This window comes from Cuculus canorus, chromosome 4, assembly GCF_017976375.1.
Source record: "Cuculus canorus isolate bCucCan1 chromosome 4, bCucCan1.pri, whole genome shotgun sequence".
Lineage (NCBI taxonomy): Eukaryota > Metazoa > Chordata > Aves > Cuculiformes > Cuculidae > Cuculus > Cuculus canorus.
The window spans coordinates 42,507,722-43,084,437 of record NC_071404.1 but is presented as its reverse complement, the minus strand read 5'-3'; the positions used below and the strand labels follow the sequence as shown (position 1 = coordinate 43,084,437).

The following is a 576,716-nucleotide window of genomic DNA, read 5'->3' as shown; positions in this document are numbered from 1 at the left end:
TTCAGATTAGGTTTGCAAGGGAAAACTATGTTTGTAACACATCTATTTTAAAGTAACTAGAATCACTCTATGATAGTAAGGCTAAATCTTTCATTCTTTTTTAAGGTTTATCAAAAGTTCAGGAATATAATATTTGGAGGCTTGTAACAATGAAATATTGCCATTATGATTATCGAGTTTGAATTCATTTCACTAGGTAGGGATTACGTCAATTTTGTTTTTAAAGGATAACAGAAAAACTGAAAGCATGTTTTGTGCATAACTACTTTATTGTTTCTATAACTAAAATAATTAAAATCCTCTTTCTCTCTAAGGTACTAAGACTTCTGAAAAAAACATGTTAGTTAAGGGTTTCTCTGAAAGGTCAATGGAAATAGCAGCTAGAAAAGGCAAGAAATACGGGTTATTTGCTGCTTAAAACCTTAAAAGTCTTTTTTTCATTTCTGTCACTCAAGAACAGAGCCTCACATCAGGTCTTCTAACTGACTGCTGGATTATAAAAAATTCTGTAATATTTATTAGCATTTACTTGACTTCTGTCTGTCTCTTTTTCTGTTTTGTACAGCACAGCTATTTTTTAAATAAATGTAGGTGTTTGAATTCCTTTTTTGTTCTGCATATTCTTTCTCTTCTCACATCTAAAGTCTTCTTTTTCTTGAATCTACAACTTCTCTGTGCAAAAATGAACTAAAATTTTCTATAATTTTGATCTCCAGAAGTCATACTTTGTTACTTTTCATTATTATTGTCCTACTTCAATGTTTTTTGTAAGTATTTGAGAGGCCTGACAGCAGTGTTTAGAGTCAGGTGTTTTTTGTTTTAATAACATCACGCAATACTGTGGGGTTTGCCTAAATCTTTTCGCATTAGAATATACAAAGAAAAGGCTACTGCTTGAGAAAATTACTCCTTGAAATATTCCAGTGCTTTGAAACCAAAAGTACGTGGCATAACTTGTGCTTCAAAGCTGAAAAACTGAAATTTTCATTATAACTTGCTGACAGAGGCTGCTGGAATTTTGTAGATACAGTTGGTTTACCAACATATTTAACTTTTTTTGATAGTTCATTTAGAAAATCAGAGGAATTTAAAGAAAATATAATGATACATTCAAACATTCAAAGCTACGGTTTTTTTCCTGGTATCCTCTTTACAAACAATTTCAGGTGATCCTTTCAACAGTCCACTGCTTGTCAGAGTCAGAAACTCTTTTAGTCCTTCCTCAGGTTGTTCTTTCCATAGCGTCTGCTGCAGAAATGCAATTGGTAATAGACTGAGAGCTTCTGGAAAAAAAAACAGAAGCTGAGCAAGACAGTAAACATCACTCTTGGTGATGTGGAGGCAAGAGGGCAATAGGTGATCATTTGTGGATGGAGAGGAGAGAATGAAGTGGGACTACCATGCAGGAATGTATACTGAGAGGCTGGAAAGTGAGGAGGATAAAAGTAGAAGGCTGATACAGTTATTCAAAATGGTGAAGAAAATTTGAAATAGTGTTATAAAAAAAGGGAAAGAGAATTAAGGCACATATCTATCTGTGATGGCATACAGCCAGCTCATTACCACTAATACTGCTTATTCAAACCAATACTACCTAGGGACAAAGAAAACCAAAATATATCAAAAAAATCCCAAGAATTTTTTTCAGAGCTAAAGTGTACTAAGGTTCACTTTTCCTCATTTTACTCACTCTGCCAGCATTTCTTCTGCTCACAAAAGACACTTGAAAGCCATAAAATTGTACAGTGTCAGACATCTGTGAGCTTGGGGGACAACTGGTTTGTACGGTGTTTCATTCAGAGCATACACAGGTCCTATTCAGAATATTCAGAGACAAAAGCGTAATTTTTCTTTTTTTTACATCAAAATACATAACTATCAATTTCTAAGGAGACAGAAAGTTATATTTTTGGCCAACACTACTAATTTTAAATATAGTTGCATTGTAAATCTTGCCTAGACAGTCTGCACTGCTGAAGCCAAGGCATAGCTATGCAACTTCAGTGGGATCACAGCAGACCTGAATTTAACTGTTAATTTAAACCATAATTCTATGTCCCTGTCTCAATAATGACTTGCTTAAACTGAGAAGGCATGGTACAAAGTATTACTTTTCCTTTTGTTCAGGCTGTAAGAATAATAATATTTAAACTCTGTCCCTCAAGCATCATTTAATTCCTTTAAATACCTACATCATTAGAGACTTTGTCTTCCTTCTAAGATGCCATAGCTTCAAAATTCAGTGTTATTATTTTTAATGCAGAATTACTACAGTCATGGTCGTAGCAAGTTTGCCTTTGATAGACTGCTGTAAGTCTCACTTAATGGTTACTATAGTAACAGAGTTCTGTAATTATCAATTGTAAGTGCACATTCTAAAATAAAGATGTCTTCTGAGTTGTCTTTAATTACATCTGCATAACTAAGAGCTAATTACAGCAATTTTAAAAGGATCTTTGCATTATTGAATTTGTAATCTTGTAGTAGTATTGATATTTAGATATGTGTTTAACTGAGTCTGAAAATATGTTGCTAGCAAATAATTTTGTTGCCTTATTTGGAACAGGGAATGCAAAAGTTTAACTTACTGAGAGGGAGATGAACCTCTGAAAATCACTAAGTTTTTGTTAAGAGTCAATTTAGCTGCACTGCACAAAACTTACACTGGGAGTTAGAATCCATTCCTCCTTAAGAGAAGGAAATAAAGCCCTCAGTAGAAGTGGGAGAAAAATTAGTTGCCAGTTAATGCTTTCTTATCAAATCTATTTGAAAGACAAAGTGAATTTTACTACTAGAAATATAAGATCGATTATCTGCAATAGTATTTACATTACATCAAATACAGAAGCTTTATCCATCATCATGATAATATAGTCTTTCTAACAAAATGATAGGGAATCGGAGACAAACTTAAAGCAATGCTGTGAGCCAGTGACTTTTAATTCTCCTTTTATTGCTACATAACATAGTTTCTTAATGAGTCGCTTGTATCATGTTTTAAGTAGAATGGGAGAGTAGATCACAATGTTTTGCACTGTGCCCTGACTACTCGTGTATTGAGAATATTTTTAGGTTTATCACAGATTTGTTGCAAAAGTTAAGAAAAAGTGATCACCCAGCTCTGATTATCAAGTTTAAGGCGAGATATGTTAAGACATATTAAACAGTGCCTTTCCATATTTATTATGGATAATTTTATTATAAACATAAAATCAAGCTCTGTAGTGATAAAGCCAAGACATCTATTGTTTAGAAATTTTAAATTGCAAGTTTCCTCTGGTAATTTTCACAGAAATTTCAATAGATTTTTTTCAAGTCTTTTTCCCCCTTTGCTACCACAGGGGTAACTACTCCATAAGTAACCACTACTCCATAAGTAACCCAGGCTGTGGGCAGAAAAGAACAGTTACGAATAAACTACTAGTTGATGTTTTGTAAAGATTACACTGGTCAGGGAGTAATGCATCTGCTAAAAGATTATAAATAGCACAAAAAGGTGTTTAAATTATAACTAATTCATCATAAACCTTCTGATATACTCAGTTATTGGAATAAGTCTGTATGACAAACATAAGGAAAATAATATGGGTTACATTATACAAAATCAAATACTTAATTTTCCAATGCATTTAGTTGTGAAACAGCTCTAATAGCTGAAGTATTTAAGCAATTGTTGATAACACCATGATATTTCCCTTATACAACATTTAAAAATATTTTATATTATTGCTACTGCCTCAGCCTACCAGGTGACAAATTTTAGGATAATCAAGCAATTATCACATGTTGGTGCTCTATGTTAAAGTTTTACTTTTCAAAATACGTCTATTGTATCCAAACTCTCAAGCCTGTATCTGAAATCTTGTTACAGCTTCTACTCATAACTCCACGATTTAATGAGCTGGACTCTACAAAAATCTCCATGGGGTGAAAAACCACTATTTTTCATAAGCTTTCAAAGATATCTTCCTATATAAGATATGCAGAAGTAAGTTCCTTTAATCTTTTATTTTCTCATTATCACTTACAGTCAGTGAGACACTTTTTATGCCTAGTAGAATAAATGTAAGCACTGAAAAATATTACTTCAGTCGTGTGCTTTATGTAAAAAGATATTACTGGAGACAGACTTCAGAAGATTACCACTTAACAGCATATTACTTTGTATAGATAGAAAAAAATATTATCTAAAAAGTTTAAACTCTCTATTTTATCTTTTTTAAATAAAAATAAAATTTCTATTTCTCTCTGATAACTACTATATTATTATAGACACTGAAAAGCACATAACAAAACCCAAAGGTAACAACTGTCATATGTTTCAAAGATGCAAATCTGGGTTACATACAACCCTAAGTTAATTTCATCCATTTTAGCTTGGATACTAAAAGAAATGCAGATGTGGCACAAGAGTCTTCAAAACAACCTCTACAAACATGGTCAGCTAATGTGCTCATCATCTATTATCAATCCTGAAATTAAGCTATGATCTTAAAACTGATCCACACTTAAAGCAGAGCTTTCTGTTTCATGTGTGCTGCATTTGTGTCTGCCCATTGCAACAAAATATTACACACTGAGTGAAAAAAACTACATTAAGAGAGGTTCTATTAAATCATCGTTGAACATTTTAGCTTCAAGTAAAAACACTGATTTGTTTTTTTGCTCTGTGACACATTGTGAAAATTGGGATAACACACACTTTGCCCCACTTGCTGCTAAAAAGCAATGACTGTTCAAGGCGCCACTGGAAAATGTTGTTGAGCTGAGCACAGGACTAATAGCAAGTGGCTGTTGACACAACTCTTCCTTTCAGAAAGATGTGCAGCTCTTATGGAAATAGTCCTGTGTTACGATAAATTCACCTTACACTTTTATTACTATTATCACCTTTCGCTACTTGCAATTTGTTGAACAATGACTATGAATAACAGTTAAGGAAATGCCAAGCCTTCTGTTTTCAAAACGGTAAATTTAGTCAGACAAAGAAAACATGAACTCTTTACACAAGGATGAAAGATATCCATCTAGAATTCCAAATTTAAAATGTCTTTGATAAAATAATCATCCAAATAACATGTGTTAAGAGGACACAACAGCACCTACTACATTTCAAATCATTCAATCCGTTTCTAGCCCACCAATACAGCTCATACCAAACAGTCACTGCTCTATCAAACACAATTGCTGCTGTCCACGTAACATTTTAGCTGGATTTTTCAACACACAAGTATTTGAGCAATTCACCCAGAAAGGTACAGTTGCAAAAGTAATTGGTTGGCCATTGTAGTCTGAAGGTGCTCCACATCTGCAGATTCATTTTAGTCACCCCATGCCAATTTTACTGTATTGAAAATCTTTCTGCTGACTTTGATTACTAGCTATATTCCCCATGATTAAAGTGGTTTAACCGTTACTATTTTTATTCATTGTTTTCCACAAACTTTCATTTCCACTTCCTTGAATTTCCACTTGTTATTAACATTAAGTAACTGGAACAGCTCAAGAGAACATTTAAAAAAAAAATAAATAAAAGAAAACCAAAAGGACCACCCAAACCCTTACTTGCATATTTGTTTAATCTTTCCTTGTTTTTTGTCATATCTGTTTTGGAGTATATTTTCATTGATCTAGATCTCAAGTGCATGTGATTTGTCTTCAGTGAAACACTGCAGCAAGATAGTGACAAAAAGACACACTGGTCTATGTAGTCTGCTATGCTGGTAAATGAAATTAACTTCCAATTTTATTTTATTTTACTATTATTTATTTATAATATAGGAACATTCACAATGTTTAGGGCAAAAGTGTCTTCTGTGATCAACACTGCAAATCCCTGTGAATCCCAAACATAGAACAAGAGTAAAATATCACTAGAAAACTACAATGCAGACCAGAGGTACACAGTGCACATCACAGAAGTTTGTCTTGGGAAAATAAGGGAGGCCCAGTGATAAAACCTATATCCATTTCTACAAGCTTCATTATTTATTCTAATAAAAGCAGTAATTATTTTTTCTTCCAAATGAATATAATTGTCTTATAGATGAAACTTTATTTTTAAATGTTTTCAAATTAATATTTAATCATATTCTAACTATAAATCTGGCTTTTTCAGTATTGCATGGAATTCTCAGAACATCTTTCATGGAAATTAGATTGCCAGTTTATGTGATGCAAGTTAACTTATGAACAGAAAAAAAAATCAATTTAAACATTGTATTGCACACATAAGCAGGAGAACAAAGGTAGCATTCAAGCAGGTAAATTTAAAAGTTTGGGAAAGGGAACATTGATTCATACTGTGATACTATACCATTGATCCAACACTTTAAAATTCCAGTCCAACAAAGCTTTTGTAAATTGACAGCTAGAGGCTTCTTCAGATTTTACTTTTCATTTGAAAGTCCATATGATTTTCAAATTATCATTCTTTCACTATATTATCTTTTTCAGTTATGAGGTCTTCATGATATTAACAACATTTTTCCTTCTCTCCTGCTTGTCATGTTGACACATTGAACCTCATGTTAAAATAGCTCTAACACTGCTACTAGCATTACTGAAGCAGAACTTTTGCATGTACAGTGAATATTTTTTTAATAGTTTACAGTATTAACCCACATAAAAAAACATTGTAAAATCAGTCTAAAAAATAAAGTCTTTGAGGTAGCAGGAACTGAGTCTCATTGTACATTTGCAGAGTTTGTGTGTTGGATTTGTAACAAATAAAGGGATTGAATTGCTGTAATAGAAATGTCAAATAGCTTTTAAATCATAATAGAGATAACACTGAGCAGAGTAATGGAGAGGTTTATAACCTCAGTTGCTTTTGCTTGAGGGTAGGGTGTGTTCAGTAAAGATTAATTGATAATATGCACTTCAAAAGTACAGTGAGGAAGTAATTTTGAAAAGCATGATACTGAAAACATGTTTCTTTCATGGCCTTTCTTGTAAATAAACACTCTGAAGATTTACCATGGCCATTTCTCTGCACGACACAGCAGTAATTCTATGCAATTAAAGACCCTAAATGAGAAATTCTCTCAGTGGAACAGAAAATAAAATCTCAAAGATGTAATTAAGTCAGATTAGGGCAAAAAGAAAACAGATTCCTAAAGGTATACCATTTCCATTAAAAAAGCATCTTCCAAGTAGCATCAACATTTCATTCCAAAATCACTTCTTTACAGTTATTTCAAAATACCCTATGTAATTCCCTCTTGAGAAGCAAGATTTACTCCACAATGTTGTACCTCCTTGATAAGTAATGCAATAAAATATCCTTTCCTTAATACCTCAAATTCCCAGACTGTTACTGAACCATCTCTATTTTACTTCTAGTGTTTTCTTCATGTGAAATGCAGGCACATGAAATGCATTTGCACCATATTTGATGCCCACAGTAATTCGAAAGGCAATTTTAGATACTAAGTCTTGAGATACATCAGACAGTTTCAGAGAATCCAGATGCCCCTTTTGTGTTATTTCCAACTATTTCATCACTCATTGCAAAACATTAGAAGAAATAACAACAATTTCCAAATAACAGGGACTGTGCCTAAGGGCTTTCATGTGGGCTTGATTTTATTGACATTAGTTTCTCTGTCAGGTACAGAGAGAATAAACAGAGTACAACATACTGATTCATTTTGTAAGAACTTTAGCTACCAGAACAACTTTGCTACAGTGAATAAACTGGACCCAACATTTATTTTATCATTTAATATGTACTATAAGTCAACACTATATAGAAATGTATTAATAGAACTTAGGGAAAGACATTAATTTTTCATCCGGTTAGGAGTCAAGCTAAATAAATCAATATATTCTAGAAGAAGTTTCAGGAAGTCTTCCTAGAGAGAAACAGCAATGGACAATTGGCAAAAGGTTTACTAAAAATTCAGTCATATCAGACAGCGAATTCTAGATAAGAATAGTGAATATGGATGTGTGAGAGAGAGTGCTGAGAACTCAGAAGGTCCTCCTAAGTGCTCTTCTCAATACCCCATAACAGCTGCAATCAGCAATGTTTCTTGCAATAATCTCCCCATTTCTACTCTTCTACTGGCCAGAAAAAGCAAGGGAAGCTTTTGCATGTGTAAAGAAACTCTGGAGGTAGTAATAAATATTGAAAAGATCTGTTGATATCCTACAATTTTTATTTTGTGCAATTTAACGTAAGTAGTGATTAAACATTACAACTGTTGATCTAATTTATTTGCATGGATAGAAGTTCTGTGGTCCCTTAATTTCTGTTTCTTATGTACCAAGAACCCGTACATTCTTTGTTCTTCCTGCTATGAAACTGAGCAGACCGTCCAAATACTGTTTACATTTCACAATGCAAATAAAAAACAACACATTACAGATCCTTTTGTTCCTCTATTCAACTCCAGCAAGTTGCTGTCCGAGGGTGATAATCCAGACCAACTTTTTTTTACTGATCAACAATTTCACTCTTTGCTGCAATCAAGTGTAAAATAGACAGAAACAGAAGAATACAGTGGAAAACAAGAAAAGCACTGTTGATACACTAGGCTTTACTATTCAAAAGAACAGTAAGGTGGAATTAGGGAAATTTATTATAGCTAATTTGTTTATTATAGGCAGTCCATTTAAGTACAAAAAAATTATTTGCGGTTTCCTTCAGATTTTAAAATTGTCAAAACCCTTTCTGTTTATGTATTGGTGAAACACAGGTAATGGTAAAGAAGTTCAAGCTGAATTTTCCTCTCTATAAGCCATCTCCTTACTAAACTGACAAAACATTTATTACAGATGGTTTTCTGACATGTTCATATAGAGTCTCACAATCTGTTGCAGTATTACTTTCTGTTCCCATCACTAACCCCCAAAAATGAAGGTTCAAGACAAAACCATACCCTAACCTTGCAGTGAATAGGTTTCAGCATCACTTGTTTCCAGAAGCCCAGACTGAATTTGACTTGGATTTTTCATACTGTTTTGAAAAAAACACATTACTGCAATTCATTCTTTTCCCCTCCCTCAAAAATTTAAACATTTTTTAAATAAATCAGACAATAAAGGGAGCGGAAAAACAGATAAAAGGAAATAATTTAATTCATTTACATGTATTCACCTGTACCAGCTGTTATTATCCTCATGATGATAATGCAAATGGAAAGGTAGTATTGGAGAAACACAGAAAAATTATTCTGCCTGACTGGCTTATTCTGCGTCAGGTTAAGCTGGAACCTGTCTTAAGGTGAAACAAAGAGGTTAATTTAGATTTGATATGAAGACTTTGTGTCCACAAAGTTTGACAGTTTCTGAAGTTTACTACAATTTTCTCATTTCAAAGTCATACATGCCTGGACTTCAGTTAAAGCCTTAACTACACAGTAATATCTTTCATGTTCTTAAAACATGTGTACACAGAGTAAGGCTTTTTAAATTTCTTACGTAAAATTATACTTTTCTTTCTTCATCACATCATTAAATATAGGCAGTCCTTTGGGATATTTTTCTTGGTATAAAACTCGTGTGGCTTTGCTCACATTGATTAAAATTTAAAACATACCGTAACTTGATTTGCAATATTTATATACAGATGGAAATATGTTTTTAATTACTACTTTTATTAGAAAAAAACATCCTTTTATATTACAGTCAAGTAAACATATACTGCTGCACCACATTCCAGTTTTGGCATTGCACCTGTAATATACCACCTGCAGAATATATTCTCAAAACCAAGTCTCTGAAAAGAGGTGACAACTGGGGAAAAAAATCATCACCAATAAGAAGAGTTAACTGAGGTAGGACTGCTAGAGTGTATGACAACTTCTGTGCTTAAGGTTTGTTATGCTGGAAACCTCATTATACGGTGAAGTCTTGGTTTATCCAGAGCACAACAGTACTTTACAAGTTAACATAATTCAGAAAAGAACCATACTATCATTACTGGTCATGTACTACATACGTTTCTAAGAGTTCTTTCAAAAGTGCATTGTTCCGCAAAAGACTTCGAGCGTGGAAAAACAAAAACCTGTTTTGCCAGCTTTCCATTGGCCACAGCAGAAGAAAGTTGGCTATTGTAGCCCAACATATAAAAGTAGCTCTCTTAGATACAGCCATTGTTGCATTTCTATTTTTCCTAAACTTTGCAACACCAAATAATACTAAACTTGGGATACTAATGTTGGAATACATCTGAGAAATACAAGGATACATAACTTTAGTTTCCATATTTTGAGTGTTACATGTTATTTTAACATTCTTATCAAGCTTAGATATGACCATTGTTTCATCAGAGCTTGGAAAAAAAAACAAAGCTATAATATTATTCTCTCAAGTCTTTGGAGAAGTTTAAGTCTCAACATCTCTTAAGTAGCTGTAATGGGCTACAACAGAACCCGAAATGCATATCCTCACAAATCTCAGTTCACAGGGTAGCAATGAAAACCAGAAGATGCTTTAAGGGTTGTTATTAAAGATACTAGGAGGTTCATCAATGATCCATAAAGATGTAGGACATTAGTCTAGTTAGTCTAGATACATTAGGACCAGGGTTCTTAACAATACCTAAGGAGATGAGTGTAGATAGCTGATTAATCAAAATAAATCAACTCTTAATATTTATTAATATTTATTATTAGCAATAAATAATTTATTAATAGCAATAAACTGAACAAAAACAAAGATATGGAACTTTGCAATTGATATAAGACCCCTGTTCTGATAATATGACAAACTCATATAAAAATTTGTAGATCTTTCTCTCTCATGCAACCATATAAATTCCACTAGAGCGCAGATAAGAAAGACTTAACAATCTAAATGAACCTCAAGTGAACATCTCACGAAGCAATATTCATAATTTAAAAATTAATCAAAACAGATAAAAATAAAAATAATTTAGTCACAGACACTCATCTGAACAGAGCTGTGTATGAGAAGAACTGAAGCAAGAAAGTTCATTGCCATGAATGAGATGCTGAATTTCTCTTAATGCTGTATATATACATGTTAGGATAAGTATAGAACACACTTTTCTGATTAGAAATATAGAAAAAAGCTATGCAGCTTTCTATCTATAAGCAGCATCTAGAGCAAGATTACTAGGAAAGGAGACAGTGAAAAATACCAAGAATGTTCTTCATTGATAGGAAAACCCCTTAAACACACAGTTGTTTCCTTCTAGTAGATTGAATCTCAGAGTTCTTGAATTCAATATTATGTCTTTCTTTTTGAGGGGGGACTGTTGAGGTCAAATGTGATTTTTAATTACTTACTCTATAGTTTATGAAAAGTTTGTTTTCTTCTGACTGATTTTTTTCAGCATAGCTTGAGAGCTGAATTTAATTAGCTAACTACATTTTCTGATTACCATGAAAAAAGTACATCCTTCAGTCTTCAAGTAATATTTAAATCTCCAAACCACTTCATAAAAGTATATAAAGTTTAAATTTAAAATTAATTTTATTTATATAGGATTTTCCAATCTTTCTCACCTCCTGGCCCACAGGACTCCGATTTGGTGTGTTAGTATCAGTTCTTCAATTCTGAAGACTTTTTTCTCTCTTCTTCTAACCATTTATCAACTTGGAATATTTATAGCTATTTTACTACATTTTTCTTCCTCTAGCATTTGCATTCCATCTGGACCAACATTAATTTTTATTAGTTTTAGAAATCTGACACAGATTCCTCCCTGTTTACATGAATTCTGGTTTTAACTGCTGCAGATAAATTGGGTCTTAGGTGACAACTGTTTAGATGCATGATTATTTGGTAATATATTATAGCTTTTTTTTCTGCTGCAGGTTGCACTAACAGCAGCTGGTGCAAGAATAGAGTCCAAATATATTGCACGAACCAGGGCATACTTTTCTGTAACAAAAGCTATCACTACTCCATTCGAACAATGGTGGTCATATGCAGCACAATGCTATCCTTGATCTCCACACTTTCTTAAGACAAATGTAGGACCTTAGTTATAAGAAAGAAACAGGAATGGTCAAATAGGATAAGAACAGAAATAGCAGCAAGTGTTAAACCTTACAAGTAATCTTGGAAAGCATTTTTATAACTGATCCTAAACACCAGCCTTGGCGTGATATCCTGCACAGCACAGTTGTAACAAGACAGGTTGGGATCAGATTCTCTGGATTTTTCAGAGAAATTCTTTAGTAGACAAGCTGAGGAAAGAGAGGTTTAACATTCTCTTAGAAGTCAGTGTCTCTACAAAAAGAGTTTTCGGCTATGGTAAATAAGTTGAAAAAAAATAAATTGTTTCTTGAGATAGAAGACAGACTTTGGTGCAAAATTGTATGAATTTACATGTCAAACCTTTTTTTTTTTTTAATAACTGCTTTTGTCAGTAGTACAACTTTTGCTTCCACCATTTGCCAAGAAAACACTTATCAAAGCCAGTGATAAAGTTTTCCTTCATCCTTCAATGAAGAGGTCCAACCAATTCCAGGCACACGCTTTTCACTACAATTTACCTCCATTCCATATCTGGCTCTGCTGCTGGTGTAAGAATAGGGTTAAAAATTATTATTATGGATACACAGTAGTAATGAAATTATCCCTTTTAGTTAAAGGGATGAGTCGTGATTATTCCTGGAAACAGACACCAGAAAATGAAGCGTAATAAAATTTTTACATCTGCTAGAACAGAAAAAATAAATGCTACAACTACTTCAGAGGCCATTTTAAATGAAACTAGCATACTTGGTACAACCTTAACTCATGTCTTTCTCTTCAGAAAATGTAATTGATTGACTGGATAGAGATTTGTGGATTTATATCACTTTTCAGTTAAGCTTCTGCACACACTGTTAGAGGGTAGCAATAGTCTCCACTTGTTTCAGAAGGGATTGGCACAGATCTTCTGCCTTTTGTAATTACATATTTCCCCAGAAAATGAAATTTAGTCTCCATTTTAATTTTTAACTAACAGCTCTTACTAGTTGCTTAATTTAACAATAACATTTTTATAAATGTATTATAAATGTATTTCTCTCTTCAACAAATCCTTTCCTCTAGAGATGTTTAGAAAAAATATAGCACTACAGGTTATTGCTGGAAAGTGATAATTTTAAGATTCAATTATTCACCTTATTACTCTTGGACCAGTGTATCTGCTGTGAGGAAAGATGAAGTAGTTCATTACCCAAATCTTTTGAAAATGTTCTTTGAAGGAGCCTATTCAAAGAAACCTTTGCTTTTGAAGGAAGCAATGGATTATTGATGCAAAAGCCAATTATAAAGTTCTTGCTCTGAGTAAAGCCTTACCTCTTGAGTCTCATAGATTTCATGGCTGCCTACAATTTCACAAGCACATCAGTCAAAGAGGTATAGAAAATTAGCAAGCAAAAGTGATTTTGGCTGAATGCATTTATGTCAGGGAAACACACAGGACATAATCAACACACAAAGATATTACCTGCTTTCTCTATTAGCATGAGAAAAAAAATACAAACAGCGGGAAGACATCTTTTCTTAGCAAAAACAGTGTGTGCTCAAAGCTACCAGGACACGTAATCCAATTAAACAATCTTGGATAATAGAGAAGCAGCATGAATGGGGGGGAAAACAACCAAACAAATGAAAACAAACAAGAAGAAACAGGCAAAAAAAACACAGTGGCCATTTCTGCTCCCTGACTAGAAGCCGAGACCCAAGATGTCTGAACTCAGACGCTGCTGCTTGCAATTCACAGAGAAGAATCAATCAAAAATCACAGGAAGAGGGGTACAGTTTCTCCAGCGCTGCAGAATTCTTTCCAACCTTCAACAGACCATACGAGTTAACAGAAGGACCCATTGTAATTAATAGGAAAACGGAAGTTTGTCAAACTGTAGCTAAATCAAAATATTTCAATTACAACTTCTAGTTAAAGTTAATTGCAAGACCACATTTACTTCTCTCAGCCTAGTTTCTTTCTTGTTATATTCAGGATTTGAATCCTGGCTCAGATTTTGCTAGCTCTGGAAGTACATGGGGGTTTATATATAGCTGTTTTTCCTCTGATAATGAGTTTTCTATGTTTAATCATCTGTGCTCTACCAGAATTTATGTATGAAAACCAACAATTTACATCTGGTCAATTTGCCCAGATCTTCCTTCAGCTATTGCCATCCTGGTACACAATATTGCTGTAAATACGTTGAAATATGGTAGATATTCAAACAAAATTGCTTGGCAGTCGTACAAATATTTTTGTGAAAATGTGACACTTTCATGAGGTACTTAGGATACTGCATCAAAAGCTGTTTATTTTTACGAACTGTATGTCACCACTGGGCAACTGAATTGTTTCTACAGCTTAAAATAATTTGGATCAAGATTTTATTTTATCGCACATTCAACAATAAAAATTTGGCTTACTGACTATCTTAGGTGAGCCCAGATCCAGTCAAACTCTATGATGCTGAAGTTGTTTACCAGCGGCTCAGCCTGAAATTCTCCTGTTTCCCAGCACTTTCTGATATGACAAGGTCTAGTCGATATAATTCACCTAATAAAATTCAGCAGTTTATATTCACCTCCTTGATTTTCTTACCACTTGTTACAAGTAGCATGAAGTCTATATTCAAAGTGCTTAGTGGACAGGGAAACCTAGGCTTGAGACCTGAACAGTGGGAACATCATAGACAGCAGAAATAGTAATCTATGGAGATTACTGGTATAAAAACAATGCATAGGACTTCACCTAGTCTCTTCAAGGTTTTGTTTAATGTCATTACAGCCCCAAGACAAAGTAGGAGGATTTTTTTTTCTCAAAAACATCCTAAATAATACCCCAATAGCACTGCATCTACTGTCACAGTTCTGAGGAAGCACTGTACACTTGGGAGGACTCTGGAGGAAATTATGATGTTGCACGGCAAGTAGAAAGATTTTCTGGTCCAAGGAAACCATGCTACGCACTCTCTGTTTGGGACACATTTTGCAGATAGATCTTTACTATCCTGTCAAGACAAGCTACCACAGCTTCATGTTAAAAGGAAGTATTTAGTTCACTCCAAAAGGAATGAGGAATCATGAAAGCATTGCAGACTAGGACTCTGAAATGAAAAAGAACACTAGCTGTCTTAGTAAAAGAGATCAATCTCAGACCAGTCTTCTTTAAATTTATCCTGACTTTTACCCAAATGACTTGAGAAGATTGTCGCTGCTGAGACTGAGTCCTGGGTGAATCTCTGAGAACTGGTGGCTGCCACATCGCCTTTCCCTCTACTGTCATCAGGACTGCAGTTTGACAACTACTTTCCTCTACACATTCCTTCTGCCAGGATTTTGGGCTGCAAATTTTTGCAATAGAAATACCACTTTCTAGCAAAATTACACATCTAGTCTGTCAGGTTTGTGTTGCGGTGGTACAGTTCTCTGACATTTTTATAGAACTGTTATAGCTTGTTCATACCTACACAATCTGAACTAAGGAGAAATGAAAAAACTAGTTTCATGTCTTCTTCTAGCTATTAGAACTTACTTCCATTTTGTGAGAGTTCAAATGCAGTTTTCATTAAACATCATCAAGAATATCACAGGCAACCTCTTATTTAAAATAAATAATTAAAAAAAAAAAAAGCAAAACAAAACAGAAAGACACCTACTACGGTTGTAGACAGTATAGAAGTATAGGATTTCCATATACTTTCTGACTTCAAGTGCCCTTTCTCCTCATAAACAAAGCATGGCCAGAGGGGGTCCTTTAGCAAAGAACAGGATGGAGAAGTTCCAGCACATCAATATTTCTTTTTCCTATAGCTGTAGCTTAATTTGTTACTTCTTTCTTGAGATTACCACTCACCTATGTGAATTCAGATGTGTTTTCTACTGCCTCTTTCAAGCCCTGCACATTTGGACAGAACGGCATGTGTCTGGATTTGCTGAGTAGCCTTCTCAGGGAAAAAGCTCTAAAGCTTCTATAATCATTGCTTTCTTTCCAGATTTCTTCTTGGGAAGACAGGCATATTATAAGAATGACAAATTCATGTCATTTTTCTTTTGTATCACTTCTCTTCAGAGAAAGTTCATTGAAACTTGCTAGCAATCCCTGACAAAATTCCATCAAAACCTCCATTCTCTATTCCAGCTTCAGGCTAAGTTATCCCGCAATTTTCCCTTATCCAGTAACCTAACCCTTAATCCTAGCCTCCGTGTTATGTAATAAACTCCAGTCAGGTAGGGTAATTACTTCTTCCAGTAAAGACTGCATTGGCCCCAAAGCTGTTTGAAAATTCAGCGGGGTTCTAGCTACCTTGCTCCTTGCCTAGTTAAAGTCCACTGGGAAAAATTTACAGTGTTATTTTGACCATGTAAGGAAAACATTTGACCATTCCCATATCAAGCCCTTTAATTTTTCAAAGTGATCAGCTCTAAGCTTATATTTCTAAGTGGCAGAACATTATTATGTGAAAAAGTACACTTTTTTTCACTTCATTGTTAAGTCAGATGAAATAGTGGGTTTGCATTTTCTGCATAACATTTAGGTGTCTTTACTCCCTCCATTGAGATGTGTCAAATACTATACTGGCATAATTCAGAACAATTAGTCCAGACAAGAAAACATCTGGAGCCTTCTTTTTCGTGGGTGGTATTTATTACCTGGAGACATTAACGTCTGAACACCAAAACATTAGATCAGCTGGAATACGTGCACGGAAAAATTCTATACTGCCTTGTGCTGGTCTAACTCATCTCTTTGTTAGCAGGTAGCGTGCTGAAATGCATTAGTAACTCTGCAGAGATACTCTGTACACTGTGCAACATTCTGCCCAGTCATTCGGACAAAAATATGAAGAAAAAGTCTTTCCTAAACCTCTTGGCTTGTTTTTTTCCTCTTTTTTGTCTACACAACTTACTCTTTCTGTGTCCTCTCTGCTGTGCAAGAGATGAAAGAAAGAAAATGCCTCTTCTTTTTTTTTAATAAGAAAATAATTTTAACATCATCACTGAGCACCAAGTAGTGTGTACCTATACACTACAGCTTTTTGATCTGTGTGATCACAAAATTCACAGTTTTGTAAAGTATTCTCCCATTATTACCATCTCCAGGTCCCCAAGGCACATTAATTTCTTGTCTTCTGTGCACCGAACCCTTAAGCTGTGGTTCCTCTCTCTTCATAGACACTGGCTGCAGCTACCAGCCTGTCCAAATTGGAGCAGGAGCCCACTCCAGGATGTACCAGAGGGAGTAAGACCACATAGCTGCACCTCTGTAAAAGTGTGAGACCCTGGTCAGCATGACAGAGGGTCATAATTCACTCTTCAGGCTCATGAAACATTATCTACACCATAACAAAACCACTTGTAAGACTAATGTGCAACCCACGTCACACCCTGGTAGAAGAGCACCGGACATGAGAACTTGCCTCCTTTGTTCCAGCAGTTAAAATACATTCTCCCAAACTGGAAGTGCTTGTAAGAAAAGTTCTGAATAACACTGCCTGGAATCCTATAATTTCCATCATCTATTCATGCTAAGCTGTAAAGAAGTTTGAAAGTCATGCCGAAAATATAAGTCAAGTGTTGCTTTAGGCTGTAATTAATAAAACTTCATGCACTAAACTATACAAGCTAACATCTACATGTGTATTCACAGTTGGCTGCAACGATCATTCATTTTCAGTCTTCATCCAAGAGTGGAATAAACAGGCATTTATGACATTGAAAAAGCATACTACTTACAGTCTCCCAAGACTTCTGTTCTACAACAAAATTCTAACAAAATAAGTCACAGAGCTTTTAAAAAGTAGAAGTATAGAAGCTTAAGCAGACTAATTATCAGAGATATCAGGTGCCACCATCCCACAAAATTTCAGTTTTCCTGGTCTGAAATTTTAACAGCAGCTTGAAAGGCAAAAATAATAAAAGAAAATACTAAGATGACAGCTCAATTGTACTGAAAACTAAGTCATACTTTATAAAGACATCAAATAAAAAAATCTCTTTTTACCACTGAGTTTTTTCCTTTGTAATCTTAATGTATGGTTTTCCTTGATGCCAAGAAACAGTCAGTAAAAAAGAAGCATTTGTTCTTCCCAGGCCTTAGCAACTGTTTATCGGTTCATGGATGCAGTAAGAGCAGAATAAGAGGAATGATTTAGCGTGGAATAACTCTTTTATTACTTAACTGAGTCCCACCTTAGTCTTGACACCAACTCATAGTGCTAAAACTGCTAAACGCTGCTCCTAGTGACAAAATCATTAAAAACAGGAAAAAGTACCTCTTTTCTACACTTTATTTCAGACCATACCCCTAGAGCTGAGCACTGCCTGATGCAACTATTTTCTATAATAGTAAAAGATGTAAACTTTAAATTGGATTTATTGTGGTGAGCAGGGTCTGTTAAGCAGCTAGGTTAAATATGGAATATGAAACTTCCTCGCCAGATCTTACTAGGCACAAAGAGTACTCTTCCACTTACAAAACTCAAGAATCAGTCCAGAGCACTGTACTATAATAGCCACAGGCACAGCTGAGAAGAGGATCTGATAACATTTCTCAGTTCTCATGTCCAGGTCTCACTGCTGCCATGTCTGAACAGCATACTAGGACAAAATACAAAAAAAATAAATTATCCCATGCACAGTAGGTTTCTTATGTGGGAAGCCTGGACCAGGATTCATGGGGTACTTCAGCAGGTCCCCACAGATAGGCAATCAGAGGATGGGGAGAATGGGGGCTTCAGCCAAGGGCAGTATCTGCCAGGACATTCATCTTTGTGCATCAGAATTTTTTCTGCTTTCATCACCATACATATAAGCTTGGGTTTGTGTGTCACAGGAATGTATATTATGATTGCTTTTCCATCACAATTTTGGTTTTTTTAAGAAAAACACACACCTGCTTTCACAAAATCTGCTGACCAGAAACCTGACCAAAAATTATTTGGATTGCAAGGAGGAAATACATGTTTAAATTAAGGTCATTAGACAGTAAAACAAATGTTGGTGGTAGCTAATTCTTCATGACTTGATATTTTTGCATGAAAATTAATTATTAAAGGGCTCTGTCATAGGCTATAGCCATTGTAAGTCTATTGGGAAATTCATTGAAGATTTGTTCTACTCTGTGTGTGATCATAAGTCAGCAGAATATAAGAATATGATGTTCGGGTATTAAATAATCTTTATTTATTAATGCCATCTGCAATCCTAATTAGCTCTTTATAAGAGAGTTGCTCCATGATTTACATTATTCCTCACAAAAAACCACAGCTTTATCACTACATATATCTTTCATTTTTCTTTTTAAAAGTAACTTGAGAGGATTCCAATTTTGGTGACCTGTGGTCACAAGAAATTGCTCTGCTTTGTGCCTACCAAGAAATTATTCCCATGTCTCTCTTATTTTGTGATATTATAGTGATTTTCTTCCATTAGTACAATTTAAGTAATAATGGACATGTTTTGCTTAGAATGACTTGGAACATTAACTTCAAACTTATCAGCAATTCATTTAGCTTGCTATAAGAAACTCCTTGATTACTAGAAATACTGAAGGTGTCTGATATCTTTTCAATTTATTTAAAACAGCTAGTGACATGTTAAAGACATGTTAATACTCTTCTATACAGAACAATAAAAACTGTTTTTTAAATCCGTGTTTCTTCAGTTAATAATTTTTTTTATGGCCTCAGTTATGGGATGGCAAATGCCTGAAATCTTCAGACTCAGTTTTAATATTTCCAACAGAAAAAGGTGTTTCAAATTACACCCAGGAAATTAAGAAGTCAATTCAAAGCCTTCAAAGAGAAATAGTTCTTTTCCTTGATCTTAAGTGGCTTTAGATCAGACTTGTAATTTAGGTATGTGCTGAAGCTCCAAAGACTGTGTACTTTTTAAGAAGCTTCTCATCTTGGTTCCTTGGAGACCAGGGGCATATATCATGCACGACATTACAAATCACTTCAGTTTCAGTTAACCTTTTTAAGTATCTGTGTTTTTCTTTCATGAACATATAAGGTAAAGATATGGCTGTGTCCATCACTGATCCTAACTGTAAGTTTCAAAAAGACATTACAATAGAATCTCCAGCTGCTGAAATTATTTCACTAAGAATTTAGCTTTAGCAAATTTACATTTTTCAATGTGAAGTTATGATTCTTCCTGAAAGCACACTATGTTTGCAAGCAGCTGATTTCTGTTCAGATTGTGACTCAGAAAAGTCTTTTGAAGAACAAGGAAGTGTCAGCTAAGCACCATGCAGAGTCTTACAGGGAACAGCAGGAAAGACACCTTGGGATGGACTCTCTCAGCAGATCTTTATTTTACTAATAAAAACATAGTTCACGCAGAGAGACACATGATAATTCTGCACCATTCCTCCTTACGCTGCCAGTATAGCTGCCAATATACACTGCAGTGGATTTTGAAAACCTTCATCATGACAGCGACTATTGTCCTCCTATGACAAACACACAGCTTGTGTGCAATCATAGCCCTTCTATTCTGTTTCATGCCTCTCACAGTGACCATCTTCAATTTGCTACTTGTCTGTAGTTGCCACAGACCACAAAGCAGATCCTTAGGAAGGGCTATAGGATAACCTAAGAAAACAAAATTTCTCACATCTTTCCCTACAGAAAGTATTTTATCTTCCACAGGATTTCTCCAATTGCTCTTAAATTATAAATGGTTTAATTGTTAACTATTTTTTAAGAGTGTTGAACTACTCTCTGCCACTGAATTGGAGGTAAAACACGTACACAGAATTTTATATCATCATTCATGACATATTTCTAACCCCTCATGAAATCACGTTTACTCTTGTTAGATCTCAAACTGACCAAAATAACCCAGTGGGAGTTCTAAGAGCAGCAGGTTTAGAATGCTGAAGCAATGTTTATAGAAACATATAAATCTTTTTGCAGAACTTGCAAGCATTTGGCCTCTCTATTTCAGAAATAAAGGAAAAGTGTTTGGGGATCAAAAAAGGTTTGATTTTCACTATTTACTCTTTGGTCCTGTGAGATCACAGCATTAAGAAAGCATTCGGAACAATATTTACGAACACGTTCACCTGCAAAAATAAGAATAGTAAAACAGATGCCTAGCAGACACCTTCCAAAAGCAAATTCTTGTCCAAGAATTTAGTGTCTGAATCTATTGGAGTTTGACTTACTTATGCCATAGATAAAAGATCAAATGTCTCAAACGGAAGCAGCATTTTTTTCTTCTGGCTCATCATAAGATAGTATATTAGAATTATTATTCCTACTCACTTGGATTTAGCATCATTAAGAATATCCTGTAAATTGTGATCCACTGTTCTACATGCTGAATAACTATCAAATAAATGCCAGTTCCCATGAAGAAGATGATACGATGTACAACACAAGTAGTAAAAGCTGACATAACATTGAGTAGAGTTGGGGAACAATGACTAGAATCATAGAATATAATCATAGAATCATCAGGTTGGAAAAGGCCTCTGAGATGATCGAGTCCAAACAAACCTATCTGCCACTAAACCATATCCTTAAGTACCTCTTCTATACCTGCCTTTTAAATAACTCTAGGAGTGGTGACTCAACCACCTCCCTGGGCAGGGACAATCTACTATGACAATCTCGGCTACTTTGATCATGCTAGTGACTAGTGAAGAAATCACGCACATTCCCTCACAAAAAAAAGGAGCAAATTTTAATAATGTACACTTCAAATAAAAAAAAAAAAACAAACCCACTGCCATATTTGCAAGAGATTAATAAGACGTAATGAATGACGCATGCACAAAGCCAGAAAGTTCCATTTTCTGCCCCTAAGAAAGTGCTCATAAAAGCCTAAGAGAATATTCTAGAAACAAACAAAAAAAACCCCCCATGTCCTGGATTTATGGATTTGTGCTATATTTTCAAATACTAATCTCTAACTGTGCTGAATCAACACCTGTACAGCAACAGCAGGAGGGGAAATGCTGGCACTTGAGGATTCAGTCAGCCAGTGCAGAGAAGACAGGTAGCTTGACAACAGTGATATAAGTAATCTTTAAAATTTCATCCATTTGATTTCCCAGGGAAAGGGCGCTTAGTGACCTAAGGTTCCTGCTAAAAGTGATAGTACACCACCTACAGTCACTGATCAATTTAAACTCATAATAAAAAAAGATTCAGAGTAATTGAAAGTAGTACAGAACATCAGGAAAATAGTTTGGTTTTCTGTTTGTTTGTTAATAATAGGTAGATTTGCAAGCTAGCACTGAATAGTTGTTACCAAAAAGACCCTAGAAGAGATTAATTTCTGCAGTACTAGATTGATGATGTATAGTCTTAGTTCAGGGTAGGCTTCAATTCCTTATTTTGTCTTTGAAATGCTAGTATTTCAGTGGAATGGTAAAAATTAAAAAAAAAAAAACCAACAAAATTAACAGAAAAATCCCACAGTAATTTTATAGAATCTGTGAGAAAACAGCTTGATTTTTAAAGTTGATTTCCAAGTCAATTTAATTATAATATGTCCAAAAAGTTAAAAGAAAACAGAAGACTGACTGATAACACAAATATAATACAATCTATCAATATGATGATTTATAGTAAATTACCTATAATGGACCATCGCTTATAAATACAATCAACTGTATTAACTGTTCCTATCTGGTCTCATTTATGAACTCTTCCAAGTGGTTCCGAAAATGCAGATAGTCTAGAGACCACACTTATCAGAAAAAAAAATGTTAAGAATAATATTGTGCAATGAATTTAATTGCTGAATTTTGAATGGCACTAATACTACCTTGCAACACGCAATTATATACTTAAATGCTATGTTCAGAAGTCCTTAAATTTAACATTATGGCTACCAGTTGCACTTGTTTTCATTACACCTATTTTAACAACTATATTTCTTTCAGTCTACAGATTCCTAACAACACTCTTACGCATATTTTTGCTGACCTGAGAGTGAAAGATGTCTGACAAATCTTTTATCTGTTTGTTTAAAACAGAACTCTGCTTCCTACCCCTTCATAGACCTAATATCGCTAAGAGAGAATGGGAAGATGGAAGAGCAAAAGCTGAACTCTGAGGTTATTGGAGAGAAAAGAACCATTCTGACCTTACTCTGCACACTTTTTCTCAATCAACCTGCACAAAACTGTCTTCAGTTCACGAGCAGAAACCTCTGTTTTTTCTCTGCAGCTACCCTCCCAAAGATAAAAATGATGGAAGGAAGAGCTTTTTCTTGGAAACGGCTGAGATTCCTAACAGAGCTGGAGCTTCTGGTGTCATAGTGAGAAATCCACCATCTCTAGACAGGATAATTCAACTCAAGTAACTGCAGCTCTTGCCGGTAACACTTAAAAAAAGTGTCCTTTGTGAATCTGGAGTTTACGAACAAGAAGAGTATGAGCAATGTAGTTGCCAGTCCTAACAAAGATCACATCCCAGTGAATCAGCTGTGTGGGAACCAAAATAACACAGTAACAGGCACTTCAGTACTACATAATAAAACCTCCTTTGTAAATATGATGGGTTAAATCTTAGCTCTGTTGAAGTGAAAGCTCACTCCAAATCAAAGAATGCAGTAACATGCTTCTAGGGAAATGAATTGTTCAAAGTCATCTTCCTAGTAGTATTGGGCTACTTCTCGTACCTTATTCTCAGTCTTGCTCTGCCTCTGACCTGCTGCATGACCCTGAATGCTTCACTCTCCTCTCAGCTCTGTACTGCAAACATCTAACAACAACCGCAAGGTTTCTGTATCTATTCTACCTTTAGAGAGTTTGAAATTTTTGTTGTTGCAGTCCTATAACTACTATCTTCTTTCCATTTAGGGATCTGGGTGATATAAAAGGGAAATTGCCTATCAAAATAGAAGTTATGAAACAATTCACAAATGTAACCACCACAAACAAGGTTTTCCCTAAAACAGGATAACAGCATGTTTCAAATGGTGTAATGCACTATGAATTAGAAAAGAAAAGAAGAAATTTAAAGTAAAAAATAATTATTGAGGTTTGCCAATAAAACCTATTTGGAATCATGACAGCCTCCAAACAGATAATAAGTTATCTCTGTAAAATCACTGACAGTTTCAGCTCCCAGCGCTGAACACACAATTGGGGTGCTCTTAGAGCAATGCCAAATTCAAATAAGCAACCAAGCAATATCATCTTAACAAATACACAAGCAATTGACCAAGCACAGAAGGCAGCAACTTCTGCAACATGATAAAAGTCATGATTATAGCACCACGTGGAAAAGAGCGGACATATTTAAAAAGCATTTAGTTACCTCACACCTTTGCCACTACAACTACACCTTGAAGCCGTTCAAGGCTGTGGAAGAATTCAGCTCACACAGATAGAGGACCTAATGTATTCCTGCATTATCATCTTCATAGAACCACAGTGAGCCTCTGAAGAGAACGGGTACATTATTGTTCAACAGATTTTTCAAGAGTCATCTATGAGAAACCAATCAAAGAGTCATTTAGGATTGAAAAGACCTTTAACATCAAGTTCAACTGTAAACCTAGTACTGCCAAGTCCACCACTAAACCGTGTCCCTAAGTGCCACATCTAAACATGTTTTAAATAGTTTCAGAGACAGTGAATCAATCAATTACCACTTGCTATGTGGGAAAAGAGAATAACACCCACCTCACTATAACTTCCTATTAGGTAGTTGTGTAAAGACCAATAAGGTCACCTCTTAGCCTCCTTTTCTCCAAACTATCAACTCTGGTTCCCTCAGCTGCTCCTAATAACACTTGTGCTCCGGAACTTTCACCAGTTTCATTGCCCTTATTTGCACATGGCTCAAGAACCTCAATGTCTTTTTTGTAGTGAGGGGCTGAAAACTGAACACGGTATTCAAGGTGCAGCATCACCAATGCTGACTACAGGGGGGTGATAATTTCCTTGGTCCTGCTGGTCACAATATTTCTGATACAAGCCAGGATGCTGCTGGCCTTCTTACCTACCTGAGCACACTATTGGCTCATATTCAGTCAGCTGACAACCAAAACCCCCAGGTCCTTTTCCACTGGGCATGTTCACAGCCACTCTTCCCTAAATCTGTAGCAATGCAAGGGGTTGTTGTGACCCAAGTGCAGGACCTGACACTTGACCTTGTTGAACTCCATGCAGTTGGCCTTGGCCCATCAGTCCATCCTGTCCAGATCCCTCACAGAGATTTCCTGCCCTTGAGCAGATCAACACTCCCACTCAGCTTGGTGTTGTCTGCAAACTTACTGAGGGTACACTCAATCTCCTCATCCAGACCATTGATAAGAATAGTAAACAGAACTATCCCAAATACTGAGCCTCGTGGAACACTACTTATGACCAGTCACCAATTGTATTTAATTCCAGTCACCACTCTACTCTCTGGGCCCAGCCAGCCAGCCTGCCAGTTTTTTTTACCCAGTGAAGTGTACATCCATCCAAGCCAGCTATTTATTCCAGGAGAATACTGTGGGAAACTGTGTCTAAGATTTTACTAAAGTCTGGGTAGATGACATCCACAGGCTTTCCCTTGTCCACTAAGCAGGTCACCTTGTAGAGGCTCCTTCTTTGGCCACATCTTCTTCATGGTCTACAAGGTAGTAATTATGGAATGTTTCTTATGTCTAAATCTGACATATTCTACATAGCAAAGACAGAAAGGAAAATTGAGCTAGCATCTCTGGAAAATAAGCACAATATATTACATGGTAGCTAGGGTCCAAAGGAACAAAAAAGCAGTTGTATATTTAGCCTAAATTAGATGACTAGTGATTCTCTTGGCATGGGCTATAGAGAGAACGATGTTCTGGAATAATTTACAACCACGGATGTCTTCATCTGGCTCTTTACAAGTACTTTGTTTCCTCCCTCTTGTGTTTTTCACAGCAGTGAAGGAGTCACCTTTTGTTCTCTGCATGTATCAATGCTTATGATTTCTTATTCACCATAGAAGGAGTTACTATATTCAGTTACCAAGTCTACCTGCATAAAATTTCTGGGGGAAAAAGACAGTGCATTTCACTCACTTTTAAAATGAAGCTAGTACCTATTACATACCTTAGAGATGAGCTTGCATAGCACGTTGTTATTAGCATAGCATGCACAACTTAAAAAAAAAGAAGTGGATTAAGAAGCTGAGGGAACAAAAGCTCATATCACTGAATTGAGCCTGATAAAGAGGAAAGGGGAAGGAATTATCTCAGCAGGATTAAAAATTTTCTTGGAAAAATTTATCTATACTATTAACTCTTTTCAAACACTTCATAGTTTAAACACCCTGTGAACAAACATTCATTTTTTGAAACTATCTCATCAGAAAGCCACCTACTCTAGCAGAGTCCCAAGAATTGATCACTGTAATGAGACATTTTACAGGTATCCTAAACCATAAAAATCTGCAATATTTGTGATTAGTATTTAAAATTATTTCTCTAATAACTTTTCAAACTATCATTGTCTTCTGGAAAGTAGCTGAAATTATTATGCACAGGATTACGTTCAGTTGTTAATTGTACAGCTTTGTTGAATACTTACACAGTGTGCAGCTCCTCTTCTGCAAATGCTCAGGAGCAGTTTAGTGTCTGCCAGCTTCTCTTTATTTTTAAAAGTTATTCTAACTTCTCTTTGCACCTGTGCAAGTTGCCACTTGCACATTTTTCTTAATTTTTACTCTTTTCCTGTTGACCTCAGCACATCACAATAGTTCTCAGCTTTCCAGATATATCCATGTCTTCTCAGGTAAGGCCTCTACATTTATTTTGATTCCTTTAATAGCTTTCTTTGGTAGCCTTGTAGTGTGATTCATCCCTTTGATCTTTTTCTTATTTTACATCTATACATATCTTCCGTGGAAAGGTTTTCTATGGGTTTTTTTTCTCAGCTTTGGATTAGCTTCATCTGTCAAGGAAAGTCTCTGAGGTCATCAGTTTATGCCTCTCACTGCTGTAAATGACATATTTCCAAGCTAATTAAACAAGATATTATCCTTTTCAATTCATTTAATTTAAAAAGCTGAATAAGTAAAATACCCTCATTTTTCAAACAAATTTTACTTTGACTAAAAAGAAAGTCTTAATACATTTTTCAAAATCAGATTACTGATTATTCTTGATAAAATCCAACTTGAAAAGTTGTCTTGCACTCACACCAGGAATGTCAACTACACTAGTTGTTAACTACCACTTGCCTTCACCAAATAGTAACACTAGAGGAAATAAAGAAGGAGCAGAAGTGCTTTTTAATGAACAGACACTGACATGCAAAGCATATTGCATCTCCTTAGATAATAAGATAATAAGATAACAAACATAAGTCTTCAATATTGCATCAAAACTCAAAAGGTATTTAAGCTAGCTTGAAAGGTTAGCTTATTTTCTCTTTTTCCTCTGACACCAATATCCACCTCCCAGACTGATGGTTAGGTTCTCCTTCAAACAAAGATAATTTGGTTTGTGTTTAATTGCTGAATACAATGGGAACGTTAGATGTCAATATATATTTTGAATTATTTTTTCTTTAATCCAGTGTTTCTTTTCTTTGTATTACTTAAAGTTATAATTCCTAGTCTTTTATGTGTGAGACAGTTAAGTTAACAACATTTTCTCCTTCACCCAGTACATTGTCTTCTATGTTACTCCCTGCAGTTCAAGTAGAGAGCTAATATGCAAACGCAGTGTCTTGAAGTAGAAAAAAAAAATCACGTATTGAGTCAGGCATATTACTTAGTATAATCAAATTCCTAAGCGAGGTAATAGTAAAAATAACAATGTAATATTTCTTTCACACTGAGGAATAATAACAATGCATTGAATCTTATTTCCCAGAGGGACACATCAAAGATGTAGTTTCTGTGCTTAGAAATCCCCAAAGCTGTCACTTGAAAATACCATATGCCAAGATAAAAAAAAAAAAAAATCTCCTGTTTTCATTGCTTCTTACCTCTATACCTTACTCTTGTAGTGCTTTATGGTTTCTCTAGCTTCTGTAGACGCATTTATGCTTTCCTGCTTTACTCCTTGCTCTGCGCCAGGCCAGTGGTTTTGTGGGGTTTTTGACTAGGTCTATGTTTTTATCTAGGCCAGATTGTCAAGTTTACTTATACTTGCAACGAACCTGCTTCAGCTGTTAGCACAGTAACCCTCCCGGGTCACTTCATTCAGAACCTTCTACCAGGTGCAAAGAGATTCCACAAAGCAGAATATACAAAGTCACAAAGCACACAGAAATTACTTATTTCTGAATATACACACAATAGAGGCCTAGAGGTAATGAGCAGACATTAATATGCTCACCACTCTTGCAGCAGTCACCACTCAGTGGGAAGCAACTGAACTCTATTTCTTCTCAGAATGGGAAAATCCTTAGCCTTACTGAGCTGTCAACTTTTAATTCCCTGCTTTTTTCTCTTATAGTTTAATACCTTTTCCTATTAGTGCTCTTCCTCTTAAATACTTCAGGATTAAAATTACTCTTATTTTAATAATTTTCAGGATAAATCTAAGACAGTATCACGTTGCTGTGCAGCACCAAACCAGACCTTCAACTACAAACTGCTGGAGCCCCAATCAGGAGTTGGGGTATCTGTTGGTCGTTTGATCTCATGCCCTTACCCCTTCCACCTCTTCTACTTAGAATGAAACTGGTATTTGTTACAAAGTCAACCCAAGTAATTGTCATCCACTTCCAAACATCCATCTTCATTTAATCTCAGCACAAGCAGACAGCACATACTACTTCCAAATAAGTTAGCAGGGCTGCTGCTGCTGCCTTTTGTGGTGTGGAAGACCTTTTCTTTCCATGTAACTGAGTACCAGTGCAGCCAAGGAAAAGGATGGCAGCCACACCTTGGGTACCACACCTTGCACAATTCCAGCACATACAAAGAATGTCAAGCTAATTTAAGAAGAATTTAAAAAATCCCTTTAATCAAAATTTTCCAATTAATCAAAATTGAAAATATTGGCATAAACTACCAGAGGACCTCCAATGGAGCCAGGCACCTTCATCACACAGCTGCCTTAGGGCTTAAGAGCTTACCACCTTCTCTGTCCCATCTTTGGCCACACAATGAAATCAGAACAGTAAGCATTTTTTTTCCAGAGTTTCTAAACTTGCTTTCAGAGTATCACCTCAGAAATTTCAGTAATAGATACTTTTCAAAAGATGTTTCCATTTTGATAGATTGATGTTTTCCAGGTGAACAACAGTAATCTCCAGTTTTAAATTTCCTCTTTAAACGTAAGTGTTTATGTTAAAAAAAAAGCAAAAGAAAAAAATCTCAACAGATCATTCCTTTATCTAACTCACAAACCAGAAAGATGTTTCTGTGCCTGTGAATATGACTAGGTACTACCTGACATAAATTTTCTAGTCAGAAGTCAGACCTTTAAAAACTGTTCACTGGCAACCAGACCACAGTTTTCAGATATAAAGTATACCTCAAGTGTACGAGAAATAAATGGTGAAATGCTACAAGAAACAGAGCATTTAAAGCTGCAAGACTGCACACACTAAATTCTGATGGCCAAGGTTATTGTATACACTAGGAACTTCATATCATTCCCCTTCTTCCCTAAAGACTGCAAATCACATCCTTATACAATCTTCTGTCTCAGGATCTGTGCGTGTGCACCCAATTTCCTTCTACAATCTTCTCTCCCCCACTTCCAGGATTTGTCTGAGATTGTTATATCCAAGACATTCAACTTCTTTTTTTGAAGTGATAAAAGAGGGATCAAGTATGGTTATGCAGATACTAAAGAAATGTTTTGAATTCTCATATGATTACAGATTTACATCTGTGCATAAATTTTTGCATAATCTGCACTAGACCCTACATCTCTAATGTTGACTTATTCCATTGGAAAAATTTTGCTCCTTCAGTATGGTTTAGAAAGAGTAATTTGGCTCTGCTATTTCAAAGTACAGCTTTGAAAACAGAGCTTCAACATATTTTAGCAACCATACATGATTCAACTAGCCGAGAAGATGCATTAACAACATCCTACTTCACCTTGTTCATGCTCCCAAAAGAGTACAATGCATTTAAATCCTGGCTCTTAAAAGTGATCTATCTCAGGCAGGGTTAGTATTAAAGCAGTGGTTGTATTATGCTCTAATTTAAAGGCAGAAATTAGGATATTGAAAAGGCAGGAATGAAACAAGGGGTAGATTGGCAAATTAATTTGGATTTCCTACAAAGACAATTAAGGATACAAATTTTTCTAACACTATGTGTCCAACCCTTTATCCAGGGAAATCCTTATTGACATCAGTGTTGCTAATTAAGACCCAGGATAAGATTTCCTAGGGAGCTTGAGACATTTTGCCATCAAGAGGTGATCCTCGTCATCCCTGTGCTCTTGGCCTGTACTCTTGACCTCTTCTCGTGTCCCCAGAAGTATTAAGTATAAACTGGACTAGTGACCTTATCAATATAGAACAAGTACCTGCCCAGTGCAAACACCTGTCCTCTCACCCAAAATCCAGCTTAGATATTATTTCAACTTGGTAGTTTTTTCATTATGTGAAAACAGCAGCCCATACTTAGAGGTTACAATATTTAAACTGGACTCCAATTACAAGTAATTTTTCAGCATATTGCACTAGTTTGGTGAGACTAGGCAGGCTTTTCCCTTTATTTCCTCAATAATAACCCTGAGAAGGCAGGGTTATTCCTTCTGATTGTGAATAGAAAGGCACGTCATCTTAATTATTCTGCCCACTAAAAAGGAAATAGCAGGGATAAGGCAAACATTTAGGGCATTTTGGTCTGTTCAGAAGGCTGCTCGATCAAGTTCCATGAGAGATGGTGTGCAGAGTCTTGCACTTGGGACACAAAACCCCTGTGCAGCACTATAGGCTTGGGGAAGAACAGCATGAAAGCTGCCTGGCAGAGAAAGACCTGGGGATGTTGGTCGAGAGCCAACTGAACATGAGCCAGCAGTGTGCTCAGGTGGCCAAGAAGGCCAACAGCATCTTGGCTTGTATCAGAAACGGTGTGGCCAGCAGGATGAGGGAAGTCATTCTGCCCCTGTACTCCGCACTGGTGAGGCCGCACCTCAAATATGGTGTTTAGTTCTGGGCCCCTGGCTGTAAGAAAGACATTGAGGTCCTGAAGCATGCCTAGAGAAGAGCAATGAAACTGGTGAAGGGGCTGGAAAACAGCTCTTACAAGGAGCAGCTGAGGGAACTGGGGTTGTTCAGCCTGGAGAAAAGGAGGCTGAGGGGAGACGCTATTGCTGTCTACAACTACCTGAAAGGAGGTTGCAGAAAGGAGGGAGCTGGCCTCTTCCCCCAAGTGAGAAGGGACAGGACAAGGGGGAATGGCTTTAAGCTGTGTCAGGGGAAGTTTAGATTGGACATCAGGAAAAAATTCTTCACAGAAAGGGTTATCAAGCATTAGAACAGGCTGATGGTGGAGTCACCATCCCTAGAGGTGTTTAAAAGACAGGTAGATGAGGTGCTTGGGGGCATGATTTAGTAGTAGACAGGAACGCTTGGAGTCAATGATCTCTAAGGTCTTTTCCAACCTAATGATTCTATGGTTCTATAAGTGAGAGAGTTTGGTAGCAATATAAGCCTTGTAACACATGAAAAATGGAAGGGAACATTTTTATTAATAAACCATGTGACCAATTTCCTATACATCATTTTTTCACCCCAAGTGCATTCTGAAGCTTTTATTCATAATGATCATATAATGTTGATGCTTCCAAGATTCTCCCTTGATAGAAGGTGATATGAAGCCACTAGATTTAAAGGCTATAAATGATTTTTTTCTGTGATTATGCTCTGACACAGTATATTTCTTTCTGTTTAGATACATAACAAAATTGCTTGGGATTAAGCCTTAAAAGCTAGACTCCAAACTTGGAGAATTTGTGAGTATATACAAACTTTAAAACCTCAACATTGACTCATGTTTGTTGTGCTTATGGCTAACTAGCTCTCTTATGTACTTTATTCAAAGCTTATTTCCATCTTCTTGTCTTCTATATAAGACATAAGACATTTGCACATAAAACATTTGTACTGTAGCATTGTTTATTAGCCTACACAAATAAGAATTCAAGAGGTACTACCAAATAAAGATTATGCAAAGGTATGTTTTGTCACTTGTTTTTCATTTCTATTATGTTCAAAGCAGTACAAGCATCTGATCTCTGAGACATATTCAGCTTTCTTGGGCCTCATTCAGAAAATCTGTATACAAATTCTGTTCACTGTTTTGGATAGGATGCAAATACAGACCTCCTATTTCTGTGTTTGTACTTTATATACTGTTTTAGAAAATTGTTTACATACCAGAGAAGTGAGGGAAGAAAATTTTCTTTAAAGAAAAACGAATTGTCTGCTGCATAGAAAGCAAATTCTAATAAATATTAAGGAATGCACAATTTCATCCTAAGTAATGAAGGTCAAGAAAGATGTTTCTTTGTTTTGGGGATAAAAGTAGTTCTCCTTCCATGTTGATGCATGTTTACATACATACTTACATATTACAAAGTATCTGTTTTACTTACTGTCTTTGGCTTCTGTATGATATTGTAAGTGAAAATAAGAAAATACTTGTCAAGTGGTGGTTTTAATCATCAAGATTACTTGATTATCAAGAGGCACTGTAAATACATCTGGAAGTTATCAAATTGCTTCTTGATTTTAAAAAGCCTACCCTTTTTTATAATCACAACTTTATAGGAATGCAATAATACATGCCAACAGAATTGAATATAGAAAACAGGTTATGACAGGAAAATTAATTACTTTAAACACATAGCAGTAAAGTTAAGGCTCCAGACTATTATTTTTTTAATCATTTGACCGTTTGACAAGGATAACAGTCTGAAGAAAAAATAGTACTACAATGAAATTGTGGTGTCATCATAAAGATATGTGGTTGTTAAATACTTCCAAAACAATATATAGAACATCCACTTTCATGAGATCATAGAACTGTTTAGGTTGGTAGCAACTTTTAAAGATCATCTAGTCTAAACTTCCTGCAATGACCAGGGATGTCCTTAACTAGATCAGGTTTCTCAGAACCCCATCCAAACTGACCTTGAATGTTTCCAGGTTGAGGCATCTACCGCTTCTCTGGACAACATTTCCAGCATTTCACCACTCCCACAGTAAAGAATTTTTTTCCTCATACTTAGTCTAAATCTACCATCCTTTAGTTTAAATTCATTACCTTTTGTCCTATTAGAAGAGGCCCTGCTAAAAAGTCTGTCCCCACCTTTCTTATAAGACCCCTTTAGGTACCAAAATGACTCGATAAGGTTTATCCAAAGACTTCTCTTCTCCAGGCTGAAGAAACACAACTCTCTGAGCCTTTCTTCTCAGGAGATGTTTTCCATTCCGCTAATCGTTTTTGTGGCCCTCAGAATCTGCTCCAAAAGGCCTTTGTCTTTCAAGGCAATACGGAAACTGCATTATTATTCAAATCTCCTCAAGATCTTTAGTCTTACTCCTAGATTTACTCTTCATCCAAGTTACAAAATCTATCCCACTGAAAGATGAGCACCGTTATTCTCAGAAGAAAGAGACAGCAAAGACAACATGGCCAGCTTTTCAGTACATTTTTTACGTCCTGCTCATGAAAACATACATTTTAGTGATGGTTAATTTTAAAAAATAAAATTAAATTATAAGGCAACAAGGCCTAGCTTCCATATGACAGCAAAGACCTGATCTGCTGACACATCACATGGAGCAGAACCATAAACCACCACAGAAAGTGACATGAAAGGAATATGAATCACTCCATTCAGTCATTTGCACAGGGAAAAAACAGGGCACGATTATCCTAGCAACTACAAATAAAGTGAGGAAAATGCAGTGTTTCCCCCAAAAAGAGATGTTTTCTTTATCTGAAAGGATAAATTAACATTTTACTTAACACGATTCAATGGAATAAGAGTACTAACATGCTCAGTCACTTTGATACAACACCTTTGCAGTAACTTCTAACAAAGTAACCTGCAATTTTTTGTTTGTTGTCAAAACGTAGCATGAGGTAGGCTAAGTTATATTATTTCAAAATAAGAAATTTTTTATACATATATACTTATATATATGATTACTAATGATAACTTAATATTCACATATTAAAGTATACTATAATAATATTCATATGTTAAAGTATATATATTATAGATTATTACATTATATATGTATGCACACATTTCTTAGTATCAATACCAAAAATCTTTGTTGGATACAAACCATTAGATAATACTTAAGATCAACCCTATATTATAAAGGGGATTTGCTTCCTGAGATTACTTCTGAAAATTAGAATCTAAGCAAAACATAAAACACAGCTTCAAAGATTTTCTATGTCTCCTGTTTTATTACATTATAAGCTTGTTCAGAGTCACTCATAATTATTCTTTATTTACTCACTTATGTTCTCTATTCTGAGACTGAAGCAGAAAATCACAGCTTAACTAGATTAATGATTGACCACCTGTAGGAAATGAACCTCTTCTGTAGAGTTTTGGCTCTAAAGAAAAAAGGTTCAAGGTTAAAAAAAGTGTGGGTAGGTCTAGAAATTTGACAGAGAAATAAATAATGCTTTCTGGTAATGGATCCAAAGTTGGGAAATATTTTTAAAGTAAGACTTCTGCATTTTTACCAGTAAGCAGCGAATGATGATATTTACTAAACTGTTTTTTTTTCCAAGGTTTAAAATCCCAAATTTGTGCTAAAATATTCCACTCAAAAGTCCTTAGATTCCTGTTGAAAGAGAGTTTAAGATTTTTCCCCAAAAAAAAAAAAAAACATGTTAGGCTTCTTATTTTATGTCCATCTGTGCCTTATTAGATGCATTTAAAACAGTTTTACCTTCAGATTTACATGGTTTCAAGCACAAATTATGAAAAAATTCACCCTTAAAGAATATCATCATTACCGGACAGTGAAACATTCAAAATTCGGGAGTGCCAGCACCAAACATGTTTTTACAGGTGTATACTTTGTCATCCACAGATAAAAAAAAAAAAAAAAAAAAAAAGTTGAGTTTTAAATAACTTTTGGATTGAAGGTTCATAAGTTCTACTCATAAGATCATTAAAAGCAGTACTAAGCCATGGCAATATAGGATCTATGTCTAAACTATATCTTACCAAGTCTTTGGTTATCAATAGAACAACTAGTATCTAAATTTTGATAATAAGGCAGATCAGATTGGTCTGTAATTTTCAAAACTTCATTAATTCCCTGGAAAGTCAAATCAATCTTCTGTATCTCAACAAATCCTATATGTTAACGCCTCATTTGCACTAGTATTCAATGCAAATAAAATTATTTTACTCATATTATAAAAATACGTAGGAAAAAATCAGATTCTTCTAGCATTTAACATTATTTTTAGATCAGTCTTTTCTCTCAACACAATTTTAGATTACTGTTTCCATAGAGGACTATAGGAAAAGAAAGTAATGTGATTTGGACACATATCCCATTAACCCTGCAGGAAGATATACGTCTAAATCCCTTGTACTTTGAAATTGCCTAGCTAATTTGCTTTACTCAGGCCTGAGATACAGCGAGCGGTCAAGTAGGTATTAGCAGTAGCTCTGTTTCTACCTTCTAATCTTTTGCCTCACACTTCTCATATTCAACAGTTTTCTTAGCACCACAGAATAATTGACAAGTAAATGCCAAGGAAGGCCCATGTCAAAAATATGAATTAGCCTAGACAAACTAAAGCAGATCTAAAAAAACATATTAAAGGCATTTAATTGTAGAGACACTTAAATGTAAAGCTCTGAAGAAAGATTTTTTGGTTTTCACTTTGCTTATATAGAACCCACAAGGACGTTGTTATTTTCAGTATCTATCACAGGTATGTTATAGTACCCAACAATGTAGCATAAAACTGCTGCAAGATGTCTTTGTCTTCATATTTATATGCAGCTGCTTGAAACAACATATAATACATTTTCTTATTGAAACTGAAAAGTTCTCATTTACATGTATCCTGCTATAAATTAAATTCAAAGTAAAGCTTTTTCAAGATTAAACTTTAGTAACCAAATTACATGCAGAAATAAAGAAAATCACTAAATAAAAGCATTTTACACTCATTTCTCTGCTATCCTTACATCACACCAGTGTGTAAAGATGGGTCTTTGAAAGTTTCTAATTGGTTTAGATTCATGAGCATGGTACAAGAAAAGCCTATCTGTATCTGAATCTGAATTTCCTCTTAAACAGAAATTGCATTCCTCTCAGGATCCAAAGTTTAATGTTTTCCAGCCATTCATAAGAGCTAGATTGATTTTGCCTGAAAAGGCTTTTTCAAACAGAATCTCTGACCCAGTTACAGGGCACAGGACAGACTGACCTATAGTTATAAAGTCAAGTCATGTTGCAGTATGTGATACGTTCCACCAAAATGAGTTTGAACTTAATAGGAAATATTTTGCCAAGGAATCCAAAATTTGATAAATACTATAGCTTTTTGCTGGTTTTCCTCTCCTACTACTCCAGTGGAAGAAATCATTGATTTGCTTAAGAGATTGAGGGTGACGATATAATTCTCTGAATGTCCTATGCTGTCATGCACAGATGCCTTAGTTTTAAAGGGTATGATAATCCCCTTCCTGTCAAGGTCACCAAGTCTTTCTTTCCCTGCACTGAAATAGTAAAATTAATAGCAAACAGCACACTCTATTCAGACAAAAGAGCGTCATGACCTACATAAAACTTACCCAAGGCTGTATTTTCCTCTAAGGGTAGAGTAATTGTTTCCATCTCAAACTCTGCTATCACGACTTCATTGCTTTATTCTGGAGGGATGGAAGCCTTTAATGCCTGAGCAATTTTGGGTCAGAATTGTACTGAAAGCAAAAATCAGGTATACTATAAACAGAAAAAGAATTTAGTGGGTATACGCTGGTTACACTGCAAGGGAAAAAACAAGTAGCCAGTCAGCAAAAGCAGAATATCAATGCAAGTGGTACTGCACCTCTTTTTGATATAACAGTGGAAGAGATGAGCGTTGTGTATTGTCAAGAATTAGGAAAGAAAAGCAACATATCCATATGCTCTTTAACTTACAGTATGTGTTAACTAAGACCAAAGGTCAAGTACATCACAATGTGGCAATGTGAAACTGTGGAGAATGAGGACTGCCAGGATGATAAATAAACGTAAAAGCATCTGTGAAATAAATGCATTGCAGTGAAAAGTGTAATGAAGAAGCTGAATGCTGATCATGATTTCTGAGAAAAAATGTTCACAAAAATGCCTGTTCTTTGCACTTATAAAGCTTGCTCAGACATAAGAGAGCATACTGCTATACAAGATAACCCGGGAATGTTGGAATCAAGGGTGTGAAGATCCAACAGAAAGGTTAAAAAGGTCTTTGTAGTCTAGGTATAGCTTTCTTCTGCAAAGTGAATACTGTATAAAGTCTACTTTCGGTAAAACTTTCAACTAAGGGATTCAACTGAAAACTCACAAAATGTACTCTTTTCTTTGGTTTTACATTGAAGAAAATATTTTTTTCAGACCTCACATTCATGCAATCCTCACAAAACAGGTTTAAGATCACCTAATTTACAAGTTTTCCTTTTGCTATTCACCTCCAGGAAAAGTATGGCCTCTTACTGCTCACTCCCATTCAAACTGGAGTTACGAGCCAGGAAAAGTACCAATGTTGTTTATTTAAAAATCTAAGATGAATGTTGTCACGTATGTGATTACAATTTTCATTTTCCCATGTTACCATCGTTACAGTCATTTATATAGTACAATAGTCTACTGGTTTCATCCCTCTATTTATAATGCTCAGCCTTTTGAGAAATTATAGCTAATTTTCCCTCTAAGCCTATGCTTTTCTTCAAGTTTCTCCTCTCTCTTGCTTTTCACTCATCTCACACCTTAAACTTTCTCTGTAAAGCAGCCCATGAAAAAAATATTAAATAACATGCGGGAATAACTGAAAATGTTACAGAAATGACAGGACTATTGCAGCTTCCCAGGATGAGTGTCAAAATAGACATCATATGAGTCATACCTAAATAGAGAAATATTGGCCTACTAGAAAAACACTGAAGACTTGCATCTAAGCTGGCACTGCTACTTTGGCACAAGACAAAAGGCCTGTTAGGAGTCACCTCAGAAAATTCTGTCCTAGACTCAAAACTTCTCTGTTGACATTGCTTTACTCACCTTTTGAGAGGGAAGAGTTTTTTAGAGGCTTTTACAGTCTTCCCAACCATATCTCATAGAATTAAAGCAAACTATTGTAAAGCTCTAACTCCCCAATAATTTAGTAAATCTGAAATCCTAACAATTCAGCAAAAAAGGGGGAGAGAAAGTTAAATACTCTATAAACATACCATTGTAGTACTCCTACACCAAATACATCTACTTGGAAATAAAAACAGTATTTGGGGCATTAGTGGTAGATTAGCTTAGTTCAAAAAACAAATTCACAGGTGATTTTGATTTATCTCTACTAAATCTCACGATTTTGGAATAGACAGTTTTGACAGCAATCAGCAATTTGGATACAAATTTAAACAATGGAATTTTGATACAGCATACTTTCTCTCCCCAGTCAGTCTCCGGTCTTCTCCCCAGACAGGCTGAATACTTACTGTAGGTGTCTATGGGCATCTCTGCACTAGGGAAAAGAAAAGCTATAAGTTATGCTCGTTTCTTAACTGTCCCATACCATGCAGTTTTACAGCCTAAACTAATTGCAAAACATTGAATTGATAAGTTATGGTCTATAACTATTGTAGGACAATAAATCTGACACAGCAATTCAGCTGCTGGTCCAGATTCTGATCTGGCTGCTGCAGCTTTAAAAAAGCCTACCCAGCTCCAGTCTTTTAGTTAATATGAAATTAATGAAATATTAGGAGTTGTATAACAGGAGTAACTGTTTAATCAGGTTTTTTTTTTAAAGTTTAGGTGTCAGATTTTTAGTTTCCATGCAAGTAAATTTCAAAATTAGCAGAAATTGAGAAAAATTGTTTAAGCATAGCAATATACAACTACCCTAAAAATATTAAAATACCATCTATGCGACATGTCCTTGCTTCTATTAGTAGCTACTTAAATTCTTAGGTTTATTACAAAATAGATTTCTACGACAACGTATCAGTTTCCAAAAAGTTTATTTATCATCCCAAACTAGTAGAGATTAGATTAGAGCTCCACAGGGAAAATAAGGCAGGAGGACATTTTTCCTCCAGTCTGATTCACCTTAAAACACTCTACAGTGTAATTTCAAATTTCTTATATTCAAAACAGAGTGATTATCCAGCAGAACTACCAAATTATGTCTGTACATATCGAAGGTCAAATTCTGGAAATAAGGTGGTTTGGGGATTTTTGTTTGTTTGCTTGTTAAGCACAGGGTCTAATGTAAAGTGCAGTCAGTAAGGTCTGTAGACACTGGAATCGATCTCGTCTTCCCTCAGAGCTGAATATTTTATTGCACAAATCTGTTTCACAGATTTAATAGAGGATATTGGGGGTTGTTTGTTTTGGTTTTTTTCAATTTGGCTTTTTTTGTTATGGTGGGGAGAGGGGCTGAAGTTAGATGGGTTTGTTTTTAAACATATCAGCTACATTCTAATGATGCTGTGCAACAAAACATTGGCTTCACCACCTTTTTCAATACCAGTGTACTAATCCAGGAACCTGCTAATACATAGGTCATAGCTAACTTCCTAGCAAGATGATGTTTGCTGGTATTTTCAACTGGCATCAGGGCTGAACGCTATCTATAGCTAGAAAGAACAGAGATTTTTAAGCCTTTTGGTTCTTCTGTGCCTCTATTTAGAAACATTAAGTACAGTAATGCCTAAGTGGTACCTATGAAAAATAACGGGGTTTGCAGTATACACCAAACATTAATATCACATCTACGTTAGCAAGTCATGTAGACCAACTGGAGCAGATCTGTAGAGAAAGTCTTGTAGGCGAGGACCTGATGTCTGCATGATTTGCATTTCATGCATTCTATTTTCTGTCTGCCTGGCTTTTTTAATTTGGAGTATCTCTAGAGAGGGTGGCATTACACTCCAAACTATTTCAGATTAAAAAGCTCAGCCTGCTCCTAAGTAGCCCTGATCAGGTATTTAGCTGGTGCACATTACTGCTGAATTTCCAGCTTAAGAGAAAAAGGAAGATGTCTTAAAGTGCTTCATTTGCCAAAGATATGCCCCTGTTGTGTGTACGAATGAATTGATGTCCCGGACACAAAAACCGCAGTTCAGCACAAGAGTTACTCTAACCCCACTACAGCGCATTGCTCTAACACGTCTATGTAGTAATGCATTAAATTAAACACAGAAATCTGTGTTACTGCATTACTATAAAACAATTTGACATAAAAATAGCTGAGGTCAAACAATTAGCTTTTCTACCCCTAAAACTGTCAGGCCAGTTTTCCAAAGCTCTACAGTTAATGTTTTAAAGGCCTGTAGACGAGGACAGGGATATTTTTCAAAGAGTTAAAGATACAAAAGAAGTATTTCTGTGACATTTTTCTATCGTGTACCCAGTTTCTCTCACCAAACAGCTGAACTTGCAAACACATCTCAGGTTCTAATCTCCCCAAATCACAGCTGTTTATACTGCTTTCTCCATAGCAAGTGTGCAGCACACCAAACCAGGGTCTGAGAGCACGCCACACTATTGACTACAAACAGCTGTACGAGGAAACTTTATATTCAATGACTGCATTCAAGATAAATTCCTAATTTAAGGACAGTTACAGTAGCTCTATTTTCAAACTAAGATGATGCTACTTTAGCAATTTACTGCAATGTTCATTCTTCAGTGTAAGTGATGTTGTGTGTAACGATATTTTGGGGCAAGAAAATCAATCCTCCCAATATTTCAAACTCTGTAGTCATACCAAGCTCTCAAATAATTTTATAATGAAGAGCTAAATGTTCTGCAAGTGTGACTTGCACTCACTAAACACAGAGCACCTGAAAAATTTGTTTCAACATCAAAAACAAGCAACTGCACACAAAACCAGTATTGCAGTCAGCTACCCAGCATTAATGAAATAGCTTACATCAAACTAAATCTAGGTTACAGAATGTGGTTTGACATATTTTTATATTGGGTTTTGTTACACACAAAATGTTGTCACGGGAAATAAGGATACAGCCTAGTATAACTGAAACCTTAATAGACTAATAAAAGAATTATTAGTCCAGATCTAATTATTGCAGAAAAAAGTGAAAAGTACTTTACATAAAAAAAACAAGTCCCAGTAATAGTAACAGCTAAAATTGTTGTGTGTATATTTCTTACTACCTCACCCCTTTTCCTGGTGCTATATGCTTCCCCTTCAATTGCCGATGGGATCTAGAGACTGATGGCATCTGTTTGTGCCAGGGACAGCCAGTCACCAGCATCTCAAGTTCAAACATGACCCTGACGTTTTCTTCCTCTTCAATCCGTAATCAATTTGGGAATCACTTTTATGTTTGATAACACACTTGTAACATCTTGTTCTTTCTTCATCTGTCTGCATGTTCACAATTACACTTGATATTACTGTATATAGTGCGTTTTACATTATCTACTTTTTCTCTCCATTATACTCAAAATGAGTTTTGCTGAGAACCAGGATTGCACTCCTCTAGCTTACGACTGGAGAGCAGTTTGCAACCCAGGCTTCTGGTGCCACACAGTGTCCCGTGTCTTGGCATCCCAGGTACTCCTCTACCCTGTACTCTGCACTGCCACCTGAGGCTTGTGTTATCATGTCAGATCTATATTCCTCTACACCATTGTAGTCCATTAAATGTATAAATACCCCATTCTACACAGAATAGCTACTTGCCACTAGAATCTATTTAAAAGCCTGTAACATAGGGGAAAAAAAAAGTACATTTAAAACAAATTAATCATATCCACCTGCTTATTCACAAATTGCTGTTACAGCTAAACCAAGTAAAAAGAAAGCTCCAGGTGAGTCAAGGGAAGCTCAGATAATAAAAACTTGCTAAACCTAAGCCATGAGGCTGCACTTTTACTCATGCCTGTGACCTATAGCTAGCAACAGCTGCTGCAATATCTCAGATAGCCAGAAATTCACCCCCTTCTCCTTTCCCTAAAATGTAAGCATTTGTAACAGACTAGAATTGGACAGACTAGGATACTTTTGATCTGAAACAGTTTGCTGCCACTCTACAGTACGCGTTTTCCACAAAATTTGAGATCTATAAAGCTTTCTCAGTTGCATATCTATGAAGTAACAGTTTTAGATTAAAGAATAGAATTATTTTTTAAATTTATTGCAGGAAACTTCAGGAAGGATTTGGGGGGGGACAGGTGGGGTGTGTTTATCCGTGCAGTAATCCAGAGGCCGATGAGGCCACTCTCAGTGCAAAAATCAAAAGCAATATTTATTCTGGCTCCGGCAAACATAAACAGACCAAAATAATCCCGTGCACAGCTAAGATATGGGGATGCAGCATCCCAAAGTTTCAGAAACAAATCCCAACCTCTTTAGATCACAATCTGATCCCTGAACGCAGCCAAGGTCACTCGGATCTGATCTAACACACATACCATAAGGTAATGGGAGAGAGTCAGAGAGAGAGTCAGAGAGAGAGAGAGAGAGAGAGAGAGAGAGAGAGAGAAGAAAAAAGGAAAGAAATCACCACATCGATGGGCAGTGGCAGTTCCTCGGGAACACGTCGTCACTGCAGCAGCTTCTTCCAGACTGCGTGGTCCAGGCTGGTCTGATCAAAGTGATGGTCAGGAGAGAGAAAGTGCGCGTGAGTGAGAGCCCCTCACATGGTTCCTTGTGAGTTCTTTTGGAAGGCCCATCCAACTCCCATCAGCATGTGTTGGGATGCTCTTGACGTGTCTTTTGGGAGGATCCAGCCTGCACAGTCCGGCGGGTGGAGGATAGGGGCACCCGCTACTGCATCACCTCCCCCTGTAGCAGCCAGCTCAGGACCCTGAGCTCGGCCTGGCAAGGGAGAGCAGTGCTTACTCCTGCACCTCCCCTCCACTGAACCCGGTGCCACAGATGAGGCCCTCTGTGATATCCCACGCCCCGTCCTTGGGGACGGCTGCTGCTGCACCACCTCCACTCTTCATTGCTGGCGTCACAAAACAAGCACAGCAATAGGCAGCCTTCAGACAAAATGTTTAAGGCAAAGAAAGAAGCAAAGTCGGGCTTTACATTTCACTCCATGACTTAAACATTTGTCACAGAACTCAAATCCAAAACTCAGGTCCATGCTGTCTCTGGTGGTGACACTTATAAGAAGGGGAGAGGATGAGGAGAATAAAGACAAGGAACAGAGAAGGAAGGGGTAGTCACGCCCAGGATCCACAAGCTATCAACCTGCCCAGTTGAAACACATCGGGTATTTCCCAGCTCCATAAGCTGCCAACTCACACTCAGGCCTCTTTCAACTTGCCCAGTCAAAAGACAACAGGAGTTCAGGATCAGGATACGCTGGACAGAGGAAGAAGGATTAAAAAAGAACCCCAAACACACAAATGGGCAGCCTTCAGACAAAATGTTTAAGGCAAAGGAAGACGTAAAGTCACGCTTTACAGCATTAAATTTTCTAAATTACAGTAAAAGTCTAAGTAACACCTGGAGAGCTTAATTAGCCTCTAAATCCATATCCCAATTAATGAGGCCAATATGAGTTTCAGAATAGAAATACATACTACACATTTCTATCAGCTTTGCTCAATGGTTCAGTGATTTTATCATTGATTAATCATTTAAAAATCATTATAACCAGTAATGATCTTTCAGTGCCAAAATCATCTTTAAGATGTCTCTGTCAAACAACTTTTTTTCTTTATAAATATTCATGCAACTCAAAGGTTTCTATTCTCATTAGTCAGAACCACTTCCATGGAAAGTAAGGATGTGCAATTGCAGGACTGACACTTGAGACAGGTTGAGGTTGGTTTAGGCTGTCTTTGGTTGACAATTCCACCTCCCTCATAAAAAGAGGCTGGTAATGTGGATGAGTCTCATGATTTTGGAATAGACAGTTTTGACAGCAATCAGCAATTTGGATACAAATTTAAACAATGGAATTTTGATACAGCATACTTTCTCTCCCCAGTCAGTCTCCGGTCTTCTCCCCAGACAGGCTGAATACTTACTGTAGGTGTCTATGGGCATCTCTGCACTAGGGAAAAGAAAAGCTATAAGTTATGCTCGTTTCTTAACTGTCCCATACCATGCAGTTTTACAGCCTAAACTAATTGCAAAACATTGAATTGATAAGTTATGGTCTATAACTATTGTAGGACAATAAATCTGACACAGCAATTCAGCTGCTGGTCCAGATTCTGATCTGGCTGCTGCAGCTTTAAAAAAGCCTACCCAGCTCCAGTCTTTTAGTTAATATGAAATTAATGAAATATTAGGAGTTGTATAACAGGAGTAACTGTTTAATCAGGTTTTTTTTTTAAAGTTTAGGTGTCAGATTTTTAGTTTCCATGCAAGTAAATTTCAAAATTAGCAGAAATTGAGAAAAATTGTTTAAGCATAGCAATATACAACTACCCTAAAAATATTAAAATACCATCTATGCGACATGTCCTTGCTTCTATTAGTAGCTACTTAAATTCTTAAGTTTATTACAAAATAGATTTCTACGACAACGTATCAGTTTCCAAAAAGTTTATTTATCATCCCAAACTAGTAGAGATTATAAAAATAAACCATTACTTAATATTCAGTTATTTTTATCATACAGTTTTCTTTTTTTGAAACAGGTAACATATATAGAAATAAGTTTTCTATGGATATCCCACAAACCACCAAATTCTGCATTTGTTCTGTTGTTGCAGAAATATGAAGCATCTTCAAAATAAGGCAATTCAGTCCTGGCAGCCTGTTCTTCCTCATTTTAAATGGCAGTCCTCTGTACACACATTTATGGCAACTCAGTAAGGCCGGAAGTGAGAAGGATGGCTATCTGGAGGAGGTGGAAGAGGTGGTGGCGGTGGCAAAAAAGGGTATGATGAGTTGTACATGTTCGGGCCTGTCCAAATCATATTCAGATTTGAAGGTGGAAGGTGGAATTGATGCATCTCATGAACAGAACCAAAAACTGGAGGAGGAAAGGGATACTGTTGCATCATTGGATTTTCTTTTCTATGAGATTGTGGAAACCCTGGAGATTCCTGATGTATTCTGTTTTCTGAGGAATATAGCTGTGGTGGTCTTACTTGTGGTCTCAAAAAACCTGGAGAGCCCGATTGAGGAGGAAATGGATCTCTAGAGAATCCTCTGCCACGGTATCCCCTTGAGTAAGTTGAAGCAGGCTGTTGTATTGGCTGATGAAGTCCTTTATTCTCACCTTAAAAAATACAAAAGAATAAAAAAAACACAGTTTTAATATTATTTTGGAACGATTAAGTTTAGTCCTCTCAAATCTTTCAAGCTGAAGTCAAGGAAGTTTGAAAAGTAAGCTTACAAACAAATACTGGTAAATAACACATAAACAACAAAACATAACACCAGCAAGTCTACTGTTCAGTAACTCTTCTTGATTTATTAGACTAATATAGCAAGAACGATCCCGAGAGTCACAAATTCAGTCATTAAAAAGAAATTCCACTTTCTTCCCCTTCAGGCATTCTTATTTTTATTGACGAATTGCAGAAACACTCAAACTGTGACTATTTCAGAAGCTTAGGTTTAAAACAACATTTAAAAGAGACACATTTTAAAACTGAAGATAATCAACACTGCCTTACACTGAAGATTTCAGACCTGAGTTATTACAGCACAGACAGGACACAAGAAATCATTCAAACTCAAATTGATAAAAGTAACTTACTTTATCAGGAAAAAAAGGCAGCCTGTACCTTTAGCCAACCAGCTTTCAGCATTCATCTTTCCCAGATTAATCTTGCCTGTACAGGTCACTATAAACCTATGTTTATGGTTCATAACAAATGTACTGCCAGTTTATACGAATACCTTAGGAACATTAATGGGCTAAGTGATATAAATCTGAGAGCATCAGAATATTAAAAACCAAACTGCTAAGGTATTAAAAAGGCTGTAGAATTTAAACCAAAACATGGTCTTTAAATCATTTTAGGACTAGAAGTATTTTTTTAGGGACACAACACTGCATAAAATCACTGAATTTTAAGAGTCTATGTGGATGTAATCCTTGGCACTAGACTACATAAAAATCTTTTCACCTTTGAAAAGTTAAGTCTGCAAAGGTAGTTGGATGCCAAAATTCCTACTCATTTTCACGGGGGATTCAGACTTAGACTCCTTTGGTGCATGCAGTGGTCTCAGAAACACTGAAGTGAAAATACACATGTGAATTCTTTTGTTCTTTCTTCTCCTGTCAAAGACTAACAATGAGCCAATTTTAACCAAGCAAAACTTCATCTGAGATTGAATTTGTGCCTCAATTTGCCAGATATGCTTGTTGAATTCCACAGTGAACCTAAATTGCACACAATGTCAATCTATACCACGTTATTTACAAAGAAACATATTAAACCATAAGCTATAATGCCTTGACAGATTGAGACGGTTCCTCCCGTTATGTTCGCAGTTATGGAACATAGTTCAGTAACAGACTCTGCAAGCCCTAGGCAAAAGCAAATCTCCAACAAACTGGCAGAATAAGGATATGGTGGAAAACACGCCATATGCTAGATAAGCAGAAACCAGGACAGAAAATAACTATAAGCAATAAATGGAAAATATGGCACAATTCAGATACTTCCCTTAAGGGAGAACTGTCAAAACCGTAGCACAAAAGCCAGTCCAAGAAGATCACAGCTTTAAAGAGTACAAGGGGGTGGATGTACAGTACATAGTCTAAAATGCTTAAAAGGAAAGTTACTGACTTCCCAGATAAAAGTTAAGCACTTCCCAAATCAGAGGGGCACAAGGTCCAGCAGCTTCACAAACCAATAGAAGCAAACCCATGGAAGGAGCCAGTGCAAGAAAAAAAACCTTTAGGGAGGTTGGGTTGGGTAGCATGCTGCAGACAGTTGAAGCAACCTGATGTGTAAGGAGACAAAGAGGAAAATGGGAGGAGATGAGAGTTAGTAGTATTTAGAAGAGAGTGGTCCAAAAAGCATGTAACAGAAGCAGACCAGTGAGAACAGAAAAAAAGTGATGCGATTTAAATAATCCAACCAAAATGGCAACTAAAAAGCCAAAAGCTGTGTCAGTAGAGAGGCACGAAAGAAAACAGGAAAATTTGGTTACTCCAAACAGCGTACAGCTACAAGCATATACCTGGAACAGATCTGTAAGCAGCAGGAAAAAGAAAGGTGAAGACGACTATGTATATTACAAAAAAAAAAAAAATACCTAATTTATTAAACTACTATAGGTTTGTTTACCTGAATGTCTTAGGTAAATAGAGAGGTGGGCTCTGTGGTCTACACAAGTAACAGTTTTTTTGAAGGAGTATTTATAATATGCCATGGGTGAGGAAGAGCTTTCTTTTCAGACAGAGGAATGAGTTCCCCATTTAAGACTTGTGTCTTCTCCCCGACTGTCAATAAAATGGGTTTCCAAAAATTGCACATGGCCTTCCTCTATCTTGAGCCCAAATAACCCCTGCAGAAAGCAAGCTCTGAAGTCCAAAAGGTGGCATCTGTTCCACATCCTCACTGTCCATCAGCTGACACTGTCAAAAGAGCCTCTGGGTCTCCTGACAACTGTCCTGCTCCTATAGCAGATCCCTTACAACAATTAAAGAAAAAAAAACTCCATTCTCCTTTAAAAAAAAAAAAAAGAAAGAAAGAATGTAGCCAGAAATTTACAAATCTAACTTTGAAAAGCACTGAAATACTTATTAACCTGTATAAAAGCTCAATCATTAAGATAGATATCACTGTGTACTGCAAATTCAGTTTAACACATAAAAGCAAAATCCCATTGCATTCACTCACTTGATGCATTTGTTTCTGATTTGAGTTTCTTCCTTCCTTGACTTTGAGGCTTCCTTTTCTTCTGTTTTGCCTCTCTCTCTTTTTCATCATCGCTGAAATCCAAGGCCTGGTTAAAAGAGGGAAAAAAAAAAAAAGGAGGAACAAAGTCATATAAAGACTGCACAGATAACTGTAGTTATCATTATTTCTAAATCATTATTTAGAAAAACATCCATCCTACAGTCAGTTTAGAAGAATATTAAAGCTGCACTTTCCTATTTTGCATTCAAAGAGCCACCATGTGTCCATCAGCTGGCTTTTCAACACAATCCAAAGCTTAACTCCACAAATTTCTTGTAACTCAAGTAATACTCGGTTACTCCTTCCAATTTTCCTGAAACAAGCAACACTGAAGTGCTGAACACAAATTTTTGATCGTTTAGAAACGAGCAAGAAAAAAATCTGGAATCTCTGAGGAAGCTTGCTAGTCAATGCCAAGAAAAAGCTTTCAAAGGACAAACCACAGACTAAGTGAATTAATATAAGGACTTTTAAAATAAGTTTAATTTAATTTGACAACCAATACCTAACTCGGCACAGGTAAACTACATAAGACAAATATATGTAGTCTAAAATCACAGAATCACAAGGTTGGAAAGGACCCATTGGATCATCGAGTCCAACCATTCCTAACACTCCCTAAACCATATCCCTAAGCACTTCATCCACTAAATTGGAATTTTCTGTACTATACTAAATAACACTGGTTTTGTTAGACTTGCAACAGCAATAATTCCAAAGGAATTTTCAACTTTGGAGAATGTTGACATTTACAACAGATTCAATGACACTGCAGTATTTTGTTCCTGTTACATAAGGTTTTGCTACCTTTTGAATCTTACATTTAGAATGAGGAAAAGTTATTAGTGACAGAAATCTGTCAGCATAATTAGTTTCCTGAAAAAGAACTCAGTTATGAGACTTAAAAGGGTGGGGTTTGTTCCCACCACCACCACTCTTACCCTTCCCAATTCTGAAAGGAACAGGTTTGCTGCCTACTGACGTATCTCTTTAGTATATACAAAGCACGAGTCCCAAAAACACTATCAAAAATGTATTTTAAAAGCCATGTAAAAGTTAATTCCGAATATAACTATTTCCTCTTCTACATAACTGAATTACATTCTTACTCAAAAAAAGCCACAAGGAATACAAACAAGGTGATATAAATATGAAGTAAAAATCTTTCACCGACTCCGGCTTTTTCTAAGGACTTCAATATGCCATCCTCCAGCAGAGCAAAAATAATAAACAGGTACATTCTGTTGCTATCCAATTTCCATGTAACAGTCCATAAAAGCTGCCTCACAGAGAAATCAGTTACCTGCTCTTGCCAGCCATACAGCATACAGATCATTTTTTGTCATCCTATGACCCCACAGACAAGGCCAAGAGACACTGGACCACTGAATCTATAGTTAAGCTGAGCTAACTACAAGCCTGTCAGAAAAGGAACATGTATCATATACCCTAAAAGGCATTAAAACTTTATCATGGGAGCTTTACCAGAAAAGTTATACAGAATCAGCTGCCAGCTGAGGACTTTAAAAAAGAGACAATTTCAAGCATCAGTAGCATTACATTTTATCTGCACCCTTCTCAACAGCTTTTACCTTCACAGCAAAAGCTACTTTTTATCAGTTCATCAGCTGTCACAGTTTGAATATCTTAGTGTAAACTTTAACTGCTAGAACTATCCAAAGATTATTCTAGTTAAGGATTAAAAGATGTCAGATGTTTTCCCCAAAATAAAGCATGCAGACATATCACAGAGTCAAAACAGCCATGGAAAGAAAGGTATCATAGAAAGCAATTAAGTTTGTCCACCTCTACCATCACCCATTTCATTCAATCTTTCTTCTTTCCTATAGGGCAGTACAGTGTACATGAAGTTCCCTCTGTACTCTTAGATTCTAACGTGAAGGCAACTGTCATATTTAAAATCAAGACGAAAACATGAAGAAAGCACCAGCTTTGGTAAAAGCAATGAATATATCTGCAGAACACTTGACTGCTTGACTGTATTTATCTATATTTAAGTTACTTAGATTCCTACTAATTCAAATTACACATTTACAAGCTTATCTCCTGAATAGCTTTAAAAATATGACTAAGAAAAAAGAAAGAGCTCACTATTAGCCAATGATCTTATTTTGTGTCATCATCCCTAGAAAACTGTTTGATGAAAGAAAGCTAAGTCTAGCCAAAAGTTTCTGAGTACTTTCTAATACAGAGTCTTTCAAAGCTCTACTGTTCATCTATCTACAGTCCAATGCAATGAAACACTTGATGACTCTGTGAGATGTCTCCCTGAGAAAGGAAGGCAATTTACAGTTAGAACTGACAGACAAGCAACCTGCAAGAGAAGTTAACACTGCCCTATTTGTAGGACAAAAATAAGGTATTTCAATATGCATCATCCTCACCATAATGGAAAAATCTATACTCTGGGTTGACAGGCTGATGTATCAATACAGGACTCATCTTCAAGCATAGGAAAGGCTGTGTCACAACATCTCTCCTTCAAGTCAGAACAACTGTCCTGGGATAATGACTCCAAATGTGAAAATCGATATTGCTACTCACATGATCCTTCTGGACAAGTTGTCCAGCTGTGGGATGAGCAAGTTCACGGTGTGCTGGGTAAAGAACTGGCTGAAAGGCTCATAGTTGATGAGACTACATTTGACTGCCAACTGGCCACCAACAGCGATCCTCAGGCAACAATTCTAGGATCAGTTCTGTTAAATGTACTTAGAAAGATCTGTACCCATGAGCTGAATGCACCAATAGCATGTTGCAGATGATATCAAACTAGGAGGTGCCATTGACTCTCTTGAGGGAAAAGAGGCCTTGCAGAGGGATCTAGATATACTGGACTACAGGGCTATTTCAGTGGGATGAAATGCAGGTTTCTGCATGTAGGACAGAGTAAACTGGGCACAAGCATAAACTGGGAGAGGAGCAGATGAAGAGCAGCCCTGCAGAATGGAATCTGTGGGTGCTGGTTGACAGCAGGCTCAATAGGAGTCAGCACTGCCCAAGCAGCCAAGAGGGCAAACAACATCCTGGGGTGTATCAAACACAGTATAATCAAAAGAGGTGACCAAACTCGAGCATTGGGTGCAGTTCTGGGTCCCTCAATGTCAGAAGGATGCAAAAGTCTTTGAATGCATTCAGAGGAGGGAAACAAAGCTGGTAACAGGGCTGGAAGGCATGTCCTATGAGGAGAGGCTAAGGACTTTGGGCTCATCTAGTTTAGACAAAAGGAGGCTGAGGCGTGACCACAGTGGTCTCTTACAGCTTCCCGAGGAGGGAAAGCAGAAGAGCTGCCAATCTCTTCTCCCTGGTATCCAGTAACAGAACACACGGCAATGGTTCAGAGCTGCACCACGGAGATTCAGACTAAACATTAGGAAATATTTCTTTACAGAATGGGTGGTCAAACACTGAACAGGATTCCTAGAGAGGTGGTTAATACCCCCAAGCCTATCAGTGTTTGTTAGGCATTTGGACAATGACCTTAACAACATGCTTTAACTTCTGGTCAGCCTTGATTCGGCCAGGCAGTTGGACTACATGATGGCTGTCCCTTCCAACTGAAATACTGTGTTCTAGTCTAAAAATTGGTTAAAACAGACAAAACCCACCCCAACTTCCCCCCAAAAAAGCACCTTTCCTACTTAATTACAGAGTAATAAGCACATACTATGCAGCTTAGAACTACGCCAACTATGCAAGTTTTGGAAGATTCAAAACAAGCAGACAGAGAGATCTCTTCAGAATACTACGGTAGACAGAAAGCTCCTAGAAATTGCAGCTATCTTGGATAGGAGGCTTAAAGCAGATACTGCAAGGAAAAGTGACTCAAATATTGAGCTAGAAAACAAATTTCATGAAAATACCTCAATAAAAACAGCCTTGCAATTCTTACTAAAAAGAAGAGTTATGAAAAGTATAGCTAGAGTGGAGCAAAAGAGCACAGGACAGGAGCCTGGATGCCAATGAAGAAATCTTTAAAGACCCTACAGTAAGCGATGCCAATAGTCTTGAGGAACTCTCACTTCTACACAATCCAGTATGACTGCCTCTGTATAGAAGAAGCTCATCTCCCATGAAACTAGTGTTTTGTAACAGCAAACAGTAGGAAAATCTTACTAAGAAACCAAAGACTGCAAAAGAGGTGTTATCAAGTTAATCTAACAGAGCAGACAGCTTAAATCTCCAAGGAGGATAGTTTGTAGAGTACTAGGCGGCCTTTAAAAACAAAAAATTGCTCGTGGCAAGATAAAAGACAAAGCTGCAGTGGAAGAAAAGTAAGGACAAAAATTCTGTAGCAGAAGCAAAACTATGAGGCAAGATAAAAGCACTGTTACTCCAAGTGTAACAATCAGGTTGCCAAACATGTTCTTGAAGGACTACAGAAACTGAAGGTAAAGATATACATTTTCCCAATTGCAAAAAGCAAGTAGAAAAAAGACAATTAGTATTCTCAACACTGACTGTAAAGACTCTCCAAGAAAAGCATGACTTTCTATTCAGTGAAGAGGTACATCAACCTCTTGTCTGCAATTAGAAAAAAAAAAAATCTTGCCGTTACTCTGCACAGAATTTTTTCTACATCTATCTTGTGTAATCACAAACAGTAAAGGAAAAAAAAACTTGTAGTTACTTCAGGTGGTGGTTCTTGGTCATTCTTCCAAGATGCATCTGAACCTTTTTCCCTAGAAGGAAAAAAAAAAAAAAAAACAAACCCAAAACAAATTACACAATCAATATGGCCTAAGGAGGCTATGAAACATTTCTTGTTAGAATGTAGCAGCAACACATTCCAGATCAGAAATAATTTGCAAGAACTGTGCAAGAGTAACACTGTCTTCAAGGTCCCCTACTCCAGGAGCCGCCTGTTTTAAAGGAGGCTTTCTTTTTCCTAATGTTGTTGCTAAGTTAAGTGTCAACTTAGAATTTCACTACATATGTCACTTGAAAAATCTTTCTACTCAGCTGCAGAAAACTCTAGCTATGCAATAATGAAAAGTAATATTTTTTTTTTATGATGAAGAATCAACTTCTTTATTTCTTCCTCTCATCTTGTCATTTTGGAGCGATATATGCCTGCCAGAAATACCAGAGCACTCAAAAAATCTCCAAGATCCGTGGTCATTCGGCCATATGTACTACTACTGATTGCAAAATTTAAACTCTGTATGTAGGGTTCTTCAGGCTGCGTATCTCACTCTCCCAAGGCAGCCCTCCCCATTTCAGCAAAACATTTCCTGCTCCAAGATACCAAATAATGTTATGCAAAGAACAAGATAGTAGTACTTTGATTTCCAAATTCAGACACCGTAAAATCTGGGAGTCTAACAAAAGGTGACTCAGAAAAATCATGAAAATACATGAGCGTCTTTAGAATTACTTTGTGTTTCAGGCAATACAACAAATTTATTTTTAGCAACAAATTATTTTGCATTCAATAAGTTTTTCACTACATTTCCATTTATTTTTTTATAAATTGTAAAGCTTATTCATAAAACTGCAACTTTGTACAATGTAAGCAGATTGCAAGCCAGATTTCAGAAGAAGCTGCTAACTTAAGGTTTCTTTCAGATCTTAATCCTGATTGCTTTCATTTTCACAGTACCACTGAAATTTTGAGTTAGCAGCTCTAAAACTTTAAGCCTATAATACTCCATAAACTGGTCTGTACACAGTCAAACTAACAAAAAGCAGAAAATAAAAATGAGGTGTTCACACTGCTCATCTTAATGCAGGGCATGAAACAATGTCTGCTATGCAGCTGCACTGATAAGTCATGGAAGCCTGGAACATCTTACCTAGCATTCAGTCCTGTACCATACGTGAGTACGGTACTATCAAAAAACATATAGTTCCCAAAACTACTTGTAAAACATGTAGTGAACTAAAACGTGAGTCTCATCTCAGATGCTGAGTACAGTACACAGTTATTGATGCAGTAAGCAAATGATTATAGTCTGTGCAGTTATTGTGCTAAGCAACAAAGTTTAATTGCACAAATGAAAGACCAGCTGGCATCAAAATGCTGCAGAAAAACAAACAAGCAGCAGAGTGAGAAAGTGATCTATTTTGGTCTTCACTGAAAGGAAAAAAAATATGCTTGTTGCTTCCACAGAAACAGGAAAGGAAGGAAAAAAAAAAAAGAAAGAAAAGACTCCTGTAGGCCTGGCTGCATGCATGACTACAGAAAAAAATCACTGAGGATGAATACTGGCAGAGTTGCAATTAACGCAAAAACCAATATTACTGGCTTTAGTCAAAAAATGTGCAAGTCAGAGGAGAGTTAATCCTAATAAACAGAGACTAAGTCATTTGTATGACAAAGGACTTCTTAAATCTATAGTTGTTTCAGACAATAATTACTCAATGGCTAGCAGTCATTTATTACGCTCTATTTCTTATTCTGTATCTTTGAGTACACTTCCTTTTAAATGGCCACGAGTCCTATTCACACATGCCACTTCCGTCAGGCAGAGTGGGATACACAAATACTACTGAGAAATTTCTGAACATCATGCTATTATCACCACTCAAATCCCTACCCTCTCCCAAATTTACAGCAGGTAATTTTCATACCGAATTGTTAATTCTCCAACTGCACAATAGATTTATTTATGATCAAATTTCAGTTCTGGTCTTTTAATATGAACTAAAAATAGTAAATAAATACAAACTTGTTCGAATTCAAACAAGTTTATCCAAAGTTATGAAACCAGAGAAGAATCTGCAGCACAACAAAATCCAGAAAGTTCAGCTTGCAAAACCCATGCATGGATTATCTGTGTGAGAGGGTGTGGGGGCAAAGAAGTATCAATGAATTATTTTCTGGTTATATTCTAGGCAACATACCAACATGAAAAAAAGACAGCTTAGTATATTAAACTTCACAAGAAGCTACTAAACTTTAAACCAGGATTTTCAGCAATGTTAAAGAACACATTCTAACCAGATCAGAAGTCAGACTTACTGTTTTAGTTTCTCTGCAAATATATACTGGGTGAAGTCCTCTACTGACGGAGCAAAATACATGCTATCATGCACATTAATACCTTTTGCTTTGATATGCTCAGAGTTGTTAAATCTTAACACATAGAAGGGATGTAAAACAGGACCAAATATCTCAAATATCTGAAAAAAACAAAATTAAAATGTTTAAATAAATTACCAAGAGTAGATATCCAATTTTGTTGTAGACAATTGTTAAGCTTTAAGATGTTTTGTATTTAAGAAGTTTGATACATTTTCAAAATACAGTATGAAGTAAACTACTTTCATGTTTTAGCTTTATTACCACATTTTGTTTGACTGTGTATTTCCCAGCTACTGTTTAAGTCATAAAGGGGAAAAATAAGCTCTCACATGTTGGTCTTGTCTTTACCCACCCAACTGTACTGCTTTCATCTGTCCACTTCCTCTACTTCCATATAATCTTCCCTTCTGTCAAATCCCTGTTCTTCTGTCTCCATTATGCTTTCCGATGTCTTACACTTGGAATAATCTCCAGATTGTTTATTCCTCAAAGTTCATCTTTACAAGATACTCAGTGGAGAGCAGAGAATTCTGAGACTACACAGAACAGCTGCAATTTCAGGTTGTGGGTTTTATTTTTTTTCACACATATCTAGCATTCAAAGGTATTAGAATTTTAACTGTTCTAGATGATGGGTTTCCTTCCCCATAAAACATACAGTATTTAATGCAATGCCTTTCTCTGTAAACATTCTTCATTATATTTGCATAAAGCACACACTGGCCTTAAACTGGAACAGCAGATTGCAGGTAAACATTCCCCAATTTTTCTGAAACTTGACTCTAAATTTCTCCAATATTTGTCTCAATGCCTGGCAAGAAAAGAGTACAGCCTCTTATAAAAGACATCATAAATCTTCTGAAAGCAACATCTCTCTCTCCACAAGGACTTTCATAAAATAGCAGCACCTCATACATTGTAATTCTGTAAAGAGGCAATGAATTCTGGGTTCAGAGTTCTTGAGATTAAAAGACAGATTACTACAGCAGAGTTAAAAGCACAAAGAAAAACTACATATCAAAGAAACTTTATCTTTCATTTAGTTGACCTCAACAGTACTTTGAATTTTACATTAGAATAACAGGGTTTTTATACTTTACGCACACACCTTTCCAGCTGCTTGCCGATCTTCTTTAAAAATTATGCTCTCCTCGTTTACTGGAGGCAGGCCTCTCAGTGATTCGATTATTACTAAAAATGGAAAAAAAAGTTAGAATTTTATGTTACAATGGCAGTATGTAGTTCATAACTTAACAAGCCACTCTATTATTTGTCTACTAAAGTTCACAGAGCTTTACCTAAAAATTATTGTGCACACACAAAACTATTTACAATCATACACATCTTCTCTAGTGACATACGAGTGGCAATATTCACACTTGTTTAGAGAATTATCATTCTCTGTGGTAGAAAAAGAAAGGAGACCTGATGATAGGTACAAAAGAGAAGGCTCAGATATGTACGTGTGAGATACCAATGTATTCATTTGGTGTGCTGGTTTTGGCTGGGATAGAGTTAATTTTCTTCCTATAGTTAAAATAATGCTGAATGATGTCTGATTGCTAAACAGTCAGGGACTTTTCAGATTCTTATACTGGTTGGCCTGCCAGTGAGCAGGCTGAGCATGCACAAGAGGCTAAGAGGGGACACAGCTGAGACTGACCTCAACTGACCATAGGGATATTCCATACTATATGACGTCATGCTCAGCACATAAAGTTGGGGGAAGAAGAGAAGAGAGGAGGCATTCTGAATTATGGAGTTTGTCTTCCCTAGTCACTGTTACAAGTAACGGAGACGCGTTCCTGGACAAGGCTGAAAACCTGCCAGACAACAGAAGGTAGCGAATGAACTTGTTTTGCTTGGCTTGCACGTGCAGCTTCTGCTTTACCTATTATCTTAACCCACAAGTTTTCTCACTTTTACCCTTTTGATTTTCTTCCCCATGCTACCGGAGGGGAGTGAGTGAGCAGCTGTATGGTGCTTAGTTGCCAGCTAGGGATGAACTACAATACTCAGGATGTTTCTTAATTATGGGCATAGCAGCAACAATCTGATCTTTTGAGTGCAGATATATTCTGCTTTCTTAGTATTCCAAAGGAAATTCTCCTGAGAAAGAAGAATGATGATGGCTATTCATGATACCTTTGCCTAGTAAGCCATAAGAATCAGACTAAACACAAGATATCTGGCAATCCAGTCACAGTAGCAACTGGTGATTCATTTACACGTGCAGATACACAGTTTGAAATACATTTCTGCAATTTAATGTCTTCTACTACATCTGGACCTAATCCATGTTTAATAATGGTATGAATGGTTAGAGCAAGTCATTCTAGTAGCTCAAAATTTGGATTCTAACACCTAGCAGACCTAAGCACCTATAAATGGACATGGAAGCATGTTCTTCTTCCATTCGGTACATAATTTGATATACAGGCTTATTCACTTTTAGGTTTGCCAGATGCAGAGACAGAAAGAGCTAAAATCCCTACACTATTCCACCCTCTTCTACGGTAGGAATTAGCATTCATTGCTTAAGTCTACAGAAATACCGGATCTTCCATTACATCCAGCAGGAATTATGCTAAATTGTCAATACAGAGATCTAGCAGCATTACACTCAAAAATTCTGATTCTGAAGGTAATCTTTTCTAAAACAACAGAACATTCAATTAGGCATTCTCAATGCTTCTCCATCAGCAAATAAAGTCACTCAAGCACTTAGTGTCACTCAGACTCCAACAAAAACTAACAAGATAATCAATTCTAAACTTACATAACAGGACTTGAAGCAACAAACATTTCATCAAGTTAGAACTCCAGCTTTGCTACTATTTCAATCTACAAACACCTTGAGCCATACCAAGCAAGCCTCTGACAACGATACAGGCTAAACAGTTCACTGAATTTCAAGAGAAGTAGGGAAATTAGTATATTTTGTGTTTACCTATAAGCTGAAATATACAGTGAAAATACCCAATGTGGTGCTTAACACTCAGGAGAAACATACCTCAGCCAAGAAAAACAACTCTCTAGCAAAAAAAACCCAAATCAAAACACAACAAAAAAAACCCACCAAAAACTGTCAAAAATGCTCTTAACTTGAATAATCGCACATAGCCTCTAGTCTTCCAATAGGCTAGAAAACCATTCTGAAAACATAAGCCATGCTAGTCCCATGAAACCCAGAAGAAACATTATCACCTCCAGCCTAATTGACTTACAGCTCCTCCTGCCTCAGTCCACACCAAGTCCTCAGTTTCTACTCTCACAGCAGGTTTCATGCACACCCACACCCCACAAAGCTGTTTACTTTCCAGGTTACAAACCACACAGCAGTTTTTTATTTTATCTTCTCTTTAAGTACCTCGAGGCAAAACTCTGCAAAAGTTCTGTTAACTTCTGTTCACATACGGTATTGTCATCTTGCTTTTAGCTAGCACGAAGCAAGCATGAACCTGCATTGGTGGTTCAGTGGCAGAATTCTTGCCTGCACAAGGGAGGCTCAAGAAGTCTAGGGGACAGCCATGAAGATATATGAGGGTTGAAGCACCTCCCATATGAGGACAGGCTGAGAGAGTTGGGTTTTTTCAACCTAAAGGAAAGCAGCCTCAAGGGAGACCTTATAGCAGCCTTCCAGTACTTAAAGGGGGCCTACAGGAAAGCTGTGGAAGGGCTCTTTGTCAGGGAATACAGTAATAGGACAAGGGCTAAAGGTTTTAAGCACGAAGAGTAGAGATTTAGATTAGATATTAAGAAGAAATGTTTTACTGTGAAGGTGGTGAGGCTCTGGAACAGGCTGTCCAGAGAAGTCATGTATGCCCCGTCCCTGGAGGCGTTCAAGGCCAGGCTGGGTGAGGCTTTGAGCAACCTAATCAAGTGGAAGGAGGGAGGCGGGGAAGGTGGAACTGGATGACCTCTAAGATCCCTTCCAACCCAAACCATTCCATGATGGTACAATATGATGCTATACCATTCCATCCTTAAATTCCACCTCATAGTATGAGCTTACAGGTATCACACACTGCAGATGAACGAACTTAGAAGCTTGCTACACAGAACAGCTGATATCTGACACGTCAAAGGGACAAACTGTTGAGGATACTGACTGTTGTGACAAAATAATATTTGCAATTTCCAAATGACACCTCAACTTCCCTCCTACTAGATACAAAACTGGTATACATATACATACGTGTCAACGTAGTTAAAAATAAAATAACCCCCCCCTACAGTTAGCTGACAGAGTCCCTAATACAGCCACAAATCAATTGAAATTGAGGCCACTCAGACACCTGTTTCTAGAAGAACTGAAAAGAAAGGAAAACATAGAAAGATCAAGTCATAAAGCAAGGTAGCAAAAGCAGAAAAATAACACATATCTTGGGGTTTTATTCCATCCTCATGGCTTTATTTCATGTACGATTGTAACGTTTGTTTTCTAACTTTCACCAACCAATCTAAATTCAACAATTCATACAAAATAGAATACAAACTCAATTTACCTGTCAGTACACAAGTAGGATTTGAAAGTTATATTCACTAAGGAGGATAACAAACTAATAGAGTTTTCAAAACTGAAGTCGTTAAAAACAGCTTTGTTTAAACACTCACACACTAGATCAAAAATAAGAATAATCGCTAACTGTGATTCAACCATTTCTCTTTTAACTTATTCTCAAACTAATATTTTAGCTGAAAAGAACCTTCTTAAGAGTCCCCATTATTATCAATAAGCAACAAAGGGCAAAGCAAAAGAAGAGGACAATGACCAGATTACCACCCTCCACACTCTCAAGCCTGCTTCCTGCACAAGAATGAAATTAAATTTTAACTCCAAACCAACACCACCATCAAAAATACTGTAAAGGAATTGCTTGTATTACCTGAAGTCTTTTACAGTTAACAAAAGAAAAATAACTTTAACTTCAAAATTGAACTTAATCTCTGATTTTCATAAACAAATTGCTTTCAAAGCAGTTCAAGCAGAATGGAACACTTGAAATGAACTTAAATACAAACATACTACAGACATTTTACTAATACTAGCTTCAGCAAAACTTTGATTTCACACACCAAAACCTGAGGTCCCAGGTAGATTTGAAAAGATCCCTAAATGCATATCACCTGCAGTTAAACTTACATCCACTGCATGTCTCAATCCCATTAAGCTTACCCTCTGGCACCTAGATATCACATTAGTCATGCTGTTCTCTGACTGCTGACACTGCCAGCTTGTATTTGGTCAAGGTGCTGGAAGTAGGATGAATCAAAAAAAAAAAAAAGCAAGTAGGAACATTACACACACACAGCTACACTGGCTAAAGTAGTAAGCCATTTTACTGTCCTCATAGACCATCAAGCAAACACTTTGGAGTGCATTATACCGCATCTGCACTTTCACTTACACACTTCCTGTACTTTCAGAGGTAATTCAAATATAGCATATACAACAGGAAGATTTCTAAAACACTGCGAATGTTCAATATTATTGTTGCCAGAATTAATACAAAGATTATAACAGACAGTGAGAAAAGGTTTTTTAGGAAAAAATAGGACAGTCACACAGAAACACATGCATAACAGTAGTATCTCACATCTTTAGATCCAAGTCTTACATCTTACATTTTACTCTTTAGATGTAAGTTAATTAAAAGGGAATTTAACACAAACATCATTTAGTAGTACAAGTTCTCATTCGGCAAATAGAAAGCTGCAGTACTGAGACTTCAAGGAAACAGCTAAGTACACAGCTAAGGCAGAGGCTGGTTTTTCTTTTGTTAATGCAGAGAAATTATTTTAATTAAAAACAAAGCAAATATATCTTGCCTACCTAGCTGCTCAATGATGCTGGAAACCGTCCCAAAGAGCTTCAGTTCAACATCATCAGGCAGAATTATTGCTAAGTCTTCAACAGGAGGCAGTTCCTGAAAATACCAAGACAATGTCCAGAATACAATCTCGCCACACTCAGACATTCAACCCACTGCTGCTGCTTACATTTGACAATCCAAAAAACCTCCTAGCATTTTGAAAATTTAATAGTAAAAAAAAATCTAGCATGATTTGTCTTTCAGAATAATTCTAAGAACTCATCCTAGGGAAATGTCACTTTTGAAGATACCTTTTCTATCAAGACACTACTCTACATATTTCCATTGCAACTAAAGTAGAAGCCAATTTTATTCAATTGAAGAAAACCAACAACTGACAGGAGTTTTGCTCATTTCTTTGACCTATCAAGTCAGACAAATTAAGGCTCAATGTCACAATAATTAGCTCAGGCCAGTACTTAAAAGGAAGACAATTTTTTGTAAACACTTAGACTTGATGCTAATGAGACAAAAGAGCAGATTGACAAAACATTTTCAGACTAATATGAATTTTATTTAATTGAATGAGATAAAAGGTAAATAACACCTGATAATTACATCTATTTGAGCAAGCGTTTTTGTTCAAAAGTCCAGTGCTGTAAGTAAAATGTTGTCATAGATGTACTTCTAATGCTTCTACTATTAATCATACTTCAAAATGATGTGCATGTAAGCAGGAATTGCTTTGATGTTTTACTCCTTTAGAACGCAAAGTTATGTGTTTCACAATCTTCGATTAATTTCAGGGGATAAAAGAATATCTTAAGAGCTTTTCTTTACTCTGAGTGTGTCTAGAGCAACAGTTTAAGAATTAACAACATACTCCCATCTCCTTTTGTTGCCACTAATAATACACTCCAATGCCTCAGCCTTTCCAGGCTGCCATCTGGCACTTCATTACAAACTTACAGAGCACTGAAGAAAAGGTAAATGTATCCAAATATATCTGCCTTTCAGACATGTTTTCTCTCTCATTTTATTTTTACTACTTATAATCTTCACCAGACTTGGCTCTTATTCCAGAAAGCATTTTTTTATGAAGGGGAGGGATATACAGAATAACAGATAAATATGTACTCTTAATGTAAATTGACATTACAGTGTTACATTATTCTTTTCTCTGTAACTGATATGATGCATAGTTAATCATCCCTTAGCAGATTATTACTATAACTCATTCCTTTAAATTTCTTAGTTCTGAGATAATGAGGAACAATGGCAGCAATACTTAATGAGTATGTTAAGAGAACTAACAACAGAGAGCATCTCAATAAAAAATAATGTTCTGATCTGCAATACATAAAAGTGCTATTACAAAAATTCCAGAATAAAACAAATACAAACCACTTCTATGACCACTTTCATAATTTTGCTTAAGTGAATTGAAGCAATGCAATCTGAACCTCTGGAGGCTTAATATAACATTCAAAATTTTCACTTCAAGCCTAAGTGTATTTGAGGTACATTTGCAAGACATATCAGACCTTCAAGTCTCTCACATAGAGAGAGGATGATGAAAGCTTGCAATGCAAAACCAGAAAATGTACTAAAATGTCCAGAAATCTAATTGTTTTCATTAATTACAACTGCGATTTTATACAAGTATGACCCTAAAATGAGCCATGAGCCTCACTTCAGATTAGTTTTAAATACTGAAAAATAAGACAATTTAAGTTATTAACTGTGCTATATTGGAACTAGTACTAAAACATACAATCACTAGGTATGACATAAAAATATATTAAATTAAAATATTTTAAGTTGGGTTACTATAAAAAGGTGTAAAAGATAACACATTGTACTTACGTCAATAGGCAACTCATCTTTTGTTTTAACAGAGTAAGATTTGTTGTCCTTCTCATTTGGATGGTCATCTTCATCAGACACTGTTGAAGGAGAACACGAAGAGGAGGATGTAGTTGATGAACTATCTGAATCTGTATCACTGAGTAAAACAAATATGAGAGTTAGAATATAGACTTCTATGTTACAGACTAAAAGAGTGGCTGGATTATACATTACTCGTATACCTTATTGGTTTCTTAAATGTATACATTTGTATACAAAATATCATTTTTTTCCTGAACCTAAAACCCACTGGACAAGATCATAAAAATCTAAGACGAGTAGTAGCTTCAGCAGTTCAGAGCAAACACTAAAAATTACAATGGCTCAGTTGGGTTCCCACTCTTCTACTGCTGAATGGTGCAAATGCCATGACAGCAATCACCTCTAAGTTCACTTAGTCCAGTTTCTCCCACTGGCGACTCTGTGCAAAAGTCCAGAACCAGCATAACTCCCTCTGTCAGACATAGGTGACAATCAAGGCCTGAGACCTACACTTCATTGGTTTGCACGTAAAATAAGACATTAGGGTCACAGGTGATCACTTCAGTATATTACTTAGAGAAATACAGCCAAATTAGGACCATAATGTCTACGCGTTATCGGCATATTTTCATTTTATGCACCACTTAAATTCTCAGTACTGAACATCACTTGATGTGACTGAGTATAAAAAAAAAGTCAAAGACAATATACTAAACTACCTTCTACAGCTCACAGTCATGCTTTTTGCACAATACCATCATTAGCATAATGCCAGGTGAAAACTCAATACTTATTCCAAGCACTGTTTCCTCCACTTTGAAGGGAAAAAGAATCCTAACTTTCACAGAAAAAAGGGATTGGTTTCATAATTCATGGCCTGTCTGAATTCCTCTAATATGTATTCACACAATTAGTAATTTAATATTTCTCACTGGCACATGCATAAGCAGTGTTTATTGTTTTAAACCCTTACTATTTCAAGTGAAGAGCACAGTAAGAAAACAGTCTTTATTCACATGAACACGTTCCTTTTCACAAAAAAAAGTCTAAGTTCTTCAAGAGTTGGTAGAAGAAACAACCACAGAGTCATTGATAGATTGCAACTATCTTTTCTTGCCTTATCCAGCCATTAAAAAGGAAGAAAAAAGTTTCAAAAACACACATACAGCTAAGCAAATTGAAGTTATCCAAATTTCATCTGGAATATTCATCTGAACATCAGCACAACAGATTCTGGAAGCAAAGAAAACTACAGGTGAAGCCTCTGCCATAGGTCAGGAATTTCACCATCTATCACTCCATGATGTTCTAGGAAAACCTGGATCAGAGTAAAGTATTTCCAAAGTTAACTCATTATCTGTTAATGAAGCTCAGTAACTTCTTTATAAGAGGAAATCCTTAATTTCAGCCTCCACCAGTTAGAAGGAGCACATACCCGTCTTGTTGCTATGGCCCAAAAAGAAAACACAAAACTCACTGGAACTGACAAGCACGCAGGCTTTCACCAACTAGACCAAACGCCAAAGTGCAGATGCAAGGAGAAGATGAAACCTTTTATAAAAAACATACACGTTGAGAGTGAGCTTTTCCACCAGGATGCCAACATCAGAACATGAGCTGACATCTAGAGCCTCTTTACCCTGAATCCTACATTCACTTTTTTTCAGCAATAACACTGCAGGTGTCTTGTCACCAGTGGTGCAGGAGCACCCTGTGAGGACCATGTCAAACAAGATGTTCAAACGACTGTGGTGGCCCAACCAACTCTGACACTCCATGGGCACCACCATCAAACTCATCTTTTCACTAAATAGAATCATAGAATGGTTTGGGTTGGAAGGGACCTTAAAGATCATGAAGTTCCAACCTCCCTGCCATGGGAAGGGGCATCCCACTAGATCAGTCTGCCCAAGGCCCCATCCAACCTGGCCTTGAACACCTCCAGGGATGGGGCAGCCACAGCTTCCCTGGGCAACCTGTGCCAGTGCCTCACCACTCTCATAGTGAAGAAAGTCTTCCTTACACCAAGCCTAAATCTGCCCCTCTCCAGTTTATACCCACTCCCCCTTATCCTACCACCACAAGCCTCTACGAATAGTCCCTCCCCAGCTTTCTTGCAGCCCCTTCAGGTACTGGAAGGTCGCTATAACGCCTCCTCGGATCCTTCTCTTCTCCAGGCTGAACAACCCCAACTCTTTCAGCCTGTCGAAACCCTACGTCCTTACAGTTACAGTTTTGGGGGCTTAGTAACTCAACAGTAAAGCTCCTAGGAAATATAACAGAAAATGTCATCTTTAATACGAAAGAGAAAGCTACGGAAGCTGAAAAGCGGGGCCGGAGGGAAGGGGGCGGATACGGACCCCGCGGCCGAGGGGTCAGAGCGACCCGCGGGGAGTCCCGGCCCGAACCCACCTGTCCGACTCCGAGGAGACGGCGGGAGGCCCGCTGGGGCTGGCGGGTGCCGGCCAACCCCGCGCTCCCTCGGCCGCGGGCGGCGAAGCCCTGCCCTCCCCACTGCCTTGATGGGGCTCCGCGGAGTCCGGCGCCCGCTCGGGGTCCGGCGCCCGCTCGGGGTCCGGCGCCCGCTCGGGGTCCGGCGCCCGCTCGGGGTCCGGCGCCCGCTCCGGGTCCGGCAGCGGACGGTCGGGACAGGGCTCAAACGCCAGGCTTTCCATCTGCGCCACCACCTCCATTCCCGCGTCCATCCCGACCCCGGACGCACGCGGGCGACAGCCCCACCTCCAGCCGCACGCTACTTCCGGCTGCCTGGGGATGAATGGGCCCGCCGAGAGTTAGTGCGCATGCGCGGGCGCAGAGCACGACCGGGAGGGCGGCGGGGAGGGGCGAGCGGCAGTGGCTGTGGGTGGGGCTGCAGCGGATGCGGGGCGGGGTGAGGCGAGCAGTAGTGGTTGCGGGGAGGTGGATGCAGGGCGGGGTGGATGCGGGGTGCAGTGGCTTCAGGGCGGCAGTGGATGCGGGGTGCAGTGGATGCAGTGTGCAGTGGATGCAGGGTGCCAGTGGATGCAGGGCGGCAGTGGATGCGGGGGGCAGTGGATGCAGTGTGCAGTGGATGCAGGGCGGCAGTGGATGCGGTGTGCAGTGGATGCAGGGTGCATTGGATGCAGGGTGGCAGTGGATGCAGGGTGCAGTGGATGCAGGGCGGCAGTGGATGCGGGGTGCAGTGGATGCAGGGTGCATTGGATGCAGGGTGGCAGTGGATGCAGGGTGCATTGGATGCAGGGTGGCAGTGGATGCAGTGTGCAGTGGATGCAGGGCGGCAGTGGATGCGGGGTGCAGTAGGTGCAGGGTGCATTGGATGCAGGGTGGCAGTGGATGCAGGGTGCAGTGGATGCAGGGCGGCAGTGGATGCAGGGTGCAGTGGATGCGGGGTGCAGTGGATGTGGGATGGGGCGCGGTGGATGCAGTGTGCGGTGGATGCAGTGTGCAGTGGATGCAGGACGGCAGTGGATGCGGGGTGCAGTGGATGCAGTGTGCAGTGGATGCAGGGTGCCAGTGGATGCAGGGCGGCAGTGGATGCGGGGGGCAGTGGATGCAGTGTGCAGTGGATGCAGGGCGGCAGTGGATGCGGTGTGCAGTGGATTCAGGGTGCATTGGATGCAGGGTGGCAGTGGATGCAGGGTGCAGTGGATGCAGGGTGGCAGTGGATGCAGTGTGCAGTGGATGCAGGGCGGCAGTGGATGCAGTGTGCAGTGGATGCAGGGCGGCAGTGGATGCGGGGTGCAGTGGATGCAGGGTGCATTGGATGCAGGGTGGCAGTGGATGCAGGGTGCAGTGGATGCAGGGTGGCAGTGGATGCAGTGTGCAGTGGATGCAGGGCGGCAGTGGATGCGGGGTGCAGTAGATGCAGGGTGCATTGGATGCAGGGTGGCAGTGGATGCAGGGTGCAGTGGATGCAGGGCGGCAGTGGATGCAGGGTGCAGTGGATGCGGGGTGCAGTGGATGTGGGATGGGGCGCGGTGGATGCAGTGTGCGGTGGATGCAGTGTGCCGTGGATGCGGGGCAGCAGTGGATGCGGGTGGCAGTGGATGCGGGGCGAACAGAGCTGTGAAGCCCAGTGCCGCCGAGGGGCAGTGGGGCTGTGCGGGGCAGTATCTGCGTGATTGGTGTGGCACACGAGTCTAGTAAAAACTGATGGAAAGGAGCAGTAGTGGCTTTTGTCATTATTTTTAAACCCTTCTTTACTTGAGGCTTAATGCTCAGTAAATGCTATGGTAAATGCTAAGTAAATTTAAATTGAAGTTTTGTTTTTATGAGGCTTGTCTGAAGGACAAAGCTAGAGGTCATTACTGCTCTTTCTCGCGACCTGTTGATATGAGTTAGTTTGGGTATTTTATACATATGCTGCCAACACACAGAAAGCTTTATGTAAGTAAAACGTAATATCAAGAAATAATAATATCAAATTTCTATGTTAATACCTAACCCTGCTGTAGTAACCTTACAATAATCATAGAATCATAGAGTAGTTTGGATTGGAAGGGACCTTAAAGTTCATCTAGTTCCAGCCTCCCTGCCATGTCCCAGGGATGGGGCCTCCGCAGCTTCCCTGGGCAACCTGTGCCAGTGCCTCACCACTCTCATGGTGAAGAAATTCTTCCTTATGTCTAGTCTAAATATGCCCCTCTTCAGTTTATTCCCATTGACCCACGTTCTGTCACTATGAGCCTTTGTAAAAAGTCCCTCCCCAGCTTTCTTGTAGCTCCCTTCATGCATTGGAAGGTGGCTATAAGGTCTTCTCAGAGCTTTCTCTTCTTCAGGCTGAACAACCGTAACTCTCTCAGCCTGTCCTCGTATGGGAGGTGTTCCAGCCCTCTGATCATCTTTGTAGCCTTCCTCTGGACCCATACCAACAGCTCCATATCCAGAACTGGACACAATACTCCAGATGAGGTCTCACAAGGGAGAAATAGAGGGGCACAATCACCTCCCTCAACCTGCTGGCCACTTTACAAAACCTAACCGCATTCTTAAGATCACCAAACCATTTGCCATAGCACAAATGTCCATTCATATTCTAGGTTCACCATAAATACCACCTGTCCAAGGCCTCACATATTGCTGTGGAGAAGACTATTCATGGTGTTGCCTTTTCTTGTCATCCAAGGATCTGGCTATCCATAATGTCGTTTCCTGTAAGAGAGAAAGGAGTCCTGCCCTCCCGCAATCACTATGTGTTTGGAGATTTCTTCCCCTTGACTATAACATAGGAGTCAAGACACACATTATCTCTCAAACATGATTTATCTGTAGGAAAACCCAAAAGACATGCAAAAGACAAGCAACATCAAGAGATCACTGTGACTGTGAGCCTAGAGATAAGCCCCTTTAACCCAGACTCCTAACTGCAACCCAACAGCTGTGGTCCTGTGCCAACACTCTGTGTTCTTGACCATCAGAGATCTTCTTCAATATCTAAGAGACAGGTGTCAAGAGGATGGGGTCAGACTCTTCTTAATAGTGCCTAGTGACAGGATAAAGGGCAACAGGTACAAACTAGAATATGGAAAGTTCCACGCTTCTTTACTGTGACGGTGATGGACCATCAGAACAGGCAGCCCAGGGAGGTTGTGGAGTCTCCTTCTCTGGAGGTATTCAAAAGCAGCCTGGACACATTCCTGTGAACCTGCTTTAGTGTGGGGGTGGAATAGGTGATCCCCAGAGGTCCCTTACAGGCTCTACCATTCTGTGATTCATTGCACTGTTTTCCATGTAATAAACCTACCCTCCAGCTCTGAGAGAGCTGTGTGCCCACAGCTCAAATAGCACCCAAAACATTTCATTCTCCAGAATGTCCAGGCTGTGTTGAAAAACCCACTACACGAATGCTTCACAAGTACCCCAGTGCTTCACAAGTACTAAACACAGGCTGAAAGGAAGCATCTGACATGCAGAAGATGTCTTTCTCTGGTGGTTCCACTCTTCATTTTCAACATGATACAGCATATGCAACCAGCAGAATTTATTTAGAAGGAAAATTACACTTTTACGAATATATATAGTGTAATTCATCAGTTTGTTGGTTTTATTTTTACATTTATTTAAAATTATGTATAGATAAAGCAGAACAGGCACATTAAGATGCACTTTCACAAAAAGTTTAACATTGTGTATTTGGTATTTTTTGCACTCTTTTAAATGAAGAGCTTGTAAAGGCTCTATAGAAACAATATAAGTAAACTCTCTGCGCTGTTACTCAGCAGACGTGTTAGAAATCTTCTTTTCTCCAATTCTTCCTATCTTCTTTTCACCTTGGGATCCTGAAGTGAGGGTACATGGGGTGCATAGTCTGAATATTGCTGTCCTGTACTGCAAGCTCTTTTACAAAAGGAATCTTTAGAAATTTATGCAATTAAATGCTGGCTATTGGATGTCAATTGCACAGAAATTAAATATGGATCAATCTGAAAAATTGTTTATATTGAATCACTGGCATGTATGTTTTCATCCCTATGAAGTCACAGAAATGAGATATATGAGCTCCAACACAGAAAAAAAAAAATAGACTGGGCCTGTAACTCCTTTCATTTAGCAAATTAAGAAAAGCAACTATGATTACCTTTAAAGTTGTTCCCTTTTGAGTTGACATACAGCTGCACACAATGCCACCAACATTCAAAGCAATTCCACAGATTGTTTTCTGAAAGGCTGTTGAAGATCTCCATCATTTTTGGTTTCGCATCCTCTACCAATAAAACAATGGGTCCCTTTGAGCAGCAACTTGATGTTTGGGAAGACAGTGCTAGATCTGGCAAATAGGATGGATGCTGAAGCACAGTGATGTTGTTATTAGCTAAAAACTGCTTCACAGAGAAAGTGTTGTGAGCTGGCACACAGCGTTTTCCAACTGAGGCTAAGAAAACTCCTACATTTGAACACATGTCCACTCATACTGAGAGAAGCAATTGAGTTGAGCCTTGTCTCACTGTGACAGGTTAGAGCCTGATCTTCAACCATCTCTGTCTGTCTTCTCCCAATCTTAGTTCCCAAGCTGTAGGGTTAATCTTGGGGTTTTTTTTGTGTTGAACCTCATATGTCAAATTAAAGAGTGAGGAGAGTCAGAATCCTACTACAATCCAATCCTGCAAAAACAGATCCTGCAAAACAATGTTTCATTTTAAAACTAAGCAAAGAGAGTTTATTATCACCTTGAGGGCTTTTTCATATATTTGTTTGTTTTTCAGAACTGGCACTTGAGATGTACCTAAAATTGACCACGATGCAAGATCTGTGAGTTTGTATGATAAAGTTGATCGGTGTAACTGAGAGGGAATATTTTCTGCAAAGCAGATATAGCCTTTATATCAGTCAAATTCTTTAGCTAACAAAAGATAATTTATTTCATGTCCTAACGTAGGACTGAATTAGTTGAATGATGAGGAAATGAAAATGAATTTTATTTGCTAAATATAAAACTCCTATAAATGTAAAAGCATATTCAAGCCTCTACCTTGCACTTATGTAAGTAGATTTCATGAACTGTCTCATGAATCATGTCTTTCCTGCTTTTTAGAGGATTATAGTAAGTGTTTTGTAAAATGCCTAGATTGTGTTTTGACAGTTTCCTCTGTGTTTGTGCAGAACTGGCAGCATCTTTCAAATAAGAAGATACTTTATTTCTTCTGAACACTGCAGCTTAGCCTTTAACATGTAAGATAGCATTTCTATTAGAAGGAGAATACTGAAAGGCATAATGCATAGTATTCGTCATCATCCATTCAGCCAGGGCGTTTGTAAGTAATCTGCAAGGTAGCAGCACATGCACAAAGATGCTATAGGGAGAGTCATTTCATAGATGACCACTGGCATCACAGTAGTTCTATAAGTTGTGTTCAGGGTCTGAGCAGTTAAGAAATGTTATTGTTGGGTATGGAATCCAACATCATCTGTCAAGACAGGGATAAAAGTGGTTGTGGGCCTGGTTTCTGCCTGCAATTTCTTTGATGAAGCTTTATGGAGGTATTGTTTTCTACATTTCATTTTTCTTCTCCTGCTGCTAAGACAGGTGTGTGTAATTGTTCCTATCTTGCTCTTAAAACTAAAATGACTCCAATCCAACTAATACTACAATGTTTTATTGAATTTCTTTGGATGCAATTAAGGAATCTGTTGAAAAATATTGTTTCCCTGTAACATCTGTCCTGAACTTGAAGGTGGAGAATCACTTGGAGATTTCAGTATGTTACTTCTTACATTTTAAGAGTAAAAGGCGTGAATAAGAAATGAAGTCACATTTCCTAATGTAATTGAAATACAAACCCAAATAGTGTTATGACATTTATCATTTATACATTTTCTGCTTTCAGATTATACAAGGTGATATCAGGTAGTATACGAACAGTGCACTTTAATTAATAGAAGGAACACAGTAAAATTGAAAAATATACTCCTGAAAACATTTTTTCTTAAATTTCAGGTTGGTTAGTTTAGGTAATTTGACAACATTGTGTGTGTAACCAATTTCAGTGTTTCATCAGTGTGATCAGCTGCTTAGATCTTCATTGAGATTCTTGTGCCAGTTAAGAATTATTTTTAATATAAAATAATACGCAAGAAAAAGAACACCCTGGACATTTTGTTTTAAAGGTCTATAAAAATAGAGTCTGAAAGTGAGTTGTCACAGTGTCCTGATGGTTTCAATTGCCATATCCTACTCCCTTTCTTGTTACTATGCAATTTACCTTTCACCCAACTGTAGCATTACTAACTGAAGCAGCAGATAGTTTGTACTGGCAAATACCTCCACACAACTCTATATGTGGTCTCTGGGTAGTATGAGATGATAAAACATCCAGGAAATCTATTTACACATTCAGTGTTTTCCTTCTTATCTAATATCCTTATCTAATATATGCAGAAAGAAACCCTTCAGAAGATTACTTCTTCTCCTGATGACACTTTTCTCTGTTTTGGGACAAGAGGTGATAGGAGTTGCGATAGTGTTGATTTAGACTTTTCATTAGCACTAGTCAAGACAACTTTTACTACTCCTTCATAGGATGTGGGTACAGTTAGCGCAGCTGATATACTCTTCAGCTCAGGTCTGCACCTGTCCTCCTGTAAAGAATGAGAAAGAATGTATAAATTTGATGAGTACTGAAATAATGGTATTGGAAAAAGCATTTTAAACACGTAAAACTGTGATCACAGTAGAGTTTTTTGCCAGCATAATGATGTCAAAAAAAATGACATTCCCATGTGCCTTTACTGTGCCTCAGGTTTGTAGTGTAGACTTGTTCTAAGTGATCCACAGCAAAAGGATGGCACTTCACATCATTCCCCGCAATACTTCACTTTTTAAATTGATGAAGGAAAGAAATTTTGTTTTATAGTCCCCAAAGTGCTTTCATTTTGACCTACATTTGACCTACGAAAATAGGGAAGTGTATGAGCTGAACATGTCTTCTAAAAGGACCAGCAGTGTTAGAATGCTGGCGTCTGAATTGTCAGCCTAACATCTGAGAATATGTACTTCAGAGAATTGAATAAATCACTTTCAAATGTTCTTCAAATGGTTGGTTCCTTCTGCAGACTCAACAAAATCCCTTCAGAAAACCATTTTTTTGCTGTGATGAGAAGTAGCCTTAAGCTTCATGCCAATGCCACTCATTGAATAGAAACAGAATAAAAAGAGACTGATTTGTTACATCCCTTACTAAATAAGGTCAGGAAAAACTTATAATCGTTGGTGCTTCTCTTGTATTAGGCAGTTGTTGGTAACAGATCCATACTGATATGCCTGTGTGCCAATTTGCAGTGAATACTTAGTCCAAGGGTGCTTGGATGTTCATAAGGTAAGCGGGATGCCCATTGTATCTGATGGTGAATACTGTGGTTCCCCCATACTATTATATATTTCCATTGTTTTGTATATTTAGTCCAGTTTCAAGAGGAAACTATGGGCTTAAATTGTAACAGTTTTGAACCCACTGCTCCAGTCTCAGAGTCTTTTCACTTATTGACTGGACTATTTGAAGTTAAGGTATTCATGGTCAGGAGCAGTGGGAGAAGAAGAAATCAGATCAACAGAATTTTCTGTATCACTATTTCTAGTCATATTTCATTCCACCCAGATGAATCAACATTGTAGCTTGCACAGCTGAGATATCTCATTCTGAAACACGATTAAAATAGCTACAGTACAGAATGTTTTACTCATTTCAAATTATTGTACAGTTAAATTATACAACTTCTTAGTTCTTTCTTTGCATGAAGAGTTGAGCAGTTTATAACTAGATAAAAAGAAACAGTATGACTTCTAATGATAAAAGACTTTTCTCCAAAATATATTTTTAAATATGAAAAATTATACAGCTTTATCTTATAGTATCATATTCTTCTTTAACTTTATTCTTCCAAATATAGCCAGTAATTTTCCGATGACTGAGCTGCCCACAGCCAATTTCATCAGTAGCAATCCAAATCCCTTCACTGGTAGACAGACTGGTTCACCTGCAGTTACGCTAAGAATTTGTACATTTCATTTAGAGTACATTTCATTAGAGTCAGCTCTTTAAGAGTCTATTCCTTTTTTTTTTTCTAATTATGATTTCAGTCCAATATTTTAAATTGTACCAATATAAGCATAATTTGGTTAGCTGCCAAATGAACTGCACCCAAGCTGCATCTATAAATGTGATTTATTCTAGCATGTATAAATAGCTCAGAAATCTCAAATGTCTGCATAGCTGAAGTCAGTGTATTGGAGTTTGTAAGGAGTCACATTTGGAGATAGTAATATGCTTTGTAAAATTGAGCATGGCTTTCCTATAATTACCTCAATAAAAGAAAAACGTTTCAGTAGACTGGTTCTACTCGTTTCTCTGATTATCATAATTTTTTGTGGTTCAAACATGTCTCCCACAGCATAGTGTGAAGGTTTTGCATCTATCAGAGCACTTTACTGACTGTTTCTGTACCTGGAAGACGTCTTTCTTTTCTGACACATGGTCTCAAAAATCTGCCTCATTTTGGCTGTACAGCCTGGCATTCTCCCTGTGCTTGAAATAATGTTTTGAGTAGACAGGCACTCATTAAAGTGTCAAATATATGTCAGGTATTAGGCATGAAATTTGTGAAGAAATTAAAGAATGTAATTTTTAATACACTTACGTAATAATTGAATTGAAAAGATTTTTCTGCCTGTATTCAGATGTTTTACTTTAGATTTCTGCATACTTGACATCTCAGGCTGTATTTCTTACATCATAGTTTCATTACTTCAATGCAGCATAAATTGGCACTGCCAGAAAATTAGATGTTTTGCCCTTCCCACAGTTCTCATTTTCTATCCTGTTCCTTCTGCCAGCCCTAGAGTTGATGCAGACATGAGTGAGTCAGGGTGGGGAAATCCAGTGAAAATTAGACCACCACCAATCTCCTCGTGGTTAGTTTTCAGCCAGATCAATCCCAGATCCTGCATATAAGTATGTAGTCCTACAAATACTAGCATCAGTATAATTGGACTTTGGGATGTGAAATCTCAAGACCCAAGAGCTAAGGTATTTCTGAGTGCTCCTAGCACTGAAAGTTTCACCTCCTTTCAGTCAAGAGGAAGAATTAGTTGGGGTTTTGGGTTTTGTTTTTGTTTGTTTGTTTGTTTGTTTGTTTCCCCAAAAGACCAGTGTTAAGAAACTGAACAACAAAAGGACTATGAAAAATTCTAAACAGTCCCTTTGGAACAAAACCTCTTTTTGTATGGAAAACCATAAAAAGGCACTTTTTTGAAGTACGCAAAGAAAGCAATCTAACCTAAAATAACAAGAATGTTCAGGAGACCAGCGTCTGAGAAAGTTGCATATTTAGACTCATTGTTAAATAGCTTTTGGGAAATCATTATATCCTCAAAAATTTTATTCGTACTTGTTTGGCCTTCACATTTCTTTTGGTACTCAAGGAGTTCCTTCCACAAAATATGCTGATTTTTTTCATCTGTTTGGCTGGAATGTTGATCTTTCCATTGCATTCAGACTTAACCACAGGAAAGCAATTTATATTTTGGGCCACCTCTCCACCTGTCCTGTGAGTTTTTTGTGTCCTTTGTTGTCTTATCATGCCATGTTCCATTCTTTTTTTTTTCTTGTTTGTTTAACCTAATCCTATCTCTTTTTTTTAGTAGTAATTTGTTGTAGGTACAAGGCTCTTTGAGAACCAAGGAACAGAGACGTGGCAGGGATGTGGTTCATGTAATCTAGGCTCTTGCAATCTCAGACAATCATGATTCATGTTTGGTCCAGATGGACTAGCAATACATCCACTCTCCGCATCACAAAACAGAAAATACTTCATTTTGTTTGATGAACTGTACCATAAGATGAAAAGCAATGCTTTTACAGTGCCACAGAAAGAAAGTAAACTAGACCTTATGAAATGATCAAAACCTTTCTCCCTGTAGCACAAAGTGGCCATTTGTTACATAAATTACCTCAGTTTTGACCAGGCAAAGGGAGAGGTACAGTGCAAATGGGCTTAACAGTGCCAATATCAAGTCTTCCTTTATTTAAGCCTGTGGAAAAAAAAAGTAATCCATATTATTGTCATCCTGAACTGTGTGTCCTGAAACTCTGTGAGAACTTCTGAATTCTGATCTCTGGTCTATTTGCTGATTAATTTTTAAAAGTGAATTTTGAATATTTGGAAGAGTTGAACTGCTTAACCTGCCTGTGATCCTTCTCAGCCTGAAGAATTACATGAACAATATGTGAAAACTTTAATCTACTTATTGTCACAAGTGATCTGGAAAACAATGAGTTGGAAAAACTTCCTGGCTATTACACTAATGAGAGTATTAAGAGAGAGCTGACTGTGAAGAATTGCAGAACATTGAGAGGCTGAGGCTGGGTTGTAAAAAGGCAGGAAAACTTCAGAATAAAACATTGTAAAATCGTAAATGTAAAAAAAAACACCCTTAGTTTTATCTATACCATAATGGATTCTGACCTGTTTACTACAAATCTTGGAAGACACTATGCAATTCCTCATGTGCTCATTGGAAACCAATGTGTACTGCCCCTACACAAGATCATGCTTTGCTGGATATTAGAAACTAGACTACTTTTCTTTATCCTTTTTCTTTGGGGGCAAGAAAAGAAAGAACTGAGGAATAAGGTCCTCCAAAAGCAAGGAACCAAAAATTTGGAGTAGAGAAACAAATTATTAGCAAAACTTTAGAGAGAGATGCCATCTGATTTCACACTCTGTCATGAACTCCTTGATAAATAATTAGAGCTTAACTCTGTCAGCGAGAAAGGCATCCTTCCTTTTGTGGCAATTATCAAGCAGCAGAATATTTTTTAGTATTCACTTAGCCATAGTAATGTCAAATTTAAAAAATCAAAGCTAGCCAGAAGACAGAATAAATTTAAAGTATGAAAGTAAAGCAGAAATTTGCAACTGCGTTATTTGAGTGCTTGTCTTTTTAAATTCTTTTTAAAATCTATTTCTATTGCAGTTTCTCTCAGTAACTTGTACACAAAATAAGAAAATCAAATAAAAAGATATTTGACGCACAATTGCTAATATTAGTAAACAGAATGTTCTTTGATTTCTTACTTTATTGCTACATGCATCTTATCTTCACTCAATTCCTTCTTTGTCATCTGTTGTCTACACAATATGGTAAAACTATTCTGTGATTTATATTTAATTTGTATATTTATATTATGTATTTGATAAACTGTGAGTTTGGGAGCGGTGTCCTTCATGACACCGACCAGGATCAGAAATAATATTAGGTTAGTGCAAAAATAATTGCTGCTTTTGTCACTGTAAACTGTGATGCTTTTTTTGGATTAAACTTTTAAACTTTTGCTTCATTTTGTTCAGGTGGCATACCATTTTAAAGTGAAAAATTCGTTCTACTTATTTATGCTAATGGATTTTGTTTCACTGTTTTGTTTTTTTTATATTACACTATCAATTTAAAGATGCAATAGACAACCATCTGAGGGCCAGTAATGAAGTAGGCCCAGGCTAAACAATTCAAGGAGTTGCAGAAAAACTAAATGTTGATGGAAAAATCACAAAAGCTCAACAAATAGTGACACAGAAGCTGAATAGAAATAAAAAAATATCGCCAATGTGAAGTCTGCTCTGCACTTCTTTTGTGTAACAAAAGCAATCCATATCTTCATCGCAATGTGTCGTGTGACAAAAAATGGATTCTACGCAATAATCAACAGTGTTCCATGCAGCAACTGGACTGAAGTGAAGCACCAAAACACTTCCCCAAACCAAAGCTGCATCATTAAAACTTTATGGTCTCTATTTGGTGTTTGGCAGATGAATCATTGACTTCTAGAATCCTGGCAAAACCATCACAGGAGAGAAGTATTGCCAGGGAATCAACAAAATGCACCAAGAACTTCAACTTTTATGTCCAACACTGTTCAATTGATAGGGACCAGTTCTTCTACATGACAACACCCAACCGCGTGTCTCGCAAATGACTCTGCAGAAGCTGCAGGAACTTGGTTATGAAATCTTCCTCATCTAGCTTACTCAGTAGACTTCTGTCCCAATGATCACTGTATTTTCAAGCATCTCAAGCATCTCAACCACTCCTGCAAGAAGAAGTTTTTCCACAACCAAGCAGCAACTCAAAACACCTTCAAAGAATTCATCATGTCCAGAACTCCAGAATTCTATGCTACCAGGATAGACTTGTTTCTCCTTGACAAAAATGCAAAGATTCTAATGTTTCTTATTTTGATTAATAAATTTTAATCTAAGTTGAGATATACTGCTTTAAAGTTGATGGTTAAAATCAGTAACTGTTTTTGCCTCAAACTAATATTAACAAACACTTACCATGTGGCAAAAGAGTTTGTTTAGATAATGCAGTTATCATTGAGCTCGATATTCCAAGATGCTTCTTCATTATAAAATAAGAGAAAAACAGGTGTCTTTGTTCTGCAAAAAGTACATTGTGATGTTAGTCATGAATCCAAACTAAAGTACATCTTTAGTAGGTTCCAGTACTATCAGTAAATTCCAAACTGGAAATATTTCATCAAATTCCTGATAATCCAGATGGTACATTCCTGTCTGAAGCATGTTCAGAAGACAAGTTCACCAATTACAGTTACTTGTTCTGAATTAAAATGTTTTCACAGATAAAATATTTGATTTTCTGATCTCCATTTAGTTAACATGTAATCTAAACAAATTTACACCAGCTCATCTCCTTTTGAAGAAAGGCCGTATTTATATATTAACATATTTTCCAGATTATTCAAATGCTGTATTTACAGGACATTTCTGTTTGAGAGCTATAAAAAAGAAATCTTCTCAGTGTCTGAGATGTTGAAATGTATACTTCAGCCACATATTTAGTGACATTCAGCTGAAAATAAAAGGCCAAGTAACAAAGAAGTTAGGCAAGAAATTCCTAGTCTTCTTACAGCCTAGGATAGAGTTGTCTCTGGAATCAGTTGTGGACTGGAGATCCAGTTATCTTCTATCCAGTTATGTGAACAGGAGATCCAAATCCTTCAAGGTGTTTTATGCTGGCGTGGGAGGATTCAGTGGTCGTAATGGTCACCTTATTTTTTACCAGAAAGCTCATACCTAGGCTAAGCACAAATAAGCTGTAGGAGGTTTGTTTAAGAGTTACGGTAAGCAAACTATTTGGTTTCTGTCTGTGTAAATCAAAAATTATCCCTCTGACTATGTCACAGAAAATGGGTTAGACCGAGAACATTCACATTTACTTCTAATATTTTATATCCTGCACCCTCAAAGAATGCAACTGACATCTTGATCTCTGTGAAGAGGCTTCTTCATCTCTTTGCCATCAGAAGCATTGATATTATGCATCAAAGGCATCTACTCAACCCTATACTTTTTTAATATTTTGGGAGATTTGCTTCTTCATAAGAGAAGGATTTGTTTAGTCTATAAGCTTATTTTGTTGCAGAGTAATTTGTGGATAAAATTTCTGTAACGGAACATTTTCTTCCTGTGTTCCTCAGAATTTGTGATGATTCTCTGGGGTATGATCTACTTAATATTAGCCAGTAGGTGACCAGGCAGTTTGGAACAACAATGATAGGGCTGCTTTTACAGAGGACCCAGACAAGTTTTATTTAGTTTGTCTTACTGGCTGTTGTAGGCATCTCTGCTGTGTTCCAACATGCCCCTGAGACAGCACAACAGCGGGAGTGCCGGATGTACTGAGATACCTCAGCAGATGTTTGTTTTGCAGTGCCACACACAGATTTTCATTGATATTCTAGTAATCAAAATTCAGTAAGTCTGCAATACACATTTATTTTAGGTTTCCTGGCAGGAGAGGAAGGGGTGTGAAGGAGATATTTGGGCAGAAGGTGCTGGGTTGTCATGGAGGGTGGGGCTTTGGTGAGAAAGAGTAGTGAACCTCTGATCAAACAGCACAGAATTACAGAATCACAGAATGGTCAGGGTTGGAAGGGACTTCTGGAGATCCTCTAGTCTAACCCCCCTCCCAAAGCAGATTCCCTAGAGCAGGTTGCATAGGAATGCATCCAGGCGCATTTTGAAAATCTCCAGTGCTCCGTCACCCTCAAACTAAAGAAGTTTTTCCTCATGTTTAGGTAGAACTCCCTGTGTTCCAGTTTGTTCATGTTGCCCCTTGTTCTGTCACTGAGCATCTTTGAAGAGAGTTTGGTCCCATCCTCCTGACATCCACTCGTTAGATATTTACAAGAATTGATGAGATCCGTCTCACTCATCTCTTCTCCAGAGTAAACAATCCCACATCTCTCAGCCTTTCTTCATAAGAGAGATCTTCCAGCCCTCTAATCATCTTTGTGGCCCTCCACTGGACTCTTTCCAGCAGTTCCTTGTCTTTCTTGAGCTGTGGAGGCCTTAACTGGACAGAGGACTCCAGATGTGGCCTCACTAGAGCAGAGTAGAGGGGGAGGATAACCTCCCTCAACCTGCTAGCTGTGCTCTTCTTAATGCTCCCCAGGATACCATTGTTCTTCTTGGGCACAAGGGCACACTGCTGCCTCTTAGTTGTCTTTTTGTCCACCAGGATTCTCAGGTCCTTCTCCACAGAGCTACTTTACCACTGGTCGACCCCTAACCTGTACTGATGCATGGTGTTATTCCTCTCCAGGTGCAGAAACCTACACTTGCCTTTGTTGAACTTCAGTAGGTTCCTCTCCGCCGGGCGTTCCCAGGCACTGCAGTGGACCCCTCCAAGCTTTAATTTCCACAAATCCATAAAGGTGTAACAATTGTAGAAAATAACAGTTGTGCACTATAACATCTGTTAAAGAAATTGCATATTCTCTTTTGGCTAGAGCTCCCGAGGATAAACATGCTACTTGTTTATTTCACAAGCTGTCATAAGTTTTAATTTCACTAGAAGATATCATGATTTAGTGGATAAAATTATTTTATTCTTCTTACTTTATTTTAAGTTAATCTAAGTTCAGGGAGAAGATGGAGCTTGTATTAAATTTTACAGGTGTGGGTTTTTTTTCTTTTAAATCTATAATGATAATGGAATAAACCTCTCCCTTTCATGACCTCTGATAATATCTTACTGTAATCCTTTACCTCCTAGTACACTTCATATAGCAAAGGCTCTAAGTTCATTGAATCATAGAACCATAGACCAGTTTGGGTTGGAATGACCTTAAAGATCATCTAGTTCCAACCCTCCTGCCATGGGCAGGGGCATCCCACTAGATCAGGCTGCCCAAGGCCCCATCCAACCTGGCCTTGAACTCCAGGAACGGGGCATCCACAGCTTCCCTGGGCAACTTGTTCCAGTGCCTCACCACTCTCATGGTGAAGGAATTCTTCCTAATGTCTAGTCTAAATCTGCCCCTCTCTAGTTTATACCCATTCCTCCTCATCCTATTACCGCAAGCCTTTATGAATAGCCCCTCTCCAGCTTTTCTGTAGGCCCCTTTCAGGTACTGGAAGAGGGCTATAAGGTCTCCTCAGAGCCTTCTCTTCTCCAGGCTGAACATCCCCAACTCTCTCAGCCTGACTTAATGTGGGAGGTGCTCCAGCCCTCTGATCATCCTAGTAGCCCTCCTCTGGACCCGTTCCAACAGCTCCATATCCTTCATATGTTGCGGATTCCAGAATTGGATACAATACTCCAGATGAGGTCTCACAAGAGAGGAACAGAGGGGCAGAATCACCTCCCTCAACCTGGTGGCCACGCTTCTTTTGATGCAGCCCAGGATACAGTCGGCCTTCCGGGCTGCAAGCGCACGTTGCCGGCTCATGTCGAGCTTCTCATTGACCAGCACCCCCAAGTCCTTCTCTGCAGGGCTGTTCTCAATCACGTCATCCCCCATCCTGTACTGAAAATGGGGATTGCCTCGACCCAGGTGTCACAGCCCCACTTCTCCAGTCTGTCCAGGTCCCTCTGGATGACATCCGGTCCTTCAAGTGTGGCAACTACACCACTCAGGTTGGTGTCATCCGCAAACTTGCTGAGGGTGCACTCAATGTCACTGTTGATATCATTGATAAAAATATTAAACAGTATCTGTCCCAGTACAGACCCCTGAGGGGGACCACTCATCATGGATCTCCATCTGGACTTTAAGCCATTGACCACTACTCTTTGAATATGACCATCCAGCCAGTTTCTTATCCACCGTACCATCCACCCATCAAATCCATATCTCTCCCATTTAGAGAGAAGGATGTTGTGGGGGACCGTGTCAAAGGCTTTACAGAAATCTAGATAGATCACATCCGTTGGTCTACCCATGTCCACTGCTGCAGTTACCCCGTCATAGAAAGCCACTAAATTGTTCATACAGGATTTACCCCTGGTGAAGCCATGCTGGCTGCCACTACTTACCTCCCCATCCTCCATGTGCTTTAGCATAGCTTTTAGGAGGATCTGTTCCATGATCTTCCCAGGCACAGAAGTGAAGCTGATGGGTCGGTAGTTCTCAAGATTCATCTTTTCTACCCTTTTTCAAAATGGGCACGTTACCCTTCTTCCAGTCACCATGGACTTCTCCTGACTGCCATGACTTTTCAAATATCATGGAGAATGTCTTGGCAACCACATCTGCCAATTCCCTCAGGACTCTGGGATGCATCTCATCAGGTCCCATACACTTATATGTGTTCTGTTTCCTCAGGTGGTCACAAACCTGATCCTCCTCTACTGTGGGAGGGGTGTTACCCCCCTGGTCACCAGCTTGCTGTCCCATGACCCAGTAGGGGTGAGGAGAGTGGTTATCAGTGAAGACTGAGGCAAAAAAAGTTGTTAAGTACTTCAGCCTTCTCCTCATCTGTTGATACGTGATCCCTATTTCCAACCATCAGTGGGGGTACATTCTCCTTGACCTTCCTCTTTTGATTGACGTACCTGTAAAAGCCCTTATTTCCCTTGCCAATTTCAGCTCCAGCTGTGCCTTGGCCTTCCTGACTTCATCCCTATGCAACCGGACAGCATCTCTGTACCGGTCCTAGGTTCCCTGTCCCTGCTTACACTGCCTGTGCAGTTCCCTCTTCTTCTTTAGTTTAACCACAGGTCTCAATTCAGCCATGCTGGTCTCTTACCTTTCCTGCCTGATTTTCTACGTATGGGGACTGAGCACTCTTCCGCCCTGTGGAAAGCTTCCTTAAATACTTTCCAGCTTTGTTCCACTCCCTTGTCTTGGAGGACCATGTCCCAGGGGGTCCTACTGAGTAATTCCTTGAAGAGCTGGAAGTCTGCTTTCCTGAAATTGTGTCCTGACTGTACTCCTCACCTGTCCCATATCCCACTGGACCTTGAACTCCACCAGTGCACGATCACTGCAGCCCAGGCTACCTCCAATCCTAATATCACTGATGAGTTCGCTTGTATTGGTGACCATAAGGTCCAGTATTGCATCTCCTCGGGTGGGGGTCTCTATCAGCTGGACTAAGAAAATATCCTCACTGCTCTCCAAGTGTCTCCTGGACTGTCTACAGCTTACCGTGCTATTTTTCCAGTATATGTCAGGGTGGTTGAAATCCCGAAGTAGGATGAGAGCTTGCGAGCTATGAAGAGTTTCTTTCCTGTCTTTGCATAAGTCATAATAAATTAATTGTGTGGGATTTTCTTTTGTTTTATATATTAAACTTTTATTAGCAGGAAGAAAGAAGGGGAGCTGAAAGTAGGGGAGAGGAAGAGGTGCACAAAGGTGGTGTCCTGTTTGAAATGGGTGCAGTAAGAAGGGGAGGACAGGAGAGGACAGAGCAAGGCAGAGGCATCCAGTCAAATGGGGCCACAGCTGCCAAGGACAGTGGTATCACGGGAGAAGGCTGTCAGAGAGAGGTTGCCCACCCAGCATGGTGGCACCATTAGTGGTAGCGAATGTATTATTTGATGTTTCTTTGTTGCAGCCACAAATAGAAGCATACTTCCTTAACTCACACGTAATGTTTAATCTGAAATACTTGTAGATGCTCTTGCCCTATGATTTCCATTTTGCACTGATTTAGCTGTGCATTTACAAAGGCATGTATACAGTGGCCTAAAGAAATATGGAAAGCAGAAGGTTAGAGACATTTAAGATGCCACTATGCTCCTCTTCTGTGAGTATGAAGAGGGGATAATGTCTTGGTTCCTACAATACTCATCAGAAGAAGACTAGAATTTTATTTTGTATGTCAGCTGATATTCAGAAATTAGGCCTCACCATTTATGTGTTTTCACATCATAATTTTCCATAGTGAAAGAGAATTCCCAGATAATCGTCCACTGCCGTTGGTAAAATTTGATCGCATCATCCTCCATCCTTCCTTTCATTCCTGGAAACAGCATAATATGTTAGTTTGTGTGCAGTTGCCACAGTACGCAACTTCAAGCCTTGCACTTTGTATGTCATTGTGAAATCTCAAACATTCAAGGCTGTAAACAGGCCTTGCTGATGAAGCCGTGTCATGAGAGAATCATATTGTTCAAGATGAAAAATCATCCGTTAACATTTTTAACACTGCATTGTGCACAGGCAGTTTTGAGTCATTTATTATATTTGTGGTCAAATAGAGAAAAGATGAAATGAGTGACATTTTTGATAACAGAAATTATTCATGAGTAGAAGGACTCTTGGAAAGCCCTTGAGAAAAAAACTGATCTCTGGCCCCGTGGAAGAGAATATCAGCTTTCATTAAGCAAACAAAGCCTTGAAAACATGAATTTATCTAAGTGTAATTATAAGAACTGATGGCACTCATATTTCATGTCAGCTGGGCATACCAGACTGCTAAAAGACACATAGGTATGGACTCATACTTCACACTCTTAGGTGAAGCCTGAAGGCACTATATCCAATATTATCACATGGTCTAATTGTAATATCAATTTATAATAAGGTATATTTGCAACCCATAAACCAGATTTGATCCTAACGACATAATGGGAAATGCTACTCTCAGAATGCTGCAGTTAGCCTAAGCTTTCAGATTTTCAGGTTTCTTTCAAAATGGAATTGAACAGGTGATACAGAGGTAGCCACTGCAGTGGACCTACTTCTTTCTTTTATGATGTGAAAATGCACCAAATTACCAAACTATTAAATTCTGCAGACTATACCAGCTGCATGCTGGAGAATAGCACAGAAGATTTTCGTCTGTTCTAATATTCTGACTGCCTTGCCTCCACTGTGAAACTTTAAACACTCAGGACCAAAAAAAGGCTTGATTTTTCTCTCAATGCTCCTTTCAAAATCATGATATAATACTTCCTACCTCGCTTTACCTTCTTCTGTCAGCAAGAAGAGACATGTGGCAGTTAAGTGAAAATATCTGCAAAAAGACCAAGACCTGGTCCTCTCCATCAACATGCTCCTGGAGAGAGGTTATTTCTTCCACTGACGTGACAGGATTCATATTATTCAGCTGGTCCTATTTCTGATTTAATAAACAAAATTCAGATAAGCAAGTAGAAAGCTACCTGAGATACTGGTAGCAGGTAAATAACTGGAGTGCCATGGATTTCAGAATTTATCATTTTGGGACCATGGTCTTATTTTGCGTTAGAATCATCGCATACACTTCAGCCAAGGTAAAACCCTTTTTAGAGAAGTGTTTTCTTATATTTTATCAACAATTTTTTGTGTGTAGTCATCATTTGTCCTTTTTCTCTCCTGTAGTATTGGAAATGCTTGTTGGCAGCGCAGGTTTTTTCCCTTACATATTTTTTTTAAAACATACCCAGTTTTAATTGCTTGTAATCAATGTAGGTAGGTGAAAGACTTTGCAACTCCATGAAGTTGTGTCCAGTGGTAGTAATTACATGAACTACAAAAAACTATGTTCCATTGTAATGTAAATTGAGACAATATTGTTCCAAATTCCTATTTCTTTTGAAAGGTTAGAAAATTTATCCCAAATTTGTAGTAAGCAATTTTTTTTTTGCATATCTTAGAATCATTGACTATGATTCTATGATATGATTCTAAGTCATAGAATGGTTTGCATTAGAAGTGACCTTAAAGATCATCTAATTCCAACACCCCTGCCATGGGCAGGGACACCTCCCACTAGACAAGGCTGCCCAAGGCCCCATCCAGCCTGGCCTTGAACACTTCCAGGGATAGAGCATCCACAACTTCCCTGGGCAACCTGTGCCAGTGCCTCACCACTCTCATGGTGAAGGAATTCTTCCTAATGTCTAGTCTAAGTCTGCCCCTCTCCGGTTTATACCCATTGCCTCTCGTTGTATCACTACAAGCCTTTTGAAAAAGTCTCTCCCCAGCTTTCTTGTAGGCCCCCTTCAGGAACTGGAAGATGGCTATAAGGTCTCCTCAGAGCCTTCTCTTCTCCAGGCTGAACATCCCCAACTCTCTCAGCCTGTCTTAATGTGGGAGATGCTCCAGCCCTCTCACCATCTTTGTAGCCGTTCTCTGGACCCGTTCCAACAGCTCCATATCCTTCATATGTTGAGGTTCCAGAACTGGACACAATACTCCAGATGGGGTCTCACAAGAGAGGAACAGAGGTGCAGAATCACCTCCCTCAACCTGCTGGCCACGCTTCTTTTGATGCAGCCCAGGATACAGTCGGCCTTCTGGGCTGCGAGCCTACATTGCCGGCTCATGTCGAGCTTCTCATTGACCAGCACCCCCAAGTCCTTCTCTGCAGGGCTGCTCTCAATCACGTCATCCCCCATTCAGTATTGAAATCGTGGATTGCCCCAATCCAGGTGTTACACCTTGCACTTGGCTTTGTTGAACCTCATGAGGTTCACACAGGCCTACTTCTCCAGCTTGTAGTAATTATATACTGATCTAAAGCTAGTGTCTTTTTTTTCATGTTGACATCTTTGACTTGTGACAAAAATATCATTTCCTGTTATGCAATAATCAGAGAAGCCAATCCTTAAAATATATGTTTTCTTGGTTTTGAAGTTTCTGCAAGAAAACACTTGTATATTTTCTTATTCCATTTCTCACTGCACCAGTGAACCTTTCTGTCACTGCTTTATGACAAAAATTCTGCATACAGAGAATGGACAAAAAGAAAATCAAAGCTTTGATCCACTTGGTCTTGAACAGAAATGATCGTAACTCTAAAGGTATGCTAGGAAGACAAAATCAGCACCTTGTTACACAAATGTTCTACACACAGTTTCAATGTTCTTTCTCATAAGCATCAACTGAAAGTTTGCAGTGTGTTATAGAAAGTGAACACAATCTTCCTATGTGTTTCTAACACTCCACATTGAGGTATATTTCTATTAATTTAAATATTAAATACCTGTCATTTGGTTTCCAGGTTCAAACCATGGTTTGGTTTTTTTTTCCTGCAAATGTCCTTTTATATGAAAGAGACAAGTATGAAACAAGGAAGTTCATTACACATTTTAAATAGATGCAGGCTGAAGTATCGATGTGTTATTTGCCCAACTATACTTCACATTCCATTTTGAGATAAACTAATGGTAGGCAAAAGCTGTTCTTACTTAAAAGTCAGATTTTCAGATTCTTATGTGCATCTACCTTCATCATTTTGTCCTATGCTGTCCAGATAAGGCCATTGGAGGAGTGAGCACAGATCAGCCAGCAGTACATTACAAATAGCAGTGAACAACGTATCTCATTACCCATAGGTGATCAGCAGCATCCCGTAGAGATCTTTATGCAAGACTCACATGGCAGTCATCAAATCTGAAAAGACTTTTGAAGGATTAATGGAGAGAAATGTTCCTCTTCCAGATAGACTTAAGCTGCATAACTTTATATAACACATTCTATTATTCAGATAACATCTCGTTTAAAGTGACATCTTTTAATTAAGCAGGATTTGGAGACTGTTGACTATGTTTGAATGAAAAATAATAACACTTCTTTATTTCAAGGTGTGGGGAACCTAAAAGACTTATGAAAATGTATTTTTTAATTGCTAAATATGACTACCCCATTGCAGATGCTTTAAGGACGAGTGTGACAGATTGTCCGAGATTCAAAATGTTAGAATTCACAGCAGATTTCTTTGACAATATTGCTCAGATATAAGATCTTTAAACTGATAAAAGTTTCCACAGAAACATGTTTGGAGAAAATACTCTATTTGCAACACTTCTGCTTTGTTTAGAAAAGAAGCATTGCATTCCTTGGCATTTGTGATTTATATGACCACAATCCCATGGATATGCTATTAGTTTTTCTAGAGGCATCATTGCTGTAAAACAAGGAGCGAGTAACAAAAAAAACCCCTGAGGTCTATCAATCATTTTAAGTGATAATACAGAGAAATTAATGCTTCCAAATGTTGCTCTGATACCCAGCTTGGGAAAAAAACACATCTTGGATAAAGGCAGGAAGAGGAACTTTTCTGAACAGTAAATTATGTTATGTTGCTTCCTACAACAAGCTGTGTCAACAGGGTTGTTTAGAACCCTCAGGAACATTCTTTTGACAGATTTTCTATTGATAGTGCTCTATGATTTGGTTTTTTCTGTTGTATACACTGTGGGTTTGTTACTGTGCTTTATGCCACAAGCATAAGAACCAGAAGGGGAGAATTTTTAGGGAAATATGGTGACAAAGATAACAGTTTAAATAGGTGACAACTACTTCTAGTTCTGGAGCTTAGGCTTTAACATAAATGTAGATAAGGGTACCTTAATCTCTATTCTAGTCCTAAGGAACAGCAAGAAACCAAACAAGTGCAGTTCATAAAATTATTTTCCATATGGAGATTACTATTACTATGCTAAAATCTGGTACTTGGACCATATACACTTGCCAAGTCTATTGTGGCATGAAATTAGACAAATTTTCTTACAACTCTAAAAGGTAGATTGCCTTTCAATATGTTACTGTAGGATAAGGCCAAAGAGAGTCCGTAGTCTCAAAAAATTCTTATTTGCTGTAGCCACACATCAGAACAGCAACAACATTTAGGGACATCAAACACTTAAAATCACCCAATTAAAATAAAATAACATGAATCACCAGTACGTCAGTCAGATTAGTGGTTTTATACAAATGCATTGTCATGGTGTAGCCCCGGCCCAGACCAATTTTGCAGCAGCTGGGCTCCCAATTGCCTTCCCCCTACCCCAGGGAAAGCAGAGAGGTAAACAAAAGGAAAAGACTTGCAGGTTGGAAATTAAAACAGCTTTAATGGAAAAAAATTGGAGAAAATACTATTAATAATGAAATAATAAAAGATATAAAATTATTTGAAATTGCACCCCCATCCCTTGATTACTATAGGTCATAACAGATGCTGCAGAGCAGGCATGGGCAAGGGTCAGCAGCAGGAGAGAGCTGACTCAGGAACGGGATTCAGGAATACATGGATCCAGGGTCAGGAGCAAGCAGAAAGATGAGGTCCTCATTGGACGTGAGCCATCAAAGAAGAGAGTGATACCCTCATGATACCTCAGTTTTATACCAAGTATGATGTATATGGGATGGAATACTCTGTTGATGAGTTTGGGGTCACCTGTCCTGTCTGCTCCTCCCTGCAAGTGCAACCCTTTTTTTGTCTTTGACTTACGGCATTCCACCAGCTTGAGGATGGCCTTGGTTCCCATAGGAGTAAGTAAAAACAATGGCCTTTCTGCATACCAGTGTCCTGTGTTATCTATTCTAGAGAGAAACACTGTCCGAAAAATATGCAGTTAACTTTCAGAAAATGGTGTCACGTAGACGAGACTTAGCTGAAGTTAGAAAACTGATCCTACTTTAGCTCAAAACAGAACGTGCATATAACACGTAACATTAAAAACTTTTCTACCTCCTACCAGCTAGGAATGCACACTGCCTTACATCAATGGCATTTTACAAAGTTGTCTAACTAGATACGCTATGCCATGTCAGGCACGAACCCTAAACTTGCAGAAACTCTTTGTGAGGTTGAACTCTAAAAAGAAACAGTTTGCTCACAGGGGAAAAAAAAACCCAAACAACTGAATGCTTTTGTATTCTTCTAGGTATTGAATACTTTCAAATTTATTTGTGTTTTATATCACTCTGGCATTATTAAAATAACATAACAGTAAATTTAATTGCCTGCTTCATTTCCTATCTGAGAGCTCTCTATTGTAAACAAGGTACACTGGGACATATTTTTTACATGAAATAAGATTTCTTTGTGCAGCCTTGGCCCCTGAAAATTGATCTATTTCAATTTCAACAGGTTTTTTTCTTATTAAAATAAGTAGTACATTTGATATGCTATCCCTCATTTATTTGCATTCATAAAAACCTGGAATACATCACAGAGTCTCTATTTATTACATGTTGCATGTTGTCTAGTATTATAATGTCAGCATTTTTCTGACTTGTTTTGTTACCTGACAACAGATTCTTGGGTTAAAGAGATGCAGGTGATGATGTGGCCTCAATCCATGCTGGGCACAATAACTGCAAGCACAACAGGTAACAGACCCTCCTGCCTGGAAAACGCCATATCCAGTAGCACATGCATCGTGAGCCTTACCTGGCAGGGATACCACGGCTCACACACAGCCTGAGCTGCCCATGCACAAGTGGTACAGTCTTGTGCAACATGGCCAGTTATCTCAAGCTCTGAAGTTTTCAGCAACCTAGTCTCTACCACCAATGTAGGTCAAATTTGGTTTGGATCAAGTTGCTGAAGATCAGCACCTCCCCAAAGATCAAGCTGCCCTAAGTCGGACCAATGTAGGATTAGCCTCATATCCTTGCTAATGTATTTACAGTTGGTTAAAACCTCATTAAAGATATATTGGGAGGTGGAGGATTAAATCAAGGAAAGTTGGTAGTGGTAAATACAACTAATCCTCTTCATATCCATTGCGTATTAAGCCATTCTGATACCTGAATGAGTTATTTTGAGGGAAAAAGAAGTATTGAACTGGGAAACTAATGAAGATTTTATTCATAAAGTCAATAAAATTGTTCAGCTTTTCATTTTACCAAAATCTGTAAAGCCACATATGTGGCCAATGTTACACTGTAATCTGTGAAAATACCATAACCTTAAGACTTTATTCGGACTGGCGTGTCTTGGTGCTTGGTATTGTATAGGTATATGGAAGAGCTTATTTGAATGCACTAACTGTGCTAGCTCTTCTATATATCTAATTACAAACCTTTAAGTAAAATGAGGATCATTGTTAATGCATAGTTACCAACACAATTACTGGTGAAATAGAGGCAAACTCATGCTGTGGATGGTTTGGCTTGAAGCCCTGGGTGTCTTATAAAGATTTAGACATCATGAAGAAAAATCCATTGTTTTCAGAATTATTATTTCCCTGCTGAGAAAACATCCTCCGGTCTTCAAAACCAGCATATTAACTAAGCATGAAAAAACAATCTTATGACATTTATTTCTACTATGATTCTAGAAACTCTAATAAGAAACCAAATGTGCAGAGATGTTTATGGATGGGAAGGGAACAGGTTTAGAGAACAAAAAACCATTTGGTTTTTTTTTTTTTAAACAATTTATCAGAAGTTTTATATAATTCCACAAACACATAACGTTTAATAAGTTACTTTGGTCACATTGGAGTGAAAAATAACCTGGAGTGTTCTTAGCATTTATCACTGAGAATTATTTTTCTCGGTATTACGTAAGATTGAGATTTGAACTGCAGACTCTTTGCAAGAGAATACAAGAACTTCATGCATGTGTATCAAGGCAGCCTCCTCCTTTCCTGGGGTGCACTGGCTTACCCAGGCTAATGTGTATTGCTCTGGACCAGCTCTCCTTTGGGCCTTTTTTGACTCCTGCATATGTGGAATTCAGAAAAACAGTTGCCTCAGAGGTGTAAATATCCTGTGCTTAACTCTACTTGGAGCTGAAGTATGTTACACCTCAACCCTCTCTGATGTTACCATAAAGACATTACAGAAAGGCTTGGCATGCACTGCATCTTTTCTTTTGCTGCAGTACTATAACCCGTTATTCTGAATAGCAAAGGAAGCGGGAAGTTGCGATGGAAGGAAGAACAACACAGTGACCAATACGATCAGAGTGAAGTCATTTATTCAATCTTTTGTTCTGGCTTTATACCTAACTAAACTCTAATTAGTAATCGTGTTAATTGTTGATTGGTACAACACATCCTAACAACAGACAGTGATTGGTTACATTTCTCAAGTTACCTGTTTCCATGGAATCAAGATATTTACAAAACATTCTAATCTCAAAGTTATATTGTTAAATTACACATCCTGTTCCCATGCTTGGTTCTGGTTTTCTTGAGCCAGCTCCCTCATTCTCACAACACAGCAAAATTCCTCTGAAATCACCTCAACCTTGAAGCCTTACACTAAGGCTTTGTTTCTAAACGCTGATACTCAGTGCTAGGATTGCTCACAGGACGGCCCCCTGATTTTAGCCACCCTTCAGGCAGTAAAAAGATTTGTTACAGCATTTCCTATGAACGCAAAGTGGTGGGTTTGCAATAATAGGAGGAATAGTGAAAGTAGTTAACTAAACACTTGAAAAATATTTTACTCCTGAACCAGAACTCATTTTCATTCATAGAACAGGAACACATGAAGAATGCTACTTCCCATGTAGTCTCTATTCAGACTGTCTTGAGTTGTTGTCTGATGGGTTCTTCAGCTGTGTTTGTCACAGTCCCAGCTGTGACTATCAGGCAAAACACAATCTCTGAGCATATAATAGAATCACAGAATCACCAGGTTGGAAAGGACCCACCAGATCATTGAGTCCAACCATTCTTAACACTCCCTTAAACCATGTCCCTAAGCACTTCATCCACCCGTTCCTTAAGCACGTCCAGGGAAGGTGACTCTACCACCTCCCTGGGCAGCCTGTTCCAGTGCCCGATGACTCTTTCTGTGAAGAATTTTTTTCTGATATCCAGCCTGAAACTCCCCTGGCAGAACTTGAGGCTATTCCCCCCTTGTCCTGTCCTCAGTCACTTGGGAGAAGAGGCCAGCTCCCTCCTCTCCACAACCTCCTTTCAGGTAGTTGTAGAGAGTAATAAGGTCTCCCCTCAGCCTCCTCTTCTCCAGGCTAAACAACCCCAGCTCTCCCAGCTGCTCCTCGTAAGACTTGTTCTCCAGCCCCCTCACCAGCTTCGTTGCTCTTCTCTGGACTCACTCCAGAGCCTCAACATCCTTCTTGTGGTGAGGGGCCCAGAACTGAACACAGTATTCAAGGTGCGGTCTCACCAGTGCCGAGTACAGAGGGACAATAACCTCCCTGGACCTGCTGGTCACGCTGTTTCTGATCCAAGCCAAGATGCCATTGGCCTTCTTGGCCACCTGGGCACACTGCTGGCTCATGTTCAGTCGGCTGTCAACCATTACCCCCAGGTCCTTCTCCTCCATGCAGATTTCCAGCCACTCTTCCCCCAGTCTGTAGCGCTGCATAGGGTTGTTGTGCCCCAAGTGCAGGACCCGGCATTTGGCCTTGTTAAACCTCATGCCATTGGCCTCAGCCCAGCAGTCCAGCCTGTTCAGATCCCTTTGCAGAGCCTCCCTACCCTCCGGCAGATCCACACTTCCACCCAGCTTAGCGTCATCTGCAAACTTGCTGAGGGTGCACTCAATTAGTCTCAATCCTAATGTAGAAGGCTTTTTCCTACAGGATTAACAGGAGATGATGCTCGAGGATTTCATTTCTATAGTCTTTGGATCTTGTTCCACTTAGACATCTTGCATTGTATGCTGAAAAATAATCTGGTCAAGATGTTACCTTATGACTGGGTTTAGAAAGCACATGTTTTTCAAGAGACATCTTCCAGTATAAATGGCAATTAGGAACCTCAGTGAGATCTGTGCCTGTCAGACTGACTTACTATATTTTTACTCTATATTTCAAACAGGAAATAATTTAGGATCATAATAATTTCAAATATGAAATATGATCAAGTAGAGGAAAGCTAAGGTGAATAAAATCTATTTATTATGGAGACAGGTGAGACAGTTATATTATCTCCATAAATTCAGCTTTGCTTTTCTCTGAGAGATATTCAAGCTTTCAAATAAGTCATAACCTAAACTAGGAGGGAATCCCTGTGGAAATGCTATTAAATTATAGGGTGAGTACTTTTCTACCTTTTTCTAATTGAATATTAATACATTCGTGAATTTAAAAACTAAAATTTTTAATTTGCTCTTTGAATAGTTTAACCAATTGGAATTTCTGTTAAATTAAAATTAATTACGGAAAACCAGAAAAGATATGCATTGTTAGATCAAAACCTTAACTTCTCTTTGAACTCTGATTAACTGTCAGACTGCAGCTTCCCATCTATCAGTCTAAAGTTATTGCCAGAAAAACAGCATCACAATAAGGATATCACGTTACCTGGTTTGCAATGAACTTATTGTTGCTTTCATTGCAAACGAGTTGGGGCGGAGGGGGGGGAGTGCCTTGTTTAAGTAGTAAAGATTTGTGAGGAAATTATCTAGGTAATTTCTAGGTAATTATGGTACAAAATAATAAATGTGAACCGCACCTTTGAAAGGAAAGCAATGGCTATTTTATTTAGACTTTAAAAAGCAGTGTGTCATTCTGTCAAAAGCAATGCAAAGTATTGATTTTGGGTTGTTAACTCCGGGAAAGTTGCTGGTGTTCATAATCAGATCAATCATTTCTTTTCAGATAAAAAATTTGAGAGTATCTGAATATTTGCCATCTAAATTATGCTCTGATAAACAGAGAAAACGCAATTATACCCCTAAATATGCCTGATGGACTCATAAGCAATTATCTTCACCACACTAGGTAATCAGCTTCCTTGTTGCCTAATGGCATCTGTCCGTAAAATTAAAACTATATTTTGATGTAAAAAAGGAAAAGATTAACTGTGAGTCCACAAATAAGGGAGATAAGAGGAAGAAAAATATTAGGTTGAACATACAGATATTAACTGTCCTTACTGATGCTCTGCACACACAGTAACCAGGGAAACAAAGGAGACAAAGGACCAGTTACATGTATTTATTTTCGTAAATGACAGTTCTGATTGTATAAATAATCATTTAAGTCTAAGTAGAAAGTAACACTATAAAAATATGTACTTTGCTGAATTAAATTAGGTTACACATTTGTACCTGTTCTTCTTGAGTGCTGATTATTGCATTATTATGGCAACTGGATGTCTTCCAGTAGCTCAGTAGCAACGTGATTAGTACTTGTTATGTTATATTTTATTAGAGAGCCTAATCTTACAAAATGTTATGCTCGTGCATTTGGAGCAAATACCTGATCATTTGCCAGCACCAAAATTTCAGAGATGGACTGAAAATTTCATCTTTCATCCAATCTGTTATATTTCATTCGTCACACACATAGACATCCAGCATAGCCTGGTTCTCTGTACATATTATTTTCCTTTAAAACATTGAGGAAGATCTTCTAGTATTGTAAAACTGAGAAATTGTGTCACTTATTGTCGTGAACTACAATGGTCATACTGCTTAATCTAATTTTTCTTTTCAACAAACAGACAAATTAAATTCTTTGTAATACAAAAGCAATTTGTTTTCTTTTAGCTTCTCAGATTACTTCTAGCACTTTTGACTAAACTGTTCAATTTATAACAGCCACAGAAATTCATTCCTACATCAACAGGAAAGGCTCATATGTAGACCAAAGAATAACTCTGCCATGGTAGAGGACTTGAATCAAGAACCCAGGTAGCCTCTTCAAGTACTGTATCTTCCCAAAGGAGCCAAGAGGAAAGCACTACAGCTTGGGAAGCAGCATTTTAATAATCATGTACAGCAATTTTTCCGCTGTTAAACAAAACTAAATCTTAACAACAGATATGGTTAAAATTAAATGAGATGCAGTAAAATAGCCCTGAGTCTATAGTGCATTCAGTTTCCAAAAAGAGTAAGTGACGTTAATAAAGTAATCATTACAGTTCAAAAATTTTCTTCAGAAATTTTTATGATGGCAATATAATCAAGCAGTGGATATTTAAAAGCGTTGTCTGTACACAGCATCACATTACAGGATTATGCAGCCTTGGTTATTAGACTAAAAGAAAACAAGAAAAACTCTTCTATAACGTTGTGTGTGTGTACACATATATTCAGTAGTAAGCAGGTATGTATGAGGATACATAAAATCATGTATTCACCTTTTTTTTACTGACTAATGATTAAAACCATTGTTCCACTCGCAATTCATTATTGGTATGGCTTAGCTTTAAATACAAAATATGCTTTTTTTTTTTTCTACATCCTGTCAGTTGTTTGTTTGCATGCTACTAAATACTTTGCTAAATAGTTGAAACTTAGCAATAGTCCCATGAAGAGTCCCAGTGGGAATGGTAGCTTTCATTGAATGAATTAAAACCTTCAACTGCATGCCCAAAACTAAGCAACGAGTAGAAGAAAAATGCATTTCATTTCTGCGTACCAAACTTCAAAGTAAAATTAGCTGTTTAGTATCTGCTGAACAACATTAATTTAAACCTTATATAGCTGAAGCTAACAAAACTGTTGTTGAGAAAGACTGGCAAAGTGTTATGCAGGTATTCTCTCTTATTTCTTCCTTACTTTTTTTTTTTTTGCCGCTTTGCTCAGCTTTTCTTCAGTTTCCAGCACCATGGGACCTGTGCGTTAAGATTGACGTGGTTTGCAGAATGGGGCTGCAAATCAACATTTCCTTGTTCCTTCATTGTTTGTATGTTACATTTAAAAAGAAAGGAAGAAAGAAAGAAAGGAAGGAAAGAAAAAAGGAAGGATTGAATTTAAAACAACCTGACCATGGCACATGGCAAGTTTAAATTCGTTGCCATAGTGACTAAAGCTTATTTCCAAAGCTTAGTCTCTCTATAATAACAAAGCTATCGCCCACACATCTCAGCTTATTCTTCATCGTATAAAGTTTCTAATACATAGTATCACAGAATAAGTAGAGTAAATACTTTCTTTCTTTATGGAAAAAAATCACTAAAAGCATGTGAATGGCATGTGTGATAAGAATTGCTGTGGAAAAAACTATGAAGACAGGAGTTATCTTACTGAAAAGAGAACTGTCATTTGCCAGGGATTCATGACTCTAGTTTTCATCTTATGTTTTTAAAAAGATTTCTAGATACACTTGAAAATGAAGATAGATGGCAATTTTTTTCAGTTTCCCTGAAGTCTTATTGACTTAAGGCAATTTGTGAACTTATTTTTTAAAGCAATGAACACTATTACATATTCTAAGATGAATGTGGTCGAAAAGTCATGCTCCCAAGTTTCTCTACTACTTCTCCTTCACAGTGCTTTTGATTATGCTGTGTTTTCTTGATCTATCACCTCCTTTAGGAAGAGGAAGTGAAAAGTTACAGTACAGACATTCTGTATCCTTTTTGGAGCCTCCTCTCCCATTCTGCGTAGAATTGTAATAACGAGACTTTATAGTCTTATGCCATTATTCAGAGGATATTGGATGCTAATAGGATACTCAGCTATTTGAAATTTTATATTTCTCATACAATTCCCATAAAAATACAAAAATATTTGAGCATCCATAAACATGGAGCACAAGACATTTCATGAGGAAAAATTATAAAAGACAAATGGGTTTCACTAAGAGAGTTGTAATTTATTGTGAAATTATATGTAACATCTAGGATGTTACGAGAGTGGCTAAGGACTGGATTAGTGCTATTAGTGCATCTTCATAAAGTAAAATCACAAAAAAAAGTCATTTATTTGGAACAACATTATTCACAAAAGTTGACTTAATTCAACCAATATGATTTTTCCTGGGGTAAAGAGAAGACTTTAAATGCCTTTTAGCACTGAATTTTATGGTCTTATCAAAATACAATGTTTTGCCTGAAAAAAAAGCTGAAACAACTGATTTTGAACATTTAAAAAGAGCGTACAACTCTTTTTGTTTCACTACAGCACATTTTTCATTAGAATTTTATCAAGATTAAGAGAAAAACAAGTTTTAAAACATTGAATTACCCTAAACAGCATTAAAATATTTTCTTTTTGTTGTTGTTGTTGTTGCTGAATAAAATCCCAAACTGGAATTTTCATGGAGTCCAAACTGTATATTTTCATGATTTTTTTCTGTTTGATCCTGAAAAAAAAAAAAAAGATGTTAATATTTCAACACAAGTTTCAGTGTCCAATGAAGCTATTGAAAATTCTTCTCATCCATTCACCACACTGGATCTTTACCAACAGATTTTCAAGCTCTGTTGCCTTTATTAGCAACCTGGTGCCTGCAGGGAGGTAGCTGCAAATGTTATTTCCTTCCCTAACTCATAGTCAAAAAGACACTAAATCAGAAAGTTTGTTACCAAAGCTGCTCTTTTAATCTTCATTATTCTCTCAGTTTTTTATTGATAGCCATCTTAATTGACTTTTTAATTTTTTGCCTTATTTTGCATAGAAGTCTTATAATGGAACTTTATGGATTCAGTGTTTACCCTGGCAGACTGACCTTACTCATCTTATTTGGATATGGAAGTATTTCTTTCAGCTACAAAACTTTGTAAACTCCAGGTTCATGAAGAAAGCTCTTCTAAAAGATGTATTATATCAAAGGCAGGTCTTCCGTATGGAAACCCCGTCCCTTGCAGAACTATTCTGTCTATCAGATCAATCAGATCAATATAGCATAAATAACCTACGTACGGAGAGAACTCCTATCTTGATCCTTCCAATTGTTGCCTTTTACCTCCATTATATTTTGAAGGCTGAATTCTCAAATTGTAGCACCTGTTCTACTTCAAGATCTACTGGACAGGCAGGCAAGATTTCAAAGCTGTAATTTTGTTACAGGTTGCTTGGAATTATTAGTGCTAACTCTAACATATCTAAAGTGGGGAATGTTAGTGCTGCAACATAGAAACAGATGTATAAATACCACAGTGCCTTAACTCAGTTAAATTTGAACTGTTTCTAAGCAAGCTGAGATGATTAATCCAAGAAGAGCATCCTGCCAGCATGGCTACTAGCAGTGCTGGAGGAATACATACACTTATATGGTGACCAGATTCCACACAAAGCCAAAAACACACAAAGAGAACCTCGCAAGATAGTAGAACCTACGAGAGAGAATAGAAAGATAGTCTGTTAAGCAGTTTTTACAGCAGAAGGAGTTGTCTCTTATCTTTCCCAGAAGATTCATCCTTTCCTCTCTTATCTTTCCCAGAAGATTCACCCTTTCCAGTTTTCTCTGGAGGAGGGTAGCAAAAGATTTCTCCCAAATCCCTGAATCCAGGAACGTGCAAGGCCATGCCTTAACTGTTGTTGGAAGGGATTGAAAAAAATCCAAGCAGGATTCCTGAAATTATCAGGACACAAAAAAAAAACCCGTGCAGTGCATCATGGAGCACAGCTCATATGCAGCAACAACATTAGCATTCAACCAGTCAAAGCACATATGTCTCGTATTGCAATGAAGTCTATTTTTTCCCTGTGGATTTTTGTAGGCTCCACAGCAGGGCCTTGATATTTAATACTGAGTCAATCAAATGTAGCCTAGTATTACATTTTAAACTCCCAGTATCACAAATGGTCAATTCATAGCTGTTCTAAGAAGTTGCCAAAGTGAATCAACAGGGACAAACCTAAGACATTGATATGAATGGCTAGTAATGACAGCTGTGCAGATCCTACACCACGTTACCATATGTTAAACGGAAAGGAGGTTTTATTTCTATTTGAAGAGTCTGAGGAGAAGGGATAGCAGGGAAGAGATAGCGGGGAAGAGATAGCATGAATATAGAAATAGGTCAGCTGTTTTTTGCATTGACACAGTTTGTAGGCTGGTTACCTTAATCTTGCAGGTCACAAAAGAAAAAAGTAGCATCTGTTGCCTAAATTATCTGCAACATATTTACAGAACAAATGGGACTGTCCCAAGGACAGACAAGGTACAGAGCTGGAGGCTAAACACCACTACACCTCTTTCTAGACACACTATACCATTTTGAGTTGTCAAAAGGATTTATGTTGTTACAGACATGCGCAGCAGGTAAACAAGGGTTTTAGTGATTAACACCTGCTTAAGAAATTGAAGGCGTGATTGGAGTTCATGCTGTCTTATTTTACTCTACTTCTTCATGCTCATGACACTGTGAGTTATGCTATATATAAATATTGATGCAAAAAAAAGCATAGGAAGGACCTTGGGGAGAGGATGATTGTCCCATGTATTTTAGTCATTGGCGTCCATTAGCTATAACTAGAACAGCAGTCAGAATAGTTCAAGGTTAAAGACTAACAAAAATAAAAATGGATTCCGAGATCTTTTCTAATGATATTGGATTAGTTACTTTTTGCTTCTTTATCTTCATCAATATTATGTTCATGCAGAAAAATAATTTCATGTGCATGAGATATGGCCTTTTAATAAGAATTAAGTGTCTTCATTGTGTCTTTGAAAATTAAGCCTTTAGTGTTACTGTTTTAGCTTTGTGAGTATACATGCTGACCACAGTATAAAACTTAAATGGACCCTGTAGATACTGTAAGTACTGTTAAATAAAGAACAAAACAAGAACAAAAAATTCTAAGTCCTGATGCTGCAAAAAGCTAAATTCCTTCTGGAAAGTACTGATCAATTTCTTCTCTTAAAAAATTATTGTATTATAATACTGTGCTGGGTTTATTTCTTACACTATTATATACAATGATCGTCATTGAAACTATCTTAATTTTTTTAAAACTGGCCATGAAATTCTTTGTCTGTTTTAAGTGAGAGAGCTAGTATCATCATTTGAAGGGCTGGGCAGAAAACGGAAATTATTTTTAAAAGAGGAACAGAACATAAGGAAAATGATGTAACAAACTCCACAGAAGAAAAGGAGAACACCTGGGAGTACAGCAATGTTAACACAATATTAATAGGCAAGGGATATAAAGCAATATCAGCAACTGCTACTACTCTTTCCTCTGGTAAAATCTGTACTGAACCAAAAGAGGAACCGCATTTTGATCTCTCACATTTTATCAATCTTATGAACAAGAACAACTTACTGAGAAAAAGGATGCTGCTCCAAATACCAGCCTACCATGGGTTCTTTAGAAATGTGTTGTCAAGTATGTGATAGAATACTCTGTGTTGAGGTCAAGTTCAATTTTACTGTGAAACTTCTGAACAGTCAAGAAGTAACAGTATTCTAAAAACCAGTAAAATTTTATTTCACTCTCTTTCCTTCTATTTCAAGCAATCTTTCCAAACCATCACAACAATGAATTGGTATGCATTTATTACACATTTACATGCAAAAGTTGTAATGTCTAATCCAGATATATGCCCCTGCAATTAGTTGCTAATGCAGTCAATTAAAAGATGTCAGCTCTGAGTATTAACATAATGTACACATCTATATCTCAGGAAATGGACTGAAACTCAGTTAAAACAATTTAATGTTTCAGATTCTAGTTATTATTTCTCTCTCTCATGAAATTGCTGCTGTTCAAACACCAATATATGGTACAAACCAGCCTCAGAGATCATAGTAAATAAATTCACACTTAGAAATAGACTCTCCATCTATTAGTACCACATATCATAGTCTCTGAGCACTTTACAAGGGAGAAAGTCTGTCATGCACAATTTCATAGGTCAAGCTTAGCCAAATCAAGGCAATTCCTTCTAAATTAGAACTTTGAAAGTGGGCTGAAATTTGGAGTTCATAGTGGTTCACTACAGTAATTGCTGGTAAAAGTATCCCAAACTGATTTGAGCAAGACAGTTCGAACCTACTTGCATACCAGAATATATTTGGAGAAAGCTTAAATATCAGGGTTAGTGACATTGCTTAGCCTTTTTCTCAGACAAAATCTTAACTGTACAATTCTGAATACAATTCTGCAGACTCAAGGGCATAACTCTTTCTTTACTCATTAGATGTAGCCCTGCAGCAATCTGTTTCTTCCCGATAAAAATCACAGAAACACCAGCATTTGCAATCCAGAGACCCACCACATAGATCACTGCGTATGGTTGTAGAGTTTACTAGAAAATGCATTCTTCCATGATTATTATGCTTCTTCAAACAGAGCTAACAGTTTCTGCATTATAGTGTGAATGAAAAATGTTTCTATATGAAAAGGCAAAAATGCCTGTCAGCATGCAAGGCTTAAATGCTAAAACAAGCGCAGACTCATTTAAAGCAGTAAGTACTTGAGGGTCTAGCCAAGGTCCAACCAAGTCTTTTCACCTGGCAAAACCAGCTTTTCACACGATGGTGGCCACGCAAAGTAACAAACCTCTTAATAGGTCAGAGCTAACACTGATTTATTAACAATTACAATCCTTACTACAACTTTAGGGCACAATTTGACTAACATCTTTAGATGGCCATGCCATTCTAAGCACTGTGCACTCCCATCCTTAGTCCTCGCCCATTCCCCCCATTAACGCCTGACCTTCAAACCAGAACAAGTGTTTGTGCATCCAGCTGATAAATTGGACCAATTCCCACCTTCTTTATTATTAGATTTATTGTTATTGAGCTGGATCTATGCCACAGCTAAGTTAAACCTTCAGTGTGATGAGTGATTGCAGGGCATAAGCATGAGAAGAAAGGAAGGTGCAGAGAGGGATTGCTTAATCCTGAGCCATACCTACAAAAGGTGTGCATGATCGTAATTTCTGTGACTGTAGCATTGGACTGCTGCTTGCAATGAGAACAGAGAGGGTCAGCGTAAAGGGCTGCAAGCACAACACTGAAATGAAAGACAGAGCTTCCTAAAAACTGGACTCACTTGAAATTTGTCTTAACAATAAGTTTCCTGTTGTTCTAGAGACAGTACTATGTGTAAGGTTTCTGAACAAGCATTGCACAAAGAATATGTTTATCTCAGTTTCTAAGTAAAGTAGTCCTACCTGCTCTTGAATTCTGACTACTAGGTCACAGCAGCAGAGTAGTTTCAGGTCCAACTAAATACTCCTGCTAGCAGATACCTGCATTCAGAGTGCACTGGAAAAGTAGCGTAGCTTTCAGATCAGGCAAGTGTGGGTGGAGGCCTTCAGTGAGGTTTTTAAAGTCATCAAGAACTCTCTCTGCTAACTGAACTAAACCCTGAACTAAACACGCCAGTTGTAGAGGTGTTAGTTAAAGACAGGAAAGGATTCAAGAAATCTGAGCAAAGAGGTTTTGCTTGGCTCTTTTTTTTTTTTTTTCCCTAGCTGCAATCTTAATCATTGTACAAACAGTGCTGTATTTCTAAGAATACCATGCGAGAAATCAAATGGTAACATCCAGTGTGACAGGGCTAGCACCAATTTCTGGTAAAAATGTATGAATAACACTTGTGCCTTTATTATGCAGCTAGTAGTATTGCATATATATATTCGTCAGAAACACTGCTTCATCTGTAGCTTTTTAAAAAAAAAAATATATATATATACCAAATAATCAAAGTATATTAGAGTAATCAGAACTCTTTCAAATTCAGCTGGCTTTAGAGCTGCAAAAAATAATTTGTACTGTCAGCAGCTTCACTTCCAAGTTCGCTCTCTAACATAGAAATTGTGCTAAAATAGATTTTACTATTCAAATAATGGGGAGCTTTAGTTATAAAAAAAAAATATGCGCAAACAAAAAAAATGTGAGAAACACATGTGTTATAGGTTGGCCTAGAAACTGGTGATTATCATAGATGTCCTACCACAGGTTATTCTAAATAATGAAATTAGTAAGATGGGGATTCCATGCCTCTGTGCCCTGTATCTGCTTCTTAGCCCACGGAATTCACCTTAGCTGTCCCATCATATTCCCATGCAGACTACCACTGCAATACCACAACTCTTGGTTGTGGTCCATAACTAAAGGTATGGTAAGCAAAGGGAAGAGAAGAAGAACAAGACATGACAGAGAAGGAGAGAGAAAGAAGTAGCAGAGAAAAAGAAAAAGTAATCACCACCAGTGAAGCACAGCAGTTCCTCAGGAAGCATGGTCCAGTCCAGCAGCACTTCTTCAGGCCAGTCCAGCAGTCCTTCCTTAGGAATTGTGGTCCATGGGGTGATGGGCATGCTCCTTGCCTTCTTGGCAAGAACTATTTATAGGGCAAGTTCATGTCCTATTATGATGTGAGGGATGGTCTTGGTGTGAAAGTTCTCAAACTAGGCCATGCACAAAAGTTTCTTCGGAAAAGTTCCAGAATTGGGGCTTGGGCTCCAGGGGTCACTGGCAGTTCAACAGACCCTTGCCAGAATAACCTCTGCCTGAACCTTTTGGGCATGCACACACAGTTGTGGGTGTGTGTTGGGACAGGGCGAGCAGCAATGCCTGCCCTTGCTTCTCTGCTGCAAACTGCCCGGAACATTTCGTTGTGGGGCCGACCCAAAGGAGTGTGGGATGTTAACTAGGAGCACAAAAAAGGCCCCTTAGTCACACACAGCCTTGCACTTAAGACAATGTTTAAGACATAGAAAATACAAGTAAAGAAGTCACACACAACTGGTCATACTAGTAAAGACTAATAGAAGAAAGCATTCAGTACTTCAGCCTTTTCATTGTTCTATGTCACCAGGTCCTACCCCATTTAGCAGGAGACCCATATATTCCCTAGTTGTTCTTTTGCTGCTTATGTACTTCCTGAAGCCTTTCCTGCTGCCTTTCTTGTTGTCTTTCTTGCTTTCTTGTTCCCTTACCAGACTCAGCTCCAGTTGGGCTTTGACTTTCTTAACCCCATTATTGCATGCTCAAGCAGCATCCATGTATTTCTATGGCATGTTATCTGCCACTACTTCCCCCTTCTTAATACTTACTTTTTATGTATACTTACTTTTTATGTTTGAGTTTTGCCAAGAGCAAATTGTTCATCCATACAAGCCTCCTGGCATCTTTGCTTGACTTTCTGTTCATTGGGATGGACTGCTCCCAAGTTTGGAAGAGATGATTCTTGAATATCAACCAGAATATCTTCACTTTTCCCTCCAGAGACTTATTCTATGGGACTCTTTCAAGCAGATTCCTGAAGAGGCTAAATTCTGCTCTCCTGAAGTCCAGAGCTGTGATCTTGCTTTTTGCCCTTCTATCTCCTTTTAGGATCTTGAACTCCAACATTACTGCAGCCAAGGCTGCCTTTGATCTTCACATCCCTGACAAGCCCTCCCTTGTTTTAAAGTATGAGGTCCAGCAGAGCATGTGTTCTCATGGGCTCCTACGCCACTTGTGTCAAGAAGTTGTCATCAATGCTCTCCAGGAAACTCTTCCTTGTTTACTTGTAAGTGCTTGAGGTGACCCTGTTTAAGCTCTGTTTTGTTAGTTTCATTTTTGTCTTCATTTACACCACTCCAGGCCCTTTGCTTGTCAGCCCTGTCCATCGCTCCCTCACAGTGTTGCTGGTAATACTCTTCATCCCACATCACCCTTAGCCTAAAGCCCTTCTCACCAGGTCAGACTTCTTACTGGCAAAGAAACCTTTGCCTCGCTTAGTGACATGGAACCCATCTTACCCAAGCAGGTGCTGAACCTCAGACAGCATCCCATGGTCACAGAAACAAAAACCCTGTTGCCAACACCAGCTGCACAGTCAGCAGAGCTGCACAAGTGGTGGAGTTTGTTTGTTCCTTCCAAACCACAGAAACATGCCCAGAGTATAAAAAATGCTAAGGGTTTAGGGCTTTTTTAATAAATGCATAAAATTCACTTAAAGTCAGCATTTTAAAATGCTACTTTAAGTGATTTTAAATATATATATTTTACTGTGTAGCATATACTTCCACTGATAACACCAATAAAATTTATGTCCTGCTTAAAAGAACAAACTTAGATAAAGAACAGGTACTCAGCTTATATAATACCATTTCCACTTCAAACAGCTTGTTACCTTTGGCAAATCTCTCAGGTCTGAGTGAAAATGATAAAGGAATTCAAAAGCTATGGAAAGGAAGGGAGAACAGGGAGACAACGTACATAATTTCCTTAATGAACACTAGAATTAAACATTCAGTATGCTGTCCTGATCCTAGTAATATAAAATCTATGGCCTAATAGAAAACAGTTTGACAGCTTTAACAGAACTGATCTCATTTACCTGCCCCATCTACACCATAATCTCCTGAATAATGTCAGAGGAGTTACTGAAATATCAGACTAATATGAATGGGACCAGGTTCAGGCTTTGTAATTTCCTTAATTCACCGGGTTATTCGAATGTATCATTTCCAACACAAAAACCTTTGGTATTTGAATTCAAGTTTCTGTATGTTGACTTAAAGGGGCTCTGACCTAATTCTGAAGAATTAGCCTTTGGTAAGAAAACATTTGCAGTGGTTTTATTCATGATTGCTAATGTTCCTGTTGTAGGACTAAATCCACAGCCCCTGCTGAAGAGAGATATTCCTTACTACCTGAAGTGAATTTTAAATGTAAATTATGCTTTCTGGGTGTTGGTTGTCATTTTTTTAAGACAAAGTGAAAAAAAGTTGCAGTAATAACAATAATAAACAAAGCCCACACTTTTAGTAGTGGAAATCTCTAAATATGTATACCTGTCAAGAGCCAAAACTACATTCAGAATTTCTAGTGCCCTCTTCAATTGTCTGTGAAGAAAATTGGTTTAAATCAGTAAACCCGACAGGTTGGTGAATACACCTAACTTGTAACTAAGTCAAGAAAATGCACCAGAGTAAAACAAAAAAATGAACCTAAGAGGATAACCCTACTATAAGTATCAGCTGAAGATGACTTTTAGGTATGTCCCTTAGACTGACATGGACAATGGTGAAGTTGTGTCTTTGCTGAGTCCACACATATATAAAAATGTCACTTTTTATGGCCTGCTGCCCTCTCTAGGAAGGAGATATTCAGACATGTATCATACCTTAGCATCACTTGAAACAAAGACCTTCACCTAAGCTCACTGAAGTTAACAGGTGGCTCTCCATTAACCTTGCAGTGCATTAGGTCAGGCTTTAATGCTCTTACTTTAGCACCTGTCTAATTATGAGCACATGAACATGGTGACTGACATGCAGGGCAAAACCCCTGCACACAAAATTATAATCAAGGCCTAATTGGAGAGCTTTAAATGTTGCAGTCATAATAATAATAATAATAATTAAAAAAAAAACCAGAAAAGATAATCCAGTCCTATCCACTAAATATCTTAAAAGTACAACATTTGCTAGTCTTAAAAAGAAAGAAGTCTAGTCTTAAAAAGAAAGAAAAGAACATTCTTGCATATACATGTTCAAGTATATCATAAACAATGAAAAACTTATAGGCAAACCATGAGGGCCATGGGTAAGGAAATAAGTTGTGTCTCCTACCAGATGGATGTCTCTGGAGGACAGTCACCAAGAGGAGTCACTAGATACATAAACTTAGCTTACATCTAGATTACATGAGTTAAAGTTATAACAAAAGCTTTAAAAGAAAAGGTCTGAATAGTGGTGTGCAACAAATATATTTTCTTGTTCCCTATCGCCTGAAACATCATCACATTGTCAGTCACATTTCTACAAATTCTGCAAGGCCTTTCACCCATATGTTCAAGTACACATTGAATAGGATCTTTTAAGAACATCTTTTCACAGAGAGTGTTTATTAAGAAACAATATAAATAGCATAATAAAAAAGTCATAGTTTGTGGGGGGGAAAAAAGGATTGCAAAGTGAAAAACAGCAGAACAGTGTCAGTGTAAACACAATTGAAGAAAGACAAGGAGAGCTCTGTTGATCATATTACCCCTCCTGCTATAAGCAAACGCTCTCCATGTTGTACAAAAGTGAAAGGAAATAGACTCATGTGCAGTGAGTGGGCGCAATGAAAAGCTGTTAATTTTTGATTGTGGAAGAAAAATTTTGTTTCTTTCATCTCAAAAAGAGATCTAGATTAATATAAAGTGAAGAATCTTAAAATACATTTTCGGTCATTTATAAAGATCCGTATACCTTTCCTCAAAACAGGAATAAAGAAGCTACTAATCACACATTATTTTTGGCCACCATTTTGCCAAAAAAACATTTGTGTATTAGTCTATTTGCCCAAACCTCAAATAAATGTCTGAGTCTCCTTTGAGTCTTTTTGTGTGTTTCTGACAGAATGCATCAAGGCTTCATCTATATGTTCTGCTTTTTTGCTCTTTTCCAAACCCCATGTTATATCAGAAATTTTGCATAATTTGTGGCAAGTTAGTTAACTGTGCAGAGCCTCCTTTGTGTAGCAATCTCAAACAAATTTGCATCTGGTGCAAATTTCTTGCAACTAGATCACATAACCAGATCATTACCTTTGGAAAATACTAAACTGTGTGTACTGTCAGTTTTGCTACAATGATCTGGATGTTCTAGATAGACATAATTCCTACATAGAATCTGTAAATTATCTACTTCTATAGAGTACAAATTTTGAGAAACTAGCTTCCCAGAAACTTGCGGGATAATTTTAATGGAAGAAACTATTTAAAGCACTGTCCTGAATAGAGTTGAATTTTATCCTATACTCAGGCACTTTACAAAATCGGAGTAAAAATTCTTATGACTTCCTCAGAAACCATCTGCCAAGGGTATGAATTATGAAGTGAGAGCGGAAGCACCATGGAAGATGGAGGAGTGGAGGCAGTAGTCACTAGGCCTGGTGCTGGCCCTGGAAGCTGGCCATCCCTTAGCAACCTGTAGAGACCACTGAGAGAAAGACACTTTGGTAGACATGTAGCAACAACTAGAGTAGAGCGGGTGTGACTGCCCGTGGATTGCTACCGGACTGCTGTCCTCCAGCTGAGGTTAGTCCTTCTTAAAATCCCTCCGTAATATTTGAAATATAACTTCAATTAGACCTTAAACACTGTTTTGCATGGCCAGAAATATTGAATATACATTATTTCTGACCACAGGTTAATTAAAGTGTAAGAGATTAAAGCTAGTCATATTGTTTCTTCTTACATGTAATCATCAAACATTTGAATTCTGCAAAACAAAGACAGAAGAAAATAACTTTCATTCACATCAACTTTAGTTACTACTTGTTTTTTAGTAATGACTCAGGAAAGCAAATACCACATATTAAATAACACAGGAATGAAGAGGACATGGTAGATTTTGGAACTGTACATATCTTTCAGTTGAGAAATGGCAGTCAACAAAACTTATCATTTGTTTATAATTATTATTTCTTCACCCTTTCTACTGATCTGAATGAATTTAATTTGTTGCAGACAGAGGTGTTCATTAAGCTTATGTTTCCTACTATTATTTTGCTTTAAAAATAAGAAGAGGAAAAAAAAATCCTTATTGTCTTCATTCTCTCAGCAATGGTTTGGTAAATTCTTTGATGCAAGGAATTAGGGAGCAAAGCCTTAAACTGAAACATTGTCAGGCTCCAGGAGTCCAGAAAAAAATCCAGGAAAAAAAACTATATACCATTAATTCTTTCTAGAACAAGCTGTAATCCAAAATCTGATCTTTAGGAAAGAATGTGAGCTGCCAGCCAGCAGTGCACTTTTACTCAGCAGAGTGCCTAGGCAAATGATTAAGCAAATTCTCCAGTTTAATTAATCTCAGAACATTTTCCTGAGGTCAGAATAAGAATTTGATGAACAGGCTTGGGCTGAAATGCATGCTGATTTACAGTCTGATTACGAATTAGTTTCAAATTTTGCTTTTAGGATTCATTAATAATATCTGATACTGTACTGCAAGACAGAAAATTCTGAATATATGAACTCTTAGCCCTTCACATCTTCATCAATGATGAGATGCAGTCAGCATTGGCTCAAGTGACCTGGGGGGTCCTGTCATATTAGTCCCTTTCCCTGGTTTAAAAGTTTGAATTCTTTATGAGCTAGAAAAAAACGGAGTTAAGTTTATTTGTTTTAAATATCCAGCTTTTTCCTAGCCTAACAAAAGCCGGTATTATTGTCTATTAATCACTTCTTTTATTATCCTTTTTTAAAAAAAGAAGGTGAGAAAGTTGTGGATTACTGTACCTAGGGACAATGACACAGCCAAGAGATATGTTGATAAAAGCAATACAGGAGTACAGAAGTATTTATTAAGATGTCATAAAAATATATGGGTGTATTTAGATTATACACAAGACTTAAATGTCTGTGATATCATACTTTCAGATGATAAAATAACTAACAAATGAAGCAGATATTAAAGTTTACTAAATACTTGCATTTGTCATTTAAGGTTGTAGATTTGCCATGAAAGGTATTGCACATAAATAGTAAGATACATTATAGATCCCTCAGAGTTCTGTTTTACTGTCAGTAAAACTTTTCTACCAGTCTGGAAGAATAAGAGGAATAGCCAGGCTTTTGAGATAGGAATCAGCATGTGCTGAAGTGTGGGGAGTTTGAAAAAACAGCACATAGGAGGAACAAATATCAAACCCTAATGACAGAGAAATTGATAGAGAAACATGAAACCCAATAGCTTAGCCTGTAAAGAAATTTAGCATATACAGGATGAGACTTGTGCTGCAGCTCTGAAAGTGAAAAAGAGGGTTAGTGTTGTAGCCAGGTGTCAGAAGGGGAAAGTTTGCAGTGGCTTTTGAGGACTCCGGTGTCAAGTCATAAAACCAAAGATAAACATGCTGCTCTCAGTAGACGTCATCTACGCCCTGCAGATGTCAGGTCAGCACAATGGAGAGACTGCTTTTATCTTTGTCCTCATAATAATTCTTCAGAAGACCAATGAATTTGCTTCTGAAATCCCCCAAATGCATTTTCCTGCTGAACACTCTTTACACTGTGTTCATTTCTACTGTCGGTTCAAGCAGCATCCCTTCTGCTATTTGTGTGACAATGTGCCAGCCAGCAGGTTCCTCTAAAGATCCTCACACATCTATTCTGTATAAACACTTATTTCAGCCTGATAAAAAATTTCCAGCACAATATCTGGTAACTTTTTCAAGTAATTCTATTTTCTTCTTCCATTGGATTTGAAGAAAGTGCTTTTTTCAAAAAATGGGAAAAAAGCATAACTTTCGGGGTGATTTTTTTTTCTAATGTGAAAAACCCACTGTTACATCCTTAACAGAAAAACATAGCTAGGTTTCTACATTGTACCCCTTTGTGAAATCACACATCCTTTAACATATGAAAATTATCATAAAATGACAGGGGAATAATTTCAGAAGCCTCTTGCCAAATTATGAGCAACATACTCCATAGAGAAACACAAAGAAAAGGTAAACCTCATAAAATACAAAAGGGCAATGCTCTGAAAGTTCTTAGAGTTTATTTTCTACATTTCTTCTCTTTTCTCAACCACAGAAACATTCTTTTTAATTAAATTATCTGCCAGTAGAGAAATACGTGGAACCATAATGCACAAGAACAAATTGCTACTTTAATATTCTACACTATTTATAAGACAGCACAAGGCACAGTTTTGGACTTCTAAATACTGGCAAACCAAATAATTTTCATTTCTTAGGTATATTAAATTCATCATCACATCCTGAGATAATTTTGCTTAGCAATATACCAGGTCAGATTTCCATTTACATTTATATCCATTTGAAAAACCTCTGCTCTGCCAGAATGGTTTAAAATGACCTTGTCAAAAGAAAGTACAGTCCATATTGTTTTTTAAAAAGCTAATTATTAAAAAAATGCATTGATTATACAGCAAAGTACACTGCATGACACAGAACCTCAGCTGGCTGATATTGTTGTAGTTTCATTTACAGCAGTCAAGTTATGTGGGTTTCCCTCAGCTGGGGATCTAGTCATGCATATTTTCTGTAATTAGAAGATATATATTTTAAGCATTAACACACAAAGCTCTGCTGTGTATATTGGGCAAATATTTCCATACTTCAACTAACTGTGGAAACTATGGGTTTTGAAGCTAAACATACCAACTACACCCAAACTATATCCATATCCTCCTTTTAATTTTGCAGATCCATTGTCTTGGAGATAATCCAGGTCTATATCATTGCATCTGAACACAGACTATTATAAGACTATACATAATTTATATAGATGAGCACTAATTATTATGAAAAGACTCACATAGCTAAAGCTTATTTTTTCAATACCAGACCTGATTTTTCACTGTCACCTGTGAGGATGTAATTATACCTTGTACAGAGAGTGAACAGCTCCATCTCCCTCTAGATTCTGGACGTAGGTCTCAAGAAGAATTTACATAGTTCATAGCCTTGGGACAGAGAGTATAACACATTTCACGCCAGCAACATTTCCTGTCAGCAATGGCAGATGAAAATGGGATTTAAGTTTTTTAAATTAAAAAGCTTGTGTTATTAAAATCAGCTATAATCAGTTGGGATTGAACGCCCAATTGTGCTTTCATTTGCTGTGGTGAAACATCAGAGTTATCCCATTGTGCTCTGTGGAATTACTGTAGGGTTTTATTCTCACAAATGAGAACAGAATTTCACTCTTAATCCTGTCTTTGAACCTAAGTGATTACAGCTTGAATTGCCTCTATGAATGAGACAAAGTGCATGTCCCCATTTAACATATTCTACAGGTTTCACAGAATCATTTTCTGTGTGCCTACACTGATTTTACAGGATTTTAACATCGACCAAAAGCGAGATTAAAAGAAAAATAATAATAATTCCCCAGATCAGAATGCCCTAATTTTATGCTGGGACGGGTGTCCTCTGTTGTGACAGCTTTCCTGCAGTTCATGTTGTTTCTAATGGTCTTAGATGGACACTCCCAAACACAACTTCTTTGAAAAATATCAATAAATGTATCTTTGTGGTAAATGTATCTTTGTGTACAAAGAAAACAGAACAAAAGACAACTGATGAAAACCATACATAGTAGCAGGTCCAACTACATCTTATAATAAGATTCAGACATAACTGCTGTGAACATTAAAGCACTAAAAGGGGCAAAAATGCACAGCGTATAATTTCAAAGGGACAACAATCAAAGTTCCTTGTAAAAAAGCAGAAAAACATTCCCCATTTCATACTTGTTATGTAATTGTGTTTGTCCTTGGACACGCTTCGCCTGTGATCACACTTCTAGCAGGTTGGTGTAGAATTTTTATTACTTCTTTATATTTTGTCGTCATCTTCATTATTTATTTTTTTAAATGCGACTGGGCTTGCCTGCTTCAAAGAGGTTTTTGAAACATCTGTGTGCATGGTGGACATAGCTATGGTCTCATAATCCTCCTCACGGGAGCGGAAATGACAAAAATGAAATAAAAACTGCAAGTCCCTTTGGAAGTTCTTATTGAGAAACCCATAAAAGATAGGGTTCACACAGGTAGAGATCATGGCGGTGAGGTGGCAAATCAGGAACAAAAGGTTGTGGCTGCAGGTAGCAACAGGCAGAATCTCATGATTCCAATCAAACACAATATTGAAGATCGTGAGAGGCAGCCAGCAAACTGCAAATGCGACCACTATTGAGATCAGCATGATGTTGATCCTTTTGGTTTCAGAGGATCTGTACTTACTGTCCCTCATCTTGTCCATCATGTTGTTCCTTTTTTTTAATCGTATGTATATCTGCAGGAAATTCAACAAAGAGAAACGTGGGAAAATTTAACCTACAAGCATCATTTTTGTAAGGATAAGCAAACATCAGACAGAAAGAAGTACATACCACAAGGTGATTCTTTCTTACCTTTAAGTAGCACACAAATATAAAACAAAGTGGTCCAAGGTACTGAATCACCAATAGCGTTGTGGTATAAGAAAGCCTGGCAGAGTCCAATGGAAACAGGTCCAAACACACATATTTGTCCTTATATTCATCAAATGTTATGTTTCTGAAAGGTTCATCTGTTAACACATGGTAGATCAGGAACGGCAGAGAGGAAGCTGCAGCTAAAATCCATATGGCAGCAATCCCCAGGTAGGCATGTCTGTTGTTCGGCCTCCAGCCACGGGGATTGATGATCAGCTGATGGCGTTCGATGGCAATGAGGACTAAAGAAAAGACCGAGACGGTGATTGAGGCACACTGCACGAAAGGATTCAATTTGCACATGGCCTCCCCAAAAATCCAATGGTCCATTAAAGTATACACAAAGGTAAAGGGAAGACACATGATGGTCACTAGAAGATCAGAGAAGGAGAGGTTGACAATGAGGATGTTGGTAACATTGCGCATCTCCTTTTGTTTTAAAATAATGACAATCAAGGCCAGATTGCCAGAGACTCCCAGAATTATCACAGTTCCGTAAGCCAAGGCCAAAGTGAAGACCATGGCCAAAGGCACATGGCAATCCTCATCCTCAAACTGCAACACCTGCGAGTTCTTCTCTGAAAAATTCAAGTGACTGGAAATATTTCCCAGAGGAGCAAGATTTGAAGTATTCATGTTGTTTCCAACCCTCTCTAAGTCGTTCACAGTTGCTGACGCCACTTTCATCCAAACCTCCCCTGGGCTTCAAAACGGGCCCATCATCTGGTCAGGAGACCCGAGGCCAAAGCTGCTCCGCATCTCCCTCGCACCACCTGGGGAGAAGGGAAGGAGCAGGGTCGGTCACCCCCAAGCATGTCACCCCCTCATCCCAATCCCCTGGAGCAGAGCGGCAGTGCAGCCGGGTCCCACGGTCAGGACTTCACACCCCACACCCATCTGGTCCAAGACAGAATGGGGGCTGTGGTACGGGGTAAGAAGGGCAGAAGGCAGGGTCAAAATGCAGGTTTGCAAGCAGGGCCCATGACCCCTTCCCTACTCTTTCCCGGCAGCACAAATTACATGAAATAACAACCCGAGAAGCAGTTTCAGACTTCCATGGGCATCCTTGATGTTTTACGTCCATTTTTTACAAGTTTAATCTGCAAAGGTCTCCTTTCTCAAGCTGCTCTGAGGAATTCTATCCAGGCATCGCATAACGAGGGGGTGGGGGACCCATTGGACTAATGCAAGGGGTGGAAAAATTACTCCAAAAATTGCTGCATTCTTTTTTACCTAATACATACACTTGATGTTGAGCGGCTGAGTGCACACAGCATCACTGGCACTGAGTCAAAGGCAAATCAGGAACTCTGAACACCTGAATCTCAGCTAGTAGGGCTGTATAGCAAAGAAAGAACAAAACAAAATGAAAGACAAAAAATAGCAAAAATTAAAACACTGCAGAAAATTTCTTTACCCTTTCAACACAAGCAGGCATGCCTAAATAACCATCCCTTTGCAAGGCCTTGGATTTTAAAATCAGAGAAACTCAGGCATATGTGTTCAGGAGGAATAAAACCTAAAATTAAAAAAAAAAAAAAAAAGAAAGAAAGAAATCAAAGAATCTGACACACCTTTACTGCAACCCACTATTAGTGGCAGCTGCCCTGAATCTGGAACTTTCCCTCTGCCCACTCTCCCATGAGCTAAATTTATTGCTCACTTAACCTTAGGTTATGGTAATGAAAGTAATGCCACTTAAAATTCACACAAGTGGGTTTCAAACCCAGCTCCACATGGCACTTATCACAAAAGCTGTGAAAACATAGCCCACTAAAATGTACTTCATTAAAAGTTACCCTCTGAAGGGGTTTAGCATTTGGTCTTAAATGATACTTGATATAAATCTCAATGCCATCTAAGTCTCCAGTTCAGAATTACCTTTGTCTCTTACTGGTGGCAGACACTCTTTTAAGCAGCTGTGTGCTGGGGATGGAAGCTGCGGCTGCCTCCTCTCTGGGGCAGAGCCAGCGAGCTGGGGATGCACTAGCAGCTCTGGCTCCTCCTGAGGGTCACCAAAAGAATGACCGTGTCAACACTTTTCACTGGCATCACAAGCTCACCTCAGCTGGCTCTGCCAGCTCTTCATAACCACCACATAGCTACATGAAACCATTACAGGTGATGCTGGGTGTCTCTGAATTAGATTTTATCATCAAAGTTAATACCAGCAGCTTCAGAGAAATGCATCCCTGCTTGAGGTTTGGCTACTCTGATTTTCAAGCTAGCTAGGCATGTACTTGGGCATTATCTCTGTTTCCACTACTAACCAAATTTATTAGGTCTCCCTAGTCTACGTGGTCTGATTTAGGGGCCAATAAAGAACACCCATCCCTCCCAGGTCCTCTTGAAGCATTGCCTTCAGCCACAGCCAGAAGTAGGTGCCCAAAAAGGGCAAGTGTGTGGGTGACAGAGTCAGGACCCTTAAATCCAACAACATGAATTTAGCCCAGCCCACAAATCAATGTCTGAATTTAATCACGAGCCAGTGGATAAGGAGCCATGTCCTACAAGGAGAGAACTGGGCAGATTTTCTGACCAGCTGAGACCAAACTGCAACTAGCAATGACGTGGCCTAGGTTTCAGGCTCTTCTTTTTTATTTTCCCTTCGCCAAGCTCTGCTCTTGTTTATTTATTAAATATCAAACTCAAAATCAGAAAATGCCACTGCTCCTTCTTCCCTTGCCTGTCCCCATAGCAAAGATGTAGCCTAAGAGCATGGCTAGGAATCAGTTCAGAAACACAGCAAACGCAGCACTGCTAGCAAGTGACAAGGAGTCCTTCCTCCCTGCCCACCTGTCCAAAATGGACCAGACAACAGGAGGGGATGAAGTTGCATCTCCTGAACAGCTTCACTGTTCTGTATCCCCAATCCCACCAGCTCCCAAGCCAGGAGGGAGATCCCTCCCCATCCTGGGTGCTGGCATGGGGTGGCAAATGCCCACAGTTCTGAGAACCCCACCAGGTGATTGCAGAGTCTCCATCACCACACATACCTCTGTGACTGTCCAGGAGGATTTTGGTCAAAAGTTTAGCACCAACAGGCAGGGTAAAATTACGTTCTGGAATAAAATAACTACTGGAATTCTTCAAAAAGAAGCACAAAATGCTGTCAGCCCAAGCCAATGGTTCAGCTAGCCACTCCAAGCTCAACCTAGAGCCTACCCCTTCCTGGGATTTTGTCATCTGTACCTGAGAGAGCAAGCAAACACCAGCCTAACCAGCACACAACTACCCACAGTTGTGGGAAAGCAACCACAGGAGAAACTCACCTTGTAAATGCTCTCTCCGTCTTTGGTGTGTTCAGGGTTTGGCTCAGGAGGCTGAACGGAGAAGAAGGAGTAGGAAAACGATCCTCTGGTATTCCTCTAGTTGAGATCCTAAAGATTTGTCAGGAAGGTTGGAGACTCCCCCTTAAAGCCAAACTCCACCTTATCCCAGTATCACATGATGGTGCTCTGGTGAGTAGATCCTGAAAATCTCACTGCAAGCACATCACCTTTAAATTATACATCTGGGGGTGGGTTGCCTAGTAATTCCAAAATAAATGCAATTAAATATTGAAACAAAGGAGGAGAAGGGAGAGTACAGGGAAGAGCTCACTGAGGAGCCAATTCCAAATCGCTTGTCTGGCTGTTTCAGCATTTTGTCTGCGAGTTATTGCCATCTTGTGGTCAAACTAAAGATAGAAATAGAAGCTTTGTTGGAAAGTGGACGAGGAAACAATTTTAAGTATATGGAGCCAGTTATAAAGTTTGGATTTGGGTTTATTTAAACCAGTATAAGTAGCTTCTGGTCTGTGTCATGAAGAGTGATAACTGGATTAATAGGAATTGTCAAGTTGCTGTTCTTGCTATGTTTTTAATTCAGCTAGAAGCAATAAGAAACTATTTCAAATATGGATCAAGTCAATAAATTGTCAAACCTCATAAATACAGCTGTCACTGTGACCATTGTGGGTATTTTTCTGATTCATCTCAACCAAGTGGTTCACCATCCTGTATGACCTGTGGAAAAAGAAAGGCATTTCTGCAGGTTCATACAGAGCAGTGGGATATTCCAGGGAGCTGGACGGAAAATGGACCCCTGAAAATAAAGAACAGATCTCCATATGAGATGCAAAGCTGGAAAGGCGGTGGCTGTTGCCTTGGTCAGCTCTTCTGCTTCTTTGGAAAACTCAAGTTTCCAGCAACCAGATTTTTTTTAATGCAGCCTGCATAAATAGCTCTGCAAACTACTACGAGCTATACGAGGATAGTTTATTGTTTACTGCACAAATTCATGAAAAGCAAAATCGAAAATGTCTCCATCTGACCAGAGCAAAGGTGGATACACTCAGGCAGAGATCTAAGCTGAAGATCCCTTAAGGAGCATATTTCCATCCAAAGCTGTGACACACTATAACATTCATTCCTATGGATGTGGAATGATCCCTTCATATAGCAGGGAAAGAGAATTATTGCCCAATAATTTTTAAGGACAATGGATGTCCTTAGGACATGCCCCCTCCCCCCTAGGGAGGGGAAAATTTTTTTCTATGCCGAGATGAAGCCCTGTAATGCTCTTAACCTTATGGGTGAGGTCGCTATTTTAAACATTAAAATAAACATTCTGTGATACTGAATTGTAGTACTCTGCCAACACAGCAGAGACACATTTTTAGGGTCAGATCAGAATAAGAGGCTTGGGTTTACACGACAAGGTTTTGCTAGCAAGGAAGCTGCTTGGGGTGTCTTCCATAAGAAGACATCAGGAGTTGCCCCCATGTCTCAGAATCACAGAACCACTAGGTTGGAAAAGACCTCCAGGATCATCGAGTCCAACCATTCCTATCAAACACTAAACCATGCCCCTCAGCATCTCAATCACCCATCTTTTAAATACCTCCCTGGGCAGCCTGTTACAGCGCCCAATGACCCTTTCTGTGAAAAATTTCTTTCTGATGTCCAGCCTGAACCCCTCCTGGCAGAGCTTGAGGCCACTGCCCCTTTTCCTGTCCCCTGTCACTTGGGAGAAGAGGCCAGCACCCTCCTCTCTACAACCTGCTTTCAGGTAGTTGTAGAGAGTAATAAGGTCTCCCCTCAGCCTCCTCTTCTCCAGGTTAAACAATCCCAGTTCCCTCAGCTGCTCCTCATAAGAGTTGTTCTCCAGCCCCCTCACCAGCTTCGTTGCTCTTCTCTGGACACGCTCCAGAGCCTCAACATCCTTCTTGTGGTGAGGGGCCCAGAACTGAACACAGGATTTGAGGTGCAGCCTCACCAGTGCTGAGTACAGAGGGAGAATAACCTCCCTTGACCTGCTGGTCACACCGTTTCTGATACAAGCCAAGATGCCATTGGCCTTCTTGGCCACCTGGACACAGTGCTGGCTGATGTTCAGTCGGCTGTCAACCAACACCCCCAAGTCCTTCTCCTCCATGCAGCTTTCTTGCCAGACTTCTCCTAGTCTGTAGCACTGCATAGGGTTGTTGTGGCCCAAGTGCAGGACCCGGCATTTGGCCTTGTTAAACCTCATGCCATTGGACTTGGCCCAGCGGTCCAGCCTGTCCAGATCCCTTTGCAGAGCCTCCCTACCCTCCAGCAGATCCACACTTCCACCCAGCTTAGTGTCATCTGCAAACTTGCTGAGGGTACACTCAATGCCTTCATTCAGGTCATCGACAAAGACATTGAACAGGGCTGGACCCAGTACCGAGCCCTGGGGAACCCCACTTGTAACTGGCCTCCAGCTGGAGTTAACTCCATTGACCACCACTCTCTGGGCCCGGCCATCCAACCAGTTTTCAACCCAGGAGACTGTGCGCCTGTCCAGGCCAGAGGCTGACAGTTTCTGAAGCAGAATGCTGTGAGAAACTGTGTCAAAGGCTTTACTGAAGTCCAAGAAGACTACATCCACAGCCTTTCCCCCATCCAGTAGTCGAGTCACTTTGTCATAGAAGGCGATCAGGTTAGTTTGGCAAGATCTGCCTTTCATGAACCCATGTTGACTGGGCCTGATCACCTGGTTCTCTTGCATGTGCTTCATGATAGCACTCGTGATTACGTGTTCCATGACTTTCCTGGCACTGAGGTCAGACTGACAGGCCTGTAGTTCCCCAGATCCTCCCTGCAACCCTTCTTGTAGATGGGCACAACATCAGCCAGCCTCCAGTCCAGTGGAACTTCCCCTGTCAGCCAGGACCGCTGGAAGATGATGGGAAGTGGTTTGGCAAGCACGTCTGCCAGCTCCCTCAATACTCTTGGGTGGATCCCACCCAGCCCCATAGACTTGTGAATGTCTTATTGGGCAAGTAAGTCTCTAACCACCTCCTCTTGGAACATGGGAGCTTTGTTCTGCTCCTCTAACTCCTGGGTATGTACGCAGGGGTAACAACTTTCCTTACTACTAAGGACTGACGCAAAGAAAGCTGAACCCATCTGTGCTGTTGCTGGTGCCCCTGTGATAATGTATTTAAGAAAGGCTAAAAAATACTGCATATCAGTTCTGAGAGACGAGTGAGAAAAAATGTGAATCAGCTCTTCAGACACCAAAGCCAGTGAAGAAAGAGGAGGTGCTCCAGGCACCAGAGCAGAAGTTCCCATGCAGCCCATGGTGAGGGCCACAGTGACACAGGTTGTCCCTCTGCAATCCACGAAGCACCGTAGGAGAGCAGATATCCACACTGCAGCCTGTGTAGGAGAACACTTGCAGGAACACATTTTCTAACAGGAACTGTAGCCCATGGAAGGGACTCATGCTGGAGCAGTTCATGAAGAACTGCAGCTCATGGGAAAGGCCCACTTTAGAGCAGTTTGTGAAGGACTATATTCCATGGGAGGGACTCCATACTGTAGCAGGCAAACAGCATGAGGTGGAAGGAGCAATAGAGTTAATGTGTGATGAACAGACCACAAGCCCCATTCCCTGTTCCCCCTGTGCTCCCAGGGTAGTGGGAGTGTAGAAGAGTCAGGAGGAATGAGTGAGGTTGAGCCTGGGAAGAAAGAGGTACAGCAGTGTTACTTCTGTCTTTGTTTCTCACCATCCTACTCTATTATTAATGGGCTAACCCATTAATACAGAGGCATTAATCTGGTGTCCTAGCAAAATCCAAATAGAGAAATACCATTGTTTCTGCCACAGAAATTTCCAAAGTTTCAGATAGGTATGATCTTCTTTTCCTCCATTTTGTCATTAGTCATGAGGATCTCCACTTCAACAGTAAACAAAGTAATTCATAATATATGTTTTAATGGTTAGTGTACACAAAAATTTCAAACATGGTATAAACACAGGCAAAGCAAAGCACACAATACTTCTTTTACAGTAAGGAAATATAATAATTACCTATAAGAGTTTCAGGGTAAATCCTACATGTCACTAAGTGACGTTAATACCCAATGATGGCAACAAATATTCATATTCACACGACAGACGGATGCAAGGTCAGGTTTTAAATAATGCAGTGGAGCTATGCAAAAGTCTGCCTCAGTTACTGAGTCTTTCAAACATGCATGCTCTATATACATATATATATATGTATATATATATGTGTATATATATATATATGCACACAGACTATGACCTGAGTCTTATACAAGCTTCCTGCTCTGGCATACTGTGGTGTGCCCAGCTTCGATGACTGAATCTGTTGGAGCTATATCAATCTTTTCTGAAGCACTTTACATACATGTAAGCTCTAGAACACACTAATAAATAATCACTCTAATAAGCAGACAGGCTCTTTTCAAACTCCATTATAGCTGTAAAAAATACATGTTGTGCAGTAAATGCCACATAGCACCATGAATGTTCTGTAGGAAACTTAGGCTTTAGTAGCTTCTAGCTATTCTGTGCATCTCCATTCTCAACAGCAAGCTGAGTGTCTTGAACTGGAGCAACAATCTCACAAAAATGTCAAATGCTTCCTCGGTACCTCTTATTCCATTGATAACCACCGTCGGGACACGAGAACACTGGGGTAGCAAGACTGCTATTGAGCTAAAGATAATCCTCTTCCAGGGACTAAATTTTTTCAGTGCGTCAAATGCACCCTGGAGAGGAAGACTGTGCTTGTTTGTGTGTGTATATTTATTTGTGTGAAGGCATGACATTGCAAAAGGAGAATAAGTACAACAAATAGAACACAAGTATCTCAACTAAGGAAACATAACAGCTTGAGTAAAAGAATACAGAATTTCTTTGAAGCAAAAGCATTGAGAAAGGAACAAGATGTTTTTAAGAAACATATGGAAAAAATATGCCAAGATATAAAAAAAATGCCCCTTAAAATTCTCTCTTACTTTAACTCTAAAAAATGGAAAAGAAAAGGTGTCATCAAATGAGTCTGTCACTTTCATTACAATGTACTGTCATGTGTTCAGGCAATGCAATCTCTCCGTAAAACTTAAAATCCACCAAGTGAAAGAACACCACCCAAGTAATTTGTGGTTTCCACTGTATATATAATAAAGCAAACTGAAGTCACAGCTACGGAAATGAATGGAAACATTCTTTGAAGGTTTCTTAAACTTTTTTTTTTTTCATTTTCTAGTAATGAACATCAGCACCATTGAAATACTTGCATTTCACACTACACTATTCACAGGTAAGGGAATTCATGCTCCTTGAGGCAAAAGTCTCTCATTGGTAGACTAAGTAGCTGTTTTGCTGTTGAGCACGATGAGAATAACAGCAAGCTTTCTGTTTGGCTGAGAGCATGTTTATTCTGCAACGACTGCGACTGACATTCGTTTGACTGCTAATGTCACAAACCCAAAGAAGCTGTGTGAATAATTATGTGGTAAATCTCTGCTAAAAGTGTCTTGCTGCTGCAGTTCCATTTTCAACAATACAGCCAATCTCACTAGTGTAATGCTATCCTGATCCTGTGCAATGTCACTTAAAAGACTGCTCAGGATATAACTTGAGTTATGTCCCCCTGAGCTAAAATACTAAGTCATATTTTTCTGCTATGGATACCCCACTCTGTCCATTGAGGGTTCAAACTCATGTATACTCATAAACAAGCTTTCATCTGGCTTCAGATGAAGCAGAAACAGCCCTGTGCTTCAGCATGACCATCCAGAAAGCGCATTAATAGTTCATGTGTATAACACCAGCCAGCAAATGTGATGACACCCGTTAGGCAGCAAAACTGATTAATTACATGATGACCCTTGGAAGTATTTTGTTAGCTAACCATCAGATGTCCTGCCTTTCATCGCAGACATCTCAACCACTGCAACCCTTCCAGCAGTCCAAGACTTGCTGCCTTCATGCCAGCTGCTTTATATGAAGCAAGAATCTGTGGAAGGGATGGACCAAACATATATCTGCAAAGCCAGACCCAAGTGTTATTTTTAATAGTATTTTGTAATAGTATTTTAATATTTTGGGGAGTGGTGAATGATTGGGCAAATGCAAGTGGAGCACAGGGAGCCTCCAGGTGGAAGTGATGTGCCAATCCATCTCATCCTTTCAAGATAGTTCTCCTGTTAGTCACAAAGGAGAACAAAATTAATCCCACTATTGATGTACCACTTTTCTTTCTCAGCTCTTCCAGAACAGGTATCTTTTATCATCATCATCTCTTAATTCCTCGAGGACTCTTCCATGGTTTCAACAACCCTATGGAGGCTGGTTTCTAGGAAGCTTGTACTATTATGTGTTGTCACTCTGACATTAGATACCTTTAATGTCGGTATCTCTGGATCACCTATTTTATTATTCAGTAGTATTACTGGCAAGACAGAGGTACACAAATAGTGAAAAGGAAAAAAATATAATGGTCTGAATAGTAATTGACATGCACAAGTATCAGGGATGAACTGTCCAAATACAGCTAAGAGAAATATAGTGTTATTCACAGGTCGGGTGGAGGGGGAGAAGGGACCCAAATAAACCCACACCTGCTAGTACACTATTTTCTGATTTACTTTCCTGAAATAAGATAACTAGCAAAACAAGTTATGACATTTTTTTCTCAGAGAATAGTGCTTTGAGGAAAACACACTTCTCTTACCGACTGCTTACATGTCTTACTTCACTGCTGAATATGCGTCAGCAGTGTGCCCAGGTGGCCAAGAAGACCAATGGCATCTTGGCCTGTATCAGAAAAAGTTTGGCCAGCAGAATCAGGGAGGTGATTGTGCCCCTGTACTCACACTGGTGAAGTCGCACCTTGAATACTGTGTTTAGTTTTGTCCCCCTCACTACAAGAAGGACACTGAGGTGCTGGAGCGTGTCCAGAGAACAGCAATGAAGCTGGTGAAGAGGCTGGAGAACAAATAATATAAGAAGCAGCTGAGAGAACTGGGGTTCCTTAGTCTGGAGAAAAGGAGGCTGAGGGGAGACCTTATCACTGTCTACAACTACCTGAAAGGAGGTTGTGGAGAGGTGGATATTGGTCTCGTCTCCCAAGCGACAGCGATAGGATAAGAGGAAGTGGCCTCAAGTTGCACCAGGGGAGGTTCAGGTTAGACATCAGGAAAAAATTCTTCACCAAAAGGCTTATCAGGCATTGGTACAGGCTGCTCAGGGAGGTGGCTGAGTATTTAAATACCTCCACTGTCCCTGGAGGTATTTAAAAGACTAGTAGATGAGGTGGTCAGGAATATGGGTTAGTTGTGGACAGGTATGGTTGGACTGGATGATCTCAAAGGTCTTTTCCAACCAAACAATCCTATGATTCTGTTCTTGCTAAGAAGCATGTAATTTCTGGAGGCTGTTTGGGAAACTGTGGTAGTTAACTGCCTGCTTTAGAAACAATCAACACTGTACCTTTATGAAAGTACAATGGCATCCTACATATATGATAGTTATCCAGTGCCAGAAACAGTAATTTCCTATTTGTAGGCTCTGCCAACAAATTCAGATTTTTTTTTTTTAAAGACATTGTCAGTCTGCTGTAGGCAGAAGTTTTCACAGAAATTTCTAAACCGCCTCTCTTTCCAGGAGGAAACTTCTTCTTGAAGCAATGGGGCTGGTAATGTTCAAAGCTTTCCTAGAACAAAGGGCATCCAGATAAATTAGTGCCCTGAGAGACAGTCTTAATCCCCCCATCAAAGATTAGAACTGGAGTGGGTTTATATCTTCAGGTCAAGCATTTGTGTAAAAAGCTTCAACGCCATCAGTGCTAGGTGGGAAGGTGATTGAAAATGCTAAGAATGGCTGCTCAGCCCTAAAAAGGATTAATTTTGTTTGCCTTTGTGACTAACAAGAGAGTTGTCTTAAAAGGATGAGATGGATTGGCATGTCGCTTCCATCTAGCAGTTCTCTGTGGTTCACTTGCACATGCGGTGATTCACCAGCAGTGGGTAGTGAATCATGCAGAAGTGGGCAAAAGAAGACGGGATGCAATCTTCCTCCACCTGAGCTCATCCACTGAAGACTAAGGTTAATTGTTCCTTGATCACTTACTCTAAAATCAATAATTTTTACCTAAAATAAATGAGAAAGCCAACTGGTCATTCAGTGTTCAAACGTTATTTTACTACGTGCTTGATCCAGCTGTTTTGTCTTTGTGCAGTACAGACTTTCACAAGCTAATTATACTGACAGCTTTTCTGAAGTGCTGTGTTAATATCAACTGTTGAAGGAGTGCTTTGGCAAATGGAAAAGTCATTACATTTTCATGTCAGGTTCTGCTGCTTGTGCTCCCAGAGACCTGTATGTCACTCAGTTCTCTAGCAGCCCTGTAATTGGACTATGATCAATGAGTCTTCTTGTGCTAGAAGATAGCAGCTGTTGAGAACAGTAGAATTTATCTTTTCATGCTTTGTGCTACAACACACTCAACAATTTTATGCCTTAAAATGTCGCTCACTTAAAGAAAAAAAAAAAAAAAAAAAGCCCTGCCTTCCCCCTGATGGCCCAGATAGAACTAAAACCACCCTTCCCATATTTGCCTCTGTAAGAACGGAGTTACCCAATTCAGAAAGGAAAACTGTTTGGGAAAACTCATAACCTCCTACCTGTTCTAAAATAATGGTAAAAATTAAAGGGCGTTTGAACAGCATGGATAAATACAACCAAAGCTCTGCTCCAGCTGCTCAGGTCAGTGCCCTGAGATCACAGAATAGTTTGGGTTGGAAGGGACCTTAAAGATCACGTAGGTCCTACCCCCTGCCATGGGCAGGGACATCCCACTGGATCAGGCTGCTCAAGGCTCATCCAGCCTGGCCTTGAACACCCCCAGGGATGGGGCATCCACAGCTTCCCTGGGCAACCTGTGCCAGTGCCTCACCACTCTCATAGTGAAGAAATCCCTCCTGATTTGTAGTCTAAATCTGTCCCTCTCCAGTTTATACCCATTGCCCTTAGTCCTACCACTACAAACCTTTGTAAACAGTCCCTCCCATCCTTCTTGTAGCCCCTTCAGGTACTGGAAGGTGACTATAAGACCTCCTCGGAGCTTTCTCTTCTCCAGGCTGAATAATCCCAACTCTCTCAGCCTGTCCTCGTATCGTTTGTCTACGCTCATATTCCCTGATGGCCTGAGACACACAGAGTATTTCACCTTTCCCAAACACGATGTCCTGAATTCAGCCGTCAGAGCCTAAGCGCACCTCTTAAATCCTGTCGAGAGAGTGGGGTTTGTTTACCTTCTCACTGCATTTCCATGGAAACTCTCTTTGTCACACCGCGCCACGCTAAAATAACGCTTTCCAGACCCCGCAAGAAGGAGCAGCCTCCCGCAACGCTCCCGCTCCATCCCCGCCGCCGCCAGCATCCCCGCCCCGGGCACCGCGCAGCCTCGGGGATGCGCGTTTTCCCACGGTCCCCGCCGCCGCCCGCGCCGCAGCGATGAGTGCCGCCCCGCCTCGCCCGGCGCTGCGCCCCCGCCGGGAAACGCGCGCAAGGTAACGCTCGGGCGAGAGGCGCGGGGCTCGGCATCCTCCCGGGACGGCCGCGAGAGTGTACGCGGGGCAGCGCCCTGCCAAAAAAAAAAATGCGCGGAAATCGGTGAGGTTTCGCTTCATCCGCGGAGGAGTTCGGCTCCCGCGTCCCCGGCCCCGCCGCGGCGGCTCCCGGGGAAGGACAAGTGCGCGGGTTTGTGGGGCGCGCAGTGCAAAGCGGGTACCTAGAGAGGGGTAGAAGGGCAAAAATAAAAGCCTTTCCCGGTTTGGTTTGGGGTTTTTGCCTTTGCAAGCCAGGAGCTGTTGTGCTGCCTGGTATAAAATGTAGTTACGCATTGCAAGTTTTCTGTTCTGGCCAGCAAGTACCCCGTTACGTTGCGCATTTCCTTGGAGCTGGAGAAATAATCTCATTAATTGGCTTTGGCTGATTTTGGAAGCCGTATTCTTGTTTTCCACAATAATGTTGCAATTCTTTTAGGTAGGCACATGAGGAGACATACCGTTAATGTGCATGAAAATCTGTGGGTTTGGACTTCTGAAGTAGTCCCAGTCTTTTGAATCCTCCCAGGTTATCAGAGTAGGTTTTGCTGTTCCACATAATGAACAAGAATATTTGAAGTAGCAGCATTTCATCTTTAGCTTGTTGAGAATGTGACTCTTCAGTGGTTTCAAGTTTTGGATCAGATATTTTCTCAGTCTTTAATGATATGGGGGTATCAGTTCTCAAGCTTAGAACTTGCCTTAAGCTTAGGTGATCAAGCAGTTACATCCTGTTCATTAACTTACTACAACTGTGTAGGAATTTAAAGACTTTCTCGGACCCTGTCCTCAGTCCTGATATCACTCCAGTATCACGGGGGCAGAAACATCGTTTTTTTTAGGGAATTTTCACATTTTGCTGTATGTGTTCATCCTTCATTGTTTTTAAGGTAGAAAAAGGTCTGCTAAGATTATAAATTGTTCACAGCGGTAAAGATTATTGTCCCCGTAGACAGATTGAACTGACTAGACAATAGAGGGGCCAGTCAGTCACTGTTAACTTAGAGGTATTAATATTGTAGGATATAAGGTCTCATCCATGAATAAACGTTAATATAAGTATCTTGTCTAATAAAAGAAGTATTTTCTGTAAGAACAGTTGCCCTCAGGGGAGGATGGTTGCCAGTCCAACTTTTGTGTTCTTGAATATTTCGCTTTAAATATGTAGAGAAAGAGAAGTTTTCACTCTGCTCAATTATGATTTATGGATTTTGTATTTTACATTATAGCTCTATGTGAAATAATGAGATTTATTATAAGATTTTAAACATGTTGAACTAACATGTTTTAGCTTATGTGGTACCTCTAGCTCAGCTAAACCAGAATAATGGTTTAACTTCTCCCTGTCATGCTCTCAGGCCCTAGAACAACTGCATCTAAAAACCACCCTGATGCAGGATTTTGGTGAAAATGTGAATCGCAGTAATCAGAGAGTCAAACTGAAGTATATCACAATTTAATGTGATCTAAGGAGGTGTTTTACTTGAAATCTTTTAAGCTCATGGTACATCAGCTGTCATAAAATACATTTTACTGTGAAAGGTAACCACAAATACTCCTTATTTAATGTTAACTGCATTCATTTGGTTCTTACAGTAAATATTGGAATCCACCCTGTACCCTACCATGAAACTACTATCCCTCCTGCTTTGTGCAGCCTTGCCTCCTGTCTCAAGCATCCCCTTAACACTAAAGGAGACCGAAGCAAACCCACTTAAAAGCTCACAGGATGTGAGCTCATACCAGTGTAGCTAAGTACAGTCTCCCGGAGTGTGCGCAGACGAGGAATACAGAAAGGGGACCTCATTTGCTTGAGTGATTGATATAGGAGATGAAAGTGATCCGACTTTTGGATCTGATAGCTAGAAAATCTCCATCAGGTGCCTTCAGATTGATTAAATTTCATCTTGGAAACCGGCATAAGAGCACCCTGGCTCTGTGGTGCATTCAGCTTAGAGATACACTCGGGTATGAGTAGAATTATTTTCAAAACAGGCTGTATAATTTAATTCTGTTTCCCACAGTGGGATTTTTGGGAATCTTCACTTCTCCGAAAGATACGGCCATGTGCTGCACTGGGATTGACCAGCCAAAGAGGAAGAGTGAGCAGATCACCAAGCAGCTTTTAAAACGAAGCAGGAAAGTAAGTGCCAGTAAGTGCACACAGCCCTGTGAAATCAGTGGTATGCTAATATGAGTTTGGGAACTGAAGATCAGTGATATGAGAGGAACACTTTTGTTTGCGTCTTTACTGCCAGTGGCACTCAAGCTGAGAACAACTGATTCTTTTTGAGCTGGAGAGGGAGCTTGGCCCCTGCTTAGCTCTTGCCCAAGGCTGAAGGTAGCCACAGCACAGGGAAGAAGGAGTTTGAAAGCCCATGCTGGACTACAGAGGCAACCGTGCTTGATTGTTAAGCTTATTCAGCATTGCTCTGTCTCAAAAAAAATACATCTGCTTCAGCAAAACCAGCATATTCGCTTTTTGGTTTTAAAGACTTTCAAACCATGGTGTAAAATGATGCCTTGGTTTACTTAAAGTACTTAAAGACTTTCAAACCATGATGAACAACTCTGCTAAAGCCATACTGCAAGAGCTATAAATGAAGACGTAAAAATCCACCTAGCAACAATCTTTCAATTAAATTTTTAAGAACAGCTCACTAAACATTCATTTAATAAACATGTTCCAGTATAACGGCACATAGCTTTTTTTTTTTTTTACTAGTCTTAACATTACCTGTAATTAATATGAATTTCTAGAAGAGAAGATAATTGTGGTGCATCTGACTTGAGAGCCTCTTCCTTTTCACTTTAAGTCACCCAGATCTGAAAGGGGCAGTAGGAAATAACAGCAGCACCACCAGGTTTGGGGGTTTTTTTGTTATCTTCATTGAATCCATTGATCAAACTAGGCAAAATTGAATGAAAATTTACAGATTTCTCTTCAGACCATAGCACATTATTGAAATGGAATGGACTAACTAGACAGAAAGCCTTCTCTTTTAGGGATCTACGGGTGCCTGATTTTTCTGCGTGTACTGATGAACCTGTGGCCTATGATCAACCTTTTCAATGACAGCCAATATCACCAAAAAGCCTAGGGAGGAAGCTGCAATTGCGGTACGTGGATAAAAAAACCTTTCACACATACATAGCTACTATTATAATTTAAGCGCTATTGTGCGTTGTTACTACTCAGTATGACCTTCAGACAGTTCTGACTGTATTAACTATTAGTGAAAAGACCTATAGATAGGCTGCGTAACCAGGATTTGGACAGATCTAGCTCCTTTGTCATATTAGTCCTGATTGTTTTCAAATCTGCTGTCAGGGAATACTCTCGTAACCTTGGTCTAGAGGCAAGGGTAGTCTCAGATAGTGTTTGTCTAAAATGTGTTTTTTCACCATTTTGCTAGATACTTAGAAAAATTCAACAGAAGTAATTAGCATTAATGCTGCCTTGCTCATATACACACAATTGTAACATTTAGATTATCTAAATTCACATACCCAATTCTTACTTCTGGTTTAGCTATTCTTGAAAAGCACTTTAACTTTGCATTGCAAGAACTGGGCAAGGCTTGGTTCTTTTCATCTCTCCCCAACACATTACTTCCAAGACACAAACCTTTGTAATATCCTACTGTATGTTTTAAAATATGTATTTCTAATCCTGCATGAGGGACCTTCCCATCATGATACACTGTCAGTGAGTATTCTGAGAGTATTTTCTGGTTAGAATTTACCTATGGCACCTGACAGGAGGAATGCATATGTTTTAATGTTAAGCAAGGAACACACAAGGAACATCTACATATGTAGAGGAAACTGAACTTGCACTTTGAAAAAGTCAGCATGATACAGCATGATACAGCTCACTGAGGATAGCTCTATTCTTGAAGAGCTCTGCCTTTTTTTAATTGACTTCTGCACGATTTATGTATGTTTGGAGTTTGTTTAGATCCCTTTGTTTCACCGAAGATTGCACCAACTTGCAGCAATTTTGTACAGGACATTGGCGCTCTGAGGAATTTTTACCTTGAAACTTTAGTACAATGCAGGTGTTTAAGGTTAACTGGAGTTTAAACTGAATTATCTTTCTTCTAAAATGAAGACTAATACATGAAGATTCTGTAGGCAGAATAACTTTGTGCTGAGCTAGGTTTTAATGTTAGATGCATCTGTGCTGAATAATTAGCTGTTCCCTGGATTTTCAAATGGCTGCGGGGGGTTTGCTTCCGGTTAACACTGTCCTCTCTGTATTACATCCAGTTACTTTGGATGTTTCAAAGACAATTTTCCCTTCTGCTTGAGCAACAGTTAAAATATATTCAACTCTTAATAGAAGGTGGTTTGTATATGTACCAAATTAGGGATTCCATCTTGGATCAGTGACGGTAGATCTCCTTATAAACTGAACCTTTTTGAAACCTCTTTTGTGTCAGTTTTCTGCTAGCAAGGTAAAAAATACTATGGCATTTGTTAGCATATGTCAAAACATCATGGATTTTGAGGTGCTCTCATTATGATTTGCTGTCATGTAGTGATTAGGCACATGCCTAGATAGTGATTGTAATTTCCTTACTCATATCAATGAGCTGTTATTCACATGAGTAATCTCACTGATTCTAAATGGATTGATTTTGCAGCTAACTGCTCCCTCGTGGAAACGCTGAAAAAAAAATGGCCTATAGCAAAGCATAGTTAAAAGCCAGCCTTATAATGCAAACCCTTAAATTATAATAATCTCATGTGCGCAGCCAGGTAGGAGGCCTAGTTATGCTGAATGCCACATGATAATACCTTCAAAACTTAATCCGTGTTGACCTGAAGTTACGCAGGATCTGCCTCACAGTAGAGTAACACCTCTATTAATTTATTTGCATTAAGATGATACAAGGTAAATTTATGTTCCTTTACTTTCTATTTAACATCAGTATCACCCTTTCTTCAGGTGTTAATTCGTGCTTTTCTCGTTCTAAGCAGGACTGTAAAATGGATTTAGGATTCAAAGATTGTAGCAACAAGACACCTACCAAGAACACCTCTGCTACTACAAAGAACTTTTCAGCCTGGGAAGATTATAGAAGTAGTATTGACGACATACAGTACTTTCTTATTGGGCTGTACACACTTATAAGTCTGGCTGGATTTGTAGGAAATATGCTTATACTAACAGCTCTACTAAAGCGCAAGCCGAAGACAATAATAAACATTCTTATTGGTAACTTGGCCTTTTCTGACATCTTAGTTGTGCTGTTTTGTTCACCTTTCACACTGACATCCATCTTGCTTGACCAATGGATGTTTGGCACAATCATGTGTCATGTAATTCCCTTCCTCCAGTGTGCATCAGTTCTGGTTTCAACTTTAATGTTAATATGTATTGCTGCAGTCAGGTACCGCATGGTAAAATATCCGCTTTCTAGCAATTTAACAGCAAAACAAGGCTATTTCTTAATACTGACCATTTGGGCTCTTGGCTTTGCCATTTGCTCCCCTCTGCCAGTTTTCCACAGAACTGTGGACCTCGGCAAAACTCTGGATTTAGGGGCACTGGAGAACAAGCTCTTGTGTATTGAGGCATGGCCTTCCGACTCCTACAGAATTGCCTTTACAATAGCCTTGTTGTTCATGCAGTATATTTTGCCACTGATGTGTTTAACTGTTAGTCATACCAGCGTCTGCAGGAGCATAGGTTCCAGACTGTCAAACAAGGAAAACAAGTTTGAAGAAAAGGAGATGATAAATCTAACGCTTCATCCCTCTAAGAGTACCAGCACACAGGTGCAACCCTCCAACCATTCCAGATGGAGCTATGCCTTTGGCAGAAAGCACCACAGAAGGTACAGTAGAAAGACTTCAAGTGTGGTGCCAGCAATTTCAAGGCGTCATCAGGATACTCATTCCAGAGACCTCCCAGAAACCTCTGGCACAGAAAAAAGCCAGCTCACTTCCTCCAGTAAATTAATCCCTGCGATACCTATCTGTTTTGAGGTGAAACCAGAAGAAAACATAGAGATCCAGGACATGATTACAGTATCCCGATCCATCATCAGAATTAAGACAAGATCTAGAAGAGTTTTTTGCAGACTGACAGTGCTAATCCTAGTTTTTGGTTTCAGCTGGATGCCTCTTCACCTTTTCCACATTGTGACAGATTTTAATGCCACTCTCATTTCTAACAGACATTTTAAATTAGTATATTGCATATGCCATTTACTGGGTATGATGTCCTGCTGCTTGAATCCCTTTCTCTATGGATTCCTTAACAACAGCATAAAAGCTGATTTAATGTCCCTTATTCCATGCTGCCAAATACCGTGATTTTATGTACCTCAAGATAAAATAAAACAAACAAGTTTGTCTTTCAAGTCTACTGACGTGTATAGTTGTAAAAGCTAAATTAGTTTAGTTTAGTTATTCTGACTTGGTTGTGATTAGTATTTTGCATGAATGGATAGTTCTGTGGCTGCATGTTTCTTGCACTGGGCAGAAAAATATACGTATAACTATAATATTCTTCTATCTAATACAGATAGGAAATAATGCCTAGTGTACAAAACCAAAATACTATTATTTTAAAAACGTATTTACCTGAAATATTAGTAATCTGTACTTTGGAATTAAACAGAATATATCACAAGTAATAAATAAATACTTAGACATATCAGTATTAACTGTCATAAAACTATAATAAAATACATGACATTTACTAAATAACCGTTGTTGAGACTATTTCAGTGCCAACTTGGACTGTTCTCTGAGATAATTAAACATCTGTTTCTGCATGCGATTAGAAGAATATTTTTCCTGAGCTCTTTGACTCATACTTCATAATGTCTTTGCAAAATGCTTTGCTGCTGCTTTCCACATTGCTTTATTCCCCGGAACAGGTTTCTGGGTAGTTGTTCTTGTCTAGATTGATTCCATCTCACTGTGTTTACTCAGTACAACCTATCTATCATTTCTTTAGACAGTTTTTACTCTGACTTGTTGTATTGTGTAACCTTCAGCCAGGCCTGAACTTATCTATAGTTATGCCTTTGTTCTTACAAAGATGACTCCCTTGAACATAAAACATGCTTCTAATGAGAGTAAGCCTTCATTACCTAAGTGAGACTGGAAAGAGAAAGAAGATGGAAAGACAGCAGGACTTTTTCTGTACTAAAAAAAAGCAAAAGCCTGCTGTACTTCATTATAGATGACCCACTTGCTTTGGAGAGCCGCAACAGCTTTCAAATAAACACGTGCATGTGTGCGTGGACACAGACGCATGCGCACAGACACACACATGCTTTCCGCATCTCCCGCCTCTCTTTCCTTTTCTCCTTTTTAACCAGACCAGTATTGTTTCTTACAAATTTACATCACAAATATCTTCACTGAAGAAGGCATATAACATTTCATAGCATAAATGCAAAGGAGGGGTGTGGTTTTGTGTGTTTTCTTGCCCCCTCCCAGCCAGGATAACCCTAATAACCCACTTGTACCTTCAGGATTCAGTAAATGTACAAAGCCTCTGCCCTGAGTTTTAAGCTGTAAAACCTCTCCCCAGGCCTAGCTGGTGATTATTTCCTCTTCTCCACTAAGATTTCTAACCCAGTAGGCTTTTTTACATAGCTTTTTCAGCCTGAGAAATAAAGTTATTATTTTTATAGATGTGTGTATGGGAAGGGTTATTGTGTGTTTTTTTGCCTTGAGGTACTTCCCTTCCAGTTAGTCTTTAAAAGTGAAAGCAGTTCTTTTATTTTGAAGAACTGTCAAATTATTTTTATCAAAATGTTATAATTCTGAGACCTTTTTCTCCCCCAGCCATCATCTGCTAAGGAGTTTATTACATACCAGTTGGTAATATCTTTGCTTCTATCATTAAGGTATTTCCCCGAAGTCTAGTTCCCAGTAACCCATAGTTCTTTGGTTTTGCTGGTGATATACTTTAATAGTTTCTTCCTGGACAATGACTATTGCTTTTTGCAGATTATTATCTCTTAAAAGCCTAGAGTATGTCATTTTATAAAGTACAAATGGTACAGAATACAGCATAATGGAACAATAGTTTTTAAATTTAAAGAATAACTGAATCCAGAACAATTATATAGTTCTATAGGAATTACAGCTGTTTATGCCCTATTTATGTCTACACATTTTCATGTCATTGTAATATATCATTTAACTTCATTTATACCACGTGCTATCTTCCTTCCTACCTGCTATTTATTTTTTATTCCTTCCAGCTTCCCATGCACTGTGCATCTTCTGTTGGCAGGCCAGTATAGGAAGCTGTAAAAAAATTATCTCAGCCAAACAAAGGACATATTTGTAGAGCAATCATCATCTTTATAATGTGACATCTCCAAAATATCCCTGTCTTTCCTCTGAAATGTCAAATGAAAATAAAATAACTTTTCCACCTTCCACCGTTCTTCGAGAGCCTGCATAACTTGGTCCTAATAACAGCGAGGAATACATAAGAAACAGACAGGAGCAGCAGCAAGTTAAATTGGGCAGAAGCCAATTCCCAAGACTCACATGAGGAAAATGATTTATTTATTTATTTGTTACAAAATAATATCATTGAAAAAGTTAACTTTTTGTAAATGTCAAAGACTAAATAATTGTTAATAGTTAGCCTTTGTCCTTCCTTTTTCAGTGGAGAAGAAACAGATGCCCATTAAGAAGTGTCGATACGGCCAGATCACTCCTGAGCCCGCCAGGCCAGCGGGGCCGAGGTTGCCAGGAGCTCAACATGGGCTAACACTGGAGTATATTTATTTAGGTTGTGAGGAAGAGATTGGAGCCTCTGTGGCTCTCCATAGTGCTATGGCAACAGTGGCTGAGACAGAGTATGACTCCCATAGGTCTAGAGTAGCTGGAATCACAGCAGGCAGTGCAGAGGTCCTGGTGGGGCAGCCAGGGGCACTGTATCCTAGGCAGATGTGGATGGAGGTGTGGTGGGGGGACCCAGCCCTGGCTGTGGGTGCAGGAGAGCAGACAGCAGGGATGCAGCAGGAGAGGTAAAACACATTGCCGCTGTATTTACTGGTGGGTGTAGCCTTTCCAGGCATGTAACCCTGTTCCCGGAGCCTGGAAGCTCTTCTTTCTAAATGTTTTCTTCTCAGCAGTGTGAACACCTGAGAAAGGGAAAAAAAATCCACCATCAGAAGATGTGTGAGAACCAAGAAGAGGAGCACAGTCAGGAAGAAAAGTGTGTGTTCCCAATCGTGATAAGACAGTTTCCATCTCTCTTTTTGAGAAGTACAGCACAGATAGCATGGAAAAAGCTAGCTAGAGATTATTAACAGATTATTAACAGATTAAAAAACGCTTCTGTAAACCATAGGACTCTGTCAACTATCATTGAATTTTTGAAAAAAAAAAGACAATAGTTTTCTCACAGTAGTCCAAATATTTATCTGTGCAGCATACAAGATGAACAGTTTTAAACACCATCGTCTCCTGAAAAGATGTCCTTCATAAATACTGTTGGGCTCAGGAATTTAGTCTTTCATTTTCATAAAAGCCAAATTGTGCCTATACTATTTACAAAAGTCCCACCTAGAAAATACACTGGTACAGTCTAAAAGTCCAAAACTTTTAAGCCTGAGAACTGTCTTAGGGCAGTGACAGACATTGGTCCTAGGCAAGTGTCTTTTCCATCTACATGACAGAAATAATGGTATGAAGTCAAGATCCCCATGGAAGACCTTTATAAAGACTGCAAAGAAAATTTCTGAATCGTTTTTTACCATGATATATGGTTTCTAATCTCTGAGGTCAGGTTTCTTGTTCTTCTGTTTGATGTCTTCTTATATAATGTTGAATCCAAACCCCCTTTTTTTTTATAAGGCATGTCACATGCAGTATGTAATGAAGGTTCCTGAAGCTGTTTTGTTTTGATCCAACAGTACATACTTTTGTTGGAGGTATATTTTATTGGTTGAAAGTTGCCTTTCCACTGACAGTAGGTAGAGCTGCTGTTATTATTCATATTCAGTTGAAATGACTTTTGACAGGCAGAGAAACAAAACACAGTCTGAGAAATAAACACACTCTCACACTAACACTTCTGCCAGTGACAAAGGAACCCATCAGAGCCAGATCCTTCTGAGGTCTGAACTTGAGTATCTGCCAGGGACAATGACCTTGCAACAGTACTGTTGACCTTTGCTAACCCCACATGTGACTAGGAAGCCTATTCCAAATTTTTTAATATTAGGAAGTAAGAGCTACTGAATTAATATGGATACACGTGCCCTTATTCCTCTCAAAATGTTTCTTCAAAGCAAAAGCATTTTCTTTGCAATCATTTGATAACAACACTTTTGCCTGTGATCACTCATAATGTATCATTCTGTGTCTAGTGGGACGTGTCCCTGCCCATCACGGGGGGCGGGGATGGAATCAGATGATCTTTAAGGTCCCTTCCAACCCTAACTATTCTATGATTCTATGATTAAGTAAATCTGTGTCATCATACTATGGTATGATGCTATCCACATGCCAGGGAGTCTTACACAGCACCTGTTTTCAAATCTGCAAGCTCAGAGATAATAGGGACATCTGCTCTACTCTAAAGGTTACCATGATCTCCCAGCCTCCATATTGAACTTTGTCTCACTATGTATGGTAAAAAAAAAAAAAAAGCATAATACAGCATGTCCTTGGTAAAAAATAGTCTCATTGATTCTGACACAAACTTTGCCAAAAACCTCAATTCCCTGGAAAGAATATCGCTACAGAAGGAAGATACAGTTTCAGTGTATTTCAAAAAGCTGAGCTGTGTATTAAGAGTACAACTAGCATCATTGTTACAAATACAGTATAACTATACAAGTCAGACTTTTATTAATCTTGTTTGCTTTTGAAAAGAAAATATTGCAAAATATTTGAAAGTTATGAAATTACTTCATTACATTATAATATTAGGAAATATTATAAAAAAGAACACTGTCACAATCCAAATTCAGTACATTTAAGCAAATATGAATGTTTTGTTTTGCCCTTGTAGTCAAATTAAGCTCATCCTTTTAATAATAAGGCTTAAAAATACTCCTCTGGGAAATTATCAGAATAATGATTTGACATTCAAGACTGGAGTACATTGGTCCTGCTCTTATATTCAGTGAAACAAATATTTGCTTTGTCTTAGCAGGAGAAAGCCTGTGTCTATATTACTTGAATGCCACATTAATTGGACATTTTTCAGCAGGAAATATTTATTACTGTCTCTGTGAATAAAATAATTTACAAAAGGATTTTAAAGGCACTTCTGGTGCAAAATTTCTTCAGAGAATAACTTGGTGATAAGCAAACAGTTGTTCATCTCTTCAGACTCAGTTGAAACCGCAAACACAAATTTAATGACAGACCATGAGATCATTCATTATAATTCTAACTACAAATCTGCCTCTTTTTTAGTAATAGAGAGAAAAACAGCTAAGCAAGTAGATAAATAAAACCATCCTTACTACAAGTAATCTTAATGCCCCTTTGCACCTTACATCCAGATTTACTTATGTTGAACAAGATGATAGTCTTACTCTGTTTGGACTGCTAGGAATTCCTTTGGCTTTATGAGGGTCTCCAGCAAATTAGGGTTCATTTAGTATTCATAAGGATTTTGGCCTCTTGGCCTAAGGATTAAAGAGCTGTGCAAGAGGTCAGAAAACAATTTAAATCTTTACTTTCTGCTGGATTGGGGGTTTTTGTGGTGTTAGCCACAACTGGGAAAAGTGCAAGCTGCTTACTGCAGGAAAATTAAACTCATTTTTATGTAACTACTGGGACCCAATACAGGCAAAACAATTACACACTTTATAAGAATTCATCAGTTCCAACACACATCTCATAAAAGTAATTGTCTGAAGCCTCGATGATGTATTCTCTCAATTAATATCCTAGAGTGTGAGAGCACATTTCAAACAGTGTAACCTCATCTGATCCTCACTGCAAATCATGATTGGTGAAGTTCAAAACTGCATTCCTACTGCAGAACCAAATTACAATATGCCCTACTTGAGATTCCTTCTTAAGATCATCTGGAGGCTGAAGCTCATTCAGGGCATAGTTGATCTCTTACCGGTTTTGCAGGAACCATTCTTCAGAAAAGCTGCTCCAAGGCCACTTTTGTCAGACAAATTACACTTAGTTCCCAGGAGCTCTCTCGGGGACACATAACACCAATCTCCTCCTTGCACACCTGAAGTCAGCAGAGGCCCTCAAGTTTTGTTCCTTTCATAGAAGAGAGGTGATGGCAAAAAAAAAAAAAAAAGCAGTGCATGAGACTGCAGACTCTATGGTACTTGTTTTCCTCTTGGACCTGAAATAGTGAAAAATTGGCGACCTTCCAGAAAGTTGAGGAAGACACTTGTGTGAGACTTTTCGGAGAGAGAGTGAGGAATCACTTCCCAGAGATGAAGTGGAATAAAGAAATCTATCAGTGCAGGACTAGCTGATTAATTCAATATATCCACGTTCTTAGAGCCTTACTCATAGTAAGGCAAAACCCCCATAGCTGTATATGTAGGTTTTTTTCCTTGCCTTCTATAAGATAAATTTATAAATTTAACTCATTGGAGGTAGATTTAGGTATGTGCTCTGACCCAAGCAATTTCACATTGTAATACAACTCCAACACCAAACTACCCTTAGCTACTAAGGTATTCCTTACAATTTATTGCTCCCTTACGTGGCACAACAGGTCTGATCTTAATAAAAGATGATGTTCAATTACTACCATGACAATGATTAAAGACAGTAGCACTGGAAAAAAGGAGCACATCAGGGAAAATGATAAGTTGAATAGATCAAGATATCCCTAAAAATTTATGGGAACACTGCAGCATATTTTGTTGATACATGAAAAGTGAAGACTTCTTTTCCATGGTCTGGCAGTTGTTTTTGCTGTAATAGAACTTCCAACCTGTCCCTTTAATTATGAACACCTATGAAAGACTAGACTATGCTAAGAATCTTGTGACCACCATCACCAAAAGAAAAAAAGGCTAGAGAAAGCTTTTATTTAAAGAACATAACATAAATTAATAATGGTTTATTTTCTTTGCTTATATTACTGACTGCATGCCCTGTAATAAACTTACTTCTACTTTCCATGCATTAATTTCTTGGGATAATGCTTACACTAGACTGTAGCAGGACTAAACCTGTAATTCACAATGATAAGCGACAACTAAGAAGCAGAGTTCATTTAACCATTGTTAGAAACACAAATAAACTTGTTTTCTTTTATTTAAAGTAGAAATGAAGACAGCATCTGTTACACTAGTTGTTCAATGCATTCACATAAAGATTTTTACCACATCTATTTTTAGGAAATAAGAGGGGTAATAAGAGGTGGTACAGCCTGGATGATTCTGTGTTTGCATCACAGTATAAATTTATGGTTCATGATACACAAGGTTTTTTGAAGGACAGCAAAAAATGATAAACAATATTAAAAAAATTGCTGTTTCCAATCTGAAACATGATTTTCTATTTCCTTAGTAGTGATGAAACTACATTAAGCACCACAAAATGAAGGGACTTCATGGGTCTCTGGAACTACTGTGCCAAGCACAGTAGTGCTAATCTGCACATTGGTGGTGGTGCCGTTTACAAAGCTGATTTCTGTAATATCAATGCTGTTTAACAACAGTCTTACAAAGAGGGGAAAAAAATCCAGCTAAGTTGCAACAGCATCCTTGATTTTCACTTCTTTTCTAAAAACTTTTAAGTAAAACCTTACTTATTTGTTTAAGTTTATATTTATGGCATTGGTGGTGCAGTAATGAACATAATCTGATTTGCGCAGTTCTTGCACCACATTTTCTGTACCTACACCTTTGGTTGAAACTCCTTGGTTCAATAATATCAGAAGACTGCGGGAGCCCTCTCCTGGTGAATACAATTTATTTCCCTCCGGCTGCTGCTTCCCTACTAGAGATTATGATGCAGATGCTCATGCTGTAAAAAAGGATAGTGTTTAGAGCTTTTAATGTTTTTTCTCCATGAAGGTAATCTTAAGGTTTTGTTTGTTTGTGGGGTTTTTTAAATTTATTAATACTTTTTCAATTTAAGAAAGCCCAAAACCAGAGGTTCTATTTTCCAAATACCACCTTAGAAAGTGAAGCAGAAAGTCAAGGAAAATACTTCTCAAAAAAAATGGTACCTGCCAATAAATATAAGCTTCAAAATACTCTCACACCAATGCAAATTTTACATGGTTAAAAGTGACATCATTCTGGAAATACTGCAGTGTTTTAAATAAAAGTACTCTAAAGGTTTGTTCATTTAGTTATAGGTATTGAGAAGCTTGCACGCACACATACATTGACCATGTGGGGAATAAATAAATAAGCATAGTCTGAAAATCCTGATGCATCTAAAGGGTGCCATGGGATCTTTTAAGAAGGGCATAGAAGAGGAAGGCTGTTGGCAGAAGCACAGGTTTTTTTCACCCTAACCAACATGAGGTGGTATGTGCTGGGTGCACAGGTTATTCTTTTACGTCTAAAACCAGTACCTTTTTCTCCACATTCCTCTTCACCCCTGTTGCATGTATGAAGCAGACTGCCCACATTATTCTCAAAGCGTACTCTCAAAAGAGAGTACTTTAAACATAATTTGTTTTCCTGTTATCCAACTTTCCCATCTATAGTTACTATTGTTATTATCAAATTTCACACTTTGCTTAATATATATACACTTGTAATATAAATTTGGCTTATTCTCCTGCTCTGCATGTGCCCTTTTCTGCAGTAAGCACTTAATTTAGGTCAAAACACTGAAATGAAAAATCCAGGCTCTCTCACTTTGCATTTATTGTCTTGCCTACCTTCATATATGAGGTAGCTTGATTTACTCTATTAACTCTAAGGACACTATTTCACTCTATTCCATCACTTTTGAGGCCCTGAAAACATTAATTTTATGTTCAAGTCAGATTTGGTCAATGAACTACCAAATGTGCTGAAGTCCAGCTTAATAGCTGCATGGCATCTCAGTTCAGAGGCAAAGGAAGTTTCAATAATGACAACACAATAAGTCTACATACATGCCTAAAACTAAAGTTAAGTTCCTAGCTTGAGAGCTTAGGCTACATAGAGGCAACCAACACCCTTCAACTTCCATACCAACTAAGCAGCAGGTCAGTGATCATAACCCCACGTGTTGGGAAGCAGAAGACCTCTCACAGCGCGGTTTCCCAAGTGTTTCTCTGGGAAGCAATGCTGGCCCAGGCAGCCTGTAATGAACTCACTGTCTGCTGACATCAAATTAATCTCAGCTGAGAACTGAGCTTTATCCAGGTTAAAAGCACTACCACTTTTAAGGTGGTTCTTTGTAACCCAGAGATGTTTATGGGTCTGTTTTTTCTGCACAGGAGGTTAAATTGTATTGATTTATCTGAAGTGTCTGCAAGGAGATGGCAGAGGCTGGCTGTGTAGCAACTGCCAGAGGAAGAAATGTTCAGAAAACAAGGAGTCTAGTATGTGTACTCTCCTCTTAATGTTGACACATGGTTGATTAAGGTGTGGTGCATAGTCACTTAAGCGAGTCAGAAAAGCTGTATACAACTGAAACTATTACACAGTGGATAACTTTTATGATATGCAATTTGCAGTCAGTTACAAAAAAAGACTGTTTCACAATATATTTTTTTCTGCCTGAAAAGGGATGGTCTAATTTGTATCTAGAATACAGCTGTTATCCAGAGCACAAAGGAAAACATGAGCAGAGAATTAACACATTGAAGAACCTTTTGTGAGTTCAGAGATGAGCATTCCCAGCTCAGCTCTCTTTACGAGGTCAAACAAGTTGAACTACAGTAAAGTCTTCTTGTCAAAAAGGAAACGCTTTTATATAAATATGTAGCTTAAAGCCTATCTCAGATATTCTGATACAAGATCTTACCTCCTCTGCTTCTTTTATAGCAGCAAAGCACATCAACAATGCTATTTCTAGCTTCAGTTATACCAGTTAGAACCCAGATTACCAGGGAGACAGGATCCGAATAGAAGTAATACTTGGAGGCAGACTAGTGCTAGCTGAGTTATCTTTACGCTGATATGGCTGCATGTGCTGTAAAGGTTCAAAGAGACAGGTAGGAAACCCCCTCATGAAACAGACTTCAAGATTGCATATTTGTTTTGTTGTTTAATTCCTCACTGACTTATTTTCTTTACCCTAGTCTTTTACTTTAATAAAGAAAATAAATGCCTAAAACTAAAATTTTTTGTCATTGAAGTATGTTCAAATAACACCAGTAGGTAGAGGGGTCAATGCTTGTCTGGAAATGACTAATTGCAGTGGAATGACATGTAAAGCAAACCATGTCAGAGCATTTGTACTTTAAGATGAGCCTGGATACTAGGATGTATATCCTGAAAATCTAAAAGGATTTTTCTGAGGACTTGTGTCACTAGATGAGTGAATTTGAGGAAAATTTTCTGGCAGCCATTGGCAAGCATTGCTGCATTAAAAAAGTAACAGACAGGCCACTGATAATACTGACTAATTGATTAATTATCCGAGGAGCCCTAAGGATCCTAAATTAACACACCTAAATTAGGGCAAATTTTCAGAAGTGATGAATATTCTGCAGACACCAGTGTGAGAGACAAAACACAGAAAAGGTTCAAAAGGAGAATGCGTTTCATGCTTACCTCTGTTCAGGAGTTGCAAAGAAAGCTGCTGGATCTTATCCTGAGGTGGGCTCTGCTGGCTTCCCCTTGCGTTTTGGAGCCATGTTTCCAGTCTCAACACTCAGGCTCCAGAGGCAGGTAAAGCAGGGTGTACATCCTACCTTCCACTTTGACCTTGAGGACCTAAAGAAAACAAATCTAGCTTTAGAAGTTCTCTCTTTCCTCTGTTGCTATACTACATCTAAGCTGAAATACATGGGAGCACTTCCCAGGTCTGTGCACTGTTTCTTGTCACGCCGCCATTCCAGATTGGAGCAAGACCCAGGTACGCTGTATGATCCAGAATAACAGAGGAACAAGACACAAGGTATGATACCTCAGATATCTGCTGTGCCACTTCTAGTTCCAGTCCAGTTCATTTTGTCTGGTAAAATACTTATTCTCTCGGGTGGGTCAGCAAAAGCACCAGTTTAACTAGGCAGCAGGTTTAAAAACAAACATATCTCACTCGGTTCCTCCACTAATTCAGTAAACTAATGACTGCTGAGGTGTGTCATTTGAGAAGGGATTATACAAGACAATTACTTTTAATAAGTTAAGACGTAGCAAATAAAATAATGTGTCATGCAGACCTTTAAATGAAGGGTATGCTTTCATCTACAATTTTATATATCACTCTGATCACCTGTATTTGAGCAGAAAAGAAGGTGATCAAAGAATCAGATGATCTCCAACCGATAACTACTTTGCTAGCAAAAAGATAAATTGGTGAACTTCATAAAAAGACAGCTTTAATGAAAAGGTAATGGAAACCTCTATTAATCTCTCTCAATGATACCTGCAGATATCTGGGCTCTCAGATGAGCTGAAACTGCAGATTGTAAAAGGACGTTATTAACACAATGCATAATTAATCTGTAAATTTGTTGTCACATGTACTGCAAAGGTCAAAGTCTTGGCAAACTGTATTGATTGATGACAACATAACTAGCACTTTTACGGAAATACCTTTTTACACCTTCTAAGTGAGAGAAGAACTAAATCACAGACTCAGGTTTTAAAAAATAGATGTATGAATAAAATATTCTAACTGCTACTTTCACGGCTCTGAGCCATAGCAGTCCCTGGTCTCATCCATCTAGATATGCCTATGAAATTCCTTCCCCAAAGTTAACATTTTAAGTCAATAGATGTTTACAACCAAAACCAAGCAAACAAAACAAACAAAAAACCCACCAACGCAATCTCTAATTCTTCCCTATATAATGGTTACAGAAAGCTAAGAAAAAATGGTCAAAAGAAAACCTGTAATGATGATAATGAATTATTTCTGCATGAATTTACCATTCAGTTCCTCTGAATCAATTCACTTAAGATAACAATTATGCGGATACTGCCATAAAAAAAACAGCTATGCTACTCACGATACCTGCTTAACAAGCCCTCCTAGTCTAAAGGTTTAAAATTTAACACACTAGAAATAGAATAATTTCAGTTCTAGAGTAAAATAGGGCACAAAGGTATAGCATTGACAGTTTCATCGTCTTGTAGAAGACAGTATAAATGGATGCCAGCACAACAAATGGATAAAAGAAATTTAGTAAAACATTTTCATATTTATTATCAAGACAGTTCTGAATTAGACTGACGTACTGTCCCACTAATAAAAAAATCTGAAGTTTAATGTCCAGTAATTCTGTTCTAGTAAGATTTAGGCACTGTAATCCAGACTTGCAAATAGGGAAAACATTAATAGATCCCTTCGATATTTTTTAAGAAGTTCCAGATCTGCCACTACCACTAAAAATCTGAACTAGCTTAAAGCTACATGATAGTGGAGAATGAAAAAAAAAACTTATCAAAGATCCAGCTAAAAACATATTTGTGAAAGTTCACGCAAGAGAAATCAAATGTGTATGAGAAAAGACAGCTCAATTTTCCTACAAAAATTGGTTCATTACAGAACAATAGCACAAACAAAAAGAAAACAATTTGCCAAAGAGTGAGCCTTGTGGTAGATAACATTTTTCTTCATATCAAGACTTTCACTTCCTAGTCAACAGACATTTCAGATCACTTCTTCCAATTATAGTACCCCAGTGAGAAGCATCAAGTAATTTCAGAGAGAGCTTCAGTTTGTCTTCCCATTCTTCTCACTGAAATGTATCCACCTGGTTAGCAATACATCCGTGTAACTGGATTGCTCCACAGAGCATCAAGGACCAAGCTGAAGCAAGTCATAATGGGCATGAAAATGCCTTTTACTTTAAAAAGTTATTGTGACAGATATTCCTTGGTGATGCAGGGAAGTCATAAAGCTCTCCTGCCTCCTTGCACTTATCAGCGTGCTGCAACCCTGACCTTGGCCCAGCCTGCTCTCTCCATCGATCACCACTGTACCCATTCAGGTTGCATACAGTAATGGTACCTCCCTCTAATGTTCCTAGTTATGCTAGCAGCCATTTTAAAAATCCACTTTGTTTTGAAGTTGTATGCTTCCCCTCTACCGACTCTGAATATCATTTTTGCCAGATTCTAAAGTTTTTTAAATCTGTTAGCTATTAGTTCATAAAAACTGCAGCCCTAAATGGAATACACTTCTCATAGCATTCATTAGAGCTTTTCTTTTAAAGTACTTGCTTTTGCCATGTTCTTGGATAGCATTTCTTAAATTCTTCTATTGCAATAGAGGATGGTATTAGCTGTTGATAAATGGTTTATTATTTGAAGTGTCAGGTGAACTGAAAGAACAGTGAAAGCAGCAAATGACAACCAAGTATAAAACTGCTTTTGAAGACATTCAGCTTCTCTAAAGTAAACCAATTCATCTTGATGGAAATTGTCACATTTAGAAATAGAAATTCTCTGGGAATCTGAAAAGGAAAACATGATCTGTCAAGGATGGTAAAACAAAAACTTTCCCAAATATCTCTATTTGTGCACTATAAAATTTAAAAAGAAGGCAAAAGATGCAAAACCAATAAATTATTATGCGGTTATAAAACCTGCATGGCATTGTGTGAAAAATTATGGAAAATAATCTCTAAGAAGATAATTTTATGTTTTCTCTCTCTTTGCAGTAAAACACATGCAGTGCCTTTATGCTGATTCTACTACCAGCTGGAACTCCTGAAATCACGCTGATAAGTTGTCTCAACGGGATTTTATTTAACAGGCACGACAAAATCTGACGAACTTCTGTCTTCAAATAGTGCAAAACTCTTTACTTTCAAGTTAGTTAGCCTGACTTTTGTAAAGCTTATTCCTCTGTCATAAAAAAAAGCTTTTCTCCACCTCCTTTTGACAGCTTGCTGTAAGAGGGAGATGTCACCACTGTGTTTCATTAGAAGGTCCTCATCACCATACTCTTGAGAATATTCCCCTCAATGTATGTATACATGCTTCTTTCTGCAATATATGCAAAATCTGGTGATCTCTATAGCCATGGGAATCAAATGCATAGAGAAGGCTTCTCTGCACACTTTCCACGTGCTGTTGTGACTTCAAAAACCATGAGCTACAGCGAAGTTAAAGTCCACCATTCTGCGTGCCTGCATGCAACAACCAGTAATAATCTATGTGTTTAATCATGTGCTTTCTGTATGGATTAGTTATGGGATAAACACAATGACTACAATTATTTCCCTTTAGTAAGTGCTAAGTTAGGAGTTGCTGACTGAAGATGAAAACAGGATCGAGTTGAACACCTGACAATTAAAACTAGTTGTATGAAATCTGTAGTTAATTCCTAGTTCTCCACGAATGTCAAGAATTTCCTGGTAACACTAAAATAAATTCAGATACATCTTTTCTGCATTTTCTTTTCACCTAAGAAGCATTTCCAGCCCAACGTGAAAAAACAATTGCTCTGATTTTTTCCAGAAGCAAGCCAGATCAAACCTGGACATTAGTTATTGAGGCCATAATAGATGTACCTACACTGAAGTACCAAGATAGGTTCTGTGTTAATATACATTGTGACCGGGAGCCCACTGCACATCAAGGTGCTCCACCCAACAGCGTGAATAGGCACAGGCTGGTGCTGCACATCCCTTGCCCACAGGATGAACCCAGCCAGCTCATTGCAACAGCTCCTACTCCATACTGGTGACTATGGCAACTGCATGGCCTTAGGCCTTGCCTTTACCTAAAATTGCAGCAAGAAGCTCTCACGTGGACATCCTTTAGGAACAGAGTTGTTTTCTTGTAAGGCAATTAGTATATTAGTTCAAATGACCAAAGGGGACAGCTTCTCTCTGTGGATAGAATCTGCTCTGCACAGCGTGCCATGAGAAAATCCATCTGGGCTCTGCCTGATGCTGTACAAGTATAGGGTGCCCAGCTTCTGAAGGGACATAATATTCACTCACTGTCTATATTCCTCTTATTTCATCTTACTAAGGTGGTTATTTTATTAAGTCATTTGTTGTAACTGAAAAGGAAGGAAGATTAAAGCCTGAATGTATACATCAGGACATAACACTAAAGCATAAGTAAGAAAAAGAACATTCCTTTTGAACATACTCAAATTCTATTGTTTTATAATTTTTTTAAAGAAAAAGATCATTAGAGAGAAGAATGGCAAGTTAATTTAGCTCCTAGATTCCACCTGATGCCATGCTGTAAAGCTCTATGTCCCTGCTCTGGCAGTGTTTCACTATAAACTAATTGAGACAGTAGTATGGCACACGTCATCCTGAAATCCTTCCAGTTTCCCCTGGGAAATGGAAGAAAAATAAATGTAAAAGAAAATCAGATTAACTGCTTTTATTCTTATTTTTGCAGTACCAAACTTACAGTCTGACTAATTGATCTGTTTTGCCTCTCTGCTTATACAAATGAAATTGTTTCCAGAAGATCATGAGGAGGAGTAGCTGCCTGTAAACCTAAGGAGGGAAGAGTCAGCCAAGGTGAGTGCCCTTATATTTAAGGGGGTAGAAAGTGTGACATTCAAATTCATCTGCGTGCATTTACACTTGCCTGCACAATTCATTATTTAATAACAACACAATAATTAGTGTGACTTAAGTTGATTGTACACTTCATATACTTAAGTTTTTTTTGCAGGGAAGTACTAGTCTATGTCTATGAGAATATCATGGCAAACTTATGATAGGGCTTTTCTGTGGATAGTTTTTATCTGCTAGCAGCAGACCCTTAAAACCTCAGGTAAATGCTGGCATCTTTGGATTTAATAGAGTCTCCCACAGTTTCCAGATGTAAAGAGGCCCATGAATAACAAAGGACGGCACCTACGAATCATATCTTGCAGGGTGCATTTCAACTTCATGAAGATACATGGTCATGTTTAAACCAGATTACAGGTTATCACCTTAACTGCTGTTAAAAGTAGCCAGTGGGATGAACTTAAGCCTTTCAATTCTCTGTAGCTCAGCATTTCCATGTCTGTTGCCACTGGACAGCATTTTGTTAGCCATACTGAGCAACTCTCTGTGATCCAGTCACTGAGAAACTACAACGCTTGAAGAAGTCTTTAATGATAGGAGGTAAATATGGAGGGGAGCAGGATGCCTGTGTGGGAAGGCTTGAGTTTTGCTGAATGGTGGTTCGAGATTCAGTCCTACATAAGGGCTTATAACTTCCAGTTGTATCACACCTTGCTATACTCACTCCAATAATGCAGCAATTATTAGACACAATTTAATTCTACAAATTCACATTTACAGCTGTAAAAGCTAACAGGCAAAAAGTGGTTTTGTATTTCTAGACACTTAAATGCCTATTGTGCTACTTCAGTTAATGTCACTGCAGTTTTAGTTGTTTCTCCTTGGTTTTAATTATCTTTTCCTCTCCTGCCATCCAAGAACAAATGACTAGGTAGAGGCACTAAGCAACATGAAACTGGAATTATATTCCCTGAGGAAATACTGTCACTTGCAGCTGTCTTTTAATTTGTTTAGAACCCAAGCCATTTTGAACTGCTAGGAAATGCAGACGTTATATGGCTGTTTCTGTACTTTTATGTAGACACTTAATTTTAAAAATAATGAGGCTTTTCACTTTGCTTTAGCCAAAGCAGTAGAATAATGTTTCCTATGCATGTCATATTACAAGATAAGTAATAAAGACCTGAATCCTCAGGAGCTGTAACTTGAAATACTGGCTTCAATGACTGTTGTCTCTAAACAAAGAAAAGTAATGTTAAATGACATTCCTGCTTCAAGGCAGTGCCAGCTTATAAAAGCTGAGGCTCTGGCTGCTGAGGTTTTAGGAACACAGACTTTTTGTTGCAGCGTTTTGCCTTTTTATCACCAATGTCAAACCAAGAACTTTCCAGTTGCTGGCTTAGTCATGCAGATAATAATCAGGATAATGAAGAAGTCAATACTGATGTGCAGATTTTTGCCTGAAACTGTAACCTTGAGGGACAGAAAACATACATTAGCCAGAAAACATACCTTCTCCTTAGCATGGCAAGAAAGAAACGATAGAGGCAAGATTGCTCAGTGACGCTATAACAGAGAGTCTGGGGCAGGGGACATATATTTTCCAGAGTCCCTATAAAATAGCTTCCAAGTCTCTAACTACCTCTGTGGCACTGCACAAGAGGAATCAGAGTCCTGAGTTGAGTGATAAGCACCAGTGCCTGATTTTCTAGATTTTAATGTGTAATGTAAAAATCTTCTACAGAAAGTACTTAAAATTATTTCAAAATATTTTTTACAAAGAATTTCCTTTGTTTGGGAAAGAAGTATTCTTACTTATTCAAAAAGTTTTTGTTTTTGTTTGAAATTCAGAATTTCCAAGGAAAGGGAACTAATGCTTAATGACAACACCATGGATCTGAGCCATAGCCTATCCGGCATATCAGTTAGTATAGCTGTCTTTTAATACTGTGAAAATGTTCATACTCTAAATATAATCTCTTTTTACCCCATTTTAAATACCAGCAGTTACACAACAAGTTTAATTCCAGTGAGTTTTCTTCTCCAAAGTCATTCTTGGCATACAAAAGTCATAGCACAGAAAATGTCATCAAATTCACTCTAAGTGTCAGGTCACAGCTTACGGGAAAATTGTCTCAATATGGAGACAGAGTCTCCCCAGATTTCATTACCTTCATCCACTGCCATTAACCTACACAGAGCTCAAGGAAGATCTTTGCCTTTAGGCAATTTTAGTTTTAGACAACAGAAGTGCATTACACAGCAGTCACTCTGTTACACAATAATCACTCTTACACTAATTGCATTCAGTAATGATTTAGATCACAGCAACTGTTAAGTCTGTGTTCCCAGAGTTTCTACAGTGGGTGAAGTGCATTTAATTCACAGACTGATACATCTATATATCTATTTATCCAAGGTAAAAGTAGCAATTTTTTCATTATGACCAATCCTGTTGCTATAATCTTAAATGAAACATGCCTCCTCTAACACTTCAGTTTCTTACAGCAAATGGCATCCTATCCATTGGAAGTCTCATCTATATTTTCTTCTATACAGCATTATGCACATTCCAGATACTGAACATATGCACAAAAAAAAATAAGTCCAACAAAATTATATTTGATGAAACATGTCACATTTTAAATATTTCTTCTATATTTACATTATTAATAAGGATGCGTGAAACTAATTACCCATTCTCTTGATTGAAGATCCTCTGTCAAAACACAAGATTACCACTAAGTATTGCATTAAATAGGGTAAGATTTTTTTTATTTTTTTTTTTTTAAGGTATAAACACACTGCTGATTATGCATCACGGTACTTCTCAGTTTAAATGATTTATAGACTATTTTTTCACACTTTGCAGAGGATGAAATGATCCAGTCTCTAGAAATTACACACTCCAAAGCTGAAAACAATCCGAGCTCATCATTGTCTTCCTCTCCTTCTAAAAGGTTAATTCCTTTCAACAGACACTAATGAAATAATGGGAAAAAAATAGAAAACATTAAAGAGACTACAGAGATAATCAGAAGTATTATTAGAATGATGGAAGCTTTACAAAGAGAAATTATGTCTAATGAGAAAAGCTAGGCAATCAGCTAAATCAGACAAATCAAATTTAAAAGGATGTAAGTTTCTGATATATGTATATAGCAAACAGCCTGAACATGTTTGAAAATTGAAAGTGTGCTGATAATCTAATGAAAAATAAAAGTTGTAGTAAAGGTGCTCCCTTACAAATAATATTGTGTAATGCTATAGAAGTTAGGGAGATTACATGATTTTAAATTTAAAATATCAGAGAGCTGTACATGTACATTTTAGCTGTGTATAATACTGTGATGTCTTTGACTGCAGCAATGACAAAGTCTATTACAAGCTTAAAAAAGAAGAGGAAAATATCAGTCAAAATCAGAAATTATTTGTAGACTGACAGTTACCTGACACCCCAACAAGTGTGCTAAATAAGCTGCAGAAAACCTCTTGAGGACTGATAGATGACACTTGTTTCCATGAATCTCAGACAAAATTGAATTTCCAGAGTCACCCCATCTAAAATATTACACAATATGTTCATATAATAGCCTCAACTGCTGCAGCTACAGGCCTGAAGTGAAGGAGATTGAAAAGGACAAGAAGGAAAGAGAACACTTAAACCAGACAACAGACAGGGCTAAGAAATTATCTGCTGTCACTCAAACTTTAATGATGCAGATTGAGATTCCAATCATTTCAGGTTTTTCTGTATCCCGGAGAAATATGAATTTTTTAGGCTAACTCAGTAACCATCTTCTATATTGTCAAAAATTTCCATTCCTAGTGTATGTATAGTGAAAATATCCTGACATATCTAGGACAAGTCTGATAAATTTATTATGCAGCAGACTCAATTCAGTATCAAAGAAAAAAGTTACGGTAACTTAAATATCACAAGAATAAAATTAAGTTGTTATATTGTGAATTTCAGTTGCAACTGCATAAATAGGTAAATTTTAACGGGCATAAGGAATAATTCTTCAGATGGGTGCCTAGATAGGCTAGGCAGGAATGTAAACAGAGGCAGAATCCAGAAGTGGTTCATTCTCTCAGCTACAGGCATGTTGCCCAGATATATTTGCCCACAGATGGAACTATTGATTATTTTAGCTGAGCATTAAGCCACTGGACACCAAGCTGCAGGTTCCAGAGAGTTGAGTGTGTATGTTTACACACTCGCACCCTGAGTGGAATATAGTCCAGAAGGGAGCCTGCAATACAGAGTATCTAAAGGATCTAATATGTGAGATTTTATTTTCTTTGCTAAAGATGCTATGCTGCACAGTGGCAGTAAGTTATACTATTACTCTGCAGTCACATTTCAGGGTCTTCCTAATAGGAAAGTTCTAAACTTTAAACTCTATGCCCAATATCTTGAAACTGGAAACACTATGATACGTGGCTGCTGTGTTACCGGGGACTTTGAAAAAATGTAGAATAATTGGTTTATTTGAAACATGTTCCTTTTGCCATGTGTGAATTTTTTTTGACTGTGGTGGAAGTACAGGGGATGGGAAATGAAAGGAGGGAACAGATGGAATAGAAGGGGTGATTTTACAAGATACCATAGGTTATTTGCAACGATGATGATTTTTGCTACATAATATTTAGTATTTTTAATAGACTAAACCCGATTTGGAATCTTAAAATATCTGTTAACATATGGTTACCAGAGAACCTCTTAAAAATGTAAACAAATAAAGTGGCAAGAGCACTAATTTTAAAAGGTTAAATGGATTGATAAAATGGTTGACTATGCCAGGTAATTGCATTAGCCTAGGAAGTTCTGTCAAAGGGAACAAGAGGTCTTCTGCTTCTTTGATTAGTGACAGGAATCCATTAGGAAGAGCTTGAGTGTAACTATAAAGAAAAGATTAAAACCAAAACCAAAGTAACAGCATTTAGAAAAATCGGAAATGCAGAAATAGGTGGCATGAAACATAATCAAAGAAGCATATCAGGTGTTCTTAGTAGTTTCTTGTGCTCTATAGTTTAGAAATAGTTGTGAACCAGGTAGGGAAAACTGAATTATATAAATAGGTACTTCTCTCATACCTTTTCTTAGATTATCAGCAGAGAAATTAAGATATCAGTGCAAAATACACCAGAATCAATTGCAGAAATAAAAACAAATTTCAGACAAATGCTGGAAAATCTGCTGTAATCCACGTGGAGAACAGAAGTTTCAAAACAAGGCCCTCATTTAGAGCTCTGTTGAGTCAATAAAATAAAATTTGTAGAAATACTGCTTCAGCTACACACATGAACATGTTGACCATTTGTAAACTGCAGACTTAAACAGTGGCATTGAATTGATAGCAATGTAATTTCAAAGCATAAAACTGGCTAAGTTAAAAGCAAATGGCATTGTGTTTATGAAATCAGGATACTGCAGATATCAGGATATGTCTTTAAACAAGTGAATGCACCCTAAGATTTGCTGAAACTCAGTCAGTGAGCTGATCATGACAACACTGCGCTCTGTATAGTATTAGCAGATTTATTCTCCCAGGGGTTGATTTAAAATAACCCTGATTATGTAGCAGTTTCAGAGACTTATTATTCTTACCTGATTTATTTATATTTAAACAGTCCATGGAACACCACCATACCGGTTTCATTTGTACCCTCACTGCTTTAAAGCCAATCCGAACTCTGCATGTATACAAAGAAACTGGCATTCCTAAGAGCATATAATTCATCAGGAACTTTACAAGAAATAACAATTAAGTGAAATAGAGAAAACAACCCAAACCAAACTAAAGTCCAACACAACTTAAAGTTAGTAGTATATTTTCTACTACATTTACATTCATGTAGCTATATCTTTCATTCATTGAGGTAACAGCAATATGAAAATCATAAAGGTAAGGCAGATTGTTTAAAAAAATCCACAAAATAACTGTAAAGATAACGGCAATTTTCTGTTTCTGTTGTATTGATTGGTCTTATCGATAAAGTGGAATATAATTAAGAAACTCTACATTTGTCTTTCCACTAGTTTTACTACAGGTACATTTCTGACTGAGGCAGATCCTGACAAAGCTGTCTGACTGCTCACTGTTCCCTCACTGATATAGTTTCCCCTGTTCATTACATTTTCCTGCTTCTAAGCCCAGTTGCTAATTGCTTTAACCTTTAGTTGATTCTGCTGAACTCAGAAAATTTGCATTTATTAAAACTAAGCTATCTGCAGTTTTAAGCTTCATTCTAATTAATGCATTTATAATACTGTAAATGAGATTTTCAAGAATATCCAGAAACTGGTTTAACTTTCACATATCAATTGGTCTAATTCTTACATGTCAGAGTTTCTGAAAACCTGATATGTGGTATTGTCATTATAATGGGATCTCTCTCTTAGAACTATGAGGCTACTATCTCCTAAGAATCATATTGTAGTTACTGCTTTGTATTATTTAACATGATATTCCATAGTAAATAGAATTTAATATAGAATCTGCTTTTGTATGTAAGAATATTCAACTATATTTGCTAAATCCATTTTATTTTGCCTCATTGATACAGAGCACTGTAGGAAAGACTATCATAGCCAGGTATCCCTTTATTTTAATCAATGCATTTGCAATAGCATTAGTAAAGTTAATACAAAAAAATGCAAATCACAGTTTAGATTATTGTGATTGTGTGTTGCCCCCCACCCAGTATAAATATATGACTTAGGAGAACTGACACAGCAATTATTCTACACAGCTGTCAAGACACTTTACAAAAGTATCTTTGTAGATGGGAAGAGTGAAGTATTAAAAAGCAAGATTTTTTCCACATTACAAACTATTTAAAGAACAAGATTGGACTAGAAATTGGCGCACATTTACACTGAATAGTTTTATTTTGTAACTAGGTCATCAAATTAGATGCATCATCACTCAAGGGTCTCATTATAGTCAATGAGGAAAGACCAGCTGAATAGCCCCTTGGAGCTGCCCATTAAGCATCTATAGAGCCTACATTTCTTCCTTAATGTCCCAATTAAAATTTAAGGTTAGACAGAACAAGACTCAGTTATTCTGCACTGTGGCTGCCTTTCAGCCACCAGGTTGTATCCCAACCACATCCTCAGTCTCAGAAGTAAAGCCAGTTACACACCTCCTCCTGCTTCCCACCCAGTATATCTTCTGAAACAAAAGCTAGATGGAGACCACAGTAGCTTTTCTGTAGTATTCTACCAGGAATAGCATAGCTATTGATATTTCCAGACACACATGCTCTAAAGTCTTCAAGCTAAGCACATTAGTCTGCATGAGGCTATTTGTGCCTGTATTTGGGAACCTGAAGAAAGGAAAGGACTGTAGTCACAACATAGCCAGGATGCAAGTTTGGAAACTGTTCATCTAAAAGCAAAGGCTTAAGTCAATGCTCTTTCTTCATTGCTGTTTTTTCTTAGCAGACAAAAATAGCCAAAGTTTTCTTCATACAAATGAATCTAAAAATTACTTTTTTCAGTTTTGGCTTGCATTCATGAGTGGGATCCCACAGTCAAAATGTTTTCACAGTCATTTTACCATATTGCCTGACTTATATGTGATTTCACCATTAACTCTCTTTTAACATATACTTCTTTCTGCATCCCCCAGTTAAATATAAGTTGCTGGTCCTGTGTATATTTTAGCAGCATTAAAACAGAGCTATTCTCTACTTTGCTGCTATGATTTCTGTGCTATTTGACAGCATAACTCTACATCTATATACTTGAATGGAGGATTTAAAACTCAGTGTTCAGTTTCCTGCTATGACATCCTAAATGATTCGATTAAAAATAATTTGCCACCATGGTCCTCTGTAGCAGCTGTAAATCTGTGAAACAGTTTTATGGAAAGTGACAAATAAGTAGTGTTTCAGAACAAGCTGAATGAAGACTTTGCTCCAGCTAATAATGCTTTTTTACATTATTAATTTTTTTAATTAAAAAACTTGGGTAAATACTATTTAGAGAAAATCTTTACAATGAATATATGTTTTAAATAAATCAAATTTTCATGTAGCATTAGCAAAAGATAGCAAAGTACGGCCTTCCCAGTTTCAGACAAGTGAAAGAGAACTGATCATGTCTAGTAACAAGTACTGCTGGAAGATGTTAATGGGAGCCATGTCTGTATGGGACCCTGTCTCCTGAAAGCAGAACATTTTCCACTAAAAAATGTCTGCTCCTTTGAGAAACCTTCTCTATCAGTAAGTTACTCTTCCATTATTTTTTTCTGCCAAGACAGTTAAGAAGCTGGAAGAACCTGAAGTCTTAGTTTTTTAAATAAAAATACTATTTTTTACACTTTCTTTCTTCACACAGAAAGAAGTACTATTTAAGCTAAAAAGGTGATGCTGGCACAAGAACACACAATGCATGTGGGTATAAATCAGTGACAGATACATTTGTGATGAATATTAGACAGTGTTTAAGCCTAAGAGAAATGACGGACGGAGAAAGAAGGACTTTCAAAAAACCACTCCTAATGCAGGAACAGGCTTTATGATATTAGTAGCACACCATGCTATGAGACCACAACTGCAGTTTTTAACAATTAAGCAAATAAGTAATATGAAAGCTTTGGCTGAAATCTCATCATTTAGATTTTTTTAGGTTTCTAATATTTGAGCAGTTGCACATTTTCATATTACAAACAGTCTGACTGCTTCTGGTATCTTAAAGAATAGCAGTTTTCCAATGGTGGCACTTAACCTGGCAATATTCAGAGCTGCAAACTATGTTCCCAGACCTGTCATACTACCAGAGGTCAAAATAAAACATCATTAGGCTGAACAATTCACCAATCAATTAAAAAACTGAATATGTTTTAATGTATTGGCATTGACCTTAGCCCACTGAAAGCTTTCAACAAGTGCCACCGAGAAGTCAGAGAAATTATGAATGAGGTCTATGGAAAGTTGTATCTCATTAAGAAATATCATAATCTTAAGGCATTAGTATATTGTGAAAAGGACTTTTATTCTACACTTCTGCATTCACAGGTCTACAAAGGGAATGTGAAATAAGGTAGCACTATGAAATTACTACTTGATACCAAAATATTAAGCATTACTATGTGAAAATAATGGCTCATGCAGGTGCCAGTGAATTTTTAATTATGGTTTAGAAGCAGAACTTTCATACCATAGACAGAGGTTTGGTAGGTCACCACAGGAAAAGAAAACATCCTGTCTGAGCATAAACCTTTAGTTTGGAAAATAACATTTATTGTCCTTTTGCAGGTATAAGGAGGGTGCCTGCAGAAGCGGGGCTGAAGCAAAGGCAGCCTGCTTGCTGGTGTTGGGGTCTCCTCACTCGGGGCTGTGGGGTAGGATGCCTGCCTGCCCCTGCCTCCATGTCCCTGCCCTCAATAAAATCTTCATCTAGTTCTTCTACAGTATCTCGAAGACATAAGGTTTATAGGGAGAAACAAAGTCTGTTAGCCTGTGTGATAAAGTTGACAAGAACAGGAAAGTTTTGAGGCACGAAGTCCTGTCTAATGCCTGGCAAGAAGTCTCACATAGTCCAAACCAGATTGTGGGAGCAACGCCAAGTATATCGAAGATTAATTGGGACTAAGGTAAAGCACAAAGCTGTCACCAAGCATATTAGAATAAACATTATTAAAAAGACCAGATGTTCCAAACCAGACACACAGGGTAACGAATCTTGAATGTGTGAGAGGGCCAGGGTGGAAAACAACACCCGGGAATAAGTGAATTGGAGATATGACTGAAAACAGTCTAGACAAAACCAGAAACATCCTGTTTGAAGGTTGGAAGTCGAAGAGCTGTATAAAGATCCGCCTGAATGAGAAAAGCCAGTAGTACTTTCTCAATTTGACTCCTGTATGTCGTGCTGATTAAAAGAATGAGATTAGAGAAGATTATGAGGTCTGTGTCTCCTTCACCGCCGCATCAGAGTAGGGCTGATCTCCAGCACCTCACATTTAAAAGTATAGAAATTAATTAAAATGCTTGACAGGAAAGTTATTGGCGGCTGAAAAGCAAGATGCTATAAGCCCTGGAAACCCTCTATTGGGTGTGTGACGCTCGGAGCTGAACAGATACAAGGGAATTTCCACGGTCTGAGTGGTGACTGCTTAACACACCCCTTCTTTAAGACGGTACTGGAGCAGCTTTGCAGCCCAAGCCACTCCTCGCCCTCGTGCTCTTGCTCCGTTGGTTTTCGAGGGGCAAAGCCCCCCGCTGGGGGCGCTGCCAAGGCGGAACGTGCGCCGCGTCGCTCGTGTGCCGCCCGGAGCCCTGTGAGTGCTGCACCGCCGGCCGGAACCCAGGGGGTGCTGCACCGCGGCGGAAGGAGAGTAGCTCGGCATGGTGCGTGGAAGGGGAGAGGTGCTGGTGGCCCAGTCCCCATCGCCCCGTCCCCCAGTCCCCCCGCACCCCTAACCCTCTCCCCCGTCGCCTCCAGCCCCCCTGTCCCCTCCAGCCCCCCTGTCCCCTCCAGCCCCCGCTCCGTTTCTCCTGCCCTCCCAGCCCCCGCCCCCCCCCCCCCCCCCCCCCCCCCAGCGGCCGTGCGGGCCCTGAAGGGCTGCAAACCGGCCTTGCGTGTAAAAGTTGCCCCCTCCCCGCACCTGACGGCCCCAGGGACTGGGGGAGCCCCGAGTGACCCTGCCCGTGGCGCGGTCGCCATCCCTCGCGGAGGGGTTTGCGGCCCCCGGCCCGGGGCAGCAGGCATCTCCGGATGGGCGGGAGGAGGAATTGGAGAGCAGGGTTAGCGAGTGAAACAAGGGCAGGGGCTTCTTGAGCCTTCTTTAAATGTTCAGGACAATTTATCTTTAGGGATGAGAGGATTTCATGGTCCTAAACATTGATGCTGCTGTACGTAATGAGCTGTGCTAAAGTCTCTTGTTATTAATCACTGTTTCTAGCATCGTATTTTCATATCTAGTCTCCTTGCTTTTCAGGTGTTTCTTTTGCACACAGTTTTTAACTTCAAAGAATTTAAATTGCATATTGTTTGATAAATCCTTTCAGTTTTGTTCAAACACTGTCACTGAAAAGTATCTTAACTTAAACAGATGTAACAATTTTATTAATTCAGTGAGTAGTTTTCCATCTCTGTGCTGCACAAACAGCTAGAGAAGGAAAGCCTCTGCCTGGTGTGAGGCACTCAGTCTGCGAGGAGGGACAAGAACATCCTTTTTGTTTTGTTGTACAAATTGTATATGGCTTTTGTCAGAAATCTAGATGCAGCAATCAGAGAGAAGCTTGAATGGGGACATTTACTGCAAAGGTACAGAGAGGTAATTTCAGTTTCCTAGCTACAGAGTTCTACAAAATAGATATTTTGAGAGTAGTGACTATGTAAGATTTCTTATAGTGTTTTCTGTGCTCCAGTAGTTTTGTTACAGCATGTACCATGTTCAAGTAATTTTGTTGATGAGGAGGGTAGCTGGTGGAACTAATAAGCTGCTACTATGAGCTAAGGACTTTCTGAGGTACTGATGCATGGTGCGTGCTCCTGTCTTCCCTTTAATGTTATACTTCAGTAGCTTATAGCATTTTTTTATTTCTTTTCAGCCAAAGTTACGTAAAACCCAAGGAGGGAAGCAAGAGAAAAAAGTTATCCATCCTTACAGCAGAAAAGCTGCACAGCTTGCAAGGGAAGCACACAAACAGGAAAAGAAAGAGAAGTAAGTTGACTATGCAAAATCTGTGCAAAGACAGAAGGATAGCATCACAGTAGAATTTTTTTTTTTTGTGGGGAAGAGAGTGGTGGTGGAAGGGGACAGTTATGCTGATATAACCTTAAGATAAAAGAAGGATCTATATAACTTAATACTGCTGGGCCACATGAACTGCCAGAATTGCATTCATGAAATCAACTGACACGAAGTATATAGTTCTGCTACTTGAATTTTTGGATATTGTCCTTACAAGTTAGATATCTTCTTAGCACGGCATTTTGCTTTTTATAATCTGAAAGGCGCAATACTAATTATTTCACGTGAAGCTTAGTCATCTAGTTTGACCTCACTCGAAGATTTAATAAGAAACCTGCTTAGGGTCTAGCATCTTCTGCTGAAGTGCTGAGTTCATAGAAAAGAAAACCCAGAAACCTTCCTGCACAAGAAAGACTTGTGGATAAAACTGGGTAGTTAACTCATCTTTAGTGATTTCCCACTGTTCCTTGGCAAGTTTAGTTTTCTACTTTAAGTTTTACTTCCCCCTTCTTTCCTAATATGCAAGAAGTTTTTTATGCTGCTTCATGTTTTGTCTGTGCACTCTTACAATTGATCATAAGTAAGTCTTTATAGTAGATTATTTTCCTAGTGCTAAACTGACTACTTAGAGCTCTCTTCTTGCTTCAGAACTGCCATTTGGAGAGCTTAGTCACAAAAGATAACCGAATCATACTTTATTCTTAATGCTTACATCTGTGATTTTGCCGTAAAAAAACACTTGCACAAAAAATCCTAGAGTGAAGGAGTGATGTACTTATTATTCATTATGACACAGCACGCTCCATCAAATCTTCTAGTGGTTATCTGTATAAGTAAAATTATACTGATGGAGACAGGCATCTATGCTGACATTTCTTGCTAGAGTGCTATTTTTGATTCCTCTTGCAACAGCAAGAAGTTAAAGCAAGGAACTCCCACTGAAATAGTATTGTCCCTTTTAACTTTGTCATGGTTTAGCCATGACAAGAACAAACTTGCCCTTTAATTTTTTTCATTGAGAGTGTTTTATAGTCTATGCTAGAGCTTGTACAATGCAATCTGTTTTGTTGCAGATCAGAAAGTACCAAGAACATCATTCATTTCTGTACTAAATGCATTAATAATGCAGTAGTTAGGTCATCCTTTCCATGAAAAGGAATGAAAAGATGCTGGGTTTGTACTGACTAGGCCTTTCTTACTGAGGCAGCTAGATTTGTCAGGTAATAGTATGCAAGTAGTGTTGCTACTAATTCTAATACAGGTGCTTCTTCTGCTGAGCAGCTGAAAGGTTTACTGCTCTAATGGTATTTAGAGCGCTGTTAGTGTGTCTTGGACTACTGAAGCCACTTTTGCAGCAGAGGACTCTCAGCCTGTTGCTGTCATTGCCAACTCAAGGCTACAGGGCAAAATATGGAATCAAAATTGTGTTAGGAGCCAAAGGCTACTTAGTAGTTTTGAGCACCCAGACTTCAGAAAACAGAAAAAAATTACTGACATTCTAAATGATTCTCTAGGCATCTCTCTCAGAAAGCAATTATATCACACCACATACTTTCTGGGGTAATCTTAACCTTAACCTTAAGGTCACCTTAATCCTTTAGTTTGGTTTAAATGTTCTGGGTTCCCCTGGTGACAGACAAAAAAAAAATAAATTCTTTCATTTTTCTTAAGTTTCTTTTCTTTCAGCAGTTGTCACTAAATTTGGTTCTAAAGCGAGTTCTGGTCAATGTATTTACCAACAGTCTGTTTGAATGAGTTGAGTGCATCATTAGCAAGTTTGTGGCTATCCAGCTGGGAGGTGCTGTTGACTCTTTTGAGGGACGAGAGGCCTTGTAGAGAGATCTAGATAGACTGGACCATTGGGCTGTGATTAATGGGATGAAATGGTGGATTCTGCATGTGTGACAGTTACATTGGGCACAAGTGTGAACTAGGAGAGGCGTGGCTGTAAAGCAGCCCTGCAGAAAGGGATCTTGAGGTGCTAGTTGACAGCAGCCTCATTAGGAATCCACTGCCACAGCATCCAAGAGTGCAAACCACATCCTGGGGTGCATCAAACGCAGTACAACCAACTGGTCAAAAGAGGTGATTATCCTGCTATATTCACCATTGCTATGGCCTCACCTTGAGTACTATGTGGAGTTCTGGGCTCCACAATTTAGGAAGGATGTGAAAGTCCTTGAAGAGGGGAACAAAGCTGATAAAGGAGATGGAAGGCAAGTCCTGTGGCAAAGGACTTGGGAGAAAAGGAAGCTGGAGCTGTCTACAGCTTCCTGAGGAGGGGAAGTGGAGAGGGCAGTGCTGATCCCTTCTCCCTGATATCCAGGGATAGGATGCATGGGAATGGTTCAGAGCCGTGCCAGAGGACAGGACATTGGGAAGCATTTCTTTTTTGGAGGATGGTCAAACAGTGGAACAGCCTTCTTAGAGAGGTAGTTGATGTCCCAAGCCTGTCATTATTTACGGAGCACTTGGATAATGCTCTTTAAAACATGCTTTTGGTCAGCCCTGAATTGATCAGGCAGTTAGACTAAATTATCATTGTTGGTCCCTTATATTTTAATATTTTGAAGAGACAGTGGTCTTTGTAGCAGGATGGTTAGCCTTCCTGTTCCTTTCCTCTGAAATGTAGTAAAAGGAACTAGTCTTGGCAGCAGGATCCTTCCAAATGAAACAATATCATCACCCGCTGGTACATGTCACGGGTTACCTGAGGAAAAAACACTATTTTATGAAAGAACAGTAATTACTGGCAGCCAAACAAAGTAATAAAATACAAACTTCAAGCAACCCAGTGAAAGATCAGATGGATTATCCTGAGCTTTTGTGAGGATCAGTGAAACCTAATGCCTTCACAGAGAAGTGCTCAGTAGAAAGAAACTTAACTTAAGATTAGAGGATGTAGATAGCTGTCCTTTCTCTTAGTTTGTCTCTAGGTTCCTTTTTAGGCCTCACAGAACAGAAATGCTCTATAGAGAGAAACTCATCTTCAGATTAGAGGATGTAGATTGCAGTCCTTTTCTTTAGACTTTGTTTCTTCATTCATGCTTTTTCTCTTTCAAGCACTCCTACTCTTTCAGGTGTGAGGCTGATGGTAAAAGGTGTAACCCTTCATTTTGCATTGGGAATCTATTCCACCGAAACTAGCGTGTCAGTCTGGACCATCCAAAGTACATTGTGATAGCAAAATGATCTATCTGTTAATAATATTTCTACATCTTGCATTTCTTGGTCCTAAATGATTAACTAGTGGTGTTCACAGATTTGTTTTGTTGTGGTGGTCTAAAAATAATTTGCATTAGAATAAAGGCAGTGGAGGATGTTTTTATTTTCTGTACTGGCTTGAAGATCAATTTAGCTCAAAAGATATGAATAATGTTGATTTCTTTTCTTCCCTAGTTTCTTTAGAAGTCTTGTTAAGGGTTCTAGTTTCTTTTAAATATCTTATTATCTTAATTATCAGCTTGTTAAATCTTATTTTTTTTTTTTTAATATTGGGAGTTAAGCATGAGTTTAAAATCAGTCAGTTTAGCCACTAAGCAGTCTTTTTAGTATAATTACTTAGCTTTCAGTTTCTTTAATATAATTTAATGATGGGGTTTGGTTTCGGTTTGCAGAGCTCTGAAAAAAACAAGATCAATTTCTGATGCTCTAGAATGAGGAAAGCTTTCCACTTATATGCTTATGAAAAAGAAGTAGCCCACACCAGTTTTTAATTCCTCATTGCTTTTGTAGGTCTGTTAAATGTCTTCCTTTAGTGGCAGCTGATAATATTAAACAAATGCTCTGGCATTTGTCACTTCCAAATTTGAGACTTAACTGCCATAGTGGTTGCTAAATTTTGCAATAATATTTCTTGAACATACATTTTTATCAGTTGATTACTATTTGATAATGGTATTACTGTAGGTGTAGGAAGCCCTTGAATGGTGTGTTACTGGAAAGTGAGAATGTCTTCTGTAGGAGTATTGGTAAACGTTTGCCGTGGTTTTGTGTTGATGTTTTTTTCCATTGGTACATGGCTGGAGACAAGATCCAGTGCGAGAGACAGTTTAGGCTTCTATTTACTTTTTTACTTTTCTGTATCATGGAGCAAGAGAGGTAACTACTGTGAATATTCCTGTCCATACTAAACGGGAAGGGAAATTGTGTTTAGTTGTGAAGTGCATATTTGAGTATGTTTTTCCCCAGCAAGATAAAAAGTGGAGACAGTACCTACAAGGAATTCCAACTAGTAGTAGTTTACAGCCTCTGTTGTCCAGATACTCTTTAATGGAAGAATTCGCAATGAAATGTGATGGTAATAATAAGCTTATTGTCCAGAAACTGGCTGAACAACAAAAGACCAATCTTGACTGTAATAAGAGGAGACAGACTAGTTCGTTTCAGAAAATTGAGTGCAATCTTAAGTCATCTTGTTTACTTGTTTCACACCTTTTTCATGCTGCCTCCCTCTTCTCTCTTTTCTTCAAGGTCTAATGAGCAGCAACAAATTCCACTATATTACTACTAATTTATTCTTTCTTAATCTACATGTGAATCCTTATTCCTATAGGCAACTTGTTTGCTCTGGTAAATAATTACAAGGATGTTATATGAGAGAGCAGTAACTGGTTCACTGGCGCCAATAGGACATTGCTTTTTCTATGCTTTAGGAAAACAGACTATAATGGGATATTCCTGGAACTTCTCTCACTATTGATGTACTAACACAAAGCATGTTTCATTTACAGCTGCTGATGCAACTGCTGAAATCTATCTCTGGTCTTGGTAGCTAAAGCTGATCTAGTATTGTATTTTTTTTCCTGCCTTTTTTCCTCCTGATTCAAAGTATGCCCTTTCTATTGTGCATATACTGTAAATTTTTAGGAGTCTCAGTAGTTTCATTACAAATATACTAGTTTAATATTCTCATGCTGTGAGAGTTTTTACAGTATTTCTGGATCTGGTATTAAGCTACCCCTTAGGAATAAGTAGTAGAATTAAAATATCTTCTTGTGGAGCTCTTTCCTTGTTTTTTCCTAAGCTTTTCTCTTGTCTAATCTCTTAATCTCCCTTGAGCCATTATGCTTCTAGTTGTGCTGTGTGCAGCATTGATGCTTTGAGATGTGTTCTTGCAGATGCATTCTGTGGATGTAAAGAAGTGTTAGCTCTTAATTATTTGTTTTGCTTACAGAAATGAAAAAAATGAACTGAAAAAATATCAGAATTTTTATTTCTTATAGAGGGATTCTCATATGGAAGTGTCCTAAAATGCTTAACCAAACCACTAATTGGTGTGTAAGCTGACAAAACTCGACATTTATAGGGAGAAATATGGATGGCTTTTAGTAACCTGGAACAAGGAAATATGTCTTGTCAATCGTGAATTTTTTTTCATAATGAAAGAGTCTATCTTCTCAGAACCATAGATGATGTTTGTATGTGTGGATATTATAGGTAAAACTGATTTGACAAATATGTATTCATTGTTAGTAGTGAGTAAATCAGTTGAATATGATACCTGAAATAATGCAGATGGAGCATGAAGGCTCTAACCTTTTAACAGCCTAGTAAGCATCAAAAGAACCACTAATATCCTTATTAATAATCAGTGCCTGAGCAAGTGATTTTTGCAGAGGCACGAGGAGGAAGAACCATTAGGAAGCAACAGCCTACCACAAGATTGCATCCTTATCCTCATCTTCTCTTTCTGCTGAGCAAAAGATATTACTTGTTGCTAGGAAGGTGATGAGAGGAGCTTTCTTTGACATACGTTATTTGACTAGCCTCCCTGCTAATCTGTTGTCTCCTAGCAGTCGTTGAGGTGAGGTTTTTATGAAAGCTATGATCGGGCAGCGCCTGATCCTATAATTCAGTGTTTCCCATACTGAACTAAGTTGTGTGCAGCTAGAGACTAAATGTTTTTCTTCCTGCAGAAAGTTGTGGCTGTATTCTTCGTTGCCTAGATAAATAAATGATCCAGTGATCCTTGCAGTTGCAAATGGTAGTTTCTAGTGTTTTAAAGCAGAGATACATGACAGAAATTATTGCTCTAGTCAGGCAACTTTTCTAGATGGCATCATAGATTTTCTCCACAGCAACTATTTGTAGACAGGCTTGGCTGGCTTTGTTGTTATGCAGAGTTCACAGCAGGACCTGCTGGTGTGGAGTTCCACTGCATTGAATGCATGCTTTTCTTGGTCACTGTACCCTTCTAAAGTCCCGTTTGTAAGTGCTCTGTGGGCTACCTACCCCATTTTTTTTTTTTTTTACAAGACGTCTGCAGCTGACTCCTAAAGCTGATCTCTAGTCTTAACTCCTTTTACTTTTCTTTTTTTTACATAGTCTCATCCAGGTCTGTCCTTTAACCCATAGGAACAAGAGTAATTTTTGTTTAAACACTAAAGTCTTTTAATTAATCAGCCAGCTTGGGGGTTGGTTTTGGCAGATATGATAAAACGCAAAGCCCATGCTTGACTTCTACAAGCTTTTGCATTAAAAATGCTTATCTCAGATGCTGGGGTACCTATAGAGGTAAAAAGACTTTTCTTGAATGCGTTAGTGCAATTCTTAGTAGCTCACACATTCTGTGCATTTGGATATTGCTTTAGACAGTATTTAGAAGATGAAATAATTATCGAAAAAGCTAATTTTTATTTTAATAATGTAGGTTTCTGGCCAGGTGTCATAAATACATTTGTTTCTGGAAAGTAGGACTTTCTCTTTTGATCCAAATTTTTGTGGCAGCTGACAGACTACTGTGTTTTGACTTCAGTTAACTCTAAACTGTTCATTAAATTCTATAGACTTCAACGAATTCAATGAAGGAGCACATTAGCTTTGACCTGTGACTTTTGACATTATTTGTTGTTTGTCAGTCGTATCCTTTATGATTTTCCTTACCCTGTATTGATTTTCTTTACCCTATATCAATTTTCTTATTGAAGTATTCCTATTTGAAATTTTACCTTGACTTTCATTGCGACCTAAAATAATATTTTTTTTTTTGAGGAAGAAAATGAAGATAATTATTTGTGTGATACTCATTCCTGGCTAACATATCTATATTTTTTTCTCTGTTAGATTGAAGACTGACAAAGCTTTGCGTTTGAGTATCATTGGTGAGGAGAAACTTCTGTTACTCAATACAGCACTCAATACAGCATTTAACATAGATTAAATTTTACCAACTTTATAGAAACTCTGTTAGTGTTTCTTTCTCCATGGTCTGACTCTGTAATTTTAAAATGGACTTTGTTGAAATGCTATAATACCCTTTTCACTCAAGTAGTATAAACAGGGTTGGACTTGGGGCTGAGTATAGCCTAATCATTAGGCAAGTACATGACAACAGGAAAATATAGACCAAATGTCTATTTTATACATCTGTACATATATTTATTGTACTTCTATCCATGCCTTTTTTTAATTGCTTTTAAAAGAGAACAATATATGTAGGTTAACAGACACATTGTATTACCAAGTAAATTCAAAAATTTGAGACACAACCTGGAATATTTTCTGCTTTGTTATGACTGATGCTACACTTTTCAATTTAATCTGTTTAAAAATTTTGATGATCAGAACTCTTGCTCAGCTATTGTGTTGGGTTTTTTCCCCCTTGGGGCCTTCCTAAGTTTCCATCTTAAGCAGTTTTTTTCCTTTGATATTTTAAAACACTAATTTGGAGTAAAGCAAAGTGTAACTTTTTTTTCCCCCATAAGGAAGATACAAAATAAATCTGAAATCATGTAAAAATGTTTCTATTACAGTTACCTTCATACCTACACTAAGTATCTAGGTGAGATAAGTAGACTAAGTAAGTCTAAGATGCCATTAAAAATCTTGAAAAATGGAGGGTTATTTTAAAAACTTTGAAGAACTGTGTTTTAGCTACAGTGATGGTGTAGCCATTAATGTTAAGTTTGTTCTTGTAGGAGAAAAATTGGAATGGTTTCAAAGTCACCTTGACCCCAGTAAAATTGAGTACACAAAGCAGGAAGCTGGCGAACTAATTGAAAGGTAAGACTGATGTTAAAAACACGATTAAAAGCTTTATTTGTCTTCTAAAATAGTGTTCTTATTAAATAAGATCTGTAAAGTGATGATGACCAAGAGGAGGACATTTTATATATTACTATTAATAACATCAAAGAGTTAATTTTATTGCAACTGAGGTTAATTATATATTGAATGATGTATATACTCACAAGAATTACTGAAGTAAGCAGCATATTGTGTGGTATTTTTATTATTTAATACCTGCTTTGTAGTATGTGAAAGACTATAAATGATTTGGACAGTAGTAATTGCATGAATTTGTTAATTGAAGTATTCAGTACACTAAATGCAGAGATTTTTACTTACTCCTTTATTCTTCAGCTTTATTTGCTGAGAAGATGAAACCATATTCAGGTGGGTCAGTTTTTAGGGTAGGAAGTATCAATATTGAATCTCCTAAGATGGAACTTGGTGATTTCTGTGCTGCTGGATGTATGTACCTGTGGCTTGTTGCCATTTTTCATCTGCTAGCTAAATAATGTAATATATATGTTTTCTTAAACATAAGTTTCTTTCAGAAACTCTTTCCTCCATTGTTAATAAAATCTGCAAACTGGCAGTCATTACTGATGTTACTTGTAAGGGCAGTAAAACTTAATTGTTGGGTTTGAGTTAGATGCTTGTGAGGTGATGTAGAACACATGCCAAAGAAGTGTTTTACTTGCAGATTTAGTTTTGAGGTGATGAAATTTAGCAATTAAAAGTTAGGAATACTTATATTTTACGCTGATCTACCACAGCAGGTGAATTATAATCTCCAGTTTTGTTTTGGGTAAGCATAGTTTAAAAAAGCAAATGAAAACCAAACAAACCACACAGTCCTTCTGGAAGATTAAAATTAAGTTCTGGAAGGAGCTTCCACTTTCAAGATTGAAGTAATTGTTGAAATCTAAGAAACATCTCTGACTAATATAGAAAATAAATATAGTTAGTAAGATAACTTCTTAGTTTATCAAAGTAATTCTGTTTTGCAAAAGTTTTGCATGATTGTGTCTAGCATAAATGCATTTTATTTATTTCAGTTATATGTGTCGATTCAATGCTGAATTGGAGCAGATTGAATTACAAAACAGTATTAAAGGTAGACAAGGAAGACAGCACGGTTCACGGGAAACTGTGATCAAGCAGACCATAGAACGTGAAAGACAGCTCTATGAAGGCTATGGAATAGGTATGTAAAAGCATTAGAAATAATCCTGTGGTCACAGCTCTTCCTGCTCACAAGGCTAGAATCTAAGTGGAATTTCTAGGCATTATCTTTATTTTTCTTTTTCAAAGGAATTGACTAATAGGTAGGTATGTAGGTATGCCTTGCAGAGGAATTTGGTAGGAGGGGCAAGGTGAAGAAAAGGAAAAAAAGATGGTGGAGAACTGACTCATATATTTCCGCTTTACTACTTTGACTTCATGCATCTTTTCTAATACTGCCTCTTTAGTGCAAGCATGTGTAACATACCTTTGAAAATATAGTGAGATTTAATGCACCTGTCATAGATACAAATTCAGTTCAGCAGCTTGATTGGACCTTCATTATATACAAGGTATTTTTTATCTTAGTGCACTTCAGTAGGACTAGATAGAAGAATGTCAAACGCACAAGCACAACATCTAAGAATCCAGAAATATTGCAAGCAAAATTTGAGGTTATTAGTAAGAAAAGCATTCAGAGAGGATGTTGCAACTTCACATATTAAATATGTTCTCAAATCATTCATTATTTGTTATGCCAGCTGCTGCAGGTTTTGCTCTCTGTCTAGGATGCTATTCATTCAGAGAAAATAGTTGTAGCTAAATACTGTAATTAGAGATTGGGGAGAAATGGAAATCAGCTGGAATCTGCTTTTATGCTCTAGCTCATTATCATCCCTGGAACCTGTGGTGAGGGCAGCTTCTATAACTGACTTAGTATTTGTTGGAGTTTTTCTCTCCCTATTTTTGAACTCAGTTATTTCTTATATGCACGTGCATTTGCTGTGAAAAGACTACTTGATGTGATTTGTTCACATTTAGGAAAGTCTCCTAAATATATATATGTGTATCATTTATATGTAGATTTAACTATAAATTTATCAGTTATATGCACGTTAAAAATGAATTTTTCTTTATTGGGTGTTTACGAAAGTGGTAGATATCCAAAAGTATAGTAAATTTTAGTCTTTTTCTTAAAAAAAAAAGTACCTGTACAGGGATTATTGAGTCCATCTGTGAGGTTGAGTTTTGTTAGCAGCTATGTGTCACTTCCTTACTCCTTAAATATATCTAAATTAATTTTTACTGCAATTTTCTTCCTGATGTTATCATGTTTGTGTGATTTTTGTTAGTCTGGTCTTATATTTTCGTAGCGAAGCCATTGAAAGGGAATCCTAGATATTTACAGGATATACCTTGGAACTCAGAGTTAGCATGTTTTCAGTTGAAAAGCAGCATAATAATTTCATCTGAATATCAGGTATGCTAGATTTCCTTTTATTTACTTTGCATGTTCTCACAGGAGCATAATGTAAACCTTAGGGAAAAACAGCCTTTAAAGGAGACTACATCAGTTTTACTAGTTAATTCTTGAAATTTCAGAATATAAGCAGCAATGTCTACTCAGTTTCCTTCTTGAACAGAGCTTGGTGATGTAAACAGTGAGTTTGGCAGCAGTGGCACCATGCTAATTTGGGCCAACTGCCCCAGAAATATGCAGAGGTTTGTATCTGTTCCTTCTATCAAAGCGCTGATCTAGCATACAGTTCAGTGTTATTCTCAGATAAACCAGGACTAAATGACAAGACTACTTTCAAATGAAGCCCTTCAAATTACGTTGTTTTTTTTTTTTCTTCAAAAAACACACTAAAGCATTTAATGGCTTTTATTTACTTACACAGAATATTCTCTTTGGAAAAAGTCCTAACAGTTTTATCTAGCCTGTCATCCAGGGCATTGCTCCTTGTAAAATACCCCAGAGAAAGGAAGAACTTCTTTCTCTCACAGGGGCTAGGATATTTCAGCCTTTGGCATCGTGCTGCCAAGAGTGCAGTTTAAGGAACTACAAAGAAAACAAGAGAGACCGTGGTATTGTTTCAGTGCTTGGTCAGGAAGGATGGACCTAATACGGCATTGATGTCTGCCTGTCACTCAGTCCTGATAAACAAAAAAAAGAATTAAGTAAATATTTCTTTGCCCTGCTCAGCTGTGAGCTATTTACCAAGAAGCAGGCTGTGGAAATCACTGTAATTGGTCACAAAACATTTTGCATATATTACTGTTCTTCAGTTGGTAACTTTGTAACCCAGTGTGAAGGGAAGGAATATTTTTCTGAATTGTAAAGTCTATGTGGCCACAAAGATAAGGAAGTGGTATCATCATCCTACATTCTGTAGTAGCAAAATCTATAATCCCGCATTGATAACATGATCTGGTTTATTACTGTAAGACTTGGGAAAACTGATAGATGGCATGACCATAATGTTTAGAGTTTGCCCAGGGACAGTGGAAGGAGTTGCTGAAATTTCAGAGACTTTAAAGCCAAAATAATAAAGTGGATTTAACATTACAGAGGTAACAATTGTCTTCCTTGTCGAGAAACCTGCTGACTGTGAATTCTGTAGAGTTCATAGGCAATAATGAGGTATTTTATACTGTGCCAACGTTTCAAGGCTCTTAAGGCGTACATCTCTATAAATTAGCAAAGATGTTAAACACGGGTCACTTGCACTACTTTAGGACTGACTGAGAAAAGAATGACACTGAATCAAGGCAAAGCAGCTTAGACATCATAGGTGAAATTCTGCTTCAATTTATTAACTACACATCTGGTAGGAACATTTTGGCTAGTTCAAGAAAAGACAAAAAAAAATCTGTCCGATAGTTCCCTAGAAGATGTTTGCCTTACTTCTTATTACCAAACTAAAAAAGATTTGTAGTGAATGTGTTCTGTAACTGTAAGTCATGTGTCTTGCTTGCAGTGGTGACAAGTGCTTTGATTGTTTTTTCCAAAATAATTTCAAAATACTTATGGACCACTTACTACTCTGATTAATCAATGCAAGGCTTGTATATTTAGGCCCATTTTGAAACTCAGCTTTCTTATTTTACCTTTTATCTGTCATACATATTTATTGTAAGGTCTGCAGACCAGAATTGTCTTTTATTACATAAGTGAGTGAATGTCTGTTAAAAACTAGCATAATCAGACCTTGTTCTTGGTTGAGGGTGTTAGTTGCGCCTTTAAAACAAATGATAAATTAATTTCCTAGTTTCTTCACTGTACTTTTTTTGAAGGGTAACTTTAAAGGCTTAAAATCTTACTGTTTCTCAAATATGTCAGTTTAGAGAAAATGAAGCATCCTCTTTTTACTGTTTTTCAGAATTGGATTTTCAGTAACTGGTACAACTTGAATTCTGGAACAGTTCATAAGTATAAGCTCACTTTTCTTTAGCAGTGAGAGGTCTATATATTGCTCTAGAAACTTTCTAATATGAATCCTCATTCTCATTTTCTTGGTCTGTTAATCTCTGAAATATGTTCAGCCCTTTAACTCACATTTCTTTCACTTGAATAATGTCACACACCTAATAGTATTTAATTTTATTCTCATTAGAAATCCCAGACATTATGAACAGGAAGCATCTTAAATTTTTCAGGTAAGTTCTTTTTGTTATCGCTACTAATCTATTTAGGCAAAACTTTCTGAATTCAACGTGCTGTATGTCCTTGTTCTTAAAAAAGGAATATAGCAAAACTGTCAAAGAATTTATCATTTGAAAAGGAAACTAGGTATTGTGATGCTGTTTTGGCAATTCTTAGCTGTTACAAGCTAATCACTGGTGACAGTTTATCATTAAAACATTGAAAACATTAGAAAGCTTAAACAGTTAGAATTCCATTTCTGTAACTTATGTATCTTCTTTTAGAATTCTTAGAGAATATTCTCTTTGCCAAAAATTCTCACCTGAGCTCTTCACTGATTTACACAAAAAGGATTAGTGTTTACTGATAATGTTTAAAGATCAAGACATAGGTTTATTGATAAATGGAATTACACTCTTTTCTTACCTGAAATGAGATTTCAGATGGTAATTGTAGTCATATAATGTAGTGACCTAAGTTATTTACAGTCAGAACTTATCATTAAGTAACTAAACCAGCACTAAAATCTTAATCATTTTTTCTAAGAGCCAACTCTAGTTGTAGTAGTGTTGTGTTTTGGTGTATATACTACTTGAAAATTTTAAGCAAATTGATGACCAATTAAAAGTTGTGTGAGCTCTGAAACTTGCTGTTACCTTGTCTGGGCCAGCAAGCCATTGTGCCTTGGTAATGGATTGGATGAACGTTCTTGCTGAGACATGAATGCTTGTGTTGCCAGGAATGATATACCAATAACTGCTACAAGTGGTATGTGGCTGGAAATCATACTTACAGTATATTAGAGTCAGAAATCTCAAGAGAGACAGGCCTCTGGCTGCTGTATTTATAAATACACAATTGACTTCTTGTACTGGGATGTCTGATGGAAGTGGTGTTGCTTAATTAGCTTGGTAGAGCAAAAACACGTCTGTCTCTGCCCTTGAGAAAAATTATCCGTGAAATGCACTTACTATAATCAAGCAAGCATTCTATTAAATGAGTACTGGATTTGATTTGTGATATCTAAACAGACCTTTTCTCCTTCATGCATTCGTTTGAAATAATATACTTTCGTTATGTTTGCTGGGATTTTGTGTCCCTTTGAAGTCAGTCATATAAGATATTAACAGTTACCATAAAACATAATGAAGGACTTTATGTACTTGTGATATTAGCTGTGTAAATTGAGCACCCAGATCAAGAAGCTCTTCCAAACAGCTTTCACATTGCTTATGTGAACTGGAGTTTAATGTGTCAAACCTCAAAGCAGGTGATCTGATGTAACTGAGGATACAACAAGTATGTGGGAATAAAGTAAATCATGTGGGTTTTGTTCAGAATATCAAATCTTAAAGTACTGAATCCTTCAGAGAAATTACGGCTGCTGTAGTGTACAGAATCAGGTGAAAACGGTGCTTATTTATACTGCAGTGGGACTGATAGTATGATTTTAGAAAAGCACTCCCACTTAAGTTAGCATCTTCTGAAGAAAGGTGAATTAAGTCTGCCATTCCTTCTTGCTATTTCTATAGATAATTGTTTTTCATTATTTTTTTTTTTTCTTCAAGAGAATGGGATGGTGATCTGAAGAAACTGCCAAACATCAAAATGAAGAAGCTCTCAGCTAAGGATGTTGCTTGCAGTCAGCCTAAGGTGGTAGATGTGGAAACTAAAGAAGAATTGAGTAAAGGAGAAGAGGTGGCCCTAATGAATACCAGCTGATATTCAAGAGCTGAAACAGCTGAAGAGAATTTTAAGAAACCTATTTTAATTACCACTGAAAAAAAGAATAAATTCTAACTGTATTTGCAAAGGCTTTGCTAGTTGCATTTTTATGACCTCACTATGTACCTATGGAAAAGAGTAAACAGTATATTACTAGGTAAAGCTGTATATTATTGGATAAAAAATTTGCATATAAGTACTTGAAATCTTAATTGTGTCCTTATTTCTCATACTGTACCTTCTCTTTAAGATGCACACTTATGAGTTAACAATGTAATTGTAGTTTGTAACCTGAAATCCTGGCTAGCTGAGTACCTCTTCCTTGGTCATAGAGCAGTCAGGATTCAAACATTGTTAGAAACACTTTGTGGTGGGAAATTTTACCTTTCCCTGGTAATGGCAAGAATGTGTCATTTAGCATATAAATAGCAGGTACCCTGGTGAACAGTGGGCCCAGTGAGTGGTAACTTTCATCCATCTCATGCTGGTGGCTGGGATGTCTCTATGTGTACACAGTTTTCTGGAGAGCAATGATAGGCCTCATCTCACCAAATCCTGTGCTGTGTGGCACAGAATGCTCACCTTGGATGTAAGAAATACATTTCCACCAAACAGGAGTGTATATGCAGAAGATGAGATATGTGGAGTGTCAGTTAATAATGACTAACTTAGAGCTCTGAGAATCATGTGTTATGAAAGACCTCAATATAATTCTAAGTATTTTATGTTTTGTCAAGGGAATTTGAGTAAATTACTTCTGTATTGAAGAACACTGATCAGAAACTAATTAAAGTCCCTATAGTCAGTTTTAAATATATATTATTTCTCTTCTGTCTTTTTATTTATTTTTTTCTTTTGCTGACCCCTCTGTTCAGAAAGCTGTGCATTTTAAAATTAAGTTGCTTTGGAGTTTTAATTAGCAGGCTTGCTTTATGAAGCAACTCCCTAGATGCCTTTAAATGTGTCTTTCAGGAAGGCTCTTAGCAGATTATCACTTTTAATACCATTAAAAAAAAGAGGGAAAAAAGGGCAAGGGCAAAGCCAGGCCTAATTTCAGAGCAGGCATTAAGTAGGACATCTCAGTGCAGATTAGATTGTCTCGGCACAGAAATTACAGTTCAAAGGTACTGTCGGTACATGTTGCAGCAGCCACATTTCAGATGCCCATTAATTATGTGGAAATTATTCCCGATGGATCATCTTCACAGTACTTGATTGCCGGTAAAGTTCTGTATGTTAAACAAGGCTTTGTCAGGGTGAATAGCTATGTGGGCTTCCCAGTTTTCTTTTACAGATATTCCAGGTATGTATTTTCTTACCTGTACATCAGGTCTTAACTGATAAGCATCAATTCTGTTAACAGAACATATTGTTTTTCCCTCTTTACAAAATAGACTTCTGCTATGCTTTTGTGATTTAGGAAATCAATCTATTTAGGTGATATAGAATTAACCATTGTCCTCCTTCAGTTAACCTAAAGAAGAAATGTGGATAAATTTAACAGACTTGAAACAGATGTGAGTGATCTAATGCATCTTCAGATGGACTGCAAGCCTTAAACCTAGCTATAGGGCTTATCTTCAGACACCAGCTGTATCACTAGGTTGTCGCGTCATTGCTTTGTGTTTGTATAAGTGTGAGGAAGGGCAGGGCAGGACTTTGCTTTATTTCTTTTTCTTTAAAAAAACTCTTGAGCTGTCTTGTGGAATTCAGGTGGTTTTGATTTACAAAACTTGAGGTGTTAGATTGAGCTGTCTTGTGGAATTCAGATGGTTTTGATTTACAAAACTTGAGGTGTTAAATTCTAGTGGAATCTGAGCCAGGGTAATTGGTCTGAACTAAAGTTGTGTGTACGTGTGCGTTTGTTCAACGGTTTGACAGATTTTGCCTTTTAGAAGATTAATCTTAAGTTTTTGCTTATGAAATGCCTGATGTACTTTGAAGTTGTAAGTAGAAACATTGCAGGAAAAGTCACTTTCCCATTACACTAGGTAAAATATAGAAGGAAAATGAGCAGCAGAGTAACTGGAAGGTTTGGCATGTCAAAGTAATGATCGTTTATTAGCCTAACATTCTGGTGAATGCTTTAAAAAAGATTGTCATGCAAAGTTAAGGAGAATGAGACAGTCTATGTTTCTTGAAAAGGTCAGTAATAAGGCATTATAAAAATGTAGTTATTGCTTGTGTAGTTGATGTGGTAGCAAGTATTTGAAGTGACTTTTTTAACATCTGTCGTTCACACTTCATGTTTACAGTTTGGACTTGGTTGAGTTTGTGGACATTCTTCCTTGAAGTCATAGAATCATAGAATGGTTTGGGTTGAAAGATCATCCAGTTCCACCTCCCCTGGCATTGGCAGGGACACCTTCCACTAGATCAGGTTGCTCAAAGCTCCATCGTACTTGATCTTGAACACCTCCAACGATGGGGCAACCACAACTTCTCTGGGCAACTCGTTCCAGTGCCTCACCACCCTCAAGAGTAAAAAATGTCTTCCTAATAGCTAATCTGTCCTATAGGGCCCCCCATTAAGTGCTAGAAGGCTACTATAAGGTCTCCCTGGAGCCTTCTCTTCTTCAGGCTGAGCAATGCCAACAGTCTCAGCATGTCTTTATGTGGGAGGTGCTCCTTTGAACTCACTCATTGTCCTTCCTGTGCAAGTCCATTCACGGCTTATTTAGCTGGCCTTTAAGCTGTCTTACTGACCTGTTGCAGAAGTAATAAAAAAATAACAGTTTCTATCGGTGAACTTCTTACATTGATTTATCGGGGGAAAAAAATGTAGCTGTCAGATATTCATATTTGAATTTAAAAATAATCTGGGCTCAGGTTGATAATGTGCAAAACCAATTTAACAGATGAGTTTTGTTGCAGAATACTAATGGGGCAATGGAAAAGAAAAAAACAAAGCTATTATTTATTTGTTTATTATTTCTGTGCTCGAGAGTTTTTGTGCTGAGAAGCCGGGAGTAGGGGTAGGAAGAGTCTTCTGCCTCATGCATTATTGAGACAAGATAGTGGAATGTCTTCTATCAGTTTCATAGTCCAATCATGCCTATGTTTAAGGCCAGCTATAAGGGATTTGTATGTCAGTACGTTTCTTCCCTGTGGTGGGGAAAAAAGGATGAATGCTTTCAGGAGTTCTGAATTGTTACTCTGTTTCTTTAAAATCTGGAAAGTAGCTGCTCTTCACAGTGGGAATGGAAAATATTCATGTGATGTTCTCTGTTCTTACAAATTTGCTGTAGGGAATACCTTGAACTTCTATTCTCTTGTAACAAAGGCTGACAGACTTTAATGTTAAATCCTCTGTTATAGCTGTAATTGACAGTGGTTTGTTTCTGGTTAGAGAATAATTTTATGGAGCATTTAATTCTTAATTTTGTCAGCTATTGCTCCATAATTTCCCTGTTTTTTAATTGTTAACTGCAAAGGTGTAATGGTTGACATTCAACTATCAGGGCTCAAATTGAACATAAAAAGTTTCAAGCAAAAAGTAACATTTTAACATGGAAGCCCACTTTTATATAAGAACTGATGGGGCTTTTTAACAAATTTTCTAATTTGTTACACTACTTAGCAGTGTTATTTACTTTAACGTACTTTAATACCAGCCAGCCTTGGAGAGCTGAGACCTCTCTGACATACAAACTTTCAGTGCTTTGATTCTGGAACTTTCCCTGTCAATGATCTCCAGTATTTCCTTTATTCCTCTACCAAGTATGTATCAATCCCTATGAAAATTCAGTATGTGCAGTTGGATGCAACAAGTCAGAAAAGGAACACATATTAACCATTTTCTTATCCATTCCTACATAGTTCAAGGAATCTACTTAAAGGGTATCATATGTGTGAGTATTATTTTTTGGTCTTTGATTGCAGTAGCATGCATACTCATCTCCGTAATGACAGTGCCATATGTGAAGACAGCCTGGGATCCAAAAATATGTATGCTGGAGCCCAGCTTTAAAAAATTACTTTGCTAGACACCTGGCAGATTGGAAAGAGTAGTAAAAAAAAGACGTTATTGGTTTTATCTCAGCAGAAAATGTTCTTCACTTAAGAAATCCTCCATACTGGTTTTCTCATAAAGAGCAAAGAAACACACCCGCACTTCAGAATTATGTCAGATTGGCCGATAAGTCTCAGCATGATACAATGCATACGTATTCCCATCTTTTAAGCTATTTCAAAAGTAAAAATTCATTACAATTGACTTTCAGACTTTCTTCCTCGAAAGATGCAAGTTTTGGGAATGTAAGAAACTTTGCTAATGAAGTGTTGTGTTTTAAGCTGTTGCCTTAAATACAGCTAGCATGATCCTGTGTAATGAAACGCTAGAAGTCAGCTGACTGTGGGAGACTTACTGTAGTGATCCTATAATCACGTTCCCTAAACCTTAACTATTGCAAATACTACCTAATTTTCTTAAGAGGAACAGTTTAATATGCAACTGGTTACCACTTACAAATGAGAAACAAAAATATTTTAACTTAAACTAAATTATTAGACCAAAATTCCAGCATTATTCAAAACCCAGAAGCATTTGCTAAAGAAATACAGAAAGGTGGCAGTATTCTACTAATATCAGCTCATTTCACACACGTTCACACACAGTCAGCCAAGAAAATATAATGCTGCTTTGAATATTTATAAAGTGACAATGCCTTTTGCTAGGAAACAAACTTGCCAAACATTCCTACCCATACATTTTTAGTGAAACATTCTTCTTTTTTCTCCACTCACAAAATGTAGTAGCGATCCTAGAGGTAAAGTGGCACTTGAAGATCCAATAAATTCTTCTAGACTGATTTGTTCTTTTGACTGCATTCTTCAGGGTTCCATAAATCTGGTTTCCAAAAGCCCATTTTTTTTTCTGAGTTTATTTCAAATCCCATTTAAATCTTGCTACTTTACTTTTCACTTCTTTGCTGTTTGTAAACCATTAATAAATTTTGTAGAACGTTTACCTCCCAGACATATGCATATACAAATGTAATGATCCGTGCTTCATTAGAGCCTTATTTCCTCCGATTATACATTGCATGAGTTCGAAAGACATTATAAATATATAGTAGCTTTGAAGAAAAAAAATATACATGCCATTTATTGAACTAGATGATCCTAAACAAACAGGAGAACAAAGTTATCCTTTGTGTTGTAGAGACTGTTTCCCATGCAGCTTCAAGAGATCCATTGCTAAAATAAGGCTTAATTTAGTTAACTCACTTAAAAATAATTGTGGCCTCCTGTCTTCTTTGTTTTTTATTTGGAATGGTGCTGACTATAGTGCTTTCATATATATTACCTTTGAGCTGTTAAAAAAAAAATAAGAAGTAGTTCTGTAATTCCGCATCAGTCATAAGTATTTGCAAGTTACAGAACAGCAAGTTTGTCCCAAGACCCACTCTCTCCAGCAGACTGGAATCATTGTGTTCTCAAGCACAGTGTGAAATTTATGCAAGGTTATTTTCTGAGCTCCATGGCAAAAGTAGTGAATATGGTAGAGCATTTAAAGTACTTAGGTGAGTTCTTTGTTAACTGCCTTTCTTTTTTGGCTTTCAGGTGAAGTTCATGCAGAACAGCCTCAATATTGGGGATGAGGGAGGAGGTGTGAGTAAGTACCATATAATATGTTTCTTTGTTTCTGTGTACGCTGAGAGCAAACCAAACAAGAGATGTGTTTTGTAGTCTAATAGTGCTCTTCATCAAGAGATTCAAACTGTTGTGCACAAAGCAAAAAGGTATCATTATACCTTTATATCAATTTTACCTTTATTCTCTTGATTCTAGAAACAAATACAGTTCTATTTTTCCATATGCTATAATAAATGGAAATTAATATAGTTTTTACTGAAATTTCTTTTGTTATGCTATTACGCCTGTGTTATATCTTGTAGGGGGTGAATCCATCTTTAATTTAAATAGTGAGATAGATAGGGCAGTTTTAACAAAAGGAACAATCTGTTGGCGTTGAATGTAGGGAGTGTAATTTGCTAGAATGCTTCTCCTGTGATTTGAACATATATTTTTAGCAGTCACCAGCTATATGATGACTTATTCCAGCTAGAAGTGTGAGGTTTTGAAACTTAGCCCACTCTTTCCTCAGCTGACAATGTAGGTTACAGATATGGGATAGGTGGATATAACCCTCTTTAGAAAATTAAATTTGTAGTTTGGTTGGAAAGCTGTGCATTTATCAAGATAGGACACTTTCATTGGTTTTACATCTGACCTAAAGTACACAGATTCTTTTATAATGCAAATGTAATATTTCTTTTCATTAAAAAAACCAAACCACACTAATCTTCAGTGTTTTTGGAAAAGGAGAAAATCACAATAATATAATAAATAAAAAAGGGAATCAGATCCATTCAGAGAATCTGTTCCATTCTGACAATCTAAGGTGGGATTAGCTTTAAACCATTTAACTCTTTGTTTGTCCAGCCCGTACCTAAAGCTTTCTAGTGCTGGACATTCCACAACCACATATAACAGTTATTTCCAAGACACACCTCTATGAAGCTTTTTCCTCCTCTCCTCCTGCAGTACTAATTGTCCATTTTGCTATGCACATAAAACCTACTGTTTTCTGGGAGTTTTTTATGTAGTTGAAGACTGTTCTTATATATCCCCTTCCCAGTCTTCCCTTCTGCAAGTTAAACCACTACAGGTGTTTCAAGTGTTTTTTTTTACTGTGAGGTATTTCCCGAGTGTTCCGCCAAGGTGCAGTACCCAAAATTCGCCACTGTGACCCAGAAGGTTTATCAATTTTAGGTATGCAGCTGAGTATATTGTTCAACTTCCTTGCAAGAGTGTGGTTTTGCTGATTCATATTCAGCGTGTGATTATATAATGAAGTCACAAATGTGGAATACTACAGTAATTTCATTTGTTTAATACAAATACATTTTTTCACAACAATAAGCAGATATATTACTTTTGTTTCCCTTACCTTCTGTCTTTCAGTACATATTCACCCACACGAACATACAATTTTTCTTTTGCAAAAGAGAGGGAGTTAAACAAGTAACACAAACTCATAGTTCCAAATATTATACACAGTAAAATATTTTCATCATAGAGTATGTTTCATTGCATTATTAGAAATTATAAATGGTTTGTTCTGCTGATAGGGAATTACTATGTTTTTTTCTACACAAGAAAAATAAACACTGCTTTCAGATACTGCAGTGTGTGAATGGCACAGTTGGACTAGTTGAGAATCTTTGTAATGCAAGTGATAGTCAAAAGTGGTATGTTTATGCTAGTTTGAAATAAACTTTGTAATGCTTTTAACTTAAAACTGGAAAAGAAACACACATGTTCACAGGTTATTTAAAATTCCAGATCTGATCTGACACCACACAACTTCTACCTACCTTCATTAAAACTTAGCTTCAACAAGAATGCAGATTAAGCTCTCCTCTGTGACGGCAGCTCAGAGCAAGGTTCTGCCCTTGTGGGTTTAGCCAGGCTAAATTCTGCTGTATCTGTGTTTGCCTGAGATGCTCTGTTGGCTACACAGGTAGTTTGATACGGATCTTCTTATGATATATCATTTTCATTAAAAAGTCTTAGAATGCATCTTAAAATTTGCAGTATGCTGTTTTTGCAGGATAGAATCTTGTAGTCATTAAATTAATATCGCAAATTGTGCTTTGTGTGGGAATAAAACAAAACCAAGGCTGATACTGTCTAGTGTCTGTATTTGTGCACCTTCCTTATTCATGCAGACCTGTAGCAAAGGCATGTTGGTGTGAATAGCTTCTTGTCCTCTTGAAGAGGAACTACCCTGCTTCAGAAACATTCCAGACCTGCATGAAATCCCTGAAAGCACTAAAATATCCAGTGCACCTAAGAAGAGAAAGTGATGCACAGGCTAATACTGTAATGCTTTAAAAGGTTAAAGATTGCTTCAAGCCTGCTGTAATCTCGCTTGCTGCTGATTTGTTTCATTGTCTGCCCCAGCAGACATTGTCCCATTTTCCTCCCTTTCGTGTTGTCCAAATTAATACTTCAAAGGGAAAGGAGGAATTTCAGGTGAAGTCTTTCTCTGTTCTTGTATTTAACTAACTGTAATCTCAGTTGCATGTGTAGTTTGAGATGAATGCCAAAATAGTATTTCAAAGTTGAAGTCATTAGTATAAAATGGCTTTGTCTGTTCTGTTGCTGAACTCTTCAGTGTATTTTTTAAAATGTACAGTAATCTTTTTGGATGCTATAGATCTGCTTTCAGAAGCGTCAGGTATTTTTTTCATTGATTTGAATTTTATACTTGTGCAAGAATAATCAGTGTGAATTAGTCTCCAGAAAACTGTCCAAGTAGGGGATAAAGTACTTTCAGTGTGTCGTGATGCTACAGCAGGTCAAGGAACAAGTTTGCTTGTTCTTTGAAGTGGGATTACTGTCACTTAGTAAGAAACTTTCTGAGTATTTCAGGCAGATCTTAATTATCTTTCATAACTACGTTCCTTGTCTGCTGGTTTTGCTGTGACTCATCAGGATTTGTTGTAAACATCATTCCAAACATTTAAATGCAGCTAGTAATTTTAAATGTTTAAATTCAGATATCATGAGATTAACTACTTATCAACTAGTAGTAGATTCACACTTTTAGAAAACCATGCCTTTGCAGAGTATCTTAGAAAGGTGCAGTTCTGAGGCATTCCTTAGTACTATCATGGTTTGCTGAAGACCTTCAGAAGTCTCTTCTACAATTATAAACACATAAATGATTTGGTTAGTCTTGTAATTTCAAATGAGAATCTGCTCCAGTTCCAATTTATAATTGTTTAATTGGATACTTATTTTATGTGAAAAGTGCATGTTATTATGTGAAAAGAAACATTAATCAAACTCACCTGGAGTAACTTAGATGGAATATTAATATGGGCCTATTCGAGCACCAGTATTTTGTGTCCTGCCTATCCAGATGAGAATCACTTAATCACAGCCAAATTACATGAGCAATTCCAAAATAAAAGAACATAATGGTCTGGTCAGATAAAAGACACATTTCTTGCCAATACAGCTACTTCCAGCATTTCTTGAGCTATAAGCCAGTGAACACACAGAAAGGAATGCCTAATATATAAACTTAGGCACAGCACTCTCTCATTTGTAAGAATGGTATGATTCTGTTATTTAATTGTAGTTGTTTGAAATTTACCATTAAAAATTGCAAGGCTTCTGTAGAAGACTAGTTCACTGGTAATTATGGCAGATTTGAATGAACCTGTGCTCTTCTGTCTTTACTCTCCTTCTTTATTTGCCTTTTTTGCTTTTCCTCCTTTACCTAAATAAAAGATCTAAAAAGAACTTTTAACTTTTTTTTAAACATACATTATGTTCAGACCCCAGACTTGTCCACGCTAGCACATAACTACTCCAAGTCAATACTGGCTGTTGTGTCCCGATGGTAAACATCACAGCTATGAGAAGTGAATCACAAAACTGTTTCTTTATATATAAATTCACCCTGTTGGACACAGTATTATATCTACATTCATTTATCTATTGCACCCTTTAATGCTATTACACCTCATTTTCATATGAGAATGCTCAGAACACAAAGTTAACAACTGAACTGTTGAATCTCTAACACCTCAAATATAGCTGTACAGAGGGAGACCCTTGATATATTTTTTTCACTTGGGAAGATAAAAACTAACTTTTTAGAACAAGGAGAGAAAAACTAATGTTCTCTTAAGATACGTAAGTATATTCTTTTATGGCTACCTTTCTGTAAAACGAATCTTACAAAATAAAACCAAAAATGCCTTCAATCTTCCCTATGTGTCATCCTTTTTTAGACCTTTCATAATATGCAATTTACTTTTGTGTGATTCTGCAGTAAACTGTTTTTTTCATTTATCGTTCTGCCTCAAAACATTGTATATTCAATTAATGCCTAATTCATTGTTGCAAAGCTGAGCTGCTGTTCTAAACCCATATCTACATTCTCTCCTTCCTGTGCTTATTTTGCTGACAGCTACACTTAAAAATACCTGTAGCTTATGAACACAAGTTGGAACTCCTTACTTTCCGAAAATTCAGGCATATTTAAAAATAATGCTACCCTTCAAATGTTTCAAATATCCTTAGTTCACACAGCTGCCCAGTAGGGCTCCACTGCAGTCACATGAATGTGTGTCACCATATGAGACTTAGTGAATGCTGTGATACAGCTAACAGCTTTGTAGGCTTCGATTCAGTTACTGCACATAACTTGAATTGTACCCTTTTGAAGTGTAGGTTTAAGAAGAGAAATAGCAAATACAACTTCTAGTAGTAAACAGAGGAAAGGTTTGGTTTTGCTTTCTGTAAACAAAATTATTGTATCAGGTCTGTTTCTACATTTTCAGCCATCCAATTAAAAGAAAAAAGTTGTCTTGTCATGTTGGTTTGGCATTGTCTGTTAAACCTGTTCTCTACTGCACTTTCTACACTTCCACTTTCACTACATTTGCTGACTAGTTGAGAAACTACTTCACGAACGGTCACATTCCAGACAGTAACAAGTTGCATTGCTGGATCCATTTTCCTTGTAGGGTCTTGGGCGTTGTGGGGTTTTCTGGGTTTATTAACTGAAAAAAAGCACAGTCATTTCCACTCTCTTTTAGCATTTGTAGTGTAGAAAACACTACGCCTTATTCTGCAAGGAATAAACAATGCCGTCACTGTCAAACTGGCATGACCTCAGATGTTGTTTCTTCAGCTGCTGGCTGAGAGTTTGTACCTGTCTGTGCTACTGGCACCACCACTGCGTCCTTGACGTCTGAAGTCTGAGTGCATGAAGAGTTCTTCTCCTCCAGTTTTTTGGCAGTGTCTGGGCAGTTCTGAACAAAGATCACTCTGTTGTAGGCTTTCAACCTCCGCCACAGCTGAACATAAACCTTACACTGCACATACATGAAGACCAGGCCCCCTGTGAATCCGATGGCCACTACAACGAGTTTTGTCCAAAATGGCCATTCAAGGACACCTTTGGGAAAAAATAAATAAATAAAAAAAAAAAAATAAAAAAGATTACATTTATTACCATTGTTATACATTAAATACCAAGTATTATGCTGCAATAAAATATTTTGAAGCCACCTGCTAAGAATCCGCAGGTATGTAATGTACACACTATTGCAGCAGTTGTGGCTCAAGTAGAAAACAGCAGCAGTTTCTCATAGGCTACCCAAGAAACTACATCTGCCTCCCGATTTTAACTGACTTTACTATTCAGTCAAATAAGAAATGCAAGGCCACTCTCACAAAGGGAGACTGTATGTGTGATGCAGTCACACCCAAAACATTTTACTGTTCTTCAATAATACCCCCATATTCAACAGCTTGCTTAAACAAAAATACAAGTACCAAAACTAAGGTAATTGGATACCTAGAAATATTTTGCACATATTCAACAACTATTATTTTTTCCACATAAAACACTTTGTGTCTCCCTAATCACTATTACTCTGGTTAGTTGAATTTGCCTGGGACAAATCCTTTTATATTTGTTTACAAATTGTTTATCATATGTTTTTTCAACGCCCTGTTCCTGTGACAAATGGAAGTAAGGAAGAACACTTTGTTAAGGTGTCATATCCAGTGATGTGGGGATTTTTCTTTCCCCACCCTCCCTCCTTTAATAACTGTTTTTAAAAATCACTGTCTCTTTCTTGGTCTTAAGTATGAAAATAGTATGGTTTGCATCTCACTAAGCCCCATCAGTGGTAATGACACAGAACCAGCAGCCACAGCCGGAGCACTGAGCTCAGAAGACGTTCAGCTTTCCTTCAGAGTATCTTCCACCTCTTGGCAGATTAGATGTGTTGCTGCTTCTTCCAAGGTAATATAAGAAGTATCATTTTTTGCTTAACTAGTGTGTCACCATGAATTTTGTGCCTTTCAGTGTAATCCAGGATGGCCATATTTTCACAGACTCACACTTCATTAGGAGAGACAAAGTCTAGACCTGCTTCTTCAAGGAGAGCAAATTTATGCGAAACTTGATTCTGTACCACTAGTGCCATACAAATTCTAGAATATTTTAAATATATTTTAAATTGTCCTTTCTACAGATGAGTGTCAGGTTTGCCATCAAGAGGTTTATATTTTTATTTATTTGCATCATGTGCTTTTGTAAGCAGAAAAAAAAAAATCCCCTTAAAAAAAAAATTGAGAAATGAATTTTTAAAAGGGATTTTTGAACTTACACAATATCAATAAACAGTACTAGTATCACCCAGGACTTTCAGTTTTTCTCCTCCTCAAAATATGTTTATAAAGTATTTTTCTTCCAGTGCTCACTGTCTTTTTCCCAGCATTTCCCATTTAAGCAAGGATAATGGAAAGAAAAGCAAACTACCCGTTTTCCGTGCTACCCTACAGGTTTGATTTGGTAAAAGTGCTACATGCACACCCCCCAACAAGCAAATTTTGGGACAAATAGTTCTCCTCACAAACTCTGATTTTTGCATGTTGTAAGTAGCTCCAAGACAACTTTGTCTATTTTTTTAGTGTGGAGAATCAACCATTACATTTTGGACACACTGAATCCTAAACAAGTCATAAATACTTTTTAAGCCTACCAGGATTAATTAATGTGATTCTTATGCATTCTGCATAAGAACACAAATTCATAATAACATAACAACAAAATAACAACATAACAACAAAAATTCATGTTAGCTGTTTTGTTGTGTAAATTCATCTAATCCACAGAAATACCTTTCCTCTTTTGAATGAGTAGGGTGATGTAGTTGTACTCATAAATGGATGTTTAAAGCCATTCCTATTCTTGAATAGGGGTTTTGAGATGAAAAAAGGGTTACCCGTTTAGAAAGAACGCAAACCAAGACTTTAGTATTATACATTTTTCCATGACTTACTGAAGCTCGTTACGTATTTACCTCTCATAGGGAAGAAAGGCAAGTATCAGGAGCATCTTTAAATATTTATCTTACTAGCAAGGCACAAAGCTCTGCCTGCTTTGTTTTGCATGTTAACGTCAGAATACAGAACAAGGCTAGGGACTTTGTCACTCCACTGTGCTTAACGTCAATTCAGATCAAAATTCAAAAGCTTTTTATACTCTTCATATATAAGACTGAATAGAATTAGATTTAAAACAGAAAACAGTAGTTCAGTTTGGAATATAGTTTCCACATACGGTAAGTATAGTGCAAAAAGACAGCTACTTATATCAATCATGCATTTTGTTACAAACTTCCAGTTGGGTTTTCAGTATCTCCACAGATGGAGACTCCACAACCTCTCTGTTCCAGTGTTTGACCACCCTCACCGTAAACACAACTGGAACATGGACATTGGCAGTGAAATTCTATTCAAAAGGACACAGGAATGTTTTTCCATGCTACTTAAGTTCCACGTGAAGGACTAACACAACTAGAGTACGATCTCTTGGAAGTTCCTATTAGGAAGCTTGTTGATATCCTTGTTCTACAGGACATCAAGGTTCAAGTGAGTAATACAAATATATTGCTATTTTATGACCTCAACTTCCACTGAGCTGTTTGAATTTGACTCATCTTTTTGTCTGAGCTTTATAAATATCTGGATAATAGAAGATTAACCTAGGAAGAACCAGCAGGCTAGTTAAGCTGTTGTACTGATTACAGTAAGTAGAGGTCTCTCTGCAGGGGCATAACATAAGCCTTCAACACTGATGCATACATTACTTCTGCATTAAAGCATTTAATGTAGCCATGTATAAGTGAGCTGTTATTTAACAACAGAATGTGCCTGGTTACTGGCCTTTCAAAGCCATCCGCTGCATTATAAACAAGACTGAAGAAGGTAAAAGATACTTACCGTTATCATTGCCTTGCTTAATTTCCTCAGCAGTTCTATCAATTAGAACATACAATGACCAAACAACACAGGTAATTGCAATTACGTGGAATGTGACTGAACAAACTATTTTCCTCCTCTCACTTGTTGTCATCTGTAGTTTCTCCCACTGTAATTTTTTTTAAAAAAGAAAAGTAATAAAAAAAAAAATCAGACTTGTAACATTTTACAGTAAACCAAGCAGGCCATTCTGGCTCTTTCTACCAAAAACCAAAGAAGTAATAAAATTAACAAATCCATTTATTTTGATAACACACATTACAGCAGTATGTGCACTGTCACTGTAAAATTCATAATGATCTCATTTTCACAGATTCAGAGAAATAAAGAGTTGTGTTCTGTTTCTGTCTGCTTGTGAATGAAAACAAAGTAATTTCCTTGCAGTACAGCCATAACATGTTAACAGACAGGTGAAAAGCTGACTATTTATTTTACCTTTACCTGTTGCACACTTCCCGTGATAAGAGAAAAAAAAGCCCAAACATTAGCTTGCAATAAACCGTTCTCAGTTGCTTAAAATTAGAGGAATACAGTTGTGCAACAATTATCTATAAAACAAAAGCATAAGAAAGGCAACTGCATTGAGGATTAAATTCGATAAACTTGAAAGCTTGATTATGTGGAAATGATTGTACATGATAGCAGTCAAACAGCTTCAGTAACACAAGAAGGATCTTCCAGGCACGTTTGTGAATTATGGCACTAAATCCATTATATGTTCATGAATTATGGCACTAAATCCTAGCTTGGGCTATTTTAAGATGAAATAGGCTGTGCTCTGCATTTGAAGAATGCAACTCGAGGCATTTTTTTTTTATCTTACTTCTGAAGACAACATTTCTTCCAGCATTTCTTTAAAATAAAACCTTTCTTTAGTAAAATGCTGCCTTCGAAAACAGATGAAAGAATAAGGCATTTAAAAGCGCAATGCCTCAATTCTGATGAATTATCTCCGAGTTGGTCGTTACCATCAGATAAATAAAACAAGTACAAACTTCAACTCAACATTGCCACCTCGCTGCAGCTGTGCTGATGGAAAACAGAACTGGGCTTCAGCATTCAAGCCACAGCAGTGACCACCAGCACAGCACAGCTGCTCCTTACCTTACACACATCTTTAGTCCACTGGGGCTGCGGCCCCTCACGGCTGCCTGACGCTAAAGCTGGATCACGAACCCTGCCCGCTTCAGAGCACTGAGGTGATAGAAATTTACTTTCAAGCTATGAATTTGGCTTTTTTTTCTTGTTTACGTTTTGTTTGGTTTGGTTTTGGTTTTGGTTGTTTTTTTTTATTATTATTATTTTGGTTTATTTTGGGGAAATAACAAATTGCCCTAAATTGCTTATGGTTAACGTTGGAGATGGTGTCTAAGCAAGATGCTTAGACTTTAACCTGAACTGATACAGTTGTTCATTTAGTCTGAGCACTATTTGCTGTCTGGTCACATTTTGAAGGAACACAACTGCAGTAAAAGCTGAGGAATGTTAATGCAATGTCACCAAGAGGGCTAACTGTCAGAAATGCTTTTTCCCCACAATTAGCGTTAGAGCAGGCTATACTGGGCCAAAAATATTTTTCTTTAATGGCAGTTAAAGCTTGCATTTTTCAGAGCTATTCCCTCAAAACACCATCTCTGGAGCATTTCCTAGCCCATGCCAGAATTTTGCGAACATAAGGCTTAAATAACTGTTTAGAAGAACTGAAATATTTCCCGAGTAATATAGAAAGAGACCGAACTAGCAGCTTATTTACCAGCTAATTTCAGTTTCTGATACATCTACTTAAGAGTGAAAACTAAACTTGCTGGGTTTTGTATGGCAGTCTGAAAAAAATGGGAGGCATTAAGAAAAAGTAATAGAACAAAAAAACCCCAGAATCTTATACTCATTGTGGTTCATGTTGGTAGTATTCAGTGATCAGACCAGAAAGACTGTAGAATTACCACCACCATCTTATCATACAAGTACAGTCACCAGGTTACACAGCATTTGACCTGGAGATTTGCATTCTTTTTTATGTGAAAATTCAATTCAAGCTTGCAACAGCCTTTCTTTCCAAAGAAAAAATTGTCTTTGTCCAGATGAAAGAAAGGATTTTACCTTAACCTTTCACTTACCTGGGAATGTTTTGTGAGAAATAAACGCTGAATATAAACAAGAAGGAGCTGTGCTCTTAAACAGAAATTCTCTGTCACCTCAACTCCGATGTTTGACTTTTTAGTCTCCTGGAGCAAATATTCTGTGATAAATTTTCATTGTTATGTATACCTGCATAAAATGACTGCAGTCTCAGTCATTTTATGCTCTGTAACATATGCAAAAGCCTTAGAGTGTTGATCCGAATGCCCAGTCAAATAGAGCTTTTTCATATGGAATTTTAAAGTCAAAGATGAATGCTGGTCCCACTACTCTTAATTTAAACATTTTTTTAGGTAGAAAAACAAGACAAAACCAAATTAGCAATAGGCAGATAGATAAATAAAGGAACAAGCTCTCAAACTTCTGCTGAGATTTACAAGAAAGGTATATCAGGAGAGTGAGCTAACAGAAATGGGCTAAAGTAGGCCTTTTTTTCGTACAATCTTAAGATCAAATCCAGCCAGAAAGCAAGCCAAGGCTTAGCGGACTCTGCTTCCTCTCTCTGACCCCTTATCTTCTCCCACAAGAGAGTATGCCTGTGTGTCTATTCTATGCACGTGCACATTACCACACCAGAAATAAGCTGGCTAGCAGAAGACCAGGAGAAGCCACCAGAGCTTTTGGTTTGGGAACTGGAAGACTGTGCAGAGCACCTTGTACTCCCAGCTGGGATACAAAAAAGGACCAAGGACCAAGGAGAGAATCCTGCTCACATGGACAGATGTAGGGGGACCAGAGGACTTAGGAACATTTTACAGCTCTTAGTGTCTCCCAAAGCTACACTTCTAGTTTGTCCTGTCCGAGGCGTAGTCCTAGTTTTCCATTTAACTACAGTCACGATGGCTTGAGCTCAGAAGGGGAAATTCAATTAAAATTTGTGCTTTACTACTGCTGATCCCTCTGGTAGCTGAGGTAATTTTCCTGTACTACTCATGTCTCATGAACAGAGAATACTATGTAAAACGTCTAGGACAGCTCTCTGCGGCCACCTCTCCACAACCAACTCTCTGCAGGAAAACTCCACACAGCCAAGTCTTTATGGGGATAACGGGCCCCAAACCCTACCCATAACCTTAACACAAACTCTAACTGTAAGCATAATCCTAACCCTAATCCTCCCATCACAGAGTTGTCTACATGGAAAGTCAGCTGTGGAGAGCTGTCCTGAGGAGAGCTGTACCACAGAGAGTAGTCTGCCACAGAGCATTGGCCTTAAAGAGTTGTCTCTTTCCACTATGTGGTTACTGTAACTCTGTACTGATGAGTGATGTTAGTAAATAAGACAGCAATTTTAGTTGCCCCGAAGCAAAAAAGTGCAATTCAGTATTTTAGGATTTTTTTCAGTAGGCTTAAATCGAAAATTTAACTGTTAATGTTAGCACAAACTCACTTGGATTAAAGCACAGTTATGAGAAATAAAAACTGCTTGAAAATCCATAGCAAAGGCTATAAGACAACAATGTATTGAACAGTGAAAGTATCAGCCCCTTCTATTAGTGCTTTACAGTCCAGGACTTGAAGACTTTATAGTCCAGCTTGAAGTTCGGAGGGTAAGTTTGGCAGGTGCTACCATGTCACGCAGTGCATCAATGCTTCCTTAACTACTGATAAATTCACTTCTGCTGAATTTTGAAGCTCCTGCAGTTCTCACGGCCCTCTACATCCATAATGGCAGGATAAAACTAAGCTGCATCATGTTTTCTTATCTTCTTTAGTGATCTACAGAAATGTACAACCACTAGGTTGATGACACTGTGACATGCCATGGATAGAATATCAGGTGCCACCAAGAACAGAAATATAACATAAAAGTAAGTGACTGGATGCAATTTTCCTTGGAAACTTATATGTTAATACTCCTAAAGTGTTCTGATGATCGGAAGGAGAGAAAGAAATGGAAGAATGTAGCAGCCAGAGGAAACATTTATAATGACTTGCAAATTATGGAGTCACTAATTTGATAAACAAACACTGTAGTTTTTTCCAGCTTCCTCTGAAGCACCCCTTGACTGTTGTATGTCTGATTGTCACCACGCAAAGATTGCTTAATCCTGGCAGCAATACAAACACAGACTGGAAATTACCACAGACACAGATAGTTAAATGCCCTGCAAATGCAAGCAATCACATAAATATTATTATGCTTCACAGAATATGTGCACTAAAACACTTTGTAACATCTAACAGACACCTTTTACATGTCACCAAACAAATCCAAAATGCACCAATATTAGTTGCAAGAAAAAAGTTTCAAATATCTCCAGCCCCCTTTTTATTTTCTGAATAAGTTTTCTGAATCTTACAGAATCTCTGCAAACCACTGGGTGGTAGTAGGAGACTGTCTACCCGCTTCAGCTGTTCCTATTAAATCAAAATGAACTGTCAGAGGAAAGATGCCGGACTGTAGATGGGATCACAAACATTCCTCCCACCCCAGCTACTACTCACAGCTACTTCTAAAATGTGACATGCACCTCAGCCTGAATTCCTGTGCTGTAGTGCCAGAAGTTTGTAATAATCTTGAAAGCGGCAACTGCAAAACATTACCCTGTTTTAGGCTTCTACCCCATGTTTCGCTTTTGTTTCTTAAAGGCTATCTTACTCTGAAACTTAAAGGGAACGATTACAGATTTCATAACCCAGCCAACTGCAATTACAAAATGTAGTCATGAATCTCCTGGGGAAAGAAAAAGAAATTAAAAAAGGAAAAAAATATAATAGCCTACTCACATGAAACATCTAAATCATATGTAGCCAACCACTTCCCTTTCCTATAACACAGTATGAGAAAATCTGTGATATTTATTTTAAAGGACCAAAATCTGCCTCCCTGCATGTCACTTCTAATAAAAGACTGGTTAATCAAATAGATTGTCTGTGGATGTGGGGACGCTGCTTCATATCCTAAAGATCCCTATACGGTCTTTCTTCTTACAGGCAAAAGTAAATCTGCAATTTTAATTCCCTCCCATACATTAAGTTTTCTGCAAAGTGGTTTCATAACGGCCCAATGCAGAACCAAAAGCTTCACGCTGCCCATGCAAAAGCTGTTACCACACCACAGAATTGAACTCTGCAAACTTTGCTGGTTTTGTTCCTTTTTCCCACCTTCTCACTGTAGGTTTTACTGTCTGCCTGCCTCCATCCACCATTTCATCTCTGCATGTTGTCTCCTGTTAGTGGCAATCTTCTGTCACACTGGCCACAAAACTTTGTCTACAAACATTTTCTGAAGCAACTCTACAGCTACTGCAGGTTTGCAGATTCACACCTTTACAGCCAAAAGTCTTCCTCCTCCAGGGGCTCATCACTGAGGATGCCAAGCTGAAGGTGAAGCTAATGGGCTGCTTTGCAACCAATGCGCTATGAATGCTTGGATTGAAGCATTGAATGCTTCTAACTTCTGAGTATTTTCAGGAACCCTATTTTTGAAAAAATGCACATAAGAATGCCTGACAGGGGAATCTGGTATGGGCATAACATTGTTAATCTTAAATATTTTTCCTGTTCTGACATTTTTCTCACTAGCCATCATTTACAACAAACATAATGTAAACAGCACCCACAGCTGGAAGGACTTCTTCTGCATTCACTAAGAGCTAAAGTAACCATGCAATGTTTTCTGAATTTTTTCTACAATCTAAAGAAAGACCTCGAGCCAACCTCCACCTTGAAATAATCACGCCTGCGAAATGAAGGCTAAAATTATTTTCTAGGGGTTGTTGTAAAGACTGCACTTTGCACACAGCCTAGTAATATGCAGAAAAACATTTTTCTTATCTCAAACAAGGCCTGAAGGATCCAACCAGCACTTTCGAAAAAAGCTCTTAAGAACTGGAGCAGTGCATGAAGGAAGTGCGCTGAGCATTGAAAATATGTCAGCAGCCTGAACATGTAGCTCAGAGTTATTTATTTTCAGTGGTCTGTGGAGGGTTTTCTGGTCACTTGTTACAGCACTAATTGGGCTCAGGCTCCACAGCAAACTGTTCACTACTATCAACCTACCAGCTGGAGGAAAGCAATTGCAATGGTAGTTTGCAGGAATGGAATTTGTGCAGTGGGTGGAGGAGGAAGAAATAATAGTAATAAAGGACAACAGGGCTTCACACGTCAGGAGAATAAAACAGCCCCGTGAAGATTTGAAATATCAATGAGAGATGAGACTTCAAAACTCGTAATATGAATAAATGCATTTTGGAGCTCTCTGTGCCATCTAAACAATATGTGGTTACAGCCTGTGCCTTAGCAGCTGCATCTTAAATAAGGAGAAGGCATTCCTCACTGCAACCTGCTCCAAGACAACAAGTCTTCCTTATACAGTCCAACAGTGCGGCAGGTCTGATAGCACAGGTTTGGGGCCATGGAAACATCTCCTCCGTGTTCTTTTCTCCAAACACAAAGCACATTCAGAGAGGAAGAACTGAGGAGGTTCACAGAATACACCGAAAACGTATTTGTCATTGCTCTTTCTCAAAAGGTACATCCCAGAGAAGAAACTATTGTAAGGATCAAGAACAGAAGACCAGAATTAGACCCCTGCTACATGAGCCACTGAACACAAAAAATAGAACGAATTTTAAAATTTCCATGTTGTATGGTGCATCATACAGCCATATCTGTGCACAACCTTACCTTGATCTAGTTAGCTCATTAGATGAGGGTAAAAACCCTACTCTGGTAAACCTGTCTGAAGTTTACCTAAAATCTGTTTCTGTCCCCAGGCGACACTAAACAAACTTGGCTGGAATTCAAATGAATATCTGTGGTGTATTTAAAATACCTATTAAAAATTCAAAACTGAATCAGAAATCGGTGTCTTTCTAAAGACAAACACACTTCAATTCACGTCTATGTGATGTGCATTCCTAGAGTTATAAAAGTACTATGTAATAAAAAAATCTCACTTTGATAAACACCTTAAGATTGTCATCTGCAAAGAACTAATAACTCATTTTTATCACAATTGAGACAGTGCTACATTTCTTTTTTAAGTGACAGATAGAAGAGCTGGACTTGAGTAATAATCAGTATGCACTCTTTGCAACCGTGCAATTTTTAGCTGTGTATGTCATCAATTAGAAGACCCTTAAAAGTGTAAAATAGGTGTATTAAGTAATTTGAGAAGATAATTTCTAAAATGAAGTAGCTGTTTTTGCAGTCTGGAAGTACTATTGAGAATACTTGTCATTACCTAGAACAACTTCAGTACCTGCATTCTAATCACTCCAACACAGACAAAACAAAAAAATGCCATGCTTTGGAAACACAGGAATAAACAGACCTCATGTCCCTCCATCTAATGCTCTGTCTCAGACAGAGGCCAACACCAGATGCTTCATAGAAACATGCAAGAAACCCAATGGCAAGTAATTGTAGCATAATCTCTCCACATTGGGAGCTTCTTCCTAGTTCCCATCTGCTAGAAATTATTTTACATCAGTATATAGAAACCAAAAGTACTCTACAAAGTTTTTACTTTCCAAGCATCCTCTTTGAATGCTGAAACAACAGTAACCAATCCTTTGTTCAATAGAGGTCTACATGATCAGCCTTCAGTACCATCATGAGCTTCTCTTTTACAATCATTGTTTCTTTTCTTCCCTTGTAAGTTATTTAAGAGAAGGCTGACTATCTCCTAGCACAGTACGCTTCAGCTACCTTACCTAAAAGGATAATCCTGACAGATAAACTGCAGGTGAAGCATTAAACCTCTGGTCAGTAGAGAGCTATCACCATAGTGTTAACCTATGGGAAATGTCTGGTACTAAGAATGAGACACACCTAGAAGTCTAGAAAATATTTACTTTGGGTGCCTGGGCATATGCCTTTATTACTCAAAAAAACAAGCTACATGTGGGCAACCCACAAAGAAGCAAGAGAAAAAGGGATAGAATCTATGTCTTCACTTTTATCACAATTAGTCAAGAACAGAAGCAGATGCTACTGTTACGTGCTCTCCCTACAGTATTTCTATAATCATTCTATCGAAAGGATCTAGCTTGCCACTTTTATTATCTTTGCAGCTAGCCATCCCCTGCCTCTGTCTACTCTGTCTTTCACAGAAAGCAGCACACCTAATTGAAGGCATGACATTTTCCTCCAGTCACTAAGTAGCAAATGACTTTAAATCACAGTCCAGCTCTCAAACAAGTTAGACATACACAAAAAATCCATTAAAAATTAATCAATCAATCTAACTACCATACCACAAAGCAGAGATCATAATTTTGCTGCAAGGCCATTTAAGTTGAGATTTCATTTCCCAATCAAAGCAGGTGAGGTGCTGCATGTTGTGGTCTGTACTTTAGAGGCAATTCAAGAGCAACCACGTCTCGCGCTCAGTGCTGCATTTGAGATGGTTTGTGCCAGGGTCAAAGCAACCATGAGTCCACTACTGCAGCCATAAAAAACTATCTCCCAAGAGTATGTGCCCGAGTCTCTGTCTTAAAACACCAAGCAGCATGGGCTCCTTTTGCACATCTGTGTTTTGGTCTTAAATAGCATGACGGCTGTGGACAGAAGGCTGGGATAGCATGGTAGAAATAGGAAAAAGAGAAATTAGACAGAAAGGCGGATATAGCAACCTGCTGATGATCACTATCCCACTACACAGTCTTGTACACCTTTCCACTTTCTTTAGTCCTGTCCAATCAAATTGAAATTTCTCTGAAGAACTGCTCCCTTAGGTACCTAAGACATAGTTATAATATATGATCACAGTTTTGTTAGAGTCTTTAGTTGAATCACCTTCTCTTCAGTATTCATCACGCTGTTTCATTTTCTTGATATGAAATTGCCTAGCCTGCTGAGAAGTACTTTGAAGCATGCATTTTGACATTAGAGTTGACGAAATAAAACTAGTGACACTTGAAAAGCTAAATCAACAAATATAATTTCTGTTTATTTAGCTGTATTTATCAATGATGCAGAGAGTCCTCTCCAGGAGCTACAACAGAATATTAGTTATTCCACCTTCCACCTAGAAAATATCTTTCACTTAAGGTTGCCTTCTCATAGACCAGTGTAAGCATGAAAATTCTCATTACTGCCTTGTACTAAATAAGCTTGGTCATGTCCTTAGTTCTCTCATTTGATACATTAGTAATTTAAATACTCTTTCCGCTATGTAAAATTCCTTAGAGTTCTAATTTGTACTTTATAGAATCAAAACCTAAAGCCTGGAGAAGTTGCTGTGCAACGTGACCTACAGAAGGGTGTATTACATTGCTACAGTCCAAAGCCCTTCAGCACCGTGTGTCATTACAGGAATAGAGAGAAGTATAGCAGCAACCAAAGGAAGGAAGGGTGCAAATATACCTTTGCATCCTAATTGTGAGAACAGGAGTACAGCTGACTGGAAACAGACCACATATGACCTTAGCAAGAACACTGATTTCCCAATGAACAGCTACAGTTACCTTTTGTCTTTTCATTTCCCCACAAGAGAGACTCTTTTGATCCCATTAAATAAAAATGGAAAAGGAGAAGTTTGTACTCAGGAAAGCTACAGTAATTAACACAAAACCACAGGCTAGTGTCCTGGCAAGGAGCTGAAGTAAGCTATTCATTCTGAAAGCCCTCCAACAAATGACACACATTCCAGGTTTGCCACATACAAATTGAAGCACATGAATAAAGATCTGAATAATTCCTGGAGGAAAAGTTTCTTTTTTCCAAGTGATTTTAATACAATGCTACAGGAATAAAATTAAATTAACACTAAAAATCATAAAATATACTGATTAAACAGATAATTAGCTCATTTGATCATAATTTGGATCAAGTACTGCATTGTTATGTTCAAGAGAACAACACTATGTTAAAGAGAAGTCATTTTTTGCATGTGTTCCACCCACAAGCAAGCATCAGCCTGTGAAAAAAACTCAGGTCAGATCATTCTCACATCAGTTGGTCCCAGGCAAAATAAATTTGAGGTAAATAACTACAGAAAAATTGTAGGTATTAGTTATGTGAGAGATTAATACATACATTAATCATATCATAAATAGCAGCCAAGCCCCATTAGAGCTGGTAAAATCCCTAGATTCAAAATTAAACAATGAAAATGGCATTTTTACAGAAGTCCATGAATAAAAATTACTAGTTAAGGTCAACGCCTGGGTTGATTATGCTCTTTAAATTTTATATTAGCTATATGTTTTGTGTCAGAGCACCACTCCATTTACATTTTGTTTAGTTGTAAAGCCAGTATTAAGAGTTTCTGCTAATTATTTTCAATAATTATTTTCAATTCCCCTATTATAATTATTGATGAGACCAGGCTGTAAAACAGAACACTGAAAGAGCTGAAATAAAAAATGAAGAGGAGAATGCAAGTTTTTAAAAACATAAATCAGATGCAGAATGCAGTAGGATCCTCTAAATAAAATGAAAGTGAAAGCTTTCGATGAAAGTTGTGTCTGTATAAGAGCTCAGACCAAACTGTTTATTTCAGCCTCAGAAATCACAGAAGGCTTCGTGCCTCCCAGAGCTCATGTTCCTGGTTCTGTGCAACAGTGGATAACACCACTGATACGCAGAGGTGGACCATCTCTTGAATTCCCTTTGCTTTTGTATATGCTACCAAGTAGCAGAAGTAGCAAATTTGGTTATTAACAGCTAATTAGAAGAGGAAAATAGTTTTCATTTCATTTTCTGGTATAAGATTTCTGGTTGCTTCTTAAAAGAATGAAGTCCAAAGCAATGACAATAAAATCATCTTGTTCTGCCTCCAGGAAGGATGCTGCACATGGGAGTGTCCCAGCAAAGCATCATAGTAAGACTACTTTTTGCAAGCCTAAGGGTATGTTATAAGGACTTCAGGGTAAGAGGCACAAGAGATCAGAGTCTCTCATCAGAGGTCCATGAAAGAGATGTGTGAAAAAAAGCTATATTGGATAGAAGAAAAAGAAAAACAAGAGATGGAAAACTAACCTAAATTCTACCACTTTTGAGAAAGCTAAGATCTAAAATCCTTATTATGGTGGAAAATGCAAGACAACTTTACTCTGCAAACTACAGCATGCTATCTATATATATAAAAATTAGCAATAATGTTTTATTACGGTCTCTCAAAAAATAGCAATACATCTATCTGAACAAAGTAGTCCTTTGCATCCTCGAGGCATCACAATAGGATATAAATGCTGTAGAATTATTTTTACTTTAAAAGCTTTAATATACACATTCTCCCTTGAGCACAAAGTTATTCACTATAATGACATGATAGCCAATAAGAAAGTAATAGCTCTGTGCCTTTGTGCATACTGTTGAAGTGTCTGACCCCACATATTACAAGAAATTATTTGAGGCTAGCGATGTTTTGAGACAGTTTACTGGAAGAAAGAAAACACCAGAGCAGGTTGCCTTGACGACGCTGTATAGCTGCACCAGAAATCTAAAGGAAATGTAGGATATTCTTCTGTGTTAAGGACTGCAAAGTATTCACTAAATTGGGTTAAAAGGGAACTAATCCCAGAGCAAGGCAATGTTACCTGACCTATGCACTATTAGCTATCACTTCTTATCATAAGCCTTATTAGAAAACTGATGAAAAATCCAGATGGTTCATACTTCACAGGATAGGGCAATAAGAAGTAAACAACAAGCAATACAGTAATGAGTGCTCAAAGTTTCTTTTTTTTTTCCCCTGGGAGACTGCAGGTCACTTCTGGTTCTGAGAGTCTACTCGGGGAGGCAGTGGTTTCTAACGGTGACCACTTCCGACTTCACTGCAGGATTTCAAAAAGATGTCTCTGCAGGCTACATCACTTTCAGCAGTGAACACCATATTCTTAAATAAGGAATGCAAATACAAATTATGCAGCTAGAACGGAACCAAAAATAAATCAACGCTCTTAACATATTTTGCTGTCAATGAATTCATCATGCAAGATACCATATTTTATTAAAAAAAAAAAGATTTATCCACAGAGCATCCAGTTATGAATTGATTCCTCCAGGCAGTCATCTTCTAAAATATATTCTTTCTATAGGTCTGCATTGAACACGGAAAAGGGAGCGGAATCTGGCTCTCACGCATTAGCTAACCACTCTAACAATGGGATTCACAGTTCTGCAGGTGAAAACCGCTTTGTAAAAAAAGGCACCCTATGTAGTTTTAACTCTAACAGAGGGAGGAGAAGCAGATGTGTCCCTGATCCAGAGTGAAACATTAATTCTGGGAGAGATATGTGTCTTAAATATTCACTTTAGAATTTGGTTTTGCTTATCACAGGTCTCAAAGCAGCATTCTGATTTTCTTCTGTCACTTTCTTTTTTAAGTCGTCTGTGTAATTGTTGCTTTCTGTGCCTTCACGCTGGGCATTACCCCACAGGTTGTCTGTTGGCTCAAATCCTACATCTTAATTGGTTATACAGCTCCTAATGATCCTACTGGTCCTACTGGTCTTGTTGCAGAGTATCATTAACCTACTACAGTAAAAGCAAATATTTGCTTTTGATCCAATAGTTAAATCAGCATTATACCAAACAGTTGAAATGTTCCCCGAACTGATTTAATCACTCAAACACTAATTTTGACCACAAATGGGGCACTGAAATGTATGAACTGGGTTTTGCTTCATATGGAAATTTGAGTTAGCCAGTTCTATAACTTCTCTCTAGGACCTAAATACAATTCTCTGCCCAGTTATGTCCAGCTGTGACTTAAACCTTTGAATCCTGCAATGGAGTTAAATCTGGCACAGCTATTTCATCGCTCTTATTACAATCTGGTTATTTATAAAATAAATTATGCCAACCAGAGAGACAGCATTTATTCCTTCTCTTCTAGTGACAGCAGCTGAGTACACAAGAAGTTGCACAGAGTTGAAGGGTGTAAAACCCAGACAGATATCAGGTATCAGCACCTCATATCACATTTAGAACTGCTATTTATCAGTTTATAAGCAAATAGAGGATACAAGAGGAGTAAACACACAGGAGATATATGTACACATTCAAAATAAATAAGAAGATCAAGTTTCTTTCATTACCAGTATTTTAAGATTGGATTTTCTTCTGTTCAACTTAACAGGAACAATCTTTAACTTAAAAGAATAATCTCGATCCTTTATTTTTAAAAGGGAGAAATTCAGATACCCTGTCAATCAGAAAGAAAATCAACCTCAACTGGCACATAATGCTTTCTTAAAAAAATCAGCTTGCTCTTTCTTAATGACCAAGAGTAACTACATGGTAACAATGTGCAATATTGCTTATGCCTCACACAAATAAGACATTATTTATAAGTTATTTCAAAGATAAAACAAAATCAGGAGAGAAAATAGACATATCTGACACCACAGAATAGTCTGTTGAAATAATGCTTCAAAGTAAAACATCTCATCAGACACCAGACATCTTAAATAGACAAATTTAAATATGAAAAATATTTTGAAGTATAGCAAGATATTGTGGAGAAATCTCAATTTGAAAACATTTCTGCATTTTAAGCATCTTTTAGACATTTCAATCCATTCCATACTCACAGTATTTTCATTCAGTTCCCATTTCCACTATGCTTCAAACAGCAAATGTGAGAGAGATGAAATGCAGGTGCTATTTCACCAGGATTCCATCCTCTTTAAAGAAGTGATTGTCTCAGGATGAAGGTATTACCTGATGGAGCTCAATAAGGAACTCACACAAGCTTTTTGCAACTTTCTAATTCCTTCTATGATAAATGAAGTCACTTTATAAATGAGAAATTCTGCATTATGGATTGCACATGCTGAAAAGTAAGGCTACAAATACAATTGTATTATTTATAACCTTAGTCAGACATAACAGAGGCTACGAGAAATAAAATAAACACACTAGGCAAAGCTTAATATTTAATTTGTACATTTATATTTAGCCAAGTTATTCAATCTGCTCAAATATATGAAACACCTGCAATGCCTGTTGATCAACGCTTAAAAGGATTACTTCAATGCAAAGACTCACTAAAATGACTAAACTAAGTTTCATTTGATGTCTGGAGCTTTCAGGGATTATGTAATTAAACAACTGTTGCATATTGGCACAAGCCTATTGATTTAATAGAGGAATCTTCATGTATGCTATCACAGTATGTTGCACATTGTCCCTTATGGGTGCCAACAACTGTATGACACCATGTTCAAACATGATTTTTCTATAAACCCATAGACTTTGATAAAATACTGTTAGGAAACATTGAGGGTGTATGAAAGGCTGAGGTATGAATAAAGACGGTAAGTCAGTAATTGAATCAAATTGTTAGTTTGATATTTAAATTCTGTTTTTGTGATACTGCAAACCCAAAATTATAGATACCTATAATTAATTTCTGTGGTCTATAATTTTTTCCTTCAGGAGACCAGTGGTTGGAATGTTACACAAGTATTATGATAAAATTCATCATAACGAAGCAATGCAAAGTCAAGAACCAGACTCTAGAATCTCAAATCATGAGTAAAGTAGAGATTGAAAAATCAAAACTTGTTGAGAGATGTGGCCCTTCATTTATTCAATGCCACTTATAATCCAGGTCTAACAGACCTCCACAAAATTCTCCAATGTGAGTCCTTCCTACAGGCTGCAGTTCTTCATGAACAGCTCCAGTGTGGGTCTTCTCCACAGGGTGCAGTCCTTTAGGAATATACTGCTCTAGCATGGTTCCCCCATGGAGCCACAGGTCCTGCCAGCAAACCTCCTCCAGCATGGGCTTCCCACAGGGTCACAGCCTCCTTTGGGCATCCACCTGCTTTGACACGGGCTCCTCCATGGGCTGCAGGCAGATATCTGTTCCACCATTAACCTTCACTAACCTCCATGGGCTGCAGTGGGATAGCCTGCCTTACCATGGTCTTCACAAAGGAATGCAGGGGAATCTTCTCCAGCACCTAGAGTACATCTTCCCCACTCCTTCACTGACCTTGGTGCCTGCAGGGCTGTTTCTCTCACATATTCTCACTCCTCCTTCCTCTGGTTGCTGTTGCACAGCAGGTTTTTTTCCCCATTCTTAAATATGTTATCTCAGAGGTGCTACCACAATCACTGACGTGCTCAGCCTTGGCCGGTGGCAGATCTGTCCTGGAGCAGGCTGGCATGGGCTCTGTTGGACATGGAGGAAGCTCCTCACAGAAGCCACCCCTGCAGCCACCGTGCTACTAAAGCGTTGCCAGGCAAATCCAAAGCAGTATTCCATTCACTTCTTTCAATTAACAAAAAAAACGGAGGGCACAAGGCAGCAATGACAAGACACACACAGTTAAAACACACACAGTGCCTACCTCTGATATCAACAGTCATGCAGATTTTTCACTCCTTTTCTCCTTGGATGCTATAAATTTTATTTCCAGGATTTTTTTAAGACTTTCTATAATCTAATGCAACCAAGAAGCGGCTGCTGTTAAGAATACTGGTATCAGCATATTCTCTTGGCTGTTGCAAGTGTATTTGTTAGATGGAAGGATAAAGTAATTTGTGTTGAAAATAGAAATGTATATACAGAAAAAAAAAGGTATGCTACAGGTAAATGATTTTACACAATTATCTTCTTCCAGTCATATTACCTAAAATTTATCTGCAATTACTAAAAACTAAACCAATATAATTTTTTAGCCATCTTTTTTTTAATTTACATCTGTTTCAATATCCAGTCTACCTGGCACTTGAGAACTGTGTCCTTTCCTATCACAAGCTTTGCTTGTCAAATCAATCCAAACTCTCTTCAAAAGTGGTTTACCATCAGGGACTTAACAGATAATTTCTCTGGAGAGGAAATGAGATGAGAAGGAATTTCATTTGCTCTCCTTTCTCTGAACTGCAACTGGTGTAATATTGACAAAAACAAAATCTCCTTTGCCATCGAAACTCTACTACATATGCATACACAAATTATAAGCTAATAGTTTCTACATGTTTTTCAAGGGCTTTCACAATGAAATTTATTTTAAATCAAAACTTTCCCTGTTCTAGATTGACTCAGACATCAAAGATGCCACAAAACCCCCAAAGGATGAAAATATTTTCAGAGAAAAAAAATCAGAGGAGAAATAATTGACTTCAATGAAAACAAAACCACATATATATAACAAATTCTTCACCTTCCCTATACTGACAACAACCCACGTATCATTAAAATGATTTATCCTGGAAAACAGATGAGCACAGATAACATATATTTGACTTTCAGGATGCAAGGTCATTCTATAGTCTAGATCCCATTAATCTACTAATCTTAATGTACAAGTGATTAATTTGCCTGAGAGTATAACAGTTAGAACAGACGCAGCTAAATTGATTGACTGTGTTACTTCATAATTGTTGTCTCCATATTGGCATCATTCTCAACCAGAAGTTATGGGCTCAGTGTAAGAACTGGTCTGTGTTATTCAGGACCTTAAGGTGATGAGTAAGGTCTCTTTATGGCTTAAAAATAAGCAGATCAGCCAATAGCAACAAGCTGAAGATAGATAAAAATTCTAAATACAAAATCTCATAATTTGTGCATTTATATTGCATGCAGGGTAAAAGAGAGTCTTTAGTCAAAACTCTCGGCCGCTGTAAATTAACTAATTTAAATGTAGAAATAAAAACATTGAGACTGATTTAACAACAGCAAATACAATGTTATTTTGGACAGACAGACGTTGCTTTAATTGTGCCAGTATTTTGCACAGCCATTCCGGTCATTTGGCTCTTGACTGCAATTAAATTAAAAAGCACCATACCTTCCGCAGTGGTTTGAGCTTGGTCTCCATTATAAAGTCGTACTTGCAGAGTTCACAACAGCGCGTGTCTGAGCTCTTAATCCACTGGTGCAGGCAGGCTTGATGAACAAAACGCAGGGTCCCTGTGCAGCGACATGGTGTGATGAGGGGACTTTCATCATCTCCCTCACAGTGACAGATTCTGACAGGAAGGACAGCAAGAGCTAGTAAGACAACTTGCCAAGCAGCAATGCAAAGGCCCTGTTTTATTTACACTGCTTTTTCATTTTCAGACTTGACATTCATAAGACGCCAAGTATATGACCTTTCAGATTGAGGCCTAGGAACATATTCCTTGTTCCATTCTGCCATTTAGCAATTTCTTTTCACTTACTTATTTCGCTTTGAATTTGCTACGTGGTCTGAAAGTGAAACAATAGAAATAACACTGTTTTCCCCTTTTATGCATGGGAAAACCTTTAAGACAAATACCAGTGCTCTTTCTAAAAGTTGAATAGTTCTTGGTCTGTAAGTAATGTGAATAAAATACTCAAAGCTACCAGAATCTAACCTCAAGCTGAAAATAACCAGTATGAAAAGTACAAAAAGTTCCTAGGATAACTTCTTGGAATTACACAGTTAAAAGGATTAGAGAACAGTTAGGAGTGCTCTGGAGTAACGCATATGGCACAGGATACACACACATGCACACACTTTCTAGGAGGTAGATGTTAAAAGGTCATGGTCTTTCCTCTTTTTCATTCTTCATTCTCCCTTCGAAGCAGATGGCTGTGTTATCTGGGAAAACAAAACCTACAACTGTAAGAAGATCCTAAGGTAGTGTTTGGTCCCAGAACTGTTGTTACCTTGTAATGCAATACAGAGCTTTCCATGTTGTGGTTTTGCATAAAGTGATCAGCATCCTAACATCACGATCTTATAGGTTTCTTCTGCAACACATGTCCAAATGTCTCGTTGATCTTTCCCTCTTCCGGACAGACTCCTGATCATATCAGGAAAACATTCACGCATAGAAACCAATGACAGCTTTATTGGGCAGAGGAAGCTTTACAGTGAGCAGAAGGCTTAGTCAAACACCTGAAGTGAAGGAAGTTCACATTAACAAAGACTAACTTCCTCCCATTCCCACCGCAGAAAACCACAATAAAGGACCCAAACCTGAATCTATGTCCTAAGAGTCAAACTGATGGGGTGGAAGAGGGGAGGAAGCTAAAGTCTGAGAAATATTATTTCAAAATACAGAAGTAGCAAAGTAGCAAAACCAGCACAGATCCTGGTGTCACACAAACAAAACTTAGAGCATAGAAACAGTATTTTAGGAAGGGCACCCTCAGATACATGTGAAGGTACAAGTCTGAACGTATCTCAGCAGTAACTCATCTCTTTATGCAGAAAGCTCTGGCCACACCACTCCTAGCGCAGGAAAAGGGATGGGAATGGCCCTGTGGTGAGGTTGTCTCCCTACTGGCCAGGTTAGAGAAGAAGGGTGACCTAGATTTCAGCAACGCCTTTCACACCATTTCCCAGAGCATTCTTCTGGAAAAACTGGCTGCTCATGGCTCGAACAAAGTTAAATACAGACAGCAGCCAATCAACAAAGGTACTTCACAGGACTCAGTATTGGGCACAGTTGTGTTTAATATCTTTATCAATGATCTCAATGAGGGGATTGAGTGCACCCTTAGTAAGTCTGCAGACTTACATATTACATGGGAATCTTGATCTACCTGAGGGTATGAAAGGTCTACAGAGGGATCTCGACAGGCTGGATCAATGGGTTGAAGACAGTTGTACGAGATTCAAGAAGGCTGACATGCCAGGTCCTGTGCTTGGGCCACAACAACCCCATGCAATACTACAGGCTTGGGAAAGAATGGCTGAAAAGCTGCCTGGCATAAAAGGACCTGGGACTGTTGGTCGACAGCCAGCAGAACATGAGCCAGAAGTGTGCACAGGTGGCCAAGGAGGCCAATAGCATCCTGGATTGTATCAGAAATAGTTCTGGCCAACAGGACTTGGGAAGTGATTGTGCTCCTTTACTCAGCACTGGTGAGGCCACACCTCAAATACTGTGTTCAGTTTTGGGCCCCTTACTACAAGAAAGACATTGAGATGCTGGAACATGTTCAGAGAAGGGCAGCAAAGATAGTGAAGAGTCTGGAGCACAAATCTTATGAGTAGTGGCTAAGCGAACTGCAGTTGTTTAGTCTGGAGAAAAGGCAGCTCAGGGGAGACCTTACTGCACTGTACAGATAGCTGAAAGTAGGCTGTAGCAAGGTGGGTGTTGGTCTCTTCTCCTAAGTAATAAGCAATAGGACAAGGGGAAATAGCCTCAAGTTGCTTCAGGGGAGGTTTTAGACAGGATATTAGGAAATATAACTTCACTGAAAGAGTTGTCAAAAACTGGAGCAGGCTGTCCATGAAAGCAGCCGAGTCCCCATCCCTACGTATGTCAGGAGACAGTCTGGCAAAGACACGCTGTGAAAGACTGGCTACAGCACAGCACTGAGGATGCCAAGTCTACAAGCAGAAGGAAGAGACATTTAAAGGTCTACATGAAAGATCTATGGATCAAACCCAGTAGCATCACTATTCTACCAACGTGTAGCCTAGAGCCCTGAGAAAATGATCTACAATAATGCAAAAGCAGAACAAAGCTGCTTTGCTGGATATATAGAAAAAACAAACAAACAAACAAAGACAACAACAAAAAAGAACCCACAAAAAATGAAGCTTGGGAAACCTGGTACACAATACCTAGGTTTCAGTGTCTGTGGTGGTGCCCATGCAGCTTCTTATACCCTATGAGACTGAAGGGAAGAAGAAAATACCCACAACTTCCATCTTGCACACATTCATTTTTTGAGACGCATTTTACAAGAACTCAGTTTACAGTCTTGTCTTTACAATCCAGGCAAGTTAGGTGCATCAGGAGCTTAGTTCTTTAACGGAAACAGGCTATACAAAGACTTCTTATTGAGCCTGTAACTTAATCAGAACTAAATTTTCATAACACCAAATAGCTATTTTGCTAACAAATGTATTCTCAGCTGAGTGTTACATAAAAAAAACCCCACAATTTTCTTTTTAAATTAAAGTTATTTCCCAAAGGAAAACTAGTGTCCTTTGTTCATTTAAATTCAAGCTATACATAATTTATTTTATAGGCTTAGAATTTAAACGATTTAGAAATTAGACAACTAAGCTATGTACCCAAGAGTCTTTTTTCTACTACTGGCAGAACTGTTTAAAATTATTTTAAGAGCTAAAATACAAGCCTAAAACTCCACTGGGATCTTCAAATAAAGTGACACTGCAAATTTGAAAGGAACACAAGAAGACAAAAAGAACTCTTTAGCAGTGATACTTTTATAGAAAAACACTGTGAATTCCACATTCTATTTGTGCTTTCATTGCACTGAAGTTACAAATTAAATGTATAAATAACAGGGTGACATTAAGAACTTATATTGTACAGAAGCTTGACCTAAATAATCTGTTGGCCTCTTCTAGCTTTATAACCATGAAATGTGTAAAAAAAAAAAAACCCAAAGTTTCAAATGTAATTAAAGCCCAGGGAAAATAACCAAAGGCATGGCTTGCACTAGCTTGAATGCTCTTCATTAATTGTTTAGCTAGAAAAACTTAGCTTAAAAGAAATTTGTGCTAACTAAACTCACAATCGGAGTCTTTAAGCACATATGGGTCCCTGACAGCTATTGAAACAAACTGTTGGCTAACTTCTTAAATACCTTTTAAAGACATGGGCCAGATACCTTGTAATATTTTCCTCAGCCATTAGTACTGAATCAGAATTTTGTGCATCTTTGTTTTTTGCTTTATTTATTTATTATGTACATCAGAACTGGCACAAATTATAGAAAACAGATTGTAAATAATAGCTTTGAAAAATATGTTGTGCGAACAGAATCGAGGTAGAGATACCAAGCATAGACTTCTCTGAACCATATCTAAAAACCAAGCCGGAGGCAGAGAGCTTCCATTCTAGTTTCCCATTTTCACATAATCACAACTCTTAAAATTTTTCACCCTTCAGCCTGACTATTTTCAGGGCTGTAATCATGAGAGTAAAATTTGCTTACACAGTTTAGAAATTAGTTGAATTAATAAAACCACTCTCCACTATAAAGAAAAAAAAATGCTAATCCTATACTGATTTATTTACAAGCTGTTGTACAGTACTGATCATGGTTAATAGCTGCAGTTTCAGCTGCTCAGTCACACCTATGGAATTTGCATACTCAGCTTTTCTCAACTTTCTAGTTCTTTAGAAGATAAATGGCCCTCATTATGAAGCAATACTTTTGACTGTCTGGAAAGAAAGGGAACGGAAGGGAAGTCAGCTATTAGATGAAATCCTTTTAGTCAGAATCCCTTTATAGTCGTAAACTGAGTCTGCTTAAGAATTTCTCGATTCCTGCCTATGAACAGGACCTTGCTTGTCTGGGGGAAAAGATAAGTACAAAATAGTGTGTACACCAGACAACCAGTGTACATGACCCATTAGATGACCTTCTGAATAAGGTATACAAATTTTCTCTGTCTGTGTATTTGTATAACACACATCTACAGAGATATCCCTACACACTGAGATCACAGAATATTTATTTTTCTGTAAGGAAAGCTCGCTGTGAAACTCAGAAATAATACTCAGGCAGTACAGTTATTCTTATGCTTAAGTTTTTGCTTTATATGACATTTTTTTAATTACCCAGTGCATATTTCTCTAGCACGGAATTGTTTCTACAAACTTCAGAACACAGATATACCAAGTAGAGGAATTTATTCCAATATTGTGCACTTATCTGATAAAAATCCATAAAAAATCTTTAAAGGATGCTCTTAAATAGCAGATTCACTTATTATGTAATAAATTAGCAAAAAAAATAAATGGTTTTTAAGGAAAAAAAGGTTAAAATGAAAACAAAATTAGTCCTTGTGAAAGATTTTGCATAATTCACATAAAAACTGTTGCAGATTTCTTGATTGTGCCCTACACAAAAAACACAGTTCTCAAATAGAAATGGAATAGCTTCATTTAGAACTAGAGGAAGATGATGTAAAAATGAAAAGTTAAAGCAGTTTACTAAAGAACAGTTGAGAATTATTTTTCAGTAATTCTTTTTGTTTAAAATATTAATTGAATTTAAGGCATATTCAAATGATGCTGAAAACCTCACTGATAATGCAATGCTCGATTGAGAAATTACATGCAACATATTAAACTGTGTACCATAATGACCATGCAAAATGAGTAAGTAAAGTTGCCAGTAGTTTAAGGTATACAGTCTCCTTCACTCAAGGGCACATTGACACCATACATGTATAAGTGAGAGAAATTTTTTATCTGATTAAAATCGCGAGATGCTGCTAAAATAAGCACTTAAAGGTGAGGCATCTTCAGAATGTGGTATTGTCACGGTCTTTAATTCCATGACTATGAACTGTTCATAAAAAAAATTTCAGGTTTCCCTGATAGTGGTTCAGTTTGGCAAAATCATAGCAACCAAAATTACATATTCTAGATGTTTAGTCATCATTTAAGCTGCTTCAGGAGATACAGATAGATTCCAATAGGTTTGCATTTTTCCCTTTACATGTAAGTTAACAATTTTACTCTCATTAAAGAGAAGAGCTGCTAATCTCAAATCTCATTGGAAAAAATAGAGTTATCCTAACCTATCTTTCACTAATCCACTTTACTTTTCAGTAATTAAGAAAACAGGCCAATTTCTATGCCACTACAGGGAAGTATAAAATGCATTGATTTTGTGCGAGTCTTGTGTGCATTGTGAAACTTAGTGCTCTACCCTTACCCGGCTATGACAGTATCTGTACAGCTGATTACCATAGATGACTACTGTCACAGGAAAGTGATTAAGAATGAATTAGTATATCCCTACTTGTGCTTTGAGTAACAAGAGCCTTATAATTAGGAATGGCGCTGGTGGAAAAGAGTTTGCACTAATTCTCCACCACCAGAATTCTTTCAGCAGATCCTGTATTTGCGATTGGCACTGCATCTAAGTACCGAACAAATTTTTCAAGGATTTTTGACCATTACATATAGATAAAGGGTTACTGCTACTGTAACATAGCACAGGTAGCTTTTATAGACTTCTAAAAATATACCAGGTCAAATTTTACCCTCATTAACAAATTTCCAACCTAGGGGAATGTCTCTGAGGCTTTCAAAACCAGAGTACTGATAATGAGGTATGATAATGTTTAAGAGCTATAAATGACATAATTTTGTAAAAACTGTTTTGTTTACTAATATTCCTAGGTGCTACACAGCTATGTTTGTTAATAAGCATTGCAGAGAAAGTATAGTAAACCCGCTAAAAACTAGAGCTAAAAACCTAGTATCTACACCAGGGACATCTTGGTGGGGGTCGCTTTGATTTGATATAGATTTGAGGATGTATCGGAAATATGTCTTTCCATTTATTTTCACACAAAGAGAATATAGTTGGAGAACCCTAAGACTGATCCTCAGTGTGATCCATATCATGGTAAAAGTAAAGGTGATCAGTTGTGTTTCAAAAGCGGGTCCTTATCCAGGCCAAAGCGTAATGGAGACCCCTTCACTGACAAAATTAGGAGAAGCTTCTGCCTTGTGACTGTGACATGTTTACGGCCCCCTATGATGCAACTTCTATATACTTATACTTCTATATAATTCACAGAAATGTAGTCTGCGAATTATTGCATGATAATAAATGAATCCGTACTATCATTTCCCTGCGGATGGAAGTATACCAGTAGTAAAGAAATGCTTTTGAACTTTTAAGAAATCTCCCTAACAAAAAGGGGAAATATCTTCTCCACTTAACTATTAGGTTAAGGAAGATAGTGACTATTTTAAAAATATTAATTTTGGTGAGAAATGAAAAGAGAGTAAAAATCTTGACCTTCACTAGGAAGCATACCTGGACTCATAATGATTATGCAAAGATAATTTTTTACCCTGTTCAGCAAGTACATCTTGTTGTTATGTCTCACTATTATTAAAGGGAGCTTAATCAAGGAGAAGCAGCCTAGCTGGAAAATGTTGGACCAATTTGCTGTGAGAATTATTAGCTGTCAGCATGAAATACTATGCACTCCTAGGTTATCTTAATTGGAACAAAAGGAACCAATTCCTCAGGTTTACAAAAGGATGCACAAAATTGCTGTTGTTACTGTCTCTGATAATCTTAAGAAAACTGTTCCGTCCAAAAAAGGCCATTTTCTTTTTCCAACAATTCACAAAGTGCTTACAGTTCTTTTAGATAGTTATAATCTAAAATTAAAGCAAACAACTTCATGAACAACACACAGCAAATAAACAGAATTAACTCATTCATAAAGAGAAACAAAAAGAAATATCAAACACTGCTCCTGTCTAATTTATCACTCCAGGAAAAAGAAAGTTAAATTCATAGATACGTTCACCCTGCAATAGGCTACAGCCTGCCATGCTTCCCTTGCTTTCATTCTGCAGGCTTTTTTTTTTTTTTCAATCTCATTTCCATTCTTTCCACTGTTACATCATAAAGTAATCTAAATGACAAATTGTTCTTCCTCTCCATTTAACCACAGTGTGAACGAAGCACATTAATTCTCCATACCGAATGTAACCAATTTGTATACCTCTTCCCGGTCACTCCTGCCCTTCCATTATATTATACGATCAACTGCCTTTATCTGACTAAAATAAAAAACATTTTCAAAATGCTGCATCACACCAGCAGAATTTGATAATGGTCTAGGCAAAGCTCTCTCTTCATTTCTGCAAACATGATCAGAATTTGTAAGAGTCACGAGGCAAACAACATCAGTAAATGCACACCAAATTTTTTGTTTTGTCAACGTTTCTTGTCCTTCTATTAATCTTCCATTATAGGTGATAAATTGGGTATCTAACCATCGAAAGAGTTACAAGTAATTCCTGCCTCAAATATACTGCCAGTGCAAATCAAGATACACGTCAAACAAGATTTACTGCACTGAACAGTTCAAAGTACTAGGGATCTGCATCTTAAAAATTATTTAGATTTCCTCCCACCCACCTAGGGAAAGTCAAGTTACTTTAGTTTTAAGTAACTAAACTCCCTATAGAATATATGAAAGCTTTAAGTATTTAATAATAGGACCCTTTAAACCAAGGGTCTACTCTCACCCAAACTTTCACAGAAAGTTGAGTCATTTCACATATCTGCATTAAAACCAATAATTAGTTTTGCAAGGAAGAAGCAGATATCAGGACTTGGCTCTGCCTGAGTTCAGTGACCCTAATCACAACAAAGACAAGCTTGCTTTGTTTCCACTCTCCTTGCACCCTGAGCTCTGGATGCTATTTCAAGTCTGTATTCTGCACTATCATTTAAATTATTTACTTGACCCAACTTCACAGTTTCAGTACAAATATTTCAAATGAATGTTAAATTTCAATGGTAGTATTTGAGGGAGGCTGGCTATCTATCTATCTATCTATCTATCTATCTATCTATCTATCTATCTATCTTCTGTTCATCTTTCTCTTTTTTCCTCAAGTCCATGAGGACTTGTTTCCTCCCAAGAGGCTTTCTATCTGCTGATTATTATGGGCACTCTACTATATGAATATTTCAAGATGTGTTTCCATGCAAGACACTATTTTTTCAGGTTTTGCTAAATACTACTATGAAAAACTGTTACAACACTTGACTTCACGGAGAGAAACTACATAACCATTATTGCCTCTTGTTAAGTGGAACATGCACTATTGCTTCTTATCTGTGCTTGTATTAACCCATTAAAACACACATATTTGTCTTTTCCTAAGTTTATAATGATCTTCTTTTTAATACACTAGCTTTTTAAAGCTGATTTCAAAAAATTATACTTGAAGTAGTTTCTGCAGATTTAATTAATTAACTGTGTCATCTCTCCTCACTATCTCTCCCCATTTCTATCACCCTTCTGGCATGCTCTACTCTCCTATTTACTCCTCAAACGAGGGCCTTTGTTTACATGACTGCATATAGAGTTATGTATGGTGTTCAACAAAAACCAAAATTCTCCTTCTAATAATTTTTTTTAAAGTATGTGTTTTTTTCACAGTGAGAAACACCACCTTATTTAAGTGTATATGGTTTCTTTCAGCTTACAGAATTACAGTTTAGTGTTATTGCTGAAATGACTGCATCAGTGCTACAAACATATCTTACACCAAAAGCATAACTACTCAAACAGAAAATATCTTTTAATTCTCCCATCATAAATACTAAAAATACTATAGCATTAATTCAGAGTCAATACACAAAGTACTTATGATACAGTGGTGGCAATATCAACCAACCATTTTTTCTACCCTTAGTAATTCCTATGTGAAAATCCATGGGACTAAATCCATTCACAATCCATTCACTCTATCACATCTCTCACACAGCTCTTCCTTTCAGTGAGATTTCCCTTGTGCAGACCAAGGAAAGCTATTTCTGAGGTTGTGCCTCAAAACACATGGCAAATTCCAAAACACAGTTTACATGAAGAAAATCTCAGAGACAGGGCAACTCAGAAAAAGAGAAACCCCACTGTAGAGTATAGAAAGCCTATCCTGTGACTGAAAAAAAAAAAACCTAGGTGCCAAAACAACTCATCATGGTAAGAACTAATTGATATAGTTGTCCCTATTCCCAGAAGCAGAAACCTAATAGACTCCAAAAGAAAGGTATATGTTCAGGGAAGAGATTGTAAAGATCATCATTGGTGTCATGTCATTGTTTCGTGATTTTAGAATTAGAGAAACAGTGAAACTAGAAGGGGAAGTGTCTAATTTGAAGTGACAAAGAGGCCTGCCTTAGACTAGCTGAAGTATGTATTGTGCCATGGTACTACACATTATCTGTAGTGCATGACTAATGTGCTTCTGCTAGAATAGGGTGTGTCGTACCCCATTCCTGTTCATGCAGCTGAATGCACATTGAGGAAACTGCTTACGTGCGTGTATAAATGTGTTTCACTGCCAGTAACTTCTGAGGAAGTAAAGGGGGGAAAAAAAAATGCCTACCCAAACACTTAAAATAACTGGAAACAGGAGAAAACAAAATAATCACATCACAACCAGTTATATTAATTCCAGTCTTAGAATAACCATCACAAATAAACACTTTTTCTATTTCTCATAACGAAAAATAGTTACTGTGTATGCGCACACTGCATTGAAATGTCATTCTTTTTTTCTTTCAGAAGCAAGACATGAATCTGAAGAAAAACATGCCACAGGTCATAAGTCAATTAAGTGCATGGATCTGTCCTGAAAAACAGAAACTATAGTCCATACTGAATCAGTAGTAAAAACACATGTTCCTTTTTCTTCAGCTGTTTGCAAATTGATTAAATAAGACAGCTTAGCACCTATGAAAAATTAACATGATTTTGATTTTTTAATGTTTGTCCTAGATATATTCTCATCAGTATGATACACTTAGTAATGACAACAAAAATACATGACTACCCCTGACATGAAGATAAATGTAATTATGACTGTCTTAACAAATTCTGCACAACAGGCCACGTTATCAAATGCATTTAGTCTTAATCCGTTGTTCAAAAAGCATCTTCGCAGCCAGTGAGCCCAGGAACACATACCCACCAAAAGTTTTCAGCCTTCCTCTACTAGTCAAGAACTTAGCTGAACCATTTGCACGCACATCCAAAAATTAGGATTGATTTACATGAGGCATTACAAAACTTCGACTTTAGTTTCTCTCTTTTTTTAGCAGGGTAGAGTCAAGCCTATATAAAGAACCATATTAAAAAAAATTCTTTCAGTTTATATAATGAAAGGCTTCTGAAAGGCTTGCTTTCAGATGGAAAGCACGCTTCAGGTTTTTATCTGTCTTCTCAATCCATTCAATTTTATTATAATTTTTCAAGTAGATTTTACAAGACTTAAGAGGTCAGTTCAAGAATGGACTTTTTGGGTGTGCGTGCAAATGGTTCAGCTAAGTTCTTGACTAGTAGAGGAAGGCTGAAAACTTTTGATGGGTATGTGTTCCTGGGCTCACTGGCAGCAAAGATGCTTTTTGAACAACAGATTAAGACTAAATGCATTTGATAACGTGGCCTGTTGTGCAGAATTTGTTAAGACAGTCATAATTACATTTATCTTCATGTCAGGGGTAGTCATGTATTTTTGTTGTCATTACTAAGTGTATCATACTGATGAGAATATATCTAGGACAAACATTAAAAAATCAAAATCATGTTAATTTTTCATAGGTGCTAAGCTGTCTTATTTAATCAATAATGAAGTTCTTTCATTATATAACCTTATATGCAGTTAATAATGATTAAATGGCCCTAATATATATGTAATTGTGCCTACTGCACCAGATCTTCAATACATGAAGGCTTGGTGGTTCAGAAATTTAAGATAGCTCTGAACATATTGCAGTCGGCATCTCTGCAAGTCTGCATCATACCACGTAGATACACTTCAAGAGCTTAAAAGATACGTAACATATTTACCATTGCTGCTATTACTTTCAGTTTCTGTAAGGGGAAGAGGTCCCAAGTGAGAGGTGTTGTCCTGAAGTCCAAGCTGATGTGCAAACACAGCTGGACTTCACTCTGAGGAATCTTAAATTATCATGACAATGATCAAACAACCAAAATGTCCTTTCTTATTTGGTAAGTGTAAGAAGGAGTGCAGGACACTAGCTCTATTAGCAATGTCTTATACCTCCTGCTATGAAAAAAAGCACACGGCCTGCACTTTATTGTTTTCTTTTTTAAAACTAGGATCTTTATAGCGTGTTGCTAGATTGAAGTACACAGCGAAACTGCATGATGCGGAATCATGAACTTCCTCATTCTGACTGTGTTTACATTTCCATGCAAATTTCTTCCCAGCAAAGAAAAGTGAGAAGTTTTGGGTTACCATACCAAGAAACTAAGCCCGATCCTTATTTTACCATTTGTAGATGAGAGCCTATGTTGGCTCACAAGTTTGGGGAGGTAAAAAACCCCAAACAACCCCTCCACCCCCCAAAAAACAATACCCCCCCCCAAATACAAATATAAAATTGTTTCAGTTCTGTTAAACTTATGAGATGGTGTATTTCCATTTACCACTAAATTACATAATTCAAGTTCACCTAGCTGTCTACTCCAAATTCAGATACTAGCTCAGAAGTGGCCAGCTTGCTCTCATTTCCAGAGGAGAATGTTCTTATTCTGATTGTGTGCTTCACACTAAGGATATCAAACTGTCACAAGCCTGAACTTCCTAACTAGAGAGAATGGTGGGTGTTGATTTTTCTTTCCCAAAGCTTATTTTAATGTTTATTTTGCCCAATCACCCTTTGTATTGTTCCAGTCCTTGTGACGAGCACCAAACTTACAAGTTCACAGTGCAGAGCTGTTCAGCAGTGCAAATGCCATACAACTTATGCCCCATTGGAGTGGGTGTTTTACAGGCACTGCCATCAGATTGCTGGGATAATGCTACTTCTAGAGGACACTGAATCAAAACCATACATTCATTTCATGTAAGTCTACGAAAAAATGAGAATGAGGGACCAAGATTGGATTTGAATGGATCACTTAAGAACAAAAACCTTCATATTCTATTGTAGACCTCTAAAAAGGTACTCTGCCTCATTCTCTGCTTCTGGCTGGAGATTTAAAACATAGTAATACTCTGCCAGAGAACACAGTGAATCTGTCATCATGAAGAAAAATCAAGCAAAGAAAAACATTTGGTTCCCTTACAAGATTACTGCTTTTAAATAAGAGAAGTATGTCTTCAGACTGAGACATGCTAACTTCTCTGTAGCAAAAGTTTTTGTGTTAGTTCTTGCAGTTTATTACTAAGAAACTGTTACAGAAAGCAGCCAAGAGAAGGGCATTCAGTCCACGGCAGTAAGAAATTTTTTTTTAAGAATGCTAAATCTTTCTTATTAGGGACTAACCTGCATACTTCTAAATCATCAGACCAGTCATCATACAACACTGGAGGCTTCCGAACAGCGTCACTCACACTGGTCCCTGCTCCAGCAGGTGCTCCATTATCTGCGACTGCCAGAGCATCACTGCCGGAGCCTGCCTCTGCAAAGCAGTCCTTTGAATCTTTATTGTCCCTAAGAATAGATGCAGGCTGCTGATCTCTGTAGTAGCTTTTGCCTTTGCTTTTCCCACATTTCCTTGAGGAAATCCTTGGTTCCTGAGATGAAGCTGAAGACTGTGATTCTTTAAGCCTCGGAACCCTTCTTCGGCGGTGATTTAAAGTAGGATTCTCAGAGTCAGATACCTCTTGCTTCTTTTTCCGCATTGTCCCCAAGGTGACAAGTTCAACAGCATTATTGTTTGAGGACCCATCATGATTAGTGCATGATCTATTGTTCCTTCTCCCCCTCCTCGGCATTCTGGACTTTTCTCTTGCTCTCCTTCTAGCCTGAGCCCACTGACTCTCATCCGAAGATGATGATGAATCAGATGCATTCCAGCTGGGTCTCACTGGCTGAGGATGTAATTTACAGTCTCTCCCCTTTCCTTGCTTTTCTGTATGCTCACCATTGTCTCCAGTCTCTTTTTTCCGCCTAAACCTTCGTTTTACTTGTTTCTTACCCGACTCCCTATTAGAAGGAGTCAGCACCATGACAGGGGTTGCATGTTCAAGCTCATCTTCTGACAAATCATGCAAGGCAGTAGATCTAGACAAAGCAGTAAGCAAAGGAAAGGGATGGCAATGGTAAGGATGGGTAGAAAGACAGAGAGAAATCACAAAAAAAAGGACAAAAATGAGAACATGAATTTTAACAGGAACACATGAGAATGAAAAGCAAACCAGAACCAAAAAAAGAGATCAAAAGAAAACTAAAGTCTATGTAAATTATGAATAGTGTTAAGCAGAAGCAACAGCTACGTATTATTTAATACAGACAACAACTAACAAGCATCAGCCAGATTAAAGTATGTTTTTTCAGCACATACCTACAAATGTCCTGAGTGGAAGGGCAGACAGACAACCGTGATTGACTCCTGGGAGCTGTTCCTGTTGTAGGACTGCTTGCCTGTTGAAATAAGTTAGATAGTTTGGAATCTTTGTCCATAAAATACATTGCAGATATTTTACTGCTTTGCCACATGATTACAAAGTTAAAGCAACTGTTGCTGCTGTTCATGGCACACTGTTGGACACATGCAAGTTCACAAAATACAGGAAGCCTGACCCAAAGCAAAACCTATTTGTGGAACTAAATACAGCTGAAGCGTTTCAGCTCTCATTTGCTCATGACTACTTCTTGTCACTGTTTGAGGAAGCAGCTTTCAACACTTGAATTTTCATTTTGGTTTTAATCTACTGTAAATGTCTGATGGGAAAGGATGTTGTTTTTATTTCATGCAATCAAACAACTATGATGATTCCTTTCAGATTGGAGTGAAGTGCATGTACATTATGCTGAGTGGTGAACAGAACAAAGCTAACCCACGTCAAGTGGACTGACAGAACAGTGAGAAAATTAAAGTATGTTTTAAAAGGTTTTCATGGCAATCAGATCTTCTAGAAGAGCTCAGATATGTTAAACTGATGGGCCTAAGAAGGCCAAAGTGCAGGCTGCATCTCTACAGAACTGATCACATTCTCAAAGAGCAGGAGAGATATAAAACATGTTTAGTATGTGGCATTTTGCTTACAAGGTTCTTGCTACAAATTGCAGATCCAGTTGCTCAATGTTTCCACTGGAAATGTAGTTTTACGATGTTAAGAACAAACCATTTCAATCTGGTATACAATCTACTGGCAGCATAGCTATACAGAATCCGAATTTAAACCCAAGACTTTGTGATTCTTCAGGATCACTCACGAGGTATAGTATTGTGGGGAGAAGGTTCAATACAAATCATTCTTCATGCTATGACCTTCCTTTAGCTGATAAGGGCATTAGCTTTTAGTATGCAACTCCATCCCATTGTAAGCACCACTGCCAAATGGAGACAAAATATTATGAGCCTAAGAGCTCCACAAGATCATGCACTGGAAGCAGGGAAAGAATGACTACTAAGCAAGAGTACAAAATACAAATAATACAAAGATGTAAAGGCTGTCACCTCAAGCTTTTGTAATAGCAAATCAAATTCAGTCACACGTAGAGTCCATAATTAAAATTCTTTCTAGCTCATCTTTCACAGACATTTTTGTGGTGTTAGTTTGAAAATTAATAGTACAAGCAAAAATGAATAAATATAGCAAGTACCTGCTGACACCTCACTTCTATTCAAGGTCCTTAAAATCCACTATGTTTCATGCATAGATCTTTCGGAAACATCAGTCACTACGATATATATTTTTACTTTTAATGGGAAACCAGCTGAGACATAAAAACTGTGCTTTTACACAAAAATAATCTAGCTTTAGGAATTCAAGCAACCCTTTTTACCTCTTGATGTGTTAATACCACAACACCTACTAATATTTTAATCTCCTACTAATTCTTTACTTATATTTCCACAAAATGAAACTCAGAGGTATAAAAACTAAGACAACGTGACAAATTATACTGTTAAAGCTTCTGGGCACAATCCTTACATTTGAATGTTTTTTTCAGTGCCTGGGGCCACCAGGCAGAAGAGAAACATCAGAATGACTGCAGCCTAATGCTGAAAAAAAAAGGGAAATGTGTAGTCGAAAGAATTTTTTTCTATTTCTTCTCTCTCTTTTTTTTTTAATACCTAATCTCTCTGTTTCTACAAAAGCAACATTTCAATTACACATAATACTATGAAGGGTATTTTTACATACATGTTTGAAACTCATGGTATACATACGGTTGCCTATATAACCTTTTTCCACCTCAGCCTCTGTGATAAGTTGCAAGTGATTAGGCATACCTTAAGCCATTTGCACAGGTAGTTAATGAGGAAATATGCAGACAGTTGCACCAGAGCCACATTGATGGGCTACATGCTGCTACTATGTGAAAAAAAAAAAAAAATCCCTCCAGACTAAATTCCAGATGAAGAACTGCTGCAGAAATCCAGCTCTAGGATCAAGTGTGGACTCTTGAATTCACCCACTGCGACCAGCTCCCGTTTCTTGTTCCGCCTGAGAGCTACAGAACTGTCCCATTGCTTCTTTCAGGATCTGCACAGTATAGAGATTTGGCTTGATCATAAGCAGTGGTCAGGTCATCTCCATGCCATAAAGGCAATATTTATGTCACCTGGTCAGAAGCATTACACATTGAAGGGATAAGGAGAATGGCTAAGCTGGCTAAGTAACTGTACAGTAGATCTGCACAGGTTCAAGACACTTTCAGTAGCTATTACAGCAAGAAGTCAGCTAGACAGTTCTTAAGAGGGCTAGAATCAAGCCAAGAATTAAAACATATTCCTTGAAAATCTTTTACACTTATTATCCGGGACTGGCAACATGTGGAAATCTAATTATTTTATCATAAAAATCGCATTACCAGTTTGATTGCTTAAATCTTACATTTCACTCTCAGCTGTAGAAAGGTATGGACTGTTTCATCCCTACTCAGTCAAATTTACTTTCCAGTTCCCCTGTACTGGTATAATGACATCATGTTTAGTTGCACATAAAGCAAAAGAAGTTTTTTTTCCTTCTAAAACAATTTACATAAAATTATTTTTAAAAATGAACATTTTTTGCTTGTTTGTCTAATCCCTGTTGGAGCAAATCTGATATCTGGGCAGGTAGAAAGTCTATGCACCACTCAAGTCTTCAAAATCAAAGCAAGAAAACTCCAGCATGCCAAGTTATGCATGAAATAATTCTGATTCTTATCTGTGAGCAAGTTTTATTTAATAAGTTTCTGCAACTTTGAAACAAAAATTCTGATTTTTATTTACTTTAAAATAGTTTTCAGTGGTAAAATGAACTGATCAAGGGATTTCTAAAACCAAGAGAGTTAGCATTTCTGATATTCACTGTCTGATGTTTACTTATGGACCTCACAGGTACTAGAGGGCCTTATTTTGTAAATAATTCCAGTCTTATATCTGTAAATTAAACAGGAGTGGAAGAAACAGTTATTGTCAGGTCTGGCCCTGCTACCACATGTCATAGGAATATGATCATTCACAGGCAATCAAACTGTTCTTAAAGACTTGTAAATTCCATCTCAGCTGGAAGCCTTTTCCAGACCTTTACCCTAAAACCCCTTTTGTCTTTCACCCCACCAATGTACTGACATCTCCTTTCTGCTGCCAGCACTGCCTGTGGGCTTACCTTACTTATTTTGGTAATACTCTCTCTTAGCCCTCTCCTATAAAAGCTATAAATCCCAAACTCTTTTTTTAATTTATATTCTCGTAAGTCCAGCCTCACGTTGAAGATACCTAAAGCAGAATTTAGTCAGTTTATGAGTTTACAGAGCACAGCACACAGCTAATATGGAAGATCCAGGTCAGATCCTAGAAGGGATATAGTTGTATCAGTACAGTGTTTTGCTTCCTCTGAGTGGCTGAACCGGCTGATGAACCCAACCAAATACTGCCCTCCGTAAGTTCCACATTCATTCAGTCACTGCTACGTTGGAGTTCCCGCAGTACTCCTCTGCCACAAAATGCAGCATCAAACAAGTCCCTCACTCGGCTCGTAATATAAGCTTTCTTCTATTTTTAATTATCTTTACTGCTAGTTTTAGCAACAAAATACAAAATTATTTAAGTAGCATCAAGTTTATTTTAAAGGCATATCTGACAAATGGAAATATGATCATTTGAATATATTCGGCTCACAGCAGTACAGCTTCTATAGGACTTTATATACAACAGATGTTAGAAATAGACAGATCTTCTGGCTATAATTGCTATTCCATTGCTATATTGCTATTAGCACACTGAATATTTTGATACACTGTATGTATTGAATACACAGATCAGTCTGATTTGTGGATTCCAATTCCACTTGGCAAGCAGAATAATGCATTTTTTAAAAATAGTATTCCTTGAATGAATGTCTGCTTCCAACACCTATATTGTACAGCTCACTGGAATGGGAAAACTCAACAAGCACTGTACTAATTTTATTATAGAAAATTATATCAGCAGCATAATTAAATGTGGTAATTTAACATAAAGTTGTCCAACAATTCATTTATAAGTAAGGCAGCTCATTTCTCAATGACACTGACAAAAAGAAGATCTTTGAGGGATAATCCCAACTCCAGGTGATTAAGTTGGGCATTTCAGAAACACTGTTAGAGAAAGATTCCCCAGCTACCACCTTCTGCTGTCTTGGCCAGTTTAGATGAACTTTCTCGTCAAGGATATGCAATTTAATTAGCACACTTGACAGGGCACTTATCCATAATTATTTTTGATACATTCAACAGAATTTGGTAGTATGCTTTTCTAATAGAATATTGGTAAATACAGAATTTTCAGGACAAGCAAGATGATGATCATTTATCTGAAACAATTGGACTTCATTATCACACACAGGTACATGTTAAAAGACCGCAGCAAAGACAGAAATAGGTCAGAGAAAGAAGCTTAACTGATTAAAACAATAAGAATTTCAAACCAAGACTGCCTTTACTCTGGTGTTATGGAACTGATTTTTCCAGATAATAACAAAAAATGAGAGTCCCCAGTGACCTTCTATTGCTTAACCCTGTGAGTTGAAACTATTCCAAGAATGTGAATCAAGTTGTGCTCTTCTTATGAAGAAAGGCCTAACAGAAAAATTAGAGTAAAAATATGTTCCACGAGTGCGAAGCATTCATATTTGAATGGAGTTCAGCTCTAAAATAACAAAAAAGATTTAACAAACAGATGTTATAAAATAGCCTTACATATATCAACAAAAAGGCTAATGAATCCTCTGAAGCCTCTGCTCTGAATAAAGGCAGCCAGAGGCATTTCCAAATGCTGTTCAGCTGACACCACTGCTTGAGTAGAAAGTTGTAGAAAATGGAGGGATATTAGGGCAGACAGGGAGTGTGACTAATGATATTCTGCTAAGTATGCTTTATAGCAGTGATGCATCACAGAAACCCTCAGATCCTACCAGCCAATACAGTTTAAAAGCTGAAAGTCTATCTTAATAAATAATGGCATACCAAGAAATGGGGACCTTAGAAGACCAGAGCAGAGTGCATGGCAATAAGCTCAGCAGGAGGTCTGATCTGTTTATTTTCATCTGAAAGTTTCTGCTTTGTAAACAATGCACTGTTTTTTAATGGAAAACACCCATCCTTATAAACTTTTGTTTGGATAATGTCTCAGGTCTAAAAAGATCAAAAACATGGTGGAAATTAGTCACACCAGGTGTATCTTACAAAGTGTTTCTCAATGGCAAGTGAAACTTACGCACATGAGCTTGAGAGAGATGGCAGTTCTTGGTTGGGTTTTTTCCTTCCCACCTTTCTTTTTTCAGTCCTTTATGATGGAGTTCTTGCCTCGTGCTCTGATCTCAAAGTTACTATTGCCTGATGATGGCTTTACAGCAACCATTAAATCAATTTGTAATTCAATTTCTACTACATTTTCTTTCACGGAATTTTTGTAAATTATTCCTTGCACATTTCTTCCCCAACCCTTCTCTTTCTCTCCAGTCCTCCTTCCCCCTCGTCCACCTGCCTCTGAAGACAACAGATAAAGGGAAATGGAACACAGAAGGAAGGAGGGGAAATATCCTTATGATTCTGCTGAACAATACTGTTCAGCACCTTTGAAAGCCAGTGTGATCCTGTTACAAAATGGTTTGAAATCTAAATCACTAAAGCAGGTTTACTTTCTATCAACGTAAAATCAAAATCACAAGTGGCAAATCTATCCTACTATTTAAAAAATGAAAATTACAAAAGCAATTACAACTTTGACTTGTGGATTCAGTAAGCTTTTTAATGTCTTTCTCCTGTCTTACTGATCTATGTTAATCTTCATTTTCAAGATAGAAGTTCTACTCAAAAATCCGCTCTTTCTATAGACATAGAAGCACTGCGAGCTAAGCTTTCAATTATCAGATGGATTATAATTCATAAAAATCTTTGTAACAAACATATGCGATATTTTTGATTCCTGAATCTGTTCAAGGATGGATCTTTGTAGATCCCTTGTTATTATCACTTTGTTAATAAAAATGTTAGGTAGTTCCTAAAAAAATATACACTGATGCAGGCAACTGAAACAAAAGATGTGTTGGTCTTTGTACACAAGGTGCAGAGCCCCGAGAGCAGCAGCTTTCAACCGCCTGGAAGAAGCTAGATGCAAATTTAGGCTGTAGGAAAGGTGAAACACAAAATAGGCATAATCTTTTTTACTAGATTTTGTAGCATTTTGTTTCTAAAATTGATTTGATATCTATTTACTCCAGCCCTAAGGAAGAGAGAAACCTAAATGCGTGGAACAAGACAGCTATAGAAAGAATATTGAAATAACTAAGCCAAAAGACAGCGAAACCCTAACAACGCATTATTATGAAAAAACAGGAGACATCATATTTTAACGAAGTAGAAGACATTTCTGACTGCAGCAAAAATAATTTTGTATCACTGTAGAAATAAGTTTTGCTTAATTGAATTGTTTTTTAGGACAAAGACCTGAATGCGCTTCTGAGTGCCATGGTGAAAAAAAGAAATGCCATATAAAAATTTCCAGGAGTACATATGGAGTAGGTATGTTACCGATCATAATTCTTGTTGAAAAATAAAAATATGTCATAACTTGCATACCGTTTTTACTGAAAACAAATCAAAGCTACTTCCCCTGTATGGTATTGTATATTACAGGATAGGACTGAATTCATTGATAATGCAATGTCTTTACAGAAGTCGAAATTATATATAGGTATTACACGTAAACTAAGCTTGTATAAACACATAAAGTTTGTGGTATTTAACACATTTCAAACATATATGGTATTTTGTCTGGCTGTGTGGATGTGGCACATTTAGGTATACTCCAAATATGCTGTCGGTAAGAAGTTTATTTTAATAAAACAGAATCTGTATAATTGTACATACTATTTCATATATACAATCATATTTTTGTCTGTATTCCCTCTCATTAGAACATGAGTTTAAAACAGGCCAAACGTATCCAAGAATAAGTTGAAAATGTATTATTTTCTACTGGCTGGCCCCTGGAACTGAGATTTATTTAATGCAACTTTATTCAGAATTTCAAGTATCGGGCAAACTTAGGTAAATTGTTCACTCATGACTTTTGTCAAGCTTGTTGTAAATAAAGAAAAATTCTAAAGTATTCTCTAGAGAAAGAAATCAAACGTTTACATCTAGGGGGGGAGGAAGTGCAATAGTCATAATGACATTGTGTCTAGTTCTAGGTTTTTGCCTTTCCCTGCTTCAGTTTTGATGAACACAATACTCTTCACTAACTTGTTTGCTTTGTGCTGTTGCTTTTTTTACAGTAACAGAAAGATAATGACAATTAAGTGCCAAGTTAGTCTTCACCTTTGATATTAATGATTCTGTTCATGAGCAAGAAGAATCATTTAGATGACTAACATAACATTTACACTCATACTTTAATGCTGTTTTTGTATACATGATATTATTCATTGTAACAGCACTTTTGAAGGCTGACATTTTACACTTTACAAGAGCAAAGACTTGTTTTTTTCTCGGATTTTTTTTTTTTTGAAAGCTCTAAATTTTCTCTCCGTTGCACGTTACAGAATCTAGAAGCTATGGTTTGAATGGATGGAGCTACATAATTCCTTGAAAAAAACCCCAGCAATCTGGAAGAGAACTGCAATTTATGATAAGTGTGAAATTGCCACAGAACAACACATGTGGATCAACTTGTAGCAGTGAAGCCCCCTCCAGCAAGCTTCAAGAGGTTACACGGTTGCTCATTAGGATTCAGTCATGGAACAGGTATCTTGGAGATGCTGCAATCCACTTTCAGTCTATTGAAGTCCATGGTGTGAATTTTTTTAAAAAAGAACATTTAAGTTTCTTTATGCTTTTTCCATCATAAAGCCTATCATTTGTTCTTATAATAACTGAGATAGAAGATATTATGGTATTTGTTGGTACCACTACCAAAGACATGGTGGTATTTTTACCCATTAAAAAAATGCATAGAGTGTTCTGCTTCAAGTTGTGTAAATCACCCAAACTGTGGTACAGGACTCTTCATACATTCATCTTGTACTGAAAGAGGATGAAAAATTAGAGAACATCAAAATCCATGTCAAAGAACATTCAATTTTAATGGAAGAGAATAAATACAAATTTATAATTTCAAAGAGTAAAATAATATATTATATTTTAGATTAAGTGATACTCAGTTTGTGAAATATATTTCAAATCAATAATCAATGCATTCACGACAATAAACTTTTCATCTAAAACTTTAGAGGGCACTCTTTGACATGTGCTGTTGTCTTTCAGTGTACATTCATATCTTACACAGAGGAGCCCAACCTGACAGGAGAAATCAGTACGGAAAACACTTAAACATGTAGTAAAATCAATTGCTTCCTTCTTTCCTTTCTCTCCTGTTTTTCATATTCTAAATTAGACCAATGAATATTACAACACAGAATATTCTGAAACAAATACCTCACTTCTTCCTGACGTAACTCAGTGGAGTTTTAGTAGATGGAGGCTTCAGAGACTTGCAAATAAAAAGTGTACTAACACCTGCTCTAGGCTTTTGAGAAGCAATTGAGCCAAAACAAAAATCAGGCAATTTGCTCCAAGCCTGAGTTTCTCTGTATTGAAAAATAAGCCCAGATTTCCCAGCAGAGAATTTCAAATCTTAGTCTTGAGAGAGCATTCTTCTCTAAGGAGCTCTTGAATTATAATCAACATGCAGAAAGATAATTACAAAGTGTTAGAAACATTTCTTCAAGAAAGCATTTTAAGATAACCGGGCAGACTCAGAAACACATATAAGTATAAACTCTATGGACTGTAAATCAAACATGAGATTTGTTCCACTGATTAACCACAGCAGAAAGAAATGAATCCACCAGATCCTTCTCAGACTAGCATTCCTTTTGAATTATACACATATTTAGGAAGACATAAAAAGTTTAACAAATAAATCTTAAGTGCAGAGAACTAAGAAGTAGCAGATAGGTAAGGAACAAAGTCAAGTTTTTAATTTACTTAGATTTTAAACACATCCAGATAAGATAATTCTATTTCTGAACTCCAGAACAAGACTCTCTCTTGCAAAGAAAAATAAAGTTGCCTCTAGTACCAGCACCTGGGAAATGGGTGGGAGACAGTAAAGTCTAAGGATTAAAAAAAACCCAAACTGATATTCACAATATTTCTATGTTTTTATTTATATGTATTATAGTAGATAGATTTTGAAAGCTATTGCTAGTAACTAGGGCTCCCCTTTGTCACTACAATACCATAGGAAACACAGATCAGTCCCAAATATAATCTATTACTCCTAACACAAACAGGGCAGGAGCAGGAAGACCTGTTTGTTGATTTATTGATTCTACAGGAAAAATACAGGTTATTACCAGAAACGTAGCAGAAATCAGACACCGATACATTTTCTTATTTGTTTCTGCTTGGAAAACCACCTATAGCCATTGCTCTTGGAGATGCAGGCAAGATTTATTGGTGTATAAACTGAAGCAAATCAATGAATATCCCAGGTGGATATTCAATGAAGACAGCCACAGTGACTGTCAGTCATGAGTACCAGGAAACAGGCAGAGTATGGAAGAGTATAAAATTATGTGAGATTACTTTCAAAATCCTGCAGTTACTCAGTGGTTACCCCATAAAACGGATCTTTAAAGTCCCTGTAATCAGCTGGAAAAGAACGCAGAGGTGGATCAGCAAATTAGTTTCAGCAAATGCTCTTTCTCCCTCCTACCCACCGACCAAAATGGTGCAGCCATAGTACAGGTGGGTGCAGTGGTGAGATTCCTTCCCACCCCGCTACCCACACAGACCACTTTGTGCTGCTTTGCACAACCTTTTTGACCTTGGAGAAACACCTTCTCTCCCCTCTCTGGGCTACTGTCTGATCCAGTGGAACACAGATTTCATAGGCAGAAGAATTCCCATTGTATAAAGGCAGTCACCCAGGACACCAAGGCAGGCCCTCAGCCTGCCTAAAACTTCTATAATTTGGAAAGACATTCCCTTATCACCTGAAGAAGTAGACTGATAAACGGTCATCTCGACCAGGCACACTGAGGAAAGAATACCCATTGTTACAGTGCACCCATCCAGAGTACTTGGGCACTCCCCCATTGTTCTTGGGGTCCTGTGTGCCTTGAAGAGGTCCTGTCATCATCTGAGAAAAAGACTGATTATCAGTCATGCCCCCCGGACAGCTGATACCTGGATCATGGCCCAAGTGAGATGGTCTAACTTGGAAGACATCACACAGCTGGAAATCTTGAAAAGTGTGGCCAAAGTGAATATTAAAACATCAAAATGAATATTCAAATATCTGACAACAGTCAATTACCTCAAAACCCCATAAGTATGCAATTAATCAGAATGCCTTTTGAGGTCTTCTGGATCGCAACAGGCTAAGACCAGTAATCTCCCCCCTGAGTTGGGATGCCGCTCAGGGGTATTAGTGTCATCTCATTTGTTAACTTGGAAAAGGAAAAGGCCTTAGACAAATGTATCTCCCTTTGAGATCCGACCATTGCCTGTCAGCAATGCTGGTTCATTGCACATGAGTATTCTCACCAGTCTTAATAGGCAAATTTTCAGGCTAGTCTCTCTCTATCTGTCATGACCCATACATCTCTTATGCTCAAATATTTATATAACCTTGTATACACATATATCTCTATATCTCTGTACTTGCACACATACTTAGTACACTTTGTAGTAAATAGAAGTGAATCTCGTCATTTTCAAATCTAAGTTGCTGAATAATTTGACAACACAAATATTAAATATTGTAATTACTTTGTTAATCAATTGATAATTGTTAATAGGATTTTTGCAATCTTACCTTACTAAATTCTAAATTGCTGATAAAACTAAGTTTAGTGAATTCCTATCTGTGACAGAGGGCCAAGGGCAGGAGGGGTAAAGCTCGATGTCTTATATGGACAAAGGGCAGTGGGAGTTATAGACACGCTACACTTGGTTTTCACTGTTCATGCACTTTTGCCAAAAAAATAAAATAGTAATTAATTCAGTGCTAGGTCAGGTTAACAAAATGGAAGTGTAGGATTTTGCCTTAGTCCTGCCATACTGAGGAAATGCTCCATTCTATATGTGGGAAAAAAAAATATTTTCACAGGTAGAGGGAAATAATTTTACACTTACATGAAAATAGTTTGTAAATATTTTAGATGGCTTAATTTCATAATACTGCTTCTACAGAAACATTTTGAACAGCTACTGTTTTTACTTACTAACATGTATGACAGTAGACTTTGCAATTAATTTTGTATCAAAATCATATCTAAATATTTTAAGTTCTGTCATTTCATTTGCCTAAAACAGTTTATTACTGAAATTCTTACCAGAAACTTATGTGCAAAATAAGAAAAGTCTTTGCAAAATGGTAAACATCTGCACCCTCAATGGACAAAAAAGTGAATGGTAAAATTTCCCCCCTTCACTCGAAGGAATGTTTTGTTTTAAAATCTATAGTTTGAATAGGTATATTCTAACCAGTATCTGGTAAATAACAAACAAACCAAACCCATTCCTTCTAATTATATCTAGATACGACATACTCAGTATTCAAGAATTCGATTCCATCTGTAACACCATGTAATTCAGAGTTAATGTACCTGGTATGCAAAACTGCCCAAGCATACACTGCAAACCGCCGGTGTCCCCTCTGAATGAAAACTTAAGAGCATTAGGAAATATCAATCTGTATTTGCAGAATCTTTGCTATATTGCATTTCACAAATAGCGTAGTACAAAATTCAGTGATATGAGGGAACATCTACTCTGCTTTGGGGCAGGAGCTCCCACATACAACTAAGAGTGGCATACACAATATGCCACTAGTAACTATTAAAATGTAACTCTATTTGAACCTTTTTAGTTTATTCACACAGGCAAATGCAAACAGTAAAAGACAATGCAATTTATATTTTTAGATAAAGACTTTCTAATTTTTCTGTCAACAGGAATTTTTACTGTGTGCAAGCTCTTGCCTTTGGTATGGAGTATACACTGCCTAAAAGCTTCCAATCTTGTTTCGAGGTGCAATATTTGTTACAATTATTTTGTGCCATGCAATATTAACCTGAAAAATCAGACATTTGCTTTTCTATTTATATACACATACATACCCTCCTGTTTTACCAAAAAAAAAAAAAAAAAAAAAAAAAGAGCATTTTGGATCAGATAAACTGGAAAATGGTTTTCCAATCAAATGTCTTTCAGCATTTGAAAACCCTCACTAGCAGGTAGTCTTATAGAGAAAAACTGATTCAAAAGAATTAATGACATTATGTATCATAAAGAGATTAAGTGCATGCCTGAAAACCTTGCTTTTTAACTTACTTAAAAATGTACTTGTACATAAAAGCATCTATACTGATTCCTGCAGAAATTAATTCAAAATGAATGTTAGCCGCTGCCATGTTTCTTGTGTCAGTGAATATACTTATGCTTTGTCACAGTGTAACCCATGCAACTGTGCCAAAAAAAGCAGAAAAAATAATATTAAGCCGACATAAATTTACAGTAATTATAACAGTAGGCATACAACTCAGTGAAAACAATTCATACAATTCACTGTGACCTACCTTGTAATTATATAACTATATACTTCCTAAAAATAGGCAGCGATTCAGGAAGAGATTCAGCCATATCCGCAACAGGCTGGATATATTCTAGATTATTTTCCCTGTATTTTTTTTCCTTCTTAATGTAAAAGAGCTGAACCTAACACATAACTAGTTTTTTAAAACAATCACAGGGGAAGTGTTAATGGCTCTGAGAAGAAAACAGTTTTACAGCGTGTACCTCAAAAGACAATAATAATGTGGAGAAGAGGCTTAAGAATACTGCGTTTGCACTGAATACAAAGTATTTAATCTTCAGATACTAACATAATACTTGGTAGAGGTTTAGGCTGAGATTCATTAGCTTTTACCTCCTCTATATCCTGTTTTTTTGGCATAGCTTTCAGCCACATCTGAATCAAAAACACAGGAAAGAAGGGGGGGTAAAATCAAAGCACTCCAATAGAAATCACACTCTGCCTTTCCCTAAAGTTTTCCTTCTCCATTTCCTAGAAACTATAAAGCATCTAGGTATAAAGTCCTGGCTTCAGTGAACAATAAATCCTGAAAAAAGTAATTCAGAATTCAGACCAAAATGAAGACACATTCATAGCTTTACACATTGCAGCTGTTATTACTTGGGTAGGACATGAGAGGAAAAATCAAGCAGGAGTTCTATCTTAAGGCAAATGTTACATTAAGCAGTTAAGGAAAGCAGGTGAAAAAAGTGCAACTGTTATTTACAACTTATTATTATACATGTAACAGTAATGACCAATTGTGTATTTATATTTTAAGATTGATTTTGTGTGGTAAACACAATGTTTTGAAGCAAAACCTAAAATCTGATATAAAGAAAACATCAGAATATGCATATATGGTTAATTGGAGTAAAGTAGTGTATTATATTTGATAAACTTAATTTTCTTTAAATTCTATACAAAAGAAATTGATTTCACATACCTTTGAAATGTTACTTGATCGACTTGTGGAACGCCCTGGAGATTTGTCATTCTGGAAAAATTTAAAAAATTGAAAAAGTGATGTCATTTCAATTTTACCTAAGAAGAAGTCGTACTCCTTTTGTGATTGTGAGTGCACAGAGTTTCTTTTCCTCTATTTTTTCTTCAGTTTGGCTACTGACTGTACAATGGAAGACAGCTCAACAAATAAACCATTACAATATTCATGCAAATTATATTATTAAAATTGAAAAAAGTTCTGTAAGACATCAATGTTAGCATTTAATTACTGTTGGTTTATTTTTCAGGGTTTTTTTTCAACAACATTTTGAGCGAAAGATTAATGTATCATCACAGCTTCTCATGAAAACTCTTGTATGAAGAGGAAAGTTTCATGATAAATAAATAAAGTCACCTAGTTACACTCCCTGCTCAAAAAGTTGAATTCATCCTTTCAGGTAAATTAGAGAGTAGTAGATGACTTCCTGTCCTGACATATTCTGAAAACGACAAATTGCAACCAGTCACAGATCTAGATCAATTTAACATCTACTCCTCCTTCTCCTCTTGGTCATGCAAAAAACACAGACATACAAGCCAACACCACAGGCTGAAATCCATTAATAAGTATATGTTGGATAGATACATTTCTAGAGTACAATGTGGTTTTTTTTCTGGTAATCCAAAGGAGGAAGGGAAGTGGTTCTACAATTTGTTCAGTATTTACACTTTCCCAGGAATAGATTCAGCTTTGTATACACTGAAAAGGTAAAAAGATATTTCAGAAACACTGCTCATCGTCTTAGGGAGATCATGGAAATGTTTTTCTCAGCACTGAGAATGTAAGTTCAAACACTCAGGTGAAATATTCATATAAACAAGCCTGATTCTCACCTAGAAAGCGTTGAACTAGATACCATCTGTGCAAGTTCATTAGATAACACACCTGGAGGAGCACGGGGACAAAACCCAAAGTAGACTATTGACCTGTGCAGCTTAATTAATGATTACATGCATACATGTCCATAGAGGGCTTTCAACTTGACTATGACCCATCTCTCCTCAGCCTTCATTTAAAGGAAAATACAGAAGCTGCCAGTTAAAAAAAGCACAAATTTCCTACACATATCTAGTCTAGAAATTAGTCATTTCCCCAATAATTTCTAACACAAAGTAGTTTTCTAATGGCAAAAATGATCAAAAAACCCCCACCAAATTTTAGGCAATTTGTCAGGAAATGTTTAGGAAAAAAACACTTTGCCACTTTTACATTATAAAAAGCTGCTTTGATCTCAAATCCAGTAAGCAGGTTCATATCAAAAAGAGTTTCAAACCTCTGCGTTGTTACATATACCTACTATATCTCTCTTCTTTCAGGCTGTAGATAGCTTATACTTTTGTTCCATGCCTCAGCACCATCAATTTTTGGCGCTGCAGATATTAATATATTGAACTATCTCTCTTTTCACTTTGTCTTCACTAGCCATAACTAGCACAATGGACTCTTGCCCTCAAAACAAACCAGCTTCACTCATCTCCCTGACCATAAATCATTCTCCATTTCATTCTACCACACTGGCTAGTTCTCAGAACTTCACCTTCAGGTTTGTGTGTCAGTTTCTTCTTGTTATACAAAGAATTAAAACCCAAATTCTTCCAAGTTATGCACTCATTTATTACATCTTGTCCTTGAGGTTGGCCCTGCTTTGAAGAGGGAAGTGAACCAGATGATTCCTTCTGACGTGAGGTATTCTATGATTCAAATATTACTTCTGTGATGGATTATTCACTGTAGCTTTAGTAATAAATTAATAATTGCTTATCCTTTCTAGACAATATTAAACATATACAGGTTTGAATGTCTTTATTTATATCCACAGAAAATACACTTTCAATATTCTGGGTCAACGTTCAGAGAAGCTCTGCTTTGACCTCAAAATAATAGAAGTTATGGATCCATGAAATTAATCCCCTTTTTGTGCTTAGAAATTATGAAGAGGATCATAACTGCTAAAAGTATGCAACCTTTATCCTTCATCACTTGGACTAAAGAAATATTTTGTATTTTCTGACAGTATAGTGAACTCTGGAACTCTAACTTACTTTCTTTTAATAATCTGCCATTCAAGTTGCATTTTGAAAATCTGTTTCCTGACTACAGCTCTCTAGGCTTTTTACATGATCCAATTTTCATTATGGCACACATCTCCATCACTTTAGTTATAAGTTCCTGACTCTCTAACTGAAAACTCCTAGCATTCACTTTGCAAAGTACTAGCTCATACATTGAATGGTCTCAGTTGACAGAAAGAGTGCTGGCTCTACAGCTTTTGGGAAAATAAATAAATGGATAAATAAATAAATCTAATCATTATTTCCAAGTTCAGGTACTTCATGGTGATTTATCCTGAAGAAAGTATAAATAGAACACAAAATGTTGCTCTAAAAAACCCTACATAAATCAGATAGAATTCTTCATTCAAGTTCACATTGAGCTTGCATGAATGTTCATACAAAGAAAAGAGCAGAATAGAAAAGTTATGGCAAAATCTCTTTTGAATTGTATCCTCAAAGAATGTCCATGTGCTTCTGTTTTAATTGTTTATCTATAAAAAACTCACATTGTTAAGAATAATTGATTCCTTTTCTTACTGTAAGTGAAGAGGTACTATCTTTATTGAAAAATGTTTTTCCCACAAGCTCACTAGTCACTAAGAAAATTTTTTTCCCACACATTCAATATTAATTTACATTTGAAAGCTTATAGCCAAAGAAATACATGTTCAAACATCTATAAATATTTTTGTGGATCAGGGAAATATATTATCATGTCCTTCCAAACAGATTATTTCAAGGAAAGTAGCATCTGTCTTTCAGAATCAACACTTCCCAGCAGAAATTATTTAACATCTATAACAACGTTTCTTTATCTCCTTCAATGAGTTTTCTAAATTTACACATACAGAGTTCTGGCCCTTATGCAAAGTAAAAGCAAAATACTCAGAGAGATCTCTTGCTAGAAATCTCATGCTGTCTTTGCTTCAGTCAACAACAGCAAAATGCCTCCTTCTCCTGGCCATGACAGGTACGAGCTTTTCAGGTTGTACGTTGTATTATGCAGTCCAAAACCTACACTGGAATGCCTCTCCTTATTTCCAGACATCCTGTACCAACCACCACTATCTCACCTCTTCTATTATGTTACATCCTGCAAACACACATCAAATATCTCTTCAAAACTGTAATAGCACAGAAAAAAAGTTCCTTTAAGTTTTCCACTGGAATATTGAGAAGAATCAGTCTCTTTAAATTTCCTAAGAATTCAGTTTTACCTAGTTTATTTACAAGGATATAAATGAAAATAAAATTCAACGTTCAGTACAACATTTGGGCAGAAGACAAAAGAAAAATAATGCCACAGAATTTCAGATATTGACTTGCTCATGAAACTGCTTTCAGAGAAATGGTATGTATGCCTGTCCCAACACATCATACCAAGAAACTAACTCTGTTTATAGTAAGGAATTAAAAGAATTAAAAATAAAGTAAAATGTAAATCTCTCTGTGTCAGTGAACTACCACCTAACAGCTTGTTTCAGCACAAGACTAGGGTTTTGATCTGACATTTTCTTGCAATGTCCAGCTAAAATTTAAGCCTGTTAAACTTTCAGATGCTTAAAGATACAGTTTTTCCCAACTTGCAAATGTCACTTATGTTGCTAGTAACAGCATTTTTATTAAAGCACAAAAATAAACAGCGCAGTAGTAACAAATTCCTAGGATACCACTATGAACAGTTCAGGCTCTCATTCTGAGAAGGAAAGTGGTAGAATAGCTGGTTGCTTTCTGACTCACACTAAATTTTCATACGCACTGATGATGATTTTATGTCTTGCTGGGTAGCAAAGCACATTTTTAACTAATCTGTTTGTTCGGTTTCTTTCCTTTAGCTGCCCCTTACTCTACTCTAGCTCCAAGCATCACTCAGGCTGATGCAGGCAGCTTGCTGACAGATTGCACTCCATCTCTCTGAAGAGAGCACAATAACATCAAGAACTAATCACAATACCTCAACTCACAGGAGAATTTTTAGCAACAGCCTCTGTCACACACATACACCCAATCCACCCCCAAAAATCTTTTGCACAAAATACTTTGCCTTTGTTTTCTTGCCTGTGGGTGCTAAGCTTTGCACCCCAGCACTGCAACATGCTGCTTCACACACCTGCACACCGTCCTCAGGCTTAGAGCTTTATACATGACTGTTACAACAGATTTTCTTCTAGAAGTCATATCACAACATATAACACAAATGAATGCATCCTAAACCTAAGCACAACACAAACTAAGCAAACAAATTTTTGTCTGCCTAAAGTCATCTCCTACCTAGTATCTCCTCACTGCATCTGCACAGAAGCCACCTTTCAGCACCTTTTCACTTCTGGAATTTTAAACAGACGCAGAAACTGCTTTCACTTTAAGGACTTTAATTCACCTAGCAATGTTACCCACTGGAAATCTAAAGAGCAAGAATTGGCATTATTAAAATTGATGTGAGGATTCAATCTATTTATATCAATACCTCAACTTGAAAATTAAAATATTAAGGAAAAATAAACAGGCAGTATTTGATTTCACTGATAAACAAAGATGTCAATGCCTGTAACTGACTAACACATAAACAAACTGTGTAATTACTAGACATCATGCATAATTTTACTCTAGGATTTTTTTTAATACCAAAGAACAGCTGGGTACAAAGTGTCAACTCACAGAAGAAAAGTCTGCTGGGAATATTACAGACTGTGATGTAGATGCAATCCTTAATTAAAATAGTAATAAAATCTAAATAACAGTAATTGTTAATAAGATTACATAAAATATGAACAAAATACATAGAGTAAGATATGCATTGTATGTATTACTCATATATACTACAGGGCCTTGAGCAGCCTGTTCTAGAGGGAGGTGTCCCTGCCCATGGCAGGGGGGTTGGAACTAGATGATCTTTAAGGTCTCTTCCAACCCAAACCATTCTATGATTCTATATTATATCTATATATTACAAATAAAATATCTAAACACATATATAACATCTCTCTCTACATATAAGAATAAATTTATACGTATAGATGTGTAAATGTATTCATTCTTCTCCTAGTTATCTCTGCTAGGCATGGCCAGAACCAGGATAACACTGTCTCCTACAGTGCAGATATTGTTAAATATAACAAGGACAATATTGTTAAATATTCAATGCCAATTTCACAGTTCCTTGTGTTAAGATCTAAATTATTAAAACAAATGCAAGTATGCATATTTATTTCTAACTATTTATGCCAAGAAGATAATGACACCATTACTGCTGGTAGAGCATACAACCGGCCTCTTGGCAATTTCAGACTTGGACAACCTTTTTCTCTACAGGAAGGAGTAGCAGGGGAAGTGGTTGGTGATAACAGTTGCTGGTGATAGCACCCTAACAACTTTCAGAGTAACAGGAAACTTTGATGTGGGGAATTTGAGTCCTGGAAGGAACTCAAAGCAGATTTTAGCCCTAAAATATTACTGAGAAAGCAGCTCATAACAAATTGACAGTTATCTTTTATTATTCACAGAATTGTTTTCTATGTTGTTAACATTTTATCTAATTTTTTCATACTTTCAAATATTCAACAGTTAGCCATATAAGTCCTCTTACAAAAGAATCATAGCACTAAGTCACCAAATATAAAGTTGTTGGTAGTTAAGTCTGTATTTGAAAATGTAAGAAAATTTATCACATTTCCTTGTAAACAAATAACTCACCATTCTAATAAATTATTGCTTCACTAAGAAGTTCAACATTGATGTCAAATGAATGACAAGGTCACTGGGCAAAAAGTCTGTGGAGGAGCTAAATTTAAACAGACTGATGATCTATGCTGTAAAGCACTGCTGTATAAAACCAGTTGATTCTGAGGATGCTGAAGTATTTCAGCCATACTATTCTGACAGTCATCAGTGGAAACAGACAACATAATCCAGTGGAACATAAAGAGGTTAGTTTTATTACCCTAAAAGTCATGCATTTTCTATTTTTATATATAAGTAGGAGAGTACATAACAGTGATCAAGGAATCTCGCTAAAAGTGGGCTTTTGGGTAACCTTGAATAGAATAACGAACAGGTGTTTTACTTGTCATATGCCATGTTACTAATTTTGCAATAAAAATAATTTTGTGGCCAGATTTGCAGCACGTAAGATCATAAAAATCACACATTGGTACTCGGAATGCAATAAGGTTTGGAGTTAAATATTTTAGGAAGTTATTTTCTTCTTCATTTTTTCCACTGAAAAAGGAAGTAACCAACTGTATGGCACAGATATCACTGTTTACTTATAACTTTTATAAGTTACTTATAACTGTTTCTTGCACTGGTATCTCTAATGGGCTATGTTCCTTTCCTCTCTTATCTTACACTGTCTTACTCCACGTCAGTTTCACTGGGGTCAATGTAGCAGGTTTTTTATAGTGTAAGCTGCTAATAAGCATTACAAATATATTAGAATCCAATCCACCGTCCGTTTGAGCTGAAAATGCTAATTACAATTTAATGAGACCCAGAACAATTTCCATCAGAGGCCAAGATGAGTCAATAGCATGCTTGCTGTTACAATATAAGGGTTTCACAGTGATGCTTCTACCTGCAATTACATTGACAACTTCCGTGTTACAACATTTGGTTACTTTCTCTGTGTTCCACAAATGTTCAAGGTCAAAACTGTTTTAAAAACAGGAATAAATACTCCATTGCATTAAAAAAAAAAAATAAAAATCCAGCACTGAATCAACCATGGAGCACAGCAAAGGCATGCACAGAATACAGTGAGAAAACAGCGTTTACTAAACACTCACCTGACATAAATGCAGTTCCTTTAACAGCTCACATAAAGAGCTATAATTTATTTTGTTGTACCATACTTAGTAAAATTTTCTAGAAATCCATGACAAAATAACAAATGAAACAATCATGAATTGGGAAATAAGTTCAACACAAATCAGTAAACAATGTGTGTCATATAGCTGCCCTTGACTGATCATGAGATAAAAAGTTAGCCAGAAGCTTTTATTGGAAAATTATTTCTGGTAATGCCTAATACTAATAAGAATGAGGTTAAAGGAACAAAACTGAAAATAAAAAAGGTTGGGATTTTAGAAGTTTGAAATATAAGGGTGAGCAAGAGTCCTGCATCAAAGAAGCCATACAGCAACAGCAGTCATAGGGTCATGCTCATTAGTACCTCCCGCTTTCTACGAACAAGGTGAACTTGTTACTACTGCAATTAAAATAACCAAGAACTGAGTTTTGGAAGTGGCTCTGATTTGCTTCTGCACCTGCAGACCAAGAGGAGCCATTTGATTCAGTTCAGAGGCTAAAGGAGATCACGTCACTGAATGCAAGAAAAGAACTTGAACAAAACAAACTGATCTAAGAACAGTCTTCCACAAGAGAAAAAAATGCTGTCAAAGTGATAGCTCCTAGTAGTAATTATCTAACAAGACACAAGTGACACCTGCCTTTATCCAAAGCTGATCACATAGCTAAAAGGTAAAAGGTGCAAAGACAGATATTGGACAAGTGAAACTTGCCATTTTCTTCTCATTAAAAAGTCACAAGGAAAAAGCACAGGAAAGCTATAATTAAAAAATCAACAAGCAGCTTGTCTGTACCCTAATGACATACCCTGGTAGGATCAAGACAGATGGAATACTATTCTCAAATGGAATTAAATAAAAAAAATCAAAGAGGAATAATATTCATTATAAAGGAAGAAAAGGTTACAAAAATATTTATTAAAACCAGATAAAGGCAAATACACTGGAAAATATTTTCCCCATTGTGTGAAAATATGGAACCATATTAAAAAAAAATCCCTATCCATATAGGCATTTAAAAGAGCTAGTTCTTTTTAAGAAATTGCATGGAATTATTACTGTTAGTTTTTCACCAGAGAACTGTGTGTATATTGACACTCACTACAAGGCTTTAACTTGTCACATTTAGAAAAAATATCTTGGTCTAAAACATCTTAATAATGTCCTTGTTTTACATTTCTATTTGCCAAGACACTTCTCCTCTGCAAAAATACAAAGCTTTTTAATATTATTATTGTATCAATGTCTGACTACAGCCTGTTCAATTTCTACCATATCAGTACATTAATCGGAGCACTTTAGTTATAGCAGGAAACAATACAATTATTTGTAGATTCTACATGTCAAACCCACCTTCTTCTACTTGTTTCTTAACAAGTATAAATGTTTGCTAACAAGTGTAAATGACCTGGCAACTATAAACAACCTGCATGACTGCAATAAAACTTGATTTACATTCATTCATTACTAGAGACACGATACGGAAGATTTTGTGGTTTTGAGTGCTGTTGCAAGATATCTTACCTTAGAAAACTGGAAATGGTATTTAAATACCTTTTCTTCTCAGTAGTACTCAGCTATATAAAATGAAGACAAGAAACAAATTCTGATTTTTTTTTTCCTATGAAATCCAAATGCAACAGTCTGCAGTATTTGCTCTGTCAATCTGTATTGCCAGCGTAACACTGTCAGTTCAGCTTTATTTTATAACTTCTACATAGGTGTGCCACATACATATGACTGTGCTTCTCTTGGTTTCAAATATCAAATAAACCAACTCTTTAATTATCACTTATTTTCACACTTTGTTACCTTCCTTAAATGGCTTTGACAGATCAAGCAAGAAAATGAAATAGAATCCTCTTCACTATGACATCAAATTATCATTTCATCTTCTATAATGAACAGAAATACAACACAATAAATTTTCCTCAAGTATTCTTAAATCAAATGGTTCTATCATTTACACATTACTATCATTTACAAAGAATATATATGAGCACTTCCATCCTCGGTCAATTAAGACTTGTTTGTTTGTTTTTTCATTCAATCCCCTATAGCATGATAGAACCTGAGTATGCTAGCCAGTACATTTATTTTCCAAAGCTTCCAGTGCATGATGAAATTTTGGTTTTCCATAAGACTCTCGGTGATTCTGAAAACTTAGTCATTTCATCACCATGTTGAACTCCAACCAATGCCTGTTCAATTATCACTCTGAATGCTTTGTATTTTCCTCTTATGAGTGACATTCCTTCCTCATCCTTCAGGATGTTTCCCCAAACATCTGGTCTCTGCAATGATTTTCTCTTGTATAAAGATTCTTCGTGGTGAGTTTACAAATTCCAGCAAATAGTTGTAAGGAGTAATGGATGGGGCTTTTTTACAGGAAAGTAGACATGGTCTGTGAATTTTAATTCATAGTTTGATATGCATTCAGTTTCCTCTTTGTTAAGCACAACTATATGCAATTTTTTTTAATTGAAAAGACAAACTGAGTTGTTTCAGAAGCCAGAATTCAGAGGTCACTTTGTTGTCTGCCAGTTATTGTGACCTGCTGGATTCCAGTTAATTAGTACCAGAGATGAAAGACATTAGGTAGCCAAGTACTTGTCTAGCAGCCAAATATTTATCAAAAGACGAATTATTAATTAAATACACAAAGTCAAAAGTGCCTCAATTACAATACAGCTATAAAACTTTACTTGATTATGTGATGTACATGCCAATATCACCATTTTTATACCTTATATCTGATTACAAGTTGTATGTCTTCACTGTCCCTTTAACAGAAACTCCTTTGACTAAAAGGGAAAATGTAAAGGAAACAGCATTTTCCTCCATCCTCCAGGATATCCTCTAGAGGATATCCAAACATCCAGTTCCTTCATTGACCAATCTGATTCACTATTAGCCTAAACCCACTGATCTCCAACTGCAGCAAGAATAGCAGCAAAACTATAAAAAATTAAGTTCTTGACCATAACCCTACATGTTAAGTAATAATGTTAAGGAAATCAATAATGGCAACAGACCTACACAAAGAACAATACTGTTTGACTATTAACCTGGCTTCCGATATGCAGCAAACCTGTATCTCAACATCTCCAAGTTCATTACAGAAATGTAAGCAGAACAGAAGAGTTCAAAGAAAATGTTGCCATTAGATAAGAGTAGAATTAAGAAAACTTATGTTAAACTCTTGTGGCCAGTGTTGCTACTGTCAGATAAAGCTGAAAAGTCAGAAATGCTACTGACTGAATAATTTAATTCAGCGCCAGCAGGCCCAGATTCAAAGGCCCATAACTGTTAGTGCTATGGGCTTGGCATATCTGAAACCTTACATTCACAAGCTGAAAAATAACAAATGTGAGGATATGAAGGATTTTTGTGCCAGCTGAATCCAAGATGCACATTGATTCCACAGATACATCCATCAGCAACTTTCCAATCTCTTCTGGAAATCCCAAAGTTCATCTCAATATTAGATTAACCGAGGTTAATAAATAATGAAACAATTTTGGGCTTATAGTTTAATTTAATTCTCTACACACCAGTTTAGTCATGTAGTTTGTGATTTTCAACATAAAACTGAACATTGCAACTTCTCTTCAAAAAACAGCAAAATACAAACTTCAGTGCTTGAATGGCAAAATCCTTTTCAAGCACACTCTATATGAAAGTTTCTGGAGTCATGTATTTATTCACACTAAAATGCCTAGAAAATCTGGAGGAAAACCAGCTTGAAGATAAAAATATGTATCCACAGCCAATTCTCTCTGCTTCAGAACAAATACTGACGTTCACTCAAGTCTTATTTCTATGTTCATCGACCCAGTGATCACCATCCTTCATAAATACTGGGATCTACCATCAAGGTAATACAAACCTTTCTTCACATGAAGTTTCTGTATATACTATTATAGATATTTATCATAGAAATGATTATTTTTGTTTACAGGTAAGCTTTGTCTGATTTGCATCTCTAAAGTTACTGAGTCTTCTCATAAAGAAGTCAGCGGCAGAAATGAATAGTAGTTTATTACCACACAAACCCAGAAATATGTCATTTACTACAATTCTTTGAAGAGCTTCCATGACAAAGACTAGATCTTTGGTTCACTTACATCTGGAATATTATAGGACAGTGAGGTTCAGGCCACAGTTTTCTTTTTTTCTCTATCTTCTGAAATACTGAGTATGTTCATTAGAAGAAGGATGCTGCAGGAATTAAAATTAAATTTGGCTTATTCTTAGAACTCACTTGCATACCTATTGCTATATATGCATTTATTCAGTCAGGAGATGGAGAGAAACTATTATACAAGGGTTTGTTTATTGTTTGGGTTTTTTTTGTTATAGCTACCCTAATGTTTAATTAAAGGTTGAATTTTGATCCTATTTTCCATTTAAAATAATGCAAGCAAAAAGAATTGTGAAACAGAGTATACTCCTACCTCTTAGCAGACTTGCCCAGAAAGTCATACATATTCATGACAGAAGTGTTCTACAGGTCTTTTATTCCCAGAGAGACACGACCTACATACTCAGTCTCAAAGATGAGCTGAGAGATGGACCTGTATAGCACATTATTAACTGATTACTCCTACTTGTGGTATAACAGAAATCTCCCTGATGGGAAGAGGAACACTGAGGGTGTAAGGAGGAAGTTTGAGGAAAACAGATAATGAGGAGATGGTCCTGGGGAAGAGAATCAGCCACCCTAGCTTAGGCAAAGGAAGATTTTACTGTTGAGAGCATAATTTCTCATTCCAGATGTGACTAACAAGTAGATGAACAGAAAAATAAAATCAAAATATAAGAAGAGGCTCTAACAAGACATTTGATTAGCTATAATGCAGACACACTGTAGTCAGTTGTTAAGTCCTCCCAGTCAGACCTTCATGCCTAACAAAAAAAGTCCTTGGCATAATTAGGACAGACAATAATTCAAACTTTCCCAGAGTGGCTATAAATAACTACTTGCCAGAATATAGAATAGACTATATTCATTTATTTTTCATATCTGTTAATTACTGCATAGAAATTAGACTAATGTGTTGGGAACAACATCCTGACACTGCAATTGACTCAAATATTTTCACACAATATTCTATGTATTTATGTGTGTCAGTCTTCAAAGGCTCTAGCTGTTAAAAACACCCATGAAATTATCTAGTCTCTTATTCATAGACTATTTTAATTACTGTCTTAGATACTTTAAGCTTGGCATTTTTTCCATTACTTCAGGCAACAATGATGAATGTGTGATTCCATTCTATTCTTTTCTGTGCTTTCTCACCAAGGAATCCTGCTATTCTTATTCACAACACATAATGTGCAATAACATTACACACAGATCATTATTGCCATTTTCTAAATAGATACAACAGTTCCTCTCATTTCACTACACTAAGTCTTCAGCGTGATAAATGTCATAGATTTTTAGTCTTCCACACAATTCCAGATTTCCAGCAGTCCATGTTGGAAAGGATTTCAATTACAGTTATATCATTTCAAGAAAATACACGATATTCTGCTGCTTGTATCTGAAGCAGGTTTTTAACTACTGACTCGCACAGTGTCAACTTGAATGAGATTAACTGAAGACCTGGTTCGTTCATCTCGATTAGGGGTTCACATTTTGCAATATGATGCTCATAGAACATCCTCAGCAACACATCCTCTTTCAGATTTTTGGGAATGAGGCCTCCAACTCTAGAAAATATTGACTTATAGAGCTATAAAAATGCAGCTGGTATTCAGGTGACTCTCTTTTACATCTAAACCACCTTTACTTGAACGGAATTTTGTCCCTTCATACAGAACCAGTATTCTTGCCAGTTATTACTATAAACAAGAAAACAGGGCTGGCTTTCACAATCTGAGATACCAGAGACAGAATTATTACAGGGAAGACCCTCAGAGAAAGAGATTAAGGATTCAGCCTTCAGTCCTCATCTTTTTTACCAAGCATTTAACTGATTACAAATGTTGAGTGATTAAACAAAGACAAATGTAATGGGATTAAATCTAGTTATTTTTCTCCTTTACTTGCTTCCAGAGTTTAGTTTCTTTTAAAATTTAAATACAAACAATCTAATTGCACAAGAAGTGCTTTAACTTGGAAAGGCCATGGAATGCTACCATAGAGAGCTGGAAAAGAGAAGAGGTTAGGGAAAACATCAGGTGAGAAGCTGACAAAGTCAGTATCTTTTTTGCTCTTCCCATTTCACAATAAAGACAAAGTATGAAGACGTAATTTCAATATTCCAATTTCAGTTTACCTTTGTTCTTTCCAAGCTCAGCTGCATGCTTCACCATTTTTCCTTTTCTCTAATTCTGGACAATTTCAATGTTTCTGGATATCAGTGATGCACTATTCCTACATGGCTCACAGTATAAGTTAAAATGTATGGTTCCTCCAGTATGTTTCAAATATATATCCTGGTTGGGAGGTCAATTAAACCATGATTCTATCTGTTTTTTTCCAGCTGTAAAGGTCAGTATCTAGATTCATTCTACACTGAAATGAAATTAACCTTTTGCATTCAAAGCAAACAGTTGTACTAAAACCACTGAACTTTAATACAGCCAAGCACTACAGCACATAACTCAGCTTACTCATTCACATTACAGACAATCTGAGGCAGGAAGATCAGGACGAACTGACACAACTGAATATGATGCCAATTAGCAGGATGAGAAACATAATATACTGTGATGAGATGGAGAAATTTTACTGTCAATATAATACGAAAATATAATCCCCAATAACAACAGCTCTGATATGATTTCTCCTTTAAAATCGCTACATGCATAGTCTAGTTGGAAAGGACGGTGAAAGCCTCCTCCCCTTCCCAGTGTATGCAAAAAAGACAGTCCCCGAGAACATGAACATCTCAGCCATCCAAATTCTCTCAACCCTCACTATTCATAGTTAACACAAAGTGAGATCACTTCCTTCCCTACATTAGGCTTCCCAGCAAAATCGGATTAAAATATGCTCAGAAGGCCCAGGTACAAGACAGAAGATTAAGAATTACACAGACAAAGTATTATAGCTCTTTATATAAGGACGTGTGCAGGAGAGAAGCCATGTAAATGTCCAAGCTCTCCCTTTTATAATAGACGAAGTTACATCCCTGAACCTCCATTCTCACTATTTTCTTGTGGTGCCAGTAATCGGCCTCTGCAATTAACTGGAAAGCAGAAGTAGCATAGCTGGATTTTACTACTTTCTCAGGTCTGTATAGGATCTGCTCAGTAAGAATCTCCACAATGTAAGGAGAGAGAGAAAGTGAGGTTAGCTCATAATTGGAGAAACATTAAGGGACACTTCCAGTTAAAAAAAAACTTCAAAGACCCTTGCTGTCAGTCCCTCAGTTCTCTCACCACAAAAATTCAGTACTAGGAGCCTGGAATAAGCTATAGGATTTAAAAGATGCAAGGAAGAAATCCCCATCCTGTCTCTGACAAGTTCGGTCATTAGCAAGCATCATTTTTTTCACTTTAAACATAAATTGTACTTTTACAGCACTTTAAATCACTTATGCATTGCGCTCCAAGCTAAAGTCCCGCTCTTTAAGTGCCATAGCACATGCAGCTTTAAGTTCATATTTACATTAGCTTTTCAGTTCAGTTTTACAGTGCACTTCCCCAAGGACTATAATTGGTATGTGTTCTATCATGGTACTGAGAGAACACAACATGAAACAGGAGCACAGAAGGAAAAGCTGCAAGTCTTTTACTAGTACGTACTGGAATCTGAGAGTAGATCTTGGGATATCAGTCACATCCCTTGCATCCTAAAATAAATGTGTTCTAATCCCTGTAGTTCATTTAGCTATTTAATATAGCCAAATATTCACTTGATAATCCCTTAAGGGCCTCCCTTTACCAGCAGCTAGTCAGGCACCCAAATTGTGCACTGATCTCCATGGCAACAAGCTTGTATATATTTGGCAACTAACAAAACGTGGTAAATTAAGGGTAATTTTCTCTCCTCTTTTACTCTCAGGCACTATAAAAAGCATTAAAAGGATATAGTGAGAAATACAATAAACAGCTCAAGCTATTTTTCATAATGAAAATGACACAAATCAGAACCAACACAAAAAGGCATTGTTTTTCAGAGTTATTTATTTCAATGATCTAATTATGACAAGAATCACAAATGTCAAATGAACATAAGTGGTGAATCGCTAGTTTATTAAGTATGCATTTGCAATGTATTGTAAACTGCCAGCTCTGCTGTAACAACCACTGTATAGGAAATTAACTGTGTAGTATATTCTACAGTTAGGGTAGCCAAAAGCCAAAAATATGCTTTCCTCCCAGATTTCTTTGCCTTTGTCATACCTTTGCAAATTCATCTTGGCCACCATGAAAATTTATTTTCTTATTGACCATCTGCCTTCTTTTCCTCTATTATGACTCCAAGCTTCCTGTGAGGCAGTTCACTAGTTAAGCTAATCAAGACAAGCAAAAAAATCTTCTTTGAGGATTTTCTCTGTATTTAGCTGATAGAATAATTGTTGAGCAATGGGTGTCTCTGCAGCACTTCTTATTCTGTTTAGCACATTAATCCAATTCAGAGACAACAAAAATGTACTATCAATCTAGACTGCCTAGATATCTACTCAAAACTGCAGAGAAGTTAATAGTAACATGAATACCTATGAACGTTTCTGAGATAATACCCCTTCAGAGCTCAAATTCTTCAAGGTGAAATTCTGCATCTTGGCTCATGAAGCAGTTAGGCGATGGTTTTTCGTGCCTTAACATCTATCTATTGCTGTAGACTTCAAAATTTGAGACACCTGGGTAAATTCTCACATGCATCCAGTCCCCCCAGTACTGAAAAAAATGAATATACAGCTGTGAATGAATCCTACAAAAAGCTGAAATTCTGACCACGTGATGAAAATATGAAGACATATACCCTCTGGGTGATTATATGAAAAAAGATATGGGCCAAAAAAACCCACCTAAAAGCCTGCGAGCAACAATTTGTCAAAGGCATAAACTTTCATAGTTACTCTCTTCCCTGCCCCAAACACACACACACAAAGAACAAGAAGTCTGCAGGAAAATTTGTATGGCCAGTAGAGAGAATGGCTTCTGCACAAGAAACGACTAAACAACTATAACCATTCAAACTAGAAGAGGGACTACTGAGCTGAAACATGATAGAGGGCAACAAAGTCATGAAACTATTTTTCAGTCTGCCAGAACAAGAAGACATCAAATCGAACTAGCTGGCGATAGATTCTGAACAAAGTAAATATGACAAACAGCTAGTGTTTAATGAGCATATCTGATTTTTTTTAAAGCTTACAGAGGATCAAAAAGATAGAGCATCATTACAGAAGAAAATTTCGTTCAAGGGGAACACACAAAAAATTACTTTGTGGCCAGGAGCTACAATTTACTGCTTGCTAGATGCCACAAGAATATTCTGGGGACACACGCTAACAACTTATGTTCTTCCCCTACCTTTCTCATGGCATTCACGATTAGCCATTGAGATTGCACAGCAGGCTACACAGGCTTTTAGTTTGTCTTCATTTCGACCTTCTTACATCAATAGACATAAACCGAATAAGTGTAAGAGTGAAATTTGTCATTTCAATTACGAAGATGGAGATAAAAGAGAACATTTCACACTACCAATAAAACTGCTGTACAGTGTTACATATGACTATTTCATGAATTCAGTCCTGGAAGATATCTTTGCAAATGTAAAGCAAATTACATAGCTCCCACTAACTTCAAGTTTCTGGAAACTCAACAGCTTCGAAAACTGAGGAGACATGTTTTTACATAAATGTGAAAATGAGGTGAATCATAGATTGATAATTCATATAATGTATAAAAGGGTTACAAATACCACACAATGTAACTAGGATTATCTTTGATTATTTTTTTGTATTAAGCTAGTTGTCCAAATTGTTCTTAAGGGAACTTTTTTAAATAAAAAAAAAATTCATTAAAAAAAATGAAGAGCCTTATGCCAGCATACCTATATTAGATTATAGTAGCAAGAAAAATATGATAGCATCTGAGCATACTCACGATACTTAATATTTTTATCTGAAGTATCAAAGCTAGTATCTCTGTACATTCTGCTTAAGGTACAACTTTACACAGCAAGTTCTTGCCCTTTACATTACAACCTGAAAAATATCAGGTATGTATATTAGCAGACAATAACCTTTTTAGCTCTGGGATCCCAAAATCAGAAGCTAAATCCCCAGATGTTATCCTAAATTCAAATGCATACATGGCTAAAAAATTGTCCACTCAAGGATCAGCAAGGAGTATCTAAAATTTTAAGCAGAATTTAGAACATTTATCTAATGGGAGATAGATAATAAATAACTTTTCCAGCATTCCTGTGATTAGAATGCAGGACATAGTGAACAGAGATTAAAAACGTATAGATGCCATCACACAAACATATGCTTATTGACTGCAGTTACTAATACAGATGGATGAGGTTAGTTTAGTGTTCTGTTTATAGCTATTCCTTGAAACAAAAACATAGAATCATAGAATGGCTCGAGTTGGAAAGGACCTTAAAGTTCACCTAGTTCCAAACCCCCTGACAGAGACAGGGACGGACATGTCCCACTAGATCAGGCTGCCCAAGGCCCCATTCAACACTTCTAGGGTGGGGGCAGCCACAACTTCCCTGGGCAACCTGTGCCAGTGCCTCACCACTCTCACAGTGAATAATTTCTTCCTAATGTCTAGCCTTTTTAAGCCATTCCCCCTCATCCTATCACTACAGGCCTTTGTAAAAAGTCCCTTCCCAGCTTTCCTGTAACCCCCTCAGGTACCGGAAGCCTATTATAAGGTCTCTCCAGAGCCTTCTCTTCTCCAGGCTGAACAGTCCCAACTCTCTCACCCTGTCCTCGTAAGGGATCCACCCCTCTGATCATCTTTGTAGCCCTCCTCTGGACCCACCACCAATCATATCCTTCTTATGTTGAGTATTCCAGAACTGGACACAAAGTTCCAGGTGGAGTATTTCACACTCATTAGATATTGAGTAAAATTTCACTTTGAAAGGGTTCCTCTCACAAGAGAGGTTAGTTCGTAGAATTAACTTATCCAACTGTGAGACTTGGATGCTACTCTCTGTTATAACTCATTCAAACCAGAAAAAATGCTTGCTCTCCTGGGGTCCATTTCTGGCAAACAAAAAAAAAAAAAAAAAAAAAAGAGGAGAGGCGGGGAGAAGGGAAAGGAATAGGAGAATTACTTTACTTTCCACTCCAGTGAAGTTCTGAACTAGCCTGAAATTACCCTAGTATCATCAGATACAACATCCTTTAATAAGTTGCTTGCTACTGGTCAGGATAATCAAGAATAAGGAGTTCTCTTTCTCATTTTAGTTTCCATGTCACATATATGCCTACTAGTGTATAGATACTAGTAACTCCTTCCTTTCTCAATGCACTTAACTCATCTACCAAAAGTTTCAGCAAAGTTTACTTAAATACTTCAACCTTTTATAAAGACCTTTTATGAAGGATAATCACACACATAAGCAGAAACCTACTAAAGAATATAAGATTGCCAGGTACGCTTCAAGAAATTAAGCCAGATGCTAAATAGTGATGTGGGAACATAATTTTACAGGCTGTCATCAAAGAGAGAGAGAGAAATATTGCATGCATACTTCATGTTGTGTGACTCCTGAGAATAATTATTCTGAAAAACTTGGTGAGGAGATTAGTGCTATAATAGGTCATTGGAAGCTACACTGAGTATTGTACAGGAAACTTGAAGGCACCAAATGAACAAGCGAGAAAAGAGAAAAAGACCAAAAAGAAGCTGATCTGCATTAGTTGTACAGACTTAAAGAGTCTCAATTCACAGCCCCACAAACACCTAAGGTGAAAAGAGACTTCAAAGTAAACATTTAACGAAGGACACAAAGACTCAGTGGCTTTGGGGAAAGAGAGGGCACTATTAAAAATACAGACAAATATTAATTACCTCTATTGTCTCCAAGTTTGGTTTTGTCTAGGGTAAAGAAGGGGAAAATTTACTTCATATGAGGAAAGGAAAGATGTCCACGTATTGGTACTGGCAAAATGATTTAGTCCAAGCATGAAATGAAATCTTGCACTCCATAGGGTACATCACACTTGCCCTTCTGAGAATGTAAGCATACACTGTTGGATAACTCATCCCCTCTGGAACTTCTAAATTTTGCTACCCTTCCCATCTTTACATTGTTATTCAGTTCATAATGGAAAATATTGCATTGTGAGAAAATTCTAATATTCCCAAAATAGTTTGTTATATCGTGCAGTATATGTATGCTCTTCCCTCACTTCTAAATTAACATACTTTTATCTTTCTTTGGCATGAGCTGTTATTTCCTATTTGGTTACTATTTCTTTCCACCACCATCCCAAAGCACTAAAGATTATGCTCAAGTCTCAAGATTTGATCTGAATCTTTTTGAATCATACTTTTTTTTGTAATCATTCAAATACACAAAGCATTCTAGATGTTTTGTCAAGAGTTTGCCATAGATTTACATGGTGTCATTACAGTGTCTGCAGCATTATTTCTTCTCACACTCAATATATCTGTTCTGATGCTTCTAGTTTCACTGAATATAGTTATTAATTCTGAGGAAGATTTCTCTGAGGAGTCTGTAACAGCACACTGACAATTTTTCCAGAAGAGTTAATTTTGGATGCTGTATAACCTATTTAATACTTTCAGTATTTTCAGTGGTAAGCAAACAAACAAAAACCTAACTGGCTTTGTATCAGCCTTTTTAATTTTTATATCATGTAACATGAAAGCTCCTTACTGAACTTTTAGCTTCAATTTCTTCTATGCAAAGTAACTAAATTCTAGCTGAAAACTGTACTACTTCACTAATCTGCATCCTTCCTTCTTCTCAAGATAAAAATGTTAATTGCTCTTCTTATTAAATGACACAGTTGGTTTAGCACAGTATTTTGCACAGGGCAACTTTTAATCCAAAACCTTCAATAACAGGTTTCTTTATAATTCTTTTCTTAAATAACACTAAAGGAAAGATGAATGTTTTCTGAAAAGCATCAGGAAAATGTTATCATCACTTTGCTAGGCACTGATGAGATCACATCTAAAATAGCATGCACAAGAACAAACGCATAAGAAAAATTAATTGTATCTGGACCAGGGGCAGAAAGGCCAGTAGAATCATTAGAGGAATGGAAAGCCTACTCTCTAAGAGAGTCTTGAACAGTTTGACTGGTTTAGTTTAGCAAAATGATGGCTGAGATGGGATAGCTGGTATGTATAAATGCTTCTGCAGCAGATAACTAGAGATGCAAAAATTCAAGATAAGCCAGTTTGCACAAAATAATTGTATCCACAGATTAAATTTAGTATAGATGTAGAAGATTCTTAATTGCTAGAAAAACATCTCCCAGTACGACATGGAAAAGATATAACTGTTTGACAATAAATTAAAGAATAACATTACAATCATAACAGTGGATTACTGAACTCAATGCTGGACTAGGCCCCTTCTAGATATACATTTTGCTTTAAAAATAATGTTCTGTAGTTTTCATTAGAGACAGTAACTCATTTTTACCAAACGTGTTCCTTAGCAGGGAAAGCATTTTTCTTCAGGTATCTGCTTCCAGTGAAAATATATTTTTTTTAAAATTCTGAAGTGTTAATGCCAGCAAAATGAAACTTTTTGTTTCAGACTTGGTCAATACCTATAATAATGAATTGCACAATACCTCCAATGAAACAAAAAATAAAATCTCAAGATGCAGTTTTGAAATTGCTATGAAGCATAAAACAGCACGAGTACTTTATTGCCATCTGTTCCCAAGCAACTCCATGAAGTTTGCCCTCTTAGACCTCAGTCTACATGTATCATGACAGCTTATTAAAGATTTTGTAAGATGTAACATGCAAAACACAGTACAAGTAAGACAGTTGTAGAGACTAACATGAATACAAAAATGCCCAGATCAAGGTTTTTTTGTTTCGAACACAGAAGCTTAAGTTTCAATTGCAAGCTTAGATGCCCTGTTTTGTTGAATTGGGCAAAAGAGCTCAGTTTGCAGCAAGAAAACCACATTTTTTTAATGTTAGATATTTTGATAAGAACATTCTTCAGCAACATGATACAAAATTACATACTGTACCCAAGATGCAAATCTAGTTCTAAATCAAAACTGACATTAAAATTATTTTTTAATAATTTAATAATAATCCCTTAGTACCAGCAGAAGTTATTCCTTTCCTTAGTTAATGAGTTTCATTTTCCTCTCTTATCTTGACAGAAACAAAATAATTAACAAAACCATCATTTGCATAATCTTGTACTCCGTATCTCCTCAATGTTTTCAAGGACCTTATTAGTCACATAAAGGATTTAGGCCTTTCTAATCTGGCATTCCTCTTTGATCATCTAAAGGCTATTTCCATTCATTGTTACTTTTTCTTTCCCAAAAACATTGTCGAGTTTTTCATCCTTTCTTTCTTACACTAAACACTGCAACAGAACTGAGCTCCTAAACTGCGTATTACCTTCACTGCAAATCTTGAGTTTAGCTACTTTGGCTAGGATTATGCCTTTGCTTCCTAGACATCTTTTTACAATTTAAATATATGGAATTTATACCAAAAAAAAAAAAAAGGAATATTTTGCAACACAGAAGTTGGTATTTGCATCAAATAAAAACCTAATCTAAACACACCATATCAGTCACGTGTTTTCTGAAAACAATAATCAACATGAAATTGAAATTTTACCAATATAGTTTCAGGTGGGAGTCCTGCCAGACATACACACTCGAGAGGCAGTGCAGAACTACAGTATCTCAACCACAGCATCTCACTGATACTGGGATCACAGGCACCACAGTGGGAGGATGCACAGAGCTGTATTAAATGTGGCAAGGTCAATAAGACCCAAGCGTAAAGCCTTTTTATACCCAAATAGCACAGGGATCCTGGCTGCCTGAGGCAAGTACTGCTCACAAGCTTTTAGTATTTTTTTTAATTCTGACACAGCTGCTTAAGTTTCATTCAGTGCACTTCAGTTTGCTTGTGTACATCATTTCACATGCAAATTAAATATATCTGCACTCCTTACTTCTTTTTGCTTCATATTGCTTCTGCTGGTCTCTATACATAATATATCACCAGAAAGGATTCAGAGAGATATTCATTAGTTTCTCAAATGTAATTTGATTATTTTATACTGTAGGCATGCGTAAATTAAATTAATCTGTTAATCATTGCCTCACAAAGTGTTTTTCAGTTAAATTAAAAACTAATAATTATTTGTAATAAATATTAATTTTTAAAGTTTTCTTTAGAATAATTTTCAATAAAACTACTTTTATATAGACATGTATTTTCATTCAAAATATTCTCTATGACAACAAGGTATTATTCCCAGCTATGACATTACAGTTGCACCTTTGTAAAGACCAACTTTACTGTTTCATCCGTCTTAAACATTTGTATTGTCTGACAGCTTTGTCTATGGCACTGGGTTCAAAGAAGGGAATGTGCTGGAGTAAGCACTGCTCCCCCTTGTCTGGCCAACCAAAGGACCTTCTGCACAGATGTGGCAATAACACCCCACATGTGCTGAGGGGGCACAGACTGGCCCTATTAAGGAACTTTCAAGGACCTGTGTGGAGCTCGCCCATCACGCGAGTCAGACCAGCCTGGATCATGCAGCCTGGAAGAAGCTGCTGCTGCAGTGACCATGTGTTCCCGAGAAAACTGCTGTTGCCCATTGAAGTAGTGACTCCTTCTTTTTCCCTTCTCTCTCTCTTTCTCCCCCCCCCCCATATATATATATATATAAAATTTATCTAACTGTGTTTCTTTGACTGGTGTTGGTGTGTGTTGGATCAAATCCGAGTGACCTTGGCTGTGTTCAGGGATCAGATTGTAATCTGAATAGGTTGAAATCTGTTTTCTGCAACTTTGAGAAGCTCCATCCCCATATCTCAGCTGTGCACTTCAATTTTCAGTCTGTTTATTTTGGTCAAAGCCAGAATAAATTTTGCTTTTTGATTTTTGCCCTGAGAGTGACCTTGTCAGCAGCACAGGTCCAAAGAAGGCCCAGACATGAGTGTGTAGCTCACCGATCCAGGGCACGACAACCCTGCAACATGTTTTCACTAGAATTTTATAACACCACGAAACCTTGATTCCCCTCTTGTTTAAAAGTAACAGGTTTTTCTGTATTCAAATCTTACTCTAAGAAGTTAATATTAAAAGGTATAAAAATAAACAAAATTCTGTCCTGCTCGTTTTTAAATATAACCATATGAGTAAATATGACAAACTGGACTAACTCTTCATTGTTCATGGTGAATTTTACATTTTGGTATTCCTATAAAATTTTGAAGGAGTACTATTTTCAATTCAACTTATGGGAGAAACTAGGCAGTAAAAAGCCTGTGTGTGAGGCTTCACTAGACAAAGTTCATCCATTAATAAAAAGTGTGTTTTATTCATGGAAAACAAGTTTCTTCTTTCTCCACAGCATTTCTGTAATGCAGAGTTGTATTCCACAGCTGTCAGTTCTGTTCACATGAAATTATAGACAGCACAAACTACCCCAAAATCTGTACCACTTTCACAACCTTATTGCCAAGGCCTCATTTATATTCGCGTTTCTAAAACATTGCTAACACCAACATACATCTGTTTTGATTTTCTAGCACCATGCATTTCACTAGTATTTTATTATTAAACATATCTAAGTTACAAACTATACCATAAAAATTGTATCTAAACTCTCTTCTCTGTTTATTCTGTTTATTTTGTAAGAGTATATAGCACTGGATTTCCTCGTTTGATTTGAGTGTAATGATGAGCACCCAATTAAAACAAAATGGGACTCTGCCATACTGTTAGAACTCTGATTCACCCAAGCTAAACCAGAAATTAAGTGAGAAACATACTTAATTTGTGACAGCAATGTTTTAATCAACAAAGTAAATTTTACCTTCCAAATTTTATCTACCCTCATCATCAAGAGCTAACAATATCAAAAGCTTTAATGCAAATCTACACGTTCAGAGTAAAGCCTCAGCTTGAATGATCTGAATTGCCTATCATTTTGGTTCCATTTATTTCACTATTAAATTGAATCATGCTACGTGGGCATAGCTATATAACTATGTAACTGTAATAATGTCATTGTAATACTGGAAACATAAGAATTAATAGAAAGTGCCTGACGATACACTCATGCTCCTAGTAAATGCACCACCAGTGTTCATTATGAATCCTATGCCAGCTCACTGTCAGAAGCCTGGAACGTGAGTGTGCCCTGAAAACTTCAGATCTATATGTTGAAGTCAATGTCTGTTGAAGGAAAAAAAATTATCAACCCTTCACATACCCTAACCCCTAGGCAAACAGCCTGGGATCTTTAGCGCTATTAAGATAACAATTCTAAAGGTTTATTTTTAATATTAGTTTACCTTTTTTGCAAAAAGCTTTTTTTGCCTCTTCAAAAATTCCATGAACTTGAATCACTCTGCAAATTCTTCTACTGACTAGGCTTCAAAAAGTAGGGTATTATATGGCAAAATTATTCATTATTTTAATGGATAAATTTGGGAACACAGATGCTCTTGCTGGTGCCATGGGAGACTTGTAAATTCCACATTACTTGTAGACAATATAAAATTGTATCTCGACTTATTTTTAAGTATTTGAGTATTAGAAAAGGGAAACCATATACAAAAATAATATATACTTCGAAAGTTTAGTTATAGTGTTATTTTTGAATTAAAGATGACCTTAAATAGAAGGTACTTGATCATAGAGCTGCAAGTAGCTTCACATATAGTGCAGTGTTGACATTTTCATATACACAAACTACTCAGTATTTGTTCATATTTAGCAATTTAACAGAAACTCAGTATCTTTTTTATTAACTCATTAAATTACCGGAATTAATATTTATTTACAATCTAGTATCTTACTGCACACTTGAGAAAATTAGTATTATGGTTAACAAGAACCTTGACATCTCAACTTGAACTGATGAAACCTAACATACTTCAGCATAGTATGCACACAACAGAAGAACAAATGATTAAATGATGATAAAATTATAAAGACTAAAAACCACTATAGTTTATTGCCAATTGTAAATTATTAAATAGATAACTGGTTAAAAATGCGTGTATACGTCCTAATGCCTGTGTGACAGAAAACAGCAAATAGTTCATTCAACATTCTTTCTAGTATATAAAGCCCCAAGACTGAATGTTTCAAAAATGCTTGTCTGAAAAAATCCAAGCATCTCATTTATAAAGATGTATGATCCCACTTAGAAATCTTACTTTAAGATACCTGAGGCTTTTGTTATAAGATACTAAAAAGATAAAATTAAATATTCACACAACTAATAGTATAAATTAAAAAATGTTTCTAAATGCAAGTATACCAGTCAAAGGCCTGCACAATTAAGAATAGGCACAATTAATAACATAAATCATGGAATTGTACAAAAACTCTGCCCTGTGACAATACATTCATTGCCTATGCACTTCTAGCCACCAAATTAAACATCATGCCTCCAAATCAGGGATACATAAGTTAAAAGTGTAAACTAAACAGGTCACCAGCAGTCCTAGTTTCAACACTAGTCTGACAGTTCTCTTTGCTGCTTTCACATACAGACTGCATTCAGTCCTTTCCCCATTCACAGCTGTAAGTCTCGATCTCCACCCTTTTAGCTTTTCATCACATTAAAATCACATCAAAAATTTTAATTATTATTTTCCAGTCAGAGAGCTTCCAACGATAGTAACACGACTCCCCTAAAGCTTCTGAACATAAAGACTTCTCCGTCTTTGTATGATAACTCAGCTCTCTGCATAATTCATGAAGACAGATGAAAGACTACTTCCCAAGTAACTATGTCAGGCAGAGAAATAACTACTTTGAAATGAAACTGAGGGTAAGATTTAGATCAGACTTTGGGATTTAAAGCAGAAAGCCAAGTTCCTAGCAAGTGTTACAGTGCTTAGATATTGCAGAGTCTGCATAAATTATGGTCTAAATTCTGCCCCACACCAAAATAAAAAATTGACTTTTACCTAAGCGTACCGTGCAGTGCCGAAGAATCTAGCACACTGTAAAAACTATATTAGCTGAGGCATCCCAAAATCAGGTTATGTGAGGCACATCAATTACTTTTGAAATACGTGTGATCATTCTGCACTGCTGAGTTTACAACCCAAAAGCATCTGCTTTAGCAACACTTTTTGTACAAATATAGCTCCATGATTTGGAAATCATGGAAGATCTGTCTGGAGGTAGAAAGATGAACCTTATAGTTTTGCCCTTGCTGATGCCTGATGAGAAAAAGTCTACTGTCAAGTACCTAAAGAACTAATCTGGGTACAATATTATGAACTGAACTGCTTTCTGCATCTATTGAGAAAAAGATTTTCAAGAAGCAGTATTCAAGAAAAGCCTGCTGGTCGAGAACTTCTGCCCTGATTCCAAGAACCTTTCTGCCTAAGAATCATCAATAAAAAAAACTTGGTTAAGTTTTACTCTGAAACCATCCCCCAAACACATTCAGTACTTTCACATCAAAAACAAACAAACAAACATAATTTATACATATTTATATTTATGTTTATGTTTATATTTATATTTAGGTCTGCAATTTGTATTTATACTGAACTTCCAGTCCCTTCCTCAAACTCCTCAATCATCAACATCACAGTTTGGGAAAAGCTGTTGTTCTTTTCTGCCCTTGCAAACAATAATGGAAGCAACATAAGAGCAACTGCTATGAAACTGAAAGTCAAACGTGCACATGTCTGGATGGGAATGGCAGATGAGCATTCTGAGTGCTCACTGTGCACTCCTTGTCTCTCATTCCTGAAGTGACTAGGCACAGCATCAAGACTGCGGAAAACAGTGGGATCTGCCAAAATGGAACAATTAATGCTGCCTTCTACTTTGACACTCAATTGAATTTTTAGCACCCATAAACGTGCTGACAAATGCCATCCTGCTCTGTTTATTTAGGAATCCACTGCAGGAAAACCTGAAGTTAGTTTTTCCTTTGCAAAGTTCACACAGTAGTCTCAAAATTCTTCAGAAACAGCAAATACATGCTAGGCCTTTGGGGACTCTTCCAATTCTTTAATTTTGTCTATGAAGGAGAGATAAAGGACAACCTTTCTAAAGAAACCATATCAGATTTGATAACTTATTAGATATGCATCTAAGTAAAAGCCTAGGGATTTCATTAATAATAACAACAAGCAGTAGTTCTTCACACAATCAAGTAATTAAATATTGGAACTCTGCCAGAGAAACTGGTCAATGTTAGTAGTTAACGTTCAATGGATATTAAAAGGCATGCAACTGGTGAAATTAACAAAAGAAAACATTTATCAAGGGCTGCTAAAAACCCTATGATAATCCATATGGATGAAAAGGACCTGTGACTGCGTATCTCTTCAAATTTGAGAAGCATGTCACAGAAGTACTGATATTTACATTATTCTATAGGCATCAGTTGTTTTTGAGGGGGGGGAAGGGGAAGGGGAAGGGGAAGGGGAAGGGGAAGGGGAAGGGGAAGGGGAAGGGGAAGGGGAAGGGGAAGGGGAAGGGGAAGGGGAAGGGGAAGGGGAAGGGGAAGGGGAAGGGGAAGGGGAAGGGGAAGGGGAAAGGGGAAGGGGAAGGGGAAGGGGAAGGGGAAAGGGAAAGGGAAAGGGAAAGGGAAAGGGAAAGGGAAAGGGAAAGGGAAAGGGAAAGGGAAAGGGAAAGGGAAAGGGAAAGGGAAGGGAAGGGAAGGGAAGGGAAGGGAAGGGAAGGGAAGGGAAGGGAAGGGAAGGGAAGGGAAGGGAAGGGAAGGGAAGGGAAGGGAAGGGAAGGGAAGGGAAGGGAAGGGAAGGGAAGGGAAGGAAAGGAAAGGAAAGGAAAGGAAAGGAAAGGAAAGGAAAGGAAAGGAAAGGAAAGGAAAGGAAAGGAAAGGAAAGGAAAGGAAAGGAAAGGAAAGGAAAGGAAAGGAAAGGAAAGGAAAGGAAAGGAAAGGAAAGGAAAGGAAAGGAAAGGAAAGGAAAGGAAAGGAAAGGAAAGGAAAGGAAAGGAAAGGAAAGGAAAGGAAAGGAAAGGAAAGGAAAGGAAAGGAAAGGAAAGGAAAGGGATCTTAACAAGAAAAGAGCTAGCTATTTTGTAGATATACTTTTTTTTGTCTTTGTTGATCTCTAAATACTGATTAGGCCAAGGTTTGCTTGCGTTAAAAGATCTGACAAGATCACAGCTCACGGCAGTATAACAGTCAAGGATTAACTTCCTTTGTTAATGTGCTCGTTGCTATTCCAAGGAGTGTGATAAATGGAATAATGAAAAGGAATTTAAAAAAACGGTAAAAGCACTTCAGGTAAGGTCCAAATATATGCAGTTTTTCTCAACCCTCAACTCATATGCACATACATCTTAGAGACACACATCTATAGATTAAGGAATATGCTTAGGAACACATTTAGCTATCTTATCCATTGAAAAATATGCTCATTAATAGCACTATAATCACAGAATCACCAGGTTGGAAAAGACCTCCTGGATTATAGAGTCCAACCATTCCTATCAAACACTAAACCACGTCCTGAGCATCTCATCCACCCGTCTTTTAAACACCTCCAGGGAAGGTGACTCCACCCCCTCCCTGGGCAGCCTCTGCCAGTGCCCAATGACCCTTTCTGTGGAAATTTTTTTTCTAATGTCCAGCCTGAACCTTCCCTGGTGGAGCTTTGGGCCATTCCCCCTTGTCCTGTCCCCTGTCACTTGGGAGAAGAGGCCAGCTCCCTCCTCTCCACAGCCTCCTTTCAGGTAGTTGTAGAGAGCAATAAGGTCTCTCCTCAGCCTCCTCTTCTCCAGGCTAAACAACCCCAGCTCTCTCAGGCGCTCCTCGTAAGACTTGTTCTCCAGCCCCCATCACCAGCTTCGTTGCTCTTCTCTGGACACGCTCCAGTGCCTCAACATCCTTCTTGTGATGAGGGGCCCAGAACTGAACACAGGACTCGACGTGCATCCACACCAGTGCTGAGTACTGGGGCAGAATCACCTCCCTGGACCTGCTGGTCACACTGTTTCTGATACAGGCCAAGATGTCACTGGCCTTCTTGGCCACCTGGGCACACTGCTGGCTCATGTTCAGTCAGCTGTCAACCAACACCCCCAGGTTCCTCTCCTCTGTGCAGATTTCTAGCCACTCTTCCCCCAATTTGGCTTTGTTAAACCTCATGCCGTTGGTCTCAGCCCAGCGGTCCAGCCTGTTCAGATCCCTTTGCAGAGCCTCCCTGCCCTCCAGCAGATCTATATAATGCATGTATTTGGTTAGATTTCCCATCTTAGCTCTCTGTGTATCAATTACTCTGTGATTAATCCTCTTGTAACCAAGAGGACTACTGAGATAAGAAGAGTTGGGTGCACCATCAAAATCAGCCATGAATGTTTAAATGCTGAACTTTCCGCAACTGATTTTTGGACATACTGATTTTGCCCAACTCTATTCTAATCGGGACATCAGATTTTGCAAATCAAAAATATTTTTCTAAGGTGCAGTTTTTAAGCATGATTATGAGTAAGGATCATTTAAAAATGTATTCCTCTTAAAAACAGCATACCTGTGAGTTGAAGTATATTAAAAAATTATATACGGTTGGCAAGATGAAAAAAAAAAAATATAAAAATCTATGTTGACCATTACTGACTGAAATCTGAAAGACCAAGTCCTACAATACCTCTCTCCTAACTGAAAAGACCTTTAGAACTGAGGATGACAGATCTCTTACACCTGTGAATTTATTATCCTATGGGAAATGGAAGAAAACAGTAAGAACACTAGAATATATATACACTGAATGTGGTATTTTGAGTTCAAAAAGAATGGAAAAGTTTTAGGTTTTATTGTTTAAAACAAGAACCCAGAACCATTCTGAAAACTTAAAATCTTAAAATAAATCTGAACTTTTAAAATGAAATTAAAAAATATCTTTTCTAAGCAAAAGAACTGAATAACTGTTGGACTTTCATTGTTAAAAAAACAAAGGAATTTCTTACAAGACAAAGAAAAATCCATTTTGTCTTCACAAACACAATGCAAAAATGGACGATTCCAAGACAGTAGTTGCATGAACATCAAAACCAGTTTCATGACTGTGAAACTCTCATCACAGCAATCTCTTGAAAGCACAGGTTTTACTGAGAACTGTAAAGCAGTTTCAACTACATTCTTTTCATGAATATAACTATCTCAGGCCATCCAAAGCCAGTGGCAGTGACTGGAAGGGTATTAGAGAACAATAATAAGCTTTCTTGACAAGATACATTTTTCAGCAACACAATGCTGAATCTTTTTATATATATATACATACACTGTTTTAAAGATAACCTACAGGTCAAATGCATTTAAATACATTCATTCTTTATTCTTAGCTGTCTAAATAATGCATTTGAAAAGTTGGCATTTGTTAGTCTTGGACTCCATTTAGTACTGGGCTGAAGGGGAAAGGAGTGAAAATGTAAATGTTTTTGGTTTCAAATAGCTGATTCCTCCCCAAACCCCTCTTTTAGAAAAAAACAAACAAACAAAAAAATGTTTTCTTTCCTCATTATTATGGTACAGGAAACTTTACAGAAGTTTAATTCTGATAGCTGAAATATAAATATCAGTTCTTTCCCAAGGTGTTTTAAAATTGAATACTATTGAAATAATAATGCAAATGGTCTAATTATTTGGGTTTTTTACAAAAAAACCCTAAAAATATTAATGATGTAGCACCCGAAGCAGCTTCAGCTGATCTATGGACCAGCTGATTGATATTAACAATGAGCTAATAAATCTCAAAGCAGCTACATTTTCTGGCAGTTGTGATCAGTCCAAAGCAATTGAATAGTTTCTCAAATGTTTTGGCATAAGTATAAAAATAAATGAAATCTTAACAGTATTCCTGTATATCACAGGTTTTCTTATCTCATGTTTTTTAATTTATAAAATTTATCTTCTATGCAGAATGTGTAAGCAGACAGAAAAAGCAAAATAATATATCACAAAATGTGACATCAGTTTTCAGAGTTCCCACACCTCTTTTCAAAGTCTGGCAGAAACTCAGAGTTGTCTGAGCACTAAGTCTGAGATTATTATAGTGTGCTGAAAGCTCTAAAAGAAGTGGTCAGCTTGTTTGAGGAAGTACACCTACACTACTATTTACAGTTTTGTGGCAACACAGATTTAATTTGGTAGATAAACTTGTAATCTGAAAAAAAAAGTCCCAAAAACCCAACCCCAAAATGCTGTGCATCAATTACCCCCTATACTGTCTCTGGGGAAAAAGAGAAGCTACTAAACTGTATTCGAAACTGTGTCTTGCTACATTCTTAGCAATATGGAACAAAACAAATACATTTTACACATTATTTTAAATAAAGTCACAAAAGGGAGTTTATTCAGCAAAGTCTCTTCCATTTGTTTTTAGTTTTAAATTGCATCTAATATAAAAAAGCATTAAAATGCTCAGAAGTGTATTACCTTAATTAAATAATAGTGGGTAATAGTGAATATATTAACTTCTTAAACAACTTCTAACAGATTATGTTACGAATTATATGTACTTTTCCTGAGAGAGCTATGCTGCAAGTCTGCAAGCTTGCCAGAATACTTTTTAGTGTATTTCCCTGAAGGAGGCAATCTGTATTAAAGCAAAATACAAGCTCATAATCAGGAAAATGTAAACACTGGGTTTCTAGTCTCTCAATTTAGAACAAAGGCATGGAAGTAAAGTCACATTCATCCCACTATACTGCTAAAAAAAGTCACTAGTGAGCTTGATCTGATTTTTTTTTTTTTTGTAAATTAAAGTCCATTCTGGCCCAAAACATAATTTTTAATGCAGACAATTTGCTAGTCACTTCTGAATGCACTGATATATAGATAGGCATAAATGGATCCCACTCTGAGTGGCCCTTATGCAGCTAATTAAATGCCTTTCCACCAACTTAAATATATAGATAACCAAAGCATACTGAATTTTATCATGCACAGAAATAAATTCCTTTCAATTATTTTTTTCTTTGCAAGAAAACTATTGCTTTAAGCTGAGAATAAATATACAAAATTATTAAGCTAAATACATATCTCATGCATCGGAGAAGCTGGTAAGAAACACATTTTCCTTGATGGGTATTGACTGACCAAAGCATTAGCTCACATTACTATAATAGACATTATTAAAAAGGTATCTTTTTGCAAATGGTTCTTCAAATGCTAAACATGAGTTGGAAAAAAAGCCCCTATGCACATCTAACCTCTAGTTTGTTAACTAATTCTAAAGAAATTGTCGGTGGCAGATGGGATTTTTGCGCCAGTTTAAAATCAGAGCAATGTATTAATGACAGTATGTAGAAATAGCCACGCAACAGCCTTTCCATCTGCAGCTACACACAATTTGAAGTCAAGGTGCTTTCCACAGCTCAGTGAGAGAAAGGCCAGTGCAGAGCAGTAATGTGATGCTGCAGTGGGTTAAGAACGTAGTGCTCCAATTTGTTTCCTCCTTTTAAGAGAAAACTGAAAACAAGAAAATAGAAGACAATAACATGCGTTCTGTTGCTTATGTCACGAAGTGGATTTCTTAACTATTGCTGAAATTATTTCATATCTGAACTCAATAAGAAAGCTCTTCTGCAACAGTATTTTAAAAAGAAACCCAGACCATACTTTACTAGAGTTAGCATTTCATAGAATCATAGAATGCTTTGGGTTGGAAGAGACCTTTAAAGGTCACCTACTCCAATCCCCCTGCAGAAGCAAGGATACCTTTAATTTGATCAGGTTGCTCAGAGCCCCATCCAACCTGACTTTGAATGTTTCCAAGGGTGGGGCCTCCACTGTCTCCCTGGGCAACCTGTTCCCCTTTCACCACTCTCACTGTAAGCAATTTCTTCCTTATATCCAGTCTAAACTACCCTCCCCTTAATTTAAAACCATTAACCCTTGTCATGCCACAACCAGCCTTGCTTGACTCATTTCTTAAGTCAATCCTATGTGTAGACACATACTAAAAGAAAGCTTTTTGTACATGTTAAAACAAAAAAGCTTTTTGGTCACCTGCAGCATTAAAGCAAAGTTTTACAGTTACACTTTGCAGAATTCTTCGCCTTTAAATCACTTCTTCAGAGACATAGTAAACAGATTTGACTTTATAGTGTATGTTCTATATGTCCCTGTTTAGAAAGAAAACATGATCAACACCCAAGATCAAGCAGGAAAAATGAATGATCCTATTATTAAAGTACAGAAATTAGCAGCAAGGTGACTACTTTTGAGTCACGATGGTGCATGTAAAAACTCATGCAAAGTTTCCTTAGAACATATCTTCAAAACTAGCAGATTGTTGATGGATATTTCGAGATTTTTACAGCGTATTTTAAATATACTTGCATGCTGAATGGGTAAGCACTGACAGAACACTTCAAAAAATGCATTTAGTTGGAAGTGTCAACACAGTGAATATTCAGCCTTCCAGTCGCTATCGCCCATCAGTGGTACTCAATACATAAGCCAAGGTGAACTGCAAACACAGTGTGATAAAAAAAAGTATTTGGAAGAAAATGAACTTTTTTTTATGAGAACAAGTAAAGTCATAATTGTACAAGATACTAATCAGAGTGGAGTTGACATCTGTATTTATACAGAATTTACTTATTTTATTCCCCCTTCTCTTTCTCATTTCATTTTCTTTTCCCTCTACAGAGAATAAACATAATGAAAAAAAAAAAATAAAAAAGTTCTGCCTGGATCATCCTTTCATTATTTCAAACAATTCCTGACAGCATAGAACCTTGATTACTGCAAGATTTCAGTAAAGGCAGATTTTCTGATGCTATCTGAATTTGAATTTACAAATAAAAATCATTCTTTGATAAACCACCAAACTCTAAGATGTATTACTTCAGATAGTCTAAGCGTATAATTTCAACGTGCTCCTCTGAAAGCCTGCCCATTTTTATTGAAATCCCAAAATAATTATTTAAAACCAATTTTTAGGTTCACACTTTTGAATATACCTCTTTTGACTACAGAACAGGATTTTCAGAAGTGGGGAACATCATTAGCCTTTTAAAGTTATTGAGATTAGCACATCTTTATAAACGACATGAGTATCTTGAATCAGCTATCCAGAAGTAGAGATCGTCTCGATTTTGTTTTAAATAAAATGGCCCTAAGCTATACCAGCAAAGAAACAGGAGGGATATCATACTGAGTCTGTATAAAATATTCAAACTATCACATATTACTGTAGTTCAACAGGCATCATTATTGATGTTTTGACAATTTAGTAATTACTTCTGCAGTTATAAAATCAGTTTAAACTGATTAATTGAATTGCTCATTTTTCTGCATTCCATTTTATCAGTTGTTAACGTTTCATGAACATTAATATTTATAGATTACAAAGAGTTCAAGAAGCAATTAGCACATTCTGAAATAATATTACCCAGAGAAAACAAACATCAACACGATTAAATAAACTCAGGATTCCATAACAAAAACATACATTCAATTATTTCAGCACCAGGAAATAACGTAGTCCAAACTAGTGTCACTTACCAAGAAGAGTATATGCCTAAATGCAATTAGGTCAAATTGTATATTACATATTATATTTCCACACTAAACACAGTCTGAGTACACAGTTTTGATGCACCACACTTATATCAACAGAGCACTCTGAGAGCCCTTGGAAGCATTTATACTGCCTCTGTGGTCTTCATCTAGAGTGAGTTTGAGTCCTTTGGATAAACCAGCATCAACATGCCTCCTGAATCAATGAGCTGAGTATCGTAAATTTCACTCCACATAGATTTATGCTGCCTACCCTCAAATTTACGCAAGGCAGAGCCTGTACTCGACAGATTCTCTGTGAATACAAGCAGTGGGTCTTCAGGTCTGGAGATATTTTGGGGGGGCTGAAATTTTTCTTTGTTTTGGGCGGGGGGGGGGGGGGTGTTCTTTGTCTAGGAATACTATAAATTCATATTAATGGCCTAATCAGTAAATGAGCATTTTCTACAATTACTTTTTCTCCCACAATGCACATTTCCCCTTATTTACACATTTCCCTTATATATTTCTTCCAATGGCTGTATAGAAAATGCTAATTATGGGCTGATTGACATTAAAGAGAGCTGCACCACAGTGTACTTATTGTTGCCTCAGCCTTAAGACACTTTGAGGACCCAAGTAATGGCTCTACAGGTCACATTAAATGAGGCTGAAGTCACAGAGCAGAAGTTACATGGAAGTTACAAATAATGCAAGTTACCACTTTAACCTACACAATAATTATGATCCTTTGTCTGCTTGGGTTCATCATTCCAGCACTTTCTGCTGCTGTTCTTTGTTGAAAAGGAGACACCACAACTGCAGTTGCAGTGGCAAATATGCAGTGACACCGCCAATTGGAAAATAGGGTGATAACATTAGACTTCAGAATCCTCCCACACAGAATGTTTGGAAGAATAAGCTTATAAAGGTTAACTTCTGTCCGACAATCTGATTTTTCCCCCAGACCCTCTCCTAGTTTAGTACTCCATCAAATCTTATAGAATGGGAAACACAGCCACACTGCAGATTTCACAAGGCCCTACTCAATCTCCTGTCCTACAGCATGTCTCTGTTAATTAAAAGGAAGAACACCACAGAGCTGTAGCGAGGATTCAAACTTATGTCTACACAAGCTAAGTGTTCACAAGACAGTCCTGACATGTGCAGACTCATGCTGCAGGAAAACCAGCCCACAGGGTAGGTGGAACACACTGCTGAATGTGGGCTGAAACGGCTCCATGACACATGAACACACAGAGATTTGGTGTGCCGTGTAGCCTCTTCTGTCACAAAACCGACACCAAATCATTTGTACCATTCAGAAGGTTGTTACTGAGGATAATGTAGAATACATTAGGGATGTATGTAGGGAGACAGCTCCCTGAGGTCAACTACTTTCTTCTTCAACCTCTGTCTGGAGTAGAACTTATGTATTCACATGAGTGCATGAAATGGCTTCTACTCATGTATGTACAACCCCATTTTCCTCTTAAGAATGTTTTTGGGAGTATTTGGGAGTATATTTTGCAGTAAATCACTTGACAGCGAGAACGAATCCTATTGTGGAAACTGCACAAACTAATGTGATTAGGTACAATTTTAGCTATCAGGGTTGAAATAAATATAGGTATGAGGAATATCCTGATTCTTATCCTTTTCTATCAATACTCTAAACCGCTGCTGTACATACTTCACCCTAATCACACAAATGGCATCAGTATAGAATCTTCAAGCAAATTATGCATACAGATTTCTGTTTCCTGGACAGAGTTGCACAGATCGAGGCAGTCAGCACAACAGAAAGCTTATCCTAACGCTGGTTCTAGATCTTGCACTGCAAAATACCACAAAAAAAAATATGGATGCTCAGGAATAGTACTATGTAAACTTGCAGTCTCACTTAAATATTTAGTAGAGTTGTAGAATCATCTGCCTTTGATGCTTCCTGTCATTTGTCTTCCCCATTACAGTGCAGATGTTCAGTTAATCACGGGAATAAAGGCTTCGCTGAGCAAAAATGAGAATAACACATTTCACCTTATCAAAAACTTGGGTTAATTACTTGGTCCTGAGGTCTGATTTCCTCATTTTCTAGATGGAAACTGAATGGTGATCTGGTAATCCTCTCTTTGTTTCAGTATCTATAATTCTACATCACATAACCAGGAGTTTTACACATTTTAATCTAAATCTCAGATTATTATGGACATATTAAAAATTGCTACAAAAATAATTCTTGAGCTTTCAGTCAAAAGGTATGTGAATGGGCCTAATATACTAAGAGATAACTCTTCTCTCCAAAAAAAAAGTATGTTTTAAATTCTACACTTCAAAATGCATCTTTTTCCTAAGTTAAACAGACTAATGAGACAGCTTCAAATAAACAAAAGAGAAATAATTGATAATTTATATGAAATAGATTTGACCCAGTCTTGTGAAAACACATTGATGTGAGAAACAAGGTGCATGAAATATTTTGGGAAAAGCATAAAGGATTGAATACAATCTATTTGAGCAGAAACACAGATATTTAACAAATATCTATAGCCGATATCTTCTTATAGTAATTTGATCTACAGAAAATAATTTCTTGAAAATTCCACTGATAAAAGTATCTGTAATCCAGATAATCCATAAATTTAAAAATTAGAAAACATATAATTATGTAACTTATAAAGCTAAACAAAACAATACTTTAAAAAGCTTTAAATAACAACAATAACAATTATCATTGTTATTATTAATAATACTAATATTTACTGGTACTGAAGCCAGCATTCAGTTAAACTTTTTTTTTTCCTCCAGTTGCTTCTATAAATCAAAGTGATAATAATTTCCTGTGTCACTTCCATTTTTGTTCAGGTAGTATGTCATCCTTTTCCCAAGTGAAATTAAAATTACTTAAGTGAAGACTCATTATAAGCCCGTCACAGGGAAAATTTAACTGAAATCACTATTCTAATACATAAAATTTGACCACATCTGCCTCGCTCTTAAATTATTAAATGACGCTGGTATGCACTGAGGAAGAAACGGAGCGCTGGAAGAGACAAATCCAAAAGATTTGGTCTACACCTGCCCTGCTCTATTTGCTTTATGTATGGACAGAAAAGAAGCACAAATGAACTCTTAACAACTTTATGTCCCTATAACACATTTGTGGTGTTATGAGGCAGAAGATGGGAGAAACACAGGTAACAACTGTTAATTGGTTTTAAATATAAGGAAAATCAATAAGATTAGCCTGGGGTGGCATGGCTACTGACCCCTGACAGCTTAGGCTGACCCTGTAAATCAGCAAGCAAAACATAGCTAAAACTATTGCCCTGCAGGGGAGCGTGCAGCATTACGCAGAAGGATGAGCTCAATGTGGAACATCTACATCACACAAAAAGTTTCCATACCCTAAAATTAATAGATACTAAGGGACTAACTAAATAAAAAGCTATAAAGTAACTTATTGTAAAATGCTAAAAATGAATGAACATGCATACAATTAAATTTCCTCTCAAGGTGCCTTAGAGCACCTGAGGAAAGAAAAATAGATGAGGTGTATCAAAACGCACAGTGAACAATTGCAACAAGAATTTTAGCCCAGGAATATCAGTTAAATGCTAGCTTAAACTGAAACGCTACAGAAGTTTTATAATGTCAATGTAAACAGAAAAACCCAGTCACTTAGAACAGAACTTCTCAACACTAGGAGAATAAAAGGAATCAGCTCAGCTGAGATAAGTAGCTCCAAAAAACATGAGATATTTAGGATCCTCCTTTTCCCAAATAAATTTATTCAGACCTGGTACATGATTCCATAAGCTACCTGATACAGAAGCAGGAGCAGTATGCCTCAACCACAAAATGTAATGTTCTCCATTTCTTTTTCCAATGTGTAATTAAATGTCTTGCACCCAGCTGTGTTTTTATTCTTATAGAAGTATACACTGAGAAAAGGTTTAAAGAGCATATAATTTATTATAATAAGTATATTATATTATATTATATTATACTATATTATAAGTATATAGTATATTCTGCCTCTTTTGAAATTACATTTCTGTACAATCTCTGTCTTCAAGTTTGATTCATATATACATACCCTTTGGCAAGTATATTAAAGTTACTACTAGATTTCCAAAAGCAGCTTCTATATATAATTTTGTAGGCATAGCATTGTGGATTTCCTAGCTGGTTCTGCAGCCTAATTAATAAGTCTACTTAATAGTAACGCAAATAAGAAGATTAATTCAGATGAAACCAACTTAGATCATTACTCTTTCCTCACATCTAGCTTTTGAATATTAAACTACACAATTTTCTTATAAGAAATTAAAATACAGATCTTAAACATCCCCTCGAACCCTGTCAGATTAACAATAACAGGCTTGCACTGTTAAGGGAAACCTAGATGGATCCTATTTCACAGGACTCTCAACAAAGAATTACACTCCCTTGATGAAAAAAAGGCAGCCAAACACTTCAAGCTCAGATTGAGAGATCTTTCCAATTCTGGGTTTAAATTTCAAGTTTTCGATAAAGATCACAGAATCATGGAATGGTTTGGGTTAGATGGGACCTTTAAAGATCATCTAGCGATAAATCATTTCTACGCTATTAAGAACTCTCATACAGTTAGTATAACTTACAGCTGAACTCCAGCTTCTCAACTCCAACTTAACAATTTATCAACACTGGACAAAAACCTGTACTGGTATTGGATAGGGCAGAGTTAAATTTCTTTACAGTAGCTTCTATGTTGCTATGTCTTGGATTTGTGATGAAAACAGTATTGATAACACAGGGATCTTTTATTTATTGCTAAGCAGGGCTTACACCATGGGCTTTTCTGCTTCTCACACCACTCCATCACCGAACAGGCTGGGGATGCACAAGAATTTGGGAGGGGACACAGCTGGGACAGCTGACCCCAACTGACCAAAGGGATATTCCATAACTTTATGACATTAGGCTTGGCATATAAAGGTGGAGGCAACAAGGAAGAAGTGGGAACATTCAGTGATGGATTCAGAGTTACTTATCTTGCAAGTAACCATTACATATGATGAAAGTCTTGCTTTCCTGGAGACTGCTGAGCAACCAGCCTGCCGATGGGAATGAGTTAATTAATTTTTTGGGTTTGTTGGTTTTTGGGTTTTTTTTTGTGTGTGTGTGTGTGCAGTTTTTCTTTACCTATTAAGCTGTCTTTAACTCAATCCATTATTTTTCTCACTTTTTGCCTCTGCTTCTCCATCCCATTGCACTGAGAGCTGAGTGAGTGAGCAGCTGCGTGGGGATGAGTTGCCTGCCAATGTTAAAGCACAACAAAACCACCTTCCATTGTTTTTTAATTATATTTTGGAATAACCATTGTCTACCATTAACCTGCTTAGCCAATGTCTATAGATCAGATGCAGCAATATGGGATCTGCCTATGTCAAACAGATAATTCATAAATATATTTTACTTCCTCTTGAGGAAGCAGATGGTATCATTTGCTTGCATATTAAAAAGCTTTCCATAGAGTTAAATTAGATGCTTGATGATTTGCCATGACTTCTAAATTTCATTTGCATATACAAACATAAATTACCTAGTTACTCATATGACTATAATTCCATATATATTCACCCACAATTCTAGTGGGAAATACAACAGGGGAAAGTTGAATGTATTAATGACTACAACTCAGCATTAAGTATGTGTTTATATCTAATTAGCTTCATGTGTTTAACATGACGTACTGAATCAAGGACTATTCCATATCCTAAGAAGAATTATTAAGAACACACATTGTGATAATGCTCAAGTTTTAAATTGGGACCCCAGGAAACACTAGACACTGAGCAAAGATAGATAGACACAGAACTGCTTCTGTCAAACTGCTTAATCGACATTAATACATATTTACATATTTCCATGAAAATCATTTGAACTAACCATATATACATTTGCTTACGGAATCACAGTATACATACTGTCAGTACAGAGACAAGTTACTCATGAAGAAAGAATTTAAAATCGTACATTTTCAATTATATCCATTTTTCTTTCAGACAACAAAAAGTTGCAAATACTATTGTATAGAATTACAAGATCTAGATTTTTTTCAATAAAGGAAGAAAATATCACTATTCTTTCCCCAACTCTAGCAAAAATCAGAGAAAGGGAAAAAATGAAGATATATGAATTTGCATTTAAGGAAAGAAAAAACCTGTAGAGAATAATCTGAACATCTCCATATTTGTCTCAATTAATACCTACTTCAGAAGAGATAAATATAGTAGAAGAAGCCTCCATGAAATAGAAAAGTAAAGAAACATGCTAGAAAGTAATAAAAAAAAATTACCAGGAAAAAAAAAAAAAAAACAACAACAGAATCAAATTCTCAAGAAAGAAAGTTAAACGGGGAAAAGTCTTTTTGCTAAATAAACATTAAAAACAGTGAGTGGAAAAGAATAGAGGATCAATAATAATTTGAATTGATACAATCTTCATGTACTGCAGCTAACATTGAACACAAAGGCTTTAGTCTTCAAATAAAGTAGACTAAGGTGACAAAGCCTGGGGATAATATTATAATTAAGTTGAAAAGAATAATGGAAAAATATTTCCAAGAATATTTAGTTGGGTTTTGCTGAAATATTTCAGAAATATTTCATTTGGATGAAGCTAGAATATCGTAACATCCAGTAAAATGAAATGGCATACCTGATTTTATTAAACTTTCTAAATTTACTTCATTGCTTTTTATTTTTCCTGCATTGTTGTTCAGTATTCCATTTACTTGCTTAATGAAAAAGGCAATTTGTTAATGATCATAATCTGCTTTCTAGTCCATAAGCCTGCTTCCTTCCTTCACTAAGAGAGAAACATATTTCTTTTCATAAAAGTTAGTAAGACTTATTTGCAATTTTCAGATCATGCCCTCTTTGAGAAAGTGGCATTGTGAAAAGACCACTTTGAGGGGGAGTATTTTTAAAGGGAAATAAAAAAAAATACAGAAGACATTCTGCTGAATCAGAATTGTACACAAAAGGCATACAGCAGAGGTGAAAAAAAAGCTGCAGTGTACACTCCAGTTTGCTTCCCACCAAAACCAGACTGGCCACCTACATTCTAAGGAAGCAAAGAGCTTCCTACCATAACTATACTTGCAAGACAGAACAAACAAACCCCACTAAGAGAATATGGAGCACAGAGGAGTCCTTAATTCAGAAAGGACTTGAATTCATCTCATTGGAAGTGGATTTGTACACATACAACAAATATTACATATTTTATCTTCTTCTGTTTCTTATGTTTCATTTGCCAGCGCTAAAGTCTGTATTTTTTCAACACTGAAAGGCTAAGGCTACTAAACAAAACAGAAACTGATTTGAAACAAGATTTCAGGTTTTAAATATTCAGAAGGAAAAAATGGATTTTCAGCCTCGAGCTCACAAGTTGGAAGGATGCTGCCAGCAAAAGCTTATACTGAGTGCCATTTACTTCAGAAGTGAGGGTTAGAAAGAGAAACAATTGAGAGAGCAGGAAGCGAAGAAAATGAAGAGTTAAGCTTGACAGGTCTTAAGATCTATTATTGCTTTATTTCCTATCGTGAAGATCATTATTCTATAGCCACTCATAATATTAAAGGACATATGCTATCTTCCTTAGCAGTCAAGCAGAAATACATATATGCAAATTTTCACAAGTATAAATCCCTCATAGCTATCATCTATTACTGATAATATATAAATTTTAATAGTAACTAAATAAAATTTTATCAGAAAACACTAATATGAATACTAATTTAATATGGGGATAATATGTTTGAAATTTCTTCTCTCGTGACTCAATTGTTTTTTAATTTTTCTTTTATTTCTCCAAAAGAAAATAATTCCAGACTAAAGTGAGTTATAGTAATAAACCAGGATACAAAGTAAACTATAAAATTTTCATTGCTCCCTTTTTGTGTTGTCTTCATTAGTAGAAACTCAGATTCTATATAATCTACCATTGAACAAGATAATTTTGCCATATTAAATAGCGGCTTTTTTTCACCAGAACTTCAGACAGACCCTTGCCTCTTCACCTATAACTCTCTTCACACTCTTTGGAATACTACATTTTGTCAGTGGTTATAAAGAATTATTCACCTTTCTACTTAAATGTTATCATGTTCACGTTTCAAGAACTGGAGGGCAGTACTTCCTGATACCTCATTCTTCTCAGAACAGGCAAATGTTGTGCCTATTTTAAACTAAAAAATGAAATCGGACTGGCATATTTAACTGAATGTGTCCAAATAATCAGTTTTGCTGTAGTTTGAAAAAGTCGATACAGTTGAAGAAAAACAAGTACATAGACAATTTTTGCTCTTACATGCGATGAAGTCTGAAGCCTTTACATTCAAACCTTTACCAGTCCTCTTACTCACCTGGCGAAGTCTACAGACGTAAACAGACTTTTTTGAATGAACAAAAACTGCAGGATTAAAATTGTTTTCAATGAATCACTTAACTTCATACAACTCGTGATAACTGCGCTATGTAAATTGTAAGGCATCTCCTATCAATACCTTTACATGCAGAAACTCAACCACCTCTTGCGACATCATGTTAAACATGTGAAGATGGTCTTAAAATCCATCTCTCTAACACAAGTGCAGACATACTATACTTTGTTCCTGTTACAAGCAGGAATAAAGAGCAAAAAAGGTACCTTTAGATAATGTCCAGCTGTATTAATCAGAGCCAAATACCATTGCATTGATTATGATCATAAAGAATGTAAGTAATTCATATCAGAACATTTCCTACTTAAAGAATTTACCCTTCACAAAACATCAATACTGATTTATAGACATAGCATGCAAGTCAGAATGGACCATGCATAACATAAAAGATTAAAAAATAGCAAATGGAAAGAGTAAATAGCTGTAACGTCAAAAACTTTCACACACTGAGGCAATGCAACTGATGGTAAACACTACATTTTTAAAAATAAATTTAACATCTCTGAACTTCATCTGCACATGCCACTGTCATGAAATGCAATTTTTCACTCACCAAAGTAGAGTTATTTGAAGTATCACCTGAGACTTCGGGTGTTCTTGTGCTGTTTGGAAGTCTGTGAGGGTTACGAGCTATCGCTTGGCACCAGCCCAACATTTTCTCCTTCCAATTATCCCTTCTCAATTTCTGAAATTCTGAAAATAATTTAGATTCCCTGAAACAGTGACATTTTTAATTTATTGTGAGCATGTCTCTGGGTGCATGCCTTTAAAAACAGCTTTTTAAGTTATACCTAAACAAATTCATAAACATACTTTTAGAAGAACATGTTTATTTAAAGTACTCAATGGGTTATGCCATGCAGGTTAGAAAAAAATCTTTCAGCATACCTTATATATATTAATACTATTTCAGTGTCAGAAAATTCTCATCATTTTAAAACTTTTAACATGTCTTCTCATTATGTTTAAACTTTCTCAAGTTGTCCCTTTAACTTAAAAACTATTATTTTTTAAAGGAACGTTATTACAAAATAACTGTGACTCTAGCATAATTTCTAAAACCATATAATATTTGGATGCAATACTGCACATTTCCTGAAACCACTTGAAAAAGCCCTAAAGCAGTAGAAGATAGTAAATACAAATCAACAGTATAGAAACACTCATGTGTTTGTACTCATGTACTCATGCATGTACTCATGCCCCGCCACACCAGCATACCTGGCTTGTCTTGAAGTATTACACCAGGATGTATTGTAAATAGCAAAAGGTATTATACACCCACCTTCAAAAAATGTTACATGCCAACTGCAAGTTGCAGGTGAACTTTTTAGTTTGCAACAGTAACAAGATGTTTTTTTAGGTAAGACTAACGCAATCTGAAAATGCGTCACTAGCAAATTGGTGGGTTTTTAAGTGCAAGAAACCTCCATAAATATTTTTAAAATGCCACAATCTACGTTTCAGTTGAAATATGTAACAGCACTATTCATTGCAAAACTTTGCTAATTAATTAAAAAAAAAAACTTTGAGCAATTTTTTTCTCTGCAATATTTGAAGCAATTTATAATCTGGCCATTTACGACTTTTTTTTTTTATTTTAAAAAGTGTTATTCTGTAACATCATGAAACATAAGAAAAAGATTAACCTACCAGATTGAGTGCCTAGTGCTCCAAATGAGGTTAACTCTACACTGAATAGATCTGGAATGTAACTACAATAATGCTAAATCTTACATTAAGTAGCATCTACTTAATGAATACTACATGTTTTTATAGTAGGTTTGTTTTTTCTGCAATACTTCTCCATGCTGTACACAAGGACACAACTGTGTTTACAGTAGGTTTGCATCTTACCAGGTTCTTACCAGATTCTGTCAAACTACAGCCCTACTGTTTCCACACTTGCCATTAATACATAATTTTCAAAGCATGAAATGCAGAAAGCTGTATTTCTCCACACAACCTCATTTATAGTAAGGAATAAGTGGAAACTAGCCTTAGCTTTATCACGTTGGAGTGATTAGATGAGTAACTCTACAGGTGAACCGATTCTTATTAATTTTTCAATCTCTTGATATCTTAACATGAGGTATGCCAGTAAAGCATTAGTATCATGAAGAGTGTCACACAGCCTCTCAACCACCCAAGCAGTCCAGTCAATTTTTCCATTATAAAAGTTTTCAGTTGTTAGCTTCCAAGAACTCCAGGGCATCAGTACAGCCCAGTAAAGCCCAAAAAGGCTTTACAGTAAGAAATTTAACCAAAGCACTCACTAAATTCATTGTCAGCAACTTAGTAGTAGTTATGATTTCCACTGGATCAGAGCATCCACTGTCTTGCAAGCCCTACAAGACTGTTTATCTTCCTTAATTCTGGGAATGCAATGACCAGAACTTTACATGCCAAACTAGTTCTTTTTTTAAGAGTAAAGGAAGTACCAGTGAAAAGCTTGTGCTTTTCAACAATCTGTATACAGATACAAAAAAGAAACAATGTTTTAAATGCTTTTCATTGCATATGTAACACATCATGAAGCACATATAAGTAAAACTGGAAAAAAGTATCAGAAGAACAAGCATTTGCACATGTCCTACTTGGCAACTTTGAAAGATAGGTACTTAATATGAGACAACCAAACACAATTTTTGTTTTTTTCAAAGTTCTGCAAATTCCAGGTAATTTCTACATCGTTTTTACACCATCTACATAATTTCTACATCAAATTCCAGGTAATTTCTACATCATCTACATAATTTCTACGTCAAATTCCAGGTAATTACTACATCATTTGTGCCAAAATACTATTTACCAATTAAGGTGAAACAACAGTGCAGTCTGACTTGTAATTAGGCTAGTCCCTGACCCATCCCCCCACGCTTTTTAAACGGAAGCATACAAAATCTCCTGAGAAAGTAAAAGGTCTTTTCAACACTGTTCTGATGTTTCTAGGATTTCCTGGGTTTCATTCAAAATTTCAAGCAGAAATTATTCCAGTATCACTTAGACTTTTCAAAATAAGATAAACTATCTGCTTCTCCTGCTCTGGAACTCGTCATGGTGGTTCTTCACATATTGCCCAGTAAGTGGAGTTCACAAGCAGAGAAGGGGAATTCTATGGTATGACAGTAGTCAGCTCTATTAAATTGGATGAAAATGCTTGAGTTGTTCCTGCCTCATTTTATTGACAGCACTTGGGGCTGGGCAAAGAGGTGCCACTTGCTTTATGGCTGATAAGTGAAAAGACATTGAGCCAATCAGAATGACACAATCACAGAATAATTGAGGTTTGACCTCCAGAGATTACCTAGTCCAACTCTCCGTATGGAAGGGCATCCCGTGGATTAAACAATGTCTCAAAGCACGTGATTCTCAGAAGCGACTACCTTCCAAACTCAGCTCAACAGAGAAACACATGCTGATACACCCAGAACCTTGGAAACTCTCTCTTTTTTCCTCTTCTCTCTTTTTCCCTTTTCTCTCTTTTTCCCTTTTCTCTCTTTTTTTTCCTTTTCTCTCTTTTCTTTCCTTTTCTCTCTTTTCTTTCCTTTTCTCTCTTTTTTTTCTTTTCTCTCTTTTTTTTCCTTTTCTCTCCTCCTCTGCTTTCCCTTTCCTCCTTACAACAGGTACAGCTGCAGCGGGCTATAGCTGGCGGTTTTGTTTTTTGGTCTTGGCTCTGACTCCCCAGCATCATGCTCTCTAGGCTGCTTTCCTGTTAAGCAAATCGTTTCAATATTGCCAGTGTTGCAAAGTGATGGAGTGTTCCAGTAGCTTTGGCTGCTGCAGTTTCTGGTCAGTGCTCTATCCAGTACAGGTTGTTTAATGGTTTGAATCCAGTGTTTTAGGGGCAGGCACCTTGTTTAGTAAAATAGTTTACACCCTCCTCCTGAGTGCTTTGTGTCACTCTGGTGCCGTGCTGGTCCAAAGAGCTTATTTTTAAAGCACGATATGAAACTCTCCTGCTAAAGTAAGTTCACCACGAAGAGGTAGCAAAAGAACACATCCAGGTGGGTTTTTTCTATCTCCAGAGAAGGAAATATACAAGAGAAGATACATCTCTGGGCAGCCTGTTCCAGTGCTCTGTCACCCTGAAGAGTTTTTCCTCATGTTCAAGTGGAACTTCCCATGTCCCAGTTTGTGCCCATTGCCCATCGTCCCATCACTGAGCAACACTTTTGAAAAGAGTCTGGCCTCATCCTCTTGACACATGTCCTTCAGATATTTATAAGCATTGTTGAAATCCCCTCTCAATCTTCTCTAGACTAAGCAGAACCAAGGTCTCTCAGCCTCTCCTGATAAGAAATGTTCCAGTCCCCTAATCATGTTTGTGGCCCTCCACTGTTCTCTCTCCTGCATTTCCTCATCTTTCTTGAACTGAGAAGCCCAGAATTGGTCACAGTACTCCAGACGGGACCTCACTAGGACAAAACAGAGGGGGAGGATAACCTCCCTCGACCTGCTAACTACATTCTTTTAATGCACCTCAGGATATCATTGGCCTTCTTGGCCACAAGGGCACATTGCTGGGTCATGGTTAGCTTGTCGTACACCAGGACTCCCAGGTACTTCTCTGCAGAGCTGCTTTCCAGCTGGTCAACCTCTAGCCTGAACTACCACACAAGTTTGTTCCACTTGAGGAGCAGAATCCTACACTTGCCTTGGCTGAACTACATTAGGTCACTCTCTCCCCAGCTTTCCAGCCTCTCCAGGTCATACTGGATGGTAGCACAGCCTTCAGGTGTATCAGCCACTCATAGAATCATAGAATAGTTTGGATTGGAAGGAACCTGAAAGATCATCTAGTTTCAACCCCCCTGCCATGGGCAAGGACACCTCCCACTAGATCAGGCTGCCCAAGGCACCATCCAACCTGGCCTTGAACATCTCCAGGGATGGGACACCCACAACTTCCCTGGGCAACCTGTGCCAGTGCCTCACCACTCCCATAGTGAAGAAATTCTTCCTTATGTCTAGCCTAAATCTGCCCCTCTCCAGTTTATACCCATTGCCCCTAATCCTATCACTACGAGCCTCTGTAAAAAGTCCCTTTCCAGCTTTCTTGTAGCCCCCTTCAGGTATTGGAAGGTCACAATAACGTCTCCTTGGAGCCTTCTCTTTTCAAGGCTAAACAACCCCAACTTTCTCAGCCTGTCCTCATATGGGAGGTGTTGCAGCCCTCTGATCATCCTTGTAGCCCTCCTCTGGACCCGTTTCAACAGTTCCATATCCTTCTTATGTTGAAGATTCCAGAACTGGACACAATACTCCAAATGACGTCTCACAGGAGAGGAAAAGAGGGGCAGAATCATCTCCCTCGACCTGTTGGCCACATTTCTTTTGATGCAGCCCAAAATACGGTTGGCCTTCTGGGCTTTAAGCGCATATTGCCGGCTCATGTCGAGCTTCTCATTGACCAGCACCCCAAAGTCCTTCTCTGCAGGGCTGCTCTCAATCACATCATCCCCCACCCAGTATTGAAATCGGGGATTGCCTTGATCCATGTGCAGGACCTTGCACTTAGCCTTGTTGAACCTCATGAGGTTCGCACAGGCCCACTTCTCCAGCCTGTCCAGGTCCCTCTGGATGACATCCTGTCCTTCCAAGGCGGCAAATGCACCACTCAGCTTGGTGCCATCTGCTGACTTGCTGAGGGTGCACTCAATCTCACAGTCAATATCACTAATGAAGATATTAAACAGCTCCTTCCAGTTTTGTGTCATCAGCAAACTTGCTGAGGTTATCTTCTGTCCCCTCATCCAGATCATTGATGAATATGTTGAACAAGACTGGGCCCTGTACTGCCCCCGGGAAACACTGCAAGCTACAGGCTTCCAATTAGAGTCTATGCTGCCAATCACAACCCTCTAAGCTCTGCCATCCAGCCAGTACTTAATCCATCACACTGCCCGCTCCTCTAGCCCAGATTTCCTAAGTTTACCAATGAGCATGTTATGGGAGACAAGTGTCAAAAGACTTGCTGAAGTCCAGGTAGACAACATCCACCACTCTCCCCTCATTTACCCAGTCAGTCATGCCACCACAGAAGGCTATCAAATTGATTAAGTATGATTTAACCCTGGCAAACCCACGTTGACCACTCCCAACAAACTTTATTTCCTCCGGATGCTAGGAGATGACATCCAGAATGAGCTGTTACTTCACCTTTCCAGGGATGGAGGCAAGATTGACCAGCCTGTACTTTCCCGGGTCCTCCTTATTGCCTTTTTTGAAGACTGAAGTGATACTGGCTTTTCTCCAGTCCTCAGGCACCACTCCTGTTCAGCATGATCTTTCAAAGAGAATGGAGAACAGCTTAGCAATAACATCTGCCAGCTCTCTCAGCACTCGTAGGTGTATCACATCAGGGCCCATGAATTTGTGGTTATCCAGTTTGCATAAACAGTCTCTAACCAGGTCCTCCTCAAGCAAGGTACAGTCTTACTTTCTCCAGACTTTCATACCACTTGAACCTTAATAAACAAAGAGCTCTGGGCAGTGGTTCTCTACTTTGGTAAAATCAATCAGTAACTCTTCAGTAAAACATTTCACTACACACAGGACATATGGGCAGATTTCATTTGTTATGATGCTAAAATGCATTCTCCCATGATGAATGTAAGAATTTTTTAAGTCTGCCCCAGAAGAATACTGTATAATGAGAACAACCTAGAGGAATGTATATATAACTTTTTGGCTTGCTACGTCTGAAAAAAAACCCCAGACTTCATTGTCTCTCTGAATGCACACCATAAACAGGGTGGCTACACTTCCAACCAGGGGCCCTTTACTGCTTGCTTCTTCCCCGAAGAAAGAATATGAACTTAGGAAAAAAAGTCAAAAAAGCACATAATTTTTAAGGAAGTCTTCACATCATTTTAAAAAGAACATTCTTCACAGAAGGTATTTCTCTCTAGAACATTGTTCAGATGGAAAACCTCCTGATCATTCTCCCAAGACTGGTGACTAACAACCAATCTTTCTACTACTGAAAAAAATGCTTTAAATGGTCACTCTTACACTTCCTTCTTTGGACTGGATGCACACAAACATGTTTTTTTTCAAAGGCAATAAAATTAACATAGTATATTTAAGATAAGTGGTAGAAAAGATACCCTAGGAATAAAATATATAGCTCCCAAGTTCCTAGAGCTCCAAGGTCAGATTAAAAGTCTGCTACAACTACAGGTGAGCAGCTGCTTACATAAGTAGTTAGCTGAAACTTTCTTTCGAATCACCACGCTCTTGATGATTTATTAATAGGGAAAGCGTCAGGTCTTCACTGAAGATCTTTTCTAAAATTGTATTGCTTCTGATGAATTACTATTTTATCATTATTTTAGGCTTGTATTTTTACATAGCTTTCTGCATCAGGCTACCTCCTTTGTTTCTGGTTGTCTACCAAATTTTCAAATAAACATTTAGCAGAAACGAACCTATATTGCTGCATGTTTCAGTGTACAGTAAATTCTTCCAGAGATGTGTTTAGTGTAGAGAAGTAAGACAAATTCCACCATCTCTAGAGTCCTGTGCTCTCCATGCTTGGGGTAGAGAGAATACAAACCCATATATCACATATAATATATAAAGTGTTATACAACGCAGTTTGGGTTTGATTACAGATGAAGTGAAAGAAACAGCTTGGTATAGGGAATATTCTATAAAATGACTCTTGCACAGCTGGATACTCCTGGTACTTAGACCTGAGAAAGAACCATAAACCCCAGGCAACAGCTGTAGTTCAGTATGACAAAGGTAACTACTTGAAGTCATTATGAGTTTCTATGCAGTCGAGACAGGTAGATGGCATTTCAACAATTTGAAGCGTATGCTCTATAATGTCAGCTAGCAAGAAGTCTGTGTTCTCAAAGTTTTACAACCTTTTAAAAACACATTAGTTTAGAGCTCCACAGTCTACCTTAGCCAAAGCTATAATGAAGAGTGTATGCCCAAAATCAGTGCATGCCATATGCCTGTGGCAACAGTCCTCCAAGGATCTGCAAGAACATTCCAAAGAGTGACACCACCATCACCCCTCAGTAAATGATAAATCGATCCTTTCTATACCACCTGTATCTGTGAAGACAAAGAATCATCTAACTATAGCTACATTCCTATTTTGTTCTTTTTGGGGTGCAGTACTACATGGAACATTTGCAACTCTTTTTTGCTCTGAGGAGTCAAAATGATGACTACCACTGTACAGATCATAACTGAACAGAATACCCTGCACTTCCTCATCGAACTGAAGGACCACCTCCTCAAATGCATTGCCTGAAAAAAATCTTAATCAATCCCCTATAAATTTGTTTAAAAATAAAAAAATTACTTTAATCATACTTTATAAGGCCAGCAGTTTTTATTTAGAATTCAAGCAAGCAAAGGGACATAGAGAACTATAGACACAAAGACACCTTGCATGATATTAATACTAAATAAATAGGGGATAGTTAAGAACAATGCATTAAAATCAACCAGATATATGAAATAAAAGCACAATGTCTCCAGAAGGATCATTAATCTAGTGAGAGAAAAGAATCAGTAAGGAATTCAGGAACATAATCAGGTTCAGGTAACAAAGGCCTCAACAAAGACTGAATGAAGATGAAGCACATAAGAAAGTTACACCTTGTCAGTCCTTAACAGGATCTAACAGCTACCATGAAACAGCAGGAAACTGAACACAAAACACACTGTTATCTGAGCTAAATAGTTTTGTTCTCTGTATTCAAAGATTCCCAACAGCAATCAAAGGGATGGTATTCATCCAGCAACTAAACACACTGCACGACTTGGCAGATCATCAAAATATTCCAAGAGTAGAACTACAGAAATACTGGAAAGCAAAATAGTCTTCAATTGCTGAGCTCCGGTAAGAGAAATACAGTCCCTGTTATTGTTCGTGTATCTCTTCTCTGAGTCTTATCAAGCCGTGACTTGCAATCAATTATTCTAATTTGAATATGAACATAAATTCATGTGCTGAAGGCACCAGAAAGTGCAGATAGCTTGTGCTATTTTTTGTGTCACAAGTGAACAATATGCTTTTCTCAACAGGTGAGTCAATATCATCCTATGACTGCTGTGATTCACAAGAACAACTCAGTATAGCCATAGCATAACAGCATAATGACTCTAACTTTGTATTTATACAAATAAGAAGCTCAACCTTGAGCTTTACAATTATCTCTGAATGAAAAAAAATTATTAAAACAAATGTGATCATGCCAACAGCTGTAAAATATTCCAGTTCAGTACAATCCAGTGATGGGTCTTTCAAGTCAGTGGGAAAGAAATTAGTTGCCATATACAATTTTGATAAATGTGTGTAAAAACTCTTTTCTTGTGGCAAGAACTAAGAACCACCTGCCACTCCACACCGAGGAATAATTTTGTAAGAAACAGGTAAGTCCAGCATTTAATTAATGTAACTTGCAATCTCAGTAGCTTCAAAGGCCAAACTAGACAAATTATATCTGCCAGTCTGATATTTGCACCAATTCACTAAAATATTAACCTAATGTGCTAGCCTCGTTAAAAATAAAATTGCAGAGACCAACAAAAAACAAGCACAATTGCCCACAAATCACTCAGTTAACACCTAAAATGATGGTATTGATCAAGAGACCAGTTTCCTTGTACAGTTACTGCATATACACAATCACATTCCTCTGTACTAAGTGGATGTAAGAATCAGAATTCAATCATGTTGTCCTATTTATTAATGACTGATTTCAGAAGTGCTTCTAGGGCATTACTTGAAGAGTAAACCAAATTATGCACAAATAATTGCATTTCCCCTACCTGTAAAAGCAAAGCAGAGTTGTCATTTAACTTAGTTATGCTTACCAAATGCGTCACGATGTTGCTACTTGTATTATCCAACCAATTTTCAGAGATTATGGAAGGGGCTGTTTTGATGTTCATGTACCATAATTAAACATATCATCATTTCCAACTAAAGTCAACCTATGCTTTGTTCTTTTCTGTTACGCTAATATGTGTTTTAAGTTGATCCTTAGTGCATGAAGACTCTGATTCCTTTTTGTCACAACTTAGGATCCAAATTTCACTCATTATTTAAAACAGTTTATTATTGAAAATAAATCAATTTAAGATGACTAGTACAAAAATCATTGAGGCTAACATTAATTTGTCTAGCCACTCCATAAACATTGTACCCAAAGAATGACAAGAAATCTTTGAAAGCTTTCAAAAGAAAAAAGTCTTTTGGGTTACTAAAGATAGAAAAATTGCAGGGATATTTGTCTTTACAGTCACATATATTATTTTTATTTTTTTTTTGCACAATGGGAAGTATCTCTTGTTTAAAGCGGAAAGCAATTTTAAATGACTCAAGGCTCTTTAGAGAAACCATGACAGATTTTTTCCCACATGGTAAACTTTTAGCATTGTAATTCTACTCTTTGCATCTGTGAACACTGCAAGAAGAAAACATTGAGAAATAAACTTACATGTATGGCTACTGTTTTAATATTTTTTAAAATTAATCTTTACAGAGGTAGATACTGCCCAATCTGTATTTGCCTATGCAGAGTTTAATTCTACTTCTTTTTTCCCCCCTATTTTAATAAGCAATCTCTATTCCATAATCAAATATCACAACTACTCTTCTTGGGAAGGTGTTTTTCATCCAAGGACAGATGTCTCCATGGAATTGTCCTCAGACCTTTCAAAAGCAATGCAACGGTATATGCCTCTGGCATGTTCCTGCCTACAGGTGAGTGAAAAAGGGTGCCTAATCCTTCCCTCAAGAGTCCTCCATGTAAATTCCAGATGCATCAGACTTCCAAGCAGAAAGGAGAATGGTCTTGAAACAAACAGAGTTTTGAGAACAAGAACAAAGTACATATTTTTTCTCTGTGAGTCTGCATATATTTAACCACACATGATTGTCAAGCAGCATAAACCAAAGCTTCAATCAAAAACAAAGGCATGACTGATAAGTGTACATGTTAAAACCACACTGAGCTCCACTAGCAGATGGAAATTCTTCAGGGAAGCCATAAAGAGAGCATAAAAAGTAACAAGCAAAAGATCCACAAGAAGGTAAAGCATAAACTAACTCACAGTGTTATACATGCAGTTATCCAAATGCACACGGCATAAGAAGCTAAACTAAGACTTTAACAGACTTTATTCTGCATATGTAAGAGTCCTCGCTTTTATGTGTTTTATTTAGAGAAGCATATATTTATTTTGTAAGATAAAATCCACTTTGAATCTGGCAGAGCTCACTATTGAATTAAAATATGAAGGCAGAAGGAGCTTTTTTAAAAAAATCCAATAAAGTTTAGGTGTCTGAAAGACAAACAGCCTTGTTTCAAAGGATGGGTAATTAATACTGAACTTAAATGAGTTTTTAAGAACAAAGGGAAAATCACATCCAATCTCATTTCACTGAACTGCCAGAAGTGCACATGTCAAAGTGCATTAATACCAAGTGCAGTCCAAGAAAAGTATCTACCCTTTTTCAGAGAAGTATTCTTAGCATAAGTTCTGTCAAATACAATGTTCTGGGCAGTCATAAACCATCTTTATTTGACAACTTTAAACACAGAAACCTCACGCTCAGTTTGGATCCTGCTCCTGTAATGTCAGTCATAGAGCACCTACGCTAGACCATGGCTATCACTGCTGGAAAGGCAAATCCTATTGCTTAGATACTATTACTCTGTAAAAGCATGTTTCATTCTTGTTTGTGACTCTTTGTGCTTCATATCCTAAATAACCCCAGAATAAATGTTTACCATTATATAAATGCTTAACAAATGGTAATAGGTTGACACTTTAAAATGGTACTTTCTTCATATTATTTGTTTTTATGTTTTGCCTCAGTTTTGGTTGTTTTGTTTTTTTTTTAAAGTCCTATGATAAATTAGGTTTAGGCTTTATTTGAAACTATTTGAAAATGTTCTGAAGAATTCCATTAATTTCAGTTTATGGTGCCATACTGACATTTACTCAATCTTCTGGCACCTCTCCAGATTTATTATCTATACAGCAAAACATTCTGTTTATTTCACTAAGTTAACTACAAACATAAAAACTAGAAGGTCTACACACTCCAACTCTTTTCTTTCCTACTCAGTCTCTCCATGTAGTTCCTAATCTACTTTTTGACAGCAGCCAGAGTGGTGAGAATAACTGCTTCTAATAATTATGCCACCATAACTACTACTGTCTCATGAGAATCCCATTTAAATAAAGTATTATTTCACCTATTTAAGTCATACTTTTGTACCTACACATTCACTTCTAAGGCCTACTTTTGTATTGTTATTTTCTGGAAATCGCAGTTGAAAATTATGAGGGTAGTATTATTCAAATATTTATTCACATAATCATTACCTTTTATGTTAACATATACTTTACTTATGTAAGGGACTAGTTATTTAAGCTGTTACAAGTAACCACAGCATTAGGCTAGTAGGCCAGTAATTATTTATAACTTAAATAAGCGGAATCCGTTTATCCTGAAAAACCCTAAATAGGCCATCTGTCATGATTTCCTCCTAGCAGAGGTCAGATCTTAAGGCATGATCTTGACAATATGTATCAGAAGAGGGGGTATGAAAAAGGATTACTTGCAATAGTATATTCAGTTAGTTTAGCAGTCACAACTATTTAATGGGCTTATTTAATCTTTGCTAAAAAGGAATCCCAATTTTCTGCCTTCAGCACATCTTTTACAAGTTTTTATCAAACATAATTCGGCACTTATATCAACTTATTAGGTAGTATAGTCAGTTAATCCTTGATGACAACATGAGTCTTCTTCAAAATATTTAGCAGAATTTTCTTTATTATAATGCAAACAGCTTAACTTTAGTAAGTATTTTAACAAGTACCTTCCAATAGAATATCAAATATCACTGTCTGCACCTCAGTTTCCAGAGATGAGTACTCCAAATTTTCTGACAAATATCATTCAAATAAACTATTTCATGATGATTCCCAGTCATAGAATACCTACAAATTCGTATTGGTGGGTATGACCATATTGCTCACTAATCAGGAGTAAATTCCTTACAATCTCTATTTATTAGAAATAAAAATAAGCCAAAGGCAGCCAGAAACCAAGAATAGTGTCTTATAAAATTATCTAATTAAATATGGGGGCAAATAACTAATGGTAGTGACAGCTAAGTAAAACAAAAACATTACAATAGCTGACCATAATGATTTACACATTATTTTAAACAGGCAATATGGGGCTCGCTTCTTTGTGAGATGAAAACCATGCAGGACGTGCAGTTATCATAACCTCAACTCTGATGGTTGTCAGCTAGCTACAATTCATGCAGATAATAAGCACATCCCACCTATAACACGTTATTCTTCACAAACCATTTAAAAAAATCAAAGACGTGGCATTTGTGTGTTTGCTAATCAAAGCGCAAAACTAAGCACAGCATTAGTTTCTCTTCTATTCCAAAATAACACTAAGCACAAAACAGTTATCCGCCTTCTTGCAAATATTTCCAAAGAACCTCAAAGAAAGAAGACTTCAGCAAGTATACTGACAAAATGTAAAGCCATAAAACTGAGAATCTGAGAGGACAGAAGACAAGCGCAATGCTTGATGGCACAGCATTGCTTCCTCGCTCCCTTTAGTGACTAGGTGAACACACAAAGATTTAGAATTCAGTCATGGCTATGGTACAGCAGCTCAGGCAGCAAAGTCTCATCCTGTGCCATCCAGAAGGCTGGACCTCTGACAATCCCCTGAAGCATGTAATCTTGCAGTTACAACCTTCTCAGACTTTGCTACCATCCATACTGCTTTCTTTTAGGTGACACTAAACACTGGCATTAAAGTTGAGACAACAGTACGCAGAATAGCATGGTGCGGAGATGCCCATAGCAGTTGTGGGATGTGAGCTACGTAACACAAGGTAGTCCTCTACAAAGGTCCTGTTCTAAAAGCTGTTTAATTGCTCTATGGCTAAGCCATAAGCCTTGCCCTCACAAGAACTATCTCACAGTGGCCTGCGACCTCCTTAAGCAGTCACACGGCTTCTCAAGTAAGCTCAGTGCTAACTTGAGTAGCTCTGCAGTGTCATTTAATGAGTTATCTTCATGGATTTAGTGTGCCCGTGCCCCATAATACCTCAGCACCCCATAATCTTGAATTATTTGTTTACTTATCATCTACGCAAGACTAACGTGCTGTTCCCTCCCTTCTATAGATGAGGCATAAGAGACAAGTCCTAGCTTTCCAAGGATACTCTATACCAATGATGACCTGCATCAAATTCATCCTTAAGGGTAACCATTTTTATGATCCAACAAGATCTGGAATCACATCTTCCACAGCCCTGACAAGCAACATAATTCACTGACACAGAGTGTCTCTCGTGCATAAATATTCACACTGGTTGACTGGGTTTTTTTCTGCTTTTTTTCCCAAAGGACTATTTTTTTGCTGTTTTGTGAAAGTTTCTCCCTCCACTTACTAACTCACCAATCCATGTATTCTTTTTGTTCCAGTCACTAAAATATATAGCATTTCTCCTATATAAAACAGCTTCTTGAGCTGCTCCAAGGTTATGCCTCCTTCCTTCAGTTCCTTGAAGTTTAAATTTTATTCATTTAGGCATTTACACATTTTACACTAAATTCAGAAATTTTTATTTCTTTAAGGCTTAATTATATATATGTAAATATATATTGTATTATAACATAAATATATTTACTTAAGCCTTTACTGGCAACCCATGGGATTGCAGTTTGATTAGTGTTAATATCTGTTGTTAATACAGATTAAACTTATGAATTTTATGTCTTGAAATTCCTACACCGTAATAGAAAATATATTTGCTCTAAGGCTATACCTCTACCTGGTGTCTAAGATTACTTCATCAAGCAAAACCGATACAGTTTTTATTTTCTTTTTTTTTTCCAAATGACATTTAAACACAAGTTCCATCATAAGACAGAAAGAAATACATCTTTCTGTTACCATATACGCAAAATTTCATGCTAGAAAGTTCATCTTCCACTAAGTAAAAAGCCCACAAGAGTTGCAGTGCACAATGAAGGTGTCATCTCAAATTTCCTTTTCAGCACAGCAGTAGCTCTTCTACAGAAGGAATACTTCTTACAGTTTTACACAAGGCACCACATAGTTCTTAAAATTACAAAAGTATCAAAAAACCCACTGAAATAGAAACAACACTGGGAATTAAAATATGTTGTGCTTGATGTAAGCTCAGTACATTTACGAAGAGGCATGGTATTGAAAGTGTGAAAATTATATATTTTCCTTGCTATTGCCTCTAACTAAAGGAAAAAAAGAAAGAAAAATGTCCTAGAATGGCTGTTTTTCACATTCAGAGACTGGCAAAGTAATCAAAATGTACAGAGAAATAAAATGTCAAGTGCGCCCTTTAAAAACTATGGCAGTTTACTAATTAGGGTCTTCTCCAGTACAGTTACACAGTAATGTCAAGGGATACTGATTACATAAATCTAATTAAATGTTAAGACACTATATATACTTTATTGACAACCACTAATAGGTCCAGGCAATTTATCAGGTCAGCAGAAAGTTATCACAGGCTCCCAGAGTGAAATACACAGCACAGAATGAAATAGTTATACTAAATAGTCTACTAGCCCAAACATAAAATATGTTATGCTCACTCATTTTTGTCCCTCCACTTAGGAAGGAAGATATTTGAAATAAAATGTCTATCATAAAGTAATTTATATATATTAGCGGGAATTATGGACTTCCAAAATTAAAATATTTTTATTTCAAGAATTAACAGGAACAATCAAGTGGCATTCCCAGTACAGCATCAATTAAAACTCCCTGCTAATAGTTTAGACTCATGATTGGGTCTATATGCATACAGATTACTTAATTTCTCGCCTTCATTCATCAAGCAACAGGTAAATATGTTAAATACTCTTCTGAAAATGAAGCAGCAGATCAACCTTCTGATTTATGTAAATTAGCCAGAACCAAACCAAGATAGCTTGGTAGGTCACAAGCAACACAGGTAGATTCTTACTCCCAGAATGCCCCACTGACTCTTTTGCTGTCTGTCTATCTTTCTGTTTTGTGACTGCTTAGTTAAGATCGATTAGGATCTTCCAAACATTTCTAAGCTACTTACGAAATAAACTATAGTTATCACCAGAAGCCTCTCTAGTAGATTCTGAACTAATCATATATTCAGAATTGATTAACTACACATTGCTAACAAAATAATTATGATAAAAACATTGTGCAATAAACCATTATAGAGCTATTGTTTTCACAAATCTAAATTTCAGCCATATGCTTAATCTAATTCTGAAGACACAGAATAACTAAACATTTATATTGCAAAATCTAGTTTTCAACAAGCAGAAATTAAGATATCCATAAACTATGCTTACTGGTTTTTTTTCAGAATGGGAAATTTCATTTTAACAGAAAATTGGTTTAATTAGGTATAAACATTTGAAATAGGTTTACCAGACAGTACTGTTTGCTAATAGTGAACTGTTACTATACTCATGACAAACAAAACCTGGAAGTAATTTTTAAGTTATTCTGGACTGCTATATGGTATGGTCTTGATCAGTTAGTGCTCACATAGAGATGAAATCTGGCCTTGACTCTTTCGCTTCACATAAGAACTGGAGGTTACCGAAGCAACTCATTGTGTGACTACCTTTAGATAAAAACACCAGTAATGACCTTCATAATTACTAGGCCAGGCACCTTCAGAATCAGCTAAATCTAAAACAGAGCAGATAACCATGAGGTAATAGGAAAGAATGGGTAGAATCCCATAAAGGCAAATGCTGCTTCTTTGAGCCCTTACGGTTCTTGGTGGAATGTCAACAGTGTAACGGTCAAAGAAGAGAGAGTACTATTTACCTGGACTTTCAAAGAATTGCAGGCATACCTTCCTGAAAAAGATGTTTACGTAAGTAATCATGAGTACTAGGTAAAGTTTTGCTTTGGACAAAAATATGTCTCAGTCAAGCAACTGTAGACAGCAATAAATGAGCTATTTCTACTGTGAAACGAAGACAGCTTCAAAGTTTTCCACTATAGTGTTATAATTTTGAAAATTACGATGTATCACTTGAAGGAAGTCACTGAAGTTGACAAATCAAACAAACCATAAGTTGAAAAAAACACCAAATTTATAACAGTATTATATCTGTGCACATTAACCTCATTAGATCTAGGATCACATACTGTTTTTCCTTGCGTTATTTCATACACACAGTGGAAAATAATCACTTAACACAGAGGAGATAAAACTGAACATTAAACCATGTTTACTGTACTGTCCAGATCCTTCTTCAAAAAATGTATTTTAATTTCCTCATAGGTTTCACTATAGCATTAATAAACATAGAAAACTATCTATTATCCATGTCAGTAACCATACAGATTAGAAATACAGCTGTCTGCCTCTTTCCACTCCTGTACACCTTTTAAGGGAAAATGCTTCTAATAAGTACTATTCCAGGATTTCTGCAATGTGCAAAATTTGCTGGGACTGGAGAGGGCAAGAATTAGGAAGGGATATTTCCTCCCTCAAGTGTTCCTTTTTTTTTTTTGGCTCACTTATTGGGCAAAATATATCAATAATTATCTTTTAATCACATTTTTATTAATGTTAAAGCTTTCGTTTTAAACTTGTGACATCTATAAACTTATTTTGAGAGGTATTTCATAGTTATGTAAAGTTATTTTGTTTCTTACCTCTGCAACACACAGTATTTTATATTGAAAGGAAGGAGTTATGAAAATTGTCTCAGAATAACATTCATATCTTTCCACTCCTATCATATTCAGGTTAAAGCAGTCCTGTACATGATTTCGAAAGCCTAAAGGGGGCTGGCAGACTTGCTGTTTCATTTTGTCCAACATATTTGTCCTTGCCAGTTTGTGACACGTCTTTAAGAGATCTGACCTGAGCTGTCAGAAATCCTCTAGTCACCAATATAAATCTAGAGTTTTGTGGCTTTGAATTCCCTTTAATCCTTAATTCTAGTTTGAAGTCTTGGTGTAAACTCTTAACATCATGCATCTTCTTCAGCTATCGAGCTGCACTTCATCTCCGAGTTTTTAACAGGCTTTGTTCCCCCTGAATAGTTTTGCACAGCATGAGGAACATATGGGCTTATGCATTTAAGAAGGGCTTCTAAGAGTTTGAAAAAAACAGAAATCTCATATTTCAGGATTATGTTTCACCTAATTAAGCAAATCTATATTATTTGGTTCAAGAATAGACTCACTGAAATCTGTCATTCTGAGAGTTTCAAGGATCATGTAAATAGGGCATGTGAGTGATAAACCCACGGGAAAACAGCTGGTGACTTTACAACAACATTTGAAGGCTATGAAAAATGTAAACTTCATCACCTCTACCGTATCCTACGATTTATGTCTCACATAGAAGACAAACATCTGCTTCAGAAATTAAAAAAAAAATAACAAAAAAACAGCAAACCAAAACCACAAAAAAACCCATACAATAAAGTTGGTCAAAAATTTCTCAGATGAGCAAGAGAAAGAAAGTCAGTAATCAGTCTGAATAGTCTCTACCTTCAGTAACTTTTAAAGACATCTAATATCACAGAATTTTAAAGGAAGTTTAGGGTTCTGTACTGAAACAAAGCGAAACAAAATCAACTCCCCAAAAAAAAAAAGAATCAACGATTAATTTCTGAAGCAATATGTGGTCGCTTCATTTTTTTGATTGCAATCAAAGAATAGCATATATTATAGCCTTCTGAGGAGAGAATAATTTATCTCAAAACAGACTAATATGTCCATATAAATGTACTTTCCCCTGTCATACGCTTGATTTCATTTCAAGTGATGAAAAATTTATTTTCTAACACAACTCTTTCCTAGACTAAAACAATTCCCTTCATTTTTTGTGTGAATTAGCATTTCTATGGACATAAGTTAGAAATTAATAGGTCATCTTAATAGCCTCTCATTTGACACATCTTCCTTATCTCAGATATTGAAAACGGATAACAGCGATTTGAAAAAAAAAGTTACTTGGCCTCTCTCCTATAATGTGAATCAGTAGCTCTTTGACTCATTTGAATGATGTTTGGAGAATCAAGGATTTAAACAATGAAAAAGTTATATTTATGTTATTAATATGAAAGACTTTGGAGGAACTTGTATGGCAACAGGACACTGAATTTCTTGCCTGAACACACTTTTGAGCAAAGATTTCCATGCTCTCTCCACTATAACCACAAGATTCAGAAAGCCTAGTTTGTGTTAGGTATGGTAAAACTCTCTTTATAAAAGGGCTGGAAGCAAATACACAGTAGAAGGCACGGCACTGGCACAACATTCTAAATATTAGAAGAAGCGTCAGCCTTACGTGTTGTAATATTGTTTGACAGTCTCTGAAAAATGAAAGATTAGAAATCAACATTCTACCCAGCTACTCTAATTTGAACACACTAAAATATATAATATCTCTTGTGTGATGATAGGGACAATATCGTAATAAAATTCTTAGGGAAAGTTACAATTCATAAAGCATTTAACTGTAAATGTTCTGCTCTTTGAGGCAGTCTTGATTATTTGAAACATCTACTTTTTGAGCTGCTAGTTTCTGCTCATCGTCTTGAAATCCTCTCACTCATGTTTTTAAAAAGTAATGAAATATGGTTTCTTGTGGCATATTTTTGAACAAATTCAAAGCCAATAGAGGGAGGGTGAGATTTGGCAGCAAAGCACATCTTTGGTGAGGAGAAACTTAGATTTGAAATGAAGAGGAAGTTGAAATCTGGTCTGGAACATAAAAACTTTGCCAAGAGGCCCAGCTGTAAAAGAATCAGGAATGGTCAGAAACAGCGTGTTTGATCAAATCTATTTCTCCCTTTTTGCATATGCTGACTATCTTCTTCCTTACACTCATGACTAGGTCCACATCTATATTAAGAGGAAAGAAACCCACGCTTGTGGGTGAGCACAGCATGACAACAAAGGGAAAAAAGATATAACTTTTCTTTTAGTGCACAGTGAGATGACAGTTTAGAGTGAGAAAAACAATAACCAGAGCTTATGAGAAACCTGTTTTCCAGGCATTTTTAGTAATATTATAGCTACTTCTGCAATGAACATTTTTATTAATACTAGAATTATAAATGTACTTGAAATACTTCAATGTTTTACAGGCTGATAAAATTTATAGCATATTCTGTGTGAATATGTATTACCCAACTTTTTGTAAGGAATGGCGAAGATACATAACTGAGGAAGGAAGATACAAAAATTGAATGGTCCAAAAATAGTGGTACATGCTTTTTCACTTAGTGATCACATTTAATAGATGCTTTCCATGGTGTTCCTCTATCATTCTCAATAAAAGATTTATTTAATACTTTCTCAGCAGTAGATGAGCATTGCTGAAAATAGGATCTGTAACACATTCCCTAACTTCCAGTCTGGTTTCAAACTTGGCATGCTGACAGCAGCGAGCCAATCCTATAGTGAAAGTGACTTTTTTAAAAAAAAAAAACTCTTACTTTATCTTCTTGAGATATTTCACTACTGAAAACATTCAGATGGCAAGTTTCTCAGTTAAGTATCAAAAAGTAAATAGTTAAGTAGTACAAACTTCAGTTATACTGCAACTTGTTTCTGATTAGCAGCAATAAAAATGGTGCTGTAGGCTCAGTATTTCTTTTTCAGTGCTTGCTATGAAATTCTGAATACTATGTAAATTTTCAAAATGCAAACGCTGACAAATCAGTCTAGGCTTTGAAAAGAAGCTGCTGTCTTATCATATATCATCCAAAAAAACCCGACACATAACAGAATGTTCTCTCATCATACCTTTGCAATTCTACTGGTTCTCACAGATTAAAGTGCTTGGAATTTAGTAAAGAAATATTAATTGGACACAAAACCAAGAATGAAGCCTATTTCTTTGTATAGTCCTCTGTCTTAACTGTGCAATTAAAAATAATTAAATACAAACAAAACATAAGGAACTTGCCTTCAAGTGCAAAACTCAGCAGAACTCCACATAAGTTTACAGTCCAATCAAAAAAATTTGGGGCTGAAATGAGAGATTTGTGAAATAACAGTAGTTTACTGTGTGATAGATGATTGCATCGTAAGTAACAGTAAGGGAGGGGGCAAGCAGAGGCCATTCGAACACAATGTAAAATGTATGACTACAAATAAACTCCTCAAAAACGCAAGCTGTTATTCAAGACATCCTTGGATCATGCTAGCCTTTCAGATAATATGTCCCTCCTCTCCCATAAATACAGTCCACCAGAAATTAATAATTCATCTTATTATTCAACACTATCAAAAATTACTACTACTTAAAACTGCCTAACACCTTTTAAATCTCCATCCTGCTCTTCAAAAAAACCCAAATCCTCCTAAAAACAGATGCATTGGTAAATGTCTTATTTCCTTAAGATCATGTCTTGTGCTGTTTCGGATCTAAAGGTGGATGCAGAGAATATCTTCATCCCCTAAGAAACAGGGGAATTATCAACCAAAAAAGAACCCCTCTTTTTTAAATTTAGTGTTGTAAAAGCGAAGTAAATACTGAAATAAATGGAAAAAATGTTCACATGAACTAACTCCTCGCAGTAGTGCCCCAAAGGTTTTATTTGAAACGTCTTCTGAGAGTTTCAAACACAAAAAGTAGCAATAAATGCAGTACCTCCAAACACAGTAAACATTGATCCACTGTAATACTTGAACATTCTTTTGAAATAAGTGTTTTCCTTAAAAGCCACAGTTTGGAATTAAATACAAAAGAAGTGTTTTGCCAGACAAAAGGTCCCACAGACCTTACAGTGCAATTAGGTAAACTGAAAAAACATGCAATCCCATTTGGTGATTTCTTTTATTGAGACACGTAATCTTTGGTTAACTCTTGTACAATTCTGTATAAAGAGGACAACCCTTTTCAGCAAAGTTAGAGGCATGATCCAATTCTCCTATATTTTCTAGCACTTTCACTAGCTACTGCTATCAATAGTGTATGTCTACGCTGTGATCTATCAGAGAAGTACAGAAAGAAAGCTGTTTTTAAAAATTCTGTCCCACTCTACAAGAATTATGCTGCTTCTTAAACAACCATATGCATTCCATAATACATACAAAGGTCAAGATTATCACAGTATAATCAAGATCCTGGATTTTTTCTCCCCAGAAGGACCCACAAAGCTGAAAACACAAAAGTTGTAAAGGCATTACTATTAATGATTTACCCTTTGCCAAATCCACGCTGCTTGAAATAAGTTCATCTTGCACAAAGCTCAGCAAGGGAGGAAACCATCTTTATGCTAGCGAATACATACTCAAAGAATGCATCATGGAAGACTGCATGTCCAAGACTGCTTTTAAAACAGGCACTCAAAGGTGTGGTGGAATTAGTGAAATGTAGCCAGTTTGGGTGGGGTTTTTGTCATTTTCAGTTTTGTTGTTCCTGCTCTTTAAATCAAAACAGGTTTTCTTAGTCCTTCCTCATTAGTCCAACACAATTCATCCTAATAGTCTCTTTATTACTATATTGGCCATTGGCCATATCAATAAGCATAAATTAGAATGTCAGGAAAACATTTGGTCTAAAAATGTATAAGACAAAACACTCACAAACATGAATGCAATTTTTTATTTCAGTGTCAGGCAGCAGTTCTTGTACTCTTATTTTATACATGAAATATTGTTCCAAGTGCCTATACCTCTAAATGATTCAGACATGAAAAAAAAAAAAAAACAGAAACAAAAGCTTCTGAATAGGTGAAATCCTAGCAAGAAAGATAAAACAAAAGAAGATAGTCCTCATGGTCCTCATGTTTGCCAGGTAATCAAAACTGCCCGTGTTAAAAATAGGAAAAAAAATTCTTCCACTGAGCCACTGAAAAGCATTTCAAGAAGTTCACACATTTCTGACAGCATTGCAGTCATGGGGGGCATGGTGAGTATATAGAGAAAATATTTTCCTTCTTTTTAATACACGCCTAGTAAGAGTTGTAGTCACAGGATTTAATGAAGGGTTTCTTGAATGTCAAAACCTAATCTGCTGTTTTCCTACTAATGTTTATATGGTAACATAACACAAGAATTTTACAATTAGCATGAGACTCTACATATGTAATACCTCTCCCACTCGCAGAAGCTCACTTTTCTTCACTAAAAAAAAAAATCATGATTCTTCTCCTCCCACCAGCACACTGACTGGATAACATCAGCTGCACATCCCTCTTTCCAAAGGAAGGAAAAACACTCAGTTGTTCACACCACCTTTTTCCTTCCATTAGAACAAACACCTGAGATCAAGCTCACTGGAAAATTACAAATGCCCATAATAAGCTACATCAAAAAGAGGACGAGGAAGAAAACCCATATTTCCAGGAATAGTGATATCTCGTCTGAGCCTTTTAGAAAGGAAAGGCAACGGGAATTGGTGCATCTCCTATGGTTTAACAGCAGCCTTACTGTGAGATGGTATTAAAATATATATTATGTAAGCACACCAGTGGGGATAAGAAGGTTGCTTAACCTCCCAAGATAATTATATCTAATCTAGTTTCTTGGAAATACACTACCACAGATCAATTAGAGTAGGTCCTCACTGGTTTTCCTGCTTATAAATTCCCTTCAGCATGCGCTTTCAATATACAATCTACATTCAGAACTACTTCTGCAATAAAGAAACAGACGTATTTCAGAGAAATCTAGAAAATAAGAACTTGGTGTTCTGATAAGCATTAGTCTTTCCTTAATTATTCACTCTGTCCACACTTTCTGGTTATTAAATTCTAGCAAATATGAAAAGAAGTATATCTTGAGTACTGTTAGGCTTGGAGAACTTCTCAGTTCATTACTATCTAAAAAGGGAAAGAAAACACAGTGGAAAATTTACGCCCTTTTATAATAATATGAAGTATCTCCAAATTGCTAAGGCTATGCCAGAAAACTCAGATTTTTAAAGGTTTTTAGAACTCATAAGGGAATTTATTTATTTTTTAATAACAGGAACGTACCTTTATGCCTCTCTTGTCTATCTAGACCACTGCAAGTTTCATATTTAACAAATAGTATTAAAAGGTACACAAAACTACCAAAACTGCTTTCTCTTTTTGTTTATGATGATTCTGATTTATTGTAAGGATCTGCTGCAAGGATTACAGTATTACATTCCTAATGCAATATAATAAAACCTGCATCAGCCTTTCAAATGTGTTCTCCTCAGTTTATTAGGGCTGTAAATTTTGCTGGTTTACCTGTCTAACTAAGTTTTTATTGTTCACTCTTAAATGGCATCATGATCTTTTGCATATTGAAAGCAGAATATTTAAAGTTTCTTATAATATAAACTGGAGAGCAACACAGAAGTTTTACAACTAGTGATAGTTGAACAAATTTAGGAGTCACACGGTCACACTAGACCTAAACACTGTAAGCTTTTGTGTAAAATAACAGGGAGTCCGATGAAGCAAAAATAAAAGCTTCCACTCCCTGCACTGATCTGTACACTTGGAATTTTAATACACTTGATTTACAACTTCTTCATCTAATTTTAGTAAGGAAAAGAAAAAACTAAGTAGTGTGTGTGTAACACCAAGTGTTTGCTGGCTTGTAGCCTACTGCTACAGCCTTTTCCTGTAGTTAATGGAAGGAGGACAGAAATGATAGGGGAATTAGATATAACTTATGCTAGTCAATACAGTTTCTGTCTCACAGATTATGAAAATTTGAAGTACCAACCCTCAAAATTCAATGAAACTAGAGCTCTTGTAGTTTGGGCCAAATAAGTTCCTGGATTGATATTCTGGATAAGAAAACAGTGTTAAACTGTATGATTTAGACAAAATGGAAAATAAGGTGGCTCACTGTAGAAATGAAAAATGTGAAACTACAGTTTAGTATAAAAAGCACTTCAGGTGGGAGATCTATATCAAGAAATGAATGTGAATAATACCTACCCGTTAACCAAGCTTAGTAATTTTCACTTTCAATTTTAGTTTATCAGCTAGTAATTTTCACTTTACACAGCAGATATCACTGTTCTGGCTTAACAATGCTATGAAATTGTCTGCATTATCAGAAAAGCCAATATACTGAAACAAAACCAGACACTGAAGAGACAAACTTTTAAAGAAAGACTAAATTTTGGTACATGACATACAATTAAACACAGGAAATTAAAGGAATAGCACAAAAATTATTCAACAGCTTCTATCTCATGCATTAACTTTAACAGTATTATTTTAACAGCTGCCAGTCATTTTAAGACACACACACACACAACTTATTTCAGTGTTGAATTACTACAAAAAGACAATTACTAAATTTGAATGCTTGCCAGGAGAATCAAAAAGGCAAATAAATATCAGAGGTTGCAGAGCTCATACTGGAAAAAAAGTAACGAAAATACACTTTAAGCTGTTTACTATCTAAATCCTTCCCCTTATATAAGAAACTTCAAACCACAAGAAAAATGATAATGTTACGGTTCATTACAGAATTAAAATTTTTGCCACTGCATGATGAAACTTAAAAATAAAAAATAAATAAAGTTTTACTTAAGGTGTATTCTCCAGGTATTCTGAAAGGTTTAAAAGATTTTTGTTTGTTTGTTTGTTTTAAATAAACACTGTCAGGGGAGAAAGCACTATTTTATTTTATTTTTGGTACAGTAATATTGGGGTTTTTATACCAGATTGAATTAGCATATACTGTTGACAAAAGGTAAGCAAAGACTAGGAACTCCAGGCATGTTTTTGTTTTAAATCTTTAACATGATCAACATGATCTAACTTTATTCAGGAGTATACCTGTATCATTATATCTGAATCTTTTCGCTGTGAGACAGTACAGAACATTTGGGCCAAACAGTTAAAGTTCAGCAAAATTGCTAGCAACTAAACTGCTAGTAATCATACAACTTTACGTCCTTGTAACACGTTCATGGTGAGAGGCCAGAAAGTCATAGTAACTCAAGTAATAACCACTAATTAGCTCCAGATACATGGGAAAAACTCAGAGATTAGCTGGGGGCTAAGCAGCAATGAAGCAACTGGCAGCTTAAACTGACCACCTGGACAGAAACCAATAAAAAGTGAAGAAACGTGCCTGTCAGTGGGAAACCATTTGTCGGTGCCAGATAACATGCAGAAGGCTGAGTCTGAAGTGGAACACATGGCTACTCAAAAAAAAAAGAACCAAAAACCAGCTACAAGTCAGGACTCGGGCACATGGACCTTTTGGATCAAGTGCCCTCTCACCCCAGGCTATGGCACTGATCAGCTGGGCCAGAGGGGCAGGAGTCTTGATCAGCGTGCATCCTTATAGAATGTGCGAGTTTCGTAGAAAAGAAATCTTACAAAAGAAATTGCTGTCAACCCACTATAGCCATCCTGCTTAGCAATTTATTTTATATTTTTTTTACTGAATGATTTTATAACATGGTGTGGTTCTGTCCTCGCAGGTACTCCATCCTAAATTCCCCAGTAGAAATACCCGGTTTTCCTCTCTAGATTGTCCCTATATTATGTGCAGAACTTTCTCATGTTAAATCCACATTAATAATTTCTACTATATAACAATAAAAATTTGCACTCTGAGGGAACCTCAAAATGCAATAAAACATGTCTTGAAAAATCATTAAACTTAAATATATATTGCCAATCTCATATTTTAAACGATCTTCCTGATAAGTGAGAGCCACTGGACCATCAAATACTATGATAAAGCATCCTTAACATCCTCTCCCTATTTCAAGTCTATAGGTTTCTCATTTTGAATTGTGCAGTCAAAAGACATCAGACACTGAGTAAGTGGTAGCTAGTGTTAACTGAAAATTTTGCAAACACTGCATGCTGTAATACAACACTGCATTTCACAGCTATGTAATATTTCATGTACACCGTATGCAATTTTTCCTCAATGAATCTCTTACATTAAATCTAAGAACATATACAGTATCGTGACGTATGGTGACCGATCACCATGAAAGTCTTCTTTATTTGTTGTTCTTCATCATGGGAAGGACAGTAAGTGAATCTGTTTCTATCAATGACATTAGAAATGGTAGTTCAACATTATATATCTTTGACTACATCAATTTGGGCAGAGTAAGACCAAACAAAAACTGTTTAGGTTTTCTCTCATTTAACTAAATTAGCATAAAATTGGGAATAGGTATTTGCATGACAGACTTGAAAATTCTGACATGCTATTACATCACATAATGCCACTTGTACTTCCATGAGATAATTTTATATTATCATTTTCAGTGTTACCAACACATTCATTATCAATAATAAAGATATAAAAAACCTATTTTGCAGTCATGATGTTTGATTATCAAGCTACGTATAATTTGACAAATTACTTCATAGAATAGGTAGAACACCAGTAGGGGTTACCTGCTTTTATTTTAAACAGAGTAATACTTCAGTACTAGTAGAAGTAGAGCATTTGTTTCTTAAATGTTCTACTTTCCTGAATCTACCTAGTGCCAAATGCTATTCTGTCAGAAAGTGAATGGCAAACAAAATATGCTTCTGTACACCAGAAAGTATCAACTCTAATGTAGGTCTGCCAAGGCCAAAATGAACAAACAAGAACAAAAAAGATGTCAGATGAAGATAAAAGGTTTAGTTAACATTTAACCTGCACTTGACTTATCTGCACATTGTTATCATACACACATACGTATATTATCCGGGGTAGTCATTTTAGCAAAAAACATCATATGAATTAACAATCCAACCATCAGATGTTTAAATTATCCCTTATTTCTTTTTTTAATTCAAGAAAAATGAGTTTAGGAAAATACTGCAGGTGACCCATTTCTTGCAGAATGGACAGTAAAGCGATACCTCAGAGTTTCTCAAAACAGGTCCATCACTTATGTATGGCAGCATTGTGAACGGTACTGCAAATAGCAACAGCAGAGTAACTGTTCCCAGTTATGTCATAATCTATTTATTTGTGCTTAGCTATTTGACAACAAAGGTTACATTAGCTTTAGAGAGAATATTCATTCTGTCATATTTCTCCAATAACACCTGGACACGAGAAATTCAAAAGAACAGAGAATTCTATATTGAAATCTCAAACAAACTTAAAATTTTCCATCCAGGCTGACTGGTGGCAGATGCTTAGGCTATGAAATCTCTGAAAGTAAGGAATGCAATGCTCATTCTGAGAGTCATGTTATTAAGCAAGAATGCCAAATTTCTCCTAAAAGCCACAATCTTGCAATTATGATTGCAGAGAAAAAGCTCAATGACACAACCTGAAAATATGCAAAAAACACTCTGAATGGCTTGACTTTGTTTTCAGTTTGAAATATTTTGAAGTAGACAAATTCAGAATGACAATCTGTGCCAAACATTTTTCACACAGTGATTCTCTATTCCTCCTTGCACACTTGGTATTGACAGCATTGTCATGAGCAAACAATTAATTTTAATTTTATCAGAAATGAACACAATGAGCCTGATTGGAATACCAGAATCGAAAAATAATTTATGAAACTATGGCAAACTATGGCCTTTCTACAATACCTATCTGCTAAACATACAGGAGACAAATAACATGATTTATGATCATATAAATAATACAGAATAAAGATTTTCACTAAAGAAAATCCTCAAACACTCATGTAATAAAAAAGATACTATAATGAGAAGGTATATGAAGAAGAATTTATATCCTGGAGACCATAAACACCAATCAATTATATGAAAGATTTAAGATTTGCATCCAATTCTACCATTATTCTTCTAAGCTTTTCTAAGCTATGATTTAAGTTCTTACGTGTTAATATTCAGAAATTTGTAATGGACAATGAAATTAGTAGTCCTAATTCTCAACCACACACAACAAATGTAAAAGAGATAAGTAATTTAACAATTGTGTTTTAAACAAAACTTAAAATGGAAAAAAAAACAGGTGCCTCCACATAAGAAATAAGTTGAGACAAGTTGCACTGTATGCACACAACAATCATGATTATGTGGGAACTGTGAAAGATGAAAGGTCTATTTTTTCCATGAAAACTTTTTACCTACAGGATCCACCCACAGGAAAGAACTCAACGCATTCGTATCTCTTATAAAGTGGACTTCACTAGAGAATGTTGGAATGTTCTACAAAAGCAGAAGGAGCTGTGCCACACTAATTTCTCATGAGGAAAATGAATGCACAGAAAAATACATCCGGAATAGAATCAAAGGCAGAGCACTGTGAGGCATCCATCAAATTCAATCCTTCTTAATAATGACTCAAAGAACAGCATTGTAGATCATAGATTCATAGAATTATTAAGGTTGGAAAAGATCTCTATGATTATCAAGTCTAACTGCCAGCCCAACACCACTATGCCTACTAAACAATGTCCCAAAGTGCCACGTCTACACATTTTTCTAACACCTCCAGAGATGATGCCTACATCATTTCTGTGGGCAGCCTGTTCCAATGCTTGACCACTCTTTCAGTGAAGAAATTTTTCCTAATATCTAATCTATACCTACCCTGGCATAACTTGAGGCCATTTCTTCTCATCCTATCACAGTCAGTGGGGAGCAGAGACCAACACACATCTCGCTACAACCTCCTTTCAGGTAGTTGTAGAGAACAATAAGGTCTCCCATCAGCCTCCTCCTCTCCAGACTAAACAACACCAATTCTCTCAGCTGCTCATTTTAAGAGTTGTGGTCCAGACCCTTCACCAGCTTTGTTACATTTCTCTGGATACATTCCAGCACCTCTATGTTCTTCTTGCAGTGAGGGGCCCAAAAGTGAACACAGTATTTGAGGTGTGGCCTCACTAGCACTGAGTACGGGGGGATGATCACTTCCTAGTCCTGCTGACCACACTATTTCTGATACAATCCAGGATGCTATTGGCCTTCTTGGCCACCTGGGCACACTGCTGGCTTATATTCAGCTGGCTATTGACCAGCACCCCCAGCTCCTTTTCTACTGGGAAGCTTTCCAACCACTCTTCCTCGATCCTCTAGTGTTGCATGGGGTTATTGTGGTCCAAGCACAGGACCCAACACTTGGCCTTGTTAAGCTTCACACAACCAACCTCAGCCTACTGATCCTGCCTGTCCAGGCACCTCTGTAGAGCCTTCCTACCCTTAAGGAGACCAACGTTCCTGTCTAATTTGGTATCATCTGCAAAATTACTGAGAGCACTCAATCCCATCATCCAGATCATTGATAGAGATATTAAACAAGACTGGCCCTAAACTGAGCCTGGGGAACACCACTTGTGACCAGCTGCCAAAGGGATTCAAATCCCTTCACCACAACCATCTGGGCCTGGTCATCCATCCAGTTTTTAACCCAGCAAGAATACATCTTTCTAAGCCAGGAGCCAGACAGAGTGCTGTGTAAGACAGCGTCAAAGGCATGGTTCAGAAGCCTTTCCCTCATCCACTAGGTGGGTCTCCTGGTCATAGAAGGAGATGAAGTTGGTCAAGCAGGACCTGCCTTTCATGAACCCATGCTCACTGGGCCTGATTCCCTGGTTGTCCTGCACATGGAGATGGAGGGAGGAGGAAGCAGCAGAAATACTGCTATCAAAAAGAACATTATTTTCATATATTAAATAATTGGTCACTGATGCTATAAAGAGGACCATTGCAGAAACAGTGACGACTTAATACAGTCATTGCAGCCAGATAACACTATCTGGAGACACTGGCTTACAGTAGGGATTCCTCACTAAGGACACCTGAAATATAGTCAGGCAAGGCATGTAGCTGAGCTCACAGCAGCACCACCCCTAGGCATGCTGTGACCTCCTTTCCTCACCATAGGAGACAGCAGCAGCATCAGAGAACTTGAACAGACCTTCCTGCCACTACGTATCTGTAATAGTGTTACCTCCCTGAAACAGGGTTTGGGAAAGCCAATTCATATCTCCACCTGTGTCTGATCTCTTGCATGTAACTACAGTAACTACAGCACCTTTAACTCTCTCACCCAGCACTACAGATATGCAAGTAGTGTTGCTCCAGGCACACAGTCTTCACAGTTATTAAATCAACTCCTCTTTGGCCACTGGAAAACCAAATGATTGAGAGTGCTACCGAAGATTTTCTTTTCCTCCTAAAGATAAAGCAAATTAGTCTCTCAAGAATATGGAAGCAATATACTCGAAGCAGTTAAAACTCAGAAATACTAACACAGTATTGGTGTCTGTCCCGTTCCCCCACTTCATTTTGTTCTCACACTGGGTACTTGACATTTACACCCTATACTGAAATGAAGGTTTTAAATTTCTTGCCCAGAACTACAAGGGAAAATAAGAGGGTGCAGTATTAGCTGTATCCTCTCTATGCCCTAAAAACCAACAAAGCTAGTGGAACAGGCTACTACAAGTAATGGTAGAGCACAGAATGGAGAAGTCTCCTTTTAAGCATCTGCAAGAGGCTTTTTTAAGAGAAATTACAGTGGACAGCACGACAGCTACCAGACAACAAATCTCTCTAATAAAACAAACATTTATTTAAAATCAATGAAATATTACCATAAATACTTCAAACTGTTTCTGCATGATAGTGCTGTAAAATACAGCTGTAATCTCCAATACATCTAGCAAGTAAACAAAAAAAGTATTTTCTTTGGATCACATGGCAATGGATCCAGACAATTCATCTACTTGCTCCAAGATACAGTTTTCTCATTATTGCTGGTAAAATAATCCCATCTTTCTGTATTCATACAATCCTGTGACTACATAGCTGGACAAATTTGACTAATAGAATCATAGAATCACTAGGTTGGAAGGGACCCACTGGGTCATCGAGTCCAACCATTCCTAACACTCCCTAAACCGTGCCCCTCAGCACCTCATCCACTCGTCCACCAAGAGGAGCTAAGAAATGTGTGTGTTTTATGTGAGTTGTTTCTAGAGGCGAGAAGAGCCTTCGCCAGAAGGGGAAAGGCAGAGCGGGGTACGAGAGGACAGCGGCAGAGCCTGGGTGCTGTCCGTTGTGCTGAAACGAGGCACTGAGCTGTCAGCAGGGACCGAATTCAGCAGATCGACGATAACTCCTTCGTTTTATAAGAGAGGAATAAACAAGTTTCACGACATTTGAGCAGTTCCTGAAGTGTGCACACGTGTAAACTACAACTGTATTTCTAATATGTAATTCAATGAAGCCACACATAATGTACACCCCTCCCCTTCCAAAGCTGACGATAGAGGCTGAAAGCATCGTCCGTGCTACACAAAACAGAATTTTTTTCAGTTTCACCATATGAATGAGCTAAATACAAAGTATCTTTGAGAAAAACCTTCAAGCTTGAAAAGTCTGCTCTGTCTCAGGAAAAAAAAAATCAGGTCAAATTCAGTATTATTTTGTTAGGAAGGAGAATTAAATATTACTGTAAACAATAATTGTATTTCATTCTATGTGTGGGCTGATCATGTAATTGAACACATAAGCTTTTTCCTCTAAGTTTCCTTGTTCAGATAGCTAGATTCAGACAAAACTGGACAGGACTTGTTTCAGACAAAACTGGATAGCCCCTGTAAGGCTGGCACCGTAAGGTTTGCAAAGCTGGCAGTATACTCAGGCAATTGGAGCCTCTGTGATTATTTAAATGCCCGAGAGCTGTCTTTAATCAGAACAAGATTTGGTAGGTATATGTGACTATGGAAGCTGCTTTTTAAAATGCTGTCAAGAGTTGAGAGTACTTCTCTAAAACTAGTTTTGGAACACAGGCTTTGCTGATGACAATGTCCTTCCTTGTATGTGCCAACATTGTCACTCCCCAGAAGAAAAGCATTGTAGCAGAGAAAATGGTTGCATTTTTCTGCTTCCTAAATTGTTTTTGGTTCCAGATTCACCCCATTCAGCTAGAATTTTAAGTACTACAACACATTCTGGAAACAGTCTCAATTACAGTCAGTGCTTCAATCTAATTCAGGACCTAAATCATGAAACGAAGTAAGCCATGGAACGTTATAGCTGAAGACAAGATAAACAACTACTAATTTAAAAAGAAGGAATTTTGTTTGTGTGTGTTTTGGTTTATCAGTGTTTTGTATTTGTTTCTAAAAAACACAATTCAGCAGAAAAATCTTACAATAACTTATTAGTATGGCAATGTTCCCTCTGTAAAATCACAGACTAACATTAGAAGGAAATCCAAATGAAATGAAATCTGAAGCCTAATATTTTAAACTCAGAATCATTTTAGAGTAGGAGAGGGAAAATACACACACAAACCCAAACTTTCACTTTATTGGAACTGGGAATTTAAATTTAAGTCAAAGCTTTCTTCGTGAGTCTTGTAGTCAAACTTCAGCAGCATCGGAAGACATGTACCAGCAGATCATAAGCACTGGCTACAACATAAAGAGGAAGAAGGCTACCAAGATACGGAATCTTAAGCTTCAAATCCTTTATCAGTGAAAAAACCAATTTTAAAATCAATACTGTTATTTGCTGCATAGTCAATAAAAACACAGCAACTCAAGCTGGTGAAATATGCTTTTAATGTCTTTTCATAAAAAGCTTGACAATCAGGCTATGCAACCAGTAGCCTTCATATAATCTTATCAGAAAAAGCAGCCTGTAAAGAATTGGCATTATCCTACAGCATGCTAATAAAAGCACAGCAAGAAATCTCTTGTTTTCTTACTGGTAGCAGAGTAATGTTTTTTATTCATAGTAATATGAAAAAGCATCCAAAATTATTAGAACAAAACTTGCCCGTATTAAGTAATACTTCCCCTTTCTCTCACTGTCATGAAATCGCCTGTCACAAGAATCACATGCCAGATCAAAATAACAGTTCCCAAACACAACCTACTGATAGAGAACATAACTTTCTAAAGCATCTTAAGGAATACTAAGCACACCACAGACTCACAGCTATGCTTTGGGACCATTTGAACCATTAAACACAACAACAATCACCACAAAATCACAGAAAAACTTCAACAAGAAGTGCTAAGTGTCACAACTGCAGATACAGGCGGATCTCCACATAAACATGACACAGAAGTCCAAGCTGTGTCAAGAAAAGAATAACTTTCCATGTTTTTTTGAAATTATTTTTTGAGAAATACCATACAGTATTAACAATATACAACATTACAGATTTCATCATATATTGTATGTAACATCATGTCCAATATGAGCTTCACGTTAAGACAAACTACAAAGGAAAAGCAATATGTGTCATGGTAAGTTAGTAATCTGATTCATATGCTAGAGCCCCCACTCCCCCATTCTTCCACCTCCACATCTCGTTTAGTAAAACTTACACCTCCTAAAAAGACTGCAATTATACGACTTTTATCAGGCAGCTATACTTGAAAATAAACAACCTTACATTTCCAGAAAAAAAAAAAAATACCTGTATGCTAGGTAATAAATTACCATATCTATTTATCTGTTAAATTATATCTATTAAACTTTAAGGAGACAATTTATGTTAGTAAGCAACAGAACCACAAACATCTGCTATCTAGCTGAAGAACTATTTCATCAATTTCTTGCCATGTTAAGGTTTCTATTCCTAACATCACATGCCTCAGGCCATCCAGAGAAGAAATATCTGCTATTTTATTAGCATTGGTATAACCAACATTTTCACATACTAGGAGTCACTCTGATCTTACCATTTAGCAAAGTGATAAAAGCTACTAACGAATTTAACTACACTAAATACTGTGCCTCCCTACCTAAAGCAAGTGCAACAGATTGCATGACTTAAGGTTGTAAGGATATAAAAAACCAGAAACAGACATGTAAAATCTTTACCTTTTTTTCACTAATTACCAGACAGGTTTCAAGTATCAAATATCTCTGTATGTACTTCACAATTACCATGAAAATCATTCCACAGAAATGTGAAAGCACTACTTTCTTTGTAGCACACAGGAAAATTTATGTCTGTAAAAGTATTTCAACAGTGATTACATCAGCTTAATGTTAAGCAAGTAACAAGTGAGATAACATAGATAAGTGTAAAACAATTTATTCCCATCAAAAACACTCAGCTACCACCTCCTCCCTTAAAAAGCATATCAGTGTCTCCTAGGCTATCTACAGTCTTTAAGGTAAATGTTAGTGATAATTCCCACTTGGCATTTAAAAGAAATGTTAGCAGCTACAGTAATGTGGCACTTGAAATAAGCACTAGGTTTCAGTCTCAATTCTTGAAGAGACAATCTGCTTACAAAAAAAATGCACTCTTTTATTTTTACAATAACTGGGCATACATGATTTTGAGCAACATATTCAAATGATTTTTTTAAAGGTATTCATTGTACAGCAAAACCAGCCAGCTCAAGTCTAATCCCCAATACTCTCTCCATAAATGTTCAAGTGTTTCCCTGATAACATTTAAGGCCTCAAAAGTCACAGATCTCTTGCTGCCTTGCTGCCTTAGAGATGCAAAACATGAAATCACGGCTGAAATACAAGCAGAGGTCCAGTGCTTCTTTCACAGCACAGAACCATGCAGTATGCAAAATTAAATTTTATGCCAAAGTAGGAAAAACACTGGGGTGAGGACCTGAGAGGGAAAGAGAAAAGTATTTAATCTGGCAGACTTAAAAACTAGTGTAGCAGCACTTTCTTTTTTTTTTTTGCATGTGTTGGCAAAAAAAGAAAATTCCTCCCTGCATCTTATTACATTCTACTAAGTTCTGTGAAGGAAATTAATATTCATCATCACCTCTGACAGAACAATAAAATATATTAACACTATAGAAATGTAGTAGGCATAAGTAGAAAAAACATTTACCGATATGTTAGAAGCAGGATTATTCCTCTGCAAGTAATCAAACCTTTAAAACAAAGCAACAATAACATGGCAAACTCAGTGCTAGTAAATATTGACGACAGAATATCAAGTATTGTAACATCTTTGGGATACTGGTTTTGGGTTAATGGACATAAGACTCATGACTATAACAAGTAAGTCTTATTACCGTATGAATGCATCCAAAAGCCATATTGCATTTCCAAAGCGTTTGTTGTTTTTTTTTTCCTCTCATCTTTTAAGGAAAATTCTTGTAAAGTCATCATATCAAGACTGACTTGTGTCTGTCACCGCCTTCTTTACTAAAATATCTTTCCACAATGATTATGCTCAGATAAACAGACCTTTTTATCATTAGGTCTGTTTCATACTCACAGACAAGAGTTCACTATGTTAATTCTTTTAAAAACAGCAAGTAAATGTCCCAGTATCACATTTTGAAAAATAATGGTGAAGCTGAAAAAGTATATTGTCTAACATGAGGGAAAAATTTTAGTTTGGCAGTGAGGAGTACCTTCTCTGCCATCTCATGACACTTATTGCTGACTTCTATAAACGTACTCCTACTACTTCTACAACAATTAAGTTTATTTTTCCATGCTTAATCATGGCAGTTTATGCTATGACCCTTGCAATCTCTAGGTTAGTGATAATTAGTATTTTTTGCTAAGCTTTACTCAGTTGTCCTGTCCAGTTTTCTCTACTGTATGAAACCTCCTTTCTGTACTTAACTCAAAATAATAAACAATGCCTGTACACAAGACAACGTAATCTGAGGCTCCTTTACTCATATGAACCTCACAGTATATGTTCACAAATAAATAATAACATCAGCCAGAACAGGCATTTCATCAACTATATTTCTCAGGAAATACATGTATTTCTTTAGCCTTTTCTATCATAGTAGAGAGTATCAACCAGAAGTCCAGCGTTTACATAACATTATACATCTACAGAATGACGGACATATATATATATATTAAAATGGCACTGGTCTCAGCACACTGAAGACTATGTTATCAAAAACTTAACAGATTTGGAGTTACTGACTTAATCCCCCCTTAACAACACTTCTGTTAACAAACTCTTCTGTAAAGACACCCAATTTTTCCCCATCAGAGAAACACAATCAGATATTTCACTGTATACTTTATGATTTTTCTCAAATACTGAAGAAAGTTAAATTAACTACTGAATACCAAAAAACTCCACAAAACACTGTGAATGCATCCTATACTTTACACCTTGACATTCATTTCAGTGACAATCTTTTCCAGTAGCATTAGTAAAAGAATAAAAAAGAAAGATGATTTGCTCAATTGAATGTTTTGGTCAAAACAAGTAGCCTTCCTAAAATCAGTGGAATAAGCTAGTGGAAGATTATACCTGCATATGGAAATGCAGTGCAGAGCTGCGGCAACAGTTTATACAACAACTTAACATTTTTGGTGCTTTGTTATGGAAAAGACCTATATCATCTTTAGACAACATTTTAAGAATCTGTACAGTTAAATTAGATGCAAAACCCATCGTTAGCTAAACTTTCCACCAATCATTAAGGGAAATCACCCCAAAAATACAGGAATGGGCTACATAGAAGTTTCTGCTCCCACAAAGGACACTGCAAAGGAAGACAGCCTTAAAAAACTCCCTCTAACCACTGTTATCATGCTGGTACTGCTAATTGTGGTCAGATATCCATTATAGGCACTTGTGGACCATAACTAATACTGCACTTACTAGTATTCTTAAAAATAGAACAGTATTTGGCAACCATCTGTAACTCTAACGACATCAAAATATTCAGGCAAAACACGTCTGTATGCAACTACAATCACTGAAAAGTGTTACAGAATGAGTTGCATCATGACTCATATGCAACTGACGTTCTTAATTCAGCCAGATTTGCATAATTCACTGTGGACTTGGAAGTGGCTCACTGCAGCAAGCTCTGCAGTTAGACAGAACTCTTATCCATAAATTCTAATGCTGTCCTAAGGATATTACATAAAACTCTCTAGCAATAACAGAATTTGGCGTACAAGCCTAACAATTGTTATCATGGCAATTGGGAGACCTTTCAGACACTTCATTTTTTCATGTCATCCTCAACCTGAACCAGTTTGACGTTCACACTGCCCATTTAATGGCTTTATTTAGCTCTTTCAACTCAAAATGCCTGTTAATGGAAAAGCAGAGGAAGTAGGTACTCCCAGAAAATAGTATCAGTGGATACCATAAACCAGAAGATCCTCACCAACACAGACAGAATCACTGAGCATAAGCAAAGAAGTTTCCCTTTGTGAGGACCATGCTGTGTGAGAATTGCATGGACAGAAGACCATCTACATAAGCCTGGGCAACCTCTGTGTGGACAATAAAAAGGCTGGTTCATTACTCCAAAATTACATCCACAAAAAAAAAATCTGAACATCATCACTATTTACATAAGCTGTAGATATTATTTGGAAAACAGACTTTACCACTTGATCTATGATCTTCATTAATAGCAAGAGATTTTTTATGCTGTATAAGCCACAGCCATAAGGGACAACCAGACACTCAAGCAGGATGACGAGCTCTGCCCAGCAGCAGGCATTTTGGCAAACACATTTCAACGAGCAGCATGATTATACTTTAAGTTTGGTTGGAAGTTTTGGGGGTTTGTTTTATATATATATATATATATATATATATATATATATTCAGTTTAGAAGAATTTTGCTCTTTTCTCCTGTCCAACTTCCACAATTCTCAAGAGAAAATTTTGGTTTCTGTAGAGTCTTGATGAAATAATGCAATACAGCCCTCATTGGAAAAAAAACTAGGAAAATACATGAGACAATTCTTAACATTCAGAACCTCCACACTTCCCCTTCCCCTCTAAATTAACTATAACAGTAATCTGACCCTGTATGAATACTGTATGCATCCTTCAGCTAACTCTAATGATCAAACTAAAACAAGAATGTCAGAGAACAACTTTAAGCTAGGTAACGTTATATACTGCTGCTTTTCACATTTTGAGTCTTAATACAAAGAATAGTTTCCACCTGAACCTTGACCTTTAACCAATCAGTGGAAGGGTAAAACTAAACCAAAGCAAAAGTTTTCCATTTCAGAACATAAGTCTCTAGACATTATGAACGCCGATGACAGTACTACCAGGAAGCAATTGGAGACTACTTCCAGGGAAGGACCAATGCTTATACATTGGTGCTCAACAAAAAAAAAAATCAGAATAATCATACTCAATGAATTTGTCAAAGCAAACTACTGAGCAAAAGAGGCATCTTAAAAAAAAAAAAGCACGCAAGCTTACCAATACTTTTTCACAACCACACTGACATGTTATGAGTATCAATCATCTGTTGAACTTAATTTCCTGAAAACTACATGACACAAACCACAAAAAGAAGGTTAAAACACAACTACATTCAGAGATGCAGTTTGTTAATTCTGAGATAATACTTAATAGACACCATGTTTGTTTTCCCAATAGTTTCTTATTTTCCATTCAGCAAGAGGGAAAAGAACACCACAGAGGCAAGAAACACATCTGCAAAAAGCAGATGTCTATGTTATGTGCATTTACTGATACATCTAGAAATCGACTGCTTATGTTTTGGGATGTGAAGGGTTGCCTTTACTGTTTTTTTCTGGCCTTGCACAATGTGTTTGATCTACATGTAGCAAAAGAGATTCCTACAGGTAAAAATACAGTTAAAGTTGCACAGATTTTCTGCCTTTTTTGTTCTAACCATTCATATAATATGAACCTATAGTTTCTTAACTTGAAAACAAAAGGATATGGTATTTACTCATGGAAAAACACTTTTGTATATTTATGAATCAAAGAAAATCAGACGAGACAAAAAAACTAAACAATGATGCAATTTAAGTTATAATAGAGAGTAAGTAATACAGCTCATGCCTACCTCTGCTATGAATAATACATGCATATTAGAAAAGACAAGCTGTAGCATGGTATTTTTGTTGTTTTTAAACAGAAATAGGAATCTTATTAAAGTTACTTTATTATCTGGCCTTTTATAAAGAAACTCCTAACTGATAGCTTAGAAGGCACAATGACTGTCAGTAGTAGCAGATCGCATGCATTTAAATAAAAATGTTAAAACCTCCTAATACATTTCACAACTTGCTTAATTTTTTTGTTGTTGTTGTCAAAATAGCATCCTTTTTTTCTGTAATTTGTTGTCACAGAAAATCACTTCAGTATGTTAAAGCATGCTGCACCTATGTGTACTGTGTAATGCTATGGCATGCTGCATTCTGCTGAGCAGCCAAACCCACTGGTTACCCAAGGCAGACTCGTCCTACCACAGCAAATCGAAACCCTCCTCTTACCTCAACTTCCTTGCTCTTCTCTTTGTTTCTGCCCATTGAACTTCTCCCATTGCTGGCAGTCTCCCGTGCTGGAACTACAGAAATCTGTTGGAGGGGCATTTTTACAGTGCTGCAGGTTGCCAGTACCTGTTTGGATGCCTTATATCTTCACTCCCCCTGAGTAGCCCACCTGTATAATTGTTCATATCCTTGCTTTGCCAAGCTCAGGTCTAAATAAAAAGGGGAAAATATTATTTGAGAAACCATGTAGCATATGCCAGAGTCTTCTTCCATTAAAAAAAAAAAAAAAAAAAAAAGGTAAAGCAGAGCAAATCGCAAACACAAATGTGAAACAGCAAACGAAGTAAGGCACTATAATCCAGAGAGTTGCAAATGCTTAGAGTGATGAGTTGCTGCAAGTCATAACTCCTCTGCTGTGTCCCTGGAACACCCTATTGCCCCCCTGTCCCCCAAGAGCATTGTGGGAGACAATTGAATTTCTGTGTTACCTAATAAGTGTCATGGAAACCAAGGAAACCCAGGTCTTGCAGGCCCTTATTAGCAATCGTTTCCCTCTAATGGCACTGGCTCCCACATTTGCAGCAGCTGCCACTTCTGCTTTTGTTTCGCATCTGATTCCACTGAGTCCAATGAGCACTCAGAGACACCGCCTCACGCTGACTAGGTAAGGCAGCATAAGGCTGAAAAGCTTAGCGTCCTATTTTGGAGCCAAAATCTCCTCCTTTAAAAGCACAGATAGCTTGCTGTGTCCTTCATGCATCTACAATAATCTGCTTAGGTCAAAGGATCTGCCTTGAAGTGAAGAGCAGCAGTGAGTGAATGAGGTGTAAAAAGGAAGACAAGACTGGGAGGGATTGCAAATGTGCTTTTCTAAGGTTGATAGTACAAAGTTAACCCTTTGTTACACTCATCTCCTGAAATATCACCAGAAGCAAGCTCAGCAGGACAAGCCAAAGGCAGACACACACATCTTTAACGGTGGTCACACACAATCCAGAACTGTCATTTAGGTGAGCTTCCACCACCCAACAGCTTCTGTTCTCAGTCACAAGAAGCAAAGCACCCAGGAAAACTATTTTACCATCTTCCCTAAAACGCAAAACAATAGGTGACTGTCCCAGGTGCTCTATTACAGAAACAGATATGAGGAAAGGAAGCTCTTAGCAGTTACATTTCTTTAAAAATTGTACTATTCTTGATAAATATTAAGAATGTAAGCAAAACTGATACAGAAATAATTAGCTGAGAAGTTAAATTCTTAGCACTGTATAAAAATAGATGAATTAAAGCAGAAAAAAAAAACCAGAGGAACACCAACAGTGTTTTAATATGTTGCCAATTTTTTTTAAAAAAAAAAAGTATTATCCACACTAAAATAAATCATCTTTATTTCCAGCTGTATGTAGTTGCAGTAGGAATTCTAATAGGGAATAATGGCATTATATACAGCCTGGATTTTCTTACAAAGCCGTGTGGAGAGGATTTAAATACTGTTGATTCACTACTCCACTACTTTGGTTACTATTTCTCAATCTGAGCTAACACAGCTCACAGTCTGGTTCATGCTGCCATCTGTTTTACATGACTAAACTAAGGTATATTCATTCACTCTAATATAAAGGTTTATCAAATGCATTATTAAAGATTCATAAACTGTACTAAGAGTTTACACATACTGCAAGACACGTGCGTGTACATGTGCACACTTTTATATTTATTATCTGTATTTTATATGTGTAACAATGGTCATGAAGCAGATTAAAAAATATAAAATTAAGGCTATTGCCACTTACACAGTACCTCTACACACTTTTCAGTTGTATTTTACATGCTTATTCCCTCTTTACTTAGTTTGAATGAAAGTTTAAACAGCTTCCAATGTACACAGATTTTTCTGAATTTTGAATATAAATCAGTAGTAAAAGACAAGTTCCTGCTTACCAAGACAGCCGTAATACAAAAAAAAATATTCTAGCAGTATTCAAAGACAAGAAATATCATCTATCAGGCTGGTAAACTTTAACTGTTAAACTATACAACAGCGTAAAGGAAATTCCTTATGAGCTTAACATTAAGTTTTAAAGTTACAAACACTTTTCCTTGCTTTGATGAAAAATTGGGTTAAGAATCCCTAAACCTGACTCTGCTTTGTTATGATAATGACCTCTTTGATAAAAACATCGAGAGAAAACCAGTAGTTTTGAGGTATTAAAATGGAGCTTTCCTTTAGTGTGTGTTTCCATGTTTACTTAAGCTTTAAAAAGTCAACTTGCTTTTTGATACTGTGCCAGCAGTTCTGCATTTTAAATCGTTTGAACATGAGAATCAAGTCAGAGATTTCTAAATTAGCCAGTAATCTCTTTAATCCCATCTATGTCTGTTTAGGTTAGCCAGAATAAATACCTTAAAGGGTGTGATGTACTTAGTTCCTTTTAAAATTATGCAGTCTTGTGCCTCCTTTTTCCCCCAGAGTGAACTTATGATTTTAATCACCTATGTGATTAAAAAGTATTTAAAAAAATTCTGGTCAAAAGCAATAGGTATACTTTACCAGTAAATCAGTCCATGCTCACATTCTGCTTAATTGTTTCACTAGTTACACTTCTTTACCATGTGGAGATTTCAAATTAAGATGTGATTGCCCTCACTGTACATATGCTGACCATGACTCTTCCCACCTCGAGCGCTAAAATAAGCGACAAAACATTCAAACCTCATACCATTATATGTAGAAAAGTGTAGAGCAGCACTCCTTCATGGTAACAAAGCTGTTGGAAGATGCTGGGGAGATATGTTGGGACATATCCAAAAGCATACCTTAAAAGTCAGTGGCAGAGGTGAGATCAGGATAATTTTTCTGTCCCTTATTTCAGTTTAGTGTTCCCTCTTTGCTTATTCAAGTTTACTATATGGAATTATGAAATGTAACACTTTTGCATAGGTGTTCAGCCGTACAATATCAAAGCATCCTACAGAAACAACAAAAATACTGATTTCAGTTTTCAATGTGTTTTTGGCTCCCAGAGTCCCAAAGTGCTTCATAATATTTAGAGAAAGATTTTCAGGCTCCTATGTTCCCTTTGGTCACATCCTCATAGGTCTCAGAGTGGTCACCAGGAGCTGAACACAGCCCTCTTACAAAAGAGAGGGCAGAGGATGAGAAACGTGAGCCTGACTGGAGCTTGAGGAACATGAAATATGTAAACTTTGTGTCAGATCTCTGTTGTTCTCTCCCATGCTGAACAGGATCTTACCCCTACTTACTTGACTTTCTCAGATCCTGTGAAGTTATAAAGTACCTATAAAGGTTCTATTAAAATCCTATTGTAAATCAAGTGATTTTATATTTTATATGTATATATGCACACACTTAGAAAATATGGTAGCTTCTGTTCATTTCCCACGGTAATCAGTGTGGGATATTCTACTTCAGCGATGCTAATTTTGGCAATTGTGCCATCGGAAGACTCAGCCTTTCAGTGCCACACCTTATCCAAGTAACAGTGTGACAGTTGCTCTGGTGAAGTACAGAGCTGCCATGCAAAGCAGCTAGGTGGGGTTTCTGCCTCAAAGGGATAACAATAACAGAACAGAATTAGTGACCTGGAGCAGGTGAAAATGAAATGTCAGAGAAAAGAGCTATGTGGGTGGGTAATTGGTAACTGATTTAAATTACAGAATTATAATCCACAGGTCTTGAAGTAACTAACTACAGAAAAGAGAAATAACTTCCTATGGTTTAAATGCCATTAATGCCCTCACAGTTAAAAATAAAAAATAAAAAATAAAAAAGGATTCAACATAATTTTTAGTCATCCAATATCCTCCCCTCAGTCAGCTCCTGGTGACCATGAAGGGAACCAAGACAAAAGGAACTGGTTTTTTTGTAGTTTCACAATGTCGGTTTGCTCCCTAGCTGGGGACTAAAAACATGTTTCTGCTCTAGCCTGCAATCTGTATAGTTTCTTTATCTATCCACTCATGGCTCTAAGTCTACTATGTCCTCTTTTACACTCACGACATGTACATTCACTGTGCAAACCATCGCTGAAAATATTTCCAGAAGAAGCATGTAACAAAAAGGATCATAACTCTAACCCTACATACACACAAAATGTTCTATTCTAAGTTAATAAGGAACAAATGTTCTTCTCACTATACCTTTTTTCACAAACCTACTGCACTGAAGAAAGAAGAGAATCTGATCAACTATGGTTAACAGTCCAACCATGGTGATGTAAGCATCAGCAAAAGAATGAAAAACAGTGATATAACCCCTTTCATAACACAATTACAAGGAAACACTGTACTAGTCTACTGCCAGTTTACTGGCAGCTTATATACAATCACTTTGACTTGTTGCCATCACTTACAGGATACCAAATTGTTGCAAGAGTCTTGATTTGAAGAAAACATAATAATAAGTTTCCCTGCATAAATGAAACTTTATTTTACCAGGAACAGGTAATTCTAATTCTTTGCTCAACATAAAATTGTATTTAGATAAGAGCTACTGTTGCCATTATATGATCTTTAAGCCAAACGCTATATTGAATTAAAAAAAAAAAATTGTTGACATAAAATTCTTAGAAGTTGGGAGGTTGGACTTCACATTACTTGTCAAAAAGATATATTGCCTATAAATGCACAAAGTACAAAAAGGTATAATCCTACAGTCTATAGCCCTGAGACCTAGGAAGGAGTTTTATGTCCTCAAAAATAATACAGAAAAGTTACATACACTGTATATACTACACTCTCTTTACCATCTCAGAAGATTTTCCACTCTCATAATCTTTTTCAAACCTACTAACACACTTCCTATATATTCCAAATGTTTTACCTGACCTCTAATATATACCTCCAGTATCCTCAAGAGTCACTTTTGTATATTATCTCCAGCATCTATATTACCTTCATTTCCTTAATAAGAAATTAATGAAGAATTACTCCATTACCTCCTTCCTTCTCATAACAGATTTATTTAAAAACACAAGAAAACAACATAATTCCATTATTGCACTTAGACACACCTCAGTCCTAGATATATACCTGTATATAGTACAAAGCCATCTGTAACTCAAAATTTCTGCAAAGGATCCACTCCATTTCCTTCTTTTATTAGCGAGTGCATCACAACAACTGAGCCTTTCATCTCTGACCTGCACTGATGATGAAATTACAAAAGGGTAAAGCATGTAACAGCTGCAAACAATAGGGGCATTGTCAAGAGGCAGATTTTATAGGAATTTATAGATAGGTCCTAAAGAAAAGAGAATCCTGTTTACAATATTAAATGAAATTTTGCTGTCAGGCTATCAAAACTGTATCAGCACATAGCTAAAAATTAAGGCTATATACCAGTATGCATTCAGAAGCCTTTCTTTACTTACACATACACAGACACACTCTCACACACATATATAAAAATTACAATAACACACACTTAAAACACGTTTTCCCTTTACTGCAGATATTTGAGAATAAAGTAAACTCCACACGTACAATGAGTATAAAATTTAGCATGTTTAACTAACAAGTATAAGCCAGAAAGGAGCTCACCTTCACTCACAAATAATTAATGTGTTTTTCTTTCTCTTAAAACAGTACTTACTCTCCAAAATAAAATTTTGAGAGGAAAAAAGAAAAGCAAACACAAATCTCACCAATATTGGCAAACTTAGTGTAGGCTACCTGTTGTGGCTTTCAGCCTGTCTTATATTCACATCTTAGATACAGTGAAGTGAGTTGGATTATCAAACAGCTGTGGAAGTGGATAGGTCCAGTAGATAATGATCAACTGGGATGAAGTACAGTCACTTTAACTAGCAGAAGCTTCTAACACCTAGATTTAAAGTGCAGCTAGCAGTTGTCTCATGCAGCCCAAACAGGACTGATGAAAACCAATCCTGTGGGCTTCACAGCATCCTCAAGTTACATGACACTAGACGCAAATGAAATTTTTAGATACATGAAAAATTCCTTTAGATCTTCTCCCATCCCTCAGAGTTAAATAAATAAATAAATAAACAAACTACTGCAGTACAAAATTAGTCATGGAATTAGGGCAAATATGAAAGGTATCTTTAGCCAAGTGCCAATATTTCAAAGCAGCATGGACCAGTTTCTAGATATCTGTTCTTTTGTATGGGAAAACCTGTTGTTCTCTGCTATTTGGACCATACTGTACCGCACTGTGGCTGTCTTCAAATGGAGGTGCCTCAGAAGCAGAAGTTTTAAGCGGAGTACCTACTCATGAGAGGACTTACAGGAAGCAAAATTTAAAAGTTGTTTAAAAGAGATTTGTAAAATTTGCTTTCTTCATAAATTAGAACAAATAGCTGTGAGATGAAATATCACAGTCACTTTTTAAATGCCATATGGAGTTGATATAGACCTGAATGGAGTCATCACGTTATTAGATCCTTGGGAGGGTTGTGATAGATTTCCCCTTTGCCCACCTTTAGCTTCATAATTGAATGAAGTGCTGAGAAGTACCACATAATGTAAAATGAATAGAGCTGTATTAAAGGTAGTAAGGAAGTAATCAACTAAAAATTTCAAATTACTGTCTTTGAATTTTTTTCTCTGTTGCCATTCATAGAATAGTGCACATTACCACACATCATAGCAGAATTACTAAGAACAAGACTTCATTTTTTTTCCATGAAGAGGCTGTCAGTGCGAACATGGAAGAACCTACTTTCCACTTCCATAGTCTAGGCAGATATAACACATAAGCACTTTTAGAGCACCTGAAGGTCCAAAGTCATGGTAGAATACACGTCAAAAGGCAAGTTAAAAAATTAAAAACTAATAGCTGAGACTGAACTAAAATATGCCCACTGCATCAAATAAAAGTTTACCTAGCTAAAATTTAGATTTGATGAAAATGAGATATGAAATGACAGAACAGTAGTAAATTTGATAAAATGTGGACCCTGGCTGTTAAACCCAACTATCTTCATTAACTCCATTAAAATGCAGAGAGCAGGGAATCCACTGTTAGTTTTACGTTAAATGCTGCAAACTTGAATCCAACAATATTAAAGTTTTACCATTATTCAGACTCAGGTTCTTGGCTAAGATTCAAAAGGTATCAAGCTACACAGAGGAGGGCCAAAGCATAATAAAGGAAGACCTGGACAATCTTCTAGATGAGAGCATTAGAAGCAAGATGAAGTTCAGTAGTACAAGCAGCACAGTTATGGCACTGGTAGAATAGCAGAAAAAGGTTGGGTAGCAGCCAAGAACACAGACCGAAAAAACAGATCAGCATATTTCTTATGAAAGGAAGACTGAAAAATACTAATTATCATCAGCTGCAAAAATGTAAAACATAGTCCCAGGGTGCACCAAGTGAGTTATTTCCAATTCTTCTTAATCCTGAACAAACTACGTCAGTAATTTTCTCAAAAATTAAATTTTTAATTTCTCAAAGTGTTGTTCCACAACATCAAGAAGATGCTGAACTCAGACATAGTGGGAAACTGTTCTAAACAGGCAGAATAGGAAATCAGTATTTGCTAACCCACCTGCTTCTGTTACTAGCTACATATTATTAGACTGGAAAACCAAGTTCATTTGTTTGTTTGTTTTTAACACAGACAGTCATGTGCACAGCATATAGGAGATAATATGAACTGTGCTCTTGATCATTATCTAACAAGGAATGAAGACGGATGCACAATTTGTGATCAAAACTAAAATCTTACAACCAGATCTGTCTGTATGAATTTTAACAGTTTACTGTTAGAGATTTTCCATGTTTGCTAAGCTTTATTTGCTTTGTGACTCTAAGCTGCTAGAATGTTTAAAAGATATGAAAAAAGCTCAAGAATTAATTAAAAAATGCAAATGAATACTCATTCAAAACACTTTTCATAATATATTTCTTCTCAACTTCCTACAGTTATTGATTGCTTATTACACTGTATTTTTCTCTTTATTTTACATCTCGATCTCATACGCTTAAAACGCTGCTATTTACCTCCTATTCTCATCTGCTGTGACCCCTTCCCTCCTCCTTTCCTTGAGAAACACCTGGTCAGAATTTTATCTTTGGCTAAATATTCGTATTGCAAGAGTCATAATTTCTCTAATTGTTTAGGATTCTACTCTGTAATCAACTTTACTGAAAAAAAGCTTAATAAAAGAAAACTTCAATACTAGCCAAGTTTTTAACCTTAATTTCAGTCTGCATGTTGTCTGGCTTTGAAACCTCTCCCGCTGCTTGAGGGAGAGGGTGGTTCATTGCCAGTATGATAAGGATCCATTTAAATTACAGCAGCATGGAGTTTGAAAGTATCTGTGGAAGTTAACCTTACAGAGACGGTGAATTCACTTTAAATCTGCTGGTGGTTCTGACGCACAAAGTCTCCTGGCTTCATAATTTTAAGACTATACATAAGTGAGATGTATTATGCTTCTTTTTAATGCTATGAAATAGCTCAAACAAATTCTGATACCAAGAATCATTTTAACTCAAACTGTAGTTCAGCTACAGATTAAGCCATTTTAAAAACACAAACATAACATTCTTGAATAATTGTCTTTAATATCCAAGTATGTCCTAAGTTTAGGAGTAAGCACTTTTTTAATACATGAATGCCATTCCTAAATTTCTGTGATTTATACTTAGGAGGAAGCAATACAGTTTTATTTGCTTACTTTGTTACTCAGTACATGTTTGTTTATTTTGGTAACAAATTTAAATGCTGGTGTTTCTTTCTGTATGAAAATTATTGATGCTTTTCAATTAAAACCTAAGCCCACACGGAACTGATGCCTGACTGATACCTTGGGTCTGCAGCCTCCTTTGCTGGAGTAAACAGATCCTTAAATAAAGAACAGAACTTCAATGTAAATGAGCCACCAGAGGGAGCTCATCCAGTCTTCTGAGTATAATAGAACTTTATTGGTATTGACAAAAAGTTAATTAAATATTTTTACAGGGGTCGCTGACTGAGTTCAAAACAAAACACATTCCCTGGCTAAAACTCTACATGCCTGAGAAGCTTAATGAAATCAGAAAAGGTTGTTCCTCAACAAACATGGAATGCATTCCTAATTAAAGTTTAGAAATGCGTGATACAGCATTCTCCTACACATAGACAAGCCTTTTCTTCTTCAGCCCTCTTTATTTTCTCCAGATACAGAGAATTCCACAGTATTATTAAACTACAAAACAAAAAACATGAGATTAAGATTATAATTTCACCTAAAATCTGAGGAATTATACGAAAAGCAAAGCCACATAACTATTAAAAAGATATTAATATCTAATCCAATATAATTTGTTATTATGATGCTTGTCTAATTCTGTAACTAGTTATTACACTTATGTGTACATTACCATACTAACTTTGAGTGTACTATCAGAATAAGGCACTTTAAATCGTAGTGGACCTAGATGCAGAAAACAAATCCTTCAAGTTTCTGGAGGATCCAGTGGTTGATATCAAGCCCATGAACATTTTTTGAAAAGGAATACTAAAATAAGAATTATTCAGGGGTTATTATTATTATGCAGGGGAATATTTTGTTTGTTACTTTTCCATGGAACCAGGCATTTAACGGTGGTAATTCAGATGACGGGGGTGGGCAGGAGAAGGACAATAAAATTATTTTCTAAAGGAAAAGCACCTTTCAACATAAACAGGCAAATCATTGAAACTCTCTCTATGTATTACTCCAGATTACGAACCTTTAGTATTCATCCCCGATTAACAAAACTCTACCACAGATTTGAATCGTGTATTTCTTTGTGGTACCCATTTCTAAACAGTGCAAGATTAATTTGATTATACTTTTATCTTACCTCTACCTGGATGCTTTTCTTTGGAAGATAAGATTAAACATAATATGCTACTACATCTATCTGTTCTTTCAAACTTCAATTAAAAACAGAATTCTCTTCAGTACTACGTAAAAGGAATAAGTTTTATAGTGAACTCCTGTGCAATGTGAGGATACTACAAAAAGCACTCTACTCTATAATCACACCAGTACTTAAGCACTGGAAGAAAACTCCAACCTGAGATACAGTTACAGCTCCTTTAAGTTCCACTAAGTATTTCAGAATGCCAAGCTCCTCTGCACAGCATGCTTATCACAAACTTTTTATCATTTGCCCACATCAATAAAAAATAATCAGGAAAAAAGTTACAGATGTTCTCCAGTACACTTTCTGCAGTCATCCTTCCCAAGAATATTTTCAGACAAAAAATTTTCTTTCTTTTCTCACTGAAAAAGTGCATTCTTTGACAGAGTCAGAAGACGATATTAAGAGCCTAAACTTAACAAACGGTCATCAAGATTGAAGCAAGATTTACTACCCACCACCTTGTGCCAAAAAACTAACCAGCTTCTTCACATCAAATGCTCATAAAAAGTTTATCTTATTTTGTTATATTACCACATTAGCAATCCTCACATAACTTTTTACAGCAGAAGAGCTCTAAAATCCCCTAGGAATCTGCTGTGTACAATAACATTTTTTTAAATCCTTTAAAGCCTCTGATCAGTATATATTCACTAGGACAGAAAGGGAAAGGACAGAAGAGACAACTCTTACAATTGTTTTCTTCACGTGTGTTCAATACAGGGTAAAATTCATCATGTTTTCTAATAATAAATATTGTAAGCAGGAAATATATCTTCATTATCATTAAGGCACTCAGTATGGCAAAACCGGAAGCGGACAGAAGAAGCATCTGTCTGAAAGTAAACACTATATGCAAATACCAGACCATACTACACTAACTCCAGGTAATGTGTGTGGAAAACCTGTTTCTTCAATGCATAAAAATATTTGGTTTAGTAACTAGAGATTGCATCAGCAATGCCGTAAAATTGTTGAATATACTAGTGGAAAACTATTTGAAATTGCATAGGGAAATCCAACAGATCATTTGAAGTAAATATTTCTAAATAGCAAAAACAAAACAAAGAAATCAAAGACGTTATAAAGCAGCTGAAAAAATGGCGAAAAAAATGAAAAAAATAAACCTGGGGAAAATTAATCAAGGCTTTGGACAATATCACTATTAGACTATACCATGTCAATTTAATAGGTACATTATAAACACAATCTAGCTGCAAGGTTAAAAAAAGAACTCAAAATCAATAAAATCAGCCCTTTCTTAGGAGAGTATTTCTGAATTTGGCAGCTAAAGTTCTTTTAGCTTAGAAGTGCCTAAAACTGGGATTAGGCTTTGGATTTCATGAAGAGTCCAAGTTAAAAGCACCTGCTAAATTGCAAAGGTGATTTGGCACTAAATTCCTTGGAAAATCCACTATGAATGTATTTGAAAACTGTTTCCTTTTCACTTGCTGATGGCTTTAATCCACACTGAGTATCTTTGAAAGAGTTTCTTGATTTGTCCTTGGTTTTCTTCAAACAGAAGTCAGTGAAATTTTGATCTTGCCATACCAAAGACCCATTACATATCAAATGTGTTTCATGACAGCAAAGAGCCAATATTCAAGTATTTTTTAAATGGAAACTGTATATTTGCTAAAGTTAGCAAAATCTCTATTTTAGTCAAAAATTTTTGAGGAAATATTGTTAAACTTCTTCAGGAAAGGACGCATACATAACATTTCCATGTTTCCCAGGAAGATGAATCTCAAAGTACCTTGAACAAAGCCTGCATCTGTAAATATTCACAAAACCTAATGAAGCACATCCTATTTGGACTACCACTTATTCTAATACCATCCATTGATAAACACTTAGTAGATTCGGTATTTCAAGGATGATCTAACTTAAAATAACATTCTATCTCAAATAGATTTGGGTATTTTTCTAGTTGGCTCTAGCTTACCAATATTACTCAGCTGCCTATAAAAGGTATCTTATCACCTAAATCTCATGCCAGTCAGTGGCTTTTTCATGCTTAAACAGTAAACTTAAACCAAATTAAGTGAAAACTCGTAGCCCTCTTATCCCATTGAAACTTTCATTTCGGATAGAAAATGAAGTTAAAAATGACCCTTCACTAGATGACTTCCCCTCAATGATAGTGACACAACAGAGATTGAGATCTACAATAACAATAGAGTAAGAAGCATTTACCAGAAAGACTAAAAAGCTAATGACTACGGGACACAAAGCACTGAATGAAGCAGCTTTGCTCTGTCCTATTACCCAGCTAAGAATGAAACACTTTTCACAATCCTGAGATGTTGCTGTCCTGCTAGCTTAAAAAAGATATGAGATTGCGTCAACTAAGCTACAGCTATTAGTGGCACCAGGTCAAGAGTTTCACTACATTCATGACGCAAAGATAGAAATTTCCCTTTTTTCTGCATGTTGTGAAGTCCACTCCTGGATCCAATTAATAGCAAGTACAAACGTGGTTTTAGATCAAGCACCCTACAGTTGCAATTTTTGGAACTGTTTGCTTTCCAAGTGTTGAAATTCCTCACTATCCCCTGAGTGTACGTCCCTGGTGGTAGATGAGTAACAAAAAGCTGAGAAGGGCCCTCCTTTGAATTACACAGTTCAGCTTACTCAACACACAAGCTGACTATGAGTATGACGCACATATGAGTGTCTGCCTCCATATGCTGTCTGTTCAGTTATGATTTTCTTCAGTTAACCAATATTGACTATTTTTTCCAGCGAACTAACACTTTATTGCAACTTTCCTTGTAAGCTGCTTTTTAAGAAACATTCTTTCAACCACAGCACAAGGCATAAAGGATGGAGGAAAAAAAGCTATGTTTAAAGAAAATGCTCTAAGTGTAAAACTTTATTTTCAGCCCCTCTGGCTTTTATACATTTAGACAGTAGGTATTCCTCCTGTGTAAAGAATATTTCTTCATATGCACGTCCTATCTAGTAAATTAGAAACCTAGTCTTACTAAAATATGAAATTATAGGCAATATCAACATAAACAGACATGTTTTGTTAAAAATGACAAAAGGACAACAAATGCATTGATTTCAAATAATCTTTATAACCCTTCCCAACTCCCACTTCTTGCAATAATAACATTGCTTAATTTATGTCTGCAAATACCATCTTTTCTTTCATTCAGAGAACACAATCATGAAAGCAACAAAGCATGGGTATTAGCATACTTTTATTGCAATAAACAAGACAGACTATTGCTATGACTCGTTCTAACACAAACAAAGTAAGCATAAGTACAACTTAATATGGTCAAATCAAAGCTTTGTAAAACCAACAAAAGGAAGAGAGACTCAAGATTATGAATGGGCAAAAATTACGCTAAAACAATGTTGAGGAAAAAAAACCCAAAGCTATTTATATAATTGTTCTCTCAATTTTTTGAGGAAATTATCAGTTTCACACAGATAGTTGCCACAAGTTCAAAAATATTAACCATGACACTCCCACTTCATTAGTTTAACTTACACAGTATGGAATCTAAAAAAACTTCCACCTGCAGAAACACAGACAAAAAGGACAGATCATCTAATTGGAAGACAGGAATGACAAAGAACAAAAATTAATAAAGAAATGAAAGATACATACAAAAAGTAGAGGAAGAACTGTCAGGACAGAAATCAAGGGCCTATTAAATGAAACAGTAAGGAAGAAAATTCACAAACTGAAAAAAGCTAGAATTTTCATAAAGCATAAAAGTAGAGCAAAGAAGTCAGTTGCAGATTGTAGTCAAGGTCATAATGACATTAAGTATCAGAAGACAACTAGACATTTTGTTGAAATAAGAGTTCTAGGATACATTAAAAAATCGAGACTTATAAGCGCTAATAAAATAATACTTTTTAATTATTCCTGGTTATAAATACATGTCTCCAGATTGGTTCACATCTGCCTGCTTCAAAGTGTTTAACATGGCATCATTCCACTTTATAATAATATTAATTATTACAGCTGTACTGAAATGCATATCTGAGATATAATGAAATTAATACTTATGAAGCTACCATTGGAGATTGCTTTATGTGTACTATTAAAAAAATGCAAATGAGAGTAGTAGTCCAGGTAAAGAAAACGATGGCTTCCTTTTACACTTGTCTGTCCCATTATAATTCTCCTTATGCATAGATCTTCTCTATTTTGTATATTTAACTCCATTTAAACAGTATGATCTACTCAGGAAGAAAAATATCAAAAACATAATTTACAAGAAAATATACACGATGTCTTCCAAAACAAAAAATCTCAGTTACTCTCAGGTCAGAATTATTTGCTTTCATTTTTACTTTTGCTATCTTAAGAACTGAACTTCAGCTTTCAGCTTTTCTTTGTGACCAATCTAGTCACCTCTTGTCACCTTTCAGGAAATGTCATCATTATAGCATCTTATACAAAAATAGTTCCAGTACAACCCATTCATAATCCCACTGCCAAGTCAGAACTTCACAGCATCCTTTAAGCTATAACCCACAACTGTCACAGCTGTGTCCCTTCTCCATATCAGCAGACTTGGCTATTTTCCCTTCCCAGGGCTGTTCATGTTTGAGTAGATGGAAGCTAAGCACCCAATGATACACTCGTGACAGGAGATAGGAAACCAAGGCTATAAGGATCATTTAAGGATCCTCCTGCCTTCGAATATCAATTGAGCCAAACTGAATCATTATAGATAATTTAACCTACTACTTCAGCACGTGCAGTACTGTTGCCTTTTCAATCGAACATTTGAAATGGAAACCAACTTCACTTCAAAATGGAAGCGGTTGCAATCCTCTTCCTTTGACTGATACACACTAGGGGAAGAGTGAAAAAGTATATACATCTAACCTTACACACTTAAAGTATGTGGGGTCTACACTTCAAAGCAACTACTCTCCTCTATTAAGACAGATGTCTGGACAAAACTCATATTCAGTGAAATTAACACTAAATAGTCAATGTTATCTTAGCCTCAGGAATTAACTTTCTGGACATTTTACACAAAACAGTTTATCATTAGAAGTTTTCGCTTCATCAGGAAATCTTGAATGAATGCTGCAAAACGTTTCAGGAAGAGTACTTTCTAGCTTTATACAGAGACATATTTGTGTCATCTATCTAATTGTTGAGTTCAGTTCATTTGGTCGGAAGGCACCACCTGCAGGTAAAGAGTACTACCTTTAAACCTTAACTATCTGAAACTGTGGATATCATAGAATGAATCATAGAATGGTTTGGGTTGGAAGGGTCCTTTAAAGATGATCTAGTTCCAACCCTCCTGCCATGGGCAGGAACACTTTCCACTAGACCAGGTTGGCCAAAGCCCCTTCCAACTTGGCATTGAACACCTCTAGGGATGGGGCATACCATGACTCCACTGGACAAGCCACTCCAGTGCCTCACCACCCTCACAGTAAAAATAATTCTTCCTAATATCTAATCTAAATCTACCCACTTTCAGCTTAAAACGATTCCCCCTCATACTATCACTACACTCCCTGATAAAGAGTCCCTCTTCATGTGCAAGTGTGTTTCTTTCCATGGTCTGTGAAGGTAGTCTGCATGATCTTATATAAGCTGCAATTAAAGCAAATCTTTAAATCGATCTACAGCAGACAGACAGGTAAGGATTCATGTCACCATAACTTAAATTTTCAGTGTTCATTCTAAAAACTGCTAGAGTTAGCCCTCAGGACACTAAGCATTCCAGGTGACCGTTTAAGGTGTATAAGCTATTTGTGTACTACAGGACTTCACAATGGTCCCCAGCTGTCCCTTCATGAGATCCACTATTCCTCTCTTACCTACATACATGCTCTATGCCTTGCCAGGGAAGCCTCACATGGAAGTAGGAAAGCGTGGGGCTATAAACCAGCCACATGCTAAGCTAGAGGACAAGACAACCAAGGAACGTTGCAGGCTGTACCTGCTAGAAATTTTAGCCATATTTAAACTACAGTTTACAGTTATTACTATATATTTTAGCTATTTAAACACATAAATACCACCTATCAGCAATATTTTTCCAGTTTTAGCATCAATTACAAGATTATTGAACCTGGAAAGGCCCAGGATTGTACCTTCAACAGCTATACAATACTAGTAATGACAGGTGGCAACGATGCACAAAACCTTGTTTTCCCAGCATCTTCAATGCAGCACTGTATAATACATACTCTGTACACTGCCAGGCTAGTCAAGCAAAAAATCCACAAGCTGCTAATACTTAGTAGCTCCTAGTTAACAGAACGCTGCAGAGAGCAACACAGACAAGTTTTGCTTGCTTGCTTACTTTTAGATTATTGACTTCTTGCTGTGATTGATCACAAAATAGAAACATACAAATGAAACATATCAGTATTCCCACTGCCCTCCTGTCAGTTTGACAGTCATTCATGATGTCCTTCTTTAGTTTATTTTCTGCTTAAATAAGCTCTCTGCTTATAGTCATGGTCACTTTGAAACTATTCACAAAGCAAGAGCTGTATACAAATGATACATTAAAGCCTGAGGAGTGCAAAAGTCACACAAAAATCTAAAAATACAGGCAACCTAACAGAGATTACTGCATAGCTGAAAGGCAATGCTCTTAGAATACACGCATGATTTAACAAAACAATACAAATCTTACAGCTACATAGACCTAACATTAATGGAGAACTAGTTATTTTTGGAGCAAAAGCAACTATTGACATTATAAATCTGTTTTCTAGCTATTGATTTCGTTTGATTCATGCAATGTACGTTTACCTGAAATAGATCACAACAATAAATTGCAATCAAAATAATTACAGAATTATGAATTCACCTCTCCCATTCAAGTTTAGAGCCAAGAACCCATAATTTTTTTCTGAGGTGGCAGCAGACACGGAGAATCCTTAGACCATTCTCACATGAATCAGCACACAAATCAGTGCTTTCTTTAGTCCATTACACTAATGAATACTGATCATCTCTAACTTTGTGGAAGTATCAGAGGGCCACAATTATTACGATTCCTCTGACTGTATCAGTAGACCATGGCAAGAAGAATGCTGCAGAATGACATTTCCTGAGAAGTTCACTCAAACCTCCCTTCAGAGGAGGGAAATACAATGCGTGGTGACATATCCATTTCTAGGAAACATGAAAAAAGAAATTGTAAGTTGCTTCTCTATCAATATAAGGTTTCTCAGGAGTGTTCTGCTTTCAATGGGTCAGACAGTAACTCACACAGCTCCACAGAGGTGAATGTCTTTCTGTGGGCATTCTGGAGGTCCTGCTGCACATCTTGTGCCTCTATAATTGTAAAATCCCTCCATACCATGCCGATTATTGATACAGAAGCTGAATCTTTCATCTGTTGAGAAGCTGAAATACAGAGTTTTTTGCCTGAAGCCAGATACTACGAGATGCAGACATACAGCACTACAATACCATATCTCACCTAAAAATGCTGTACCTGTTTAGTGGTGCAAATTAAGCTAAAGAGACTCCTCTCTACACTTATTTCTAAGATCGTTATAACTCTTGCTTTAAAGTGTGTTCATCTTGTTTGCAGGACAAACAACTATTCGCAAACAGACACAACAGAAACAATTTTCTCTGTTTTTTAATCCCAGGTACCGTTTCCTCCAAAGGGACTAATTGCGGAGTACTATCCAACAAGTGTAAAAAGCAAGTGAAGTATAAGTGACAGGCTATATAACTGTACTCATTTCTTCCCTTTCCAGCTACTTTGATAGCATATTCAAGACAGTCACCTTACGAGTGAGAAATGCAAGCTCAGACTGAGGGAGGCTGTGAAGCCAAATCTTGTTGCATAATTTGGAAGCATATACTATAACCATACCATGGCAAATGAGGGAAATCAAAGCATCTATAATTCTTACCCACACATTCTGCAAACCTACACATAATTAACCAGAAACTTAATGATAAAAAAAGAATTCCAGAATTAACTAATGTTCTTCTTCACAACACTAAAAATAAACTAGTTGTCTTCCACTGAATTTGAAAAATTGACAACTCAAAAGTAAAAAATAAACACTATTAGTCAGCCTTTACTGTTTGTACCATTCTTTCCCTTCTCTCCCACTGGACTTCAAAATTTTTTTTATTCATCAAAATAGAGTTCTTCACCTTCAGCTCCTGAAAATTCATTGCAATCATTTTTCTTTTATTTGTGTCTTTTACTTATAGTTTTTCACCTTCAGCAAATCATAGTTATGTCCACATGAAAGGACATGAAAAGGCATGAAATTATACCTCAGCAAGGTAGCAAGACCGAGGACAGCTGTTGTATTTCTTAGTGCCATCAGTTCAGATTAATCAATTCATATTCCTCACTTTATTTTTAAAAAAATCTACATAAGTAATGAAGCAAAAGACAAAAGACTTTTGCAATAATTCTATTCTCTTCACTCTGCAAGACAGCTATGTCCTAGCTTATAATCAGGAAAATGCTACAATTAAACCTGTATTCCCCTGAATATATTCACAGAAGCCAAAACAAAAACATATGCCAGGTAACATATAAGATTAAAGTTCAAGTCTGAGTTTTGTTCACAAAGACAGAAGAAAGGCACAGGTGGAGCAGAGGAAGATTCATCCCCAGTGATCACTGAAACCTTAATTAGAGCTGTGCAAGACGCTCCTTGGAAATTAATGTGATCTAGGGTCTCAGAATCTTCTACAACAATAAAATCTGTGCTATTCTTCACCAGTTTCTATAATTTAAATTCTTCCTACTGATTTTGATAGTGTGTTTTTCAGTTTCCAACTGCGTTAGTTTCACCTTTTGCAATACTAGCACTGGTCTCTCATTAGGATCTCCAAATAAGTGACCCAATCCTGTATCCTCAATGGAATCAAAAGAAGGTGTTTCAAATCTTTTTTTCAGAGGGCATGAGAAGAATAGAGGTGAAAGCTAAGTGCTCTAGAGATCCAGCAAGGGAAGTATTCGGAGAAAATTATGAACACTTGTTGTAGTAGACCAGCAAACATGCCTTTCATAAAGAGGAATAATTTATTATTTCATCTGTGTAAACAGAACATTTGTGCTCTTAAAATTCTATCAAAATGAGTGGCTATCACATTTAGGAATTTTTGTACATATAGAAGTAGACTTCATACCTCTACTTATTTTACACAGAACATATTAAGAAACCTAATGTTTTGATCTTTCATAAGCATGGGACAGAAATGTTATTTTGATGGTGATTAGCTGAACACAGAACAATCCAGTTGTGGCAAAAAAAAAAAGAGGTAGAAAAATATTTGTTTTCTTTTTTTTTTCACCAGCTAACATTTATAGAATTAACACATTCAAACTCCCTTTTTAAGAAAAATATAATAATTACAAAACTGATCATAATGAAGTAACTGTCACTATGATCTACAAATCTCGATAACTAATATCATTACTTGTTAGTGTATTATGACAGCCAGTTTTACAATACTGATTGGTTTATTTGGAATACTACCAGATAAATTAAATGCGTAACAAAAATACTTTAATCAATATCACAATAAACAGTACGGAATTATTTCCAGCCAAAATACTTGAGACAATTAAGTTGGAACTATCTCATGGTTAAAAAAATATTAGATATCTCTCTCTTTTAGCCACCATTTCAATACAGGATTGGGGATGATGTGACTGAGAGCAGCCATGCAGAGAAGGACTTGGGGGTGCTGTTTGATGAGGGGCTCAACATGCGCCGGCAATGTGCACTTGCAACCCAGAAGGCCAACCGTATCCTGGGCTGCATCAAAAGAAGCGCGGCGAGCAGGTCAAGGGAGGTGATTCTGCCCCTCTATTCCTCTCTTGTGAGACCTTACCTGAAGTATAGTGTCCAGTTTCAGAATCCTCAACATAAGAAGGATATGGAACTGTTGGAACGGGTCCAGAGGAGGGCTACAAAGATGATCAGAGGGCTGGAGCACCTCCCATATGAGGACAGGCTGAGAGAGTTGGGCTTGTTCAGCCTGGAGAAGTCTCCAAGAAGACCTTATAGTGACCCTCCAGTACCTGAAAAGGGCCTACAAGAAAGCTGGGGAGTGACTTCTTACAAAGGCATGTAGTGATAGCAGTAGGGGGAATGGCTATAAATTGGAAAGGGGCAGATTCAGACTAGGCATAAGGAGGAAATTCTTCACAATGAGGATGGTGAGGCACTGGCCTCCACTTCCTTAACAAGAAGTGACTAGATCAAGCACTAAATATAGAGGCGTACAGGAGGACTTGAAATAAGCCAGTCCAGTCATCTGTGAAAATACAGAGTTGCTGCCATAGCTCATTAACGTATTGACAACCAATTCAAAAGTGAATTCAAAGAAAACAGAACCAGAATTGCTTGTCTACAGTTCTCCAAGTAAGATTTACTTGGTTAAATAAGGCATGTTATTCCTTCTGGTCTTCGTATAGTAGCAGTCAGAAGTTATTCCAAACAGATATGACTTCATTATTTATTTTATTAGGCCCTTATTAAACAATAATCAGTTTCTAGAACCTTTTCTCCTCCTCTTCTCAATATTTCTCTCTGAAGTATGCCACCAAACTAGGCAGACTTAATGATAAACAGTACATCCAATGCTTAGAAGTAATCTGTATTGACTGACGTCAATCTGAAAAAAACTGCTATTATGTTTATCTAATCAGTGCTTACAAGCTTCTTCCTGTTCAGATTATCCCATAAGAGTTCTCATCAGATATTGGCAATGATATCCTTAGCATTTTCAAATGCCTATAGTCAAAACTGCACACATAAACAAGAAATTAAGGTCCTGACAGCACTTCAATACAGATAATACTAAAGGCAAAAGTACATCCTCCTCTCAATAATGGCACTGCACATGATCCAGACACAGAAAAGAGTACAAAGTCAGCAAATTGGCAAGGTGATGGAGTAAAGCCTTTGCACACTGCTGCCAGGGCATCAGACAGCAAAACACCTCAAGCACAGATTAAAGATGCATACACGTCCACTAGTGGTAAGGACCAGTGACAGACCATTACATTTCAGGAGCAACAGGCTTAGGAAGAACAGGCTGAAGCCTGTACTTCCTGAAGAACAAGATAGTTACTTAGACCACTGGGATCTGTTTAAGGAGTATAGGCAGGTTTTTAGCTCACTGTAATTCTCCAGTTCCAGGGCTTCAAACCAAACTGCTTCTTCCTATAAGCGTGGTACCACATGAATGACTTTTACATCAAGTGCACAAGTATCTTCAATGCTGCTGTAAAACTAAAGCTATACCTAGAGCAGAATACTTTGTATAATAAGAAAAATTATGGCAATGAATTTTAGGACTGTGGCACCTTTGACATAATGTATTAATACCCATACTCCATTAGTATCACAGGTATGTTAACATTTGCTCATATTGCACACCAAAAGAGGCTCACTGGCACTTCAAAAGAAGCAGATACGGGATCAGTTCCTAGGCCAAGGGAAGAAGACATGCCTCCACGCTTGCGTATTGCCAGTTTTCTAACCAGGCTTCAAAACTGTCTATAACTATGCAGTAATAGACAACATCTTGGATCAGAAAAAACACCCATATTTTCTGCTATTTTGTCCTCATACAGAGTCACATTATAAAATCAGATGGAAACCAGCACATGGAAAAGGACTTCAAATAACACACGTATTGCCTGAGAGGCTACAAATATACTTCATAATGCTCAGTGTGTGATGCAGCTCTCAACATTTGCATCCTGTCAGACTTTTCTCCACGTTCTCATCTAAGAGTTTTCTAAATTAAGTCCATATTTTTTCAATAAATGTTCTTGTATCTTCAACAAATATAAATATCTACAACTGATAGACCCCCTACACTAACACAAATATATATACATATACATGTAAAATCCTTGCATTTCCCAGAAGGGCATGAAGAGAGGAACAAAGCAATTAAAAGAGAAGACGAAGTTGAAATAAATTAGCCAATTCTAATTCAATCTTACCTCTTTCCAGTTTGCTTGATGTTTTTAAGGTTATTGTTATGATATTGGATATCCACTTACCTGACTACTGCTAAGCAACTAAACCTACCAAATAATACTCAAAATCTGACAAATTCAGTTATTAAGGCAGCATTATCAGAGCAGCAGTATCTCTTCTTTCTTCCTTGACTAATCAGAAAAGTATCCTTGAAATATCCTGGAATATCCCCTCTAGATTCATTGATAAAACCAAAGGAAACACTTCATCATCTGAGTAATTTTAATATATTTAGAATAACACAGGGCAGTTGCTGAAGTTTTGCCAGTACTGTGTGAATATTAATAAAATGAAGACAATAATGTTCAGTTTTTACTTTACAAAATGAAGTGCAGAACTAAGATTCTAATCTCTAACAGCCTTTCTTGCATTTGCACTTAATTTATGGTTGTTTCAACATGTATCAAGTTATACCAGAGGAGTAAAGAAATACTAAGACAAAGAAATACTTTTTGGGGAAAATTAGAAATAAATATTAGAACATTTTCTGGCACTTCATAAAGAGCTTGAAGTGTGGAAGACTACAATTTGCAAGTTTTAATTTGTTTGAAAGTGATGCCAAACTTAATTACCTGTGCTGTCTAGATACATGAGTTGCCGCTATTTATAAATAGAATACTAAATAGGGAAAAAATCTGAAGTGATTATTTTTAAAGGATTAAATAGCTACTATCCATTTTAAAACAAGTTTTGTTAACATCTTCCCCTTACAGCTTTCAGGAACATACTAACTAGATGATATTTAATTAAAGTAAGATAAAGGAGGGAGAAAATTAATATACTGGCTAAATTCTAGCTTGTAAACTCCCAACCTCCCTCAAGACATACTTTTTAGGTGTATTTTCATATGATACCTAGATAGGCAGCTTTTCCTTTCCCTATCAAATAATTTATTTTCAAATTACAACTTTAATTGGAACTAAGAACAACTGAATTCTGTTCTCAGCTCTGCCACCAGCTATATGAATCTGCCAAAGTCAACAATAAGTCTAATGCTTCTGGTTCTTTGTTTAAAATGGTTCTTCTAATGTTTTTCTTGCACTGTGGCTAGGAGGAAAAGTCCATCTCTCCCACTTACCAAAGTATTTTGATGCAGACAATTAGACTCAAAACGAAAACCAAAGTTTAAATTCTTAACTGGGGTTCATTCTGTGATGTATGTAAAATTAAATTATTTCACTACAGCTCAAAGAAAATTTTTTGCAACAAATGGCTTAACTGTAAAGGGCACTGTGATTTGATAACACTGCAAAAGATGCCCAATCCAGAACAAGCCTGAGTCACAGCAGGCACCTGCACAATCTTTGCTGAAGAACTGTTCAGTGGAACAGTTTCATACTCTGATATAGGATTGGATGTTTTCTACCTTTCATTCACTTTTAAATAATTTCAGAAAAATAAGCTATTGCAGTTCAGCATGCATCACGGTGGATGTATAACATGCAATGACACGACAAAAATCTTGCTCATTGTATTCAAAACCTTAATAGAAGAGGAAACGTGTTTGTTTGCTCTTCACTAAAATATAGCAAGTTAATAATAGCAGGCATTAAACATAAGGCATTTAGTAGAGTTCTCTTCATAATCAAACTGCAAGTCAAAATGCCACCATAAACCATCTTCTCTCACTAATATGAATGTAATTTAACATTTAACTACAAAAAAGAAGAACTTACAGGTAAAGCAATCTTTTAGTAAGTTTCCGCTGTGACAGAGCTTCACATGGCCTTTCACATTAATTCCTGTGTTCATTTCCTAGAACAAACAGAAACAAGACACACGTGAAACCAGTTATATCACATTGAAATACTGTATACCAAAAGTAATAGACTCTAATCATATTATGAAGCAAGCTTTGGAAATTTTTTTCATGCCAGTGTCTTTCAAATGGTACAACCTAAAACAACACTTTTGGACTTGAAAGGTAGTCTTAAATAACCTTTTGTAAATCCTATACCAGATGCTGGTTCCCATTTACCTTTCTGTAGCCTGTCAGATTGATTTGAGGTTAATTAAAGATTAATCTTTTATCTCCTGGAGCACAGCAAAATCTTACATGATTTTCCCTTTATCAGTCACACTATTAGCAAAAAGCTTTTTTTGTAGCCAGATAACACATATGGCATTGGCAGAATATAATTCTAGAATAAATAAAGCTTAATAAACAAAAGTCAAAACACATGGAAAGACTGCTGCAGACCGTTAGCCTCTGCTGCACTGATGATGACATCAGGAGCAATCAGGAAAGCATCAAACATTGACAGCATTGCTGTGGGGCATGATGGGGAGGCATAAGGAGAGGTGTTAAGGCCATGGGATCTCAGGGAGTTTTCTCCTCAATACTTCCAGAAAGGTAGAAGGGTGTGAGAAGGAGTGAAGAGATGCCACAAGTCAATAGCTGTTTTGTGCAGATGGTGTAGGCAACAAGGTTTTAGGTTTTATACGATTACAGGATGCTCTACAAGGACAGAGGATTTTTCAGCAGAGATGGTATCCACCTAAGCATGAAAAACCATTTTTGTCAATGGAGTGGCCAATCCAGTAATGACAGTTTCAAACTAGGAATAACAGTGGCAGGAGAGGATGATGAGCAATTAAGTGAAGGATTGAAGGACCAGGTTGGCAAACAAAGAGTATGGAGCAACATGAAGAGGAGGACATTTGTAAGCAAAATAATAGGGCTGCAGGGGTCCCACCGCAGCTGTGTCCACATACATAGGGAAATGCCTACCAGGCAGAATTATGGGGAAAGCTATCCTATCTTTTCAGGGAAATGAGTGTACTTTTGTACCTCTCTAAAGAGCCTGCACACAGCATAGGAACAGGAGAAATTAAGAAGTCTGTGTGCAGTTGGAGAATTAGAACCCCAAGGGGATGACAAGGTATATGGGTAGGATAGCTCATACAAACATGAAAGGGAAGAGGAAGTGTTCCTACTGGCGTTATCTGCAGCTAAGGAAGACTATGAAAATTGGTGGCCTGCTGCTGAATGCTAATGGAGACGTGTCTCAAAGGATATGAGGAAGGCCAACACACAGAATTCCTTCTTCACTTCCGTCTTTACTGATAAAACCATGCCTCATCAAATGCAGATACTTCAAGACCAGTGGGAAAGCCTGAAGCAAGATATATTTCCCCTCAAGGGAGGAGGATCAAGTTAGGAAGCATTTAAATAAATTGGACACACAGATCCATGGGTGATAATGAAATGCACCCAAGGTGCTGAATGAGCTGGCTGACATCATTATGAGACCACTCAGTCACTGGAAGGTCATGAAAGATGACAGTGACAGGGGCTGGTGGAGAGGAAATTCTGAGGATGGAAGAATGTAAACATTGCCCCCACCTTTAAAAAGGGCAAGAAGGAGGATGCAAGAAAATGCTGGCCAGTCATAGTCTCACTTTGATCCCTGGTAAGGGAAAGGCAAAAATCCAGAAAACATGTTAAACACAAGAAGGACAGGAAGGTGTTTGGTAGCACTGAGCATGGATATGGGAATGGGAAACTGTATCTGACCCAGCCTGATAGCTTTTCACAATGAGAAGGTTGACACAATGGACAAGGACAGAATACGGAACCTTGCTTACATTTAATAATGCTTCTGTCACTGTCTTCCACTGTCTCCTCCCTGATAAACTGATGAAACACAAAATAGATATACGGAGATTGAGGGAATTGCCTTAACTGCTGGACTCAAAGGGTTGTGTATCAGTAGCATTAAATCCACCTGGAGACCAGTCATCAAAGGCACACTCCAGGTGTCAATACGAGAGAAAATACTAACAATTCAACAAAAACTTGGAAGGTGGAACAGAATAGCAAATTCACAGGTAATACAAAACTAAGAGAAGTAGTTGATACACCAGAGACTTGTGCTCCCATTCGGCAGGGCCGTGACAGGCTAAGAAATCAGCAATCTCATTGAATTCAACAAAGGGAACGCAAAGTCCTGCTATTATTCCTAGCATATAATCCCATATACATTTGCAGAAAAGGATCTGAGGGACAACAAGCTGGCCATGAGCCAGCAATGTGTCCTCACAGCAAAGAAGGCCCACAGCAACCTACAAAGACAAGAGAGACAGAGGCTTATGCAAGCAAGTCCAGCAAAAGGTTACAAAGGGCATTAAAGGACTAAGCCTCTCCTTATACACAAGATGCTCAAGAGACATGGGAGCCTTGAAAAGAGATGGCTCAGAGGGACCTTATCAATACATATAAATACGTGATGGGGGCAGAGCAAGGAAGGCAGAACATGACACTTCTCAGTGGTATCCAGGGAAAGGATAAGAGGCAATGGAAATAAATTAAATACAAGATATCCCATGTAAACATAATATTTTTTTTTCCTATGAGGATGGTCAACCAATGGCACAGATTGCCCAGATGGTTGCAGAGTCTCACCCTTGTACATATTCAAAGCCCAACTGGACTTAATCCTGGGCAATGTGCTTTAGGTGACCCTGTATGACTAAGGGACTGGACAATCTCCAGAGGTCCTTTGCAACCTCAATAATTCTGTGATTCTGTAAAGTGTTTTCTTTAACTGGTCTCTGCTTAAAGTAAATTGAAAAGAAGTTAAATTAATCACCCACGAAATCTCTTCCCCATGATGTGTGACAAAAAAAATAAAATACAATCAACCTCATTGTTCTTTAGCTAGTGTAAAAGCCATAAAAAGGTTATAGCTTAAAACTAGCAACATACAGTAACCCTAACCCTAATGAATATCAACGTGGTTTTTGGTCTCTCCAAGACTTTACAAACATAGATTAAAAGCAGTTGAAGAAATTCAGAAACTCTGTTTCAATTGTAGAAGCCGTAATATTTTCCCAGGAAAATTATTCCCAGGAATTATTATTCCTGCTTCTAACTCTCCTAGTTTTCCCTGAAAAAGCAGAATATACATAAATATATAACTTCAGGCAGATATTCACATGTGATATTTAAAATCGACTGTCAACAAATACATTAAATAGATGTATCTACTTGAAAACAAACAGACATTATTCTGAACCCTCAAAAAATTGTTAACATGCACTCTAAAAATGCAAATCAACTGCACAGTACTCAGTGGTATGGTATTTCATACTATATTGAAAACATCAACAGTTATGTGGGCATTCATGGGTTTACGACAGCATGACTCACAGAACTATTCCACTGCATGTGGAGAAATCAACCAATGGAGTAAGTTTTACAACTCATGAAGAACAGAAGCACAGATACATTGTAGATGAAAAGTGCAAAGAATTCTTTTTTACAATCAATATATTACTTAAGAAAAAAAAATCCTTTAGCAGTTAAATGATATATCTTCAAGAGAGCAGACTTAGCTTTTATTTTTCAAGAAGCTTTTTCTTTTTACAAGCTTGGAATTGATTAGTTGAAAAGATATGACTACAAATTGTATTTCTAGTTCTTTAACTACCTCTTTCCTTAGAGAAAAATTAACCACAAGATGCCTATTTTTATCCATTGCCAGGGAGAACAAACCATACATGTTAAACAAATATACAGTGGTTTTCTGTACATAGATACTCTTACAAAGGCATGTTGCACGTGTTTAGTCACATAGGTATCTTTTGTGTTCATGTTGCTAAGGAAACAAACATTTGTGCTAAATATGATTATAAAGACATTCTAGTTCTTAAACAGGGTGGGGTATGTCTCTTTTCTTCTTATAGTTTTATAAATCAAGGGAAAAAATGCTAGTGTATAAGGTTACAGAAGAGCTCTGGATAGCCAGCAGCATGTTAAGCTAACAAAATCATAACACCCGAAATAGATTTTTTTTTTCATTCCATACTGCTTGTGTACTTAGATGGAACTTTAGATGCTAGCCCAAAAGGTAGTAGATCATATTATGAAGTTAGAACATTACTGGTTTTGCATAACACAGAAGACAAGGCAGAAAAAAAAGGACATTTTCCCTGATTTGTTGAAAATTCAAAACCTAATGAAAACATTCACCACTGAACTACTCATATTCCATAGTTGTTTATCAGTGGTGTAAGATAAAATGCCAAGAATATATCCTATGTAAAAGAATACAAACCAAGTTTGCTATAAAGACTTGTGTTCTGAAAATTAAGCTATCAGTGTGCCCATTAAAAAAGGATGAATCAAAGAACGATGTTATATAGATTCGAGTTCATGTATTCCTGTGGTTTCACAGGACATTACACCATCTCTATTCAATACCTGTAACCGTTTTTTTTATATTGGTCCATCTGCTCTGCAAATGTTCTTGCAAAGCAGTTTCCCATGGCAACATCAACTATCATATAGTCCCAGTCTTCTGTTGAAGCACTTCTAACTGATCCACTCCTGAATTTCAAGTAACATCTTTTTCTGCAGTACTTCAGTAAATAACAAATAAATTGAGTACTTCACCAAACCAAAAGAAACACATGAATGAAAACCTCCAATAAGGAGATTTTATGTTATTTTACTGGCTTTATAATTCCATTTTTGTCAACGTGTTTATAGCTTTTACTTGTTAAAGTTGCGAAATCATTATGTTACACGTAACAAAACAAACTGCACAATACAAGTTTTACAGAATAACATTATGCTATGCTCGACAGTAAGTTTTGGAACGAAAAGTGCACCATGACTCCTTACTATGAGACAACAAGCTAGATAACATCACCTACAAATCATTAATAGCCCATCTAATTTTTTCATTCTCATATTTACAATGATCAAAGAAATATGAACAAGAGGAAAATTTCTCAATAGCTTTCCATACAAGATAAAAAATTAATTACAGTGATTTCCTGAAAGTAATTTGCATTTTACCTGAAAATCTACCTTGAGAACCTCCTCTCCCTATCTTAAGCAGCAGAAATGTACAACACTCATTTCTAGGTGAAGATCTTCTGAAAAAAAAAACCTATGAAAGTAGTCAAAGAAAAATAAAACTTAGTATTGTTTTAGTCTTGAGTGTGAAATTTTAACAGAAGCATTGTTCAAGCTTTCAGTTAAAGAACTGTCTTAAGTTATGAAAACTGGCCCCCTGAATTTCGAAGTCTGACATACACAGTTTAGATTTGTATTTTACATTTTTTGATCTATTTGTTCATCAAAACACAGCAGAAGCAGTTAGAAACAGGCCCTGTGGAGGTTTAAAAGGTAATTGGACCTTCTCGGTCATTTCTGCACCACCGTACCTTAGTTTGTAAGCATTTATAACCCGGAGTTAATTTAAGAAGTACTACATATTTATGCAATCTCTGATCCACAATAAATAGCATGATGATTTTCCCACAATATTTTTCTACCAGTGTCACCTCCTTTCCCCTATACATGTACTTAGGTTATTCTTGGGTATTCCCAGGCATTCTCTTCTGCCCAGGAAATTCTCTTCCGTCTTGGAATTTGGCCTAAATAGGCTTTACAGATTTTTCCAAGATGTTGGTCTGTATGGTGAAGTTCTGTACAATAATTCTGATGTTTTTAGGTAGCAGACTTCTTTGGGTGTCTTAGACATAACTGACGCTATTGTCTAACATAGGAAACGCGGCATTTCTATGGAGAACAGGACAGATCTACAATAGAAGGACAGCTCAGCTGGTCTGTTGCATGTGCAACAAGTCCAGTTAGCTTTACAAATATATGCATATGTTACTGGACAGCTAAATCCAAAATACAAATACAGAAACCCTCTGTCCGTAAATAAGCACATCAAGGATCTCTCTAGAAAGCCTCCTGTAAGCTCACCTGCAACCTTCCCAATGATTTTCTTCTACACCCCAGCTAAAGTACACTGCCTATAACTATCAGTAGACAGAACTTCTGTTTGTGGTGAAAAACAGATGCATCTTAGCATTACAATCTGAAAATTTTATTTTGTATTATTTTTAACAGGTCATTAAAATAGGCCCTTGAGTTGATCAGTGATATGCTTATCATTTCTAACATATTTTCTTTCTCAAGCAAAGGCAGGTAGGAGCACTTCTGCAATCAATCACTAAAGTGATACTAAAAACTGGTAATTAGATTCCTTAACTGTATGAACCTAACCACACGTGTTTTGTTATTCTTTACTATATACAAAACATTTGTCTTGATTATGTAGATTGTTTTATAAGAAAATCAAAGGTAAAAGCATTTCAGCCAAAACTACAGTAAAAGCTACAAAAAGTGCACTGCTACAAGTTTTCATCAGACTCCAATTACTCTGTTATTTGTCTATAGAAGAACTAGATTTCTACTAATTTTAATATGCCATAGTAAAAATATCAGTGATAAAATGATCAGTTAACAATCAATTACATTACATGCAATAGGAATACACGAAACAGAGTGGCTAAAAGTAGGGGACATTTTGAAAAACATTTTTGAAATACAGTACTTCAAAAGTAATGAATTAAACGAAAAATAAAACACAAATTCTTAAAGGACTAACATCCTGGTTTTTTTTCTGACAGTGTCTGAAAGACTATAAAGCTGTTAAATTATTAGAATCTATTCCAGAAATGGCTAAGCAGCCAGTACCGTATTCATTTATTCTTTGTCCTTTTAAGCTTTCAGGGTGCTGTGTAGCCATAGTAACTATGCCTTTTCTCTGTGAAATCCATTAGCTGGTTTCAATCTGGGATGTGGTACTACCATAAAATCAAAGCCAGAGATAAAAAAAAAAAAAAAAATCATGATTTTTAAAAATGATTACTGGTAACAAGCATTTCTTTTAAAAGCAATTTCTGCATATTTATGCTGTATACATAACAGCAAAAGAAACCAAAAGTTTAAAAGGACATTAAAAGATAAATTCAAAATTAATTTTAAAAGTTAGCTACCATCAGGAATGACAATACTATCTCAAATTATAGTTCAAAGCAAAACTGGCTCTTATTTGCATTAAGTCAGTGAGTGCTGCTGGCTGGTTGGCCATCAAAAAAACAGCACAAAAGATGAGCTTTCAACCTCATCATGTCACTTTCTGACAGCAGACTAAGGTGCAAGTGAGACCAGGATTTACACTGCATTTTGGACAAGCCCAAACAAAAGATGAAAAACACCTTTGTTCCTTCAGTATCTTTTGTGTGACAATACAGACAGATTACAAACAATCTGTTAAGTCTACACTGAAGAATTCTCTTGACAGGAAATGGAAAATCTTGGATTTATTCCTTAAGCATACCGAGGAAGGCAGGGATGTTCTTAATGGTTTGAACATTTTGACAAAATATTAGAGACCAGATTCAATTTTATCCAAAGCATTAAGATAAAGATGCAAAGCTTATTACTAAAGAAAAAAAACAAAAAACCCTTCATGATCAGCGATGATTGTGCAATGCCATTCACTCCAGCTATGGAACAAAGTACTTCTATCCATATTGACAATACAATCTGTGAATTATAATCTTAGGAAAGGAGATACAGGTACTTTCCTTCTTCCACCCAGTCATAGTGCTGCAAAGGTTCATAATGGAAAGCAACACTGATGGGACAAATCAAAAGAAATTAAACCCAGCTCAGCGAATAGGAACTACCTAGAGGTGAAGAAAAAACAAATCAGAAAAGCTGAAGGTCTGATACTATATAAATATGCGTAGGCACTCTCAAAAGTCTTGCAAGTGTTGCAAAATCCAATGAGAGCTTCTGCAAACACTACAACTTAGAATGACTTGAAAAACACCAGTTAAGACTCTGTTCCCACAGGCCTCACATCAAAACAGTGCACCCCATTCGCTCAGTACGTGCCTGTTTAAGCAACTTCACCATCTACTATGAATGTATTTTCAAAATTCACAAGCTACTGTTCTTCCCTTTTCTAACTGATCTTTTAATATTTTCTAATTTATATAACAAACCTAAAAGAGACACCAAAATTTTAAACCACACATTTTTATAGCTTCAGTTTCCACTGCATTAAAATCTAGGGGGTCAATACCTTTAAAGCCCTACAAATATTCCACAAGCTTCAACTTATGAGTGAACACAAGATAAACCTCTCTTTAAAATCTGTGGCACCAATTAAAATAAACTTGGAAGAGGACTAGTCATGGGACTTTTTATTGTCCTTGACGTTAGAATACAGAAAGAACCTCACACATATAGAACACATATATAATATTTTCATATAAGAAGCCTCTGTGAGAATGTTTCCTATGTCCAGGGATATTGCTTCTTTCACATAAACCTCTCTCCTCACCGTCCATTCAAATGCTCTGCAGTTGCCATAGTTACCATTTTACATGCCCATACTGTGAGTAATGACCTGACATTCAATAAATCCCCAAAGGCTTCAAGTTTGCAAAATATTTCAAGATTTGTGCAGAAATTTTGCCATGAAATTTCACTAAAAGATTGGCAGGCACCAAGACACATTCAATCAAATCTCTCTTTTTGAAGACTGGATATTTTATTTGCTGAACTGCAAACTTTCAGACACATTGAAAATAAAGGACCTGAATGAAGGTATAGGAACTAAAACCACAGCACGACTCATATTCTTACAATTTAGACACACAGCTTTAATTATCATTCAAATGGTTTTCTATAAGGTGATCCAATGTTAAGCAGGTTTCTTGTTTCCATATTCCAATAAAATCACATGAAGAAAAATCCTAAAATGTTCCTAAGCCGCAATATAGTCGGCAGAACCTGAGCCATCCTATAGTATTTAAAGGTTAGCGTTCCCCACATGTTTTCAACACAACCATCAGAAGCACAAAATACACAAACAGCAAGCATTCTCCTAAGCTTGAAATATGACAAAAACAAATCATAGTGATCACAGTCTAAAAGTCAGGTGTTATTCCCATAACAGATAAGACACTGAATACTGTCCCTTAATGAACAAAAGTAGATACATTTGATTTCTGCATGAGGTCCCACGGTCTTGTTCTTATGGAATATGGAACATAATGAATTCTGCCTGAAGTAATTCTGATTTTTGTCTGAAATCTTTTGTGCAGCACAGATTACTGTCTGTTGACTGAAATACAAAATTCCGGTACACATTGCATCTATCCAAGGAGCAGAACTTTCAAAATGCAGAAAAGAATCTGTTCACCAAATGAAGTGTTGGATCCTTGGGTCCATGATACGAGCTTCCAAGTATTCAAAGGAAAATTATTCTCTCTATTTTGCACTTAGAAGAAAGCACAGACGTGTTTAGGGGAACTGTCTTAACTTCCAAATATGTGATGGTCAAAGACAAAAAAGGTAAAGATTCAATAATTTGAAATACATCTTTTAACAAACTAGAATAAAATACATCCCATTCAGTTTGTTCTATTCAGTTAGATCAGATGCCTTACATGCCACTCAATTTTTCTGTTGTATTTCCTACTCCCCAGATCAAAAGAGAACATAAGTTGACAAGAATCCATCTGGATTACACTGATATGATGTTAACAGGAAAAGAGACCTAAAGAAATTATGAAAACATCATATCCATCTACTTACTAGCATATATACAATTTGTAAATCAGAATTTTAGTCACACAGTATCACTAGTTCAACACTTAGCACTAAAGATCATAGTGTGTGAGAAGCGTTTTTTCATATTCATCTTGTGACCTGTCATATGCAGAGCAACATCACCTTGTCCTTTATCTCTTAAAACTGTACTCTTACGTTAACTTACTTCAAGATTCTATGCTAGAATAACAATGACAAAAAGCCATCTGTTACAACCCAGCACTTGGCAAGACATTCATTTATTTCCCTACTTAGTATGTTTGGGATCTTTCTCACCTATAAATGGCTAAAAAATTTTTAAACTGCTTTTCTGATGACAATACCTGGCTGATGTGAAGTTTCTTCAATGTAGACAGATCCACTAGGAGGGTTCTAATCTTTCCAACATTTCCCGCCCTGGCCTGCCATGAAAACGAGAGCACACTGGAAGATCAATGGATGATCTAGAGCCAGATGAAGTAGCTGCAAGTACTTCCCATGAGCCTCAGAACTGAGGAAGCCGGGTTTCTGCATCTGTTGATTGGGTTTTTTATGTGAATTCTGCTAACACCATACTATCACCTTCTGCAAAATATTCTGGTCACTATACACAGTTTTCCACATTTACATGTGTACGTAAAAATCTTTGCTCACATTAACAGCTACTATCAATCAAGGCCTCCTCCTAAAACCAACAATCAACAGTGAAAACTGTGCAAAGCGTTGAACTTAAAGAGTAGTGGATCAGCAGCACCAAATCCATCTGGAGGCAAACCCCAAGTGTCAATACAAGAGCCAATACTCTTCAACTTCTTCATTAATATGAGACAAAGTGGACCTTTAGCAAGTTCATAGACAATGCAAAATTAAGAGAGGCAGTTGATACACCAGAAAGTTGTATTGCCATTCACAAGAACCTTTACAGACTAAAGGAAAGAGCAAACAGTAACCTCATGAAGTTCAATAAAGGGGAAGTGCGAAGTCCTACACCTGTGGAGAAATAATACCAGGCACTAACACAGGTTGGGGGGAAAACTAGCTGGAAACCAGCTTTGCAGAGGTGGACCAAGAGTCCTGGTGGACAAACTGACCATGAGCCAGCCATGTGCCCTCACAGCAAAGAAGGCCCACAGCAACTTGGCAATGTCACCAGGAGGTCAAGGAAGGTGCTTCTTTTCCTCTGTTCAGTACTACTGAGAAACATCTGGAGTGCTGTGTCCAGTCCCAAGCTCCCCAGTACAAGAGAGACATGGGCATGAAGTCCAGCAAAGGGCCCTGAGGACCATTAAGGAACTGGAGCATTTTTTTGTATGAGGAGAAGCTGAGAGAGGCAGGGGCATTCAGCATGGAGAACAGAAGGCTCAGGGGCATCTCATCCGTGCCTATAAATACTCGATGGGAGGCATAAAAGCAAGACAGAGAGGCTCTTGCCAGTGGTGCCCAGTCACAGGACAGAGGGAAATGGGCACAAACTGAAATACAGGAAGTTTCTGTTAATGAAAAAAAACTTTCTTACTGTCATTTTGGTCAAACATTGGAAAATATTGCCCAAGTTGTTTGTGGAGTCCTCATCCTTGTATATGCTCAAAAATGACTTGACAGAGCGCTCTAAGCAGGGAAGTTGTGCTGGACAATCTCCAGATGTCCCTTCCAACCTCAACTATTCTGTGATTCTGTTAAGAACTAACAACTCTGGCTTTAAAATAGGGAACCTACATGAAGTTTCTCTCCTATATTGAGTGCTAATGTGCCCACGCGTATTTTGTTATCATCCACTATGTCACTGTCTAGTGTCCATTTTATGAGAAACTGTACTACTAGACTCTCATTATTGTCCAATTGCCTGCAGGTTTGAAAGTAACAATGCTCATATTCACCAGCACTACTACTGTCCAACTGATTGTCAAAATAATAACAAACTAATAATCTAGGGAAGAGGGTTTTATGAATAAGTATTCTGCGATATTTTTTTCAATTGCCTTTCAATAAAACGATTTCATAAAGTGATCACTTGGATTTTAGTGTGTAGATTTTTTCCAATAATCACGTGTTTTCCCAGTCCTGGTAAATTTTGACTTTACTAAATCCCAATCATAACCACTCTCATTCACTATACAAAACAGACATTGCACGTCACTCAAAATCTGAAAAAAATTCTCAAAGTCTGTAATTCTCTGTGAAGTGAGCTGTACCTCTTACTTCATATTTCTCACTTACGAGAAGACTGTTTTACAATTTAAATGTTATGTTACTCATCCACAACTTCATTTTGTGTTCTGTTTTGATGCTTTGTGAATAGAATATTCATCTAGCATTTAAATGAATATTTAATTGAAGAAAACTCAGTTCTGCATAGTTCATGAATTTGAGAACTCATAGTACCTAGTGGTCAAGTAATATCCAGCAAGCTGCCATGTGGAAGTACTACATGAGGAAGTACTATCCATACCTTCCTGCCCCCACATGCTCTCTCCTGTTGCAGACCCTCATTCATTACACAGCCACAGGGAGCCATTCTACCTCTTCCCAAAACATTTCCTCCCACCTATGACTCCAACTAGATTTCTTAATGTCCATTGAATCATCACTAGTTTCTTTTTTTCTATGCTGAATTCATTTTAACGTAGGTCTCTTCCATGCTGAATTACCAGGAAGTTGCTGAAGTGATCCTTTTTCTAGGATCAAGGAAGAAAGTAACAGCAGAAGAAAAAAAATGGAGAGTTTTGGGGTACTATTGACTTAGAAGTGTTTATCAATCTACATACTCAGAAAGCAAAACAGAATATGAGACAGGGTGAAGGATACACGACCCGCAAAAGAGTACATAAACTTCACCAGGTCACAGAGGATCTGGTGCTTGTTTCCTTACAATGTTTAAATACACTGGGGATATTTAAAGAGTAAGTCAGAGATGTATCATAACATAATTTTTGGCTTCTGTCCTACGCTTTCTGCAAAGAAGAAATAAGGCTTGTTATTTGTGATGGTTCTGCCCAGAAGTAGCCTTGCCACATGTAGATGATGATCCTAGGATACCTCACTGCTAAACCCATAAAGTCTTACTTAACAACCTATGCAAAGTACTACTAGAGTTCCTGCACATTTAAGATGCGCTTACGATGAAAATGTTGCCTTAAAGCTGGAATAAAAAGTTTGTTAGGTAATCCAATTTCTGAAACAGGAGAAACATGCAAAAGCACTGTCTTACCCGTGCTACTCTATATTTTCAAAACTTCCATTGCATAAACTGTTTTCTCTGCTAGAGATGATGCCTTTACATTAACTAAACCCCAAAACTATAATTGCCCTAGAAAATTTGTGCAACACGTTTGTCAGACAATATGTGTGCTCCAAATTCCTAAAGTGGTCAACTAGTTTTAAGATAAGTCTTAATAAATAATTTGCCATGGAATCAAAAGCATTTTTATCTTAAGCTTTTATTTTCCCTCTTGGCCGTAAAAGAACCAAAACAAAAGCAAACTCCAGCTCCATTTTTACTTATGCACAAGCAAGGTACATCTTCTCAGAATTTTTTCATTGTAAATACACATAGAATACCAGCATTTCAAACCAGTCTTACATTGCATATATTCTACATTTCATAAACTCTGCTTACTATTTAGCCACTGAAAACATGACAATGCAATCATCACTTTGTGTCTTTAAAGCTTTTCCTGTAGCTGACTTCTGAAGACCAAGACAGCCTCACTAGGATCAACACAGGGTGTTAAAAACTAAAAGGAGAAAAAAGGTAAGATCTGCAATTTAAACAAAGACTGGCACTTGTTGCTCTTGCATAAGTGTGCTACTGCACACTCTAATGGCCTATCAAATTAACCAATGTTTTAAGTGAATTTACTTGCACTACTGTTTTAAGCTGAAGTAGTCAAGTAAAATAAAATGCCTTCTAAACTGATGTAGCATTTTTTTCTTGAAAATGAGCTGCGTAAAATCTTGAAATAAAGATTTTTAATTCTAAAGGGTAAGTAGAATGAAAAGGTTTGCACACAGCCCTCTTCCCCCATGTCTAATCCCTGCACAGCAAGTTCCTCTTTATTGGTCTCAGACTAAGCCTGAACCTCCAGAAACCCTTTGGTTTGTAACAAAATTCTGGCTGGTCCCTTTCAATCTTCCAGAATACTTTCCTTACCACCAGCTTGACCCACAGACACACAGCCTGCCCGCTACTCAAAGCCCATCTTATTGCCTATTTTAAGTCTTCCTAGAAGTCTTCCTCTAAGTCACAGTCATTTCTTATTATTTCGAATATAAAGTTCTGCATCTCAAAGCTCAATCACTGTGCTGCACTTAAGTAAATATCCCCAAGACACATCATCAAGCACATTTTCCACGTCATCTGTAAAGGCTGAAAATTGTCTTCCTATTATAGTTCACTCAAAACGGAACTGAATTGAGAAAGGAAATGATCACCTTATTCCAGGCCCCAGCTGAAATGTCAAACCACAGAGAAAAAAAAAAAAATTACACTCTTCAGAAAAGAAAAAAAACCAAACAGAAAAAAAAAAAACCAAACACCCAGTAACATAGTTAACTAAGGCAAATCTACCAGAAAAGTTAATGGAATAGGCTTATACAGTCTATATGCAAAAGGATGCTTCTGGCCTCCAAGACAGAGTCCAGTCAATGACCCAAACAGCAAGAGGGCATACATGGCCACCTAGGTGTAGTTTTCATATATTGGCATCATATACTGGTAGATTTCATCAAGTTAACAAAATAACTCTAATTCTTAGAGCCTCCATCACACGTCTTTCAGTTAAAGAAGAATTCATTGTTCACAGTTAAGCTTTTTCAAAATATCTTATTATGTCGGATTCCTTGTTCTGAACTCTCAAAGTCTCTGTCCAACTGTTAGTAGGAATATCCTTATTTCATCCAAATTCTGTTTATGTAATGAAGAAAAAGAATGATAGGATGTGACTATTAAGCTGCTTCAAATATGACAAACAATGTTCTGACTGCTCAGTTCCTGAAACACTCGGTGTCCTGAAAGCCTGGTGGACACTTACCCCACTACTGCCAACAGTCTTTCAAAAAAATCACTGCTAAATAAGGAAAGGAAACCTGAAGATGTAAACAAGGAAAAAAAGTAATAAATACCTTTTTCCCTTTGAATGTCCTAGATGGCCTTTTGACAATAATGCCTAACTCTATAATTCCTTTCTATTGATTTAACAATTTAAAAAGAAAAAAAAAAAAGATAATAACTTGAAAACCACTCATAGGCAAGATTAACAGCTGGAGTTCTGCTATTTACACTAAAGTGAATGATGTCTGTGAGAAAGTAAATTTTGTCTTCTGCTCTGTATCTGGCATAGGATCAAGTAACAGGTTTCAGTCCACAACTTCAGGTGATCTGTGGTCTAGCTTAAGTATAGCTACAAGACTGAAAAAGAGCTCTGGAATAAATGAAAATAACAACTCTACTCCAAAAGCAAACTAGAATTGCCTGCAGCAGGAGACAGGTTTATCTGTGCAAAACCAAAGTTTTCTAGAAAAGGCTCTGAGCGCATACTCCTGACCTACCTAGAAATTATCAGAATTGTCTCTCACAGGCATTAAAGAACTTAAACTATCAACATAAGCACCATGCAAAACCAAAAGGCAAGTCTTCTCTGTCAATGACAAGAAGAAAGCCAATGCACAAACCTCTTCCCTAAGGAAAGAAAAGGCAATAATAAACCACAAACAGACGGTTGGTATTTGGCAGACAAATATCCTGAACTACTACCATGATATATTTGCAGAATGCAATACACAGTTCAGTTGTCAACACAATTAGTTGTAATACCAAACACTGATCTCAAAATCTTTGAGTCATAAATCGATGCTGAATAAACACTTAGCCTATTGGAAAGCCGCGTAAATGGAAGAAATAACAAGTCAGGTTCTGGGTACTGCTTAATCTACTGTTTCAAGCTACTTTCACTACAAATCACTTCATACATCAAGGACAACTTACGATATGTTCAAATTACCAACATTTATGTCCGTAAGAAACAAGACAAATTTAAGGATATAAATTGATAATAGACAGCACTTTTTTTTAATGTCAACAGCAGACTGACTGACTTGTCATAACAAAACCAAAATCTCACATATGCCTTTTTGTGACTTGATAAATTCCCAATGAAAAAAATGAAAATTTATGCATATTAGTCCAGCAGGTAGCTAGCATTTGCTGGCACAGTCTTGGCACAGTCCAAGAGTTTTTTGTCCTTATCTTGCTCCTGTTAGTTGCCAAGGACATTTTTTGTGGTGTATAGATTTCTTCAGGGAATTCTTTTTTTTTTTTTTTTATTTCTATTCATTCAGAACCATGTTTTGATTACCACAGAAACAAGAGCTCCAGTATTTCAGTTCTTGCTCCTTTGCGAGTTAAAAAAATAAGATAGTATCTATAATTGTTTTTTTGCTGCCTGGCTGATTAGTTGCATAAACATACTGTATGGGGAGCCAAACTCTCACAGGACTGGTCTAATTAAGAAGTCAAATTGCTATGCTGATTACAGACACTCTTCATGAACTTTAAAATCAATAGTTCTCAGAGTAATCTCAAATCTTTTGCATGGCTTCAGGAAACAATTACGCTTTTGGCTTTTGCCAGAGTATTATAATTTCCATGTCAGAGAAAGACTTACATAAGGATTTTTTTTAAAAATCTGCTTTCTGAAAAGCATAGCTGCTGTTACTTTACTCGTATACTTGGCATTTCATTTATCAACTACAAAAAAAAATATTAATACTGTGAAATGAGAATTCTCAAGAGTCTGGTGATGTAGATTCTGACTTGATATTTCACAATATAAATACTGAGATCACATTTAGGGAAATCATTTTAATGACCAAGGTAAACAGGTAGGAGAGCATCTTGCCAACGGTGCTCATTGCCTACCATATTAACCTACTGAAGGCTGGTGTAAGGATTAAGATAAAAGGGCTAATTGAGAAAAAAAAACTGATTTTTTTGCAGTAAACAGATCCTTCATGACCTCGAGTTTCTTTAGCCCTACCTTTCAGACTTGTGCAAAGCATCTAGGCTAGGGAGATACAAGCTATTTTTCAAGTAGTGAAATAATTGCCCAGAAGAAACATACAATTATTAAAAGGAGGAAGTTTTGCCATTTAAAAATTTTAACTGTTCCACAAACACCATTGTACTAGCAATGAAAATCATTGCGAGTATCTCTTTGGCACAATGATTCATAGACAAATTCGCATTATTGTCACTCTGTAATTTCCAATTTCTTTGAGAACAGCAGTGTATTCACAAAGATAACATCCTCCTTACACACGATACGGCTTCCAAAAGTATTATATTTTACAACTACAGCTTTAAATGTAACCAAGGCGAGGCCAACACAGAACAATGACATATACGTCCAACCTGGTCCCCCAAAGGTCTCTATTAGTAACCACTGTATTTCACTAGTGGACAGATAAAAATATAGTATGTATCTTTTGCTTTTAACAGTTTCACTAATAGATTAATGAACAAAGCTAACTTAGTTCTTCAATCATCAGAATAACAGAGAGGTTTCAGGAAGTAAACTAAAGCAGCAGTCTATCTCGGAGAACAAAATGAAGTAAGATGATTATAGGAGGAAAGGATTACTCCTGAATACTCAAATAGCTTCAGAATACCAAGAATATACATAAATATCAAGAAGCATGGTGTGTTATTTAGCACACTACAATGATTAGAAATAATAGTTTAAAACTAGGACTAAAATAAAAATGGGATGCCAAGGAAAACTTCCATATATTGATATTTATTAGGCTATAAAAAATTGTTTAAAAGTATGTAGCTGAAACAGCCAGGACACTTAAAGTATAACAAAGTAAATAAATATACAAGATAGTTTTATGTCATACTCAGGAAAGTACAAATTACAGCTTAACAAGTTTATTTTCTACTTTTGATGTCTATTATTCATTCCAATATGTTCTGCTGAAGTAAATACCTGAGAAGAAGAAAAAAAACTCATTCCTTCCTTATTCAATGAAACAATAAAGCTCTGTTTTACTCTGAAGTATTCAAAAAGTCATGAATAACACACATGCACTGGAAAAATGCAGAAAAGCTTATCATACTTAAACATTTACTACTCGGGCAGAAGACTAGCATTTGAAACATTGAAAGAACAGTACGTCATACACTTTTGAAAAGAAAGTCACATTATTTTCAATTCATATAAAAACAACTGGAAAGATTTTAAGTATAAAAATTAGAAACTAATGCATTCCTTTCAAAATTCCCAGGTCTGTGGGCTTAATACGTTTTGAGACATATGACAGAGAAGATACAGGTGGGATTCAGAATAAAGCAGTTTACAATATGCTGTTGTGGAGGCTTCGGTGCATATGTTATACAAGGCAGTATTAAAGCATTGGATATCTGTAAGCAGAGAAATTCACAAATCAGATAGGAGACAGATCTTACAAATATCTTATAGCTACAGACATGCAAACAACTACTTTTCGGTTCACCAAAAAGATAAAACAAATATCGACCATTTTTGGTCAGTTAGAATAAAAATATTTAAAAATTCTGACTAACAAAAGAAGTACAAAAAGTATTTGTTTTCTTGGAACATTCACCTTAACATGCCATGTTTCACTTTGATATAGCATAAGAATGGACATTCTTCTTTTTTTAATATTTATTTTTTTATAATAAAGTTTATTAAGAGCACAAAAGTAAAGGTCAAAACTTTGAGCTATTTTCAACTGTGGAACATTAGGCTTCAGCATTTTCAATATGAAATGGTATCTTTTTTGCTTTGGTTTTTCTTCATCAGAAAAATGTAGGCAGTTTTCTTGTGGAATGAACAAATCAACAAAGACAGAAAACATATGTCTAGTTTCAGTCAGCTGAAGTGTGAGTCCTGTGGAAAAGCTACCCCTATCCATTAATCCTGCAGAACTATTGACTTCTGGAATTTTCTCAATTTATTTTTTGTGTACAGTCCAACTTTGTCAATAGAGCCACCTAGAGGGAGAAGCATCAAGTCCACTTGTGTATTTATAGTTAGTTTTCCCTTTTTTAAAAACTATTTTTTGTTGTTAGTTTGTTTATTGCTTGTTTAATAAATATTATTATACCTACTGGCTGAAGTAGGCATATTAACACTGGTTCATTGTACTGACTTCTCAGCTGACAACAGCAGTACTTTCCACTAAATTAATAGGAGTTTACTAGGAAAATTTCTTCACTACCTTACCTAAATCCCCATGCCAATGCTTCTCATATCACATTAGGACTGTAGGAAACTCTTATTTACAAATTCTGCAAGTATCAAATGCTAAAACAGGAAAGGAGCTGTAATTATGTCCAAGGAGGAGAAATATTTCCAAGTATGCAGATTACAGGTCATTTGTATGCCTTCATGGGAAAAAAAAATCTCATGATTCACCAGTTTCTTGCTATGTCCTAGAACTACATGGTAAGTTTAATAGACAAGTAATAAAATAAAAAAAAGGAATTAGCAGAAGTCCTTTATCACATCAGCTAGAAACTTTTCTTCTAACGTCTTCTAAGTTTCAGGTGCATCACTCATGCATTCCATTGTAATAGTAGCACTAAATGATAACAAGAAACATAGAATCATAGAACCATTAAGGCTGGAAAAGACCAGGATCATCATGTCCAACCGTCAGCCCAACACCACCATGTGCACTAAACCATGTCATGAAGTGCCACATCTACATGTTTTTTGAACACCTCCAGGGGAGGAGATTCCACCACTTTCCTGGGAAGCCTGTTCCAGTGCTTGACAACTCTTTCATCAAAGAAATTTTTTCTAATCTCAAATCTAAACCTCCCTTGTTGAAACTTCAGACCATTTCCTCTCGTCCTATCAGTTGTTACTCGGGAGAAAAGTTCAGCACCCTCCTTGCTACAACCTCCTTTCAGATAGTTGTAGAAAGCGATAGGGTCTCCTCTCGGCCTCATCTCAGCATATGCAGAACTAGTTGCCCATTGTTGTATGACAAGTTCACGCACGTTTTTCACTATTCCTTGTGCCTAAAATTCACGCTTCAGGTTTCAAAAAATTTTTCCCACTCCATTTAGAAAACTTCACGCAACTTAATACTCTGTTGACATTCAGTTGAAATAGTATCAAATCGAATATTCAGTTGAAATAGTATCAAAATTTTTCCCACTCTTGTAAAGCCAAGATTTCAGTATTTTGCAACATTTCTGTAAAAGCAAACCTACCGGTAAGCAACATCACTGCCTCAGAACTTAGTGCTGATTTGTTGCATTTTTTATGTAAACTTTACTGTTTTGTCTGTCGGGCCTTATCTGTGGCACTGGGTTCACTGGGAAGAGAGGTGCACGAGGAGGCGCATGCGTGTGTGTTGGGCCTATACTTACATTATATGATTATAATCACTTAATAGATATACCTCATTATTACCAAAACTCGTGACAAAGTTAAGGGCCATATATTATGAAAGCTGAGTAGTAGTATTGTTTTTATTTATTATGCAAAAAAAGACTCATAGATCTTACACATACAATTTTTAACCTCACAATCAATGTTTCCCTGTCTTACTTTAAGGTTACTTTCACCCCATGTAAGAAAGCAAAAAAAATCCTGCCATTCAATGCAATGATAATCACTGCAATAAGTAGAATTTCAAGTAAAAATAACTTGGCAGATCTTCTGAATTATTTACCAAATGGCACTTCCATAAAACTCATCTACAAAACTAGATGGGAAAAACATTTTCATAACTAAGCCTTATGATTTTTACCAGTCTTGCAGAAAAAAAAAATGACGCAAAAGAGCTGATTTTCATTATGGATAAAGTTATACTTACATAGAAAAGATCAGAGTTTCTCAGCAAAACATCTTATTTGAATGTTTCTGTCATTACTTCCAGTACTTTAAGCTGTGGCTAAACAAACAAAAAAACCCTATCAAAGGTATCATGCTTCAAAAAAAGCATGCTATTACATCACAAAAATGAATATATATTGAAATTAAGTACCCAACAGCACAATAATAGCATCCTATTCTTGGAACTGTGCAATTTTTTTAATTTTAGATAGCTACAATGTAGTTCATATTATCTAGGGGAGAGATGGAGAAAAATCGCCATTGATTCTTTATCCCCGCAACAGTAAGTAATTGGACCCAGGAGCTGAATAGTACAGATTAGCATTAAAATACCAGTCAATTATTACTAGCTGTAATATAACATTCTGAATGGGCAATACTCTGAACAAATACATGCAGAGTTAACTAGAGCATGGAGGTCAACAGATGTCTCAATAAAAAGAGCCAGAAGCTCCTGTTAGTTTCAATTAGTGATGCAATTCACTCTAACCTTATACATTCTCCAGATATCTGTACAATTTCAGGCAAGAATCTACAAATATATGATTACAGTAAAGAAGATTTCTGAATATGTCCACAATACGTGCAAGAGTTTGTGTTCAGAAGGAAAATGGATGCTCAATTGTGACAGAATAGGGATAAACTTGAAATATCCTGTAATTATTGCCCCGCTGCTCCCATGAAATGCCACACTTTGCAGACCAGCCACAAAAGGCTTAGAGCTTGATACATTACTATTTCAACTGAATGACAAGAGCATTAAGTTGCATGAAGTTTTCTAAGTAGACAGTCTCATCTCTCAAGTGTCTGCATTAAAGGTCCTGGGGACTATTTGGCCTCTGATGGAATTTCGGTAAGAAGATTTCAATAAAACATTCAGTGTTCTTGGATCAAAATGTAAGAGCTCAATGTAGGTTTGCATTATCAATTGCTTTAGCAGAATGATGGCACTGACCATCTACAGTATGCTAAGGGAGATCAGAGAGGCAATGAGGGAAGGAAATACAATTGTAATGCCAGATGCCCATGAATATCAGGAAAGTATCACGCTGGGACACAAAGCAGAGATGAAACTTTTAGCTCTACAATAATCAGTTCATGGAGAGCTGGATAGAGAAGCCATTAGAAACGCAGTCCCAGACTTAGTATTGAATAGACACGCTAATAACGTGCTCATATTCACTATCCCTACAGATGTTACAAAAGCCAAAAAATCCATCACAGTTGTCTGTGATTTCCAAATGGAAAATGACACAGAAATAAGAAAGACTAATAAAAAGAAGATAAAAAGAACTGCTAAAGGAATTAAATCCCAGAGACATTATGTACAATACTGAAAGACATCATATTGAAAACACACTGTTAGTGCACATCACTTATTAAGAAAGGCTTGGTTAAAAGTTAAAAGGAAACTGACTTGGAGAAACAGGCTAAGAGTAGCTTTCAGAAACTAGAAAACAACAACAAAGAAATCCACTGATTTAAAATTACATGTTATGCTCAGATGAAGATAAAAATAATCATACACCCCAGTGAATTAAATAAATAAATAAAAGCAGGTAGAAAAAAAATTGAGGAGTAACTCAGCAATCAAAATCACATACTAAAAGCAAGCTCATCCAGAGCTAGGACTCTGCTAGAAATTTTATAGCACCAACTGATGATCAACATACAAAGAAATACTCACAGAGGATAACAACATTCCAGTGCATTAGGAAAAAAAGATGCTTGCATTGATATTCAATGTGTAAAGCAGAAAGGAACCCCCCTGAAAGCAACCCTACTTCTACTCCTTCATTACAACAGCAAGATTACTTCCTACAGCTGATAAACCGGTACAAACCTCCTTCAGTTCGGAGAACCTCTCCCACTAGGCACTTCAGCTTCTAACCATTTTGGGAGACAAAAATAAACTTCCAGAAGATACCGAATTTGATTGGGAAAACTAACATTCTATGTTATCCAATTTGGGCTTTTGTTCTATTACTTGTTTTAACTTTCTATTTAGCAGGGCTAAGCACTGCTTTACATCTTTCATTCTTAATGGAAGAACGACAAAAGGCTGCCACTCTTAATCTGCAATATTATGCAGCATGCATATAGCCTAGAAACATCTACTGTGCTGAACAACTAACAATGAACTGTGCAGATCAGGTGAACTAGTGACAAACTGACCTAGTTTGCTATAAAAGTCAGGCAACAGTAAGGAGAAGAGGAGCAACTTAGATGGCTCCAATTACTGCCTTCCCAGAATTGCTTCTGGGTCTTCACTATTAATTTTGTATCTGCAACAAATAACGAAACCATGCAAAGCTCTTTTAAAAATACTTTGCTATTTTACTACATTCCTAAACTTCTTCTATCGAGACATAAAGTAGCCTCTGATGGTTTTATTCTTGAAAACATTTGTCAGCTAAAACTAAAATTTCAGACGGTACCTGCTTGCTGAAACACTGAATATGAAAACGAAGAATAGTTGGAAAAGATCTAATTCTAAAATTTAATGAAAAAACATGGCTGTAAAATTGCATTCCTGCAGAAGGTAAAACCAGTGACAATTGTCTTGATATCAAGGTAGGACTTTGTTTGTTTGTTTTAAGAAAAACTAATGTAAAATTGCTTAAACTCACATTTTCCTTGGAAGATTACTCCTGTTGACAAATGACATTGCAGTGAGAACATTTATGTCAGCCACCTCTGGCTGCCTGCTTTCTAGCAATTTTTTCATGTCTGTTAACTCCTGTTGCAAAGAAAGTGCTGCAATTTGACGTCTAAAGGAGTAACTTAAATCAGATACCTGTGTTACAATTAATGTTTCCTGTTGTCAACTGACTCAATTATGGTTTCATCTTTTTTATAGTTACATTTTCCTTATTTGCATTTTAAAAGAAAAATAACAGCGTTGACCTAATTTTAAAATAATTATAAATAAATTTACCTTATGGTATTTGCAAGGCCAAGAAGGGCAGAAGTGCAGTTTTAAATCTCATCTTCTCCAAAATGTAGGCATTTTACTCAAGTGCAGCGAGATGCTCTCTGTCTAGGAATCCCCTCTGTTGAACATGGGCAATCACTCCATTTTCAAAACTACCACAACACTGAAGATAGAAGTCACCGTCCTCACTTCATACTGCAACTCTGCAGTGTAGGCCAGTGGTCAACCACTGAACAGATCCCAGCACTTATGGTGAGTAACAAGTCAAACAGCAACAGTGCAGCTCACAGAACAAGAGGCTTTATTCTCATCTTATACTCTGTAGGGATGAGGCTGGAATAATACACAGCCGGTTTTTGCACCCTCACTTCAAGAGCAATGTGGAGAGGTCCAGCAGAGGATCGTCACAAGAGTCAGGGAACCAGATCTCATGATCCACGAGGGGTGGCTGAGGAAACTGTCCTTGTTCAGTTTGGTGAATAGCAAACTGTAGGGGCAAGATAATAGCTGCTGGCATGAAGAGGAACCACAAAGACAAGGAAGCCAAACTCTCCTCAGTAGTGGCAGACATGTCACAAAGCAAAGTGAAACAGCCACAGATTGTCATGTGGGAGGTTCAGGCTAAACATCAGAAAGACAACGTTTCCCAACCAGCCATAGCCCAGCTCTGCCAGAAGTTTAGACTAGGTGACCCCAGAGCTCCCTTCCAACAGGCGCATCAATAATTCACTACATGCTCATCTAGGAATTGCTTTCACAGCTCCCTCTAATTCTCATTTAAGGTTTCTTCCTCCTCAATGTTGTTCTGTATGGTCAGACTGATTTCTTTCCCTTAATCCATAGTCTACCAAGAACATATAAAAAGAGAGGAGTCACTAAAATGACTGAGTATGTATCATCCATGAATGATCTTAGGAGGGAGGCCAAAAGATTGATGTTACCAGCTCTCTCCTGTGAGGTATTTTTTCTGCTTAACACCGTATCTCCTTAGTTTCCCTGTGTAAAGAAAAAAAAGATTTAATCTGATGTTACAGGCTTTGGGAGCTGAGTGTATGAAACCACATCTTGTCTTCTCTCTTCTTTCTTACCTGTATGTATCAATTTGTCTCTCATTTAGACTGCAAGCTTCCCAGACCAAAAAAGTTCTTTTTTTCTAGGGAGTTCTACTGGTTATTGTTTCAGGTTTTTTAGTTTTATACCTTTCATGTTTATTTAAGGTCTTGGATCATACAAAATCTTATAAGTTTCAAAACAAATCAAATTGAAAACCCTAAAATGAAATGGCTATGACAAAACCTGCACATTTAGGTTAAAAGGCAGCATGTAAACAAAGAAAAATCCTCAGTAAATTGGCTTGGCATTTATGCAGTCTTTAGCCCTTTATTCTAGACCAAAAGCTGTTCCCCAATATTAAGAATTTATCAAGAAACATGCTCATAGAAGTAAAGCAGTCACATGATACAGCCATAGAGAGATATTAAAGCTTGTCTGCTCTGCAGAAGGGGCTGTCATTAGATAAACAAAGAAAAATAGCACAAAGAATTATAACTTTGTTTGTACCAGTTTCCTCAGAATCTCCTTTTTTTTTAATCTATTACACTGAAAGACACTATTAAAGCTGTAGTTACATCTTCTGATTTGAGAAAAATGCTTATGGCAGAATAAAAAGCTTGCAAAGCAATGAAGCGATAAATAATTCAACTTATAAAAAAAGACAAAGGATCTGAACAAAAAAAAAACTGTATAAATTTAATTAATTGGAACATGGACAAAAAAGAAGATTGGCATAGAAAATTTGTGTTTCCTTTTATTAAAGGAGGGTATTCTGCAGGATTAGGTTAATTACTGATGAAGAAACTGGCTCCAATGTGTTATTGGCTAAATCCTTCACTCTAGTACAAAAGTATGTATTGCACGATATTATGTGGCTCATCTCGGCTACTGGAAAATTAATTCTAGTTATCTCAATAAGGATCTTGCTTCTTGTATCCATTTGCTTTCCAGCCCAGTAGAAACACCATTAGTACAGGAAAGCAAAAGAATGTAGCAATTTTTTAGAGAATAAACATTCTTAAAGCAGAAAAAGGCCAGTAATGTTAATTGAGAGGAAAGCTGGAAAATGCAGGCACGCATTTGTGAACATAAATAGGAGGACAACAATACTGAATCCCTACTAAAGTATTCTATGGGACTGTATTCCGACACGCAGGTATTAACAAGAAAGATTTAAAAATAATCAGGAAAAAAGATTAAAGCTGAATTCAAAAGTTTAATCTTTGGAATGCAGAAAATAAAAACATTTCTGAGAAACAATTTAGCAGATACTTCCCCTTTGCTCTGTCAAATGTTTCATAAGATACCAACATACAAATAAGACCTGACAATCACTCTCCCCCGCTGCTGTGGTCTCCATCTGCAAAGTTGCCATCAAAGTGCAAATCTCTCAAGAGCCCTGCTATCTGGTCTCCCACCTTGACAAGGTAATGGCCAAGCAGTGCTGCTCTGTGGATCAGCAGAGCTCATGTGTAAATCCTTTCCTTGCACTATTCCATATGACGAAAACAACTTATCCAAACAAATCAATAGCTTTATCATCATCACAGATTTTGCTGTATGAAAATTAAAGAACTCCACACTTCATATAATTTATTCATTCATACACCAGCTTTAGGACAGTGCAGAGGATTGCATGAGTATCAGCAACAACTTTTGAGGGTGCCAGAGGAGTGTCAACAACTAAAAATTTAATATATGGTTTTAAGAATTAATTTGCACAGATCAGAATTAAACTTTGTCTATACAAAATTCCTGGGGACCCCCTCTCGCTTATAAGAAAAATTAAAGCTGTCAGCAGCTGAAATAAATACTGGATCAACCTCATTTATAATTTGAGACTTTTTTTAAAAAAACACAGTACTCCTCACCAGTCTCCACTTGGAAGTGAGCCATTGACCACAACTCTTTGAGTACAATCATCCAACCAATTCTTTATCCATTGAGTGGCCTATCCATCAAATCCATGTCTGTCCAATTTAGAGACCAGAATTTCACGCAGGACAGTGTCAAATACTTTGCACAAGTCCAGGAAGATGATGTCAGTTACTCTTCCCTTATCCACCAGTGCTGCAGCCCCATTTTAGAAGGCCACCAAATTTGTCAGGCATGAGCTGCCCTTAGGGAAGCTATGTTGGCTGTCACCAATGACCTCCTTATCTGATAACTGGTAATCACAAACGGCAGAGAGATCTCATAAGAGTTTCATCCCTTGCAAACCACATTTCTAGACAGAAAGCAGTTGTCCAGTTTGTAGGGAAGCTTTCAGTTAACCAACAGCCACAAGGGAATTAGATGTAATGTTTTGGGAACAAAAGAACTTGCTGACCTGTAGCCCAAATGCTTCAAAGGAGAACTGCAAATCTAAAACAACAGAACACAAACTCCCAGGGATGACATGAACTTGGTCAGTAGGTGCAATTAGAATTTTTTATGAACTTAGAATTAGAATATTATAGTTCAATATTTGCTAAGTATTATGAAGTTCCTCCTGAGAAGGAAGGTTGTTTAACATCTCCTGAGTATTCATAATTTTAGTACTTAATCTGCTCAGAGACAAGATAGCTCCAAAGAACATGCTGCAAAAGTACCATATTATGCTAAATAAAAACAGTTGGAATTCCATAACTTAATTAAAAGATATTGATTTCATTCCTGAATAAACATTTTCCCCATTTTTTTGTTCAAATATTGTATCCCTCGTTTACTTGTCTCAGAATAAGAAATAAATTTTGATAATTCCTGATATTGTTATCCATAAAAGTCAGGGTACTGTATGTCTCCTTAAAATTTTGAGGAAAGAAAAAAAAATATATTCCACATAAAAGAGTAATAATCATTTTCACATTCCAAAGCAATTTTAAAGGATTAAGTCAAAACATTACTCTACAATCTGTTGCATAATCATAAGAGCGATAAATTACATGTATTACCATAAAACCATAATCCTATTGCAATTGTATTTTATAATGGAGTCCAATTTTCTCTAAACTGAGATGCAGCACTGACTAAATTGAAGTTTAAATCAGATGACAGACGATTTCTGATACACACACACAATAAGAGAAAGTATGCCACCCACAAACAATTTTCATGTTTGAAACACAACAAACAGCTTGTGAACATGAATCAAGATAAATTCTTAAAAAAAAAAAAAGAAAATCAGAAAATGTGATTAGTGAGATGAGAATGTGCTGATGCTGCCAGCCAAGGATTGCCACCTTCTTAAAACTGGAGGCTGAGATAATTATATCATTCAGAAATTATTACAAACATTAGTAGTAGCTAGACTGTTACGAACCCAACATTTCAGAAACCGAAGTACAATTTGAACAATCTACTGGTCTTCCAGTAACCTTTTCAAGGGGGAAAGATACTTCTTCCACTTTTTCCTCCTCTTTCCAAAATAGATTACTCTATCAGAATACTATGCAAGTCAACAACTCAGTTAGCTTTTATCCATTTGAAAGTATAGCTATTTTTCTTGCAGATAATACACAGGATGTAGTAGTGACTACAAGATGATTTTCTTGCATTTAGAATTATCTTTTAAAAGAGTGATGTACTTTATGACTCTTTTGCTTCACTGATTACAGAACAGGAGCTCCCCTCTCTCTGCAGAGGGGATGACAGAGGAGGAGACCCTTACATCAACAGTAGAATCTGAAAGGGACTGCACTACACTGCAATCGAATCAAAGTCTGCCCTATCCGCGTGGAGGAAAACGCTAGCCCAGGCCACCCTCTTTAGCCTGTGAATGGCTTTATATCTCTTTCAGATTTTGAAGAACAATTGTGAGAAGGCTATACCCAGGAAAATTTTCAAACCCAAGAATTTTTGGTCAAAAATACACTTTGACATGCTAGACAAAATACTATAGATGAGGCATTCAGCTGGTATTGACAAAGAGAAAAAAGTTCCAGTTATGATTTCTAAATGAAACTGAAACAGCTTTTGGCACCCAAAGTGAATGACCTAGTTTTGTAAACGCTATCTACAACGAAACCACTTTAGCTTCACACACATACATTTTCAAAGATAAGTTACTCAGTTCCTAATAAACCAGAAGGAAGACATTTCTAAAAAAAATTGAAGATTCTATCCATAGTAAGGAATATTGTAGTCTAAGTACAGACATTAACAAAAAAGAGTATATAGCACAAAAATCTTTACATTCTAATCGTCTAGATCACATTTAATAACATAAAATACCAGAAGACTGTTTTGAGTCATACATGCTGACAAATGGGTTTACATAAACTCAAATGACTTTTTTAACTATCAGTTTCCTACAGAGAGGAAATTTCACACTTGAACAAGGTTTTATATGCAGGTTAGTCATGGCAAGACTGACCTTTAAGCTCCACTATTTTTAAACTTATTAATTGTTGGCTACCTAATGTCACATATACATATAAATTTTGAATGCTTGAGTTAAAGTTAATTATTAAATTCTGGTTTTGCAGCTTTCTAGCTTTAAAGCACTCCATAAATTGTCACAGCTATGAGGGTCTTCAGGACAGTGCCCTTTTACATTAAGACTCCATAGCTCAAAAGCCTACTTTTGTTCTTTGCTCAAGTCTTGTTTCATTCAACACATGGCCTGGGAACCATACAGAGATAAAAATTACAGAGAGCAGGTGGTCAGAAACTTTCATTCACAGTCCTGCTGCAAACACTGTAGATGTCAGTTCTCCTGGGACCAAATGACAAATGAAGTCAGTATCATTAAGGCACACTCTCTGGCAACAGGGAAGTACTGGGTTTTTTCTCTGGTTTGGTACTCTTTGGAGATAAACCTATGAGTTGGAAAAGCAGAAATTTCTGTTTCATGCATTGGAGTATTAGAGTGAAAAAGTTTAACTCCCATTATGTAATTACACTCAACACTTTTACCTTCAACCATTTAAATATAAATAGCTCACTGATCCTTACAGCACCTCTATAAAATTACTGTTCCTTGGTACCACAAGAGACTGAACCTCTATCACTCATCTCTATGAAGTCAAAGGAATTTAATCAAGGTAGCATTGCAAATGTAAATCAATTACAGATGTGTTAATTAACCTAGCCTCTAGTCTTTGGGGAAGAGATATTTTACAAGTTGGAAAGTGCTTCTATAATCAAGAATTTTTACATCACTCCACAAATGAAACCAACACAATGTATTTCAATTCAAAATTCAGGACTGTTATACATGAAAACGTGATTTTGTGGCAAATGACTAAAAATATAGCATATATGTCAGTAATATACCAGCAGCAATAATACACCTTGGCAAGGATTTAAAATCCATCCACACTTCTTGGTTGAGCAACAGAAGCTATGGACATTTGGAGAATACGCCAACAATTCTATCACGAGAATCAACTGCTTTGACAAAGTATCTACATAAACCGTTATTGTAGACTCACCTATTTCATATGCACATTATGATTCAGGGCAATGAAGTCAAGCAGTATCGTAAGTAAGCTAACATCATTGATGTTAAAATAGATCATTTGTTGAGCAGAGTAAGGTTTTGATTCATCCTGTTCGTCTTCTTCCGACTTTCCAATCTAACAACTTGTCAAAACTTAATATTGATTCTACACTGACGAAAATATTTCTGACAGCTAGATAAAACACTTGACATTTAAAATTACACTGTAAAAATTAGCCTTTTGCTACCTACCTTCTCCACTATTTTCCTCCTCCAATTCATCCTTTTCCTCAAGTATCAGAAGTTATGGATTTTTACATATCTTAAGTGCACTTAAAGCAATAATCTACTATGTGATATTATAAGCCTCAAAAGAGAATTTGCCACAGCATTACATATATTTAGAATTCCATAAAGCATGCATACACACTCATGTGTTTGAAAAGAGCCACCATACCCCAGTTTGCCATGTTTTATTCAAAGAGGCCAGACCTTTTATCCTGCTGCTGTTCTAGAAAGATAAGCTGCATACCTGGCAGTCATTTCTATAAGTACTACCTGAAATACCCTACAGTGCAGTCATCTTACATTAAATGTACATCATTAATTCCCCAGAAAACGTTAGTGTAACAAAGAAAGTCAAACACTTTGAAACCTTCCACAATTCATTCACAGCATCCTAACTATCCTGAAACAACACATCTGCTTTCTGATTTTTAAAATGATTTCTTCTTCACGGTTTTTGTGTTAAAACAACCCAAAACAAGGCAGTAATAGTTCCTACCCTGAGACCTGATCAGAAGCTCACAACTCTGAGGTTTGAATTGGGCCAGCAGCGTTTCTAGCATACCCTGTACCACTGTGGTACATCCCACTGTCATATGTCCTTACCTCTTAATAGCAAAGATTTTTACAGTGTCCTTTGGCCTTAACAAATAGCTGAACACATATACTCTGTTTCTGCACGGGAAGCATATTAGTGTGCTTGTAATACACACAAAGTATAAAAAGTTGCTGTATTTAGAGGCATGACAGCAACAGAAAACTGAGAATTTTTTCTTCTGAGTTTTTACAATATTGCCCAAACTGTCTCTAAATACTAGAAAAACATGGAACATTTTTCAAACAAATTTTGTTTTAAGCCATTAAGCAGCCCATTATTTTCACTGGCTGATATTCTCCCTTTGAAAAAGAGTACTAAACAGCTCTTTGAAATGTAGGTTATTTTGAAGATGCTTATCTTGGTAATAAACACACATCCAAGTTTTATGTTATGCTAGAAAGTACGACTGCAAAAAGTAAAAGAATCTCTATTATGAGAGCCTGATATTCCTTCTGTGACTGTATATAGATTCTTATTATAATATTAATAGGAATAAGACCATATACTAATTTCATTACCTTCTAAACACCTGGATAATTTAGCTCTAGTTTTCAGTGTAAGTTTAGGAGCTTACATATACGAAGGCTTATGAGGATTTGTTTTTATTATTGTATTCTTAAATTAGTTGAATGGTCCAACAAATAAAATACAATATAATACTACATTGAAAAAGCAGACAAACATATATTTTGGTTAATCTAGAAGTGTGTTAATATTTTGTCTCCCACCAATTCTAGGAAAACAAAAATTAATTCCTGGAAGAAGCATAAATAGCATCCTTATCGGAATGGCCATTTATAAAACTCATAAGACTTTAATATTTTATGGACACACATACACACACAAACACACACACAAAAGAAAAAGGAATTGCATTCCACAAATTACTAACTATATTGAATTTCAGTTATTCCCAGGAAACCAAATGTTTAGCAGCGCATGTGGGTTTTGAATGCTTTAGAAACTGAACTAAGGTGTGAAATTTCACTTGGAAATTAAACAGTTTTGAATATACTTCTCCAAATATCTTTATAGATTAGATCTTGTAGAAATCAATATTCAACTTATACTTTAATGTCTTTAAAAGACAGACCACTCTGTTTTTTGGAACAAGCATCTCTGTTCTAGATCTGCTGCAGCAACTACGCCAAGTGAAATTTTCCATTTAAGTAATGGCTTAATACATAAATAAAAACAAAAATATAACTAACTGTTGAAAAGATCATCTGTTTGACCCTTATCTCAAATGCCATCTGGATTTCTGTATGCAATTATCTTTATCTCAGAATGACAATATCAGATACTGCATTACAGTTTATGCAGAAGAATTCATAGGTATTTAATATTCTCAGAGGAAAAACATCTGTTTCACATATAAGGTGCCTCTGGATGCAATTAAACATTTTTCAAATCCATCACTTTTCACAGTATATAAATTAATCACTTTCACTATTAAAGAGGTAACGCTATATAATATTCTTCCAGCTCGCATTGCATTGCTTTGCTGCTAAAACAGAGATCTTTAAGATATGCTTCCTGAAATAGATTCCAGCCTTCTGTTTGTATCAATATCCTATTTTACCAGCACTGCTGCTGATCAAAATGTTTCTGTCACTTGAACCCTGTAGATAAAAAAAGCCAAGTAGATATCCAGGATTTCTCCTAACAGAATGAGATTTACATTTTCAACATCACTAGTTAAAATAAAAAAATAACTTGGACTCTCTCTTCTTTTAGGAAGCTATCATAAAAATTTCTCAAAGTAGAAAGTATAAGATTTTAAGTTGCATAATTTGAAAAGAAGTGGCACTCAAATTGGAGTAATTATTGCTCCTTAGAAGGATTTCAAAATATTTTTTTAAACATTGAGCTATGGGTTTCGATATGTACTATTTAACGTTCACCTTATGAACTACACAATAAGTAACAGCCTACACTTCTGATTTGCATCTTTAGTCATTCCCTAGGCATTATTACTTGATGCAACATTCACTAATAACAATCAATTTCATTTAAATTGGACTGATATGGCATTGATTTGAATTACATGTTAAGGAGAGTTAAAAACAACTATTATACATATTACTTCCTTCTTAATTTTTATCAGAGCTTCAAATTGCTGACTTTGACCTTGCAAAGTTTTAAATACAATAATTGTTATATGAGCATATATATAGAAAATATACAAATGAAATTTATCACATGCCAGAAATTCAAGCAGCATGTTTTTATACAACTTGAAAATGGGAGACATTGCTAGTTGAGGGATCTTCAAAAGATAACAAAACACAAGATTAGGATGCAGGTTCACTTCTTGCCCCCTACTTCTGTTGACTGTAATAACTCATTAACTTGCAGTACGCATGCTCTAATTCAGTCATTATTTCTGACTAGTCCATTGCCCTTCTGATATTAATTAAGCCTATTTTAACAAGGGCTTCTATCAACAACTTTGAGCATGACAGTGCAGAGATTTTTCACCAGCTCAGTACACTAGAAATATGTCACGGTTCAACCCCATCCCTGAAAGTCAATAGCTAAACGCAGGCAGTGGTGAGCCCAATCATCACCACCTGCTCCCAGGGAAAGGGAAGAAAGAAACAATTGTGGGTTGGAAACTAAAACTAGAACAGCTTTAATGAACCAATAGGAATAAAAAGGAAAATAATAAGAAAATAATAAAATATATACAAACACATGAAATCGAACCTCCCCCTGATAACTATACATCACTACTGACGCTGCAGGGCAGGCATGGGGAAAGCACTCAGGCTGGACTGAGTGTTAGAAAGGAGCCGGACTCAGGAACTGGATTCAGGAATGCACAGATCCAGGATCAGGGGCAAAAGGACAGGTCAGGTCTGTATTAGACACGGGCCTTCCAAGAAAGGGGTCTGACCCGTATGATCCCCCAGTTTTATCTCAAGTATGAGATATATATCGAATGGAATAATCTGTTGGTCAGTTTTGGGTCACCTGTTCTGTCCATTCCTCCATGCGGATGCAATCCTTTTTCGTCCCTTTGACCTACGGCATTCCACCAACTTGACTATGGCCCTCATCTCCAAAGGCACAAACGTAAGAAATGGTCTTCGTACATACTACTACCCCACTACTTTGGTGATAATCATAAACTTTAAGCATTATCACTTCTAAAGACAGACACTGCCTGAAAAAATGTTGACTTTCAGAAAATGACAAGACTTAGCTGAAAAGTTAGAAAATTAATTCTGCCTTAGCTCAAAACAGAACAAGTGGAATATGTGACACTTAAACAAAACCATCCAAAAAATCTGAAACAAATTGCAAGTCACCACTCTACAGGAATAATATTGTATGCCTTATAGAGATTACACATCATAGTTATTCATATCTAACTCATCTATTCCTTTATTGCAAAACTGTCATCCTTACATTTAGAGTATATAAAGTTTTCTCTGAAAACCCACATTTTTCTTTTTGTAACATTCAAAAAAACATTTTTCCTGATTGAATTTTGCGGTAGCTTTATTTGTTTCTCCTTTTTCTCCCATAGTACATCCTCTCAGATATGTAAATTACTCAGCTTTCTACATCTGTTTTTAAAGAGATGACCAAGTTCATTCTCAGAATTTTAAAAGCTGTGGTGAGAAAGTATCTTCCTTAGAAATATTGATAACACTTAGAAATATTAATTGGGTTTTGTAATAGCAGGAACAAAACTGACTGCAAGGTGACTAATGTGTATTAGTTTCTTTCAAACTGTTAACTTCCATTTAATTCTATATACATTGCAGAACATTGCAGAGCTAAATAAAATCCTGCATAATAGCCAAGTGAAACAATCTACAAAGATTGTTTCCATTTACAAGGAGTGGAAACGTTCTGGAATATAAGGAACTTCATCTGGCAAGCAAAATAGAATCAGATAGCCCTGCAACTCCAAGTCACTCCACTGCTTCTTGTGGTATATACAAACTATATTTATCTTGGACCTGATGTCACTACCGTTTGGATGCAAGCTACTGAACTGTATAGTGACAAGAGTTTAAATCTGGAGTACATACATTTAAAATAGTATCAGAACCAGCTCCCCCACTGATTGCACACTATAAGAAAAAAAAATAAATGTGTGGAAGAGTATCTGCGTTCAGTTATCATTCAGAAGCCTGAACATTTACCAGCATCTTTCTGCACCACAATTTGTCTCAAGAATGCAAAAAGATGAACTTTTTAGGAGTTTTCCCCAAAGTGCCAAAAATAAAAAACAGGGATTTCTCTCAGCTGCCCAACCATATAATATTTATTTGAGTTCTTAAATATTTCCATATACACATTCTCAGGAGGTAACTCCGCCACCAAACCTAACAGAAGTATCCAAATTCTCAGGCTGTTTCTCATCTTCTATCACCTTTCTTTATTCCTCTGCATACACTCTTTCACTGAACCCTATTGCTTCTTTCTTTTAAGTCTATCCTCCTTTGTCATTCTTTCTGCTAAAATCATCCCTCTGGAGCCTGTCTTGAAAACTACGTTTTCCTTTGGGTTTGTTTTCTCCAGTTCATCCGAAATGGTGAAATCTCCTCCGTTCAGCTACTTCTTCAACTGTATTTTTTAGTTTTTCATTTGCTTGTCCGACCTTTCGTCCACTTTCCACATCCAGTCTAAGGTGCTAACAAAAACATTTCTGTGGTAAAAGCCTATTATATTTTCTCTCTGGACAATATCTCTAAAGTGTACCTTAAAATGAAGCTCCCAAGGTTTCTAATGGTCACCTCTCTCCACAGTGAAAGACCAGGGAATCAGCCAACAAACCGACTTCATTTGGACATATCAAAATCAATGTCTCTAAAATATGATACTCCCAAGAACCTCTTTTTCATGTGATTTTAAAGCACCAAATCACTTTAATTTGGAAAAAAAACAATACTAAATTATTTTCCATGCAAAAATAGTCATTCTAACTTACAACTCAGTTCAGATTTTTTTTTCTTTTACATATTTGCAATGCTCCAGTTTTAATGGCAAACTGATTATTGCCATGAACTTTACGAAGAACAATATATTACCATGACTTTGGGCTGTTTCCAAATATCAAAGCAATTCAAGACTTTGTGTCATACAGCTGTAAGTCTCCTCCATAAGTCTATGCTCATCTCATCACTGTTCTGTGGTAAGCATAAATTTCAGTACATACAGGTAAACACTCCTTGATTAATATCAGTGCTATCTTCCAAAAAAAAAAAAAAATTTACAGTTCCTAGGGATATTGCCTAGCATTGATCATATGAACACAAAAAAATCTGAAGCCTCTGAAAACCCATTGGAATTTTCCATAAACACTTTATTTTTCCCTACTTATTGCTTTAGGGGATTTGTGACATTTTGTGGCAATAACAATGCCTATGAAGAAGCGCAGGAGACAAGACAGGAAAGAGTTTTGGCAGCTGAATATGGAGCTAGCTACAGAATCAATCTCACCTCAGACATATTTCAGCAATGAACAATATGGATGACAAAGTAGTCAAGACTACAAGCACCTATTTGACAGAACCTTTGTTGGCTGTGAAAGAACAAATCCTTTGAAGTAACTTTATAAGTGGAGAAGAAAGGAAATTGAAACCTAAGAAATGTTAGATGCTACTAAAAAAAAAAAAAGAGACAGACTTCTAGTGTTTGTTTTTTCCACAAAAAGAAAAATAATTTCCATTTTAAAAGGCTGCACAAAGAACAGTGAGTGACTGAGCTGCTGGGGTTTTTTTAATGGTATTTGACATATAGCATTCCAGAAAGTACAATTTAAATGTGTCTCAATCCTTCCCCACAGTATTTTTATTCTTATTTTAAGAGAACATTTAGTTACTTATAAAGGCATAAGCTAATGGATACCCAGAGAGCTGTAACTTATAGTAGGACTGCTTCCCTTTAAATACTGCAAATTTTTATTTAATAGGAAAGCCAGACAGTGTCTATTAGTAAGCAAATTAAAACAAGTCAACCAATTCTCATCTATACTCCAGCTAGTTCATCTAACACAGACTAGCCAATTACAGCACACTACCAAACCAGTTTATTAATACAAAACATTCCACAATTACACTGTGAGAATCCTACTGATGGCTGATTAACTCTCATATATATAACAGATTCCCAGAAATCAGAAAAAAAAAATTGTTATAAAAGATGTAGATCAGCAATTTTAATAGCTCTTCATGGACAATAAGAAAACCACTTTTTTGCCTCTATTATTATTACATCCTGAAACACTTAGCATTTACTGTCCGAGAGAATTTATTACCCTTTGAGCAGAACTTAAAGTGGAGACAGACATTAACGTCTCTCAAACAGACCAAACTGCTGGGTACGTCAACTTAAAACATCTGAATTGAAATAACCATTCTCCTGTTTTATAGGAGTCTCTAACCCATTTAGATCTGTCGAGCCTTTGAAGCATTACCTTGTTGGTTGACACATTGTTGTATGAAGTTTTATCTGTGTACACAGCTGTGCTGCAGTTGCTTTTTGCAGTCACATGAAGATGACTTTTGCTGCTTTATTGTTGAACACAGCAAGAGCACTACTTTACCAGTACACGCAACAGCTGTTAAGTGCTCAATAACTTTTAGACAAGCATTTCATACTAGTTACATAACGGAGGCTTCCCAACACCAAGTTCTAATCTATTTTATCATACCAAGAAATCATGAGTGATCCATGCACTAGCCATGACTGAATTTAATACCTGAGTGTATGTAAACCAATCAAGGCAGAATAAGAGAACTGTAGGGAGACTGGAATCTTCCCAGTCAGCGCTTTAAATACTGGAAGTAATTTGGAATAGGACAAGCACCATCAGTCTAGGCTAAGAATGCTGACCAGAAAGCACAGAAGATAATGAACAAAGAAAACAAAGCAGCAGACAGCTAGTTCATTGTGTCCAAAGAAAGCTGTATGATAAACTTACTCTTCCATATAATTGCTAGGTCTTGTTCTGGAAAATGCAATAGTTAACAGAAGGAAAATATCACTTTTCCTTCTAAGTAGCCCTTCGAGGCTGAAAACAGCAAAGCAAATCACACTGCTCTGTGACTTTCTTGCAAATCTACCTACTAGTAGCAGGCAGCCTTTTGCCATACAGATGAGCATAATCTCCACCTGTAAAGGACATTTAAAACATGCCTGGAGGAGCACCTCCTCTGGCCAAAACCATGCTCAACACAAGGCTGGACTTGGGGACCTCTGGAAGTCTCTGCCAACCTACATTAGTCTATGATTTATCAGTTGTGATCATCATCCCGAGTAGTTTATGCCACATGTCTCACTACCAGCATCCATGGTGTTAGTGGTTTTGCCTCTTCCCCTTTTCTCCATGTGAGGAGAATCAGATACTAGAGTCTCTTCATACCAGCACAGAAACAAGTCAGAAATAACTAGTCCGTACAGAAGATTGAAGATTCCATAGAATGCTTCAGACCTAAGATTCTCTCACACGTTAATTTTTGAATGACAGTGCCCAATAAAAAATATAAAAAGCCTGGATAAAGAAAACTTCTAAATTAAGTACCTAAGCTAGATATCTGAATATTCTCTTATCCCACTAACACTAAAAAAGTTTTGAAAATAAGTGCTGCTTTACTCATTATTTTGAAAGCTATACACCAACTTGAAATCTAATTTACAAATACTCCTGAAGGCCTCTAATCTTAATTTTTCAAGAAATACAAATTTTTAGAAATACACTGTTAAGAATCTCTTTCACCTACAATAACACTTCGGAGATAACAAGTCATAGACATTACTGGAAAAAACTAATCAAACTTTGAGTTGTATCAAGCATTTTCATACTAGTAAAGCTACAGAGTGTGGTTTGGTTTGGTTTGATTTGGTTTTTTTACTTCAGCTCTGTAGGTCTTTTCAGCAGTTTCTGGAGCTTCAGATGTTCTCTATAATATTCCTTCCTTCAACAGGGAAACTAACAATTTCTTTGTGGAAAACAGTCCAGCCAAACAAGCAAAATAAATCGGAACAGTATAAATGTAATTAAAAAAATTTCTGAACATAGATTTGGTGACAATTAGTCAACACAATGAAACCCTTAAAAACAGTGTTTTCCCTGGCCTAACACTCAATTAACCTATAAAGTTTCCCAACTTGAATTACCTAAGAGGTAACAAGAACTCATTATATCACAAGACTTTTCTTCTTTTCTGAACTATTATGTACTAGTAACAACAACTGCATCTTTCCTGTACGAAAGTATACCGTGAATTAAAAGAACAAACTTTGTATCTTTGTGTTCTCCTTCTGTAGCATTAGGTAATCAGACATCAATTTATTCTTCCACAACTCTACCTATTGATTATTTGTATGAAATACATTGCCAGCAGAGACTTCCTTGTTATATCAAAGGGCAAGAATGCTTTATTTCATCTCCTCAGTTTGCTTTATCCACAGAACAATTTTAAAGAGTCTGTCTAAACTCTGGGGGAATCACTGTCTGTAACAGAAAACATAAAATTACTCTTTGGCAGAAAGCACTATCTACTTCATCTTCTTCAACTATAACCTGCCTTTCAATATCAAAGTAATCAAAGAGATTAGTGGGTTGGTTTGGTTTTTTTTTTTTGTTAAACAAGACTAAATGTCAGTCAAGATGTCTCCAAGTACATAACCTGCAGGACTAATCCCATGTAAATTTGAGGCTTGAGGACCTGGGATTGTATTTTTCAAGCCAGTTGAAATAAACAAGCACAACTCACATCAAGTTTTTAGCAAACCTAGGGAAAAGACTGACAACTCGCTATTACAGATGCACCCTTGTAACAATCTTATCACTCTCAACCCCACTACTCTCTTACATATTACTTTATCTTAAAATACTGACAAGAAAGATAAGAGGGGGAGGGAAAAGAAAAAGGTGAAATAAACACACAATTTTTTTAATGAGCTTAATAAATCAATTCATTGCAACTTAAAAACAAATATAATATTAAGAGGTTTTGACCTCTTCCTTGATCAGTATATAAAGAATCAACTACAACTGAAATATTTTACAACAGGTTGCATTTCAGAACAAATGATCAGGTGGTGAAGGCATGAAGTACTCTACTGCTGTTCATGCACAGGCATTTTGTTCCCAAAAGGTAAGCCCAATATACTGTTTAGCAGAAAGCTTTAGAGGAACAGGGGCAAAAGAGGGGCATTCATATAGCATGGTAGAGTCAAATATAAAATCTTTTGCCCCAGAATGCAGCCTTCTGATTTTTTTCTATACCAAAGACGCTATTAAGTGAAAGAAGGCATAGGACTGTCATTTGACTCTCACCATATTATCACTGTCAACAAATTTTAAACACTTTAGAAAATGTTCAAGATCACTTTCCCAAACTATTTTGGAATCAAATGAGCATGTTGAACTTCGTGAATGGTGTGACTAGAAAACAAACCCTCTAAGGGAAGAACTGGTTCAATAAACACAGGGAAAACAATACAATGTAGATTATTAGTCTGTTAAATATATTCAACACAGAATGGCATTTTGAACACTTTTTGACGAAAGCTCAAAAGCAGCCTGTTATCTAACCAGAAACTACATTGCAACAGTGAAAAATACAACTCACTCATTGAACTAAATAATGACACAAGGTGGGGGGGAGGAAGGGGGATTAAACGCATTAACCAAATAAAGACATAGACAGTGAAAAAAAATGAGTCACATGGACCAATTTTTATTCTTCTTTTTTCCTCCCCTGAAGTAAATAAAGTAGTTCCATAAATAAAAGATCATAAATTTTCCATTTCACTCAACTTCTTAACTTGAATTGTAACTCAACAAAAAGCATAATCGTTTCATTCAGATTCAAGTGCACATACTGAAGATCTCAAGTACACACTAAGTCAACCTCTATAAAGGTCAGTACATACAGCAGCAAAGCGTCTCCCCCAAAGTTCTATGCATGTTGGCAAGTTAAACCTTCATATCCTGCTATTACTCATATTAAGAATCATCACTTTTCTGCACAACTCTGAGTAATTACTGCTGTATCAGTTTACAATTATCTTAAGATCTGCCAGGACTGCTTTAAACCATGTATTTTTGGAGAGAAGCTGAGAGAGCTGGGATTGTTCAGCCTGGTGAAGAGAAGGCTCAGCAATTTTAACCCATCTTTCCAAAACCTGATGCTGGGGGCTAAAGACAACAGTCAGACTCTTGTCAGTGGCAACCAGTCACAGGTCAACAGACACAAACTGAAAATCAGCAAAATCCAGATATGTATAGGAAAAGGCTTGGACATGGTACCGTTGGCACAGCCCTGCTCCTGATCCCTGCACAGAACTCCTGCCCAACTTCATAACATTGGGTGACATGCTGCAGAGATCAAACACTGTTGCACGCTCTGCCCACTTGGTTGTGGAGTCTCCATTCTCAGGGATGTTCAAAAGCTAATGGACGCAGTCCTCATGAAGTTGCTCAAATTGATCCTGCTTCCTGCCAGGAGACTGAACTAGATCACCTCCAGAGATTCTTCCCAATATCAAATATTCTATGATTCTGTGATTAAAAGGAAATTTAAAATTAATCCAAACATTGTACTTTTAGTTGTGAAAAAGTATCCACGCTTTGTTTCACTGGAGCAGGTATTCCAGAATTCATCTACAGCTAAACACTAATTTTTCAGGTCTTATCATAAATTATTACAATTACTATACTAGAAACCAGAGAAAAAGTATCCACTAGCACACACCTGCAGCTCAGATATCATCAGCAGGTAGAAAGAAATAAGAACAGAACTTATTTTTATGGGAAGTACATCTGGAAATAGAAAACTCATCCCCTCCTCTTAGAACTCCTTGCCTCTATATGATCCAGGCCCTACAGCAGTAGTGAACTTTCATCTTCAGAGGCATAGAAGAGCTGCTAAGTATCTGTAAAAATTAATGAGGAAAGGTTTTGCTGAGAGAAAGGACTAGGACTTCACAACTGGTTAAAAAGAATTATTCGCGGCTTTCCGTTAAAAGCAAATGCCTTAAAGAACAAGAGAAATCTCTTCAGGTATTACATTAGTATATTCTAGCAGTATATTAATATGTTCAGGAGTTTGCAGTTGGCAAGGTTAATGGGCATCTTCCATCACATAAAGATCAATCTTTAACTCCTAACATCTTTTGTAATCTCAAAGACAAATAACTTCCTTCAAAGCCTCGTTTACCACATCTGGTGACATCATCATGGTAAATACTGAACTACAATAATTTATTATTCCATTCTGCTTTGAATGATTTTATGATTCATATTTTCATATGTTGTGCAGAACAGAGGCAAAACATGTAAGTATGCAAAAAGCATAATTGATAAGATAACCTGTTTTTTCAGTAAAACTTCCAATAAATGAGGCGGAGTGGAAATGAAAAGAAAAAAAGTCAGAGAAGTGTGTTATGAGCTATACAATCAGAAAATCCAAACAATTCCAAAACAAAGTTGCTGCAAATTAACAGTACCGAGGACTTAGATGTATCACATCACACTACATGCGAACAAAAAAGAAGTCTGCACAAATGCCAAAACACAACAGAAATGTTGCAAGCAAAGATTAGTCATATGTTTGACAACTCTCTGTAATCAAATTGTAACATTCATAGAAAATCACAGCAGGCCTTGGCACAAGTGCTCAGAAAGCTACAAAGTGCAAAGGGAGTCACTGCAACATCTCCCAGCAGACAAAGAACAAACAAGAAAAATTTTTCTTTGCAAAAAATACCTCCAACATATTAACAAAAAAAAAAAAGTATCTCTACATAGGAAAAATGTTTTGGTAACTTTACCTAAGAAAAGGCTTGCGGTTCATAACTAAGGCACCAAATAACAAAACAAAACAAAATAAACCAAAACAAAATAAAACAAAACACTGAATGCATTCTGAGGAACAAATACAGAAGAAGTGGAAGTATGTCTAATACTATTAGTGGAAAGTCAATAAAATGTCAGGAAAAGGAATTAACAGTGTGATGAAATGAGCTCGGACTGTGTCACTTTACAGACTACAAGGCAGAGAGAGTGAAGACAGAAAGGAAAGAAAAATATAAAGCGCAATAGTTTTTACTACTGAAAACATGGAAGAAAATGAATAAACAGAGAACAGAAAAAAAAATAACTAGACCCAGCAGGCTTCTTTTGGAGTTTTTCTTTGGAAGGAGGTTGCAGGATTTTTTTCCCCCTCCCAGTTTTAGTGTATAAAGGAAGGATGAAGGCAACATGAGAAAAAAAGCTTATGCTCTATGTGACAGCCTTCCAAAAATCAAGGTTTATTCACCCATTAAAAGATTTTGGGAAAGCTGCTCATATTTTGAGTCAAAGTCAAGTAGACTTTTATATGTACATTAACACAAATAAGTATTATTATTATTTATTACACAGGTTTCTGCTCAGTTCTAGATTTACAGATTCAGCAGTCCCTTAACTAACAGATGGATGAAGAAGAGATTTATTCTATTATTTAGTAAGCATATTATACTGGGTTTGCATGGCAAGGTTTTAGTAGTGAGAGGCTACAGGGGTGGCTTCTCTAAGAAACTGCTAGAAGCTTTCCCTGTGTCTGATAGAGCCCATGCCAGCTGGCTTCAAGATGGAATCACTGCTGTTGGAAGCTGAGCCCATCAGTGACAGTGGTAGCACCTCTAGGATAATATATTTAAGAGGGAAAAAAGTCACTGTGCAACAGAAATTGCAGCCGGAAAGAGGAGAATATGTGAGGGAAACAATAGACACCAAAGTCAGTGAAGAAGGACTGCACCCCATGGAAGGAACCCATGCTGCAGCAGCTCATGAAGAACTGTAGCCTGTGGAACGGACTCAAGTCAGAGAAGCTCAAGAACTGTCTCCCATGGGAGATCCCCCATGCTGGAGCAGGGAAGGAGTGTGAGGAGCCCTCCCTTTGAGGAGGAAGGAGCAGTGGAGACAATGTGTGATGAACTAACCGCAACCCCCATTCTCTGTCCCCTAGTGCTACTGGTGGGGAGTAGGAACAAAAAGCAGTAGAGTTAAGCCTGAGAAGATGGGAGGGGTAGGGGCACGAAGTTTTTAAGATTTATTTTTATTTCTCATTATCCTATTCTGATTTGATTGGTAATAAACTAAATTTTCTCCAAGATGAGTGTGTTTTGCCCATGACAGTAAATGGTTAATGATCTCTCCCTCCCCCATTCAGCTGAGGAAGGGGAGTGATAGAACAGGTTTGGTGGGACTCCAGCTTCCCGTCAGGGTTAACCCACCACACATATGCAAGCGAAGCATGAGAATTTCATACCTTTTTACCATCTGAAAAATGGCTACAGCATTCACTGATCAACCATTTAGAAATCAAATGATATCTTAAATGAACTGCATACATAGACGGCAACTTAATACTATTGCTACAACATCACAAGAAATACCATCTTCAGAAAGACATTTCTAGTTCAAAAATAAGGTGAAGACAAAAAGGTTCTCGACCTTTCAATGAAGTGTCATAGAAATCAACAGCCCTAACAGCAGGTGTTCCTCGAGCTTGTGCACAAGTGGGGTGATGTCAAAGCTGACATATGCTCTTCCCACCCATTTGTTCCATGACAGGAACGAAAGTAGTCATCAGGCTGATTACGACTTAATGTCAAGATTTGAAACCATTTCTAAAGAAAGCAAAATATACCTGGGAACAGTAAACCTTACATATAACAACTAAACAGAATATAGCAACATTGTATTTAACAGATTTCCATTATCTTCAAGCAGTCAGTAATGAAAGACTGAGGGATTTATAGGCAACACTGTGGCTGAAAATCTTACCACTACTTCACATTTACTATACCTTCTACAAAAATACTTGTACGCTCTATCTACCAATATTCATTCGGCTTATGAATTCAACTAATTTTGTACTAGTTACACTAATCAAGTCTTTGCAGACCTTTAAGCTACCTATGACACCTACAAGTCAAATGAACATTAACATTGTCTTGGTTTAGGAAAATGCCCATCAATTTTCAGCTGACTACATGCTTCTAACTAGCGTAAGTATTTCTAAAAAAAAAAAAAAAAAAAAAATCTATTTTGGTATCTCCAAGGAGCTGACTAGCAGATTCTCTGAATAAAGAAACAGCACCTCTCTACTCAAATTTTTTGCGATAGCCATTACTTCAAAGACCTTCTATGTCATCAAATTAATCCAATACTGTTTCAAATGTTTCATAAGTCGCGTAGAACCTACTAGAGGAAAAGTACTTATGTAAACATGTCTTAATAAAAACTTTAAGGAAATTAACAAAAAATTCCAAACAATATTTCCTCTATACCATTGTATAAAGGTAAGCAAAAAGAAAACATGGTGCACACAGACACACACAAAGTAGTGCTTAAAAGAGCATAATCAAAGCTCAGCTGATTATGAAATTGATTACATTTTAAAGTGAAAAATTTGACATAAAATGTAGGAAATTAAATCTTGTAAGTGTATTACTGTAACAGTGTTATCCTATTCTAGTGTTATATCCTATCTGGAATTGGCAAAACAAGTGCTGTCTCTGGCTATTTTATCCAGGTATAAGTTGAATTTGTTCAGGTGGAGCCTGTGTATTTTACAGAAATGCTTGTATCCGTGCTGAAGTTGGGCAAAATAAAACAAATGCAACAGAACCATTATAAGTACAGAGATTTGCTAAAGCTTAGGTAACAATCAGGAGTATATCTAAATATCAAAAACACTCCTTTCTCCCATGGAAACATTGCATTGCTGTCAGGTTTTCACAGTCCCCTTCCTCTTCTTACTGGTGTCCTTATTCCTATTCTTCAGCCTTTTCCCCAAGGATTCAGTATCTCCCAAAAGAACGAGTCCTGACAACTTTGAAATTCTAATTATTTCATTACAAATAAAACCCAAGTGATATCTAAATCTTTCAGTTGCCATTTTTGTTTTGTTTTGTAACAGACTGCATTCGAGCCACAACACAAATTATTCTGCAAACCCTAACAGTCAATTTGCCCATAATGCCTTCAACCTGTTGACCCTATGAGAATAGGTTGTGCAGTATCACTAAAACAACCTCCCCTCTCTGGTGACCAGTGAGAGGACATGAGGAAATGGAATGAAGGGAAAGGAAGAGGAAGATGGTACGTTCATGGTTACAAAACTCACTATGCATGCAGAAACTCTGCCTTCTAGAAGGTGGTTGGACACCCACCTGATTACAGGAATCAGTGAATGAATTTTTTGCTTTGCTTACGCATCAGACTTTTGCTTTCCCTATTAAATTATGGTTATCTTGATCCATGAGTACGCTAACCTTCCTTCTATTTTCTACCTGTCCCACAGGAAATGGAAGTGAGCAAGATACTTGAGCTGGTGTTTGGCTGTTGGCTGAGGGCAACTCACTAAGGAAGGCCTTCAACTTGAAATGAGTATGATTCTATGATATTTCTTCATATGTTTCTCCCACTCTACACACTTCAAAAAACTTCATAACACTGTAAGGAAGAAGTTACTCATTAAAAAAAATTGGACTGTCACAAAATTTCTCAAGTTTGTTTTTTTTTTATATGAAAAGTATGACAAACTCTGTATTGGCCAATATCCCAGAAGAGCCACAAATCAACTGCTACCACAAGCCAAGAGTCTACACATTTATCTTCCTATCCCTTCCATCAATATGCACTTAAAAATGAAAGGAGAGAGGAATAATCTCAAGGAAGCTGAAACAAAACTGGGAAGAATGATTAGATGAGCCCCATACTCTCAAGTATCTGCGTGGGTATGCTTGAATTCTGATATATTTAAAAAATCTAAAGCATTTTTACCGTTGTGGGTGTTCACAGAAGATAGCTGAGCAACTGTTGTAATACAACAGCCAAACAAAATAAAGCTGCCAGGTGCACTGGATTTGCCCTCCTCCCAAGGAGGAAATAAAATTAAGGCAAATAATTGAAGAATAAGCTGATAGGGTAAAAAATAAGGTTAAGGCTTGGGGATTTCATTTTTTTTTTTTTGTTTAAGTTGGCGGTATTGGGGCAGGGTGCTGTCTTTTTTTACTTATTTATAAGCAACAACCTATTTTATCTCTCCCAGGGATAAAAACAAGAGTGGAGTAAGAGGTTGCATTGGTTCTGAAAAGTCTAATGAGCTGCTAAAAATGGCTCAAACAGTTTTCTCAGACCTAGAATGGTATTTGTGAAAACTAGAAAAATCTTGAACCAGCATGTTTGTTTAAGTTTGACAGACATGCTGCATTTACATTGGCAAGATGCAGAAGGTTTGAAGGTATAGGCAGCAATGGAGAGCTCAGGTAAACTTACTTAATTTGAATCATTCCCTAGACAGTTTTGGGGGGCTTTTGGATTATAAAGCTTTTCTTTCCAACAGACCACTAAATACTATTAACATTATGATCTAGTTTTATAGCAGGAAAACACCGCTTATCCATACCTGATAGCCTTGCTCACAGACATCTGTAGAAAACCAAATTCTTGCAGGTTTATGTTACCATATCTAATTTTATATACAAACTACAAATACTCTCATTTTCATTTCATATTTTGATTTTTTTGTTTTCTATTACCTAAATAACCAGGCAAGATCATATGGCATGAGTACATGCAAAGAATTCATTATTTACTGAGACTGAACAATAAGAAAAAAAATCATAAATATTCATAAGGGAAAAGACTATATTGCATTAGATGACAATAATAGAGAAATAAGTTAGTGATGTAAAAATGAAAAGAAGAATTGGGGGGGAGGGGGCTAAAACCAAAATATGCAAAAATTGTTATAACTAACATCTTGATAAAACAACATACACTTACATTGAGCTCAAATAATTTAGTAGGTTGGGTTACCCAGCTTAAATTCAGGAAAAATATACCTGGGAATCAAGTGGGTTCTTTTTGCATTATTGTTGTTATCACAATTATTATATTGTCTCTTCCTGGACAAAACACTCAACAAGATCAAGATATTTTTTGTCTGTTTGATACAGAAAGACAAACTTGAATTAAGAATCCTAAACTGCATTAACAGTTACATCTATTAAGATACAGTTAACAAATGCTGAGGTATGTTAGCAAAAGTGAATGAGACAGATGAGTTATATTACAATGGATTATGTATTTCATATTTTGATATTCCAGCTTTTCAAATTAAGAAGTGAACTGTGACACGATCAGATTGTTTTTGTAGAGGACAATGGGAGTAGCTTATACTCCTGATTAAGAAATCTTAAATGACTGAAGTAAGAAAGGGCCACCTTACGAATTAAAATGTTTAAAGAATAATATAATGCATTAAGAAAAAGTAATGTGCTCTAGACAGTACAGCAATATAAATCCATGCTCTCCCTTTCTTTAGCATTTAGATCTGGTTGTTTTGAAATTATACACTGATAGAGATTAAACTGTCAATGTCATGTGGCAGCTATCCCCTAATTTAGAATTTATCATCATACTAAAGAACAGAAATTTTAACAAGCTTTTAGGGGTTTATTTCTTCTGTTTTGTGGTGGTGAGTTTTGCTTGCTTGATTGTGTTTTGTTTGGGGGTGGGGGTTATGGATTTTTTGAGGGGTTGTGTGGTTTCTTTTCAGTTTTGTTTGGTTGTTGTTTGAGGCTTTCTTGACTTAGCCAGACCAGACAGAGGAGGAACAGAAATGGAAATGGAGGAACTGCAGTTTAGAGAGCCAACAGGTGAGAGCATGTACATCACTTCTCATAGTGAAATGAGGACCCTGTGCCTAGAAAAGCCTTATCTTGTGTCTTAGCACTTAGTAGTCATCTGTAGTGGACAGTTTAGTGATCAGAGTTTATTCTCCTACATAGTTCAGACTTCAAGTACTATCACACCTTTTGTCAAGTCTCACAAAACTACTCAAATTTTCTGCTTTACTTAAAAAAAAAACACCTGTCCCAGCCACAAGTCAGTTTTTGAAAAACATAATTATAGACTTGATTTCATTAGTAGTCAGTTCTAACAATGCTCATAGAAATCAAAGTAAATTGTCACCTAATATGTGACTTGAACCACTCAACCTTAAACTCCTTCAGCAACTACTGCACTCCAGTTAAACAATATTGAGGTCTATTATTGAGTCGCTACATAACAGATGAGTAGACATGCTCTGCCACTCACTTTCTGTAGTACATATTTAAGCACTAAAAGAGCTGTAACTCAGCAAAGAAAAAACAGAGGAGGCTTTTTTCCTAAAAAAAAAAACAATTTCACTTCTCCAGCCCCTAAAAGCTCACATATGTGTTTTGATAAGACTCCATTTAGATCGAAGAGTTCTCCCTTCCTCAGCTAATCTCCGTAGCCAGGCAAAACCAAAAAAATAACAATCATTTATTGATGAAGGGCTAGCATTTCTGCATTAAAGAGCCAGATATAATAACAGACTCTAAAGATTGACTACCTTTCCTCTCATTAATGAGCTCTCAGAAAGACTAAAGCACAGAAAAGCAAGATAATGTGCCATTCACTTATTTAGGCAACTATGTGTGGCCATTTCCCATGAAGATTTTGAGAACCAAAGCATATATTTCACTTTTAACATTAGATTAAGTACCTATTAAAAGCCATGCTCTTTTCCCTTTTCCTATCGTTCCTTTTGAAAGATAATAGTAAAGATTAAAGAAGAAAAATGAAAACAAAGTATTTCCTACTTTCATTTTTTCTTGTCTTCTTTCCTGCTTAACATAGGAGACTCCCTGTAGCCCCCTTAACAGTTTTTCAAAATATACCTCATTCTTCTCTGGATCAGACAGTCCATCACTGGATGTATGACCTAGAACAGACTCAAGGCTTGGACGGATTCACTGGGAGACACAAAACATTCCTAAGCAGAGAGTTTTATTGCTCCTACAGGATGAGCCTGTTTTAAGGTTCAAATTAATTTTTATGCCAGCTCTGGGAATACGGTGGTGGATAGGGTGGAGTATGTCAAAACAAAAACTCCAGATTTCATTCAGCCCAGACAATTAATTAAAATACAAGAAAGAGGCAAAACAGAACCCAAAAGCTCCTCTCCGAAGATGAAAGCAAGATAGTAAAGCTCCACATTTCAATTTCATTTGAAAATACTTCATGTAAAAACGTGGGAAGTCAGAAGACTTTTACTTCAGTTAAAGTAAACAAAGACGACATTATCTTTTCTTGCAACAAGCAGAAGTTACAAGTAGAAATATTTCTAGGCTAGCTCCTAAAATAAGGTAGCACGCAACATATGAATTAGACAATAGGGCCAAAAGACATCAAGCAGGTTTCATGGTGGGAGATAGCCTCATACCATCCTATTCAGCTAAAAGAGCTTTATCAAGGGCTATTGAGTACATTTAACTTTGGATGAACTATGATGAAATTTCAAGAGCAGGACAGGCAACAGGTCCGTTAGGTTATCAAAATCAAGCTCATTCTACAATTTATACAATTTTGGTAGTCACTGATAATAATAATCTAAGTAGGACATAGGCCAATAAGCAGAAAAAAATTGCACCAGATGAGTCATCAGAAGACCCACACCTTAGTGCTGAATGTGTCGTTTGGTTTTATACACCTATACACACACACACTCTATTGCAGCACTCTTTGCAAAACTGCTGTTATGTCTCTACCTGCTAATTGGGACTTGTATGCTAAGAACTGTCTCCCTGACAAACCAGCAGTCACAGAAAACCAGACAACTTCATTGTCAGGCATTTATAAGGATCATCTGGTAATGATGCTCAAGACAGTGAATAAGTGATGGAGTGAAGGTACTTCTTTTTGCATGGAAAGCTCAGGAGCTAGGAAAGAAAGGTACTACACAGCACTTTAAGAAAGAACTAGAAGAGAATACGTGGTCTTATTCTGTCCTTTGCAGGTCGCTGCAACAAAGTCAGAATCAAGGCTCATGTACCAAGTTTAAGCTCATGCAGAAAAATCCAAGATCATACAATCTCCAACAAGTATTCAACCTGCTTCTTTGGAACTGGGAAGTTTCATGCCACAAGAAAAATAGAGAACAGAATTATTCCTTCATTGGGCCAATAATAAAAGAGTCACAACATCATGTTTCAGAGCTCTAAGTTTCAGTGTCCTTAATGACATATTTCAGGTGAACACCACATCAAACCAAAATAACCTTTCAAAAAAAGATTCATGCTGAAATATAAAGAACTTTTGGAATCTATAATAAAGGAGAAAGAAAAATCACTTCACATGACAGATTTTGAGAGTGGGGGAAATGCCAGTTAACAAAATTGCATTGGAGATAATGCTTTCTTCATTTACTCAGACATAGGTCCAACGCTTACAGAATACAACAATACATATTCTCACAATTGGTATAAGGAACGCAATCACAGCTGTAAGAGCATACATGCTTTCTTACATCATGCATAAAAAAAGAAACTTATAGCATCTGAAGACTACCGTTTCTACCCTCTGCTCCTGACAGAAGTTTTCAGCTACCATCAAGTTATTATACAATTGTAAGTGCAGGACAATAGGGTATAAAATGAGAAAAAAATAATCTATAGATATTCTCTATCTCTACTGCTACAAACAACATTTCCTTAGACCATCTGTTCCTCTTTAGGTATAAAAGCTTCTAAAACAGATTAGGATATGAAATAGTCATCCTGCAAAAAAGTTTCCCGTTGCTAAGAAACAAGAAGGAAAATAATATATCCAAGGTCAGCTGTTACTGAATTGATTCAGGATGATAACATTTTTTACCCAAGTTGATATATTTCACAAGGAATCAAATACACTGTTTAGGTTGGATTGTTTCCATAAGCCGTATTCTGCTTAGAAGTTTTAAATTTGCATGTACACTATGAATAAAACTGTGTTCAGTGAATGGTGACAGAAACATCACCCTAGTTTGGCAAATCAACAGGGAATCACATTAGGAAATCCTTCTTGAGGAGTTAAAAAATTCATTGCATTTTGTATGACCTTTCATTTCTGGCAGCTTTTTCATTAGACAGATTTTAGTTCTAGGTTTAAGTCATAGGTCAATGTTTTTAACACACCACTTCTCTCCGTAGGCAAGTTAAAGACAATCATGTCACCTGAGGCACCACTTCTGCAAGCATGAAATAAGGCATTATTTTCTTGCCACTCCAAGCACACTGATTCAGCTGCACACCCCCCAGCAATTAAGAAATTCAAAACATCTCTATACAAAACAAAATCCAGTAAAGTATTAATACAGTTAAATTACCACACTGTCTTCCAGATGTGTAGCTTCAGAAAGAGCTCATAACACAGAACAAGGCACAGGTTTGCTGCATAACCATTAGGAAAAGATGTCATTAAAAATTATGTATGTCTGTAACCCAGTATCATTATCTATAAAGTTTCATTAATTAATTTTTTTTTCTTTTTGTTCCCAAAAAGACCAAACTAAACAAAAGCTCAGAATGACTTTAAAGGGTTCCAATAAAGATTAAAGAAAAAGATAAGGAAAATATGGGGGATTACATTAAAAGTATTCATTGATTTAGCAATGTGGGTTCTTGCTCAGCCAAGCTGTAGGGACACATGGAAGCAATCAGATATTTTGCTATTTCTCCTTCCACTCTTCCTACAGTTCTGCATAGCTTTTGCAAAGAAATGCCCCCAAGAATTTCTCCCTTTCACTCTGGGGAGTTAATCACACTACATACAAGGCCCTGGAAAACAGGTTCCAGACACAAAAAGCACCATGTTATAGCCTACTAAACAGTAAACAAGCTTACAAAACAAACAACATGTAAATGGCAAACTGCTTTACATACTATAAATAACCTAAACAAAACCTGCTAGACAGTAAGTCTATTTGTCTCTTACACAGTCTTTCCCACTGGTTTGTTGCACCAGTTTGAACACATACTGAAAATAACGCATGTTAAGGTACAATATGTAAGTATAAATGTTTATCTCAATGCTTACAATTTTCAGTCTGAAAAGACAGTTCACAAAAACATAGCATGTGCCATACGGATACTCTTCTGGCTTGCAAAATGCCACTTGCACATCAGGTTTGTTCTTGACATAACTGTACGGACTCTAGGAAAATAGTTTCTTCTTGCCGCCCCTTATTTGTTCTCTGTATTTTCTGCTTTTTATCTACTCTGAAAGTAACATCAGTGATAATACACCTCTTGAGAAAAGAGGGAACTCGACAGTGACAGTGTCACATTTTGGTGCTGAACTGGCCAAGGAGGACAAACTTCAAACAGCCTTCTTCATTCCCAAGATTTTTTAATCACCAAGGATGCTGATACATTTAGGGATCCTGTATACTCACTTAAACATGTATTAAAAATAATAATGAAAAATAAAATATAATAAAATACTAGAATTATATTACATTGATATATTGACATCATTATCAATTTTAAATTATTTCATTAATTAATTACTACTGGTAATGTTGATATATAATAAAAATAAATGTCTATATTAAAAATAAACAATCTAATTAATACAAGATATTCAGTAACAGCCACAGTCCAGTCTTTTTCCTTCCTCTCTGACATGTTCTTCATTTATGGTTTAAATTTTAGTAGTCTGGTGTCACACAAGATTTATCTAAACTGTAATTTGTCCTAGCTCATTTCTTCCTTTCACACCTCCTAATCCTACCAACAGTTCTCACATGAGTAAAGAAACTGAAGGCTGTTCCCATCTATGACTGGACAGTTGTTTAATTTCAGCTTGACGTGAATAAGCACTAGATACCACAGGGAAAGTTACTGTAGCAGATTTTTACATCAGATCTTTCAAAAGGGGAAGATACTCATTTGCAAACATTCCGCTTATACTCATCCTACCAAAGATCTCATTCATAATCTCATGCTTACCTACAAACATGTGACATGCCTACCCAAGCATCTTTACCAAGATCACATCTGTGGGACAAAGAGGACAAAAAGCACCAGCTATCACGACTTCACAATGTTTCTGGGTTTCTTCTCAACTGGCAATAACAACATAGGTTTTGGATGGATCTTCCATAGATTTAGGAGCCAGAAGTCATCATGGGGTGGTCCTCCACATCAGAAACCTACCACTGGGAATACTCTTCTGGGACTGGTGTCCTTGGAGAGTTGTTCTTCACTATTGATACAGGCCTTTCTTTTAACACTTTTGCTGCTAATTCTGGTGGTTGAGCACACTTTTCCATTCCCATATCATTCATACCAACCCTAGTATTTCTGTTACAGAACTCAATAAAGAGTTTCACAAAGGTAAGCCAAACTATCACGAACAGCACAGATTTGTCATTCCTGGAAATCTCAGCAAAGAAGTCAAAAGCTGATGACCATCAAAAACTAACTTCTCAACCCATGCAGCTAGTCCTAAAGAACCGAAGTGCCTTATGGCCTTTGTAGGAACTTATAGCTGTGTTGTTCTGTTCTACGGTAATTAAAGAGCTTGATTTCTAGCTCCAACTACCCAGTCCCTTCCCCAAGAACAGAAATCAGTTTTAAAAAAAATCAAGTGTGGGTTGATTCAACTGCTAATAGAGATTGTCATATTTTGTATAAATTGTAAAATGTGCTATCTAATGGAAATTGGCAAAAGGACTTAAAATTTCCATTAAGAACTTTTATTTTTACTAAAAGAAATAATATTATTTGCAGACACATTTCAGAAATGTTAAAATTATGAAAATAGCACAACAGATCATACCCAACATATTTTTGCTTAATAAAGAAGAATGGAACTTCACAGCCAAACTTGCTAAAAAAATGTTTGCCAACTGAAATGTGTAAAGATAGAAGTGAGGCCGTCTGTAGAGACACGTGCTCACCACTCTCCATGACCTGCTGCCTGGGCCCTTCCTGCCTATACAGCTTCTACAGCACTGCGAACTCAGCTGTATTTCTACTCTCATAACCTCTATTCATAATTTGAAACACTGATCTAGAGACAACTTCCACGACTGAGAGCTGGACACCACCTTGTTATGGTGGTGTTAATTTTTTATGTTAATTCTGTTTCTTGACATCTATCTGCAAAAACAGTTCTCCATTAACCCATAAACCCTAGGTTTTAGTCTTTCACTATGACAGTCTACCATACAGGAATGTTTCAGAGGGATAATCAAATATAAATACAAAGTATCTTTATGGATAACATTTAACATTTTTCCTAAGAAGTAGCACTTCTACTTCCTGCCTTTACAGCATTTTTCTCCCCGGTTGATTTGTGCCATGAACCAGAAAGTGTGCTATGCACTCAGGACTTTTCACAATACTGATATTGATATGTAGGTCGGCAATTCTTTTCCCTCAAGCAAAAGTTTTTGGCATCTGTTCAACATACTTCCAAGAGCTAACAAGCCTCACATTTAATGCTCTTCGCTCAAGTTCTCAACAAATACAATGAATTAATATGTACCACTATGCAGTACATAAATTAACAAAATTAACAAAGGGGCCTTAAACTGCAGAAAGAAAATGTCTTCTAAGCCAAAAATAACTCGAGGAAGATAAAACAGAGAATCAAGGCAAAAATAGGTAAGTCAAATTAAACACCAAATTGAGTCTCAAACCCTCATAAGTAAAAAAAACACTGAAGTCCAGAAAGGTGGCTAGACTAGCAGCTCCAGTTAGGCTTTCCAAAAGAGCTCTAAATAAACCATTTCATATTGCTTTCTTTACAAGGCATGGTATCAATCAATTTCCAACCCAGATATAAAACTATTCAGGCATTCTTGTTACAGAAAATTCCTTAATTGGATGCCAGCAATTCTTTCTAACAAAAATGCTCACCACTCACAAATGCTTCACTAGCTGAAAAGGCCTCTATTTGTTATTTCAGAGTACTTGTGGTACCTGCCAGCTCTGCAATCCTTACAGCAGTTGTTACAGGACAAAACATGAAGCTTAAGCTTAAAATGCTGACTGAAAGTCAGAGAAAATGGGTTTATATTTCTAACATTATGAATACTATGCAAAAAATAAGCAGTAAGTTAGTTCAACTTGAACATGGTCAAAACTAGACCCTGCTTGACACTGTACTAATGACAGCTGTGGCAAAATATCCACTTTTTTCAGTATCATGAAGTTCAAGATAGTAGATATTCAAATTGCATCCTGCAAGCTGTGTGGTGCTTGTCACCTGTTTACGCCCCCTCAAAACTGAGTAAGACTTGGTGTGTTTGTTTGGTGACGTCGCTACAGTTGTCCACCGAATGAAGGAGTAGCACTGACCGAGCAGGACAGATACATTTTCCACAGCGGATACTACTATCATATAGTTACCATTATCATATAGTTACTGCTATACGTGGTACTAACATCGTAGCTATATGATAGTAGGGTATCATCCTGAAAAAGCAGAAAGCATGTTCTTTGTCCTTTCATCACAAATAAAAAAAAAAAAAATGATCTAGTAGAAGGATACTTTACATTCCTTACTTATGAAAAAGATCAGCCCTCTCAGGTCCCCTTGAGAATAACAAGCAGGAATAAAAAATATATATATAAAATTTCTTTTTTCATGTTCACAACAGAAGTGGCTATTACGAGTTAGTTTAAAATTTTTTTAAATTTCTTTGTAAGACCACATCTACTGCTTAATGGTTAATTCATCAAGGTTGTATATTTGGATATTTAATTCTTTGGGCTCTTTCCAACCCTCATGGCTGTTCAGATTTTGAAGCTCCTCTACAGTCTTCTCTTCATTGCCTGTCTGAGCAGGTGAATTTAAAAAGAAATGGGTATGAGTTGTCTGAAAGCTGTTGAAACAGCATTAGCTTGTAACTCCACAGATCTCATCTCATTCTAGACACAAAGCACAGAGCATAGGCCATGACACTGTCACTTACTGAGCAAACTTGAAAACAATTTTAAATGCAAAAATGGAAATGTAGTAACTGTGTCTGACAAGAAACCATCACCTCTGCAAGACAAAACGTTGTATTTAATCTCTGTCTGATGTTATACCTGAAAGATGTATCTATTTCATTCAAATAAAAGTCCTTGCTGGAACAGATATAGTCCAAATTCTTTTGATATGCCTGTCTACCGCTAGATTTCTACAGTTGGAAGAAAAAGCCCTGCAGTTATACTGGTGATATTTCTTATCGTAAGAATACCTGAGGTTTACTTTAGTTTGGCACATGCTTCTCCAGTACACGACATCTGCATGGATGAGTACACTCAAACTCCAGGACTGCCATTAGCTACGCTTTTGCTAATCAGGCTTGTGAAAGAGATCCAGCAAGTTGGATAATGGTCACAGTAACACAACATTATGTTGCTTCTGGACTCAAAGCACCGAACAGACAGCTCTGAACATGGGGAGAAAAAAATTGCGTTAAACTAGCCAATTATTAGAATAAGGTGGAGATGCCAAAGATTTGATCTTGACTCTCCTATATTAAGAGAGCATTCTTGGATGCTACTCTAAGCTGCTTCTTTTCACCACTACATCTTTCTTCTCCTCTTCCTTCTTCTTCCCATCTCCATTCTTCTTCTTCCTCCAGAAGTCTTGTGATTTCTCAAAATATTTTTTTTTAAAGACTAAAAAGAATTAATAGGATGAGAAAACAGTTTTCTGGGAGCTTTACCCAAAATGTTTCCTTGTATAATTACACCAGTTTTGAAAACAGGATTGCTCTATTTAAGCTGCTGAGCAAGTGATCTGTTAAATTTTAAAAGTTATGTGTTAGTTAAGTGTTCCTGTAAATATTTCATTAAGCTTCCTGGTTTATAATAGGCATTGCTTAACACTTTTTTATGCAAAACAGACAAAAAAAATCTACAAAGGCAGGAGGGATGGGGGGGGGGGGGAACAGGATAACCACAATTTTTAATTTTTTTTTTTAATATTAAAGGGCAAAAATACTGTGAATTTTAAGTTAAATGTTCCTGTTTGGGGAAGATATATCTTGTTTCATCTTATCACCTCATAGCCCAGGAAAACAAGCACACATTATCTCTTTGTTCTCTTTCTTTTTCCTTAAGAAACAATTTTATAAATTGTCTAAGAAAATATAGGACATGTTCTTTCATACAACCTTACCTTAAACGACTATTTCTACAACAGAATTTGTCATGACAAAATGTTATTAATCTCTTCATGTTCCAATGTGATAAAGATAAAAGATCTTAAGCATGAGCAGCTTTTAGCTGTTAGACGTGCACTCCATTTTTATTCCTATAAAGTTGACAGATCCAGTCAGGTTAACTGTTGCCCTCTCAATCAATTAAAGACTACCAGAAGCCGCCTAGTTTCTCGGTCAATTTTGCAAGCCATCATCTGTTTTATAATCCCAAGCACAATTACAGGCTAGGCAGAGAATGGATTGAGAGTGGCCCTGAAGAGAAAGACTTGGAGGTCCTGGTGGATGAGAAGCTCAATAAGAGATGGCAGTGTGCTCTTGTAACTCAGAAAGTCGAACATATCCTGGGATCCACCAAACAAAGTGTGACCAGCAGGTCAATGGAGGTGATTCTGCACCTCTATTCCACTCTCATTAGACCTCAGCTGGACTCCTGCATTCAGTTCTGGAGTCCTCAACACAGGAAGAACACGGATCTGTTAGAGTGAGTCCAGAGGGCCATGAAGATGATCAAAGGGCTGGAGCACCTCCCCTATGAGGACAGGCTGAGAGAGTTGGAGTTGTTCAGCCTGAAGAAGAGAAGGCTCAGGGGAGACGTTATAGCGACCTTCCAGTAATTAAAGGGGTCTTACAGGAAAGCTGGGGAAGGGCTCTTAATCGGGGAGCTCAGTGATAGAATGAGAGGTAATTGTTTTAAGTTGAAAGAGGGGAGATTTAGATTAGCTATTAGGAAGAAATGTTTTACTGTGAGGGTGCTGAGGCACTGGAACAGGTTGTCCAGAGAAGTCATGGATGCCCCATCCCTGGAGGTATTCAAGACCAGGTTGGAGAAGGCTTTGAGCAACCTGGTCTAGTGGAAAGTGCCCCTGTCCACAGAGGCGGGTTGTAACCGTGATCCATAAGGTCCCTTCCAACTCAAACCACAAGTGATTTAAACCATCCTAAAATGTAAATAGCACACAGGATACTAATTATACTTTTAAAGGCATTTATATTTTTTTTCTTTTCATTTATAATATTAAGAAAGGAAATCTTTGCCTCAGAGGACTTGAATTATCACACTGTCACATGACTCCTATATTATTTTTTCTTTGGTGACTAAAGAGACTCTACTATTATCAGCCTAAAAAAGCAAAATTGCCCATTGTAATTCTTAGTACTTTGTCAGCATAGAAGAATGTAATTTATTGGCCTTGCAGTGACAAAGTTTTCTACACTTCAGAAGAGTTATTGTAGAGATGATGAGACATAAAGCTGTAATTTACACATCTAAAAACAGGCTTAATTTTTTTATTCAACTAAAGGTGAAATGGAAAATGAATATATTTGGGGAAAAAATAAATAAGAAAAAAAGGGATAGATATTTTCTATTGTCTATTTCCAGCAAAGCATTTGAATTCACCCATGCATTTCTAAGTGATGCAGCAAGACCCACAATGATTGCACAAGGAATTACAGACAATATAATGCTTGAAGTGCTATTGTAGAACTGCAGAGTCAATACAGTATCAAAGCGTGGAGAACCTTCCAAGTCTATAATAACCATTTCAAGGGACTAAAAGTGAAACTTGTACACCTGCAAAGGTCCTACAGAGGTAACAGCACTACAGAATAAAGCAAAAAGGGAACTGAAGTAAGCTTCATGCTACTTCATATTAATATATAAGTAGAAAGCAAGGTCTGAGCCTACACTATTAAAAGCGAAAGCAGAATTCTCCTTTACCAATCTGCATCCATTATAATATATTTTTACTTCCTGAACAACACTGAAGGTTACCAAATATACAGACATGATATCTGGCTCAGAAAAATTCACAAATGCTAACAGGTAAAGCTGGCACAGTCTCTACAGCAAACAAGCACTAAAAATCCTTCATCTTCAGATGTAATCATCTGATTCTTCTACAGATTAGATTCTGACTTTCAGATTTGGGCATCCAGAAAAGAGGAGAAATACAAAGTGAAAAAACATCTGTAAACCCTCTGGCCAGCATAAAACAGAACCTATGTGGGTAGAAAAGAATATAAACCATATCTCCAGAGTAACATTTAGCTGTCTGACTATGAAAAACACTTCTCCCTAGTATTCCTGCCTCATTTGCAATGCACAATAAAATGAAGCTAGACCTCTACAGATAAAAATGTCACACAGCTCCGATACCCAATAAACCTGCAGAGCAACCAGGATCTGCTGTAGCCAAAGTAGGTAACAGTGCCAAGGTGTTACCATCCATGGCATCAAGAACTCAAATCAACGGGGCATTTTGTCTACACTGTCAGAGTAGCACCTTGGATTACTCCTGGCTTTGGTTGGACACTTGCCTGCCTGTCTTCTTTCTCTCTCATGCTGCATAGGTCGTGTTTGGGCTGGTATTCTTAAGCAGCTCCTCGTCATCTCCTCTCTTCAGTATACTCACCTGAATCACACCAGATCTAATCTTATTTTATTTTTAGCAAATCACCTTCCTAGTCTAGACTGAATATCACTTGCCGTTCCTAGAGTTTCACTCCTAAGGTTTCAAGTACTCATCTCTCTGCATTCATTCTCTTTCCTACTGTTTTTTCCTCCTAGCTTTGTTTTCACAGTATCCTTCATTCTAAGCAGCTTTCTCGTCCAGAGCACTTGGACACAGGCCCTCGCTGCTTAGACCCTCTATCTCCCACAGTCTAAATACTTCATTGTTTGCGATTCCAGAGAAGCCCAGGATCTGGACATTAAATTGTAGAGAGATTTTAGCCAATAAAGTCTAAGTATTCCCAGTAGGAGGACAGGTGTTTTCAAAGTCTATTGTTTTGGCACAAGCAAATAAATCTTCTGAGGAAGGGAAGAAACACATTGCCTGCACAGCAATTGATTCATTTTTGATTCCTGAAACATCAGTACATGTAGGTTTCCAACAGCCTTTGACAGTTATCTTTTTCTCCCAGCTCAGCTCTCTAACTTTGCCAAAATCTTCAAAAATTTCTGCTTGAAAGACTGGCACACATCACAGGGAGTTTAAAGCCTAGCAAAAGGCATAAGTAACAATGACCAGTGTCTTATATCATGGAAACCTAACTTTGAACAGATTAATAGGGCAAGAGAAGAGTTTTCATCATTTACCACATCAGTGAATATGCTGTCAAATATACTTTCTTTACATTAATGCGTTCTCTTCATTTTATTTTAGGAAAATACTATGGCAAACAGCTCCCTTGCTCCATTAATTTAGTTTCTTACTCCAGCAGGCATCTCATCCTTATAAAAGCTCTTTCATAAATTTCTTAAACTCTACTTTAACACAGTAAGATATTGTTTGATATGCATTGACTTCAATTGGCAGAAATGCTATTAATTAGAAACCCTATTCTAATTTCTTGAGTAAATTTATACACAGCCAACATGGTCATTTGCTCTCATACTAGCACTGTCCTATTTTAAGAATTTTTTCTTTGCGATTTTTCCCACAAATTTATAGAGAACTCATATGCCTTCTCAAGTTTCACCTTACCAAAGAAGTCTAACTCCCACCTAATGACATGATACATATCAAAAAAGGTTCAAAGTATGTTTTGTTTCTTAAAATCAAAACTGATCCTATTTACAGTTTAGCTATACATACAGCAATATAAGCATAACTAAGGCAACTCTGTCACACTTCCTTAGTATCAGTCTCATTGGGAAATTCCTAATATCTTTTTCTAATTTTCTTTTACTCTTATGCACAGAACTATCCTTTCCTCCAAAATCAGTTTAAGAACTTGAACAACACTCATGTCAAAACCATAATTCTGCAGTTGCCTTATTTTTTCCCCCTTCTTTATAAATGTACGCTGCTCTGTTAATGCCTAATTAGATAGCCACTCCACTTTCCACCAGATCTGCACCGAGATTCCACCTTGATTCCCATTTCCATCCTTCTATGACTTTTCCTGTAGGCAATTGTAATCACTTGGTGTAAAATGTGGCACACAATCAAGTCTTTAGACAAACTTAGATATGTAATGCTTCCCCATCTCCAATCTTGGAAACATACCTGATGAACTTTGTACTACTTATTCCAATGCCTTTTGCAGGGTCTAACTCAGCTTGACAGTTTCTCTCAGATCTACAGTCCAAAGGCACTGAAAAATCTAGTTGTGATGATGAACACGATTACTCTTTCATGAGTTCAAGTGTGTCTTAATGACAGTTTTGCAGAACATGCATATGTTTAATTGCGGTTTAAAAAGAAGTAATTATAATGGTTACAGACTTTAGAAGTAGTCTAAGTTCCTAAAGATGCATAAAGAAATGTTGGTAGCAATTCTGGAAAAAAACTTAATTCCATTCCACTAGCTACAACATTGCCACAGGCAATCACAAGCACCCCCTCAGTTTTTGTTTTGTAACTATTATCGTTACCTAGATTACTCACAGATGTTTAAGTAGTGTCCTAACCTGTACCATAGCTTATTGCTACTGACTAGACCTTTAATTGAAAAGTAACCCTTTATAAGTTTTAAAATAAAAATCTAAGTTGATTAGACTTGACAGGTCATTCAATACACTTAGTATTCCACAGCATAAAGCCAGACAAGGAGGCAGCAAGCACATGCTCTAAAACAATTCCCACAGAAAATGATGATAGCTGTATACAGTTAGACTATGCAATAAAAGCTCATCTGCACCCCAACAAAGGAGCACAGATAGACCACCCACTGCAGGAGCAACCAGCTCATCAGAGTCACATCTCCACAAGCCCAGAGGACTACACAGACGTAGAATGGCTGCCAGAACACAAATTACAGACTTGGAGAAAGGGAGGCCCCATCCAGACCTCTCCTAGGGCTGCCCCAGGAGAGCTTCAGTGCCAGCATCCAGATGTGAAACCCATCACAACGATTTACCATCAGAGCACCTCTTGGACAGAGAAGGGTCACTGACCAGGGTTGTAAGGCAAATTATGGGATGGAGGGGAAGAGCATTTAGGTACTGCACAAAACTTTCTATGGGATGTTTACAGAAGCAAACAAAGGAAGGGACAGGGATGGATTTACATGATTTCGGGAGGAAGGAGTATGAGAAAACAGAGGACTAAGTGGATAAAAAAGGGCCAGTTGCATGCAAATAGTTTGCTAGTTGGTTCCCTTGCCTGGCCTTGGCCTGTGCCTGATCACTGCAATTTGTCTTCCCCAGGGCGCAGTGTTGGGGCCAGTTGAATTTAATACCTTTATTAATGACCTGCAGCCTCCGTAAGTTTGCAGATGACACTAGGTTGGGTAGAAGCATAGATCTGCTTGAGGGAAGGAAGGCTCTACAGAGTGATCTGGACAGGCAGGATCAGTGGACCAACACCAAATATATGGAGTTCAACAAAGATAAGTGCCAGGTCCTTCACCTGGGCCACAATAACCCCATGCAATGCTACAGGCTTGGGCATGAATGGCTGGAGAGCTGCCCAGCAGAAAAGGACCTGGAGTGTTCATCGACAGCCAGCAGAACAGGAGCCAGCAATGTGCTCACGTGGCTAAAAAGGGCAATAGCATCTTTGCTTGTATCAGCAATAGTGTGGCCATCAGGACTAGGGGAGCAATCATGCCCCTGTACTTGGCACTGGTGAGGCCATACCTTGAGTACTGTGTTCAGGTACAAGTACGTTGAGGTGCTGGAGTGCATCCAGAGAAGAGCAGTTAAACTGGTGAAGGGTCTAGAGAACAAGTCTTATGAGGAGAGGTTGAGTGACCTATGGTTGTTTAGTACGGAGAAAAGGAGGCTGAGGGGAGACCTTATTGCCCTCTACAATTACCTGAAAGGAGGTTGTAGCAAGAAGGGTGCTGGTCTCTTCTCCCAAGTAACAAGCAATAGGACAAAAGGAAATGGTCTCAAGTTGCACTGGGGAGGTTCAGATTAGATATCAGGAAAAATTTCGTCACTGAAAGGGTTATCAGGAACTGGAATAGGCTGCCCACTGATGTGGTAGAGTTACTACTCCCAGAGGTATTTAAAAGATGTGTAGATGTGGTGCTTGGGGCGAACTTGGCAGTGACAAGTTTACAGTTGGACTCAATGATCTCAAACGTCTTTTCCAACCTAAACAATTCTATGGTTCTATCAATCCTTTCTGACTCTCTTCTGGGTAGAAGGCTCTATTGATAATGCACGTATATACAGGGGTCTGAGTGCAGCAACTGGGCTGGTACGTAAAGCCACCAGAGAGACCTAGCCGAGTGGCTTTAAGTACCAGCCTGAGGCAGATCATGGGGACAAGCATGTCCATGGTGCAGCACCTGGAGCAAGTGCAGGCATGCATGTGTGTACGTACTGGGAACGCATGTTCAGCCTTGCTGTCAGTTGGATCAGGAGCATGGAGCAATGGACAACCCCATCCCTCATGGGCTGCTGGATCTGGCCCAATATTTTCCCCAGCACAAAGGAAGAAACGGCTTTTGAAAAGTTAAACACAACACATTTAAAACAAGATTTTTTTTTTCATCATTTCATATACAGTGATCATCACCTTCCATTCCATATTTCGATTCTGTCCATTTTCCACTATTTCTCCACCCAGATCATTTCACCCCTTCATATTAATTTTCTCTCATCACAGATATTTCCTCCCCTCCTTTTTCACTTCCACCCTACCTCTACCTCATATTTTATGGGTTCATTTTCCTTTAGTTTGCCTGAGCCCCTCTCCATTTTCTGTAGCCTTGCCTTCATCTTCCTCTCCGTGAGATTCTTTTTATCATTTCCTCTTTAAATTCCTCAGCCTCCCTTTCAGTAGTGCCCCTTATGCATTCTGCCATTTCTCTTCAGCTTCCTTCCTGCTTGCCAAAATTTGTTCTTTGTAACATCGCCTTTCACTCTCTTTCAAGGAGAAACACATGAAATCGAGGCACCCTTCTTTCTTAAATAAAACATGGCTGTTTTCAAACACTTACTGACTGAACAGGGTTTGTATTTTTTCACAGGAGGGCAGAATAAAATCAGCAGACCATTACTGAAAATGCAGTTCAAAAGACTCAAAAAATTCAGAAACAGTGTCTCAGAAACTGCAGAGACCGCTCATGTAATAAGCCCATCAAGAAAACACTCGAGGTTTAGCTATTTCTTTTCCCCTCCTTCCCTGTGTATGACTGCAGAAGAGAGACCATTTTCACATACTTCTCTTGTTAGAAGTTTATTTCTCATGCTTCGCCTTAACTTAAGTTGCCCACTTTACCAACTTCAGTATATACAGCTGCAAAGCTGAATTAAGTTCTTTACTCTTGCATGAGATTATCAAAGAGCTTTTATCTTTTTGAAGCGATTTTGCCTCAGTCAGTCCCTTCCTCTCAGTGCCACAGAATACAGCCTCCAACCAGCTGTGGAGACCAGCATCTGAAAGGCAGGTGGAGATGGAATTAGTTTGGCTCTTCTGCAGGTATGCACTCTTCCACCAGTACCTCATACTGTCTGTTCGGATTTTCACTAACCTAAGGCATGATTCTACCGTTTGATTTAAAGAAAGGTCCTCTACAAAAAAAATGAAGATGCATTTCAAACATAAGTCTACAGGATTGAAAACATTTATCAGTTTTAAAGAAAACCATGTATCTCCACAAAAACTTGCATCCATCAGCTGACTAATGACTGTTTATCCACATCTAGAGCTAGCACAGAGGACAATTTGATATTATTGTTATATAGAAAAATTTTCTACATTGCACTGACATTACTACTGCTCCTCAGAAAAACAATTCGGACACATTACAGAATCACAGAATCACTAGGTTGGAAAAGACCTCCAGGATCATCGAGTCCAGCCATTGCTATCAATCACTAAACCACACTCCTGAGCGCCTTGTCTACCCGTCTTTTAAATACCTCCAGGGATGGTGACTCAACCACGACCATTAGCTGATCTGAGTTTTGGTTGCACTTCACAGAAGGGCTTTAAACAGAAGAGACCACAACACTGTGAGGAGACAGCAGACAACATTTGAAGGGGTTTGGTACTCAGGAGCCATGCTTTAGATTTCTCTCCAAAGCAGCAGCATAGACCTTCTGAGCCTGAAGCAGCAATGAGGTAAAGCAGCGTATTGCCCACCACAGTGGAGAACAAGAATATGCCTGTGTTCCAATTACATGGCAAAGACTGGTCACATAGTCTGATCCGAGTTTCACATAGTGGAAACATTGAAGTACAAGGTCTTCACTTGGGAACCATAATCATCCCTTTCCTATGAGGGTTTAAGACCAGGAAAGCATGATTAGATTTAGCCTTGTCACGCACTATTTTGTACTAGAACGTGGGACTTCCACTTCATAGCCTACTTCTGAGCAATGGGTTTTCTTTACTTAGTTGATGGCACCATGGTCCTTGAACAGCACAGCAATACAGAGCACACTGCAACTGCCTCTGCACTCAGCTAACCCTGATAACCAGGAAGCTGAAATTCACCTCACATTCTGCTGCTACGCAAATGGATTCCAGCCAATGATTTCCAGCAATACACCAGTATTAATGCTGCAATCCACATTGTTCTCCTAACCTCTTTTCATCACACTTACCAAGCCCTACAATGTGTTATCGTGGGCTTGGGCTTCCCCTTAAAACTCCTACCGCTTACCACATGCATATCCTTGTCCTGTCAGAAGACAGTTCCAAAAGTCCACTTTGACATCAGCCAGAAATACTATCTGAGTCCTTATTTTATTACTACTTGATCTCATGCCAAAATCTTGTCCCATGGGTGAGGCATGTATCTAGCTTGGCTCATGTTACATCAATTTTACAACTGAATCAATGTATTAATAATTTTTTTTCCTCTTTGAACCTTTCTTCCATGCTAAAGTAGTCCCTTTCTTCCATAACATCATTAGTATTTCAAAAACTCCATCTGGAAAAGACTTCAAAGAAGAACACCTTGAGGTAAAGGAGGCAGGGGGAAGAACTCTATCTCATATGAGACCTGCAGTCATCAAGTGCCCACAACGTAAACTACACGCCATGGACGTCAAGAAAGCTGCTCTTACGACTGCAAAGACTACCTTCCCCCCGCTGTGCTTTCATTCAGAATCTCTTTTCCTTTTCCACAAGTTCCTGCAGAACCATGGTACCACTTCCCTTCCCCAACTCGTCCCCTCTACAGCCGTGTAATACAAAATGATGTAAAAAATAAACAAGACACAAGGAAGCAGCTAATTGCAATACTTTTAAAGACATCAAAAAGGATAGAGAAACTGTTCCTCTGAGGAAAATGGAAAGCCTTACAAGAAATCAGTCAGCGAGCACTATCTTATTTTAAGAACTCAATTTTGCAATAAATAGACAAGGGAGAGTGCTGTTCCATTGTTCTGTTGTACAAATGAAACAAGTTGCTGTGTTTTAGATTTTCAAACTGACTTGCTGAAGAGATTAGAAGTAATTAAGTTCTTCAGTAGTCTAAAGTATTTTGTACCCCACATTTTCTACCATGTCCCATACTGCCCAGTATTTTCTTTTTTGCAGAAATCATGTTTGACATCCAATTTTGCCTACATAACAGTCTAACTGAAGGCACAAATAGTCCCAACTTGGATTGCAGTTGCTGGTGGGCAATCATAGAAACACTCATGGTACATCCTGCCATACTTGATCTTCCAGACTTCAATTATGTATTTTATTCTCCTGAATTCTGATGGTTTGGACTACCATTTTTTCCCTACACAGCACAAACTCATTGCTATAAATTAAACAAAGTCAATTTCAGATCATACATTTTGGCTTTGCAAAAATGCACTTAATTCTGCCTAATATGAAGTTTTAACATTTGTTTCACATTTTATAAAAATACCAAGCTGTCACTTGCCTTTTAAAGGAATATAAAGAGTGGATTTAAGTCTTATAAACCAAAACTTCCACAAGCTAGAGAATTTTCAAGCTATCATTGATTGCACAGAGCTAACCTATAGTAACACTTTTCCATCCACACCATGCATTATATTATCATGAGAAGTTTACATAGCACAAAACTGTCTTTTCTTCTTTATCTTAAAATTTCCAACAATAGCTGCCTCTAGCTCTATTTTGTTTGCTCTTCTGTCTTTGTTTCTTATACAGGGTGAGTAGGTGCACATTCACAGAACACCGCCGTAGACTCAGAAAGAACCAGTACCTCAAATCACCTGCACAGCACTGCCTGTGCAGACAGGGACACACACAGAGCGTACAATACAGCCAGATACCTCATGCCAAAGCACAAAGTTCAGCAAAGTGAGTACTGAGTAGCAGCTAAAGAGCTAAGGTTTCATATTCCTCTGCATTTCCCACCACCACCCAGAGGCAGGCATGTGCATAGATCATTGGGACAGAGAGACACAGATTGGTCAATTCCACAACATACACTAGTGAAAAAAACTGGCAGCAGACAAGCAAATGTAATGGGACAACATTCAGGCAGCAACACTATAATTCTTCCTACACACAAGCTACCATAAATGCTTTCAATGCCTTGAATGCCAAATGCCTTCTGAAAAAAATTTGCTTTCCTAAGATTATAGAAGAGCTATAACTACAGTATCATCTTCACTGTAAAATCAGAAACTTTCTTCTCCAACAGTCATATAGTCAGAAATTTACACCATTCCACAGTTCAACACTGCCAACACCTCTCACAACACAGAACAAGAGCAATCCTGTACACCTGTCCTACAATCAATAGAATAGCACCGTCGCAGTGCAGTTGCCTGAAGAACCTTTCATTCCTTTGCATCCCAAAAACTATTCCCTTAGTAGGAACTATATGAAACACGTGGCATTGAAATACCCTGGAGAGCTGTGAAATGACATAATATAAAACAGTAATATCAACTCCCTACTATTTTCAAATGGTGGAACTCCAACATGACTTAAATTTCAGTGTATGTCTGGTTGTCAATTACTAGTGACTTGGAAAAATACTGTTATGGGGAAAAGAGGTCTTCTTTTTTGGCCTGTGATCACTCTGTTCATTTTAAAATAATGCACCTGATTAACACTGGTTACTCATTAACAAGGTTATTCTCATCATATAAAGGTTTAAGTTCTTCTATTAAGTCATTATTTGAATCTGCACTGTTACTAAGGTGATGAGCCTATTCTGGATTTAATTTCACATAACAAGACCCTGATTTTATTTCAAGTTAACACATATAATCTCACTGTTGTGTATGCTACTCACTAGTGAATCTACTGGATTAGAGAACAGATAAATAAAGAAACTAAACAAAATTCAAGTTGAAAACCTAGACTAGGTCAAGCAGTGATGTAAAAAAGCAGCAAAAATAGAAAACGGACATCTGACAGAAGCATGGCTGTGGCAGCAGAAGCCAGAGCCAACTAAAAAAAAAAAACGGAGAAAAGGACCAAAATTACGGGGAGATGCACACAGCTTGAGAAAAGACTACCAGCAGGTATGTCAGCTCCTAGCTGGTCTATTTCAGCAACACTCCGCAGGCTAGGGAGAAACTTTTAATTCCCATGCTTTTCACATTGGAAGTGTAGTAGCACACATTGGGAGAATTTTATTCCTAGACCACATGTAACTTTTCTCAGGTCTGACTAGCTAATAAAGTCTTCTAAAATTCTAATAAATGCTTTAATGTTTGCATGCAGATGTTCCTAGTACAAGAACCTGCTTCTTCCACAGAGAAAAGCCAGCTGTCTGAAGCCAGACAGTTCTTCTGAGGAATATGAAAAGATATGAAGATATGAAAGAGTTAATAGCAGCTGTCGTATATATAAATCCTACACAAAATATAAACAACTGACATCATATTAGTTCATGTGAACTGTACTTAACAAAAAGGAAAAAATTAATCACATTCATTTAGACACGCAATTTTATAGGTTTCATTACCAGCACACTCGACACCACAGCATTCGAGTGCCTTGAATGAAAATATCTAGAGACGTCAAATTAAGGCCCAAAGTTTTGCAGAATTTCTTTTACATAGAATTCAGTCACTATTAAATAATAATACCACTACTAAAAATCCTTTAAATATTGGAACAGATGAGAATTTTCTGTCATGTCATGAGGATTACCACAGCTATGACTGGGTCGAACACTGAAACAAAGCAAGTTCACACAGTTAAACTCAGCTGTCAGTCCCATATGGGAGAATTTCAAGCATTGCTAGCTTTGCCCATCCACATACCTTAAAAGAATGTCATTCAATTAGTATGCATGCTCAAAAAAAATCATTTTTTTTGTTTTTTAAAAGCACCCATTGCTAAGTCTTGTCACATGTTCTTAGCAGTGTGAGAAAAACATTAAACTCTTCCCATGAAGAGTGTCAAGACTGCTGTGAAATATTCAGCATAAACCCACTATGCAAGTCTAATCAGCATAACAACTCCCTCAGGAATTATCAATTTGCAAATTTCTCAAACATGTAAAAAAGGTAAGAAAGTTGTTAAAAATATAGCCAGGTACTCGTGAATGAGCCATACACTGAAATTTCTTTCTAAAGGTTAAAGCAAGTAATGATTCTTCAGCTGAATAAAGATAAATGTACGCACATGAAATTAAGAGAGAAGGTAACGAAAGACAATGCGTAATCATCATGACAGCTTTATATAAGTTTGGACGAGAGCTTTGGTCAGGACTATTAGACACTAGCAGAGTTTTTAGCATTATTAGAAGCATTATCACTGTGTCTCCAAACACACCCTTATATGTGGTTCGAGCATAAGAAATGCACCTGAATGCTCCTGACTTATCCAGTGCTATACTTTGTTACTTAATACACTCCAGTTTTCCTCCTCAAACTATGAGGTTCCAACTGAAACCAATGCCCTGTGAAAAGCAAACCTGTTAGTTTCATTGCCATTAATTACTTTCCTCCTTCACTCTAATACAAGATGCACACAACATGCATCTTCTCAACCCTCACACCCAGCAGTCAGGGACAGAACCTCAAACAGAAGAGTTTGTTTTTCAACATGAAGTCGAAAGAGCTTAAAATTACTTTGTTTGTTTGTTTTCTTTTAAAACAAGCATTGAAAATAATCAGAATGGCTTTGGCATTGCTTTAATCAGTTTAAACTTGAAGACAGGAACTCTAATTAAAAGCTGGAACTCTAGCTGTAAGAAACAGCTAATTACTTCTCAACTTTTTAATGAAGTACTCTGGCAGTGTCCATATTTGCTGCTCAGTATTAAAAAGGAAATGTTCTGCAAGATAAGCTCATTCTCTCAGGCAGTACATCAGTTTGTATATTTATTTCAACCCATGCCATTGTCATAGGGACTTAAGAAAACACACAATAATGATCGGATTTGCAGATCTCCATACACAAGATGATAAAGGAACTTCACAGCATTTCGAACAGAGGAGAAATACAAGGCAGTCATTACCTTTCTGTTAGGCAACAAGACAATTTAAATTGCACTAAAGTAAAAGGTTACATTTCACCTCCTTTCAATTTATTCCAGACTACAACTTGCAAATAAAGAAAGAGGAAGATAAGCTAGATAAGGAATTTTACGCTTGTGCTCCCCAGAAGTATGGGCAAAATACATGCGATAAAGGAAGAATAAGGAAGGACAACTGGCAGATAAAGAGGCACTTTGGCCAAACAGTCATGGCAAGGCATAGAATCACAGAATGACAGAATGACCGGGTTGGGAAAGACCTCTTGGATCATTGAGTCCAACCATTCCTAACGGTACTAAACCATGCCCCTGAGCACCTCATCCACCCGTCTTTTAAATACCTCCAGGGATGGTGACTCCACCCCCTCCCTGGGCAGCCTCTGCCAGTGCCCCGTGACCCTTTCTGTGAAATTTTTTTTTCTGATATCCAGCCTGAACCTCCCCTGGTGGAACTTGAGGCCATTCCCCCTTGTCCTGTCCCCTGTCACTTGGGAGAAGAGGCCAGCTCCATCCTCTCCACAACCTCCTTTCAGGTAGTTGTAGAGAGCAATAAAGCATGCTGGCAGTGGTGGCAGCTTGAACACCTTCTTTCACAATTCCATAGCTTTTACTATCTCATTTGATAAGGCCTGCTCCCTCTTCCCACACATAGAGTTATCAGCTAAAAAAAAAAAAAAAAAAGAAAAGAAAAAAGGAAAGAAACCGCTGAAAAATTGATTACGAACAAAGGACAAATAAGTTTGCCCAGATTCCCCAGCCAGGTTTTTCTAACCCGGGTTTCCACTTGTTACCAAGTCGCTACACACCACACATACTCCGAAAAGAGAAGCGCTGTGCGCAGCGGAGGGGCGCGGGAACTGCCCCGAGCAGGGTCGGGGGGCGCGGAGCGGCTGCGCTCCGAGCGGGCGGCGATGCCCGCGGCTCGGGCGGCTGCGGCTCGGGCGGCTGCTCCCCCCGACTTGGGGCGACGGGGGTGGGAGAGCCAGAGAAACTCCTTTGTCCCATCAGCGCCCAGGCGGTACGCTGAGAGGCGGCGGAGCGGCTGCCCCGGCACCGGCGACTGTCAAAGTGCCGGCGCGAGGGAACGATGGAAGATGAGATGATGGAGAAAACCCTCGCTCTCTGCCCCCACCCGCGACCGGCTGAGAAGGAGGGGGGAAAAAACGAGGAGGGGGAAAACAACAGGGGAGGGGGGGAGGAAACGGGGAAACGGGAAAGAACGGGGGAAAAAAAGCCCAACGCTTCCCACCCCAAAATAAATAATGATAACGATGATAATAAAAAAAGAAAAGAGCAGCAGCCGCAGCGGGGAGCCGGCAGGGCCCCCCCCGCCGCCCACTCACCAGCGGCGGGCCAAGCAGCCTCAGGGAGCCGCGTGCCGGGGCGGCGGGGCAGGCTGCCCGCCCGGCTTCGCCCCGCGCCCCATGCCGCCCGCCCGGCGCCGCCGCCCCGCCCCGCCCCGCCCCATGACGTCACCCCGCCGCGCTGCCGGGGGAGCGCCGACCCGGGAGAGGCGCACGGGGCGCTCAACGTTTCCAATGCTCCACCATTGAGGGAACGTTCCTCTCCCCGTTTCTGCTTTCCTGGCCTTTAAAATCTTTTTTTTTTTTTGGAAGTGTGGAATCTCTGGGAGAGGAGAGGTAGAGGGCTTAATTGCAGGTTTATTAAAGAAAAAATAATAATCGCCTGGATTCTCCCTTTCCCACTCTGAGAGCTGTACAGAAATGGAATCTCTCAGCCATTAGTTCAACGCGGAGAAGAACTGGGAGGGAGGGGAGGGGGGACACACCGCACGAGAGCAGGCAGCTCCGCTCTTTAGGTTCCATGTTGTCCAATGATTCTCATGTCACGTCTGGAAATAGTCTTAAGTTTGAAGTTAAGGGTGTCCTGCGGCAGCACGCTCCGCTGGTGCTCCACAGTGGGAAAGCCAAATAAAATGGGAAATTCACCTTAAACCAATTTTCCAGCAGCACCACAACACGTCCGCTAGTTACAAATATTGATAAAGGCTTCATCACCAGAGTAACCCATTCCAAGTGAAGGAAGGAATAAATCATTATGTTAAGGGAATTAATTAGCTTAAGCAATAATAAGACTAATAAGAATCCAGTCTTGGCTGGCTTGCAGTTATAAAGACTGTGATTGTAACAGGAGTTTAAGCTTGTTTACTAGTTGAAACAGGGAACGAATCAAGTACTGAAAAGACAGACCTGAGCTAACCAAGAAGACACATTGAGGAAGAAGATAAAGACCATCAGAGGCTTCTGAAGACACAAAGAAATTGTGATGTGCACATGAGAGTGGGTGATGAACTATGATAATAAGTTCCTGGAAAAACAATGGACATGTAACATGTTTCCAGGAATCTATATGAATATATGTTTCTCCAGTATAAAAGTCAGGTAACCAATCTCAATAGTTGGACACATTAGGTGGATTACCCCATGTATACCCTAGCACCGTTTATTAAAAGAATACCTGCTTAATAATCAAATTGGCATTGATTATTGAGTTTGGCTCTTCATGGCATCCCAGGCTAATTTAAAATATGCTTCTATGCTCTTGAGGAACAGAAGAAGTAGAGAGAGAGAGGCAATACAGACTTTTTTTCTTTTTTTCAAGTAATGGTGCTTGATAGTCTAGAAATTAAAGAAAACATTGGTCTGATCTGCAGTGTGCAGCTTCTTCAAAGAAGTCCATTGAAAAGATGGAGAATTGTCAAGTCCTGTTGCAAGTGGGGCAAGTGTCTAAACAAGCATCACCTTGACCATGAGATGTAGACATTAACGTGAGTACCAGCATTTTATGGAGTTCCCTCAAGTAGGTTAAACGATTATTTCTCATGTTTTTCTGGCTCCTGTAATCTGATCCAAAGATCAAAATGTGACAGGTTTTCTAAAGTTATATCTGCTTGTTACATGTTTCTTCTCCTTTTCTTATAAATAGTACAAAGGAAATAAAAATGTTCAAAATTCTCCTCTCCCCTTCTGACATTATTTAAAAAAATCTTTTAATTGTCATCTATATGCAGGTATTCATGCTTGCAATTTTTATTTTACCTTATTTATCTTTTTATCTTATTGGAGAGTTCACCTAATCAGGTTTCTAACAGTAATTTTTACACCCTGAAAATAAAATTGAAAGTGGAGCTACATCAGCCTCAATTATTGCCGCTCTGCTTCCTTATTTTAACACACTTGCATGGCTACTCACCTCATCAAAACATAGCATTTCCCCACCCTTCCAAAGAAAGCATTTGAGTGTTAAATTGTTTCCTGTTATCTGCAGAATGTTTTTTCAAAAACTGGATCAGCAAGGATATACATGCAGGAATGGGAACGCTCCTTCCACAAGAATTGTCCTCCCATCTGGGATCCTAAAGCTCTAGGCAGAGGCAGTATTATGAAAGTTTTGCTCATTGCTTTGGATAAGTGGATTAATCACTGAGGTGTAGTAAAGGCTACTGTTCTCATTCATCCAGTGCTGTTTCATTTCAGCAAGACACTTCAATGGTTTCATTAAGTGGAATACAAAATTTAAAAGACAAAAAATACCCAAAATTACATAGACAACTGCTATTAAGTGAATAATGAGGCAGCTACTGGCATAAAACAAGGGACAAGGTGACATTTGGACAGTAACATTTAGCTTGAGAAAGATGTATACTAGACAGAAGATGTAAAGTAGGCAATTAATTCAGAGACATTCATATAAGAAGATGAGCTCAGTTTGCCATCACAGACCAATTTCTTCCCAGTGAACTCTTCAGCACAGCAGAACATCAGTCTGTCAGTGGAAAAGGTGCATGATAATTACTACTACTGCGTCAGTTAACACTGCTGGTAATACTGGTTTAGAGAGAGATGCAGCTTTCTCTAGCAAGTCTTTTTAGATTGCTTCGTACCTTAATCACATTAACAACTCTGTTACTAAAGGTGCTCTGATTCCATATGACTACGACAACCAAGAACCACACATCTGTGCAGTTTATTGTAACCAAACATGTCTGAGTCCATTGCTTACAGTACCTGGGCTTTTTTCTTTGGACATCAAGATTTAGACTTCTTGTAAGCCAGTATATTTGGATTTTCAAAGAGAAAGTTGAGGAGGAGTTTGTGCTGAAGAAGGTCCCGAAAATCAGTTTTATGAGTTCAGAATCATCGTATCACAAGGGCTAAATTTTTCTGAGTAAATACTTCCAAGTATCAAAAATGAAAATTGTATTTACAAACCTTTCATAAATATGTGTTATAGAGCAACAAGTTTGCACATCTGCATGTCACAAAATTCAAGTGAAAACTTATGTCAAATTCTCAGTTTAAAAAAAGAGGAAAAAAACCCACATTTAACATGGAAGATGTGGCAAGCAATACAGAGGAAAGAAAGAATTATGCTATGTACATTATTTAAGGGAAAATTAAGGGGATTAAGGTAAGATTAAGAAGGGGATTAAGGTAAGAAACATTACAATGAGCCTTTGATGATAATTTTTGCAATGAGATTCAAATTCGTTTAAGTATATGACATTAGCTTTCCAAAAGCTATTAATAAACTTGAGTCAAGTTCTGCAGGCTTGATCCATGAAATGAAATCAGAAACAAAACCTTTCTTCTATTAAAAAACAAGAAACTTCATGACCTGAGCCTTTGCCACACCCTCATGAGTTTCAGTGCCAGTCCAAGCCTAGGTAAGATGTTTTCCTCATAGAAAGTGACCCTTTCTTTCAAGTATTCCCAAGTCTCCCCGCTTCAGCATTCCTGAATACATGGCTGATGTGGTAAGCAAGATCAATTTACTTATCAGGCTTCCAACGAATCTGGAAGTTTTAGAAAATGAGATATGTCCCCTTTTCCAGCTGTCAGCCAATCACTAGTGCTTCCACAACAGTACCAAGAGCGCAGCACATGGGTCTGGGAGAGTGAAAAGGGAGGGAAAGCCTTCAGCAGAAATGTGTTCACACTAACTCACACCAGCTAGGAAATGCGTAAGAGTGGAAGCAGTTATCCCAAAGACAAAGATTTACAATGCTCTTGAATGTCATGATTTAATTTTTATATTGTTTCAATAAGCTGAAAATAGCTGTCTTTGTAACTAAGTCAACTTTAGAGTAGAACAGCTCAGAACAGGAAGGGTAAAGTTAATGCTTCCTCAGAGTTGCTCACAGCCTGGTAGTTAGGCTAAGACGAAAAGTGCAACTTCTAATCCCTTCAGGCAGAAAAAGGAATTGAATTGATGTCTGACATTTAGACTGGACAAGCATTTTAACCACAGAGAAAACAGATAAGAGAGGAAAGGTCTTTCTGCACTTCCATGAATCTCCCAACAATTTTGCAACTCTTTCAATTTCCTCATTTTCATTACTTTTCTCTTTGGGGTTTTAGATAAATAAAGTCTCATTTCCATTGCAATGACTCTTGCATTAAGGAATTTCTTCATTTCAAGATAAAGTAGAAGATGCTTCTTTTTTTCAGGTTTAAGTTATCATTGGACTCGTGAGTAAAATCTAACCATGGTGAAACAATGCTAGAAATGCATATCCTCAGGACCAGACAAAAGGTATTTGTTAGAATAAATTAAAAAAAAACAAACCCAAGAGACAGCCACTTATTCTGGCTTTACTGAAGCGCTTCCCTAGCCTGCTGTTTGGCTTGCTGCTAGATCATTTAAGCGTGAGCTCGTATGTATTCAGAATAACAAGGAGGCAACAGAGAAGACAGAAAAGGTAGAGCTATTTCACATCACAAAGAATGGCGGTGGAGATATAACAGAGGAAGGACAGAGGTTACTTTCCTTGTTCTTCTCCCTTCTCTGAGTAAGAAACTAGCAAATGAAAACTGGCTTCATATCATGTTTCGTACTGTATATTCAGCAACAGAAAAGCATGTTCCCTGTTGCCTGAACTAACCAAGCTAAAAGGGAATGTCCAATTACATCAATGAAAACTTTAAGGTATAACTCTTGTTTCTCACTTTGACCTTGAGTAGTCATCATTAACCAGCCAGTTTTACTTCGACAAATTATGCAAGTGACATCCTTCTGTTACGTGACCACCACCATATCAGTACACCTGTGAATGAATGGTGGGGTTTTTCATAATGTTTTTTGGCATAGAGAGATCTCCACACAAAGTATTTTTAATACAAAGCAATAATTTATCATCCTTTTCATAAGTTAACCTGTATTTTATAACCAATTATACACTTTTGCCATTTCATCTTAACATCAGCACCTTCATTCCTTTTTCTTCATCTTAAAACAACATAAAACAGTGGTTATGTTGGTGCACAGAATACTGATATAATGGGATGATAATAGCATCTGTTTTTATTAACTGTGCATAACCCAGACATTCTACAAATGTCTGCTGAGGGCCTAAGGGCTTAAACACAGAAATGTTGATTTGTTATAAAATAAAGCACTTTAGACTGAAAACTAGAGGATATCTGGTTTTGAGAAAATATTTGCTATGTCCTGCAATGCAATTTCTGTTCTGAAAAGGAGTGAGTCACCTTTGGTATGCTAATACTAAGTCTGTGCCATATGTAGTTCTATAGGCGAAGGTGTTAGCCTGCTGAAGTATCCTTATTAACAATTTGAAGAGCATTTCAATAAAAAGATATACAGATACAATATGAGAATTAATGTGCTAACAAAACACAGCACACAAATCCACATACATAAGGATTTTCAAACAGAAAAACTGTCTCAGTGATGTAGAATCATGAGTGGGAAAAATTAGCTCGGCTACCAGCCGTCCTCCTTTTTTAACTTTGTAATACCAGTACAAGTGCTGTACTTCAAGTTACCTGTCATGCAATTTTAATCCAGACCTATGTATTGTAATGTTCTAAGCATGATGTGAAACATCAGTAACAAGTGGTTTGAATAGTTAATACTCACTTTTAAGAGTGCATGATACCTCATCATCTCTCAGACAATTTCTGCTGTCAGTTTGTTCTCTGCTCTTGTAACAGAATCCATATTACAAATATTACACCAAGTGTTTTCTTCTCTGAATTTTTACCACTGGATTGCAAATATAATGGTGTTTTGGTAGCCAATAGGTTCACTCAAGGTGACCAAACCTATAAAAACAGTGAACGTTAAGACAAAAAGGCATAAAAAAGCTGTCTACCATAAAAAATAAGTAATAAAATAAAAATAAGAGATTGGACAAAATAACGTTATGAACTAAAAATATTTTTTGTTTAGAGACCATTTTGGTACTTGCCTTACTTACCATCCTGTGACCTTTTACTCTATGATATATACAGTTCCTATTGTGTATTTCCTTCTCAAAGTAATTCCTAATTCAAACATGGAATAAAAATAAAGATTTTACAGAACTGAAAAAAAAATTGGTTGTCATGAGAATCTGTAATGAATATCTTGCTCCTGAGTACCACTTACAATCTGATGAATAAGACAATTTAGGTATTGCCAAACCTGCTAGCAAGTATTTTCACATCTTATTTTCTTGGTAAGGTAGATAGGAAGTATGCTGTACTGATTAATGACAATTGGTGTATTTATCCTATACATAAAGTTTAGCAGTTTAGAGGTGAGAGTCAAACTGTGATTCGGAAAAGCAGCTTCAATGAATGCAATGGATGGAAGTGTATTGTCTATTCAGTAATACATTATTTTTTTAGATGTAGAGAGGTTAATTATCGAGATTTCTGGACACGTAAGATCAAAATAAGTCTATGGTCTACAGCTTCTCCAGCTGCAAACTGATCTTCTATACAGTGGGCAATACAGGATATAGAGGCTACAGAACAGACAGAGACATACTCGTAAACAGTTTTAAAAGATATTATAAATAAACTGTGCAATTTTTTTATTCTTGCAAAGAACTGCTATGTTTCCATAAAAAAAAAGGGCCAATGGTTCTATCCAAGAAGCATTCTGGACCCACATTACTGCCTTTGTCATGGTGTTCCCCTCTTCTCAGATGGTAATATTTAGCCAAGAGGAAAAAAAAAAAATCTGTTCAAATACCTTCCTTTGGATTGTAATACTGTATCTTTTTCCTTGAACCCCAAACTTCTGTCCCTGTAACAGGAACACTAATTCATCTGAAAAGACAAAGAGGTCCACAATTATCTTGACATCATGTTTCAACCTGCTGTGCTCTGCCTTCCAAGCACAGCGTGTACAAAATTTAGCAATGTTCTTCTCTTCTCTTCTCTTCTCTTCTCTTCTCTTCTCTTCTCTTCTCTTCTCTTCTCTTCTCTTCTCTTCTCTTCTCTTCTCTTCTCTTCTCTTCTCTTCTCTTCTCTTCTCTTCCCTTCCCTTCCCTTCCCTTCCCTTCCCTTCCCTTCCCTTCCCTTCCCTTCCCTTCCCTTCCCTTCCCTTCCCTTCCCTTCCCTTCCCTTCCCTTCCCTTCCCTTCCCTTCCCTTCCCTTCCCTTCCCTTCCCTTCCCTTCCCTTCCCTTCCCTTCCCTTCCCTTCCCTTCTTAAACAGGGATTCAACACAGAGTCACAGTATGGTCTTGGATTATTCCTCGTGCTTCTCTTAAGTGGTGGTTCTTGTACTGGTGACAATAATTTCAATCCACTCCATGCAATCCAAACATTGCTTAGAACACAAAGCAAGTTTTTAATCTCATATTTTGTGATATTCTTTGAACTGTTTCCATGCTTTATATGTTGTTACCCTAAGTATCAAAGATGTGGGCTGTTTTACATATTCTCCATCTGTTAACCATAGCCTACCACAGCAGCTATTACATATTGGTTTCATTCTTAATATTAAAGCAGAACAAGCATTTTCAGTCACTGTAAAAATGCATTTTACAACCACATCATATTCGAAAATTCATCAACAGTAGTTTTGATTTTGTTGAAACCATAAATTAACGGCTCTACCAGAACCTTCATAGCTTTTTCATAGACTGACATTATGCTGGAGGTGCTAAACACTTGCATACCCAAATTTCATCTGCAATTGCTATATCTACCTTGTTCTCTCAAGTACTCGCATTATCAGGATTAACTCTATATTTGGATACTCCAGTTTCCCATTCATTCGGACATGGAAGACCCATTCTACTGGATATGCCTGGCCACTGAACTTTATTTGAGTTGGTATTAGTGTCCTCTGTACAGACAGGCTACACACCTCTCGTGTAGGTCATGTGGCTGGTTTCTAGTTTTCACATTTGTACTTTGGCTGAAGATGTATAAATATCCCAGGAACTGTATATTTTAAGTATAATAGCAGTGGGTCATTCTTATTTAAACTACTGAATGCTGCTACTGCATTCCCAAGTTTGTGATGTTTTTCTTTCTGGGTGTTCACTCCTGGTTTGAATACTATTAGATCTACATGAACTGATTTGTCTCTTGTACTGCTTTTCATTATGATAAATAACTTGGAATTGCTGAATTATCGTTAGATGTGTTTTTCTTAATTAAAAGGGGTCTTTCTGGCAACAGAAAGTCTTTTCTTGTATATGTGTCTTGCTGATGACATAACTCGCATAACATGTTCCTTCATGCCTTGTTCTCACTTCATTTTAAGAAAGAGTAGTAATTAAAGCTTATAACTATCCCCAAGAATTCATTTATATCAGTTGCTTACATCTCCAGAATTGATAGATGTAACAGGAATCACTTTTTGATCCACATTACTGGAACCATTTACATACAATTATTACAATATTATATTAACCAGTTGTGTCGCTGAATACACAACAGCTGTTAACAGAAATTAAGTTTGAGTTAGCTTGTGATTCTGGGAGTATGTGTGTGAGCATAAATCTGCACATGTATACAAAGTGTGTTGTCTCTTTTCCAAGCACAATGCATTGATTAAAAATAATTGACGTTCAATGTTTAGTTAAAAATGTATGGCATCCTTCTTTACCTGCTGATGAAAATTTAGTCAAGCCTGACAACACAACAGTACATAAAAGAGAACTCCCTGGTGACATTTGTAGGATGTAAAAGAGAAGAGAAAGGTCAGTCAGTAGCTCACTGAAGTATGCTCAGATGTGTATCTTCATTTAGTCCAATCAGTAGATAGCATTAGTGTCTAAAGATGAGTTTTCCTCCCACACTTGGCGTGACAAGACTCATTCACTATTTAGGCAGTGGGAGACAATCTATTTCAAACCACAACAAAACTTATAAAAAAAATCTATAATATATCTGAAGAATAAACTTGATACTCATTGCTTCAACTGCAATAGTATTGCTCACACAAGTAAATCTAGGAAACTATGTATGTTCTTGCTAAAGAATAAGTCCTATAATCTTGGCTTATAAATCAAAGCAAAAGCTGTAAGTCAGTCAAGCTGGTTATTAAGGCAAATGAAACGCATTTTTACATTTCACAGAATGAACCAACAAAGGAGTTACTTTACAAAGCCCAAATCTGTCATCTGTGGCTTCAGATACCCAGAGACGGACATTCATGTACAACACATTGTTCATAAGGATAAGCATCTACTACAATACATTACATAGTTAAGTACAGACTAGCTCTTCAACCAGTTTTGCTATGGTTTAAGTGTCACTTACGACACTCTTAATGTCTCCATAATTTCGGTTATCATGACCTGTGAGTTTTCAGGAATTTTTCTTGTCATTTGAATTAGTTAACACAGTTCCCTGATCCCTTGCATCCTTCCTTCTCCTGGTATTCCTGAAAACAAAGCAAAAGCTTGGATAGCATTTGTACCAAGGAGAAACCTTTGCTTTACCAAGTCCCCAAAAGATCTAGCACAATATTAATATTTAGGTAAGTGATCTGATTTTAAAAAAAAAAAGTTCCCTTCCTGGTTTCAGGTTTAATCATATGCACACACATCTCTTTCAGGTAATGTAAATATCACATATTGAGAATTCAGGTTTTAGAAAAAAGCCATCTGAGTTTTCTGTTTAACCATCAGTTAGCTGCTACAAATTTGTATTATTTCAATACATAATGATAGTCCAATCACTTAGAAAAACTGCTATCCAGTAGTATCTAACTTTGCAAACTCATACAACTCATAACAAACAAACAAAACCCCCAAACATTTTTCAATAGAACACACTAATTCTCACACCATTTACTCCTCACAAGTCTACAAGCAAAACAGAAGACTTAATTAGCAGAGAGGTTATTCAACGGCTCATGGTGTTCTGGCAATGGTGAAAGTAGTAAGGGTTTGAGGGATAAGCATAAGTTTGTGGCTGGAAAGGAGGACCCATTTTGTAGGATGGGTACTGTGTTATAGTTTTCAGAGGTGCTTCTAGTCTCTGTAGATCAAAGACTGGGAGACTGTCATAGTTATGGACACAGGGTAATGCTCAAAGAGGATAAAATTAAGACTATGTTGGTATGGTCTCCAGTTCTTCATTTTCCTGGTCTACAATGTTTGAATTTTATTGAAAACCACTAGGATGATCTTGAACTTATCAGATACTTGAATCAAGTTAGATTCAACTTTTTGAAAGCTACAGCAACTATCCTCAAATGGACATTTCAATGTCCAGTTCTGTAGCTTCGTTGCTAAGGAATTTTTACTGTGATTGTGGCAATATTGTTAATATTCTTAGGAATATAATTTCAGTTTAATAATTTGTTAACAAAAAAATTACCCTCACTGTATACAATGTCTGCTTTCCTCTTTATTCCGATTACTAGAAATTACTAAAGGGTGGGGCTTATTGCTTCTTGGGAAACATTCTCTTTGACATTTCCCTTCCTCCTGGAGTGAAAACTTGTTACTGAGTTCCTTTAAGTTATTTATTCACTATGGGAAGGTTCTTGAGCAGGGCATCTGTTCCAGAATCCTATTTTACAGGCTTGTAGGAAACAGCCATAACTTTTAGATGTTGTAGGAATTGGAGCTCAGACAGAAAGACGTGTTTTTTAATGAGATTCAAAGTTGTACTCAATTTTAAGTTTTACATTTTTTTCTTAATGCACTAATGATAGTTCAGAAAGTCATTAAAAGATACATTTTGGCAAGTAACAGCAATCAGAGTCAATTCAAAAGATACAGATACATAATTTATGCTAACTTCTTGGAACTGGAATTTTTTGTTGTTCAAGTTGATTCAAAGGGAACTAGCATTCAAGTTCTTCAAATAAGAGAACTGTCGCTGTATCCAAACTTTTCTATATTTTCTTCTCTTTTTTTTAAAAAATGAGGCAGTACATAGGATCCAATTCATGCATCACAGCCCTAGGTTGCTCAGTACAAGGCTAAAACTTTTTAAAACTTCTGCGTGGTGAGTTTACAGTCACTGCAGTTATGTGCTCATAATTTCAATGAAGTCTGTTTACATATAATTACTCTTGAACACACAAAACTAAGCCTATACCCAACAGAACATTACTCTAAAAGATATGCCAAGCCATTACCCGTGTGTGTAGGGAGAATTTCCAATCTTCCTTCGTGCAAAGGTATTATTGATGAACAGATATGTAGTTGCTGTCTGACACGAAGTTGCCTCCACTTTAGGTACTACATGCCACTCTTACTAAGCAGACATAAGTAACTTATTTGATCAGAAAATAAAATTTAATAATAGTTGCATGGGCCCATTACTCCATCTGCTTCCTATAAGTACTAATAATATACCGTATCAGTTTCACCTATAATTTATTCATCATGGCCAATATCACATCTGAACGACAAGCAGCCTTCTCCCTTTCTCTCATTTCTCAATATGCATTTGTCTCAGAAAGATGTAAAAACATCTACTTTACCTCAGTTTTAGAGAAAAGCCACACGGATACCAGCTTTGTCCACTATGTAAGTCTGCAGTAGACTTCTTGACAATACTACACTATTTGTTTGATTGTCTCCTACGCAAAGCGAATCTCCATCTTGGAGAATTTAAAATGAATTACTGCAATTATATAGAGAAAATAACATATTTCACCAACAGCATGATGGCAAAAGTTATAAAGGACTAATGGCTAAAGGACTAGTAAAAGTCTTTTTTTTTTCTCTAGAAAAAGGTCATGCAGAACAACCCTGAAAGTGTTGCAATCACAGCATGAATTAAAGTATTTTTCTTTTTCTGGGCTACTAGATCTTTCAAAGCTTGTTTTGTATTACATACTACATGGTGTTTTGAGTGTTTTGTAGCCAGTTTTCTGCCTGTCCAAGTGCTTAACACATCCTGAGAAACAAACATTAGTTACTTAATGGCTTGTTGATTTTGTCAGAGTAGAATAGTTTGCATGGCAACTGATATGCACAGATACTGGGTTTCAGAAATTGTTTCATGTTCTCAGAAGCATTTATTTTGTTTTGGTTGCAGTAGAGCTGACAATATGGTTAGCATTTTCAATATGCACTTCACATAATAATAGCGAAGGGGTGCAATAGTCATATCATGAAAGTCTCATTTCTTTCCTAACAATGGATGGACCTGGAAAGTGGGAAGACAGCATATATAAGTACACAAAGCACCAAAACTTACTTTTATTTTAAGTAACTAACAGCTCCTGTTTCTAGTTTGAACTATAAGTGTCCTTCTTCACATCATACCACTCCATGCTTATTGTCTCCTAGGGGCTTTTATGGGGGAAATTAGTTATCTAACAGACCCCATAATTAATATAACAAAGACTGTATAAAGAGTGAGGGGCTTCAACAGTCATTAAAAAAACCTGTCATCAATTATCTGGCAGCTTTTCAAATAAACCAAAATCCAATGCTAGAGCATTTTCTCAAATTTGTGTTTACCTTGAGTAAACCTCCTTTTGCAGAAAACAACAAAATCCAAACAATGCACATACGTAACAATAATTATGTATGCAGTGGTATACTTCTAGTCAACTTAATTTGCCTTCTGTCAAGATACAAAAGGGAAACTGTGCTACACATCCACTAAAGGCCGACAGAATACATTCCACACTTAACAACACATACCATATAATTACCTAAGAAGATCAGAGCTTCTTGTTTCCCTGTTGAGCAGAGGGAGAACTTAATTTGCACAGGCAAGGATGGAACCTGCATCTTTTTTTTGCTGTAAATATATAAGCTATAAAGAAGCACCTGAAGACACTTTTCAGACATATCTTTGAAAGTCCCTTGAAGAACTCCAGCATGAAATCTCTGATTTAAATCCAAACAAGACAAGGATGCCCGTTGTGCAGTCTGGCCAGAATATGGACTTTTCACAAGAAATCCCTGCATTTCTTGTCAGCTGATAGAGTTTCGTTGTTGATATAAAACTGACCTATAATGGAACTAAGTCTTGGGTGGAAAACTTAAAAATAAACCAAACAGATTTAAAATATGATTATTTCTAAACCAAAACAGTAGACATTTAGGAGTAAAACAATTGCTGATGCAAGTTATCTGATTAGAAAATGCTACGATTGACACAATTCTGTTGGCCCAAGCATACATTGCATCCATGTCTCTAATATATAAAACAGCACCAGCAGCAAAAGTCGAATGTGGGATTTCATTCTTCCTCATCAAGAGACTGTCGAATTGCTGTACTTCAAATCCAGCACTAGGAAGTGTTTCAGCACCAAGTGGCCTCTAACTCTTTTGGAGAGTGAGTTTGAATTGTTGTAGCTGGAGGCAAAGTTGAAGTCCAGGCCCTCCTTACCACTTAGACAAATTTCCAACTCGTACTGTTTGTGTTTAAAAGGGTGACCAGTATCAACACTCAGGCAAGAGGTCACCTGCTCTCTGGGTCTTTGCTGGAGTTAGGCAAACTATTCTGAGTGGGGTGATATTCTTGATAGCTTATGACCTTAAAAGTAAGAAGGCAAGCACTTATAGAGTCAAAGTTTAAGTAGCATGAGAAGAGTTTTGATTTTAAGTTCCAGACTTCATTACTTACATTTTTCTATGTCCTTTTTACTGATCTTTACATCTAGCACACGTGTTCCTATAGCATACAGGCAATATGCAGCACTTCATATCCAGCCTTCAATTAGTAAGCTGCCTTGCAGGCCTAGGAGAAACTGTCACTTGCCACTCCATGATATACAATATCAAAATAAATTGACTGCTCATTAATTTACATCTAAATTCAAGAGATATTTGTTCACTTTTAGCAATTCTTTAGTTTTAAAAAATTCATGTAGTATAGCAACTACCATAAAAATTCAGAACACGGTCCTTTTAAGCTCAGCTACTGACCAGTACAAAAATCTTGTTAAAAAAGGTATAAGAAAATTTTACTAAATGACTGTAGAATAATCAGTCTTTATGGATTTCTTTTTCCTGATTATAATGAATTAGTGATTAGTCTTGTTACAGACTACCAAACTACATATTTTTTTTACCTTTGCAAGAAGTCTAATTACACTAATTGATTATATCTTATTGCTCTTTGTACAAGGTGATCATGACTGACTTTTGATCTTCAACTTATAAATAAGATATCCAGGACCAAATCCTCTGCTGATTTAAATCAACTAGTTCTAACAGTCTTCAACTATGTAAAGGCTAGTTAGTGACACATTTCACATACTTTCCTGTTCTGAAAATTAGAGTTAAATTTTTTTACTGGGTTTGGCTGGGATGGAGTTAACTTTCTTCATAGCAGCTGGTATGTACTGTGTTTTGAATTTGCAGCTAGAACAGCATTGATAACACACCAGTGTTTTCACTATTCCTGAATAGTGCAGTGTGTAGAGTAGTGCAAAAAGACTTTTTCCTACCATATCCCCCACAAAGTGGGCTGGTTGTGAGCAATGAGATCGGAGGGGGCACAGCTGGGACTTGAACTGTCCAAAAGGATACTCCATGCTATATAATGTCATGTTCAGCAGTAAAAATCTGGGGTAAAGGAAGAAAGGGGTACAGGAGATTGACTCGCAAGGTGGCTGGTGCCCAGAAACTGTCTGGGCATCAGTCTTCTTCTAGGAAGTGATGAGTGATTGCCCTGTTCGTGATTTTGTTGGGTTTTTTTTTTCTCTTTCCTTCACCTATTAAATTGTCTTTATTTTGACCCATGATCTTCCTTGCTTTTGCTCTTCGTATTCTCTCCACACCTTTTGCTGGGGTGGAGGAAGTGAGCAAGCAGTATTTGCGTATTTAGCTGCTGGCTGGGGTTGACTCACAACAGTTCTCAATGCATTTGCCCCAGGTCCAAAAACCATGAACCAATTCCCAAGTTTGCTCAGAAAGAAAGCTAGAAGAAAACAGATTCCTATGTTTGTTCTGTATATTGCATATAGGTTCAGGTTATAATAGTGTGGAGAAAAAAAATTATCTCCCTCCAACCAATTTATATTTAAATAAAACTGTCTTAAGATATGTAAGTAACAGCTGCCCCCTGAAATGCCTAATTGGAAAGATAAATTAATTCTTTCATGAATAAAGCGATAAAGAGATAAGTTTTCACTATTTGTTGCCATCCATTTCAAGCATCAGTTTGTACACTAGCTTCAAAGCAAATAGATTATTTTCCTTAGAACATCTTCCCTTTAATGTACTATAAATTCTATTAATAATATGGAAGATTTTCTACGTTTCATCACAGAATATCTTTTTCCTTTCATGCTAAACTGCTGAATGGAAAACAGTTGTTTTTAAAAATCGTAAGAACAGGTCAACCTGATTCCAACTGAACATTTGTTAGCCTTGGACAGTTAATTTTAGCTATCCTATTGTTTATGTTAACTTCTTTCTCTACTTTCTGACTAAATTGTTATTAACTTACAGTATTATTAATTTGCACCACCTACATTCTGTCAAAAACAGCACTGAGATACCACAGTATAACAACATAAGAGCTAATATTAAAAAGAAACACCAGATGTTTAACAAATCCTTTGTTACAAAATTAACAAGGATATTTTCAGGCTGTGGAGTGTCTGAGTTGGTGAATCTGTTTCCTGAATCTTAAATTCATTCAATTTCTGTTTACACTATCAATTGGTTGTCAACCATATTTCTTCATTTGCAAGATTTTTTTTGTTTTCATGCAGAAACTGCTTTTTTGACAAAGTGGGCTGATCAACAGTCCTTAGACTAGGAACAACTAACTTTGTAATGCTTTGCATTTCCTATCAAAATCTCTGAATAACTGAAGCCATAAACCTGGAAAAAAGGAGGTTTGGGTGATGGGAAATGTCAGAAGTCCCATGGTTCAGGGTGGGCCACAGCAGTTCAGATAGCCCAGAACTCCCTTTGTCAAAACAGTCCCACTAAAGTTTACCCAGGGTGATCCTGCTCTCTCTGAGAGACATTTTACTTGCTGCACATATTGCTCACTTTGACAAATGCTATCTAGACCATAGAATCATAGCATAGCTTGGGTTGGAAGAGACCTTAAAGATCATCTAGTTCCAACCCCCCCTGCGATGAGCAGGGACACGTCCCACTAGACCAGGCTGCCCTGATGCACGTGAATAAACCAGAATTATAATGAGCTGTGAATATGAAAAGCTGGGCAACAAATCTAAAACAAGAAATCAACTTGGATTCTAAATGGTCATACCATGCACTTATTAAAAGGGTCAGGGGCTTACATTAGTCAGTAAAAGCTTGGCATGAAATACCTGTTCTGAAAAAACACTTAGGTCAATCATTCATTAAACGTGGATATATTATGATATTTCTCTTCTACTGAAGAAACCCAGGAAAAAAAATCTGATAATATTCTACTCTAACTGGACATTTTTCTGCATTTTTCAAGAGGAACAGGTATCATCCATTAAAACGGGCTCAGAAATGATAGATGCTGAAAATTAACACCATCTCCTTAGTGCCTTCTTTTCAAAAGGAACTGGCATTTAATTGCATGTGAACAATATTCTAACTGAAATTATTTTCACTTTTGTTTGTTTGAAGCTTTTTTGTCACATTATTTCTTGTAAACATAAACAGTAAAAGCTACAGGAGCAAATTTCATGCTGCTTTCAGTGTATTTGCACAAACAAATGAGACCACAGGGAACAACTTAAGATACTGTTTTTGTAACTTAAAATATGCATGACACGAGTCTACATTTTGAAAAATATGATCCTTTCTTTTGGAGCTTTGAAAAGAAAACAGATAAGAAGCATGCAAGTTGATAAAGACTATATTGACTCAATTACATACAAAGCGACTACCTCTTCATTCATCTGTGTAATTACTGTCCTATGGTTGCTTTCTGGGAAGTGATTTAAAATGTGTCCTGTTAAATTAAAGAAAAACTTCCACTACCTAAAGATCTGAATTAAGCCTTATCAATACAGAAAGTGTCATCTGTTATTAAAAAAAGCAGGGTTCTTATCCTATGAAGAAAAAATTCCTTCCCTATTACAGTCCACTCTTCTTCTGTGCCTTCATATTGCAAAATAGTGACAAGAGCTAATTAATTTCATGTGCACCACAGGATTTTGCAGGGCTTCTATTCTGAGTGACTCTTGCTAGTGTGGATTCAGTCCATTATTCGTAATGCAAATGACTTGCAACTTGAGAGTAGCGGAAAACTGTACAAAATCTCCCAATGTGTGAGAAATTAGCAAGTGTTACTTTGCTGTTCTATATGCAGCACATAGTCAAATTTACGAGCCTATTTTTTTATTTCAAGATAAAAAACATACACTCTTTCAAATTAAGAAAATAAAATATTTAAAGAGAAAACCAGAGGCACCTTGTGTTCACTTTGAGCTACATTTTACATTAAATCATTTTCTGAAGACAATAGGTGGGGAAAACCTGCATGATTCATTCAATGCAGACACTGACTTTATAAGTGAACCAGTGTGTGAGCAAAAGTAGCATTGGAGAAGCCTGACTTTCAAGGATATCGAAGGTGAATGCCTTTGATTGTTATAAATTTGCCAGATTTTGATTGTAAGTATATTTAACAGTCTGTATATAATACTACATAAGTCATTTGCCAAGGAGGACTATGTACTTACTGGGAAAAAATAGAGTATCTACAAACATTGGGAAGATGTTGCTCGGAGGATGAAAATACAACCAGGAATGTTCCAGCACTGTCTCAAAAAGTAGGCTGAAATCCTGAAAATGGGAAGTAGCATTGTCTTGGCATGGGAAGAATTCTGAAGTGTCAATTACTCCTCATATTCTGCTCTTATGACACCTCACCTTGAGTACTGCATTCAGTTCTAGAGTGGTCAGCACAGGAAGGACATTGTTAGAGCAAGTCAAAGATGATCAAAGGGCTGGAGCACCTCCCGCATGATAACAAGCTGAGAGATCTAGGCTTATTTAGCCTAGAGAAGGGAAGGCTCCAAGGACACCTTGTAGCAGCCTTCTAGTACTTAAAGGGGGCCTACAGGAAAGCTGGAGAGTAGCTCTTGATCAGGGCGTGCAGTGATAGGATAAGGGTCAACAGTTTAAGTTAAAAAAGGGTAGACTTAGATTAGCTATTAGGAAGAATTTTTTTACTGTGAGGCTTAAGAGGCACTAGAACAGCTTGCTGAGAGAAGTCATGGATGCCCCTTGCCTGGAGATGTTGAAGGCCAGGCTGGAGGAGGTTTTGAGCAACCTGATGTAGTAGAAGGTGTCCCTACACCTAGTGCCACCTAGGACATGAGCTCCAGCAGCAGAGACCAGGGCAGATGTTAGGACCATTGAATTCATGGATTCTGGTCAAGTGGAGATAATTTCCTTCATAAGCCTGGGGTGCGAAGCTATGTAGAATTCTTTGCGAATTTTTTTCCCAGTGTTCTGATAGGACTCACTCATCACTTAAACATTACTTTATTCAAGTAATAAATGTTTCAGATCAGAGCGCAGAGCCTAGACATGCCTTCATGGTCTCCTTCTTTTTTCCCTGACCTAGAGATGCTACAGCTGCCTCTTTGCTTTATTCTGGAGCTGTCAGTGACACAAATTCCTAGCTGACGCTGTAATCCTCTCTGTGGCCCTGTTCAGATTGTTCCTAGAATTTGATAAACATGGAGTTATGCTGGGCCTCCTCAAAGCCAGATGGATTCAGGCTGATTTTGCATCATGGTATGCAAAATTTCCTCTCTCAGAATATAGTACAGAGACTGGTCTTACCTAGAACCAGCTCTGGGTGAACAGGGTTATTGTTTTGGTTCCTTAACAAGTGGATTATTTCCCAATTTAATTTTCAGGTAGTTCATATTTGGTCATGTGTTTTTCAAAGTCACATGCTATGTAAATCTTCACAAATTTCTGTGAATTTATACATAGAAGAGAAATACAATTTATCTGCAAAAAAAAGTTATTTACACACCTAGAAGATGCACAGAAATTTACCCTCTGAGTTGCACGTTACCCACCTGCTGTTTTTATAGCCACAGGCATTGCCTGACCTGTGTCATCTTAAACCTTAAAATACTTAAGATTCAATGCCTTTCCATACTTCTCAAAGTAGTAAGTTTTCTAACATGTCATTCATTGGTAATTAAAATACATTCAATAATAAACTCAGTTATAAATCCTTGCCTCTTTTCTTATTTTACTTTTGTAATAACGGTAGCATAGTTGTTTTAAAATACATATTCAGGATAATTCCATAGCTGGGAACTGGTACTATAGTGGCTTCTGAGATTTGGAAATCTTGTGCAAAGAGCCTGGAGCAATTAAAGTGTATTCAGTAGGTGTGTCATAGACGTCAGTAGGAGCACAAGAGTGTTCTAATGAGCAATAATGTGATACCATCAGAAAAATACTCCCTTACAGAATAGTCAAAACATCTATGAATTAAAAAGGTTTATAACACAGTACACTGGCAGTGAGAGACAGTCCATATCAAAAGAAGCAGCAGCCTGTTGTACTGTATATTAATTATTCCTGTCAGAAGTTGGGGTGCTGTGTCAGACTTGGTCAAAGAGGTGAACTGCAGTGAAGTGAAGAGGAAAACTTTTCATATATTCATATATATTTTTTTCCCATTATCTGAAGATTGGAGCCAACTATACAGACATCAATCATGTCCTTTTTTTCACCTTTATTATGCCAAAAGAAACTGCCAGAAGTGTTTGTATCCCCTGACATAAAAAGTTTGCCACCTCCTTTATCATCCTTCAGTTCTCTGCATTTCTCCACTTTAATCTTCCCAGAACTTGCTTGTCCAGTTTTATATGAAGAAACTCAAAAGTTTTACAAGACCTTTTCCTTGAAACTGTCTTGTATTTTATTATACAATTAACCAATAAGAACAACATTTGGTTTTCAGGTATTTCCAGAAAAATAACTGTCTTTTCCACTCTACGGAACATTACTTTTCCAGTTTCTGAAAGTAATTGTTGCTATGAATTTATGTTTTATGTGATTATATTCCATTCCAGCATTTTTTATTAATCAAGAACCTAAAATTCTGCCACTCCATCTAAACCTCCATTGCACAAAGATACTGAACAAAGATAGTGAGTGATGACCATCCAAACAAGTTCATAAAAAAAACCCCAAACCTGAACGGACACAAAATGAACTGTATATTGTCTTAATTGTAATCCCTATTGGATGCTTGAAAAATATAATCAGCCACTGCAAATGGCGATTTCATTTTGGCACAGACAGCTGATAGCACAGTATGTTTAGTTATGAACAGATAGTTACAGAGTGTGGCATTGAAGGTGGTGGCTTACTGAAGAAGAGTCATTCATTGCTTTTCTAAGGTATGTATTCTACTCACAGACAATAATTTTCTCAAATGTGAATGTTCTCTCATTAAGTCATCTGTATTTCAGGAATAAAGACTTTTACGGTGCCACTAGTGTTTCAGAAAATAAGTTTGCCTTTGATAGCTTCACAAAAACTTCTCAATTATATGAAAGCTCATAATAATTAAGGCTATAACCTGGACCTGTAGAATTCTGGGCATCCACAATTTTTTGTACTTTTCAACTGAGAAGACAATATGCTATTGGAAGGAAAGTACAAGTTTGTGCAAGTTCATTTTCTTGCATTACTCCACAGAGTGAAAGGATTTTTTTTACAAGTAAGCATGGGGGCTGATAGATGGCCTTAAAACCAATGAAGCACAGATATAACCTCTGGAAGAGTTCCCAGTGCTTCCTCATTGGTTAATACAGCATATAAAAATCTAATGAAGCTCAAAATGATGATTGAGAAATCCAGTCTACTTACACTTGCTTCTGGACTACGGCATATTATAGGAGTTGTTCACAGTCATTATGGAGAACATAGTAGTTCAAAAACAACATGATTATGAGATTAATGCAGACTAGTTTTCTTTATTATTTCTAGATTCAACAAAAGCAGTTTTGCATGTTTCATTTTCTGATGTTTTCTGTTATACTGTATGTAATTAGTATATTCTTATATTGATCTAAAATTCAGGTATGAATATAAATACATTGTATTAAACTGTATTAATATAAACACATTGCTGCATTAATATATCTGATTTGCATATAATTACTATAATTAATTCAATTAAAACTAATATTGATATATTTGTGGGATTTCTCGTATACAACATCTATATTGCTGATGCTAGAAACATTTAGTTTATATTTACTTACCGTGTATGATTCTGATATCATCATGCTATCTTGTCCTTAAGAATTCAATTTGATGGAATTTTTTTTTAGTATTACAGACATCTTGTACACTGTCAAATATTTGTATCTATGCAAATAATTATTTGACCACAGGTCAGAATGTTGGACTATTTTTACTAAATACAAAGGTTTGTACTTCAGCTATTGCAGAGATTACTTTTTCCAACACTTTGGCTCTCTATGCAACATTTTGAAGGAGTGTGAGATGGGAGATACGAACGTTAAAATAGTCTTTCTCTAGTTTTCTCCTTGGCTCCTTCTACCCAGTCAGCCAAAATCACCATATTGTGTGTCAGTCTGGTAACTCAATGTCTGAACACAAGTGAAAGTCTGGGTTAGCACTCCTTGGCTAATCAAGGAGCTCCACGTATAATACACAGCTTATGTAATCCAGTGAGAGCTCCTGTGGACTGAAATTATGTGCCAGTGAGCGAGGCTACTGATGCCAAAACCTGTGGCTGCCAATATGAGTACAACCTGCAGTCATAAAGCCTGTGCCGATTGTGCCTGTATTAAGTGGAAAATAACTAGACAGAGCAAACAGTAACTGGGAGTGTGAGAGGAAGAGACATATAATCTAGTAACAAGAGTAAAAATACTTGGGAGGAAAGAGGAGCTTCATTGCTCCAGATCAGTATTTTTGGATTATGCCACATTGCCTAACATTGTACAGTGATGTCAAATGCAACTTACATGAAAACACTGACTTTATGAGCCTCTGAAATAATTCATATTTCAGCAATGAATGCACAGCTCCCCCTAGAAAATGTCTAACTTACACTTAAGTGGTGTGAAAAACTGAAGCATCAAGCCTGCTGGAGAAAACAATCAGTGATTAACACCCAAGCTCTAGAGTGCAAAGATCTTTACCGAAACGGAAAGGGAAAGAGAGAACTGATCTTCAGGATTCAGCTCTTGCCAGTGACATGTTCAGCTATATGTTCTAATTCAGTTGATTCAGCAACTGAGTGTTTTAAGTGCTGACTGTAACATACACTACTGGAAAAGTGCTATGCTTGCTGGATCTGTGCAATACAAATTTAGTATTACATGTATTTACTATCACAGATGAGAATATATTTTGTATATATCTTTGTATATATCTTTGTCTGTGTCTTCCATGCTGTGTTTCAGTTCCACAGTGCAATGACTTTGATTGCAACACTGCAGTCCATTTGGTCCCTAAACCACATGTATGCATATGTGTGCGCGGAAACATGAATTTGGAGCCTTAACACTTATCACAGCACAACACAGTTGGTGTCAGGAGGAGAGGATTAAAGACCCACAGAAATGTGATCAAGATCAAGAAATGACTTTCACTGAGTACCCTGTAGGTGTTCAGCTGAAGCTACAACTAGTCTTGACTTCTATAAAAAGTCACTTCATATTTTTACACGGAATTTATTTGGTAATTAGCATGTTTTTAGTTAAGCTGCTTAATCTGATATCTTTAAAAGTTAAAAGTTTTCTCATCACAGAATGAGGTTGTGCCCTCTATTCAAAAAGCGTAAATCTTTTGCAGAGACTGAAATTAATCAGATCCTCCTGTTAAAAGGCAGAATATTTTCTCAGTTGTCCAAAGATCTGCAACATTTACCAGTTACATTTATGACAGCTAAACCAGATACGAATAAAGGTATTCTCTTATATTAGAACAATTAATTAGGCTAGTGGCATACTGTTTATCAAGCTGGGAAACTACAGATTATTTACCATGTTTATAAAGAAATTTGGAATACATAAGTCTTCTGGTTCGGTACCTTTAAGGTGTGTACTATGGCCTGTGACATTCAGATTCTGCCTCTACCTATTTATTTGCTGGTTACCTTACCATGTATACACTCCAAGTATCATAGACAGCACTTAAATTTTTAAGATGTTACTTAATGTAAAAGAAACCATATTACACATGCTTCATTTCCCTTTATTTACTGCAGGTCACTATAATAGAAGCCAAATCTACAGAGGGTTATAGAGGGCCTTATATCAAATTGGTATATTTTCTTTGATCCTTCTTTTTAGATAACAGGTTTTTTAACTCAGCGTTTCTTAGGGGAAAATGTCATAGTTTTTCTTTTCCTCCCTGGCCTAGAGTTTAAGCCTAATAGTTACTGATGCTTGGATAAAAAGTTTCTTGGTACATTTTTAACAGGAAATGTAAAGACTATGGTTGCTTACGTAAAGCGATAAAAGCTCTTTTTAACACACAATACTGGCAAACCAACCATTAATCTCTATTTATCAGTGACCAGTATCACTGCCAGTATAAAGATCATTTCTGTTCATTAATTCATTACTTGGCTGATGATAGCTGCTGTCATGGGCGTGACTGTTTTGTTTAAAACACAATCTCCTTGCTACTTTCAAATCTCTGCAACATGTGGCCCCAAACTAAATGTGTGTTAGGGCTAGGGTTAGCATTAGGGTTTATGGTTCCTAGGCTGCTTGCTTCCAAGGTTCCTAGGCTGCTTGCTGGTCCCTTGATAATACTGCGAAACAATTTACCAGTACAATGTAAACACTGAGACTAGACCTGGGCAAGTTAAAACCTTAGGAAAAAAAAGACAACTTATTTTTATGTGGGTTTTTTTTAGGAAAAAAAAAATTTCAAGGAGATATCCCACGGTATGACCCATGGCTTCATCGAATTTGAAGAATATCTCACATTTTGTGTGTATGTCTATATATATACATACATATATATATATAAAAATTTAATGACAGGCATTCAGCTCTGCATCTGTGTTTACGGGGGCTTTGGCAGTGTGATGTGGAGGAAAAGAGAGAGGGTTACCCAAGGCCATAACCAGCCCTGGCAGCCCCAGGCAGTATTCCCAACACCCAAGCAGAAACCTCACTTAGGTCAGCCAGCTTAAACAACCATCAATAATAATAATAATAATAATAATAATAATAATAATAATAATAATAATAATAATAATAATAATAATAATAATGTTAGATTACAATAAATGCATTAAAATGTGTAGCATTAAGGAGCAGACCAGACAGCAACACATTCATCTTACTTCATGGTAGGTGCAAGGAGATCTAGCCCTCCATGGAAGTAAGGTAAGCCACTTTATGGCTTTTGTTTTTAAAACCAGAAACTGCATGCATACAGGTACCTACTGCTGATAGTTCACACAACAGATGACTCTGTATTAAATAAATTTTATCCTACATCTGGGCCTTAGTATCTTCTTGTTTACTTTTACTAGCCAGAACAGAATGAGTCAAATACTTGGGCTGTTAGACAAAATTAATACAAAAACATTCACTACTCCAGTGAATTTATTTCAACCAACTGAATTTCTTGTAGGTATTTGCTCTGACATCTTGAAAGTCAACTTTTTGTGCTTCTATTTAACATTTTTCTCTGCAAAAGTGAGAAATTTTGTCATAATTTAAAGTGCTCAAAACAAGTACTTGCCAAGATAGTGAATTCAGATTTCTGAAACTCAAAACAGCCTGATTCTGAGATGTTGCAGATGGTATGGAGGAGGAGAAGCATCTTTTTGGCCACAGAATCACACTTAAGACTTCTTTCTTTCCTGCTTCTTTTGCTCCAGATCATGTGGGTGTAGGTGTGCCAGGGTTTTTCCTAGAGAATGAATCTAGTAGAGGGGATGCACAATAGGTTGTCATTCAGATGGAAGACAACAGGTCCCAGAATGACAGATAAACAAACCATCGGTTTCCACAGACAGACCATCAAAACTGGATTTCTTGTTAAAGTACAGCAAGCTTTTTCCCCAAATCACGAGCATACAAATTTAGCATCCTATTCTTTTAACATGATTTTGGGCAATAGCCAAAGGAATAAATAGGCTATTAAGTCAACTAGAAAATCCTAAACCAGCACATAATATTCATCAACTACGTGCTGATTTTTCAGCTAGTATTTTGTATCAGCCACAAACCCACCATTCTTGGTTAATATGCATCGCTGTTTTCCTCTGTCATAATGTTGCCAGTGCTTTGAAAACTCAATATACGCCATGGCAAAACAACATCATGTTACCCTCCTTTTCCTTGACACTGCTGTTTATCTGGTTTTACTTAATGATCTTGAATCAAATGAGTGACAGATACCTAACACGAAATTATTAATTGCTTGATTGTTAGTCCACAGACAATCTGAAACCACAAAGTAGCATCAGCCACTACTACAGTAGCCAATACAAAGTAGTCAAAACATTGTATTCCATCAAATCTATTTATCATACTAATTATTCACAAACTGCATTGCCATGGAGACAATCCTCCTAAAATCACCTGAATTAATGAGGTTGGTAATTAACTTTATTTCACTGATTTCAAACTGATCCTTAGGTTTTGACATTTACTGATTGGATTCTGCAATCTTTGTATCATTTTTTTTTTGGAGTAATCTGTAAGCAACTTTACACAATTTTCTGACAGTTTTACTGAGTAATCACAGATGACAGAAAATCTTTTTCTCACAAGACATTCTTGAGAAAAATAGGTGCATATGTACATATACTCATATAGCCTATTTGTTCAAGATGCACATCGCTGTTCACATTTTTTCAGAGCTCTTTTTGTCAGAAAAATCAGAATGATGATCAATGCCAATGTTGGGTTTCTATGATGTGATGGTACAGAACAACTTGGGAAACAGAAACTGTTTTTTAACTACCTCACATCCAGTACTAACACATGGCATATGCTACTGGAAAACCCAGATGCCGAAAGCTTTTATCAAGGGCAAAGAAAGGCAAATGCTGTATCTGTTAACTGCAGTGGTCGTACTGACATAAAGTTGCTAGGGTTTTGTAGCCACTGTCATTCATCTTTACGAGAACAAAAATTCTGTAAATCAATTCAGATTACAGCTGGCAGAATAGAGGCTGGTTATGAACTTTTCCACAGGTTCTCTTAATGCCTGTTGACAGAAAATTTGCAGGCCAGAACAGTGACGGTAGTCATATTAGGTGCCAACTTACTCTTATGCACTCAAGAGGAAGAAGAGCATTACTATGACTGTATCACCCAAAGATATAGATTGTTTCCTTACTCCAGTCTCTTCAAACCTTCACCATATGACACATCTGTTAAATTCTCTGAAGACAAACTTTTGGCTTTAGTTCATGTCTCATGAACCAGTATGGACTAGAATGCAAATAAACTCTTGCATTTAATCCTTAAATCAGCAGATATATCTTCAAACTATTTTGACGGTAGAGCTGTTTACAATTAGCTCAGTGATCGCTTGATTTTCAAGCACTTTTATAACTTCCTTCTATTACTGTAGAACATTAAAAACTGTTACACACAAAACCAAATTAAACTTTCCTGAGGCAGCTGTTCTATCCAATCTCAAAAGAATTGTGTATTTTATATGTACACATATACATGCACACAGATGCACACACATATTTGCTTATAAATTCTGTGCTGCAGTTTTGCAGGATTTCTCTCTTTCTTTCTCCCTCTCTCCCCCTGAATTTAGCATAATAATAATGCTTGGGAAATATAATGATTTAGTGTAAGTTATTTCTGCATAAATGTTACTGAATTTTAAAGTAGAAACATAACAAATTTATACCAAATAACTGCTGTTTCTGTATTTTATTTCTCTTGGAACATTTCAGGGATTTGAATTTTGTATTCTTTTGAGGAGGAGGGAAAAGCTTTTTGCTTGAACTGTATGAAAAATTTGAGAAGTAGAGGATGTTGGGAGGTATAGTTTGTCTACTGTAGCTCTTAAAGAATTAATGTAATGTATATGTGCATAAATGGCTTGCTTTATAGGAGTCTGCATGTAACTCAGTAGTGTTTATTTCTGGTTATCAGCTTCAAACTTAAGCTTAAAGGACTGCAATATTAAATTGCAGTGCTAGCACCTCTGGATGCTAAAATGCGAAGCAAAGTATGTACTTGATTATAAATCTTACATCTCCTCACAACAGGTAAAGAAATTTCTCCCCATTCCCAAAATCATAGAAGCTTTTTGACCCATGGATTGCCTAGGATTCCTCAATTTTCCCCAGACTGTTTTTGAACAATATTTGACCCTGAATGAAATTCCCACAATAAGCGTCTATTGAGTTGAGAATGCTTCAGCTCCCATCTAACCAAACTGAATATATTTCCAGGTAGATTTAGCCCAAATAATATCCATATCTAAGCACCAGAATTTGGTAGTAGGTAACACCCTTCCCTCACCTCTGCTCAAGCTATGTAGGCTGCTAACTAAGCACCCAGTACAAACTGTGTAGGATTTCTTGAGTTCTATCCAGGATCAAAGCCTTACAGAATTGCCTTAGCCATCACAGAAGTAGGAGCAAAGATGCTGTCTAATGAGATGGTTACAAGCTGGCTCACTGCAGACAAAATAATTTTCCATAGTGATGCAGTTCACGTAACTACTAGACATTTGCACACAAGGAAGGTGCCTCTGGACTATTCCCAATGGCTCACCAGCTTTGGAAGTAGTTACATATGCTGGAGAGCATGTACTTAAATGTTAACTACTTGTAAGCACTTTGCCAGAAGGGACTGCAAGTTTAAATTGCACATAATATCGGAAAACTTCTAGCCCAGAAGTGCCAAACGATCTGGAAGCTAACTTCATAACATCAGATTCTGGAAACAGTCTTTTTTTCTTGTCATTTTCACAGATAGATGTTTATCTCCTCTTTGAGTTGGAAAGTTTTCCCCATCCTAAATTAAAAACAACCCCCAAAAAAATCTAGTAAATCCATCCTACTGCAAAGTCTCTGATGATTCCATTTAACCCACTATGAAAACTGATACGAAAAATTCACTGTTGTTGTTGGAATCAGCAGTAAGTTTATCTGAATGAAACCCACTTGTGTGATACATACGCTGTTATTAAGGGCATTAGCTATCTGCCTGGTTTCTAGTTTGGGAGGCAAAAAAAGGACATATTGTATCTCTACCCAGCAGAGAGCTCTAAACTGTTTGGCAAGCTCAGTTACGCCTTCTGGTACAGATCTGCCAGTTTCCACGTAGTAATCCTGGTGTCATCCACACCAGGCCAAGAAAGTAAATCAAAATAATTCACTTGCAGTTTTCTGGGACATCCTTTAGGACAGCTGCCATTCAGTAAATTCTAAAATACAGGAAACATTATTACTAAAACACTGGCAAGCCTTTGATTACTGTGAAAAGTCTAACTCTGGTTGTTCTAAGGAATGTTAACCTAAAAGTGTGCTGAACTATCAAAGACATTAAAAATAATAGGTATTTTCTAAAAAGAAACAAAGAAAATGCTTCAAAAATACTAGCTATGTAATGTATCATTTATGTATTTCCCTTAATGTAAATCTACATATCAAAGGAATGCATCTCTTCATCTGTAGTCTATATGAGCTTTAAGAATCCAATAGAAACGAGGTACTTGAGTTAGTGCCTTAAGGACTATTAATGTACCAGTAAGTAAAGAAACTTTTACATTTTTTCTGAAAGACATTCATGCAAATTATAGACCTGTTTTTCAGCAGACTGAAGGCCAAGTTCTTCACTGAGGTTTTACTGTAAATTTCTAGAAGGTTTTAATATTTTACACCTCTGCCTTTAACCACTGAATTTTGTTTTCCGATTTTGTTACTAAATGATAGTTGCCATAACATGTTGCTCTGAGTTCTCTTTGTGATTTTCCTCCCAAAAGTGGGTTGAGAAATTACTGATTAACAGATGAAAGCAAACTCATTTATTCAGATACTTGAATCAGCACAGAACTAGATCATCCTCTAAAAGGGAGCCAGTAAAAGCTGGAAATTAGGATTAAAACATGTTACATATGTGCAAGAGAAAAAAAATTTAGTTAACTGGTGGTTGTGTATATGTCCAGGATGTCATACGCCAAATATCAATGCCAAACAGCAAACACAAACAAAATCAAAATAGTTGCACCAAGTTCTAAAAAGCCTTTGTGAACAAATCAGCTTCAAAAATGTCCATAGACTGGCTAAAATTTCTTTAAACCTTTGTTCCAGTTTATCTTGTGAATTTAGTGCATGTGGGTATCTAATGTATTTATTTCTCATACAGGCATTCAGATAATATCTCCTGTGTAGGAAATATACGGCAGACAGACATTCTTATAGACAAGCTTCTTATCTTGGGGAACAGAGGAAATGCTATCCTCTGAACTCCCAAGACATGCTGATCACCAGGGTCTTCAGGGTAAAAGCTCTTATTGAGTTATATAGCCCCATTATTACTGACTAAAATATATTTCCTAGTTATTACCTGTCCTAGATTTTTGTTAGGAAGTATCATTTTATTTCATTTCATTCATTTGGACCAATTGTAGTTTGTTCAATGACATTTTTTAAAGGATTTAAAGGCAAAGAGTATGGCAGAGCCAAGAATGCCCTCAAATTTTAGATTATTCCTATCGCCATACTGAAAAGGAGCCTATGTTCAAGAAGCCTAAGTTAGATAGAAATGCACACACAAAAGTGTGCTTCCAAAATTCCTATACATTGCCAACAGTGGTAAAAAATATGGCATAATATTACACATGTTATTGCCTTCGTAAAAGTCAAGTTCTAAAATCTGTAAACTCATTTATTAAGTGTAAATCAAGGGGAGAAAAAAACTGCTTTGAGTAAATCTGAATATGGTAGCCACATGGTGCAAAAACAAAACACCACGATGTACAAGTAAGAAAGCAGCATCAAAGGCAAATCTATAGCAATCGCATGAGAACATGTGCCATCATCCTCATATGAGGTGTTTTCAGGTACGTCTCTTTTTTCCATGCCTTTTTCAATGCAATAAATGCACAAAGGGTTTGCACAAATGAAAGCACGTAATGTTGCTAGATTTCATATCCTTTGTCCAGAAACCTTTAGAATCCAAAACAAGTAAAGATACTATTATAGGGGTCTTATTTTTATCAAGTATTCATATCACAATTAAGATCTAGGAACTGAAGCCTAGAATCTGTTTCTTTTGGTGTGATTTTAGAGCAGGCTACCATATATCTGCAAGTTATGCTGATCCACAAACTGCAGCAGAAACTTACGCTGCATATTTTGTGTATGTAAAACATTCACACAAGCACTCAAAGCTACTGTCCTCCAGATTCTATGCTTGCACCAGCACTTTTCTTTGGAATACCACATTCACCATTTTCTTTGCAAATTCCTATGTACAAGCTGCATTGCTTTGGAAGTTGGCATTTTCTTCCTCAACAAGAGGTGGAGTGAGACTTTGGGAACCACCTCAATATCCTAGATAATTGCTGCAGGATTTTAAGATTGAAATCAAAATTCATTGGAGACAATATCTTCCGCCTCAACATGAACATCAGTTATTCAGTGCTACAAATAAATAACTTCTCTTTGATACTACAGATATAGTTACAAAAATTTGCCTTACTTCATGAATATTAGACTATATTGGACACTTCCAAAGACCTTATAAAAATTCCAGACAATTCTACAGAAAAAAGTAGCACGGTACTCAGCAAATTTGGATTGCAATAATTACACTACTAATCTTATTTTAACATCTACTCAGAATATATTCATGCTAGATGCAGAAAGAGAATTTACTAGAAGTCCTGGACTCCACTGAATGGCCTGGCAAACTTGGCAAGAAGTATTGGTTTCATCGGAAGTCATGAGCAAGAGACAAAGATTAAAATCTGATGGAACTGCTTGATGTGCATTTTTTGCAGAGTTTCCTGTAAAGCTGGAAGCTCGCACAACTGTTTAACATGCCATTCAATTGCAGGGGATTATTTTCTTCCTGCGCCACAGAATGAAGAGGTTGCCACACAGGCAGTTACCTGTTAGTTATTAAAATAGATGGCAAATGAAAGAATTGCAAATTTATATCTTGTTCTCCTAAGAATCTGCTCCATTCATGAACTTTTCATCCCTTCTGCCACTATATTCTTGAAACAAAAGATTTCTAGAGTCCTGTACTCTCTAACTCTAAGAGTTATCAAGTAATCCCAGCTCTGAAATATTCTGCTTATTTCAAATGAGGATCTGAGGGTTGGGGGAGAGCATCTTTTGTCAGCATTATGAAATCTTTGACAAGGAAAGTTCATATATTCTTTCTCTGGAGAGTCTCTTTCCATGTTTTGATATGTGCACCTACTATGTATCACCGCCATGATTTTTCAAATTGGCAACCACAATCCACAGCAAATGCTTACTGAAGAGTAATACTAAAACTGAAAAAGAAGAGGGAACTGCACAGGCAGTGCAAGCAGGGACAGGGAACCTGGGACGTGTATAGAGATGCTGCCCGGTTGCGTAGGGATGAAGTCAGGAAGGCCAAGGTGCAGCTGGAGCTGAACTTGGCAAGGGAAGGAAAAAATAACAAGAAGGGCTTTTACAGGTACATCAATCAAAAGAGGAAGGTCAAAGAGAAGGTACCCCCAACTGATGGCTGAAAATGGTGATCATATATCAACAGATGAGGAGAAGGCTGAGGTACTTAACAACTTTTTTGCCTCAGTCTTCATCGATAACTGCTCTCCTCACCCCTCCTGAGTCATGGGACAGCAAGATGGTGACCAGGGCGTTAAACCCCCTCCCACTGTAGAGGAGGGTCAGGGTCATGACCACCTGAGGAACCTGAACACGTATAAGTCTATGGGAGCTGATGAGATGCATCCCAGAGTCCTGAGGGAATTGGCAGATGTGGTTGCCAATTTGAAAAATCATGGCAGTCAGGCGAAGTCCCTGGGGACTGGAAGAAGGGTAACATTGTGCCCATTTTTAAAAAGCGTAGAAAAGGTGACCCTGGGAACTACCGACCTGTCACACTCTCCTCTGTGCCTGGGAAGATCGTGGAACAGATCCTCCTAGAAGCTATGCTAAAGCATATGGAGAGCAAGGAGGTGATTAATGGCAGCCAAGGGAAGTCTTGTGTGACCAACTTAGTGGCTTTCTATGATAGGGTAACCACAGCAGTGGACACAGGTAAACCAACAGGTGTGATCTGTCTAGACTTCTGTAAAGCCTTTGACATGTTCCCCACAACATCCTTCTCTCTAAATTGGGGAGATATGGATTTGATGGGTGGATGGTACGGTGGATAAGAAACTGGTTGGATGGTCATATTCAAAGAGTAGTGGTCAATGGCTCAAAGTCCAAATGGAGATCCGTGATGAGTGGTGTCCCTCAGGGATTGTACTGGGACTGGTGCTGTTCAATATCTTTATCAAAGATATTGACAGCAAGATTGAGTGCACCCTCAGCAGGTTTGCAGATGACACCAAGCTGAGTGGTGTAGTTGCCATACTGGCAGAACGGAATGTCATCCACAGGGACCTGGGCAGACTGGAGAAGTAGGGCTGCGAGAAGTTCATGAGGTTCAACAAGGCCAAGTGTAAGGTCCTGCACCTGCGTTGGGGCAATCCCCATTTTCAGTACACAATGGGGGATGACATGCTTGAGAGCAGCCCTGCAGAGAAGGACTTGGGGGTGCTGGTCGATGAGAAGCTCAACATGTACCAGCAATGTGCGCTTGCAGCCTATAAGGCAAATCATATCCTGGGCTGCATCAAAAGAAGCGTGGCCAGCAGGTCGAGAGAGGTGACTCTGCCCCTCTATTCCTCTCTTGTGAGACCTTATCTGGAATACTGTGTCCAGTTCTGGAATCCTCAATTTAAGAAGGATATGGAGCTGCTGGAACAGGTCCAGAGGACGGCTACAAAGATGATCAGAGTGGTGGAGCACCTTCCCTACAAGGACAGGCTGAGAGAGTTGGGCTTGTTCAGCATGGAGAAGAGAAGGCTCAGAGGAGATCTTATAGCAACCTTCCAATACCTCAAAGGGGGCCTACAAGAAAGCTGGAGAGGGGCTATTCACAAAGGCTTGTGGGGATAGGACCAGGGGGAACAGGTACAAACTGGAGAGGGGCATATTTAGACTATACATTAGGAAGGATTTCTTCACCATGAGAGTAGTGAGACACTGGAATAAGTTGCCAAGGGAAGTTGTGGCTGCCCCATCCCTGGAGGTGTTCCAGGCCAGGCTGGATGGGGCCTTGGGCAGCCTGATCTAGTGGGATGTCCCTGCCCATGGCAGGGGAATTGGAACTAGATGATCTTTAAGGTCCCTTCCAACCCAAACTATTCTATGATTCTAGGAATAGAAATTTTTATGCAAATAAGAGGTGATTTCCATACCTTGGTTAGTATTATATAATTTCAATATCAATATTGTGCAATAAAGTTTACCAGTTCAGAAAACAGTGTTATCTGAATTTTATAAAGTTAACTTCAGTATAAGTATGCCTTTGCAATCTCTCTGTGAAATAACTGTATTTACTAAATAATGAACACTATATAGGTGATGTACTATATCATGAAAACATTGAGTTATTGATCCATGGGAAAGTAATGCTTGAAGCTAGTGTTTCTGAACACCACATTAACACTGGTTCAGTAAGTATATTTTTCAGCAGTAGCTTTTATATGCTTCCCTCACTTCGTTTTAGTATGCCCTTTAGATGACTCAGAACCTCATCTTTGTAACTGGTATATACCCCAGTGAATAATTTCTGAGAACATGGATCCTACTTAGCTAACAATAACAAATACCCAAACTGCACTAAGAAATTAGGGAAGTCAGAGAAATGCAATTACTTTTATCACCAGCTACTGATTAGTTGTACTAAAGTCATAAGTAGAATTTGGATTAATGAACAAAAGTATTCTGCTACCACAGAAAGAAACCTAAACACTGCAAATAAAGTTCTAAACAACATGTAGGAAAATGTGATTATGATTTGAATCTTATGCTACCCTATGCTTTGAAAGAAAACTGGGTGATGCTTTCTTTTTCCCACAAAAACAGATCTATATTTTGGTTTCTGGCTGAATTTGATATTTTTAAATAATCGTGGTAGAAGCAGGAGATAGGGTGTACTGCTGTTTCTCTTGGCATACAATTTTCAGAGATTACGTTGGTGGTGTCTCTTCACATGTTCAAGATTTAAAGAGTTGTCAGGTGGGCAGCAGGAGGGAATTTTTATCACTTGATATATTCATCAGAATTCTACATATGATGGGGCAAAGGGAGGGTTTACTCATGGCTGTAGTGTGGGACACAAGTCACTTTCTTTGATGAGCCTGCCTCAGACACTACACAGGAGAGGCATTTCTTTCAAAGTCAGAAGTAATCAAAATATACAAATGGAACCAGACTTTAAATACCCTTACTGCACTATCCACTGAGTGTTTTGCAGGAAATATTTGCTAAACCTAAAACTGTCAGCTCCACCTTTGTATTCACAAGCAAGATCAAGATGTGGTGAAGATAATGATGTTTTATACACCACACTGAACTGTTACCAATTACAGCTGAACAGAGTCTATTCAGATCTAGCCTATCTCTAACTTATTGAGTTCACAGTCATACATCATGCAATCTCATCTTGTATCCTTCTCTATGTTTCCATCACAGTGTGTCATCCAATGAAGTTGAATAAACATGTCACACTTTGTAACTGCAGAATCCTTTGGATTTTAACAGATGTAGATGAAGATGATCACTGTGTTCTTAATGATTAGCTTTTCCCCCCTTGAAAAAACATTTTAAAACAAAAAGAGTTTCAATCTAGATAATTGGAAAATTGCTTCACAACTGAAACTAAAGTTATTCATGTACTTTTACCACACAAAGGCTAGAGAATTTGTTCTCACAATACCCACAAGGTGAACCAGCATTAAATATCTTACTTCTACAGATAAAAAGCTTAAGCACTAAGCCTTGAAAACTTAATATGAACACTTGCTTTTATCTTGGTTTAGACAAACCTTAAATTCGAAGGCAGTGCTCAGGCACATGGATGTGTGAAGTAGAAAACAAAACAAAAAAAAAAACCACCTTACCTGCATTTCCTGAATCCCAAGGGAAAAAAAAAAAGCTAACCCAACTTCTCCAATTCTCGTTGCATTCAGCACCATGCTATCATGATATCAACTAACGATAAATATTATTTGTGTTACGTGTCAAATGTTAAATATCCATTTTATGCATTGCAAACCTGCAAAGTGCAGAGAAGTGCTAACTTTCAAAGAATTCATTGAGAAACACAAAAAAGATTTGTAAACCCTAAAAGAATCACAAGCATGTCACAAGCAAGTAATATCCTTGCACAAAGACAGGTCACTCTGCTATTATAAACAGCACAACTCTGAACTGAATGTCATATATTAACCCTGCTTCAAAGTATATTTAAACCACAATGCAGGCAAACCGAAACACATAGCAATTTTATATTGCAACAAACATTACCGTACCCGGTAGACAAAGCTAAGAATAAGCTTTGCTTTAGACATTTTTTTAATAAAGTTAATCACTTTCTTTATCCCTATGAGATATTTTTCTCTGTGTAAAAAACATGGATTATTATCATGTAATATTAGAAAATATATTTTCATTTACAGTACATTACATATGTTGATTGATTTCCAAATCATTACTGATCTCAAGCAAAAAATAGCTATAATCCATATTGCAGGTAACATCTCTGAGCAGTGAAACACAAGAAGGCTCCATCCAGTGTCGTCACATTTTCCTGTCAAACTCTTGATGTACAGGCAGATATTGATTTAATGGGTATAGAGACAGTAGGTGTTCCTGGTGCTGCCACTGGAACTGAAAGCACAAGAGGAACAGAGTGCAAGAATACTCAAACCTACATGGAAAAAATAGGATATGCTGCTCCTTGACCCAAAGGCTTATACAGTGCAGGGATAAATCCACAAGTGTCTCAAGAACCAAGTGGAAGAGACATGCCTCACGGCCTTCCACTGCAGTGAAACAGCACTAGGAGCTGACAATTTTACAGTAATGTCCACATTATGCATATTTACTTCTACTGCATGAAGTGCTGTATATATTTTTAATATTAATTCTATTTACCAGCATATCTCACAGAAGGTAATTCAGATCACCTTGGTGTTCCTCAGCTATTGCCATTGAAGGAAATAAATGCTATTTTCAGCCTCCATAGTCCAAATATCACATCGATTAAACTTACCTTATTTCTATATATTTATAGTTTAATAATAATAATAAACTCCTAATTTTCCCTCCCCCCCCCACACACACACACACCCACACCCCACACCCCCCCACACCCAGCTAAGTTTCAATCACAGGGTATTTTTCTTTTCTTTGTGTGTTTTACCTATTTTCAAGCTACCAGCAATATTAAGAGAGCTTAGTTGGTGAAACAGACAGATGCTCTGTGGTGCTTATATTTCATAAGCAAGTAGAAGGTTGTGAATGGAGAACACGCAAGCGAGGTAAGGTGAAGTTGTTCTGGTTTTAGTTGCGATGGAGTTAATTTTCTTCATAGTAGCTTTGTATGAGCTATGTTTTGGATTCGTGCTGGAAACAGTGTTGATAACACGGTGATGTTTTAGTAACTGTGAGCAGTGCTTACAGAGAGTTAAGCCCTTTTTTGCTTCTCACACCACACCACCAGAGAGTAGGCTGGGGTGCACAAGAAGAGGGGACACAACTGGCACAGCTGACACCAACTAACTGACCAAAGGGATATTCCATACCATACAATGTCACGCTAGGCAGATAAAGCTGAGGAAAAAGAAGGGAGGAGGGATGTTTGGAGTGATAGCATTTGTCTTCCCAAATCTTGAAAGACAAATCTTGAAGACAAATTCCCAAATTTGTCTTCATCATGTTACACATGATGGAGCCCTGCTCTTCTGAAGGTGACTGAACACCGGTCTGCCAACAGGAAGTAGTGAATTAACTCGTTTTGCTTTGCTTCAGTGCATGGCCTTTGCTTTATCTATTAAATTTTCTTCATCTCTATCCACAAGTTTTGCCACTTTTACCGTTCTGATTCTCTCCTCCAGCCCACTGGGGAGAAATGAACTCATTGCAGTGTTTGCAATTCAGAAGACTTAAGGTTAGGTTTCACTTCTTCCTTGATAACATCACTACAAAGACTTGAAGAGCCAGTAGGCACGGATCACTGCATGATTTTAGCAGCTTGCATCATAGGTGTTTCAGTTAAACAGCTATGAAAACTGGGAGAATCAATTTGATCATCAGTATACTTTTTTTTTCTCCTTCCAGAAGAGGGAAAAGGGAAGAATGGAAATAATAACTAGCTCACAATAAAAATAACTTTTTTTATTAAGTAGATGAATACATATTATTACTGACATCTAGTTGGTTAAAAACAATTTCATTATTAGTGTTTATGTCCTGGACCTGTCACTTATTTGCCTGCCCGGAGACAGTCTTTATCACTCACTAACAGACTATTCTTACAAATTTACCTGTCTATGCTAGAAAGAGAGGACTACAGATAACAGCTTTGCACCATGTCTTCACCTGAGCTGAGAGGAAGCATGAACAATAGAAAATATTTGAGAATTCAGGTACTTATCCTCTCCCTGCGGAGTGACCAGAGAAAGCCCATCAGTACCAAGAGTGATGCTGATGGGGGAGAGCATTACAGCTTTGAAGTGGTTTGGCCTGCACTGCTACAGTGGCAGCTGTCAGAACAGATCTGCTCCTTTTGTGTAAAGAATCCCTCTTTCCCTGTTGCATGGGAGGCATTCAAAGAGCAGACAATTCTGTCAGGGGATTTTCCTCCCACTGCTTAAAACTACATACTGTATCAGCAAAAAAAAGCATGGTTGGTGTTTGCCAATACCTAACCTCAAATTCCTTTTAATAAATCAACAGTGATATATATAAGTGAGAAGAAGATTCAGTGCATGCAGTCTAGAAATGCAGAGGGACATCAAATAATCAGTATGAGAAGAACAAAATAAAATCAGAAAACCTACAAATGTTTCAGAATTTCATCCTTTGAGGTTAAGTTGAATTAGGGGAAAGAAAACAAAAAAACAACAAAAAACCCCCATTTTTTTTCCAAGAAAGCACGCATTAGATCTTAAAATTTGCTTTGAACTGATACCAGCATGAAAAGCTGAGAAACAAACATGAGCACACGTGCACATATGTATGTATAGACACACATTGAAATATGCAAATACCTGAACATATCTGCATGAGCAGACTCAGGTTATAGACAATTAAATCTGCAGCTCTCTGGCATCCTGCTAATGATGCAGTGATGTTTTGTATCATGGTATCAACATCAAGACATGGAGCCTAAGTCAATACTAGTTCAAAGGTAGAGTAAGCTCTTATAAGAATGTATCTAGTAACACTGAAGCCTTTTCCTCCTTCCCATCCCGTCTCTTTTAACAGAAAAATGTTTAGTGTTCTGTTGCAGGAAAAGATTGCAAAAAGGAAAGAAAACCACATTTTTGTTGTTATTGTAACGCATTCCTCAATAGGTCTGAAAACAGTTGTGCTACTTCCACAGCTGCCTTCTGCACTTCATTGTTTTTATTAATGCATTTTGACAACAAGGACTGTATCATCGTACATATGATTCATACACAGAACGTTCTTTGATGGCACTAGTGCTGGTTGTACATCAAAGTCATTATATATTTTGTAAAGTGAATCCAATAAATTAAGAAAACTTATTACTACCATATAACTGTGAGTTGCCCCTTGAATTTTTTCAGCTTTATTTGTGTTTTAATCTAACTTTAAAATGAGAGGACAAGAACCACGTAACACCTGTTGAAATCAATTTATAAGTGCAAACCCAAAACTAATAACCATGCAATGTTATTTCAGGTATTTTATAAGACAGACGCACTACACAAAACATGTAATAATAAAACAACCCAACTGCTTCCTTAAAGAGCACTTAACATCCACAAATGCTTCCCCATTAAGTTGCTTTCAAAGCACAGCTTGAAGGTCAAGAATTTATAAGAAGCATACCCAAACTACATGTCTGGGCATCAGAAGCAGCTAGCCAATGTCAGATTAGAGCTCCATAGAAGCTAATTTACTCTGCAAGGGTTGTGGTCTGAAAAAAAAAGCAGTAAATTAACTCACATAACTCATGGTGCATTTGTGACTGAGAATACTTGCAGTAGACGAGCTATCTGTTTCACAGATAAATGACTTATTATCTACACTACCCTGCAGGCTGTCAGACCTGGAAGCTATTTCAGAAAAAGAGCCACCCTGATTCACGAATACATCCTTGTTTCTGAAGGAAATGCTGCAATAAAATCCATGAAAACTCAGTGCATAAACCAATGCTTTCTCAAAGTTCTCAATTAAGTTTTCCTCATTTATGACCACAGAATATCCAACAAACTACCCATTAATCACGCCACTGGAAGTACCACTGTCCCTGGGGTTCCAGACCAAACAAGATTTTTTAGGAACAAATTATTACTTTTAGCTTCACCAGAAACTTTGTAGTAAAGAAGTCAAGGAGCCCTAAGCAAGGAGACCAGCAAGAAGCCCCACTAAATAAGTAGCCTAACTGATGGTTTTAAGGCCTATGAAGCACAGTAACAATTGTCTGCTTTGGTGGAACATGAAGTAGCGCACTGAGAATACTGCATCAGCACAGCCCAAAGGAAGCTCAGAGAATTGTAACTGGAAGCAAAAACACGAGTGCAGAACAAAGCTTGTAAAGACCAGAAAAACACATATCTCCTTCCTTTGGTTTTTAATTATGTTGAATTTTTTCTTTCATGTGGCTTTTCCTTTCCTCTTGGAGTTTGATATTCAAAACTTGCAAGTAAACAAGGAAAGCAGCAGTTGTAGAGATTGACACAATTTCTTTGATAAAGAGCAAGTTGTCAAAATTATGCATAGAAGCCCTAAGGCAGAAAGGAAAGAGCTTTCAATCACACTGGTAAATAAAGTCCTTGACACAATCTGAGTAAAGGGTCCAGCTAGTAATTTCAAGATCTAAGTTCTTCATTGTTGTAGAAAAATCAAGGAAGACATACATAATTTTTTTTATCCAAAACAAACTGACAAATCTTTAAACCTGCCAGGGTTTAACTCCATGTAAAACATTTTATTCAGCATAGCCTTAACAATGCATTACTATGCTTTGTATCAAACCAAAATATTTCATTCACAATCAATAAAAAATAAAAATGGTCTAGGTTAGAAAAGAATCCATAAACAATTCAATGTTAAGAAGATGTGACTTGCATTACCACAATACAGGCTAAAGTATATTGCAGCTTTCTGCAACTAAAATTCATAATAAAGGCAGTATAATGGTCGCTACCGTGGTCACAGTAACTATCACAGTCCCAGGTTTGCAACAAATGTTCAAATGTTCATAGTTACCTCCATGCCTACAGGACCATGCTGTTGGTCCAGTAGGACATCCCTTCCACCATGCCTTATATCCAAGTACGACACATGAAGGATGGATCTGGTTTTTTATCACACGCAGAGTCCATGGCTCTTCTTAAATAGAACAAAGCTTCTCTAGGCTGAAGTTCTAATTCATGTGGTATGTGGCTGATACCACAGTCCGGTACTTGGTCTGTAAAATACTAGGGACAAGAATTTGATTTTGATGTCTGTCAGTAAAGACGGAGGAAAATAAGCCCCAAGTATATTATTTAAATTGGCTTCTTTTTTGTGTTCTTGGTGACTTGGTGACTTTTTCAAAGCTTGTGTGGGATCTTGTGATATATGGGAAAAAATTGCAAAGTAACATAATGAGTCATCATGGAAAGCAGAAGAGAATCCATTCTGCATAAATGAAGAAAACAGGTGACTCAAGTTTTCAGCAAGTACTTCACACATATTTTCTAATAAGTGTTTCTTCAACCAACTATCTTAATTATTCACCACTCTAAATATAAACTAATAAAATGGTGCTCCCAGGATATCTATGTTTTAGTACTTAGTATGTTCAAGGAGAATATAACAATGACGTTTTTACATTTAGCAAGTTGCCTATAAAAACTGCAACTTTCCTGAAAGGATCAGCTGACAATAAGTCATAAAAAATTGAAAACAGTTCTGTCTCCTATCTCGAGCAGAACAGAAAGGTAGGAGGAAGTCATTAAGTTCAAAATCATCACCTTTAGAGCTGTGTGTTATCAGGTATATAGCAGAAGGCACTTGAAAAATACCAGGACTGTATTTCAAAAGGAGGTAAAAACATGAAGTGATGAGTTTTTACTGACAGGGAACTGACCAAAGTCATGACCTTGTTCCCTAGGAGTCATAGAAGCTCTTGCAGACATGCGTCTGTGCCAAACAAGAAATTGTACTTAAGGCTTCTGCGCAAAGCAGATGTTAACCCAGATAACCTCATATTAACTTTTTTTTCAAATTCATTTCTTACAGGATGCACATGCATACATGGACACATATAGTCACACACTTAAGAACTACTTCTGAGCTCACAAGAAACTGTCCTTATAGTTTTAAATCTGTACCCTGAACCTCAGGGTGTCTTGCATCTTTGTGACAGATGAAAGGAGAAAGAGATGTAGTTCTCCATTTCAGAGCACAAAATATCAGCAGAGAAAGCAGAGGAACATTTTGTGACAGTTAAATTTTGCTGCATGAGTGTGAAAAAGAACTGACTCACGTATTTTTTGCCAAACCCCATCTTGTAAAAATTCAAACAATGACACAAACTCACAGACTTGATCTACAGAAGTACTCTTACGGAGCCAAAAAGACACAAGATACTTAAAGAAGATAAAACCCCCACAACATTAAACCAAACACACCAGGAACCTGTGCACTCTGTGAAGTGCTCAATGCCTTGGATCAGAAAGGATTACATATCTACAAAAGAGAACACAGCCTATAATCAAGGATAGACATTGAGAAACAAAATGTTAATTCCAGAAAATAAATAGCCTCTGTACAGTTCTAAAACTGTACATCTAAACTGAGTTGTACTTTTATTATTAGTTCATGATCTACCCTCACACTAAAGAAACCAAAGGGGTTTTGGTACATCCCATAAAATCTTTTATCTCTGCTCTCCCTGGTTCTTCCACATGTAGCTGGACCCTGAGTTAGTGGGAAACTGGCATGCCCACTACTTTGTTTCCTCTGAAATGACATACTTTTCTCTCTTCAGAAAAAGAGTGCAAAGGCAAAATAGGTTTCCAAGACTTCAAAGTGGTTTTCACATGTAAAAATTCCATCTTAGGACAACTCTGAAGAGAGCTGGCACAAATTCCTGTAGTTCTGCCTTTCTCACTCTAATAGAAATTTCAAGTGAACAAGAAAATTAATTTATTGTTGCATAAATTTTGCACAGGAAATAGTGCAACTTCTTGTAAATAAAACAAAAAAGCAAAGAAAACTAGAAGTGTATTTCAGAATAAGAAGAAATGTTGACAAAAACTGTCTTACCGATACCTGCAATTTCTGTTGCTATTCAGGGGAGTTATACTTTCAGTATCTTGTCTCCCTATTCTCTGTCCAGATTAGATTCTTTGGTTGATTATACTTTTAGCATAGTAGGTGAGGTGTCTTTTAAGAAATCTAATCAGGATGCTTATAATACTTTGTGTAAAGTTTTTGCCTCTGGAGGCAACTCTAGAGAATATATGAAAAAAGACATGCAATTCAGAGTATTTTTGACCTTATCCATCTTGATCTCCATTCCCTGGGATATATGGCATTCCCAAGATTCTGCATCTATGCCATATATCCCCTGGGATATATGACATTCCTAAGATTCTCTGTATTTACTGTATGACATTTAGTTATTCCTACAGCTGAAATAGGCACCAGGGAAAGAGACTGTCTCCGTCAGAGGACAGCATATTGGAATTCTATCCTGCCATTCCACTCACCATTCGCTTTACTATTAAAATGTAACAGACATCAGTAGCCCTGGCATTGTCTCTTTACCTCTTCATATCCTAATCAGTCTTTTTCTTACTGGTGCATTGTGTTAGGACAAGAGTAACCTTAACGTGCTGCTTGGTGAGGAGGAGAGGAAATGCACAGCAGGCTTTGCAGCTCATGCCAGTAAGTGGACATGGAACTCATCCAGACACATTACTCCACAGCACAAACTGCTGTCTTGATCAGTGCATCTCCTGTACAACGATGTAATGAGCCAAGATATCCTGTAGTCTTTGCACAGAAAGACATAAAATCTCTTGCTATGTATGACCGTGACAGCAGCCACAGTTTTAAAGTGGATAGTATCATCTTCCATGGCCTGTTTAACAGAGGTTTCCTATCGCTTCATATGGATAAAGGACATTTGTAAGCAAATGGGCATAGGAAAGAAGAAAACTAGGACCAGATGATAAAACTATTTGAGCATATGTTCCAAGAATGCAGCAACATTTTAGCCTCTGCAAACATATAAAATTAGTCCGAATGCCTAGATTAGGGTGAGTTTTTTTAACTAGAAGGAAATAAAATGTTGTTACAACAAATATTTAGCAAACTTCTGCAATGTACTTAAAAATCTACGAATGCTCAGTTTTAATGCACACAAAGGACGCCTGCAATCAGCCTAATCAATTCCAAAACATTAAAGATATTCTTTTCATTTTCAGCTACAAATTCCTCTGCATATGCTTACAGGCTCTGTGAAACAAGGCTGTGCAGTGTCTCTCATGCACGACATACTTCAAACATGGTGTTAATCAGAAGAAGATTTGCATCAGTCGTGAACCTTTGTTCTCAGCACTTTCAGCTCCATTAAAATGAAAAAAGATGCGAGTATGTATAGTTCCTGACACTGATAATGTTTTACAGTTATCACACATCAAAATAGATGCCAGGCACAATTTTATATAAGAACTACTGAATTATTTTCTAGATAACGTAGAGTGACAGCTAGTATAAGTAACTCATTATTTACATATCTGTCCGACATTGTGATTTTGATTTAGCCAGTTAAAATTCCAATCAGGATAGTGTTTTTCCCCCCACAATGCATTACTCCAGAACAATAGATTTCACACTTCAAAGGTATTAGTAGTAAAAAGCTGCGCACGCTGCAATGAAAATAACTATTTAAACAAAGTGGATTAGGTTTGCAACATCTATGTGCAGATAAAACCTGTCCCATATTTCAATGACGGTTTCTTCTGAATAATGGAGATACAGGGGAAAAAAGAGAACAAGCAGTGTAGTCAGTGGTAGAGAAATGTAGGGCACGGGGAATAAAAACACAAAGGGTTGGTAAAGAAGTAGAGGAGGTAAACGGAAGATAAGAGACAGAAGCTTGATGAAAAATTTAGGCAAGCAATAAGGACCCAACACAAAACAACAGAGAATGAAAAATCAGAGTGAGGAACAGAGCAAAAAGACGGTTCAGAGAAAGGAAAATGCAAAAAGTGAGAGGAAACAGAACAGAGCAATTGGAAAATTAGTGGGGCAAAGAGGGGCTGGTGATGCCAGGAAGCTATGGAAAGACTGAGCTAGAAAAGAAACAGGAAGGAACGACGGAAGTGAGCAGGGGGAATGGGCTACAGGTATGAAGGAGAGAAAAGCAGGAACCAAGATGGGTACAGAAGGCAGGATAAATACACAGAGACTGTGGAGGGGTAATAGATATCTAAAGGAGCAGTCAAAATAAAAAAAGAGAGAGAGAGAAAGAGGAGGGAGTGTGGATGAGAACTAAAAAAGACAGCAGTAACAGAGAAGTCAGGATGGTCCTCATCTTGATATCAGATTTTCCGTTAGACTTCCACATCTTTTCTGTTGCTTTCTTTTTTTCTTTTTGTTGTCTCCTTTTCCCAGTCTAACAACCATAGATGCAGACTAAAGCAATGTGTTTGTATCTGAATGGATAAAAGGTACCTCACATGACTGCAAACAGGAGGATTACCTCTAGCAAATGTACACAGTGATTCCTTTCTCAGCGACAGTGTGCCAAGATTAAGATATTTCAGGTTTTGTAAGAACAGGCTGTTCTCTACATTCAAAAGGAGAGAAAGGAGTCAAGGCAGATTCTACTCTGCTCACTAAATCATGCTTCTGTTAAATACTCAGTATTTCCTGAGGCTGTTCAGGTAATGTGTTCGGCATTTAAATCTACCTCACCTTCTGTGAATTTTACATAACAAGAGTTCACCACCACAAAGCTGCGCATTCAAAGACTGTACATGTTAAATTTGGGAAAATTATAATTAAAATTAAGGAATAATAAAGCTCTGAATGAATAACTACATCTTCATCTATTAAATGTGGTAAGAACATAAAAATACCATTTTCCCTATGTTGGAATTCTGAGTTATCAAAACAATTAGTTACAACTATACAGACAATTAGTTACAACTATACAGACCATAAGTTTGTTCATTTCTTAACATAGTGAATTGGTTCTTTTTACTTTAAGTTAAAATTGGGCTCATGATATTGACTTCATTAGTGTTGTATTGTTGACAGGATTTATAATAACCCATCTGTTTTGATTTGTGTTCTAAGATACGCTTGGAATTCCTAATTGCTCTGACATTACAGTTTACATTTTAGGATGCAAAACTATGGTGTTTTCAGCATGATATAATCCATTTAATACATTGTAATAGCATGTACATTGTCTTTTATTATCCATTAACTAAGAAGTTTAATGTGAAAAACAAGATAGACATTGACCAAAGAGCAGCCCACTCAGGGTGCCCTTTTCAGATAACATTGTCTTCCCTACATTGCTTTGTCTCACAACACACCCTGCCTCTTTGTAGACACCACATTTGCCAGCATGTGAATTTTAGGGAACAACTGTTTTTCTAGTCTTCCATTTTTAAAATGGGAATTTTGTGTCAAAGGTTAAATATGCTTGCATAAACACTCACTTCAGACTGAGAATGAATTAACCCGATTCATTCAGAATGCTAGTCAAAGAGAAGTAATTACTCAGAATTCAACTGCTTCGCATGGTGCAAAGACCTGCAAAATTCCCAGCTGCATAAACCTGTGTATATATCAATTTCAGAATAATTAAAAAGCTCTGCTACTTTGGCCAAAACCCCCTGGGACAAGTTTGAGCCAAGAGCAATATATAGTTCTTGAGTATGTTTCTGGCACCTTTTCTTAAGGAAAATTTTAACTGATGCTTTACTACTACTTTGTTAGTTGTGGCTTTTGCACCGTAGAGATTATCTTGCAAGAAACAATGCATGCCAAAAATCACTTTATTATTTGCCTTGTCTAGGCGATGTCACAGAATCACAGAATCACAAGGTTGGAAAGGACCCATTGGATCATCCAGTCCAACCATTCCTAACACTCCCTAAACCATGTCCCTAAGCACTTCATCCACCCGTTCCTTAAACACCTCCAGGGAAGGCGACTCGACCACCTCCCTGGGCAGCCTGTTCCAGTGCCCAATGACTCTTACTGTGAAGAATTTTTTTCTGATATCCAACCTGAATCTCCCCTGACGGAGCTTCAGGCCATTCCCTCTTGTCCTGTCCCCTGTCACTTGGGAGAAGAGGCCAGCTCCCTCCTCTCCACAACCTCCTTTCAGGTAGTTGTAGAGAGTAATAAGGTCTCCCCTCAGCCTCCTCTTCTCCAGGCTAAACAACCCCAGCTCTCTCAGCCGCTCCTCATAAGACTTGTTCTCCAGCCCCCTCACCAGCTTTGTTGCTCTTCTCTGGACACGCTCCAGAGCCTCAACATCCTTCTTGTGGTGAGGGGTCCAGAACTGAACACAGTATCCAAGGATGTCAAGGCAATCTATGGACCACGTCTCACTATTCAGTCATTCCTAAGTTTTTGATGCTTAAAACAAGTAAGATATGAGGCTTAATTTGTCCAGAACAATTCTTATTTTACAGCCAATACATCTATCTCTCCTTTCAAGGCTCAGAAATATTCTGCTACAGTGAAACATTGTCCTCAGCTTCCTAAAGAACAGGAAGCAGGATGTAAAGCCAGGCTGTGGTGCCATTAGTTATACAGTCTGGTGCCATGCAGATGACTTCTTTCAGAAGGATCCACCAAAGCAGTAAGACAAGCATATCTTCCCAAGATGCTTACAATGAAGGCCTTTCAACCTTTAAGCACTGAAGTTTTATATGCAGAAAAATTGGAAGTACCATTCCTTAAATAAAATGTCTTTTAAACTGCACTACATGTTCGGGAAACAGTTTACAGCAAGCACGTCCAGCGCAGAATGTAGGTGTCTACATTTCTTCCATCAGGTAGCTTAGTAGAGGATAATGGCCAGCATTGTTCATAATGTCCAAGAATAACATAAAGCCGTTCTTTGTTATTATGTTGTTCTGTGTCTGTCAAAATGAGGTAAGATTTGTTCTTAGTGGCCGTACTCAGACTGAAGCAGGGTTGACACAGTGCATGCAAAAGATTGTAAGACTGAAAGATGAAGAGATAAGAGTACATTCTTTGAATCAGAAAATGCTGTAGACTTTTTTTCAGGGCTATGTCTTAGCCTAATGAGGAACATAATTAGGACTTTGAGTGAACAACTGTCATGATTTTTTCTATAGTATAGTTCAAATTCAAACTAGTATTATCAATGTATCTGTTCAGCTAGGTCTGTGAATCCAAAGGTGCAATGCCAGAATTTTAAACTGAAGGTTAGATTATCCAGAAAGCCAGCAATGACTATTTAAACTGTTTGCTATCCAAGTTGTCAAAGAGGAGATTCACAGCGAGAAGATTTTTATATCCCTTCTGAACCGACTGTGTAAAACAGTCTAAGCAGCTTTAAGATTCCTTATCAGAGTCTTAAAAGATCTTCTGGCATAGACTTTGAGACAGATAAAAAGATGGGCTTATACAATGCTCAAATTGTGGACTCAATCTTGAAAAGAGTGTGCAGCTGCAGGGAAAAATACCTGAGTCCTATTATTCATTGATCAAATGAGTATATTTAAATTGTAGCACAATGGCTAATCTTTATTAAGACAATGCATATATCAGCTTTTGTTACTTAAGCCTCTTTCACGTTTATTATGTTCCTGAAGATCAATAGAAAATCCATTGTTTTGAAAACACTACCCAGAATCCCTGCTATTTCACATCCTTGCAACGACCTGAATAAGCCCATAGTAGGACCTAAACAGCTTTATCTGCTGAGTTAATCCCATTAAAAAAAAAATCACAGCGTCCTGTAGCTTGATGAGTCTAAATGACCAGTATGGACAATCATTCATATTTGGTTTGCACAGAACAGAACAGAGCGAGGGCAGAGGAGGGCCTCTAATCTCACTATAGAAATTTATCCCTGAATGTGGCTTCATGGGTGATATATACAACCAAATGAACATTTTGTCTAGTTACTTTTTCTTTTCTCTCTTAATTGATGCATGCACACTACATCCAATTTTAATTTATGGTCTGTAAAACATTCTGATGATCTATCAATGGGACTGGCTGTAGTATTAGAAATCAAGTAATCATTAATTAACCTTCAATAAGAAAATTAGCTTTATAAGGGGATTGGTTTTGTATGCTGTATTTCATCTCTGCATGTGATGAATCTATAGAAAACCAAAAGAAATGAAGTGTCAAAATCCTAGAAAGTTTAAGAAATTTACAATTCTCTTCTGCAATCCCCCCAAAAAAAATGTTCTCATTGTACTGAAAAACAATTAAACTTTGGGGACTTCATTCTCTAGGATATTTTTCCATTAGTTTTCTGCATTTTATTTTAGCTAAGATGGTAAACTTCTCTCTCAGTGAAAGTCACTACATTGATATTCCTTGCAGTTTTGCAGTGCATTAGGAATTTTCATCTTCTCTGAATATATTTCACCACAAAAATCACTAGCCTTTAAATGTGCTACAGTTCCTAAGGAGCTTATGGAAATCATAGACAGGTGTAGATACATGACACCAGCTGAGATGATGATGCCACCACCCGCAGCATGATTACAGATGTACCTGTGGCTGCTTGTTTAATTCAGTGGTGGTCTCCTCACATCTCACAGAAGGACTGCACAACAACCTCATGTGCTCAGAAGAGAAGACCATTATTTCTTTATTAGAGTAGCAGTAGCAGATCTACTGCAAATTACAAGCTGTGAGCACTATTATGCTGGCATGTCCATGTAAAGTTTAATTCGTTTGAGGTCTGCAGGTTATGTATCATCATGTTGCTCTATTCATACTTTTTTTTCCAAGAACATTTTTGTTCAGAAAAGCTCTGTGGGATTTGGGGAATCTTTATGCCATATAAATGTAAGATAGTACTAATATGGTTTTTAAAGCACATGCAGGGCTCACTATTGATCCCATTGAAGTCAATGAGATATTGCCATGCTTTGATGGGACTAGAATGGGGCTCATAGTGAGTAGGGGAAAACAATTTAAAATGTTTAATGGTTATTTTAAATGTAAATTGTGATATCTCATGGCAAAGAATCATTTTAACTACAAGGAAGTCTGTCTACATCACATCCTGAAACACAAAACTCTTAACAGAACTGCCTTTAGGAAGGCTGTCTTGCAGAGGGCAACATAAATAAGGAAGGTCATTCATTTAGATAACAGCAGGGTCAGGGTCAGGAAGATGAGGTTTCTGTGTCAACTTCAGAGCACATACTAAGTCTTTGGATAAGCATGTTGGTTAAAATTAAGAAGGATAGCCACGCATGCGTTCTTTAGGTATCTAACTTGTGTTCACTGATGCGACCATCTCAAGCCATTGTGGAGCTAGGTCACAGTCCAATTCAAGTAGTAAAGAATGAACTATTTAGGATAGTGACTGAATATATTAGTCAACATAAACACTGCCCCAGTATAATTTCCTGTCCTGAATAAGGAAGAACATGGTTTGCTGAATCAGAAACACCTTTTTTCCCCACATGCACTATCTGTCTCCTCGTTATTAGTAAAGTTGGGAAGTGTTAAAGGAGGGTACTCTTGCCAAGACTCTTGCTTTCTGCAACAAATGAAGTTGTGATCCAGTGCACGTTTTCTTTTTACGGAGGCAGTTATGAATGACAATCAAATCCAGTCCCTATGCAGTAAATAGGGGAAGGACCCTCGAAGAAGAGGTACATTATTTCAGTTATAGTGGGAGAGGAAAATAAATGTTCATACTGAACTCTGCATTTCATAACTTTCCAATGTTTGACTCTGCAGTCTTGATATATTCTTTAAATGAAGTTTGTGTACAACCATCTGTGTTACAAAACACTATACCAAAAGTTCAGATTTTGTATACTATATTGGCACCTATATAATTCACCACTATATCTGCAACTTTTAAAGCCACTGCAGAGATCTCTTCTACTTGATCAGGTAGAACAGCTAATAACGGTAGTAAAGGTCAATATGTTTACAGTAGTAGACCGTTTACTGTAAACTAGTTATGAAAAGGAGACAGGAAACTACTTTTCCATACACTAATAATACTCTTTTGGAGCAGAGAAGTGACGAGTCTGGAAATTCAGGTTACATTCATGTTTTAGATGTGAATATTGAATGCAGTAATGAGCTTTTCTGCTCCTTCTAACCCAAGCTCTGGCCTTTCTGAATACTTTTTCCTTTACTGATTTCTTACTCCAGTTGCACTCTCTCTCTCATTTCCATCTCTGAATCATCATATTTAACCGCTCCTGTTCCTGCTGCCTAACCTAAGCATCTCATGTGGTAGAACAGCTCTTTCCTTCCCAGCCCTGGCTACTTACAACTACTGTTTCACACTAAACAATTAAAGTACTATATTTTTTGTCAACTTGAGGCTTCCTTTCTCACCTGCTTTTTTCTCTTCTTTGCTTCTACCTTTTCCTCCTTTTGGCAGCACAATAATGGGGACTTCTTGCCAGAAAATCTTAAGGAGAGGAGTAAAAGCAGAGGAGACACCTCCTTGTTCTCAGTTCGGGTGCCAAATAACATGATGTGCTGTAGTAATTGGAAGAAACAACTTTAATAGAAATCTTGCTCAGTATTTGAACAAGAGCTGTTTCACTATGAACAAAGGTATCAACCCTCTTTTTAAAAATATGTTTAGAAAGTGGGGGTGGCTAGATTAAAAGTTTATTTTTGAAAAACTGAATATTGGAAAGGAGAAAGTAAGTTGCAGAATAATCTCCTAAATTTCAGGCTTATGAAGTACAGCAGAAGAGTAGTTTTACAAATTCATGCAAAGAAATGGCCTTTCACCAAAAACATGGACAGACAGATGGAAAGTAGGTGGATTAAAATGCAAACGAGTTCTCAAATCCTTTCTCCGTTTAAACCTATGAGAATAAGAAGCCATATCCAAACAGAAATTAAAAGTCTTCCCAAGTGGTTTATGCTTGATTTCCAGTTTCCTCTGACGTCTGTTTTACAGATATACATTTCTCTATTTACTAGAAGTATTCCTCTTTACCTACAGGAAGAGTCTATCTATCATTATTCAAAAATAAAAGAAACATTCCAAAATATCTCTGAAATTAGAACTCGTATGTTTAAGGAATGTTGTGCCTATTTTCAGGACAAAGAATATCTATTTTTTCATTAGTTCCACAGACAGAGCGCACTTGCTCACCACTATTGTAGCTAAAGTTTATAACTTTTAACAGCCCACATCTGAAGGGGAAAATCTGGATAATGAAAAAAAAAAACCAACCCAGATTAAATGACATAGTACTAGTAAGTATCAAGAGTTTGTTTGTTTCTTACCTGAAGGACCCACACAGGAGGCAAAACTTTTCTCTCACTCATGGTGCCATGCGTTGCCTTTGGCTGCTTAAGCCACAGTATAGGTAAATCCAAATGTGACTTTGTAGGTTTTTTTCCCCCACTTCCAGCTAATCTCATGACAGGTGAGCCCAAATTTCATAGTCTAAACGGTTTTATTTTCTCTACAAAGACAAACAAGATTGCAGATCTATCACTATACACCCACCCTCAGAATGAGCAGAAAGAGGCAAAAATATATTTCCAGGCTAAAAATATCCCTCCTGGTCACATTTTCTGAAATGCTGTGGTAACACCAATAATTGAGTCAGATTAGACCTGATTATATCAAGCCTTAAATGAAAATGGCTGTGCTATCACAGCTTTCACATTGCTGTGACAGAGGACAAGGTGACCTGTGGCTGTGAACATCCACATATCAGACAAAATCATTGACAGCACTGATCAGAAAAAAAAGAAATACACCAAAAAAAAAAAATTAACAAAAAGGATTTTTTCTTTTGGTTATGCTTGCTCTTGAAGCAATGTAGCTAGGTACCCTTATTAGTAACAGCTGTAAAGGTATAGCTTGTCTTCACCTGAGAAATGTATGGAATACAGCTGTGCTGAATGAATAAAAGTGTTGAATGCTTTTTATGAAGAAATGACCAAAATCAGCCTTTTCCCTCATGCTACAAGGTCCAGAAAAAAATGTTTAGAAATGTTTTAGAAATGTTTTGCTTGCAGAAAAAAATGTTTAGAAATACTCAAAAATTGATTTTGCAGGTCATGCTCTGAATTTGAAAAACTGTGAGAATTTGAAAAAAAATAATAAAAATTCTAAAAGTTAAATTCTTATATAATGAACAATGAAGTTGAACTAATAATGAATCCTTCAAAAGTTAAATTCACTTTCTTGAGATATGGGTTCATTCAGCAAAGTGTAGTAAGAAAAGTGGGGAAGCCCCAGTGACAGTCTGGGAGAAGTTACAGTGTCAGATGTTAAGCATTGGTAGTAAAATCTATGAATCAGTTGCGAGAGTCATTGTGACGGGTGCGTTTTGAAGATTTTCCTTGGTAGTTCCTTGGTTTAGTGAAATAAATACAGATGGATATAGACTTTCATAAATACTTTAACAAACTCCTCTCTCCTTGAAAAAACTTTTGTAAGAAGGGATACCACCCTCTGCATCAGACTTGGCTTTGGCATTTTATTTCTTGTCTTTATTTTTCTCTTCTAGATCCTCACATGACTTCATATTCATAAGAATTTACCAGGCATTATTTCCTGACTCTTCCAAACACAACTGAGTAATACAAAGAGCCTGTCAAATGCAGCTATGACATGGAATTTTTCTTCTGACTGCATCTTCTTTCCCTATAAACAGGCAGAAATAATCATTTGTCACAGAAGGACATGAGAATCCATCTTCATGGCACAAGAATGAAACAAATCTGAACACAGATTCTCTTGAGAAATCAGAAAGTTGCTTAACTTTCATGGGCTTATTTCCTTGCTGGTTTTGCTTGGATAAAGATTGAAATACTGAATAAAACTACCCTGTCCATTTTTCTGGTCACGTGTTTTTATCTTCTATTCCACACTGCAGACACCTTTTGTATTACCTTGAACCTATCCAGCAAAATAGAGCTGGTTACTTAGATGGGCCTTCTACATACTTTTGCAATATAAAAAACAGTGTGAAAAAATATGTGGTGTTTCATTCTTACAAAGACTTGCCTTTCAAGGCCTTTTTTTCTTTTCTCTACTTTGATAGCTAAAAGATAGTAATTTATATTTAACAGATTTAATCTGTTTCCCATTTACTGATACACCACTGTTTCCAGCATTGCCACATGCAAATATGATGAGGAAAATAACAGCCAAACAACCTTTTGGACAACACAGCACCATTTATTCTCACCGTTTTACTAACATATGAAATATTTTATGTTGTATTTTAAAGTCAGCGAAAGAATCTTGCAATGTAGAAATGTTCCAGTTTCCCTAACTTCCTGATCACTTGAAAATTATCTTTCCCCCTCTCCCCCAACTGGTACAGCAAGAATTTTAAGTTATTGGAGTCACGGGTAAAACATAATTTTCAGTGCATAGTGGGTTGAGGCCAGACTGTCACTGAGGGGGTAAAGACTCCCTAAGTGACAAGCATATCTCCTGAGCTTTTCTGGTGGGTTTGTAGACAGCTTCTCCACAGTTTTTTGTTGCTGAGCTGGAACAACATTCCTCAAGAAACAATCATATTAATTAAGTAATATTCTCTGGCTTCATCTTACAGTGTCACTTTCATTAATCTAATGCTGATGTCAAAGGGTTTCCCTTCCTTTACACTGATATCAAAACACTTATCACATTGACTCAAAGAACAGTAAGCATTCTTTACTGAAAGAAAGTAAACAATAAGGTTTATTACTAATCTGCAATGTCTGAATTTTCTGTGAAATATAGTTGTAAAAAATGAAAATGAAGTATTTAGGTATAGTATATTGGAAGTATTATGCTTGACTATTTGCAGAAAAGAGACCAATTTAGGAGCAGAATAATCACTGATTATCAGGAATATTCAGATTCATTTTCACTTACTGTCATGGAATATTTTACAATCTCTTATAATGGAATTAGAGAAGGCAAGTCCACGTAGTCAGATTAAATTATTGAGAGAGAAAACTAGATAGCCCTGTCTTCCTACCTTCCATACGGACATTACTGTATCTAATACATCTTTAAATTAGGGCCGGAAAGAGACATCATCATCATCATCATCATCATCATCATCATCTCTACAAAGGAATTATAAAAACCAGCCAAGGACTAAAGACAGAAACTTTAGTTCTTACTGGCTGGGGCAGAACCGTGTAGAAGTAGGCTGAAGAACTGCACATGCAGCTATGGGCCTTGCTTTAGAATTCCAACCTAATGAAAATGAGATGTCAAGTGATGCATTTTGATCGCACGGTAGATAATCAATGACATTTCAAAGGCATCCAGAACAGAGGAGCGTTCCAAAACAAGGTTCTCAAAAAAAAAAAAAAAATTCTGAGAATGATGGCTTTTGTCTAATACCAAGAATATTGGAATTTATTTAGAAGAAATGAAACTATTCAACTGAAATGAAAATAAATTGCTAAAATAAGGTTCAGATTTTAAAAACTAGGATAGTGCAATAATTTCTTTAGTTTTATCCACTTGAACGTTTTGTCAAAATATATGATTTCTTGAAATATTTTGTTAATATCTATATCTTGTAATATTCAGTTAAAGGGGCATTTTACATTAGTAATCTTGTACAATTAGTAATCTTGTATAATTAAATACATTTCACACTGTTTAACTTCTTGGATTAGAATTAGCTTATATGAGAAAGAAAACTACCAAAGAGAAAGACATTTAAACACTAAAATGCATATTTATTAATTAAGTATATTTCCTATGTAGTACAAAAAAGGCCTTCTGCTACCCGCAGTTAGTGCCTATTGAATCTGAAATATTGCTTCAAATGCTACAGCTTAGAGCTTGACTTCCTATAGCTTTACTGTTCATTTCCTCTCAGCAAGAAATAATTAATTCAGAATAAACTTTGGTAAAAAAACTTGCTGTAGTACAATGAAGTTTGATAGTAATATAGCTGTATCTTGTCTTTACAGTAGTGTCCATTGTCTGGTAAAGGAAACACAACTGTATTTATTAAAATAATAGCACATTTTTAAATAGCGCACTACTACACTCTGCATTCAAGTCTGTAAATTCTGTCAGCTTAAGAAAACACATTTTAAAAATAGTCATAGATACTACTAAATAATACTTTTGCTCTAATACATTTCATCATTTCTCTTAATTCTGTAAATCTTATTTCTCTTTCTTGGCAATTCTGGTAAATTCTTCTCAAGTATTTAAAAAAATCCTATATGACGACACAAGATTACTGTGTGTAAAATGACTTATTCTTTGACTTGGTAACCAATAATTGAGATTAATCTTGTTCATCCTTTACTATTTGTCAAATTATCCTGCATTAACAGCTTGTCCACTTATTATTTATGCCAGAAAACACTATTCTGCCAAATTGCGTGTGAGCTCCACGGAAGCAGACCTTGAGCCAAGTGGGAAGAAAACAGAGGCAAATTGATGAGATGCACCCCTCAAGGTGTACGAAGCTTTGTGTATCTGTGATTAATGTGTGCTGCCACTGGATGTCACTGATGTTCCACTTAGATGGCAGACATAATTAAATGTGCTTTTGGAACAGAAGACCCTCTCCCACGTACATTGAGACATCATTAATAAAATCTAGGCTAATGAGAAACATAACAGTTAAAAGAGTTATCAGTTGGCTGGTTTAACACCAAAGGATTCATCTCGGAAAATAGTTTACAGGTTCATTCTACGACTAGAGGAGGAAATTTCATTTTACCGTGCCCCGTTATCACATAGCAGCATGTCATGAAAGGAGATATGAGCTGCCCAAGCACTAAATTGCCGTTTCCAAAAGCTGCCCATTAATAAAAAATAGCTGCTATTGTGAACCTTATTAGTTGATGCTATGGAAGGGATCATCCAAAAATAGCTATAGTATTACATGTGGAGTAATGTGCTGTTAGAGCCAAAGTAAATATTTTGAATAAATCATTCTCTCCATAATGATTTCTCTTTATATTTTCATAACTCCTATGGAAAAAAAGAAATTATGTCCTTAGGGAAGATTTCTCACATCTTCATTATCTTACAAACAAGAAATGACAGACTGAGACACACAAATGAGTATGAGCTTCTGTCTTCATTTCAAATTCAAATTTCTTTTCACAGAATCATATAATCACTAGGTTGGAAAGGACCCATTGGATCGTCGAGTCCAACCATTCCTAACACTCCTTAAACCATGTCCCTAAGCACCTCATCCACCCGTCCTTGTCCTTTAAACACCTCCAGGGAAGGTGACTGAATCTCCTCCCTGGGCAGCCTCTGCCAGTGCCCAATGACCCTTCCCATGAAAAATTTTTTCCTGATGTCCAGCCTGAACCTCCCTGGCGGAGCTTCACACCATTCCCCCGTTGTCCTGTCCCTGTCACTTGGGAGAAAAAGGCCAGCTCCCTCCTCTCCACAACCTCCTTTCAGGTAGTTGTAGAGAGCAATAAGGTCTTCCCTCAGCCTCCTCTTCTCCAGGCTAAACAACCCCAGTTCCCTCAGCCACTCCTCGTAAGACTTGTTCTCCAGCCCCCTCACCAGCTTCATTGCTCTTCTCTGGACACGCTCGAGAGCCTCAACATCCTTCTTGTGGTGAGGAGCCCAGAACTGAACACAGTACTCAAGGTGCGGTCTCACCAGTGCCGAGTACAGTATACTGGTGGGGTATCTATAAGAAACAATAGCAACAGATTCACCACTCCTTTAATCTGATTTCAGATTATATAAGCCAGGCTACCACTAGGAATTTAGGAGTAGCTGTGGAAGACACAAGCATATGTCATCACAAGCATAGGAGTACAACTTACAACCAGTGACTTTGCAAAAGTTAACATTCATTTTGGAAAAACTGCCTGAAACCTGCTACGGCAAAGACAAAGGTGGTAAATCAGATACTATTTATTGCTGAATCTATAGCAATAGATTAAAACAAAACCAAACAGCAATGCTAGAACTGCTGGGTGGGTAGATGCACTGGTAACTACTGATATTCTCAACCAGAGGTTTTATCTGCTTCCATGGTAACAATAAGCATCCATCTGCATTAGAGTTAGAAATATAGCCAAAATTGACTTGTTACATGCTAGGATCATTATCTCAACCCTTTAAAAGCAGATGAGGAAAGTAAGTTATGAAAATTAAACAGTACAAGACAGGCTTTCAAACATTTTTCCTTCTGGAAGACTTTTCATGCTTTTTCTTTTCTGGTGTGTTTTAACAGAAACAGCAAAGCAATCTGTCTTCGGAGAATGATCATATATACCCCCTCTCCCTTATGTTAGTTAGAAAGATAATATAATAGTGAAAGTTTCCATCTTTACACAGACTCTCTCTTTTTTTCTTTTTTAAATGGTTGGAAAGAATTTGGGTGATGTTCTATATTTGTCTCTCAGAAGCCCTTTGTCATCTTCTGAAAAACACGTTTTTCTCTATGATTTGACTGCTAAGAAAGAGTTGTTCAACTCCCTTTCAATTGCCTAAAGAGCTATATTTGTGAGCCCTTCCTTGCACACCTAAGACAACAGCTAAGAGTTTATCTCAGTTAAGTGATTTAATATTTTCATCATTCATTTGAACATAACCTGCTCAATCTGCTTACTTCCCTTTATAGCACATGAAATAATTGAAGTTACAGTTTTCATAGAATCATGTAGTGTTTGGATTGGAAGGGACCACAAAGGTCATTTAGTCCAACCCCCTTGCGGTGAGCAGGGGCATCTTCAACTAGATCAGGTTGCTTGCAGCCCCATTCAACCTGATGTTGAATGTTTCCAAGGACGAGGCATCTACCACTTCTCTGGGCAACCTGTTCCAGTGTTTCACCACACTCAGTGAAAAAAAGAATTATTCTAATATCTGACCTAAACTTCTCCCTCGTCCTATTGCTACAGGCTCTGCTAAAACGTTGTTCACACTTTTTTGTTCTGGGAATTGGTGGTTTCTTTTGAGAGCAAGGGAATATATAATTTAGAAGTTCATATTTTAATGCCAGAGGAGATTATTAAGACTTTTCTGGAAGTTCTATATACCTGGGAGTATAAGAATCACCTGGACATGTGCACCCTGATAGGTAAGATCTGATAGTGCAGTACGCATTTACCATTGGAAATTAGTGTAGCATCTTAGGTGCCACTTCTTAAGACTGTAATTTTTATGACCATGTCTAAATATAATACAAAAAAAAAGTAAAAATAATAGACCAAAACCCATTTTTGTGTGCCATTTTTCAAGATACAACTTAAAAAGACTTTTCTATGGATTTACCACATATTGCCCTGGAATAGCAGACGTACTCCTTACCGTGATGAAAATTGTCCTCTTCACTACATTTGGAATCTTCAGTGAAAATAAAAATCAACATGGTGGCATGAAGAATTTCAAATTTAGTTTTCCATTCACAAAGTTCACAGATACAAACGCAGCTACTAAAATCCCTCTCTGTTGTAATTAATCAGATCTGTTGTTGTCTGTTGTAATTAATCAGATCAGCGGAGTTACAGTAATATGGGATTTAAATACTATTGCAGTGGCACGGACCATAAAGCTAAATAGAACTGGACGTTTGAACAGTTTAAGAGCTTGCAGTCTTCTGCCCTCTAACACAGTTATACTCTGTTAATCAAATTCATCATTGTCAGAGAAGTCTTATTTCTTTGTATAATGGGAAAAGGTAGATAACTAGAAATACCTGTATTAGTAAAACTAAGAACAAATTCAAGAATAGTAAAAATTAATTAAATCTTTACTAGCTATCATTGGCAACCTAATGATAAAATTTAGAAGCATAGTCTTCTGATTCACGTAGGAATACTAAGATACTGTCAGGTTTTTCTATTGGAGCTGATGTGTTCACAAAACAGTTTTCCAAAGATAATCTGAAAAGTATGCTTTACATGGTCCAACCACATGTATACATTTTTAGGAATTTTAATCTGCAGCTTTTGGGGCAAATAAAATTTAATCCCTCACTTAGGGTAAGTACACTTACTAGAATTCCCAAATGAAATCAAATGGAAGACCTAGCCTAAAGTCTAGCTAATTTCTGCCTTCGGCTGACAACTATTTTTTAAGCCAAATCAAGCCATCTTATTTAAAACTTTAACTAAGTAATTCTTTATCCAAACAAAATTTAAATTTCCAAAAGGGATGCTTTTAACAATAGGACTTTGAACTAGCTTACAAAACAATAACCTAATTGATCCTAACGTGCAAAAAGCATCTCCCACTTGATATTCCCAGAAGTCATTCTTTTGGAAAATAAATTTGCACACCATAGTGGTGTCATTTGAGAACAGAAACAAGAAGCAAGTTTGCAAGAGGTGTATTGGCTCGATCTGAAGTTGATAAAAGGAACTGTTTATACAGTGTGACAGTTGCTAGGGAATGAGTTACCATCACTTCCTTCAGAATAAAGAAATCTGAAAGAAAAATGTTTTACGTTTACCTATAATAACAATATTTAGGTAGACCTTTCCATCCTTCTGCTACCATTAATCTATATTTTTATTTCCGTGATGTTCCTTTCACTGGGTCATGGCCTTTCAGCTGAACATCTATATCATATTTCTGTCATCTCCCACACATGCAAAACTCCTCAACAGAGGCACAGACATAAAAAAAGAAATATAAAATACTTCCATTAGGAATTGCATCATTTTTCCTTCTCTTTTTGTGAACATGTGATAACATAGTATGGTTTCATTATTCCAGCAATTGCTGCAAATGACAAATTTGTATCCTTCATGAAACATATTGATAATTTTTAACACAACATAGACCTCTGTTCCTCTAAATATAGTCATGCTATGTGGATGTAAAGAGTTAACTCACATGATAAGCAGATAGCTAAGGCACTTTAGAAGTTATCAGCTCAATCTATTCAATACCATTCCTCAGGTGTGCATTTCTCCAGTGGAACTGAGTCAATGGCACAGATAGTGTGAGGTCTCTTAATCCTTTTCTCTGTTAAATCAGTGTAAAAGACTTTATTCAATAAGGAAGGCCAAGCAGGCCATAAAAAATGCTAAACGGAGATAAGGAAATACATTTATAATCCTTAGTTTAAGCCTTCTCTTTTTCCTTCTGCTACAGATTCTGTTCAGATTGGCCATTGTAAGTAACTAATGGGAATATTGCAACAGCAAGAGGAGAATCTTCAGGTCTGATCTGCGTGTCTAAAACAACTTAAGCTGTCTACACCTCCAAAGAACAGGTCCAAGTGTCTGACTCTTCAACAATGAAAAACCTAAGGATCAATGACACTCCAATCCCGTGCTCTGGGAGAAGACGAAAGATGTGACCAGAGGAGAGCCATAGCATGTGTCAGCAAAGATCCCCTATCTAGACCTCAGAGACTGATGTAGTAGGTAACTTCTGCATGGTTCAGATCAAGGTTCAGAGTGCCAAGGCAAACAACTCTCTTCTTCCACAATAAGGGCTGGGACATCAGCCAGCCTCTGAGAATATGAGTTATTTTCCCTTATAGTTATTCTTTCTGAAATCTTTAATCATGAACTTCCAGTGACAAAAGAGTAGAACCCTATCCCAGGTATGTTTCTAAGCAGAACTTAGATAAATTTACTTAGGATGGCTGAGACTCATTTCTTGGATGAGCACTCCAGCCTCTACTTTGCTCTGTAACAGGACTCATCCTTCTTCTACTGACTCAGTGTTGAGGAAAGGTGGACTTGGCACTGTGTTCAGTGCAGTCCACATTATTTACAAAGCATGTCTAATGGATATGGCACTCGGGTGGTGTAGGTTGTTCCCTGTCCTTGGTGAGAAGAGATGAAATGTAGCTAAAAGCCAGCCTGCGTTCTACTGAATCTAGACACTTAGGAAAAGTTTGGGTTCCAAAGCATGCGAGTCTTTAGTGTAACAGTCACACAGTTATAAAGTTCAGTGAAAGGCAGAGGGTGGTGGTGATGGTGGTAGCAGTGATCAAGAAGCAAGAGATCTAACAGAAGCATAGCTGCCTATTCCACGCCTGTCAATGTTCTAGATCTTTGCAAAAATTTTGCCACTGAGTATAATCCACAAAAATCAGCTGAAAGGATTTTAATGTTATAATTCAGCCTCAAACCACCATCTAAAAGGATCAGATCTTACACTCAACTACTCCTTATGAACACTGGTAGGAAAATGCATGTATTTTCTGGAAAAGAAGTTGAAAATGTAAAATTGTACACAAGATGCTTGTGTAAAATGGCCCATTATTAGTAGTTAGTAATTAGTAGTTACTTGGTTTCAGCATCACCTTGAGAATGTCAAAACAATTTTTTCTCCAAATTACTTTTATCTCTAAGTGAAGGCATTTGTAATTGTTTTTCTTTTCATTTCAACTAATTGTAGTCTTTAGCCTGAATAATCATTTCAGAAATGCAAAAGTAAATTCATCATGACATCTGAACACAGGTTAACCACATCAGTTCCCATAAATAGTAAAAGAAATTGTATCACTAAATCTCCTTGCCTCTGAGTGATTATTTAAGGTTACAGTCAATGCTCTCAATTTCCTTATATTGTGTGAAAGAGTGAAAAGAAAAATGAAGTTGCTGTGTTATTAATATTTTAAAACTAAATTCTCTATTGTATATACAGAGAAATAGTTCCATGGTTTATTTAAATTTATATTGTAGGTTATATGAATATTAACATCATAACATTTTCCTCATACAGAGATGAAATGCATCATAATGTCTCCTCAGGAGCTGCTGCAATGCATCAGTGTCAGGCTGTTATTATTAATGATTTTTGCACCAGCATTTTGGTGATTTTGAACTATGTCTAGGCAAACAAATCATTTCTTCGGATATCTTAAACTAGACATAAGAAAACAAAAAATATATTTCTGGAGTAGAAAAGTAGCATTTTTCTTTTTTCTTTCTTTGTAGTCATTTTTATCCTGACAGTACATAAAAACATTCAAAACCAAAAAGCATCATTTTTACATCACATATGTGTAAAAGATAACTGAACTATTATATGTCCCAGCACATGCTGCTTGGCTCGCTATGCTTTTAGACTTCCCATATAAACCTAGCATAATAATTTTGAACAACATAGAAATAATTTCATATGCCATACAGTATCTACTGTTGATGGGCCAGCTGAACCAAATCCCAGCTAATGTGTAAAGCTAAACTGTCAAACCACAGCAGCTCTCCACAGTGACTTGAGCTAGATCTGAACAGTTTTATAGGCTATTACTGATCCATGATTGAACCAGTCTGCAATAACTGTTCCAATCAGAATCTGAAAATCCATTTAAGTTTGCCTCTGGTGGGGATTTTTCAAAATATATATAAACCTTTGCAAGAAATATTCTATAATATTAGCTAAATGGCTAAGATGCACAAGGTAAAATACTTTGTAATATTTGTGCCAATTTGATTTAGTTTTGGTTAGAACCATAATGAAATACTCTGTTACAAGTAAATATCCCTGAATTAGGAGGTCAAGTGCAACTGCTAGACAACATCAGAGCCTGATGAAGTTCTGCTGATATCTGATTCTATAGAGAATCAAATAATGGCATAAGTTGATTTAACCATATGTGACATAAAGGCAGTGATTTACATCAGCAGTGATGATAGAATCTGGAGCAAACAGAGTTCAGGAGGGAGTGCACATCCTTACCCAAAACTCTCTCACTTGTGGCAACAGTCACTGATGCATAAAATTCTATCTGCTGATTCATAACTGTCTCTGGACATAGAAGCAGATATGATCTGAATGCAAAGTTATTTTTCTGGTTTTTTTCCTACTCTAAAGTTGTTAATTTTCACTGGAAAGAAATTACAGACAAGTTTTTGCATTACTGTTAGTTTGCTGAGTGCGTACATGTTTTTTAAAAAATACAGTAAAATATTCAAGCTTCTCACAACTTGATCCTATCTTCTGCTTCACTTGAAAATTGGATGATGTATTGAAATGCTAGTGGAATAAAGGAGTTGTTATAGCAATATCTGAGGTTTTCCTTTCCTTAAGTGATAAAACGCCCAGACTGAATGATTCCTTAGAGACTGTTAATAAAAGAGTTGGTTCTCAACCACATTCTTTCATACAACTCTATTTTTCTTCCTCTCATAAGAGTCAGAAAATGTAACTCTGTGCTGAATAGGCATTATATACCCACTTAATGCATTCATAGCAGACGAAAATGGAAAAGTATGGGAAGAGGTCTTTTTAAAAAAATCACTCAGGTGTGAAAAATATTACTTTTGCTAGATAATATCAGTAACTCTCTTATTCTAATTTTCCTTCTCAAAAAAATGAGGATGAAAACATTTCTTTCATAGCTGTCACAATTTCTTGTTGTTTCAGATAGCAACAATAATTTTCATAGCTTGACTTACCTTTGGAGAAAAATATTATGTTGCAGAACATTGTTGAAGCACTAAAACCTCCTATAACTCTATTTCTTCCTCCTTACTACATTTCAGATCAGCGCTGTCTCCCGTGTTTTCAGCATTAACACTAGCTGACAGGACAAGAGGGAATGGCCTGAAGCTCCGCCAGGGAGGTTCAGGTTGGATATCAGAAAAAAATTCTTCACAGAAAGAGTCATTGAGTACTGGCAGAGGCTGCCCAGGGAGGTGGTCGAGTCGCCTTCCCTGGAGGTGTTTAAGGAACGGGTGGATGAAGTGCTGAGGGACATGGTTTAGGGAGTGTTAGGAATGGTTGGACTCAATGATCCAATGGGTCCTTTCCAACCTTGTGATTCTGTGATTCTGTGATTCCTTCAAAGGGCTCCTCTTATCCCTTATACCTGGAGTGCTCTCTGCCTTTCAGGACAGTTTTTGCTTCTCCTCACATTCAGATACCACCTCAGACCTCACCTCTTCCTTACTAGCAATGATTCCCAACCAATGAAGACTTTAACAATGCTGCGCTAGTCATCACATTTCCATTTTACCTTCTCCCTTCTGTGTGCTTCTTCCATCTTACCTAATGCTAGATGGCAAGTCCAGCCACTAGTCAAGTCTCCCACATCCATCTGCATAAGGAGTTCCTAAACACTCTCAAAGCCTCTGGTCTCAGCAAAATTGATTGGCATAGAGACACTACTAAAAGACCCACAGGACCTGGGCTCTAGTTTTTACCTTCTCACAGATCTATTGTGCAGTTTTTGATTATGACTTAAAGACTTCTGCTCTTCTCCAAAACAGATCGAAATCATTTGTAGCTGGGCTCAGGCTCTCTGAAGACAGTAACCATTGTTCATAAATAAAATTTATTGCTCATAAATACCCATTGTTCATAAAAAAAATAAAGTTTATAACCAAATCTGAAAGCAGATGCTTTTTCTATGATTTTGAACGTTCCATGTACATTTTGCGGTTAAAAGTAAGGATTCTTACAATTCTGTAGATTTGTATGGATTAATAAACTAATCATAGTATTACTGACAGCAAGAAAATTATCTCAGTGTCAGCAGCAGTCTGCCTGCTCCTCAGATAATCCACAGGCAGACGAGACAGGTGCTATTCACAAAAGAAAGAAATGAAGTTTGACAGACCTCATAGATCACAGATGGGAAGCGTTTGGGGTTTTTCTTAAGGGAATGAAGCGTGGGTTTTTTTTCCTTTTCTAGTTTGATTGAAGAGGATGTTTTCCTTTAATTCCTGAGGAACAATAGCACTCAATGGTGAAAAGAAACAAGAATGTAACTGACAGAAAGGACACACAGAAGCACAACTAATGCAGCCTGGAAATGCTCTGCCTTTTGGTAAAATACATGGAATCTATCTGGAATCTGTAGAACAAGACCTCATTTTATGAAGTTACTGTTCTACTCTGAAAGTATTTTCACTGCATGTGCATGGACCTACATTGCTCTCAGAAGGTGATTCATCTCTGCAAAATTATATGCTGAGATTCAGAATCTGTGTTGACAAGGGCTCCCTCTTGTGATAACGTAATAAATTCAGATTCAATCTAAGTTATTTGACCGGACGGTTTGTTTATGTGTACAAATGCTTCACTGGGGGGTTAGGGATATCAAGAGGATTGTGCCCTACTTGTTGGACAGCTAAGAAATTGGGAATATGTAAACTTCTTCTAACTACTAAAAGAACATTGGACCTGGAAATTAGGAAGAAAAAATGCAATGACATATGACAGTTAACGTGGACATGGATTTTTACAAGAGGTATGAGAACAGCCTTAAGCCTTCACAATAATTAAAGAGTCAGGAGGTCATAAAGTAAAATAGCTTGCTATCAATAATATTAATGCTCTAATAGATACATAACATTGAATTTATAAAGGTTTATAAATGACAACAACTCTGTTTGGAAAACTTCCAAAATGCTTATGTATAGATAGAGCTCTCCAACAACTGCTTCTATTTCAGTTCAGTTCTTCTTGAACACACTTATCAGAATAACTCCTACCAAATTATGACATTTGATTAAAACCAAATTGTCTTTCCCCTTTAAAATTTATTAAAATGACATTGTCTGATTTCAGGCAAACAGAAGAAAAACTCAGCATGTTTGTCTAAGTTAATTTCATTCCCTAGGTAAAGATCAGGGAAAACAAATGCAGCAAGGTCTGCAGACATTTAGAAACTCAAGCCTCCTGAATAAACATTTTTTATAGAATTACTTACTTTTTCCTCTCAGAGGTCAAACCCAAGGAATGAAATTAGATCTCTAGTAAACAGCTGTAAAATCAAATTTTATTCATTGCTTGAAATGTAAACTAATTGAAAATGAAAATTATATACTGCAGGCAAAAGGTTACTTCAATACACTCTACCCTTTCAACTGATTATAGCATGTCAATACTGTGGGTATACAAAGTTTTATTATCCTTCCGAACTCCGGTTTAGTCATTTACAATTTTAGGAACTGCATATGATATAAACTATAAATTGTTAGCACAAATGTCAAGCTGAACAGATGCATACAGATGGCTTAGAATAACTTGAATTAAGTAGCCATTGTGAATGAGCTTTGCATGCCATTCCATATTCCTAAAATTTCATGCAAATCCAGTAGCTGGCTGCATGAAACCTAGATTTTCTTAGCCTGTGTCATTATCTATTTGCCTCCCTCAAATGATTTAACAATGGACAATACTTTCTTCAAGAAAAAAGACATTTTTATCAGTTCCAAATAGATATTTCACACACTAGAAATCTGAAAGTGTTTATTCCTCCACTTTATAAGTTTTTGTGTCCTTCTACCATTTCTTCTTTTAGCTTATTCAGTACTATTTTCTCTAGTAATTCTGACTGCACACATGATTATCTATAAATTGGTACAAATGGATAGAGACTTTTCAAAAAAAAAACCTCAAACTTGGAAATGTATCTGACCATCCTAATTTTTTAATCAAAACAACATCAACTATGTATTTTTGTATGTTATGAAGGATCTTCTCAGTAGGATATGAAAGTAAATAAATAAAATTTACTTCTAAATAAATTTACCATCTAACATTCAGCAGCAGAGTAAAAGCTGGAGCCAACATGAAGCCCCAGCTATTTTAGTCAAATTTCTTATGGCTGTGAAGTTTCAGTACAGGAAGGTCTCAGACAAACAGACCACATTGCATACAAGGGACAAGAGAGGGAAACAGTAAGATACCAAAATAATTAGTTGTTTCTGTTTTGACTTTACTGATTTCAATATGCACATTAATCTCATTAGGGTTAATGGAAAGCGTGGAAGCCAAACTGATAAGGTGTCCCAAACTGCTTGAAGAGAAATGCTATATATCTGTATCAAAATGCCACAGACTGACTTTTGAGTATGTAGGAGGGAACTTTTTAAAAATTCAGTTGAGGGAAATGGCCAGGTTTCTTCCTTTTGAGATACCAGAATATATATAAACCCACAAGATTGGGTTACAGCCGTAATTACATATTTCTCTGGCATTCTGAGAAAATTATAAAGAGTATGTTTATTTCAACCACTATTTTACCTACTGCTCCTAGGTTAATGGAAGTAAATGAAGGAGAATAGATAATCCCGTATGTGAAATTGTATCTTGGTATATTTATTTTGTGATATATTTTTAAGCATCCAGAGAAACAGATAAATCAAAATACCCCCTTCATATTAATTTACGACTATTAAAATACTCAAAAAAAGTGACATCTACAGAGTCCAGATTATACTAAGTATAAAATTAGTTTCCAAACATCTCCTTTAAGATTTCACAGCACTGGAGTTAGTTGTAAATAAGATATCAGTGTTGACAGATATAACAATGTTTTATAAAAAGAGTGATTCAACTGAACAAATATACGGGGGTCTGTAAGATCAAATCAGCAAGCATATCCCATTATTCATTATCCAAGTCCAAATTATTCCCAGAAGTCCTCATTAGAATAATTTGTCACACAGAGCTTTGTTCACTCTTGATTTATGTGCAGCTGGGTTGAATGCTAAATTTTTCATGTATAATCAGTGGAAGTGAATAAGGATATTTGAAAGGCCAGGTGGGGGATGTGACCATTCTCTGGGCCACTTAATGTAATTCCTTCCTCCCTGGGCTATTTGCTGATCCAGGGAAAGTCAGACACAGTCTGGGAAAGAATCCTCCTCCTGACAGCCTGGTGCACCTGCTACCTGGACTGTGGACTAAAGGGAATGATAACCAGAACTGTACAACCTGATGAGTTCAGGACTTGTGCAACTGGTGGAAAATACCAAAGTCAATCAACAGCTTCTATAAGTAGATGTCCTATGGAAGGCCCTTTGACTTCTGAAGGGCTCTTTGAGCAGTCTGTGACCAGTATCCTCCCTTGAACTGGGACGCCTCTCAGCAGTAGAGTGCAGAATGTTAATTAACAAAACAGACAGAAAGGCTATGGCAATGTCAGCTTCTTGGGGCTCTATTATCATCCATTGAGGACTGCCAATAACACATTGTGAGTAGTTTTCACTAAACTTGAGAAGAGGAAAACTTCTTTACAAGCCAGTCTTTATCTACACACACAGTTATCTTTATAAGTGTGAATATCCAAATATTTCTGTGTGTATTTCTATGTGGTTTTGAACTTGTATATGTGCATCTTGATTTACGATACTGTGTAGTAAGTTAGCATGAATATTGTCACCTTTGAACCCATAATTAGGTTGTTGCTTTGATCATATCAAACCTTTACTAATCATCTTCTTAAAGATCAAATTGGCTGATAATTAATTGCTGCTAAGAATCCAACTTTGTAATCTACCCCTAAACCATTAATAAATTCTAAATTGCTGATAAAACTTAACTGCATAAAAGAAAAATCTTTCAGTGACACCAGCTTAGCACTTTAACCTGGTACCCAGTTAACTATAACAGAGGAATTGAAGGTTAGGAGTTGGCAGACCCCATACTGCCCAGACCTCATACACAGTCATTATTGGACCGTGGATCTATCAGAGGAATGGCGTTGGGGTTGTGAGTTGTAGCTGCAGGAAGCAGATACATTATCTCCACTGTCTATTGCCAACATTGGAAGATTCACTACTGGCCATTTTCAGCTACTTTATATCTTCACACCACTAAGATAAGCAGATCAGTCAAACTGAACCCTAAAAAAAGTGGCTGGTGAAAGTCATTTATCATTTAAACAGGAAACCTTTGTCCAGGCAAGATGTGCCCAACAAATAAACAGTCTGGCAATGGAAAAATAAACACAGCCTTCCTGCTCATGCTAGTAGGTAGGCAGCCACCTGATTTGGCAAAGCAAAGACAACTGTTGATAATACAGACCGTATAGCTGCATACCCAGATAAGTTAGGTTGAAAAAAAGTAGTTGTAATTTTTTGTTTTCTAATGAATTACCAGTTTAACAGATAGATATATTGCTGAAAAATATTGGAAAGCAAGTTCTGCTTCCTACGAAATTATGAACAACATCTCTTATTGATATGATCTAAGCTAAAAGCCCCACTACACTGTGAAATCAGGTCATAATTTTCTACTCAGTGCTTTTCATACTAAAGTTAAAGTTTAATTAGTACTGACTTGGAATGGAAGATGATGTAGCTCCCCTTCATGTCTTCTAATACCTCACAGACAGGACCCATACATTTTCTGAAGTGGCCACAGTTACAGGTATATTCAGAAAAACTTCTTTAGGCAATAATAAATTTTTGGGTTTAGTCTCGCTATTTGATATAACCCAAGAGATCCTATGTGCTACCATAAAGCCTATCAAGTTTTAATAAAGAAGAAACCTAGAACAGATTTTCTAAAGAGAACTCTTAAATGTGTCTACAGAGAAGAGGAGAGAAGAGAGGCAACGAAAAGCTCTACCCAAACTCTGCCGCGCATGCAATTCACCTCTGAACAAGGAAGAGGCTGAGGATGAACTGCATTTATTAATCATGGTGCTTAATGGAAAGCACATGGCTAATGTAGTGTGTTACGGGTGACATACACATGCAAACAAAAGTTGGACCAAAGACATTTATACTGGAGAGAGGATAATTCAACAGTGCTAAATATCATGGTTGGAAAATTACTGCTGTTCAGTTTTTGGCGCGTCCTAGGTCCCACAATCTACACATAGCTTATTATAAATAATCCAGCTCCCTTTGGAAAGATTGACTGAATCAATAGGAACTTCTGCTAAATATAGCCATCCAGAAGCTTAGACACATGGGCAGAAAAGTTTTCTAATTCTTGTTAACAAGGAAAGAGAAATAAGATCAGGGTTTTGAATATTTTTAAATATTTTGTCTTTTAAGTTTAGATCCTGAATAGAATGAATTCTATTCATTTCATTTTAGCATATTCATTTTAGCACTTTGATGATCTTCTTTTCTGACAGCTCATTTAAAATAAAGTTACTCTTTTGATTGAATAAATATTTATATAGCCCTACTGCTCATGTCACTTTAAAAATAAAGTCAGGCAAATTCTTACCAATTAACACCAGCTAAGTCAGAAAAGTAGATTTTCACTTAAAGAGATCATTTCTACCTGCTATTTAACTCATACTGTCTCAAAGGGAAGAATATTTGGTACACATTTTTTGCACATATCACTCCATATGAATTCAATACAACGCCAAAATGTGCTAGCAGAAGCAGGAAATAAAGTGACAATCAAACTGGTCACTTAGATCAAAGGATATACTATTACAATATTGAAATCGTATTTGCAACAGAGGACAAAGAAACCCTTCTCTTCCCCTTACATCAGATATTTGTTGCAGTGAGCTTGGCAGGCTGATTCCTCCAGGCCCGAAACCAGGTGAATGTCCTGAACTACCCTGCCAGCATCAGTCTGGCAGCTGGTTTACCACTACGTGCTTTACCATTATGTGCGCGTGGGTGGGCTCTGCTCTCCTGGACTTGGGAGCTGAGGTGTGCTGAGCTCAACTATCCTTTGCCTCTCACGTGTACTGGTGCTATATTGTATTCTAGTGATTGCCAGGAGCAGTTTCCACCCATTTAAGGGCTTGAAATGGGAGGAGAGTATACTCTTAGGAATAACTTTTGGGTTTGTTTGCTAATTCTGGTCTTGTCTTGCACAGGGTGTAGAATATTGCTACTATGATGTATTTGTCATATGATGTCATCGTGTATTTTATTTTGAGGGTCTTTTATGGTTGTTCTGCCCACAAGTTCATCCAAATTTTGCGCTAATATGTGACTGCCACTGGGATATGGAAAATTCCATTTTGATAAGGCTTTTCTTTCAAATGGGTTAAAACCTAACAATTTCAGAGCTGTACTAGCCTATATGCTCCCACTCCAGTTTTCCTACTCATTCATGCTTCACCCTGGACATGTTTTTCCTTTGTAACAGAATAGGTATCAATTATTTATCTTTGTATTAAGAAAAATGGCTTTAAGCATCATCAAAGAAATTATTAATATATGCTCAACACTACATATATAGTAGAATGTCATATAAGCCAGAACAAAAATCATCAAGTTTTACATTGAACTTAACTGGATTCTGATCTATTAGGATCCCAAGCTGATATTTCTTAAAAATCATTCTTATGAAGAATTTTTTCTGTAGGTCAGCAGTGTTAGATTCAGTGTTAGGAAATTTCACTCTACTGCTGAGTTATGAAGTCATCAATATCTCACAGAAATAAATACAGCAAGATCTTTTCCCTTTTAATCCATTAGTTACCTAGACAAGTGAAAACGTGGAAAAATATATGGACAGCAAAGTTAAATGTAAATAGCTATATTTATTATTAAAGACATTGGATATAGCATCCAGAGAACAGAAAAAAACAAGAAAAAAAAAAACCTAAACAAAACTACCTAGAAGAACTACCTGTCACTGGCAATCTCTATGAAGTCCATAAATGGAACACAGTTTAGTTGTAAACACAACTAAGGAAAAGTCAGACTCAGAGCAACTTCAATAACATTTTTTGTAATAACATTATAGCAATGGAACCTTCTTTTAAAGAAAATTTAGCAAGAGCTATTTTATGTGCTTTGCTGACTCACTGACATAGTTGGTTCATTTCTTTACTGAAATAATGGGCTAATCTCTATAACATCCCATTTTTATATAATTATTAACAAAGCTAAATCCTACGAAGGGGCTAAATGCCTTACCTTATACTGAATTAGTTATTTTTCAGTATGCCATAATAAAGTTATACCTTAATGCATTTTTCGGAGCTACGATATCTGGTTTAAGTTATACTTTGATGAGTTTAGAGTACAAGTTAAGGAAGTAATATAAACAGATTCAGCAAATGAGTCTAGAACACACCCACTGTGACCTTCGGATATACTGGGATAACTAGGGAGTTACAGGTATGTAAGTCCAAAGGCTGTTCTTATCCTCTCTGACATACACACACTGTACACGTCAGCACTTATTTATGCCCCTGGCAACTTTTTTCTATTCTAGCTGTTCTTTCCATGGCCCCTCTCTTACCTTTTCCTCTGTACTTGATTTAATTTTTTTCTGTTTCAGTTCATTCTTGAGCTAATGACCAGGTATGTACCTCTGCTGCATAATCGGCCAAGCAAATTTAAATAAATTAACTCCTTTACCAGGATACTCAGCCCACCACAGCACATGACTAAGCAGGTTATAATTCAGTGAAGAAGATGCTCGTCTGATCTTCACCAGTCTGAAGTTAGCAAATGATGCTAAATTACAACAGATAATGTCATAGCATAGGAGTCAGCTTTTCAATATTTAGACAATTTAGACAATACCTGCCAAGAAACAGAACTGAATGACAGTAGGGTAGAAAACCAATAATAACAAATCATTTAATGCCATTAGTGGTTGTGTTTCAAAAACCATCTGAGTAGAATCCTTCTCAGATCCATTCCCTCCAGTGTGTGAACTCTTTTTTTTACTATGTAGTTTTACTCTTATTACTGTTTTATAATGATAAAAAATGAAGGACTTGCTTATAAGAAACAAAACACTTTAGATCTATGAATAATACTACTCTCATCAATACAGTATTTGTTACATTAAAGCAAAGTCCACATTCACATGGTAAGTCTCAGGAAATGGTAGTGTGGCATAATTTTATTATGTGATGGATGTAAAAAAATCAAAACAACTAGATATATAATTGGAAATAATTCTATATGTTCTACTGCCCTAAGACAGATAGCTAAATTCAGTATCTTACAAAGCTCATATTTGTTTAGCTTGGCCTATGTAAACGGGTACCTCATGTTATCAGGAATAGGAACAATCACTGGATTGAAGCTGTAGACATTACACTTCCATAAGTCACTTTTTGACACTTGTACTTATTTGGTTTAGTTAAACATTTTTATGAGATCAAATAATTTCCATCAGTTACAAAGCTGGATTTTAATTAAAGCAGAAAATTTTTAAAGTTGGCATATTGCCTTTCCTCGTTTTCTTGATACTTTATTGAGTTGAGTATACTATCTACAGGGTCAAGTCCAGAGTTCAGTTTCAGAGGGGATCTACAACACCAATGACAGCAGCGTCAGTGTATAAGGAAGTGCCCATACAAAACCAGTAAGGATATACACTTGAACTGCAGCATTCTTTCCCGTGCCAGGAACAGGCACGTAGGTATGTAGAATACATGTTTGCTTTATATTTTCTACCTATCTCATATTCGTTTTTTTCCTACAATTCACTTTATCATTCCTATTTTTTCATCCTATTTCATTCCTATTTTTTTTATCATTCCCATTTTTACTGACAATAAGCAACTTAGACTAGAAAAAATGTGCATAGATTTTTTTTTAAAAAGTAAGACTTCGAATTGTGGACTTAATTCTGTCCAGGTCCTACCGAGTTCTTATTCTAATCTCTTAATTTAAAGCCTTGCTTGAAGAAATGATGGATTTTTCTTTTCTCTTCAGTCTCACATTTTTTTTGATCTTTTCTAAGGCCATGATAAACACATTTAGTCTTGAAACTTAGTTCCTTATTTTCTCAGTCATTCCCCACAAGCCAACAAACATATTTGTGGATTAACTTGCTACAGAGTTAGAGAAATCTGAGCCACACCAGCGTGATGGATCAGTTTTCTAAAGATCCCAGTGGGACCTGAATTTAATCTGGAAAATAAAAGTCGGAGGAATCTGGTCATTGAACTACTTTTCATACACATTTCTTTGAAAAAGTTGGACTAAAAAGTTCAATTGCACAGCGATCAAACACCAGCTCTGGTGCTGACTCTATTTCCCCCACCTGGCAAACTAATAAATCATGAGATACATCATTTGTCCTTGGCTACAACTGCACATTCTGTAAGTCTCCTCTGCTTTTAGACTGTTACAATGATGCATGCATATACATATATAAATATACATACATTGAATTCATTACAAACCTTTTAACCACCTTTCAAAAATCATCTTGACCTACCATATATCTTTCCAAATTCATCTGATTCCAAAACTATCAGAATGCATTACAAAGATCTGGAGTTTCATTGGTCTCTCCAGTAAAACGTCATCACCTGTATCTCAAGCAGGGTAATTTTACAGCATTTTAATAGCATCCTTGTAAACACATAGTAATGGTGACGGTTAGTCCAATTTCCCTACAAAGCTATCAACTTTTGTCATTATTTTGTCACCACCATGTATTGAAAGGTTATTCATAATCAAAAGGCAGGTTTTACTTTCCAGCCATTTTTTCAGTCATTTTCCTGCAACAATGATCTACTTCAGCTGAAAACATATGGTAGATTCATCAGCCTCTAAGGAATATTGAAGGTTTCATGTAACCTTTATACTAAACAGTCGCTGTAACAAGTGCAGAAGATGTATCTTATGGGGGCGAGAAGAGAGGGATCTCATAGATTTCCAAGAACACAGTGACAGCATATTAGACCCCAAAGGAAAGACACACAACTTATGAACACCTACTCAATGTTTTTTAACTGAAGGACTAATCTCCTTTCTGCACACTAGCACCTCTGGTTTTGCTCGGAAGACTCCCTGTCATATGACGATGCTGAATGAGTTCTTTGGTTTTGAGTCCCTTCTTAACCTTTCTGTTTAACTCTTATTCCCATAAAGACAAAAAGGAATTTGAGCTTTAAATATGGCTTAGGCACTTTAAGATATATATCAAATAACTTCACATTTTATTTGCCAGCTTTGAAGGCATTAACCGCCTATGTTCTTTAGCCTCATTGCAGATATCAAAATAGCATTTGTGTCTATAAAGCCTTCTTACAGTATTAATAAGACCTCAATATAGGGTACAAACCTTCTGTTTTTAACAAATATTGCATAACTTCTCTGTCATGACAACAGTAGGACACAGGCAGAGGATTCTGGTCTTTCATTGAACACTTCTACATTGAACTAGTCTCCAAGAAGAAAGATGTGATATTTTTCTCAGTGTACAATGGACAGTGTACAAATAGATGTACATTGCAAATTAACAATTTATTATGTTCTCTGATTTTTGCATATTAAGTGAAATTACAGTTTTATTCTGACAAATGCTTATTTTTGCTAGTAGGTGTTGTCTTCAATATTTCAGGCATAAATATTTTTTATATAGAAGTATAATTCAGAACTAACACTTCTTAGATTTTTTTACTCTTTATGACTGTTCTCTTCAGAGGAAGGGCTCTGCTTGTACCCTTAAGGTACATCCTTAAGGTATGGCAGACAGGTAATCAACACTGCCAACAGTGAAGAGAAAAAAAATGTGATGTGCTTGACAGTTATGAAGCTTATATTCCAACTGCTTTCAATAGGATTCAGCAGATTTCAAAAGCATTGTCAACTATCAGTTCTTTTATTGATGGCTCTTCGGATTAATTTTTTATTTTCGTGCCTAATGTCTAGTGTTTGACAATTGCTATTTAACTAGTCAATGACACATAGGTAAAAATATCATTTACATAAATGAATACACTACACATATATGCACAACAATTCAAAATCTATCAGCTATGATTAGTGACTTTCCTTAAAGAGATTGCAGGCTTTACATGAAATATTCTCATCAACCACACCTCCAAGTCCCTTCTTTAATTGCACACAACTTTATTTTTATCAGTTAAGAAGAGTGTGAGCTTTATTGAGTTAAGGGACAATTGAAGAATTTGACTCTATATATGAAAACCTGTAAGTTTTGAATTAATATCTAAATTCAGGCAGCTATATAAACATTAGCTGCAAAAGAAAATTAGTTGCAAAGAAAAAGTAAGCATAAATACAGTCAATAATAGATTTTTTCAATAGATACACAGGTGTGAGTTTACCTCTGGCTGGAATAGGTGATTCTTTTGTTTACTGAATAAAATAGGATAAATAACTAATCTAGCATATAGATAGGGAAGTTGTGATTTGCATTCACTCTTAGAAAAGAGAGATTTATAACAGCTACTTCTGAAATGTTTGTTGCAACAATGATGCAGCAGAAGATACACAGGATGTGGCAGAGATCAAATGGTCTCCACATGCTCCTGCTTTATTCAGGTGTTATTGACACTGGGTTTCCTAAGCATCATTCCTTTACCTGCTGCGGAAGTATTTCTGCTTAGATCACTATACAAAAGATCAGAACTGAAAAGTAGCAATGTTGTAATATTTGATTTTTTTTCAATAGAATAACTCAAATATTAAAAAATATAGTTTAGTAATACCTTTAAATTAACGTGTAGCTAAATACAATTAGAGGTGACAGATGCTTTAGTTGTATAAATGGTATTTGTGTTTTTCAGAGCAAGACTTAACTCAAAATCCTTACAACGTGATCAGAAAGACCCTTCAAAAGGGCCATTTTTCATATAACTTGCATCTGTACGGGTTTAGCCCTTGCTAACCTAGCCATATCATTTCAATAATAATTGCTTATATCAGTATACACCTGAATTTTTAAATTGTTGCTGATACATTTACTGAGCTGAGTTTCTTTCTTATACTAGTCAGTCTTGTTTACAATTACGTTAATATTTTACCGGGGCTTAAAATTCAGTGCAGCTTACAATGTACAAATCCCAACTGCAACTCCCTCACTGGCATTGATACAAGTTCTGTTGTTTCAGTTTGCTTGCACATTGCCAGCATCCTGGAGGCAGGTACAAGAAAAAAAACTTGTTGAGCTGTGTTTCTCCTTTCACTTTCACCACTCTCTAGTCTGACTTGGACTCTACCTGCCACAAGCAAGGTAGCAACTGAAAAGCATCAGAAAACTACATTGCATTAGATCCTTTCAGCTGTGAGTGATTAACTCAGTCCATGATACTGAATCATTTTCTAGAACTTGGATGATTTTGAAGAAAACCCAATGGAATATACACACAAATTCCTGGCAATCAGTAAGTGTCAGCTTCCCTTTATTTACTGCAAGCTGTTTTCATCTTTTTTATACGCTTCTGATTTCTCACAACTGCCCTGTACAAATGTATTGGACTGCTTGGTTTTGAGATTTCAGGGAGAGTGCTTTTTAGAGCTAAATCCTGTGAGCAATGGAACACTGTAAATTTCCTTTCACTTCAGAATCCCTGAACTATTGACTGGGATTTGATTTGCAATTTGGTTGTAATATCAGGACTTTCTGTCATACGTTGTTAAACTTTCCACTACACAGAAGGCAAACTTTATATACCAGGAGTTTTACTATTAAGAATACCTGCTTTCCTGCAGATCCTCTCAGATAATTTTTGTTTTAATGATGATTTATTTCCTACTCTTTCAAAGTTGAAATATGTCCCTGTTATTAAATGCACTGCATATAAATATATATAAAATAAATATCAGACACAGACAGATACTGACATCCAGTTAAGTGCTACTTTAATAACTGCTGCGAATATCCCCTAGAGCAATGCACATACTACATCCTAAGTAAAAAAGTTTTGAATTTGCATTCTTGTATGAGTCAGCAGTACTATTTCCTTATCTGCTGAAGTTACTTAACCAGTTTGACCAGGATCTAGTATCCTTCTGACTAGAGACTTAACTACTCTGTTGTGAGCAGTCCCTTTCCACAACCAGCTACGAGTAAATGTTCACCCTTTTTCCTAGGAGAAGCAGTAACAGTTCATGGAGCTGCCCTTCACAAACCTTGAAGTAGCTTTCATCTTGCTGGCTTTTGTCATTTTCTCCTTGTTTATCCTGGCTTCTATCTACACTGATCCTCATGACAACAAAGAAGGTAATAATCTAGAATAAATATAGTACTTTACAGTTTTGAGTAACTAATATTCAAGCTATAGGTTTTATGATCAATCTTACTGGTAGACTTACAGTGCCCAACATTAGCTTTACCAATAGCATATGAAGGGTTGAGAGCGATCCGTTAAGGCATCAATAAAAGTCATAAGCATAGAAATTATATTAAGGTATGATAGCAAGAACTTTTACAGGAGGATATTCCCACTCGGACTGAGCTGTGCCACACAGTTGAGAGCTCTGCTGCAAGTACCCTCCCAAGTGAATAAGCGGCTGTTCTCTGCAGGGGCGGCTTTTCTCCTAGCAGCAGTTCTGCTTTGTGGTCTGAGGAGTTAAAAAAGGCTTAGGCTTGCAAAACTGAGTATGTTCTTGTAACCAAAGTGAATGCTTTTATTAGGTTGAGGCCAAGTCTCTGCTCCCTTTTTAAAAAGTGAAAATGCCATTAAAAGCACAGGGGTATCTTTCTTCCATTCAAAAGGTTTTGAAATCTGGGGAGGAAAAAAACCCAAAAAACCCGATCCCCTGCTAATTCTGCAAAGGGCATTTAATATAACCTTACAACATCAGCAGAGAATTCCCATGTTACAGGCATAGCACTATCACAGTCGCTGTCACGCCACCTAATCCCCTGCTGGCAGGAACCTTACTGGAGCTGCAGAAGCAGAGTGGGAGCAGGGAGCTCTGGTCAACCACATCAACAAACCCTCTCCTCCCCAACCTCTCATGGGATCACCCTGGCTCCACCAAACTTCCTCAAACTGGAGAAGGGGAGAAGGAAAGGACAGAGGGAGGAAGCAACTGAAATAATCTCCTGAGGCACACAGCAATATAGTTGTTGGTTTCTACCCTATTTGACAGTAATTAATCCTGCATTAACTCAATTTCTGTCTGAGAAAATATCTATTGCATGGACATGTTGTTAAGTAACCCTAATGGAGTGTTCTTAACATACGTGTCATCTTGTAAAACTCTGGATTGCTTAATAATTTGTGAAACAATAGTGTTCAGCGTGAAAGGTAAATAAATGTCACAGCATTTGCTGCTTGCATGACAATTAGGCTTCTTTCTTGCTTCTCTGCTCCCCTGGATTTTACATCATCTCTACACAGAAGGAGAAAGTGTTAGAAAAAAATGCACATTTCTGCAGATAGAATGTGGTTGCCATGAGAACTGACCTCATTCAAACAGCATGGGCACAAGCAGTTTTTCCTGTCCATTGTACTGACATGGCAAGAACAGCAACTCCTCAGGCTTTAACGAGCATGGGGAAAGCATGTGCTACAAGACGTGCAGTCCTCGTGGCAGCAAACAAATATCTGCAGAGCAATTTTGCACAGGCATGAACATAAAAATGAGATGCTGTTTCAAGTGTCTATAACTGCAGTGTGTCTTACAAGATTAAAAACAGAAGTTAATGGAATCATAATGATTTTAAACTTATGCCTGCAAATATGCAAAGACAAGGTTAGGTATCCTTCCTTGCCCTCAGCTTCCACAGCAATGTACTACAGCGATGTAGTGTGAGTAGCTCTATCTCCTTAGTGTCAAAATTGCATGAGAACTTTTCACTTGTCCTATCACTTACAGCCATGCTTTCAGTTTGCATGGTGAAAGCTAAATCTTTTGCTGAGCACTATATGAAAGCAGGTTCTTGATGTTAGATCCCACAGGTGCCAAATGTCTCGTAGACCTTGATTTACTCAGCAGGTCTAGTTCTCACATTCCAAGTTAATACTATATTCAAGACATATTCTATGCAACGACCTTGGGCAGAACTGCTGTGACAACTAATCACTCTTTTTATGCTAGGGAAAGAACCTCAGAATTCAGGCAATAACGGAGCCTTGTAACCATGTTTATGTCTTTCTCCTACAACATTTTTTAACTTCTGTATTTAGAGGAATAACCGGCAAATAGAGAATCTAAAATTAAGCCTGCTGCCTCAGATACGGTGGCAACAGGAAAATGAAAAACATATATCCTCTTTGTGCTAAAATTGAGGAGTGTCATGTTGAAAACATGCATTGATTCAAAGCTAACTGAAAAATCCCACAGATGCTTGGATGAGGAGATGTTCTTCAGAGGACTTCTAGCATCCTTACCCTCTCATACAGTGGTAAGGCACTGGGCCAGTAACTTCTGCTAAGAATTGAAAGGGTTTCTTTTGATTTCCATATAACATGTTATCTGAGCAGAAAAGGAGGGCTACAGGAGGATTCTTATGTACACTTCAGTTATTTCAGTTCATTTATTTCAGGGGAGGGGGGCTGTACTTTTCGGAGAATTTGTGAAATTTCTCAAGCTTCTAAAGCAATTTTTTAAGGGAAATTGTCCTAAAAAAGCAAGCTTACTTCATATTGCAGTGTTTTATCATAGTAGTATATAGCATGTCATATAGAGAATGAAGAAGCAGTTACTGTTCCAGTTCAAAAGCCAGCGCTCAGATCTGCCATTTCAATTGAGGCAAGGGACTTGGGGAGATAGGCATGCGTGGTAAAGTGTGGCTGACTAGAAATGTCCAGTAATGTAGTTGGAAAGTGAGGAGAGGTGTACTTAACTTCTATTCAAAGACAGATTTCTCCTCCCTTAGAAAAATGAGGGCTTATTCTGTAAGATTATCCTACCTTTGTGAAAATGCAGTAATCCATGCAAATGTAAACATAACATCTTCCTTCAAAAGTCATCTTCCTTCTGTCAAAAGATAAGCAGAACAAAGAGGGCTCCTCTGTTCAGAAAAAAAAAAAAAAAAAAAGGAAATCCAAGATCATTAATTGAGGGCCCAGCAAGACAAATTCCCAATAACACATGATATTTGTTGTCAAAAGATTTCTATTTCCAATCATAGTCCAAAGGACCATGAAACTTAATTCAGAAAATAAAATTTAAAATAAGGCATGTACCATTATCCTTATACTATGCATAATAGCAGCTTCTGGAAGTACTACAAAATCCTACAGAAAGCCTATATATAAGATCAAGAACATACTTGCTGCAAGTATTACAAACCCTTTTTTCTAGCATGACAAGTTGTTCCTTACAATTAGAGGTCTACAGACTAGCATCTGGCACCACTAGATGTAGAGGACAAAGAGCAGAAGCCGGCAAGAATGCAAACTGTTTGGATATATATATAGTGGATGTGTCATTCTGAAAGAGGCTGCAGCATGTGTTTCCAGCTGCTCCTTCAGATAAGCCTAAAACCACTGTCACAACTTAACATGGAACACAGTTTTCATGCTGTAGTGCCACTGTTGCTCTTTACATGGAATAACAGCGGGGAAGCAGCCTTCTGAGTTTTGATTCTTTCTTGTGTGTAGCAAGTAAGCCTCGACTTTAATTCCTTTAACTATCTGACCTGTATGCTTCTCATGAACTAAACCACAGCTCCTTGAAGCAAAACACAATGTGCTTTACAGTGTTTTGTTTTAAGAAGTATAAAAGATTACAGATTTATTGTAGAAAGGCAAAAGGCAGCAAGACATTAATAGGTTGCTATGCATTTGCTGCCAAAGAGAGATAGTGATTAGGAGAGCAGTTTCAAGCAGAGTTCATGCAATAAATCTCCCACTGGAGGGAGTTCTCTAGTCACTAGTTGTGCTGCTTGGAGAATTATCTTGCAAAGACCAGAAACAACATATGAATTCCTGGAAGCCTTGCTCTCACCAGTGTCTGTTAGAATTGAAATCTCAAGTGTGAAGAATAAAACGCCTGTCTTGCTATTAGTATCTCTATAGCATGACAAGCTATTCCAAACACAGGTGCGAGCAAGGAAATGGTTCTATTTACTTAGCAGATTTTTGCCTCAGGGGAATTTGATTTCAAATGCACTAATCGAATTTCAGTGGAATAAACTTTCTGTTTTGCTCCACTTCCACAGAATAATCCAAATGGCAAGACAGCAAGGAATACACTAGCAAGAAATACTCCTTGCCCCACAAAAGTTGATTCTCCTCATCTATAAATATACTTTTTTTTTTTCCAGAAAGAAAAACACCAGTGCATATAGAGGAAAGAAAGAAGGAAGGATTGCCTATACTAAATCATTATTTTAAAAAGTTATTTAAATTAAAATGACTCAAATTCTTTAAGATGCCTTTTTTCATACTGGCATCCCAATGCCTCTCCCTCCTCACTGGTAAAGTCCATAACTTTGCCACTAAGGCAGAAATCTGGGGAAGAATTCTGCCAGTATTGATTAAGAGTGAGTTGTGGTATTCATGTGATAAAAAAAAAAGTATTTTAAAAAGCTCTAGTTATTATAAAGTAAATACAATCCTTCTGTGAGAGTAAAGACGACACACTGAACACACTGATGGTGTTAAACATCATATTGGAGTTTTTGAATGACCTGTTCCAGCCTGGAACAGGTTAACCACCTAACTTTCACTTGTGGGATGGGAAATAATAAGGAATGAAGCACGTGCCACAGACGCAGGCATTGCTGACTGGTATATCTCATAAGTATCAGCTAATAGCATAAGTTTCTGGAGCTTTTCTCTCCTAGAGAGAAAAAACACACACTCTTTCTGAAACACTTACAAATGTAGCTTTGAGGCACAAGAAGGTTGCTCTTGAGAGAATACGTCAGTCAAAACTTCTTACAAGAGAGGTGGTGTGAGCCATTGCCCTGCGCTTCCCAGGAAAGCTAGAGACAGGGAATGCTATATGCCCTCCACATATACTAAACAAAGCAGCGTCTGAGCTGCCCTGCAGGGTACAGCTTAAAATCAGAGTGCGGATCATCCAATCTACATGTTAGAAACCTTCTATACAGCCAGGGCTTAAATAAAATGCATTGGAAGTCAGAATGTCCATATTAGCGATGAATACAGTAAACTATCAGAACTATACACTATGCAGGATGATGGAGATTCTTCCCAGCTCCATGGGTGGTCACAAGGAACAAGACGTGTTTGAATTTGCTTTATCTTTACATCATAAGCAATACCAGAAGGTAGTGAAGTATGCCAGCAGTGCACACCGTTTCACCATGTATGTCTGGCTAATTGAATGCTCGCATGGTTTGGAGAGAATAATGAGCTTTGTATTGACAAAAAAAGACAAAGAAGAACATGAGAATGAAATCATATATTTTTAACACTTTTTTAACTGTGATATTTAAGAATAGTGACCCTATAAGTTGAGGTTGTCTGACCTGATCACTTTGAAGATTTCTCTGTAAGCCTCTACAATTATTTGAGTACTGATGTAAGAAATAAGATGTAAAAAATAAGACAGTAAGAAATGCACTTAAGAATCTCTTATTCTCAGAAATGTTTAGAATATTATTAATATTTTCAATTCATTTTAGGAAAGTTTAATATTTCTATTATTTCTCTAATGACAGTTTCTTTTGATTGCAAACTGCTAGTAAGCCTTGTAAAGCATGAAGTACTGGAAACACACCAGTCTGCAGACAAAATTCCTTCTGTTTCTCTTTCTTATAAAAATAAAGGCTCGAGCAAGCTCAGTGATCACACATTTACAAAAAGCAGATTATTTCCAGAAAAAGTACATCAGCCAAAACTTCCAAAATCCAGGAAAAAAACAGCCTTCTGTATGGCAATACAGACAACGCCTTAGAGGTGAAAATCTGCAGGTAATTATTGGATAATTACATAAAAGAATGTATTTAATCTAAAATAATTGCAGTTATTATTTTGGTTGAATGAAATTTATATTTAATTTTAGTTCCTAGTTTATATGTAATTTTAGGACCATGAAAGTCTTTAAAGGTATGGAGGCCAGAAGAGGAAGTGATGGATGAAGTTGGTAAGAAAGAAGACTAGAAAAGTTTTAGGATCAGACTTTAGGAAGAACTTGGTTCTCTTAGCTTTCAGCCATCTGAACTCAGACTGGAAAATGTCAGTTGCTGTGCATAGGCTGGGCATGACAAACAAAGATGCTCCTAAACATCTGAGAATGTCCTAAATTCATAGCAACAGGATGCTTTGAGGAAGACTCACTCTATGCATGTCTGTTTCTTTAATTCTTTCTGTAAGAGTTAATAGATATGTGCTAGTGGACAGAGAGCATAGTAGGCAAGATATACCTTTTATTCCAATACAATATGTCCTGTACCCTGTACCCTAAGCAGGAAACAGTCTACATTGGGTCAAATGCAATCCTGCACACAGCATTGAGTCCCAAATCTCACCGCATGCTGGTCTGTAGGACAATCACAGCTGCACAGGAGGCACATGCTGCCCTCTTAATGCTGGTCTCAATCCTTTTCACAGTGGTACAAAGTCACCAGAGTAACATAGACAAACTAATTCTTCAGAAGACTCGCTGTGCACCTTCCTCTGGGCAAGTGCACAAACCACAGCAAAGCCTACCGAATTTTAATTGTTTTATGCACACTTGCAACAGGACAGATTGTGCTTCCACCTTAGGTTATAACTTGGTGGTTAGCACTTTCTTTGGCATATGTAGGCTTCCTTGAGGAAGGCACTGAAATGAAGTCATCCACTTCCTACATGAATAGTCTTAACCACTAAGTGTTTATAATGTAAGTAACAGCTGTGCTCCTGTCTCACTGGACAGCCTATGCCAAATTACCCAAGGGTAGGGCAGAAAATGTTGAAAGAGGCACAGTACCAGGAAGGAGATTCCCAGGGCAACAGAGAGAACCAGAATGGGTGCCTCTCTGATTATATAATTTGTCTGGCAAGAGGAAAATCCCATAGAAACAAGTGTTTTTCCTCCCTGCCTCCCATTCACTCAGTTGTAAACACCAAGGAGATGCTTCCATTAATCATAGAATCATAGAATCACCAGGTTGGAAAGGACCTACTGGGTCATCGAGTCAAACCATTCCTAACACTCCCCAAACCATGCCCCTCAGCACCTCGTACACCTGTCCCTTAAACACCTCCAGGTGTTAATAAACATCATCTGCCACCGCTTTGTCAAATACAACTTGACTTTAGGGTTTCAACTCTAAAATGGCACAAAGAGCAGAATATGGAATGCCTTGTGCTGATCAGAATGAAATGGAGGGATTCTCTCTAAATTGGACCAATATGGATATAATGGGTGGACTGTTTGGTGGATAAGAAATTGGTTGGATGGTCGTATTCAGAGAGTAGTGGTCAATGCCTCGAAGTCCAGCTGGAGATCCATGACAAGTGGAGGGACATCCAGGGAAGTTGTGGATGGCCCCTCCCTGGAAGTGTTCAAGGCCAGGCTGGACAGGGCCTTAAGCATCTTGATCCAGTGGGATGTGTCCCTGCCCATGGCAGGGGGGTTGGGATTAGATGATCTTTAAGGTCCCTTCCAACTCAAACCATTCTATGATTCTATCATTCTATGAGAGACAGTTATATTAAAATCAAATACAAAATTCAAGCAGTCTGGGTCATTACAAGTGAGACAGTTTTCTTGTTTTGATCTTTTTTTCTGAGAAAACTTCTGGAGAAACCTAATAGGCCTACAGAAACTCTTCCCACACAGAAACATTACCAGGGTGCTTATATGTCACTCTTCTGCCTCCCAACACATAAGTTTTAAAGTTTACTAACTCCCTTTTGTGGCAAAACTCACGGAAAATCAGTCACCTTTAAAAAGCACTACAGGGAGGATAGAAAAAAAGAGAGAAAAACAGTGTTGTGTATTCGAATTGATGATGTGGGAGTTAAAACTGAACATTAAGACTTTCCCAGGAATCCCTAAAGAATTGGTGAATATTATTTTAGGATTGCTTTTGAATTGTTGGGTAACACTTGTGGATTGGATGACTTTCTTATTAAGCTCAGAGGTATACAACCATTTTTGTCTCCCTAGGAGGTAAATGTTGCTGATAAATATATAGCAAATTAAGTGCCAGAGATGTTGAAGAGTACTTCTTAGATTAAGAAAAAACTAACAGTTTGAGTTGGAAGAAGGCAATAAATAAAATTGCTCCACTAGCTCCTGTTCTCTTCTGTCTACTAATTCTACTTTTCCCTTAGTAATATGATACTCTTACATCCCATCTGTGTGAGTGGTGTTTAGAAAGGGCTTTTTGAGGACTATGCTTTCTGAATAGGATAGAGAATTCATGTATGAAAGAACATAGGAAGAAAAGGGCTCACTAATGTCAAGGATCTCTCTAGGCTTTTTGCCCTAAAAAAATTATTAAGATATTGCAAAGCTACCTGTATGAGTATGTACTTAAATTGTAGCTAGAAACATTTGAAAAGTGGGTATGTGAATTAGTTCACGTCTGCTTGACTCCCACGTTCCTTTCTGTTCTCTCGAACTCTCATTCTATCCCTGCCTCCACAGAACCCAGGTGACTCTTCTCAGGCCAGTACAGGCAGCTGTAGAAGCATGAATAAGTGACCTTAGGTAGCTCTTTGTGTGACCCGGCTGGAATCTTGGAAATATACCCTGAAATAACATTTATTTTCTTTTAGTTTCCTGTATTCTTCACTATGTAGCCCTGAATTTCATATGTTTGTTTGTGGCCGATGGAGTGGGATGGGAGGGTAGCGGTAGATTTCTGGGAAAATTCCATAGATCTCTGCTCAAACTCGTGTGTCTAACAGAGAAGATAAGATTTTGGTATTTTGTTTGCTACATTGTAGATATTTTCATTACTAAGTAAGATTGATACCTGAGGTTAAATAGAAAAATTACTCATAAAGCAAGTTCTTCAAATGTTCTTTCAAATTTTCATGTTCTTTCAAATCAAGATATTTCCTCACCATGATTGGAACTCATGTAACTTCCATCTAAACATAATGACTAATCTACTCACCTTTGAGTTGAAGCCTGCTATATTCCCTGTTCTATAGCAAGGGGTGCTCCTAAATTCCAGAAGCCTTCTCAAGAAGTCTTTTCAACTTGAGGAACCCAAGATATTAAAATTTTAAGAAAAAAAATAAAAACCTCAAATTTCAAAACATTCAGAGATTGTAAATGGGGTTTCTGTCGAAGATAATCTAATGGGTGCAGTAGAAAGAGAAAGTACTAACAGTCAGTGAGATAGAATTAAAAGTTCAAAGACAAAATAGGGCAAAATAAAGGTAAAATAAACACAGCTGCTTTTCAGCGACCTCTTTATATCAAAAATGTTTTATAAAAAATGGGAACACAGTGAGGGCACTAGAAATTAAGAGTGGCTAGACAGTCCCAAGCACCCCCCTCCTATTCTACTATTCTATAACTCTGTGACGCTTCCTCTAGAAACAGTCTACATTGCCTGTTCCTTTATGTATGAACTTACACACGTTTATTTTAAATATAGGGGTTTTGAAAGTTTATTTCACTGAGATGCAAACTAATAGCACCTTCCTTGCGTGAGGGGCAAGTTAAGAACACATAGGATGGCTCATCTGTAACTTCTTACACTAACATAAATTGGGCATGTTTGATACAGGCCACAGCCTAGATGAGACAAATGAGATCCATGAGCCCAAACAGAAAGAACAGTTCAAAAGAGTTATGTTACTAACACAAGAAAAAAGACCTGTGTCCGGTAATAGTTCAAATACAGGAGAAGATAATTAAAGGACAAGTTAGACAAACACTTCAAATATTGGATAACTATTTTTTGGAAGGCTGTAAAAACAAAAGTGCATATTTTAAAGGTAAGAACACAGATGCTTAAGGACTTCTGGACCCATCAGCTATGGAGAAAGTATGGAGGAGTAGATGGAGATGAGGGAATAGCAAAAAAAAAGAAAAGAAACAAACAAAATCAAACTAGATTTCACAACATCAAAAGGCACCAGCATTCTTCTCAGGGAATGTAATATTTTTCCTAGCTGAAAATTTATGCAACAGGTCAAATATATGTTGGTCTCATTTTCTTTCATGGCAGATTGTATAGATCAGATATCAGAACATAAGTATGTTTAGCTTATGCAAAGACTGTAATATAAAAACAACTAATGGTGGTCCCAGAGAAAAAGAATGGAAATGGAGTAACTCCCTAACAATAGATTTCACGGTTTGGATGCTATCAAAACAGAAACTATCTTCTACTTTATATAGCTAATACAGGTCAAGCATCTGAAAACATGGCCTAGGATGCATATGAAACTGTTAACACAAAGGAAATTACTGGTTTCTCAGAGGAAAACTGGAAGCCAAAAACCATAAATTAAGACTGGAGATTGAAGAAGTGAGAGCTTTGAATAAAAGTTGTTTATGAGTGTATTTAAACACCTTTCAATTCCTTCTGTTATTAAATAAAATTTAAAAGGTCCACAACAAGCTGAAGATAGGATATTGCAGTGTGAAAATAAGGCCAGTGAGCTCCTGACCTATAGATAAAATGTAGGAAAAAAAGTCAATTCTCACACACAAAAATGCAGAAGTGTGGTGAGACCTAAAACCAGGGATTGATGCATCAGTTTTCATCTTTGTTTTATACGCTCAAACAGATAATGTGGAGAAAACTGCAAAATTATAGATTAACGATTTCAGCATGTCATGGTAAATCAAAATCAGTTAGAATGGCATTAATGCTGATATGCAGAGCCCAGAATGAAACAGTGAGTTTATATTACAGAGTGCCAACAGATTTTTTTGAGAGAATAGGAAGATGCTTTTAATGAAAGTCACAAGACATATTGAAACATAGGTAAGATTGGCTGGTTTAAATTTGTTATGCAAATTGTATTTTTGGATTATAACTAAAAGAATTAAATCACTACTCAGATAATAAATCCAAACAAACAGAATAATACTGTGCTAATATTCATACGTCATATAGATAGCTATATCCAAGTCCATTACTCAATTACTAAAGTGACCTTTTCAACAAGTTAACAGAATTGGGAAGCAGGACACTCAGTTTATTTGTGACATCTCTTCCTATTTTACAATACAGGAAATATTTTAAAATAGACAAAAATGCCAACAGGATTTTGAGACAATATGAGACAGTTCTGATAGGAATATTCCATGATGGTAGTATTTTGGAGGAAAATAAATTCATTAACAAAAACGGAATAAACTTGAAAAAACATTTTTTAAAAAAGAAATATTTAATGTTGGTAACACTTCTGGGAAATTATCTGTCCATCAAAATTGATTGATAATTTTTTTCAAAACTTTATGGTCTACAGATATAAACATTTCAACAGATTTAAAAGCAGTAACATGAGAAGCATTATTGATGTTCCGTATGTTACTTGGTCATTTTATTTTGGTACGGTATATCAGGGATATAAAATTAAAGGTTTTTGAATACTTAACAGTCAAGGAAACACTTTGATTTTATAAACTCAGAAAAAAACGTGTTCAGATACATAGCTCTTATTTCTCTTAATTTTAGAAAACCCCCTACTATCAATCATGCTAGTAAAATTAATGTTTAACAACACAGCGTTATTTATTTACTTACTTGAAAGAACTCTACTTAACTGTACTTAAATCAGACTGAAAGCCAATCAAATTGAATCTTTCATAGTAATAACTACATTACCATGACACAAGGTTTTAGCTATGCTTTGGAATTACACATGCCAAAAAATTTCCAAGTTCTGAAATTATTTTGAATATTTTCATTCTAGTGGGGAAAACAGGTAGTTCTGTGCCCATATAAATAGCTCTGCTAGAAAGAGAGCTGCTATTTGGCATTGGTCTGAAAGCACTAACTTATTTTCTTAGGACTCCAAATAATCATGACACAGCTTCCATCCACAAACAGCTTGAAATAACGGGAGGAACATTCCATATCTTTTCCACTCCTGTAGAGTTCATGTTCTGCTTTTGGCACACACTTGATTCTAATAAAGAACAAGAACTTGGGAAGCACACAGATGGTCACATACTATAAATTATGCGGTTGTCTTACATGGGTGGTATGTAAAACATCACCTCTTCACTCCCTCGTATCAAGCCTGAAATCAGAAAGTACTTTGTGCCTGATAAGGCTTTTACATTTTCTATTTTTAATGTATGTAAGAATTTTCTAACCTCCAAAAATAAGTCTTGTCAAGTAGGAAACCTTTTATGTAACATAATATCTCAAAACTTAAAATGTTTTCTTTATTAATGACGGTTCTATTCTCTCAGAGGAAAGCTCCACACAGGAAGAATACAAGAAAAGGAGAAAATCCAAAAAGAAAAAGACACATTCAAGTATGACTGAAGTGGTTTAGAATATTATCCAGGCCCACTGTTGGAAATTGTTTTGAAAGAGTTAGCTCTGGAAGCTGGTCACCTGAAAACAGTGAGAAAAAAGGATGTGAGAAAGGAAGGACCTGATCATCCGTCAGATGGAACCCAGATGTGACAATTAGAGTTAATGAACCACAAACTCAAGAAGCTGCTTCAGCACCTTTTTACAACCTCACTTCATGGCCTTAATAAAACTACCAGGGCATTTTTTTTTACAGAGCACATCTGCTCTAAATTCCAAAAGGAGAAACTTTAAATTAAGAAGCTATGTTCGGTTTCTTCCCTGCTTTTCAGTCATGCATGAAGTATATTAAACACCAATGTATTTACTTTTCTACCTGGTCAGTCAACAGAACATCAGTATCAGAAGATAACATTTCTACAATGAAACTATATAGTATTACTATAGTAGTTACTAAATTTACATTAAACATTAACAAGCTACTCAAGCTGATTGAAAAGTACGAGACAAATATTTTCTTACATTCTCCAGTATAATGACATCTGTCTTCAAGGATTGCTTTTCATTTCAGATATTTAGAAAGTTTACAGTGTGCTTTACAAAAATTAGGTTGATTTGGAGCTCTTGAAAGGTGCTTCAACTGATCTTGATGCTGAAGTCCTCCATTGCTTCAAAGACCAGGTATGGCTAAAGAAGAACTGCCTCTTTCTCCTGAAGTCTGGAAAATCTGCTGAACTTCCCAGGCTAAGGTTGGAACTGATCCTTTTTGCCTCATGGACAAAGCATTTCTGCATTTTTTTCAGTTTCTGGATCCTACACATTTTCTTAGGTCTCAAGCAACAGTACTACACCAGCACTGCTTCTCTGTCCACAAATAAAAAGAAGCAAGGGGAAGGACAAAGTAGTTCATAGGCCAATTCATGGGAGACTCCCTTTTGTGTATTAGGACATGACTGGAAAAGCTCAGGGCTGGGCTACAAAGTATAACATAAAGAGATTCAGAACTCATTCTGTTCCTCACTACAGTGACAAGAATAAAAATATCAAGATATTGACCATGTATCACAGAAGTTCAGACAGTAGTTGTTGAGCAGCCTTAATTAGGATGTATCATTTTCAGCCTGTCGGTTTTTCAGGAAAGTAAAGAGAATGTCATATTCTATCAGATAATTAATGTTAATCCAAAACCCCTGTTTTATCCTATATCAAACTCTTTCTTTCTTGAAAAAGGGCACAAGACGAGTGCCTTTCAGGGCCTCTCAACAATTCCCCAGATCACCAGGATGCATGCTTTTGGTCTTTTGCTATTATACAGAACAAAGGATCAATACAGGGTTGATAATTATTGTTTTTATTATATGAGGCATACCTCCCCCCAGCCTCCTCCAAAGTTGTTCTGCCAAGTATTCAGGTCTGTGAGTTTGTAGCGTTCTCTCTACCTACAGCAGAGCTCTATACTGCCACGCTGGTTTCTCTTCACTCCCAGCTACAGAGTTGTCCTCCCTACAGCAGAGATCATGAAGTAGGAGGAGGGACAAACAGGCACATCCCCAGGAATCTCTATCATTTTGATCTTAAAGAAATTAAATTCTCTCTCTTCTTCTAGATCATATGTTTAGATGAAACTACTATCCCTCCCCCATTCTGATAGTAATCATTAATTTAAAAATTAATCAGTATTAATCCACAACCAAATCAACGCTAGAGCCATTTGATAGAAGGATAATGTCATATTTTGTCAAGACATTATTTGACAGACCGAGGTCTAACATATATACAGCTTGTGCCAACAGAAAAATGGTTTTCCCAAAACAAACCAGTTCATTGTGTATACTGATATCTAAATGATAATTGCTTTTTGGTAACACTAGCCAATTCTAGGAACCCTTGTCCAGTTCAGGGTTTATCAAAGCCTTGTACAGTACAGTTCATTATCGCACTCTTTATAATAAGCAAAAAATATCAAAATCTTTACGCAACGTGCCATTTTGCTTGCAGGAACTCAGTGGGAAGTGGTGCCTCCCACATAAGACCTTCCCACTGCGTTCCTGCGCCTGGTTCAAATACCCACAAAGGCAAGATACTCAGAGCAGAGCAGGAAGCAGGAAGCTTGTCAGAGCTCAGAGACAGTGTTTCAGGGCCAGCTGCCTTTCAGTTCCCTCTTAAAAAGTGATTGGCCACATCCTGCTTCTGAGAAAGACAAAGGCATCTCAGCAGTCCATAGCTCTTTAACTCCGAACTGGAAGAAAACATCATTTAGAAAAATCCAGTTTGGTCTTGCATATGGAAATGTCTGTGGTATATGCAGGACCTCATTTGGAGTCATTCCCTCTCAGTTTGTAGAGGTTTGTATTATAAAATCTTCCCATATCTTAATTAACAGATGAAATAACGAAACACTTCGTTTTAATCTGGCAAGTTTTCTCAATGCAAAATAAAAAGTCTCATGTTGTTTTAAATGGCTTGGTAATGAAAAACCCAGTAAACTATCTCTCCCAGTATGACACTATTGTTAAGATTAGTTCAATTTTATCTTTCTTTTTTTTAAAAAAAGAAAAAACCTTCCACAAGCTCATTAAATGTAACTGGTATTGAAAACATGGTCAAACAAGCGAAAAAAAAAATGGGAAATTTAAAATTAGCAAAATATAAAGTGTTTGCTACAAATAACTTCTGCCTTGCTTAAACATATAAATATTTTTAAATATGTGTTCAGAGAATGCATATAACATAGTGAATAAACCACCCACAGACCAGGTGAATGACATCTTAAAGGTCCACTGTTCTAAAAATTTCTTTCATCTCAATAGTACCACAGAAGGAATCATTGCTTTTATCTTCAGGAGTCATATAAATACATTTTATGGAAGATCTCTATGTAAACAAAGTTCTCTAAGAGAAAAAAGCCTACTAGGAATTTGTGGTTTCATGAGCTGTTTACAAGTTTTTCTAGGATGAATGAACCTAACAAAGATCCATATTCCAGCATTTTTTATTTAAAAGCAACAGTAAATTGAATTTCTTTGCAAACTGAGTTTCTTTGGTCTTTTAATTATTTTTTTTTCATTGTTTTGAAGACATTTAATCTACAAAGAAGTTATTCTGATTAAAAAAAGATCACTATCCCTCATCCACCAAAACAACTCATGCTTGTAAGGAGATACATCCAGGAAAAAAGAATATTCAGTGTTGACACAAAGATAAGAGTGCAGTTAAGAACTTAGAATAGTGGCTTGGAAGATCCAGATCAAGCATAGTGATTGTAAGTTACCATCCAAGTTTTTGCATACATCGTAAACAGAACTAAAATAACCTTTCCAATAGAAGACATACGGGACAACCTCCCAGCACAGTAAGTGTATTAGAAAATATGAGTACTAATTGAAGTAGAGATTTTTTTTAAAAAAATAAGTGCGTATGCACATTCTCAATCTGTGTATTCAGTGATCTGTGTCCTATTTTGCATTGCTAAGTGAGACATACCTTTAAGAAGATTTATAACCCCAGTATCAAAGGGGAAAGCATACCAGGACTGGATACCAGGTAACTCCAGCATAGACAGTAAAATGTTGCCCTATAATGAAAAGAGGCATAAGTGTGGAAAAGTACCGTGTTGCTCTTACTCATGAAGTTGCTATTGCAAACAGAAAATGTCATTAGGTAGAGATTAATTTCAACTTCTTTCGAAGGTTCTCTTAACACAAAAACTAACATTAAATACTGCAAAGAAATTTCTCTCCAAATGAAGAGATCCTCTGAATAGATCATACCCTTTGGATCTTTATTAGTTAAGAATCTGATTGCAAACACAGTTAAGCCAAGGTGTTAAAAAAACTACTTTGAAATAAGAATATCCACACAGAAGCTGTATTACTTCAGAAATGTTTCACAGTAAATCAGTCTTCTTGTACAGACAAAGACTGCGTCTTTCACAGACATGCGGCAGATGCTGCTGTACAGAGGTAAAATTGCTTCTTACACTATTGGCCAGTCACAACAAAATTAATTTTAATTATTTTCAGTCATAAAAGCCACTGGAACATTAAAGGTGTCATACAATCCTCACTTAATTACTCACCTAACCATTAAGAGACAAGAAGTGACTGTGCATACACAGTAAAGATTAAGACCTTTCAATAGTTGCACGCAGTTTTACTTTCGCAGATTAAAATTCTGTGCTCTCTTCTGTTATTATCCACAATTCAGAGATATTGTTCTAATTATGCTTTATTATGTCCTGTAAGAGGACAGCGGGCCAACTTCCACCCTGAACAGCTGTAAACCTTCCTGCGAGTAATTTCTGTGCTTCTTGAGTATTCTCCTTCTCCTACCAGTACTGACGTCATTACTTTGATCACATATGGTAAAGATTTCCAGCTGCAGAAAACCCAGGTAAAGATCCTGGCATTTGACACATCTTTCCTACAATGTAAATCTGGTTCTGTTGAAGTCAGGGAGATTTCTACAGTTGCCTTCCGATAGACAACTTAGACTTCATAGCTCATTGCTGCTCACAGCCCGAGTTAGGGAAAAAGAACCGTAATTTTGGGAGTGACTTGTTCAGCCTAATGGTTACATCCTCAGGGCTCAAGTTAATTATTTTTTTAATTAAAAGGTCCCATAAGAGTGGCTCCATGGGGGAAGAAAATCTTGCCAATACAGATACCATACAGGTGAAGCAATTATTTTGTTATTCTGAGACTCAATGGCTACTGCTCCTTAGCTCTACTCATGAAGTGTACTATTTCTGCATTGACTGATAGCTATAGTTTCTGAGGACTCTTGTGCTCCTTATTAAGCTTTAGTAGGTTAAATACAGTAAGAACCAGAAAAGGAAAAGCACCACTGGTTGAAAAAGTTAATTTTAAATAGCTATAGAAAGTACCTCACCAAAAAGGTAGATCTAAGTCATGAACTTTAACAAAGTAATAAAAAATAGTAAGAAGAAAAAAAATATGTGTGCAAAGAATTATTTTGCATAAAATTGCATAAAGAATTAATAATAACAGATTACCATTATAGCAGAATAGAATTTGTATGTAGTAGTCTAGCAGTTGAAATCCATGAGATTATTATTTATTTGTACACCTAAAATTATGTTTTACTATAACAGAGACTATTTAATGAATCTTCCAAAAGTTCTTGCAGCTGTGGACTTCTGCTTCATTTTGAATGGAAATATTTCTATATTATTATGTAATATATTCCTGTTTCGATTCTTAGTACCGAGTCATTTCATAATACCTCAGATTCTCAATAGCAATATGTAAATTTATACTAGCTGGTGATCCAACTCTCCACTTCTAGACAAACACAACATGCCTAATATATTTTTCTTCTTAGTATTATTTCACATACATATCTATCTTTCAAATTCTTTTGTTGCAGGAGAACAGCTTGTATCCATCATAATCAGAAAAGTTATAACATGAAGAATGTTTCACAGCACAAATTTTATTTCTGATTTCTAATACTTAGGTAGAATTTTAGTTTCATGATTTATTTGCACCACGGTGAAATATCCAACCTAGCTCAAAGCTAATGATATGTAAAGTATTCATACTGACAGCTGAATAAGACCTTTATTTTCCAAAAAAAAGTGAGGCATGAGTAAAGGAGGAGGGGACAGAGGCACTGACAAACACATCCAATATTCCTAGGAAAACATACTTAAAGAAGGCACATTACAACACTTCTATGCAATCAGCCTCTCACAATCTAAGCTACAGCACGAATAACAGTACAGTAGTTCTTCTACACTAACTTTCTATGTCGCCACTCTTGTACTAGAGGAGTGGTTCTTACGTCTTAAGCTTAACTCACTTTCAAAGAAGACTAAAAATGATGGTCCTGTTCAGGATATGATTCAAAGGTGTAAAGACTTAAATCTTTTGCATTTCTTGAACCAGAAAGTTCACAGTTGGCCGTCTCTATTCTTTTCCAAAGCAGACTACTAGCAACTGTCTTCCCTTTCACTGGAAAGGGGTTCAGAAGCCCAGCCTGCAAGTTCTAATGTAGCTGTGTCATATGAAATTATTTTTGACCAAACCTTACATTTGTCTTAGTATTTTCTGAACAATTGGCAAACAAGGAAAATAAACAGGAAGATCCTGTTTGGAAAGCCCTCACTTTGAAGGACTGACAAAAGCTACCTCACTACAGTCATTGCAACCAAATGACACTTTCCATGACTGGCAGAACAGAGCAGCACACAGTATTCATAGGGGAGTCCTTTGATCCCAAGAGTATCATTTACCTGTGTTATGGGTCATTTAATTATTTGTCTTCTCAGTCAATATCCTTTGATGTAACAAATTCAGGATGCCAGTAGTCTGGTGTATGGAGAAGTGATTAATTCCAGCAACACCACCTTCAAAGAGGATGTTACCATACAACACAGAAGGGAGGAAAAAAAAAACACCAAAAAAGAAAGAGGTCAGACATAAATAGTGTTTCTCTAATTCAGTTAAGAACAAACCTCTATGTGTTAGTCCAAGTGAATTTTTAAGGGTTAGCTACAGAGTAGCCCTTTGCTTTGCTTTATATGATAAACACAGATCTTGCCTTTATTAAAATGTAATTGACAGACATAAATTCATGGGACTATATGTTTACATATACTAAAGAAAAGTATGATTAAAGTGCTAAAACCAACATTCATCTATTTGTTTTAAGTGAGAGAATTCAGAATGTATTCTCATTTTTCTTCTAACAATCCTTATACAGTACAGTGATAATGAAGCCATGCAACACATAGTCCACACAAACACATATATACATTAGTCCTCTGTGTCTTTATCTCTAACTTTAGAAACTATAATTTTTTGAGGTTAATACAGGCAGACCTATCATTTAAAAAAAAAAATCAGTATTCTGCATAGATTAAACTAAAATTTAATTAAAATTAAAGAGACTCGGTCTGTTGCACTTACCTTCAATTCATAATTAGTTAAAAAAGAATCCAGTTTGCAGTTTCTGATACTGCTTCATGACACGAAATAAAGCACAGAAATTGGGAATAACTGGGATATTCACTTTAAAAGTGCACTACTGATAAAAAACTTAAGTCCAGCAAGCCATTAGACAGAGTGTGACTTGTGAATGGACCTAGCTAGTGTAACTGGACAAAAAATTGAAGTCTAATATGCTTACCTGCTTTGTTAGAAATCAGCCAAAGCAATTTGACTTTTTACTGTGTTTCACATACTCTGACTCTAAAGAGCTGAATTCAAATTAGGCCTAGGAAGCAGTCATGCTGAAAGATCACAAGTCTGTTTGCATAGTCCGCTTCTGGGCTGCTACTGTGGAATTTAGACTCTTTGGTGTATATTTTCTAATTTTTTAATCTATTCATTATCTTCTTCAGAAGAGTTCTCTATGAGGAAGTAATTTATCAGATACAAAGTCTCTTCAACTGGGTAAAACAGATGAACTTGAAAAGAAAAGCATGTAAAACAACATTTTTTTCTGAGTGGCAGGGTTTGTTGGTATGAAATTGTCTTTATTTCTATCCATATTTGCCCATTTATATCATTTGATGATGACTGTAGTAAAGGTCATACAGATTTAATACAGCAGAAAAAACCTACCATAGGAAGTTTTGAACTGGACATCAAAGAAATGTCTTTCCCATTTTAATAACATTATCTTTGTTTTACTAGATGTTCAATTTAACTATCCATTAATGTGGAAATCGCTAACACTTTATTTAATTTACACTTGGCTGCAAGCCCAAAGTAATAACTGAAATTATAACTGATGAAAACATAGCACTTCAACTGTTGGCACTACGCCTCAGTGTATTTTTTCTCAAGCAAAAGATTATTTGGAGTGAAATAGTATGGCTTGAGAACACATATAATGCTCCAGAAGAGCTGCATATACATTAGTGAGAGGAGAGCAAAGAATTGCTTATAGAGATGGAAGATTTTCACTTTTTCTGTTTTCTTCAGGTATCCTGGGGAAGCAGGAAAATAATGGATATGTTGTGAACAGCTTCCATGTGGCCTCTGCCATCCCATCATATCAGCACCTATCAAAGCTTGATCTACAATTAACATGTAGAGTCTGAGAATTGTTGCTTTCAAATCTACCTCCTCTGGTTGTGATAAATGGAAGAGGTCATGGCCTTAGGAGGAGTAACTGGCAGATTTTACCTCTTTTTTTCACTTAGTTTTTTATTTTAAAGGCAATGTGAGTGGTGTTATTTACAGCCCTGTTAAGGAAGACTAGCAGAACTGAAGGACAATAAAACCCTTTATGGGATTTATGTATTTTAAGTATGGATTTTCTTGCCGTTCTTTTAATTATTGTACACAATTTTTATCATTTTGAGACTGTTAGGTTTTGCTTAAACATGGTATGCGATTTAAAACTTTCTCTACAGTAAATACTCACATTTTATCTGTGGTAGAAGTTTTTGCCATGCTAGAACATCCAGCATCTTTTAAAACTACCCATCACCACTTGTTTCAGAATACAGCTATTAACATTCTAATGTGCTGAACCCATTACGCATGCATATGCAGAAATTCCTTTTCAGACCTGAAGTCTGCAGTCAGATACAGTTATAATCACAGTTTTCATGGCTAGCCATCTCAAAGCCAGTCATACCTTATGTAACCATTTATGAATCACTAACTTTCTGCAGGAATTAATTCCATAGGATGCCTACACATTCATGAAGATATTTCCCTATTTTAACAGCATCTTTTCCTCTGTTTTCTACCCCTGCCTCAGAACAGCATTCAGATCCTTTTGCATCCTTTAGTTCACATTAATTGGGTGACACTCTCTCTTCCTTTTAAAATAAAAGTGATAGCGAAAACCCCATAAATTAGTGTATTTATTTATATGAAAAAGATTAGTTATAGAGTGGTTATAACTACTATATTTATTAAGATGTTTCAAACTGTTATAAATTACATCTAGTTTGGTTATGGTTTTCAAGAAAATTTACCAATATTTAAGTAACTAGCTTTCAGCCATCACTCATTTCCTTTAAACTCATTTTCATAGAATCACAGAATCACTAGGTTGGAAAAGACCTCCAGGATCATCGAGTCCAACCATTCCTATCAACCACTAAACCATGCCACTGAGCACCTCATCCACCCATCTGTGAAACACCTCCAGGGAAGGTGACTCCACCGCCTCCCTGGGCAGCCTCTGCCAGTGACCAATGACCCTTTCTGTGAAAAAAAAATTTCTGATATTTTGAACTGGTTTGGGTTGTAGATTTAAACAAAACAGTTAAAGATGCAATACAAAACCTCCAAAAGTTGGCTCTTTCTAAACATTCTTTAAACTTCCTGCCTTCTTGACATTTATAGCACTGCTCATCTTTGTCTGATAACACATGAGCTTAAAGAATGAACACCAAATGAAGTACAAATATCTGCATAGTCACATGGCACAAACTGGAGATTTGTTTTTACCTTTCCTTTCAAGACCCTGAACCTGAGCTACTGCAGATGGCGTAAGCTACTAACGCTGTAGCTGCTGTGGCCTGATACATTCAAACTGAGTTACAGAAAATGGTAAGAAAACAGGGGAATGTCTAGAAGAATAGAGTCTGGGAGGAGGATGAGAGTTGAGGTCACAAAATGAAAAACAGAGAGGAAGGGCAAAACTAAAAGAGAAATATAGAAAGAATTATGGATAGACAGATTAGGGAAGGAAGAAAAAGCAGGATGAAAAGAAAGCAGGAAATCAAGCAAGAAATAGAGTTTGGACACAATGGTTTTTACTCTTGTCTATCCTTTTTACCAGTAGTTACGATCTTTTATTAAAGCCATTATATTGGAGCTCTTTTAATTACTTAGTACAAGAACTACCTCTCTTTGTTGCACCACTTGAATGATTATTAAGATGTTTAAGACTTCTTCCCAACGTGGTTCTTAGTCTTTCTATATTAGTAGACCTTTTTTTGAAGCATTTAGTGAAAGCTTTTGTACTGCTAACCCTGGATAAACAGTTGCGCATAAAAACATGCAACAGGAAAATGTTATGCTTCTTTGGTTTGCTCTTCTTAAGTTTCAGCCAGCCATAAGACTTCTTTGATAGTGGTGTCATTATTATTGGCATCATCAGCATTGAAGAAAGCACAACTGGCAAACAAAATAGATTTTTGTCATATGAACAAAACCAAACTCAGCAACACTAAAAAACATGGATGAAGAAATTCTAGCAGAGAAAAAAAACCCACACACTATAAAAAGAAAGAGAAACTGAGAAAGAAAAAGATATGATATACCCCTTGATTAAAAAGCAATTGATATATACATTCTGCCTGCTCAGGAAAATCCAGTGTAGACATCAGCATCCATTGCTTCTCATTCACAGCACAGTAAGCTCAGCGCCTGAAGAAAGTTCACCATCCCCTCATGCTTTAAATTCTATACTGTTTTTTTTCCCCCCGTTTTTAGCCAAAACCTGTCTATAGGTGTTAGTTATCTCCTTTCATCAAAGTGCCAATTTCTTTATCTTTTGCATTCATAACATCCTTCATCTTGTTGCACTTCTTTCTCCCAAATATCTCCCATAGACTTGGTAAGTGGAAGACGACATAAAAAGCGCAGTGGCAATACGAATGGCATTTTTCAACTAGTTAGCTTATAGTATGTGCCTTTATCAACATTCTGTTGTAAGGAAAGACATTGGCTATGGCTACTGTTGGGAGCAATTTATAATCATATGTTTGCTTTAAAGTATTTATTTTGTTCAGGTGGATATCTAAAACACAGTATTATTTCAGGGAGGTAGCTTTTGTTGGTTTGGTTACAGGTGGCCCCACTATCAAAGTGTTGTAATATATTTGCTTAGCTGAATTAGCTGTCGATAACAGTCATACTAAATATCTCCCTCCTTCCTCAGAAAGTGGTTAAGGCTCACGTAATCTCTGATACAACTTTTCCAATTAAGGCTCCCCTCTTACTTTTTCTCTTCACAGAACCCCGCTCCCTTTCTTCATAGTATTACTAAGTAGGATGGTGACCACCAGAAAGATGCGTGGACCTTAAAGAGGTCTTCCCCAAGAGCCTGTGTCACATATTTGACAAGTTTGTACACCTCCTCCTTTGCCACTGAAAGGAATTAGGACTGGTCAAAACTTTGCAAATGAAGCCAGACCAGTATTTGCAGATTCAGACTGAGAGTTATCATACGGTAAAGCAGTTAAGCAAGTGCTTTAATTGATCTCTCTTCATCAAGCAGCTCTTGGATACATGCCATAACAGCCTTATTGATGGCCCACTGAAATGAGGCCTGAGAACAACCATAGCTCCACTCAGACTGGACAGTTCCCTAAGTGACAATGACCGTATTGCAGCTCTGCATAGGAAATTGTACTGATTTCCAGTAGTCTTAAATTTTGAGAGGTTAACTTTTTTGGTTGAAATTGTTCTCCCAAATCTGGACTCTTTTTCAAGTGTCCTTGTCTTTCATCTGCTGTCGTCCTTTTGTTTGAATTGGTTGCCTGTGCTGAATATCTGGGGAAAGCAAACAAAAAACCAAACAACTACCGCAAAAGTTCAGTTGATTGCAAAATAAAGAAATTGCAATTATATTAAAAATTTGTAATATAATGGCAGTTGCCAGAAACTAATGTCATGTAGGCCCTATAGTGACAAAAAAAAAAAAAAAAGTTCAGTGTCTTAGGAACTCAATACTTGTTGAGATAACTTTTAAAATGTGTAAGTTTTATTTTTAGTCAAGTTCTGACTTTCCTTTGCTAAGGACAGAAGGTCATTTTAAACTACCTCCAGCTTCAATCATTTAGTTCAAATAGGCATTGACTTATGAACCTAATGAGAATTTAAGGGTTGCTTTTAAGACATCAAATTTTTGGGCATGCTGAACTGCAACTTCTAATTTTAGCAGATCAAGGATTTCACAAAGTACTAAATATGTGCCTTGATTATGTGAATTATTAACAACATAATAAAGAGGAATCTAAGACAGAATCCATAAATCTAAGCAGTGCTCTATTAAAAAAAAAAAAACGCAAAAAAAATTAGAATGTAATGTTTTCCTTCAAGCCTCCCCAGTGACCTCTGTGATGAGAGCATAATAGCTCATGGCCAAGCAGTAACAAAAAAAATGAGACAAACTAGAATTCTGCTCTTGAATCTCTAGTTTATTCAGGTGTGCATAGCCTCGAAATTGTGGAGTTTCACAGATTAAAGTGACTATATTTTCTCACTAGTAATAACTGTCCACAGCTCAGCTTTGTTTTTACGTGCTTGGAGACCTTTTAGTTACTGTCTGTGATAAACCAGCCTTTACAACACCTTCCATGGCCCACTGTGGTTCTGCTCACCTTACCTCCACTGAGATGGAGGTCAGTGGTTATCATTTGTCTCCAGCATAAGTGGGTGCTATGACAACATGGCCTTACAGCTAAATCTGACTGAAGTCTTTTCCCTCCCCAAAGGATGCCAAGAGAGTTTATCTGCTGTTTCTGTGCTTTGTTTTTCAGCATTCTCAACATCTTTTTTCTGTTTGCATACCACAAACTGAAGAAATCAGCTTTTTATGTTAAAGACCACCACTAGTGGACTATAATTCTTGTTATGTCGAGTTATTCCCGAACACCTAAGCATGGCTTATTCTGAAATGCTAGTTCTATTTCTGTTCTGCCTTTCAGGATACTTTCAAAACTTAGGCTTAACCTAAGTACTTAAGAGGCCTCTGAACCACTATTTCCAGATGCTAACACACTCAGGAAGACATGGTAGCATCACTCAACTTGAAGCACAATGCAGGTGGTGGCCTAAAATTATGAATTTTAATGTTTTTCATCTCCGTAAAATATTCTGATAATTACACCTATGTATAATGTATTTCAGAGTTACATTAGAACTGCTTTTCTTTCACGCATCAATGACAAACATTCTTTGACTCCTCAAGCATATACGAAAAAGCTGAAAACTATTTGATTCAAGAAATTCAGAGTTTATGTTCATTCCTATGATGGCAAGCTTCCATCTCACTTTTGTATTGACCAACAAATTAATGTGTCTTTGTATTAACCTGCATTCTCCAACACATATCAGTTCTGTAGAGCACAGATAAAAGCATCCAGAACATTTCAGGCACCTCTCTAATCACATAAAATGCAGACAAGAAAGAATGTAGAAAAGTAAATAGTCTAGTGTGGATAACTTAAAGCCCAGTCAATTGTAAAGACAGTCCACTCTCACTTTTTTTTCCCCTCTTATCTGCCCACGACCATCAGACAAAATGCTTAGAAAATCTAAAATTCAAAATATCCAATCAATCACACATAGAACAGTTCATGACACAGTTATAAATTCCTATCCTATTTGAAAATAATCTTGGAAAAAGCTTTTCATGTATTGGCATGGACAATGATTACAGGGGATGCTTTACATGGTAGCTTTTTCCATAATTTTGAATATTTCAACTACTTAGAAACCCCATTGCAAGAAAGATGTTCAGCAGACACTACAATTTACCCACACCTAAACTTTACTGCTTTTTAGTTTGATTGACAATGTAACTTTTTATCACAATAGCTCCATTCCAGAATAAAGAAACAACAATGTCAGCAGAAAAAAATACTTCTCTACTGATAAAACTGCAGCAACATTAGAATGCTAGCAATGCTCTTGATGACATTCTGGAGTAGATATGTCTAAGGGACAGCAGCTGAGAAAAGGTTAAAGGATAGAATATGATCTCTTCAGCTAAAAGCACGTTTGCCCTGCACTGCAGAGAACCGTGCAGAAGCATCAAACCCAGGTCTGATCAAGGAAGCTCTCGAACTATAAGTAGGGGGGTCACATTAGCACAGTCAAGTGGCAAGGTTCATTAGCTCGAAAGCAGAACCTGTATAACTCAGGCTGTACTGCTTTCAGGATACAAACCATGGAGGAAAAAGCAGAGCTGACACTAGCTGTAACAGTGCTGTTAGGCAGCTGTTTAGAAAGAGCAAGCAAAAAAAGACAACTCCTGAGGAAAATTAAGGAAGCAGTGGCGAGTGCCTTGTGGAAAAACAATAAAAGGAGAGACGTTAACTAGATACAGTGAGGGAAGATTAGGAGGAGACCTTATCTATTCAAGAGAGGATTCCATGATCTGGAAGCCAGGGAAGTTTGAACTCCTTTACCTCTTTTCCCAAGGGCAGTTCTAGCACAGTAGCTCAAGGTGTAACTAGCCCGTGATAAACTGCATAAAGGACTGATCTGGGTAGCCAGTCCACGTGTGCCTTGGCCACATCCAGCTACGCTAGTCCTTACGGCTGCCTGTGTGTGATCTCATTTACTTCCAGAAGAGCAGCACATCTAATCAGAAGAGTTAGTTCAGTAATAAAAGCCTAAGCTGAAAAGGTACCAGGCTGCTAATATAATGAGGAATTTTGACCTCACCATGAGCTCTTACTCTGAATAAAGTTCTATGACAGTACATAAACCTCCTCACCTGTCTTTGCTAGGGCTTACACAACTGCTACACAAGAGCAAATACACCCCTGATGGTCATTGAATTTTTTGGAAATGTACACAAAACTAATGATAATCAATTTTCCATATTTTGCTTCTGTTTTAGAAAATACCCAACAAACTGAGTTTGGGAGTTATAACTCACACTGTTTAAAGCAAACTGTCATTGGCAAAACAGTTGACTGGAGGCTTGCAGATGTGATGCCCATGTACAAGAAGTGCTGAAAGGAGCCAGGGAAGGCTAAAGAGCAGATCACCTTGAATGCCATCACGTGGCACACGCAGGACAACCAGGCAATTGGGCCTAGTCAGCATGGGTTCAGAAAGGGCAGGTCCTGCTTGACTAACCTGATCTCCTTCTATGACCAGGTGAGCCGCGTACTGGATGAGAGAAAGGCTGTGGATATCATCTACTTGGACCTTAATAAGGCCTTTGACGTTGTCTCCCACAGCATTCTCCTAGAGAAGCTGGCGACTCACGGCTTGGATGGGCTTCACTAGGTAAAACCCTAAATGGCCAGGCACAAAGGGTTGTGGTGAACGGAGGTAAATCCAGCTGACGGCCAGTCACAAGTGCTGTTCACCAGGGCTCAGTAGTGGGGCCAGTTCTGTTTAATATCTTTATCAATGACTTGGATGAGGGAATCCTCAATAAGTTTGCTACAGACTAAGTTGTCTGGGAGCGTTGATTTGCCTGAGGGTAGACAGGCTCTACAGAGGGACTTGGACAGGCTGGATCAATCAGTAGAGGCCAATTGCACAAGGTTCAACAAGGCCAAGTGCCACGTCCTGCGCTTGGGTCAAAACAACCCCATGCAACACTACAGGCTTGGAGAAGAGTGGCTGGAGAGCTGCCTGGAGGAGAAAGAGCTGAGGGTGTTGATTGATAGGCAGCTGAATACGAGCCAGCAGTGTGCCCAGGTGGCCAAGAAGGCCAATGGCATCCTGGCCTGCATCAAGAATAGGTGGCCAGCAGGACTAGGAAAGTCATCCCTCCCCTGTACTTGGCACTGGTGAGGCCGCACCTCAAATACTGTGTTCAGTTTTGGGCTCATCACTACAAGAAGGACATTGAGATACTGGAGTGTGTCCAGAGAAAAGCAACAAAGCTGGTGCAGGGTTTAGAGCATAAGCCTTATGAGAAGCGGCTGAGGGAGCTGGCATTGGAGAAAAGGAGACTGAGGGGAGACCTTATCACTGTCTGCAAGTACCTACAAGGAGGTTGTAGCAAGGTGGGGCTTGGTCTCTTCTCCCAGGTAGCTAGTGACAGTACAAGGGGAAATGGCCTCAAAACGCACCAGGGGAGACTCAGGTTGGATATCAGGGGGAAATTCTTTACTGAAACGGTTGCCAAGCGTTGAAACAGGCTGCCCAAGGAGGTGGATGAGTCACCATCCCTGGAGGTGTTTAAAAGATGAGTAGATATGTACTTTGGGACATGGTCTAGTGGCAGACTGAGCAGGGCTGGATCAATGGTTGGACTCGATGATCTTAAAGGTCTTTTCCAACCAAAACCATTCTATGATTCTACTATTCTAAATCATCCATTATTGTTATAAAAAGAACCAGTGCCAACGAACTGCAGAATCTAAATAAATTCAGAATACCACCTGTGTATAAACAAGGATCACAGCAAATTAACATATTCTGCAGTTGTGTGTGAGCAATTAAAACAAACTGAAGCAATACTGTACCAAACTCATTTATCAAAATATATGATTGACAAAAAGAAATCAAAGGTGCCTTTCTAAATAAATCTTTCTGAAAATTCAAATTTAACTACTTCCTAAGCACGTTTTTTAAATAAAAGACCTCCTGCTTTTACGGGAAGATCTTTTTAGAAGATCTGGTTTAAGACTTTTATTTCTACCTGCCTCTCCATTTACACAAGAATATAAACTATTCACCTATATTTACTATTTGGAGGTAGGTTTTGGATGATTCTGTAAAGAATATTGGAAAGATCTTTTACTATGTATGTTAATGGGTAGATGTTCAGAGGGCTATTAAACATAGTGATGTTAAATCTATTTTAACAAAAAAATAAGTTTGTATGTTTTGAATTAAAACAATCCTATTACCTGGGCTACTCTCATCAGTATGCAATGCTGGGATCTCCCACCTTTGTCAAAGATAATTCTGGACAGACAGACTATCTAATGCTAAAATAAGTGGACACCCAGATTCTTTTAGTTCTTCCCAAAAATAGAGGAAAATGCATTTTGATTTGGAAAGCCTGTTTCTTCATACAAGATAATTGTTAAATTGGTCTCGATAAAATAAAAATTCAAAGACTAAAGCTACTGTGGGGATAAATAGTTGCAAAATATAAATATTAGGGATTGATGTGACCCTTTACGCAAACCTGAAAATATACAGAGAAATGGAAAAGTTTCTAAAAGTCTCTGAAATTACTTTAGAAAGGATATAATTGCCTGATATGTATTATACCAATAACTGTCTGTAACTACTATAACAGATACAAACACAGCCAAGGCCTTTCAAAGTTTACACTGTTAAATACAATAGGCCTTTATTTATAAGTTACCTTTTCCTCCCTATTTCTTTCCGCTGAAAAACCATCTTATTTTTAATGCAGAACAATACAGGTGTCAGCTTGCACTGACTTTGAAAATGAAGATGTTTGCTATACAAGTGATTAATCTCATTAACTCTAAACCATGCTGTTTTACCAAGGGGTGGTCAAGAGGTTAGAGGGAGAGAATAGTAATCTCTCTCAGCATTAACAAACCCATTCCAAAAGCGACACTCTTCATCTCATTTGTAAGACACATAGTCCCATAAACCCAAGATTTATAAGGCTGTATAAATCATGCGTACATGTCAATGAGACAAAAGCAGTCTCTGTCAGCACTGGGGTGTGCTTTCCATTGCTTAACAAAAAAGAAATGCAATTTTCAAGATCTCCTTTCATCACCTGGAAACTAGATATCTAGAGAACAAACTGAAAGCAGGAGCAAAATTGTTATGCTATCTGAATACATCCTTTGGGCTTATGGATAGGCAAGTAGAATACCGGAGGGGAAAAAAAAAAAAAAAACCAAAAAACCAAAACACCAAAACCTAAAGCCCCCCCGCCGAAATAATTAGTAGCTTTGCTATGAGAATTTGAAAGCTGCAACAAGTTGGATCTTAGAGACCAAGTCAATGTGTGAATAACCATGTCATTTTACAGAAGTAAGATTAGTTTCAATTTACAAGTTTAAAATAAAATACGCATTTTTTGCTAAAAAGCTCAGTTCTCCAAATGCTCCTACACATTTCTTCAAGTAAAGAGACAGTCTTACCACAGTCAATGAATGTATGATCTACCTCATATTTTATACATTTTTTACTTCTGTTGGTTTTTCTGTATGGGTGAGGGAGCTATGAACACCTAAAAATATGAAATTATTAAAAACCTCAATCGATTTATTACAAAGACTTAGCTTTGTCTTGATCTTTTAGAGCTGCACTATATCATGGCTGGTACTCAGAACAGGTTTATATCTACATGTTAAACCTTGGAGAAAATAGTTACAAAAAAGGCCAGTGTGAATTTTCTTTTAAATAAGTTGATAAAAAGCATTTTTAAATCAACAGAAATTTTCTTAAGTGTCGATTATTTTTTTATTTTTACCATTCTGGATATTCATTGAGACATAAAACCTGAATTTTAACAAAACCTATTAAAAAAAAAAAAGACCATACACTGCACATGATTCTCTTTTTCTTCAAGAAAAACGCAAGCAAAAATACCCCACCCCAAAACACATTCCTAAAGTCATTCCAGTTCAAGATGTTTAACCTTAGGTAACTAGGTTTTGTATACGTAATAAATCATTTGTGTTACGATAAAGCTGATGATAGGACTGCTAAAAGTTCTGACATCACTGAAGGCAAGGCTCTTCTCAGTAGCGATTATATTTTCTGTAAGTGGAATCCTGAACAAATTGAAATTGAGGTCACTTTTTTAATCAGCCTCAGTTTGTTGAGATTAATCATCTTTTCTGTCTTCACACAAATAAAATATCCAATGGTATGTAGAAGTGCTAAGCAGAGGCTGGCTCCACCTGCTTCTTTCAGACCTAATCACTATGTGAGATAGCAGAAGTGGAAGAAACTTCGGGGAACCAAATGTGAAGAATGGTTGGTTGATAAGACTACCTTTCAGGGGCAGCAAAGTAAAGATAGGATTTCCTGTTTGATAACAGAAGAGATAATGAAACTCTGGATAAACTGATAGTATTTCAACAAAAAAAAAGAAATCAAGAAAATGCTTTTCCTCCTCTGTGTTTTATACCAGTATTTCTTAGTGGTCACTACCATTAACTACAAGTGTCTCATTCAAATGTCCAATAACTCGAATTTTCATTTCTGTTAAATTTGCTCAATATTAAGATTTGGTCATCAGTTTTCCAGCATAAAATGCAAAGACTTTGAGATCTTCTCCTCTGTTCACAAAGAAATACCTTGAAGATATTTTTCCTATAAGTTACCTCTTTAAAGAAAGTTCTTCTTTCCTTTTACACATTTCTATTTATCATTCCATTCCATTCCATTTAGTAGCAGCTGCAATGCAGTCAAATCATCAATCTAAATTATATTAAAACTGCTAGGGACGATATGGGGTCAATATAAACACTTCCCTCTGAAATAGTGGGCTGGAGTGGGTGAATAGTTAGCTTCAATTAAGCATGACATTATAAGAAACATGCCTATTAGCCTAAAATCATTGCTTTCATGGTTCTGCATGCATCACGTCAGCTATAATGATAATTTCTAGTCAGGAATAAAACAAGAGCAAATTAGAAGTATTTAATTTTTATGAGCTGCTATCAAATAGAAAACAACCCTCTTCATAGATAAAAACAGTTGCTGCTCACACACGTTACTGAGCGGTAACTTAGCATGCTGGTCAAAGACGTTCTCAAGTCTTTCACCTTTTTGTCCTGAAGCTTTCCCAATAATACTTATTTAATCCACAACACTTTGGTCTACCAAAGTATGTGTTCCTGTACATAATTTTAAGCAGACCAGAAGACTTAGTGAATCTGATGCATTTACTTACTGGTTTAAAGATACACATAGACTCAAGTGCACTGCTGGATCAGAGCCTACAAGCCACAAAGGATGCTTACTAGCAAAAAAATTCATTGTAACACACAGGAATTGTAAGCTCTCAGGACCCCTCTGTATGTTATGACCTCATTTAGAGCTTCTGATCAGTTGCCAAACATTTACTTAGCTGTTAGCACACTGTTAGTTAATCTGTAACAACTGCAACAAACCCTGAAAATAATGTATTTCAGCCAACTGGCTGTATGTCACTAAGTTATATTTAAAATCTCTATAAAAATGCTATATATGCAAGATGTAGTCACAGTTCTAGAAATATAATACTATAAGTCATTTAAGCTTAATTTAGAGTGTAATAAAGCTTAACTTTCTATTTGGGTTCTTCTCAGGTCTTCTTTGAAAAAAACATAGAGAAAAAATATTTTTCGAGTATCAACATTACTTTAACAATTCAGTTATTACTGATGCACACTGAGAAAATTATATAGTATTCTCTTTATCAATAACACTGTGAGCTGAGTTTGTTGCTGTTGAGGTTCTAATAAAAGGTCCTAGTAAGCGACACATTAATCCTTTGAAAAACAGGACAAGGAATAGTAAGTTTGTTGGTGCCTTCCAAAGATGACTGCACTCAATTTCTGTTTGAATTCTGAAACAGTTTTCATATGCCCGACATTGTAAGTATTTAAAGTCATGAAACCCTGCTGCTGGTACAGAAAAACATACAAATTACAACACAGGAATACATCATGGTCTATTTATACAGTTATGTGCCAGAGATGGACAGCAAATGAAAAGAATAAAAGCTGTAGCCAGTGGCCTTCAGGTAGGATGCACTTGTATTAATATATTGTTATATATATCCCTCATATAATCTATTTAATTCACTAAGTGTACAGCATCTAATGTTGGTTAATTGGGATGAAACTAGTACCGGTTTAATGAGGGTCTTAAATCGCTTAGCTCAGGAAGGCTACCTCGTCACCATGGCAGCATGGCTCTAAGAACAGGCTGTAAACACATCAGAGGACATGAGCGCTCAGGAGCACGGCTATTTCACTATTACACTGCTACGGTCACCTGAACTAGCACATCTAAACCTGGTATGGGTAAATCACTGCAGATAACAGTCTTGTGAAGAACATTTCTGATTCTTATTCCAGAAATTCATTCTTCATTGGGATTTTGAGTTGAATTACCATCCACAAGTTGCCCAAGCTACAGTCTGTAGGACATTTTCTGTCTGCCAGAACAAGCTGTGGAGCTTGTAACCTGCTCTCAACCGCTTGGCCACAGCACCCTTTCCACATCTTGTGAAAACTATGCATCCACAATATGACAGATGGGAAGCCAAAGGGCTCCTCAGGCAAGGCACGAGAAGTAAGATGGTACTGGCACAAAACCAATTCATCCAGCTAGTGTTCTTCATCCTGACCACTCCCAAGAGTGAAGACAACTGGACATCGGCAGCCCACATCTCTAGCCACCATCTCTCAAAATAGCTCGGAAGCTGAGGCACTTGCCTGTGCCGTGGATAGTGCAGCAAACGCAAAGAAAGCTCAGCACCTCAAACACTCCACCCATGCGGGCGTGGACTGGCAGATCTAAACCTCTGCAGTAGTTCCAAATACGTGACAGAAGAGTGCTCAAACCTCACCAGGCTTTCAATGCTGGACATCACTGAAATCTACTGTAGTTAAAGAGTAAATCTGAGTGCAATTTTATCAAGAATATGAGAGGATGTGTAAACACTTTGGATTTCTTTCTTTCACTGTAAAACCTATAAAAGGGAAACAAAAATACTGCAAATAATTGCATTCATATTGAATGCAAACCCAAAGTTCTTGAGAAGACACCTTTGTAAAGATGATGGTGTGTGATTTCATATTCAGCAGACCTTAGTTACAGTGCCCCTGTAGCAGTGGAACAACACAAGGAGGGTAAGGGGAAGAGGAAAAGGATTACTGAGCCCCTGTGAGACAGCTGGAGACTCACACAGCACAAAAAAAAAAGCAGAACTTCTCATAGCTGCCTCTGCCACTTCACAGCCCACTCAACTTCCTTGAGAGAAACAACCCTGGACTGCTGCATCCCATTAATCCCTGCCTGTTGCCATGACAGCCCCCTGGAGGCTTTTAAAAATAGTTTTACCTAAACCTAAGCAATGCAGAGGCCAAAGCAGCCCCAGGCAGCTCTGGTAGCCAGGACACTGCACAGCCACCTCGTGCCTACTGCACTCAGAAGGGCTACAGACCAGCCGGTGGATGCTTTCTGATTTCCATATTTAATCTGCTCACTGTGGAAATGAAAAACTGTGGTTTAGCACCACAATATACAGTTGAACTGTGATTATTCATGCTGGGATTTTTCAATCCTTTATGTATCATGCTGGAAAACTATTAAGCCAGTCTATTATTTTCACTACGAAGGTACAAATTACTGTTTCCTAGCATATCCTGTAAGTCCCACCATTCACCTTACTGTCTCATTAGTAACAACAAAAATAACAAAAGAAAATAAAAACATAGCTCTAGTACGCAAAATATGAAGGCCAGTTTTCAAAAGCACACACCAAGAGTCAACCCCCAGTGAGATGCACTTCTCCAACTTCTTTAAATTTCGACTTCTTTTCAACATAAGGCCCTTCTTGAAAATGTTTAAACAATATGTAGCTGCTTTCATAAGCATTAGGAACATCATTTCAATCCAGTTTATTTTTTGTGAGAAACCTTTACATGTATAATAATGGAAAACGAATGACATTGTCTTACACAACAACTGAGCAATGCAATTTGAATTTAAGCTGTGCAGTATCAGTCTATAAAGCTAAAATAAAATAGCAGTTCTTTAAACTTCAGAAATTTAAAGTTCAGAAATTCTACGAAATCACTAATTACTCCTTGACCCTCTATACATATTTATATACATTAGCATTTTCACCTCTGTGTCAATAACAACATTATCTTTGTGTTTTTAAAAGATTCAAACACTGCAACCAGCAATAAGTTGAAGAGACCAAGGACCACATGTCTTTTTGCAGAACAGACACTATAAAGTAGCGCACATGAAAAGGAAAATTCCTCAGGGTCTCTGGTAACAGAGATTTTTACCACTATTTTGTAGGAATTTGCAAGCTGAAGATATTTACTAGACTGAAAAGCAAATAAAAACACTGCCAAATTCAACTGAGAGTTTCTAAAGCTGTGATGCAACACACCTCATGAACTGTACTTCTTGACATCAGGTTGTTATGCACGTAACCTAATATAAACTCTCTTCCATGAAGCATGTATTTTGTCTGAGGGTTGGTGGTTTTGACTGCTGTTTTGTTTCCTCAATTCATCTATTTCTGAGTGAGTATAGTATCCATTCCAAAACTTTGATGAGCCTGGAGTCTCAACATTTTCTTTGAGGGCTGAATGGAAGGTTTCCTGTGGTGAACACTTTAAGATCGACTCAATTTACTTTGTGCCTTTTATTCATGTTAGAGAATATTATTGTTTTATATATATATTGCAGAAGCAAAACAAGTACAAATCATCATCTTTCAAAACTAGCAAAATAATCCCCCCAAACATGGCTGAACTGCTGCATAGCTCTTCAGCTTCTATGGGATATTTTTTTATTGTACCCTGTACCTACTGTCAGGCATTGGAACAATTTCCACTATGTCATCTCTGCTAATTTAGCCTTCGGCCTTATTATTGATAAGGATAACCCTTTTCCATTTAAAAAAATGACTGGGCCGTATTTGATTTAGTTATGTGTTGTACAGCCAGTAATCACTTTATGGGATTAGAAGGGGTTGACAAGGTACAGCACTGTCTCTTGTAGATGGATTTTTTCCTGAAAATTTCCCACCTTTCCTATGAGTGCAGCTTCACCAGTGAGAGAAATGGTAGGACCATTAGAGTATGAGATTCACAGCAATCACTGCTTAGAACAGTCATCCAGCAAGTGTAGCAGTTCAAGCATTGACAGCTTCTTCAGAGCACTCTCTTCAGTGAGGTGGACTTTGTTACTACTGCACAGTAACTTAATTATCCAGAGTAAGTGATCAAAAAATATATTGGCATAGATAGGTCTCAAGTCTACAACATAAATCTTGCTCCTTGGAAAACCTGTTATTAGCTAGAAGTATACACAACCTCAGACGACTAGTAGAATACTTAAGGCTAGTTATTCTGTAGGTGCTGTTACCCTCACTAAGAGTAGGCATGGCAAAACATTTCAATAAACAAAACTATATAATGTGCAACTGGAAAACACTGGCCTTTCCCACAGAGCTTTCAAGGGACAAACAATGTAGGAATTCAATGAGAAGTCAACATTTTCCTTAATAAAAGCTTCACTTTCTTTGTCCTTGTTCTTTTCCATGCGTTGAAATCTTTTATTTGAACGTAAGCTTGCAATTCCTGCTTTTCAGCTTAGCTGAAGTTGGAAAAGTGAAAAATTATACATACCTTCTCTCCCTCAGCATCTCTCACCAGTTGTGTGCACAGCAGAACAGCTGACCTCCCTGACCACAGCAGGTAAAGAAATAATTCAGATAGGAAAACCAAGAAAAGGCAGTACCACAGCCTAGCCATTGACGAAGAGTAAGGCAGAGCTGCAATCTTCCTGCCAGGAGGCAAAGTTCAAAGGACTGCACTAGAAAGGTTCAAACCCTCACAGGAAAACCCATACATGAAGTGCACATTTCACCTTGTTGCAAGTTGGTGGCCAGGCTTGCAGAGGGTTAATATTAATGATGACAACTGTCTGGAATACTAAAACATCACAGTAGACCCCCTTATGGCGAATTGAGCTCTTTCTTCCTACAGAGTTGCTTCATGGGATACCATATCCCTAATGATATACTGCAAGCCATGTGGAAAAAAAAAAAAATCTACTGAAACTGCGAATGAAATTTACTACCCAAAGTCAGAAGTATAACTATGCAAAGAGCTGGAAGGTCATTTGAAATTTTCTCTCAAGTAATTACTCATCCAACCTCTACAGAAATCCACTAAGGACATCCTAGCACTTCCTGCATTAAAATTCTGTGGTGGCTTCTGGCTGCTCAGATCCAAAACAGAAGATCAATTATGTAGAAAATTATCTCCAGGAAATTAAATATTTCTATCTGTAAAACTTACTGAAATTTGTACAACTAAATGGGTAGATTTTGATAAAAATAATAATATTCCAACCACACGTGAAGCTCCAAAACTTACAGTTCAGGAAAAAATGTATCTGTCTTCAATGAATTTTCCCTAGTAAATATAAAAACTAACATGTATGTTAAATACAGTACAGTAAGCACCTCTCTTTCCTAAATGCATGCTAGACGGTGTAGCAGAAAGGGAACCTTGTTTGCCTTGTTTATGTGATCACTTACAAGAGCCTCCATTATAATACGAAAAATACATTTTTTACAGTGTTTCCCTACTGAAACCCAGGGCACAAAGGGCCTAGATATGTAAGGTGGTTACATATTTCAAAGTTAACCAGCAAATAAAAATTAATTATAGAATCTTCTGCTGTGCAAACACTGCTGTTTTTCTCTTGAACATCATTAATTCAAGACAACATAAATGTCTTTTCAAATTAAAAAAGCTCTGAAATTATGACCAGTGCCAGAGAAGAATCTGACCCTGAATGGGTTGCCTGAAATAGAACATGTGGTCGCTCTGGTGGTGATCTGCTGCTCCAGAGTTTACCTCTTTGTTATCCTATTAAAAAAAACCTATATATTTCCTATATGAATCTTAGAATCAAATTTACTTGTTAAGGCTGGTAAACAAGTGAAAAATGAGTGTAACTTCAAGCCCATGTAAATGTCTTTTTCTTAAATAAAAAGGAAAATCCATCAATACAGTTCTGTTGGCAACTGATGAAACCATCATATCTAGGAGGGAGAGACTTTAAGAATATCTGGATGCATGGCTGGTATTACTTTCATTGTATTAAATGAAACCAATTCGTCTGGCCATAAGGTTACAGAAGTAAGAGAGGCTGAAGTCTACCAAAGAATGTTGTTCCTTTTCATAAAAATTATGATTATGACTTGTACTGGAGTAAGAGCCTGAAGATGCTGCTGTGGACACGGCAAACTTTCTTCCCAGTTTAAAATTAAAGAAAACATACTTCCTAGGTTGTGCATCTCTACAATGCACGTAGAAAACCTCTCAAACAGGAAAAAAACCCCAAACCTAAAAATTCTAGGTTTAGCCTACTAGAACTGTCTCCCCTTTCCTTTCCTACAGCACATCTGTCTCCAGTGTCAGGTTACCGGTACACATTCCTCCTGCCTGATGACCACCACTTTCTTTCAGAACACTGTCATCCTCCAGGCAGGAAAGGCAGCTGAGCAGAAACAGGCAGGGAAGTGGATTTTTTTTTTTCCTCCAGAAAAAACACATAAAATGCAAAAAAGGAGGAACAGGGTTTAGTTCCTGAGTAGGTTTTCTATTCTAAGCACAGATTAAAGTCATGACCGTGTCCATCATTTTCTGCTGAAATCATAATTTTTAAACCAATGTTTTTTTTCTAGAAAAAGTAGTTTTCATGATTATAGTCAATGAAGAAGACAAACATTATATTTGGCTTCTGATGCTGTACCCTGGTCTGAAGAAAAACCATCCTTTATATTTGTGGCTGGTGCATAGACCAAATTTAACCATGAGATAATAATGTCAATTACATTTGTGGTCAAAAAACCCCACATTACAGATGCCTAAACATTTCAAAATTTATCCCTCTGAGCATTTTTTGCCAACATTTTCCCTTCAAGTAGTGACTCACATAATTTTTTTGCATTTTTTCTTCCATTTGCTGCATAGCTCCTATTACTGTCTTGCAATGTAATAGAAAGGAACCGGTAAGAGCCTAGAACTTTTCCTAATCACACTTGCCATTAGACTTGGTTATTTGCTTCACCAAATTCTTTTGAAGTAAACATTTTTATCCCTGATTGTGTCTGGTTTGTGAAATAATTCCTCTGGGACAGCAGAACAGATGAAACTGGGGAATACAAGATTAGAAAATCTAATTAGAAACTCTGATATTATATCTTACCTGACATTTCTGAGTCAAAATAAGCAAGAGTTTTCAATGTCACTATCACACTGCTGAGCATTCAGCATGTCTTCTCATAGCACTGTAGGGATCCATGACGATCAATGTATTTTTATGGATCTGTAGGAGAGGAAGATACATTATCCAAAGAAGTATCTAAGATACAGAGATTGAACCGAGTATTGACACCTATAACAATTAATTTCTGTACTTGAGAAGCTTCATTTAACATTTCATACTGATAGCATTTGAAAGCTGTTCTCGAGGATTAATGATAACTACTTTGTCATAACTTTATAGTTATATGCTAGCCTTCAAAGGAAAGGTAGGATTAAATTTCTGACTAGCAGCCCAACAGGGAATGATAACTAATCTCTTACTAGTAAGTGCCCGATTATCTTTCTCTCCTATTTTTATCATCCAACTCTGCTTATTCGACTTATTACTACGAATTTTACTGTCCCTTCCACTATTTTAACTTTTGTGCCTCCAATCACTTGTGCTGTCTTTTAAATTATAAAAATATTTTATATTTTTTATATGTGACAAAATTACTTGATAATTCTTCACTTTTCCTTTATTTCTCCCAATTCTATTCTTAGAAATGGCACCATGATTTTAAATTCTTTTTTCCCCAAATAAATGGACTGTAGCTGTCACTCTGTACTGAAAATGTCATGCAGAACAATGTATAACCAGTGAAGTGATAGTAGTACTGAATATAACTTACTGAAATGTGTCAAGCAGAAGACAATATACCATGTGTGTTACTTACAGTTAATGTTTGATACCCGGGAAAAGTAGTCCTAAATTTTCCTTGTTGTAACTTTTAAATTATTTCTGTGATGTGCTACCTTTTTCACTTCCTGGGAGTAAACTGATAATTTGACTATTTTGAGCCTATAAAGTGGGATGTAGGGAGCAAAGTGCCTGCTGGAAAGATATAGACTATAAATGCTGAAATCATTATCCTTTTCTCATGTTCCTTTCAGATTATGAGAGGGAAGGCAAGCTTTTGATTCAAAGAACTAGTTACTCTAGCTCATGAAGTATTATCTATAGACCTCCAGCCTTCCATTGTACTTTATATTCCCTTTCCTCTTAAGCCAATTCAAAACAAAACAAACCCCAGCAAACACTATGAAAAAAAAAAGTAGAACTCTTACATCACTACATTCCACTCAGTTGTTCTTTGCCTATTTTCAAGTAGTAATGGTATGCCACACATAAGTAAGTACCTGAAAGAACGCAGCTTGCAAAAGAATTAAATTTTAGAGTGGGACTACAATACATTTTGGAAATTTCTTTAGTAGATAAGCAACAAATTATTACCGTAAGTTACATGAAACTTAGAAGAAATCTGTGCTGCGCATGTTATAATGACTTCGTTTTTATTCGTCATATAAACCTTTGTCAGTTTTGCACAGAGTAACTGTGGAATGAACAGCATATAGTAAACCAAGGTCAAAAAAAAAATATTGCACTTAAATATTGTATCTTATTCAGTTCCCTTAAACGGTAATGTCTCCTCAGAATGGCTGTGAACTCCACCTCATACAGATGCAGAAGAGGCCTCGATAGCCCAAGGGACTGGCAACAGTCTATGCATTCTTTCTTAGCTATTTACAGAGTCCCTATCGCTTTGAAGTCCATACAACTTTTCACCCTAAGGCTATGAGCCTGAACTTCATATAGTTCACTGATGAATGAAAGTCAGCATCATTTTCAGGGCTGTATGAACGAGGTAGTCAGAGTGTTCTCATTCATGGTGAACAAGTGGAGGCATCCCTAAAGGTGTCCCAGCGGAGATAGGGTCAGAATGAGACACAGAATATTGAGGATGCAACCCTAATTCTGTCACAAACTTGCTGTGTGACCTGGCAACACCGCTTCTCTTCTCCTCCTCTCCATTCCCTTCCTGTTGGAAATTATACTCTTTGGGACGATTCTGTCACTGACACAACGGGACCGTGATTTCAGCCAAGCTACATTAAAAAGAAGTCTTGTTTAAAGGCCGGAGATTGTGCAACAGAAACATAACCACCACCAAATTTTACAGATGAACGCCAGAAGCGGGTGCTGCTCATGACAGACCAACGTGGCGATGCAGCAGATTCCCTTTGCTGCCGTTGTGCCCATCATCCTCAGCAGCCCTGACATGATTTTAAAATAACATTTAATAACTATTTTCACCCTGCACTCGTCTTTTTATTCGTACAGGCGTACTTTACCTAGACAAATTAGGAAACACAATCATGATATATAATTCCATGAGGAGGGCCTAACTTGCGCTGTGGAGTTAAAAAAGGCATTTAAAGAAAATCGGAAAACCCACAAGAGAAAAAAGGGGCAACTGAATTAAAAAAAAAAAACAAAACCAAACATATATTGAATTTTTCAGGGAATCTGGCAAAGAACAACTTCAGACAACTCTCGCTAATAATTATCTACCAGGAATGGCAGTATTTAATCTAACCCAAAATGTAGTTTTCCCTGCGGATTTTAAAACACAGCCTTTTCCTAAATGTCATTATCCCGATCATTAGGTGCGATTCCATCCCGAGAAACCAGGAGGCTGAAAATAAGAAAAGGACCTGCCGGATTTTAACTGAAGCCAGCATTTCACTGGATTTCAAAACCACCATCGCAGGGATTGTCTTCCTTCTCTTCAGGCTCGTGTATCTCCGCTGTTACCGCACCCGCTGCGTTCAGCGCAGTGGATTAAAGAGAGCTCTCACCCTAATGTAGTAGAAATGGAACGCAACGCACAGGTGGGCTCTGCAAAACTAACGCTCTCTCCAACACGGCTGAAAGTTACACCGTCAAATACCTCAGTTTTACCCGACAAGGCCAAAAAAAAAAAAAAAAAAAAATCAGGCAAATTAATTCCAGAATATTCTGATCCTTTAAAAATACTTGACGGGACAAAAGAGACCCATTAGCCTTAACTGCTACCAGTTTCAGTTTGAATGGCCGCAGCTTCGCAGCTAGTTTAGACAAGAGGGACAGCCCTGGGAGCAAGGAGCGCCGTGCTGGGGGGGTCCCCGGGCCTCGCTCTCCGCGGGGACAAAGCGGTGGGGGGCGACGACACTTCCTGCCATTGCCTCCTGCATGTGGGACCAATATGGGCAATGCAAAGTTTAAACAGTTGCAAATGGGGGAGGGAACATCGGGGCTTGTTTTACCTTCCCCCCCCCCCCCCCTTAACCTGCCTGGGTTGAATTTAAAGTGGAGTCGCTGCATTGTTCAAGAGGCTCCCGGCCCCTAATGCACTGACAGAAGGAAGTGTTTACACGGAATTTTGTTGTTTGCTTATGGAAAATAAGGGGGAGTGACGAAAAAAGGAAAGGAAAAAAAAAAAGAAGGAAAGGGAGAAGGGAAGAGGGAGGCATCGATCGTAGTGCAAACCAGGAACCTTGCCCCTGCCTGATCATTAACCTCCCTGGAGATCGCCGCGGGCTCCGCAGCTCGTCACTGGCATGTGAGCCGGGCGGGGAGTGCCCGCCGCCCCCTCGCAGCCGGGCGGGACACAGCTCGATAGGCTTCTTCACCTTTAGACATTTACGCGCTCTCAGAACGCGCCTCTACGCTGACCGCGGAGATGAGACTCCAGCTGCTCCTCTGTATGGCGTTTTTCCTTCTGGCGAGCCTCCTCCTCCTCCCAGCCGACGGACAGAGACCCGGTAAGCGATGCCCGGCGCGGCCGCGCGTTCCCCAGGGCGGGTCCTGCCTGCCCGGGGCGCCTTTTTCCAACCACAGCCGCTCCAGACGGGCTCGTGGGTGCCGCGCTGCTGCCGCCACGGGTTCTACGAAGGGTCTTTGCAGCCTGGATCTGTGCGCTTCGTCGCCACTAGTGATGATGAGTAGTACTGGTGAAGGAAACGAGGCCAAAAGTACAAATAAGATAGCGGGAAAAAGAGTTTGTAACATTGTGCAGAAACATTGCAAACAAAAAGGATGCGTGGGTAGCAGGGACAGGCGGTAACAGTTTATGAATCAGTTCATATACTTCTGGGACAACAGTGCGAGATCTTATAGCGACCTTCCAGTACCTGAAAGGGGCTCCAAGAAAGCTGGAGAGGGACTATTCGTAAAGGCATGGAGTGATAGGACGACGGACAGGTTTAGACTAGACCTAAGGAAAAATTCCTTCACCATGAGAGTGGTGAGGCACTGGCACAGGTTGCCCAGGGAAGCTGTGGCTGCCCCATCCCTGGAGGTGTTCAAGGCCAGGTTGGATGGGGCCTTGGGCAGCCTGATCCAGTGGGATGTCCCTGCCCACGGCAGGGGGTAGGACCTAGGTGATCTTTAAGATCCTTTCCAACCCGAACTATTCTGTGATTTTCTGACGCATCAGTTACCTCCGTTATCATCACTGCGGCAGCTTTTAGGGGGGAAGGAGAAGCTGGAATACATTGGGACTCAAGGTAGGCAGCTGTTTCGAACCTCTCCCGCGGGAGGAGCGGCCCGGGCTCCGCTAGCCTCGGGGAAGCGCCGGAGCCGCCCCGTCCCAGGAAGATGGGGACCGCTCGCCCCTGCGCCGCGACTAACCGGGCGCGTTGCCGGCGGCCGCCCTCACACCCTGCCTGCCTCCTTCCTTCTCTCCGCAGCCAACCTGGCCCTGCGCAGGAAGCTCCACCGGCACGGTTGCTCCCATCGGCGCTGCATGCCGCTCCACTCCAGGGTGCCTTTCCCCTGAGCCCCGGCACAGGTAACGCGCGCTGTCGGGAAACGCCGCTTCGCAATAAGTGCGTTTGCTAATTGACAGCTGTTTCGGAACAGTTTAAGAGGCGTTTGACTGAGCCACAGGTGTGATTCCGTCTGCTCTCCGGCGGGTGGTTCCCGGGAATAGGGTTTTAAGGCGGGCGCTCAGCTGCGCACTGGGCGCGGGTCTCGCTTCTCTCTCTCCTCGTTATCCCTCTCCAGGCAGCGCTCCCTGCGCCCGGGAACAGTGGGAAGCACCGAGCCCACTAAATAGGCCGAACTACTGCCCTCACAAACGTTTAAGACTATAGGCAAAGCAGCGGAACAAAACAGTGCAGTGAGTGGAAAGGCCGCAGAAAGCGGGAGATGAGCGGGATGCTCCGGGGTTTCAAGCAGACGCTCCTTTTCGTGTTGGATGCGGGGCAGTCACCTCGCTCTGCCTGTCAGGGACATGAAGGCGGTGGCATTTACGCACTTCAAAGAGGACTGTAATTCTTAATCAATGTCAGCAAAGGACTTTGAGCTCCTTGGATGAAAGGCTATACAAGTGCAAAACATTAATGCTTTATAGCCCACGAGGGCATATACATTCAAATACTAAGTGACTGCAGAAGCTCGTAGGTAGCATATGCAAATAGGGTAGGCATCAAAAGGAAGCTGAGGTGCTCTTGCAATTTAGGGATGAATAAAACATGCAGTCAATGGTTTTGCGTCTTCTAAACTCATTATATATCATAACAATTTTGTAGCCCCGGGCATGACAGCATCATAAATAAATGATGGCAGAACCTGCATTCTGTGGACCCAACATATTTCAATTTACTAAGCACTTAATAGTGAAAAGGAGACCAAAGTCAACCTTTCAACATCACCATACCAAGCATCTTGTCAATGCATAAAATGCTTAGGTGAAAAGGGCCCACACCACTCCCAAAACAGCCACGCAGAAAGGTACCATTCCACTTTATAGTGCTGGCCCATAAAGCTATGGATTGTGCATATGGGATGGTAAACCGGCAACTTTGTGAGACTGAAAAAAGATTACCATATCTTAAATTTAATCTCAGATGGGCTGCATACTGAGTGGCAGAATAGAGCTTCAAGTAAAAACAGGGACATGCCAGAAGGATGCTTTACTACTGAATGCCATGTCTCTTTCGCTGCATTCATTGCAACAAGAGATAGATTAAATGGGATTCCTTCAACAGTTTAAAAAGATAAGCAATCAGATCAATTCACCTCACTTGAAGAGACTGAATTACAGGGACAGTGGAATTTAGGTCCAGCTACTTCTTGAATCGCTTCTGAATGGCTTGCTTCAGTTCCTAAGAAAAGTAAATTTAACCCCCCTTCCTCCATCCTCCAGCATCTGTTATATGGAGGTTGTCTATGTACAAAACAATTGGATTTTCCCTAATGTGCTCTGAAACAGTACATAGTGCACTTTGCTTGAGGCTGCAGTAGCTGCAAAATACAAGTGCACTTGAACTGCGGAGTATAATGATAAAAACTATTTTCAGCATTATCTCCTTCTGTGTGGGTAGCTGATTTCTTGCAACAAAAGTCAACGACAAAGCAAAACAGCGTACTTAGTAATTCTTAATATATCCTGTAGACATTTTGCTAACAATAATTCTGCTTCGTAAAGGAGTTGAGAGACTCAGAAAGCTTGACTGGGGAGTACGGGGACACAGGCACCTGAACCAACTCTCTTAACTCCAGTCATCATTGGGGGCACTCAGCTCCTTTATCTTAAGTAGGATTTACCATCTACGATTACATTCCCTTCTAGTTTTAGTCCTAATTCAGCAAATATTTACATGCCTGGGTAACTTGACTCACTAGAGTACTAATCTCATTGATCTCAATGGAGTAGTACATATGGATAAAACTATTTGCAGATGCAAACAGGACGGACCCTGAATTTAAGCCTGAATTTCAACAGGTGGTTGGAAACTGGGACAAACAGCAGTTTCGTAGCCTTTTTTTGCAACATTTGAAATGATGTGAGGCGATTTAACTTGATTTTTCATCAGTTATGTAGGCAAAGCTTGGGACAAAAAGCCAAAAAAAACTTATATTAGAGGACTTCGTGCTTTTGGCATTTTGATTGTTTTTTTTCTTAACCTTTTTAGCTGTGATTTCCAAATTAAGAATATTACTCTGAATTTCAACCATCTATTTCATAATTAAAGTATTTTTCTTTTTTTATATGAGACAGTTTCCTAACTCTCTCATTAATGGCTATTTCTCTCCTTTTTCCCCTAGCAACTCTGTAACGGGCTTTTCAGTGTTTTAAAGGAACAACAATTGAAGCAATGGAGAAGCTAGTCAGAAGTCCATATCGACAACAGCTGACCTGATAAAGCCACCAGAGTCCATATTCAGCAGTCCTGTCTGCCACTTTCTGCAAGACCTGGCTCAAAGGGCCCTGGCTCAGCGCTAGGATGGGGTGGTGATGAGAGGATGTACATGAAACTCATCTGATTGATTGAAACATTCCATATAAATTCTTTAGCTCTTCTAACAACCACTGAAGTTAAAGACCAAATCAAACATCAGGTGCCCGAGATGGATTTCTAGTGGCATTAAGAAGGATCTGTCCAAGGGAACTCTTAATAGTCTTATCTATTTGGACTGAGAGAAACTTGATGTGCTTTTGACTCCTCCATTCAGGCTGTGTGAAGAACAGTAATTAGGGTAAAATAATGTCAGGCTTCAGCACATAACTGTGAAGTCCGTCTTTTGTTTATACTTTTCTGTATTAATAATATATACATATATGTTTTAACACCTTACATTAAATTTTTATGGAATTACATTAATAACAACATAGAATGTATTACCCTGATAGTACCAAAGTTAGCACCACACTAGTGGTCCTACTGGCTTCATGTATAGTAAACCTAGTAAGAGTTTACAATAAGAAAGTAAAGAGGGTATTATCCCTCATTCTATAGATAGAGAACCGAAGCACAGAGATAACAGATTCACTGAGGGTCATGCAGAACTGATAACTCAGATCTCTCAAGTCAGGCCTTAAGGTCAAGCCCATCCTCCTGTCTAATGAACTGTAACTGCAAAGCCTGTCATTTGTTTCCTTAAACCAGGCTGCCAAACCAGACAGCTAAAACATACTTGAAAATTCAGTACTATAGAACTATTTGCTTAATAGTAGTTTTCCTAAAATACCCACCTACAGTATTATAAATAGAGCATAAAAATAAGCCATTGAAAAGAAACCTTTGTTTGGCCAACTCCAGTGCTGTGTAGTACTCTTATTCCTGTAATTAGAATGAATGGGGTATTTGGAACACAGCACTACAATGAATGAGAACGTCAAACAGAAAATAGGCTGTTCTCGGGACTGGAGGTCAAGAACACATTGAGCTTTTATTTTACATTTTGTTTTTTAAAATACACATTACACATCTTTTTATATCAGCAGAAATTACAAACCTACATGTAAAGGAAAACATGGTAGCCCTATCATTAGCAGAACTAAAACCTGAAAATAAGTCATACCCAGATTTTTAAGTCATTGCACTAGTCTTGAAATGTCAAGATTTTTTGTAAATTGTATACTGATGAGTGAAGATAAGCAGTGTCATTACTTAAATCCAGTATTAGAATATTGTCTTGCAACACATAGTTTCTAATACATAAAAGAACAGCAATCAAGAAGAGCAATGAAGAAAAGTAGATAGTGAAAACTTTCTAATCAGTGTCTCTATGTAACGCCTCATCTCTAAAATCTTGAAAATTTAATCAGATTAATACTGGCAGAGCTTATAAGGGAGTTTCAAGTTTCTCTATACAGAAAAAAAAAAAATAATTAATTAAAATGTAACATCACACCCATTCTGGAGTTTTGAAAAATCATCATAAAAAAATAGTCAAACTTGTCTATACCAACAAGCATCCCTGCTGGTAAACCTTTGGAGTTTTTTTTTAGAAAATAAAAATTTTTCAAAATTAGAAGCATACTACCAATGTATTTTTATTATTATTATTTATTTAGCTTTCATATGTATCCACGGTTATCTCTATTTAGAAGTACAGATAAAGAGTATGGGAAAGCAAGAAAGGTGAAGAGTAACTATTTAACAGTTATGTCTTATAAATGAGTAAAAGGATTTAATGTGGCACTGGATATTTTATATAACCATAATTATTCAATTAACTTCGATAAAATCATAAGAAAAACAATGTATCAAAGAGCTATATATGCATGTTCCTTTACAGATGTAAAAATAAATAAAATAACAAGTACCAAAGTATCATAGGAAGCCCATTGTCAGTCTATAAAATTATTGTAAATAATTCTTTTTAGATGTGCTGATACCATAAAATCCTCTTTGAAAAAAGCATTGATTGTCATCTTTCATACATATGTTTATAAACTAGCAGGATGATTGTATATTTTGTAAAAAGACAGTATGCACTTCAAGTAACAACATCTCATTTTAAATAAACTTTGTATACTTTTCAAAATTTGTATTCCTCAGCTGTCAAAGGCAATATGTCTAAAGAAAATGGAGAATTTCTCTCGTTTCTCTGTGTATTCATATGAGATCACCGTGTACAATTTTCTTACTCAATTTTTGACACAAGTAAATAGCAGTCATTCATATAAACATATTCCTCATATTTTCTAACTTTCTAAGAACACAAAATTCTGATAAAAGCCATCTAGAAAAGTTGGTTTAAAACTACTAGTTGATGTAATCACAGCATGCTCTAACATGACATCATAATACTTTGAAATAATTACAGCAGAACCCAGATTGTGTGTTGTCTTCATGCCTAGAATAAGCAATTTCTTTATTATCTCAGAGTATTAAATCTTGAAACCTGGATGTGCTCACAAATTAAAGAAAATTACCTTATTTCAGGACAAAAAAACGAGCTCAGAAGTAGTCTGAAGCACAGAGGAAACTTGAAATGTGTGGTAACTGGACTTGCTTTTGACTTTGTTGAAATTACAGGTCTCAGTACAAGCTTTATCTGGTAAAAAATAGTTTTGCATGACAAAGGTGTGATTACACATACAAAACACTTGGACAGTGCTACAACAGCTGAATTGACTGAACTCCCCTTGTGCACATATAAGCATATGTTTAAAGGAAGGAAGAATTTCTATTATTTGTAGAAATACAAATTGCTGTGTATTGAAAGTCAGAATTGATGTTTGCATTGATGCAATCTAGCAGAAGACTTAATCCAAGGGTAAATTCAGGCCTCAACTCTGAAAGCCAGAATGCAAGTTTCTGAAACTTAGAATTAACTCCTTCTCTTGTAGACTTACATGGGAAACTTATTTTTATTTGAAAGTCAGTTTATTTAAGTATTTTAAATTATATTGGCTATTTTAGAGTGAAATACAAAATGATGTAACAGCAAGTTGACGGGAAATAGAGGTAAATGTAAGGCTGTTGTGAGAAACAGCAGATTAGTATGTTCCCAAAGGATAATAAACAATTCACCTCTTCCCCTTCCAGAATGGAAGAAAGGAACTCACAGAAGAATGAAGACTGGAAATATTTCCCTTATGCTACATACATATGCTATAAATATCTCAGTGTCTGTACACAAAGCCAAATTTTGCTAAGGGTCAGATAAGATTTCTATCAACACCAAACAAGAGAAGCATTAGTATGGTAAATAAGTTTCAAATGTTAGACTATCATCAGACAAGTACAATTAGCATACTAATCTTTCACTACTGTCGATGGCCTTTATCTCTCTTGCCAGTGGTTGAGCTGCAAAACATTTGTGCAAAGTGGGAAACACTCCAAAGCACAAACAGTGCAACCTATGTCTTTAGTTAGCAATGATGCCTAAAAGCCTAACCCATTCCAACACTGAGGATGCTTTTTCGTGTCTCTGGAGTTACCTCAAGGTTAGACTGTTGTCTGCCCAAGTGCCTTTGGTGCTTGATCGTTTCTTTTTTAGATTAAGAATGCACTTCAGAGGGCCAAGCCTGCTCAACTGCTTATTCCCGTAGAACATTAAAGTATGAAAATCTCATTAAAATGTTTTGCAATCAGTGATTTCCTTTGCGAGATGAAATACCGAAGTGTTTATGTAGAATTTCCAGTATGAGCTATTCAGAAACAGAAAACAAATATCAACCAACTTTTCCCCCTTATATATGATAAGCATTCACAAGAGATCATCACAATGTCTTCTCTTTCATGTGTACAAGATACTTAGCACATTTCAACATTTCATTTAGAAATTAAAACCCCACATTGTGAAAGTTTTTTCTGTAACTCAATCTTTTGTATTTCTTAAGTGGTCTGAAAACAATTCCTTTCCCACACCTGAAAAACATACACATCGTTTTTTTACAGAGACAAAAAGCTATCAGGGTACAAATTGAATTTAAAAAAAAAAAAAAAAACCAAAAACACCACCACCACCACCACACTCCCCAGAAATATATATATATATATTTTTAACATACAGTTGCAGCATGCATTAGGAAATATTCCTTCTTTGTCATTATTTTCTTACTGCTCTGCTCACAGTCCACCAGATCTTACCAAGTTCAGACCACAGACCTGCAAACATTTATGCATTTCAGGAGCAGTAGTTACATAAAGAGCATCACTAATTTCTTCAGCTGTTCAGGTGCAGATGTACTCACCTGTGTGCAGGTTTGCCACAGCATGCCCACACAGGGCTTTGCAGCAGGACATACAAGCCCCTGTTAGCTAGGCGATACTTTTCATTCTCAAAACATGTCCCCAGTTACTAAGCGCACAGCATGCTATGGATTTCACACCAGACAGCAAGGGTCCAATCTACACTCAGGTGCTGACTCTGCAGGCTCCTGGGCAGGTGCCCAGTCTGCGCTGCTGGTAACGGACCAAGCATTGTTCACCACAACACCCAGGACAAAACCTCATGATGGCAGCAGGTGAGGTTAAGACAAGTGACATGCAACACAACCAGGAAAACCATGACTTGGCCACTGATTTGAGAGCTGAGGCATGCTAGGTACAGTGAGGCCACAGCTGAGTTTTCTTCTTGCTCACACAACAGCGAGCATGCGCCTTACATTGCATTTGAACTCCATTCAGCAAAACGCTTGTTCAGGGAATCCTGCATGCCATACCACCCCACCCTAACATCAAAACGAGCGCATGCAGCCACATGCCACAGGAAGCAGCATCACCACCACCATGTGGGGCACAGGGATGGGGCTGACACCCGCTGGGCATTGCCCTTGGCCACTTAACAGCAGCCCTACTGTGGCCAGAGGTCAGGAAGGGCTCAGGAAGAGCAATGAAGAAGCCAGCTCTCACTTGGAGACCATGCAGGCATAAAAAAATTCCCCCCCCCCCCCCCATAAGCTTAAATCCACTAAGAAATCAAGATGCAGAAATGTATGATAAAGATATTAAAAAAACCCCATGGGGTGACTGCTGCAAACTGTTAATCACTCTTAATTTACAGCTCTTTAGGTACACATGAGGCAGGAGATAATGTGTTCACATACAAAAAAGTACACTTACCACATTCCATGAGAAACAATACTGATGGTTAATACAAGTATGACCTTAAGCAGTCATGAAGGAAAGAACACAAGCAATACCCTCAAAATACAGTAAGGTTGTTCTGCTATTGATACAAGTAGTAGTTACTATTACAAAAAGTGGAATATTTTTTATTTAACTCTGCTTTCACTCAAGTTTCATCTAAGTAATTATATTTTTTGAAAGTCAGGCAGAACATCCCTCTGGTAGCACGCTTTCTTCCAAGCAGTGTCTTTCTAGATGCTGTTCATTATTTCAATAGTATAATCATAGAATAGTTTGGGTTGGAAGACACTGTAAAGATCACCTAGTTCCAACCCCCCTGCCACAGGCAGGGACACAGCCTACTAGATCAGGCTGCCCAAGGCCCCATCCAACCTGGCCTTGAACACTTCCAGGGAGGGGACATCCACAACTTCCCCAGGCAACCTGTTCCACTGCCTCACCACCTTCATTGTGAAGAAATGTCTTGTGTTCAGTATGACCTGTGCTGAACAGACATCTTCTTCTGTAATCACCTCTGGTTGTATAGCCTTTCCCTATCTCAAATGCAAGGTCAAGCAGAGAGCTGGAACCATCTCCAAATTAGCAAGAGTTTGACTGTTGTGAAGTTCATAACACTAAAATTGGTGCTTGGAAAGTAACAGAACATGCATACGATTTCTAGGAAAAAGTTTCTACATATGCCTGCAAGTGGGAAATGTAACCAGCTCTATTTTCATGCACACTACTGATGGGGATAACTCCCTCAGGCCTGATAAAAGGATACTTGCTTTCTAAAAACTCTGAAGTGAGTCTTAGAGGGGTTTTTTTTGCTAGCATTTTCAGTATCACTATACTATGCAGCTTATTGTTCTACCTTGGAGAGAAACAGCATGGCAAGTCTGAAGAGCAATGGAAACTCATCCAACTGTCCTTCTCATAACAGGTTCTGGCTAGTTTTAAGCACCAAAACGATGCTGTGAGAACTTCAGCATAACAGAAAATCTGTACAGATTGCCTACTGGAACAGTCTTCACCAGCTCTACATGAGCTCAGAAATGACAGAATTCACACTTTTTCCTTAGTTGCATTTATTGTGCATGAACTTCACAGTCACATTTTACTGCTTTTCATATAAACTTTATAAATTGATATACACAATTACATCAAAACCCAAGCTCTAAAAGCAAAGACATCTGTATTCCTCATAGGTATACTATAAAATCCTGGCTGTATTTTCAAGAAACAACAGTTAAGAAGAACAGTCTATTGTTGGATAGCAGCAAATACTCCAATCTTTACTTTTCCTTTAAATGAGACAACCCCCATGTTTGTTGCACACTAAACATTTATTTCTAAATTTGTGCACAGGACCTAAGTAGGATGGATCAGTTTTCAAGTACAAGGCCACTCTTCGTAAAAGCCTTGTTCCCAGTTTCGAGTAGTGACTACCTTGTCTCCCCACAGAGGTATCAGCTTCTAAAATAATTCCTGGTCTACACTGGTAGACCAAGTAGAACCCAGAACAGCATGGTTTTCACCAGCCTTCCCAATAAATCCATGAAACAGAACCAAAATTCCTTGTTTCTAGAAGAAGCAGGAGAAGACCTTTGTCTTCTGATGTTTTCTGAAAAGTCAAAGAGGAAAGGACACATGTAATTGATGCATCTAAGATTATCTTTAAACCCATTCAACACAACTTGGTTACTAAATCAATGCAAAAGCTTATTCTCAAGTATTTTTTTATTAAGTTAGCTCAGTCAACTGAGTAGGAATCTTGATTATTAGCTGACACAGACCTCTAGTAATGGGAAAGTCATCAGCCCTGAGGATCCCTCTTGAAGGTTTTAAAGCCAGAATTCTGAACTGCTTAAGTAACTTACCACGACACTGTTTTGTGCAACACATGAGATTTTCTATTCTCAGATATCAAATGCTTTTTTCTTTTAAAATGCTAAGTCGGATGCCAAATTTCCCCACTGGCACAGGCAGTTCTATTCCTTTTCTTGACAAAAGGAGAAAACGTGACTGATCTAGAAAGCAAGTACCTACTTCATATAGGATTATTGAAATATACCACCTCTAACACTGGAAGTAACAAAGGTGACAGAACTCATCTAGTCCCAGCTTCAGCTGAGAAACTAAAAAACATCCTTGGCACTGCTGGATTTTTACAGTGAACAAATTAACTCTAGAAATCACATACTTTGTACTGCTGTAACCTTTAAGCTTCAAACTACCAAAACAGCAACAAGTGAACAAAGTTAAACCATTGCCTTAAGTCCAACTTAAACCACTAGGAATTAAAAATCCTTGAAGCTCCAGAAGTTTTCAGAAGTGATGATTTGAAAAGAGCCAGATGCCCATTTGTAATAGTTTATAGTGTATGCAGAGCTGATCTTTCCAGCTTAACTTCATTTCAAAAATGTGAAAGAAGACCGAAGAAGTCATCCATACAAATCAGTATATTACATTACCTCATGTTCTATGCAGAGCTCCAGCAGCAATTTTCCAAGTGCTGTTAAGTTTTGACTTGCTGAGATGTTAGTGCCAATAGTCTCTTGCTGAGCAGTGCATTGTGTCGCTGAAGATATTCTATGACATCTCCTTGCTTCTCAACTATCTCTTCTAAACTTGAATTTTCCCTTGAAACAGAAATGAACATGGGTTTCAGTAAGTGACAGCAGCTTTCTAACACAAAATGACAGAGCTAATTAATAAATACTTAAACAAGTTGCTTCCTTCAGGTTTTTTTGTTGATCTCAACTAACTGAGGGAGGAAGCCATCTAGAACACCTTTATGTTTAACCTCCATTTTGTACAGGAAGTCAGGAACAGGAAAAAAGTTAGGCTAAACTTCATGCCATGTATTCATAGTCAAGTTACATATTTCCTGCTACACAGTCACAGAAAAGTTGTAGTAGTGTGAGGGTTCTTACCGTTAAAGAAACTTGAAGTTGGTGAACCAGACAACATGCTAGAAACCAAGAAACCCCTGGTACTTCTTCCACATACATTAGTAAGCTTATTTGAACCAGGCATAGTATTTTTACCAAGCTGTAGCGATTATCAGCTTTTTAAGATAGAAACTTCTTGATTAAGCTGCAGTAGCATACACAATACACTACTATATACAGTGATATCCGTCACAGCAGCACAACAGCATCAACACCAAACAGTTGAGCCATTTCAGATCTGCAACCTCCTGTACAGCTATAACCTCTCACTTAAAATATGTCCAGCTCTCAGACATCCATCATTTTACCTAGGACAGTGCCACTTCAATATTAAGTAAAGCCAAGTTAATTGAGAGAAATCCTTAAAACAATTTTGTCAAATCTACAATTAGGATCTTTGAAGAAAACAGCAAGAACAAGTACCAGTGCCTGAGCATATTCTAGTTTTCCCTTACACTTTATTTCTTCCTAACCGACTTAAGAATTTGCCTTCTTAGTACACATGAGCATCTTGGATATTAGAACATTGCTCCTCAGCCTTGCAGCATTTTGTGGAGGAACACCGGCCTTTGAACATAGTTCTTAGTGCTGAGAAGGATAGCTAGAGCAGAAAAAAGCTTAGGTCCAATTAAAAAACTACTGCAGTTAAACTGGAAAAAATGAAGAAAAGTTTTGTAGACAAAGCTTGCAATCTCAACCAGAAATCTTAACCAGTAATCCATACTATCAACTTCAAGCACCAGAAGAGGTCCTGATCAGTAGCTCAGGTTGTAGAGGTCACAGTATTAAAAAACATTCTTATAACCAGGGTCAGCTGAAGGGCTGACAGGATTCACTTTTCAATAGACCTTAACTCTCAAGGGAAAGAGAGTCAGAGTTGTATAGAGCTGAATTAAAATAACTGTTTTGCAATCAGTTCTCACAGGAAGTTTGACTCTTTAATCAAAAATAATCAGAGTCTTTTCCTCAGCTGGTCATTGTTGCAGACTTCTTCCCTGGGCATTTAAGAATTTCTCTGGGGAGAAGCTGAATGAGAAAGGAATGAGGTCCACCATGCATTCAGCATGGTGTTTATATCAAGATGGAAGTCGGACATTGTATCAAAATTCAAGACAACTCTAAATCCTTCCTGTATCCTGAACATCTACTTTCAAGTTCCATAAAAGCATGTGTACGCTGCATTTGTGAACTATTAGTCATCTCTGCACTTAAACTTTTTACTAAGACACAGAAGTAAGTCACACTGTATTAGAAAATTAACTAAATTCTTATATGGAAATCCATGTTAGTTTTGATGATTGTTTGTTGTTAAGTCATAACAGACTCATTTTAGCAATTGGAAGACGTTCAAGCAGTTGGAAGGTACAAAAAGGACAAACAAGCAAGAGTCTGTGTTTGTGAGGTTAATGCTGGATAACTTCTCTGTTTTGCTCAGAACTTCCTTAACTCTGAAGTACCCCACCCACCTTTAAAGTTCCTTCTCAACCTGGAAATATATTCCAAATCCCTTGCTAGAATCTCATATCCAACTGCTGGCATAGAACAAAGCTGCGAAGTTGTTTTTTTCATCTATACGCTGTCCACAACATATTTCCTTCCCTGAAAGGACTGGTGGAAGAACGTAGGCTTCTGGAGGCATACTTTAAGTAACAGAATGAAACACCAGTATCTTTCCTCAAACTCCTACATAAAGTCAGCTAAACCAGATTAAACACAGTTATTTATAGCACTTTAAGGATTCATTCATCCATCCAGCCATAAATGGTCAAATCATTTATCCTCATGTTTCAGGATTTCTGTATCATTATGAATTGCCATTACTACACAGAAAGTACAAGACTGCTTCTCATCTGTGCATGTAAAATGGCAGCCTTAAGTTCTGCAGGAAATTAGGCTATTATTCCTACCTCTGCTTCGGTTGAATGAATTAAGATCTTATGTAAGTCGACATAAAGTAATGCAGTTACATTAGTCAGTCACCTATATGTCATGGCTGAACACAGAGTAAGATGAATACAGAAAATCTTACCTGAAACCAATTTCTGAAGTAATGTGACTAGGGTAGGCATACAACTTTTCTTCTTCAATAATGTCAGGTCTTGGCTTCCCACGATTGAAGTTGCTTATTTTCACTGCAACAAAGTTTTATAGATTAGTTAGAAAGCAATGAGAAAGAAAGCTTTATCACCAGGTTCCAAAAATCTGTAAAATGATTGTAAGATTGCCTTAGTGTTTGAGATGGAAAAACAGTAAGGGAATCAAGGGGTGAGTGAGGAGGGAAGGGAAAAAAAGCAATCCCTCTGCTCACTTCTGGGACAGCTTTGCTTATAAGCTAGTGGTGGTTTGGTGGTTTTCCGTTTGTTGCTTTTTTTCTTCAGCCCCACTGCTTAAAAGTCACACTGAAGGCCTGAATGGGGAAGCTTGAAAACACAGCTCAACATCTGCAAAGGGTAATCTGTCACCTAAGAAAGGATGAGACCTTAGTTGCCTTTAAGAAGGTCCTGAGATTCAGTCTCTAAATTCAGGCTATTAAGCAACATGCCATAAGAAACGTTGTAAAAAGTTTGTATTAGTATCGGGGTCAGAACTTGTAACTTGAAATAGTTTTTTCTGAAAGAGCTTAACCAGACTACCTGCAGTGAGGCAGCAGCTCCTCTGCCTGCTCTAAAATTAGGACAGACTTGCTACAGAAAATCATTAAGTATTCACCCCAGAGTGGCTCTATGATCACCTTCACATTGTGAACCTTGCAGTGCTAGCTATCAAAACCAGAAGTCATTCCTGGGCACTTGTGGAGTTTAACAGATATGGAAGTGGGATGACTGCAGACGGGAGAAGCTGTAAGCACCTTCTGCATTAGTTCTGGAAGCAAGCTGAAAAATATTTGAAGCCATTCAATATCAAATCCTGTTTAAGGGAATGTACCAAGAGATCCAAAGTATGCATTCGGGAGTCTGCAACAATAGCACATTATGCCACATTACCGTCTGGCTTTGTGAGAAATCCACACCAGTGCAGCAGAGAAAGACTGTCTTTACAAGTAAATAATATGACGAGGTTTATTACAGGTCACCCTGCTAAAACAATGCTAAAATCCTCCAGATGTTAACTACAAGTTAAGCTCAAAGGTTAGTTATTTCTGTGACTGTATTCATCCACAAATAAAGCCAAGAAGGAATGGATGTGGAATTCCCAACATTCGTTGTTTGTGGGAATGTTAGTCTTCTTTTCAAGTGATGTTAGAAATATGTAAGGAAGTAATTAAACACATATTTAGTAAACCTTTTAAAACTTGACCCCCTATCCTATCAATAACAAACTTAGAATAGTAAGCTGACATTCAGAGCTGTCTATTATACTTCATTCCATGCACATTTACCTCACTTGAGCAATTTATGTCAAGTCTGTTATAAATCAATCACAGCAACTCCTTGAAGATTTCCAAATCCCTCCCTCTGCATCCTAAACCTGTATATGCATATACTGCCAAACTGAGTTAATTTTAAGAAAGGCAGTAGTATTTCACAGGACATGGGCAACATACATTTCATACAATAGCTGCAACAAACAAGAAGAAATACCTAGAATTACAATCAGGTATTCCATGCTATCACTTCCATTTGTAAGGCGGTAATATTTATATAAAAATAAATCAACTACATAAACCTTCTACAGATAACTACTGGAATGAGGCATAAATGCTTAAGAAATAATTGTTCAGCCATGAAGAAACAATGTATGAACTGGTGCTACCTTCCATCCAAAATCTAGGAGCAATACAATAACGGGAGAAATGGGCTGATCATGAGTTGCTAGTGTAAAGTGACCCTAATCTCTCCATTGTTTCTCAGCTTCATTAACTGATACTATCTTCACAGCAAGTGGTACATGCTAAGTGCTTACCTTGGAGAGGGGCACTGTAACCCTGAGTGGAAGACAGCCCTTAAAGCTATCCTGCTAGAGAAGCTTTATTTTTCCATCCAGTCACATACTTGAGAGAAAAAATATCTACACATCAGTAGAACTAAAGAGTCTCAGACTATTTTCAAAACTAGCCAGATAACATTTGTTTTCCCTCAGCAGAGCTTTAGTTTGATGCTTAAAACATTAAAACATTAAAACCTAAAAACCCAAACAACCAACCAAACCACAACCCAACAATACACACAAGAGACAGACATGCGTGCAGTCTCTTAGCTAACCTCAACAGGTATTTGGATGGAAGGCAAGAAAAACCAGTTACACTGCCCACTGGAAGAGGCAATCTAGGGTGATTGGAACTCTTCCCTAACTTGAGGCAAGTGTTAAGTTACATTAAAATAACCCTGAATTCACACACCAAGCTTTATAGAATGAAGCTTAAACTGTTGTTTTGAGGGTGCTGAGAAATAAGGCAGCTGTTGCCAAAATGAACTGCCTTAGTCCTTCCTAGCAAGAAAGCTCCAGGCTTCCTTCAGATTGGTTCCACGACTGACTGGACGCCTTCAAGCCTCTTGCATCTGGAAAGCAAAACATCACAACTTCCTAGTGTAAGTTGGTTAATGGATTTGATAGACAGAGGAACTGGCACAGTACAAGCTAGGAAACATGATCTTTTGGGTGACATGAGTACAAAGTGTTTGAGAGCCCTCAGGAAGTGCTACGAAGGTCAATTTTCTTGCAATTGCTTATCTTTTTCTGCCAGGTTAAGAGACACACATGTAGTTCTTCGAGCTTCAAAAGGCCTCAGGGCAAGAAACAGAACTGCACTGGAATTCCTGATGTTCTATTAATGTTTTGCAACTCATCTCTTATTCCCCAAGTTTCCCAGGAAAATAAGTATACATACACAAAGAAGTTATAGTCTTCAGCATTCTTGGAATAGTTCCCTAGGACTATCATACTTGTGTTCTCCAGAGGACAGTTAGTCTACTCGAGCCATGCAGGTCCATTCAGAGTAAAGCCTGACAAGCCTACAGCATTCAGGCCTCTGCACAGTTGTAAGAGGAAGACATAGTTTAGAGCTGGAACCTTATTTCTTGCTGCGTTTTCATTTTACTGTTGTTGCAGTATAGTCAAAAATAGATTTTTACTTCCTAGATGACCAAGCTACGTGACAGTATTTCTCTGGTATGTTATTACTAATATAATGACAAAGATTTCTCCTCTAAAAGAAGAGACATCCTAGATTAATTACTAATTACGAAAACACAAAAGAAGTCAGACTAACAAATACTGACTACCACAGAAATGGCTTTCCTTAAGTTTTAAGCTTCAAGCTTCATTCTGTCCTGAAGAAGGTATTTCCACTCTCCTTCCTCCTGTCTGATTTCGAGTCAGGAGCCAAACAAGTTTTGCCCATTGGTTTTATTCCCCCCACCCCAGAGAGACTAGTGTTCCTGAAGCTACTTAGCTAAGGCGTCACCTCGTTTAAGTAATCAAAAAGCAGTATCTTAAAAGCAGGAGTATAATCTAAGTCAAGAGCAGGAACTACATGTCATCTAAACAGACAGACTTAACAGTGAAGATCTCTAGTGTTCTTTGGACAACCAAAATAACTGCATTTTTAGTGTCTTGTGCCTTCAGTGTGTGTTTTGTTTTTTTTTTTTTAAACAGTTATTTTCCTTTGAATCAATGCAAGTCATGAACCCAAGTAGTTTTCAGTGATCTTGTCTTAAACTATTTGGTTGAAGCATTTATCTACATTTTAAATAGTCCTGCAATAGTTTAGTGGAAAGGGGTTTATCAAGTTATGTTACACCAAAGCTAAAAGCAGATAACCTTACAAGCCAGCAGTGACAGTACAAAGCGATGCCTCACAGTTTTACAAAGCAGCATCTTATTTCAGTATTAGCCCAAATTCCAAAAGCCATAATTTTTTTTAACATTCATTAAAGGGTGTCTTCCACTGTAGTGAAAAAGAGGAACTAAAGTTTTTGGGGTGGGACCACGGAAAGAGGAAGAGCTTAGAGAGTAAGGCACAAACACACTATCAACTAAGCATATTACACGTGTTAAACTCAGAAGCAGTTCTGATAAAGCCAGCTAGCAATTACTGCTTTACAGCTTTACTGCTAAAGAGACAAGCTTGTTCACTAGACACTTATGCAAAAACTTATGCTTTATTGACACTTCACTGCATCAACAGCTTTGAGGTAGCATGGAGCTTTTGTTTAGCAGCACTTGGAGACCAAATCAAGCCTGACAACTTCCAATTTGTTTTAGACGCACCCTACTTGTTCTACAAATACAGAATAATTCTGTACTTATAGTTACAGTTAAAAGTCTTGGGGTATCCCAAGTGAGCTACTCTGAGGGCAAACAACAGTTGAGTAGGAGCTATATTAAGTCTCACTCAAGAAAGCAAAAATAACCTCTCACCTGTGTAAATCACTAAGCATGTCAGGGAGCTAATCAGCTCCAGGCCCAGGACTCCCAGGATAAGATACAGGTACACTTTACTGTGATCAGGAAAGGAATGCTGCACTGACAGGATCAAAAGCAGGGAGGCATTACCTGGAAAACAAGTGTTATATTTTACACCGGTAAAAACTTAATTTGCTGTTGAAAATAACTTTGTATTCTCTCATCCCCAGTATTTGTATTAGGCTGCAATATTTCAGTAATACTTTTCTATTACATACCTTAGTTGCCTTTTTCATTACTTTCCTTAACATACATAGTACAGGCTTACAACTGCTGGCAGCAAAAGCAGGTTTCATTTCAATATTTGATTGGAATTGTAAGAGAATGAGTTTTCTTAAACATTTTTCCATCTTAAAAAAGAGCAGGAGAAATATCAATCTCCAGAACTGCCTGGAAACCAATAATTTCCTTCCAGTCCTAAGAGGTCACATCAGCTAATTCAAAGTGAGAGGGCATTTTCCTTCAACTGGTGGATTTAAGTATGCAAAAGAGGCTAGAAGAGCAAGAAACCCAAACACCTTCCTTCCACAGGAAGATACTTGCATAGGCTGCCTGGCTATTATTTAAAACATGCAGTAACTTACAAGGGTAACTGAAGTGAGCATAATTATTCAAGAGAGCAAGTACTGAATTACAGACATAACAAGCATTCTTAATTCTTTATACAGAGCGTGGAATGCTCTTTCCTGTAGAAAAGCTATATATAACTAGTGTCTGGATAAAGCACTAAGCATATTAACAGCATTAATGTAGCTAGGGGACTGTATAGTTTTCATATAGTGTTAGGCAACTGAACTGTCAGGATAGAATTGGTATCAGCGGTGATTAGCCTGGCAGGGATTTTGCAGAAACAAAGACAGCCACCTTCTGAACTACAGAGGTTTACCAAAAGTCTACGGCACACAACTGATTGCACTCGAACATTTACACATGTTTAGTTTGTCTACTAGGGGAGAAGTTGGCTCCATCTAAGACTGAAGATAAGGCTAAATATTCCAGATTATACTGCAATGAGCAGAAATAGTTCTCCTCTCTTTTGAAACACGCTTAAACCCGCTATAGCCCAATTATGTCACCACACTCCAAACATATCTTTATTTTCACAGCTCCATCTAGTGGCCGCAGTCTGAAGTTTTCCATGTCCATCAAACTGACTAGGTCTTCTAGAGACTGGATGGAAAGAGAACTAAGGTTTAATACAGAGCAGGACCATCTAACAAGTTCTGGTGAAAAAAAAGTTCCACTTCGTTTATTATAGAAAAGTCGTGGATTCCCTATCCCTGAAAGTGCTCAAGGCCTGGATGGATGAGGCTTTGAGCAACCTGGTCTAATGGAAGGTGTGCCTGCCCATGGCAGGGAGGTTAGAAATAGGTGACCTTCTAAGGTCCCTTCCAACCGTTCTATGATTCCATATAGAATATTTACAGAGGGAGGCATGATTATAAGAGGCAGGAAAACTGTATAAGCCACTACTGTTCCCTCTTCCTCTGCTATTCCTGTGAAAAATCTCAAATTAGATGGATTTTAGACTTGTTGAAGTAGTTTGTTAGAAAAGCTACACCAGCTAATTGTACAAACACTACTTTCAGCTTCATTGGCCAGTGATGCAATTTGGAATAGAGTTAATACACTCCCATACTCCACCCTTTGCCCATAAAGTAGAAAAAAGCAGTCAGAAGTATAACTGTGTTACACAACCCCACTGACATTCAAAAAATTACTTATTTTAACTGATTTCAGACAGCTGTCAAGCATCAGGCAAGTCATCCGTCTCTACCAGACCTGCTGAGCTTGAAAAGAAGAGAACAGCATGCTTTGGAAGGACTTCTAGTCTTGCCACATGTCCAGCTAGACAAATGTGCATGCAAGTCATGATCACTAGCAACCTAAAACAGACCTTACTGGCTGAACATTATATGTCTCAAGACTAAATGCAAATAATTAGATTTTTTTACTCAACTTCATGCTTTTTTCCACTACAAAGTTATTTACAGCATGCATCTGGCAAGCTAGAGAGGTCCGTCAGGCGGTCCATCTGACCAAAATAAACGTAATTTATAAATGCTTATAGGCAGGTTTTCGGAAATTATATAAATATACATTTATATATAAACTGTTCGCTCTATGTCATAGTTGAAAGCTTTAGAATAAAAAGCAGGAAATCAAGTTCACTTCACCTGTGGAGTGTATCAGCAGTGGAAGCCTTTTTAGATGTCTTGTTGATCTGTATATTGAGAAGTAACCTCTGCTTCTGACTTCACTGTGGTGATGCTGGATGTATCGTTCAAAACAAATATGCAGAATCCACAGAATTAATTTTGCAATGATTATGACAGTCTGCACTTTGAGTGGGTGAGTATAGTTTCCAGGGCACTTATCTTGATTTGGATTAGGGTAAGAACAAAACATAGCTGCTAAAAATGCTAGAACAACAAAAGCAACCTGGAAGAAAAAGGGAAAAAGACTCTTTAAAGTCAACATTTAATTACAAAAAAACCCCTCAAACCTTCGGTAATTTATTCATTATGCATTACTTTCCAAACTGATTTTATTAAGAGTTGAGGTAACATATAAAGCATTAGACACTTAATAAAACCACTACATGTCATTCTGGGAATATACTCAGGACAAATCACTAAGTAGCATGATTGAATTCAAGGAGGACAGCCAGTCTCCAGCTGAACAGAGCTGCAAATCACCACTCTCACCAGAGTTTCCTCTAAATCCATTTCACTGCTCCCAAAGCCTCCCATTCATAGTGAATTCCTTATTTCTGGACCCTCTTTACTATGTCTTTACTCTGGAGTAAAAAAACAAAAAATCAAGTTGCCCTTAAAAAAGGAATCACATCTTTTTTGACTCATTTTATTACCCTTGTTACTGCTCTGCAGAACAGCCTTATCTTATTGGCACAGTCTACGTCTCTTTAAACTGAAATTTCATAATTGGAAAGCCAATCCTTTCCTAAATCAGTTAAGGATAATCTCCAGGTTATAACACGAGAAAAAGAGTTAATCATAATAGTAACTTACAACATTTAATTAACACTAGGTAGGCATCTCTGCCAGTTTGTAACAATTCTTTAGTATATTTACCATCAGATTTTTCCATTTTTGTCAGAATGACCAGACTACAGTCAGATTATATACACACTTATCCTTTCAGACTAGGGCCATTATGCTATAACTTTTCCTGCGTTCTATACTTTTCTCCAAATTTTCAGCATCAGCAGTGATCATCTGCACTCTTTTGGCCAACAAGAAGGCAGTCATGGGGGTATGTTATCTGGGGTATATGTATAAATACAGGGCTTTTCTTTAATATTCATAAAATGTTTGTCATAAAAAATACTGTCTCCACTGTTTCCATTCAGAGAATAAGAAAATACGTTACTTCCTCATCCTGGTGCATTCTACAGAATAGGAACATTTTAAATCGGAACTGAAAACAAAAATAACTCCTACCAATATAGAGGTTCTCACTTTATTTCTGTTTCAATTAGCTTCAAGTCTGCTGAAATCTAATACCTCAAATATATTAATATCTCAAATACCTTAAAACTGTCCAGCATTCTACATCTCATAACTTATAAATGAAACACATCAGAACTGAAGATGGAGGGAAGTGCCTGATTTTCATTTGCTACCTTCTTTTCCATACTTAATTCTAAGAATATCTAAGAGCGCACTTCCCCTTCCCACTCCTTTGAACTTATTTTTCATATTTTTGTCAGTTGTCAAGAAACAGTCTTCACAGACATTAACCCTTCAGAACCACTTAATTACTATTGATATGAACTGCCCTTATCTTGCTCTGATTGAGAGTAGAGTAATTGTGGAGGGAGGATGGAGGAATGATTTTCACACAGTCATCAATATCTAGAACATTAGAGGACAGACAGGGCAGGAGGTGGGAGATAAAGAAAAGGCAATGTGTTACATTATTCATAAGACTATTATTTCAAAGGCAAATTAAATCCCAAATCATCTTGAAATGGGTTAAGTAGTTAGATTAAGTAATGAAACAACAAGGAAGGTTTTATCAACAAACCATTCATTTAATCTATTATTTTACTATCTCCTTTTCTTACAATAATCCATCTAACCCATATTTTATTCAGTCCCTTGACTGGTTTGCCTCTTTAAAATAGTAGCACATCTAGTTATGCTCCCATCAGGTAGCAGGACTTTATTTCAGTACAGAAAATGACCATATTAAACTGAGTCGAGCAGGAATGGCCTAGCATTGCAGCTCTGAGTAGTATCTAAGTTCAGTTTTGTGTATGTGCATACACAGAGGGGATTAAGGAAAGGCAGGGTTAATATAAAGGAATTATTTCTAGCCTGTAAACTTTACACTGCTCTCCAGAGTCTCGTAAGAGTAGCCAGAAGCCTGCTTGGCAAAAGGAAAGCCACTCAAAAATCCAGTCCCACTACTCTAGCATATCCTACCCACATATCCCAGAACTGTATTTCACTAGGCAGCTGTACCTAAGCTACTAAGCAACTATTTGCTGCTTAACCCAATTTCTTGGCATAAGAGAGCGGAGAAGAAATGCTCCAAGTCACATATAAATTACTTCAGAGATGCATTACAATTCTACCATGCAATAGTATGATGGCTTGACTTCTGCAGCTTACTTGTCCCTTTGCCAGGCTTTGCATCAGAAGCTAACCTGATGTCTCCATGTTACAGGTTTGTGCACACTTGCAGAAGCAGAGGGGAAAGAAAACCAATAAGCCACTTTTCCCCATCCATCTTTTCAGCAAGAGACAGCACATACCAGTAAGCGGCAATTAAAATGCTGTATTTTGCCAACATAAAAGGATACTTCTTTTTGCTCTGAGTACCAACTGGGTACTGCAGCAGGTTGAGCAATAGTGGCAAGACTTCACCTGCAAAAGTGTGTGTTGACAGAGGCCTCAGCAGTTTTCTCTCTTCACCTCTCCATTAGCAGGAGAAGGGAAGTGATGGGGACAGAAGAGGCAGCAGTTTCCTAGGATCCAGGTGTCTGACATTTGGCTACATGGATTATGGCAGTAAGGCCCTAAGGCTAGATGGAAAAACATTTACTGCTCTACTATCAATAGGAGTGTCTGCCTTCGTAAGGTAGACTTCAAGAGTTGGTTCTGGGAGAGGAAGGGAGCAAGACGGGACAGTTTCCATTGGCAGTTTTGGTAGTTTATTCACTATAACAGCAGAAGTCTTTCCTAAGTCTACTTGGACAGTTACACATTTCTTATTACTAAGAGGCCTACAAAGCATTTACTTCTGAAATTAGAAAGCCGGGGCACATAGTTTGAACAGCTTTATGGCTATAAGACAGAACTTAGAGGCTGGTACATGCTTTTAAAGTTCTGGCAGAGAATGTTTTGCAGAGCACTGGGCACAGTATTTTTTGTTTGAGATCAAATAAAGCTAGAACTACACACACACATCTTCTGTACTCTCTAGGTTTACACACACTATTTTCAGTTCAGTTTTAATGGCATAATGCAAGTACCACTTCAGTTAGATCTTGGGATTAGAGCTCTTCACCCATCCTCTTTTGTGTTTGGCTTCCACATGCTCACAGCCATCTTCAGCTTATCAAGGATAAACTCACAAATATGCAGGAGCGTCTCTGCCTCTACCAGCTTCGAAAAGGCCTTCATACTATTAGGTACAAGATCTGTCCTTCATCTGTTCTCTTCACCCTTAACCCTCAGAAGCCAGAGCAGGAAGTAAAATATCTGGATTCCTTTATCTCTCCATTCACTACCACGCAAAACCTCTGGAGCAAGTCCACCTTTACTTGTTTAGTTACCATAAGAAATTCCACGTCTTTCCTATGTGATTAAGTTCAGCCTCCAAACGGCATGGCATCAAAGTTATCTTAGCCCTCTACAACTAGTCTAAGCACTTCTACAGGAGTAATATTTTGAGAAGTATATTTCCAACAGCATAGAAAAACCAAGACTTAAAAGGCTTTTCTTTCTAACAGGATGCATCACAGCATGTTAGCGCTGGCAAACAATCAGAATGAGAAGACAACAACTATCATGTAGCTTACACATTATCAAAATTCATTGGCAAATAAGGCTTCTCTGGTTTGGAAGAACAGCATATGCTAATCTCGGGAGATTTTTGTCCACCTGAACAGTAAATTCAGAATAGACAGCAAATTTTCAGAAGGAGATCATGCTTCTTAAAAAAAACAACCTCTTACATGTATCAGCAACAGAAAGTTGGCAAGGAGAACTGCTGGGATAGCACGAAATCTTGGCCTCAGTTGGGAGTGCAATGTATGAGATGAAGTAAGTGGTGCATCCAGTAGAGGATCATCTTCCAAACTCTGCGTTATCTCCAAGGAACCCTGAAACAGAAGGGAAGGGCAAACAGTAGTAACAGATAAGCTCTGAAAGTAAAGTACAAAGTTTTAGCAACTCCCTGTTAGCAAATCAAGGTTTAGGAAAAAGCTAGTTTAGTACCTTGAGATAAGCTCCTAAATTTTAGGTAAACTCTCATCACCTGTTTACATAATAACTCAGTCCCTGAGGAACCCAACACTGATCTACTTCCCAGCATCGAACTGAGCCTCCAGGAACTTCAGTCTTTCAAATACATTAGAAATATTTGAGCATCACTCCTGGCAGGCCACAAGTACTAGTACGTTTATGTGAAAAGGTGGAAAGAGCGACAATTAAAAAGTTTCTCACACACTTTATATAGGTACTGCAAAAATCCTTGATTGTTCTTACTTCTGAGAGGCAATAACGCTGCAGCATACTAGTAACAGTTTCAAGTGATTCAGCCACCCACAGGTGAAAAGGCCTGCACAGTAGTTCAGACTGAACTCAGGCAAGCAAGAGGCAGCACTTCACAGAGGGAAGATGATGCTATTAAGTGCTGAGCAAGATATTCTCTGCCTCCACCAGAGAGCATGCAGCCCTTACTTGTCATGTTGGCACCTAGTATTGGGGCTTTGACTTCACATTCAGCTCTGATATTTTGGTGAGGTAAGTTTCCAGAAGTACCTTTTACTTTTTTATTTTTCTCCAATTAAAAGGTAAAACTAAGAATGGGAAAAAAAAAAAACAACCCAACTTTCCTTGTTGACAAGGAACTTGCCCATGCGCTATGCACGTCTGCTGCTCCCAGGCCAGGACACAGCTTTTCAATACATTTTAAGCTGAACACACACAACCACTATGAATGTTCACATTGTTCAAGTCACCCTCTTAGCATTCTGTTGTGTCCTATGCTACGAGTTGCTTGCTTCACAAGATAAAGGAACTGAAGATCCCCAATCAAATTTTCACAGCTCTTCTCTTGAGCCTTATGAACAACAGCCCAGAAGAACAAGCAGACATGAGCAGACCCCAACCCACTCCAGATTTCTGACTATTCAGAGACACATACAGGGTTCAATGGGGTATTTACCATTTTTGAACAGGAGTATGTCGCTTCTGGATAATAAGACAAGTTGAGAGAGGTAAAGTTTAGGATTACAGCCATGTTATACTTCATATTAACCATGACAATGTGGATTGGCTCTTCAGCGTTATTTCACCTATAGATAGCTGTCCACAGTGAGGGAACTAGTCATCAAGGGATATTGCATTCAGCAAATCAATTTTGGTTTGGTACTGTGAATGCCATGCTTGCCCAGCCATAGAAGAGTGTGAACAGGCCTTCCTCACCAATCTGACACACTAATTCTCCTAGCCTCTGACTGTAAACAAGCCTTGCTGAAATACCTGCCTAGTCAGGTGACCTTTTACTGCAAACCTAAAAGTCTACAAAAGGCAGTCCTCTTACACCACTGATCTAAAATCCAGAAGCAAAGAGTTTAAGGATGTCCTTTGTCCCTCATCCCCCATTTTCAGGGACCAGGTATAATTTTATCTCTGAAAGTAAGGGTGCAAGACCAGCACTCCAGCAACCAAGGCATCTTGCTTCATTACTCCTCCACACAGATTTAATAGTAGAGTTAACAGCTCACACCTCTCAAAGATAGTGATCCTCCTTAGGACAATATCCTCTGTCTCACGGGGAACGCATGAGCTCATCACTTCTGCAGTATCACAACAAATCAGTACAGTCTTTCACAGACAGCTTTGTCAGGACACATCTGGCTATGTTACTTACTGTGAGACCAGCTACAAATCATCTTTGCATCTTAAAATACAGCTAGCATTAGGAAGCAAGCACTGGGTGACAACCTCCCTTAGTACACATCACAGAAAACATGGAAAGGAGAGGAGCTAAGGCAAGGGAGATGATGATCCCATGCAGTCAATCTGACATTAAGAACATCTAGTAAGTGTCCTAATTACATTAAACACAAGCTTCATTTAGAATCACAGAACTGTTTGAGTGGGAAGGGACCTTAAAGATCATCCAGTTCCAACCCCCCTGCGATGGGCGGGGAGACACCCCACTATCAGTCTGCCCTGGGCCCCATCCAACGTGGCCTTGAACATATCCAAGGATGGGGCAGCGACAACTTCTCTGGGCGAGCTGTCCCAGTGCCTCACCCCCCTTATTGTAAAGAATTTCTTCCTAATATCTAACCTAAATCTTCCCCTCTCCAATTTATAGCCATTCGCCCTAGTCCTATCACTACATGCCCTTGTAAAGAGTCCCTCCCCAGATGGGAGGGACTAAAATAAGATGAGCTAAATAAGATAAGCTAAACCCATAGCTGTTAGAAGCCAAAATGCTTTAAAAAGCGGGCCTTTCTGCCAGGACCCGCTGTTACGATAAGCGCAGGTTAAGGCTTCAGGCTCTCGGTACCCGACCCACTGCTAGCCCCGCAGCAGCCCAGCGGCGGGAGGAGGAGGGCAGGAGGGGGCCGGAGCGCTGCCCGCCCAGGTTTCCAGCTGGGACAAGCGGGAAACACCCCGATCAACACAAACACGCCGCGGTCACGCCAGCGCGCAGCCTGTAAACCAAACATTACGCTTACAGCAACCGCCTGGGGATAAAAAGAGCTCAATAAGCTACACCACAAGGTTAGTTATCGCGATTAAAAACAGCCCCTCAACCAAGTCACTCGGGGGCATCCGAGGCATGGCTGGGGGTGAGAGAGAATGGAGGGAACCTCCTCCCTTCGAGGCGGCCACGGACAGAACTCCTGCGCCAGCAGCTGCCCTGGAAGAAGCGGATAAAGCCTTGGGAAAAAAAGCAGCAGAGAAGGGGAAAGAAAAGAGGAAGCGGCAAGCGAGGCGCCCTCCCTGCCGGGCGGCGCCCACGACAGCCCCAGGCCCACGCTCACATTGTCCAGGTCCTGCCGCCGCTTCCCCGCCGCCAGGGCCATCCCGGCTTCCTTCCTCAGCAGCTCCGGCCTTATTTAAACGGCGTCTCCCCCGCAGCACGGCCGCAGGGTGGCGAGGAGCGCACTCCGCCCCGCACAACGCCCCGCCCCGCCTCTGCACCGCCCCGCGCAACGCCCCGCCCCGCGCAACGCATTGCCCCGCCCCGCCCCGCCTCGCCGCCAATCTGTACTCGGTGCTGGGGTGGCAGCGCGTCGTATACTGTGTTCAGTTCTGGGCCCCTCGCTACGAGAAGGATATTGAGGCTCTGGAGCGTGTCCAGAGAAGAGCAACGAAGCTGGTGAAGGGGCTGGAGAGCAAGTCTTATGAGGAGAAGCTGAGAGAGCTGGGGTTGTTTAGCCTGGAGAGGAGGGGAGACCTTATTGCTCTCTACAGCTACCTGAAAGAAGGTTGTGGAGAGGAGGGAGTTGGCCTCTTCTCCCAAGTGACAGGGGACAGGACAAGGGGGAATGGCCCCAAGCTCTGCCAGGGGAGGTTCAGGCTGGACATCAGGAAAAAAATTTTCACAGAAAGGGTCATTGGGCACTGGCAGAGGCTGCCCAGGGAGGTGGTGGAGTCACCTTCCCTGGAGGTGTTTAAAAGGCAGGTAGAGGAGGTGCTCAGGGGCATGGTTTAGTGCTTGATAGGAATGGTTGGACTCGATGATCCAAGAGGTCTTTTCCAACCTAGTGATTCTATGATCCTGTCACACCACCCCACACACTGCCCCACGCACCGGCACTGCACCGCCCTTTTTCCGGCTGTATCCTTTCTGAACTGGGAAGGATGAAGGTGACAGTGTTCAAGTATGTGCATGGTGCGAGTTTCCAGAGCAGCATGTTTGTTACCTGCTGTGTGCTCAGTTAATCCGCTGGTGTTTCTTAACTTTCTGTTTGCTCTGTGTGACCGTCCCTGACTCTTGAGCTCATGTTAGTGAGGATGCTGAGGAGGATCGAAGCCGTAGCAGGGGCTTGTAAACAGCACGATTGTGTCACCTCTAGGCTGGAGTTGTTCTTTGTGTACTGTTTAGGGGAAGCCAGGGCTGTAACCCTGAACAGCTGGTGTGGGTCTGCCTCACATGAAAGAGTGCAAAAGCACCAAAGGGTAAAAGCTGCTTTTGAGGTATGGACTGCTTCAGGCTGCCCCAAGTTTTTCATCTCAGTTTCTGTGACTTCTCATGGGTATCTTTTGTAGAAAAATAGCCAGCTGAAACCTCCCACCCAGAGCATTTATTTTCACCACTTGCATTCATTTGTTCTTGTTTTACATAATACACATACTTAAGAAACTGGGCAACTACCTTAAATGAAAAATAAGCCTTAAACTTGCTGGTTTCAGTAAGATTAAGTCCAGCTCCTGTGATAAGAGCCTAGTCAGTTCCAGTTTCTGAGCCCAAATGTTCTTTTTCCCTCTTCCTTATCATGCTTCCTCTTTTTTCCTTCCTCACAAAAACACAAATCCTACTGATCAGCAGTCAGAAGACAAAGGTTTTCTGTGGCAGTGAGGTGAAGCCACAATTTACTGCTCGCTGTTCAAGTAAGCAGTGTTCTTTGTATAATTATGCAACTTACCTTGTAGTGCCTTTGTCTGAGCTTTTGCTCAGCTTGAAAAGCATAAAGTCTTTATCTTTCTTTGTTTTGCAAGGAGCAACAATGTCTGTGTTCTGGTTAACAGGTCTGTTTGGGAATAAACAGAAATGCTAATGCAGGGTATGTTGCATCTTGTCCCACAGCCAAGAAGCTAATAACAGTGCCACTTAATGACAATAGCTAGAATATCTTTTTTTTTCTTTTACTATAAATACATTTATATTGATTAAAAATACTTTATGGTGGTTTATTTTTTAAGAAACAATTAAAATAGCATTAAACTTTTTGAAAAAAAATGAAAAAAACCAAATCCCCTTAATAAAAGTCTTTTAAAAAAATAGCCATGTATCTTCTTGCGTTGCTTAGCTGCTATTGCTTTCTTTGATGACTAAATAAAATGCTGAACTCACATTTACTTCTCTTGTTTCCCCACATTTTTTTGCTTGCTTACATGCAAATACAGGATGGGAGATGATGTGATTGAGAGCTGCCCTGCAGAGAAGGACTTGGGGGTGATGAGAAGCTTGACGTGAGCTGGCAGTGTGCACTCACAGCCCAGAAGGCCAACCGTATCCTGGGCTGCATCAAAAGAAGCGTGGCCAGCAGGTTGAGGGAGATGACTCTGCCCCTCCATTCCCCTCTTGTGAGACCTTACCTGGAGTATTGTGTCCAGTTCTGGAATCCTCAATGTAAGAAAGATATGGAGCTGTTGGAACAGGTCCAGAGGAGGGCTACAAAGACAATAGAAGGGCTGGAGCACCTCCTATATGAGGTCAGGCTGAGAGAGCTGGGGTTGTTCAGCCTGGAGAAGAGACGGCTCAGAGGAGACTTTATAGCATCCTTCCAGTACCTGAAGGGGGACTACAAGAAAGCTGGGGAGGGACTGTTTACAAAGGCTTGTGGTGATAGGACAAGGGTCATAGGTATAAACTGGAGAGGGGCAGATTTAGAGAAGAAGTAAGGAAGACTTTCTTCACGATGAGAGTTGTGAGACACTGGCACAGGTTGCCCAGTGAAGCTGTGGCTGCCCCATTTCTGAAGGTGTTCAGGGCCAGATTGGATGGGGCCTTGGGCAGCCTGATCTAGTAGGAGGCGTCCCTGCCCATGACAGGGAGGTTGGAACTGGATGATCTTTAAGGTCCCTTCCAACCCAAACTATTCTATGATTCTATGCATGCTTCCCAATACATACATGTTTTTGTCCTTTAATATCGGGGAGTTTGGATTCTCAATTTGGCAAGGATGATATTTGAGGGAAACAGTAGGGGGCAAAGAGGTAAAATTTTAAAAATGAAGTGATTTAGAATAGTTGTTCAGGGAGTCAGGAACCAGGAAGACTGAAATTAGGGATTTGATTCGTCACGTGGATACACAAGCTCAAGTAACTACTGGTTTATTTAGCACATTAATTTCAGTCACAGAAGTACTCCTCCTCCTGTTGCCATTCTCCGTAAAATACTATAGACCAGCGATAATCTTGGTTTTAGCCTGTTTCTTCAGCCATCCAACACAGCAATTGAGAAACACATACTTTGCCTACACTCTATCAGCAGCATACTATTTTAAAACTGAACACAATTGCTGCTAAGTAGTTGCCATTTCACTGCACTTATTCAGAGTTAATTTTCCATCAATCTCTAATTGTTCAGAGATTTAGAAATTTGGTCTAATATATAATCCATTACTGCAAACTGCTTTATACTTACAAAACACATCTATTGAATGGCTTGCATACATATATGCAGCGTGCATGATGCATGCCATTAGACAGGTGTTTGAGATTAAATCAAATAAATAAATTATTCTCAGTATAATTTAGAATCCTAAAGTCCCAGGAAGTGTACATTTATCAGCACTTACTTGAATATGTATAATTCCATATATAATTGTAAGTATTGTTTCTGCTGAATGGAAAATGAAGTTTTCTTAATGGGTCATGGAAGAGCACAGTTGCAGACAAATTGCAAGTTTAAATATTTGAAGTGCTTAAATACTACTGTACACAACACAATTTAGCATTTTTAGAAATACGTAACTGCCAATTTCATAGACTCATGGAACGCTTTGGGTTGGAAGGTACTTCTAAAAATCATCTAGTCCAACCACCTTGCAGTAAGCAGGGATGTCTTCAATTAGATCAGGTTGCTCAGAGCTCAGTCCAATCTGACCTTGAATGTTTCCAGGGATGGGGCTTCTGTCACCTCTCTGGGCAACCTCATCACAAAAAATTTCTTCCTAATATCTAGTCTAAGCGTCTCCTCTTTCAGCTTAAAACCATTACCCCTTGTCCTATTGCTACAGGCCCCGCTAAGATATTTTTCCCCATATTTCTTGTAGGCCCCCTTTAAGTATTGAAAGGCTGCAATAAGATACCCTTGGAGCCTTCTCTTTTCCCAGCTGACAGCCCTACCTCTCTCAGCCATTCTTCATAGGAGAGAGGTTCCATCCCTCTGATTACTTTTGTGTCCCTCCTCTGGACCCGTTCCAACAAGTCCACGTTTTTCCTGTGCTAGGGCTCCAGAACTGGATGCAGTACTCCAGGTGGGGTCTCACCAGAGTGAAGTAGAGGGAGAGAACCACCTTCCTCGACCTACTGGCCACATCACTTTTGATGCAGCCCAGAGTATGGTTGGCCTTCTGGGCTGTGAGTACACATTACTGTCTTGTGTTCAGCTTTTCATGAACCAGTAAGCACAAGTCGTTCTTGGCGGGGCTACTCTCAATCCCTTCATCCCTCAGGCTGTATTGATACCAGGAATTGCCCTGACCCAGGTGCAGAACCTTGCACTTGTCCGTGTTGAACCTCATGAGGTTTACACAGGTCCACTTCTCAAGCTTGTCCAGGTCCCTCTGGATGGCATCCCATCCATCAGGTGCGTTAACTCCACCGCTCAGCTTAGTGTCATCTGCAAACTTGCTGAGAGTGCACTCAGTCTTGCTGTATCATTGATGAAGGTATTAAACAGTACCAGTCCCAATATGGACCCCTAGGAGATACCACTTGTATCTCCATCTATTTTCTCACAGAGTTCATTACCCAGTGTGCAATAAGCCGATCTCACACACTGAGACGAGATATTGTTTATTGCGTTCCTGTGCAGTGAAGGCAGTAAGGTGGTAAATCCACAAAGCCAGCACAACCAAACATTCCCACATGCTCCCACATCCCACTTGTTCCCACACAGTAACTCATTTACCAAGTACAACCTGTGACTTCTGGTTGATCAGTGATTTACATACAGTTATATCATTACAAAGGGTCTTCTCCTGGTCCAGGATTCCTTATTCTGTAAGCATGATTTTTAGCATTATGATGACATTAAGATGATGATAGTTTCCTCTCAGTCACTATATGGTTGCTTAACTTGTTGACTTGTAAAATATTTCTCCTTCAAAGTTGGCCCATTCTGAATCACCAGCCACCTGTGACAGACTCCAGGATGTTACATCCTGGTAAATGTGCAATCCTTTGTTTAAGCCAAACCCTGTAATTTCTGTTTCTGGTACATTCTGCGTACTTGCAAGATTTAAAACAATAGAAGCCTTAAGCAAGCAAAGGACATAGCAGAAACAGATCAACTTCAAGTCAAATCAATTTTGAAACATAACATAATCTCCTACATATTGATAATGCATCAGGACATAGAGCTGTTGATCACTACCCTTTGGATGCAACCATCCAACCAATTCCTTGTCCAGCGAACAGTCCACCCATCAATCCATATCTCTTCAGTCTAGAGAGAAGGATGTTGTCGGGAACTGTGTCAAAGGCTTTACAGAATTCCAGATAGATTACATCCATAGCTCTGCCCTTGTCCACTGATGTAGTCACTCCATCATAGAAAGCCACCAGGTTGGTGAAGCAGGACTTGCCCTTGAATAAGTCATGCTAGCTGTCTCAAATCACTTCCTTATCCTCCATGTGCCTTAGTGGCTTCTAGGAAGATCTGTTCATGATCTTCCCAGGAACAGAGGTGAGACTGACAGGTCGGTAGTTCCCAGGGTTCCCCTTTCTACCCTTTTTAGAAATGGGTGCTATGTTTCCCCTTTTCCAGTCACCAGGAACAACTGGGTTACCTAAAATATATATATAATCTTTATAGTAGTACTCTACTCTTGTTCTTAGTAGATTACCCAGTCTGTGTTTTGGTTTTGATATATTGTTTTAATTACTAGATACACCAGTAATTTTTATAAGTGAGAGGTTTTAACGATGTAGGTAAGGTTTTAATCAATTAAGGTGCTCTTCTGCTCAATTCTTGTCTCATCTTCTGACAAATGTTGCAGGTATTGTCATTTGAGTGCCCATGACTTGAAAGTCTCCATGTGAGGGCTGATCTATTGCCGGGAAGTCTAAAACAGATCAAGATATGGTCTGTTCTTAAATTACTTCTTCTGCAACTCCATCAGTAACAATAAAGGTATCCAATAAGGGTAAGGTAAAAGTCCCTGAATATAAGGTAAAGCCCCTGAGATGTCTAATGTATCCACCTAGACAGAAGTGGCAAAGAAGGAGATTTCAGTACGGGCAGTAAGTTGCAGCGAGTGTCTATACCCTTTTTCTAGAGAAAAGGTAAGTAGCTGCATAAGGTGTGCACAGGCTGATTAGCTGTTACATTAGGTGGCTGAGTTGCACAAAACAGTTATGAAGCTGCACTGTATTAAAGGAGCCGAGATGGAAATAGACAAATAGATACATGGTTTCATAACTATGTTCCTGTAATGGACACCACTGACAATGAGGCACCTTGGACTCTGGTGACCCACAAAAGCAGGACTCTGCTTCAGTCTCCACCCTCCAACATTGCAACCAGAAACAGATAGGAAGCTTCAACACCTGTAGACACCCACTAGCAAGGTGTGCATGGAGAAATTTTACCAGCAGCCCACAATGGAAAGAAAAACGTAAAAAGAAACAACAATCGCTTGTAGTGCGTAACTATCTGTTGCCTGACAGGGAGTCACGTGATGTAGGCTGCCTTCTGGGAGCAAAGATTCGAGATGTTGCTGAGAGGCTGTCCCAACTTATCAAGACCACAGACTACTATCCACTGTTACTCTTTCACATGGGCATGAATGACACCACAAGCCAGAACCTAGGCAGAATCAAGGAAGATTGTAAAGCCCTAGGGGTGCAAGTGAAAAATATTGGTGTCCAATTTATCTTTTCCTCCATTTTGCAAGTTAGAAGAAAGGAGTATTCAGAAATAGACATATAATGCACATTGACTTCTGGTTACATGGCTGGTGCCATCGTGAAGAATTTTGGCTTTTATGAAAATGGGACATTCTTTGATGACTACACCCTGTTAAGGACAGATGGAATCCACCTCTCTAGAAGAGGAAAAGGAATTTTGGGCAGCAGGCTGGCCAACTTGGTTAGGTGGGCTTTAAAATGAAGGACTCGGGGGTGGGGTCCAAAATGACAATGCTCATGCCATTGCATCCAGATAGGGAGTAAGCCAGAACAACCAGGGCAGTGACAAATGTTCCTTAGTTGCCTCCCATGGTGAGAACCAGAAGGTCAACCACCTTAAGGGTGTGTATAGTTATGGTGGATCCTCCTGCACCCCTCCAGGGAAACCTGCACTCACAATTACCTCTCTGAAATGCCTGTATACTGATGCATGCTGCATGAGGAATAAACAGGAAGAAGTAGAGATCAGTGTGCAGTCACAGGGCCATGATCTCGTTGCAATTACGGACACACATTGGGGCAGCTTGCATGACTGGAATGCTGTCATGGATGGCTTTGTACAATTTAGGAAAGAGAGGACAGCAAGGCAGGGCGGTGGAGGTGCTCTTTATGGGAGGGAGCGACTGGAATGTATCAAGCTTTGCCTAGGGGTGGATGAAGAGTGAGTTGAGAGCTTATAGGTTAGAATTAAGGACCAGACTAATATGGGTGACACTGTTATGGGTGTTTACTACAGGTCACTTGATCAGGCATAAGAGGTCGACAAAGCCTTCTACAGGTAGCTGGAAATAGCTTCACAACCACAGACCCTGATTCTCTTACAGGACTTCAACTATTCTAATATTTGCTGCAAAGGCAACATAGCTAGGCGCACACAGTCCACAAGGCTCCTGCAAAGCCCTGATTATAACTTTTTGACACAGATGGTGGGAGAGCCAACTACAAGAGGTGTGCTGTTAGACCTTTTGCTAACAAACAAAGCAGGACTGGTTGGGGATATGAAGGCTGGGGGCAACCTTGGCTGCAGTGACCATGTGATGGCAGAGTTTAGGATCCTGAGTCGTAGAAGCAGGGCAGTAAGTAGGATTACAGCCCTGGACTTCAGAAGGGCTAACTTTGTTCTCTTCAAAGACCTACTTGGAGGGATCCCATGGATTAGGGCTCTAGAAAGTAGGGGAGTCCAAGACAGCTGGTTAATATTCAAGAACCGATTCCTCCAAGCTCAAGATTGGTGTATCCCTAAGAGTAAGAAATCAACCAAAGGAGAGACAAGACTTGTATGGATGTGCAAAGAGTTTCTGCAGGAATTCAAATGGAAGAAGGAAGTTTACGGAATGTGGAAAAAGGGATTGGCTACTTGAGAGGAATATAGGAATGTTGTCAGAGTATGCTGGGATGCAAAAAAGTAGGCTAAAGCCCACTTGGAATTAAATTTGGCAAGGGATGTCAAGGACAACAAGAAAGGCTTCTTCAAGTACATCAGCAGCAGAAGGAAGACTCGGGAAAATGAGGCCCCCCTGCTGAATGAAGTGGATGCCTTGGTGATGAAGGATACAGACAAGGCAGAGATACTCAATGCCTTCTTCACTTCAGTCTTTACTGCTAAGGCCAGCCCTCATGAATCCTACATGCAGGAGGAAAGAGAGAAAGTCTGGAGAAAGGAAGACTTCCCCTTGGATGAGGATGATCAGATTAGAGATTGTTTAGGCAAACTGAACACTCACAAATCCATGGGCCCAGATGGGAGGCACCCACGAGTGCTTAGAGAGCAGGCAGATGTTATTGCTCATCTACTTTCCATTATCTTTGAAAGGTCATGGAGAATAGGAGTCGTGCCAGACAACTGGAGAAAAAACAATGTCACTCCAATCTTCCAAAAGGGCAAGAAGGAGGGCCTGGGAAACTACAGGCCAGTCAGCCTCGCTTCCATCCCTGGAAAGGAGGTGGAACAGCTGAACAGCTCATTCTGGTTGTCATCTCCAAGCACCTGGAGGAAAAGAAGTTTATCAGGAGTGGTCAACATGGATGCACCAAGAAGAAATCATGTTTGACCAATCCAATAGCCTTCTATGGTGGCATATTGGTGGATGTTATCTAACTTGTCTTTAGCAAGGCTTTTGACACTGTTTCCCATAACATCCTCGTGGATAAACTTAGGAAATATGGGCTAAAGGAGTAGGCAGTGAGATGGATTGAGAACTGGCTGGATGGAAGAGCTTAGAGGGTTGTGATCAGCGGTGCAGAGTCTATTTGGAGGCCTGTGGCCTGCAATGTTCCCCAGGAGTCAGTACTGGCCCAGGCTTATTCAACACATTCATTAATAACCTGGATGAGGGGACAGAATGTACCCTCAACTAGTTTGCTGATGACACAAAATTGGGAGCGGCTGATACACCAGAAGGCTGTGCTGCAGAGATGAACCTAATGAAGTTTAACAAAGGCAAGTGTAGAGTCCTGCACTTAGTGAGGAATAACCCCATGCACCAGTACAGGTTGGGGGAAAGCAGCTCTGCAGAAAAAGACCTGAGAGTCCTGGTGGACAACAGGTTAACCATGAGACAGTAATGTGCCCTCATGGCCAAGAAGGCCAGTGTTATCCTGGGGTGCATTAAGATGAGTGTGGCCAGAAGATCAAGGGAGGTTATCCACCCCTCTGCTCTGCCCTAGGGAAGTCCCATCTGGAGTACTGTGACAAGGTCTGGGCTCCCAGTTCAGGAAAGGAGAGGAACTACTGAAGAGAGTCCGGCAGAGAGCTGTGAAGATGATTAGGGGACTGGAGGATCTCTCTTATGAGGAAAGACTGAGACCTGCGTCTGTTTAGCCAGGAGAAGAGATGAGTAAGAGGGATCTCATCAATGCTATAAAGATCTAAAGGGTGGGTGTTAGGAGGATGAAGCCAGAATCTTCAGTGGTTCCCAGAGACAGGACAAGGGGCAATAGGCATGAAGTGGAACACGGGTGGTTCCACCTGAACATGAGGAAAATCTTTATTACTGTGAGGGTGTCAGAGCACTGGAACAGGCTGCCCAGAGAGGTTGTGGAGTCTCTTTCTCTGGAGATATTCAAAACCCACCTGGATGTGTTCCTGTGCAACTTGCTCTCGGTGAACCTCTTCAGCAGGAGGGTTGGACTACATGATCTCCAGAGGTCACTTCCAACCCTGACCGTTCCATGATTGTGTGATTCTATAGTCACATAACACCATGCTATGATGTCCTTATTTGCCAGCTGCCCTTAAGGAAAGCTAGCGTAGATTAGATACCCAGAATTAAATCCTATACTTAAGCATAACCTTTTTCATATCACTAATAATTACAGTATTCGGGGACCAAGTTTCACAATTGTATCCTCACAAAGAGGCCTAATATCTACTTTTCTTCTTCCCAGTTTTGTTTAAATTTTGGCATGAATGGAAACAGGATTGGGTTCACAACCTTTTTCACATTCAATTATAACGTATAATTACTATTACTGTTTATTATTCATATTTCAGGTACAATTAGTACTTTAACTGTATTCAGCCCTATGTAAAGAATACAGTCTCTGCTCTGAGAATATGGGGTTGTGACACATCCCAGCATGACTAAAAATACAAACGGGAAGTGAAAAAGTAAAAATAACCGTAAAGACAATTTTATTTGCATGAATTGCTTGTAACAGTCCTGACAGTCATGCTGCAGTAAGTACAGTCTATATTCTAGCTTCAAATGTCAGTTACAGATACTTCACTGGTACTGGTTTTATTTCCAGCTTCTGTACATTTTTTAAATTCCGTGGAAGTTAAAAAACAGTTCACTGCTGAATAATGTCCTTTCATGTGTAGTTTCGGATGCTATCATGTAATCAAAACAGTCACTTGCTATGAAGCTTTGGGTTCATAAAAAAAATGCCCATAAAAAATTCTGTGGCCTTTAAATACAAGCTATTGAAAAGGGAAGAGCATAACACTGGTATTAATAAAAACTTTTTCAGTCTTTCACGGATTGATATACAAATTGGAATACTGGAGGCTTAGTGGGCCATTGGTTAATTCAGCTAATCTATTAGTACAAATCATTTAGCAACATGTCCTATGGGTCCATAATGAAGTCCAGAGATAGGGCTGATGGAAATACATAGGTAAAAGATGATACAGCTGTAGAGTGAGGATTTGGACTACTTAATGCAGATAAGAAGGAGAACATCATAACATAACAGTAAATGGAAGAATTGTGAACAACAGAATGGGCATTCTAGCTTACTTTTTTAATTGTACTGAATTTCTTACTATATTCAAAAGCAAATAAATTGAGGTTAAAAAAGAGATGCAGTTCTTGGTTTCGTATTCATTTTTAGAAATATACACTAGAAGTAGAAATCAAACGTTGAAACAGTGTATCACAATGAATCTTATTTACTTTGCACTAAAGCTGAGTTTTAAGAGTTTTAAATGGTTTAGGGCTTATGCAAATGCTAACTTGCAGAGCAGAAGGTTTTCTATCCGCAGAATCATTTTTAACTATGTTTTTTATCAAAATTTCTGTTTATCTTTTCTTATAAATCTATCACAATATGATAAGCATTTACTTGAACTATATAAAGGGAAATGCAGAGCTGTTTCTGAAAATATTTGGGTTTAGATCATATACTATCTCTGATTCTTTTCATTGAAAAGGAGGAATGTTTGAAGTAACTACTGAGAAAGACAGAGGATTACATTTCGATGAAAAATTAGATTCACAACAACCCCCCCCTCGAGTTCTTTTACATTTTCTAAGTATTTTGTAAAATTGTACTCCAGTAATACCGTAATAAACTACTCATTGTATGAGCATTTGCTTGTACCAGAATTATTGGAATAAACCTTCTCATACTTCTATCTTTAACTTATATTTCCCCTTCCTTGTTTCTTCATTTACCAGGAGTCCAGTCTTACTAGATATCCTGCATAGTTAGGTGTACTGATCCTGAGCTCTTTTGTTAATCTTTACAATGACTTTGCAATAACTTCTAGTCTTTCTTACTAAAAAACAAGCTTATTCCAAAGGAGGATTAACTAAATTTCTTGAATAGCAGCATGATATGCTTTTTGATTTCTATGAACAACTTATCTGTGCACAATTAGATGCAGTAACTATACCTATGTGATTTTATTGTTATGACTCCCTGAATACAATCTTTTAATATTTTTACGTCTTTGATTTAATTGTCTTTTTATACAACAAAAGAACTGTTACAATGTATAAACTATATCCCACTTGCTTCTTCCCAGTCTACAGTATTTTTCATTCTTGCTGAATGCCCCCTCAGGTGCTGTAGACTCTGCAAATACTGTTCCTCCAGTCTTATTTATATGCATATGAAACAATATATATTGAGATTGATTCTTTCAGCATACAGTGTCATTTTTCACAGTGCATATAGCTCCCAGTTACTGTCCTTAGGTAAGCTCTCTATATGCATGACTACATGCAAATCGGTGAGTTACCTATTCTTTTGCTATACACCAATCATAGAAAACCAGGAACTATTGAAGTAATATGATTTCTCTGCGTTGTTGTTCATTCAGTAAGCACTAGATGGCAGTATGTAAATTTTAAAAATGTAATGTTAATTAACTAGCCGCAGCTGTTTTCTTCTCAAAAAACCCCGTGTGTAATAGGTGATTGAACTGGCTAGGACTATCTTATAATGCTGCTGTTAGGGTGGAGAATAATTACTATGGAGCATAAGTACACTGACTTTGACAGACTTGCACTGATATGTATAGTACTATACCTTACAGTTATTATCTATAAAGAAAACTACTTTTGTTTCATATTTCAAGAAAATGATGTTTTGACAGGTTAAACAAGTATGACTGAATATAAGAGTAATCTACTCTCTTTTTGAGTAAAATAACTGGGAAAAAAACACCAACGACTGAGATTACTTCTGTGAACCACAAGGTTACCATAAGTCCTGCTTATCCACATGATATATTGTTTGCTGAAGACTGGATCTTGTAGATTTTTTTTTTTTTTTTTGTAGAAGGTACACAAAACTGTGCAGAACTGATGTCACTCTTTGTTGAAGGGTGGTGCTCCATCATCAGCTTTGCCTGCATCTGATAGAGATGGTCCAGCTTTCTCCGAGAAAACCCTGCTGCAAGTTTCTGCTGCTACCTTTGCATCATGTCTAAGTCACCGCATGGCTACAAGGTGAAATCTAATAATTTTTGTTTGGTTTTCTAACGGTTCTGTGAGTGGAACCCACTCAGTATAGAGAGCTGATTGCCTTATTCAGTGTGCAGGAATTAACACAAGCCTACAGTTATGAGAGTAGGAGCTCTATGGAAGTACCTCTTTCATAGCCATCCGAAGGACCCACCATATGTGAAATCCAAACCTTCACAGCACTGGGCCTCAGCTCTGCTCATCAAGGTCTCTACCTTGTGTCTTAATATATTTGCAGTACTAGTACGAATCAAAGCCATGACTTATGCTTCCTTCCATTCATAATGCTTGCTTGAACCAGGACTTGCTTCTTCCATGGCACTAAATCTACAGGAACACCTCACTGTTTGGCACTGATGACAAGGGTATGACTTCTCCACTGAGCAGAACTCAGAAACTTTGTAATATTTCCTTTTTATTTGGCCCTTCTTTTGCAAGACTAGGATTGGAGTATTTAAAGCCTGTGTACTGCACTGCATGCCACATCAAGTCTTTTTGGAAATTATATCATATCTGGTTTTGAACACTGAGAAGCCAGTTCTTAGTTATTAATTTTCATCTTCATATAAGGTCCATGAACTTCACAGAGTAAATCTTACTGTTCATCTATTTTCATTCAGTATGTATCATTCTTAGTGCTCCAGCAACTGCTTACACAGAAGAATAGTGTTAAAAAAGACTAAATATTTTTATCCATGCTTAATTGTATTTAACTGATTTTGGTTGCAGTACAATTTATTTTTGATAGCAGCTGCTTTGCTATTCCTTATTTCACATTCCAAATTTACATGTCTTATTTTTTCTCTCTCTGCCTACTCTCCAGTACATATTCCTCTGCAATCTGGTCCCTTTCTCAGTCTGCTGCATGCACTTTCTTGACTTTCCTTTTAACATTACTTTTCAGCGTAATTCTTCTCAACTGTGTTCATGTCCTCAGCTCAATGTTTCTCTGAAACTTTAAATATTTCATTTTTTGGGGGGAGGGAAAGGGATGGGGAATAGTCTCTTACACTACAGTAAAGCTTTTTAAAATTAGTAAATGCTGGATTAATGCTGATATTAGTGCTTAGACAAAAGAATGCAGCATAGCTAATGTCTGTGTAGACCTCAAGTCCTGTCATAATCTTCACATAGGTCCTTGTGGGTCTATTTAGATGCACGGGCTGGATGGTAATGTTACTGGGAGTGAAACACACAGGAAAACCAGAGATGTTTGCTGTGAATGATTGTGGAGAAAAAACATACTTATTTTTACATACATTTTACACATAAATTACCCACAACTAAAATCTGTAAGATACAAGTATAATGGATAACTGTTAACAAAGTGAGGAATGACCTTGTTTTTCCGTTTGAAGCATTAGCAATACAGAGAAATACTTATGTCTTCCATTCTAGCCCCTTCCTTTCTTCTTCCTTTTTCATAAAAAGAACCCCAGCCTTAGCAGCATCTTCTCATAAGCATTCAGCCCAAATAATGAAGAAGCTATGAGTTCTAATAACAAACATTCTACCAAATGTATTTTTTTTACCTTGGAGAAGTCTCCCTAACCTGCATTTGTCAATTAAAAATACTAGTAAGAACTTTTTTCAGTGTTCTTTGTGGCTAAAGCTAGTACAGATCTGTTCCCATAGGACTATGTCATCATGGTGCAGGACAGTGTTACTTGTGGAACTGTCTTGCTAAAAGACAAGCGGATGTATGCCAATGTGTAGTATCAGTATTTCTACATTGGTAAACTAATTCTAGTGTCAAAATACTAGAAGAACTGTACAATCATTAGTAAGCCCTGGCAGCATTCCTTTGGAACTCTCTAACACAAATGGGAAAGGACTGAGAGTGGTTACAGTGGCAGTCCTAAACACAACAGGGATTTTTCTCAGTAAATGCAGTGATTTGTACTGCTACAACAAAATTGGCAGCTGTTTCATCACAGTTAAAAAAGCTTATTTCCTTTCAAAACTGTATATATATACCCACACACATACATAAATACATTTTTTTCTCTAAAAGCTCTTTTCTAAGAAAAGCTATCAAATCAAGCAGAATCCCATAGAAATCCAAACATTGTATTTATAGGATGTATTTTCTCATGTTAGATAAACAAGTTATTTTGTCAAAACCACATAATGTATTTTGGACATAATAATTTTTGTTTCAGATATTTATGATTCCTTTCAGAATTACTTAAGTACAAAGATGTTATTTTAGAAAAAAAGTAGAATACTGCCCTATTTGTGCATCTTCTGGATGTTCTACATCACAGAAGTTACTTCAACTAACGTTAAACGTTTGGCTCAAAAGCCAAACAATGTTGCAATAAAATGACAGAAGTCAAGGATTAGACATGCTTAATGTTCATTTAAGGATTAATGCCTTTAAACAGTTCTGCCACATTAACAAGGGGCAGAATTTGCAACTGCCTATGTGCTTGCAGGATCTACGTGTATGCAGTGTAGAAAACCTGCCAGCAGCTTCAAGACAAGTTTACACTTACTTAGTAGTCTAATGTGGACCCTTAAACACAGTGCGTTCTATAACTAGTAAGGTTCACTTAGGTCTTATGGATCAGTAAAAGATAGGATCCTCGTCTTATGAAGTAACATGTACAGGAGTTTAGTCTAGGGCACACAAACTCAAAAGTACAATGTGACAATTATCAGCAGCTCTCTGATCTACCCAAGCCAGATCTGCTTATGAACTCATAACTCACTGACACTATGACACATGGAGCCAGCTAAATTTTATACCTTCATTTCAGAGCCCATTATGGCTAGCTGGCCCTGTTGGAACAGACTGCCCTGTAAGGAAGTTTTCTTGTGTCTTTCAAATCTTTAATAAGTAGCTTGTCTTCTTCAATATAACCCAGAAGCAATTCTAGTCATCTCTTAAGAAGAGACAAATTGAGCAGTTGCAAAGCATAGACTCTGTAAAAACAGGCACTGACAGTTGTGATTATTTAATTCAGGAAAACCTCCAGTGGAAAGCTATTGAAAAAAATTTGAAGTGTTCCCCAATCAAACATCACAGTGTAGTGAAAGAGGACTGGTAAACTGAGAATACTAAACCAGCATTTGTCAAACAAGGAATATCACTAGAGATTAGCAAACATGAGATAATAAATTAAAATACATTCAGTTTAAATAACCTGTGATTTTATTAGAAGCATTGATGAAGTATTTATGTATCCATCTACAGGACTCTTCACCCAAAATGCACCTGGCATTTTCTGTTTTGCCTTCTACTTAAAATGTGTTGTCCTCAGACTCCTCTCACTCTTAGAAAAATGGTTTTGGTCAGTTGGTGAGAGATTTATTAGTTTTAGATTAACTTCCTCAATGTCACATCTCTTGTCAAAAAAAAATTTATTTTTACAGACGCTATCACTTAAATACCCAAATTGTGTTCAGCTCGCTAAGCACATCTTCCACTAGACAATCTTTGAAGATTAAGAAGTAACTTACAGGAGGCTTAGTACAGTACATTATCCTCAAATGACCCAAGTCAGAAGTTACTAAATGTATATATTTTACTGCTCAAATTTGTGTTGCTTACAAAGACATGTGTTTGAAACAGATCCTTAACCTCTTTGTGTTTCTTTTTGCTGTACTGCTTCACAGAGGCTGCTTAAGCAAACATTAAAACGTCAGTCAAATACCTAGTGCCAGGCATCAGTGACGCCGTGACTGCATGTCGATAGGAAGGCAACTGTTCTGAGCAGCACAGTCGCCATTCTGCTGGACTGGCTCAAACAAAATCGGATGAGATCCAGCAGGTCACTGTGAACTGGAGCAGCAACGCTGCAGCCTGTTTAAACTCAGTGCCCACCTTCTCCATCTAGATCTGGTTTTGGGCTCTGCCTTCGTCCCTTCTCCCAGCTGCAGCTGCCCACACAACTGGGTGTCAGGCTAGCTCCTTCACCACCCGGACCAGCCCTCCACAGAAGGTGAGGCTCCGCACAGAGTAGACGTGGGACCACTTTTTACTTTCTTTTCCCCCAAAAGAAGAAACAGCCCCGTTTCCAGGGCCTAGAGCACATCCAATGCCTCACACCATCCTCTCTGGTCCTGCGGACACCCTGGCCTGGATGCTCCATGGGTCACACCCCATGCGTGATGGCTCCCTGTTCTGCTGCCAGACCCTGCCCAGAGCCTCGCTCTCCTGGGATGGGGTAGATGCACACTCAGGTGTCCTAGTGATACAAGAAGTAGTTACTATTACAAAAAGTGGAATATTTTTTTCATTAAGCTAAAGCAGAGTTAAGTTTCATCCAAGTAATTGTGTTCATTGAAAGTTAGACACAACATCCCTGTGATAGCATGCTTTCTTTAAAAGTGTTTTTCCCAGACACTGTTCATTCTTTGAAAATGATAACATCTTATGTTCAGTATGATCTGCGCTTTGCAGATGTCTCTTCTTCCATAATCAACTGTTTGCACTATTTCCCTATCTCAAAGGCAAGGTCAAGCAGAAAGATGGAGCCAGCTCCAAATTAGTAAGAGTTTTGAATGTTGCGAAGTTTCATAACATTAAAATTAGACCTTGGGAAGTAATAGAATATGAATAAGATTTCTGTGAAAATTTATATATATGCCTGTTACATTCTGTAAACACCTTGTTTTGTTGCACATGATTGATGGAGATCACTCCCTCAGATTGCCCAGGTCTGATAAAGGATGCTTGCTTTCTAGAACTCCAAGATGGGTCTTAGAGAGTTTTAATTGCCAGTATTTCCGGTATCAATAAGGCCAAGGAGGCATCAGAACCAGGCTCATGCCCCTCGACAGTCATAGAATTATAGAATAGTTTGGGTTGGAAGGTGCCTTAGAGATGATCTAGTTCTAAACCCCCCTGCCATGGGCAGGGACATCCCACTGGATCAGGCTGCCCAAGGCCCCATCCAATCTGGCCTTGAACACCTCCAGGAATGGGGCAGCCACAGCTACCCCGGGCAACCTGTGCCAGTGTCTCACAACTCTCATCGTGAAGAAAGTCTTCCTTACGCCTTGTCTAAATCTGCCCCTCTCCAGTTTGTATCTATTGACCCTCGTCTTATCACCACAAGCCTTTGTAAACAGTCCCTCCCCAGCTTTCTTGTAGGCCCCTTCAGGCACTGGAAGGATGCTATAAGGTCTCCTCTAAGCCTTCTCTTCTCCAGGCTGAACAACCCCAGCTGTCTCAGCCTGTCCTCATATAGGAGGTGCTCCAGCGCTCCTATCATCTTTGTAGGCCTCCTCTGGATCCATTCCAACAGCTCTATATCCTTTTTACATTGAGGATTCTGGGACTGGACACAATACTCCAGACAAGGTCTCACAAGAGAGGAATAGAGGGGCAGAAAAACCTCCCT

At 37.4% G+C, this 576,716-nt stretch overlaps 7 protein-coding genes and 1 long non-coding RNA gene across 26 annotated transcripts; 3 read left to right on the top strand and 5 right to left on the bottom strand.

Annotated features, from left to right (window-relative positions):
• Window positions 1-44,469: 44,469 nt before the first annotated feature.
• On the bottom strand, window positions 44,470-65,427 carry NAF1 (nuclear assembly factor 1 ribonucleoprotein). The gene is made up of 8 exons (XM_009565165.2): window positions 65,084-65,427; window positions 62,648-62,786; window positions 60,802-60,895; window positions 56,074-56,156; window positions 54,903-55,063; window positions 52,569-52,620; window positions 47,858-47,963; window positions 44,470-45,276 (listed from the first exon to the last, which is right to left on the bottom strand). Exons 1-8 carry the CDS (start codon window positions 65,374-65,376, stop codon window positions 44,861-44,863), a joined length of 1,344 nt encoding a protein of 447 aa, XP_009563460.2. The 5' UTR covers window positions 65,377-65,427; the 3' UTR covers window positions 44,470-44,860.
• A 40,835-nt stretch (window positions 65,428-106,262) lies between these two features.
• On the bottom strand, window positions 106,263-116,281 carry NPY1R (neuropeptide Y receptor Y1). Of its 4 annotated transcripts, none has more exons than XM_054066366.1 (5): window positions 115,944-116,281; window positions 114,553-114,676; window positions 113,905-114,009; window positions 112,609-113,444; window positions 106,263-112,490 (listed from the first exon to the last, which is right to left on the bottom strand). In XM_054066366.1, exons 4-5 carry the CDS (start codon window positions 113,356-113,358, stop codon window positions 112,032-112,034), a joined length of 1,209 nt encoding a protein of 402 aa, XP_053922341.1. In that variant the 5' UTR covers window positions 113,359-113,444; window positions 113,905-114,009; window positions 114,553-114,676; window positions 115,944-116,281; the 3' UTR covers window positions 106,263-112,031. The 4 variants fall into 4 exon arrangements, with proteins under 4 accessions (XP_053922341.1, XP_053922340.1, XP_053922342.1 ...); XM_054066365.1 differs by having other exon boundaries at window positions 113,916-114,009; XM_054066367.1 differs by lacking the exon at window positions 114,553-114,676.
• A 9,050-nt stretch (window positions 116,282-125,331) lies between these two features.
• On the top strand, window positions 125,332-132,750 carry NPY5R (neuropeptide Y receptor Y5). 4 transcript variants are annotated; one of them, XM_054065553.1, is made up of 4 exons: window positions 125,332-125,510; window positions 127,571-127,689; window positions 128,553-128,666; window positions 130,533-132,750. In XM_054065553.1, the coding sequence occupies exons 3-4, from the start codon at window positions 128,619-128,621 to the stop codon at window positions 131,871-131,873; spliced, it is 1,389 nt and encodes a 462-aa protein (XP_053921528.1). In that variant the 5' UTR covers window positions 125,332-125,510; window positions 127,571-127,689; window positions 128,553-128,618; the 3' UTR covers window positions 131,874-132,750. The 4 variants fall into 4 exon arrangements, with proteins under 4 accessions (XP_053921528.1, XP_053921530.1, XP_053921531.1 ...); XM_054065555.1 differs by having other exon boundaries at window positions 128,540-128,666; XM_054065556.1 differs by having other exon boundaries at window positions 127,571-127,699.
• Window positions 132,751-157,351: 24,601 nt separating this feature from the next.
• Window positions 157,352-173,395, top strand: TMA16 (translation machinery associated 16 homolog). Of its 5 annotated transcripts, none has more exons than XM_054064378.1 (7): window positions 157,352-157,464; window positions 158,671-158,783; window positions 165,879-165,916; window positions 166,733-166,817; window positions 167,879-168,027; window positions 171,443-171,485; window positions 173,040-173,395. In XM_054064378.1, exons 1-7 carry the CDS (start codon window positions 157,462-157,464, stop codon window positions 173,191-173,193), a joined length of 585 nt encoding a protein of 194 aa, XP_053920353.1. In that variant the 5' UTR covers window positions 157,352-157,461; the 3' UTR covers window positions 173,194-173,395. The 5 variants fall into 5 exon arrangements, with proteins under 5 accessions (XP_053920353.1, XP_053920351.1, XP_053920354.1 ...); XM_054064376.1 differs by lacking the exon at window positions 157,352-157,464 and adding an exon at window positions 157,930-157,968; XM_009565166.2 differs by lacking the exon at window positions 157,352-157,464 and adding an exon at window positions 158,301-158,393.
• Window positions 173,396-180,078: 6,683 nt separating this feature from the next.
• Window positions 180,079-451,307, bottom strand: MARCHF1 (membrane associated ring-CH-type finger 1). 9 transcript variants are annotated; one of them, XM_054064369.1, is made up of 9 exons: window positions 451,289-451,307; window positions 338,354-338,432; window positions 275,183-275,322; window positions 231,556-231,606; window positions 217,890-217,969; window positions 216,869-217,609; window positions 203,904-204,084; window positions 187,024-187,171; window positions 182,991-184,183 (listed from the first exon to the last, which is right to left on the bottom strand). In XM_054064369.1, the coding sequence occupies exons 3-9, from the start codon at window positions 275,282-275,284 to the stop codon at window positions 183,882-183,884; spliced, it is 1,605 nt and encodes a 534-aa protein (XP_053920344.1). In that variant the 5' UTR covers window positions 275,285-275,322; window positions 338,354-338,432; window positions 451,289-451,307; the 3' UTR covers window positions 182,991-183,881. The 9 variants fall into 9 exon arrangements, with proteins under 9 accessions (XP_053920350.1, XP_053920344.1, XP_053920346.1 ...); XM_054064371.1 differs by lacking the exons at window positions 275,183-275,322; window positions 451,289-451,307 and adding exons at window positions 314,795-315,003; window positions 410,983-411,088; XM_054064368.1 differs by lacking the exon at window positions 451,289-451,307 and adding an exon at window positions 410,983-411,088 and having other exon boundaries at window positions 275,183-275,342.
• A 53,073-nt stretch (window positions 451,308-504,380) lies between these two features.
• On the bottom strand, window positions 504,381-530,362 carry LOC128852168 (uncharacterized). The gene is made up of 3 exons (XR_008449834.1): window positions 527,498-530,362; window positions 507,154-507,267; window positions 504,381-504,471 (listed from the first exon to the last, which is right to left on the bottom strand). It is a non-coding gene; the product is annotated as an uncharacterized LOC128852168 (long non-coding RNA).
• A 419-nt stretch (window positions 530,363-530,781) lies between these two features.
• APELA (apelin receptor early endogenous ligand) lies at window positions 530,782-538,307 on the top strand. The gene is made up of 3 exons (XM_054065425.1): window positions 530,782-531,180; window positions 532,108-532,208; window positions 534,470-538,307. The coding sequence occupies exons 1-2, from the start codon at window positions 531,099-531,101 to the stop codon at window positions 532,194-532,196; spliced, it is 171 nt and encodes a 56-aa protein (XP_053921400.1). The 5' UTR covers window positions 530,782-531,098; the 3' UTR covers window positions 532,197-532,208; window positions 534,470-538,307.
• Window positions 538,308-542,204: 3,897 nt separating this feature from the next.
• On the bottom strand, window positions 542,205-558,485 carry TMEM192 (transmembrane protein 192). Its single transcript, XM_054065424.1, has 6 exons — window positions 558,349-558,485; window positions 555,298-555,444; window positions 551,267-551,531; window positions 549,045-549,179; window positions 544,714-544,816; window positions 542,205-542,372 (listed from the first exon to the last, which is right to left on the bottom strand). The coding sequence occupies exons 1-6, from the start codon at window positions 558,388-558,390 to the stop codon at window positions 542,249-542,251; spliced, it is 816 nt and encodes a 271-aa protein (XP_053921399.1). The 5' UTR covers window positions 558,391-558,485; the 3' UTR covers window positions 542,205-542,248.
• Between the last annotated feature and the right edge of the window lie 18,231 nt (window positions 558,486-576,716).

What these genes read in the sequence shown, in the direction of transcription:
- TMA16 (XM_009565166.2), top strand. Translation starts at nt 158,316, where the DNA reads ATGGCTTTTGTCAGAAATCTAGATGCAGCAATCAGAGAGAAGCTTGAA. An exon ending in GCTGGCGAACTAATTGAAAG is followed by an intron (nt 166,818 to 167,878) that starts GTAAGACTGATG and finishes TATTTATTTCAG; the next exon opens with TTATATGTGTCGATTCAATG. An exon ending in AAGCATCTTAAATTTTTCAG is followed by an intron (nt 171,486 to 173,039) that starts GTAAGTTCTTTT and finishes TTTTTCTTCAAG; the next exon opens with AGAATGGGATGGTGATCTGA.
- NPY1R (XM_054066366.1), bottom strand. Translation starts at nt 113,358, where the DNA reads ATGAAAGTGGCGTCAGCAACTGTGAACGACTTAGAGAGGGTTGGAAAC. An exon ending in TATTTGTGTGCTACTTAAAG is followed by an intron (nt 112,491 to 112,608) that starts GTAAGAAAGAAT and finishes AATTTCCTGCAG; the next exon opens with ATATACATACGATTAAAAAA.
- APELA (XM_054065425.1), top strand. Translation starts at nt 531,099, where the DNA reads ATGAGACTCCAGCTGCTCCTCTGTATGGCGTTTTTCCTTCTGGCGAGC. An exon ending in AGCCGACGGACAGAGACCCG is followed by an intron (nt 531,181 to 532,107) that starts GTAAGCGATGCC and finishes TTCTCTCCGCAG; the next exon opens with CCAACCTGGCCCTGCGCAGG.
- TMEM192 (XM_054065424.1), bottom strand. Translation starts at nt 558,390, where the DNA reads ATGGCCCTGGCGGCGGGGAAGCGGCGGCAGGACCTGGACAAT. An exon ending in GGCGGCAGGACCTGGACAAT is followed by an intron (nt 555,445 to 558,348) that starts GTGAGCGTGGGC and finishes CTTCTGTTTCAG; the next exon opens with GGTTCCTTGGAGATAACGCA. An exon ending in ACTGCTGATACACTCCACAG is followed by an intron (nt 549,180 to 551,266) that starts GTGAAGTGAACT and finishes CTTGTTTTCCAG; the next exon opens with GTAATGCCTCCCTGCTTTTG.
- NAF1 (XM_009565165.2), bottom strand. Translation starts at nt 65,376, where the DNA reads ATGGACGCGGGAATGGAGGTGGTGGCGCAGATGGAAAGCCTGGCGTTT. An exon ending in ATCGGCAAGCAGCTGGAAAG is followed by an intron (nt 55,064 to 56,073) that starts GTGTGTGCGTAA and finishes TGTTTTTTTCAG; the next exon opens with ATATTTGAGATATTTGGTCC. An exon ending in TTTGCAGAGAAACTAAAACA is followed by an intron (nt 52,621 to 54,902) that starts GTAAGTCTGACT and finishes TTTTCCTTCTAG; the next exon opens with GGAAAAAGGTTCAGATGCAT.
- MARCHF1 (XM_054064369.1), bottom strand. Translation starts at nt 275,284, where the DNA reads ATGTTGGGCTGGTGCCAAGCGATAGCTCGTAACCCTCACAGACTTCCA. An exon ending in GATGATTTAGAAGTATGCAG is followed by an intron (nt 204,085 to 216,868) that starts GTTAGTCCCTAA and finishes CCTTCCTGTCAG; the next exon opens with AATCTGTCACTGTGAGGGAG. An exon ending in TAAGCAAGGCAATGATAACG is followed by an intron (nt 184,184 to 187,023) that starts GTAAGTATCTTT and finishes TTTTTCCCAAAG; the next exon opens with GTGTCCTTGAATGGCCATTT.
- NPY5R (XM_054065553.1), top strand. Translation starts at nt 128,619, where the DNA reads ATGACAGCCAATATCACCAAAAAGCCTAGGGAGGAAGCTGCAATTGCG. An exon ending in GGGAGGAAGCTGCAATTGCG is followed by an intron (nt 128,667 to 130,532) that starts GTACGTGGATAA and finishes CGTTCTAAGCAG; the next exon opens with GACTGTAAAATGGATTTAGG.